This window comes from Canis lupus, chromosome 11 (genome assembly GCF_011100685.1).
Source record: "Canis lupus familiaris isolate Mischka breed German Shepherd chromosome 11, alternate assembly UU_Cfam_GSD_1.0, whole genome shotgun sequence".
NCBI classification, from domain to species: domain Eukaryota; kingdom Metazoa; phylum Chordata; class Mammalia; order Carnivora; family Canidae; genus Canis; species Canis lupus.
This window is the reverse complement of record NC_049232.1, coordinates 15,272,931-15,849,646: the sequence shown is the minus strand read 5'-3', so window position 1 is coordinate 15,849,646 and position 576,716 is coordinate 15,272,931. Positions and strand designations below refer to the sequence as shown.

General features: G+C 39.6%; 5 protein-coding genes, 3 long non-coding RNA genes and 1 other non-coding gene across 21 annotated transcripts; 5 read left to right on the top strand and 4 right to left on the bottom strand.

Annotated features, from left to right (window-relative positions):
* Positions 1-41,720: 41,720 nt before the first annotated feature.
* TEX43 (testis expressed 43) lies at positions 41,721-46,696 on the bottom strand. The gene is made up of 3 exons (XM_038551609.1): positions 46,541-46,696; positions 45,666-45,774; positions 41,721-41,962 (listed from the first exon to the last, which is right to left on the bottom strand). The coding sequence occupies exons 1-3, from the start codon at positions 46,675-46,677 to the stop codon at positions 41,753-41,755; spliced, it is 456 nt and encodes a 151-aa protein (XP_038407537.1). The 5' UTR covers positions 46,678-46,696; the 3' UTR covers positions 41,721-41,752.
* A 3,460-nt stretch (positions 46,697-50,156) lies between these two features.
* PHAX (phosphorylated adaptor for RNA export) lies at positions 50,157-64,784 on the bottom strand. Of its 2 annotated transcripts, XM_038552010.1 has the most exons (5): positions 64,654-64,784; positions 61,521-62,134; positions 58,511-58,631; positions 55,422-55,505; positions 50,157-51,425 (listed from the first exon to the last, which is right to left on the bottom strand). In XM_038552010.1, the coding sequence occupies exons 1-5, from the start codon at positions 64,747-64,749 to the stop codon at positions 51,156-51,158; spliced, it is 1,185 nt and encodes a 394-aa protein (XP_038407938.1). In that variant the 5' UTR covers positions 64,750-64,784; the 3' UTR covers positions 50,157-51,155. The 2 variants fall into 2 exon arrangements, with proteins under 2 accessions (XP_038407938.1, XP_038407939.1); XM_038552011.1 differs by lacking the exon at positions 55,422-55,505.
* Positions 64,785-71,529: 6,745 nt separating this feature from the next.
* Positions 71,530-119,773, top strand: ALDH7A1 (aldehyde dehydrogenase 7 family member A1). The gene is made up of 18 exons (XM_038552009.1): positions 71,530-71,764; positions 73,035-73,088; positions 73,620-73,685; positions 83,249-83,329; positions 83,696-83,819; positions 89,224-89,356; positions 92,793-92,837; positions 96,405-96,482; positions 97,825-97,922; positions 102,552-102,593; positions 103,850-103,944; positions 106,274-106,358; positions 108,209-108,315; positions 111,242-111,358; positions 112,799-112,896; positions 113,105-113,178; positions 118,087-118,162; positions 119,516-119,773. Exons 1-18 carry the CDS (start codon positions 71,573-71,575, stop codon positions 119,568-119,570), a joined length of 1,620 nt encoding a protein of 539 aa, XP_038407937.1. The 5' UTR covers positions 71,530-71,572; the 3' UTR covers positions 119,571-119,773.
* Positions 119,774-153,338: 33,565 nt separating this feature from the next.
* On the top strand, positions 153,339-181,046 carry LOC119873877. Its single transcript, XR_005366622.1, has 3 exons — positions 153,339-153,849; positions 177,683-177,858; positions 180,979-181,046. It is a non-coding gene; the product is annotated as an uncharacterized LOC119873877 (long non-coding RNA).
* GRAMD2B (GRAM domain containing 2B) lies at positions 166,342-277,268 on the bottom strand. 5 transcript variants are annotated; one of them, XM_038552005.1, is made up of 15 exons: positions 277,010-277,134; positions 194,162-194,281; positions 193,267-193,309; positions 190,963-191,074; positions 188,544-188,610; positions 187,346-187,449; positions 182,428-182,523; positions 179,882-179,953; positions 179,703-179,783; positions 176,786-176,897; positions 176,098-176,220; positions 175,243-175,330; positions 174,249-174,350; positions 170,490-170,583; positions 166,342-167,567 (listed from the first exon to the last, which is right to left on the bottom strand). In XM_038552005.1, exons 2-15 carry the CDS (start codon positions 194,265-194,267, stop codon positions 167,526-167,528), a joined length of 1,242 nt encoding a protein of 413 aa, XP_038407933.1. In that variant the 5' UTR covers positions 194,268-194,281; positions 277,010-277,134; the 3' UTR covers positions 166,342-167,525. The 5 variants fall into 5 exon arrangements, with proteins under 5 accessions (XP_038407933.1, XP_038407931.1, XP_038407934.1 ...); XM_038552003.1 differs by lacking the exon at positions 277,010-277,134 and adding an exon at positions 237,213-237,402; XM_038552006.1 differs by lacking the exon at positions 277,010-277,134 and adding an exon at positions 211,964-212,075.
* LOC119874129 lies at positions 183,625-183,730 on the top strand. The gene has a single exon (XR_005367340.1). It is a non-coding gene; the product is annotated as a U6 spliceosomal RNA (small nuclear RNA).
* Positions 237,525-521,694, top strand: LOC119873876. 5 transcript variants are annotated; one of them, XR_005366615.1, is made up of 8 exons: positions 237,525-237,892; positions 241,071-241,184; positions 266,663-266,782; positions 419,850-420,203; positions 420,514-420,626; positions 460,120-460,195; positions 505,423-505,569; positions 521,598-521,694. It is a non-coding gene; the product is annotated as an uncharacterized LOC119873876 (long non-coding RNA). The 5 variants fall into 5 exon arrangements; XR_005366616.1 differs by lacking the exon at positions 521,598-521,694 and adding an exon at positions 510,313-510,445; XR_005366617.1 differs by lacking the exon at positions 460,120-460,195.
* On the top strand, positions 294,051-294,767 carry LOC100683951 (NADH dehydrogenase [ubiquinone] 1 alpha subcomplex subunit 5-like). Of its 2 annotated transcripts, none has more exons than XM_038552008.1 (2): positions 294,051-294,105; positions 294,601-294,767. In XM_038552008.1, the coding sequence occupies exons 1-2, from the start codon at positions 294,051-294,053 to the stop codon at positions 294,765-294,767; spliced, it is 222 nt and encodes a 73-aa protein (XP_038407936.1). The 2 variants fall into 2 exon arrangements, with proteins under 2 accessions (XP_038407936.1, XP_038407935.1); XM_038552007.1 differs by having other exon boundaries at positions 294,051-294,111; positions 294,490-294,767.
* LOC111098007 lies at positions 423,904-462,513 on the bottom strand. Of its 3 annotated transcripts, none has more exons than XR_005366619.1 (4): positions 462,281-462,513; positions 459,369-459,609; positions 449,755-449,917; positions 423,904-424,429 (listed from the first exon to the last, which is right to left on the bottom strand). It is a non-coding gene; the product is annotated as an uncharacterized LOC111098007 (long non-coding RNA). The 3 variants fall into 3 exon arrangements; XR_005366620.1 differs by having other exon boundaries at positions 459,414-459,609; XR_005366621.1 differs by lacking the exon at positions 449,755-449,917 and having other exon boundaries at positions 423,906-424,429; positions 459,414-459,609.
* Positions 521,695-576,716: the final 55,022 nt, after the last annotated feature.

Below are 576,716 nucleotides of genomic sequence, written 5' to 3'. Positions count from 1 at the left end.
AGAATCGAGTCACACATCGGGCTCCCTGCAGGGAGTCTGCTTCTCCCTCTGCCTGTGTCTATGCCTCTCTCTCTCTGTATCTCTCATGAATAAATAAATAAAATCTTTTTTTAAAAATGAAAATATGCTTACACACCTTTTGCAAATCAACAGATTTTCAGATTACATCACAAAGCAAAACCCAAACTGCAGAATGTAAGAGAAACACAACTAAAACAAAGCAATTCACAAAGGTTGAAGATAAAGAATGGGCAAAAGTAATCTAGGCAAATGCGAAGTAAAAGAAAGCAAGAATTGCAATCTTAGTATCATAGATTAGGAATTTATGACAAAAACACATGAAATGAGATCAAGTGGGTCTACTGACAATATTAGTTGATGCAATTTACAATGACGATATAACATCTATTTGGTAGATATGCACCAAAAGCATGGTGGCAATAGTCAAAGAGCAGATACTACAGGAGATGTAGACAGAATTAGACACATCTACCTTAGGAGACTTTCATTGCATCTCTAGGTTCAAAGCAGATCAAACAGATTTTTTTTAAAAGGATGTGAGGGGCAGCCTGGGTGGTTCAGCGGTTTAGCACCGCCTTCAGTCCAGAGCCTGATCCTGGAGACCCGGAATCGAGTCCCACATCGGGCTCCCTGCATGGAGCCTGCTTCTCCCTCTGCCTGTGTCTCTGCCTCCCTCCCCACCCCCCTCTGTGTCTCTCATGAATAAATAAATAAAATCTTAAAAAAAAAAAAAAACGGATGTGAGGATGTAAATAACATAAGGTAGAACTGGTCAATGTATCACATTTCTTTGGATATAAGATGCCATCGGTAGTAAAGCATAACATGTTTTATATAGCGCTGAGAATAAATACTATCAAAGTATGACACAATGCCTCAATTGTAGCCCTGCAAAATACATGAGTAAGTCTCACTATCCTCTGCTCAGTGTAAAATTTATTTCCTCTCTTCTGAGGGATTTGGCAATTTCTCTGTTTGGTGTACAATAACTATACTCCTGTACATATCTCAGGAACAAAACACCACACAGATCCATCTACTCATAGTTACTGTTCTTTATTGTTTTAAGGTTATTCAAGGTCTTTGGTTGTTTTTATAAGAAAATGTAGAATTATAGTAATTCTTCCATCAATATTTGCTTTACTAATATCACATTTATACCTATCTGCTTTATTTCCAAGCTTTACTCTGTGCCCAGTAACTTTTAGTTTTAGTGCCAAAACATACTATAATCTTATCATCCGCATTCAAAATGGTAATTAAACCCAACATGTACAGAGCCAGCAATGCAAACATAACTGAGTTGAAGAGTCAATGACATAAACAGCTGGGACCCAGTGTGTCCATGTGCCAGCAATAACAACCACACTACAAGTGCCATCTGGCCAAAAGTAATTATAAGATGCCAAAATTGAAAGATGAATCTCAATCAGGGATTTTAAAATCTAAAGTAAGACACTATGACTTAGATTCAATAAAATATGGTGCATTTTACTCCGTCAGAGCTGGTAATACATCTGCATTTCAAGTGCCCATTGAAACCTCACCATATACGCGTCCACAAAAAAACCCAAACAGATTTCAAACAGTAGAAATAATACAGGTCACATTCTTTAATCACAATGTAAGTGGCAGCCCGGTGACTCAGCAGTTTAGCGCCTGCCTTCAACCCGGGGTGTGATCCTGGGGACCCAGGATCTAGTCCCACGTTGGGCTCCCTGTGTGGAGCCTGCTTCTCTCTCTGCCTGTGTCTCTAACTCTCTCTCTCTCTTTCTCTTTCTGTGTATGTCTCTCATGAAAATAAAATCTTTAAAAAGAAAATCACAATGTAAGAAAGCTAAACTTAACATTATCACATAATAAAGGCCTTCTACCCAAACATGTAAAGAAAACAAATTCTCTTATATTTTGGATCCAGAGGGATATGCTGAAATACTAGGCAACAACGCATGTTCTGGAATTGTGAATAAGTCAAAATCATCAGTTTTTGACTTTGTCAAATAAATATTTAAATTTAGGGATTACCAGTCAGAAAAATCAATGGCATATACACTCTCTAAAACAGTACAAGAGAAAGAAGCAATAAGGACCAATGTCAAAGAACTTACTATGTTTCCTTCTACTGGGTTTTATGGTTTCAGGTCTTAGGTTTGAGTCTTTAATCCAGTTTGAGTTTATTTTTGTGTATGGTGTACTTTAGGAGTCTAGTTTCATTCTTCTGTACGTGGCTGTCCAATTTTCCCACCCCATCTATTGAACAGACTGTCCTTTCCCCATTATATATTCTTGGCTCCTTTGTCATAGATTAATTGGCCATATAAGGGTAGGTTTATTTCTGGGCTCTCTATTCTGTTCCACTGATAGATGGGTCTGTTTGGTTTTTTGTGTTGTTGTTGTTGTTGTTTTTTGCCAATACCACTGTTTTGTTCCCAGATTGGATTAAGTCCCACCCTAAGGGCCTCATTTTAACTTAATTGCCCCTGTAAAGGTTCTGTCTCCAAATGCAGTCACATTCTGGGGTCCTGGGCATCAGAGCTTCAATACATGAATTTTGAGGGGGCACAATTCAGCCTGGAACAAAATTTAAAATAAAATATTATGTGGAGACAAAACATAAGAGACTCATAGGAAACAAACTGAGGGTTGCTGGAGGGGAAGTGGGTGAGGGGATGGGATAACTGGGTGATGGACATTAAGGAGGGCACCTGATATAAGGAGCACTGGGTGCTATGTGCAACCAACAAATCATTGAACTCTATGTCTGAAACTAATGATACTGTATTTGTTCATTGAATTTAGATAAAATAAGATTTTAAAATACTATGTAATTTTTCAGGATTTCTGTGTGCAAAGTATAGGGCATGGCTACATTATCACAGTGCTTCCCCAACTTTAGACACACTTCTGAATGCCCTAGGGATATTATAAAAAATGCAGATTGTGAATCAGTAGTTCTCAGAGGGTTTTGGATTCTGTAATACTAACCAGCTCCAAGCAAGGCTGATGCTCCACCAAATGGACCACATTTTGGGTAGTAATGAAGCACAACAAGATATGAAATAGTCAGATCCTTGCACCTCCTTGTAATCAAAAGGTTTGGATTTGAGAAATAACAGGATCCAAAGATATTCCACACAAGAAAAACAGAAAAATGAAACAGCAGGGGAACAAATGTGATTTATATCTGTAGATGCTAAGAGAAAGAAATTTAAATGAAGTAAGGATAACATGCCAAGACAACATACTGCCTTTGTGGAGAAAATGAGGAGGTATCGTATCCTCCCCGCCAAGTGAATAAGTGATTAGTTTTAATATACCCCACCAGTGCTGTCAGATTTCCCAAACTGCAAGTGTGCCAAACAGTTTTTCATGCCACTGCATAATTTCAACACCACTACAGGTAACACAATGGGATGCCCACCATGTATCATCAGTAATACCAAATACAATGTTTTGAAAAAGGGAAATGATTCAATCAGCCCTAATAGACCCCTTTCCAGTTTATTTACTGCCAATTTTTTAAGTATTATAATCATACATCACATAAGGAAGAAGCTCAGATTTAGTAAGTTATTCAAGGACTGTCTTTAATTCCTTTGGGTTTCCTTATCCATACCACCTACCTCTAAATTAACAGGGTTTTTTTTTTTTTGTAACTTCCTGTAAAACAACAACAATAAACTCATTATTAAAATCTAACAAATTATCAATGATGTATATTTGTAGTGGGTTAATCCTGGTGGAACACTGTACAAACTGAGGGTAGTTCTTTCTTGTGCAAGACATTTCCACACCCTATAGGTGGTTTAACATTCCTGGGTTCCGCTCGTTAAATATATGAGTGTCCAGCCTCCAATCCTTATTAGAGGTAAAAGGATCCCTAACAATAACTAAAACACACTTTAAGGGGCACCTGGGTGGCTCAGTCAGTTGGGCATCTGCCTTTGGCTCAAGTCATGATCCTCAGGTCCTGGGATTGAGCCCCGAGTTGGGCTCCCTGCTCAGCCGGGAAAGGAACCTGCTTCTGTCTCTGCCCCTCCCTCCTGCTCTGCTTTCTCTTGCTATCTTTCAAATAAATAAATAAAATATTTTAAAAATAAAAATAAATAATAAAATACACTTTAGGATGTTGACCATCACTGCATAGATCATCAACTAGACTAGACTAAACTTTACACCTTGAAGATTTAATGCAACTTGCAAATGCCTGACTTAAAACCAAGATAGTAAAGATACCGAAACAGAAAAAGCTTCACAACTGTTTTATAATCCAAAAGTTTCCTACAGAAAGGTCAAGCCCTAGAAAAATCTGACATGTTCACTCAGGATTTGTCACTGAAAATCTCAGGTAGTTAGATAGCCAGTGAGCTCTGAAAGTTCTTCCTCCCTTACTAACTGGAAATTCAAGAATAACCACTTCTATTCTTTTTATATCCTGTTTTACCCAAGAACGCGCCTCTTTCACTCTCTGTTCAAGACACAACATACTTGAAGACACTCTGTTTACATTCACTTACATTCACCCCACCTGCAAGACTTTGTAGCCTATCTTACGGAAGACCGGGTCCTATTCCATATCATAATGTTCATGCTTAATTACCCTTCCCTGAATGAGGTGACTTCAGGGGACCATCTGTTCAGAAAATAACTGGATAAACACTTGAGAGAAAATATGTGAAAGGGTCATTAATATGGTAAGCTAAACAACAATAAGAACTACACACCCATATTTGGTTCATTTGCAAGATCTCATCAGGCACCCCTTTTAACATAGCATCTGTATAAAATTAGGCAATGCGCATATCAGGCCCTGTAATTTGTAAAGCTAGAATCTCATCAACAAATTGGTAAACTCTGGCTAATTTATCCCTGAGATCAAAATCTAGATGGATTAGTAGCACCAATAAATTAACTCTTCACAGCCTTAGTAAATTATGAAAAAAATACTCTTATTAACAATAATTCCTAGATTCACAAGATGCTCTTTTAATATAAGTCAAAGCCATGTGTTTTTGCAATGTTTGCCACCAATAGGTTTCAGTTTACTCCAGACATTAAAGCAAATGGGTCATATTGTAATTGTTGCTTATATCTGATTGTAAGATATCTACCAGTGCACTGTATATGTAGAATAAAATCTGGGGGGCTAAACCACAATACACTGACAGAGCTTGTCTCTAGAAGCTGGGATTAAATGTAATCTTTACTTTGTTCTTTATATTTTGCTGGTTTTTTTTTTTTTAAGGTTTTATTGGGACGCCTGAATAGCTCAGGTTGTGATCCCAGAATCCAGGATCAGTCCCACATCGGGCTCCCTGCAGGGAGCCTGCTTCTCCCTCTGCCTATGCGTCTGCCTCTCTCTCTCTGTCTCTCATGAATAAATAAATCTTTAAAAAATTTAAAAAATAAAATAATAAAATAAAAAGGTTTTATTTATTAGAAAGAGAGCGTGTAAGCACACTGTGCATGAATTGGGGGAGGGGCAGAAGGAGAGGGAGAAGCAGACTCTGTTGAGCAGGGAGCCTGACTTGGGGCTCCAACCCAGGACCCTAAGATCATGACCTAAGCAGAAGGCAGATGCTTAACTGAGTCGCCCAGGTGCCCCTCTTTTTTTTTTTTTTTTTTTTTTTAGATTTTTAAAATCTATTTACTCATGAGAGACACAGAGAGGGGCAGAGATAACAAGCAGAGGGAGAAGCAGGCTCCATATAGGGGGCCCGATGTGGGCTCGATCTGGGGACCCAGGGATCACGCACTAAGCCAAAGGCAGCCGCTCAACCACTGAGCCACTCAGGCATCCCCTTCTTCTTTTTTTTTTTTTTTTTTTGGTGGGTGGGGGCAGTGGAGGGAGGGGGAAAGGAAGAGGGAGACAGAATCTTAAGCAGGCTCCACTCCCAGAAGGAGCCTGAAAGGGAGCGCAGTCTCACCACCCTGAGATCAAGACCTGAGCTGAAACCAAGAATCCCACACTTAACCCACTAAGCCACCCAGGTGCCCCTTGATGGGTTCTTTTCTAAAATTTGTTCAGTAACTGTGTTTTACTTTTATAACCAGATATAAATGAATGAGAGTTATTTTTTAAAACATAATGCATGACTTGCAGAATGTTGACCAAAACTTGTTTGAAAATGTCTTACTGCATGGAAATGAATGAAGCGCAGAGAAGACAATGCTTTGGAAAGATTAAAACCACAAACCATGGCAAGCATTACCAGGGAAAATGAAGGTTTTAGATGTCAGGCAAATAAAATATCTGGCAATGAACATGATAATGTAGTCTATAAACAAAAACTTTACTATGAAGAATTAAGTTTAAAGCAAATTTCCTTTTATTTCAAAACACTCTGTCATGTGAGTACTTAATTATTTTTTTAAAGATTTTATTTATTTGAGAGAGAGAAAGAAGGAGAGCATGATCGTGTGTGTGTGTGTGTGTGTGTGTGTGTGTGCCCGCTCACGCACGCACAGAGGAAGAATACTGCTGTGCGAGGAGCCCGATTCAGGGCTCCATGGGGGCGGAAAGAACTTCAGCATCATGATCTGAGTCGGAGGCAGATGCTTAACTAACTGAGCCACCCAGGTGCCCCCAAGAGAGTACTTTAAATCTCTGTTTAAAAACTTTTTTTAGAGGGCAGCCCGGGTGTCTCAGTGGTTTGGTGCCTGCCTTGGCCCAGGGTGTGATCCTGGAGACCCAGGATTGAGTCCCACATCAGGCTCCCTGCATGGAGCCTGCTTCTCCCTCTGCCTGTGTCTCTGCCTCTCTCTCTCTCTCTCTCTGTGTCTGTCATGAATAAATAAATAAAATATGAAAAAAAAAAAAAAAAAAACCTTTTCAGAGCTCCCTGCACTTTGCTCAGGGTCAGGACATCCGGGGAGGAAAAGACGTCTGACATGAACCAGGAGGGGAGCCCTCACCAGACACCCTACCTGCCAGCAACTCCATCCTGCACTTCCCTGCCTCCAGACTGTGCGAAACACATCCTTCACGTTTATCAGCCACCCACCCAGTCTAGGCTACTCTGTCCTAGTGGTCCCAACAGACTAAGACAGCAAGGGTGAAGTTTCTCTATTTAGCTCCTTTCCTAAGGAATTTTTTTTTTTTTTTGCAGAAATTGTCAAAGTTAGGGCTTGTGGTGGCCAAAGCTCAAGATCATGGGGTCTCAGTAGCCTCAGAGGTCTGCTCCCTTTATAACACGCACAGGAGGGCACAGCTAGACACTCCTCTAGCAGGGGTTCTCCAAGTGTGATCTGGAGATGCCTGGGGTTCCTGGACACCCTGTGAGGAGGGGCTGTGAGGTCAAAACTATTTGCAACACAATTATCTGGCCATTTTTGTTTCTGTTCTTACACTAGTGTACAATGGAATGTACTGAAAACTCCGTGACAGGTAATATCACAGCAGAGAGAAAGCAGGAGCAGCTGGGAGACTCCACCTGGCTTCAGTTAAACAAGATATGAATGATGCACAGAGTCTGTCGCTCGTTAAATAATTTTTTTGTTTTGGGAAATAGAGTTATTTTCCTTAACTCTAATGTTTTTAAACATCATGTGTGCATGTGAGCCTATTATTAATTAATCTTTCATTTTGAGGGGCGCCTGGGTACCTCAGTTGGTTGAGTGATCAACTCTTGGCTTCAGTGCCAGTTGTGATCTGCTGTGTCAGGGGATCAAGCCCTGTGTGGGGCTCCCCGCTCAGAGGGAGTCTGCTTGGGTTTCTCTCTCTCCTTCTTCCCTTCACCTTCCGCCCACTCATATGCTCCCTCTCTTTGAAATAAAAAAAAAATTATTCATTTTGTTTTTAATCTCTAGTATAATATCAATAGAACCCACATAAAAACTCTCTTAAGGTCTTCAGTAGTTTTTAAGAACGTAAAGGGTTCTATCTCTTATGTTGTTGGTGGGAATGCAAACTGGTGCAGCCACTCTGAAAAACAGTTTGGAGAGTCCTGAAAAAATTAAACATAGAACTACCCTATGATCCAGCAATTACACTACTAGGTATTTATCCAAAGGATACAAAAATACTAATCCAAAGAGATATGTGCACCCTTATGTTTATAGCAGTATTATTTACAACAGCCAAATTAGATGTCCACCAACTGATGAATGGATAAAGAGGTGCTATACATACACAATGAAATGTTAGCTGCAAAAAAGAATGAAATCTTGGCATTCACAATGATGTGAATAGAGCTAGAAAGTATTATGCTAAGAAATAAGTCAGAGAAAAAAAAAAGAAATAAGTCAGAGAAAGACAAATATCATATGATTTCACTCATATGGGGAATTTAAGAAACAAAATAAATATAGGGGGGAGGAAAACCAAGAAACAAACTCTTACCTCTAGAGAAGAAACTATTACCAGAGAGGAGGTAGGCAGGGGGATGGGTGAAATAAGTGATGGGCATTAAGGGGTGCACTTGTGAAGAGCACCAGTACTGTGTGTAAGCGCTGAATCACTAAACTGTACATCTGAAACGAATATTACATATATGTTAAATAACTGAAATTTGAATAAAAAACTTGAAATAAACAAACAAAAGAATGTAAAGAGTTCTAAAGACCAAAAAGCTTGAGAAGCACCATTTAATATAGTATAATCGATCTAAACTCAGAAAGCACAGAGGACTTGATATATAAACATAACTATTATTAGAAATGGGCTTCAGGAAATGTTTTGTTTTATTCATGGAAAAAACAGACCAGTAGAACATGAACACACATTTCTGCAGCCTCAACTCGCCCAAATTAATTAATAAAATAATTTAGTAGGATATCTATATGCCAATACATGGGACTCTGTCACCAAATAAAAAGCATATGATGTGATCCTGAAGTCCCGGGATCGAGTCCCACGTCAGGCTCCCTGCATGGAGCCTGCTTCTCCCTCTGCCTGTATTTCTGCCCCCCACCCCATCTCTCATGAATAAATAAATAAAATCTTAAAAAAAAAAAAGCATATGATGTGGCTTCACTCTGACAAATACTGGGAAACACTAACTTGTTTTGTCATTTTGTTGTGGTGTTACAGAGCTACAATCATTAGCCCAAACTATCATCTATGAAATGCTTGTGTACAGGTAATTACAATGAGAGAATGTCAAGTATGGACCAATACAGCCAGTGGTGTGTGAACACTCAGAGATCTGATGATCCACCAGCTATATCAAGCCAAAGGAAAATTCTCATTTGAACAGGTACTGGTTTTCTTTCCTTTTTTTTTTTTTTAAATGATACAATTTAGGGGGATGCCTGGGTGGCTCAGTGGTTTGGCACCTGCCTCCGGCCCAAGGTGTGATCCTGGAGTCCCGGGATCAAGTCCCACATCAGGCTCCCTACATGGAGCCTGCTTCTGTCTCTACCTATGTCTCTGCCTCTCTCTTTCTCTCGGTGTCTCTCATGAATAAATAAATAAAACCTTAAAAAATGATACAATTTAGGGAGAAGACACAGTTAATATATGTATTTAGATACATGAATTTTTGACATTTTCATTACGAAGATTTTTAAGTACAACAGACAAGAGTATAGTACATTACACCTTGTGTGTCCATCCTCTGCTTCAATAGCTACTAACATTTTATCAATGTTGTCTCATCTATCCATCACCCCACAAACCCACTTTTTAGCTGTAGTATTTATTTTTTTTTAATATTTTATTTATTTATTCATGAGAGACACAGAGAGAGAGACAGAAACACAGGCAGAGGGAGAAGCAGGCTCCATGCAGGGAGCCTGACGTGGGACTCGATCCCGGGTCTCCAGGATCATGCCCTGGGCTGAAGGCAGATGTCCAACCACTGAGCCACCCGGGCGTCCCTAGCTGCAGTATATAAAACAATTCTCAGTTGGGCATAGGAAATATAGTCAATGATACCATAATAATATTGTATGGTGACAGATGGTAACTACACTAATCATGGTGAGCATTTTCTAAGGTATAATAAACTTCTAATCCCTATGTTGTACACTTCAAACTAACATAATTTATGTCAACTATACTTCAATTTTAAAAATGTCAGACGTGGGATCCCTGGGTGGCGCAGCGGTTTGGCGCCTGCCTTTGGCCCGGGGCATGATCCTGGAGACCCGGGATCGAATCCCACATCGGGCTCCCGATGCATGGAGCCTGCTTCTCCCTCTGCCTGTGTCTCTGCCTCTCTGTCTCCCTCTGTGTGACTATCATGAATAAATAAATAAAATCTTTAAAAAAATAAATAAATAAAAATAAAAATGTCAGACGTTATATTATTTACTCATAAATAATTCAACGTGACTTGGTAATAAAGACTTTTAAACTTTTATCTAATAAAATGGTCAATACTTTTTTGGTACAGAGTAATCTAATACCTAGTCCATGTGCAAATTTCCCTGATTATCTCAAAGCTATTTGCAATGAAATTTATTTCCTCCCTTTTTCCTTGGGATTTAAACCAGTTCCTCAAATTATGTCTCTTAAATCTCTCTTAATGTCATTTGTTTGTTGAAGAATCTAGGTAATGAAAATGAATATTTTAATTTCATCATTAAGTAAAGAGGCAAAAAGGGGCACCTGGGTGGCTCCATTGGTTAAGCATCTGCCTTTGGCTCAGGTCATAATCCCAGGGTTGTGGGATTGAGTTCCACATTGGGCTCCCTGCTCAGCATAGAGTCTGCTTCTCCCTCTGCCCCTCCCCCTGCTTGTGATCTCTTGTTTGCTTGTTCCTTCTCTCTCTCAAATAAATAAAATCTTTTTTAAAAATGTAGTGAAATTTGATGTAGCTAACAAACTCTAGCTAAAATTAGATTAATGGATGAGATATGGATTTTTTTTTTCATTTAAAGTAGAGTGACAAATTACTTTGTCAAGTCACAGTTACTTTGTTGGTTCTCTTCCTTCCTCTGTTGCCTGAAGGGGAACAGGGATACTGAGAAAATGTAAGGACCCTTTGGGATGAGACAGGAGCTCCAGGAATTCAAACCAACATCAGAGTCGCCTATTTAGAATGCTACTGAGTAAGGGACAGGTGAAGCTAGGTAGGGAGACCTAGGGGGTGATGGGATCAGGCTCACAGAAATCCCCAAAATGCTGAGATGTATGGAAATCAGATATAAGGGAACAAACCAGACCACTCAGCCCTAGCTGTGGGTGGGGAGGGTGTCTTCTTTTTGACAGTCACATGTGACCAAGAAAGAATAACCAGACCCCAAAAGAAAGCCATTAGAGATGTTATTACCAGTCTTTACTCAAACCAAGACATCAGAGGAATGATAAGGCCACAGGCTCCCTGGTCAGTTCTAGATAAATGGCTGTCAGTGCAGGCCTACGTTGGCAATGCTGTCGGGACCCCTGAGAGCTTCTTCTGTATCCTTGCTTAAGAAACTTTTATTGCTTTGCTCACTCTCTTTTGTCCACAAGATTCATTCTTCGACTCCATGAGACAAGTACCTCGCTCTCCTGCCTCACTACCAGCCTCCAAGGACAGCTTCAGATGAAGAGCTGTTGGTCCTGCGTCCTGTACTTTCAGAATAGAGTGCTGGTGAGTGCTATACTGCTTACCCTACCCAAGTTATTCTAATTAGTTGTTTTGGAACAAATTCAAATGTATTCTGTGCCAATTCCCCCTTCTGGGTTGAGGACACCATAGCCCCGCGGTTGGGCACATTGAGGGCAATTGGCATCAGCTGCTGGGAGCCGCCTCTGCCAAGATCACAGAGGGCAGCCCCAGGCCAACACCTGGCTAAGCAGGGGATACAAAGTCCTGCTTTCCTTGCTTCGGTTGGGGCCAATGCTCAAGGACCAAACCAGCTCTGGAGTTCACCACAGGGCTGCAGGGTAGGCCAAAGCCACAGCTGTGACTTACACCGTGGGTCAACTTCTCCCTCTGCCCAGCACTGCCTTTTTCACTCCCTGGCAGGTGTATCTCCTGAGAGCACTCCCTAGTAAACCTTCTGCCCTCATTGTTGTCTTTGTGTCTATTTCCAGCAAACCCCATGTAAAATTGTTGGTTAAAAGGGACGACTGGGTGGCTCAGTGGTTAAGCATCTGCCTTCAGCCCAGGGCATGATCCTGGAGTCCCGGGATCGGGTGCCACATGGGGCTCCCTGCTTCTCCCTCTGCCTCTGTCTCTCTCTGTTTCTCATGAATAAATAAATTAAATATTAAGGAAAAAAAAACACATGCATATATTCTGTCCCTCTTATGTTTTGTTAAACATATGATAGCTTTATTTTTTTTAATTTTTTTATTTATTTATGATAGTCACAGAGAGAGAAAGAGAGAGGCAGAGACACAGGCAGAGGGAGAAGCAGGCTCCATGCACCGGAAGCCCGATGTGGGATTCGATCCTGGGTCTCCAGGATCGCGCCCTGGGCCAAAGGCAGGCGCCAAACTGCTGCGCCACCCAGGGATCCCCCATATGATAGCTTTAAACCATTCTTTGCTTTGCTTTTTTCTTTTAACAATAAATTTATCTCTTCATAGTATGTTTTGCAAGACTGCCTTATTATTTTTAATGGATGTTTACTATGGAGTTACCACAATTTATTTAACCATTGCTCTCTTATTATTGCAACATATAAATTGTGTCTGATTTTTTTTTTATTACATGCCAGGCTGTAATATATCACTGTGCATGTATCTCTTCAGAAATATGAGATTACATCTCTAACATACAGAAATAGAGTCAAATTGCTAGGTCAGAGGATATGACTTTAAAATACTGTTTGATGTTGAGGTGCTTGGGTGACTCAGTCGGTTAAGTGACCGACTCTTGATTTTGGCTTAGGTCATGATCTCAGGGTGGTGAGAATGAGCTCTGCTCTGGGTGTGGAGCCTGCTTAAGATTTTCCCTTTCCCTCTGCCTGTCCTCCCCTATTCGTGTCTCTCGCTCCTTCTGAAATGAATAAATAAATAAATAAATAAATAAACTATTGACTGATGTTGCCAAATTTACCCTTCATGGAAGTTTTTTTTTTTTTAAGATTTTATTTATTTACTCATGAGAGACACACAGAGGGAAAGAGGCAGGGACACAGGCAGAGGGAGAAGCAGGCTCCATGCAGGGAGCCCGACGTGGGACTCGATCCCGGGTCTCCAGGATCACACCCTGGGCTGGAGGCAGCACTAAACCGCTGAGCCACCCAGGCTGCCCCTTAATGAAAGTTGATGAGAATGTTTATATTGCTATATCCTAGCTAATGCCCTGAGTTTTTTTTTTTTATCTATATCAATATGATACGGAGGAAATCATCTAAGGATAGCTTTAACGTGCCACTGAGTCATAGTGAGTGTCTTGTTTTTAAAAAGTATTTATAGGAACACCTGGGTGGCTCAGAGATTGAGTGTCTGCCTTCTGGCCCAGGGTGTGATCCTGGAGTCCCAGGATCGAGTCCCACGTCTGGCTCCCTACATGGAGCCTGCTTCTCCCTCTGCCTCTCTCTCTCTCTTTGTGTCTCTCATAATAAATAAATAAAGTATTTAAAAAAATATTTATAGTGAACTTTTTTCATGAACTATCTGTTCATATCTATTGTTAATTTTTCTATTGGGTTTTTATTGCTGCTTCTTATCTTTTTCTAGTTCTTTAAAAAATTTTTTTAAGATTTATTTATTTATGATAGACATAGAAAGAGAGAGAGGCAGAGACACAGGAGGAGGGAGAAGCAGGCTCCATGCCAGGAGCCTGATGTGGGACTCGATCCCGGGACTCCAGGATTTGCGCCCTGGGCCAAAGGCAGGCGCTAAACCGCTGAGCCACCCAGGGATCCCCTCTAGTTCTTTATATATTAGGAAACACAGTATTATAGGATGAGCTACCAATACTGTTCCATGGTTTGTCATTTGTATGTAGACTTTGGTTTTAGTAGTTTCTGTCATGCTAATTTTTAAATTTGGTTAATTTATCATTTGTCTCTGGTTTCTGAGATTTTTGTTAAAGAGTATAAGGAGAAAAAGACTTCAAGATAAAACCCAGGGTGTGCTAGAAAGGAACATAATAATTAAAACTGGATAAGGCCAAAACTACTTGCAATCATCACTGATGTTTCTCCAAGGAAGACATACAGATGGCCAATAGACCCATGAAAGGATGCTCATCATTAGTTACCATTAGGGAAATGCAAATCAAAACTGCGATGAGGCATCACCTCACACCTGTCAAAATAGCTAAAATCAACAACACAAGAAACAACAGGTGTTGGCGAAGATGTGGAGAAAAAGGAACACTTGTGCACTGTTGTTGGAAATTCGAACTGATGCAGCCACTGCAGAAAACGGTATGGATATTCCTCAAAAAATTAAAAATAGAATTTCCCTATGATCTAGCCATTGTACTACTAGGTATTCACCCAAAGAATACAAAAACACTAATTCAAAGGGATACATGCACTCTGATATTCATAGTAGCATTGTTTACAATAGCCAAACTATGGAAACAGTACAAATGTCCACTGATAGATGAATGGATAAAGAAAATGTGATATATATACAATGGAATATTATTCAGCCATAAAAAATAATGAAATCTTGCCGTTTGCAATGGCATGGATGGAGCTAGAGAATATAACACTAAGAGAAATAAGTCAGAGAAAGACAAGTACAATATGAGTTCACTCATGTGGAATTTAAGAAAAATAAATAAGCAAAGGAAAAAAGAGAGAGGGAGAGAGAGACAAATCAAGAAACAGACTCTTAACTATTGAGAACAAAATGATGGTTATGGGGGGCAGGGTGGAGGATGGGTGACACAGGTGATGGAAGTTAAGTAGGGCACTTGTTGTGATGAACCCCAGGTGATGTATGGAGTTGTTGAATCACTATATTGTATACCTGAAACTAATATTACACTGTGTCAACTAACTGGAATTAAAATAAAAACATAAAACAAAAAAACTATTACCAATAACCTAATAAAAATCTTGATCCTCCCTCCACCTCACCCTCCAAAACTTGTTCCTCCCATAGTCTGCCCCATTTTAGCAAGTACCAACTTCATCCTTCTATTTACTCAAGGATGGCCTTGGAATTATCCTTGGCTCTTTCTGTCACATCTCCCATTCAAACCATTAGCAGCTCTTATCAGCTCCATTTTTAAAATATCTCAAGAATCCGACCTTTTTTCAAAACCTTTACTATTGGCACACCTGAGTGGCTCAGCAGTTGAGCACCTCTGCCTTAGGCTCAGGGCATGATCCTGGAGTACCAGGATCGAGTCCCGCACCAGGCTCTCTGCTGGCAGCCTGCTTCTCCCTCTGCCTATGTCTCTGCCTCTCTCTGTGTGTCTCTCATGAATAAATAAATAAAATCTTAAAAAAAAAACAAAAACAAACTTCGCTATTACCCTAATCCAAGTCATCATCATAGAGGCTCCTAAGTGGTTTCCCTGCCTCTACTCTGACCTATACAGTTTACTTTCAAGCAGTTAGAGAAATCGTTTAATACCATAATACAGATCACTCAGCTCCTCTACTCAGTCCCCTGTATAGTCTCCATCTATTTGGTTTAGGATAAAAGCCAAAGTCTTCCCAGTGGCTTATGGTCCACTAAGATCCTCCAAACTCATCTACCACACACTGCCTGGTTCACTCTGTTGTCTTTGCTATTTACCACTAGAACATAGAAAGTTTCTGCCTCAGGCCATTTGCATGTCTTGTGCCTATCTTTAGACTGCTCAGTAGCTGTAAGTTCATTTTTAGTGAAACGTTTAGTGAATGTTTAGTGAAAAGTTCCCTTTTAGTATTTTAGTCAAATGTCACTTTTCCGTGGGACCCTCTGTGATCACCATATTTAAAACTCCACTCTCCATTCTGACCACTTCTGTGCTCCTTATCCTCCTTCCTACTCTATAGCTCATATCTCATACGACATTTTGAATATGTTGCTGATTTATTTATTTAATATCTTCATATCCTAGCCCTGCCACCACCCTTTTAAACTCTGAGAGCAGAAATCTATTCCTTTTGTGTTCACTTTTATATCCTTAGCCCTAGGACAGTGCCTGTCAGATAACTAGGATGGAATGGATCAGATCTTGAATTGTACTTGAGGGATTTCATTTCCTAATTTGATTCCACAATAGTGTGCTGAAAATTAGCTATGTGGATGACTCTGTACTTGGAGCAGTTGGGAAAAAAAATTCTACTCATACAAAAAAAGTTTCAAAGAAGAATCAAGGCAGAGTACTAAGAAAAAAAGGCACACATGGGGAACCTGGGTGGCTCAGTCTGTTAAGCTTCCAACTCTTGATTTGGGCTCAGGTCATGATCTGAGGCAGAGCCAGACATTGGGGTCCACACTCATCATGGAGTCTGCTTGTCCCTCTCCCTCTGTTCCTATCCCTGCTCTCTTTCTCTCTCTCATAAGTAAATAAATAAATAAACTATTTTTTTAAAAAGGCACATAGGTAGGAAAGCTTAAGCTTTTCCAGGTAGTTATATAAGAGGTGGGTGTGTGAAATAGATACTAAGGAATTTAATCTGGGAAATGCAAATTTTCTTAGTTTTAAGAGATCCTGGGGTTAGGTTATACCGAATTGTATATGCACTAGGAAACCATTGACAAGACTTGAGCAGAACTTGACACAGTGGGAAATGAGTTTTAAATGCTTCATCTACCAACATGTCCAGGATGCAGTGGGGCTGGAAAGGCAGCTTAGAACCTAATGCCTACCTACCACATCAGTGATAGTGACCTTGAAAGGGAATGACTTGAAAGACCCTGTATATTGGCTACGGAAGGTAAAAGGGAACAGGGGTCAGATGGTGCTGAAACTTTAAGCATAGGTGATCTTTAAAGCATGTTCTAGACGCCTTATGTAACCAGGTCTAGTACTTTGATGTACGTGTGAACACTCCACAGACCCTCTGTGGAGAAAGCCTGCAATGCCTTAGCTCTAGCTGTGTAAAACCCCGGGTAAAAGGCTGAGAAGATCATCTGGCCTTTTCTCTCCCTTGAAGTGTTTCTTTTTTTTTAATATTTTTTTTTAATTTATAATAGTCACACAGAGAGAGAGAGAGAGAGAGGCAGAGACATAAGCAGGCTCCATGCACCGGAGCCCGATGTGGGATTCAATCCCCGGTCTCCAGGATCATGCCCTGGGCCAAAGGCAGGCGCCAAACCAGCGCGCCACCCAGGGATCCCTCCCTTGAAGCGTTTTATGGAATGTCATTGCTCAAGCTGCAGCTAACCCCTAGAATTTGACAAAAATTTGCATGGCTCTTCAAGAAGACAAACTCCATGCTGCCTGAATTGAATTCAGCAACTTTCCAGCCACTGAGGAATAGTCATCATTCTCATTCTGTGGGAAAATCAGCCCAAAGATAATTTGCATATTGTAAGGTGGGTAAGACAAAGGCAGCCCTATAAAAGATCAAAGTCCTAGATACTTTCTCATACCTTCTTTATCTACACTTCTCCTAGGTTTCTTATGCAAATATCAAGAGATTAAACACCACACTTTGCCCAGCTTGAAAGAAAGGAAGGAAGGATGGAAGGAAGGATGGAGGAAGGAAAGATGGAAACAAGGAATGGAGGGAAAGTGAGTAATGGAAGGACTGCAAGAACAAGAACAGACCACGCAAGAAGAACGCCCCTCCTCACAACTCCCTACCGCATCACGTCCCGCCATCTCCCACCCACTCCACTACCCGCCACCTCCCTCACTCCATCACTCCCGAAGAAGAAAGAAGAAAAAGAAAAGAATCTATGTGATTCAGAGAATTGTCAGGCTGACTTTATCTTTTTTTAAAGGTTTTATTTATTTATTTATTTAAGGGGGGGGGGATCCCTGGGTGGCTCAGAGGTTTAGCACCTGCCTTTAGCCCAGGGCTCGATCCTGGAGTCCCGGGATCGAGTTCCACGTTGGGCTCCCGGCATGGGGCCTGCTTCTCCCTCTGCCTGTGTCTCTGCCTCTCTCTCTATGTCTATCATGAATAAATAAATGAAATCTTTAAAAAAAAAATAATAAGAGAGAGAGAGAAAGAGAGAGAAAACAGGAAGAGTGGGGAGGCAGAAGGAGAAGCACACTCCCCACCAAGTGAGAAGCCTAACATGGGCTCCATCTCAGGACCCTGGGATCATGACCTAAGCTGAAGGCATATGCTTAACCAACTAAGCCATCCAGGCATCACATGTCAGCCAGCTTCATACTTACCAGGGTAAAAGATTGATCTGTAATAGCTTATGGAAATACTTCTTTAACAATTTTGTACCTTCTAAATGACTTTCTTTAGGTTTGTTAATTTTTTAGAAAAGATTACCAAAACCAGTAAACCAAACGTTATTGGAACATAGCCATGCCCATTTGTTTATAAAGTAAACAAAAGTTCATTCAGCCTATAGCTTAAGGTTCAAGTCATTCTCGACAAGGGCTATGTGTCGTTTCCATGGTCATGGCCGGGTGCCCTGGAGTATTTCTGGGCATTGCCAAATACAGCTAATTCCCATTGGACTCACTTGGCCCCTTTTCCTACTCTTCTGAAACAAATCAGCCTCAATTATACCTTAATTGAACGAAGTATTTGAGCTGTTTAAGACAACTTGATTGTATCTAGAGCCAAAAGCAAAGAACCAAGTGTCTTTGACTCATCTCCAAAGTTTCAAGTCTGGTAATAAAAGACATTATATGATTAAAGGGCTTATTATAGGTTAAGTTTAGAGTAATATTTAATGCCTTAGAGTCCTGTGCTCCCACTCTTCCCAGCTTATAAAGAGCTGACTCTGTATATTCCTTGAAGACATTTGATTTTAATACAATACAGAAAATCAGTAAATACAAAAGCTAGAAAGGAACTATGAAGTCATCTGGTCCATTTTATTTGCGTTTTTCAGACGGTGAAACTGAGACACAGAGAGATAAAATCATATTTTACAGGACTCCATCATAGACCTGAGAGGAATCTGAAACTGGAATCCAGTTCATCTGATCCAGTGGCTTTGAACTTTACCATGTTTACGATAGAATAATTAAGTGATGTTGTGTTTTTTTTTTTTTTTTTTTACTCATGAGAAACACAAAGAGAGAGAGGCAGAGACACAGGCAGAGAGAGAAGCAGGCTCTATGCAGAGAGCCTAATGCGGAACTTGATCCTGGGAATCCATCCTGGGACTCCAGGATCATGCCCTGGGCCAAAGGCAGACACTCAACCGCTGAGGCACCCAGGTGTCCCAAGTGATACTGTTTAATAAAATAAAATCCAAGCACGATAACTCATCATTCAGCCATTTTTCAGGGGAAAGGTACCAGAGACTCTGTATTAGAAAGGAACAGAGTATTTGGAAATATTCCATCAACTTGCTAGTTTTTCAGGAATCCCCTTAGAGCTCACAGGTAGAGAGTGTAGGAGAGTAATGCTAGCTGCTGCAACAAAACAAACTCTAAACTTTAATGCCAAACACACTCAAAGTTTACTTCTCACTCGTTTAATAATACAAGTGTTACTGATTGGCGGCCATCTTTCCCAAGGTAACTCTGAAACCCAGACTCTTTTTATCTGATGGCCTCCTCACTATAGGGTCATCTATGTGCAGAAAGAGGAAAAGAACAAGTAGAAAAGGCTTCTTAATCTTGGTCTTGAGAGAATGCGTCTTACCTTGTCTCCCATTCCATTGCTGAGAACTATTCCTGTGGCCCCTCTATTGCAAAACAGGCTGAGAAATGTTGGTGGCGGCTGGACAGAGGCCTCTGTACACTAGAGAAAAAGGAATGCAAATGTTTGGTGAACCCTCCCTGAGGTGAAAGGGTTAGATCTATATTCCTGTACCAGTCAGCGACCCTAGGCAATACCTTGGGTGGGAAGTGGTTTAATTTCCCAGCCATGTGTGACTTAGGCAGTTTCCTTCAGCCAAATGCAAGCCTCTAGGGAACAGCATAGGTGTGAGTCATTGGCAGCCAACATGGGAACTCCAGCACACAAAGCAGACTCCAGTCTACCCTTCGTACCACTCAGAGCTGATTCTTCCTATGTCCATGTCACTCCATCTGGTTGCAGGTCTTCCAGGATTCTGACTGGTACAGTTTCTGGGTACTTGTAAGAGGAGGGTTTCTAGAACAAACTATAACCCTGACTATATCAGGGGCTCCTCAGGTTATGATAAATATGCCCAGGACGAATTGTTGCTCTTTACAGCATGAAGGGGGTCTGATATAATCATTTAGCCACCAAGTAGGTGGTTGGTTTCCTCAAGGGGTTGTACCGTATGGAGAACTCCATTGCTGCCGTTATGGCTACTCTGCTCATAAGCCAAATGTGCAAGGGCTGGTGTGGCTGAGGACAAAAGCTAGTGGGCATCTGCTGAGTGACCCTTCCTGTCTCCTGGTTGGTTACTACCTTGTCTGTCATAGATACGATCTGGTGGATGTTAACCAATGCTTCTTGCCCACACCCAGTGATCCACTCACATGCTTCTTCTCTAGAAGAAGATTTTCTAATCTTGCTCCTTGTCAGCCCGCTTACTCGACCAGTCAGGCCATTCGCCAGTGCCCGTGAATCTCCACATAACCTTTTTTTTGGGGGGAGGGGCGTCTTCTCTCCACACAGAGTAGACACCCAAGAACACCAAAGTAGATACCCAGTGGCAGAACTTGTTTTCACCCCCGTCATGCACTAGCAGCCTGTTTTCAACTTGCATTAACCCACCAGGAAGAGGGTTTATCCTCCTCCATCAGCGGTCTTAGGGAACCCTCAAGAAGCTATGAGCTCAAAAGAAAAGCTCATGAAAGAGAAATGAGAGATAAGTCATCTGAAGTACTTGTTTATACAGCTTACTCACAACTCGAGGACCTGTGTGAACCCAGTCTCAGACATACTGTGTTCATCTTATGACGGAATGCTGCTGGTGTACCCAGTCTTACGACTAGCTGTGTCTGGACAAGCCCAGCTCATGGTAGGCAGCTCTAGTTGCCTCACTGCTTGATGTCTTATACCCAGGGAGTCCCTTCCAGGTCTGAAGAGTGTGTCAGAAGCTCTATTTGAATGGTATATAGTTCCCTGCTGCAGATGGCATGGCCTTGCCCGAGAACCCTAGACGTCACCCTGCAACTGTCACATTTGGGCGTCCCAAATATTTCACAGAGCATTTTAATCTAACATAATACAAACCAATCTAGTACCCTAGAATCCTTTGAGTCATATGGCCCAAACATATTTCTTATTTTGTAACTCAGATCCACAACAGAGCCCTCTTGTGCTCTGAGTCTCACTTAAGCTGGTGACCTTCCTCATGCCCAATAAATAGGTCAGAGCAGTTTCGCAAATGTGATAAATACTACCTCTGAAATGCCTGCATATCCTGTATCTTTTTTAGTGGTAGGAAGCACAACGCACAATTACTTGTCCTTTAGCAGAGATGAGATGTCCCAGCATGTCCAAGAACACTGTACCCCTAAATATATGTACATGGTGGCAGGCTCCTCCATCTTTTTAACATTATCTTCCACCTTCCAAAGTGCATGTGTCTTGCCCGCATCCCCGAGCACTTGCCAGTTCCTTCTTACCAGGTTCATTTAACATGACCATCGGTATGGTATGGTGGGCCAGTGTGAAGTTCTGTGGAATGTCTGCACGATCCAGGTCTTTTGGGAGTACACTGTGACAGAGCATAGGAGAAGTGAAGTAGCCCTGGGGCAGAGTGATGAATCAATACTATTATCTACTCCTTGTGAAAGCAAACTATTTCTGATTCACCTTTCTGATGGAAATAGGAAATAAGTGTTTGCCAGTTACAGCTGCACACCACATCCGAAAAGCTATATTAATCTGTTTTAGTGAAGATACCAAACTCAGTCTAGCAACTTTGATTGCAGCTACTGCTTGAGTTTCTGGGAGTCCATGTCATTTGCCACAATTTATTTAGTTTTTGCAAAGAACAAGCTATTGAATTAAATGGCAATTTGTGGGGTACCTGGGTAGCTCAGTGGTTGAGCATCTGCCTTTGGCTCAGGTCCTGGTCCCGGGGTCCTGGGATCAAGTCTTGCATCTGGCTCCCCGCAGGGAGCCTGCTTCTCCCTCTGCCTATGTTTCTGCTTCTCTCTGTGTGTCTCTCATGAATACATAAAATCTTTTTTAAAAAATAAAAATAAATGGCAATTATGTGGGAGCTATCATCTCTGCCTCCCCTAAGTCCTTGTGGATACTACTGATGTCTACCATTTTCCCTAGGATATAATATTGTTTTCACACTATAGGTGTTTATTTGCTTGTTTTTAATTTTTTTTTTTATTTTGAAATAACTACAGACACAAGAAATTATGAAAATAGTACAAGCAGGCCTGTTTACCAAGCTTCCCCTGTTTGCCTGAAACGTGTTAAATGCCAGAGCCATTGAACAATTTAACACAGTCTCTTCTACCTATATTTTGTCCCAGTCGCCACAGGTGACAATCTTAGTGAGCTCACACTCCAGCACGTCAACGTTTACCGTCTGACAAGGATGGGGTTCACATTGCCACCTAGTGGTTGATTTATGCAATCCCAAATTCCAGACTATTCTGCTACCTAAGGACCACGGCTGCACCAACTATCTTAAATTATGCTCCCTCCATGAACAGACTCTGAGGTGGGAATTCCTGCTTCAGTGATTTTTTTTCTTAAAGACTTTATATATTTATTTGAGAGAGCACATGAGTGGTGAGGTGTGGGATGGGAGGAGGGAAGGGCAGAGGCAGAGGCAGAGGCAAACTTCCTGCTGATCAAGGAGCTGGATCCCTTGGCTGGATCCCATGACCCCAGGATCATGACCTGAGCTGAAGGCAGATGCTTAGCCGACTGAGTCACCCAAGCACCCTGCTTCAGTGATCTTAAGGAGAATTTAAAAAGTAGCAGACAGGGGCACCTGGGTGGCTCAGTTGGTTGAGTGACTAACTTGGTTTCATCTCAGGGTCATGAGATTGAACCCCGCCTTGGCCTCTCCTCTCAGCAAGGAGTCAGCTTGAGATTCTCTCTTCCTCTCCCTCTGCCCTGCCCCTACTCACATGTGCATGCCCTCTCTCTCTCTCTCAACAAATTTTTTTTTTTTAAATGTAGCAGGGTGCTTGTTACCAGACAGCCTGCTTCTCCCTTGCCTCTTGCTCCTCCCCTCTGCTCATGCTCACTCTCTTTCTTTCTGTGTCAAATAAATAAATAAAATCTTCAAAAAAAAAAAAAAAAGGAGCAGACAACAGGGGATGATGTTTGGCAACTCTACTCCTTAGGAGAAGTCTGTTCTCAGCCTGATCCCATGGGAAGCCCTGGATCGTTAATTGCACCAAGAAGGTGTCCCACCCAGAGGAGAGGAGGCTGCTCTATCTCTTCATCACTTAGTCTTTGGCCCTGGCCCCCCTACGTGGAGGATATGACCTTCAGCTATGGTCTCCAGGACCACCACCACTGGGTGAGAAAGCTCCCATCAGCCCAGGACAATCCTCCATAAAAGGACAAAACCCTGAGCCTTGAGCTGCCAAACACCTGGGGGGTGAACCCATAGCCTGTGAGGGGGATAGGGCAGGGTGCCCAGCAGCATCCACTGTGCCTCTGAGAAGATGATGGTCACTTAAAAAACCCAATGATGAGAAGGAGTGAGCCATGTGTAGCTCTTGGGAAGAGCATCCCAGGTGGTTCTGAGATGGGCACTAACCTGGTGTGTTTGAGATACAGAGGAAGCCCCTAGTGGGATGGGGTGCAGAGGCGGGGAAGGAGGGACCGTGCTTGGCAATCGGCCAGAGCAGTGGGATAAAGTTTTATACTCTGATTACTGCTTCCTTGAGACACTTTATGTCTTGGAAATAATGTTGTTTTCTTTTCTTTTCTTTTCTTTTCTTTTCTTTTCTTTTCTTTAAAGATTTCATTTATTTATTTGAAATAGAAAGAGTGAACGAGAGAGAGAGCGAGCGAGGGAGAGCATGAGTGAGCATGAGCAGGGGGAGCAGCAGAGGGAGAGGGAGAAGCAGGTGCCCCGCTGAGCAGGGAGCCCGACGTGGGGCTCCATCCCAGGAGCCCAGGATCACGACCTGAGCTGAAGGCAAACGCTTAACCCATGGAGACACCCAGGCGCGTCTTTTTTAAATAAACAGTTCACTCCAGGAATTACTTCTTTTTAATAATTGGAGACACAAGAGCTGGAGTGACTCACTACAAGGAAATGTGAGTTAGTGACAAGCTTAGAAATGTTATTCCTGCTCTCATTAAAAACACACACCCACACATGAGCCATAGCTCCTCCGGAATGCATCAGGTCCCAGGTATTGTCACGTTCATGAATTTTCACGAGGTAATAAAGCAGGTCCGATCTTGATCTTGGATGCCTTATCTATTCCTTCCTAACTAGGCTGTACTTAAATGAAACATCTCTGAAAGGGAAAATAGTCACACTAAGCAGCTTTCTTAAAATACTTCACCATAAAAAAAAAAAAAAGCACTGTACCTCCTGCTACTTCCTACACCACACATTGATTTTTTCCCCCTCTCTGTGTTATCATGTTTTTTAGTTTTATAACTTTTCTTGGAGGTTAAAATGGTCTCTCCACTCATGCCTTACTGACCTCATCTATAAAGGTAACTACCAAGTGCAACTAAACTCTTTTTATGTGTAGGTAGGTCTTGTCTCCACATGCACAAGCCTCTCTTGTGCAGTTCATTTACACCAATATAAACTGTAGAAAGGCAGCTCCCTATTCTCCATTCTATTTGCTTTGATCCTACTTTAGCCTCCTCGCCTGGATGTATTTCCAAATAAGTGTCACGATTTCTTAATCTCCAAACCATCCTTTGAATTACTGGCAGATAAATTTTCCTGAAACCCTATTTTGCTCATTAGCACAACTCTCCATAGTAATCTGTGTGAATCACTCCTTTTAGGACTTAAAGCTCAAAAAGCTGAATCCCTTTTCCTAAGACTATCTTTTTTTTATTCTCCAACGGAAAACTGCTCTGCCCAGGATATTCTCACCATTCTGTCAATACCACAGCTTTTTCTTTCCTCATTGCCTTTGTTCATATTTTCCCCACAAGTAGAAAGATCTCTCTGGTTCTTCTCTGCTCACATCTCACCCATTATTCAAACCTCACATTTCCTGTAAGCAGAGAGAGTTAGAAGTCCCCAGAAGAAGCAGCTTTCTTGATGTAAAAAAAAAGTCATTTTGGGCTGCTGGCTATCTTGTGAAAGAATGTAAGAACTGACCTTGACTCGGACTCAGTCATCTTAAGATGACTCTTACCCCAACTCCATGCTGCATTCCCCAAATGGGCAAGTTCCTTCATAAATATGTATGTTCCCCTTAGCTTAAAATTTTCCCACATTTGTTGTTTGGAGAGACACTGCTTTGGGAAAGATCTCTGGTATACTCCTTTACATGTTGCAACTAAAATCCTTCCTTTTCCTATTCTTTGGTGTGGTTGTATCTTTTGGCTCTTGCATGCACCAAGAGGCAAACCCAGTTTTAAGTAACAGTCCTGGAATTTGTCCTGATTCCTTTCACTCTATAAAGCTTATCTCTCCTCTGATAGGTAGCACCAGTCAAGGAGTGGCCATCTAGCAGTCACTTAGGATAAAATGCACATGTAATTGTTTGAGAAACTTATAGCATGACGATGATCTTTGTCTTCCGATATCAGGATGGCAACGAACCTTGCTGTACTCGCAAAGAATTCTTTTAACTCCCCAGGAAGACCAAAGGATGAACACATTTGTTATCCTGAAAAAGGAAAGAACAGAGTTGTCACAACTCATTGCTGGGGGGAATTAAGTATGTCCTAAGTGACCTAAGTCCTGTGTGACTCCACAGCAAGAAGACTCTTGGAAACGTGTGCCTGCTGTCCCTGGACTTCACCCCATGTGCTGTTTCCCTTTGTGGATTTTGTTCTGTATCCTGTTGCAATAAATCACAACTATGAGGATAACTATACACTGTTTTGCTAGTCCTTCTAATGAATCACTGAATTTGGAGGTGGTTCTGGGGACCCTCCAATACGTAGGCCAAAGGACAGTTAGTGGAGGAATGGATAAAGAAATTGTGGCACATCCATAAGGCAGAGTACCACTCAGCAATAAAGAGCCATAAACTACTGAAACATGCAACAAATTAGATGGATCTCAATGGTATTACACTTAGAAAAGCCAAAGTCAAGGGTTGCATACTGTAGGATTCTATTACTACGACGTTCATGAAGTGACAAAATTATAGTGCTGGGACATGGATCAGTAGTAGTAGATCCAGGGGAAACACGTGACTATCAAGGGGTAATGTGAGAGAGTTTCTTTATGGTAATGGAACAGTTCTGCATGCTGATGGTCACGATGGTTAAGTTGAATCTATGCTTTTGATAAGATTTCACAGAACTATATACTCCTTCCTGGCCGCCATCCCCCCCCAAAGAGTGCCTGTAAAAAGTGGTGAAATTCCTTTTTTTTCTTTTTAAAGATTTTATTTATTTATTCATGAACGACACAGAGAGAGAGGCAGAGACACAGGCAGAGGGAGAAGCAGGTTCCCCCCATCACCCTGGGAGCCTGAGCCCCCAGGATCACAGCCAGAGCTGAAGGCGGATGCTTAACCACTGAGCCACCCAGGCATCCTAAAAGTGGTAAAATTCTAATAAATTCTGTATCTTGGGACACCTGGGTGGCTCAGCGGTTGGGTGCCTGCCTTCAACCCAGGTCGTGATCCCGGATCTGGGATCAAGTCCGCATAAGCCTCCCTGCAAGGAGCCTGCTTCTCTCTCTGCCTGTGTCTCTGCTTCTCTTTCTCTCTGTGTCTCTCATGAATAAATAAATACATCAAAAAAATTCTGTGTCTCCATACCTGAATTAATAGTGATTTAACAAAATCAATTTTCTGGTTTTGATCAACTACTCTGGTTATATACGATATGATCATTGTGGAAGCTGAGTAAAGAGTGCATGGGAACTCTCTGTACGGTTTTTACAAATTCTTGTGAGTCTGAGATAATTTCAAAGTATAAACACATTAACAGAAGAGTGAGCATGTGTGTATGTGCGTATGTGTGTGTGTGCAAACTGCCCAAGACTTGCCACAGGAGACATATCTTAAAGAATAAATGGCATACTTTCTCTTTGTGCTGCCAGAGAGCAGAAAGGACTCCCTTCTATTTAATACCTGCTTGTGTTTTGTCCATTTTAAAAATTAATCACCAATTAAGTGTAGCAGAATATGCCACCCCCAAATATGTCACTTTGGCATAAGGATTATTTTGAGCTAAAGGCAATTGAGAAGATGTGGATATAAGAAAAGCTATCTGCCTTCCTACTATTTGCCTAAAACAGGAAATCCGTTTGTAGAGGTGTCCCCATCTCCCATATCTACCAAGGGACAGAAGTTAGTCATCATAGACAACTCTATACCCTTATTAGCTCAGAGGAATCTAGATAACAAACCTTGCTTAAACTAGCCCTTATCTACCATTGATTTCTTCATATATTCCCTCCCCCAACCTGCAACTCCTATAAACTTTAAGTCCTTCTGTTTGTTTTGCCAATTATTAAATTAAATTAAAATTATTATTATTTTCCAGTATTATGCCAATTAGAATTATTATTATTATCCTTCCGTTAAGATGCTATAAGGCCCAAGTTCTACCTACTGTTTTGAGTTACTCATCACTGGCTACTCCCATTGTATACATGATGCATGTGTTAATAAACTTCTGTTTGTTTTTCTCTTGTTAATCATTCCTTTGTCAGTCTAACTTACAGGGGTCCAGAAGAAGAACCTATGAAGAAACATGAAAAAAATTAAAAATTCCCTTCCTTACCCTCATCTTTTTCTTATTGATTTGAAGAAGCTCTGTATACAATCTGAAACTCTTCAGATTTATGTATTTCATCTTCTATCAATGTGATTCAGTTGGTTAAGCATCTGCCTCCGGCTCGAGGGGTGATCTCAGGGTCCTGGGATCGAGCCCTGCATTGGGCTTTCTGCTCAGCAGGGAGTCTGCTTCTCACTTGCCCTCTGTATGCTCTCTATCTCAACTAAATAAATAAAAAATAAAATCTTAAAAGCAAAAACATAAACTTAACATTCATCACCTAAAATAAGTATCTCGTAACTAATATATGCTCAAGAAACATTTGATGAATAAAAGCAAGAGTGTATGGGGATGCCTGGGTGGGTTGGCGGTTGAGTGTCTGCCTTTGGCTCAGGGTGTGATTCCACAGTCCTGGGATTGAGTCCCACATTGGGCTTCATGCATGGAGCCCGCTTCTCCCTCTGCCTATGTCTGTGCCTCTCTCTCTGTGTCTGTCATGAATAAATAAATTAAAATATTTTTAAAAAAGCAAGAGTGTATGAATGAAAGCAAGGGCCAAATAAAAGACAACAACTACACTTGATCTTACTGCTTTTCATATATATTCAGTTGCCCACATGTATTCCCCATTCTCCAGTCATTAAAGCATAAAGTAAAGGTCTGTGAAAAAAGCAAGTCTAGTTCACTTGTAATTAACCCTTTTAAAAAAATGAATTACAAGGATGCCTGGATGGCTCAGTGGTTGAGAGCCTGCCTTCGGCTCAGGGCCTCATCCCCGGATCTGGGATGGAGTCCCATATCGGGCTCCCTGCACGGAGCCTGCTTCTCCCTCTGCCTGTGTCTCTGCCTCTCTCTCTCTTTGTGTATCTCATGAATAAATAAATCTTTGGGAAAAAAAAGAATTACAGATTTAATGTGTGATAATTGGTTGGAATATTTTAAGGTCTTTGTGAAAAGAATGTTGTTTTCCGAAGAGAAAAATTTTTGTCTAATTTATATTTGTCTATTTATATTTGACAGAGAGTCTAGTCCTCATTTGTGGTCAAAGCTCTTTGTCTTGTGATTTTATTTTCTTGCTATTTAAGAGTTAAATTTTGAGGCCATGTAAAAATGGCCTTTATTGGGGGCACTTGGGTGGTTCAGTCAGTTAAGCATTCAACTCTTCATTTTAGCTCAGATCAGTTATCTCAGGGTTGTAAGATTAAGTCCCACATGGAGCCCTGAGTCAGGCTTGTTGCTGGGCATGAAGCCTGCTTAAGATTCTCTTCTGGGCAGCCCAGGTGGCTCAGCGGTTTAGTACCACCCTCAGCCCAGGGCCTGATCCTAGAGACCCAGGATCGAGTCCCATGTCAGGCCCCGTATGGAGCCTGCTTCTCCCTCTCCCTTTGCCTCTACCTCTCTCTGTGTGTCTCTCATGAATAAGTAAATAAAATCTTTAAAAAAATATATTTTCTTCCTTGCAGGGCACCTGGGTGGCTCAGTGTTTGAGCATCTGCCTTTAGCTCAAGTTGTGATCCTGGGGTCCTGGAATCAAGTCCTGCATCAGGCTCCTTGCAGGGAGCCTGCTTCCCCCTCTGCCTATGTCTCTGCCTCTCTCTCTATGTCTCATGAATAAATAAATAAAATCTTTAAAAAAAAATTCTTGCTTGCTTTCTGCCCCTCCCCCAACTATCTCTCTTAAAAAACAAAACAAACAAAAAGCCTTCTTTTCCACTATGGTTAAGAAGTCCAGAGTCCATTATTAACCCAGACAAATCATTTACAATGAAGTTATATATTTATAATAAAGATGTTAACATAATATTACCTTCTGGTAGTGCTAGAGGCAAAGTTATATTAAGGATGACCATATATTCTTCCAAGATTACTTTCCTGGAAGGTAAACTATTGCTTAGCAATAGTTTATTCAAAAGATAATGGTGCAGGGATGCCTGAGTGGCTCAGTGGTTGAGCGTCTGCCTTCGGCTCAGGGTGTCATCCTGGAGTCCCGGATGGAGTCCCACATTGGGCTTCCCCGCAGGAAGCCTGCTTCTCCCTCTGCTTGTGTCTCTGCCTCTATGTGTCTCTCAGGAATGAATAAAAATCTGATAGATAGATTAGATGATAGATAGATAGATAGATAGATAGATAGATAGATAGATAGATAGATGATAGATAGATAATGCCGTGGAAGCCCAGAGCAAGGGAGGGATTACTTCCAACACGAGAGGTAAGAGTGAAGGCTTCGTGGACAAAATGCAGTTGAGCTGGACTTTGAATGGATGGATAGATCAGGACATGGTTATATTAGACAGGTTGGGAGGCGGCAGGGTGGGGGGTGGAGAAGCTGTATCCAGCACAAAGCATGAACCATTCCCAGCGACCATGGAGGGAGGTGACTTCAGAGAAAGGACAGTGGGTGCAAGCGTGTGGGTGGTAGCACAGGTGTCATGGGCAATAAGATAACCACCTTCCCTCCTTTCACTGTCCTGGATGCCAGACCTCCTGCTAATGAAGATGACCTGGTTTGGATCGTGACAGTCCTTATCTAACATTATGCTCTGGTCTTTGAATCATTAACATGTTGTTGATGTGTCTGTAGTAGAGTAGACATATCAGAAAGCTATTTCAACTCTTTAAAAAGTATACATTTCCAGGGGTACCTGGGTGACTCAGTTGGTTAAGCGTCTCCCTTTGGTTCGGGTCCTGATCTCAGGGTCTTGGGATTGAGCCCCACTTTGGGCTCTCTGCTCATCAGGGAGTCTGCTTCTCTGTGTGCTAGCTCTCTCTCTCTCTCTCTCTCTCTCTCTCTCTCAAATAAATTTTTTAAAAAGTGTACCGTTCTAGCATCATTGAGTACATTCACACTGCTGTGAAGCCATCACCACCATTCACCTCCAGACCTCTGTGAATGACTTTTGAGCGGGAGAATGAAGGACTCACAGAGCGCATTAGCAAAATTACTCTAGAAGCAGCTTGCGGGACCGCCTGAGTTGTCCTCGCCTATTTATGCAGAAGGTGAGAAAGGGGAGAGGGAACAGAGTAGGAGGTTGTCGGAAGGAACTTGGTGCAAGGACAGCGACCCCTGGAGGGCGGGCAAGATGGCAGAGGAGCGCGAGTCCTCAACTCTCAGGCTCCCACCAACTTGCCTAGATAACTGTCAAGGCCTCCGGAAGGCCTGGGAATCCGCCCTGGGGTTTAAAGAGAGAACAGCCGGGACTCTACGGAGAGAAGGGCTTTGGCTTCCAACAGGGTAGGAAGGTGGAAGGAAGGAAAGGAAGGGAAGGAGGAAAGAGGAAAGAGGGAGAGGGAGAGGGAGAGCCTCCAGGCTCCCGGGGTCCCCAGGAGGGGAGGGGCGCCCGGGCAGAGCTCCCCGCACCCCGCGGCCCGACCTCGGGGAGGGGCTGGAGCCCCGGGGCATCTGGGGGAGCCGGGGGAGGGGGGGGCAGGCGGCGGCTGCGGGGGAGGCGGGGAGGGCCCAGGGCAGCGCGGCCTCTCCTGCCGCCGGGCGCCCCGAGCTGCGCCGAGCAGCACCCCCGCCGCCCCGGGAGCACCTGGGCCAGGGCGGGGTGGGGGGGGGGAGCCTGCGGTGCTGCCCGCGGAGCTGACTCCAGGGCTGGAGAGCCGGCCGCCGCCATCCCGCTGGTTCCTCCTCCTTCCCCTGAGCCCGGGAGGGGGGGCCCGGGGGACAGAGGCCTCGCAAGGGAGCAGCGCAGGCGGAGCCGGCACCTGGCGGGGGGCGGGGCGTCTCCCCCAGGTGCACGCACCTGAGAGTCAGCGCGGCAGGCCCCGCCCCCGGAACCAGCTGGAAGGACAGGGAGGAGCAAGTTGGGGACCACGCGGCGCTGGGAAGCTCCAGGACCAAGGGAAAATCGAGGGAACATAGATGGTCCCCCCTCTTTTTTTTAGAATTTTTTCCTTTTTCCGTTCAACTTGTTTTTATATCAGACTAAAAACTTCCAATATTTTTTCTCTTTTTCCACCTTAACTACCATACGTTACCAGCTCATTTTTAAGTTTCTTCTCTTTTGACTTTCATTTTTCTACAATTACATGTCTTAGATATATTTTTTCACTTCTGGATTCCCTTCAACATACTTAATTTGGAGAGATATATGAGATTTAGGTTTTTGGTTTGTGTTTTTTGTTTTCTCTGCCTCTTTTTGTTCTACAATGACGGAAGTTAATAGCGTCTAAAACATGACCAGCATGCACCCAGAACCAAGTGGAATACCTTGCTGGATCATTCTGTGAGATTATATTCTCTCTTCGTTCCCATTCCTCCCCCCTCTTTTATCTTGTATATGTTTTGGTGGTCAGTGTTGGGGCTCTCTACAAGTATTGCTGGTTTATATAAATTTGGGAATGAGCATCTTCTAACAGAATAAAATACACTCAGAACCAAGAGGATCTGAATTGGCTTTCTGATCGAATTGAAATCTGTGTCTTGGGGCAGCCCCGGTGGCGCAGCCCACGGTGCCTGCAGCCCACGGCGTGATCCTGGAGACCCTGGATCGAGTCCCACGTCAGGCTCTCTGCATGGAGCCTGCTTCTCACTCTGCCTGTGTCTCTGCTTCTCTCTCTGTGTGTGTCTCTATGAATAAATAAATAAAATCTTTTTAAAAAATCTGTATTTTGTAACTCTGTAGCAGAGATACTGTTTTTGATTCTTTCTTTTGTGGTGAATTCTTCCTTCTAGTCATTTTGTTCAGTGTAGAGTGGCTATATGAATGAGCTGAGTCAAGAATATCGACCACAACCTAAGTAAATTTCACCCTAGATGATTCTGATGAGGTCAGAGACCAGAAAATGAAAAAGAAGATCAGAACAAAATAAAGCAAAAGGACCACTAAAGTGAAAAACAAATTTTAAAACAAAATAGTGAAAAATAAAAGGCCAAAAATTCCAAAGAGAAAAAAAGAAAAAGGAGGGAAGAAAGTAAAGAGGAACAAGAGAAAAAAGGAAAAGGAAAAAATGGGGGGACTGGGAGATGGTGGTGCTGAAGAAGTGGTAGTGGAGGGAGAATGTAGTCTACCTGAGGTGTCCTAGAGGGTGATCCTCTTGGTTCTGAGTGTATTTGCATATTTTCAGACCACGATGCTTTGAAACTAGAACTCAGTCACAAGAAGAAATCTGGAAGAAACCCAAACACATGGAGGTTAAAGAGCATCCTACTAAAAGATGAATGGCTCAACCAGGAAATTAAAGAAGAATTAAAAAGATTCATGGAAACTAATGAAAATGAAGATATAACCATTCAAAATCTTTGAGATACAGCAAAAGCAGTCCTAAGAGGGAAATACATCGCAATACAAGCATCCCTCAAAAAATTGGAAAAAACTCAGATACACAAGCTAACCTCACACCTAAAGGAACTGGAGAAAGAACAGCAAGTAAAACCTACACCAAGCAGCAGAAGAAGAGAGATAATTAAAGATTCGAGCAGAATTCTATGAAATAGAGACCAGAAGAACTGTAGAACAAATCAACAAAACCAGGAGTTGGTTCTTTGAAAGAATTAATAAGAAAGATAAACCATTAGCCAGCCTTATTACAAAGAAAAAAGACTCAGTAAAATCATGAATGAATGAGGAGAGATCACAACCAATACCAAGGAAATACAATGATTTTAAGCACCAATTATGAGCAGCTATATGTCAACAAATTAGGCAATCTAGAAGAAACGGATGCATTTCTGGAAAACCACAAACTACCAAAACTGGAACAGAAAGAAATAGAAAACCTGAACAGGCCAATAACCAGCTAGGAAATTGAAGCAGTCATCAAAAACCTCCCAAGACATAAAAGTTCAAGGCCAGATGGCTTCTCAGGGGAATTCCATCAAACATTTAAAGAAGAAATACTACTACTACTAAATAATACTAGTCTACTAAAGCTTTTCCAAAGGATAGGAAGAGATGGAATACTTCCAAACTCATTTTATGAGGCCAGCATTACCTTGATTCCAAAACCAGACAAAGACCCCGCCAAAAAGAATTATTGACCAATATCCCTGTTGAACACGGATGCAAAAATTCTCAACAAGATACTAGCCAAGAGGATCCAACAATACATTAAGAAAATTATTCACCATGACCAAGTGGGATTTATCCCCAGGATGCAAGGTTGGTTCAACACTTGTAAAACAATCAATGTAATAGATCACATCAGCAAGAGAAAAAACAAGAACCTTATGATCCTCTCAATAAATGCAGAGAAAGCATTTGACAAAATACAGAATCCATTCTTGATCAAAACTATTCAGAGTGTAGGGAGAGAGGGAACATTCTTCAGTATCTCAAAAGCTATCTATGAAAAGCCCACAGCAAATATCATTCTCAATGCAGAAACACTGAGAGCCTTTCCCCTAAGATCAGGAACAAGACAGGGATGTCCACTCTCACCACTGCTATTCAACATAGTGCTAGAGGTCCTAGCCTCAGCAATCAGACAACAAAAATAAATAAAAGGCATTCAAATTGGCAAAGAAGTCAAACTCTCCCTCTTCACTGATGATATGATACTGAACATAGAAAACCCCAAAGACTCCAGCCCAAGATTGGTAGAACTCATACAGCAATTCGGCAGTGTGGCAGGACACAAAATCAATGCCCAGAAATCAGTGGCATTTCTTTACACTAAAAATGAGACTGAAGAAAGAAATTAAGGAGTCAATCCCATTTACAATTGCACCCCAAACCATACAATACCTAGGAATAAACCTCACCAAAGACATAAAAGATCTATACCCTAAACACTACAGAATACTACTGAAAGAAATTGAGGAAGACACAAAGAGATGGAAAAATATTCCATGGATTGGAAGAATTAATATTGTGAAAATATCTATGCTACCCAGGGCAATTTACACGTGCAATGCAATCCCTATCAAAACACCATGGACTTTCTTCACAGAGTTGGAGCAAATAATCTTAAGATTTGTGTGGAATCAGAAAAGACCCCAAATAGCCAGGGGAATATTTAAAAAGAACCCCAAAGCCAGGGGCATCACAATGCCAGATTTCAAGCTGTACTACAAAGCTGTGATCATCAACAGTGTGGTACTGGCACAAAAACAGACACATAGATCAATGGAAAGGACCCAGAAATGGACCCTGAACTCTATGGTCAACTAATATTCAACAAAGCAGGAAAGACTATCCAGTGGAAAAAGGACAGTCTCTTCAATAAATGGTGCTGGGAAAACTGGACAGCCACGTGCAGAAGAATGAAACTGGACCATTCTCTTACACCATACACAAAGATAAACTCAAAATGGTTGAAAATTTTAAATGTGGGAACCCTGGGTGGCACAGTGGTTTAGCGCCTGCCTTTGGCCCAGGGCGCGATCCTGGAGACCCAGAATCGGATCCCACGTTGGGCTCCCAGTGCATGGAGCCTGCTTCTCCCTCTGCCTATGTCTCTGCCTCTCTCTCTCTCTCTCTCTCTCTGTGACTATCATAAATAAATAAAAAAATTTTTTTAAATTATAAAAAAAGAAAATTTTAAATGTGAGACAAAAATCCATCAAAATCCTAGAGGAGAACACAGGCATCACCCTTTTTGAACTTGGCCACAGCAATATCTTGCAAGGTAAATCTATGAAGGCAAGGGAAACAAACACAAAAATGAACTATTGAGACTTAATCAAGATAAAAAGCTTCTGCACAGCAAAAGAAATAGTCAATAAAACTAAAAGACAACCTACAGAATGAGAGAAGATATTTGCAAATGACATATCAGATAAAGGCTAGTATCCAAGATCTGTAAAGAACTGATTAAACTCAACACCCAAAAAGCAGACAATCCAATCATGAAATGGGCAAAAGACATGAACAGAAATTTCCCCAAAGAAGACATACACATGGCCAACAAGCACATGAGAAAATGCTCTGCATCATTTGCCATCAGGGAAATACAAATGAAACAACAATGAGATACCACCTCACACCAGTGAGAATGGGGAAAATTAACAAGACAGGAAACAACAAATGTTGGAGAGGATGTGGCGAAAGGGGAACCATCTTGCACTGTTGGTGGGAATGTGAACTGGTGCAGCCACTCTGGAAAACTGTGGAGATTCCTCAATGAGTTAAAAATAGACCTGCCCTATGACCCAGCAATTGCACTGCTGGGGATTTACCCCAAAGATACAGATGCAGTGAAACTCTGGGACACCTGCACCCCAATCTTTATAACAGCAATGTCCACAATAGCCAAACTGTAGAAGGAGCCTCAATGTCCATCGACAGATGAATGGATAAAGAAGATGTGGTCTCTATATACAATGGAATATTACTCAGCTATTAGAAATGACAAATAACTACCATTTGCTTCGAAATGGATGGAACTGGAGGGTATTATGCTGAGTGAAGTAAGTCAATCGGAAAAGGACAATCATTATATGGTTTCATTCATATGGGGAATATAAGAAATAGTGAAAGGGATTATAGGAGAAAGGAGGGGAAATGAGTGGAAAAAATTAGAGAGGTTGACAAAACATGAGAGACTCCTAACTCTGGGAAATGAACAAAGGGGTAGTGGAAGGGGAGGTGGGCAGGGGGATGGGGTAACTGGCTGATGGGCAATGAGGAGGGCACTTGACGGGATGAGCACTGGGTGTTATATGTTGGCAAATTGAACTTCAATTAAATATATATATATATATATGTATATATTATATATTATATATAAAGGAGAGTGACTCCTCACTGGGAAGGAAAGAAAAGCTAGCTGTGTCTATACCACTATCCACCTACAAGGACAGATGTAACTCAGCGGTTTGGTCAGGAAGGTAGCAGAGTCCAAAGTGACTTCTGAGACCCAGAAAACTGAGAGTATAGGTATGCTATTGATTGATGATATTTATCAATATTAGATAATTTCAGGAATAGGCAATTCAGGAGAAAAAAGTAGGTCCAAAAAGAAAAGAGCAGGGTGGATAAGGAGCTCCTCTGTTGAATCTCAGACTCTTGGTGAGATGATTATTTGAGACATGCAGCTTGGAGTGGAAATCACAGTTTAGCCTGTTAAAAAGATTAGAGGTGTGAATTTTTTGGTTTTCTCTGAGGTGAGAATATTTGAAGCCAAAATAACACAGAAAAAATGTTCCTTTTCTTGAAAAAAAAAAAAAAAGAAAAATAGAAAAATGTTCCTATTCTCATTTTCTGGGATTTTCTATTTCCTGAATTCACTATATTATTCTTCCCAGAAAAAGCTACTTTGTAACTAAGTCAGGCATAGCACAGCTAAAAATTAACTGGCAACCTAACCCCGTGCCCATCCACAGACCTAAGAATAATAGGTACAGGGTACTTAGTGTCATGCTATGGACTTTACAGGTAATCTAATAGACTATTTACAACAACCCTCTGAACCAGCTGTCGCTAGGCCCATTTTCCAGTTGGGAAAGCAAAAGAGAGGTGTTCGGGATGTGGAGCTTGCCTTAAGCCACACAGTAAGCAGTGGCATCAGATTTTGGCCCAGGTCAGTCTAACTATAAATCCCTATAAAGTGCTTCAAAGAAGCACTTCCCTGATTGATTTTATTTTATTTTATTTATAAAGATTTTGAGAGAGAGAGAGAGAGAATGAGAGCATAAGCAGGGCAGAGAGGGAGAAGCAGACTCCCCACTGAGCAGGGGGCCTGACTCAGGGCTCTATCCTAGGATCCCCATTACAGGACCCCAGGATCATGACCTGAGCTGAAGGTGGACACTCAACCGACTGGGCCACCCAGGCTCCCCTTTGATTGTTTTCAATTTGTGCCTAGAACACATATGTTTTCCTGTTTAAATGTATATCCACTCCCTTGTTTTCTCTTTTTCTACTTTCATTTTTTTGCGGGACTTCATTCCAGGGCCCTGGGATCACCCCCTGAGCCAAAGGCAGATGCTCAACCACTGAGCCACCCAGGCGTCCCTCTACTTTCAAGTTTTTACATATCAGATAAAATTCCTCTCTGACTCTATCAGAAAGTGCTAGATACTAATGGTGGTGGTTCTAAGGGTTCAAGCTTCCCTTTGTTGATAAAAAACTGTTTGGAAATTTGTTACAGAGACTCTGAAGAATTTTTCTCTCAAACTTCTGTAATATCATAGTATTACCAACAGGTAAGGACAAAATTTTCATTCATGAAATAAACTTTTTTTTTTTTTCTTGAGCAATGCAACAGAGACCTCTTCTGGTCAAGAAGCAGAAGTCTTAGGTGGAGAACCAACTGGGAAAAAGCGTGGAAAGATGAAGTATGAAACAGGTTTTGTGTAAGAGTTGACATTGACTTTGGGTGTGGAACTACAACAAGCAGAATACAGAGGAGTGATGTGTACAAATGTGGAAGTGTTCCTTCTTTTCTGATGATAAAATACACATTTTATCATCAGAAAGGTAGATAATTTATAAAGGTACAAGTATGTAAATAAGAATCATTTATAATCTTACCATACAGAAATCACATTCTGATGCACTGGCTTTTTGCATTGTTTTCTGGTGACATACATTCTTTTTTGTCCACAAAACGGTGTAAATTCTGATTTTTCATTCAGGGTTTTATCACATCTATTTTTCCATATATCTTTTTTCTTAAGTAGGCTCCACTGGGTTTGGAGTCCAACACAGGGCTTGAACTCAAGACCCTGATATTAAAACCTGAGCTGAGATCAAGAGTTAGAAGCTTAACCAGTTGAGCTACTCAGGTGCCTCTTTCCCTATTCTTAAAAGATGCGGGACGCCTGAGTGGCTCATTGGTTGAGTGTCTGCCTTTGTCTCAGGTCCTGATCCCAGGATGCTGGGATCAAGTCCCACATGGGGCTGCTTGCAGGGAGCCTGCTTCTTCCTCTACTATGTCTCTGCCTTCTCTGTGTCTCTCATGAATAAAGAAAATCTTTTAAAAAAAGAAAAAGATGTATTCTGATAGCCAAGCTTCTCTTGAGAAATCATGTAAAAGCCTGAGAAGTTTTAATGAACACTTTTCATATGGTCTCCATATTGCCAGGGCCCTCGTTAATGCACTGAGGTGCACACAGCATGGTGAGTCAATTTGCTGACTACGTTCCAGCTGCTGTTCATCTTGTCGGCCAGACTCCCCTTCTCCACCTTGGTGGCAGACTCCCCTTGATGGCACCTCAGCCTCTCAGGAAGCTAACTAGTAAAGGTCAAATATGATCACCAATGTTCACAGAATGTGAAAGACCTATCAAATGGCTTTTTTGACCTTGGGAATCCCAGAGATTTTCAGACCCAAATTGGAGATGCTCCGGCCCAGGGTGTCATGTCAGCAAACCAAAGCTCAGAGAACTACCATGTCCCTGAAAATGCCCTGCCTCATCAGAAATGCAGTATATCCAGCCAGCCAATACCCAATGCTAGCCAACTATGGTGTACTTCCTTCCTTGTTTCTTATTCTTTATCCTATAAAAGTTTCTTGCCTTCCATCGGATTCTGCATTTCTTCTAGTGGAGGCAGCCCACTTAAAGTGTTTGTAACACCTAAAGTTTGTATCACCTTAATTGTCTAATAATTTTTAACACCTTGTGTGTGTATGTATATACTTATATATATGTATATATATATTACTTTATTTATACTTTAGTGATCTCTAGGTTGTTGTCAGATAGACATCTCTGTCCATTTTTATAAGAGTTTCCTTACTGTGGTAATCTGAACACTTGGCTGGGTGGAGTGTGGCTTAGATCTACTATGATCTTTTTTTAAAAAAATTGTGGTAAAGGCCTCCTGACTGGCTCAGTCAGTAGAGCTGTGACTTTTGATCCTGGGTTGTGAGTTCGAGCCCCATATTCATTGTAGAGATTACTTAAGAATTTAAAAAAAATTTTTTTCAGATTTATTTTTTTTTTTTTTTTTTTTTTTTTTTTTTTTTTTTTTTTTTTTTAAAGATTTTATTTATTTATTCATTCATGAAAGACACACAGAGAGAGGCAGAGACACAGGCAGAGGGAGAAGCAGGCTCCATGCCGGGAGCCTGATATGGGACTCGATCCCAGGCCTCCAGGATCTCGCCCTGGGCCAAAGGCAGGCGCTAAACCGCTGAGCCACCCAGGGATCCCTTTTTTTCAGATTTAAATTGCAGTAAAATATATATGACATAAAGTTTACTTTACCCTCTTTGTTTTTTTTTAAGATTTATTTATTTATTTATGATAGACAGGGGGCGGGGAGGGAGAGAGGCAGAGACACAGGAGGAGGGAAAAGCAGGCTCCACGCTGGGAGCCTGATGTGGGACTCGATCCTGGGACTCCAGGATCACGCCCTGGGCCAAAGGCAGGCGCCAAACCGCTGAGCCACCCAGGAATCCCCTACTTTACTCTCTTTGAATGTACAATTCAGTGGCAGTAAGTACATTTACCTTGTCATATGACTGTCCATCTCCAGAACTTTTTCATCATTTCAAAATGAAACTGTACCCATGAAATAGCAACCCTATTCTCTCTTCCTCTGTAGCCTTCAGTTACTACTACTTTCTCTAGGAATTTGACTATTCTAGGTATCTTATATAAAAGAAATCATACAATCTTTGTCCTTTTATGTCTAGCTTATTCATTTAGCATAATATTTTCAAGATTCCTCCATGTTGTAGCATGTATCAGAATTTCAGTATATTTTATGGCTGAATAGTATTCCATTGCATGTGTATACCACATCGTGTTTATGTATTCATCTGTCAGTGGACACGAGTTTTTTCCACATTTTGACTATTGTGAATAATGCTGTGAAGAACATTGACACACACACACACACAAAAGAACATTGACACAAAAATATCAGTTTGAGGGACACCTAGATGGCTCAGTGGTTGAGCATCTGCCTTCGGCTCAGGTCGTGATCCCAGGGTCCAGGATCAGGTCCCAGCAGGAAGCCTGCTTCTCCCTCTGCCTATGTCTCTGCCTCTCTCTCTCTCTCTCTCTCTTATAAATAAAGTCTTTAAAAAAGTATCTGTTTGTGGGCAGCCTGGCTGGCTCAGCGGTTTAGCGCTGCCCTCAGCCCAGGGCCTGATCCTGGAGACCCGGGATTGAGTCCCATGTCAGGCTCCCTGCATGGAGCCTGCTTCTCCCTCTGCCTGTGTTTCTGCCTCTCTCTCTCTGTCTCTCATGAATAAATAAATAAAATCTTTTTTTAAAAAAAGTATCTGTTTGAGTCCCTGCTTTCAATTCTTTTTATTTTTTAAGTAATCTCTACAGTCAGTATGGAGCTTAAACCCACGATAACCTCGAGATCAAGAACTGGATGTTGTACCAACTGAGCCAGGCAGGCACCCCCTCGACCCAGCCTCCCACCTTCAATTCTTTTGGGCATATACCTGGAAGTGGAATTGCTGGATCCTAAGGTAATTGCTCAAGAAACCACTACACCCTCTTCTACAGTGCTGCCCTATTTTACATATGGTCATTTTTTTTTGGTTGTTAAATTATGCTCATCCATTCTTTGCTGCAGGAGATTGATACTTGGATACACTGAACCAATACAAAAAACAGACTTTAGCTGAAATCATGCAGTGAGTGTATCATAGAGGTATCTGCCAAACACTTAAAATTACCATGTTGAATAGTTGCCGGGACTCACCAGCTATGGTAGGGGAGGTGTGTTGGTGAGGTGGGGCAGAAAGATGATGTTGGGGCAGTCAGAGAAGGAGTAGAAATAATTCCACATCCTGCCACTCATTCTCAGTTTGGCTCATCTGACACTGAGCTTTGGAGGTGATGAGCAACAAAGGAGGGAGGAGAAGACAAAGAGCAGTACAGTGAAGATAGATGGTTGGTGTGGGTCCATCAGTTAAATGTCTTAACTAATTGGTGTGAAATTTATTTCAGTGAGAGTCTGTCTTGTCCCCTACTTCATCTCCAATGTTCTTGGAGCCCATTTCCTTTCAAAAACTTTAATAATGTACAAAGAGTACAACTGACTCATAGCCTTTAAAAAAGTTGAATGTGGAGGTGAAATACAATTGTACAACGGCCTTAAATTTGTGGGGAGAGAAAGAGACTGAGATCTAAATACTTTGGCACTTTATTCTTCCATCCTTAGACCAGTCGCCTCCTGAAGCCATGGGAAATCACAGTGCTTTGGTATCTGGAGAGCGGTGAATGCAGAGGCATATCTGCAATTTTTATTTCTGGTGGGCCTTTGTTCAAGACAACTTTTCGATCTTCCCCGTGGCAAAGCCTTTCACTGTGATTCAAAAACAGAGAGTCTTCTAAAGGGCCAGCATGGATCCCACGCACTTCTGCATGCTAAGGGGTTGGGAAAGAAAAATTCACTGTAAATCACACCAAACAGCACTTGACTAGATGAGGGTGGAGGTTCCCCAATAGCTTTTCCTAACTCCCCCTGTTGAGAAGGAAGGTCTAGGGGCATCTGGGTGGCTCAGTCAGTTAAAGCATCCAATCTGATTTTTGGTTTTGCCTCGGGTCACAGTCTCAGGGTCAAATCCCCGCAACAGGTTCTATACTCAGCACGCAGCTCAAAGTCTGCTTGTGCTCCCTCTACCTCATCCCTGAGCACACACCACATCCATTAACTCTCTCTTTCAAATAAATAAATAAATAAATAAATAAATAAATAAATAAATAAATAAATATTTTTTTAAAAAAAGGAAAGATAAGAGAGGTCTAGTGGACAGACCAATATAACATTCCTTTTTTGATTTTTATTTTTAGATGTTTGTTTCTTATCTGAGAGACGAGCTCAGGAGAGCAGAAGCAGAGGGAGAGGGAGAAGCAGGCTCCCCGCTGACAGGGAGCCCAACATGGGGCTCAATCCCAGGACCCCGGGATCATGACCTGAACCGCAGGCAGAAACTTAACCACCTGAGCCACTCAGGAGCCCCAACAGCACCCCCCCCCTTTTCTTTAAAAGCAATGGTTTATGGCTTGCTTCCAGACCACCAGGAAGAGCGACATGGACTGCTAATTAATCATGCACTTCACTGCTTATGTGACCTTGTACAAGTCACTTACCCAGCTGTGAGACTCAATTTTCCAGAATATAAAATGGGTGTTAGTCAAGGATTGAGTGTTAAATAAAACATTACATGTGAATGAAAAGATTTTGCCAACTATGAAATATAAGATCAATATTAGCTCTGCTGCCACGGCAACTGGGCCAGGAGAAAGAGCAGCCACCTGAGCTACTGTCTTACATAAGTATCTGTTTCTGGTTCTTGGTTTCTGCTGAATTGCACTAGGTAGGGGGGTGGGGGGTGTTGGGTAGGTTGGGGTGCAGCCCCATCTCCACTATGCTGTGTTCTCACTGTGATGTTGTTGCATAGTTACATCCTCTCTGGTAGAAAAATGAAGATAAGTAAAAGGAAGGAAAATACAGCTAGTATTCACCCAGTGTACATTCCTTTCATTCAGTTCTCACTTAATTTTCATTTTTACCCTGTCAGGGAGAACTTTCTCTACACCAGTCACTAATTTTATTTTTTAAATTGTTAGGAACACTGTCAACTAAATTGTGCGAATGAAACAGCTATTAGAAAATTATGCCAGATTATAGCTCTCAAGAGTGAGGTCAAGATACATTCAAGACAGTTTTTGTTGTTGACTTCAGCTCAGAGTTTATGCCATGTAGTTCTGGCAAATGAAAAAGAAAAAGTCAATGCTAATATTGTCACCATGCTAAAGCTATTTAGGACAGGCAAAACGACTTGACAAGCCACTGAATTACAAGAAATACAACCCAATATTAAGCCTGCAGAAGTCTTCATAACCAGATAAATGTGATGTTTTGAATCTTGACTTACTCCATTTTATATTCGTTTTCAAAGTATCAGATAAAAGTACATACAAAATAATCATCTCAGGGCAAATAGCAGCTTCATTTACTATATTGTGTTTCTGTAGTTTCTAAGAAAATAAAGCCATGGGATGTCTGGGTGGTTCAGCGGTTGAGCATCTGCCTTCTGCCCAGATCGTGATCCTGGGGTACTGAGAGGAGTCCTGCAGGGGGCCTGCTTCTCTCTCTGCCTATGTCTCTGCCTCTTTCTGTGTCTCTCATGAATAAATAAATAAAATCTTTTAAAAAAAGCAATATTTTTGTGATATATTCTGTATATCGTATATATTCATATTATATTAATATTCCTATTATATTAGTATTCATATATTAATATTCATAATAGACATGATATGATACTCTGTCTTTGTAAAGTATATTCAACCTTAATTGTTTAGCTGCTAGAAATTTGCATATTTATGCAAACCCATTTCTTTCTAGGAATCCTAATTTGAAATCTCCTGCTATAGTCTATTACAATGGATTCTCTTCTTTATTTTTTTTTTATTTATATATTCATGATAGACACACAGAATGAGAGAGAGAGAGTCAGAGACACAGGCAGAGGGAGAAGCAGGCTCCACGCCAGGGGACTCGATCCCAGGACTCCAGGACTCCAGGACCACACCCTGGCCCAAAGGCAGGGGCTACACCGCTGAGCCACCCAGGGATCCCCTCTCTTCTCCTTTAAAGAAACAACTTACCTTTTCACAAGTGATCCCATCTGTCTGAATTTGGAAAATGTTTTGAAAATACTGACTGAATAGCAATGCTTAATGGGAAGCAAGTCTTATCTGTAAATCTAGCCAAACTATTCCCATAGTTTTTAACCTGTATATGCAGTATAGCTTTAAAAATGCATGCTCTGTACTACAACTTGAATGTTAATGGCACATTTTGTTAATATTAATTAATTCTTTTGTTAAAGATTTATTTATTTTAGAGAGAGAGGGAGAAAGCATACACTAGGAGGGGGAGGGGCAGAGGGAGAAAGAGGGAGGGATAGAGAGAGTCTTAAGTAGGCTGCATGCTTAACTCGGAGCCCAATTTGGGGCTCTATAGTATTTTTTTTTTTAATTTTTATTTATTTGTGATAGTCACACACACAGAGAGAGAGAGAGGCAGAGACACAGGCAGAGGGAGAAGCAGGCTCCATGCACCGGGAGCCTGACGTGGGATTCGATCCCGGGTCTCCAGGATCGCGCCCTGGGCCAAAGGCAGGCGCCAAACCGCTGCGCCACCCAGGGATCCCCCAATTTGGGGCTCTACCCCGAGATCATGACCTGAGCCGAAATCCAGAGTCAGATGCTTAACCAACTGAGCCACCTACGTGCCCCATTAAGTTAATTCTGTGAGTTGGTATTATGCAGAGAGAAAGGTAGGCAGAGATTTCTGAAATAAATATTTTATCTATTTCAAGATTGTCTTTAGGTAATTTGAATAGCTACTGGTATTTAATTCTTCCTTGCAAGTTTACGTAAAAGTGCATCAAACAGTTTATAGTTTTTGTCAGACAAAAGAATGGTGGTTGCCAGGGCCTGGAGGGAAAGAGAAATGGGGAGACATAGGTCAAAGGGCACAAACTTTCAGTTCTAAGACCAAGGTTTTTGTTTGTTTGTTTTTTTAAGGATTTTTTTTATTCATTCATGAAAGACACAGAGAAGAGAGAGGCAGAGACACAGGCAGAGGGAGAAGCAGGCCTCATGCAGGGAGCCTGATGCGGTACTCGATACCAGGACTCCAGGATCAGGCCCTGGGCTGAAGGCAGACGCTCAACCACTGAGCCACCCAGGTGCCCCTAAGACCAAGTTCTGAAGATCTAATGTTCAGCTTGGTAACTATAGTTAATAATACAGTAGTGTATACTTGAAAGTTGAGGAGAGTAGATCTTAAGGTCACCAGAAGAAAAAACGAGTTAACTATGTGAGGTGATAGATGTGTTAATTATCTTGATCCTGTTAATTATTCTACAGGGTGTATGTTTATCAAGTCATCACTTCGTTCACTTTAAATGCCTATGTTTATTATTCCTAATAAAGCTGGAAAAATATAAACTTAAAAATAGCCTTTGTACAGTTATCTATGCTTATTCAGAGATATATTAAATTATACCATTTAACTATGAATTTTTTATGATGGACATTTATAGGAAAATACCTTCAGATTCATATTCCTGAATATCATGTTTTCTTTCCAAGGCATAATGTAATGTCGTGGGATCATCCCTTGCTTTAATGAAAACCGTGGCAAATGAACCTCAGTAGACCTGAAAATGAGGAAGGAAGGATATATATCTGTTGAGTTAAATACAGTCATTTTAGCGTTGTTCGTGTGTTGTGTCTGTGTTTGGACCCCCATGACTGTAGGACAGGGAGCTATGTCATTGTTTGATGCTCATCTAATAATGAACCCATTAAAACTCCAAGTATCACCAAGATCAAGAGTCAGGCTGGATATATCTGTCCCTGTAACTTCATGCCATCCTTTACAAATTGCTCATGATGTTCACTTAACCTGATCCTAAGGAAGAAGGCAGCACACCATGATTTGCCCCAGGCCTACCCGTGGCCTGAGGAAGTCTCTGGCCAGCCACAAACAACAGCTTCTGAATTTAATAGTTGCTTTACACTCAGGAAAGAATTGCTTTTTCTGCACACATATCGTTTCCCTCTAGAACATAAACCTTTCTATATAGATGCCAAGGGAAGCACAAAACGCTTGTCCTCATCTGTGTAGCTCCCAGACGGCTAACAAAACAAAACAAAACACTGGGATGCCTAGGTGGCTCAGTGGTTGAGCATCTGCCTTCAGTTCAGGGTGTGATCCCAGGGTCCTGGGATCGAGTCCCACATTGGGATCCCTGCATGGAGCCTGCTTCTCCCTCTGCCTATGTCTCTGCCTCTCTCTCTCTCTCTCTCTCTCTCTCTCTGCATCTCTCATGAATAAATAATAAAATAAAATCTTAAAAAACAAAAAAATGAAACAAAACACAACCCTCCCTCACCCCAAACCCAGAACCCTCAAGTCCTCACTTATTAGAAGGTTTATGTGAACTCTCATCAGAACAGCTGTTGGCAAGTTTAGGTAGGATAGGACAAGTGTCTTTCCCTGAAGCCATCACTGCCAGTAGGGACAGAATTCTCATCCAGAACTTCATGAACTCACTCATCTAATTGTTGCCTCAGACAGAACAGTCTGGCTAACTTCATAGCAACCCATAGCAGTTACATCAGCAGTTGATTAAGAATGTGGAGTTTAAAAAAAAGAAAAGGAAGGGATCCCTGGGTGGCGCAGCAGTTTGGCGCCTGCCTTTGGCCCAGGGCGCGATCCTGGAGACCCGGGATCGAATCCCACATCGGGCTCCTGGTGCATGGAGCCTGCTTCTCCCTCTGCCTCTCTCTCTGTCTGTGACTATCATAAATAAATAAAAATTAAAAAAAAAATAAAAAAGAAGAAAAAGAAAAGAATGTGGAGCTTAAAGGGTGCCTGGCAGGCTCATTTGAAAGAGCATGGGACTCTTGATCTCAGGGTCATGAGTCCAAGCCCCATGTGGGCTGTAGACATTAAATAAATAAAACTTACAAAAACAATTTTTTTTAAATGTGGAGATTAGAGCTGTTTTTAGTGTTTTTTATACCCCTAGGATTAAAATATTCTTCTCGTGGACCACTTAAAAAATGGGGGCACCTGGGTGGTGCAGTCAGTTAGATGTCTGGCTCTGGCTCAGGGCATGATCCCGAGATCTGGGATTGAGGTCTGCATCAGGCTCCTTGTGTGGAGCCTGCTTCTCCCTCTGCTTGTGTCTCTCTGCCTCTGTGTGTGTGTGTCTTTCATGAATAAATCTTAAAATAAAAAAAAAAGAAAGAAAGAAAGAAAGAAGAAAAAAAGAAAGAAGAAAGAAAGAAAGAAAGAAAGAAAGAAAGAAAGAAAGAAAGAAAGAAAGAAAGAAAGAAAGAAAGAGAAAGAAAGAAAGAAAGAAAGAAAGAAGAAAGAAAGAAAGAAAGAAGAAAGAAAGAAAGAAAGAAAGAAAGAAAGAAAGAAAGAAAGAAAGAAAGAAAGAAAGAAAGAAAGAAAGAAAAAGGCTAAGCAGCAAGAATTATTGCCAGATAGTTTGGTGAGACTATGGAGTATATACCTAACAATAGTTTGGATAGGCATTTCTTTTTGTCAAGTGATCTCCTCGCCCAATGTGGGGCTTGAACGCATGATCATGGATCATGGATCAAGAGTCGCATGTTGTACCAACTGAGCCAGCCAGGAATCCCTGAATAGACATTTCTAGATTTGGATAGGCAGAAAGGTTTACAGAAGAGTAATTTTAGTAGACAAAAACATAAGGAACCTTGTAAGTTGAAGTATTGGGGAGGACTCCAGGTTCTGGCCTGTGCCCCAATGGGACTCTCAATCCACTCAGACCAAGTTACCTTGCTTCTGGAGCATGTCTTCGAGCAGAAGACTGTGAACCCCCAAACTCTGCAATCTTAAGAGGACATGCCACCTCCCTCAGCAGAATGCAGAGGTTTGACATCAGTCATGTGAATCACTGTTCAGCAAAAATATAGAAAAGTGTACAAAGATGTGGAGAAATTCCTTCAGGGGATCTGGCCATACACCACTTACAGGGAGCTGACGGTGAGCGTGCAAGGCAGCTACCAGTGCTTGAACTAAGGAGCAGATAGGTAGATCCTTAGCTGAGGAAGGGGCCAAGGTGCCATTTCAAAGAGGAAAGATCACAGTAGATTCTTTTTCCTACATCTACTCTTAGTCCTGGTGTGACCTGGAGGTTGAAGGTAGCCCAATGGGCTGCTAAAGCCATCAGCCAACAGCAGTACCTATGTTTTGGTGCTTCTCTTTCCAGAGAATGCTCTGGGGTGACTTCACAGGGCTCTGTAAGGTGACTTTGTTCCCTACCTTAAAATTCTCACCTTGATACTTGCCCTGAATTGGATTTCTTCTGTGAGGTTAAGACAGTTCTTTCACACTCATGATTAAAGCTATCTGGAACACATCGAAAATCCTGCTGAACATTTTGCATCAATCCCCTCAGCATATGGTTTCTTTTTTTTTTTTTTTTTTTTTTTCAGCATATGGTTTCAATGAGTATTTGTAGAATTCCAGGAAGTTAGTTTCTTTTTTTTTTTTCTTAATTTTTTTTTAATTTTTATTTAGGATAGTCAGAGAGAGAGAGAGAGAGAGAGAGGCACAGAAACACAGGCAGAGGGAGAAGCAGGCTCCATGCACCGGGAGCCCGATATGGGATTCGATCCCGGGTCTCCAGGATGGCGCCCTGGGCCAAAGGCAGGCGCTAAACCGCTGCGCCACCCAGGGATCCCAGGAAGTTAGTTTCTATTCACTGGCACCAGTGAACACCATTTGATGCCCTTCTCTGGGTCATTCAGGAAGATTCTGCAAAATTATTATTTGTGAAGATATTCGAGAGAGCCAGTGTGAACTCGAGCCCTGGGGGTGGAGGGGCAGCGGGAGAGGGAGAAGCAGCCTCCCCACTGAGCAGGGAGCCTGAATGAGGTTCAATCCCAGGCCCCTGGATCAATGAGGCTCAATCCCAGGCCCCACTGAGCAAAAAGCAGACGCTTAACCAACTGAGTCACCCAGGTGCCCCTGCCACTTTAAATGCCACACATTCATGTAAATTCTAATTTTTCTAGTGAAAGTGATGGGCATTAACATCTGAGGCTACTTCATTTTCACCAGTAGCTGTTCCATAACCATTTGGAAACCATGGATTTCTGGATTGTGTTAGGATTACATCCTAATGTTAAACAGAAACCAACACAAGTTGTTTTTTCAGCAATCTATAACGTATCATTAACACATCTTGTATTCTTTTTTTAAAAAAAGATTTTACTTATTCATGAGAGACACAGAGAGAAAGAGGCAGAGACATAGGCAGAGGGAGAAGAAGCAGGCCCCCTGCAGGGAGCTTGATGTGAGACTCAATTCCCGGACTGAGATCACGTCCTGAGCCTAACGTTCAACCACTGTGCCACCCAGATGTCCCAACACATCTTGTATTCCTATCCTGTACTTTTACCAAACAGTAATAAAGTTTTGACAATATCTAAATAACAAACATTAAACAAAATAATTCTGCAGAGGGGCACCTGGGTAGCTCAGTGGGTTAAGTGTCTGTCTGCTTTCGGTTCAGGTTATGATCCCAGGGGTTCTGGGATTGAGTACCTCATTGCGGGGGGATGGAGGTGGGGATTTGTGTGTGTGTGTGGGGGGGGGTCCCTGCTCAGCAGGGAGTCTGCATCTCCCTCTCCCTCTGTCCCTCCCACCCCTGCTTGTGTTTCTCTCAAATAAATAAATAAAATCTTAAAAAATAAAGTGGCAATTAAAGGAATGTTCTCTTTCCCAATGTATTACACTTTTAAAATCACCCCTTGTGAATAATTTCAGTAACAATATTCAGTTACCTATTCAAAATATTTTTCTTCCCTTGGTTATAGCAATTTTATACAAGAATATCTGAGATTAAAAAACGGTCACTGGAGGGATGCCTGTCTGGCTCAGTCAGAGAAGCATGAGACTTGTATTCTCTGGGTCTGGAATTCGAGCCCAGGATGGGTGTAGAGAATACTTAAATAAATAAATGTTAAAAAAAAAAAAAAAGTCACTTGAAGCTCATTAAGGACTGCCCAAAATCCAATTTTATTTGTGCATTCTTTAAGAATAAAAAGCAACCAATAGCCATTTTCTTATTTTCCCACTTACACCCTTAGATCCAACTTCAATGACTATATATTCCAGGAACTACAGAAAGACTTTAAGTGTGGTCTATAAAGAATTTCTAATTGCTTCCTACATATTTTTGCTTAACCTATTTTATAAACTATAGTGAACTCTCAGAGCATCTTCACTACCTTTATGTCCTTCAATAAAAACGAATAATTTGACACTTCAGGCAGATGTAACATTTTTAATACCCAACTTCCTTAACATAAGGTAAAACAAACAGTCTTAGGCAGGCAACCACTGTCAAGTTTTTAAACATCCATGGTAATTGCACAGGTATGGATCACATTCAACATTTAGTATATGATCGAATAATCAAAAAGAAGTAACAAACAAAGTTAAGAGCCAAAACTTCTTTGAAAAGCTTCCAATGTTAATTTACTTCTGGATAAGTGGTAAGAGCCATCAGTATAAAACTATTTTAATTTTTAGTCTCTGTCCTTAAAACTGCCTAAAAGTTCTTATTAGAACACAGAAAAACTAAATTTGAGCACATCTGTAATCTTAACAACTTATGTGTCTTATTAGGATCTTTTAATGGAATGTTTTGAAACCAATCATAATTCACTTGCGAGGATTAATCAGAAAAAGAGAATAAATTTTTGAATGGCATGTCATAATGACCTAGACAGAAATAATTATCAACTAGTAATAACTAACACATGCACAGACTGAGAAATGAAATTCTCTGCTATATTATAAAGTATTTTGTAAGACATGAGAAATATTTCTATCAATAACATTCATTGCCCCACAAATTCAACTTTAAACAAGACAACAGTTCTTTCTCTCCAGATTTTTATGTTTATCAGTGCAAAGTAAAACAAAGCAATCTCAGTAGAAATGGCTTATTACAAGGTAATTCTAGAAAGGCTTATTCCTCCAAATATACTAAAAGATGTCCAAATCATTAGAATGATCAACTTCAATGGCTTCTTCTGGGTCCAATTTTGTCTCCCCATGGCCTTCCTGCGGCTCGTCCAGAGAGGCCAGGGCCTCATTCGTATCACTCGCGAAAGTTTCTCGTGATGTATCATCATCTTCTTGAAAATTTAGATTTTTAATAGCTTGTTTCATCTTTTTTCCCAACACTTGTGTTCTCCGCTTTCTAGCAGCCTTTTTATTTTCATACTCCTTTTGATTTTCAATGTAGAAAATGTCCTACAATAAAGAAAGGATTTGAAGTAAAAACTACCATTTACTGAACATTTATTAGAAGGCAGGCCCTAGATTTATGTTCATCATCTCCATTTCTCACAAAAAACAAATATTATTAGATTCCTAATAAGACACTGAATCCAAGACAGCAGATAAGTCTCCACTGCAAACAGACGATGAAGCTGTAATTCAAACTCAACCTCATGTCAGTTCCAGGGCCCATGCTTATTCAAACATAACCCATCTCTATATATCCAATATATCCAGGTTTCCTAAATGGGAAGATACAGTAGAGAAATCATGTCGCTCAGGATTTAAATAAAATATAATTTGTCACAACAAAATGAAGTCTTTGGTTTACTAACTTTGAAATGTTATCATAAGCATACAGGACTGCACATGCTAAGAAACCAAGCCATGCCTGAAGAGTGTGACTAAGTATGATCACATAACCTACACAATGAAAAAAAAAATCCATCCCTGAAAAAAAATTACTGTAATTAACATGAAGACTGTAAATCTGTCAAAAACTTATACGATGAGGCATAAAAATAATATAGTCAGCATTGGGATATATCCCAGGATGTAGAAAATGGATTTTATAGAAGAAAAATGAGATTGTTAGTATAGTATTTGCACCTTGGCAATCTGAAATCTCCAGCTCGATCACTGCTGTGGCAGTCTGCTATGTGCACTGCAGGATGCTTAGCAGCATACTTGGCCTCTATCTATTAGCATAGACCCCTACCCCCCACAACTGTGACAACCAAATACATCTCCAGGCATTGCCAAATGTCCTCCAAGAGGCAAATTACCAGTGGACGAGAGATGCTCAAGAAAATGCATTTCAGTAAACTACTACATGGAAAAACGTAAAATGACATCTGGGAACCTTGATATGACAGAGAAGTGTAATTTCAGAGGGCACAAAAAGAAAAGGAGGCCAGGAATCTAGAGAGAAGGCCAAAATGACTACGCTAGGGCAGAGAAGGTTCAAAGGCTTATAATAGAGGCCAGGAGAGACAGAACACACTTCTGACAGCCTCTGATCTTCTGGGAAGGGACCATTAAAAGCTATAACCAGGTCAGTCCCTCTGATATTCTTAAAGTGCACAAATCACAAATCCTTCTTGTTTATAAAAAGCGATGTGGAGGATGGTGAAATAAAGGGGCCCTCCCCTATAATTTATGCTAAATAGTTATAAGCAATGTACAGAATCAGCAGAGGAAGGAGTAAGAACACTGAAACTAAGAGGACAAGGGAAAGTTTCAGAAGATGAATGCTTTGATAGAAGGAGGAATAGAAGTATTTGCTAAAGAAATGACAAGGCTGGGGGTGGAGAAGGAGGGTACATGTGTAAGTGGAAGAAGGACAAAAAAAGGGACTTCAGGTAGGTATCATTTACTGAATGAGCACATTTATATGCCAAGCATTGCACTAAAGATTCTTCATTCTCACCAGAACCTTATGAAGTGGGTATTACCCTTCTTCACAGATGAGGAAAGCGAGAGTGCCTGCTTCAGCAGTGCGTACACTATAATGGGACAAGGAAAGTAAGGCACAGGATTGCAGAGCTAACGTGTGAAAAGTAAAAAGTGTAAGCTCATATATTAGTTCTCCAAATTCACATTCTTAAAGCCTACTGTGTTGCCTTCACAGAAGTATGACAATGCACAATTTTTTCAACACAGTCTACTTACCCTAACAGAGGAGAGATCCAAAAGAAGCTGCAAGGGGAAGTATTTCCATCTCACGGGGAAGCACATCCAAACATCTCGATAAGAACAATTCTAAGTAGTACAATCCTTGGCAATACTAAGCAGAATTATAATGTTTCCCTTTTCCCTCTAAAGACATCAAGCTCTATTAAAAAGGAATGGCTTTCCATAGGTTCTCAATCTGCTCCAGGGGATTAGAGTTTCCTCTAATAACAAAAGTACTCAATCCATGCACATGAAGAAAATTTGGAAAAACACAGAAAAATCTTATAAGCCAAAACATTTATAATCCCCTGGAACAGATTTACATATCAATTAATTTTCCCATGCTTCCTTTTTGTTCTAAATTTGTACTTTGCCTTTTTAAAAAATTCGACATTATTTCATTTTTCTCTTTTTCTTAAAAGTGCTTCACAAATGTAGAGGCTACAACATAGTCATTTTTAAAATGTCCCCCTTGGTCAACACTCCTATATTACTAGATTTCCAAAAGTTTGTTTGTTGTTATAATGCAAAGTTTCTGGTAGCTTAACATAAACTACTAACATTAAAACCTTGGGACACCTGAGTGGCTCAGCGTTGAGCATTAGCCTTCAGCTCAGGGTGTGATCCTGGGTCCAAAGATAAGTCCCACATCGGGCTCCCTACTGGGAGCCTGCTTCTCCCTCTGCCTATGTTTCTGCTTCTCTGTGTCTCTCATGAATAAATAAGTAAAATCTTAAAACAAAAAAATACCCAAATTTTGAAAGTTAGAGAATTCTTTTTATCACATCATGCTATTTCTCTGAAAAGCATGACATTTTACTATTAACAATATTTAATATTACTTAGAATAATGCTCCTTTTCAGTGTACACGTTTTGTTAGGGATTATACCGTGAAGAAGAAGTAAGCAGTAAACTCTGTTCTACTCAATAGGTGTGTCCCCACAGAAAATTACATTGTTACATATTTATCAAAGTCATTGTTCCACTGAGGAAAAAAGGGCAGTTGTGGACTAGAGATTTCAAATGTGCAATAACAGTAACATTTCCTGTAGGAATTTCAATAAAGATTTAAAAAAATAACTGGAAGTGGACAGCCTGAAAACTCGAGGGAAAAGAACCTAACATTCAGCAGCTGCAAAATAAACTCACACAGAATGTAAGCTCAAGAGAAGTGGCTTTTATTTATTTGTCTTCATTAGCCTTATAAATGGCTAAACTATATTCTCTGTCCTATACTACCTACTTTTACAACACAGAGAATAAAGCTGCTCACAGTATCTGTGTTGTCTTCGTACCACCTCTTTCCTATGCAAGAAGCAATTTCTCAATCTTGATCGTATCTGCTAAACGCAATCATGTTCCTTAATTCACAAATTAAAAGATAAATTCTGAGCTGTGAAAATCTCACACTGTAAAAGAACTCCCATACTGGACCTTCTAGTAATGCAAAAATGATTATTACTGACCAATTTAGCTTCTAACTTCTTTTTTTTAGCTTCTAGTTTCTAAGAACTACTGGAGACAGAGGAATGAATAAAACAAATCCATGAGGAGACAATGACCAGAATGTGGTACATTCTATTAGGTAACCATCTCAGACTCTTCAAAAGGTCTAAATCATTACAGAAAACGGGGAATTAAAAAGCTCAAATAAGATACAACAAATGAAATGTGGAAATCTAGATAGTATCTGGGTTTGGAGGAGGCAAAAAGGTAGACAACACTTTCTTGGGACAACTCAGGAAACTGGAATAAGGTCAAGGTATTAGATGATACTATGAAATTGTTTTTCTTTCTCTTAGGTGAAGCTGTGTAGGAAATTGTCCTTATTGTAAACAGATACTTATTGAAATAATTAGGGTCGAGTGACATGATGTTTGCTACTTATTACCAAAAGGTACAGAAAAACAACTCTAAGGTAAGAATCTCAAAATACTAACAACCCCTAAATCTAAGTGCGGGAAGTCATCCTATTATTCTTTCATCTATTCTGCATGTTTGAAATTTTTCATTAATAAGAGATTGTAGGAGGGTAGTAAAAATAATGGTGGGCTAAAAGACCAGGAAAATGGACATTAAGGAAATTGTGACCTTGGCTTGTAAAGGGAACAAAGAGGAGGCATACGTTTTACTTGAAATGAGACAATGACAGAATTGGTCAATTTAAGGCAGAACACGTGATGGGGATTTAATAGAATATGAAGCTAAAACCCAAGCAGAAATGAAATTGTGGGGGAAAAAAAAGAAATGAAATTATGATAGATCTTAAAAGTCAAGGATACTATAATTTTTACCTTAATTTGTTCCTCGCTAATACTAGGAGTATTTTTCAGGAGATTCAGGAAAACTCCACCTGGTGTTCTTCTTCGACTACCATTCTACGAAAAGAAACAGAAAAGGATACTGTATAGACTCTTCCTATGAATAGTCTAAAAGCATCTCTTAAACAGATAGGTACCTAAAGAAATAATAAGATCTACCCTGATACCACAGTTTAACTGCAAAATCCTCCTCTCTTCTCCATACCTCCACATGATCTTTTTTTTTGTGATCTATCTTTTAATAACATGGTATTTATCACTTCCTAAAACACCTGAAGATATATTTATTCTTTATATATGGTCTCCTTCCCACTGCCAACTACAATGTAAGATTGTTGTTGTCCAGAACAGTGCATAGCACACAGCAATAAATAATCATACAAGAAAAATGTCCATTAAAAGAAAGTGAATTTGGACTTGTACCATTCCAACACTAGCTCTACAAGAGAAACTTTTATCATTACAGTATTAAGATACTAATGAATCTATAACTTTCTGTTCAACTAAACAAAAAGCTAAGTACCTTAGCAGTGACAAAGGTGCCAGGACATTCATGATTATTGTAATTTGTTTTGTTGTCAACTTCTGTTTTGAATTTTTTAAAGATTTGTTTATTTGACAGAGAGAGAGAAAGAGAGCGAGCAAGCGAGCACAGCAGGGGGAGAGGCAGAGAGAGAGGGAGAAGCAGGTCCCTGCTTAGCAGACAGTCCAATGTAGTTCCCCCACGGGCAGGAAGTGGGGAAACAAGCAAAATAGGTGAAAGGGTTTAACAGGTACAAACTTCTAGTGACAAGAGTTCTGGGATGATGACCTGAGCCCAAGGCAGAGGCTTAACCAACTGAGCCACCCAGGCAACCCTGTTTTGACTTCTACAGAATCTGTGTTCACAAGCTATTTCCTCAGCCAGTGCTACCAATTATAACTGGTTTCTTTTCTCTTCATTTCCATAGCATAATATTGATTTATTACTCTCATGTGATGTTACTATTCAGATTCATGAGGAGCAAATAAGATGCCGTTCAAACTTCATCCTCACCTTGTGGTGAAAGCTGAATTAAATGAGATCTCCAAAACCACTGTATGGGATAAAATATCACTGCCTGTGATCTGGCCCTAACCAAAGTAGTGCTCTTTCTGCCATTCTCAAACAGTGAAGTGTTTCTTGCTTCACATCTTTCAGAGTGACTAGTATAAAGACAAGAAAAAACAAATGTTAAAAAAAAAAAAGAAAAGAAAAAGAAAAAAAGAAAAAACAAATGTTGGTGCGAATATGGAGAAAAGGGAATTTTGGTGCATTGCTGGTGGGACTGTAAACTGGAGAGCCATTATGGAAAACAGTATGAAGTTTCCTCAAAAAATTCAAAATAGAAATACCATATGATTCAGCAATCCACTGCTGGGTATTCACCCAAAGAAAGCATAAACACTAATTTGAAAAAACATATGCATCCCTATATTTACTGCAGTATTATTTAAAATAGCCAAAATATGGAAGCAACTTAAATGTCCAATGACGGACAAAGATTATAAAGATATACACACACACACACATCACATTACAAGGTCATATATATGTATGATGAACTACCACTCAGCTATAAAAAAGGATGAAGTCTTGCCATTTACGACAAAATGGATGGGCGTAGAGAATATTATACTAAGTGAAATAAGTCAGAAAAGAGTAAGCCAAATGCCAGATGAATTCACATATATGGAACCTAAAAACCCAAACAAACTTGCTTACCAAAAATCCAAAAACAGAGTCCTTAAATACAGAGAATAAACTGGTGGTTTCCAGACAGGCAGGAAGTGGGGGAACAAGCAAAATAAGTGAAAGGGTTTAACAGGTACAAACTTCTAGTGACAAAATAAAGTCACAGGGATGGAAAATACAGCATAGGGAATATAGTCAATAATATTGTAATAACTTTTGGGGCGCCTGGTGGCCCAGTAGGTTAACTGTCTGCCTGAGGCTCAGGTCATGATCTCAGGGTCCTAGGATTCATGCTCCCTCCTCAGCAGAGTCTGCTTCTCTCCCTCAGCTCCTCCCCACCGCTCATGCTCTCTCTCCCTCTCAAATAAAGAAATAAAAATTTTTAAAAAACCGTAGTAACTCTGTATGGAGATAGCTGATAACTATACTCATTGTGGTGAGCTTTTCTGTAAGGTGTATAATTATCAAATCAGTTATACAGCTAAAATTTTATGTCAACCATACTTCAGTTAAAACTTCGGAAAGGAAAATGGCAAAGTGTAAAGGAAAACAAACACTAAAGTGTTTCTCAAGCCTTTTGTTTACTGTAGCTTCCCCTACCCCAGGAGCCTTTGCAGATTTTTTCCTATCCACCCCATCTTTTCCTATCCACTCTATCACCCATTGAATTTTAATACTCACAGATACGCTGTATATATATCTGTGCTTTATACATATACATGTGGGTTTTTGTGTGTGTGTGTGTTTTCTTTTTTCTTTTTTTTTTTTTTGGTCCCAGAACCAATTTTTAAGAATCCATGAATTAAACGAACCAAAAGCAACATGTGGGTTCGTCATTGCTAACTACGGGCTGGGCACACTGTGCTAAGTATGTTATGCACATCATCCTGCTCAATCCTTGTAACATAGGATTAGTCTCCAGTTTGCACCTTTGAACAAGACGCTCTCTGAGAAGCCAAATAATTTAGCCAAATCTCACACCTAATAAGCTGCGAGCCCAGAATTCAAAAGAAGGTATCGCAAACTCCAAAACCTATATTATTAAAATTTTAGTTTTCAAGTCCCCTCCAGACTGTTTTCCTCAAATTTGAGCCTGTACTCTCAATTGATTCTATAAGAGATCTGCTGTTGACTGTATACTAACGGGACAAATTTATGTATGGCTTTTGTAAGGTAAGTAATAATTGGAAAAACAAACTATATAGAATTTTAAAATTCAGTTTTCTGAAATTTGAACCACACTGTAACACACTGATAAATAAGAGATCCTAGAGACAAGTTATTTTGTTTAAAAAAAAATCACATAAAACACAATATAAAACGGAAACAACAAAGCAGTAAATCTTACCATTATAAAAAGGCCACCATTTTGTTCAACTTCAGCAGTTTCCATCAGAAGTTCAATCGCCTTTTTGTTCCCAATTATCCTCACTACTCGTGCTATCAGATCTTTCTTTGGTTCCTGCAACCTGATAAAGAGCAAATCCAGTAAAGCAATGTTAATCTCTTTATTTGTTGTATAAAGTTGAAGAAATGTACCTTTGTCTTCAGTTTAGTCCCTATGTGGAATCAAAATCCTATTCTGGTAACATCTGCTTTGAAATCTTTAGTATTTAACCTTAGAGTCACTGACATGACAAGACCTCTACCCTCAGTCACCAAGGAGACAGTGAACTCAAGGTTCCATCTCAAGTCTCACAACTGGCCTTTTCATTTTGCCGTAATGGATCATGATGAATTTCAAAATGAATGTGCACATCCAGAAAGGGAAATGCAGGCCTAAAAGCAAAAGAAGTTAAGTCCACTCTTGTGGCAACAGACATACATTATGCTTTCAACTAGGCCTAGAAGTTGATTCTCCTAACTCCAGAGATGTGTGGGAGCTTTAAAGTGGATATGATCTTTCTCAGGCTCTCTGCTACAGAACAAACTATCATTTAATTTATTGATGACGTGACGTCTGGGTGGCTCAGCGGTTTAGCACCTGCCTTTGGCCCACAGCGTGATCCTGGAGTCCCGGGATTGAGTCCTGCGTCGGGCTCCCTGCATGGAGCCTGCTTCTCCCTCTGCCTATGTCTCTGTGTCTCTCTCTCTCTGTCTCTCATGAATAAATAAATAAAATCTTTAAAAAAATAATAATTTACTGATGACTTACTGTAGGATCAGCAGAATCCTAAAAACTTTGCATGCATTATCTCAGTTAATTGTCTCAACGGAAGTAGGTACTTATTTTCATCTTACCATTGAGAGGTAAACACACAGAAAGCATAAGTAACACTTCTAACGTACAGTCCACATTCCACAGAGATGAGGGACCAACTCACCAACTCTAGTTCTCCAACTAGACCTAGCTTCCTTGCTCCTTTTCAACAAAAGGTAGTGCATTATTTGGAAAACAGCACGAGACTAGGAACAAAATGAGGTTTAGTTCCAAATAGGACACTTAAAATTGTGACTTTGGACAAGCCGTATGTTTTTTTTTTTAAAGATTATACTCACTTATTCATGAGAGACACACAGAGAGAGGCAGAAACACAGGCAGAGGGAGAAGCAGGCTCCCCACAGGGAGCCCGATGCGGGACTTGATCCCAGTACTCCAGGATCAGGCCCTGAGCCGAAGGCAGACACTCAACCGCTGAACCACCCAGGCATCCCTGGACAAGCCATATTAACTATGGGGTCATAGTTTCCTTATCTGTAAAGTGAACATTTTGGTTTACAAAATCTCTAAATTCCTTTCCAACACTCAAATTCCAAACTCACTGTGTAGGTTACAAGTCCAGAAAAAAAAAAAAAAAAAAAAAAAAAAAAGTCCAGTCCTACCATTGACAGGCTGGCCTGAAAACTAAATACTTGTTTTCGTACCAGCAATATTACTCTTGAACCATATATGTTTTCAAATCTGTGATACTGTTCATTAATGACTTAGAGCTAAGAAAAAGTTAAAATTGAACTTGTTAAAAGAAAAAAAAAAAAAGGAAGTATCAATTTACCATGTACCAAGAAATTCAACTTCTAGGTACTTATCCAGGAGAAATTAAAATACACGTCCTAGTATCCGCGTGTCAAAGCTCATAGAGCATTATTCATAATAGTCAAAAGGTGGAATAGTAATATGGACATTTTTAAATGTATATAAATAAGAATAGTAAGTAAGGGATCCCTGGGTGGCGCAGCGGTTTGGCGCCTGCCTTTGGCCCAGGGCGCGATCCTGGAGACCCGGGATCGAATCCCACGTCGGGCTCCTGGTGCGTGGAGCCTGCTTCTCCTTCTGCCTGTCTCTGCCTCTCTCTCTCTCACTGTGTGCCTATCATAAATAAATAAAAATTTAAAAAAAAGTAAATAAATAAAACATTATTTCCAGTTTAAAAGCTACATTTGTTGAACTGAAACCTACTTTAAAAAAAAATGAATAAGTAATGATGTCTACTACAAAATGGACAAATCTCAAAAACATTTCACACAGAGACCACATACTGTATGATTCCATTATTACAAAATATCCAGAAAATGCAAATTCATCCCAAGAGAAAGTAGGTTGGCAGTTATCTGGGATAGAAACAAAGAATAACTTTAAATGGGAATATGAGGGGGATCCCTGGGTGGCGCAGCGGTTTGGCGCCCGCCTTTGGCCCAGGGCACGATCCTGGAGACCCAGGATCGAATCCCACGTCGGGCTCCCGGTGCATGGAGCCTGCTTCTCCCTCTGCCTGTGTCTCTGCCTCTCTCTCTCTCACTGTGTGCCTATCATAAATAAATTAAAAATAAATAAATAAATAAATAAATAAATAAATAAATAAATAAATAAATAAATGGGAATATGGTCAGGATGGATCTATTAAGGTGATGGAAATGTTTTTAAAAGTGGTCTATGGAAAAAAATAAAAAATAAAAATAAAAGTGGTCTATGGTGATGGTTTTAAAACTGATAAATTTACTACACAATCAACACCCAAAGTGGGTCACTTTATCATGTGTACAAGATGCCTCAATAAAGTTATAAATGTCCATGAATGTCTGAAATCACTAAAAACAAACAAAACCCAAAACCCATGATTGAAAAAGATATGCTTTGATCTAAAGAGCTCCAAAGCACTAAATGGCAAGTCACCAAAAGTTCATTAAAAGCAAAAAAAAAAAAAAAAAAAAATCATAAAAGCCTTCAAAATTCATTATTTTATTAGGTCTCCCAATTTAAGGAAATATAGATACACTCCTATAACCAAGTAGGCCCATTCCTAAAATTAAAAAAATCTCAAAAGAAACATCACCCTTCATGCATTTGGAATTATTTTATTTCCTATAAACGGAAGACAGTTCATCAAGTGCTCATTTGTAGGCCAAATTTTAATGCTCACCTGAAAGAAATTTCATCAGCCACTTTCTCTTGTGCATCATCCTCTGTGATCTCATACCGGCCTTTATAGTTCATTTCTAGTCTGTCCCCTAGTCTGTCTTTGACAGGTCGTTTCCGTTTGAGATGACCTTGCCCATTTTCCTCTTCCTTTGATCCCATTTTTTTGCCACCATGCATATATTCATCCAGCTCTTTGTCTAACTCTTTTGTATGTTCTTGAGATTCCCTCTTAAGTTTCTTAGCAAGCAAATAATTGTAAGTCTCAGATTGTCTGCTTTTGTCAATAGTACCCTCCATTCCCAAGATACCAAGTTCAGTAGCCACTGCATCTTGATTCTGTTCTTGTAGCACAGCACCCCATATATTGTTAACTTTCTTTCCTCCAGGAACAAGAGGTTTCTGGCTGCTCTGGCCAAACTGAAAAGGCTCTGGCTTTGGAGGAGGGTTAAAACATTTCTGTCGCTTGCGCTTCCAAAGGGAGCTATCATCATCTGAATCAGAAAAACTCTCTTCACTTGAATCCACGCTTTTAACAGTTCGATAATGTGATACCGGTACACATGGTGTTGCAGTACCCTGGAAGGGTCTCACGGTGCTGTCCCCACCTAGTGTTTTCTGTAAATGAAAGGAAATACAGTAAATTCCAAGAAACACATTAACTCCACTTACCACGTGCTATTTTATTTAAAAAAAAAAAAAAAAAAAAAATTGGGATCCCTGGGTGGCCCAGCGGTTTGGCGCCTGCCTTTGGCCCAGGGCACGATCCTGGAGACCCGGGATCGAATCCCACATCGGGCTCCCGGTGTATGGAGCCTGCTTCTCCCTCTGCCTATGTCTCTGCCTCTCTCTCTTTCTCTCTCTGTGACTATCATAAATAAATAAAAATTAAAAAAAAAAATAAAAAAAAAAATAAAAAAAAAAATTATTTAAGGATTCAGCTGGACCACCAAAGCAGAACAATCCTCAATGAATCTCTGAAACCAATCCAGTCCCTACTTTTCTAAAGTTCCACATGGAATTTGCCATTTCAAAACCACAAATTCTTATTTTTTTTCACAAATTCTTATTTCTAAAGCGAATACAGAACTTAGTTCTAAAGCCTCTTTCTAAAAACTTACCAAAGGTCTTAATTCCCATGTCAGAGTATTTTCAGTTACTGTCAGAATATTTGAAAACGACAAGCACAGTAACTGTTAGTAGCAGTTGTGAAAATTAAAAAAGGAACGTCACTAAATAGGAGTCAATGGGCTGGAAGGAGGAGTTCTCCTGCGCTATCAAAGGAAAAGACCTGGCTTTGCATCTCCCGCAGGAAGAAGCCCATACCTTCCTAACACAGCAAGAGGAAGATTTTCTTCCAGTCTGACAACAGCCCAACCAATGAGACTGTCCCAACACAGCGAATGAAAGGGCACCATACTTTAAACTCTCAGTTTACTCCAATGAACTTTTTTTTTTACAGCCCCTCTCAACTCCTCCCCTTCTTCTATAAAAGAGCATTCTTCAACGTTTCCCCTTTGTCTATGGTTTTGCCCTAGCTTGCTAGTTCAAAGCTGCGATTCTCTGCTGTTCCAGAATAAACCCTATTTTGCTAAGATAACTGACAAGTTTTATTTTAAAGGTTAACCCGGTATGTTTCCTTTCTTTCCAAACATGCCTTTCTTGCATCTGGACACATCCCACTTCCTTTACACAGTTTAGTGACCACACTCTTTTGAGAGTAGATACAAAACTATGGGTAAAAACCCCTAACATACTACTTTTAAACCTGCACAGTCCATAGCATTAAGTTTACCAAGTCATGGGTCAATTTATGGAAAAGACTGAAAACCCAAACTGAAACCTTCCTATCAATTTCCTAAGACCTCCATATGCAAAAACGAACACCTTGGGGGCGTCTGGGTGGCACAGTCAGGTAAGCAGACAACTCTCTAGGTTTGGGCTCAGGTTATGATCTCAGGGTCATGAAATCAAACCCTACCTTGGGCTCTCCACCTTAGCGCCGAGTGGGCTTGGGATTCTCTCTGCCTCCCCTCTCTCTCTTTCCCTTAAAGAAATAAAATCTTTAAAAAAAAAAAAAAGGCGGGGGGCGGGGGGGAGAAAAGGTACAACTTTTCTTCGTTGTACCAAACGAAATATTTGCTATGCTATTATGTGCTAGACACGGAGGCAGGAGGGGGTGATTTAAGCCCATAAAGAGGCAGTCATCCTCTTTAAGTCATCTTATTTTTTTTTAAAGATTTTATTTATTTATTCATGAGAGACACACAGAGAGAGGCAGAGACACAGGCAGAGGGAGAAGCAGGCTCCATGCAGGGAGCCCGACGTGGGACTCGATCCCGGGTCTCCAGGATCACGCCCTGGGCCGAAGGCGGCGCTAAACCGCTGAGCCACCCGGGCTGCCCTCTTTAAGTCATCCTAAAGAGGCATTTGAGAGTTGCCAGGCATTCCTGTTCACTGTACGGCTCACTGCATCCCGACAGACACCCTATCAGTGGCAGACTCCTCATTCCTAGTCGTACAAATTGGGGCACGAGGCTCCATCACCTGCCACTGGTCACACGGCGGCGGCGCCAGTTTTCGAACGCCGGCAGCCCGCACGAGGCCCGCCCAGGGCGTCCGCCCCTCCGCAGGGCCATCAACACAAACCCCCCTTCTGGAAAACCGGGAAGGGAATACGAAACCCGGCGCCACATCACGGCACGGCGAAGCCAGGTCTGATGGGATCATGGAAAACCAGGCCCCCAAGCAAACGAGGAACTCCATCCCCGGCTTTCCGGTCTCCCCAGCGGCTTAGGGCGGGAAGAGCGCCCGCGGCGGTTCTGCCCGCCGTCCCCCAGGTTCTGCGTTTGCAGCGACACCTGCGAGGCCGGAACCACCCACCGACCCAGCCCACGGCGGGGGCAGCCCGGAGGCTCAGAAAACCCGGAGCCGCACACAGTCACGGGCGGAGAGACGGCCGCACGCCTCGCGGCCCCGCCGGCAGCCAGAGGCCGGGTCCGGGTTCCCACGGCCCTGCGCCCCCCCCCCCGCCCCCGGGCCCGGCGCCGAGGCCCGCGCGCCCCGCCCGGCCGGGGACTCCCGCCGCCCGCCCCTCCCGGCCCCGAACTGCCCGCCGCCGGGCCGTCCGCACTCACCGGCACCTGCAGCGGCCGGTCGCTCGGTGCGACCGTCATGTCGGAGTCCGAGTCGGAAAGCTGCCCATCTTCCATGTCGCCGGCGTCCTGCGCCATCTTCCCGCGGCGTGGCGCGGCGGGGCGGGGCGGGGCGGGCGGGGCGGGGCGGGGCGCGGCGGGAGAGCACTTCCGGCGGGGAGGCGGGGAGGCGGGCGGGCGGGCGGGGCCGCGGCTGCTCGGGCGCCCCCGCGCGGGGCCGCGGCGCCAGCCTGCGCCTCGGGGGCCGCGCAGCATCCTTGTGAGCTGCGCGCCGCGTGCACGGCTCCGGGGAAACCAATCTCCTGTTTCCCCAGCGCTTCGGCGCGTTTTCTCCCGAACTTTGTTTTTTTCCGAGCAGACCGAAAGCGGTGCGTGGAGAGCGGGCGTCGGGGATTCCTCCCTTGGCTTCCCATATCCTCCGCAGGATGCTCCGCACGGGCTTTCTCGCCTGGCGTTCTTGCTTCTGCACAATCCACTCTTCTCGTAGCTTCTTGCAGAGCCTTTCCGACAGCAGCCGAGGTGGTTGCCCTGCTCGGACCTTCCAGGGACTTGGCGGCGCTCGGTAGATCCTGCCTCTGAGTTCTCCGCGAGGCGCCCGCAGCCGTCCCGTCCGCTCGTCTCGAGCTCGGCTGCAGGCCGCCCCGGTGCTCACGCCGTCCCCCGGGCATCCTTCGTCCTTCCTGCCTTCAGGGCTTCTGCGGTTGCTTTTCCTCTGCAACCTCCTCTGGACGACCCTTCACACCCCAGTCTTCGCGCAGGTTGTTCTCTTACATGATTCAGTTTCCATCGAATGCCACCTTCTTGGCGAGGCCTCTTTCGACCCCCCTCACTGAAACCGGATCCTCTACTGTCCGTCTTGAACGCTGATTTTTCTTCATGGCATCCATAGTCATATGCATATTTGTTTTGTCTTCTTTCTCCGCTGGAATGTCTGTCTTATTTATTGGTGTTTGTCTCCAGTGTTGAGCTCGCTGACTTATTAAATATAATAGGTGATGAAGAAATATTTATGGATTTTTTTTTTTTTACCTAAAGGGTATTATTTGTACCTTTTACTATTCTGTAATCTTTTTTTTTTTTTTTTTTTTAAGAAGCAATAGAGGTGCCTGGCTGGCTCAATCAATAGAGCATGAGACTGGATCTTGGAATTGTGAGTTCCCACCCCACTTTGGGGAGGTAGAGCGTATTTATTTTTTTAAAAAATTTTTTTGGAAAAACTTTAAAGAGAAACAATTTATCCTGGACACCTTTCTGTACCAAAATAGAAAGATCTAGCTTCTTTTTTATGACTACCTCGCATTCAGTTGCATAGTCGTACCGTCATTTATTTAGTCTCTGATGGTGTCCATTTAGGGTGTAGCCAATTTTGCAGTTAACACGTGTTTTGTTTGTTTTTTTTTTTTGTTTTACAAATTTGCTTTGTTATTTTCTTGTGATAAGTTTCTAGACTGCAGGGGTCCCTGGGTGGTGCAGCGGTTTGGCGCCTGCCTTTGGCCCAGGGCGCGATCCTGGAGACCCGGGATCGAATCCCACATCGGGCTCCCGGTGCATGGAGCCTGCTTCTCCCTCTGCCTGTGTCTCTGCCTCTCTCTCTCTCTCTCTCTGTGACTATCATAAATAAATAAAAATTAAAAAAAAAAGTTTCTAGACTGCATAAAAATGAATGAATATAGATTTTTGAAATGTGAGTGTAAGATCTAAGACCTAGTCCAGGGCAGCCCGGGTGGCTCAGCGGTTTAGCGCCGCCCTCAGACCAGGGTGTGATCCTGGAGGCCTGGGATCGAGTCCCATGTCTGGCTCCCTGCATGGAGCCTGCTTCTCCCTCTGCCTCTCTTCCTCTCTGTGTCTCTCATGAATAAATAAATAAAATCTTAAAAAAAAAAAAAAAAAAAGACCTAGTCCAGTCCTTTTTTGACAATGAAAAGAGATTACACAGCTCAAGTATTTAAAAGACTCCAGGTCTCCTAACTCTTAGACAACTTTATTGTTTTATCTTTCCTACATAGACTTACAATCCCCCTGGACTTTATCATGTGTGGTGTGAGGTAGGAGTAAAATTTCATGGTATAATTAACATTTGACTACGTTGGATGCAACCAAATATTACAAAATGCAGAGAACAGCTCCCCAACCTCAAGAATTTCTCTATTGTTTTCCTCTAGAACTTTTAGAGTTTTGTTCTTACTTTTAGGTCCTTGGTCCATTTCCAGTTCATTATTGTAGATAATATGAAGTGAAGATCAAGTTCATTTTTAGGGGCTTGATTATCCAATAGTCTAGTACCCTTTGTTGAAAATGATGGGGGAACAGAGGAGTAGCTGAGGACAAAGCACATTGACAAATCCTTGAAACCGGGAGAGTGACATTCCTCTACAGACTCAACTGCCTCGATGTTCATACTTTGCTAAGGGCAAAAGGCAATCTTAGCCTGACTCTCAGGAGCCTGTAAGCCTACTTTAACATATAAAAATTCCTTAAGAAAATTTCTTTTATCTCTAGACCCCCAAGATATGTGTTGGCAATCATCCCCCAAGCGCATGGCCCACTGATAGACATCTGAAGGGTTTCATGACTCAGGTTTTATTAGACCGTCATAAGTGACCTTTTCCCAACAATAGCTAGCCCCCTAAAGGTCCTGGAAACCTTGCTTCCAAAATTCCTTAGAGAGTGCGCTATCCCCAAACCCCTCCCAGCTCCCAGGTATAATCAGTGACCCCTCACAGGCCTGGGGCAGCCGCTCTTCCTGCTAATGGAATTATAGGTACAAAACTTCATCAAAAAGACCATACTTTACTCTGAATTTCTTTTACACCTTTATTGAAAATTGACTATGCATGTAAGAGTATTTCTGGGTTCTATATTCTAATGTTTATGTCTTTATACCAATGTGATACTATCCAATTACTTAGGTTTATAATTATTGTACAATTGTATAATAATTGTTAAAAAAATAACTAGTTACTTTAAAAAAATAATAATAATTGTTAAAATAAGGTAATGTAAATTTGTTTCTTTTCCCCAAAATTGTTTTCGCTATTCTAGATCCTTTGCATTTCCATTTAAACTTTAGAACTGCTAGCTAATTCTGGTGTTTGATTGGGATTGCATTGAATCTATCATTTATTTCAGACACTGGGAGACTATCTCTTAGCCTGATGGTATTAAAAGCTGGAATAGGAGGCTCTCTGGTAGCTCAGTTAGTTGAGAAACCAACTCTTGGTTTCAGCACAGGTCAGAATCTCAGGGTTGTGGGCTCAAGCCCGAAGGCGGGTTCTGTGCTCAGTGTGGAGTCAGTTTGGGATTCTTACTCTCCCTCTGTCCCTTCTCTCTCTCTCTCTCTCAAATAAATAAAATCTTCTAAGAAAATTAAAAAAAATAAAAGCTAGAACCATATATTGTTTATTAATAACTCTTCTGATTCTGGGCTCATTAAACAACCAGATAGGTAGTTTGTATCCTGGGAGAGAATACAGTGATTATAGGATGTGAATTGTTGGTCCTTTCTGAAGACAATTTTCCCTATTAAATGATATGCCAGCATTGTAGTTGTGGCATCATTTCTTTGTGAGCTTGATTAATGAGTTTGCCCAGAGCAATAGTGTCACTCACCCAAGCTCTGACAAATCAGGTTTTGCATTTGCAAAAATGAAAATGTATCCTGGGTGGTGGTGATTTCTCTAATTTATTGCTGCCTTGGGGCAAGCATGCATGTTCAGGTCACATCTTCTGCCTTCTGGCTGGCTATCTTTGAAGAATGAAGACTTCTAGCGTTCACTGAGGACATCACATCATAAGCACTATTCATTTGTTACAATGCTGTGACTCCAGAGTCCTTGCTTTAATCACCATGCTACTGTGCCTTTGATAAGCCATTTGGAAGCAAGATTGGCTATTTGCAGACTCTGCCACTTCTAATACAGAATACTTTCAAGGTGCCCCGAGTACATTTCTATAGGGCTTTGCAGTTTTTATATACGCTTTTATGTATGATTCATTCAATTCTCTTTCATATATGAAATGTGCTCTCATGAATCATTTAATTCTATCTCTTCTTGCTCTGCCCTGTCAAAATTCATTGCTTATAATTTTTCCTGACCTCCTATTGGGCAGGGCTAAGTCAGTTTTGAAAAACGGAGGTAGAAGAGTGAGATGTAATCTCCACTCAATGTAGGCAATTACTCATGTCTATTTTCCTAGAACTAGTTTAGAGAGACAGCCCTGAACTTCTCTGGTTGACATAGTGAAGAGAAAGAATCTAACATTCCTCAAGAGCACTATGCATTGCTTCTAAAATTCAGTGTATCTGTAAATGTCTTCTGAATTAAATGGAAAAGAGGAGAAAGAAGACTGTGGTGTTAAGATACATGTATAAGGAATCTTGCTAGCAGCCAGAAAGGGAGAAGAATTAAATTCTCGGTTAAATGTCTGAGGGGGACAAAAAAAAAAAAAAACAAAACTGTCGAGAATTAGAACAAAGGAAATTAGTGCTTCAGTCCTAGGAGTAGATGAGGATAGTAGCTGGGCTGTTGATAGATTACCAGTGCTGGACAAAGTATCCATGTGTACTGCTCCTAAGGTGTGTTCACAGGTTTTTTATTCATTCATTCATGTCACATGAGCCTGCTACAATGCTGGTAATTGTGGAGCTATGCAAAGATGAACAGGTGAAAATTTAATATTTATAAACAAAAGCATCGTTCCTGTATGTCCAGCACTTACTATAGTTTCTGGTAGGTGTTTGATACATGCCAGAGTATTTGTTAAATCATTTGAGCCATAAAGATGGAACAGATAAAGCTTTAACTTGAATGCAGAGGTGGAAGGAAGAGTTTCACAGGTGGATAGAATAACAAAGGGCAAAAACACAGTGGGAAGAAAACAGGCTTTGCATAGACAAAGTAACTTAGTATGTCTGGCTGCATTGTGGAAGGCCACTAGCAGGAGAAACATTTTCAGAAAGTATGCTGGAAATCACTGAGAGACCTATGAACTCAGTTGCTTCGAAAGTGGCGTATATATGTATTTTTTTGAAGATTTATTTATTTGAGGGGGCTGAGGAGAGGCAGAGGGAGAGGGAGAGTGAGTCTCAAGCAGACCTCACACTATGTGCAGAGCCAGACATGGGGATCCGCCCCACAGTTCTGGATCCCAAAACCAAGAGTCTGAGGCTCAACCAACTGTGCCACCCAGGAGTCCCAAGAGTGTGTATACATATATATTTTTAAAGATTTATTTAGTTGAGAGAAAGGGAGAGAGCGCACACTTGTGCACATGGTGGGGAGAGGCAGAGGGAGAGAGAAAATCAAAGCTGACTCCCTATCCACACCCCCAACACACACACAGTGGGCAGCCCCACATGGGGGTAGATCTCAGGGCTCAGAGAACTTAGGCAAAATGGAGAGTTGGATGCTCAACTGACTGAGCCACTCAGGCACTGCAAGAGTGTGTGTGTATATATACATAATTTACTTATTTATTTATTTATTTTGATGAAGAGAAAGAGTAGGGAGAGGGGCAGAGAGAGAGAATATCAGAAGACTTCATACTGAGCAGGGGAGCCCAAGGCAGAGCTGGATTTCAGGTCCCTGAGCTGAAGACCTGAGCTGAAATCAAGAGTAGGATACTTAACCACCCAGGTGCCCCCGAGAGTGCATATATATTTTTAACTTCCGTCCAAATCATTCTGCTAGCGATGTTAATATTTCCCTTATATAGTGTAGGGCCTAGTTACCGTGGAACAGGATGGAAGACGGGATGGTTACGCCTGGTGGCGGTGGTGAGGGGGGAGGGAGTGAAAATGCTATGGCAGGAAATGTCAAAGACATGGAAAATGAAGGGAATTGATCAAAACTGTATTTATTCTTCAAAAGCAAGAATATACTCTGGCAGGAAATTTAGAAGGAAGTATCATCATTTAACATTTTTCATTAATTAGAAAACTCAAAATTGTAATTCTTTAAAAAGATTTTATTTATTTATTCATGAGAGACACACACAGAGAGAGAGAGAGAGAGAGAGAGAGAGGCAGAGACACAGGCGGAGGGAGAAGCAGGCGCCCTGCAAGGAACCTGATGCGGGGCTGGATCCCGGGACCGCGCCCTGGGCCAAAGGCCGCCGCTCAACCGCTGAGCCACCCGGGCATCTCCTCGAAATCGTAACTTAACAAAGCCCTGAAAACAACCCTATCCCCCCTGCCCCCCCCCCCCGCCCCCCGCCACCAGGAAGCGGCCTTTGGCTACTCCTTGTTAAGCCGCGTCATCATCACTTGGGAGCTGGTTGTAAAGGGCCATTCTCAGACGCCAGGCCGGAGCCACCGAATCAGAACGTGTGTCTAACGCGATGGAGCGACGGAAAAGTGACTCCTGGGATCCCTGGGTGGCGCAGCGGTTTGGCACCTGCCTTTGGCCCAGGGCGCGATCCTGGAGACCCGGGATCGAATCCCACGTCGGGCTCCCGGTGCACGGAGCCTGCTTCTCCCTCTCCCTCTGCCTGTGTCTCTGCCTCTCTCTCTGTGTGTGTGACTATCATAAATAAAAAAAATTAAAAAAAAAAAAAGTGACTCCTTGCGCGAGGCCGCCCGGGACCCTGCTCTGAGCCTGGGTACTTCAGAGGCGATGTTGGGCCGCAAAGAGCTTCCAGCTGGAGCCGCGGTTGGCGGCGGCCTTCAGCACTCGGCGGCGGCCCTCCCCGCGCTCCCAGCCGCACGCGCCCTGCCCCCCGCGAGGGCGAGCTCGGCGCGTCCCCGGAAGACCCGGGCGCGGGCGGGCCGGACGGGGGAGTCCCGGGGGGCGTGCCCGGGGGCGGGGCCCGGCCTGCCCAATGGGCTCTCCCGGACGGGGGGCGGGGCGCTATTTCTGCAGCTCCCGGGGCGCGGGCGCGCCGCGCGTGCCCCGGGCCCGGTATGTGGCGCGTTCCCCGCCAGCTGTGTGTGCGCGTTGCAAGCGGAGGCAAGCTCTCGGGCCCTCGCCACAGACCCGCTGCCTTCATGTCCACTCTGCTCATCAATCAGGCCCAGTATGCTTGGCTGAAGGAGCTGGGGCTCCGCGAGGAAAACGAGGGCGTGTATAATGGCAGCTGGGGAGGCCGCGGAGAGGTATGCGGGCGCCCTGGAAATCCGTGCGGGCTCCGTGCGCCCCCGGAGGCCGCGCGGGCGCTGCCCGGCCCCCTCCCGCTGCTGGGACCGTGCTACCGGGTGGGCAGGTCTGAAGCCCCGGAGTAGACGTGCGCATGTGAAGGGGGCCTTGCAAAATAGGCTCAGATTGTTAGGTCTTTGTGTGTTCTGGACAATCAGCGCCGTTTTGGAGCTGGTGGGGCTTGAACTTCCCGCACGCGCTTACAGCCTTACGGCGGCGTGGTGCGGTGGGTAGGGAGACAGGCTGCAGGCTTAGCCTCGGGAAATTACCTCGGTTTTGTGCTTGACTCCGGCTCCTCTGATGTCAGGTAATGTTCTTAGTTTTATACTGTCTTTGCTGTTGTTGGAGTTCGCAAGCCGGGACTTGCTGACATCCGGTTAAATCTGTTGGGCTCTGAGCTTCCTTGAGGACAGGATTTTCAGCGTTTATTTCCAGAGCCAGACAGCGTGACTGGCACGCAGAGAAAGCTCAGTGCAACGTTTTATTAGGGAATAGGATGGAAAGGTAAGGTTTTGGGGGGAGCTGCATGAATCAGAAAGCTTTTATAAGAGGATGTTACATACAAAAAGAAAAAGAAAATGTTACATAACATGCCACAAAGTTTGTTGCATACACCGAACTTGCCTTGTTAGAGGAAACACTTGTTCCTCCAGGTTATTGCTGACTGTAGGAGATGTAGGTATTTGCAGTTATTCTCCAAATTACCCTCCCCTTCTCTTGGCAGTTTGATCCTGTTTTTCCTGTGGCATTTTATCATTAGGGTCCTGGATAAAATACTTCCTCCTGAAAATTTTTTAGCGACGCCTTGATTTTTTTCCTTTCTAATCTCTGCAGCTTGTGTCGAGATACAGAGTTGTCCTCTCTTCTTCACCTTCTGACTAGGACAGAGTAAGAGAAGACTAAGTGACACTCTTCAGTTTAGTCTCTTATGAATGGAGAAAGAGGCGACGTAATGGGTTATATTAATTAGACTTTTGCTCCCACACCCCATATTTAGATGGCAAGACTGGGTTTTGCAAAAAGTGGTTCTGAATGTTTAGGTCAGAAATGAAAGACCACTCTCTAAGTGACCTATTTGTAATAGAAGCTAATGTAAAAATTCCAAGTTTGGATATGGTATCTTAACTTTTTTTTTTCTTCCTCCTTTACCGTCCCCTGTTTTTTGGTCTGTTCCCCCTGTTTGGAAGGGATTACATTTTCTATAGACTGGCATTTTCTTTTTGTTTGAAGGTTATCACGACCTATTGTCCGGCTAACAATGAACCGATAGCAAGAGTCCGACAGGTAAGTTTTTTTGTTTTGTTAATACAAACTGCCCACTTGTGCCAGTGATGAAAAGCAGTATGGAGTCTCACAGTCCAAGAATAAAGTATTTCGTTTTCATGTGACATTTAAGAATGTCTCGGAGACTGCCCAGTCTTTGGGTTTGGGTGCTCTAAAAAAGGTGACAGAAAAGTCATTGGGAAGGGGGCTCCATTTAAGGCCATATCACCTGTTTTTGAAAGAAGATTCTAACCTCTGAAGTCCGGGTTGGAGCCCAGGGTTCTGATTTTCTAACATCTCAGGTATTGTCCCCAGATGAGGCTGATGGAGCTTGCTTCTAGAAGCAACGTTTAAGAAGCACAGCTGGATTCTAAGCTGTCTTACCTAGTTCACAGTCTATGAAGGCATAGGCTGTGAAAATCATTCTAGAAACTACGAATCCGAGGGTCACCTAGAGATACTCCGATTCTTTTCCACAAATCTCGTTTGTTCTCAGAGGGGATCATCCCTTCCCTTTATTTTTCATTGTCTCCGGTCTAATTCCTACTTTAGGCCAGTGTGGCTGACTATGAAGAAACAGTGAAGAAAGCCAGGGAAGCCTGGAAAGTCTGGGCAGAGGTGAGTGCGAAGGTCACGGCATGATGACCTATGGTAATTGCAAGGGAGATAGAGAAAAATTTTACTAGAGCAGTCAGTGCTCCCTGCAAGGGGAGTGCTTGGGAGCTATGATAATCTCTGAGCCGTAGCCCTAGGATAGTGCCTTTTCCATATTTGGCTTTCAATTAATGGGAGATTTTAAGTGGATTAAAAGTCTTTACTGAAGAAGCATAAACCTCAGCTCTGAACACTATTTTCTAGTTGAAGTAAGTTTCTAATTGGACTAAAAGAAAGGACTGTGTATGCTAGAAACCCCATTTTGCTGCTTCTCCCGTCTCCTTCTAGCCAACTGTATGCAGGGGTGAGGGGTGGGAGCATCTCAGCAGTAGGTGGATAGCCCTAGTTCAAAGGGCAGGGGCTTAAAAAAAAAAAAAACAAAAAAAAAAAAAAACAAAGGGCAGGGGCTTGAGTTCCTGCAGTCTGATCTGGCGTTAGAGTGGGTGGTGCCTCCTTCTTCTGTCTCCACCTGGGGTAATGTGATCCTCTATAGGAGCTGTGACTGGAGCTGAACTGGGCCACAGGGAGCTGTCACTAGGTGAGGGCCAGGCTCTGGAAGAGAAGAGAGGGAAGAAATGGAGTAGCCCGCATTTCCCTCCTTCCCTCCCCCACTCTGAATATTCTATTCTATCACTGAAGATTATAGGCCTGAGGCTAGAGGAACATCCTGGACTATTTAACCCAGCTCTACCCTTGGGTAAATTACTTCCCTTCTGTGTGCTCTGTCTTGTAAATAGAGGAGATGGCCTGCCTGCCTCCTGGGGTTATGGTGAGCATTAAATGAATTAATCCTGGAATTGCTAGCTGCAGAACCTGGCCTTTGCAGACATCTTACCAGGGCTACAGAACCACGTGTTACTGGTTTCCAGACTGCTGAGTCAGTGTTTTTTTCTGAATCAAAGAATGCTAGGGTGACTTGGACAGAGGCAGGCTCTCCCAGAGAGCCCTGAGTTGAATGTACCTTAGTTGTCAGCTGAGGGACCGCCTCTGTGCAAAGCAGGAGGAACATCTTTCCTGTACTTTAAGCCTGATTGTTGGTGTAGGGTTCCATTATGCACAATGGAAAATATCCTTGAGTGTTAAAACACCACTTCCAAAAGTATATGGTATAATAAGTAAAGTTAACTCTACGTAGAGAAAAGTGTCCAAAGCAGTGTCATTTATTGTTTGCAAAATAATTTTTGTTTTCTTTTTGATCCTAAAAGTAATACATATTTGGGGTACCTGGGTGGCTCCCTCAGTTAAGTGGCTACCTTCTGCTCGGGTTGTGATCTCAGGTCATGATCTCGGGGTTGGCTCCCTGCTTAGCAGGGATCTGCTGCTTCCTCTGTTTCTCCCACCACCCCATCATGCACTCTCTCAAATAAATATATAAAACCTTTAAAAAAATTAACACAGGGTGCCTGGGTAGCTCAGTTGGTTAGGTGTCTGCCTTTGGCTCATGTCATGATCTCAGGGTCCTAGGCATTGGGAATCCCTGCTCAGCGGTGAACCTACTTCTCCCTCTGCCCCTCCCGCCTGCTCATGCGCGCTCTCTCTCTCACTCTCTCTCAAATAAAATCTTTAAGAAAGATTAATATATACTCTTTTTTAAAAAATATTTATTTATTCATGAGAGACACAGAGAGAGACAGAGACAGAGAGAGAGAGACACACAGGCAGAGGGAGAAGCAGGCTCCATGCAGGGAGCCTGATGTGGGACTCGATCCCAGGACTCCATGATCATGCCCTGGGCCGAAGGCAGGCACTAAAACGCTGAGCCACCCAAGAGTAATGTATATTCTTTAATAAGAATTGGATGAGACACTAATATAATCACATTGGATCCCCTTACCTCATCTTCTTTTATAGAGAATGGTTATTAGAGTTGGAGTTTGTGCATTTCCTTCCAGTCTTTTGTGTTTTATAGTTGTGGTTATTATACGTGGCATGTGTAAAATTTTGACACCCATCGTGGCATTGCCTACCAGCCTAAAGTTGCGTGATTTTATTTTATTTATTATTTTTTTAAAATTTTTATTTATTTATGATAGAGAGAGAGAGAGGCAGAGACATAGGCAGAGGGAGAAGCAGGCTCCATGCATCGGGAAGAGAAGAGAGGGAAGAAATGGGGGAGCCCGCATTTCCCTCCTTCCCCCCCCCCCCCAACATCCTGGGTCTCCAGGATCGCGCCCTGGGCCAAAGGCAGGCGCCAAACCGCTGCGCCACCCAGGGATCCCAAGTTGCGTAATTTTAAAATTGTTCTCCTATATATAAGCTATTCACAAAAAAATTAGACTTAATTTTTTAGAGTAGTTTCAGGTTTATAGGAGAGGAAAAAATTTTTGCTTTTCACTTCCGAGTTCTGTGGCTGGTTTAATAATTGACATAAAACAGATGAACAGGAGAAAAACATTTGAATTTCTCATGTGGGGCACGGAAGAGTGGCAGTGAGGAAAGATCCAAGACCCAAGGGCAGCCAGACATCTAAGCTTGTATGCATACAGAGCTCTGGGGCTTCTTGGAGAGGAAGGCAGTTCACAGGAAGGTGAGAGGAGCAAATGTTTGGTACACAAATGTGTTCCCTGCCATGCCAGTAGGTCGTCCTTATAAAAGCGATCTCTGGTAAGAACTCGCTTCTTGGCACAGATCCCCTTCTTTCAGGCAGTAAGGGAGAGGTAAAAAGCTTTTCCTGAGTCTGTTGGGCCTCGGTTGCCTTCAGCTCAGAATGATCCTTATGCCCAAGTGGCACGTTCTGGCTTAGTCTGAGTCCTTTCAGCAGAGAGATGAGTGGAAACAGGGAATCCCGTCCTTCTTATCACACTTTGCACGTTTCCTTAACCACCGTCTTACTTTGGTGCCCTACATTGCTTACAATTGGAGAGCCAATGCTGATCAACTATTATTAACTAAAGCCCATAATTTGCATTAGGATTCACTGTTTGCATATAGGGTTTTGAATGCCAGTGAAACGTGATTAGAAACATGTATGTGGGGATGCCTGGGTGGCTCAGCGGTTTGGCGCCTGCCTTTGGCCCAGGGCATGATCTTGGAGTCCCAGGATCAAGTCCCATGTCGGGCTCCCCGCAGGGAGCCTGCTTCTCCCTCTGACTGTGTCTCTGCCTCTTTCTCTCTGTGTGTCTCATGAATAAAAAAAAAAAAAAAAAGAAAGGCATGTATGTGTGTGCATTTACCCAGGTGTGTGTGATTCGAGGTCTTTCCTAAACTCCTAAACTGGCTTTTTTTTTTTTTTTTTTAAGATTTTATTTATTTATTCATGAGAGACACACACACAGAGAGGCAGAGACACAGAGGAAGAAGCAGGCTTCATGCAGGGAGCCTGATGTGGGTCTGGATCTCGGGACTCCAGGATCAGTGCCCTGGGCTGAAGGCAGATGGTAAACCGCTGAGCCATCCAAGGATCCCCCTAAACTGGCTTTTTTTTTTTTTTTTTTTTTTTTTTAACTGGCTTTTAAATCAGTCTTGTCTTGCCCTGCAGGGATCCTGCTGCTCCCTCTGTCTGTGTCTCTGCCTCCCTGTGTCTCTCATGAATAAATAAGATAATCAATCAGTCTTGGCTGTGCCCTAGGGGCTGGCAGCTGACACTGATACCTTTCCTTAATAGTGTGCAGTACTCTTCTTGTTACTGCTATTTTCATGTTTAGGATTTCACATGGCCATCCTCTCTCAGTGAACAGTGCCCGCCCCTGCACCTAACATGCTTGCTTCTACTTCCCAGACTGCTCAGATCTCCCAGTAGAGTGATATTGCTAAGTGGGAGCAGGTTGTTGTCCTGGGTGATGGTTGGGGATCCCACTTGTTAGAATTTGAGTTAAGCAATTGAGTTCAAAGTTGAGGGTAGCGGCAGAGCCTTTCCTAACTGCATCTGGGGCTCCTGCCAACGGGGCAGTCACTTAGAGGCTGCTGGTGCCTCACACAAGGAGAGAGCAAAGCTCATCCCCTCCTGGTCTACACTCTTAACCCTCCTGGGTCCTTAACTCAAGTGGGGCTTCTTCTGCTTCCCCTTGATAGTTTTGGCTGGCCTCGCCTGTGTTAGGACAAACCATCGTTTCATTGACTTCTTTTGCGTGAGGCCTGAAATTTTTCAAAGGGAACATTTTTTTAGGGGGTGGGTGGGACATTTTTCTTTAAGGAAAAAGTATAAAAATATAGGAAGCTTCCTATGTGAAAAATATATAGCTGATTTCTTTCTTCTAACTAAACCTGAGCACAGAGAACCTGGTCGGGATTACTGTCTCTGCTGCTCTCTCTCAGGAACTGGTTTCAGCCCAGAATGCCACCTGTTTATGCTCCTTTGCATCCGCTGTGTGTCTTCATTTTCCCCCTGTCCATCCCTGGGGAGGAAGAGCTAGAGTGATGACAGGCACCATCTCTAACCGAATAAAGGAATAACATTTACATGGAAGCTCTATAATATATGGTAGCTCTTTGGTGATCAGGGAAGGAATCTCTGAGGAGGTAGCACATGAACCCAGAATAAATAAGAGCCATCCATCTAATGGCACCTGGGTGGCTCAGTGGTTGAGCGTCTGCCTTTGGCTCAGGTCATGATCCCGGGGTCCTGGGATCAAGTCCTACATTGGGCTTCCGTCAGGGAGCCTGCTTTTCCCTCTGCCTAGGTCTCTGCCTTTGTCTTTCATGAATAAATTTTTAAAAATATTTAACATGGTAGCAGTTTAACACAGGTTTCCTTGTATTATTACCCCAAAAGCTCAGCTAATAATTCCCTCAGTGCTGATAATTCCTTCTTGTGGCTGTTGGGGATGCTCGTTTTAAGTATGACTTCACAGATACAGTGTGCAGGGATGAGGTCTCCTGTTGTCCACCTCAGGAGGACATGAGGTTACAAATGGCCTGTCGTGTTGAGATCAGTCAAGCTCACCTGGGAGATGGGTTATCATGTTGCCCACTCTGCCCCCATTTCCCTCTCCCCAGACCCAATCCTGCTTTCTCAATTCTTGCTACTCTATCCCATCATTGGGAGGCTAGAACAAAAATGAAGAGGCCACATTTGAATGGTCTTGGATGGAATCCAGCTCAAAGGTTTCATGGGTGATGATTTTGCTATATACCCAGGGTTGAGGATCTGTCAATTACCAATTGTCAGTTACCAAGTCTTGAATATTTTATTTTATTTTATTTTTTTTATTTTTTATTTTTTTTTAAAGGTTTTATTTATTTATCCGTGAGGGACAGAATGAGAGAGAGAGGCAGAGACACAGGCAGAGGGAGAAGCAGGCTCCATGCAGGGAGCCAGACGTGGGACTTGATCCCAGGTCTCCAGGATCCCACCCTGGGCGGAAGGCGGCGCTAAACCGCTGAGCCACCCGGGCTGCCCAGTCTTGAATATTTTAAATTGCAGTTATCTCTGTTGTTATTTCTGTAATTGAGACAAGTCACCATCTTTTTCTTGCCTAATGGTCTTCCTATGTGAATCTTGTCTCACTCTGTTCTATTTCCCAGACCACACCTGGAGGTTTTTTTTGTTTTTTTGTTTTTTTAATACAATTGTTTTAAGTGAGCTCTAACCCCAAGATCAAGAGTTGCATGCTGTGTAGACTGAGCCAGCCAGGTGCCCCTGGAGTGGTATTTTACAATGCACTGTGATTTTCCCCCTACCATTTAATACCCTCTAGTGATTTTCCCACTATTTTTTTTAAGATATTTATTTATTTATTTATTTATTTATTTATTTATTTATTTATTTATTTGACAGAGAGAGCACAAGCAGGGGGAGCAGTAGAGAGAGAGGGAGAAGCAGGTTCTGCACTGGAGCAGGGAGCCCGATGCGGGACTTGATCCCAGGACACCTGAGCCACTCAGGCGCCCTCCACACTATTTTTTGGAGGATTCTTTATAGGGTCCTTTGCACTGTGACCCCAGATTTTCTCCCCTGCCTCTTTTAACCCCTTTAAATTTTTCAAAGTCCCCATATTCTCTTTTGTTTTTTGGCCTTTGCACATTCTCTGTCCTGTTGCCCATAATTTCTGTCTACCTTCTCTACCTCTTTACCTGGCAAACACCAATCATACTTGAGGTCTTCAGTCTCAATTTTAAACTTCTTCAGAAAGCCTCCTTCCTCCCTACTTGCTTAACCCCAAGTAATACTAAATTAACACGGCTAGCTGCTCCCCTTATACAGTCTGGCTTCTCCAGCCTGGCACTTAGCACATGAGACTGAAATCACCTATTTCTTGTCTTCACCACTCCTGGAGTGTTGGTTCTGGTGGGCTTGAATTGTAGTTGTCTTCTCTAGTATCCCTGGGGAAGAACAGAATATCTGGCACTGTAGGAAGTGTGCAATAATTACTGGTTAGAGACTGAATAATATATACAAGGATATGATGTAAAGGGCTATATGTATTGGACATTCTGAGTTGAAATTAACCAGTTTGCTAAACTTACAAACCTGTGGGCTAAATTCATTTGGAACAGTGGTAAACTCATTCCATGCTTAGGAAATGTATAGGATCTGTGCTGATTCATGTAACAATCAGTTTTTGATATTTTCAAAAGAATGCATGTATTGTAAAAATGGCAAATATTGTAGACTTATTAAATGTGAGGAACGAAAGTCTTTTTTTTTTTTTTTTTTTTTAATTTTTATTTATTTATGATAGTCACACAGAGAGAGAGAGAGGCAGAGACAAAGGCAGAGGGAGAAGCAGGCTCCATGCACCGGGAGCCCGACGTGGGATTCGATCCCGGGTCTCCAGGATCGTGCCCTGGGCCAAAGGCAGGCGCCAAACCGCTGCGCCACTCAGGGATCCCGGAACGAAAGTCTTATAATTCCATCCCACCACCCAAAAAAATCCCATTCCCCAGAAATGACCATTCTTAACATCTTGTGTATTTCTTCAAACATAAGCAAAAATTTAGTTATTGTATGCATATTTTGCTATTTTCTGTTACAACTCTGGAAAGTTTTTGCTTGTAAGTCTACCTTGTAGAGTGTAAATAACCCCGTCTTACAGCTTTCGTGTAATTAACCAGTCCTGTGTTGATAGACATAAAGATGGTTTGTTTTTCTCCACCAGAAACAGCACTGCAGTAAGTGTTGTACCTGTATGTCTGTGATGTAGGTATTTGCTTGATATTCAGAAATGGAATTACCTAGTCAAAGAGAAGGAATGGGTTAAATGTTACAGTATGCCGGGTTACTTTCCAGAAAAGCTCTATCACAACACCATCTATTTGGAAAGAAGAGAGTGAGGATGAGCCCTGAGTTCTGGGTCAGGCTCTGGGAAGCCACCCTGGAGCAGAGCTTTGATAGCACACTCTGAGGAGCCAGTGGAGTACTGGGGCCAGCCTGGGGGAAATGGTCCTTTTAGGTGCCTTTGAAGGAGAGCCAGAGTTAATTGGGAAGAGCTGGGGGAAGGGAAGGAGTGATGGTCACATTGAGGAAGTCATGTCTCCATATGTGAATCATGTCTCAAACTTCACGTGGCCCAGCCTGTACTGTTTACCTTCACAAACCCGACACTTATTTTTTTTTTAGAGATTTATTTATTTATTTGAGAGTGAGCCAACACGAGCTGGGGGGGAGGAGTAAAGGGAGAGGGAGAAGCCGACTCCTCTCTCAGCAGGGATTGATCCCAGGATTCTGGAACCATGACCTGAGTCAGAGGCACTCAACTGACTGAGCCACCCAAGTGTCCCAACCTTTGATACTTCTGAGTCTTCTTCATCTGGGGAATTGTACTTCCATCTACCTAGCTGTTCAAGCCAGAGATCTGGGCATCATCCATGGTTCTACGTCCCTCATTTCCCACACCTATTCCATTAGTGTGTCCTGTCCGTTCTATTTCCTAAATAATCCTGGATCTACTTTATGTCTCCCTTGCTTCAGTTTTATGTTTTTGTTTTTGTTTTTTTTTAAGATTTTATTTACTTATTGGAGATACAGAGAGAGAGAGAGAGAGGGAGGGAGGGGGGAGAGAGAGGCAGAGAGAGAAGCAGGCTCCATGCAGGGAGCCTGACCTGGGACTTGATCCCAGGTCTCCAGGATCAGGCCCTGGGCTGAAGGCGGCGTTAAACTGCTGAGCCACCCAGGCTGCCCCCGGTTTTACTATCAAGTTAGTATAATCTTTGGCCTAGGCTACTAGAGTGTGTTCTTAATTGATCTTCTACTTTTCCCCTCCTGTATCTGTTCCATCTATCCCACATTGATTTTTCTTTTTAAAATTTTTATTTTTTTAAAATTTTTATTTAAAGAGAGAAAGAGAGGGGTTGGGGAGCAGAGGGAGAGGGACAAGCAGATTCTGTGCTGAGTGTGGAGCCTGACTTAGGGCTCAGTCCCACTGAGATCATGACCTGAGTGGGAATTGAGAGACTCCGGGGCACCTGGGTGGCTCAATGGTTGAGCATCTTCCTCTGGCTCAGGTTGTGATCCCAGAGTCCTGGGATCAAGTCCTGCATCAGGCTCTCCGGGGGGAGCCTGCTTCTCCCTCTGCCTATGTCTCTGCCTCTCTCTGTGTGTCTCTAACGAATGAATAAATAAAATCTTAAAAAAAAAAAAAAAAAAGGAGTCAGACTCAGATAATCAACCCACTGAGCCACCCAGGTACCCCCTAACAGCGATCTTAAAAAGGCAAAGCGGGGCACCTGCATGGCTCGCTCAGGAGAGTATGTGACTCTTGATCTTGGGGTCTTGAGTTCAAGCCCCACTTTGTTGGCATAAAGCTTACTTAATTAAAAAAGGGGGATCCCTGGGTGGCGCAGCGGTTTGGCGCCTGCCTGTGGCCCAGGGTGTGATCCTGGAGACCCAGGATCGAATCCCACGTCGGGCTCCCGGTGCATGGAGCCTGCTTCTCCCTCTGCCTGTGTCTCTGCCTCTCTCTCTCTCTCTCACTGTGTGCCTATCATAAATAAAATAAAAAAAAAATAAACAAATATACGATAAAAAAAAAAAATTAAAAAAGGTTTTTTTGGGGAGGGAAGGTAAAGCAAATAATTTTCCCCTTGAAAACCATTAAAGACTTCCCATTGCGCTTAGAATAAGATTCAGTAAGATTATTAGCTCCATGAATGCTTCCCTTATTTTAGCCCAGGTGCCTGGCATTATTCCTGTTACATACTAGGTGCTCAGAAAATAGTGAGTAAATCATAATTTGAAAAAAAAAAATCCTAATTTGAATGGCTTATGGAATGCCATTTCATCAGCTGACTAGTATTTGGGCATGCAGTCATTTTGACACATAAGAAAACATCACTGGAAGTCTTAAAGGTTTACAGATATTTAAGGTATCTTAAGCTTTTTCTAGAGTCCTTGCAAAGATTGTGTTCATTCTCTGAATTTCTCTCTGTCTTTGGCACAGACCCTTGCTTTCCAAGAACCTGTCATCTGGATGATGTTTCCTGGGTCTCTGGTATTGGTTTTAGGGACATGCTATAATCACAGTCTTGATGTGATCAAAAAATCATCTGATGGGCTGGGACTTAATTCTCTTAGAGCACGATTGTCTACTGTTGTGTTACAGACATGTTTACGCTTTGAATTAGACATTGAGATTCCATTTTCTTCTTAGGTTCCTGCTCCGAAGCGAGGAGAAGTAGTGAGGCAGATTGGGGATGCTTTGCGGGAGAAGATCCAAATACTAGGAAATTTGGTAACGTATTTCGATAGTAAATACACGTTCCTTTGAGTGGGGAATAAGGCTTGTTGTGCATTTGTGTTTAAGATTGTAAGATTGTGATGCTTAAGGAGAACAGTCATAATATTTATAAAAAACATCTCTTTAGAGGAAAGATGAACAGGGAAAAGTAAAGACAAATCTTGTTTTTTTTTTTATTTTTTTATTTTTTATTTTTTTAAAATCTTGGGTTTTTAAATTAATATAACAGACTCTCTGAAATTTACCCCTTCACAAAATTAACATGAAATACTGTTTGGTCCCCACCCTGCCCCATAAACTTAGTATTTAAAATATGAATTGCGTTGCAAAAATGCTTCTTGTTTTTTTGTGCTTTTTTAGGTGTCTTTGGAGATGGGGAAAATCTTAGTGGAAGGTGTGGGAGAAGTTCAAGAGTACGTGGATGTTTGTGATTATGCTGTTGGCTTATCACGGATGATTGGGGGACCCATCTTGCCTTCTGAAAGTAAGCAATGAAGTCAGTTAAGCTAAGAATTTTGTGCTCTTAGGCAGAGCTCAAAAAAATGCTGTAGCTGTGAATTAGTTGGCAGAAGAGCAACTGCATGTAGCATGTAAATATACAAAAATGTCTTTCATGTCTGTACCAACGAATATAAATTCTTTTTTATTTTTATTTTATTTTTTTATTTTATTTTTTTATTTTTTCGAATATAAATTCAAATAGGTAAAAACGTCAGATCAAAGTACTTTTTTTAGATCAAAGTACTTCTTAAATTTTTCTATTTTTATTTAATTTTTAATTTTTATTTATTTATTTTAAAAGATTTTATTTATTTATTCATTAGAGAGAGAAGAGGCAGACATAGGCAGAGGGAAAAGCAGGCTCCATGCAGGGAGGCCGATGTGGGATTCGATCCTGGGACTCCAGGATCACGCCCTGAGCCGAAGGCAGACACTCAACCACTGAGCCACCCAGGTGTCCCAAATTTTTCTATTTTTAAAGATAATACTCCAGGGGATGCCTGGGTGGCTGAGTCGGTTAAGTGTCTGCCTTTGACTCAGGTCATGATCTCAGGGTCCTGGGATTGAGTCCTACATCAGGTTCTGCTCAGTGGGGAGTCTGCTTCTCACCCTACTCGTGCTCTCTCTCTGATTCTCTCAAATAAACAAAACCTTTTAAAAAATAAATAATTTATTTAAGAAATAACAATAAAACTCTGTTTTGTCAAGTCCATTGGTGAGATAGCCACTCTTTTATGTGAACTTTTTTGGTAATGTGTATCACCAATCCATCAGGATAACAATCAGAAAATAAATCCAAAGGGCCAGAAATGTTTAATACCAATTTCAAGAATCTAATTCAAGTAAATACTCTTGAAATGTGAAAAAGGTTTATATGTAAAGCTGTTCCTTGGCACCCCTGGGTGGCTCAGCAGAGGAGTGTCTCTGCCTTCCGCTCAGGGCGTGGTCCTGGTGTCCCGGGATCGAATCCCACATCAGGCTTCCCTCGAGGAGCCTGCTTCCCCCTCTGCCTATGTCTGTGCCCCTCTCTCTCTGTCTCTGATGAATAGATGGATGGAATCTTTAAAAAAAATAATAATTTAACCAAAAGGGGAAAAAAAAGCTATTCCTTATAGTATCAATAGGACACATTTGAAATGACCTAAATGCTTTATATGACAAATGTTAAGCTCATTTTGGTAGTCTATTAGCATATATTAAAACTCATACTTAGGAAAATTTGTTTCTCCTAAACCCACACTTACAGAAAAGTTGTATTTACTTTTAAATTATTTTAATGTTTTTGTTTTTAAGAGGTGATAAATTTGTATCACGAAATTGAAAAGGAATGAAGGGGTAAAGGATAAAAAAAGTTTCCTTCCTACCTCCCTGGATACTCCCTAAGTATTCCCATAGAAGTAGAGAATGTTTCTTGGTTTCTTCTTTATTTTTTTAGAACTTTTGTCTTGTGCAGGCAAATATGTCTTTTAGGAACACAAACATTAGCAAGCTAAATGTTCTGTTCTTTTTACTTAATGTGTAAAAAGACACTGTCACTTATTATTTCAGCAAGGGGCTTCCTTCATCTTTTTTTTATAGTTGCCTTTGGGTGTCAGGACACTAATTTTTTTTTTTTTTTTTTAGATTTTATTTATTCATGAGAGACACAGAGAGGCAGAGACCTAAGCAGAGGGAGAAGCGGGCTCCCTGCAGGGAGCCTGATGCAGAACTCCATCCCAGGACTCTGGGATCACGACCTGAGTCTAAGGCAGATAGACACTCAACCACTGAGCCACGCAAGTGCCCCAGGACACTAATTTTTTTAGCCAGTTCCCAAGTGATAAATATGTAGGGTATTTCCAATTTTTTTTGCTGTTACTTAATGTTGCAAGGGCTGACTTTGTACTTGGCAGAGGTTTCAAAAGTGAGGATACGGGTTTATATGATTTGTAATGTTTGTAGTGTTAATGGAGCAAAATAGGTGACTGAATGCCTGCATATAAAGTACCAAGTAGGGCAGCCCTGGTGGCGCAGCGGTTTGGCGCTGCCTGCAGCCTGGGGTATGATCCTGGAGACCCGGGATCGAGTCCCACATCGGGCTCCCTGCATGGAGCCTGCTTCTCCCTCTGTCTGTGTCTCTGCCTCTCTCTCTCTGTGTCTATGAATAAATAAATAAAATCTTAAAAAAAAAAAAAGAATACCAAGTAGTGGAAGTCAGCCAAAGCAGTAATAGTGGTTGTCTGTATGTGGCAGAATTATTGATGGTTATTAATCTGTTTTTCTCTATTTTCTAAAATTTCCATGATTGGGATTCTGTTACATTTATAACCAGGAAAGGAATAATTTTTTTTTTTTAAAGATCACATTTTTCCGGTTTTTTTTTTAAACAATTTTTATTTCATGAGAAATAAAATTTTAATAAAATAATTATTTTATTTTATTATTTTATTTTTATTTATGATAGTCACACACAGAGAGAGAGAGAGAGAGAGAGAGAGAGGCAGAGACACAGGCAGAGGGAGAAGCAGGCCCCATGCACCAGGAGCCCGACGTGGGATTCGATCCCAGGTCTCCAGGATCGCACCCTGGGCCAAAGGCAGGCGCCAAACCGCTGCGCCACCCAGGGATCCCAAATAATAAAATTTTATAATAAATAAAAATAAATAAATAAATAAATAAAATAAAAAAAATAAAGAATAAATTAAATAATATAAAAATAAAATAAATAAAATAAAAAATAATTAAAAATAAAAAATATTTAAATTAAAAAAATAAAAATAAAAAATAAAAAAATAAAATAATAAATAAAAATAAATAAAAATAAAATAATAAAATTTTATTCATGAGAGACAGAGAGAGAGAGAGAGAGAGGCAGAGACAGGGGGAGAAACGGGCTCCATGCAGGGAGCCTGATGCGGGACTCAATCCCGGATCCCAGGATCATGCCCTGGGCCAAAGGCAGACGCTCAGTCGCTGAGCCACCCAGGCGTTCTGTGTTTTTTGTTTTTGTTTTTGGGGTTGTTTTTTTGGGGGGGAGGGCATATTTGATGCATTTACTTTAGGAAAGAATTGGGATTTTTTGTTTTTTAAACTACAGTTAATGTCCTTAATTAGGTATGTAATAGTGATTCCTATTATTCAAGATTATTTTTATGTTACTGATCATTTTCAATAGGCTTTTCTAGTTAAAAAAGTAAATTGCCAGTTTGGCGAAGTGTACGTGTGCATACAAGGAACTTCTTTGATTACACCTATTGTGATGTCTGCCTCACCAATTAAAATCTGTCTCAGTTGCTTGCACATTCTTTAGAAGAGTAGGTTATTCGTTTATGCAGAGCCTTTGTGGATAACTTTGATTTCATTAATATAATAAATGCTTACTGTGTACCAGATGCCAGGAGAACTAGTAGGTGGTACTTGATCAGTAAGGAATTATCCCCATCCTGAAAGAATTAATTAATTGATAGATTGATTCATTCATTCATTGAGAGAGCACAAGCATGCATACGAGTGGGGTGGGGAGATGGGAGAGGGAGATAATTTTTTTTTTAAAGATTTTATTTATTTATTCATGAGAGGCACAGAGAGAGGCAGAGACATAGGCAGAGGGAGAAGCAGGCTCCTTGGAGGGAGCCCAATGTGGGACTCGATCCCAGGATGCCGGGATCACGACCTGAGCCAGAGGTAGATACTCAACCACTGAGTCATCCAGGTGGCTGTCCTGAAGGAATTTATAAGCTTAAAGATTCATTATGTTTTAGAGTGGGAGGGAAGTGAGAGACATGTAATAGGACAATAGTAACAGTATGGTAAGTACTTGGGGCACAGGGCAGGGTGGTGACCCTGAGCCAGCCTTGTGAGGCAGTCAGGAGACACCCCTAGGAGACAGTAATCCAAGGTCAGGCCTTAAGGAAGGAGAGGGTGAGGTGCTTGGTCACCGAGAAGAAGCTTGTGTGATTTAAGGTGGGAAAACACCGCTTATTTAGGCAACTGCCTTGCTTTAGCATAGCTTGAGGGCGGAGGGGAGACACAAGGTGAAAATGGAGCCCTGGCAAGGAACTCAGACTTTGTCCTGAGGGCATCACAGTAGTGATCCAGTAGCGATCCAGACACCAGAGTCCACAGAGTGGTAAGCCAGGGACAGAGGTCATTAAACTGCGCTGGCCACCCTGGGGAGGACAACAAGGGGAGGGCAGGAGAGGAGGAGGCAGGCCTGCCAGGAAGAGGCTGTGTCAGCACATCATCTCCAGGGGCCTGGGAATGGGGGTAGCTCCCGATGGGTTCCCTGTCCCCACAGCCTGAGTGTGGACAGACAGATGGACACCTGGGAGCTCCACCTTCCCAGGTGGTCTATGGTTTTTCTTTTTTTTTAATATTTTATTTATTTATTCTTTTTTTTTTAAGATTTTATTTATTTATTCATAGAGATGCAGAGAGAGAGAGAGAGAGAGGCAGAGACACAGGCAGAGGGAGAAGCAGGCTCCACGCAGAGAGCCAGACGTGGGACTCGATCCAGGGTCTCCAGGATCATGCCCTTGGCTGCAGGCGGCACTAAACTGCTGCGCCACCAGGGCTGCCCTTATTTATTTATTCATGAGAGACACACAGAGAGAGAAAGAGAGAGAGAGAGAGGCAGAGACACAGACAGAGGGAGAAACAGGCTCCATGCGGGGAGGCTGACGTGGGACTCGATCCTGGGTCTCTAGGATCACGCCCTGGACTGAAGGTGGTGCTAAACTGCTAAGCCACCCGGGCTGCCCTGGTCTGTGGTTTTAACTTGGTTTGAGTGGTCACCTTCCTTGCTCCAGCTGCCTTCAATTAAAATACACCCCTGTAGGATGGTGGGTGACGTTACATTTAAAATTTATATATAAGTTACATATTTTTCTTTGTATTTCTCATTTTCCAATATAAATATAAAGTCTTGTGCAGTTCATTTAACATACATGTAATTCTTATAGCTGTTCTTTTTTTCCTTCACATGAGCCATCTTGGCTTCACTTTGGAGAAGTTGGCCAAGGGCTTTACAGGCATTGTAAAAGAACAGGTGTCACAGGTCCTGTGTTGTGCCCTTTGCAGTCACATCATCCAGGGCACCTCTCCTCACCTCTTTGAAGTTTCCTTGTCTCCCAGATGGTGCTGATGCTGCCCAGATCACAAGCAGGATCAGAGGTGTGATGGTATCAGGACAGTGTATAACCTAGTATAGTAATAACAGCTTCATTGTATACTAATTAATACACCACTATCCAGCAGCTGTGTAAAATGATCCAATGCAAGACATCTGGATTCCCACTTAGCCTGATGCACCTTTGTTCTCAAAATGAATGATGTCAGACTGTAATGATTACCATCAAATGCATTAAGATACTTGTTTAAGCACGTTCCATACCTTCCCCTGTCCTCAGGACCTGGCCATGCGCTCATTGAGCAGTGGAATCCTGTGGGCCTGGTTGGCATCATCACTGCGTTCAACTTCCCTGTGGCTGTGTATGGCTGGAACAATGCCATCGCAATGATCTGTGGGAACGTATGCCTTTGGTAAGAACTCCCTTTCTTACTCAGTGTTAAGATGATAAAAGTAGCCATTTTCAGGTATTACTAAAAGTATTTTCTTTCTTTCTTTCTTTCTTTCTTTCTTTCTTTCTTTCTTTCTTTCTTTCTTTCTTTCTTTCTTCTTTCTTTCTTTCTTTCTTTCTTTCTTTCTTTCTTTCTTTCTTTCTTTTTTTACTAAAAGTATTTTCAATGTATTGAAATGTTTTCTAATATCCTACACTTTATTTTTTAATTTTAATTGAATTAATTAACAATGCATTATTAGTTTCGAGGTACAGATCAGTGACTCATCAGTCTTTTTTTTTTTTAATAAAGATTTTATTTATTCATGAGAGAGAGAGAGAGAGACAGGCAGAGACACAGGCAGAGGGAGAAGCAGGCTCCATGCAGGGAGCCTGACTCGGGACTTGATCCTGGGTCTCCAGGATCACACCCTGGGCTGAAGGTGGCGCTAAACTGCTAAGCCACCCGGGCTGCCCTCATCAGTCTTATATAACACCCAGCGCCCATTACATCACATGCCCTCCTTAATGTCCATCACCCAGTTAACCCCGTCCCTCCAACTCCGTCCCCTCCAGCTACCCTCAGTTTGTTTCCTATGATTAAGAGTCTCTCCCTTTCTTTTTTTTTTTTTTTTTAAATTTTTATTTATTTATGATAGTCACACACACATTGAGAGAGAGAGAGAGAGAGGCAGAGACACAGGCAGAGGGAAAAGCAGGCTCCATGCACCGGGAGCCCGACGTGGGATTCGATCCCGGGTCTCCAGGATCGCGCCCTGGGCCAAAGGCAGGCGCCAAACCGCTGCACCACCCAGGGATCCCTTTTTTTTTTTTTTTTTTTTTTAAATTTTTATTTAAGTCTCTCCCTTTCTGATTTCATCTTGTTTGAACATATAAGTCACACTGCTAGTTGTAGAGTGCTGATTTTTTATTACTACGTATTATGCTATTGGTATAATTAATTTTTTTGCCTTATTTTTTTTTTGACAAAGGCTTGGCCTTACTCTGGTTTCCAGCTCTTTCCACCCCAAGTGGGTATACTGCAAGAGTTGGTGTTGGCTCTGCAGATGTAAGGGCTTAACCCTTCACAAGGTTGTTTACTCTTCAGATGTCGGCCAAGAGCATCCCCAGGTCACCAGGACATCTGCAGTTCTGGCCCGCCATGTATCAATTAGGAGGTCCCCATGAGGCCTCAGTTTGAGTAATTCACTAGAATGACTCACAGAACTCAAGAAAGTGCTTTATTTAATGATTACAGTTTTATTTTAAAAGTCTTATACTCTACCAGCTGAGCCAGTCAGGCACTTGATTACAGTTCTATTTTAAAGGATACGCATAGGGTAAGGGGTAGAAGGTCCCAGATGCAGAGCTTCTATGCCTTTTCCCAGTTTAGTTGGGGCATATCACCCCACCTACCAGGAGGCTATACTCAGCTTTGCTGAGTACAATTTTTATTGGAGTTTCCTTAAAAAGTCACAGTTGATGAAATCATTGAACAGGTGATTGGACTCTCAGCCATACTCCATTCCCGGTAAGTAGATGGAGTGGGGGGACATAGGTGGAGTTCCAACCCTCTAATCACACTGTTGGTTTTTATGGAGATCAGTGACCAGCCCGTATCCTGCAGCAGTCAAGCAAACTCTCCCGGCACAGGTCACCTTGTTAGCATAACAGAGACACTTCTATCCCTCAGGAAATTCCAAGGGGTTTCTATTATTTCAGAAACTGGGAACAAGGGGATCCCTGGGTGGCTCAGTGGTTTGGCGCCTGCCTTTGGCCCAGGGCGCGATCCTGGAGTCCCAGAATTGAGGATCCTGGAGTCCCGGGATTGAGTCCCACGTCGGGCTCCCTGCATGGAGCCTGCTTCTGCTCTCTCTGTGTCTCTCATGAATAAATAAATAAAGTCTTAAAAAAAAAAAAAAAAAAAGAAACTGGGAACAAAAACCCAGGTGTATTCTTTTTTTTTTTTTTTATTTTTTATTTATGATAGTCACAGAGAGAGAGAGAGAGAGAGAGAGGCAGAGACATAGGCAGAGGGAGGAGCAGGCTCCATGCACCGGGAGCCTGACGTGGGATTTGATCCCGGGTCTCCAGGATCGCGCCCTGGGCCAAAGGCAGGCGCCAAACCGCTGCGCCACCCAGGGATCCCCCCAGGTGTATTCTTTATGCCACACTCTTCAAACAAAACTCAGTTTAAAAGTTAGAAAAAAAGAACTTGGGAAGAGTTACAACCTTCTTTGTGAAATTTGACTCCCCCCTACCTTCAATAAAAATTTCATCGTGAATTCCCAAGTTATTGATTCTGCAGCCCTTGGCTGTGGTTAAATATATTAATTTTAACGTCTTTTTTTTTTAAGATTTTATTTATTTATTAATGAGAGACTGAGAGAGAGAGAGAGAGAGAGAGAGAGGCAGAGACATAGGCAGAGGAAGAAGCAGGCTCCCCTTAGGGAGCCTGATGTGAGACTCGATCCCAGGACCCTGGGATCATGACCTGGGCTGAATGCAGATGCTCAACCACTGAGCCACCCAGACATCCCAACTTTAACACCTTCATAAAATGCATAATAGAAGTTGATTAGGAAAATGTCTATTTCATAGATGACAAAACACTTGCTTGTTTTTAGCTTCCATGGTGAGTGGAGGAAGTGAGATCAGGAAAGCCAGGAGAACTGTCTTTGCCCATTTGACATCTGTCCCACTGGCTCTTCACTTAACCGTAATGTTGTGTTCAATTGAGTATATTCAAAGACTGTCTATAAAAGCCTGGCATTGTTGGGAGATGAATGATTGGCACCATGTTGCCAGAGGGCCCCATGCTTTCCAGTGTTTTAATTCATAAAGATGGTTTTTCTCAGCCCTCTGAGCCTTCTGAGGAACTTCTGAAGTTCACATTGATAGATTTCCATTTCCGTAATTGACAAAGGTTAATGTAATGGTTCTTGTGTTTAGTCTGGGAAGCAGGTTCAAAATTGTTCAGTGTAATTTTCTTTTTTTTTTTTTTTTTTTTTTTAAGATTTTATTTATTTGAGAGAGAGAGAAAGCTAGAGCAGGGGCAGAGGCAGAGGGAGAAGCAGGCTCCCCACTGAGCCCAAAGATATGATGATATGGGGATGCAGGGGATGCTGGACTCCTCCCAGGACCTTGAGATTATAACCTGAGACAAAGGCAGACACTTAACTGACTGAGTCACCCAGGCTCCCCTGTTTGGTGTCATTTTTATGTTTTGCAAAGTTTTGTAGTCCCTTGGGTCCCAGACACAAAGCTTTAGAAGGACAGATTTTGATTTCAGTTACTAGGTTTTGTGGTCTAATTGGACAGAACTCATCACAAAGAGTTTTGCTTTTTCTTGACAGGAAAAGGTATTTATGATTTCTACCAAATTAAGTTGCCCTTTTTTTTTTTTTAACCCTCTTAAGGAAAGGAGCTCCAACAACTTCCCTCATTAGTGTAGCTGTCACAAAGTAAGTATGTGGCTTTCTTTTTCTTGAGTCTTGAATAATCTCAGAGAGTGATTGATAGGCACTGATTTGTAATACTGTGTGGAAGGGTCATATTTACTTAAGCATGGAACTTGGATAACCTCTTTCTCCTTTGATTGTAATAACATTTTGATAATCATTTTACAGTATATGGAGTTCTTTCAGAGCCGTATCATTGAACTCTTTGGAAACATTCTAGTATTGATTAACATGTTGAAATTGAGCTCTTATAAACCTTTATTTCACTTGGGAAAGAAAAATCCAGTGGAAAGGAAATTGTGCAGTTTAGGGGTTGTATTTAGTAATTGCTGAACATGTTCATGGTTTTGATTTCTACTTTCATTGCTTTCATTTAATAGGTGGTTGGAAAAACAGAAGGAAATTGTTTATTATACTGTTCTACTGATTCTAGCAATGTCTAAAATGTATTTCATTTTTTGGTTATGGAATTTTTTTTAATTCATTTTTGAGAACTTGACAACATTGTTTAGGTCATGAAATTTGTGTTCCTGATGTGTCATTGGAATTTGGAATCTGTATAGAAAGAGAATGTCTTTCCATGTACAGGGATGTGTGTTGACCTTCCTTGATGTTCCATTGGTCGCATGGTCTACATTCTCTGAAGAATTGCTAGTAGAAAGCATGTGGAGTCTCTGTGGAAGAGGGTCCTTAATGTTAAGAAACTTAGGGACAGTGGCTTAGCAATTGCAACATAGGCTAAAACAGTAGTGTGGGTTAGTATTTACTTGAAGGGATTATGTGCTATTGAGGAAGCTTTATCCTCCAAGGCAAGATAATTAAATTGGATAATTAAATAATTATTGACCTATAATAATTAAAATTTATGATTATACTTATAGTTATTACCGACACCTGTAATCTACAAAACACATGAGACAGAACACATCTATAAAAATGATGAGGTTCCCAGGCAGTTTAAAAAACAAAAACCCTAAAACAGTTACTGTCGATATAGTGAACAGACTTGGCAGTTGTTATTTTTTTTTTTTTTTTTTTTTACTTGGCAGTTGTTATTAAGCAGCTGGTTTAAAATATGTACTTTGATAATAGTTTCAGATGTTCTAAGTGATTGCTGCTTTGAGCTTATTTATGTATTTGTTCTAAACTGTTTGAAGGATTTGAAATGTTCATATGGGAACATGGCTGGTTCTTTAGATAATTGAGAATGTTATCTGATTTTATTACAGAAGACAATAAGCAAAATGATGCTAGATTTTGCTGGAATTAACCAAGGGTGCCCTCTTCTTGCCCAGCAGTTCTTAAATTCAGCTAAATGTTCAGATTTGTAGATGACGACAGGCCACACACTGCACCTATTTCTAGTCAGCAGGATGTAGAAAAGGTTGTATTTTGGGAGGAGGAGAGCATCCAGTATTTCTCTTCTTCTATGTCTTCGTAGCAATTCATGCAAGAGCAGGGAGATGAGATCTGCTTTGGACAATTGTAGCAGTTGCCCTGGTATAAAAGCCTGCTGACCCATAGGAACCGGAATGTCTTGGAACAATTCTATCAGCAGAGCTTTTAGCTACCCACAAGGGACATGAAGTTACCAGAGTCCCTGTGCTCAGGGAAGACCAGAAAGCCTGAGCTTCCCATTTATAATCCTCACGATGTTACCCTGGTCTAGGTGGAGTCAACCAGTTCAGGGGTCATTTCTAGCAGAAGTCCTGTTGTGTCTGTGTAGCACTGTTGACTTTCTAACACATACCAGGTAACTAGGGCAGCAAAACAACAGAGCTAACCCAAAGTCAGAAGCTCCATGCAGTATGGAAAAGGGTTTTGCAAACCTAAGGCACAAAGCAAAATTCCCACCCTTGAAGAACAATCCATCTCCTTGTGCAGACAGTATATATACCCTGAGTCCCTGGGAGAAATTGGACTGCCTGACGTCTGGTCTCAGACATGACAGTGGCACATGTGATCCTTCATGGCCTGAAAAAAAAGAACAGCACTATAAACGACGTGTTTGGGGGACAGTTGGAGAATTTACATATAGCAATGGTATCTTTTTTTATGGAATTGTGTTTAGGGTTTGGATTATTTTTTGAAATTTAAGTTGCATTAGAGTAGCTAGAGGGTTAGAAGATTGATGAAAAGAGCCTTGGCTCTATTTAGGTCCAAGTGCCTCAGGAAGGTCAGAATGAATGAAAGAACCCTGTGTCAGAGAAGCCAGAATTACTGAAGCCGTTTTGTACAACTATCAGATTTAAGTGGCCTTGAACTGTATTTATCATTATAACTCAAGTAGCATAAGTCATAGGATAACATTGAAGAAGCAGCTCTGCTTGCCCACAGTGATGTAGCCCGGAGGGCGCTGATACTTCTGGACTAAATAAAATTTTTTCTTTTTTAAAAAAACAACAGTATTTTTAAAAAATTTTTTGAGTATGGTAGACATGTAATGTTACATTAGTTTCAAATGTATAAAATAATTATTGGACAAATATGTACATTATGCTGTGCTCACCACAAGTGTAGCTCCCGACTGTCACCATACAATGCTATTACAATGTCATTGACTATATTCCTTACGCTGTGCCTTTTATTCTCATCACTTACTTGCTCCATAACTGGAAGCCTGTACTCCCACTCCCCTTCACCCATTTTACCCATCCTCCCATCCCCAACCTGGGCAACCATCAATTTGTGGACTAAAGAATTTGGTGCAAAGCCAGTGGACACTGGTCTCTTTTTTTTTTTTTTTTTTTGGACACTGGTCTTGAACACGCTTAGGTTCTGCTGGCAGGTCCAGCTCCCTTTGCTCTAGCTGCTCAGCAACTACTGTAACTTAGGGGCCAGTTTCCTGTTTCATCCTTGACCACGTCCCTGGCTGGTGTCTCTTTGCAGAGATGTGTTGAAACTACTCATTTGCTGATGGAGACTACCTTTCCTTTTCTTCATTTTTCTAGATTTTATTCCTTTTTATTTCTTACCCTCATTTTAATGGATTTGTGGCAAGAGACCCAAAAAAATGCTCTGTGATTAGTCTGTCATCTTGAACCCAGCCTGGTGTTCATAGTTTGGCAGAAAATCTTTGAAAACAATGAACACTTGAACTACCTGACCAGTGTGTTGTGTCTTTTATTTTTGCAAGTATTTTTCTTTTTTTTTTTTTTTTTTTCTTTTGAGAGAGAGAGGTGAATCTTAAGTAGGCTCTACACCCAGTGCAGAGCCTGATGTAGCGCTGTATCTCACGACTCTGAAGTCATGAGCTGAGCTAAAATCAAGAGTTAGACGCTCAACTGACTGAGCCATCCAGGAGCCCCATGTATTTTTCTCCTTAAGATTTTAAGGAAATAATTGTGCTTTTAAGTGTTGGGAAATCTTATCTCTTAATATGTGAGGTTGGAATCCCGGCCTGCCTGTTTGGGGTGGTGAGTGGAGGTTGGGGGAGAGAATTGAAAAAGGAAAGTCAAGTGGTTGGAAATTATTCCTAGTTTTAAAAAAACAAACAAACAAACAAACAAACAAAAAACCTCTTAGAAATTAAATTGTTCCCTTTTTAATAATTGCTTTTTTCCTTTGTAGAATAATAGCCAAGGTTCTGGAGGACAACAAGCTGCCTGGTGCTATTTGTTCCTTGACCTGTGGTGGAGCAGACATTGGGTAGGTCAGTGGGCCCAGAGTAGCTCTCTGTTGAAAGACTCCAGATTGATTGATTAGAATCTTTTTTTTTTTTAATTAATTTATCTGAGAGGAGAGAGATAGGGAGAGCATGAGGGAGAAGCAGGCTTCCTGCTGAGCAGGAGCTTGATGTGGGACTCAATCCCAGGACCCTGGGATCATGACCTGAGCTGAAGGCAGATGCTTTAATCACTTGAGCCACTCAGGCACCCCTAGAATCTTACTTATTAGAATAATGAAACCCTATATAGCTGAGGAGGTGAGAGTGGTTTTTGTTAATCATTATTATTTTTTATTTCATTGGGCTTTGCCTTTATGACTACATAGCCTTTGTTGGAAGATGAGTAAGAATTGTCTTTTTAATTGTCCAGAGCTACTTTTATGAGGTGTTGATAGCCTAAAATAAGAAACCACTGTATAAATATATAAAGCAAGTAGAATTACAGTTTGGTGTCTCCCTCTGCTCCCCATCCTATTATCTAGGCTCTTCAGCTGAACAAAAAGGGGACCTCTGGGAATACAGCCTCTTTTTAAAAATGTATTGTTTTTAGAAAATTGCTGCATAACTCACATACCATAAAATTCTCTTCTTAAAAAAGTATAGTTGAATGGTTCTTAGAATATTCATAGTGTTGTGCAACCATCACCATTATTGTTTCAAGAATATTTTCATTACACCAAAAGGGAACTTTCATACCCATCAGCACTTAGCATCCATTCCCTTCTCATCTACTCATCTCCAGCCATTCATCTACTCATCTCCAGAGATGTGCCTGTTTGAGACATTTCTTTTTTTTTTTTTTTTAAGATTTTATTTATTTATTCATGAGAGACACAGAGAGAGAGGGGCAGAGACACAGGCAGAGGGAGAAGCAGGCTCCATGCGGAGAGCCTGATGTGGGACTCGATCCCGGGTCTCCAGGATCAGGCCCCGGGCTGAAGGTGGCGCAAAACTGCTGAGCCCACATTTCTTTTTTCTTTGCTTTTAAATTTTTTTTTTTATTCTTAAGATGTTATTTATTTTTTCATGAGAGACACAGAGAGACAGAGACATGGGCAGAGGGAGAAGGCTCCCTGTAGGGAGCCTAATATGGGACTTGATCCTGGGATCCTGACCTGAGCCAAAGGCAGATAGTCGATCACTGAGCCACTCAGGTGTCCTGAAAATCTAGTTCATTTTCATGAAGACCTTCCCTTGCACTGTTGGGACAGACTTTTTTTGTTTCTGACTAAGTGCTTGTCTATGATGAGGAATCATGTTCCAGTAGCTGCTACCACTTGCTGGGTTTCTCTGCCTTGGGTGACGCTGATTGTTCCCCTGCAGCACAGCAATGGCCAAAGATGAGCGGGTGAACCTGCTGTCCTTCACTGGGAGCACGCAAGTGGGAAGACAGGTGGCCCTTATGGTGCAGGAGAGGTTTGGTAAGTGTTGACTTGCTCATGAGGATCACCCTTCCCTCAGGTGTGGCTATGAAATCTAAAAGTTGCCTTTTTTTCCCCCTTGATCCTTTCTGCGGATACACCAGCCATGTTGTTTATTTGACTATCCCAGTGAAAAAGGAGAGGTATAGTTATTAATAATAGGGAGATTGCAAATTTAGTAGCATAATTTGGAAAAGGATGCCATTTTCCCCATGAATGACCAAAGTGAAATCCTTTCAATTGCATTTCTTTATTTCTATCAGAAGTGTTTGACAAATGAAAAACAGAAAACTCACACTTTAAGCAGGACCAGGGATTGATAAGACCTAGAGTGAGTATGGAATGGAATGCTTAAATATGCTCATCTCCTTTTACATTTTATATATGTAAAACTGGCAAGGATTGTATGCACACAGCTTTGTGTGCTCCACTCTATGGCTTACTAAAGAGGTTTTCAGGAATAATATTCACCGTCAAATTTTGGTTCTTGTGCTGAAGTTTAACCCTAGCATAAGATGAAGCTTGACTTCTAAATCTTCCAGCTGTTTGGCTATAAAGGTGTTGCATGCATTTATTTGTTTGTTTTATTTAATTTTATTTATTTTATTTAATTAATTAATTTATTTTTTTTAAGATTTTATTTATTCATGAGAGACAGAGAGAGAAAGGCAGAGACACAGGCAGAGGGAGAAACAGGCTCCATGCATGGAGCCCGACATAGGACTCGATCCCAGGTCTCTAGGATCAGTCTCTGGGCTGAAGGCAGCATCCCATTTTTAGTTTTTGAAAAACTTAATATTGTTATAGCCTAAGAGCAATACCGCTTAGATAATCTACGGATTCATTGCAGTCCCTTTTAAAATGTCAGCTAGCTTCTTTGCAGAAATTCACAGAAATTAGATGAAATGTGAAGGACCTCAAGCAGCTGAAAACATTTTCAAAAAGAATAAATTTGGAGGACCCATACTTCCTGATGTCACAACTTAATACAAAAATTCAGTAATTGAGACAATGTCCTGGCATAAGGACAAAGATCATTGGAAGAACAGTGAGAGTCCAGAAATAAATCCATGGTTATGGTCATTTGATTTTTTAAAAAATATTTATTTATTCATGAGAGACACCAAGAGGCAGAGGGAGAAGCAGGCTCCATGCAGGGAGCCCAATGTGGGACTCAATCCTAGGACTCCAGGGTCACACCCTGAGCTGAAGGCCTACACTCAACTGCTGAGCCACCCAGCTGTCCCATGGTCATTTGATTTTTAGTAAGGGTGCTAGGACATTTCAATGGAGAAAGAGTCATCTTTTCAACAAAGGGTACTGGGACAACTAGATAAATCTATGGACATAGGTATGAAAAGATCCCTACTTCCTCCTATACCCCAAATATAATGTTCTGAAGACCTGAATATAAGAGCCAGAACTATCAAACTCATAGAAGAAAACAGGGATAGGTTTTTGTGACCTTGGATTAGGCAGTGGTGTCTTAGATATGACACAGGCAACAAAAGATACAGTAGGGTTCATCAAATAAAAATTTTTGTGCTTCCACAAATACTTACCAAAAAATAGATAGAACAACATACAGAATGGGAGAAAGTATTTGCAGATCCTTTATCTGAGGAGACATTCGTCTCTAGAATAAATAATTCTTAAAAATTCAACAACAGAAAAAAAGCCCCATTAAAAAATGGGCAAAGTTTGTGAATAGATAGTTCCTTTGAAGATCCACAGCTGGCCCAGGAAGCATGTGCCAGGGTGCTCTAGGTCATTAGTACTGCTGTCTCCACAAGCAGGTTCATCTCTTCCTTGTCTTTTCCCCTTCTTACTCAAAGCTGTAGTTTGTTATTCTCACTGAAGTAGTACTGTTTTGTAGCAGGATTACAGTCTTTAGAAACACGTATCCATCTTTCAGTTACAGGTTCTTGGAGAAGGTTGGTGGTTATGAGTATAGTTAGGGTGCACATAGAGAATTAGAAGGTTATGAAATATATAAGTCCCTTCTCTGCGGTGTGTCCCTGGAAGCCAGGCAGCAGGAGCCCATGTTCGGTGTAGAATCTGCTGCTCTATTCCTTTTCTTAGCATAGAGAAGAGAAGAGCAGCTTCTTCTGCTGAAGCCAGCAAGCTGGCTTAAATGCCTGTAGTAGCAAAGACTACAACTGATAGTAGCAGTGACTTCTGGTAATAACAGCCCCATCTCCTTATAATGTCCCCTGGATCTTTCACTGTTTCAGAGCATTGGAGAGAAAACATGTTCTCCCTGCTGTCACATGTTCTCCTGATATCACAAATAAAAAAATTTATTCATGTAGAAGCTGATTTTAAAGGGCATTTAAGGAAAAATATTCAAAAGGTCCAAAGTAAACACAAGCTCTAAAATTGAGACAAAAAAATAAAAATAAAATTGAGACAAATCTCTGCTCTTTCTGCTAAGGTGTGTAAAATAAGAGTGGTGTTCATAGCCTCTGTGTAACTTTCCTGGAATGCAGGTTGGTGGTGTATAGCAAGAGCTACCCTATGGCCCTACTGAAATAGATAATCGAGGTAGATAGATGATCAGTAACCAATAAATCCAACACTAGAGAGTAGGTAAGTAAAATTTGATAGATCATCATGTTGAAATAGTTATATACAGTGACTTTTTTTTAATTTAAATTCAATTTGCCAACATACAATGTAACATCCAGTGCTCATCACATCATATGCCCTCCCTAATGTTCATCACCCAGTTACCCTCTCCCTGCCCCTACCTCCCTCAACAACTCTCAATTTGTTTCCTAGAGGCAAGAGTCTCTCATGATTTGTCTTTGAGTGATTTTTTTTTAATAGCTCTTAACTTACGGAAAAGGTGTTAAGAGCAAATTAGTTCCTATGATGTCAAGTAAATATAAAGGAACAGCAAAGAGATTTGAAGGTGCTGTATCAAATTATAAGGAGAGATTTCATGGTGACTTATGAGCTGTAGCTTTTTGCCTGTTTGATAATTTCTGATTTAAAAAATGTTTTTTTTCAGGATCCCTGGGTGGCGCAGCGGTTTGGCGCCTGCCTTTGGCCCAGGGTGCGATCCTGGTGACCTGGGATCGAGTCCCACATCGGGCTCCGGTGCATGGAGCCTGCTTCTCCCTCTGCCTGTGTCTCTGCCTCTCTCTCTCTCTGTGACTATCATAAATGAATTAAAAAATAATAATAAATAAAAAATAAAAAATATATTTTTTCTACAATGAGCACATAATTTCTTAACTTTTTTTTGTTGTGGTAAAAGAAATGTGTGTGTATATATATATATATATATATAAAGAGTAACAAAATTTATTCTTTTAACCATTTTAAGTTTACACTTCTGTGGGATTAAGTACATTTTTTCTTTTTTAAGATTTTATTTATTTATTCATGGGAGACAGAGAGAGAAAGAGGCAGACACAGGCAGAGGGAGAAGCAGGCTCTCCACAGGAGCCTGATGTGGGACTTGATCCTGGACCTGGGATCAGGCCCTGAGTCAAAGGCAGATGCTCAACCGCTGAACCACCCAGGTATCCCTGCATTTTCATTGTTGTGCAACCATCACCATCATCCCTCTCTAGAACTTTTTTGTTTTCCCAATTTTATCCCCATTAAACACGAACTCCCCATTTCTGCCATCCTCCAGCCCTTGGCAACCATATTCTCCTTTCTTTCTTTCTTTTTTTTTTTTTTTTAAAGGTTTTATTTATTTATTCATGAGAAACACAGAGAGGAGAGAGAGAGGGGGCAGAGACACAGGAAGAGGGAGAAGCAGGCTCCATGCAGGGAGCCCGATGTGAGACTCGATCCCAGGTCTCCAGGATCACACCCTGGGCTGAAGGTGGCGCTAAACCGCTGAGCCACCTGGGCTGCCCTCTCCTTCCTTTCTTTGTGGATTTGACTAGTCTAAGAACCTCCAGTGAGTAGTGTCATCAGTGAGTAGTGATTTGTGCTTTTGTGACTGGCTTACTTTACATAGCATGTTATAAGGGTTGTGGCATATGTTGGAATCTTCGTCCATTTTAGAGATGGATAGTATTGTGTTTATTTGTTCATTTATTGATGGACCTTGGATTGCTTCCACCTTTTAGCTATTGGTTAAGTACCCAGAAGTGGATTGCTAGATTATATGGTGATTCTATGTTTAATGTCTTGGCAGGTGACACAATTTCCCACAGTTAAAGAGTTTCAGGAGGTATAACATCATGGTGAGAGAAAAGTTAGTGAGACTAACAGAAGGAATTTCTATATATCCTTTAATGAAATTCACCTAATTGCTTACATGTTGCCCCATTCATCATTTTCTCTCCCTAGCAACATGCACGCATGTACATAAACAGTGAGTGCATATTGGTTTTTTAACCTTCGAAGAAATGTTGAAGACGCTATGTTTCTTTAACATTAAATATCTTGGTCTGTTTCTTCAGAATTAGGACATTGGGCCATATAACTATGGTATAGTTATGAAAATCAAGAAGTTTGACATTGATGGAATGTTCATGCTACATTTTGAATCTGAAAATAAAATTAATTTAAAATAATTGAAGTGGGCTGTGATTTGAGGCTGTGTCTTGCAATGTGCATTAAATACTGACATGGGCATTAATGTGTGTTTATGTGTTTTTAAAGGGAGAAGCTTGTTAGAACTTGGAGGAAACAACGCCATTATTGGTAAGGCTGCACTTCATTTGTTTTCTGCTCAGAATAGTTTTGGTAGCCACAGGGAACCTACAGAATTCACATAGACACTCCTCCCTCCTCTGCTGTGTGTGTCTAAGACATAATCTTAGCTTTCAGGATTTACTTGTGAGACAGGACACAAAGGTTTGAAGGCAGAGATGACTAGAAAGGACAGGTGTTCCTGTTGGGAAATGCTACCTGGGGCTTAGAGCCCATGTCTGAGGCTTCCTAGTGTGGCATGATTTCTTATTTTTCCTTCTGCTTTCTGAAAACTGGCCACATATTTCTCTGGAGTAAATAACTCGCTTTTTTTTTTTTTTTTTTAAAGATTTTATTTATTTGAGAGTGATAGTGAGCAAGACAGCACAAGCAGGGGGAGGAGCAGAAGGAAAAGATAGAGCAAGAGAGGTAGACTCCCCGCTGAGCAGGGGTCCCATGCAGGACCCCATCCCAGGACTCCAGGATCACGACCTGAGCCAAAGGAGGACACTTACTGGTTGAGCCACTTAGGCACCCCTAAATAACTTACTCTTAGATGACCTGCTGATTCCTTTATATTTCAAAAAAGTTAGCCTATCCATTCTGAAATGCTGAGTGCTTTTATATTGGGAAGGAGCTTTTAAAGCATTTGATCATTTACCTGTAGGCTTGGAGTTGACTTGATTTTCTTTTTTGGTTGTTGGGTGCAAAAGGAAATAGGCTACCAGCCCTTTTTGGATAATGAACATCAGTAGGATGAGGCTTGATAGAAGCATGAATTTTGTGCTAAAAAAGCAAAATTTGGTAATTTGTATATTGCCATCATTCTCCTCCTGTGTAAATGCCTGTATATTTATGGCGTACATCAGAAATTTAAAAAGTGTGGTGATGGGTTTATTTTGGTTGAACTCCTCTAGTTAAAGAGCATTGATTTAAAGATACAATTAGCGTTTAGTGAGCACTGGGTATTCACAGATACTGTGCTCAGCTGTTTCATATGGGTTATTTCCTTTAATTCCTACAGTAATCCCATGAGGTACATACGATTATTAATCTCATTTGACTCTTTCTTGGGGTAAAGACCATAGAGCTCATCATTCTGCTCTTAGGCCATCCTTCCTGGAAAGAAAGTTGGCTTCTGATGTGAAGCATGCTTGTATGGGGTTAATGCTGCTATTCCTCTGACTGAGCTTTCTGACAGCATCACTTAGTACCAGTTAGCTTATCTGTTTGGCGACACTGATGGGTATCTGTTTTGTTTTTCTAAGCTTTTGAGGATGCAGACCTCAGCTTAGTTGTTCCATCAGTCCTCTTCGCAGCTGTGGGGACAGCTGGCCAGAGGTGTACCACGGCGAGGCGCCTGGTGAGTGTGTCTGCGTGGGCGCATGACATTCCATGAATTTGTCTTCAAACCCTGCTTAGTAACAAGTTGTACTGTTAGGAAGTGGTGTAGAAGTACAGCTAGAAAAATGTATTCTGTAGACGTGGTTGGCACATCTGTACTCCTGTTAGTCTCTTCCTTGCTCGAAGCAGATGGTGCTGATCAGCCAGGGACTCTGCATCACTCTCCACCCCAAACTGAAAGTGGACTCACGCTAATTGATTGGAGTTTGACTGAGAGATGAGACCCGTTGTCAGTGTTAAACCTGGAATAATAGAGACAAAGTCCAATGTTACTTAAAGAATAAAATCAGGTCAAAGTTTGAAGAATTCAAAAATTATTTGCTGAAAGATAGATAGCCTTGGCTTTTTCATAAAAACACTTTAAATAATAAAGTATTATAAAGATTTTGATTTTGGGCCTGTAAGTCTGGTATTAGATCTAGACTTGGTATGGCATGGTTTTTTTATTTTTTAATTTTTAAAAACTATTTTATTCTATTATTTATTCATGAGAGACACACACACAGAGAGAGGCAGAGACACAGGCAGAGGGAGAAGCAGGCTCCATGCAGGGAGCCCGACACGGGACTCGATCCCAGGTCTCCTCCAGGATCACGCCCTGGTCTGAAGGCGGCACTAAACTGCTAAGCCACTTTAGCTGCCCTGGCATGGTTTCTTGAAAAGCAAGTGACTTTATATTTGTTGTCTCTGTATGAATATATGGCCGGCACACTCATATATAGGACAGGTCAGTATTAAGTGCATATAGGGAGATGTGGTTTAGCATCCATGTGTGGAATTTGAAAATTTTAATCTCCAGACTTAGATTTGAGCTGGATTTCAGTTTTATGTAGGATACAACCCTGATTTTCATGACTCTCATGGTACTGAAAACCATACTACAACCAAACAAATTTTGATTAGGTACAAGATGTGGCTCCATTTTACCTTTTTTTCCTGAGAGAGAGAGAGAGAGAGCAAAGTGAGGAGGAGTGAGAGAGGGAGTAAGAATATCTACCTAAGCAAGTTCCACACCCGGCAGGAGCCCGACCAGGGGCTCAACCTCATAACCCTGAGATTATGACCTGAGCCAAAATCAAGAGTCCAGTCGCTTACCTGAATGTGCCACCTAGGCACCCCTACATTTGGCATTTAAAAAATTACTCTTGTTAAGTTTTCCTCCTTAAATAAAAAAAAGTTTTGCAATTAATTACAGAGGAGTTGGCTTTGTATTTTTATTCTCTCCCATAATGAGTAGGAACCAATTCTTTATAAGGTTGATATAATGTAAATTAATTAGAATAAAAGATATCTATCTGTAAAGTAAGTCTCTTTTTTCTATAACTTTTCATATTGATTTTACCCCTGTATTTGGCAGTAGTTGGTAATCTGTATTTCCTTTGTTTTTCCATAGTTGAAGTTTTCAAAAAACTCTGAGATACTATGTTCATAGAATATATTTAACTTATTAATTTGTTTGCTTTAAACTTTTACTGCGCCAGTGCTGAGAAGGAAATCAGTATTCCAAAAAATAATTTAATCACATGGTAAAGTTTGAAATGAAATGGAAGTCAAGCATTTGTATATTCAGCCAAGTTTTATTTTTCCTTTGTATGTTGGGGCAAGTGTACATAATCATGCTTTATATTTAGTCTTAAATGTTAGAGGATGCTGTTACCCACTGCCCACATTGGTTTCCATAGGGACAATTAGTGACATGTAGAAAAATCTTTTCCAGTACGGTGGACCTCTCCAAGACTGTCAGTCCATTTGCTACATGAAGACCAACCCAGAGAATGGATGGTTTGACAAGTTCATCTGCATCAGCAGGAATGTAGCATGGAGCTTACCATCCTACCTAGAGTGAGGTTGAGGCCTCCCTCTGGAACCCTGCTTGGCCTGAGGCTAAGGGCCTGCTGTTAAACAGCTGCGCTGGGCTGACCATACAGTGTGTGTTCACTATGACTGGGACAGAGAAACTTGAGGCTCTCTGGTACCTAACATGTCGAATGCTCTAGAATAAAAACAGGCCTGAATGATGTGTGAGGCTTGGCCAGATAGGTTCTTAGAAACTTGATGAAGACATGGCTTATAATTTTTTTCTAACCTTCACCGAGTGGAAATTATTATCTTAATGTAGTTAATATTAAAATTAGAAGTTACAGAATACTTATGTTTGCTTATGTTTTCAGAGATCACAATATTTAAAAACCATTTAGAGTTGTAAATCAGTACTATTAAGGAAAATTGCACATTGTTACAAATTTGTATGTTTGACTCTTCCCTTGAATATTTCTTTTTTCATGTAGTTTTTACACGAAAGCATCCATGATGAAGTTGTAAATAGGCTTAAAAAGGCCTATGCGCAGATCCGTGTGGGGAACCCATGGGACTGTGAGTATCTATCTGGCTCATTTCAAAATGTTCTGATCTTGTACTTTCTGTTTTTTATTTCCTGAGAGGCAGGAGGGCATAAGAAGCAGAGTTATTGGGCACTGGGGATATCAGGTCTGCTCCTAAGCTTAGGATCCTGAGTGCTTTTTTTTTTTTTTTTTTTAAAGAATTAATTTATGTATTCATGAGAGGCATGGAGAGAGAGGCAGAGACATAGGCAGAGGGAGAAGCAGGCTTCCTGAGGGACTCAGTCCTGGGACCCTGGGATCACACCCTGAGCCAAAGGCAGATGCTCAACCACTGAGCCACCCAAGTGTCTTAAGATCCTGAGTGCTTGATGTCAGCTGGTGGGTGAGCTTAGGAGGTGATGTTCAAATAGGATGAGTTGACAAGCTTTTCTCTCTTCACTCTTTACGATGCTCATGTAAGCCATCACCATCCTTGTGGAAGGGTGCACAAGTCACCTGACTTGCTAGCTTCCACTTCTGCTTTCCAAAGAAGCCAGGATGATTTTTTTTTTAATGTAATTAGATTAAAAATAATTCACTTTCTTGCTCCCTCCACTCCAGTGACTCTTAATTGCTCTTAAGTGGAGACCTGGATTCTTTCCCAGTCCCTCTGGATCTGGCTCACAGTCTTTCATGCTGTGACCTCTTCCTCCTCTGCTTAACCCACCCCTGACTTCCTGTGTTCCCCTTGCTACCCCCTGCTCCCTGAGCTCTCCATCTTTCTCACAGAGCTCCATGTGTCCCAGGCTCCATCCTGCTACCTTTTCCATTGGAAATGCCCTTCACCCCACTTTTCCCAGACAGGAAAAGCTATCTGAGAGCAGAATCCTTCTCCCTGGGAGAAGTGGGCTCCCCATTTACCTACCACTGGTGCTCTAAGATACCATGTCCTCAGTGAGGCATACCTGACTCTCCCTTCTTCCACTGTCCCCTAGCCACCTCTCAGGTTCTGGATTCCAGCAGCCATATAGGGCAGCATCTGTCTTTTCCTGTTAAATTCCACACCAGCTCCTGAGCCTGTGGAGATTGTAGAGAATGATCTCATGGTCATGAATAAATGGATCTTACTTTTTATTTTAAAGATATTATTTATTTATTCACAGAGAGAAGGGCAGAGACATAGGCAGTAGTAGAAGCAGGCTCCCCATGGGGAGCCCAAAGCAGGACTCCATCTCAGGACCCCGGGATTATGCCCTGAGCCGAAGGCAGATGCTCAACCACTGAGCCCCCCAGGCATTCCAGATTTTACATTTTTAATACAGTGCCACGATTGATTGACAGCTATTCCTTTAACCCAGGCGTTGACAGATTTGGCCCACCACCTATTAATGTAGAGCAACTTTACCAGGACACAGCCCCACCCCCTGGTTTCTTTTTGTTTGTTTGTTTTTTAAATTTTTATTTATTTATGATAGTCACAGAGAGAGAGAGAGAGAGAGAGAGAGAGAGAGAGGCAGAGACATAGGCAGAGGGACAAGCAGGCTCCATGTACCGGGAGCCCGACGTGGGATTCGATCCCGAGTCTCCAGGATTGTGCCCTGGGCCAAAGGCAGGCGCCAAACCACTGCACCACCCAGGGATCCCCACCCCCTGGTTTCCATGCTCCTTTTGCTCCCCTTGAAGAGATGAATCGCTCCCCTCAAGGTGATGAGTCCTTGCCACCAGCATTTTCACTGAATGCCGAGCATTCAGTATTTCCTGTCCTACTGGGAAGGATTGCTGACTCCTGCTCTACCCTGGGAACACTGTATGAAGAGTTGGGGGTGTTCATCAGGAGAGCTGTTCAGACAATAAAATGATGCCATTCAGGGTGAGATGAAGACCATGCCTTTTTCTCTGCAGCTGATGTTCTCTATGGGCCACTCCACACCAAACAGGCAGTGAGCATGTTTCTTGCAGCAGTGGAAGATGCAAAGAAAGAAGGTGGCACTGTGGTCTATGGTGGCAAGGTAATGACACCTGAGCTCCCTAGTGATGGATTTTTGCTTCCTTTTCTTAGGCACAAGTAGGGCTCCGGGCAGATTGGTGCAGGGTCTCCTACTACTGTCTTCTCTCTATCCCATTTATAAGGGGAAATAACTTTTGGTGAGGGACAGCATAAAATGCATGGAACACTCCTGGAAGGACACACAGGAAACTCCAAGCCATGGTTGCTTTTGAACAGAGTCCCTAGGAATTTGTATGGAAGGGAGACCTCCTTTTCTTGGGACAGTACAAGACTTTGTATTCAGTGGTCACAATCCGAACTTAGTGATTACTTTTTAAAGGCAGGGAATCAAAAACAGGGTACTCAGTAGTTTTGCAATAGGCATTTTTGCCACCAGCATTTTCACCGAAAACATTGTTGCATAACTAATTGGTTCTAAAGGCAATTTTGGCATAAAGGGTAATGAAAATAACTGGTTGGCCAGTGTGTTGGTGTAATCAGTGGGTTGACAGTTGGGTTTTGTTTCTCCATTGATGTACTCCCATTTTTATATTATATAAATCTTGGTGCTCATCATGGTCTCACCCATGGTGCAGAGTTTTGAACCCATTTCCCACAGAACTGTGAACTTTGCATTTCCCATAGAACTTTAAAATATCTGTCAATGGGCACATGGCAACATGCCAAGCACAAACCACAGGGGTAGAATACAAAGCTCAGTTAGAAGTACACATCCTAGTATTTGGAAACTGATATGATTCTTAACAAAGAAAGAAATTAAAAAAAAAAGAAAATTAAAAAAATAAATAAAACAAAAAAACAAAGGAACAAATTTTAGGAAAAAGGAAAAGTATGTCAAATGAACAGACAAATCAACAAGCAAGAAAATGTATAATTCTATAAAAGAGTGATTTTGAAGACAAGTAATTAGGTACAATCCACTAAATCAGTTATTTGCACAGTGTGACTTACCTACCACATGTGAGTTTTTTGTTTTTTATTTTATATTTTATTTATTTGAGAGAAATGGAGCATTAGTAGGGGGAGGGGTAGAGGGCAAGGGAGAAGCAGGCTCCCCACTGAGCAAGAAGCCCTATGTGGGGCTTGATCCCAGGACCCTGAGATCATTACCTGAGCTGAAGGCAGGTGCTTAACTGACTGAGCCACCCAGGCATCTCACCTACACATTTTTAAATGGATTCAAACATTTTGTATTTTGCAATAAAGTCTTTTTAATTTTGTTGTTCATCTTTCCTGTTGTTGTTTTCAGTGAGTGCCCCTCCTGTGTTTTTTATGGTTTTGTCTTTTATGGCAAAACTACCATTTAGCCAATTAGTTCTGTGGTAAAAATGGTTTTTAGTATGTATATTTTTTCATGTCCAGGATTTTTGCCATAATACCTTTCCTGTAAACAATTTCTTTTGATATAGAGTCAAGGCATTTTCATCTGTGGTAGGACTTGACAAGTGATTATTATCTACAATTTATTTTCACTTCCTTTAAAATTCTGAGAACTGAGTCTCTTGAAAAGCTGTCTGACAACAGAATCCTTCTCCCTGGTTTTCTTTTTTTTTTTCTCCCTGGTTTTACACTGACACATACACATCTAGTTGGATAGAGATGTGTATATATATTTGTGTATTTTTGTTACTTATATTGAATTTTTCCAAGTAGCCCAAGTTAATATTTAAAATAGTTCTTTTTTTTTCCCCTGTGTAATATTTACTTACATTGTGTAATGCAATGTGGTATTATGGTAATAGATAACAGCTGCCATACACAGGATTGGGATTGGGAGAGTTGATCCAGGTGACTCTTGGTAAGCACACAGCTCAAAGGCTGAGAGTCAAAATGATACAGGCATATTGGAGACTCTGCCACTAGCCAGAGCAGGTAGCCATGGGCATCAGGAGTTTTTTTACAGAAGAAGCAGGTGTTAGTTTAAGTGGACTTGAACCAGTGATTTGTTTACATGGAGGTTAATTAGGAGAGTATGTACAGTATATTCTTGGGCTTTTTAATTTTTGTACAATATGTATTGCTTTGCTAGGACTGCCCTAACAAAATAGCACAGACTGGGTCATTCTTTCCTGTATTAATTTGTTTATTTTTATTTTTGAGAGAGCAGGGGGAGGGGCAGTGGAGGAGGCAGAGGGACAGAGTCCATGTTGAGTGCGGAGCCCAAAGAAGGGCTTGATCCTATGACCCTGAGACCCTGACCTGAGCTGAAATGGTGTCTGATGCTTAACCTACTGAGCCACACAGACGACTCACTAGGTCATTTAAATAATAGAAGTGTACTTTTTTCACAGTTCTTGGGACTGAGTCTAAAGTCAGAGTGCTAGCAGGATTAGGTGATGAGGCCTCTGTTGTTGGCATACAGACAGCCAGCTTCTTGGTGTCTTCGTGTGGTTTTTGAGTGTGATGAGAACAGGTTTCCAGTATTCCTTTTTTGTATAGACCTGAGTTCTATCAGATTTGGGCCCCACCTGTGTGACCTCATTTAACTTGAATTTTTCCTTAAAGGTTCTGTCCCCAAGTTCAGTCACACTGTGAGGGTTAAGGCTTCATTCACCATACTACTCTGAGGGTAGAGTGGATACAATATAGTCTTTAAACACAGACAATAGAGATGACATTTTTTACATTGTATAAACATTTTTAATAAGCCACCTGTAACAGTGTTTTTTCCATGTAACTTGGTCGTGTCAGTATCCCAGCTTTTGTCCCTTCACTTGTTTTTTTATTTTTCTCTGACCAACTAAGTTTCAACAGGAGGCAGAGAAAGTTTTGTAAATGATGGGAAGTTATTTTGGGGAAATAATTCATCTGTCTAAATGGTGTTTATTATTATTTTTTTCTCATAAGTTTAGGGAAAGGTTGTGTTCTCTGACCCAAAGTACCAGAAAACAAAATGCTTTCATTCTTATTTTATTTTTCTACTGAAGGTCATGGATCGCCCTGGCAATTACGTAGAACCAACAGTTGTGACAGGTCTGGCCCACAATGCGTCCATTGCACACACAGAGACTTTTGCTCCGATTCTTTATGTATTTAAATTCAAGGTAAAAATGGATTGTTTCCCTTTTCTCTAGTTGACTGTTGAAACAAATGAAAAGACTAAAGAAAATGAAGGTATATGAAATTTCACTCAGCTCTTAGAGAGGTTTTAGAAAGTCACTTTGACAGTACGGATTTTTTTTTTTTTTTAAGATTTTTATTTATTCATCAGAGACACAGGCAGAGGGAGAAGCAGGCTCCATGCAGGGAGCCTGATGTGGAACTTGATCCCAGGATTCTGGGATCACGCCCTGAGCCAAAGGTAGACGCTCTGCCTCTGAGCCACCCAAGCATCCCTGACAGTAGGAATTTGAAGGTGAAAGATCAACTATGATGATGTGAATTGAACACTCTGTACCACAGAGCATGTCAGACTAGCTGCTGGGGAAACCAGGACAGGCTGAGGACCAGAGCTGGAATTGATGGAGGATGGCTCTCCTTCATATGTCACCTGTTCTGAGCTGTGCAACCCATATGGTCACGTTCCACACAAAAGGCACCAGAGTTTGATCGCCTGAGTGCTGAGTATCAGCAGATAAATGAGAAGAGGGATCCCTGGGTGGCGCAGCGGTTTGGTGCCTGCCTTTGGCCCAGGGCGCGATCCTGGAGACCCGGGATCAAATCCCACATCGGGCTCCCGGTGCGTGGAGCCTGCTTCTCTCTCTGCCTGTGTCTCTGCCCCTCTCTCTCTCACTGTGTGACTATCATAAATAAATAAATAAAATTAAAAAAAAAAAAAAAGATAAATGAGAAGATACAGGAGCAGTCTAAAGACACATTTCTAACCTGTATCAGGGGACAGCCTGTGGAGCTTTTAGCAGATAGAAATAGCTAGATGGTCTCTTTCCCCACTGTGAGACAGGCCCTAGCCATATCAGAAAATATTGAGTGATAGAATCAAGGTTTGGATGTGCCAGGATTAGCAGTTAAAAAATACTGAGAATTACATCCTTTTGCAACTATATGAATGCTTTTTAAAAATCTTGATTTAAATTGTCTTATCATTGTTACACATAATGTGACTAGAGAGGATAATTTCATGTTTTGTACTGTGTGTATGTGAGTGAATTCTTGAGCAAATTATTTAGTGTACCTTGACCAATCTGTAAGTTGGGGATACTATAAAACCTGTATCATTGGATGAGAATTAAATACTTAAATGCACGCAAAGTGCCTAGGTCATGGGGTTGCACATAATAGGAGTTCAGTAAATATTAGCTCTTAAATGTAGTACCTCGAATGGACGCATGTACCATCTGTTTTTCAGAGTGCAATAAAGGAAAACTCCACAAAGCTGTGTATATTAGAGAAACAGAATTAGATTCTGAGTTTTTAGTTTACTTTTGTGCACTGAAATTATACTGGTACATCTCGTGAAATGTACCATCATGAACTTTGACCCAAACACCGCATCATCTAACAGCTTCCACCATTTATCCTTTCAGAATGAAGAAGAAGTCTTTGCATGGAATAATGAAGTAAAACAAGGACTTTCAAGTAGCATCTTTACCAAGGATTTGGGCAGAATCTTCCGCTGGCTTGGGTATAACTTTATCTATTTTGAGAATTTACATAAGCCTGATTTGTGCCGTGAATGGGCTTACAAGAAAGAAAATGAAACCATCATAATTGCAAATCCTCTTTTGAGCATCGAGAGTTTTAGAGGTTTTGCTTGGATTTTCTTTTTTTTTTTTTTTTTTTCTTAATTTCTTAAACGTTGCTCTCAACTCTGTTTCCCATCTTACATGCAGACCGAAAGGATCCGACTGTGGCATTGTAAATGTCAATATCCCAACGAGTGGGGCTGAGATCGGAGGTGCATTTGGTATGTAGAGAATCCTTGTCCTCATTGGGGGCAATGTGTTAGATGGTCAGGCTGCCATAACAAAATACCATGGATTGGGTGGCTTAAAACAACAAGAATTTATATCCTCACAGTTCTGGAGGCTGCAAGTCCAGGGTCAAGGTGTTGGCAGTTGTTGGGTTTCTCCTGAGGCCTCTTTTTCATGGCTTATAATCCTTCCGTGGCTTTCTCTCTGTGCATGCGTACATCCCTGGTGCCTCTTCCTCTTTTAGGAGGACACCAGGCTGCACCTTTATGGCTTCTTTTCTTTCTTTCTTTTTTTTTTTTTTGGCTTATGACCTCGTTCAACTTTAATTACCTTCTTAAAGGTCCTCTTGCCAAATACAGCCATATCCTAAGTATTGGAAGTTAGATTTTCAACATAGGAATTTTGGGAGGGGACACAATTCAGACAATAAAAGCAGTAGTAGCTTTTGAAAAAGTTCGACCAAGAACCTGAAATAACCTGGTAAGAACCTGGTCTAAGATGCTTTTTTTTTTTTTTTTTTAAGATTTTATTTATTTATTTATGAGAGACACAGAGAGAGAGACAGAGACACAGGCAGGGGGAGGAGCAGGCTCCATGCAGGATGCCTGATGTGAGATTCGATCCCGAGACTCTAGGATCACGCCCTAGGCCGAAGGCAGGCACTAAACTGCTGAGCCACCCAGGGATCCCTGGTCTAACATGCTTGAGAGGAGCTTGATATGCCATATTCAGAGTTACTGTTCAAGATCCAACTTTTTATTCTCAGATGCATCATCATGTTGGAGCTGGGGCCCTTGACCTAAAATATGTGACCCCTTGAAATGGTGGCATCTCTTTTGTAGAGAGGGTCATGACTCAAAGAACGTTAAGAACCCCTGGTTTTCTGGTTTGTTTTTAAAGATTTTATTTATCTGAAAGAGAACACATGTGAGCACGAGTGGGGAGAGGGGCAGAGGCAGAAGCTGACTTGGTGCTGAGCGTGGATCCCAACTTGGAGCTCCATCTCATGACCCTGAGATCACAACCTGAGCCAAAATCAAGAGTTGGGTGCTTAATGGACTGTAGGACCCAGGTACCCCTAAAAACCCCTGGCTTTAGGCATAAGCCAGATTTTGTCACAAAAAATTCTAGTTTTTAAAACCAGAAGGAATATAAGTGTTAAACGTTAGCATTTTTATTTTTATTTATTTATTTTTTTAACATTAGCTTTTTTAGATAAAATGCTAAGTTGCTTTTTTCACTGGGTTCTGCTTATATTTTCTCTTAATAAGCCTTGAGTTCTCAATGCTTAAACTGAGGAATAGTTTTTGTTTTTAAAGCCATCCTGGGATCCCTGGGTGGCTCAGCGGTTTAGCGCCTGTCTCCCGCCCAGGGCATGATCCTGCAGTCCCATGATCGAGTCCCGCATTGGGCTCCCTGCATGGAGCCTGCTTCTCCCTCTGCCTGTGTCTCTGTCTCTCTCTCTCTCTGTCTCTCTCTCTCTCTGTCTCTCGTGAATAAATAAATAAAATCTTAAAAGAAAAAAAAAAACCATCCCAACCAACAATTGTGTATTAAGATTACTACTAAAAATTAGTGAAAATATAGTAGAAACAGATTACCTTGTTTATACTCATATACTTATGTAGGTATAGAGGAGAACACACATGCATTAATACCTCCAACAGTTTAAGTAATTAGAGGCATTTTTTATTTTTTTTATTTATTTTATTTTATTTTATTTATTTATGATAGGCACACAGTGAGAGAGAGAGAGGCAGAGACACAGGCAGAGGGAGAAGCAGGCTCCATGCACCTGGAGCCCGATGTGGGATTCGGTCCCAGGTCTCCAGGATCGTGCCCTGGGCCAAAGGCAGGCGCCAAACCACTGCGCCACCCAGGGATCCCTAGAGGCATTTTTTAATGTTTTAAACCAGTGTTGGGATCCCTGGGTGGCGCAGCGGTTTGGCGCCTGCCTTTGGCCCAGGGCGTGATCCTGGAGACCCAGGATCGAATCCCACGTCGGGCTCCCGGTGCATGGAGCCTGCTTCTCCCTCTGCCTGTGTCTCTGCCCCTCTCTCTCTCTCTCTCTCTCTCTCTCTCTCTCTGTGTGTGTGACTATCATAAATAAATAAAAAAAATCAAAAATAAACCAGTGTTTACTGCCCTTAGCATTCAATCTGCCGATTTTGACAAAAGGTTCCTCCTTTCCTTCAGGCTCACCCCTGCCCTCCGCTGTTGAGTGGCCTGCGTGCACCTGTGTGCTCTCTCCCCTCCGGGGGCCTTTAGTCCTTGTTTTTGGCCCATACTTTTTCGTCCGCCTGACTCGTCTTTATTTGAGCCTCCACAAGTTAATTTGTAAATGGGAAAGTGGCTTCTCCCACTTTTCTCTTGCGGCTTCATTTCTAGAGGCAACTACTTTGAGATAGCTAAGAAAAAAACAGTAAATTTAGCTTTGAATTTACTTTAGTTTATTTATTTATTTATTTATTTATTTATTTATTTATTTATTTATTTATGAGAGAGAGAGAGAGAGAGAGAGAGAGTGAGGGGCAGAGACACAGGAGGAGGGAGAAGCAGGCTCCATGCAGGGAGCCCGACGTGGGACTCGATCCCGGGACTCCAGGATCATGCTCTGGGCCAAAAGGCAGGCGCTAAACCGCTGAGCCACCCAGGGATCCCGTTTTTTTTTTTTTTTTTTTTTTTTTTATTAATTTATTTGTTTTACATAATCTCTCCATCCAACAAGGGGCTGGACCTCATAATCCCGAGGTCTAGAGCTACATGTTCCACTGACTGAGCCAGCCAGGTGTTCACTGCTTACTCTTTTCTCAATTTTAGACATTATTTGTTGACTCTCTGTTAGCTTAGCTGAACCTTTTTAAACCTCCCTCTTCTTTCTTCATGTGTAGCATGATGTTAACTGCTCTATGTGAAGTTAAAAGGAAACCAGAGAAACCAGCCAAGCTTCTAAGTGTCTCCCCCTTGAAGTCACAGGACATGCTAAATTCTTCCAGCGGTAGATTGGGACAATGTACATGGAATGTCATCTACCAGGGTTACTGGTCACCTGGCTTATTCCAAAACTCCAGACTCCCTGAAGAAAAGGTGTTTAACATAAACCACACTGTGCAAAAGCAGTTGAGGCCCAGTGAGAACAAGTATCATGTAGGGGAAATTTTATGTCCCTGTAGGGGGAGCTACTTAGTACCTGAGTGCCCATATGCAGCAGCATTGCAAGCAGACCTGCGCTGCCTTTGCTGCACAGTTTGCAATAATTTTTCCTCAGACTTTTGAAGTTGTTACTCACTTACATTATGGTTTCTGGTATTGTGGTTGAAGAGTTCAGTCCACTTTGATTTCCGATCTCTCTTTTCTTTCCTATTTCAAAAAATTTGGGGTCTGCTATTTATGTCAACAAAGATCTTTGTAAACATTTTTCTTGGACAGTGGGCCAGGGATTAGCTTTAGAGTATTGGGACTCATAATTTTCAATGCTGGGGTGTTTTTGCTAGTTCTGTGTTGGTAGTTTTTTTTGACAATTTTATTTCCTTCACTTTTTCTCTACTTGCTTGTTTTTTTGTTTTGTTTTGTTTTTTAAGATTTTATTATTTATTTAGAGAGGTGGGAGGGGAGATGGAGAGGGAGAGTGAGAATCTCAGATTCTATGCTGAGACCACTGTGGGGCTTGATCTCAAGATCCTGAGATTATGCCCTGAGCTGAAATCAAGAGTCAGAAGCTTAACTTACTGAGCCACCCAGGTGCCCCCCCCCCCTTTATTTTAAAGTAATCTCTGCACCCTACATGCAGCTTGAACTTAAAACCCTGAGATCAAGAGTTGTATGCTTTGCCAACTGAGCCAGCCAGGCACCCCAATATTTTTCTTTTTAATTACTATTCTAGTAAACTATTCTGTTGTTTGAGTGTTATCTCTTGAAGAATTGTCTAATTTTGTTCTCTTTCATTTGTTTTGTTTTGTTTTGAATATGGGAAATTTCCTTTTTTTAAGATTTTTATTTATTTTCATTATTGCAATTTTTTATTGCAATTTTTTTAAAGATCGGTTTATTTGAGAGAGCGAATGTGTGTGTACACTATGTGAGAGAGAATCTCAAGCAGACTCCCCACTGAGCACAGAGCCCAACACAGGGCCCAGTCTCTCTACCCTAAGTTCATGACCTGAGCCGAAATCAAGAGTCGAATGCTTAACTGACTGAGCCACCCAGGTGCCCCTAGGATTTTATTTTTAAGTTATCTCTACCCCCAATGTGGGGTTTAAACTCACGATCCCAAGATAACCGGAGTTGCACACCTCAATGACTGAGCCAACCAGGCACCTGCTCAGATTATTCTTCTAGCTCTTTTATTAAGTGTTTTCTTTTCTGCTGTTACCAAAAACACTACCAAGTCTCATTTCTTGTGCTCTGATGGCACACCTCTACATAGTATCCTTTTCTTATTTTATGGAATCATTACTTTCTTAATGATATAATGACATTAATATAAAAATTCAGAATATTATAAAAGCAGTATGTATGTATATATATATTTATTTATTTATTTGAAAATATATATAGCTAAGCTTAAATGAGAAAATAAAATTATATTTCCACCATCTGGAAGTTTCCCATCTTAATATCTGGTCTCATGGTAAGGTTGGTTTTCTTTTATTTCTGACAAATTTGTTCCCTCTTTATTCCTTATGTGTTTTTTTTTTTTTTTTCTTTTTTTCTCAGTTCTTTTTTCCTGTTTATCTGGTCTCTGTCTTTTGTATGTAGAGGAGATAACTCTGAGATAAATGTAAATCCATTGGTCAGGTAGCTCTAATGTCCTTTTGGTGTGTTTCTTTTCATGCTGCCAAGTAGGAGCTGCGCACAGAGAAACTCCTCACGAGATGTGAGCTTCTTGTGTATTTCTCTAGGAGGAGAAAAGCACACTGGTGGTGGTCGGGAGTCCGGGAGTGATGCCTGGAAACAGTACATGAGAAGATCCACTTGGTAAGAAAAGGCTTTGGGAGGTTGGGATTGAGCTTCCCAACCATTGGGAACAGGCTTTTACACTGTTCTACCTTATGCCCTGTCTTTATAGGGCTATACTTCATTTTGGTTCTTTAATGAGCACAGCTGTCCCCTCCTGGGACATCCCTTCTGTACTGTTAGTTCTCCCTCCTTCTTGTCCTACCTCAGCCAGTGCCCAGGGCTCAGCTGGGAAACTGTCCCATTGGTGGTTTCTGGAGACGCCAGAGGAGCAGGACATTGGAAGGTCAACCAGTAGGAGAAAGTAGAGGAAGCTGTCCTTGTAGTTTTCTCATTGGGTGCAACCAACACCCTTGCAGGCTGTAGGAGTAGAAGCAGACTGGACACGTGCGGGGCCCCTGCAGGCCAGAATAATGAGCATGATACTTGAGGGTGCTTTAGCATGTTCACCCAGCACACGGCTAGCTGCCACAGGAGCCTGCTTCAGGGAGGATTTTACTAGGAGTTGCTCCTTTTACTTGTATGCTTTTAAAAAGATTTTACTTATTTTTAGAGAAAGAGGAGGGGGCAGTGCATGATTGGGAGAGGGGCAGAGAGATGGAGAGAGAATCTCCAGTAGACTGTGCTGAGTCTGGAGCCTAATGCGGGGGTCGATCTCCCAACCCTAAGATCACAACCTGCACCGAAATCAACAGTTGGTTGCTTAACCAACTGAACCACCCACGTTCCCCCCTTCTCTGGCTTAGACAGAGAGAGATTTACCCAAGTGCATTAAAACGATATGTGAGTCAGGCCCATGGGATATGATGTTGTAGAAAGAACATAGGTCCAAGATCCCAGAACGCTCATCTTAGTCTCATTTATTGCTTCTCACTAACCCTATAGCCTCAGGTAGATTCTCAGCCTTAGTCCCTTAGAGCCTCAGTGAAGTGATATCTGTCAGGAATTTCTGAGGTGCTTTTGTCCGTACTTTAAGTCCCAGATGCATGCACGTTCTCCTGGTTCCCATTCTTTGTTGTGGGGGTTTGTTTGTTTTTTCCTGGTTCCCATTCTTTGAAGTCATGTACATTACTTTTCTTGCGTACTTGAGATCTAGAGTAGATCCCCCTATTCTTGTGCCTTGAAGACTATTAATAACATTTGATAGGCATATTATAGATTTCTATGTTTCTCCTTTGTTTTTTTCTTTTATGAAACTGAATCTGTACTAACCATGTTTTGTATCTTAATTTTTTCTTCTTCACCAACCTGTATCTTGGACATTTTACCTTGTTAATATATACAGATATGCTAGATTTTCTTAATGGCATAAATTTTTCTATATTATATATGTACTACCCTTCATTTAATTTGTTCATTTCTTTTCCCCTCTAGTACTATCAACTACAGTAAGGACCTTCCTCTGGCTCAAGGAATCAAGTTTCAATAAAGGTGACGGTAAATCAGCATTACTTCAAGTCTTCTAGGCATTCTTGCAGTTCTTTGTTCTGAAGAAGAAGAAGAAAATTAAGATTTGCCCTGAATAAATGCATCATTTTGATTATGACAATGACTAGTCTCTTAACCCTGAGGCCCCAGCTAAATCAAGAGACTTACTTTTTAGAAATAAAACTGAATTGTCACAAATAGCCATATTTAGTAAAAGATGTGATGAATTTTTATGTTACTAGTAGTTGGTGAGTTTAAGGATTTTTTATTTTAATTTAGAAAAAAATAGTAGATGCAATAGTTAGGAAATAGGAAAATAGAAGTCTTCTCAGTACATGCAGGAACATGCATGTAAGATTGCTATAGTGAATGTTGACTCACACTAGCCTCTAGTATTGGAAAGAATAGTGTTTGCAGGGAGTGTGCTTGTGTTCCTTGCAGGTGGAGGAGCACAGCACAGCTCCACGTAGGATGGCTTGCTCTGTATGGAATGACTAGGGGTCTTTATCACCATTACAGTTTCTCTTGCCCACATTGCCTTGAGTCACTACAAAAAAAGATAGACCTGGTGGACATGGGTTTTGGTCCTGCTATAGAACCTATACCCGCCAAGGACTCTGCCTATGTCTATGGGTTTCTTATGCAACCTTAGAATATTTTCTTTATAGCTATTATGTTTGTGCATTTGCACTTGGATTTGTTCTGGGAGAATGACCACCATGAGTGTGGCAGCATGTGGTTGAGGTAAAAGGAGGAAAGTTCATTTGTTTGTGGCGAAGAATCTGCCTCCTCCTCTTGGGAAACAGCTTTTGGAGTGGTTCAGCCCAAGCTTTCCTATTGAGCTCCCATTGGCTCTTGAAGGCCTCTTCCTGGCAGTCTATATGCCCTGCTGGGTTGGAACTGGGCAGAAGCCTTCCAAGAAGATGACATTTATAGGTAATCTGATACATTGGGATGTATGGGGAGATTTGGATGACTGGCAAAGAGTGGGTTGAGTTATGATGGAAGTAAGCAAATGAGAAAACTAAGCAATTAAGAATTTATCACAGTGGGAGAGATGTTCATACTATGGCCCATGGCATAGTTGGGACTAGTGTTTACCAAGGCATGTTGTTGTCAACCTTGAGTATTAATTAAGCAAAATGCTGATGATACATACCTGTTGAAAGCATGTTGGCAGGAAGAAGTCAGGGTTACATCAAAGAGGTGGATAGTTGCTGTTCTCTAGTGGAAAATTACTAATGCCTTAAGGTGCAGAAGTAAGAAATAGTTAACAAAATGTTTATGGAGATAGGTAAATGCTCAAAGAAGCATGGTCTTGGGGGGCAGGGCAAATGGAAGATCAGGTATGGAGAGGAGAGGAATTGCTGTTTCTCAGAACATGTCTTAGATAACTGTTTGATTCTTTTGGTCAATAGAATGTATAACTCCGATAAAAATTAAAACTCATAAAAAAGAAAATGATGTTGGAGAATGAAGTACTTGGAATCCTGCATTTCTAGATCCCCTCCCTCCACCCAGCACACACATGCACACTTGGATCTTCCTTATGGACCTAAGTAACCTTGAAACAGCTCATGAAATGATCCTCCTGAAAACCAAATTTTCTCTGTATTTTAAAATTCAAAACAGACTGGATTATGCTGTATTGAGGTACTTGTACTTTTTAAAGTGGTTGCTTAAGACAATCATGCAATTTGGGCATTAACTTTTAAAATCTTGCTATGGCTTTGTTTTGTTTTTTGTTTTTAGGTCACAATGTTTAAGTATTTTAGTCCTCTTAGGGACTGACTGTATTACGATCTGAAGAAGTAAAACACAATTTAAAACTCTTTCAGGAATCACGTACTGACAGGCCATTATTATTTTGTGAAAATGTGCAAGGTGATTTTTTTATTGAAATATTTTCCTATACCCTGGGTTTTCCTAGCGTATTATTTTTAAACAAGTGTTCTAAATCAGTATTCTGACTTAAATTTTTTTACATTCGTAATTTCTCTCATTTAGGTTTCTAAGGAGGCTCTCCGTCCTCCTGTGTATCTGCTAAAGCCATGATGCGGTGGCCAATTTTCTAGCATGCTAGGGCGGCTATTTTTTGGGGGGGAAACTAATTCATAATTTTTCTACATATGTTTCTAACAATTTTGAGCACATATTTTTGTCATAATGCTTATTAAAAAATTTTACACTTAAATTGTCCTTTGTTTTTTTTAGTGACACAATAAAAGTTGCTAATTATTAGTATTTTTTTTTTTTTAAGATTTTATTTATTTATTCATGAGAGAGGCAGAGACATAGGCAGAGGGAGAAGTAGGTTCCCTGCGCGGAGCCTGATCGGGACTCAATCCCAGGACCCTGGGGATCACCACCTGAGCCAAAGGCAGATGCTCAACCACTGAGACACCCAGGTGTCTCACTTATTAGTATTTTTAACTAAGGAATTTGAAATGTACATTTGTGTTTGTTGTTGTGGTCATGTATTCTAAGGTGATAAGAGCCCTGTACTGCTTCGTGATTACTGTTTCCATTTTGTCCCTCTTGACTGCTTGCATCTGGTACTGGAGCCGTACTGCCATTTCTCAGCCCCCATTGTGGATAAGAGCTGTGGTTTGCATGCCAATGTCCACCACTGTAGTGAACCCTATGAGTCTTAGCATGTTGCTGGGATTTTCCTGTCCTTGGAGAGAGCTTCCCAAATGGCTGATCCTAGGATCTTGACTCTTAAAGTTCCATAGTCAGGCATCAGAAGACTTGGTTGTCCTGGCCTTCATTTTGGGAGGCAGGCACTCCTCATGAAGACCTCACAAATGGAGATGAAGCAAGTTTTCTCAAAGGAAATAGGGATGCTGTTTTTTCTCTCCTGGGGGATGCCTGGGTGGATCAGTGGTTGAGTGTCTTCTGCCTTCGGTTCTGTATGTGTCTCATGAATAAATAAATCTTTAAAAAAATTTTTCCCCCACTCCTTTCTTCCCTGCTGTGCAACCACGGATGGTTCTGGTGGCATTCTTTGTCCCTGGGAACGCTGAAGGGACTCGGGAGTCTGTGCGACCCTGCTCTTCTGTACTTCAGATCTTTCTCCTGTTGCCTTTGCTGTAACTTTATCTGCCTAGTTGCTGTCAACATTTGCACTGGTAACTGCAATTTCTATCCTTTTCATACTTCTCCCCTCTTGTACCTAATTGCTCATGTTTGGTTTCATTCGAGATGTTTATAGGCCTTAAAGGTTTTTTGTTTTAAGATTTTATTTATTCATGAGAGACAGAGAGGCAGAGACCTAGGCAGAGGAAGAAGCAGGCTCCCTGCAGGGATCCTGATACAGGACTCCATCCCAGGACCCCGGGATCAGGACCTGAGCCAAAGGCAGATGCTCAATCACTGAGCTACCCAGGTGCCCTGACCTTAAAGGTTTTTAAGAGAATCTATCAAGACATTAGGTGCCAAGACATTATTTTTCATCCCAGAAATTGTTGATACATGTGATATACTGAACTTTTGGACTTTTCATGCAATCCAATATTGATTTTTTTTTTTAAGATGTCAGATATTCTGTACACTCAGTGTGGGGGGGTCAAACTTGACAACCACAAGATCAAGAGTCACATGCTCTACCGACTGAGCCAGCTAAGTGCCCCAAATCTATTCATATTTTATAGTTCTTCCAATTTAAGTTTAGGAAGTTAGGTTATAATTTTTTCCTCTGGGGTAGCCCTGGTGGCTCAGTGGTTTAGTGCCGCCTTTAGCCCAGGACGGGATCCTGGAGACCCGGAATCGAGTCCCACGTCAGGCACCCTGCTAGGAGCCTGCTTCTCCCTATGCCTGTGTCTCTGCCTCTCTCTCTGTGTCTCTCGTGAATAAATAAATAAAATCTTTTAAAAATAATAATAATTTTTTCCTCTGCTTTTTTTTTAAAGCGTAGTTTTTATTTATTTTTTAAGATTTTTTAATTTATTCACGAGAGACACACAGAGGCAGAGACACAGGCAAAGGGAGAAGCAGGCTCCATGCAGGAAGCCCGATGTGGGACTCGATCCTGGGACTCCAGGATCATGCCCTGAGCCAAAGACAGATGCTCAACCACTGAGCCACCCAGGGTCCCTAAAGCGTAGTTTTTTTTTGTTTTTTTTTTTTTTTTTTTTTAATTTTTTTTTTTTTTGTAAATTTTTATTTATTTATGATAGTCACAGAGAGAGAGAGAGAGAGAGAGGCAGAGACACAGGCAGAGGGAGAAGCAGGCTCCATGCACCAGGAGCCCGATGTGGGATTCGATCCCGGATCTCCAGGATCGCGCCCTGGGCCAAAGGCAGGCGCCAAACCGCTGCGCCACCCAGGGATCCCTAAAGCGTAGTTTTTAAAAAAGAACTACTTGTACACAGTTAAAAATACAATGGGCCTAGAATGCTTAAAATATACTTCCTGTTTCCTCCTCATCTGCCCGCCACTTACTGTAGCAACCACCTCACCTTTTCTGTTGTTGCTGATCACCTTGGTCCTAAGTCATAAGCTCCCATTGCTGTTTTCACTATATCAGTTTAAATATTGCCTGCAGAGTTCTCATTGCGGTGGGTGAGGATTAACTTTCTTATTAGCACTTCTCCAAACATAAAACCTCTTTCCCTCCATTCTTCTCATCTGTTCATACCACAGCATCTCGTTAAATCTGTAGTCATGACTTAATTAATACTATGCAAAAGGCAACAAATACTGCCTTAAAATCGTGACTGCTTTCTTTTCTTTTTTCCTGGAGTTTGTAATTACCCTTATTGCTTAATTTGCATCTATATTTTTTTCTGAATTGTGATAAAATATAACATAAATTTCATTTTAATTTAATTTTTAAATTTTTTTCTTAAGATTTTATTCATGAGAGAGATATAGAGGTAGAGACACAGGCAGAGGGAGAAGCAGGCTCTATGCAGGGAGCCCAATGTGGGACTCGACCCCGGGACTCCAGGATCATGCCCTGGGCCAAAGGCAGGCACTAACCTGCTGAGCCACCCAGGGATCCCTTTGCAGTGTCTTCTAAAGGAAAGGGCTTTGTCCCCACTTTGAATGGAAGATTCAGTGTCAGGTTCTGGATTTAAAATATAGATAGTATTTTTTTTTTCCATTGGAAAGGCCCATGGGTTGCCTGGGTGGCTCAGCAATTGGGCGTCTGCCTTTAGCTCAGGGTGAGATTCTGGAGTCCCAGGATCAAGTCTCACATTGTGCTCCCTGCATGGAGCCTGCTTCTCCCTCTGCCTGTGTCTTTGCCTCTCTCTGTGTCTCTCATGAATAAATAAATAAAATCTTAAAAAAAAAAAAAAAGGCCCATAAGTTTTTTTGTGACATTGGCCTTAATGGTCTTTAAACCATTTGTCCCTTGAGTATATGTTATGATTTGATCAAATTGATTTCCCCTTCAAATATTTAGTACTCCTCTCTTTTCTTCCCCCTAGCCCAGATTTGATGATCAAATTTCCCTTTCCTCACTGATGCCTTTTATAACACAATGCATTCTTGCTGATATTAAGATCTGTTTGTAGGTTGTATATTCTGGTTCAGATATGTAGTTAGGTATACACACATGTGTATTGGACTGATTTAATTCTTGTGGCCTTTATTTACTTTGAGAAGGGGAGAGAGTGGAAGGGGGGGGAGCAAAGGGAGAGGGAGAGAGAATCTCAAGCAGGCTCCTCACCCAGTGCAGAGACCAAGGTGAAGCATGATCTCAACCTTGAGATCTGAAATCAAGACAAACACTTAATCGACTGAGATACCCAGGTGCCCAATTCTTGCTATAGACTTTAAATTCCTGTTATTTAAATTTTTTTGTTTTATTTTTATAGTCTTCTATATATTACCCGTGTGACCTCCAGAAAGCAGCTAACCTATTTGAACTTTATTTTATTAACTAATAAATAATTTGGGATCTACCACTTTGGCTGCTTTGTTGGAAGCTGCAGGAAAACAATTTGGCCTTTAGCAAAAATTGGAAAGAATGGTGGCTACACTCCCTTTGCTCCTGCAGATTTGTTCTCCCACATTTTCCCCAGTGTCTTTCCGGGCTGACCTCTGTGGATTCCTTCACCCAGGCTCTCTTTGTGTTCTGGTTTTTGAGTGTGTTCAGCCAGTGGTAGAAATCAAAGCACAGAGGTCAGAGTATCCATGTCCTCACTCCCTCCCTGCCAGCCTTTGGTAGTATCAGTGGTTTTCATCTTTTTTCTATGACTACAGAGCTTGCCAGGTGTCCTCTCTGCTGTGGTTACCCAAGATTCTCCCAACACCATTCTGTTTCCTTGCCCTTCATTCTCCAAGTGCAAATGGTGTTGTGTTAATGCTTCCTGAGTTTTCTCACCTTCCCCAATTACTTATCCTCCAGACCTAGCTATAAAGTAGGTAATAATGAACTATCTGGTTGTTCTGCTAGAATAAATGAACTTCAACTATTTTTAAGCCTTTCATTTTCTTGACTGAAAATTAAAATCTTGAAGCAGCAGACAGTTGGCCTAGCATGGATCCTTTGCCTGTCAGGTATTTTTATTTTACCTGCCTGTTGCGTTGAGGAAGAGCAGGACAACTGTATTAATAGCTCTAATGCTGAAATCAAGGGAGCATAATTTCCTGGGTTTGGAAATAGTATCCTGGGAAAGAAATGTGGGTGCTGGTCTGCCAAAACAATACATTCCACTCGATAGGGTGGTAATAATACCTGCCACAATTGTAAAGAAGAAAAAGAAAAATTATAAAAGTAACTCTGGCACATGGTAAGGACTCAGTAGATACTGACTATTGTTATTAGAGTGCTACCCATATTTTCCTAAAAGAAATGTAGAAACATATTTCAGGTTTTGAAAAGGGAAGTTGTGGGAGATTTTCATTGGCATTGCATTACATTTATAGATAAATTAGGAAAGAACTAATTCATAGTACTCAGATTTTTTTTGATCTAGTTATATATATGTTGATTTGTTCAAGTATTTATGATTACAGCAAAATTTTGTAAATTCATGTAGTATCCTTTAAGTTTATTCCTATAGGAATGTCTGGGTGGCTCAGTGGTTGAGCGTCTGCCTTTGGCTCAGGTCACGATCCTGGAGACCTGGGATCGAGTCCCACATCAGGCTCCCTGCATGGAGCCTGCTTCTTCCTCTGCCTGTGTCTCTGCCTCTCTGTATCTCTCATGAATAAATAAATAAAATCTTTAAGAAAAATTTATTCCTATATATTTTAAGATTTTAGTTGTAAATGAGATCATACCCTTCCTTAAGTGTAAGTTATCACATAGATTGTATACCTTCTAAAGTGGATTAGGTTTGAAAATGGAAGCACTTGGGGCACCTGGGTGGCTCAATCGATTGCCTTCGATTGTCTGCCTGCCTTTGGCTTAGGTCGCGATCCCAGAGTCCTGGGATTGAGCCCCGCATCTGCCTTCCTGCCTGGCGGGGAATCTGCTTCTCCTCCTCCTGCTTGTGCTCTCTCTCAAATGAATAAATCTTAAAAAGAAAAAAAGAAAAAGGAAGCACAATCCTGTAACTACTCTCCATTTGCTCTTGGTTGATCCAAGGTCTTTTAGCCTTTCAATTCTAGAGCTGGTGAAGCTTGGCCAGGATTCAGATGTTACGGAGTTCTCCTTACGGTGATGAGCTGTAGGTGGCACTGTGGGTCAGAGCAAGCGCCTCAGTATGGCAGAGAAGGGAGTTGTGTTGACTGTGGTATCCAGGAGGTCACCATGGAAAAGGTTTTCTGCTCAGCAGACAGATGCCCTGCATTTATGAGCTGCTTTGCATTCCAGCACCATTGGTAACCTGCGTTTCCCCTCTCTGGGCTGCTAACTACACAGATTACCTGAGCTTCAGCTGATTACTTATTTAGCTTTGGGCTGTAATTGCGGATGAGTGTCTTTTGTTTTATTAAGTTAAGAAACATTATCAAGTTGTTTCTTTTCCATCCTACCCCCCCCCCCCCCCCCAGCCCTCATGGAGCTTATGTGTGAGGTTACTTCACTTGGGACAACCTCGGGGGATATTTTATTGTTTAACTTACACTTTTATGATACTATATTCCAGGCACTTCTCAAAGCACTTAACAAATAGAAACCCACATAATTCTCATAATAAGTTGTGAAGTAGGTAATATGATCATTCTCGTCTTATTAACAAGGAAGCTGAGATACAGAGAGCTTGAGTAACTTTTCCCAAGTCAGCCTGCTGATAAACAATGGGGCTAACATCTGAACTCAAGCAGTCTGGCTCCAGGGTTAGTGCTCTGGTGATGAGTCACCTAAAATTAGTGCTCTCCTCTGCCTACCTCTCTTTTCATTGCTGTCCTTTCATTTTTTTTCTATAATGTTCTTTATTTTTTATTTTAATATAAGAACAAACTTAAAAATTGGAGAGTAGTGCAAAGAACTTCTTTCCCCTTCACTATTTGAGTACCTTGTTGACCTTTCCCATCACCCTAAAAATCCTTGAGTGTGTATTTTCCACAAACAAGGACATTTTCCTACATAACTGTTGTATACCTTTGAAATCAGGGAATTGTTGATATGTTACTTTTTTTTCTTTTTAAGATTTCATCCATTTATTTGAAAGAGTGAGAGAGAGAACAGGAGTAGGGGCAGAAGGGGAGGGAGAAGCAGAGCCCCTCCTCCACTGAGCAGGGAGCATGACTCGGGACTCCATCCCAGGACTCTCCAGGATCATGTTCCAAGCTGAAGGTAGATGCTTAACTGACTAAGCCACCCAGGCATCCCAATACATCTTATTCTCAGATCCTATTCAATTTAAGCCTCTTGTATCAGTGATATCCTTTATACCAAAAGGAGCTGTGTTGGTTTATCTACTTCGTTTTTTTCCTAGCTTTTATGACCGTAACACTTTAGAAATCACAGGCCATTTACTTGGTAGAATGCACCTGAACTTGATGTTTCCTCATGAGTAGATTCAGGCTTAAATTTTTTATTTTAAGCAGTATAATCACAGAAGGGACGCTGTGTTTGCCTCACTGCATCTCACCAGGTAGGTGCATGGTTGCGATTTGTCCACTCCTGAGGACATTAATGTCGCTGTCATAGGGTCGTGTCTGCTGGCTTTCTACACTGTAAAGCATTTTTTCCCCTTTGTAAATCAAAATCTTTAGTGGGGACGTACTTTGAAACTAAATCTGTAGCCTGTTTTCCCTTAGCCTTTTTTTTTTTTTTTAATTTATGATAGTCACAGAGAGAGAGAGAGAGAGAGGCAGAGACATAGGCAGAGGGAGAAGCAGGCTCCATGTACCGGGAGCCCGATGTGGGATTCAATCCCGGGTCTCCAGGATCGCGCCCTGGGCCAAAGGCAGGCGCCAAACCGCTGCGCCACCCAGGGATCCCCTCCCTTAGACTTTTTAATATTTATATTTGTATGTTCTTATGTTTTCCTATTTTAGCTAATAAGTTACATGTTCAAAATAAATTTCGATGTCTGGGGGTGCCTGGGTGGTTCAGGCAGTTAAGTGTCTGCCTTCAGCTTAGGACATGATCCCAGGATCTTGAGATTGAGCCCCGAGTTAGGCTTGCTCTTCAGGGGGGGTCTGCTCCTCCCTCTCCCTCTGCCCATTCACTGGCTTGTGCATGTGTTCTATCTCTCTCTTTCTCTCTCTCTGTCTCTCACCTGCTTACTCTCTCTCTCTCAAGTAAAAATCTTTAAAAAAAATTTGATATCTGATTTGGTCAGCAGGATTTCCCATGAAATTGGCTTTTGTGTTCTTTTGATACATTCTCATTCTTCTTTGAGCCCTTCCTTCCTTTTTTGGAGCAAGATGTTCCAAGTTCTTATACTTATCTGCCCCAGTCCTCGAATCAGCCATTTTGTGTGAAGAGCCCTGACTCCTGTTAGTCAAGAATCCTATTTGGAGGCCAACACATGTCAACATGGAGATTTCAGTGCTGGTAGGTCCTCACAGTGGACAGAGTTGGGAAATGCACACAACACACAACCTTTTCTCCATAGGGACAACCTTGAGGCCACATCAGAACTTTACATCTGGTCCAACATCTCAGTGCTTGTTCAGTTTTTGCCCTTTGATGATTTGCTTCTCTTGTCTCTGATAGACAGAAACCTGCCTCCCAGTACCCTCAATCCTTGTTCTTGTTGGTTTAACCCATCTCCCATTCTCCCAAGGACGCCCTGCACACTCATCCTGGTTTGCAGGGTGCTGGTCTCACCTCCCACATGGACATCTTCCTCACCTAGCTCAGCCTCAGATACCCATCCACACAGCTCCTCCCATGTGGGGGCATCCTTACCCATCTAACGGCTTTAGGATCACACTGTTGAGGAATAGAGACAAAGAGGACCTGACCTTTCCTTACATAGGCAGTTTTGAGTCAGATTTCAAATGATCTCTTAAGTGTCCCCCCACCCCACCTGCCTGCCTGCCAGCCATGGAGCAGAGATGCCTGGAGCTTCAGCTGGATTTACAGGGAGGCATGGGTTTGGGAGGTGGAATGCCCATGTCCTAGGCACAGCTCCATTTCCAGTGGGGTGAAGGCTCTCAGAAAACCTCTGACCTCTCTGGCCCTAAGTCTTTTGTGTTTGAAGTGAATGCCTTGAACCAAATCTGTCAAAAGCTATTTGCCCCATGGGCCAAAATTGACCAAGGTGCCTGTTTTTTTTGTTTTGTTTTGTTTTTTATTTATGATAGTCACAGAGAGAGAGAGAGGCAGAGGGAGAAGCAGGCTCCATGCACCGGGAGCCTGACGTGGGATTCGATCCCGAGTCTCCAGGATCGCGCCCTGGGCCAAAGGCAGGCGCCAAACCGCTGCGCCACCCAGGGATCCCAAGGTGCCTGTTTTGTTAGGGATTTAGCTTTTATAATTTTTTTTAGAAAGATTTTATTTATTCATGAGAGAGAGAGAGAGAGGCAGAGACATGGGCAGAGGGAGAAGCAGGCTCCCCACAGGGAGCCCGATGTGGGACTCAATCCCAGGACTCTGGGATCACACCCTGAGCTGAAGGCAGACACTCAAGCACTGAGCCACCCAGACGCCCCTGGGATTTAGCTTTTATAAAAATCAAAATTTCTTACAGCATAGGTGGGACCTCTCTAATTAGCCATGGTTGGCCACAGCTCTGATCGAACCAAGCTTCACACGTTGCCTTCCAGCTCAAGGGCTCAGTGGCTTTACTCTTTCAGCTCCAATGAATGAGGCAAACTTCAAAAAGCCCTTCTTGGCAAAGCACAGGTTTTCTACCAAGAGTGGAACCGTTCTTAAGCTTAAGTTGGGACTCTGGCATTATGTAGGATATTTTAGCTGCTCGAACCGAGACTACAAAGAACAGCTAAACAAAATAGATTGGCTCTCAGTCTAAGAGTTAAAGGGTAAACACTCTGGAGTAGGTCACTGACCCACGATGTCCAGGCTTCAGGCTTTTTTTGTTTCATCTAGTGGAAGGTGGATCATTGCCACTGCACATTTCAGCTGGAATGTAGTCGGGAAGGCACTCTTCCATTAAGGCGTGGAACCCACAAATTGCACATGTCACCTCTGCTCCCATTACAGAAGTGGCACTTAATCAGACAGCATGCATGAGCAATGAGAGGTTGAGAAACAAAACTTCAATTCCTTTTTTTTTTTTAAGTGATCGCTACAATGTGGGGCTTTACAGCCCTGAGATCAAAAGTTGCATGCTCTACTGACAGACACCCAGGTATCCCCACACTTTTGTTCTTGGGAGCCATGTATCCAGTCCAAACTTGGGTGTTGCATTATGTTGAGAGGACAGAAGGGATATTGGAAAATTAATAGCTGTATTTTATTAAAAATACTCCCCTCTGCCCACTGTCTGGAATATCCTCTGTTGCGTGTCATTTTTCTTCTTTGTCTGGATAATCTGCCAATTAAGAATGTATTTAGATTCTGTCTTCATCCCTAAGTGCTTTCCATCATTTTTCCCTTAGTAAAAAATAGAGGTGATAAGCTTCCCAAAGCAGCTGATCAAGGAACTTTGGAAGTTGGTTAGGAAAGAGTAGGGGATAGAATAGAGAAGTTTGGGCAGATGGGACAGCAGAGGCACGGTTGGCAGAGGTGGATGGAAGACCGTGTGGAAAACAAATCCTGGGAGAAGGTAGTATTGGTAAAAGAGAAGTGGGAAATAGAAGAGAACCTAGGAACCAGGTTGTGAGTTTCCACCAATGTGGCCTCTTTGCTCCATTTTCTGCTCTGTGGCTCAGTGGATTCTTAATCTGGCGCATTGAGGGTTTCAGAAGGGCTGGATTCTATTCCCAGCTGTGGGCCATGGGATGCTGGAAAATCCACATCTCTTCTGAGACCCACAATCCTCTATAAGCTGGCCATGGTCTTCTGCCTCTGCTTCTCTTCCCAGCACTCCCTTAAAAAAAACACGCAATGTCAAGTAGGAAAATTTGGTGTGCAAAGTCTAATAGAAAGATGGTACTGGGGATCCCTGGGTGGTGCAGCGGTTTGGTGCCTGCCTTTGGCCCAGGGCGCGATCCTGGAGACCCTGGATTGAATCCCACATCGGGCTCCCGGTGCATGGAGCCTGCTTCTCCCTCTGCCTATGTCTGCCTCTCTCTCTCTCTGTGACTATCATAAATAAATTTATAAAAAAATTAATAAAAGAAAGATGGTATTGATAGAAGTAGTAGAACTTTGTGCGTTCTGTGTGGAACTCCTCTAGGCCTGGCTGATGGAGGAGCGTGGATTTAGTTAAGATGGGATCACAGGCAGGTCTGGACCCATCGAGGTCACCCTAATTGAAAGGTCATTCTTTCACCAGATAGGGCCTAGGGGAGAGCTCATGGTCTGGGTGGCTAGGGCCCTGTCTGTCAGGTTCAGGACCCGGGCTTCAGAGTACTTATCTGGAGAAGGGGAAAAGATGAGCACATCTCTGGTGTATAGTCAGGAACATTTGAGGCTGGGCCATGGAGTTGTGGTAGGATCTCCAGAGTCACCTCTGATGAGTGCACGGACCCAAGGAATGTGGCTGGAGCTCGTCCGGTGTTGGCTTGCTCTGGGCCAAGTAGCCATAGAACTGATTGTCTCTGCTTTTGACCTTGTTTTGAGCTGGTGAACTTGTATTCGCTTGGTTGGCTTTCAACTGAAAATTTCCTGAGGGGAATCAGGAGATATTTTGTATTTAATAGTGTGTCATTTGAGTGTGCTGTCAACCTGAGGACATTTGGCTGTGAGCTAGGAAGGTAAGTGAGCTTTGCTTGAAGCTCAAGCAGTGCATGTGAGGGAAGCTTTGCCTCATTCTTTTCAGAGCCTGAGTGTTGCACTGCCTTACCTTTCCTGGGGATAGTATAAGAGGGACCGTGTCTCGGATCTATCTCATATTTTGTACTGCAGCTTGCAGAATCAGGTGTTCATTTCATATTACATCCCTCAGTAGTAACGGCTTTAATTTTAAAAGATAATAAGCTATTTTAGAAATAATCAAGATGATGCATTATTTTTTTTTTCCTTGCCTTGAAGCAGTGACCTGTTCTACCTTAGAAAATTAGGCATAATCATTGTAGTGTTTCCCTGGTGTTTTGTTTGTTTGTTTTATTTATTTAAGATTTTATTTATTTATTCATGAGAGAAGCAGAGACATAGGCAGAAGGAGAAGCAAGCTCCCTTCAGGGTGCCTGATGACAGGACTCCATCCCAGGACCCTGGGATCACACCCTGTGCCGAAGGCAGATGCTCAACTGCTAAGCCACCCAGGTGCTCTGTTCCCTGGTGTTTTAAATCTTGACTCCAGATACCCAAGAGCAGAGTGATCAAATGATTTTAATGTCTTAAAATGGATAAGAACCTTTAAAGAAAGAGTATCAGGACATTTTCTACAGCTTCTGGGCTGTAGATTCTGCGTCAAATGACTTAGTGAATTTTCATTCTCATAGTTTGCTCTGTGCAAGGAGTCAGATAAAGATAAGACTTTTTTCAGCTCTGCCTCCCTCTGCCATTTCCCTCAGCTGCCAAGTGAATGACAGATCATTCTAGTTTTTTCTGTGAGCTCAGGTAAGCTGGGGGCCTTCCAGCCTCATTTCCCCATTTGTATTTCTTGACCTCTACATGTTTAACAATGACTTTCTCATGATCATACCACCTCCTTTCCTCCTTGAGGGATTTCGTTTTATTCTTGCTCATAGAGAGCACAGAGCCACGCTGACTGCAGGTGGTTTGGCCTTCCTGGGAGCTCTCTCCACTGGGGCCTTCCAGAACTTCCACACCACAAGAGGGCAGAGGCCCCATCATTGAGATTTCAGGGCTTATATGAGGCTGAGACAAAGTGACTGCGAGTCATCACCATCTTGCATCTTTATAAATAACCTCATCACTGTGTCATTTCCTGTCTCCCCCAACAAGATGCTTCTCTGTACCATGATTTTCTGAAGTGGGCAAAAGCCTAATTGTTCCCACAGAGTTGCCTAAATGACTTGGAGGACTTGAATTTTTAGTAGCTTCCAGAATGAAAAGGGGCTTTCTAACTGGAAAAGCTCTTCCTCCAGCGAAGACTCCCTGGCTGACCTCTGTTTACCATCAAGCAGCAAAGTGGCAGGCTCACTGGGACTCATACTCAAATAATCCCTACAGGAGATTTGCTTTAGGATTCTTCTTGGGCTTACAAAGTCTACTTCTGGCTCATTGTTATTTCTTTTTTCTTGTGAGTATCCCTTAACAATAAGGAAGGTAATGGAAAATTTTTATGAGCATCTTGACCCCAAAGTCAAATTTACTTCTCTCTCTTTTTGCCTCTGAGTTACACTGCATCCTTATTTTCAACTATCTGTTTCCCTCAGTAAACGAAAGCTCTCTGAGGTCAAGACCTTGTCTAACTTTTTCAAGACCTTGTCTGCATCTGGCTCTCCTGCATCTAACAAGATTCATGGCACAGAGTAAGGAATCAGTAAATGGTTTTTTGAATAAGCAAATAAATGGATATTTTGGCTTTTTTTGTATGCGTAGGGGAAGAAAAAATATTTATCTTCTTAGGTTCATTAATTGGGACCTGTGGATTACACTGACAGATCGACAAGAGAAAAGGAATACAAATTACATTTATTATTAATCTTTTAATTTTTATGTGTATAGATGCCTTCAAAAAGTGAAGTAAAGACCCAAAGAAGCAATTGAATTTGAGGACTACATAATATTTTAACAAGGGTAGTAAATTGTAGAAAAATGACAAGGCAAAGGAAAAGGGGTTTGGGCTTTTGGGGGTGGGTAGATTATGGAAAGGAATATATGGAGGAAACTAATGGAAGATAAAGTTATCTAGTAAGATTTACTTTGTGTAGTCCCACCTCAGGACTCTTTCCACATCTGGTGATAAAGTTTATTCTCTTCCATGTACAGGAGAGGGACATACCTTTACAAGGGAAGTTTAAACGTTTAGGCAGATTGGGGGAAGACAGAGAGCCTTCCCTCTGTCTATTTCTTCTCTGTTGCAATCAGCTCCAAATAATTTTTTATGCTCAAGGGGCATATTTGAGGGTAGCATATTCTCTTTTGTGTGTTTGGTAAAGTTTGGTTGGGTAGAGAAGGCTTATTGCTTACTCCACCATTCATTCTTTCCCTCTTAGAGTGGGTAGGTGGCTTCCTAGAATAAAGACAGCATCTTCCTGGCTCTTTGCTGTGAGGTGTGGCCTGTAAAAAATAGACTGGGTTTCTGAGGACTTTTAGGAGCAGATTACCACCTCTGGATTGCCAGCCCTTGGGTTTTTCTGAGACAGAGATAACCTTCTATCTTGTTTATATTTTTGTAATTTTGGTGATTTGTTTGTTCCATGTAGTCACACCTAATTATAACAGATACATCGGTTGATTGAACATTTGCATTTTTGAGGACCAGGGTGAGATTGGGATTAAAAATCTAAATCTAGCCTGTATGACTATTGTCCATGTCCAGAATCATATGAAAGCCTTAGCTGAGGTTCTTTTCTTAGCTAGAAAGAGTTGGGGATAGAACTCTTCTTGTCTTACACACTGACATAGAAATATTAACAAATCAGTACATTAAAACATTGATATACGGGTGCCTGGGTGGCTCAAAAGCATCTGCTTTTGGCTCAGGTCATGATCCTAGGATCCTGGGATCAAGCCCTGTGTTGGGGCTCCCTGCTCACTGGGGGGTCTGCTTCCCTCTCTCCCTTGTCTTCTCCCTGAACCCTGCTTGTGCACTCTCTCTCTCACAAAAAAAATAAATAAAATCTTAAACAAAAACAAGCAAAAAAGCCCCACGTTAATATATTCAATATGTCCTGGTAGGCTGAAAGTATCTGTGTGCCTACAACTGATAACAAAGCAGGAAGTTTGCTGTGCCCACCTTGGTTTGTTTTGTTTTTACTCTTAGACATAGAGAAAAGGCAACCAATTATAATTTTAAGATTTTCCCCTATTACTACTATGATCATTTTTTTAAAGTAGGCTTCATGCTCAACATGAGGCTTAAACTCAAAACCTCATGACTGAGAGTTGCATAAGCCAACCAACCACCCCTCCTCTATTATTTTTATGTCACTGGAGCCAGTTTCTTTTTCCTGTTTCCTTTAAAGGATTTAAATTTCTTTATTACCTTGTTTAACTTCCCTCATATGAATAAGCACTTCCTTGACAGTGGCACCTTTATTCCTTAAACCAGTTCTTTCCTATACGTGTTGGTTGTCTAAACCTTGTTTCACTTACCTTCTTAACCACAAAGGAGCAGGGAAATGCTGTCTTTTTCAAAGGAGTGGTGGCTGTGGGTGACGTGTAGATGGTGGGGTGGGGGCAGTTTATGAGCTGTAACTCAAGTGTGTGAGCCATGGCTTTATGAGAACATTTTTTGCCTTCATTTGTAAGTGAATAGTACTTTTGTTTTTCTATAGAAATTTTCATTAAGCTTAGGCAATTATGAAATTAGGCACTTGATACAGGTTGGTGTTTTTTTTTTTTTTTAAGATTTATTTATTTATTTATTTATTTATTTATTCATGAGAGACACAGAGAGAGGCAGAGACACAGGCAGAAGGAGAAGCAGGCTCCTGGTGGGGAGCCTGATGCAGGACTCAATCCCAGGACCCCGGGATTACACCCCGAGCCAAAGGCAGATGCTCAACCACTGAGCTACCCAGGTGTCCCAGAACTTGATAAAGTTCTCACTGGAGTCATAGGGCAGTAAAATAAGACATTTTGCTCTCAACTGTACCTGTCCTTTGAATTAGTAGGGGTCAAAAAGCAGAAGGTCCCATCAGGTTGGGCCATTTAGGGAACTTCATTGGTGTAGGCAGTGCCTCCGCTGACTGCACAGTCCAAAGTGTTAGGTGTCCTGTGGAACCCTCAGGTTGAAAAAACACCCATTATGTTGAATACTATGAAACTGTCATTTTGTTTTTAAGTTAAAAAAATGGTAAACTATTGGCAGTTTATTTGGGTCAACATCCAGATGAGGTTTTAGTTTTCATGCTCTTTTTTTTCAAAGAAAGTTCATTTTAGAATTGTGACCATGAATGTTAGGAGAAACAAAATATTATATATATAAAGTAATGACTGAAAATGGATATATTTATTCATTTTTTAAGATTTTATTTATTCATTAGAGACAGAGAGAGAGAGGGAGAGGGAGAGGCAGAGACACAAGCAGAGGAAGAAGCAGGCTCCTGGCAGGGAGCCCAATGCAAGACTCGATCCTGGGACCCTAGGATCACGCCCTGAGCCTACGGCAGATGCTCAACTACTGAGCCACCCAGACATCCGAAAATGGATTTTTTTTAATTGAATAATTTATAAATAAGGAAATAAGGCTCAAGGAGCAGTGATCATTTGTCTGCATGTAGAGCTGGGAACCAGAAGGAGTCATTATGTGAACCTGAATCTTGCTGAACCTGAAACCTAAGATCTTTTCTTGAACATTCACTGCTCCTTCACTTGTATTCAGTGTTAGTAACCTCCTCGGTCAAGTTTAGAAGCGGATAATCACTGCAGAAATGAACCTTCTTTTGTTGTGGAGCTATTGAAGAGCCTTGAGCTTCTATATAATTATGTGGCTACTTGAAATTAAAAAAGCATTTCAGTATGTTAACATTAAGAGCCATCTCTTAAAAATGTACAAATACATTATTTTCTTATGGAAGCAAGGCATTGGGAAAACAAACAAACAAACTGAAAAGTACACATAGGCAGAAGAGAAAAAAAACTGGCAGCCATGATTTAACCAACTGGAGACAAACACTGTTAACCCTTGTATGTTTGTCCTTAGTCTCTCTGTGCTCATTTATCTGTGGGGCACCCACTCTGTGCCAGGCACTGTACTAAGTGCTGGGGTATTTAGGACAACAGGCAGACATAGTCTTTGCCCTCAGTCTAGAGGAGGCCAAAGTCAATAAACAAGTAAACCAACAAATACAATGACCACACATTGAAATATTTGAAACAAAATGCCATTAAAAAAAAGAGGGTAAAATTCTGGAGTGAGAGAGGAATGAGGACTATCCTAATTTAGACAGGGAGGTCAGGAATGGCCTTGTTGAGAAGACATTCCAACAGAGATGAGAATGATTGAGTAGTCAGTGATATTAATCGCTGAGTGTCCAGACAAAGGTATAGTCAGGGCAGTGAGGGGGATCAGAACATGCCACCCCAAAAAAGCCTACTTTGGCATATTGAATATTTAGAGCTAAGTGCACTTGAGAAACAGCAGATGCAAGAGGGGCTCTCTGACCTCTCCCTTTGTGCCTAAAAGTAGAATGTAGATTTCCTGTAAGAAAGGTACCCTCCCCTACTGGGAAGAGGAGCTTTTTTTTTTTTTTTTTTAGATTTTATTTATTTATTTGAGAGAGAGAGAGCACAAGTAGGGTGAGCAGGAGGGAGAGGGAGAAGCAGACTCCTTACTGAGCAAGGAGCCCAATGTAGGGCTCTATCCTAGGACCCTGGGATCATGACCTGAGCCGAAGGCAGAGCTCAATGAACTGAGCCTCCCAGGCACCCTGAGGAACACATTTTTATCACCACACACAGGGAGTTAACCTGAGATGAGTCTGCACAAAAATACCTCATGAAAAAACCTTTATTTGGTGTTTCCCCCATGTGTATACTAGGCACCTTGCCACACTTCACTGCTTTCAACCCCAAGCCACCTTTCCGTTGTCTTGTCAGATCTCTACAATTTATTACTCTTTGCTCAAGTGGTATACAAACCCTCGAGTCTAACTGCTTCTTCAGGGTTTTCACTTCTGAGTAGGAAACTACCCACGCCTTGGAGAAATATTAACATCAAAAAAATGTATATGCTTCTCCCATCAGTTCAATTCCTAGGCCCTAGCCACAGAACCTGAGAGGGTGGAGGAAGAGTTTCTCCTCCCCTCCAGCAGGAAGGAGGCTGGCACATTTGACAGACTTGCCAGGAGGAGGAGCAGGAGGCCGAGGTGGCTGGCTTAGAGTTAAGACAGGGAACATGGACAAGACCTGTGGCCACATTTTCAGAGGGCATGGAAGAGAGCTAGGATTGTATTCCATGTATTTATTAATTATACATGTAATTTTAGAAACAAAAAATGGAATAATTCTGTGTACATGTTATCACTTGTTTTTCTTCATTATCAATACCTAGATTTTGGGTGCATAGTCTCAGATGCACGAGTGTCCTTACCTGGGTAACCCTGCCTGTTCCTTGCTCTCCCATTGCCTTTGTGAGAGAAAGCTAGGCTATCTCTCTCCTACTGACATAATATAAATTAGGAAAAGGAAAAACTGCCACTTCCTTGTATATACAACTATAAACAAGGTCCCGGGACTGATTAAAACCCACAAATGGGCCTTTTCCTTCCAGGAAAATTGGTTGTTGTTGCTCACCTGTCTCCTGCCCTCTCTGGAGCCCAGGCAGAGGAGAAAAGTCAAATTTGTACACAGTGCTAAAGTCATTAAATTGTAACACCTTAAAATTGCATTCTCTACTCAATTTCTTCCAAACCTCACAAAACTCGGTGTTTAACCAGAGCTGTGCTCTGATTTCTCCAAGAAATTCTTTTTTTTTTTTTCCTCTTTTTTTCTCCAAGAAATTCTTATGCTCCTCTGCCCTTCTGTGGGGCATTTGGAGAGACTGTGTTTTGTTTTGTTTAATTTTTTTTTATATTGGAGTTCAGTTTGCCAACGTAAAGCATAACACCCAGTGCTCATCCTGCCAAGTGCACCCCTCAGTGCCCATCACCCAGTCACCCCAACCCACCGCCCACCTCCCCTTCCACTACCCCTTGTTTATTTCCGAGAGTTAGGTGTCTCTCATGTTTTATCTCCCTCACTGATATTTTCACTCATTTTCTCTCCTTTCCCCTTTATTCCCTTTCACTAATTTTTATATTCCCCATATAATGTTTGTCCTTTTCCGATTGACTTATTTCACTCAGCATAATACCCTCCAGGTCCATCCACATTGAAGCAAATGGTGGGTATCTGTTGTTTCTAATGGCTGAGTAGAGATTGTTTTTAATTACTGTACTTTGGCCACCATTAGTATTTTCCCCTGATAGTCACTGAATGGCCACAGGTAGCATGACACATGCCAGTGGGGGGACATGAGTTGTTTTTGGTTGCAACACCGCAGATCACCCTATCTGGTCCAGACAGATCCACCTTCATAGGCTCAAGTGAAAAAGACAGTATCTTGAGAGACAAATACAACAAGCAAACATGGTTTGCATATGTTTGGCGGTACATGATGACACACTTACTCAAGACAGGGGCCATCTTATGCTTGGGTGCTTTCCCGGAGTTTGCACGGAGTCCAGAGAAGAGGAATTTCCTTTTCAGGTTTGTACACTGAAAAACTTAGCTTGGTAAGAATGGTAAAAAAAACAACCTCCACAACCTCACACACCCAATCTGAGGGAAAAACCACCTTCATTCCCCCACCCAGCTGGAATTCCCCACTCAATCCACTTTTTGGTAAAACTCAAATATAAGATGTGATGACTGGTTCCAGCTCTCATCCCATGTGCCTAGAACATTACATGATTATTGTTTGTGTATGTGTGGGAGAGGGGGCAAAGTACACTGAAAATTCAGACAGTCTGATATTTAGGAGATTTGGGACCATTATAGTTGGCAGTCATTTTCTAAATTATCACGAGGAAGAAAAAAATCTAACACAAATAGGCTATTGCTGTTAATGGATTCTCTTCAAATGCAACCTATTTTGGTCCTCTGTCACCTGGGAAGGGAGGAAGACCAGCAAAATGAGTTTTTAAAAATTTTTTTTTATTTTTAAAGATTTTTAAAATTTATTCATGAGAGTCACAGAGAAGCAGAGACATGGGCAAAGGAAGAAGCAGGCCCCCACAGGGACCCCCGTGCAGGACTCGATCCTGTCTCTCATAAATAAATTAATAAAATCTTTAAAAAAAAAGTCTATACAACTCATTCATTATTACATATAGCCTTAGGATCATAGTGCTAAGTGGGTTTTGAAAGGCACTTGAGCAAAACACTCTGCTCTTAAGCAAAGGCAGGTTGTTCCAACAAGATCAAAATCAAATATGTTTCAAAATTTCTGGGGAAGGTTTGCATAACCTGAGGCCAAATGTAAATTCCTCGGCTTTTTTTTAAAGGTTTTTATTATCTATTCATAAGAGACACAGAGAGAGGCAGAGACATAGGCAGAAAGAGAAGCAGGCTCCCTGCAGAGAGCCTGATGTGAGACTTGATCCCAGGACCCTGAGATCATGCCCTAGGCAAAGGAAGATGCTGAACCACTGAGCCAGCTAGGGGCCCCGGCTTTTGTTACATTTAACAAAAAATGCAAACTGAGTTAAAGAATCATATTCATCTTGTCCATACAAAAGTCTGTGCTATGTTTGATGGTTAATGAGCTGTGATATAACATATAGCCTATGATAATGTTAGTTTGAGGAGTCTTTGGAATTAGTGGGGGTTTTTTTTTTTCCTACTAGTTATAAGATTTTTCCAAGTATTATACTCTTGATTTAGGACAAGTTCATGCATGGAGTGGTAAAAAGAGACTGGGATTCTGAATTAGGATACCCAATGCAGGTGATTTTCCCTGCAATTTAATCCCATGGGCAAGTTACTTAGCTTGGACTTTGCCTTCCTCATCTGTAAAATGGTAATACTAATATGTGCATCAGTTTTTTTAACCAGTTTTTTTTTTTCTTAGCTTAAAGGCAGATTGTATATAAAAGGGCTTTGTGACCAGTTCCTATTACTATTCTATAAAGAGGAGTGTTCATATGATTTGTCTCTCATAGAGAGAAACTGCAGATTCGTTAATTCTGTTCAATTATGAGGTTGTCCTCTCCAACACAAGTGATCCTTAAATAAGCTAAAAAATAAAAAAGGAGGAATCCCTGGGTGGCTCAGTGGTTTGGTACCTGCCTTCAGCCCAGGGCGTGATCCTGGAATCCCCAGGGTCGAGTCCCCAGGGTTGGTCTTCCAGCTTGGAGCCTGCTTCTCCATCTGCCTGTGTCTCTGCCTCTCTCTCTCTCATGAATAAATGAATAAAATCTTTTTTTTTAAAAAAAGGGTGAAGTATGTGTGCCACATTCCTGGTAGGTGAGGCTCAGGCTCTCTTCCCATTATGCCATCAACACAGCAGCTCAAGACAGGGGCCATCTTATGCTTGGGTGCTTTCCCAGAGTTTGCACGGACTCCAGAGGAGGAATTAATTTCCTTTTCAGGTTTGTACACTGAAAAACTTAGCAGCACTGAGTACTTGGTGATACTGTTACTGCATCATTGTGTTCATATCTCATTAAATCCTCCCCACAAATCTGCAGAATTGTGAGTCATTATCCCCATTGCAGGTGATATGACTAATGCTTAGAAAGATAGGGAACTTTGCCAAACTTCACGATGAGTAAGCAGAAAAAAATTTTTAGTCTACAGATTTGGGATCCAGAATCCATGCTCTCAACACTTGACAACTTTGCTTTGAGCTCACAAATCAGTAGATTTAGTAATATTGTCTCCATTAGTGCATCTCTTCTCCCAGAACTCCTGGGAATATCAAGAATATCAAGGTACTTTGGCTGGGGTAGGTCTGATCTAAAAGTGGAAAATTCTTGTTATTCTAATTAGATGAACAACACAAATTTTTATGAACTTGATAATTTTACATGTATGAATGATTTTACAGAAAAGAAATGAAAACTCCAAAGAAGCAGTTAGACTGGAGGCTTGCATACCTAACTTAGGAGAAAAGGCAGTTGTGGGAAAACAAATGACTTTTTGGAAAGATAAAGAGACCCATAGGAAACTAGATAGGGATGTGCTGTTCTGTGACAATGTCTATTTGGATGTGATAATTTAGAAATCTTCTCAGGGAGGGTATTTATGACAAACTGAGTTCTATTGGGAAGTGCTGATTTTAGGTAGAGCAGGGATTTTAGGGACTCCAATTCCTTCACCTCAAAATGGTTCTTATGTCCAAATGACATTTTAGGATGGCATTTTTTTTTTAAGATTTTATTTATTCATGAAAGACACAGAGGCAGAGACCTAGGCAGAGGGATAAGCAGGCTCCCTGTAGGAAGCCCAATGTGGGACTTGATCCTGGGACTCCAGGATCACGCCCTGAGCTAAAGGCGGACATTCAACTGCTGAGCCACCCAGGCATCCCTAGGATGGCATATTGTAATTTCTTTTAGTCTGTCTGGGAACTAAGTTCTCCAGTTATCAAAAGGATGTGGTATTTTGAGTTACTGTCACTTAGTGCAATCTATGAAGACAATCTTACTCCCTTTGCAGCTACTCCTAAGCAAATCCTTTGTAGTGAAGCCTTCATCTTTGTGGAGGCAGTGCATGGAGAAGTCCCCCAGGGACAGAAGGAGGGTCTCCATGCTGGTCTCCATGCTGGCTGGCTGGAGAGGCTGCTCTCTGGTGCATGCTCTTGGAAGTTCACATGGTGTGAACAAGGCAAGGACCTTGGGGAAAGGCAGACTCTCAGTGGTTAAAGGCAGCAAGAGGGAGAGCAGTGTGATAGCCCAAGGCTGGACAGATGATAATGCTCTTCCTGGGCCTCTCACATCACAGGTAAATCTGGATATTGAGGAACTATATAGGCTCTTGAGGAAACTGAAGAAGACAATGGTGTCCAGGTCACCAGCACCCACAGACACAGAACTGGTGACACAAGTGCTACAAGTAAGAAATGGGGGCAGTAAACCTATCGAACAAAAAAATACATTCTTTTAGAGCAAAAACAAAAGAAAAACACAACAAATACATATAATGGTCAATTGTATGTGTCAGTTTGAATGGGCTAAGAGCTGCCCAGATACCTGGTGTGTCTGTGATGGTGTCTTGGGAAAAGGTGAGCATTTGAATCAGTAGATTCAAGTAAAGATCACCCTCACCGGGGATCCCTGGGTGGCTCAGCGTTTTAGCGCCTGCCTTTGGCCGAGGGTGTGATCCTGGAGTCCCAGGATCGAGTCCCACATCCAGCTCCCTGCATGGAGCCTGCTTCTCCCTCTGCCTGTGTCTCTGCCTTTCTCTGTGTGTCACTCATGAATAAGTAAATAAAAAATCTTAAAAAAAAAAAAAAGATCACCCTCACCAATGTGGGTGGACTCCAACTCTGGAGGGCCAAGTAGAACAAAAAAGTGGAGAAGGAACAAATTTAGTCTCTTTTGGAGCTGTGGCAGCCATCTTCTCCTACTCTCGGCCTTCAGGGCTCCAGATTTCCAGGCCTTTTAAATCAGACTGAAGCAGACCACAGGCTTTTCTGGTTTTCCAGCTTGCAGATGGCATATTGTGAGACTTCACAATCTCCATAATTGTGTGAGCCAAATCCTGTAATAAATGTCTACTTCTATATCTTTATATATCCTATTGTTTCTGTTTCTATGGAAAATTCTAATATACTATGCCATATAGGATGCCTTAATAAATTAAAAAATGAACAATATCACCCAGAGTATGTTATCTGACCACACTTGTTAATAAAATTAGAAATCAGTATCAGAAGAACAACTTAAACATTTCGTATGTTGGAAACCAAATAACAGTACTAAATAAATCTTAGATTTAAAAATAAGTCACATATAGAGGAAAGATAAATACTGTATGATTTCACTCCTATGTGCAATTTAGGAAACATAACAGATAAAGAGGGGGGGAGGCAAACCATAAGAGATTCTCAATGATAGAGTACAAACCAAGGGTTGATGGAAGGCTGTGGGTGGGGGATGGGCTGGATGGCTGACAAGTATAAAGGAGGGCACTTGTGATGAGTATTGGGTATTGTATGTAAGTGACGAATCACTGAATTGTACTCCAGAAACCAGTATTACACTCTGTGTTATTAACTAACTAGAATTTAAAAATCTGGAAGAAAAAAACCCTTAGAATACATTAAATAAAATTTTAAAAAAATTTAGAATAATTGGAACCAAATGACATGAGAGATGAGGTAGCTGCAGATAAGGACTTTCATAGACTGCAGTCAGTATGACACATCTCCGAGATGCAAGAAAACCAAAATTGTCATGAATGTCTGCCCATGGGAATCAGCCTACTGCTAGAGAATTCTGAGGCCTTGCTTTCTGTATTTTACCACCAGTAACGTTGCAAAGTCTTTACTGGGTAAGTACACACCTAGCTACTGGGAATAGCCACACTTCTCTGGAAGGATATATTGTTGGTCTATTATCACCTGGGTGACCAGAAGTCCTGGAACTCCTGGGCCAGTTCCAGTTCACACCTGCGGTCCTGGTGAAACCACCTTTCACTCTCAGAAGTTTCATGGTGTGAATGATGGCTGTGATCTGGAGATGTTGACATTTTTGTATTAATGCATTTGTAAAATCATTATTAGGGTTTTCTTTTGGTGATTGTCTTGTGTAATTGCTCCATTATTACCATTTTGACTGATTTGTTCCTCTCTTAATTCTTGGTTATCAAGCTTTTTTCTCCCCCCATGAAAAAGTTGGAAAGGCTGAGGTGGGCAGGCCTTGGAGGACTTTGTCCCCTCACATGGAGTGTGGTCAAAAAAGCTTGAGTCCTATTTCTCTGAGGCCCCTCTGTTATGAGGCCTCAGAGAGGCCTATTTCTATAGATTCTCATTTCTGTTCAGAAGAGCACACATCTCAGGATTCCTAACACTTAAATTCCATCAAGAAATTGCTTTGATGCAGATGGAGCACATTTAAATTTACATTTCACCACCACCTTATTTGTATTTCCCGAGGAAAAGAAAGTAGAACAAGTTGATGTGATTCACTATCTAGGCCCTGAGAGCCTCCCCGAATCAACAATGTGGTATTTCAAGGACCTCTGCCTTTGGGAACACAAACATTTCCTTACCTCTGGAGATGCTCTCAGCTCATGATTTATTTTCGACATGCACTAGTGAGTTTACATCAGTGGTAATTTGTGGTTTGAAATGTGCTCCAATCTCCCTCAATGAACATTTTTATTCATGATCTGTACCGATGGTGATTTAGGGTCTGTCTTGCCATTAATAAATCAAGAATAGGTATAACCAGTGTCTTGCATAACCCTAAAGGCAAGTCCTGAGGCACATCTGCAGTGCCAAAAAGGAATGTGGGATGGCCTAAAGGAATTCAAGGACTGACCTGTACTGAATGCAATGTTGGCTGCTGCTTCCTACTTCTTAGAACCCATGGACTTGGATTTTGCTTGCACTGAATGCTCCTTTACATTCCTAAAGGACCTTGTGGTGTACAACCAGGGTCAATTTGGATTTAATATATTACTCTGGAGTAACTGAGTAGCACTAGAGTTCCACACCCAGTCCTGGACATTTTAATTCAGGAAATTTGGTAAAGATCTCAGGATTGTTCAACAAACATCTACTTCCCAAGGGTTCTGTTACAGGCATTCCTGGTACCACACTGTTTCAGTTGCGGGGAGGGGGCAGTGCTGTTAAAATCACTGAGTTAATCCCTGGGGAGGTTCATTGTTACTTTTTTTTTAATATAATTTTTTTTTTAAGATTTCATTTATTTATTCATGAGAGAGACAGAGAGAGAGAGAGACGCAGAGAGAGAAGCAGGCTCCATGCAGGGAGCCCGATATGGGACTCCATCCCAGGACCCCAGCATCATGCCCTGGGACAAAGGCAGGAGCTAAACCTCTAGGCCACCCAGGTGTCCGTTCATTGTTACTTTGGAACAGCCAAATCAAGAAATTCCTCCTGGGAATGGGGCCTATGGTCTCAGCATCATCACATTCAGGAAGATGTATTGAAGCAGGCCCATGTTTTCTCCAGGACCGAAGTTAGGTGAGCAGGGTTCCTGTGTCAGCCTGAAAGGTAGGTGAAACTTCATACTTGGGAAAATAAGCAGCTAATGCTTCAAGGGTTTCAACCTGGGGTAGTATTTGTGTCCTAGCTGATTAAATTAGGGTCTCATCAGGGAATTACAGTGTCTAGCTATACTGTTTGAAGGTATGTTCATTACTGGTGTCAAGTACCAAATATAAGAAATAATATCATCAAACATGAAATAAGGAAGTGTTTATAAGATCCTAATTCAGTCATGAAAATCCTATATCTGAGAGAAAGAACTAACTTCCACACTCATTCCTTTCCTCAAACTAGTACAGGCGTGAATGAAAAACATTCACAGGATAAGCTCTTTGAAAGGAAGCCAAACCATCTACCACACATCCCTTTTGCTTTGTTCTGGTTGCTTGGCCTCCAGAAAATTATTTAACCTCACTGTCGGAGGTCCTATTGGGGAAGTTGGAGGCAGAGGATGGAAGTGACGTATTTTGTCCTTTATAAACGTCATGGGTTGATTTATTAATATTTACCCACATGTCAGGAAGTCTTTCGTATGTAAAAAGCCTGATGGTACCCAAACAAAAGACTGTAAAAATATTGATTTAGATATAGAGACGCCTGTTTTTCCAGGAAGATCTTGTTCCTGGTTCTCTGTGTACACCTCAGTAGCAGATGTGGTAACATGGGAATATTTACTTGGAACAGAACCAAACAGAAAGCTGGCAGCCTTTCACACAAACCTATTCAAGCCATTATGGGTACTTATCTCAGAGCTAATGCAGCTCCCTTAATGTCATCATCATATTGTAGTCCCAAGCCACTTTATAGTTTCAAGAGCTTTACAGGTGCCTTACTTTCTGTTCACCACCAGTTCCACAGATGGTATTTAGAATTTCTTTTTTAAAGATTTTATTTATTTATTCATGAGAGACACACAGAGAGAGGCAGAGACCTAGGCAGAGGGAGAAGCAGGCTCCCTGCTGGGACCTCAAGGCGGGACTTGATCCCAGGACCCCAGGACTTCGACCTGAGCCAAAGGCAGTTGCTCAACCACTGAACCACCCAGGTGCCTCTCCTTAGAACTTTTAACCTTCACTTAGGTTCTCTGTAAAAAAAAAAAAAAAAAAAAGACTAGTTCTTTTTTCTGGGGGGTGGGAGAGACTCTAGTTCTGATTGAACCAGTCAGTTCTTTCCTTCCCTGGCTAAGTCAGGGGGAGTTTATGTTTCAAAGAATCCTCTTCTGGAACCTGACATGGCATTTGGATTCCCACCTAATTTAACATTCTGCCCCTTAAAAGGAGAAATGATTCAATGGCTTGAGAAGGTTTACAGTTGTTCCAAATGATCATCAAGTCCATCTCATTTTTAGAGACATGCTTTCATATCCTTTGTTCTTTGAAATGAATTCTTCCTGACATTGAAAGTACAAGGAAAAAACTCAGGGGCCTTGAGAGGGCACAAGCCCCTCAGAGAGTCCATAGAGTCCATGTTATTTTCTTCTGAAACTTCATTCAAAAGTCCATTGGTGCAGTAGGGTCAATACACTTAGAAGCCTTCAGGACAGACCAGCCTTTTTTTTTTTTTTTTTTTTTAAGATATTATTTATTTATTCATGAGAAAGGCGGAGACATAGGCAGAGGGAGAAGCAGGATCCCTCCAGGGAGCCCAATGCGGGATTCCATCCCAGGACCCCAGGATCATACCCTGAGCTGAAGGCAGATGCTCAACCACTGGGCCACCCAGGGATCCCAGGACAGACTGGCCTTAAGCTGAATCTCCTGCTGTAGCATCACAGAGCATAAAGGAAAGCACGAAAATCATACACTACTCACTGGGCATACAAGAGGATGTAAAATGCAATTGAAAATCTGAGGGTTCTTCAAGAGTTAAACAGTTAAAAAGGCAGCAAGCAAAAGGATATGCATGCTGACCCAAAGCTTATCGACTTCTTTTTTAGCAGAATTGCCTGTAGGATTTTGTTGATGAGCCCCTGGATGGAGACGACTTTACCAGGTCAGTGTTACATAGGGAGATGCAGGTAGAAACCACTTCATGTTTCACCGAGAGTTAATCCCTCTTCCTCCTAGTTATTTAGTTTTCTTCACTCTGGGGTGACTTCTGGGTTTACACAGCATTTTATTCAGTGCGGCACACACTCGGCTTTGATTGTGCAGTCAGTACTCTGCCTTCAATTTTCTTCTGTCAGTAAACTGCCTCTCTGGAACAACTGCCTGGCAAACAAATTGGGTCACAATATGGTTGTCTGTAAAGCTGACAGCACATCACAGCCTCCACGCAACGTTACGCAGATCAACCGTGTCAGAGCCCCCGCGTTACCATGTGACTGTTGCTTTTCGTTCTTAGTTTAGCCAGAAATGGCTTAATTTCCCGTAGGCGAATTTAACCCTTGAACGGAAATCCGCCACAGCCTTAAAAATTGGGGGATGAAAAAAAAAATTGGGGGATGTTTGGTGGAAGAAACGCAATTGCTCATTCACTGCTCTTCTCTCCTGAATAGTCAGCACAACTATTGAATGCCAAGCCATCTAGGGAATTTCTTTTTTTTTTTTTAATTTTTTATTTATTTATGATAGTCACACAGGGTGGGGGGGAGAGGCAGAGACACAGGCAGAGGGAGAAGCAGGCTCCATGCACCAGGAGCCCGACGTGGGATTCGATCCTGGGTCTCCAGGATCGCGCCCTGGGCCAAAGGCAGGCACTAAACCGCGGCGCCACCCAGGGATCCCCATCTAGGGAATTTCTTTGCACCCCTTCCCCCTGTGGACAGCTGACTGGTTCTGACTTTCTAACTGAGCGTTCACTTAATAAATAGCATTTTAATGAGTCCAGTGCTGATGGGGAGGCAGACTGGATCCTGTAAGTACCTCACTTTTTTCTTGAAGGGTAGCTCTAAGGGCTAGAATCCTTGCTCTGTGTTCAATCTAAAATAACCCATTCAAATTTTGATCTTTAAAAATAGAGAATATTGGTTATCATTGAGTTTTGTTCTGGGCTCAACCACACAGACTTCCCTTCACCATGGGTGGCACAGCAGGGTGCCTAACCTGGCAGCAGCCTTAGATACAGCCTTACTCCCCTGCAGGCCAGTAAAACTCTTAGCTTGGATCTCTTCCTGCACAGAGGGCGAAAAGATTTGCCTTCTTTGGAATAGATAGGCGTTCTCAATATTGACCTATTGAGTATTCCTTGCCCCTAATGTTTCTCCCTTATTCACCATCATGGTAATTCCACACCCTAGTGCTTCTGAATGAGGAGCTCACTTCACAGCAAAAGACTTTCAGCAAAGTCCTAGTGTTCCTTGAATCCACTGGATTTAACCACATACTCCATGAGTCAGAAGCTGCTGGCTTGATAAGAAATGGCCTGGCCTTACTGAAGGCCCTTGTTAGGCTCCCAGTTAGGAGAGACATCCTGAAAGCATGGGGTTTTTGTCTTACAGGATGTAGCAGATGCTATGCAGCAGAAATCCATATATGAGTGTTTCTCTTCTAGCCTCCCAACCAAGGCTGGAGGTAAGAGTGGCTCCTTTCATTATTACAACTAAGAACTCACTTATGGAATTCTTTTTTTAAAGATTTAATTTATTTATTCATGAGAGATACACAGAGAGAGGCACAGATAAAGGCAGAGAGAGAAGCAGGCTCCTTGCAGGGAGCCTGATGTGGGACCCGATCCCGGGACCAGGATCATGCCCTTAGCCAAAGGCAGATGCCCAACTGTTGAGCCACCAAGGCATCCCCACTTATGAAATTCTTGCTTTTTTTATCTCTCCAATGTTGAGCTCTGCTGATTGGAGATTGTGGTTCCCAATGGACACCTGTTTCCATTAAATTGTTCATTGTTTCCGGGTGAACACTGCCAAATACCCACTTTGGTCTGCTGATACCATGGAACTAACGGGCAACCAACACACAACAACAAAAAAGGAAGAGAAAAAAGGGCTCTGGGAATTGCATTGAGATCCTTCTGGAATAGAGATTTGGATCACCTGATCACATAAAGAACAGTGAACAGCTGTGATTCTTTATGTGGGCAAAGATGAGATGGGTAGTGAAAGGTCATAAAAAATATCTTTGTGATTAGTCATACAAATGAAGACTAGTAGTTATATTTGCTTTCTTGCTTTGCGAACATATCTGGTCTTGGCACAAATGTGTGTATAGTTCAGTTTTCCTCTTTTCTCTCCTCCTTTAGTATTTCATTCCAGTTTTATTGGAGGCTAACTTGAGAATATGGTCATTAGGGAACAGGCTGTTCTGATGGGGCTGTGACCAAAGGTGAGGAATAATCAATAAAAACACTGTTAATCACTTTGCATTATTTAAAAGGAACTCCTGATTGTTTAAAGGGAGCTTTGGATTCAGGAGCCTCCCGTCCTGGTGCACTTGCACGCAGAAGTGTGTCCGTCCCCGCAGTGAAGGGACCGGGAGACGGAGCCGGGCGCCAGGGAGGGGGCGGAAGGCGGTGGCCGGCAGGGCGCGCCCCGCGGTGCTGTCGCGGCGGGAATCGGGAGGCGCAGGTGCGCGACATCCTCGCCGCTTCGGGGGCTCGGCCCCGGCTCCCGCGACCCCGGGCCGTGTAAGGCCGACGTGCCCCGCCCCGGCCCCTCGGCTCCGCCCGCGCCGCCGCCGGCCCAGGTTGGTGGGGGACGGTCGGGGCCTGCGCCGCCTTCCTTGGAGAAGCGACCCAAGAGGGCAGGCGGGGCCCAGGCAGGGGAGCCGGACGCCTCCGCGCGCCCACCAAGAGGAGGGCAGGGCCGCCTTTCCAGCCCGGTCCCCGAGGCCTGGAGGCGGGACGCCCGGTCTCGCCCTGGCGGCGGAACCGCGGCCGCGCCCCCCTCGGCGTCCCGCGGCTTGCGGGGGCGCTGCTGGTGCTGAGACCCTGGACACCCTGTTCCCCGCCGTCCGCGGGCGACTGCGTGCTCGGCCCGTGGGGCGTCCGCCTTTGGCTGGGGTCATGGCCTCGGGGTCCCGGCGTCGAGCCCCGCGGCGGACTCCGCGCCTGGCGGGGAGTCTGCTCTCCCTCCCCCTGCTCGTGCTCCCTTTCTCTGTCGCTCTCAAATAAATACAAAAAAAATCTTAGCGAAACAAAAACAAAAAAATCCTGTTTTTGTTCCTCCAGCCTCTCTGCAGGAGAGTGCGCCCATAGGGGGCGCTAGCGAGAGCGCCGAGGCTGGAAGGAGGAAGCCCCTGCTCCTGAGTGTTCAATTTGCCAACATACAGCCTAACACCCAGTGCTCATCCCGCCAAGTGCCCCCCTAGTGCCCGTCACCCAGTCACCCTCACCATCCTCCCCTTCCACCACCCCTTGTTCGTTTCCCAGAGTTAGGAGTCTCTCATGTCCTGTCTCCCTGATTTTCCCCACTCATTTTCTCTCCTTTCCCCTTTATTCCCTTTCACTATTTATTATATTCCCCAAATGCATGAGACCATATACTGTTTGTCCTTCTCCGATTGACTGACTTCACTCAGCATAATACCCTCCAGGTCCATCCACGTCGGAGCAAATGGTGGGTGTTTGTCGTTTCTAATGGCTGAGGAATATTTCACAGAGGAAGACCCAGACATGGCCAACAGGCACATGGGAAAATGCTCCGCATCACTGGCCATCAGGGAAATACAAATCAAAACCACAATGAGATACCACCTCACACCAGTGAGAAGGGGGCAAATTAACAAGGCAGGAAACCACAAATGCTGGAGAGGATGCGGAGAAAAGGGAACCCTCTTACACTGTAGGTGGGAATGTGAACTGGTGCAGCCACTCTGGAAAACTGTGTGGAGGTTCCTCAAAGAGTTAAAAATAGACCTGCCCTACGACCCAGCAATTGCACTGCTGGGGATTTACCCCAAAGATACAGATGCAGTGAAACCCCGGGACACCTGCACCCCGATGTTTATAGCAGCAATGGCCACAAGAGCCAAACTGTGGAAGGAGCCTCGGTGTCCATCCAAAGATGATGGATAAAGAAGATGTGATACAGGGCAGCCCTGGTGGCGCAGCCGTTTAGCGCTGCCTGCAGCCCGAGGTGTGATCCTGGAGACCCGGAATCGAGTCCCATGTGGGGCTCCCCGCATGGAGCCTGCTTCTCCCTCTGCCTGTGTCTCTGCCTCTCTCTCTCTCTGAATAAATAAATAGATCTTAAAAAAAAAAAAAAAGATGTGGTATATGAGACCTTGACTTCTCACCATGCCAGGAGCACCTGGTTCTCATGCCCACACCCTGACGGTGCCGGGTGATTTCTGCAGCAGCCATGGGATCCACTTTGCACTTGCACGACCAGCCTGACTGTGCCCCTCTGGGACAGGAGCGCCCCCCATGTGCCCCTTCCTCAGGAGGCTGGCTGCCCTGGCTCCCTGGAGCCCCTCCTGGGCGTCCCAGCTTTACACTCTCAGCCACTCTTCTCTCGTTCCCCAAAGCCATAGTTGGCCACCCGCGTGCTGTCTTCATGTTCCGTTACCAAGTTGACTGTTCTTCCAACCAGCCTCATAGCCCTCGGGGTAGGATGTTGTGCAGTGTGGGACGTTCATTTCTGTGCAAGATGGAGATTTGCAAAGAAGTGGAGGAGATGAGATTTGACTTCCCATCAGTGTCAAAAGTTGAGCAATAGCCGAAGTAAAACCAACGAATCACTAAAGTGTTTATAAGAAAAAGTTTATTGTGCATCCACCAAAAAGGCCGTTTGGAAACCTGGAGCGCTTTATTCTTCACAGTGGTTGGTTGTAATAGTAGTTTTCATAAGTGAGAGGGGAATTGGTCAGTGGTCACCTCTTCCCAACCTTGGGAAACAGTTCAAGTTTTGCTTATGATTTTTCAGAGGCATATCCAAGAAATGACCCAGGTGAAGTCAGTCTTGCAAAATAAGCTCAGTTAAACATTGCTTGCATGACTAAACTGGTTTTGTTGACTCGGAATTTTCAGGGCTGGTCTCAATTTGTTTTTTATTTTAACACTTGAAACAACCAAATAATGCTGACAAATCCTATGAACAATGGTTTTAAGACTCTGGAAATCAGGTAATGAAGAACAGTCATGCCTGAGAGAAGGGAGAGAATGCAGGTGAGTCCTACAATTGCTCCGGCTGACTGCCTGGAGAGAGTTTTCAGGCTGTGGTGGAGGGAGGGGAACCTAGGCAGAAATGAGCTGCCGAAATGGATCTGGGAGTCAGCCCAGGGGGCTAGAGTTCGCAGAGTGGAGCCCTGGTGGGAAGAGAATCTGACTCTCTTTTTAAAGATTTTATTTATTCATGAGAGATACAGAGAAAGAAGCAGAGACACAGGCAGAGGGAGAAGCAGGCTTCCTCTGGGAAGCCCAGTGTGAGACTCGATCCCAGGACCCTGAGATCACACCCTGAACCAGAGGCAGACACTCAACCACTGAGCCACCCAGGTGCTCCAAGAGAATCTTTCTTTAAAAGACATTAAGAGAAGAAAAAGAGAAACCACAGTCTGGAAGAAAGTATTTGTAAATCATGTATCCCATAAAGGACTTGAATCCAAAATATGTAATGATACTTCAAAACTCAATAAGAAAATGGTTCTATAAAAACAGACAAAGGTTTTGAACAGACTCTTCACCAAGAAAGATGCACAGATGGTGTCAAATAACACATGAAAAGATGAACATCTGTTGTCATTAGGAGAATGCATATCAGAGCTGCAATGAAGTGCCACAGTACACTGATATTAGAAAGTCTGCAGTTTTATTTATTTTTAAATGTATTTTATTTATTTATTCATGAGAGACAGAGAGAGAGAGAGAGAGGCTGAGACGGGGCAGAGGGAGAAACAGGCTCCATGCAGGGAGCCTGATGTGGGACTTGATCCGGGGTCTCCAGGATCAGGCCCTGGGCTAAAGGTGGCGTTAAACCGCTGAGCCACCTGGGCTGCCCTAAGTCTGCAGTTTTAAAGACGGATTATGTCAAGTGTTGGTGAGGATGTAGAGGAATTGGCCCTTTCATACGCTGCTGGTGGGAATGTCAAATAGAATGCTTTGGAAAAAGTTTGGCAGTTTCTTCACAAATGAAGCATATACCTTCTGTATGACCCAGCCATTCCACTGCCAGGTGCTTACTCAAGAGAAATAAAGTATTTGTCTATACAGAGGATGGTACAGGAATATTCATAGCAGTTTTGTTGGTAATAAACAAAAACTAGAAACAACCCAAATAGTCCATCCACAGGCTGATAAATAAACAATAGGTGGTGCATACATAATACCGATATTATTCAGCAATAAAAGAATGGATTATTGGGCAGCCCGGGTGACTCAGCGGTTTAGAGCCGCCTTCAGCCCAGGACCTGATCCTGAAGTACCGGGATCGAGTCCCACGTCCGGCTCCCTGCATGGAGCCTGCTTCTCCCTCTGCCTGTGTCTCTGCCTCCCTCTCTCTCTCTCTGTGTCTCATGAATAAATAACAAAAATCTTTTTTAAAAAATGGATTATTGAAACACGCAAAAAGTTGATAAATGTTAAAATATTCTGAATGAAAGAATACAGACAAAAGAGTACATACAGTATGGTTCACTTATAAAATTCTAGAAAATACAAACATACATTGAGACAGAAAACCAATCTGTGGGTACTTGGGGATGGGTGTTGTAGAGAGGGCACAACAGAGGGATTGCAGAGGAATTACTTTTAAGGGTGATGGATATGTCTATTATCTTTATTGTTGTGATGGTTTTACAAGTATATACTTATGTCAAAACTTAAATTCTTGGGATCCCTGGGTGGCACAGCGGTTTAGCGCCTGCCTTTGGCCCAGGGCGCGATCCTGGAGACCCGGGATCGAATCCCACGTCGGGCTCCCGGTGCATGGAGCCTGCTTCTCCCTCTGCCTGTGTCTCTGCCTCTCTCTCTCTCTCTCTCTCTCTGTGACTATCATAAATAAATAAAAATTAAAAAAAACTTAAATTCTACACTTCAAACATGCATAGTTTACTGTATGTAAATTATACCTCAATCAAGGTATTAAAAATTAGAAATAAATTGGAGTGTTGTGACCGTGATTCTAGTTAGATAAAACTGCACCCACATTCCTTGTGGCAGCAAACAAACCTGTTTATTTCCTGCTTCTACTACCTTGGACTACACTCTGACTAGGGTAGCTCACCCTGAGGGCAAGGGTCTCTCCAGCTCTAGGTCCTGGAAAAGAATTTTGTTACTTCCTCCTGTGGCCCATGTATGTGCAGACAACAAGGAATAGAGTCCACACTCATAATCTGTAAATGGAAAAATTGCAAAGGAGTATTGGGATCACTGCCTGGCCAGGGCACAAGAGTGAGGGAGGGCAAAAGCCTACATAGCTTACTTAGGTCCAGGGATTAATGGTCTTCTATCATCCCATTATCATATGGGGAGGGGAAATGAAAATAAATAGATGGTTGAATGTATGTACCTGTAGCTTAAGGACAATTAGAAACAGAATGGGGAAAATGCATAATTGTAGCTTTCTGGAGACAGAAGCAGGCATACTAACATGTCACCAGATCAGTGCAGGGGCAGAAGGACAGAGGGATGCTTCCCTGGATGACATACTGTCACTTTGTGTCTCAGAAGGCTTTTTATTTTTATTTTTATTTTTTAAAGGTTTTATTTATTCATTCATGAGAGACGCACAGAGAGAGGCAGAGACATAGGCAGAGGGAGAAGCAGGCTCCCTGCAAGGAGCCCAATGCGGGACTTGATCCCAGATCCTGGGATCATGCCCTGAGCCGAAGGCTGACTCACGACTGCTGAGCCACCCAGGTGTCCCTCAGAAGCCTTTTCTTTTTTTTTTTAAAGATTTTGTTTATTTATTCATGAGAGGCCCAGAAAGAGAGGTAGAGACCCAGGCAGAGGGAGGATAAGCAGGCCCCATGCAAGCAGCCCGATGCGGGACTCAATCCTGGGAATCTGGGATCAGGCCCTGAGCCAAAGGCAGATGCCAAGTGCTGAGCCACCAGCTTCCCTAGAAGGCTTTTTATAATCAATTCCAGAAAGAACAGTGAAAATGACTTTCTGGAGGAATTTTTATTTTTTATTTTATTTTTTTGGAGGAACTTTTTTTTAAAACAATTGACAGTTTTATTTTCACATTTCACAATACAAATGAAAATTTCCTCTCTTTTTTTTTTTTTTTTTTTGGTTCCCTACTCCCCTGCAAAAACTATTTTCTCTTTTTGATAGGAAGGGGGAGCAAGCATTCCTTGTCATGCTGTTAGAAAACACCCAGAGTCACAGCACCATGCCCTCCTGGTGAAGTAGAATAAGTAAATGTAAAATGAATATAAAGAGGTTCCTGTCTCTCCCTATCTGTCTGGTCGAGTCATTCCTGGCCAAGTGGGCACCATCATGGGATGGGCAGGAAGTCTCATCACTGGGGGCCCAGGTATCACTGGCATGTGGCCTCCCACAGGTGGCCTCATTCCAGGAGCAGGTCCCATTGGGATTATCCCAGGAGGAGGAGGAGAAGGAGGGCCCATCATATGGGGCTCTGGCATCATAACAGGGTGAGGAGGACTCGGGAGATTTGGGGGAGATGGGATCATCACCCCTGCAGGTGGAGGAGCAGAGAATGGAGTAGGAGGTATCTTGTTGAAATGCAGCAGTGGTTTTGTTGATGAGGCTCTGAGCCTGCTCTTCCATCCGTTTCCGATAGTAGTCTTTTCACATTCTCTTTGTGTGTCTTTCTCATAGATGGAGAGTCATGGGTGAGGTATGTGTCACAGTAGTCACGATAAAACTTAGGCATGTTGCTTTGCAGGCCATTGGCCACTCCCTTTTGGAGGAATTTTAAAAGATTGAAGAAGAATGGGCTCCGTGGTTCACCAAGACCCATTGAGATTGTGGTTTTGTTTATGGCAAGCAAGGGCCATCTTCCCCTCCCATTTTTCATTACCACATACTTGGATTACTGATATAGTAGACTGTGTGTGTGTGTGTGTGTGTGTGTGTGTAAAGATAGACTATAAAGTGGTTGGAAACAAATAAGAGAAACTACAAGAATTGGTGACAACAGTTAGGTCTCTGTTTTTATCAAGTTAAGAAAAGCCTTAATATTTAAAAAATTATCTTAATTATCAAATATTAGCAATATTTTAAAAAATTGTTTTTTAATTGACAATTTCAACACCTTAACAAAAACAAGCATTTTCATTACTTTGTATTACCTTCCAAGGATTTGTCCATATGGCTGAATATATTTAGCTAGATGTTGTCATGTAATTTTGCACTCAGATTTTTTTCACTAAATGTTTTGACATCAAACATCTCTTTGCTGCTTTTTAAAATGTTCTTGGAAAAAAGTGTTCTTGGAGGGGGAAAGAAAATACCCTTTGATGAAATGCATTTCCCTGGAAGGTAGAATTAGACCTACCAGGGAGATTAAAAGCAGACATAGCAAATTATGCTGCGCTTATCACGAGTGTAGCTGCCACCTGTCACCACACAAGGGCTTTATAATACCATTGACTTTATTCCCTGTGCTTGGACTTTTTGTCCCTAAACTGAAATCAGAAGTCAGACACTTAATTGACCCAGTCGCCCAGGAGCCCCTCTTTGACATTTAATTATTCTACATTGTGGTGTGGATGCCCTTGAGTTCAACTTGTTTGGAACTTCTTGTGCTTCCTGAACTTGGATGTTTGCATACTTCCCTTGGTTAGGGAAGTTTTTAGCGATTGTTTTTTCAAGAAGCTTTCTTCCCCACTTTTCTTTCTCTCTTCCTTGTGGGATCGCTATAATGCAGATATTTTTTTCCACGATATTCAAGATATGGATGTTATCCAAGATATCCCATCACCTTTCCTCATTAAAAAAAAAAAAAAAAATCTTTTTTCCTTTTGCTCTTCATCTTGGGTCCTTTCCATTACCCTGTCTTCCATTTGCTGATCTGTTCTGTATCTTCTAATCTACTGTTGGTTACACTCTAGTGTACTTTTCCTTTCACTTGTATTCTTCAATTCTGACTGGTTCTTTGCTGTACTTTGTTTCAGTTTCCACTTGAGTTCACCCACTCTTTCTCTAGTCTGGGGAGGATCTTTATAAACCATTACCTTGAACTCTTTATCAGGTAGATTGGTTATCTGTGTTTCATTTAGTTTTTTTTTTTTTTTTTTTTCATTTTGAGGTTTTGTTTTGTTTCATTTGGAGCACATTCCTCTTTGTCCTCATTTTGTTTGAATTTCCTTGTTTCTATGAATTAGGTTGAACAACTACTTCTCCTACACTTGAGGGAATGACCCTATGTATGGTCATCCCCTGTGGAGACTGGTCTGGACTGGGAGTCCTGGTGGGATGGCTAGAGCTGAAGTGCTCATGGGCTGGGGCAGTCCAAGGGCTCTCCGTGCAGAGGGCACCTATGCGGGACAGCTTAAGCTAAAGCGGGTACAAACTGGGAGGTCCTGGGGCTCTCTGCTTAGAGGGCACCCTGGAAGTCCCCTGAAGCTGAGTGGGTGTGGGCTGAGTTAGATCCAGGCTCTGTGCTTACGGCATCCTGGGAGGCCAGCTGAAGTTGAGCTGGGTAAAAGCCAGGGTATTCTAGGGTGCCCCAGGCCTCCTGGGAGTGGTCTGGAGCCAAAGTAGTGTGGGGCTGGAGTCTTCTGGGTGCTTTGCACCTGTGTCACCTTGGTGAAAATGTTGGAGATGTAGTGCACACTGACCAGAGGTGTCCTGTCTGATACCACGCTGGGGCTGGTGTGCATTAGGAGCCAAGGGCTCAGTGAGGCTGCAGGCTGATGAGGGTGCCCATCCTCCACTCCTGTTCATGTTATCAGGATAGAGAGAGAACATAAACTGTTGTGCTCACCAGTCCCTTTGGCCCACAGAGAGGTCTAGACCCTCCCCTGCCGTTTGGTAGGGCTCTAGAGCCGGATTTTTTTTTTTTTAAGATTTTATTTATTTATTCATGAGAGACACACAGAGAGAGGCAGAGATATAGGCAGAGGGAGAATCAGGCTCCTGTGGGTAGCCCAATGCAGGACTCCATCCCAGGACCCTGAGATCACAACTTGAGCTGAAGGCAGACGCTCAACCACTGAGTCACACAGGCACCCTAGTACCCTAGTGCTGGATCTTTTATAGTTGCTCTTATAATATGTGGCTTTTTTCTCCATCCTCCAAGGCAGGTGAATCTGCTCAGGTCCCTCAGCACTATCCCTCCCCACTGCAGTTTGGATCATCAGGGGTGGGTTGCCCTTGTAACTGTGTCCTCATCCCTCTTCCCATTCTTTTTTTTTTTTTTAATTTTTTTTTTTTAATTTATGATAGTCACAGAGAGAGAGAGAGAGAGAGACAGAGACAGAGACAGAGACAGAGGAAGAAGCAGAAGCAGGCTCCATGCACCGGGAGCCCGATGTGGGATTCGATCCCGGGTCTCCAGGATCGCGCCCTGGGCCAAAGGCAGGCGCCAAACCGCTGCGCCACCCAGGGATCCCTCTTCCCATTCTTTATATGGTTTTTCTGTCTTTTGATGTGTGGAAGCTGTTCAGTCAGCACTTAGCTCTTCAGGAGAAACTGATCTATAAATAGGTATAGATTTATACCTCCATGGTGGAGATGAGTTCAGGGTGTTCCTCCACTGCCTTCTTGGATTGGAACTCCCAAGAATTCATCTTTTATGGAATAATACACATATTTAATGGAATAATAGATATTTAATATCCTATAGTAATATTTCATTGTATATGTACACTGCATTTTCTTTATCTATTCATCCATCAGTGTACACTTCGGTTGTTTACATATCTTGGCTATTGTGAATAATGCTGCAATGTCCCATTAATATGGGAGTGCATATATATATTTTTTTGAGTTAGTGTTTTTGCATATTATTGGATAAATATACAGAAGTGGAGTTACTGGATCCTGTAGTAGCTCTTTTTAATTTTTTGAGGAACCTTCATATTTTTTTCTATAGTGATTGCACCAGTCTACACTGTCACCACCAGTGCAGAAGGGTTCCCTCTTCTCCATGTCCTAGCCAGTATTTGCAATTTCTTGTCCTTTTGATAGTAGCCATTCTAACAGGTGAAGGGGATATCTCATTGTAATATTGATTTGCATTTACCTAATGATTAGTGAAACTGAGAATCTTTTCACCTGTTGGTCATCTATATGTCTTTGGAAAAATATCTGTTCAATTCTTTATTTTGAATATTAATCCCTTCTCAGATACATGATCTGCAAATATTTTCCCTTATTCAGTATGTTGCCTTTCCATTTTGTTGATGGTTTCCTTTGCTGTATAGAAGCTTTTTAGTTTGATGGGGTATCAATTGTTTATCTTTTATGGTATTTGTTTTTGATGTCAGATCTTAAAAATCATCACTAAGACCAATGTCAAGGAGCATACTACTATGTTTTCTTCTAGAAATTTTATGACTTCAGGTCCTACATTCAAATCTTCAGTCAGTCATGTACAGTGCAAGCTGGAGGTCCATTTCCATTCTTTTGCATGTGGCTGTCCAGCCTTTCTAATACCATTTATTGAAAACACTGTGCTTTTTTGATGATAGATTTTTGGCTCCTTTGTCATAGATTAATTGACCATATATGCATGGGTTTATTTCTGGGCTCTTTTTTTTTCTTTTCCATTCATCTATATGTCTGTTTTTATTCCCATACCATACTGTATTGATTACTATAGTTTCATAATATAGTTTGAAATCAAGGAGCATGATGCTTCCATCTTTGTTCTTTCTCAGGATGCTTTGTTTGGCTATTTAGTTTGTTTTGTGATTCCGTGCAAATATTAGGGTTGTTCTATTTCTGTGAAAAATGGCATTGGAATTTTGATGAGGATTGCATTGCATCTATAGATTGCTTTGGTAAGGCTTAGCATTTGGAAAAAACAAAGAATGGTAAGAACTCAGTGGTCAATGATGCTTCATTTAATGTCTCTAATTTTTTTGTTTAGTCAAGAACTGGTAATATTATCATTATTAGTAGGGGTAGGTTTAAAACAAGCACATAGGGGATCCCTGGGTGGCGCAGTGGTTTGGTGCCTGCCTTTGGCCCAGGGCGCGATCCTGGAGACCCGGGATCAAATCCCACATCGGGCTCCCGGTGCATGGAGCCTGCTTCTCCCTCTGCCTGTGTCTCTGCCTCTCTCTCTCTCTGTGTGACATCATAAATAAATAAACATTTTTAAAAAATAAATAAATAAAACAAGCACATAGGGCAGCCCTGGTGGCGCTGCGGTTTGGCGCCGCCTGCAGCCTAGGGTGTGATCCTGGAGACCCGGATCGAGTCCCACATTGGGCTCCCTGCATGGATCCTGCTTCTCCCTCTCCCTCTCCCTCTGCCTGTGTCTCTGCCTCTCTCTCTGTGTCTATGAATAAATAAATAAAATCTTTTTAAAAATAAAAAAAATAAAACAAGCACATAAAAGGAATATACCACTGGGTTCCTTTGTGAGAAGATTAGGTATGGATCCCAAATGACAGCATAACTATTACCAGTGTGTGGAATTTTAACTTAAAAAAAATGCTTGAGGGGCTCCCTGGATGGCTCACGGTTTAGCACCTGCCTTCAGCCCAGGGCGTGATCCTGGGGTCCCGGGGTCGAGTTCCACTTTGGGCTCCCTGTGTGGAGCCTGCTTCTCCCTCTGCCTATGTCTTTGCCTCTCTCTCTTTCTGTGTCTCTCATGAATAAATGAATAAAAGCCTTAAAAAAATGCTTGAGGGGTGCATGTCTGGCTCAGTCAGTGGAGCATGTGACTGTTGATCTTAGAGTTGTGAGTTCAGGCCCCACATTGGGTGTATTTTCACTTAAAAATAAAATCGTAAAAAAACGTTTGAGAGTAAAACCACCTGGAGTTTCTACAACATGTTAGTGTCCATGACTTTAGATCACCAGAAAGAAACAGATAAACAAAGAGAGCATCACCTGAATTTCACTATGACGATACATAAAACAAAAGCACATAAGAGAAAATTCACATTTAAGTTGGAAATTTTTCAATTTGACCCCAAGAATTTATGAATTAGGATGAGTCATGGAAGACAAAAAATAAAATGTGTCTGGCTGGCTTAGAGGAGCATGAGACTCTTGATCTCAGGGTCATAAGTCTGAGCCCTACCTTGAGTGTAGAGATTACTTTAAAATCTTAAAGAGGAGTTTGTCTGGGATAGTTTCAAAGAATTCCATAAATGAATACCTGGGAAATGCCTTGGAGTATTGCAGAGTCTATAGGAAGGTATCTTAAATATTCACAAAGCTTGAGAGGTCAATAATAATAGCATTTCTAGTTTATGTGAGACTGATGATTTCCATTCATCCAAATAGTATATATTTCATTCTAGATGAAATATTAAGATGCACAGAAATAGACTTATAACCAGTTAATCTCTTTTTAAGTTTTTTCTGTCTGATTCTAGAAAGATAATGCTAAGGTTTTATTATTTTAAGATTTTATTCATTTATTCATGAAAGACAGAGAGGCAGAGACACAGGCAGAGGGAAAAGCAGGTTCCCTGTGGGGAGCCTGATGCGGGACTCGATCCCAGGATCCCAGGATCACGCCCTGAGCCAAAAGCAGATGCTCAACCACTGAGCCACCCAGATTCCTCAATACTAAATTTTTAAAGGGTATGTATGGTGGACATTTGCTGTTATTTTAACCACTCAACATCTGAAACCCCTTCTTACTTTAGAATTCTCTACTTTTTTATCTAGGTGGTAGAGGGTGAAAATCCCAGATGCTTGCTTCCTCATGCTTCTTTGGAGTTAATATGCAGGTGTATGGCCTGGGCAGCATCATTCAGATCCGTTTGTACCAGATTTAGACTTAGGAGCTACTAACAAAAAATAAAACAAGTGAATCTTACCCAGAGCAAAAATAGTCACTACATTTAGAAATGATAATGTGCTTTCTCTCTCTTTGGGAAAAACTGTAGTGGATGTTGGAAAAGCTATTTAAAAAGTCACTACTGGCACAGAACTAGTGGCAGTGTTACTGGGCAAGAGTGGACACAAATTGTAGGATGTGATTCCCTGAGAGCCACTTAATATTTTTAATTAACTTCTCTAATTAAAAATAGGTAGTAACTGCTCATTGTACCAAATTTAGAGAATATAGAAAAGGTCAATGAGTGTTTGTTTCCATATGTATATGTGTATATACACACATATGGAGGAATTTTTTCATATAATTGGGATATTATATATAGTTTTGTGCCTCCCTTTAAAAATTTTATTTATATTTTTAAAAGATTTTATTTATTCATTCAGGAGAGACAGAGAGAGGCAGAGACACGGGCAGAGGGAGAAGCAGGCTCCCCGGGAGGAGCCTGATGCGGCACTCGATCCCGAGACTCCAGGATCATGTCCTGGGCTGATGGGCCGAAGGCAGGCGCTAAACCACTGAGCTACCCAGGGATCCCTGTGCCTCCTTTTTTTTAATGGTGTTTTTATACCATCCTTTGACAACACAGGTTCTAGTTATATCATTTAATTGTTCTGTTACTGAATATTTAGAATCTCTACTATTTGTCATAATTCTTCAAAGGATATTCTTGCATATATGTATATTAGACTTGATCTCTGCTTACTTCTTCGGGATAAAGTCTTAGCAGATTACTACTAATTCATGAAATATCAAACTTTTTATTTATTTTAAAGTGTCCTCTTTAACCTTCATCACCTATGTCACCTATCCTCCCTACCCTCTGGTACCCCAAGTTTGTTCTCTATCGTTGAGTCTTTTGCTTGATTTGCTTTTTTTTCTCTTCGCTCCTTTATTTCTTAAATTCCACATATGAGTGATATCACATGGTATTTGTCCTTCTCTCACTTATTTCACATCACGAATTACTCTCTAGCTCCATCCATGTCATCGCAAATGGCAAGATTTCATTCTTTATGGCTGAATAATATTCCATTGTTACATCATTGTGTGATATCTATCACTTCATCATTCATCTGTCAATGAACACTTAGGTTGCTGCCATAATTTGGCTATTGTAAATAATGCGGTTACAATAGGGATGCATGTATCCCTTTGAATTAGTGTTTTTGTATTTTGGGGGTAAATACCCAGTAACGTGATTCCTGAATCATTAGTTGTGTTTTTAGCTTTTTGAGGAATCTCCATACTGTTTTCCATAGTAGCTGCATCATTTTTTAAAAAAAGATTTTATTTATTTTAATTTTTTTAAATTTATTTATGATAGTCACAGAGAGAGAGAGAGAGAGAGAGAGAGAGAGAGAGAGAGGCAGAGACACAGGCAGAGGGAGAAGCAGGCTCCATGCACCAGGGAGCCTGACGTGGGATTTTATCCCGGGTCTCCAGGATCGCGCCCTGGGCCAAAGGCAGGCGCCAAACCGCTGCGCCACCCAGGGATCCCTTTATTTATTTATTTATTCATGAGTGACAAAGAGAGAGGCAGAGACCTAGGCAGAGGGAGAAGCAGCCTCCTTGCAGGGACCTGGATATGGGACTCAATCCCAGGACCTGGGGATCACGACCTAAGGTGAAGGCAGATGCTCAACCTGCCATCCCGGTTTACTTTTCCACCAACAGTGCAGGAGGGGTTTTCTTCTCCACATCCTCACCAACACTTGTTTCCAGTGTTTTTGATTTTAGCCATTCTGACAGGTATGAGGCGATAACTCATTGTAGTTTTGATTTGCATTTCCCTGATGAGTGATGCTGAGCATCTTTTCATGTGTCTGTTGGCCATCTGGATGTGTTCTTTGGAGAAAGGTCTGTTCATGTCTTCTGACCATTTGTTTTTTGGGTACATAAGTACTTTTTATATTTTAGATACTTTATTGGATGTGTAACTTGCAAAAGCTTCTATTCTGAATGTTGTCTTTTAGTTTTGTTTCCTTCACTGAGAAATTTGCACCTTTTAAAGCTTTTCATATACTGGAAAATTTCACTGTATAGGTGGCTTACCCATTCTGGATTCCCTAATGGGTTTTGACTATACCCGCGTGGAACTTTTATGATACTGGTATGCCAGACATGAAGACATTTCTAAAAGTAACGAATATGGTCCTTGTTATGAGAACATACTACTTGCATGACACAGTATGTGCTCTAGAGACACATTTGATCCTCCCAACATTTCTATGGGTACTTCTTGTCACATAAATAAAATGGGAGAAAAATAGCCAAAAATCCTCAGGTCATACAGCTCATAAAATGTGGACCCAGGAATAAAGCCTTTGATTTCAGACTTCATTTTTTAAAAAATATTTTATTTTTATTTATTCGTGAGAGACAGAGAGAGAGAGAGAGAGAGAGAGAAGCAGAGACACAGGCAGAGGGAGAAGCAGGCTCCCGGGGGGTGGAGGGGAGCCCGATGCAGGACTCGATTCCAAGACCCTGGGATTACAGGCAGATGCTTAACCATTGAGCCACCCAGGTGCCCCCAGAATTCATTTTATTTTCCCTGTATCAATACAACCCCAGAATTTAAGTAATTTTTGAGTTTTGAAATGAATATTTGGGAGGAAAGATGCATAGGTGAGTGAGTTGGAAGTAGTGGGGAGGAGATGAGAAACAGTTAAAAAGGCATGTTGTCTTAGTTAAAAGGGCTTACAAATGGACAAAACACAGTGTTATTAGAAGGGCATTTTAACCAATGAGTATTTATTAAAAGCCAGGGGGTGCACCAGGCACAGTTCATGTCCAGCAGGCTAACAAATATAAATGATGTAACCAATTCATTTATTAGCTTATCTGATTAAACAAAGTACATTTCATAGAAATGATTATAAAATGCATTGCCAATAGAAACAGTATCATTTATATTACAGATTTAAGGTATCTAAATAATTAATAAAAACCAGCCAACCGATATGTTAAATACAAGTTAGCAGACCACCAGTTACTTCTTTAGTCAACAAGAGAGAGAAGCAGGCATTTGTCATGCTAAGAGGCGTTTCAGCATTCCATATGGGCATCCTGTTTCTCAAAACTAAGAGTCCTGTAAACTTAAAAAGTCAGTTTTTCATCCAGTATCAAATCATATTGTACTTTTTGGTTTAAAGAAAGATTAGTTTTGGTTTCAGAGTAAGTTTAATTTAATACTTAAGTTGCATGTGTCACAGATTCTGGATCTGGGGTGGGTGTGATGATCAGTCCAATTTAGTATTAGTTATAGGAACACAACAAAACATAAACAGGGTATTTTTAATCTGCTCTGTGATATTCTTGCCCGTACTCATTTGAGAAGATACATAGGGTGATTTAAAGCACAAGAGAACAGCAGAAGGGGCAGGAAAGAAAAAAAAATGCTGCTGGTGTTGCAGAGGCAAGTCTGTTTTGGAGAGTCATGGCTAATTCTCGAAAGGACAGTATCCAGTTTTTGGCATGAGATCTATCCCTTAGTTCGAAGATTGGTTCGGGGGTGGGTGTAAAGGAGAGAAAAGTAGCATGGAAAGGACTAAAAATGCATGGAGTGGAGTGTGTTTGCTGACACAGTCATGATGACTGTGGAAACCACAATCATCCGAGAGAGTGTCCACCAGACCCTTCCTGAGACTTCCAGAGATGGGTCTGTTTTCTTCAGGCAGCAGCACTGAAAACCTCCTCAGAGTCAGGGTCAATGTTTATTGCACAGGAACCAGAATTCCTCCCCCTTCCCCCCTTTCCTGAGCTGGAGACCTCCAAGTGCAGACGTGGCTGGGGATGCCCATTGCTCCTCTGGCCAGCAGGGAGCGCGCCACAACAATGTCCAGGGGAGCACCTTCTCTTCAAAGGGAAGCACGAGGTATCATGTTGGTCTGAACCATCCAGTCTGTCAGTCACCATTCTCAAGCAGCTTCTGTAGGTTGTTTTGTATCTTGAAAGAATGAGAGAGAAGTTCCTGTTATTAAATAGAATGGAGTATATCAAGGACCTGTTTGCCATGACCTAGATAATGTTTGACATTTTTTTTTTTTAAGATTTTATTTATTCATGAGAGACACACAGAGAGAGGCAGAGACATAGGCAGAGGGAGAAGCAGGCTCCCTGCAGGGAGTCCAATGTGGGACTCAATCCCAGGAGCCTGGGATCATGACCTGAGCCCAAGGCAAAGGCTCTACCACTGAGCCACTCAGGTTGCCCGAGATTCATCTCTTCTTTGAATAAAAGCTACCCCCCAGGTTTTAAATCAGGCAAATGCTTCTTAGTGGAATCAAACTCTGCTGATAATCCACTTTAAAATGAAAAAAAAAAAAAGGGGGGGGGGGCTAAAAAAGACAGAGTAGCACCAAGATGATAATGTCAGGAGAGACCAAGAGAAATCAGATGGAAGAAAAAGAACAAAAGCCCTGGCAACACCAAGTGTGACCTAAATGCAGAGATAATGGGAAACTGATCCTTACAGAGCCTGTGTGTCATGTGGTGTCTGATTCAAATCATCAATGTTTAACACTCCTACTAGATATTACACATTTCCCAGACGACTGAATTTCACATGCACAGGGTCCATGACGTATCTTTGGATCTGAAAACTATGATACCGTGTTGGACAATAAAAATGTGCTCAGTAAAAAAAAAAAAAAAAGAAAAAGAAAAAAAAATGTGCTCAGTAGATGTTTGTTGAGTAAACGAATGTAAAGAATTCTGAGCAAGGAATTTTCAATGAGCAATACTGTGATGAGTGAGGAACTCCATGGAACAAAAGAAAGATTATATATATATGTATTTTTTTTTTTGACGGTGTGAGCATGAGTTGGGGGAGGGGCAGAGGGAGAGGGAGAGAGAATCTCAAGTAGACTCCCTGCTGAGTATGGAGCCCAATGCAGGGTTTGAACTCACAACTCTGAGATCACTACCTGAGCTTGAAACCAAGGGTTTGATGCTCAACAGACTGAGCCACCCAGGGGCTCCAGACTTTGTAGAAAAAGCCTATGATTTCCCTCAGGCACAGAGGGTTGGCAAAGAGGAAAGGATCTAATATGTGTATGCCAATGAGTAAGGGCCAGGTGGGGCCAGGTAGGGAGAGAGAGATATGGGACTATGTGATCAGGCTCACAGATATTCCCAAAATACTGAGATGTAAGGAAACCAGAGGTAAGGGAATAGACTAGGCCACCTGGCCCCCAGATGTTAGGGAGTATTTTTCTTTGGTGGCTACAGTGTAATCACAGAAAATGACCAGACCACAAAGAAGTAAGTCATTAAGGATGTTATCAAACATGTATAGAAGCAGAGTGCAACATATAGCTTTTCAGAACTTCAACACAGGCATTTGGGCCCAACTCGACTTTTGACTGCTTCTGCTCAGGGGCTGAGGTTTCTGTTGGTACAGCAGAGCCTCCTCGTCGAGGAGCTGGCCTCCATCGGACACTCAGCCAGGATGTACCAGATGTGGCCAGCTGTCGGCCTGCTGTGGACAGGTTCTCCTGTTTTCTGGCCCTCCTTACAGCATGTGGTACCCTAGGCTAGGCCTGGCGCAAGAGTGGGAAGAAATGCACAAGGGAGTGGTAGGATGGATTCTGTGTGCTTCTGGTCCAAAGAATACCGTTTGCCAGCGTGAACAACCCATTAAATGAACACCACGCCCTTCTCTAGTCTAGCATGGAAGCCAAACGTGTAAGCATTTCATTAAAAGAAAAAAAAATTATCCTCAATTCTCAGCAACTAACATTTTAGAAAAGAAAACACTTCTGGTGGCTACATCAGACCTTCTCTGGGATGATTTTGGATTAAAAAGAGAAAAAAAAATGTTTCCAAGTTCGTCCACAGATTCAATAGGAATTAGATGTCATGCTTGGGTTTAGAACTGAACTCTGGAGATTCCTTTGCTCTCAATACTCGAGTAGTTGAATTCTAAATACCAGTTAGTCTAGCAAAACCAACATAATTGGACTCATTTGTAGTTCACGTGTCTTACCAAGTAAGCATAACTGCACTTAGGGAAAGCCACCAAATACTGGGCATTTGTGGTAGCGGTTTGAACTGAACCCTTCACTTTAAACCTTTCCTTAGGGTTTAGGGCTGAACCAAACTGCCAGATGCAGGAGATAGACTACTGAAAGGAGAAGTTAAGAAATGTTAATTTGATTTAACTCTGGGCTGTTTCTACTGAGCCCACCTTCTTGCTCACCCTCCTACTGACTTCAAAGAATGACGCAGGCTTAAGGACAGATCTGCTCTAAAATTGCCCTACTGGAAGATACTCTTAGAGGGCAAAGGTCCATCACTGGCTTCACTGGCAGGGCCTCAGGAGACAGATGGTGAGGAGCAGCAAACCTAACTTTGGAGTCAGAGCCAGATCTGCCAACTTTGCGTGTCTCCTCAAGAGTGAGTTACTTTGAAACTTTGACTCTTTCTCTGTTGGACAGAAGAGGGATGTCGACAGAAGAGGGACATCGATCTGGCAGGGCTTATAACTGAGACTGAATACAGTATTTCATGTATGGTAACAATCGGCCTGGATGGAGCCAGGCTCACTCTGTGGTCAGGACACTCCCTGCCGTGTCCCTCCACTGAGTCACTTGCCATGGGGCCCTTGTAGGAGAAAGAAATATTTCTAATTAAGGAGGAAAAGCTAAAGACCCATCCACAAGGAGAATGAGATTGAAGCCCATTTCTTGGTGTGGGGGGAAAAAAACCAAACAAACCTCTTTCACATGTACCATGAAATCCCCTGGCTGGGTTTGGTCACTGAGGCTGCTCCCTTACACCCCAAAAGTGTTTGTGTGTGTAACCCCTGCTCTATGGCAATCCACAGGCACTCTGGCTCCTGCCTCAACACAGGAAATAAATGAGTCACCTTTTCTAATTTGATTATGTTAGCCGTGAGCTCCTGGCAGAGGACTTCCACATTTAATTGTACTTGTGACCCCAGGCCGGATGGTGCTGTCTGTCTGTAGGAACAAAGAGAAAATTTATTGTGGGCAGGGGTGACAAAAGAAGTGGAATGAACATGCTTTACATTTATTTGAACAGAACACTCTGTTAGGGTAGTAGAGAGAGAGAGAGAGAGAGAGAGAGAGAGCACGCGCATTTAACTTGCTAGTACCAGAAAGGCTCTGCAGGAATCCCCCCCCACCCCTCCAGAATGCATGTATCGCGAAAGCTCGGCGGGAAGCCTCTGAAGCTATTTTTGTTGAAATGTTGGTGTTGTGCCTTGGCTTCCCCATAAAAATCAGGCAATTCTGCTCCAGCACATGGCTTCTTAGACCTCTTGGTAACCTCTGACACCCGCCCTATCTTCACCACAGCAGAAATCTACAACAATTGGTGCTCTTTTCAGCCACAGACTTTTTTATGGGAGGAGGGGCCATTTACACATAGGAACTTTTCAGAATGTGTAGGAAGGTCTTTTAAATTTTTTTAAAGATTTTATTTATTTACTCATGAGAGACACAGAGAGAGAGAGAGAGGCAGAGACACAGACAGAGGGAGAAGCAGGCTCCCCGCAGGGAGCCTGACGTAGGACTCGATCCCAGGACCCCAGGATTACGTCCTGGGATGAAGGCAGACCCTCAACCACTGAGCACCCCAGGCGTCCCAAGAATGTGTAGGAAGGTCTTTAATGAAATTGTTCCTGAAGTGTGAGACTTTTGTAGTTCTTTTTTTTGAGACTTGCTATGCCCATGTAACTGTTCTTATAAGCTAACAGATGTATTCAGTGTTTACCATTTGAACTATTTCTGGCATGGGCTCTTCCCCCAGGGCCCACTGGGGTCCTACGCCAGCTAAAACTAGGAAACTCAGAGCTGTCGGTACATTTTCCTGGAGGAGTGGTCTAAAGCTGTTTATCAGATTTTCATGTTAAGGTTAAGAACTGTGGTCTGTGTCCCCTTTCCGTATTTCTTGGTTGTAATTTATTTTTAGCTATTAGGTTTTTTTTTTTCCTTTTAAGGATTTTATTTATTTATTCATGAGAGACACAAAGAAAAGGCAGAGACACAGGCAGAGGGAGAAGCAGGCTCCTTGTATGTGTGACTCGATCCTGGAATTTTGGGATTATGACCTGAGCTGAAAGCAGATGCTCAACTGCTGAGCCACCCAGGCATCCCAGCACTAGGTTTTTATTTATTTTAAAATGTCATTTATTGGGACACCTGGGTGGTTCAGCAGTTGAGCATCTGCCTTCTGCTCAGAATGTGATCCCGGGATCAAGTTCCACATCAGGCTCCTTGCAGGAAGCCTGCTTCTCCCTCTGCCTGTGCCTCTCATGAATAAATAAATAAATGACATTTTATTTTTTTTTTAAAGATTTTATTTGAGAGAGAGAGAGAGCATACGAGCAGGGGGAAGGGCAGAGGGAATCTCATGCTGACTCCCTGCTGAGGGAGGAGTCCAACCTGGGGCTCAATCTCACCACCCTGAGATCATGACCTGAGCCGAAGACAAGAGTGGGATGCTTAACCGACTGAGCTACCCAGGCACCCCAGCCATTTGGTTTTTATATGGCAATAATGGGTCTGATTATTTTACACAGGTACTTGGTAAATGACTGATGATCGACTAAACATTAAAAAAGCAATCAGATGTTTTTCTGTTTACTACTACTAAACACAAATGGTTCTTTCTTTATCCCTGAGCCATACTATCAAAATCTTAGATTCCAAACAGGAAACTGAATTGGAATCTTTGAGTATTTAGAGGAGGGAACTGAGACCCACAGAACTGAAGGATCAACATGAAATTCTGACAGTGTATAGGCTACAGATGTACCAACAAAGCAGGTAAAAGGAATGAACTGTGACAACTAACCAATCCAGTTACAAGTGTGGGTCTACCTACTGGGCAGTTTTGGCTGGATCACTTTGGAGGAAGAAAGATAGGAAAAGAAGCTTAGGTCCTATGAAAGTTCCTTATGAACATCTTCCCATCAGTCATAAATAATCTTGATTTCTGGTACTTGTTCCTGGGTTGATTATTTAAATAGTAGAATGAATATTCCTTTTGTGCTTGTTAGCAGAGTTTCCGCTTTATCTCCAAGTTAACAAAATGATAATAGGAGGTTCATTTCCTAAAAAATTATGAGGTATATTTAAAAAAAAATCAACCTTGTACATGATAGTGAACTAGGAGGGAATGTTAGATTAGTGTAGACTAAGTATGTTAACATTTTGAACAAGATGGGAGAGAGGAAATAAGGGCAGAGTATAAATCTATTCCAGGCCATTCTTTATGCTTTTGTATAAATGGCTCAAAGGTATATATATATGGTTCAAAAAAACCCTAAATGCCAATAGACATGTAAGCCACAGAACAAGACTTTAAGGTAGTTATTTGAGCATAAAGAGGCCACAGAATGGCATAGTATAATCGTTCTCCAAGTTTAGACCCAGGCTGGCACCATCAACATCATCTGGTAATTTGACAGAAATGCAAATTCTCAGGCCCTCAGATCGAGTACATCAGAAACTCTGGGGATGAGCCCTGCAGTCTGTTTTCATAAGCCATCCAGATGATTCTGAAGCACACTCTAGCCTGATGCAGTTGCTAAGCTGTACATCACAACCAAGCCATTGATAGACTAGAAAGCCTATCCTTGTAGTCATACAGACTTGCATCTGTGTCCTGATTTTATTACAAACTGTAAGACCTTAAATTATTTCTCTAGGTCTCAGTTTCCTCATCTATAAAATGGGAATAAAAGTTATCTTAAAGGGTTATGGTGAACATAAAATGAGAGAAAATTGCATTTGTGCATGTATATATCTATTCTAATGGAGTCTCTAGCATGTGGTACAAACTCTGTAAATGAGTATCTCTACTTTTAAAACTTGGTTAGGCACATGGCTGGCTCAGTCAGAAGACCATTCAACTCTTGATCTCTGGGTCATGAGTTTGAGGCCCACAATGGGTGAAGAGATTATTTAAATAAATAAATGAAAAAAAAATCCACAACCCAAAAGTTTAAAGAAAAAGAACTTGGGTTAAAAGTATGCTTTCTAACATGGATTAATTTATTTTACTTTTTAGGTAATTCATCAAAATCCTCATGTATATGGATTTAAAGAAAAGAGCTTTGTGTGTGAATAGGTTTAATTATGTCAGGAATGTTAAACATGACTGTGATGGAAAAACCTTCACAGATGCATTCAGCTATTACTAGTTACAGAGATCTTCAAAGTGGTCAAGAGTTTCATAAATTAAAAAAAAAGAGTTTCATAAATATATGAATATAAAGAGTTAATACACGCTAAATAAGCTGAGTTACTTGAATTGCTTCTTTGCTATTCATGTCTTCACCCACTGCCATTTTACTAAGATAAACTGGTATATTTTAATAAATGGGCCAAGGTCACAACTGAGTCTTAGGATAATAGAAACGATAATGTATGCTTGTTTCTTGATAAACTAGCAACACTTTAGCAACTCAAGAACTGTTCAGTCAGGGCATTCATTTCTAGGACTCTCCCACCTGCCCCACTACTTCCAACAAAGACCCTTAACCAAACGTCTCATACAGAATGTAACCTCAATTTATGTTTGCTAAGAAGGATGGTAAGCACCAAACATTATACTAGTCTCAGTAGCAAGCAGATGGCACTGCAGGGAATCGTCTTACTCGTGATGAGTGTCCACAATGGAGGTTAGTGACCCCAGCCTCTCTTCCAGAGTATTAATTCTGTATCTCATGTAGAAGGTGGAGATGATTAGTGCGCAGACCCTGGAAAGGGATGAAAGGGAGATTTTCAATAGGTTGATGAACTCACATTCATAAAACAACCAACTGAGAGCCAGTGTTGTACACCGAAGGCAACATATTCCCCAAAATTAACTTGCCAAAGAGACTAGAGAAAGGTCTTTTCTCAATGGGCTGATGCTTGTCACAAAACTTGAGAGCTAGAACAGGATTTAAAATCTGGCCCAGGTTCCTCAACTTACAAACAATGGCCATCCTTCTAGGGTCTCTCAAGGCCATGCCCACAGGGGATTGCCAGCCTCTGCTCCTTTTCCCAGTGGTGCTATGTCCTGTACTAGGAGGGCCTAGCCAGTGAGTGCCCAGTCTTGTTTTCTGGTGACTCACAAATTCCCTTCTTTATCTGGAAACCAAACTGGGCACATCCTCCTGGGTTGTAAGGAACAGCCTAGAACTGGGTCAGCCTATTTTCAGAAAAACAACTGGTTCAGGAATGGAATCTGAGGGGGAATTTTTTTAAAGTCTTTGCCTGAGTTTTCAGTAGAGGGGATGAAGATATTTTAAAGTTGTTTTGGCCTCTGTCCAGAGGACACGGGATAGATGAGAAAATAAACAGTAAAAGGCCAAAGATGCTTCAGCATTCACAGAACAGTTTTCTTATTAATAGTATCCACTCAGAAGTTAGTCCTTTGCTGGAATTGGTACACTGTGGTCTTCCTCCCTTCTATTTATTTAAGTAAGGGGATGTGACCTAAGTATAAGGGAAAAAAATGTTGGACTAGGAGACAAAAACTGTCAAAGGGAAGATTTTGGTCACATTAGAGATAACTGAGATTTACAATGATTCTTGGAAGCGTGAGATTTTTCTTTTAGAGAACTGAACCATTTTAAGTCACTCATAGTAAATACATCTACTTACACAATTGCGTAAAATATAAGAATATGGTGCAGAGTTGTACGTGTCTGAGACTTGACTTTGTGTAAGACTCCAATGGTTTCTGACTGACCTGTTGGGGGAGGAAAAGAGGAACAGGTTTAAAACTACCACACACCTCCCTTATCCAGTAAAGTCCCTATGGGGAAGAGGTACTTGCAAGAGAAAACATTCACTAAAGCCTTCCACGTTAACCAGTACTTGTAATTCCTTCCAACATGTTACATATTTACGGAGAGCATCATCTGTGTCAAGCATTGCACTTGAGTGAATCGTGTACAAAACTCTCATACCAGTATAATTGGTAAACAGTTATTAGAATTAGTAAATAAACAATTCAGTAATTTGAGTTTTATCATCAATTTTTGAATAACAATCTCAAAGTTTTCAAAATAATGGACTTCCAGGAAGGCTATTCACCTTTATATCCCTGATAATAAAGCAGAGAATTGGATACTGTTTGTTGAATGAATACATGAATTAATATGCAAAGAAAAAAGACCTACAGTAGGAAAGGAGGGGAGGGATATGAAAGGCAGTCATAAAGTGAAATATGAGGAGCTTTTATTTATTTTTTTTGAGATTTAATTTCTTTAGAGAGTGAGAGAGAGCACTCATGAGCAGAGAAAGAGGGAGAGAGAGACTCCCAAGTAGACTCTACACCGAGCATGGACCTTGACATGGGGAATGATCCCAGGACCCTGAAATCGTGACATGAGCCAAAACCAAGAGTAGGATGCTCAACCAACTGAGCTGCCCAGGTTCCCCTGAAATAGGCCCTTTAAAAGTTACAAGCAGATGTCTGCCACTGTCCCCTATCCAAGACCTTCTGTTCCTTACCATGTACAGGGAGACTCTTGGCTTTTCCTTCAGGCACTCTATTCACATGGGCATCTGCCCGAGCTGGTTTTGTTTCTCCCTTGGAGACATTCAGAACTGTCTGGGATTCCGTCACATGGAAATCTATCAAGCCAAAAATGGGGCTGGCTAAGTTTCTTCCCAATGCATTTAGAAACACAGGATCAACCACAAAGCAAATCAATCTCACAACATGCATAAAGGCTGAGACTATAAATACATCTTCTCACAAGTTGGTTCCCTGGATAGGTATTGAAATTCAAAGCTTAGGCAAGTAACATAATGATATAAAGACAGTCTGTTCTTAGCCCTCTGACTCATGGGGGCCATTCAGCTATAACAGTGAATAATATGATTGAAGGAAGAGGTAAAAAGAAAAAACATTTTGTGTTTTTTTCTCTTTCAACCACCCTAATATTGTGTCTATTTAAGAGACACATATTGAATGTGTGTAAAGAGAAATGGATATTTACCATGTAAACAATTCCTTTTACCTAAACTTTCAAGCTATCCTTTCTCCAGAGTCCCTTCTCAATTATTAATTGATAATTAGTCCCTTCTTAATGAGTTGACAAGGTGGTTTTGTTGGGTTTTGTTTTTGTTTGACAGGGGTGAGATGAGGATGTTTTGTGGAACATTCTATTTTAGTTGACAAAGAAATGTCTCAGACCTCGGGAGTTCTCAGATTCAGGAGTCTGAGAGCCAGAACTGCTGTATCCTTCCATCTCTTGCCGCCTTTGTCGAACCACTCCATCCAGATCTGAGAATTCATCGTTGAAATCCTGAAAGGAAACAATGAAGTGTACAGAGTTAAATTCCCCTCATTGAACAGACAGGACTCTGTAACTGCCAGCCCTTTCACTTGGGCCTGACCTATAAAATACTGAAAAAGAAGGGAAGATTACTCCATACCACTGGGATTTCCTCAACAGATCAGGGTATCTGGTGACCGAAACGGATTTTTCTGGGCGGTTAGAATTCTGTCAACAGTGGCCAACTTGTTGGAAACAACAAATAACTAGAAAAAAAGTTGAACTGCTGATGATTGCAAACCTTCCACGGTAGAACTGGAGAAATCTCATTAGCACTTTGTAATGAGAAAAAGTGATTGACACAGAAACCTATATGAGAACAAACAGATGCACAGGTATTTTCTACATGCAAAGGTATTCTTTAAATCCGAGTTTTAAAAAAGGTGTTGGAAGTGAAAGGAAAAATGGGTTTAACAAATGAGACACTGAAAGGAAAGTTTTAGCTTCCCCAAACCCCAACCAAATTAAGAGTCTGTACTATCACTTTTGAATTAGAGACAGAGGGTAGAGGGGTGAGCAGTAGGGAAAAAGCAGGGCTCTTTCACTTTATATCCTACTTGTTTCCCCCAAATGCTTAAGAACTGATGGGACTACTGGTGTCATTAAAGTGTCTCTGGGGAAGTTCCAAGTAGGCTGAGATTTTCAGTTAAGTTAGCTGCCAAATGAAGAGACTCCTCGTGTAAGGAAATGACCACCCTTTGGCTTAAACTAGCTATCTTTTGATCATTTCAACAACTCATTTCAATTTCATGCAGGAATTTATAGGGGATAGAAAGTTGAAGAATTCAAGTCTCCTCAATATCATAATTATTGACTGAAGACCTATCATGTATCAGGCAGTTTGCAGAAGCTCCTTGACAACTGCACTTAATCTTCATGGCCACATCATGGGGTTGGTATTTTGCTGGATGAAGAAACTGAGTCACAGCAGGTAAAGAGCTTGTCTGATACCATAACTCAGCTGGGTGGAACCCAGATTTGAAACTCAGTTTGTTGGATTCTAAATCCTATGTGTTGTCTTTTATTTTGTATGACTTCCCATTACTTTTTTGTTCCCCAAGGTATTTTTTTAATTGAGATAAAAGTCATGTAATGTAAGTCATCATTTAAAGCATGCAATTTAGTGGTTTTTAAAATAATCACAATTTTCATGCAGCCATCACCACTGTCTTATTTCAGAACATTTCCACTACCTTCAAAGTGAAACCCTTTACCTGTTAGCAGTTACTCCTAATTTCTCCCTCCCCCATCCCTTGGCAACCACTAATTTTCTGTCTCTATTGATTTATCTCAGACTTTTCATATAAATGGAATTGTACCATATGTGGCCTTTTGTGTCTAGCTTCTTTTGCTTAGCATTATGTTTCCAAGGTTTGTCCATGTTGCATGTGTCAGTATTCCTTCCTTTATATGGTCAAATAATATTCTATTTTATGGACATATCACATTTTATTTACCCATTCTGCAAATGATGGACATTAGGATTGTTTCTACTTTTTTTTTTTTTTTTTTTTGGCTATTATGAACAGTGCAGTTGTGAACATTTTTTTTTTTTTTTGTAAGATTTTACCCATTCACCTAAGAGACAGAAAGTATACAGAAACAGAGGGTGGGGATCCCTGGGTGGCGCAGCGGTTTGGCGCCTGCCTTTGGCCCAGGGCGCGATCCTGGAGACCCAAGATCGAATCCCATGTCGGGCTCCCGGTGCATGGAGCCTGCTTCTCCCTCTGCCTGTGTCTCTGCCTCTCTCTCTCTCTCTCTCTCTCTTTCTGTGACTATCATAAATAAATAAAAATTAAAAAAAAAAAAAAAAAGAAACAGAGGGTGAAGCAGACTCCCCACTGAGCAGGGAGCCTGATATGGGGCTCGATCAGGACCCGGAGATCATAACCTGAGCTGAAGGCAGACACTTAAACCAACTAAGCCACCTAGGTGTGCCTGCTGTGAACATTCCTGTAAAACTTTTATATGTTTTCAATTCCTGTATTTTTTAACAGCTCTCAAAACAGATCTGCAGATGTTTAAAGCATGGGCTCTTACTACTGTACCCAGGGTATCCCAATATTTAACAGTAATCAATTTGGAATAATCACCTGAATAAATATGGCTAGGAGTTTCCGGATGACATTATACCATCATAGGTATAAATCTTGTACAAATAGGGGGAACTACTTTCCACTGGAGATTTACTATACAGTCAACAAAGTCTAAAGAAAAAAAAAATCTCTTTCACTTAGTCACTATAAAGTTCTTTTACAATTATTTCTGGATATTCCTCATGTTTTCTACTAAGCTATAAAGTCTTAGAAGCCAAGAACTAGTTTTGATTTTTCTTAGTGTCCTTGTAGCATACACTAGCACAGTGCCTGGAACACAGCAATTCGTGGGGATGAATCATGCCGCTACCTTAAGAGACTGGTGAATTCCTCTAAAATAACACTGACAAGGAAAGACAGCAAAGTTTTACGAACACCTCCACTGACCACTCACTTGACCAGACAGCACTATCACGTTCCTTTTGCAGGACAGCTTTTCAATTACTTTATTTATTTTATTTATTTATTTTTTCTTTTCAACTACTTGAAAACAGTTTATGGCCTCCTCTCTCCCCCCGTTTCCCACCCTATTCTTCAGCACAGAAATGCCCTGGGTCTTCATTTTACCTCAGATATTAAGGTCCTACTCTGTCTCTCCCCCAGTCATGGTATAAGATAAGTATGATTGTGGGACACATTTCATTTCTGTTGCATTTAGATAGTTACATAGGCAGCTCACCAGAGGCAGAGAGGAAGGGCGGTCGGCCCGGAAACTGTTTTCCAGAGAAGATGGGTTGGGACTGTTCCCGACGCTCATATTCTGAAATTATTGAAACAAAATGAAAACCCAAATCAACTACAAAACCACAGGAAATACAGAGAGGAGACAGCAAAGGAGCCGAGGGAGGTTGTACTCACTTCTAAGTGTCCACACACAGATTTTAGTAGCTTGTAAGTAGAATCTCTGGAGAGTAAGGAGACAAATATGTACTGAAAAACAAAACAGTAATTATTAACAGATACTACCTGAAAAGAAGTGAGAGTGCAAAATTTATAAATATATTTATACATTTAAATATATATCTTATATATAAATAGTATATGTAGAATATAAACAATAGTTATTATAGATTATATATAGATATATTAAGCATATATAATATAATCTTATATATGTGTATTTTTTTCTTTTCCTTTTCAAATGATGGAGACTATCTTCTGGTCTACAGTCTCATTCACTCACACATTTTTAAATTTCATTTCTGGAATAAACCAAACCTATTCCCCCACAACAGCAACAAAACCCTCAGACCCCATTTAAGTAATAAAGCAACAGAGAGCAACATGAAGGCTTCAATATGCTAACACTGATGCTCCAAACAAACAAGCACAGGCAGGAAAGGACCTAGACACTAAAAAAAAAAAAAAAAAAAAAAAAAAAAAAGGCTAGTGATATTTGCTAGAACCTCTTTAAAGCTTATTCCCTACCACCACCACCCTCTTTCTTTCAAGGTATTTAACAATTCCCAAGGGTCCTCTTTCTCTGTTCTGACCTAGATTTCCACTAAACATTTCCCAGAGGCTCTCACAGGCTTGTTCTGTTTCAAGCTACTTCCAGACCGTCCCTTGTACAAATATGGAGATTTTCTAGTGAATGCAAATACATAAGCGATGGGAAAGAAGTGAAATCAGACTCGGCAAGTACTTTGGAGACAAATGACAAGGAAAAATAATTTTTTTTTTTTTTAATTTTTTTAAATTTATTTATGATAGTCACACAGAGAGAGAGAGAGAGGCAGAGACACAGGCAGAGGGAGAAGCAGGCTCCATGCACCAGGAGCCCGATATGGGATTCGATCCCGGGTCTCCAGGATCGCGCCCCGGGCCAAAGGCAGGCGCTAAACCACTGCGCCACCCAGGGATCCCAAGGAAAAATAATTTTACCATGAACAGTATATGAAGAAAATATTAGAACTCACTCTTTCTGATCTATTTGATCTATTTGATCTTTTCAGATCCCTTTCCAGAAGTTTGTGATTATCCCTTTCACTCATCAACAAGAGCACTTGATCACTTGATATGCTTTCCTAGCAAGTACGTATTCCAAAGTAGTTAACATTGTGGGTGCTGCCATTAGACCTAGTTGCAAAGTCTGACTCTGATACTTAGAAGTGGGTGACAATGGGCAAACTATTCAACCACTCTTGGCTTCAGTTTACTTTTGATTTTCCTTTTTTTTTTTTTTTTTTAGGATTTTTTTTATTGACAGAGAGAGAGAGAGAGAGAGAGAGGTAGGAGGGGTAGGGAGAGAGAGAATCTCAAGCAGACTCCCTGCTGATGTGGGGCTCAATCCCATGATCCTGAGATCATGACCTGAGCCAAAACCAAGAGTTGGATGCTCAATTAACTGAAGTGTCCCAGGTGCCCCTTGGTTTTCTTAACACTTACCCCTCCTAGATGGCAGTGTTGAATCAACATGAAAATAGAAGGAAAGTATTTAGCATATATGCCTGGTGAAAAGTACTTGATGCTTGTTAGCCATTAGTATTAAAAAAAATTTTTTTTTCAAAATATTAACCTATTTCCTACCTCATCAGAATAGCCTCTTTTATCTTTCCTCCACCTTCCTTTCTACTTCAATTTATTCAGTATGGTTAGAAATGGACAGCAGCTTTTATGCTTTCATAGAAATAGTAGGCAAAATATTAAAAAATTTCAAGTGAAAAATGCGTTAAGAACCAACTACTCCATTCCTTCTTTCTGGCCAAATTGAAATAAACACCACTCTCAATGCAAATATTTCTGGTTGCACATGTTTGTGGCAGCCCAACAATCTGGAGCAGCTCTAGAATTTCTATATGGAAGAAAAGTACTTAAAGCAACCTGGAAGCCAAGAAACTAGTCCTAAAGCTGAACGTGCATGGCAAGCATGTGTGTATTATATATTTGGGGATGGCTCTGGAGAGGGACCAAGGAAGGTTCTGTGGAGGGTGGCTACCCCACCCCAGAGACTCTTCAGTATCCCCCAGCCTCACCAATGTGGTGGTGGTGGCTGTTTGAAATATTAAAACGGAATATATTCATCAATTTAGCCTGTTCTAAGAGATGTTAGGGAAAGGGAAGCTGGGAAAGAATTTTGTTTTTTAAAGATTTTATTTATTCATGAGAGACACACACAGATATAGAGAGAGAGAGAGAGAGAGAGAGCAGAGAGAGAAGCAGGCTCCACGCAGGGAGCCCGACATGGGACTCGATCCCGGGACTCAAGGATCATGCCCTGGGCCGAAGGCAGGCGCTAAACCACTGAGCCCCCCAGGGATCCCCAGAATTTTATTTTTTTGACCTCAGTCAAGCAAGTATAATTAAGTCAGCAGGAAATTCAAAACTGTCAACAATTATAATGAGGGGAAAACAAGATACAAACAGGACAAAGCTAAGGTGCCCTCGCTGTGAGGTGTACTTACCCGGTCTGTGACTGTTGCTATAATCAGGGCATTTGGCACCAGAAGGGCAGTTTTGGTTTTCTTTATTAGGGTGACTGAGAAGACTGGAATAGAGATCTGAAACAGAATCAGTTAATACTGGTTCAGGCTTTGCTGAACAGGACTTCAAATCTTCATGTTGAAGGAAAAAAAATTTTAAATGGTTTAACTGAGAAAAATCAACCCCCATCCCCCTTCCCCCCCAGTAAGCTTTCCAGCCTCCAAGAAGAAAAGTGAGCATCTTCTCAAAGTTCTGTTTACGAAGCCAGAGGGTAAATTTACATCATCAATCCTACTCAAGGGCTTGGTGAGAAACTCTTATCTTGAGACAAGGGAATGAATCCAAAATACAGAGCCATCTTAAAGACAGGCCCAAGGCTCTAAAGAAGTTATGTGCTTGTGGTCATCCATTTAGGGCTAATCTCTGCATACCCTGCTCTTCTTCTATAACCTTAGGCACATGCGGGCAAGGAAAACGTTGAATAGCACTGATGTAGTGAAACCACTACTGGACAAAAGTCTGGGACCTGAATTCTCAGTTCTGTTACTATTCTGAAACTCAATAAAGGACACCTCATTTAAAATGGGACTCTGGACACTGGGTAGTATAGGCAAACTGAATTTAAATAAAAACAAATAATTTAAAAAAATTAAAATGGAGTCTGGAGGCCAGAAGGGGGCGCTCTCATGCACTACTCTGGTCCTCGGTTGCAGGCTGCAAAAGAAGAGAAGCCCACTTTACTGCCCAACCCAGCTGGAGGAGGGCAGGATTTCTCAGCAGCAAGCTCAGCCAATGAGAACGCTTGAATGCTCCCTTCTCTTCAATGGACTTTTGTCCCAAGCAACCTCTCCCAACTTCCTCCCTTTCTCTGTAATTCAACATTTTTCTCCCTTGATCTCCAGACTTGCCTATGCTCTGCCATAGCTTGCATGGCTCAAATTGCAATTTCTCTGCTATCCCTGAATAAACCCATTTTGCTGATAAAACAATGGGCTGTTTTACTTTTTAAGGCCCACTCTATCTGCGTGACCCACTCAACCTTACAAGCTGCCTTTTATAAGCCTCAGTTTCTAGATGTGTAAAGTGTAGATACTCTTATCTGCTTCCCAGGATTTTCTGTGGATTAAGTGAGATAATATTTGGAAAATGCCTAGCACTCATTAAGAAAGTGATTTATTGTGTTCACTTTGGCAGCACATATACTAAAACTGGAATGATACAGAGAAGATTAGCATGTCCCCTACACAAGGATAAGTGCAAATTCATCAAGTGTTCCATATTAAAAAAAAATTGTTTCCTCATCCATCTCATAAAAAGAGGATAGGTGAAATAAAAGAACTCTAACTTTTCTGATCCAAACAATAGAGAATTACAGCAAATGAGAATGTCACTTAATTAGGACAGCCCTATGAAGTACATATTCTAAGAGATTAGGACATTTGTTTAGAGAGGTATGTGACTTGTCAAAGGTTACAATGAAGAAATTTGAACCAATCTAATCCAAAATATGGATTCTTTTTCATACAATGTACTAAAAGCATGTACCAGATACCACGAAGAATAGATGTTCCAATACTTTTATGTTATATCCCTCTAACCCTCCTTGGTTTCAAAGAGAAATGGATGGTATCACTTTGATCCTGGAAAACAGTCACACACATCCGTGGTAAAGCAACCTGACTCCCTCCACAGGTACACACACTCACTTGAACATCTATTTTGTAAAAATGCTTCACATATTCTAAAAGAGAGCAACAAGGTTAGTGGGGAAGAGGAGGGGCTTAGGTTAGTACTGCCAGCTTGGGGAAAGAAAGATGAGCTTTTAATTCTGAATACTTGCATTCCCATATATAGGTTTATGAGATGGGTATGTTCTACTGCCCCTCAAAGTTCCAGAATGGAAGACTATGTAAGAACGAGGGGCTAATCTTTTTTTTTTTTTTTAAGATTTTTAATTTAGTAATTAAATAAATAATAAATGTCATGAGAGACAGAGAGAGGCAGAGACACAGGCAGAGGGAGAAGCAGGCTCTCTGCAAGAAGCCTGATGCGGGATTCGATCCTGGACCCCAGGATCAGGCCCTGAGCCAAAGGCAGATGCTCAATTGCTGAGCCACCCACGCATCCTGAACAAGGAGCTAATCCTTTTTTTTTAAAAAAGATTTTATTTATCCTTGAGAGACACAGCGGGAGAGACAAGAGACATAGGCAGAGGGAGAAGCAGGCTCCCTGCAGGGAGCCCAATGCAGGACTGGATCCCAGGACCCCAGGATCACGCCCTGGGCCAAAGGCAGACGCTCACTGAGCCCCTGGGGCTAATCTTAATGAGACATTTCCTAAAACCTATTTTGCCAATGAACTCTACTGCACAAATCCTGAAGTGTAGGAGATAACTCAGAAGTTACAAGCTGGGATAACTTTGGGAAAGAAAATTAAGGTCTACAAAGATGGATGAAGATATAAAAATGAATCTAATTTTGTTTCAGAGCAGCAACACAAACACAGAGACTAGGTGCTATAAATTTGTTATTTTTTTTTTTCATAATCTAAGGCATAGAACACTCTTAAGGAATTTTCAATCAACTACTTCCTAAGTATAAAATGGCAAACAGATCACATGTGAAAATAGCATAAATCATTTTTCAGTTTGAGACTAAATGGAATCTCATGCACACATTTAATTTGACTAGCATCTGAAAATGCTGTTGACCAAAAGGTCTTGATTACATTAAGGCTGCGCTTCATATTTTTTGAGGGTACAGTGTTTAGAAAATTTCCCTTCCTAGAGTGAATTGTTTGATTGCCTTTAGTTCATACTGGATGTTGTTGGATCCAGTTCTGTTGGCAGTACAGCAATTCTGGCACAGATCTGAAGCTCCAATCTCCTTGGCACCATCCTCAGAAGGGAAGAAGTGTATAAGTCACTACCGTGGTTCTTATGTTCCCACCCCCTGATAGTTTTGAATCTCTTGTCTCTAAGATTAGCTATAGCACATGCAAAAGCAACTCCGCCATGTTGCGTCTTTGAAAAACCAGTGTGTTATACCACTCCTTTTTCCTTTTTTTGTGCGGTCAGGTCTCTCTTAGGTAGATGTTAGACTTTAAAACCATCGCTAGGATCATACTGGCTTCAAACTGCACTTACTGAGTTTAAGACTTCCTCCATCCATTAACAAAGGCTCATTCTTTGTTCACTAATATCTCCAACCCTGCTGCTTTGGTCAGAGGCATTGGCTCTGTCTAAATTCTTGAGAATTATCTTATCACACTGAATTGGAGATCCCTGCTACCCAATCCCTTCCCCACTCTGAACAAGTCCTTTTAATTGATAAATCTAGAAATATGGTGGAATACTGCTTAATGTTGCTTTTCGTTGTACTGATTCAGGTAATACTGTTTATCAAAATATGTTTGTCTAACCACAACTCTACCTAAATTACAGAACAACATTAAAATAACATGTCTGACCTACAGAACAGTGTGCTAGCCTGCTGACCTGACACCAACAACATCAAGAATTTCCTTTTTTTTTTTTTTTTTTTTTTTCTTTTTTTTTTTTTTTTTTTTTTAAAGATTTTATTTATTTATTCATAGAGATACAGAGAGAGAATGAGAGGCAGAGAAGCAGGCTCCATGCAGAGAGCCTGACGTGGGACTCGATCCAGGGTCTCCAGGATCACGCCCTGGGCTGCAGGCGGCACTAAACCGCTGCACCACCGGGGCTGCCCAACATCAAGAATTTCCATTGTCTTTGTTACACAGTCATTATCTAAGAGATTGCCAGGGGCTTTAGGGAGAATATTTAAATAAAACCTATCTACCACTCAAAACAAAAGCTTTTCAGCCAGTGACTTCATGAATATAGAAGCTGCTTATTCATAATCATGAGTCAGAAGGTCACGCAAACCTAAGAAGGAGTTTCTCGGACTCCTTATTCTAGTGGCCTGAGTGAACTGTGGTGTGACATTTGCAGGTCAAAAGGTAAGAATGTCAGTGGGATGGAATTATCTTTTTCCTTCTTATGACACAGTCCCAAGGTCCTTTCTTTAGAAGGCAGCGGCTTGGGAAAACTGCCAATTCCTTCAGGCAGTCCTCTTTAATAGCACAGGTGTCTTGGGCCTGTGGTCCCTCGAATCTGTTTCATGAGAATGAAAAGTTGTCAACTGTTGTCCACTGGGGAATGTGGATGTGTGACTCAGGCCTTAAATTTTACAATTCCTGCTCATTTGGTGCTGGCGATGGTACAAAGTGAGTTCTAATAACTGACTTATTTGTTTCTATGTGTCTCTGAGGTAACTGATAGGAACACAGTGTCAACATCGATATTTATTCAGAAAATGGTCTTGGGTTTAATATATTTCTTTTTTTTTTAAGGTCTTATTTATTTATTCATGATAGACATAGAGAGAGAGAGATAGATAGAGAGAGAGAGGCAGAGACACAGGCAGAGGGAGAAGCAGGCTCCATGCCAGGAGCCCGACGTGGGACTCGATCCCGGGACTCCAGGATCACGCCCTGGGCCAAAGGCAGGCGCCAAACCGCTGAACCACCCAGGAATCCCTAATATATTTCTTTGAAACAAACTATGGCACACTCCCTGAATGGGAGGCTTTGAAAGTTCTCTGGTGACATCTGGGTAGATAGAAAGGGTTTAGCATAGGGTTGTGGGAGAGATCTACGTATATAAGGAAATAAACTGAGAGTGGTCTTTAGGGAAAAAGGGAAGTTAATGTCATTGAGAGGCATTTAGGACCTGTAGTAATTAGAACTATGACAAAGGAAATAAAGATATAAAGGTATAATAACAGTGAATATTTATAAACATTGCTATGCTTAAAACTATTGATATTCACAATATAGAATAAAGTGAATAGGTTGCTTTTAAAAAATTATACTAACCTTAGTATCTTTTCCAAAGACCTTGGAATGAAAACAAATCCAGTTTTCTGATACAAAGAGCTTCCCCTGGTATAGTATCTCTTTCTGTAGAGCACAGGTAAAACCTGGGAAAATAAATACAGGTTTAAGAGCACTTAAAATTTCCATATAAGGGGCATCTGGGGGGTTTGGTCAGTTAAGTGTCCACCTTCAGCTCAGGTCATGATCCTGGGGTCCTGGGATTGAGTCCTAAGTGGGGCTCTCTGTGCAGTGGGGAGTTTGCTTCTCCTTCTCCCTCTGCCCGTCCCCCTGCTCATGCTCTCTCTCTCTCAAATAAATAAATTAAATATTTTTAAAAATTTCCATATGAAACAAAAATTATATGTTTGTTCCTCAGGACTGGCAGAGATAATATACTCAAAAGATCTTTTATGTCTTTATCAGTCATCTTTAGTGAGTAAAGCTATGGGGATGAGAGTTTGTTTTTTAATTCAAAGTCTTATATGCTTCAGTATAAAATGGCAAGTCTATCACTACAAATGGGAGTTCAAGAATGGAGTTTCAACATCTCTATTTAGGAAGGTGTGTCACTTTGTGCTAATGATGGCACTCTTGGGACTGTCACTAATGACTCCTTTCGAAATTGATAGTCTCAGTGTGGGAAGAGCATGTGATCCACATGTTTGGCCATCATGGCAGGAATCCAGCATTCTGCTTAATTAACATTTGTATACAGAGAGGCCAGAATGGAACGCTGGTCCTAATGAACCTAAGAGGAGCAGAGTAGGTCTTCGCTGGTATATTGGGCAGGGCATTTGGGTGTGATTGTCACACCCTGCATAGTGTAGGGATCGACACCTATCCATGCATGAGGATCTGTGCTTCTTTTCAGTCTTCTTCCAATGGCCTCTCTTATAGTCTCATTATCTTAAATCTCAGGACAACCCATACACAGTCAATACAGAAGGTGAGGAAATCATTCTGGAACCATCGTGGAGGGTTCCCTATCATTTGGAGGGATTCAGATTCCCATTCTACTCTCTTACCTTTCAAGGTGCTTGGTGAAAGCTGAATGAAGCTGGCATCCCTGCTACATCATGACTTTCAAAACCTGTTCCCACTGGTGATGCAGTCCCCAGATAGGAGCCCACTTTCTACCCCCAAACCAATTAGCCTTGAAAACCTTCTTTTCAAGTAAGTCAAACAGGTTAGAACTTACTTTGCCTCAGTGGTTCTTCAGTTGGGACGTCAAGAAACAACTTGTGGAAGTGCATATTTGCCTTATACTACAACAAGAACACAACACAGGTGTCACAACTTGCATTTCTTGGTGAAACATTGCAAATTTTAACTTCAATTTAGATTACATAACAAGGGGCACCTCGGTGGCTCAGTCGGTTAAGCACCCGACTCTTGATTTTAGCTCAGGTCGTGATCTCAGGGTCCTGAGCTCGAGCCTCACATCGGGCTCCCTGCTCAGTGTGAAGTCTGCTTGTAGATTCTCTCTTTCCCTTTGCTCCTCCCCCTGCTCATGCTCTCTCTCTAATAAATAAATCTTTAAAATAAATAAATTACATAACAAATATCCCCTCCCTTGTTAATAGTGTCTTTAGGAATTCCTTCTCTTTGATCTTATAATCTTCGACACAACCATTCAAAGTAGGCAGGACACCAAGCTTTCATTTTCCAACAAGATTAGTGACTTGCTGGTTGGACAGACGGACAGACATCTGACCATGCTGCAGCTGGTGGTCATCGTTCTGCCCAGGTGGCTCAACAAGGATGTTCCAAATGAAAAATGACATGAAACTCCAAGGGATCTCACCAGGGAGGGCAGAAAATCCCAGGCCACTAAAGATACAAGGACTGTTAGAGGAGGGCAGTGGCTAAAAGATCAGATAAACCTGAATTCAAGTCTTGGCTAAATCTCTCCTTTGGTGTGTGATTTTGGCCAAGTGAGTTAGCCTCGCTGAGCCTCAGATTGCTCTTCTGTGCCAGCAGGCAAACACACTATCTGTCCCAGAGGGCTGCTGTAAGGCCTAAATGGGACAATCCATCTGAAAGACCCACCATCACCTGTTATTGTCACTCTCACTACTTCTGTTGCAAGGGTATTTCCTTAGCCAGTGTCAGGGGGAGAGGACTCTCTAGGGTGGGAGAAAGCATGTGTTTCCACAGCTGTGAAAACAACAATGTACAGCCAGCAATTTACATTTGGTAATGAGCCTTCACAAATATCATCCCCCAAATTACCTGGGGAACTCATGTCCCCATTCCATGGGTCTGGACGGGGTGCCTCAGGGAAACTGAATCACTTAACTGGCGCCACAGAGCTAAGAGGTAGAACTGGTCCTCCCTTCACAGGACCTCTGCCTGACAGGATGCTTTTGATATTAAAAAAAAAAAAAAAAACTCTTATGAGCAGAACAGAGAGAGAGTACAAGCAGCCCCTTCATGTTTTATTATCCAAACTAGGAGTCATCTCAATGGCAGCACTGGTCTCAGTATTGCTTTAAGGAAGAGCTTTAGCAAGGTCATGCAGATGATAGATGGTCCCTGCAAGTCAGCTATTTTATAAACACCTCATGTAAAGTAGGTCATTTCACACTGCCTCCTAAAAGCACATTTTGCATCCAGAAAGTTACTTGGATTAAAGCTTGGTATTCCATGGGGGCTTTCCTGAGATTGATTGATTTTTTTAATGGCTACAGTGAACATCAGTTACATGACTTGATTTAAAAATAACATGGGCCAAAAAGAAAAAAAAAATCCAAAAGAACAAAAAACTTGAAACATGGAGTCATCAAAAATGTGAATGTAATAAAAGACAAAAAAAAAAAAAAGGTGGTGGGAATGATCTATATAAAAAGTGACAGATAAATGCAGTATGTGCTTCTGGATTGGATTCGAGAGAGAAAGGGAGCAAAACACATTTACAAAGGCTACTGAGACAATTAAAGAGATCTGAAATGGATTTTATATTAGTAATATTTTTATATGTTTACTGTTTAGTTACATTTCTTGTGTATACCAGTAGGGGATTTTTTGTTGTTGTTCTAGTTCTTAGGAAACATGTATTCAAATATTTAGGGGTGAAGTGTCCGTAACAACCTTAAACCATTGACCCCAGTAAGTATGCCACACTCTAAGACACAGAACTGGGCTTTGACACCCATCTGGGTGTGTTTTTGGGCAGAACTAAACTACTCCTGGATGAGAATCATGACCCTGTTCACAGTTTCCCTCCTCTGGGTGCAGTTGGGTAGCCTTCTATTCATTGCAGGGGCCATATCAGGCTCTTTAATGTTAATGCAAGGCTATCACAGCTCTCCTGGTCTTGGCTGATTATTAGACCAGCACACGACTGTGTGGGTCCTTGCTCTTAGGGCGCTTGTCAAGGTTAGGGGTCACAGCACGGAACTCATCACTGGCCAAGATACATAGAAAGGTCAGTGGTGAAGTGCGATATTGATTAAGAATCAACAGAAAGAACTACATCCTTTTCTCCCAGATTCTCTACAATCTCTGTCTACATGAGTCCCGACCAGCAGGAAGATGCACACTTGGGTTCTTTCCTTCCCTTGCCGTTAGTGCTCCCACCACCATCTGACATGACATGCACCGCCTTCCCAAGTTACCTGGCTGGAAGACGAATACTTTTTCCTGTCCATCTTAGATTCATTTTTGCTCTCTGTTTTACAGTCATTCTTATCGCTTCCTAAAGAGGCACCTTCAAAACTGGATTTTGACCTGAGGAAAGAGAATCCAGGGAGTCTTGTAAGATGAAATTGTTATGCTACTCATTAATTGTATTGTAATAAGTCTGGAGTATTACAAGAAATACTGAAAACAGGTATACAGGTATACAAGAAAACCTGACACTCGTTTTTCTTTTCTCGACATCAGTGATCACTCATAAGACTCTAGGAGCATTGACACAATATGGTGTGTAGACTGGGATGGTTTCACCAGGCTGCAATCTCAAACTGCAAAAATGTGAACTTGTTTGTAGAAGGGAAAAATATCAACTGAATTATGAAGGTCATTTCCATCTCTAAAGTATTTGAAGCAGTAAAAGAGGAATAGTATAGGCAAATTATGAAACAAAACTATAGCCACAGTTCAATCAAAGAATATTTTTGTTTCAGAATTCTATTAATACTGAACATGTGTTGATAGAGTAGGGCATTGTATTAAAGGTTGTGAGGCACACACGACAGTCTTTGTCCTCAAGAAGCCTGTGAATTCATCAGACATCTTTTTTCAAAAGGCAGTACAAGACTTAGCACCAAATAGTACATGTGATAGGCATTAGGAGGTACAGAGACACTACACCCAACAGGAGGGAAGAGAAGAAGAGAGCAATAGCACAATGTGGGTTTAACACACTGGGCTTCAGAGCATGAGCAGGAGTTGGGTATGAGGAAAAGAGACAGAAAAGAGAAGTGAAATTGGCATAAAAATGAGGAACATGTTTGAAAGTCAAGTCTTCCTTTATTTTAGTAAGAGCAGAGGTCAGAGCTCCAGCATTTGTGTCTCAGGGGATTCTAGTCCTGGCTCTCTGTTTGAGTAGATGTGTGAATGTGCACATGTCTTCATCCCTACAGGCAAACAGAATCATTTCAAAGGGGAATGCACGTATGAATTTTAGAGGTCTATATCTGAACAAGTTTTAGGATACAATTACGTAGCTTTTTTTTTTTTTTTTAAGATTTTATTTTTAAGTAATCTCTATACCCAACATGGGGTTCAAACTCACAACCTTAAGGTCAAGAGTCACACACTCTACTGACTGAGCCAGCCAGGTGCCCCTGGGTACAATTATGTAGCTTTTTTGATTATTGGGGAAAATTGCACATGAAATCCATGATTCCACAATAATGATTCCTTATGAGGAGGCATAGTTAAGACTACTATTTGGTCAAAGCAGATTCAAAGATCTTGAGTAATTCAGGTGGTATGAGGCTATGACAGAGAGACAGAAATGACTCAAGTTAGACTTTAGACTCTGGTTCTCAGCTGTGAAAAGATGGGCTATCTTATGTTCCGGGCCCCTGCCAGCCCCAGTAGTTTGAGTCAACGATGCTCTAGCCACAGGTGAAGATTTGCATTTAGCTGCTGCCCACTGAACCTATTCACAGATATAAATTCCCTTTGAATTCTAGGGATTACTTTTTTTCTTTGAAATTACGAGTAGTCATTTGTACTCGAAAATAAAATTATTTTTACAAATGTCAAATTACCTACTATTTATACTAGCCACTAATCTGAATTAATCACCTCAACTGATTATATTAGTAAATGTTAAAGCAACTGCCAATGCAATGAGCTTTTGAAGGACTATAAGCCAATGCGACAAGTAGGGCAGCAGTACCATTGATGAATTCAAGAGGTGCCAACAGAATGGACTTGTCTGCAGAGTGCTGGAAGGGTTGCTTATTTACCTAGTACTGCTGTCTTCGTGTCTTCTGAACTGTGTTACTCTCTTTTCTTACAGGTGATTATGAGCAGGGCGGAAAGCCCAGAGCAAAATGAAAATGGCCTCTTATTCAAAAATTAGGAATTTCCAGACAGCGAGAGCAGAGCATTAAAGCAAGCGCTGGGCTCCTTGCAACTACACAGATGGCACGCCCACACCGTTTAACAAGCATGCTCTCATGATGACTGTACGATTCTCATCTGAAGTCTGGGGGAGGCGGAGTCAAACCCATTTTTTAAAGCACCCGCGGGAGCCAGTCAATAATGGTGAAAGATTCAAGAAACAACATGCTTTGCGTCTCTGCCCAGAGACTCATTTGGTGAGTGAGACAAGATGCTTGGACAGGAAACAGCTATAAAAAGAAGGGTTAAAAGTGAGATGTGTCAAGAAAGCCATGCAGAACCGATGACAAGAGACCTGGAAGCAACAGAAAAGAAAAATCTGGGGGAGAGAGAAGACTTACGCTTGGTCTTGAATGAAGTAAGGATTTGGAGAGAAGGAATGGGCTGGGTAGCCAGGAAGGAAGGGGAAAGGCAGGAGTTACTTAATTACCCATTAGCAGGGGCCAGAAGACCCAGAAGGTACAGTTCTGACAGTTTCAGTAACAGGGAAGAGGGTAGTCACTGCCACCGATCGGTACAGACCCCTGGCCACACTTCCCTGTAACTGACTGCTGGTATAACCATTCTCTTTTCAGGGGTAAAAAAGCAACCTGAAGTTCCTACATCTTCCTTCCAATGAAAGAAAGTATGTAACTGGGGTCTCTGAGTGTGCCAGGGACCGTGGCTCATCATCTCGAAACTACCTGTCCCCTCCCAGGCTCGTGACCAAACTGATGCTGGCTCCCGGCACCAGTCCCCAGGAAGCAGGCAGCTCCCCTCCTCCACGAGACATGTGCATCCCACCCAGGGATCCCAGGCAGGGTTCCCTTCTGCTTTTTCTTGGCTGCCAGGAAAGTGAGACAGCAGGTGTGCACACACAGAGGCGGGGCAGGTACTCCAGCCTGGGCGGGCCTCACCAGCACCCCGGCCAGCCTCTCCAGGTGCTTCATAAATCTATGCCAGACAGTAGGCTGTCCTGGCTTTATCAGGGAGCAAGATCAGCCCCTGAAGAAGGGGGCAGATGTTCTGCAGTAGGGCTAGGGCAGGAAAGAAGGAAATGCTGCCAGGAAGAGATGAGAAAGGCAGGCAAGCATCGGTGCCTGGATATCAAACACCCTACTTCTTTCTCAGGGGCTTATTTGCCTCCAGTAGATTCATACTCTTGACAGCCACCCCAAAACTAGAAACATGAGCTCCTCCCAGCAACCTGTCCTTCCCAAAGGCCCAAAAGAATAAAGTGTCAAGGCCAGGACTCACCGCAAGGAAAGGAGTCTCTTCTGGTCTGAGGACTCGGCCTCATTGGATGGGCTAGGGGACTGGGCTGTTGGCGACTTGCAGATCTTCTTTTTGTCCTCCACACCATTCTCAGCCTCGGAGCTGGAGAGGAGAGGAGAACGCTTGGCCTTAGTCATCCGGGGAAGGAGGTGGAAGGAAAAATGAGGAAAACCCCTTGCTTTCTGGAGAACGGAATGATGTTCAATCCCCATAGCAGGCTGAAGTCAACTTGGACAACTGTGCCCTTTCCAGATCTCCATTCTGCAGCCTCTCGGCTGGCCCCTCAAGGGCATGAGCTCCAGGTCATGCCTGCTGCAGCAGGTAAACGGCAGGCTTTGCGGGGACTGCTCGGCTCTGCCCTGCTAGCTGCACGCTTGGCGACACATCACCTGGATGCTGGGAGGGCCCCTGCACACGTGCTCAGCACACACGCTCACGCGTGGCCTTCTGCCAGGTGTGAGCCTTCCTGCCGGGAGCCCCCACCCCTTTGTTTGCATTTCTCTTGTGTCATTTACCACCCACTGTTGGAGTTATATAGGTCCCACTTTGAGTTGTTGATATTTTAACCAAGCACTTCTCTAAGCAGTTTAAAGTTTCTAATCTGCTTCTCGCAGCCACCCAGGCTGGGTAGGAATTATTACCCTCCTCTTAACAAGTCTGGAATCTGAGGCTCTCAGATATCATTCATCTTGCCCAGGTTCACAGAACCAGCATCTGAGTTGGGATTCAAGCTCATGTCTGTCCCTCTAGGAGGCTTCTGGGTACCCACCCGTCCTCATGTGCTCTCTTTCCTCTGCCTTCCACCCACCCCTACCCCCAACCACTTGTCTCTCCATCTCTTACCAGCTCTCCAGTGTGAGAGCTCCAGGGTGGGGTGAGGATCTTATTGATTTTTATACTGACCACAGGGTCTAGGTATGTGCTGGGATATAATCATGATGAACAGGCTTTTAGAAAATGAGGGCTGACTTTGGGGAAAGAAGGACTAGAGGAGAAAGCAAGTCAGGAGCGTTTGCACACTGGACCAGTGAGGGATGGCGGTAACCAGTGTGGTGAACACAGGTGCCAAGTTCCCTCAATCTTAGGGACTGGGGACACTGATTCCAGTATGGGAAAGAGGAGAGAAAGGAACACAGAAGGAGAACCCATGGTGTTTACACGGGTTAGACCTTCTGTGTCAGGCTGCAAAGCACAGAATTCACAAGATATTTCTGAACATGTGAAAACTCCATGGTGGTGGAACATAAAGGAAAATATATGAAGATAGCATTGCTATGACAGTTTGGCTAATTTTAATCCTAATTTACCACCCACTGGATGTCTTTACCTGCAAATGACCACACAGGCAGGAAATATCATTGGTTAGGTGAAGCTTTGTGGTTTCTTGCTTACCACTTCTCACAGTATAGGAAAATTTTAGCCCATACCAGTAATACTGCAGTAGTGTCGAAATCAAGACCAAATAATCTGACAAAGTATCCAATTAACAGACCCTATAGACAGTGGATGTTCTTACACTGCAGTCAGCATTTCTTTTTTCCCTAAGTGCGTAAATATTCCCCAACCTCCCACTTCTTCAATTCTCAAAGTGCTCAGAAGCACTTACATACATGAAAAGAGCTCAGTCTGTAATTGAACTGCATTATGTGACAAAAGGCACATGGAAGGCTTTGAAATATTAATAGGAAAACACTGCTTTGGTTTGAAATAGAAAATTTTATTTAATTTTGGCATCGAGTGGAATTTATGGACGTGGATAATTTTAGAATAGTTAAGGGGCTTTAGAGCATCTCTCTGCCTATCTGTGCTCCCCAAGACACATACATTATTCCTGTTCTTCAAAAGCATGAGACTTGATCCACTTGAGAGGCCCTCTCTAAGTAAGGAGAGTGTGTGTGGACCCTCAAAAATCCACTCAGCATTTATTTATGTATTTACTGAATTTTATGCAGGAATTGGAGCCACTGCTATCCTGTACAACACCTCTGTGTCCTGAGAAAGAGCTCTCCCACCAAGATGCACTCATATAAAGGTGCCCCTCTGGAGGTAGCCCTACTGCTGCATGGCCTTGCCGAGCTACGGTACCCCCAGCTCTGGGCAAATGTCTGAAGTACCCAACTACCAGACAACATTCCTTAAAAGCAGGGAACTTCTGTATTCTTCCACAGCACTCAGCTCAGCATGTGGCTCATAGAGGCCATTTATATGTGTTGATGGATGGGGGATTCATCTGGCAGTGTCTCAACAGGAAGTGAAATTCATGTATGGGCTGATTCAATTTTAGTTTTGTTGACTTAACAATGCTATGGGGGCGCCTGGGTGGCTCAGTCGGTTAAGCATCTGCCTTCATCTCAGGTCATGATCTCAGGGTCCTGGGATCCAGCCCTATGTTGGGCTCCCTGCTCAGCGGGGAGTCTGCTTCTCCCTCTCCCTCTGCTTGTGCGTGTGCTTAAATAAATAAACAAACAAACAAACAAATAAATAAATACAATCTTTTTAAAAAAGATGTTTTGGAAAATTAAGCAAGTCAATTCCTAACAGAGGAGAGAGAACTCCCACAAGCACCCCTCATCCCTGAGGTCTTGTGGCAGCAGGATGAACTATGTAGAATCCAAACAGCAGACTGGCAGAGTGTGGGAGGATGATGGAAGGGTTCCTCAAGGCCCCTCAGAAACTATAATGTTACTGTCAATAAAGCTGAACTCACTGACAAGGGGAGATGAAATAACAGGTCTTGTTTAAATCATGAAAATAAAGAAGCACAGTATTTTCCTTTTTTTTCTTCTTTAAAAAAGAAGAAAATAGGGCAGCCCCAGTGGCCCAGCGGTTTAGCGCCGCCTTCAGCCCAGGGCCTGATCCTGGAGACCAGAGATCAAGCCCCCTTCAGGCTCCCTGCATGGAGCCTGCTTCTCCCTCTGCCTGTGTCTCTCATGAATAAATAAAATCTTAAAAAAAAAAAAAAAAAAAGAAGAGGAAGAAGAAAAAAAAGAAGAAAGAAGAAGAAGGAGGAGGAGGAGGAGGAGGAAAAAGGAGGAGGAAGAAGGAAGAAGAAGATGATGATGAAAGGGCCTTTCAGGGACATTGACTGCAAGAAAATTTTACAAAATAAAACAAAACCAAAAGAACAAACTTCCTTTTTCTTCCTCCTTCTCTTTCTCTCTCTCTTTTCTAATAGACAAGTCCTAAAGATTTATTTGTCCTTGGCATTCCCACGGTGTGGCCACAACAGCCTGTGGTCCTGGTGAGCTGATCTCAGACACAAAGTCCCCAGAAGTGGTGCAGCCCTATGTGGGACCAAATCTTCTTCAGTCTCTCTAGGTCTTCATGGAGTTTGTTGTCCAGACCATTGGCTAGGACCTGGCTGTATTTTTTTCCATCTCTGATATCCTTTCATCTGTTCAAGAACCAGTGTGGGATCTTATACAGGCATGGGTTCTGCATAAAGGTCCATGTCATCCTCAGTGAGCTCTCCTGCCCTAGTGGTGAGGTCAGTGTTTACTTTCCACAACACCACTTGAGCCTGTCTTTGTCTGACACTCTTTTTTTTTTTTTTAATTTTTTTTAAATTTTTATTTATTTATGATAGTCACAGAGAGAGAGAGAGAGAGGCAGAGACACAGGCAGAGGGAGAAGCAGGCTCCATGCACCGGGAGCCCAACGTGGGATTCGATCCCGGGTCTCCAGGATTGCACCCTGGGCCAAAGGCAGGCGCCAAACCGCTGCGCCACCCAGGGATCCCTTTGTCTGACACTCTTAACTGCAGTGATGGCAAAGGCTCTTTTCCGCCCAAAAATCAACATTGGTATTCAGTATTTGCAAAATGTGCTTAACTTCTCAAGGATCGCTAGATGTGGTTCTAGTGGCAGCTTGTTCTAACCCTCCTCTTTTAAATGTTTATTGGAAGGGACCTGCTGGCAGAGCAGGATGCTGAGCTGGGCAGGGGACACAGATGAATGAATGACAATTTTAGGAATACTTAGAAGAAACAGATGCTGGAAGTACAGGATTAACCTTCACTCGGCCTTGGCAGGTTATTTCTTCTCCCATCTCTAACCCAGTATAAGTATCACTCATCGGCCCTGAAAGCTTCTCAGTAGGAATTCCAGAACAATGAGGCAGTCATGCTTCTACCAACCAAGCCTGATGTTACTGTTTGGGGAATGCATTTTTATTACAGAATAGGAAGTACTGGTTTCAGTAAGACACTGCCCCACATTGTTACACAATCTATAAATAAAAAACGGGTTGGACAATCCTTATCGACAGTGCAGTGTGAGTCAATTCCCAGACCTTATTAAAGTGAGGATGAGAGGATTCAGATTTCACAATTTTCAGAATTAGAATTCTTATATTCTTCCTGGAAAGAGTCTCTGAGTTTAAGGTAAACTCAGCTATCTTTTCTCCTGTCACTTTCATCTCCCAGGTCCTTTGTCCCTTGTGCTGAGAATGAGCTGTACTCAGCCATCATCCCAAGCAAGTCAAGGTAAGTAGCTACTGGGCAGAATGACTACTAAGTTGCACCTCAGGTGAGTGATTAAGTGGCGTCTCAGGTAAATGAAAACAAGTGCCTCCTATGGTTCAGTCGAGGTAGTTGTGCTCCTTTTCTAATCACAGTGATGAATCCTTGTGTTCAACTCTACCTTCAAGTTAAATCGGTGTAAGCTAAAGCATAAAAAATGTCATCAACTCCCTTATGGTAGTATGGGTAAGGGTAGTTTTAAATCCACTGCCACTTAAAAAAGTCCCTGATCACCATATACTGAAACCACAGTCTTAACCAATGAGATTTGGAAGTGACTAGAAGACAGGTTATGTTTCACCAGAGTATCTCCAAGAGATAAAATCCTACAAATGAGACTGTTGTGATTACCACCAGGTCTGTCACAGTACAGTGTACTGTACTGGAAACTAGGGTACACCCGGGCAAGCCAAGACCTGGGGCACCAAACCCCTGTTATTTATTTTTTTTAAAGCCTGTACTGGAGGGGATCCCTGGGTGGTGCAGCGGTTTAGCGCCTGCCTTTGGCCCAGGGCGTGATCCTGGAGACCCGGGATCGAATCCCACGTCGGGCTCCCGGTGCATGGAGCCTGCTTCTCCCTCTGCCTGTGTCTCTGCCTCTCTCTCTCTCTCTCTCTCTCTCTGTGACTATCATAAATAAATAAATTAAAAAAAAAAAAAAAAAAGCCTGTACTGGAAACTAGGGTACACCCGGACAAGCCAAGACCTGGGGCACCAAACCCCTGTTATTTATTTTTTTTAAAAGATCATTTATTTGAGAGAGTGGGGGGGGGCAGAGGAAGAGAGAGAGAGAGAGAATCTTGAGCAGACTCCCCATTGAGCACAGGGCCCACACCTGAGCAGAAATCATGGGTCAGATGCTTAACTAACTGAGCCACCCAGGCGTCCCACCAAACCCTTGTTTTTGATATGCTGCTTGCTTAGTGGCTTCAAGGCTGGCTGGTAGGCACAGATGGCAATGTGTGGGAACAAAGCTATGGGCCACAAGGACAGAGGAGGGCTCTGGGGGGTGGCTGGGCAGCAACCACAAGACAAATTGAGACATTATGGTAACCAAAAGAAGGGCACAGAAAGGGGTGCAAAGGTGCAGGAGTTGGTGCAGGGGACCAGGCCTCTCTAAGACCTGTCAGCCTCTCCAACTGCAAAGTAAATGAAAAATCTCCCAAGCTAGATTTTTAGAAGTCAGGAAAAAGTCTTTCATCTACAATTCTGATATAGTAGATCTTTGTCTAGAAACTTTAAATTTTATTTATCTATCTATATATTCACTTCTGAGTAAATACTAGAAGCAGAAGTACACAATTCAAAAGTTACAAATGGAACTCTAAAATCTGTAAAGCTTTGTTGAAAGAAGTCAAAGATGACACAAATGGAAAGACAGCCTGTGCTCAAAGACTGAAAGAGTACTGTTACAATGTCCACACTACCCAAAGTAATCTACACAATCAGTGCAATCCCTATCAAAATGCCAACAGCATTTATCACAGAACTAGGACAAATAATCCTAAAATTTCTATGGAACCACAAAAGACCTCAAATACCCAAAGCAACCTTGACAAAGAAGAACAAAGCTGGAGGCATCAGGATCCCAGATTTCAAGAAATACTACAAAGCTGTAGTCATCAAGACAGTATGGAACTGGCACAAAAACAGATACATAGATCAATGGAACAGAATGGAGTGCCAAGAAATAAACGTACACTTATATCCTCAATTAATCTATGACAAAGGAAGCAAGGATGTTCAATGGGGGAAAGACAGTCTCTTCAATAAGTGGTACTGGAAAAACTGGACCACTTTCTTACATTATATACAAAAATAAACTCAAAATGGATTAAAGACTTAAATGTAAGACCCGAAACCATAAGACTCATAGAAGAAAACATAGTGAGTAATCTCTTTGACATTGATCTTAGCAACATTCTTCTAGATATGTCTCCTTAGGCAGAGGAAACAAAAGCAAAAATAAACTATTAGGACTACACCAGAATAAAAAGCCTTTCCACAAGGTAGGAAACCATCAACAGAACAGAAAGGCAATCTAGTGAATGCAAGAAACTATTTGCAAACTATATACCCAATAAGGGGTTAATAACCAAACTATATAAAGAACTCACATAACACCAAAAAACAATCTGACTGAAAAATGGGCAGAGGACCTGATGAGACATTTTTCCAAAGAAGATACACATATGGCCAAAAGATATGTGAAAAGATGTGCCTAATCATCAGCAGTCATCAGGCAAATGCAAATCAAAACCACAATGAGCTACCATGTCAAGCCTGTCGGAATGGCTAGACTCAAAAAGATAAGAAAAATGCAAGTGTTGGTGAGGATGTGGAGAAAAGGGAACCTTCATGCACTTTTGGTGGGAATGTAATTTGGGACACCCACTGTGGAACACAGTATGGAGGTTCCTCAAAAAATTAAAAAGAGAGATACCACACAGCCCAGTAATTCCACTTCTGGGTATTTACCCAAAGAAACCAAAAATACCTATCTGAAAAGATATATGCATCCCTATGTTTACTGCAGCATTATTTACAACAGCCAAGCTATGGAAGCAACCCAAGCATCTATTGATAAATGAATGAATAAAGAAGATGCAGTATATACACAGAATGAAAACAGGGTATTGTGTTAAGTGAAATAAGTCAGAGAAAGACAAATTATCTTATGATTTCACCTATATTTGGAATCTAAAAAACAAAACAAATGAATAAATACAAACAAAAAAGCAGAGAGACCCATAAATACAGAGAACTGAGAGCTGCCAGAGGGGTAGGGATAGGAGGATGGGCAAAGTAGGGGTTAAAGGGGTGGGAGATACAGGCTTCCACTTATGGAGTGAATTAGTCAGGGGGGATGAAAGGTACAGCATAGGGAATAGAGTCCCTGGTATTGTCATACTGTATGGTAACTACACCTGTGGTGATCACAGCATAATGTCTAGACCAGTAGACATTAGCCGATACACCTGCAATTCACATAACATTGTGCAACAACTATACTTCAATTAAAAAATTACAAATAAAAAAACCCCCCAAATCTCCCTTCTATCCTTGTTTGTCTCCAAAGAGTCAGTCACCTATTACGCTGTTCCTAGTTCCTGTCTTTCGAGCAAGATTCTGTGTACATGAGCATATGTACTTTCTAAGCACAAATGACAGCATGATGTCATACAGTTTTTTTTTTTTCTTTTTACTTACTATATATCTTGGTGTTCTTTCCCTATCAGTACACACAGAGCTTCCTCATTCTTTTTAGTGACTGCCTAGAGTTCCACTGAAATGGATGAATTATAATGTAACCAGTTCCTTATTGACCCGCACTTAGGTGGATTTCAGTCTTATTACCAATACAAATAAAGCTGCAGCAAATGTCCCTGAATGTTTATTATGTGTCAGTTTATCCACAGGTACCTTCCCCGGAAATGGAACACTTGTGTCAAAATACACACAATTTAAAACATTTATAGTCACGGCCAAATTGCCTTCACTAGACATTTTGTAACCCATACTCACAAGACAAAGCAGTGTTTACACATTCTTAATAATAAAGGGTTAAACTAAAAAAAAAAAAAAAAGTTTTTTCCTAAGTGCCTAGAGGAATACCTGGCACAAAGAGTAAAAGTAATAATTTTAATGAGGACTAGTGTTAAATTTTTGATCTTTGCAAATGCGAGAGGATTTGCCAGACCCTTGAAGAAAGCCTGAAGTCTTTTAAGATTTTTATTTATTTGAGAGAGAAAGGGAGCAGATCAAGAGAGCGCACAGGAACAAAGGAGAGGGACAGAGGAAAAGGCAGAGGTAGGCTCCCCACTGAGGAGGGAGCCTGACGTGGGGCTTGATCCCAGGACCCTGGGATCATGACCCGAACTGAAGGCAGAAGCTTAACCAACTGAGCCACCCAGGTGCTCTGAAGAAAGCCTGAATTCTGAATGAAAAGACCGAGATAAACCAAGAGGAAAGTAAACTCCTTAGGAAACTGAATTCAGAGAAGAAAACTTAAGATAAGCAAACAAGAGAAACAAAACGCCCAAGCCTCCTAATGAGCATCTTTGAGAAAGAGGATGGCACCCATGAAACGGCTCACAGCATTAAGGCGAGGGAAACTGCCTTGCCTCCTCAATTCTCCGAGTCCCAAGTCCTCGACGGCTTACAAGGCACTTGGTGATCTGCCCTTTTCACCCCTCCTCAGCTCTTGACCCCCTCGTTCACCTCCCTCCAACCACAGCCCCAAGCTCTCACGAGAAAACCTGTGCCCTGGCTCTTCACCAAATGTAGGTTGATGTATTCTTTAAAGAGATAAAAGAGAAAGTAGGACTTAGAAAGAGGAAAATGCCTACTTAACATCAGGAGTAGGCAGAGGGAGGCAGGGAGGCAGTTCGAGTGGACTCCTATGTTCCATCAAAACAGGAAGTGAAAAGATAAGGTTTAACATTAATAAGCAAGAAAGAGCAGGATACAAACATTTCTACAGATAATGAAGTAACCACTGCCACTAAAATCAGGTACAGTTAGAAGAAGCTATTGGGGAGGCAGACGGAGAATGGGACAGGGCTGAGTTCATTATAAATTTTAACGCACTGTATTATTCTTTGAACACTTGAAAATATAATAATATCCTTATATGGGCAGCCCGGGTGGCTCAGCGGTTTAGCGCCGCCTTCAGCCCAGGGCCTGATCCTGGAATCCCGGGATCGAGTCCCACGTCAGGCTCTGCATGGAACCTGCTTCTCCCTCTGCCTGTGTCTCTGCCTCTCTCTCTCTCTCTCTCTCTGTGTGTGTCTCTCATGAATAAATAGAATATTTTTAAAAATAATAATATCCTTATAAAGAAGATGTAAGGGCAGCCCGGGTGGCTCAGTGGTTTAGCGCTCCCTTCAGCCCAGGGAGTGACCCTGGAGACCCGGGATTGAGTCCTACGTCAGGCTCCCTGCATGGAGCCTGCTTCTCCCTCTGCCTGTGTCTCTGCCTCTCTCTCTCTCTGTCTGTCTGTCTCACATGAATAAATAAAACCTTTTTTTAAAAAAAGATGTATAATATAGCATATATCATAAAAATAGGTGGATATCCTGCTTTCAAATGTTCGAGTTCCTACGCTGTATAACAACCATCCTGCCAGATGCTGCCATATCCAAGGACAGCTCCTACTGGGATTTTTGGTTTAGCACCTAAAGCATGACACAGCTTATAACAGATGTCTATCATACACACAGCACCTTGGGAATTCAGAAATCTAATGGGAAGAGGAGAATCAGAGGAGATCTGTGGAGAAAATAAGTATGACCCTGTGTGCAGGTATGGGGGGAGCAGTATTTCTATTCTCTCTTCACTGTCAGAAATACATTTCAGGGCCAGAAACCAGGAGTGTACATTGTATTTCTATTTGTGTGGTAAATCAATACATAAATAAAAACAATTACATAAATCAGTTCCTTTGGATGGAGAAAATCAAACCCGCCCATTACCACACTGTAGTCATCTCTGCCACCTCTCTACCCAAGGAGACGTATTTGTGCAACCATTATCGGGGAAGGATTGATATTTGAGTGGGGTCAGCATAACTAAGACTTGTAGAAGTACTGGAAGGAAATATGAGGAAAGGCAGCAGCAAAAACATGCAGACAAGGAAAAGTCATACATGCACCAGGAAATCTAGCAGTTTGATCTTTGGAGTACAGGCAGCAGTAACAAGTGGCAGTTCTGTTGTTGGAATGTTTGATTCCTAATAAGAGTCAGCTGCTTTTAGACTTCATTTGGTTGGCAACAGGGATAAAGCAAATATTTTTAAGCAGAAGGAGTCAAAAGGTAGGGTATTAAGGGCCCACCTTTTCCCACACTTCCACTGTGAGGGCCTGAAGAGCTACAGACTTAGGATTAAACTTCATCAGTGGCAGAGCATGGAGTGGGGGTGGGGGCTGAGTGTGAAGGCAAGAAGCAGGAGAGACTGCCTGGGAGAACAATCCAGATATAACACCAGAAGGGAGCAGAGAACAAGCAACACAGAGCAACATCCAAGATAACCCAAGGTTATCTGGGGGATGGAGGAGCTAGGACTGCCACCAACAACTGCAGGGAACACAAAAGGAAATGGAGTTGGGTGGGAGGGATTTTGTGAATCTAGTTTTAGATCTAACAGATTCTATTGTTAGCAAGGGATATCTAACCTATCGTGAGGAAGCTCTAAAAAACCAAAAGAACCCAGAAGAACAACAGCAAAGAGAGTATCTCACTGCATAGGAGAGGTTTTGCCAGCTGGAAACTCTTTCTGCTGAGTCCCAAGCACATGGCCAAAGCAAAGAGTGACAGCTTGCGTTCCATTGCAATACCAGGCACCAAGGAATGGCTTACCACAGGCCTCCAACTGGCCCCAACACACCTCTTTAAACCATCCAAAGAGCTCCCCTCTGTTTGCATTAAAATAGACAACTATGGGACACCTGGGTGGCTCAGTGGTTGAGCTTCTGCCTTTGGCTCAGGTCGGGATCCCGGGGTCCTGGGATCGAGTCCCCCATCAGGCTTCCCGCAGGGAGCCTGCTTCTCCCTCTGCCTGTGTCTCTGCCTCTTTCTCTGTCTCTCATGAATAAATAAATAAAAATAAAATGGACATGTATCTGTCCCATGACCAGTCATGTGAGTCATTCTCACCTTTCCACCTTCTCCTAATTTGTTTGCCCAAATCACTCTTTTCTTTCAAGGCCTAAGACAACTCAATTCCAAAAAGGCATTTAATTGTCAGGATTCTCATTGTGACTTCCCAACACTTGAGGAAGTTTTTCTGCCAAAATGAGTGAAGCTCTTGATGCCTTCTAGACTTTCCATACCTCCCAACATGGGAGAATTGTGAAACTTTCCGCAAGACTGCCTCCCTGGTCTCCCCATTCTCCTGGTGTCGGTTTTTCGGGGTTTGACACAAGCCCATGAGATGTCCTCTAAAGCCTCTTACAGGCTATCCTATCTCCTCTCCAGCCCACGTTAGTTAGAGTACATCATTGTGAGGCCACCAGCCCTTTCGTCTGAATTCTGTGAATCTCCACCTGGCCTACCTTGGGTGGAACCTGGACGGTACTGTCGCCCTCGTCTAACCTTCTTCCCTACATCCCTGGCACTGGCTGTTTTCTGTGAAAACGGCAGTGAACAGGTTTGGTTTTGCACTGGCCCTGAGGAAATGGGTCAGGAGCTGTGTGGGCAAGAGGGAAGGATGAGAGCCGCTGGAGAACTGAGAATGAATTTCTTTTCAACATCTTTTTATACTAGTAATAAATGCAGTGGAAACAAGAAAAAAAATAATAGTCAGGATTCTGATTCTGAAGGGACAGAAACTCAACTCCAACTAGCTCATGCTTACAAAGGGAAAAAAAGAAAAAGAAAAAAGAAAGAAAAAGAAAACAACCCAAAAGGGCTTTTGTCACTGCTTCAGGATGAAGTCACCAGGGCAGAAGAGCCGCAGCTGCAGATTTTTCCCTCCAACCTCTGAACGCACAGCAGTGACTGCCGGGTTGTCCCTCTGCAAGCCTCTGAGGACACCAATGCCTGAGTCATCCTCCCGGGCCGGCCTCCGTGACGTCATGGCCCTGCTGCAGGGCCCACAATGGTGTCCACTGGGCATCGGACCGCGGCATCTGGATGAGGGCCAAGACCTGCCAGAGTTCTGTCATCTTCCTCTACTTTTCAGAAAGAGGTGTCCGTCCCAGCCACGCTGGTCTTCTGCCGCAGGCCTCGCTCACATCCCGTTCCATCCTCCCTGCGCGCTGGCTCTAGCCTGGCCCATCCTCTCTGCTCCTTCCCAGCTCCCCACAACTACACACTGTTCCATATCTAATTATATACCTTTCTAATACTGGCCTCCATCTCTTTAAGCTCTCGAGTCTGGATACAAGAAACGAATACTTACTGAAAATACAACTTTGAGTATATCTGCACTATGATCAAAAATGAGCACTCTTTTTTTTTTTTTTTTTTTTTTTTTTAAGTAATCTCTATACCCAATGTGAGGCTTCAACTCCCAACCCGGAAATCCAGAGGCACATGAGCTACGGACCAAGGCAGCCAGGTGCCCCAACAATCGACATTTTAAAAAGGGCTTGGGTTTACATTTTGTTTCAAGCTACATCATAAACTCATTCCCAGGTGTGATTTACAACTTGTGTTGGAAGACGCCCACGTTGAAGGTGGGAGAAGGGAGAAAAAGGCTGTCTTTCCACTTTCCCTTACACTGAATCAGCACCGTGTACAAACTTATTCCTCACACGATCACTAGTTAGGTGAGCGATCATTTGAAACCTTGTGGAGATTCAGACCATCTTCATTGATGGACGAGAAGATCGCAAGCAAAATTATAATCAAACTAAGTAACTTCTCAGTAGTGAGACCAAGCACAAATGGAAAAGAATAAAATAAAATGACAAGGAAATACATCAAGGAGACAGCAAGTGACTTTTCCAATTTCCAGGAAAGGCAAATGGATGCTGCGGACAATGAGTTACACTCTGGGCATATAGATAGTATTTTGTAGGTTGCACTGCTCAGTGCTAAAAAAAATTTCTAAAAATATGTTTACTATAGCTCCCTTATACAAGAGTACAATTTTCCTTCTTTTTTTTTTAAGATTTTATTTATTTATGCACGAGAGACACACAGAGAGAGAGAGAGAGAGAGAGAGAGAGAGAGAGGCAGAGACACAGGCAGAGGGAGAAGCAGGCTCCATGCAGGGAGCCCGATGTGGGACTCAATCCGGGTCTCCAGGATGACGCCCTGGGCCGAAAAGGCAGGCACTTAATTGCTGAACCACCCAGGGATCCCTGAGAGTACAATTTTCTCAGGGGCAAAGACTTTAAAATTTTTAAAATTTCTATCTCCACCCCTTTTTTTGAAGTTGTTTTTCTATCAGCAATTGCTAAATGTCAGAATAAGCCACTTTCATGGACCTAAGATATCTTCGAGGATATTTATTAACTCTTTGGCCTAAAGGATGTATATGGGAAATAACTAGATTTTAAGAGCAGAATTAAATATTTAGCAAAACAGAAAGTTAGGAATACAGAAGGGCATGAAATTCAGGGAAGAAAATTTAGAGAAAGTACAATATTAACAAATCTTTAGCTATTATGGAAAATATTCAAAATATCATGAATATTAAGTAAGATCAGAAAGTACCTCAGGTACTTGAGAAGTAACTATAAATTAAAGCCTAGATTATGGGGGAGCAACTGGATCACTGGGAATATATTTATGGGACATAATGCAGAAAAAGAATATGCCATGTGATAAAATAGCCATTTGCAATTACAAGCAATTCTGAATGATAAAAACAAAGCTGTTTTACCTAAATTGGACTTTTAACTGTTCAAATTCACAAATGTGCCTATCGCCCAGAACAGGAATGCGAGAATTTAAGGATAATTAAGAAGTTCTTTCAAGGAGCTTTAAACACCTCTATACCAAAAGAGAGGTGATATCCAAGGTAAACAGCCACATGCATAGTCTTTGAATCTACCACCACATCCTGAACCGGGCAAGGAAGAAGGGAAGAACAAATATTTAAGCACTGTCACCTTCCTCAACAGATTTACTTCTGAAATAAAGACAACTGGCACACGTTTAAAAAAAAAAAAAAACTAAACCCACTATTCTATCAAACCCATTAAAACCCAGAATAAAGATGATAATGCAGGTGTGTGGTTCCATCACAGAGTATCAATTTGGAACCACAATTTAAAGGAAAAGAGGACCAAGGACAGTACAAAATTGTGAGGATAAAGGCTTCAGGCAGAAGTCATAAAAAGTTACAGTGTGCGGGACACATAGGTGGCTCAGCGGTTGAGCGTCTGCCTTTGGCTCAAGGTGTGATTCTGGGTCCTGGGATCATGTCTGGCATCGGGCTCCTTGCAAGGAGCCTGCTTCTCTCTTTGCCTAGGTCTCTCATGAATAAATAAATAAAATCTTTAAAAAAAAGTTACCATGTGCAAAGAGAAAGGAACAATTAACATGGGTGTTAGGACTGCCACAGAGAAGGTGTCTGTAGAGCAAAAACCTAAGAAGAGGTGAGTGCAATGATAGAAAATCAAGTGGCTGAGGCCTACATGTGCTGCTGGGAGAGAAGCCTTCAGTTTTTGAGAAAATAACAGGGCCCTGCCCTAAAATGAGGTACAACTTTCTCAAAATGATACTCCTGAGAGGTGCTTGGGTGGGTTTGTTGGCTGAGCATCCCACTCTTGATTTTAGCTCAGCTCATGATCTCAGGGTCGTGAGATGGAGCCCTGTGAGACCAGCTCTGTGCTCAGTGGGGAGTCTGCTTGAGTTGTACCTCTCTCTGCCCCTCCAACTCATGCACTCTTTCTCTCACAAATAGATAAATGAAATCTTTTTTAAAAAATGATACTCCTGAGAAAATTGTCCTCTGATACATGGGTACTGAACAAGAGGAATGTGAGGAAGTCTGTATTTATAGGTGCTTTTCCAGCATTGAAAAGGAAAAGGACCAGGTGGTAAGAGGAAAAGGGGGAAACATAGGGACCTCCCTCCCACCCCCACCCAGCAGGACATCACTAGTCAAGGACATGGGCAGAACATGTCTTTATGTGAATATAAATGCCTCCTGAATTAAGTTTCATTTCTCTTGTTACCATGCATGATAGATAGCAACTTTTATTTGGGAGAGAGAGGGAATGTATTGTGCCAGAAATACATGTACTTAACCAGAAGGAAATATTTTACCTATTAATAGCACAGTAACATTAAAAAAAAAAAAAGCAATAAAAAAACCCACAAAACCCCAAGCCAGGGACACTGGAAGCTGCCTTGAAGAGCAATGTTTGTTCTTGTTTTGAGGAGCCCCCACTGTGTCCGTGGAAACAGGCTGTGCTGCTTTGAGCTTCAGCTGCTGGAGGAGGCAATTGGATTTGAAGACTGGAGACAGGAGACAGGAGCTTCCTCCTGCCACCCTGGCTGTCATCTGTGATGACTAAAGTGCTTTCTTTCCTCTTACACCCTTCATTTCCCGGAACTCTTTCTGTTCTACATAGGGGGCGGGAGGAGGGGCAGGGGGGAGATCAAAAGCCAGAGAGCTAAAAGACTCAGGTCCATGGGCATCCCAGCGGAGTTAAAAGTTGCCACAAGAGTCCAAAATAGCACCAGAGAGAGCTCTGGAAAACTGTTTCTCCTTTGTTTTCCCCACTCCAACTCAGCAGTACTACTTCCTCGGGCTTCTGTACTCTGATCTCACGGTTCAGAATTGCATGTATGTGAGGACAGCTCAGGGTGTTCACTGGGCTTTGCCATAAAGGAATTTCCAGAAGTCAGCTTCAGATTAGTCCACATCCCCCTCAGTGATCAAAATAGGCATGGGCCCTTTGGATGTCATCAGTGCCCACGAAAATTCTCTTTGCTTAAATGCTTTATATTACTAAGACTCAGGAGTTATGTGTAATGAAAATTAAGGAGGCTCAACCACTAGACAAAAAAAGGTACTGTTGCTTATTTTGATTTGTTTATAAATTAAATTTTACTTTTTAAAGGTTATTTATTTGAGAGACAGCATGTGAGTAAGGGGGGGGGGGCAGAGGAGAGGGAGAGAAGCAGACTCACCGCTAAGCATGGAGCCCAACGCAGGGCTCAATCTCAGGACCCTGAGATCATGACCTGAGCCGAAATCAAGAGTTAGATGCTTAACCGACTGACTGCACCAACCAGGCTCCCTTTTAAAAAAATGCAACATCCATAGATTAGAGAAAACCATATTTCTATAAGACGCTTTGGTTTAACTAAAACACTTCCAAACTAAATACCTCCTTAAGCAAAGAACAGTTCATATTACCTTATGGCAAAAAATTTAAAAAGAGTACATCTTTGGTTATTTTGAGTTTCAAGATTCAAAACTATTATTATTTTTTAAAGATATTACTTATTTATTCATGAAAGACACAGAGAGAGGCAGAGACACAGGCAGATGGAGAAGCAGGCTCCCTGCGAGGAGCCTGATGTGGGACTTGATCCCAAGACCCCAGGATCACGCCCTGAGCCAAAGGCAGACACTCAAACTGTTGAGCCACCCAGGTGTCCCTCAAGATTCAAAATTATTAATGTAACCTGCTCATGAAAGTAAACCCATTAACTGTCTCTTATCTGTGTTTTTCTCCCCCTGGAATCTATCCCTGTGTTTAACATGTATCACTGTCAGAAAATTATTTGATATTTATATCATAATATATCACATATGATATAATATAGCATATATCATATTAATATGATACAATTAAATACATAATATATAATAATTATTACATGTATCAAAATATGTAATAATTATCAAGTAACTTACTGCTATTGAGAAGGAATGTTTATCCCAGTATTTCTAAGATACGCAACTTTCATAGGATAGAAGAATTAGAACTAGTGTAATTTTTACATGAAAATTAGTACCTCTTCCAAGAAAATAGAAGCAGTAAGCCTAAATAGATAAAAACAAAACAAAACAAAAAAAAACAACAACAAAACTCACAACCCTGAGATCAAGACCTGAGCTGAGATCAAGAGTCGGACGCTCAAGTGACTCAGCCACCCAGGCGCCATGAAATACATTTTATTTTATTTTATTTTATTTTATTTTATTTTATTTTATTTTATTTTATTTTATTTTATTTATTTTATTTTTTATTTTTTATTTTTTTATGATAGTCACAGAGAGAGAGAGAGAGAGAGAGAGAGGCAGAGACACAGGCAGAGGGAGAAGCAGGCTCCATGCACCGGGAGCCCGACGTGGGATTCGATCCCGGGTCTCCAGGATCGCGCCCTGGGCCAAAGACAGGCGCCAAACGGCTGCGCCACCCAGGGATCCCGAAATACATTTTAACAAATCTTGTATCTGACATCCTTATTTCCTGTTCTTAATTTCTCCCACCACAGATATGCATCTTCTTTACCTGTGCTGAAAATATATTGCTTCACCAAATACCTGTTCTCTGCCTCCGCCCTCTCCTTTGCCACCCCATATAGGATTTTCCAAATGATTTAAATTTGCACTGTGATTCTCAAAGAGCATGCACACCCACGCCGTGCATGGGCCCATACCAGCCCTCGTGAAAACTGTCCGAGGCGAGGGTATAGGACACCCATTATCCATATGTCACAAGTAAGGAAACTATGGAAGGGCCCTGAGGGACTACACAATAATCTGAGTGCCTAGAACCCCCATTACTCCCACACCTTGATTATCGGTTTCCCACCAAACTCATTCAGACACCAAAACCTGTGAAATTTACCTTCTTAATATTTTCCAGTTACGCCCCTGCCTGTTCTTTCCTGGTTCTTCTGGCTTCACTGGGGTCCTCCATGTCCTCTGCCTGGACCCCACTCTACCTTGCTACCTCATCTGAGCTATGAGAGACACTTCCTCCATCTCACTTCCTCTGTATGGAAGATCACGTTACCCTGTGATCTTGAAAAAACCCCAATATGGTATGACAGTCACATCATCTCCCCACCCCCACCCCACTGAAACCCTTCCGGACCTCCAGCGCCTCCAGGATGCAGCTGGAGATGAATTAGGGAGGCCCTCTGCAATTTGGAACCTCCGTCTTTGGATTTTAACCTCCTGCCATGTTGCCCCAATCATGTGCTTGGGCTTCCTAAGCCGTCTTTCTTGGGCCTGGCAAGCACTGATTATTTTCCAAGATTAGCTTTGGTGGGACCTCATCCTATAGAGAACCTTGCCCAGTTCCTTGTGTGCCCTAAGGACTGACTCTTCTTTTTAAAATGCTCCTCCTGGGATGCATAGGTGGCTCAGTGGTTGAGCGTCTGTCTTTGGCTCAGGTCATGATCCCGGAGTCCTGGGATCGAGTCCCGCATTGGGCTCTCCGTGGGGAGCCTGCTTCTCCCTCTGCCTATGTCTCTGCCTCTCTCTCTGTGTCTCTCATGAATAAACAAAATTTTAAAAGATAAAATAAAATGCTCCTTCCCAGCACCCTATAAGGTATGACTGCCAAGACAACCGCATGCTTTAATGAGGGGTTTGTTTTAAAATTGTGACTAGCTACAGTTTACTTGTCTTTTCCCCCCTTGGGCCATAAGCTCCTGATGGGCAGGGTCCACGGTTTTCTGTATCCCTTAAGTGCTCTCCTCATTTCCCTGAAGTACTTCACATTCCATAAATCAGCCCTCAAGAGGCCAGGCATTCAGATTTCTAGCCCAGAGCCCTTTCTGGCTACACCAGACAGCATAAATAGCAACAGGAAGGGACGTACTTCACTTGGGATTCCTGGACCTGGGAAGACTGGCACGGGAAAGGTCAGAGAAATTTTCTGCTGGGGGAGAGGGGGTGGATCCTGTTCTGGCAAACCTGGACCAAACTAGTCAGGGGTGGTTTTAGTGAGGCAATGGTGTGCCCTTCCAGTTCTTCCAGGCAAAGATTGACAAAATGATACAGCAAATATTTGTGGGTCAAGAAGGTACATTTCCATCGAGGAAGCTTTACTGTTTCTTTCCAGGAAACTGGGTGAAAGGCAGTGGCGTCAGCCTCACCAAGCCCATATGGGCTCATCATTGCTGTTGGAAGAGGCCATCACACCTTAGTTGGCTTTATTTTCTTAAGAGTCTAAAGGGCAATGCTTAGATATTGCTGATTCCAAGAAACTGGAAGAACACAAGATTGCTTTTCTTCATTTTACACCTCTGAAATGGATAAGGCTCAAGGAAAAGAATCTGTTACATGATCTGTGGCTTCCTAAGAGCAGCCCAATGCATGGTTTCTGGGACTGGCATCTTCCTAAGGGATGTTTATCGTATTTCAGTGTCTGAATGAGAGCCTAAGCTTTCTTGCCTCCACTCCGGGTCCCCCCCTCCCACAGCATGTACTACAAACCTGCACTGCATAGAGCTGCTCTCTGTCCTATCATGCTTTAATTTAGAAAATATTTTTTCCATTTTTAAAAATTTGGAGGAAAGAAGTTTATGGTAGTATATGCATTTTCTGTTTGACTAATGAAGCTAGGTGGTGTTCATAAAGAGAATAGTGACAATGTTTGAAGATCAGTCCTAGATCTCATTAGAAAAACTCAGGCTGATCTATTTTGGGGGATTAATACTTAGTTTATATCACAGCTGGCTGGGTAATTAAAAGTTCCCACTTCTTTTCATAAATGATTAGAAAAAAATTCCAACTACTTACTATGAAAGTTTTATGATATATACAAAGTAGACAAAAGAATGATTATTTACTCATGGCTAATCTGGTTTCATCTATGTCTCTCCCTCTCCTCCCAACTCCCACTTATTTTGAAGTAAATCCCTATATTATCACTGCATCTGTAAGTTGAATACAAAAAAAATAAACACAGTATCAACGTCAAACCCCAAAAGGATTAACAACTGTCACTGATTAAAAAAATAAGTGAGGGACAACTGGGTGGCTCAGTCAGTTAAGTGTCTGACTTCGGCTCAACTCAGGATCTTGGGGTCCAGGGATGGAGTCCTCCATGGGGCTCCCCGCTCAGTGGGGAGTCTGCTTCTCCCTCTCCCTCTCCCTGTGCCCTTCCCCCTACTCATGCTCTCTCATAAACAAACAAACAAACAAATAAATAAAATCTTTTTTAAAAAGTGAAATCCATTGTTTAGGGAAAGTATTAGCATTGTGTATTATTATTATTGAAGAGTAGTAGGCCATATCACCCCAAAAGATGCTGCTTCGGTATGTGGTCTATTTTGAGCTGTAGGCATTTAAAGGAGAAAAAAAAATAAATAAATAAAGGAGAGAAAATGCACAGACAGGCTTGCTCTGAACGTCCCTTCCCTGCCTAAAGATAGATTCTCCAGAAGGAATTTCCTGGGAGTTTCATCAACCACAAAGGATTGACTCATCACCAAAGAATAGACTAGAAGTTCACACCCACACCGACAATCTGTCATAAATTGTCATATCTCCTGCCTATTCTTCTTCAGGCCCTTCTTTCCTAAAAATCATTTACTCTCCTCTGAGAGGCTCACATCCTCCCTCCCCCTTCTCTATAAAGATGGTATTTAATACTAACTTCTAAAGCCACCTCTTTTTGAGTTACTCATACTTCCCTGGCTATCTCCCACGTGTACATAAGGTAAACATGTTAATAGTGTTCTTGTGAATCTACCTTTTATTATGGGAGACTCAGCTAAAGACTCAGAGGAGTAGAGGGAAAATTATTTTTCCAGTACATAGGGTTAGAGTGAAATAAATCATCTCTAGGCACATGCTGGATATTGGGACTATCCAACAGGGGATTTGGAAGAGTTCACATTCCCTGCATCAGTATATAAGGCTGTTGCCGGCTTGGCCATAGCAAGTAACCCTATGATATCTCCATGTTCTGGACTCTCTTTTTTGGGGGGGCCTAGTTGCTCTGGCTACTCTGGGGAAAACAGAAATAGTTCCTAATCCCAACACCTGGGCCAAATTAGGTCTTCTTGGGGATGAAGGAAAAGAGACTTGCAATTACACAGGTCATCAAGAAGCTGGTTGTCACTGTGAGCAAAATGTATCTAATTGGATGAGCCCTCATGACAGGAGTTGGGATATTAGTGCCACATTCATATCCTGCCTGCAGCTCATGCTGCACCTGCTCCTCTCTACCATCCCCCAACCCCTGCCTTTCAACACCCAAGGGATGTTCTTGAGAGAAACGTGCTGCTCAGCAGACACATGTGGTGTGAGCCATTTCCTCTGGCTCATCAATCCCATTTGTCAGTGAGGCCTTGGGCTGTGCTGGTACTTGGGAGTTGTCTAGGCTTTTCCATAGATGCACTTATTGGTCTTTGAGAATTTGTAGGATTAGGTCAGCCCTCCTGGGCACAAAAAAATGATGGAAAGTTAAGCATCTAAAAAGCAAGCAGTATGTGGGTTTGAAACAAAATACGGCATTCTAGGTGCAATGATCAGCTCTCTCTCAAAAGTACTTGGTGCTCAGACTTTGTCAATCATAAATATATACCACAAATGACAATTGCCCTTTTATCTTTGCAAGAAGTTAGTTCTTGCCAATTCTTAGAACAAAAACCCTAGAGTCCTGTTCATGAAAAAGAGCTACCCTCTCCTTGAAAGGCTTCACATACCAAACTATCAGGTTATCCTAGAAAGAATGCTGAGGAAATGTATTTTCTAAGCTGAAGGCTAGCTAATTTTAAAAGCAGCTACTTGCACAGTAAAGTTGGCTAATCATGGGAGATAATGGGTAGCCTGTTTTGTAGTAGACCTGAATCTCCTCCCCACTATCCCTGCTTGCTCCTCCAGTCCCCACCCCATTATGCACCCCTACATCTCTTTGGAATAATCTCTAAAAAAGTAAGCCAGAAAAAGAAATAATAAAAATAAAATAAAAAGGTAAGCTAGAACCGGGGAGGGGGTACTAGAAGGCATCTGTCTCTAGTCTTACTGTTATGAATGTAATACCAACACATGAAGTCACTGGTGGCATCTTCCCACCACAGCTGAGAGAAGGCTGGTTTCATGGGGGGAGGGGAGGTTGGGAGGGAGTAGGTGTCCAGGTAAAGGGGGTCTTTGGAGACAAAAGAGGAGGAAGATGGGAAAGAGAGTGCGAGTGAGCAGGCTCTACAGCCTCAAGTTTTTGCCTGGAGGGCCTGGTTTTCTTACTAATTAATGGGAGCCTGGCTTAAGACTCGAACACACAGACTGAAACAGCACTTACCAAAACCAGGACAGAGAATACAAATAAAGCTGAAGCACTTTCTTCTCTCCCACAACAGGCCATTTTAGGTAGGCTTGAGCCATATGGTTTCTGGTAAAATCTGTCTGTGAACTCCATAAATTAGTGATTCTGAAAGTGGGGCCTAAGCACCTTATATGTCAGAACCACCTGGGAGATGGTGGGTGGGCTGTAAAAATGAACATTCTTAAATGAACATTCTACTTCATGCCATTTTTTTTCTTTTTTCTTTAGAGAGGGAGGGCAGAGGTAGAGGGAGAAAGAGGATCTTAGGCATGAGTGGGGAGCCTGCCGTTAAGGCTCAGTCTTACCTCCCTGAGATCATGAGCTGAGCCGAAATCAAGAGTGGGATGCCTAACCAACTGAGCCCCCCAGGTGCCCCTACTTCAAACCTTTTTAAGATTTCAGTTTTATACCCACTAAAATACTTAAACTACGGAGGTGAATGTAAACGAAGCCAAAGATTATTAGGCCAAGTGAGAAGCAAATCAGTTATGTCTGATTCTTTGACCCAGTGATCCTTTAATGTGGGCTGGGAAAGAGGAGTATATTTATCAGCACAAACCAGTACTTCTAGAAAAATAATCCCCATTAATGATGAATATGTAATGCCACCCTCAGGAATGAAGTTTCTATATTAGTTAAATGCATTATCGAAAATCAAAATACAAATCATGTTTGAATTTTCTTTGGGAGATAAAATTACTAGTGATTTTTCTTTTATTTTTTTGCTATGATCTGTGGTGGTCAAGGTTTTACTACCATCAGCTTGTTCTAATCACATATGTTAATTTGTTTAAAATGTATTTTAAAAAGAGAAGAAAAAGGACAACAATGGATTTTGGGACACCAGTTATGTTCAAGGTCTTAAACCAGAGCAGATTTCAAGTAAATGTTTAGAGAGGGGTTTTAAACACAAGGCTCACATGAAAATCTCTGTTTTACAATGCATAAATTTGAATATAACTTGGAAAGTACGCTTTAAATAGAGTTTTTGAATGAGTTTGTTTCAAAATTATGAGTAATGTAAATAATCACTTAAATAAGGTGGTTGGCGATGAGATCGGGTGTTAACAGGTAAGATGTGCTGAAGTTAAATCCTAGAGCTTGAGAATCTGTCATAAGCCACGAGTCTACCTTCTACCATTTAGATTTAGCCTGGATGTTCTACAAGCTTATTCTTTCAGAGGAATTTTAGATTCAGTCTGTAATGTTGGAGAGAGTCACTGAAATTCAGTCTGAACTTAAAATATAAGGAATACAACTATCTTTATGATGTTAAGTTTTCCTTTCAAACAAGGTAAACTTTTCTATTAATTATCTCCTGTAGTAGCTATATTGTTTTTAAGTCCTCTTAAACTTATTTCTGGTTATTTCATACTTCTTGTTGCTTGTCTGTACTTTTTCCTCCAATTTGTTTTTTATATTTGTTTCTGTTGGTAAGATAGGTAATTGATTAAAATATTTTCTGATGACCAGCCAACCTATTAACTATTCTTATTTTTAATTGTGTTAGTCCCCTGGAGTTTAAAAAATAAAGTCTATTTTCAGCTCTACTCAGCATACGAAGTCCAACCTCCTGTGGGTTAGTCTTGACAGAGCTGCATTTAATGTTCCTTATTGCCTACACTCTCCAACATACGGACCTCTTCCCTTTCTTGAGAACTTTGAAACTTAGATCTTTCAATGTTCACGTGAATGCCATCCAACCACTTGGCTCTCTCCAGCTGTCTGCCTGTAATCTTCTATCATTCTAGCTCCTGCCCCTGCCACTCCTGCCACAGGTATTTTTTGGCCTCAGACACAGATAACAATCTTTGATATTCCATATTCTCCTAGGCTGATCAATGCCGTTTGGACTTTTTTCCTCAAGCAGCTCAGATCACCTCTGTGACTGATTCACTTTCTGTTTCTGGATATACCAGTCCTCCTGCCAGCATCAACACCCCAAGCTCAGCTCAACATCAGTCTTTTTACTTTCTCAACCCTGGGCTGTAAGCACTGCTAAAGGGGGAATATGAGCCCTGACTGTGGATTAATGCTGCTGTCATGGGACTATCAGCAACCCTTGGCCATCCTCTCCTCCTATTCCCTCAGCCTGCTTTCTAAATACTCTCCATGCCATCAAGTGCCTAGCCATACACAACCTATACCTCTGGATGAAAAGACCCACATCATGACTTAGCTAAGAAAACAGAAAACTGAAGTATTCAGAGAAGCACACCCATATGTGTTCCCCTGACCTACAATGGTATCTGTACCTACTGCATCTGTGTGTTCTCCCAGTTTCAGAAGACAAGGGCACTCTTCTAGTGATGTTCAAGCCTATTTTCCCATATCTCTGGGTTTGTTCTAGCATTCCACCTTTGTGCTCCATCTTCATCTTTCCCCTCTCTGCTGGCTTTCTTGCAGTTTATGGACAACATCACATTTAAAAACCAAAACCTTGAGAAGAGTGCAAGATGGTGGAGGAGTAGGAGACCTTAGTTTGTCTGGTCCCAGGAATTCAGCTAGGTAGCTATCAAATCACTCTGAAGACATGAGAACTCAACCAGAGATCTAAGAAAAGAATTGCTGCAATTCTACAAATAGAAAAGTGACCACTTTCTGCAAGAATGACAAGATGGAAAAACTCACCTCAAAAAAGAGAACAAGAGGCAGTACTGACTGCCAGGGACCTAATCAGTATGGGTATAAGTAAGATGTCGGAACTAGAGTTCAGAATAACAATTATAAAGAATTAAAAAAATACATCAATAATAATACAACAATAGTAGGGGGCTTTAATCCTCCACTCACTGCAATGGGCAGATCATCTGAGCAGAAAATCAAGGAAACAAGGGCTTTGAACTCAAATATGTGTAGGCTAAAGAGCATCCTACTGAAGAAGGAATGGGTCGACCAGGAGGTCAAAGAAGAATTTTAAAAGTTCATGGAAACAAATAGAAATGAAAACACAACTGTTCAAAACCTTTGGGATGCAGCAAAGGCAGTCCTAAGAGCAAAGTTTTTTTTTTTTTTAATTTTTATTTATTTATGATAGTCACAGAGAGAGAGAGAGGCGCAGAGACACAGGCAGAGGGAGAAGCAGGCTCCATGCACCAGGAGCCCGATGTGGGATTCGATCCTGGGTCTCCAGGATCGCGCCCCGGGCCAAAGGCAGGCACCAAACCGCTGCGCCACCCAGGGATCCCCTAAGAGCGAAGTATATAGCAATACAAGCCTTTCTCAAGAAAAAAGAAAGGTCTCACATTCACAACATGACTTTACACCTAAAGGAGATGGAAAAAGAACAGCAAATAAAGCCTAAACCCAGCAGGAAAAGAGAATTAATAAAGATTAGAGCAGGAATCAATGAAAGAAACCAAAAGAACAGTAGAACAGGTCAACAAAACTAGGAGTTGGTTCTTTGAAAGAATTAATAAGTTCAATAAACCCCTGGTCAGACTTATCAAAAAGAAAAGAAAAAGGACCCAAATAAATAAAATCATGAATGAAAGAGGAGAGATCAAAACCAACACTGAAGAAATATAAAAATATAAACATTTTAAGAACATATTATGAGCAACTATATGCCAACTAATTAGGCAATCTGGAAGAAACAGATGCATTCCTAGAGACGCATAACTACCAAAACCGAAACAGAAAGAAATAGAAAATCTAAACAGACCCATAACCAGCAAAGAAGTTGAAGGAGTAATAAAAAAAACTCCCAAAAAACAAGAGTCCATGGCTGGATGGCTTCCCAGAGGAATTCTACCAAACACTTTTTTTTTTTTTTTTTTAAAGACTGTATTTGTTTGAGAGAGAGAGAGAGAACACGAGTGGGGTGAGGAGCAGAGGGAGAAGCAGGCTCTGTGTTGAGGAGGGAGCCCGATGGTAGGCTCGATCCCAGGACTCTGGGATCATGACCTGAGCCAAAGGCAGACACTTAACTAAGCCACCAAGGTGCCCCTTTACCAAACATTTAAAGAAGAATTAATACCTATACTTCTGAAGCTGTTTCAAAAAAATATAAATGGAAGGAAAACTTCCAAACTCCATGAGGCCAGCATTACCTTGATTCCCCAAGCCAAAGACCCCACCAAAAAGAATTACAGACCAATATCCCTGATGAATATGGATGCAAAAATTCTCACCAACATACTAGCCACTAGAATCCTACAGTACATTAAAAAGGATTATTCACCATGACCAAGTGAGACTCATTCCTGGGCTGCAAGGGTGGTTCACTACATTAATAAAAGAAAGGACAAGAACCATATGATCCTCTCAATAGATGCAGAAAAAGCATTTGACAAAGTACAGCATCCTTTCTTGATTAAAACTCTTCATGGTGTAGGGATAGAGAGAACATACCTCAGTATCATAAAAACCATATATGAAAAGCCCACAGTAAGTATCCTTCTCAATGGGAAAAATTGAGAGCTTTTCCCCTAACGTCAGGAATGTGACAGGGATGTCCACTCTTGCTACTGTTGTTCAACATAGTACTAGAAGTCCTAGCTTCAGCAATCAGACAACAAAAAGATATAAAAGTCATTCAAATAGGGAAAGAAGTCAAACTCTTACTCTTTGCAGATGACATAAACTCTGTGTGTAAAACCCAAAAGACTCCACCTCAAAATTGCTAGAACTCATACAGAAATTCAGCAAAGTGGCAGGATATAACAATAATGCACAGAAATCAGTTGTATTTCTATACACTAATGAGACAGAAGAAAGAGAAATTAAGGAGTTGATCCCATTTACAATTGCACCGAAAACTATAGGATACATAGGAATAAATCTAACCAAAGAGTCAAAGAGGCAAAGGAATAAACCTAACCAAAGACATCCTTTGAAAGAAGGATGAAAGAAATTGAGGAAGACACAAAGAAATGGAAAAATGTCTCACACTCATGGAATGGAAGAACAAATATTGTTAAAATGTCTATTCTACCTAGAAGAATCTATACATTCAATGCAATCCTTATCAAAATACCATCAACTTTTTTTCACAGAGCTGGAACAAAGAATCCTAAAATTTGTATGGAATAAGAAAAGACCCCAAATAGCCAGAGGAATATTGAAAAAGAAAAACCAAAGCTGGTGGCATCACACTGACAGACTTCAAGCTGTATCACAAAGCTGTAATCATCAAGACAGTCTGGTACTGGCACAAAAAAACAGACACATAGCTCAATGGAAGAGAATAGAGAATCCAGAAATGGACCCTCAACTCTATGGTCAACTCATCTTTGACAAAGTGGGAAAGAATATCCAATGGAAAAAAGATGGGTCTCTTTAACAAATGGGTGTTTGGAAAATTGGATGCATGCAGATGCATGAAACTGGGCCATTTCCTCACACCATACATTAAAAAAGACTCCAAACAGATGAAAGACCTAAAAATGACACAGGAATCTTTCAAGATCCTAGAGAACACAGGCAGCAACTTCTGTGACCCAGGCCACGGCAACCTTTTGCTAGACACGTGTCCAAAGGTAAGGGAAGCCAAGACAAAAATGAACTACTGGGAATTCATCAAGATAAAAAGCTCTTGCACAGCAAAGCAAATAGTCAACAAAACCAAAAGACAACCAACAAAATGAGAGAAGATATTTGCAAGTAACTTATTTGATAAAGGGCTAGTATCCAAAGTCTATAAAGAACTTAATGGGGGGAAAAAAAAAAAGAACTTAATGAACCTGGGATCTCTACGTGGCTCAGTGATTGAGTGTCTGCCTTCGGCCCAGGGCATGATCCCTGAGTCTTGGGATCGAGTCCCGCCTTGGGCTCCTTAATGGGAGCTTGCTTCTCCCTCTGTCTGTGTCTCTGCCTCTCTGTGTCTCTCATGAATAAATAAATAAAATCTTAAAAACAAAACAAAACAAAAAAAAGAACTCAACGAACTCAATATCCAAAGGACAAATAATCCAATCAAGACATGGGCAGAAAACATGAACAGACATTTCTCCAAAGAAGATATACAAATAGACCAATAGACACATGAGAAAATCCTCCACATCACATGCCATCAGGGAAATATAAATCAAAACCATAATGAGATACCACATCATTTGGATCAGAATGTCTAAAATGAATGAGTCAGGAAATAGCAGATGTTGGCAAGGATGCCGAGAAAGGGGAACTCTTGTACACTGTTGGTGGGAGTGCAAGCTAGTGCAGTCACTCTGGAAAAGAGTTATGGAGGCTCCTCAAAAACTTGAAAATAGAGCTACCCCGTGACCCAGCAATTGCATTATTGGGTATTTACCCCAAAGATACAAATGTCGTTATCTGAAGGGGCACCTGCACCCCAATATTTACAGCAGCGATGTCTACAATAGCCAAACTATAGAAAAGGCCCAGATGTGCATTGACAGATGAATGGATAAAGAAGATGTGGCATATATATATACACACAATGGAATACTACTCAGCCACCAGAAAGAACAAAATCTTGCCATTTGGAATGACATAGATAGAACTAGAAGGTATTATGCTAAGTGAAATAAGTCAGTCAGAGAAAGACAATTATCATATGATCTCACTCATGTGGAATTTAAGAAACAAAACAGAGGATCATAGGGGAAGGGAGGGAAAAATAAAACAAGACAAAATCAGAGAGGGAGACAAACTATGAGACTCTTTTTTTTTTTTTTTTTTGAGACTCTTAATCATAGGAAACTGAGGGTTGCTAGAAGGGAGGGGCGTGAAGATGGGGCAACTGGGTCATGGACATTAAGGAGGGCATGTGATGTCATAGCACTGGGTATTATATAAGACTAATGAATCACTGACCTCTATGTGTGAAACTAATAATAAACTATATGTTAATTAACTGAATTTAAATAAAAGAATAAATGGACATATCATCCATGATGAAGCTGAGACAAAGAAAGGCTCATCTCTGAGCCCATACACAGCCTTAAGCCCTCAGTTCCCAAACACAGGCTCTGCTTCTGAATCTAGTGATTCTTTGACAGTCTTGGTCCAGCTTCAGTCATGAACAGATGTGGGGATAAAAACCCAGTTCTGATCGTGTAACTGCTCCAGAATGGTCAATATCTTTCTACTTTTTTCAAAATAAATTTCTAATGTCTTTGCATGGGGGAAAAAAAACACAACCAAAACCTTGTACTGATATTACCTAGAATTTATTTATTTTTTATTTTTTTAAAAGATTTTACTTGTTTATTCATATGAGACAGAGAGAGAGGCAGAGACATAGGCAGAGGGAGAAGCAGGCTCCTCACAGGGAGCCCGATGAGGGACTCAATCCTGGAACCCTGGGCTCACACCAAGCCAAAGACAGATGCTCAACCGCTGAGCCACCCAGGCATCCCTATTAACTAGAATTTAAATTAAAAACAACAACAACACATCTCCCTTTGACCTCACTTCCTCTAGTTACCTCTCTCTCTTTCCTTCACTTCTTTTCTTCTTTTTAAGATTTTATTTGAGAGAGACAGAGATCGCAACTGAGATAGCACAAGTGGGGGGACTAGGGAGAAGGAGGAAGAGGGAGAATCAGGTTCACCACTGAGCAGGGAGCCCGATGTGAGGCTCCATCCTCAGAGCCTGAGATCATGACCTGAGCTTAAGGCAGATGCTTAACCAACTGAGCCACCCAGGCAACCCCTCTTCCCTTCATTTCTCTGTGGACTCTTGAAGCTAAAGCCTACCCGTGCAGTGTCTGCTTCTTCATTTCCCATTAACCCGAATCACTACAATCTGACCTCCATTTCCAATGCTCCACCAAAATTACTCTGGCAGAGTTCTCCAGGGGTCTCTGTGTTGCTAAATGCTCCTGCTATCTCGGAGAGTCTCCTTCTCTTGATATGTTTTTCATGATTCTATTCCATGCATTTAATTTTATTACTGTTTTGTGTTCTGCTATGCCACTTATTTTCCATCACCTTTAGGGCCTCTTCTTTTGTCCTTCATTCTAACATAAAATTATTCCTAAGGCTTTCTCTTTGGGATTCTACTCTTCTCTCCATTGGAAAATCCCAACCATTCTCATGATTACTTACTCAGAGTCCACACTGAGCTACTTTCTCCTCTGCTATTCTCTTAAAAATAACTTGTACATATTCTTATTTATCACAACAGATTGAAATTCATATTTAATGTTATATTAAGATAGTGTTCAAGTGGGGATCCCTGGGTGGTGCAGCGGTTTAGCGCCTGCCTTTGGCCCAGGGCGCGATTCTGGAGACCCGGGATCGAATCCCACGTCGGGCTCCTGGTGCATGGAGCCTGCTTCTCCCTCTGCCTGTGTCTCTGCCTCTCTCTCTCTCTCTCTCTGTGACTATCATAAATAAATAAAAAATTAAAAAAAAAGATAGTGTTCAAGTTATAGTGAAATCTGGTCTAGAGGGCAGGATCCAAGTCTAATACAACCTAAAATCCTTATAACATGGTACTCTGAAACCAAATAAAGGAAACTTCATGGAAAATCAAGTCAGGAGGCCAGAAGGCAGGGAACTCAAAGTTGAACCACTAGTTGCCCCACTCTGCAGACCCAACTGAGAGAGATAGACCTTGCGTTCCCAAAAGGAAAAAGCCTGCTTTACTATCACAGTGGAAGGAAGGAAGATTTTCTCCTTACCTGGCAACAGCTCAATCAATCAGAGCCTGCCACCAATCAGCCAATGAGAAGCCACTATATTTCAAATTCCCAGTTTACACCAATGGCCTTTTTGTTTATGACAGCACCACCCAACTCCCCCTTTTCCTTTGTAAAGGAATGTTCCTTTCCTTTGTTCTCTGTACTTGCCTGCGGCTTTTGCTATAGCTTGCCTGTCCCAGATTGCAGTTTCTCTGCTGTTCCTGAGTATATCCATTCTAATGGTTAAAAAACTGGCTATTTTACTTGCAGGGTAGACAGTATAGTACCTAGCAATAGTGAGCCCTCAGAATATGTGTGTTAAGTTCAACTACTGGTGTAATTAAGAGTCCTTAAAGAATATAAAGTGCTTTAGGGGCACCTGGGTGGCTCAGTGTTGAGTGTCTGTTATTGGCTCAGATCATGATCCCTGGGGGTCCTGGGATCAAGTCCCACATTGAGTTCCCCACAGGGAGCCTGCTTCTCCCTCTGCCTATGTCTCTGCTTCCCTGTGTCTCTCATAAATACATTTTAAAAATCTTAAAAAAAAAAAAAAAGAATATAAAGCACTTTAAAATTCTATAATGATTAAGTTGAAGTGATCAGCAAATATGCCCCAACTTCATTTCAGAGCAAAAAAGTCTTTGAACCTTAAATTGTCATCTGTCTTCGGGTGCGATATATCATTATTTTCAGACCTGAACTAGGGACAGAAGCTTGCAATTCTACTGACAAGAAGTTTGGTCTCCATTTGTGTTATAGGTTTGACATGAAGTTCCTTTGGTAGATATTTCTACTATGACTGGTCCAGTAAGCACTGTGACCCTCTCAGCTGCAGCCAAAGGGCAAAGCAGGGATGTCCAAATGCAACATGAATGACAGTTTAGGTATGTTCCCAGTGGCAATACTGCCTTAACCAGACATAAGTTTACCTAGGGAATGAAAGAAAAAAAAATAACAGGCCAAAACCAAGTCATAAAGCAAAGAATGTATTCGTATTCAAAAAGCTTTCCTAGGTTTGTTCAGTCTGTAATAACAGGCCAAAACCAAGTCAGAAAGCAAGGAATGTATTCGTATTCAAAAAGGCTTTCCTAGGTTTGTTCAGTCTGACAGAATTTATTACACAAAGGCTACAGAAGAGTGTAGAGAAGTAGGACAGTTTCTTCAAAGACTCTTACTCTTCAGGTTGGAAGGAGTCTAACAAATCAGGTCATTCAGCCCTCTTTCTTTACAAAGGAGGGAAGTGAAGACCAGAATGAATGACTTCCCTAAAGTTCCAAAGAATCAGTAGGAGAGCCAAAGCCGGAAGTGAAGAAAGCGAAGCAAGGAAGCGCATTCTAAATGGGGGCTCCAGGTCTGACCCCAATCCAGTCTCCCTAGTTCTCCCGGCTCCTGCCAGTTGAGCCACAGGAGCCCTTTATATATGTGTCAAAACTATGATTTTGAACTCTCAAGCAACCTATCTCTGTTCTTCCTTCTGCCTAGAATAGTTTTCTCCCTTCATCTGAGGCCAAATTCCTTCTTGCCCCTCAACCACACTTAAACATCACTTCTTACCTCAGCTCACCTCAAGGAAAACAAATTGTCTACATCTCTCTTCCCCTTAGCAGCAGATGACTACTGTGAAATTTTCGTCACATGGTATTCGTTATGAGTGTGCGCCCATACCCCACTCTCTCCTCCCCAGACTGTGAGCTTCTACAGGCATGGCACACATGTCATTTAGCCTTGTATGCCCAGCAGAGCATAAGTGGTAGGGACATGTTTGTTGAGTTCTAGTGGATTATAGAAGAGCAGAGACATAGCACATACAAGTTACCAAAGACTATAGCATAAATATCAGATCTCAGATAAAACTGCTATGGTAATAAATCCATTTGGACCAAAAATCAGAAATAAGAAAATACGCTTGTCTTTAAGAAGGCTCTAGGACTTAACAGGTAGTACACCCATCATCTCACAGATATTAACTAACAGGTGACACTTAGAGAAAAATGGAAAGCTTCATGCTGATTATTGATAGCCATCCTATGGAAAAGTCACAGGAGTGATGCCGCATGGGTGAAAAAAGTCCACCTAGAGTAAAGCTCTGATAGGGCTTGAAAAAAATGTAATTAGCATACAAATTTCCTTAATGCGTAATAAAGGATGAGATAATAATAACAGGAAGATTGTGACAGCTGAACTTCACTTATTTCACTGTCTAAACTCAGGCAAAGTTTTTCACAAATTGTTTTCCCTAATACACTGGGAATACACTTCAACAAACAGATATCACATGTTATTATCTGCATACTCAATGTATTTTCTCAATGCTTATGATATATCTAACACCTACCTGGATATATTATAAACACTGAAAAATGATTTTAGGATAGAATAATAACTATAACATTTTCCTGTTTTCATAATGAAGTTACAAAATAATAACTTGAATTTGGAAATGTAGAAACTAGTTTTAAGTATCACTAGAAACTTGGTCTTATTATTTTATAGTCACACCTTGTTTTGGGATCAAAAATGATCCTATCCAAAAGTAGTATAAACATATTTAAATTATTCTTATCCACTTTATTCAGCACATTTGGCTTCAGGTTTTTTCCAGAAATTGAACTCATTCTCAAAGGACAAGGATTTGCCAACCTTATGACTATTCAAAGAATGGGCTCCAGGCTTTGAAAGTAACTCTGCAAGAAGAGTTTCAAAAAGATTTTGTGCAATTGCAGCATTTTTGGAAAAGTTCTTGAGTTCCTTTGGTGACTACTTTTAAAGAGACAACATTCACATGTTTTTAAAACAAAGCAGTCACATTACTTTGTAGAAACACTCTGTGCTTATGCAAAAAGAACCCCACTGTGGTTTTTAAAAACTGGAATCTATGAATGTTACACACATCACAGTACAAAGCTGAAACTGCAACCACCAAGGTCCCTATGGTCAGGTCTGAGCAGAGGTGTCAGAGTGCTACCTGTCTGACCACCCACACAGAAAGTCCCAGTGCCCAAGAATTAGCTAAAGATGCTCCCTCTGTCCTCTGCATAACATTAGAAATCCTTTCAACGTTAGAAGTGTTGAATGGAAAGGAATCTTGGATTTATAGTTGAGAAAATGGACTTACCATAGTTACAAGATGCACAGACTCTTCATGGAAGGTACTCTGCCTTCTGTATCTTTATTCTCCCTAAATCTAGTGACACTGTGTAAATAAACGAACTTAGGCTGCTGGTTCAGATTAGACTGCTTGGGCATTCGAATTTTAGCTTCAATACTTCCACAGCTATTATGTTCTTGGGCAAGTCCCTGAGTCTCTATTCTGCATAAAATGTGATTAATAATGGTGCCTACTTCATTATATTATATATGTAAAAGCACTCTGAATGGTGTCTAGCAAAAAACAATATCACCTCATCTCATCTAAGCTTTAATGTATTTTCTGAAGCTACCTCATCTCTTCTTTGAAAAAAGATCAAACCTTACAATATTCCTTTCCTCCGTTCTTATTTTCCTTATAGGTAAAGGCCTTATGTTCTTCATTGTAGTGACTGCCATGACACCCAACATAGTGCCCAATACACAGAACTACTTACTCATTGTCAGTGGAGGACATGAGCGAATCTCTCTGGTCATTATCAGTTGTTAAATATTGCCTTTCTCCTAGCTCATATGCCATTAGTTATTCTTTCATTTCAGGTACCGATGAAAGGTCTGATGTTTTGTGATTTTTGTATTTGATTTCAACAAAGGTGTCATGATTCTTTGCAAAAGTTTTTGGAAAGATTCTTATCAAATCAAGAACAAGTGTAAGAAATCTATCAATTTCATGTCAAAACTAGTCCAACTTTATATACTTTATTATGAGAGGAAAGGATAATATTCTTGATGATTCCTATATGCTCTCAGAAGACCACACTATATGTTATGTAGTATATTTAAGTTGTTAGGATCAAATGAGGTGCTATTTTCCAATGAATTATAAAAACAATATAGTGATAATAAAAGTTCTCATGATGAATTAGTTTTTCACCACTGATGATATACAGCAACTCAATTCACAATACAGCCTTTATAGCAGTACACAGTAGGGGTTTCAAAATAATTTTTTTAAAGATTTTATTTATTTATTTATTCATGAGAAACAGAGAGAGAGAGAGAGAGAGAGAGAGAGAGAGAGGTAGAGACACAGGCAGAGGGAGAAGCAGGCTCCATGCCGGGAGCCTGATGTGGAACTCGTTCCCGGGACTCCAGGATCACATTCTAGGCCAAAGGCAGGCGCTCAACCACTGAGCCACCCAGGCGTCCCAAGGGGTTTCAAATAATCTGTAGGATCACAAGATCACTGTCTTCAGGTAATAATCCTTAATAATAAATGACACAAATTTTAGCATAATTGTAAGGTTCTTCCCAGTTTTCAACTCACTGCATAAGATGGAAGATATAATTTGAAAAACCCAGAAGATAACAAATATGGATATAATCATAAACCTGATATATATGGACTTAAGAGAATACCAATATTTATATACAGATCAGGATTTCCATGAGGGAAGAAAAGGAATATCAGTTACCCCTAGCAGCACCAGAGACTTCACCAACAGGATGCAGAAGACCATATGGAGAGAAGAGGAGAAACATCGGCCAGGACACAAGTGGAAGATCACACACATTAAGGCAAATAAGCATTTTTTCTTTCTTTTTTCAAAATAACTCAATATCCCTCCTGAGTTTTTCTAACTTTCTTCTCTCCCCATCTCCTTACTTCATTATCTCCACCATCTGCTCCACCTCTTCTTTCTTAAACACATCCCATCACTACTGTAACCTCCATCCAGTTGTTTACACAGTGGCACAGGTATTGCTACCTCATCTGATCAGAAGCCTGTCTAGAGTTCTTCATTTAAGAGAGGGAAATAGAAGAGATAAGAAAAGGAGTAGATAACTTGAGGATGGCTCAGTCAGAAATCAGACCCTCCACTTTACACCACTTTGCTAAGGTCCACATAAGAAAATTGTGTTCTCATGGGTTAATTCATCCTTCATTCCTAAAACCAAGGAGGCCACTTTATTGGTAGGAAACTATTTTGTAGGGAAGTTTGAGAAAACAGTGCTTTATGAGAACACCGTCTGCCATTCACTGAGCTCTCCTATGGTAGGCAGCCCAAGTACTGTATGATCACACTTAATCCTCACGTGGTCTTTCATTTCACCAAGTCCAACTTACTTAGACGCGTACTGGGAGGTGGATATGCTAAGACAAATCAAACCAAAAAACAACTTGATTCTGGCCTTACATGACAACAGCATAAGAACAAAACAAAAACCTTAGCAAGTGGTTACCTTTGAGAAAAGGAAATGTCACGTGGGAGACAGGAAGAAAGCTCTCCCTTTTCATTTTGTAAATAGCTTTCATTGTTTTATTTTTCTAACCTTATACACATACTGCTTTAAAACATGTCAACACAAATGGGGGAGATTATGGTCCAATTTTTAAATGTCTTCTTTGTATTATTCGTTCATAAAAAACAGAGATAAACGTTACATGCAAAATTTTAAGAGGCTGTAAAAAATGTACCTAAGTATGACATCCGGAGTTATCTTTGTTAACATTGTAACATCTGTTAACATCTTTGATAACGTCGCAATTTGGAGGCGTTTTCAATGTCCTAAGTATGAACGTCGCTTAGTCGGCAGTCAACAGATATTCATTATGTCACAGGTGTAAGCCACTGATCTACCTTTACAGTGCTTACAGTCTGTTTCCCTGCACTGTGAAGGCATTTTCTCTGAAATCTACATACACCACGGGCCCTCATGCATTGCTCGAAGAAACCTCAAATGGTATAGCGGCTTTGGAAAAAGTCTGCCAGTTCCTCCAAAAGGTAAACACAGAATTACAATATGACCCAGCAATTCCACCTGTAGGTATATACTCAAGAGAACACCATCTGTCTACACAAAGATTTGCATGCATATATGTATAGCATTATTCATCATAACCAACAAGTGGAGACAACCCAAATGCTCATGAACAAATTAAGAGAAAGACCAAAATGTGGTATATCCATATAGTGGAATACTATGCAGCAATAGAAAGGAACGAACTGCTGACCTATGTCACTTCACAGATGAACCTCAAAAATGTGATGTTGAGTGAAAGAAGCCAGATACAAGAAACCATATATTATATGATCCCATTTATATGAAATGCCCTGAAAAGGCAAATTTGTAGAAACAGAAAGTAGACAAGTGGTTACCTGGTGCTAGTTAGGAATGGGGATTAAATATAAATGGGCCTAAGGGAATCTTATTGTAAATTCAGTAAAATTACTGAATTGTAAATTACTGAATGGGTAAATTTTGATATGTAATACATATCTCAATAAACCTGTTAAAAATAATCTGCCTCTAGAGACATCATGTCCCATTCTAAATGGGACATGGAGTGACCAATGACAGCATATGAATTAGTTTCCCTTACCGAATGCAGTATAAGTTGGTTCTACTTCTCTTATGGGAGTAAATAATGAAATTTAGGTTGAGATAAAAACACCCATTTTCCTTTAAGGAGAAAGAACAGTCATTAGAGTGGTTGTGGAGGGGTCTCTCTCTAGAACCTCTGCTTTACACCACTGGAAAATGTGTGAGATGCCTAGAGCTGAGCATTTAAAGAATTAGAAAGATGGTGAGGGAGAGTTCTACTGGAGGAGAGCAAATGGAAAACCACGGGCAGTCCAAAGATGAGAAGCGGGCAGCCTGGGTGGCTCAGCGGTTTAGCCGCCTTCAGCCCCGGGAGTGATCCTGGAGACCCGGGATCGAGTCCCACATCGGGCTCCCTTCATGGAGCCTGCTTCTCCCTCTGCCTGTGTCTCTGCCTCTCTCTTCTTCTGTGTCTCTCATGAATAAATAAATAAAATCTTTAAAAAAAATAAATAAAGATGAGAAGCCACGAGATAAAAGTTCAGTGCCAGGAAGCAGGATATGAAAATAAATGGCTCATAGATAACAGTACTGGACAACAGATGGGATAACACCAAATCAGTAAGCAATACTTAAATAAGCTGGTAGGTCACTAGACAGTTATGAGAGGAGAGCCTCTTAGCATAAACTAAAAATCAAGGTTCCATGTTGGTTTCACGGAAATGCTCCAGTGCTATCCCGAGGGTCTTCAAGGTCCCGCTGATGTAACAGAGGCTCCCTGAATATAATACAGGGGCATGTGACTGTCAGAGTTAGGCCTGTTGAATCTGGACTAATTTAATGACCTTTTATGTCATCCTCCCACCTCTACCCCAAGCATGTCCCAGACTCAGCAGCGAAGACGAACAGTTATTGAGAGCTCACAATGTCAGACACCAGGTGAACTGAATTTCTTACCTTTCTCATTTAAACTTGAAAGCAAACATCTACAAAACAGCTGACTTAAGTATTCCCCTTTACAGATAATGAAAGGGAGATTTAGGGTGCTAAGTAACTGGCCAGGATCACACTTCAGGAGACATGGAAGTCAGATTTCAAATCATCATTTCCTAGGGCTTCTGGTGTTTGTTTTTTTTTAATCACTTAAAATTTCTTTTAAAAATTGTGATATATGTGTGCATTGCACTAGGATTCTTTTTAAGTTTATTTAAAAATTTTTTAAAGATTTTATTTATTTAATCATTAGAGACACTCAGAGAGAGGCAGAGACATAGGCAGAGGGAGAAATAAGCTCTCTGCAGGGAGCCCGAAGCGGGACTTGATCCCAGGACTCCGGGATCATTACCTGAGCCAAAGGCAATATCCAACCACTGAGCCACCTAGGTGCCCCTATTATATTTTTTTTAAAAGATTTTATTTATTTGGGAGACAGAGAGACAGAGAGCATGAACAGGGGGAAGGGCAGAAGGAGAGGGAGAGGTTGAAGCAGACTCTTTGTTGAGCAGGAACCCAGGACCCTGGCTGGGATCATGACCTGAGCTGAAGGCAGATGCTTAACCAGCTGAGCCACTCAGGCACCCCAGGATTCTTTTTTTTTTTTTTTTTTTTTAAAGATTTATTTATTTGAGAGAGTGAGAGAGAGAAAGCATGAGCAGGGGGAAGGAGAGGGAGAAGCAGACTCCCCTCTGAGCAGGGAGGTGACACGGGATCATGACCTGAGCTGAAGGCAAATGCTTAACTGACCCAGCTACCTACCTACCTACGCGCCCTAGAGCCTGCATTCTTAACATCTTCATGAACTACCGTGATAAATCAGTGATTTCCTATGATAGTACCCCCCTAGCCAGAGGACTAATTTTATTCATTAAACTCCTTTTCAAAAACATTTTAGAGAGGCACACTGTTTAATTTTTCTCTGTCCTGTCAAACTCTTCCATTGTTTCAGTTTAATAAAATTTTAATAGTTCCTAAGGTTATAATTTTTTCTTCCCATTTCAAAGTTTATATTAAAAAGTACACCAGGGGCAGCCCGGGTGGCTCAGCAGTTTAGTGCCGCCTTTGGCCCAGGGTGTGATCCTGGAGACCCGGGATTGAGTCCTACGTCGGGCTCCCTGCATGGAGCTTGCTTTCCCTCTGCCTGTGTCTCTCATGAATAAATAAATAAAATCTTAAAAAAAAAAAAAAAAAAAGTACACCAGGTAACCCGTCAGCTGGTGACTTGGAAGTTAGAATTTTAGAAAAGCGTGTACACACACACAAAGATAGATAACATGTAAGTAATATATAATATGGAGATTTTCTTTCTAAATGAGCATCTGAAGTTTGGAATTAAGCAAGCTGTAAGAAATCAAGCTATCCTCACATTTTATGTCTTCGCTCCTCTTGGTTCCAGTGCAAGATCAATTCCCAACTTAAACCTTATTCTGTTTGCATGATAAATGCTTTCACCGCAGGTCACTTATTTTTACTTGAATTCACCAATGTCAAATATGTCCCTAAAATCATTATTACTTCTTGCTAAAAATACAAGAGTTTCCATTTAAGGTGAATATTTATGTTGTCCATATCCATCCTCTCTTTCTCCATGTACATTGAGTTGAATAAATCTCTGTAATTCTTATGTCCCAAATTATTAAAGTATGTTAAAAATTAAAATTGCATTATAAATATGTTACATCTGCTGTATAATTCATTATTTAAAATATGAATCAAGATAACTTTTGCCCAGGAATATATCAGTCGTTTTAGATATTTTTTGTAATTCATTGAAAATAACTTAGCCATTAATAAATCAGATCCACAAAAGAGTTTCTGAAATAAGTGTATCTCATAAAATGTGTGTCAAAGAAGTTAGGTTAGAAATGTCTATATGTTAGGAAAATAACATTCAGAATGAAAAAAGTACTGAAAGGAAAAAACTAGGCTCTCAAGGAAATAATGCAGCTAAATGAACAATTCTTGATAAGAGAGGGGGCATTTTTTTTTTTTTGAGAGGGGGCATTTTTAAATCAAATATGCATTTTGGTGATGAATAAATATGCAGCCTCACTGCTAACACAAAGAAGGATAACTAAGCTACAGCTCTCGGGCAAGTTAACATACCTACAAATTCTAACTGCTACTGATAGAAAATTTGATTTAAAAATTTTAAAAGGGAAAAAAAATTTTTTTTAAAGGGCAGGATTTCCCCTGAGATAGTCAAGCTGAATGTCAGTTACAAGTATATTATTTACCTTAATTAGGGGGCTGAGGTCTCAGCCTCCCTAGCTCAGTAATAGATAATTATCAGAAGAGATTATTCGTTGGGCCCTCTGAGAAATTCAGTAAGAAAAAATGTGATCAGAGTTTGCAATCGACTTAAGGTTAACTAATATACCCTGGGCTGATCTGTAATTTAATATCTGTTAACAACTTAAAACAGTACTTTGTACATAATAAATGTTCAATAAACATTAGCTGTTAATTAACAGCAATAATAGGGACAGCTAAATTCTCTGGGCTTGATCCCATATATGCAACGTGAGCCCAGATAAGAAAGAGCTAAGTATGGTCAGTGACAAGGATAGGCTTTAGAAGAAGGACATTTTGAGTTCATCTGTAGAAGTATACTGAAACAAAGAAGAGGGGGAATTGCTTGAGCAAAGGAATAGAGGCAAGAAGGCATGAAGGGAGCTTTACTTGACAGTACATCTGGCACACCTGTTCCTTATTCTTCTGCATCATCACCTCCTAAGTACAGGATTGCTAGCATGATTGTTGAGCTATAAAAGATGTGCGTGCTAGTATTAGGAATGAGGTTGAAATGGTCTACATGTACTCAGATCATTAAAGGTCTGAAATTCTTGGCAGAGGAGAGAGAGTAGGTCATGGAGGGCCATCAAACATTCTGGAATACAGAAGTTCGGATAAAGTGTTCAAGTGTGGGCTCTAGGGTAAGCCGTTCAAGTCTTAAATTTGAGCTGTTCTCTAGTAACTGTGTTGTCTCTCTGCACAGATGCTTAACTTCTCAGACCTTCCATATTCTTATTTGTAAAATGGAGATGACAATATCTGCCTCATTCTGTATGAAACTGAACACAAAGTGTTGAGCACAATGCCTGTCACAGAGCATTCTCAGTAAATGCCAGCTATTATTAATTAGCCTCCTAATTAATGCCCCTTCTAGGTAATGAGGACTATGGGAAGAGCCAAGCCATTCTGACACTTGAGAAGAAAATGTCCATAGGGACACACGGACTCCAATGACTCTGAGCTTACTGATAATCAATCTACGTTATAAAGTCCAAAACAGAGAAGTTAGACTGGGTTTCTAAGAATAAAAACTTTGCTCCTCGAATGCTTTCGAACACGCCATTATGACAACACATATAACACTGATAACGAGTCTACCTCCCTCTTAAAATTACTCTTAATCTGTTACCAAAACAAGAGTTCGAAAGCTCAGAAGTAGAGATTGCCTCAAGTTTTCAATTGACTCAGAAGTGACTTTGACAGGCCTGGAAATTACCACTTTGTAAAAAACAAAACAAAAATCTCCATAAACCAAGAAATACCTCCCTCAATCCTCTGTTACTATCACTTCAGAGGAAAAGATATCAGTTTAAGTTGACAAAGCTTGAGGGGCAGAAGAAAGGCTGGCCAAGGAAAGCAGACACTGCAAAGCCTTTGAAACAACAAATCAAAGCAGCTAATAAAAGGGATTCTTTCCCAACTTTAACCCAAACTCCAATACACAGATGGAATATGCTTTTATAAACACAAGTCTTTATGTGGAACCAGGCTGTGTGATAAAAAAAAAAAAAAATGAGTAGATGCTGAAATAGTGAAGGAGACAGAATTTTAACTATTTTTTTTTTAGGTAACCTCAACGGGTTGGTAACAACCAAAAAAGTTGGCTCATTTATTTACCTTAACATCTTATTTATATATTTATTTTAGTATCATTTAGAGTTACAGTGACATAAAAAAAGAAGCGAATACTCAAAGACACTTTTCCTTTTTCAAAGGATGTTTGGGAATAACATCATGGAAATAATACTTTTGGATTTTAAAAAAAGCAGTCGGGGGGGGGCAATAAATAAGTTTTATAACCGTAAGCTAACCCTTGTGATCAAAATATTAGTTTTCATTTTCTGAAACCAGAAGAGTTTATAGGCCTAGGAATGTGCAAATCCTATTATGAACATGAATCTTTTAAGAGGACAGTCAGCACTCAATATCTGAAGTGTTTGCTAGTACCATATATTCACTGCGCTTCCTCCACCTTCTCTCTCCCAACAAACAGCTTAAGTTTGTGTCAAGGTCCCAAGCAGAATCAGACAGTCTTTGAGGGGAAAGGTAAAGCTTATTTCACGTTTCCCACTCCTTTTCCTCTCTCGGGGGGGGGGGGGGGGGGGCAGTCAGGGGATCCGAATCAAATGACAAGACACATCACTGCGGAGGTCATGAGCAGGTGACACCTCCGAGGCAACTTCAACTTCGCACACTTTGGGGACGAGGCTACAGAAACCAGTGTCGGCGCCGTTTCCTGACCTGGCCCGGAGCCCCGCGTGCCCGCCGCGCAGCGCCCTCCCCTCGGGGAGGATCAACCTCTACCCGCGCTCTAAGCCCGCCAGGCTGCAAGCGCATCCCGAAGGCGCCGCGGTGCCGCCTCCTCTGACACGGCATCCCCCGAGGGAAGGGGGGGGGGGCGGCGCCTCCGACGGAGTTCCAGCCGCAGGGCTGCGGGTCCACGGTCTGGCTGCCCTCGGAGCAGAGGCCCGGGCCGCGCGCTCGCGGCCGCCGGGGCTGGGTCCCCGCGGGGGCACTTACTGCGCGGAGCCAACTCTGCTCTCCCTCTTCGCGAGCACTTTGGCGGGCTTCGTGTCTTCCACATCTTGCTGTAGCTCGGTCATCGGGGCCGCGCGCCGAGGGCACCTTCAGGCGTCCCCTCCCGGCTCGCGGCGTCCGGGGCGCAGGCCCTGCGCAGCGCGCCCTCCCCGCGCCCCGCCGCTCGGCGCATCCAGGCCTCCGGGGCCGCCGCGGGGCCGCCAACCTGGACACGTCCGGGCGCCCGCGATTGGTCGGCGCCGGCGGGGCGGGGCGGGGCGGGGAGGGAAGGGGAGGGACGGGGAGGGACGGGGAGGGCCCGAGGCCCGCGGCCGCCTCCCGCCCCAACGCGCGAGGCCCGGGCTGCGCGCAGGGAAACCTGTTGAACTGGTCTGGCTCGGGGGGCGGGGGGCCGACCGGCCGCGCAGGTGAAGCGGCTGCCCGACTAGGCTCCGTCGGTTTAGTCAGCCCCTGGCAAGATGGGCTTCTTCCCTAGCCGGGTGTCACCAGGGGCTTGGAAGGAAAACGAGCCGCCGGGCCGCAGCTACAGGAAATGGTGGGGATGGAGCGAGGCGCTCGCGCACAGATGCGCCGCGTGGGCTGGCCTGGGCCCCGGCCTGAATTATTCAAACAGGATATTGCCTCACTGGGGACTGCTCCCGTCGGGGCTTCAACAACAATAGGTCGGTTCAGTGGCAGAGGTGGTGAGACGCGGTTGTCCGGTTAACCCTTCCCGGTTCGCGGAGGGGCGCGTGGGGGGGGGGGGCGGCCCTCCCCAAAATGCGCTTGGCAGCTGCGCCTCTGACGGCGCCCCGCCCGGGAGCTGCATACCTCTTCCTCACGCTTTTCGGACTCGGCGAGTCTGGCTAAACTTTTCCATTTGAAGCATCCTCCGTCTACCGCCCAGACTTCTGAGAGCTACCAGGTTGCCGGCGTCGTTCGAAACTTGCCATTATTATACCGAGTAAAGTATGTGTTGGGGGCTTCCTACCTCTCAGCAGAGTGGCTGAGAATAAGAGGAGTGTAAAACCTATTTGCTGGGAGCCCAAATTTACTTTAAAACAATGACAAGTGGCAACAGTAGCCTGTGACATGACTGGGGGAAAAAATCACTAACTCTGGGCTCTGTCTGGGGCTGCAAGTCCTTCATTTTTCTTTTAAAATGGACTTTATTTCTTTTGTTTTTAAAAGATTTTATTTATTTATTTATTTATTTATTTATTTATTTATTTATTACCGAGAGACACACAGAGAGAGAGGCAGAGACATAGGCAGAGAGAGAAGCAGGCTCCCAATCCCAGGACCTCCTGGGGTCACGACCTAAGCCAAAGGCAGACTGTCAACCACCGAGCCAACCAGGTGCCCTAAAATTATTTTTTAGATTTCAGAAGAATTACAAAGATTACAAATAATTACAAAGACTATGTATGCATAGGTGTGTATGCATGGTGTGTGTAAAAGAAAATACCTACCCTTTCAGACAACTGCAAACATTTGCAGATTAAGTCCCTTCCAGGGTTTTCTTTTTCCCTCTCCATTAATTAGCTATATTGGTTAGGCAGAAAGAACAAAAGCAACTTTTCGTAGCCTACTTGCTCCAGAATTGATTTTCCTGATGCTTGAAAAGTAAAAGAAAAATGTTTATGTAAATTCCATGAGAGCTGCCTGGTCATGCTCTCTCTCTCTCTCTTCTCTATTTTTTTAAAGATTACTTTATTGGGGCCCTGCATCCCAATGTTTATAGCAGCAATGTCCACAAGAGCCAAACTATGGAAAGAGCCCAGATGTCCACTGATAAATGAATGCGTAAAGAAGATGTGTGTGTGTGTATATATATATATATATATATATACCGGAATACTACTCAGCCATCAAAAAGAATGAAATCTTGCCATTTGTAATGACATGGATGGAACTAGAGGCTTTTAAGTGAAATAAGTCATAGAAAAATAGATAGCATATGATTTACCTCATATGTGGAATTTAAGAGACAAAACAGATGACCATAGGTAAACACAGGGGAAGGGAAGGAAAAATAAAATAAGACAAAATCAGAGAGGGAGACAAACCATAAGAGACTCTTAACTCTAGGAAACAAATTGACGGTTGATGGAGGGGGTGGTGGAGGTATGGGGTAACTGGGTGATGGGCATTAAGGAGGGCATGTGATGTAATGAGCTGGGTGTTATATGCAACTGATGAGTTACTAAACTCTACCTCTAAAACCAATAATATACTATATGTCGATTAACTTTAAATTAAAAAAGAAGATGCTAGTTGGAATAAAAAAGAATTATATATTTTAGAAAGAGAGAGAGAGAGAGCAGGCATGGGAGGGGCAGAAGAGGGAGAAAGAATCTTAAACAGAGTACAGGGAATGCATGGAGCCAGAGGCAGGGCTCGATCTCACCACCCTAACATCACTACCTGAGGGGAAACCTAAAGTCAGAAGGTCAACCAAGTATGCCCCCTACTTGAGGTGGGCGCTCCTTCCAATGACCTTTGTGGAAGCCTGGCTGAGTGTGGCGGGGAAGGCTCTGGGTGACCAGCTGGTTGCAAGCTGTCTCTTCAGTGTCCACAGCTGGCTTTTCCGGGGAATGTTACTCCTTCAGCCTCGAGATCCCTTCTCTAGCTACCCCTCGTACTGTGGATAGGTGTGGGCCTGAAATATAAATGACATTATCATCCTCCTAAACTCTACATAGTGACTCTCTCTAAATCTCTGGTGTCTTCTTAACAGCCCCTGCTGCAGCTCAAAGGAGAGCTCAGTTTTTGCCTCTAAGTATTTTTTTTATTGCAGTAAAATATACATAATATGTATAATGATAATATGTATCATTTTAGCCATTGTTAAATGTACAATTCAGTGGCATTAAATATACTCACAATATGTGTAACAATTACGACTGTCTATGCCCAAAACTTCTTGTTATACCCAATATCAACTGTATATCCATTTAATAATAACCCCTCTTCCCCTCTTCCCTGTCCCTGGTAACCTCCATTCTACTTTCTGTGTCTATGAATTTGTCTATTCTGGATACTTCATGTAATTGCAGTCATATGATATCTTTCCTGCTGTGTCTGGCTTGTATCACTACATATAATGTTTCCAAGGTCCATCCTAGCAAGCATACTCAGTGCTTCATTCTTTTTTTATGGGCTGCATAATATTCCACATTTATTAATCTGTTCACCTGTTGATGAACACTTGGGCTATTTCTGCCTTGTGGCTCTTTTGAATGATGCTGCTGTGAACATTGATGTACAAATACCTGTTCAAGTCCCTGCTTTGAATTCTTTTGAGGAAATACCTAGGAGTGGAATTGCTGGTCAGATGGTAGTTACGTGTTTGACATTTTTGAGAAACCTCAGTTAAGCTTCTTTTGATGCATGAATAAGGCCAAGTGTTGAAAGCTTCCTCAGCATGGGCTTACAGCTCAATTAACGAGCACATGAGTGCCGTGGAACTTGTTCTGTAGTGTGTGGGATGAGGACTTAAAATAATATGGTCTTAAGTCAGAAAGGAGGAGAGGAGTATGGGTGTAGGGGCAGGTGAAGAAAGTGGCACATAGTCCTTTCCTAGGGTGGGGAGGAATTAGGAAAGAGCAAGTAAACTAGAGTACTTTACATAGTGACATTTGCCCGCATTTAAAAGCTGTTGTCAAACAGCTGCCTAATTATTTATTCATGGGGCTGTTATACAGTAAAAGGGAACACAGTATTTAAAAGGCAGCAGTGGCAAACAGGAAATCACTGTAGTATGACAAAATAGAGACATGAGATTATATCTACAAAATATTTTAGGGGGGGCTCTTTGATTTTCTCTAATAAAAGACCCTTTACCTTTCTTCCTCCTAGCCTCTGGGAACATAATTTCTTCTTTCTAATATCAAGGAAGAGTTCTAGCTGTTACTTTTTCCAGTTACTGCACCAGGTCCAGTAGAAAATGCCTAATCCATCATCTTCCAGGAGGTAGGAGACTTCTGCTTAACAGTTTGGAATATTGATCAAAGTTGGCCTCTTTTTCACATTGATCAAATATACTGTGCATCTATCCATAGTCTCAGGGGCAGAGTTCAATTATGAGCTTGGAGATTTGAGTGAAGATAATGTTGCAATGTATGGTCAAGTAATTACCTAATTTATAATACGTGGCAGGCTATGTATTTATTAGCCAATATAGGTACACATAAAGTATCATCACATGCCTGTGATTTTGTGCCTGTTGTCTGATGATCTGTTTATGGAGGTGTTGAGCTCTTATCAAGGTATAACCTGTAATAATTTAACAATACATAATATTTAATGTATCAGTGTCATAAGTCAAAAATTTCATGAGTACTCATCAGACCATTCCTGTTTTCTTTCTTTTTCTTTCTTTCTTTCTTTCTTTCTTTCTTTCTTTCTTTCTTTCTTTCTTTCTTTCTTTCCTTCTTTCTTTCTCTTTCTTTCTTTCTTTCTCTCTTTCTTTCTCTCTTTCTCTTTCTTTCTCTTCTCTTTCTCTTTCTCTTTCTCTTTCTTTCTTTCTTTTTTTCTTTTTCTTTCTTTCTTTTTCAGACCATTCCTATTTTCAATTTAACTTCAACATCCAAAGGAGAAAATGGGAAACACAGAGAGTTCAGAAGTGAGCCATGTGGTGACACCGAAGAGTTTGATTTTAAGACTTCTAAAAAAAAGTTTTAAGAATGAAAGTTGAGAAGCGTTGTGTGATACTGATGTGAAGGGCAATTTTCTAATGGGTACAGCCATTAAACATTGCAATGGGAATCTATAGTAGGGCATGGAATCTCCTACTATAGGCCTTTGAAAGTAATATTTAAAAAAATAGAATGATTGTAAAACGGTATTTCCCAACTCAGGTTATACTGCAGATGGGGAAATTGGAAGTACCCTCTTCCTCTCTCTAGGGATGAAGCACAAATGAAGCTTAGCACCATGGTTAGAGAAATGGACAAATGATAATGGTATAGCAGTAGATGGTAGTTGGGACACATTAGTGTAAGTCTGGTTCTGTGAGAAAGCAGAAACAATAAAAAAAAACTGTCCCAGTCCAGTATTATTTAAAAATTAAAATACATGATGCCACATCAATAATACGTTAAAATCAATCCTGAAGTTTTAAAGTATATGTCTATTTTCTGCATGGTTAACAGATCACGTGCGAAGTAAGGAGGCCTCTGAGGCCATCCAGCATCATGGTTTTTACATTAGGTTCTGGGGAAGTAGGGCCACTGTGAACTAGACAGAGGAGGAGCTGGCGTTTGCACTTCGGTCTCCTGACCCTGGCCTACCTCTTATCACCACTCAGATACACAGCCTCTCCTGCTTTGGCTAGACCACTTCTACTCTATCTCTTTCTAAAATCTGTAGTCATTTTTCAGAGAGGAACCTGAGCTTCAGAGGGTTTAGGGACTTGGCCAAGATTATAGCGATCCCATGAGGATGCAGTCACCTTTCCTGACTCTCACTGTGGGGTGTAGGGGCGTAGAAGAGTGAACAGTGGAAAAGAAACTTTGTGAATGGCAGAGACGCATACCTTACTGGAGAATGTATGAGGGAAAGCCCAAGGGCCCTTACACATGCATAATGTTTGTGGGGAAAGAAATGTTTGAATCTAGAGCTATTTTTGGTGGCTGCACTTTGTAGTTATCTATTGCTACATAACTACTTCAAAGCTTCTGGCTTAAAACAATAATGTATTATTTCTGCTCATTGAACGGTGGATTGATGGGGCTTTTATTTTTTTATTTTTTTTTATTTTTTTTTATTTATGATAGTCACAGAGAGAGAGAGAGAGAGAGAGAGAGGGAGAAGCAGGCTCCATGCACCGGGAGCCCGACGTGGGATTTGATCCCGGGTCTCCAGGATCGCGCCCTGGGCCAAAGGCAGGCGCTAAACTGCTGCGCCACCCAGGGATCCCTGATGGGGCTTTTAGCTGGATGGTTCTTACTATGGGTCTCTCATGCAGCCACTGTCAGATGGCACCCAGGGTTGGAGCACCATTTGGAGACTCAGTTGAGCTACATGTGCACTCCCATGTCTGATGCTTCAGCGGGGATGGCCAGAACAGGTGGGGACTAGCTGAGCATTTTGTTTCCCTCCATGGCCCACCACATGGCTAGCTTGGGCTTCCCTACAGCATGGCCATCTCAGTGTACTTAGACTTTTTCCTTGGTGGCTGACTTCCTGCAGAGCATGTGTTCTATAATGGTAAGAGGGAATCTGCAAGGCTTCTTATATGATAACCGTGGAAATCAGGTGGCTTCACCTCTACTGCTTTCTGTTGGCCAAGGGTGAGCCACAAGGCCAGCCTACATTCAAAGTGTGAATACCAGGAGTACAGTTCACTGAGGACCATCTCTGGAGACCACCTTCCACAGTGCAGATAATAGATGGGTTTCTCTGACTTTAGATACTTTGTGGATGTGAATAAATGAGCACGTCTAACAGCACTGTTCTAAATGCATGAGATATACAAGTGAACAAAACAGACAAAACGCATGGTGTTCATGGTTCTCGTATCCTAGGGGAGGAACTGAAAATGAGAAGGATAAGCACATAAAGAACACAGATTCAGCAAATGGGAGATGCAAACAAAATAAAATAGAAAGCCATGGTGAGTGAGGGAGGCCTATTTTACATAGGAAGATGGGGGAAACTTCTTTGGGAGGTGACATGTCAGATTTGAAGGAGGGGAAAGAGGGAGCCCTGTGAAGTCTGGGTATAAAACTTGGCAGCTAGTGGGGAGAGCATGGGTAAAGGTGTCGAGGCAAGTCTGAGCTTGGAACGTTCAGCAAGAAGACCCCTGTTCTCTACTGTGCCTGGAATAAAAGGAGGGAAGAGAAGGTTTGCAGGACATGGTCTCAGAGAGATACTATCTTTTCTGTCCATTTGTTTATTATCTGTCCTCTCCCATAAGATGGGAATCTTCCACAAAACAAGGGACTTGTGTGTATTGTTTGCCACTCTGTCCATAGTACCTGGTTTATATTAGATGCTCAATAAATATATATCTAATGAAGGAATCATTGGGTGGTTGTTCCAACCATTGTTGCTCAACCATAATCTTCTAGAACTCTAGGTGGTCTGAGATGTTCTAAAGCTGACTAGCATTGGTCTTTTCTTTCTTTCTTTCTTTCTTTCTTTCTTTCTTTCTTTCTTTCTTTCTTTCTCTCTTTCTTTCTCTCTTTCTTTCTCTCTTTCTCTCTCTCTTTCTCTCTTTCTCTCTTTCTCTCTCTCTCTCTCTCTCTCTCTTTCTTTCTTTCTTTCTTTCTTTCTTTCTTTCTTTCTTTCTTTCTTTCATAATTTGCAAAGAAAAAAGAGAGTGAATGAAAAAGAAATTTAACTCAAATTCCCCCCTCCCCCCACCTTGCCTCAGACCTCCAACTAAAAAAAGAAAAGTAGCTCATTCTACTTATCACTTGTCTGCTAGTTGACTACAAGTGTTTCAAATAGGTCAGAGAGGTCCCGTGACTCCCAGATGGTCTGGCTCCAAAGCAAATCCAAGAATCACTGTTTATAATACACAGGCAGTGATTTAAATAGGGAATCTTTCATGTTTTCCTAGAGAAATATCCATCCAATAACTTCCTTTCCTTGTTTTGAGAGCTAGTGATCCTGCCATGCTTATGAGGACTGGCCCTTCTCTTTCCTTGTGCCCTGGTTTGCGTGCTCTCTTTTCCTCCCTGTGAAATTTTCTGACAATGTGGTCTCTGCAGTGCAATTCATACACTGTTTTGAAGCAGTTAATACTGAATTATTCAGTATTATTCATCTAATACTGAATTAGGAAGGAGTTTCTGCATGTTACATTTTTTTTCTTTATATCACTTATTGCACACTTTTTATTTTTTCTTTGGATTTTCATTCCTTTTTACATACTTTCATGTTTATTATTCCTTTTGATAATTCCTATTAGAATTTGTTATCTTTTCTACCAATTTGTTTTCTAATAGTATTTCTTTTTTAAGAATTATTTAACAGGGCTCAGCCCGTTAAGCATCTGCCTTTGGCTCAGGTCATGATCCAACGGTCCTAGGATCGAGCCCCATTGCGCTCCCTGCTCAGTGGGCAGCCTGCTGCCCCCTCTCCCTCTTCCACTCCCCCTGCTTGTGTTCTCTTTCTCTCTGTCGAATTGGTAAATTTAGAAAAAGTTTTTTTTTTTTTTTTGGTAAATAAAAATCTTTAAAGAAAAAAATTGGGACACCTGGGTGGCTCAGTGGTTGAGCGTCTGCATTTGGCTCAGGGCATGATCCCGGGTCCGGGGATCAAGTCCTGCATCAGGCTCCCTGCGAGGAGCCTACTTCTCCCTCTGTCTATGTCTCTGCCTCTTTCTTTGCGTCTCTCATAAATAAATAAATAAATAAATAAATAAATAAATAAATAAATAAATAAATAATAAAATATTTTTTAAAAGAATTATTTAACAAAAAAGATAACACAGGAGGAATGGGGAAGAGTGAATGCAGAAAACACTTAAGGCAAATAAAGTTTTTCTATTTCCCTCAAGTAACCACAGCTTTACTTTGCTTTTGTTTGAATTTTATAAATAGACCCTTCATTCGAAGTAAATTCTGTGGCCCTTCCTCCCTGCCTCCCTGCCTTCCTTTCTTCTTTCCTTCCAACCAATACTTTTTGGTGCCTTTCATGTGCCAAACTGTATTCTGCATGATGGAGACGTAAAAATGAATAAGCACCTACATGCTATAAGTGAATTCATAGTCCACTGGGGAAGAGTTGAGTAAATAGCTATTTACAAAATATACATACACAGAACTTGAGTCAAAACTATCACATTAATATACCACAACCAGACATTTGGACCAGACACTTGGATATCAAATGGTACAAAGGGGCAGGAGATGACCATGGGATGCTTCACGTTCTTCTGTTTTGGGTTACACACAAGACATACCCACTCCCCACCTTACCCTCTACCCTTGACATCCACACAACTTGTTGAAAAGGCTCTAGGCTAGAAGTCAGGAGAACTGGGCTCTAGTCGAGGCTCTGTGCTTTGTGCTGGAATGTGTGCATCTATGAAAGGAGTACACCACTGAAGTAACAGAATGCTGGCCTCAAGGAAATATCACTTTCTGTCTTATAGAGACTAAAAGAGTGAAGGGGGGAAAAACCTTTTTACACAGAAATATGGGAAGTACCTGTTGTGAAATGACAGTTTTAAATAAATTTCACGAGGCAAGAGTAATTATTAAAATCTATTCACTTGGGAAATGAAGTGCCTTTACCTCCTTCCTATAGGGCTTGTGCGTCTTTGTGGGGGCTTCTGCCTAGGAAAGCATACCAGATGAAAGCAGAATGTTTCCCTGTGTGTTATGATCACAAGCTGATTGAAATCAGAATTTAACTTCTATCTTTAGTAGTAAAGAAATAAAAGTTCATCCTTCCTTTTTCTAAAAAAGCAAATAATAAGGTCTAGTAAAACACAGTAGAGGAAGATTCAGACATTGGAAATGATTGATCCTATAGAATCCCAAGCCTCCAGATTTTGAGAAAATGTATAAATTAGTAGTAGATATGACAAAGAAATGGGAGATGAGAGCTGGTGGCAGGGGTCTTGATTCCTGGCCCCTCGGTTGTACTACTCATGAGGTCCTACAGTATGTGCTCCTCTGCCCCTTCTGCCTGAGGAGTTGTCCACAGTGTCCTTTCAGTAAACAACCCCCCTATTGGAGCTCCTTCAGGAAATTGTCCTCAGGCAAAAGAGTCCTGGCAGGGGAGGGGCGGGGATGAGGTGAGGCCAAGTGTGAGATTCAGACTGATCTGAGAGTCCTAATATGCTCTTGACTAACTTAGACACCTGGCTTAAGTCTTCTAAACCTCCATTTTTTCATCTGAGGAGGCAGGGGTGGGGGGGTGGGGTGGGGTGGGAGGAATGGGATAGCAGTAGAATCTATGTTATAGGATAACTGGGGAATTTAAAAAGCTAATGGATGTAAAAGAAATAGTATAGTATGCCAGGTATGTAGTGAGCACTCAATTCATTTAAACTATTGATTATCATCATCACATTTATTATTGGCCAGAATAATATTTTAACAAATGGGCTAATGCCCTCCCTTAGCTCATCACCCCTCATTATTTATTAACAACCCACACTGTGTAGAGTATTATGTCACTTGCTAGAACGCATTACTAAAGCTGTAGAAGATGTAACGTCTATTCCCCTGTGAGCCTTCAACCTCCTTCGAACTGATAGCTTTGTATCAGGAGCTAAGGCTCCATCCTTGGATCAGTGACATTGATATGTTTAGCTTACTAGATCTCATCTGTAATCTCTCATGTGTCCTGGGTTTTTTCCTCTCTCAAATGTCTTTGCCACCATAACAGCTTTAGTTTCATAGTAAAGAAGTCATTGGAATTAAGAGGTAATCTATATGAACTCTGATGGAGTGGAGACTAATGATCACTAGGGTGACCATACATTCTCATTTGCTTGAGGGAGTCCTAATTTGGTCCCACTATCATGGCTTATTTACAATACGGTACCCTTTTAAAGGTGTCCCTGTTTGGAAAACTTATTGACAGTCAATCTATAGTTTGACTATAGTGTATTAGCTCAGGTTTTTAGATTAAACATGAACCAAACTCTTGGACTCGTTGCCTTGCTGCCCAGCAGACTACCCTCCATCACTCATTGAATTCCCAGCTATTACTAAATGACCTGAAAGTTACCAGAATAAATGCAAAAAATATTTTCAGATCATAGCACTATGAAACTTGAAGTCAACCACAAGAAAAAACTTGGAAAGACCACAAATACATGGTGGTTAAAGAATATCCTATTAAACAATGAATGGGTGAACCAGGAAATGAAGAAATAAAAAATAAATGGAAGCAAGTAAAAATGAAAACATGACGGGCCAAAACCTTTGGGATACAGCAAAAGTGGTGCTAAGAGGAAAGTATGTTGCAATGCAGGTCTACCTCAAGAAGCAAGAAAAGTCTCAAACAGCCTAACATTACAAATTATCACAGTTAGAAAACAACTAGAAAAAGAACCTAAAGCCAGCATAAAGGAAACAATAAAGAGTAGAGCACAAATAAACAACATAGAAACAAACAAGAGTGAATTAGAACAGATCAATGAAACTAAGAGCTGGTTCTTTGAAAGAATTAATAAAATTGATAAACTCCTGGCCAGACTTATCAAAAAGAAAAGAGAAAGGACCCAAATATATAAAATTATGAATGAAAAAGAAGAGATCACAACCAACACCACAGAAATGGATATAATTATAAGAGAATATTATGAAAAATTATATGCCAGCAAACTGTACAATCTGGAAGAAATGAACAAATTCCTAGAAACGTACAAGCTGAGCCACCCAAGCATCCCACATTAAGAGAATTACTCATCATAGTTAAGTGGGATTTATTCCTGGGTGGTTCAGTATTCACAAACAATCAGCATGATATACCACATTAATAAAGAAAGGATAAGAACCGTAAAATCCTCTCAATGGATACAAAAAACTGTTTGACAAAATACAGCATCCATTCTTCATAAAAACCCTCAACAAAATAAGGATAGATGAAACATACCTCAACATCATAAAGGCCATATAGGAAAGACCTACAGCTAATATCCTCAATGGGGAAAACTGAGAGCCTTTCCATCAAGGTCAGGAAAGACAAGAATATCCACTATTGCCATTGCTATTTAACAGAGTACTGGAAGTCTTAGCCTCAGCAATCAGACAAAAAAAAAAAGAGATGAGGTATCCAAATTGCAAGGTAGAAGTTAAACTCTCACTATCTGCAGACAACATGATACTCTATGCAGAAAACCTGAAAGACTCCACCAAAACATTGTTAGAACTAATATGTGAATTCAGTAAAGTCACATTATATAAAATCAATGTACAGAAATCTGTAGCATTTTGTACAACAATAATGAAGCAGCAGAAAAAGAAATGAAGGAATCGACCCCATTTATAATTGCACCAAAAACTGTAAGATATCTAGGAATAAACCTGACCAAAGAGGTAAAAGATCTGTACAGTGAAAACCATAGAACATTTATAAAAGAAATTGAAGAGGACATGAAAAAAATGGAAAAGCATCTCATGCTCATGGGTTGGAATAACAAACATTATTAAAATATCCATACTACCCAAAGCAATCTACACTTAATGCAATCCCTATCAAAGTATTACCAGCATTTTTCACAGACCTAGAACAAACAATCCTAAAATTTGTATGATATTTCAAAAGACTCCAAATAGCCAAAGCAATCCTGAAAAAGAAAAACAAAGCTGGAGGCATCATGATTCTAGACTTCCAGCTATGTTACAAAGCTGTAGCAATCAAGACTGTATGGTACCGGCACAAAAACAGACACAGAGGAACAGACACAATGGAACAGAATATAAAGCCCAGAAATGGACCCACAACTATATGGCCAACTGATTTTCGACAAAGCAAGAAAGAAAAGCCAATGGAAAAAGCCAGTCTTTTCAACAAATGGTATTGGGAAAACTGGACAGCCACATGTAGAAGAATGAAACTGGACCTCGTTCTTATGCCATACACAAAAATAAACTCAAAATGGATGAAAGACCCAAATGTGAGACAGAAAACCATCAAAACCCTAGAGGAGAACACAGGTAACAACCTCTTTGACCTTGGCTGTAGCAGCTTCTCACTAGACACGTCACTGGAGGCACAAGAAACAAAAGCAAAAGTGAACTATTGGGATGTCATCAAGATAAAAAGCTTCTGCACAGTGAAGGAAACAACAAAACTAGAGGGCAGCCTAGGGAATGAGAGAAGATATTTGCAAATGACATATCTAATAAAGAGTTAGTATCCAAAATCTGTAAAGAACTTATCAAACTAAATACTCCAATACCAAATAATTGAGTTAAGAAACAGGCAGAAGATATGAATAGACATTTTTCCGAAGACATGAAACATGAAAACAAAAGACACGTGAAAAGATGCTCAGCATCATTCATCATAAAGGAAATACAAATCAAGACCACATTAAGATATCACCTCACACCTGTCAGAATAGCTAAAATTAACACAAGAAACAACAGATATTGGTGAGGATTTGGAGAAAGGGAAACCCTCTTGCACTATTGGTGGGAATGCAAACTAGTACAGCCACTCTGGAAGATAGTATGAAGATTCCTCAAAGAGTTAAAAGCAGAACTACTCTACATTCCAGCAATTGTACCACTAGGTTTTCACCTAAAGGATACAGAAATACAAATTTGAAGGGGCACATGCATTCAGATGTTTATAGCAGCTTCATCAACAGTAGCCAAACTATGAAAATCCATCAACTTATGGATAAAGAAGATGTGGTGTATATACAAGGGAATATAAGTCAACCATCAAAAAGAATGAAATCTTGCCATTTGCAATGACATGGATGGAGGTGGAGTGTATTATGTTAACTGAAACAAGTCCATCAGAGAAAGGCAAATACCATATGATTTCACTCATATGTGGAACTTAAGAAACAAAACAGATGAATATTTAGGAAGGGGGAAAAGAAAAAAAGGAGAGAGGAAAACAAACCATAAGAAACTGTTAACGATAGAGAACAAACTGAGGGTTTCTGGAGGGGAGGTGGGCAGGAGGATGGGTTAAATGAGTGAAGGGCATTAAGGAGGGCACTTATAATGAGCACTGGGTGTTATATGTAAGTGATGAACCACTGAATTCTATTCCTGAAACCAATATGCATTGTATGTTTAACTAACTAGGGTTTAAATAAAAATTTGGAAAAAAAAAGTATTGCAAAACAAATATTTGCAAGAATGTCAAATTATCACAGAAAACAGCTCAAAGTTCATGCTCCATTGATGTCAAATCAGAGGCATCTCTGTGCACAGCTGATGGCTTTGTGATCCAATCAAGAGTTTGGTTCTAAATGACTCATGGTTATTGCCTATCTTGGCTTGGCTAACCACAAAGCAGAATTTGAGTCACTTAGGAGTCATTCATATTAACACTGAATTTGCAAACAATCTGGCTTAATTCTCCCAATGCTTTCTTTAATCAGTTTGCTCTAGAATTAAGAAATGGGTCCTTTGACTCTTCCAGAATAAGAACGTCTCAAGCTGTGGCTTTCATTTTATTAGCCAGTGAGTGAATTCCTTAGAGCCTTGGATATCTCTTGGTTACTAAATTGCCCCGAAGTAGTCTTTGTAATGAAAAAGTGTTGCACACAGCGGAAGACACAAATTAGGTTTAGGACTCCTTTAGTTTTTCATTGGTCATTGCCTATTCTTGTTAACGTGCTGTATTTAAAAGTGTGGATAGAGGTTACCTTTTGGTAACAGAAATGGAAGTAAGAAACGTTCAGGGGTGCTAGAAATGTTCTCTATGTTGATCTGGGAGATGGTTACATAGGTGTTTGCATATATATTAGCAGAGTATACACTTAAGTTTGGTACACTTTAGTATATGTAAGTTAAACCTTAGTTAAAAATAAGTAAAAAGGGAAGAAAAGTCTCAAATCTCTTGAGCCAGCACAGGTTAAAACAAATGTGTTCTGAGTTAATGAAAGAAGAAGCATAACATCTACTTAAAAACTTTTTTTTAATCTTTGATATCAATATATTTTTTTCTACCAGTATGCCTCATGATCTCTCTCTCTCTCTTTTTTAAGATTTTATTTATTTATCCATGAGAGACAGAGAGAGAAAGGCAGAGACACAGGCAGAGGGAGAAGCAGGCTCCATGCAGGGAGCCTGACGTGGGACTCAATCCTGGATCCTGGGATCACGACCTGAGCCAAAGGCAGACGCTCAACCGCTGAGCCACCCAGGCGTCTCTCGTGATCTCTATCTTGTCTTAATCTTTGATATTAAAACTTCAAATTATGGCAGGTGTTTTGGGGTAGGGCTTTATTGCCCACTTCCATTTGCATTTATTTCAGTTTATAACATTACAAAGCTTTTCATTCTTTTAACTTTGCACTTTTGCCTAACTTAAGGAATGTCGGAAGCTTCCTAGGCCATATGAATCATGGCTTATAAATAGTATGTGTCTTCACCTCTTGGTTTCCAGTTTATCATGGGACTGTTCAGTAAGGTAGTTGAGTTGTATGATGAAAGAGATCAAGAGAAGGACAAGGTGTTGTAATATAAAATGGAAACATTGCAAATTAAAACCTTGCAGTTATTTTTAGGAAATATTAGATAGCCTCAAATATTTTTTTTTTCATCTCCCTCCAAAGGGTATTCTACTAATATGTAGCCAATCACACATCAAAGTCACTCATCTAAGGTTTAGGGGAGTTCATGAACTGAGATTTTATGCAATTAAAGAAGGAAGGGGGAAATAGAGACTAAATTTAATCGAGTGCCCCCTATGTGCCAGGCAGTGCACATAGATTATTGAATCTCTACAACAACCTTATGAAGATTGTCTCATTGTATCAATGAAGAAACTAAGATTCAGAAATGGTATGCAAGGCTCCTAATGCCACACAGCTGTTACTTGTTTTGTTCCAAAGCTTGCTCTTTTTATACTGTCTGTGGTGATGTCATAAGAGGTGACATACTGAATTCTTAAGTGATTAAGAGATTCAAAGGGACATGAGAGATAAACTCATCAGTTTTTCTCAGAGACAAGGACTAGGGGACCCAATTATTTTGTGGAAGATTATATTGCATTCATCTAGAAACCACACAGCTCAATTGCCATTTTCTTCTGGGAGCTGCTTCTTTTCTTCTCCCCAACTCCCTACCTCATCCTGCCCCCATAACTCACCATAGACAGAATTAGAATCCTTCGCATGCTACACTGTGTGGTGGGCACGGGAGCCTGGGTTTAAACCTCTGATATACCACCAGGGAGCTCTGTGACATTGGGTAAGTTATTCAACTTCTCTGAGCTTCAGTTTTCTCACTGTAAAATATAGCGGAATCATAGTACCTGTCTCATGGAGTGGTTGTGATAATGAAATGAAATAAAACATGGAAGCCCCTTTAGAATGGGATGTGGCATGTAATGGATGTCTTGTCAGTGTTAACAATTAGCTTTTGTTATTATACCACACAATACTCAATTCATGGTTATTTGTGTAGAGGCTTACCTCCTCCATGAGATGGAAGTGATGTGTTGCACACCTTTGTAATTCTGCCTTTAGTGCCAAGATTAGTGTTTCATAATTCAACACACTGAACAAAGGCCTACAGGATTGATTTCACTTTCCTAGTTAATGACCTTCCACATTATCCACATTGTCAAATTTTCCCAGTGAATGATCTCAGCAAGGAGAGAATCCACACCTCCCAGACCTTATTCTGCTACTCTTGAAGATCCTGGTTATTGCTTTCCAGGCTGGCATTTCTGTCTCCTGAGATTTCTCATTGCATTTAGAAATCTGAAAGTACAGGGGAGTGGCATATGCCCCCAATTCATTTCAGGACTTAGTTATTTCTTTATTGTTTCTTTAGGGGATTAACATCAAGCATGGATTGTCTTTCTGTCCTTGGTATCATGTGGTTGATATAATCTGGGCGAAGATGACAAGCATGTAATTCTTCTATCTGCTTTCTACCTACAGCTTCTCATTTCTGCTGACACTGGTAACTTCAACTCCCCTTATGAGCTGCCATGTGGAGAAGTAAGGCCTTTGGTCTTTTTGCTTGCCTTCACATGGACTCTCTACCAAATACTGCTCTCCTGAAAAGGATGCATGCAAGTCCAAGGCTGTGTTTCCTTGGGTTGTGTTGTGGAATACTTGGGATTTCCTGATTTCAGGGAAGGTTGCTCTTGTTCTTTGGTTTCTTTTCTTTTTTTTTTTTTTTTTTTTTGTTCTTTGGTTTCCACTTAGAAATTTTAATCTTGGCATTTTAATAGTGCTGGACTGTTGTTTTCAAAAGGTTGGTATGTAGAATGTTAAGACAAGTTTTCTAAAAATGTGGATTTCACCTATCAGATCAGACATTAACATTCCATCTTCTTTTGGCCAAGTTGGGAATTTTTTAAATGAACATCAGCACTATTGTTTTAAGAGTCTTTTTTTTTTTTTTTAAGATTTTATTTATTTATTCATGACAGACACACAGAGAGAGGCAGAGACATAGGCAGAGGGAGAAGCAGGCCCTCTGCAGAGAGCCCGATGGGGGACTCAATCCCAGGACCCTGGGATCATGCCCTGAGCCAAAGGCAGACGCTCAACCACTGAGCCACCCAAGCCTCCCTGTTTTAAGATTCAGAGTTCTGTGTCTAACTTTTGGGAAAATGATGCCTATTCTGCTGAGAACTTTAGTAATTTGTTCTTTTCCAGATAGCCTCTTCCTTACTAATAGAACTTACAGGTAAATAGATGCAATTGGAAAACTTCTTACACTTGTGAAGGTTTGGAGACTTTTATATTGCTCAGTGTGAAATTTTGGGTTTGTCCTACTCTGTATCAGAAAATTTGCAGCTGCTTCTAAATAAGAAGAAACTCATCATAGGAGACTTTGGATGTAGAGTTACAACTGCAACTTTATTGAGTCTTGATTTTACGTTGAGAGGAGTTTACTTTAATCTGTATTACATTTTTTCCCTGTTGTCTTTTTCTTCTAGCATCTGAACAGTGTGAGGACTGGTTCATTGTCTCTTGTTGAACTTTCCCTGCCTAGAACCTGTTATAAGTGCCCGATAACTATTTCTTGGACAATAAATGATGACCCTTAGAGGAACACCACATATTACAGCTAGGGTGCAACTTAGAAATGCATTGTGTTCCATGTGGCATTTTGTATGTGGAATACATTTATTCATATAAAGAGTAATGTGAAAAGAATTTAGATTCCAAGACTGGCTCATAAAAGTGAGCTTATCCCATATTATGGATTCTATTGCTTTTGCTACTCTGTCAGCAAACTTCTTCGGCTTCTTTAGGGAATCAGATCATCATTTTAAAAACTGTTTGTAGACTGAAGGCAGTTCTTACCGTATGGTGAACTCCTCACTGAATTCAGGAATGGATTTCCCTCTATGTACTCTCCTTCCTGGGTGAATATTAGCCAAAGGTATACAAAGAGATGAGACTGCTAAGGGGTAAATATTGTCTTCTGTAGGGCTTTGGGGGAGACTCTACCCTAACCCCTGGCTCTGTAAAAGTACTCCCCTCCCATTAAATTCCCCACTAAATTATGAGGACTTCTAATTTCTGTATGTGACTTTTTCAATTTTAGCCGCAATATCCTCCTGTATAATTAATTCAGCCTCCTGAGGGAAATGGTGAAGGAAAACTCTGGAATTAATTTTGAAGCTACTACAGATTCACAGGCCTTGATCCAAAACCCATAGGGCCAGATATGTTTTGGATACAGGGAGCTCTTTGGATAAATAGCTGTTGCTTTGAGTCTCACATCACTTCAGTTCAGATTCCACTAGCAAAGTTATAAAAGTTGTGTGGTTTTCAGAGCTGTTTCTGCCTCAGATTCGCTGGTGGGAGATTGTGGACCTGAAGTGCCTCATAGAGGATTATGCCTCATAGAAGAAAACAATGAAGGCGGTCCTAGTCTCAAAATGCGCTGGATGGGTTCTTGAGCAGCACGGATCCCACTTGGAGATAGAGGAGAATCGCCTCCTTTGAGCAGAAGGCTGAGGACATCTTTCCCGGTGACAATTCACCAGCGCTTCCTGGCTTTGCCAGCTTTTAGGTTCATTAGCTGCACATTTTATTAGTAAATTTCTTGTTCATGAAGCCAGGCTTTCTGAGTTGCCTGAAAGAACTGTCATACTTGGAGAGACTTCTTTCCACTTGGGGTGGGGCGATAGGAAGGCACTTGGATGCCTGGAGCCCCAGTGGAGGTATTGGCAGAAGCCCCACAGATAGAGGAAAAAGCAAGATGCAATCGACAACATCCAGGGAGGGATGCCTGGGTGGCTCAGTGGTTGAGAGTCTGCCTTTGGCTCAGGGCCTGATTCCAGGTCAGGGGATTGAGTCCCGTATCCAGCTCCCTACAAGGAGCCTGCTTCTCCCTCTGCCTATGTCTCTACCTCTCTCTGTGTGTCTCTCATGAATAAATAAATAAAATCTTTTAAAAAGAAAGAAAAGAAAAAGAAAACACCAGAGGAAACAGGGTTTCCTGGGACAGGGTTGGGCCTGAAACCCTCCCTATTCAAGGACCCCCACCTACACTTTTGATTTTCTCTCTAACTGGTTCCACTGTTAGGAAATAGTGACCCTTCCTAAGTAAGCCACCCAGTGTGTTTTGTTAGAATTTGAAAGCCTAACAATGAACTGGAAACTTGCCAATTTACTGTTAGCCCCATGATCCTTATTATCTTATTTCTGTGATTTATACATTTCTGATCTTGTGTGTGTGTATGACTAGGGGTCCTAGAATTATCTCAGTATTTAATTGTCTGAGCCTAACCGGCAGCAGAGATATGATCTGCTCAAGAATATGGTTAGAAAACTGTATAATAATATAAAGTCTCCTTGTTCTATTTGACGGTAAACCTTTCTCTTTAAGTACTAGGTAAAACAGATCTGTATTTTAGAAGTTTCTATAAAGCATTCCCTCTTGTTCTGGAAACTGAGTAGCAAGTTCTGTCCTTCTGCTTATGACTTTTCAGTCATTAACATTGTTCTTTTTCTTGTTTTTTAAACTTTTAGCATTCTAGTATTGATCAATATGTAGTTTGTTAATAGATTTTTTGGATTAGTCTTAGTGTTTAAAACAAGCTTACAAAAAAAAAAAAAAAGTAGAAGTGAAAGGAACTTTTGTTAGTGCCAGTTTATTTTCCATGAAGACGTGTTTGTGAATTCTGTGTTGCTTGGAGCTATTCTGGGAGGTTCACTAAAGCGAACTTCCTAGAATTTTCCCAGAGCTTTTCACATCTGCCCCTGGTCAAGTGAGCAAACTTGAAGGGGCCTTAGAACTACAATAGTTAATTTTTCCAAATCATTGTGTGATTCAGTCTAAGATCATAGTTGTGAAATTAAGATTAAGGTAAATGATCATATCTTGAAATGTGCTGATGATTAGAAGATGAACTTCACTAATTATAACTAATAGGCAAGAATAGATTGTACTTAATCAGCTTTGTGTGTTAAGGAATTAATTCTGAGAATAAATGTGAACCCTTAAAAAGAATCCTTTTTCGTATGTTTCTTCAGTGTATACCAGCCGAATGTTCTGTTCCTAATTGTAAAGCACTGTCATTCCATTTTTCCAAAGGCAAAGTATCTTCTAACTATAAAGCATCTAAGGTATAAGAATTGTCTCCAAGAGTAAAAGGATGATTCTAAGAGCTCACTTTAGGAAAATGGATTTGAGGCTTTTTCATTAAGGTACTTTGGAGACCTACAGTTAAAATTTTAAAGCCCTAATCCTAATAGTCTCCCAGATATTCTATAAGCTAGCTAGTTGTAAACTGTTTCATAACTAAGAGTTATTAATCTGGCTGGCTCATTCTTTGCAAGAAAAAATATTTGGGACTCTGCAAATGTAGAAAAATCCATGGGTTTGTTTCATGGAATGTTTCTTGAGATGCGGAAAAACTTGACACGTCCTATCTGGTTGTATGTTTGAGTCCCCTCTAGCCATTCCCCCAACAGGCTACCCCTGAGCCAACTACCTCACCAGACTCTAAATTGGATAAAAGCAGGAATCATAACTATTTCATTCACCTCTGTGTAGCCAGTGTTGAGCCTCTAGACTGAACACTTGATAAAGGAATGCAGAATGTTGATGGAATCTATCAAAGACTTGAATACCTCTGGCTACAGGGAACTCATTATCATCCACAGCAGCCCAGTTCATTCTTGGGAATTCTGATTGTTCCGAGTTCTCTTTTATAATGGTTGGAATGTCATCTCTTCTCTCCTAGTTATTCCTTCTTAGCCCTCCGGCCATGTATACTGACTCTACCACATGACAAATCTTTAAATATCTGAGTTGACTCTTATGCCCTACTCTCCTGACCTGGCTTCTGAGCTTTCTTCCACAGACTAATAGCTCTAGTTCTTGCATAGCTGACTGGATCTGCCTGTTCACTCATGCTGTCAGAACCCCTGATGGTTCAGGGAAGGCCTGACACTCAGAGGAGTGTTACTTAAGTCTACTTAAGCTACTTGATACCAAATTAACTTTTTAATTTTTTTTGAAGGAAGCCATTTTTTCAGCTTTTCAGAGAAAACTTCTCTTTTAGTCCTAGTAAAACTCTGCCTCCATATAAGGCAAATGATTTGGAAGGCTATTATTATCTCGGAGACAGGTTTACCTGCTAATGGTTCATCAGTTGTGGCTTGTATCTAAGTTGGCTTTCTTATATTCAAGACAGTTTGACTCTTTGTGAAGATAAAACCTGGAGAGTTAGATACAGGGTCCCTCCCTGGGTGACCGATCTCTGCCAGGAATGTCTCTTCCCTCTCCATTGAGCCAATCATTGGTGCTCCCAGTCTGATTCTGGGAAACTCTGATTTCCCTATGTGGCTGCCTCATCTTTAAGGCAGAGCTCTGAAGATTTTGTTTTTTTTTTTTAATTTTTTTTTAAATTTTTATTTATTTATGATAGTCACAGAGAGAGAGAGAGAGAGAGAGAGGCAGAGACATAGGCCGAGGGAGAAGCAGGCTCCATGCACCGGGAGCCTGATGTGGGATTCGATCCCGGGTCTCCAGGATCGTGCCCTGGGCCAAAGGCAGGCGCCAAACCGCTGCGCCACCCAGGGATCCCAGAGCTCTGAAGATTTTGAAAGGCGGCTGCTAACTAAGAACTTGCTTGCAATCTATTTTTTCACGGGGCTAAAAGTACAACTTGGCAAAAAAAGATTTACTGATTTTCATGAACTTTAATATTTACGGAAGTACCATTTAAAGAACTTTTAATGTGGAAGATGCAGGTACACACGTGTGCTAACACATGAGCATCTCTATTAGACATCATCCGTTAGAGAGATACCCTCTTACATCTGGGTCATCAGAGAAACGAAATTGTAAATAAAATAATTAGCTGCAGATATTTTAACCCTTTGAAATTATAGTCAGTTTCTAATTGTTTGGGGGAGATGGGAGTGGTGGGAAGGGGGAGAGGGAGAGGAGGCTAATGGGTGAAAAAAAAGTAAAAGGAAAATGGGGAACTGTGATAAAAGAGAGAGGTAAGAGAAAGTAGAAAGTAGAAGAGAAAACAGAAGCTTTAATCGTTTTCTTGGATGGCATGTGCTTTGAGTCCTGCCCTGTAGTGATAGATTTTGTTAAGTCACTGGTCAAAGTTAAACAATTCTTATGTAACAGAAGCATATTCTAGGAAAAAAACACATCCCTTCCACTTTATTTTTCAAATATCTTCTAGTTGATTTGTGGTAGTTACTGGCTCCCAAAAGAGTTGAGACAGCAAGTAGATTCTTCTAGTCTTCCATGAGATAAGTTCTTACTAAACATTGGCAGTAGAGAAAAGACTGAAATGAGGTTCCTCCCATTTAGAGTTTAAGTCTCAGGATGGCTTCTGTGATCTTTACATCTGGGCTACGGGGTACCTTGGCTACTAAGCACTTCACTGGTATGTCATGAGCTCTGTTTTGGTGATAACCATTTCAACATCTGTACATCTCTAAGGATTCTTTCTTAAATACCACCAGTGAAAGGTAAAAGTCAGGGACCTTTGCACTTTATCTCTGTCCTTTTATTGCTCCTGCGAAAGACATGCCAGCTGATTCCAGGAAAGCACTAAGGGAGGTGCCTTCACCTGGAGGACTGGGGAGTGGAAGACCATGGTGGTGGTAGTAGCTAGGAGTGAAGCTTGGAAATCCTGCAATCACTTCAAAGTGATCAGGCCTAACTGGCCCTGAGGCTATTCCTTGAATCAGATCAACTTTTCCTGGGTCATGGATGTCAGTAGACTTTCGATCTAGGAGCCAAACCTTACAGTTCCCTTGGTCTTGAAACCCTGCAAAGCCTATTCCACAGCCTCTTAGTCCTTCCTCCTTGTCTTTCCCTCAAGAATCTGTGTATCCTTGGATGGTAGTTCTGAAGTCTTGGTTTCCCAGCCCTGTGCAGAATAGAGTTACTGTAGCAAGCCCGACACGGGTCTTCTTAGAAAGGCGTGTTTGCAAGCTGATATTTGGGAACTTAGGTTTTGGGGAGGTTTCCACTTTTCCTAGTTTCATTATCACTCATTGGGCCTATGCTGTGAAAGCAATAGGATTTAGGTTCAAAGCAATAGGATTTAGGTTCAAAATCTGCTTTCCTTCTGGGAGATTAAATTTGGAGTATGTCTGGGCAGAGGGTGCCTATGTAACTAGCCTCCAGTAAAAACCATGGATCCTGCCTCTCGAATGGGCTTCTGTGGTCAGAAACATTATATACCTGTTACATTTTTCTTGCTGAGGGAAGTGGGTATCCTATGCGACCCTTCATAGGAGAGAAAAGGCATAAGGAAGCCTGTACATGGATTCACCCCAGGTTCTACCTGCATCATGACCCAATATAATATGTCACTGTAGTAAATCTTAGCTTTGTGTACTACCATATGCTGAGTTCTGTGAGTGCTTCTACTGAATCTCTGTGTGGGATGGTCTTACGGATCTCTGGCACAAACCCTTTCTTGGAGTACTTATTCTCCACATCTTTACCTTAACCTGGCACAGTTTCAGTGAAAAGATAAAAGGGCAATGTTTTCAAGAAGTTAAGTGGCAAATAAAGAAAATACTGATTTATCATATCTAGTTTAATAAAAATGTGTTATTCCTTTTGAAAATCAGGAGACCAATTTGTTGGTCATAGAAAATTTATTTTTATGCCATGTACTTACAGAACATGAGTTTTTTTTTTTTTTTTAAAGGGATGATTTTTGGAGGTCTTTCATTAGCTTTTTTTTTTTTTTTTTTTTTTTTTTGCTTTTTTTTAAATAAAAGTTTTGTTCAAACAATTCATATACCATGAAATTTACTCTTTCAAGGTCTCCAATTTAATAGTTCAGAGTTGTGCAACTATCACCATTAATTCCAGATCATTTTCATCACTACAAAAAGAGACCCTGTAACCATTAGTACTCAATCTCATTGTACTTTCTCCTAGCCCCTGGGAACCACAAATCTACTTTTATCTCTGTAGGTTTGCCTATTCTGGACATTTTATTTAAATGAAGTCATGTGGCCTTTTGTGACTAATTTCTTTCATTCGTGTTGTGGCATGGAATAGTACTTCATTTCTTTTTCTTTTATCCAATTAATATTCCATTCTGTGGTCATGCCACATTTTATTTGTCACTAGATGGACATTTGGGCTGTTTTCACTTGATAGCTATTATGGATATTCACGTACAGGTTTTTGCATGGACGTGGGTTTTTAATTCCTTGGGCATATATTTAGGAGTGGAATTGCTGGGTCATATTATAATTCTATGTTTAATCTGTTGAAGAACTGCTAAGCTGTTTTGCAAAGAAGTCCCCCCATTTTACATTTTCACCAACTTTGTAGGAAGGTTCCAATTCCTCTGCATGATTGCCAAACATGTTATTTTTTTGGTCTGTTTTAGTCATTCTAGTAAGTGTGAAGAGGTACCTCCTCATGGTTTTACTTTTCTTTTTCCTAATGACGAATGTTGAGTACCCTATTGCATCTTATTGGCCATTTAAAGACCTTTGGAGAAAAAAAATTATTCATGTCCTTTGCTTGTTTTTTAAAAAATTAATTAATTAATTAATTGATTGATTAATTTTAGGTCGGCTCCACCCCAAGCTTGCTGCCCACTGTGGGGCTTAAACTCATGACCATGAGATCAAGACCTGAACTGAGATCAAAAGTCAGATGCTTAACTGACTGACCCACCCAGGTGTCCCACCTTTGCTTATTTTTAAATGTATCATCTTTTCATTATTGAGTTATATGAAATTTTTACATATTCTGGATACTAGACCTTCAGCAGTTACATGATTTGCAAATATTCTCGTCCATTCTGTGGATTGTCTTTCATTGTCTTAGTGGTGTCTTTTCTGTTTAACTTTGATGAGAACCAATTTACTATTATTTCTTTTGTAGCTTATGCTTTTGGTGTCACATCTAACTCTCACATCAGATATCAAGCACTGCACTTACTTTAGAAGGTCTACATCCATTAGCCCAATTCTGTTACTCCACAATGGAAGGAGATTAAGGATTACAAGAGATGGAGCATAGTCAAGTAGGAAGAACATGGGATTTAGAGTCTTTTTTTTTTTAATTTTTAATTTATTTATGATAGTCATACAGAGAGAGAGAGAGAGAGAGAGCGAGAGGCAGAGGCAGAGGGAGAAGCAGGCTCCATGCACAGGGAGCCCAACGTGGGATTCGATCCCCGGTCTCCAGGATCGCGCCCTGGGCCAAAGGCAGGCGCCAAACCGCTGCGCCACCCAGGGATCCCCGGGATTTAGAGTCTTAAGATGCAACTCTTATATCTTGGGAATTAAGTACTTCATTTTTTTTAAACCTCAGTTTTTCTCACTGGGAAATGCAGTAATAATAGTTCCTATTTCATAAGGTTATTGTGAAGTTTGAATTAGCTAATTTGTGAAAAGGGCTTAGTACTGTACCTGGCACAGAGGAGGCATATAATAAGTGTTAAGTTGTTGTCATTTTTATGACAGGATTGTGGAAGCAAGGCTGGCCCATACCAAGAATTACCTAACAGAACTATTGTCATCACTCTGCTCTTCACCATGCATTTTGAAGAGCTGCAAAAGTTGTATAAAACTACAGGTTTGCTTATGGTTATATAGCCTTTGGAACCATGGGAAAATCTAATAGGCCCATAGTGTTCCCATAGTGTTTATTTCTTTTTAATTCGAGAATGAACAATGCTTTTGCTTTTTGGGATCCAAATAAGAGACCAAAAACCGGTATCAGCGTGAGTGAATGTTTCATCACAATGTGTTCTTTTTCTTACTTATCATTAATTAAGCGCTATTTATAGAATTACAAGGAAATTAACAAAACTTCCCTATCATTCAGGTATAAGAATTAAGAAAGGTGGTTTGATATTTCCATTAAATATTTACCATGCTTTATGGCATTACCTCAGAACTTACATATTAATGACCTGATCATTTAGTGTTTGCATGTACAGAGTAGTTTAGGGCCACCATAAAACACACTCTGTTTCATTATTGGAAACCCAGAAAGTTTGTTGAAAGTTCAAAGTCAAGTCAGCTTCTCAGTCAGCTACTCCTACAAGCTGACAAAGGAGGCACCTTCCAATAGAGTTGTGCCTTTTAATTCATAATTAGGTTTCCTACTGTGGACAATTCAGCAAATAATTAAAACCCTTTTGAAAAAAAAAACAACAACACATAGTAAACCTATGCCATGAAACATTTAAATACAGCTAAATGGTTCCCTGTTTTAGCTATTTCTAGATTAATTTTCAATCCAAAAAAACTCTTAGAGATTACTCCCACCCTTGCTAAAGGACAGAAGGCTATATAATACCTTTGGGGAATATCGAGATGTATCACACTGTCTTTTCCAGTGGAAACGAGGCAATTTAGTACATTATCTAAAGCACAACGTTGTCATGGAAGTGGAAGAATGACCAGGGAGTAAAATATAGAAATCAGCCTAAAGTGTTGTAAATAACACGTATGCAGGGCTCGCCTATGCTAGATCAGTTTCCAAACACTTCATGAGTAGGGTAACTCATTCAATCCCTATGGGAACTCATGAGATAGGAGCTCTTACCCCTCCTTTAAGAGAAGCAGAAATGAAGTACAGACTTGCCAAACCACTTCAATGAGATGGGACCCCATGTCAGCCTAGTTATTCTTTTTCTTTCTTTCTTTCTTTCTTTCTTTCTTTCTTTCTTTCTTTCTTTCTTTCTTTCTTTCTTTCTTTCTCTCTCTCTCTCTTTCTTTCTCTTTCTTTCTTTCTTTCTTTCTTTCTTCTCTCTTTCTTTCTTTCTTTCTTTCTTTCTTTCTTTCTTCTTTATCTCTCTATTTCATTCTTCTTTTTAAAATATTTTATTTATTTATATGTTTGAGAGAGAGAAAGAGAAAGTGCACATGTGTGCAAGTCGGGGAAGGAGAGGGACAAACTGGTTCCACACAGAGGAGCCCAAAGCGGGGCTCGATCTCAGGACCTGAAATCAGGACCTGAGCTGAAACCCAGAATCAGATGCTCACCAATGGAGTCTCCCAGGCGCCCCATGTTGCCGCTGTTCTTAACTACTGTTCTATGGTACTTCTCAGCTCAGAGAGGAATTATTATTGGTACAGCAACTTTTGAATTTCAGGAATCTGTATTTCTTCAAAACTCCCAAAATGTGGGATATAATATAGATAAATAAAAGATTCAATAATATTTTTCTTCTCCTTTAAGAAAGAAAATAAAAATACCACCTTTATCTATGTTTTACACTAAAATTAAATTCTACATTAAATGTTATATATGATTCATGAATTATACGGTTCATGTAATGTGATCATCCTGTATAAATGAAAATATGAATGTTCCAAAAAATAACATATGCATGTAGAGGTTATGTTTTCTTTCCATGTATTCTAGGAATCAGTCATTTTGGAAGTATGCATTCATACTGTACCTTCCAGTATAGATTTGTTAAGATTCTAGTAGGATATTATCTCATTTCCTGATATGATGAAGCACCAATGATAATATTTGAGAATTAGTCTTGGTTGAAAAATGTGTATTTCAAGGGATCCCTGGGTGGCGCAGCGGTTTAGCGCCTGCCTTTGGCCCAGGGCGTGATCCTGGAGACCCGGGATCGAATCCCACGTCGGGCTCCTGGTGCATGGAGCCTGCTTCTCCCTCTGCCTATGTCTCTGCCTCTCTCTCTCTCTCTCTGTGTGACTATCATAAATAAATAAATTTAAAAAAATGTGTATTTCTGTTAACAGCAGCTACTGGGGCAGATTCAGTTTTGGAGGGCTTATAGTTTATATGATATGAGACTTCTTTTAGAAAAAAAATTGATAATTAGGTGCAGATAGAAAATATGAATTAGAAGAGGTTAATTCAAGTGATCAGCCTGAAAGTTCAGCTTCATTAGCTTTGTGGTAAATCCACCACTTCAGATAGTAACTAAAGTAAATTTTAAATTTCATAAGAATAAAGTAATCCCTGAAAAGAATTCACTTTTTTCCCAGAAGAAGCTTATAATTAAAAAAAAAAATCATCTATCTATCTATCTATCTATCTATCTATCTATCTATCTACCTATCTATCTATCTCTCCTCATTGTATTTTTTCCCCTCCCTTTAATTTTTCCATTGTCTGGAAAAATCCTCTTAATGGTAGATTTCTCCATTTTGTGAGACGAGGAAAAGGAGTGGGTCAGTGATTTGTTGCATGTCACAGAAGCCTGTCAGAGCCAGGCTTGGGCTCTTTCTGCTTAACCTTTGGGTACATGAATTTAGAGAGTTAATATTCTGAGTACAGACATGAAGAAGCTTCTTTTCATAGTGTTTTCACTCTGATTTTACTTGGGAAGAAGCAAAATTTGCATCAAAGGCATAGCCCAAATTCTCAAATTCCTGAGTAAAGAACATACTTTAACCTGATAAACCAGTCGCCCTGTTGAAAAAATGTTTCATTTTGACATGAGGCACAATTTGACCACTTACACTTGTGTTTTTTTTAATCATATTTTTTTCCCCAGAAAAACTGTAATTTTGAGAAAACTCCTGAACTCAATACTTTTTTGACCTTTATTACCTTATTTTCATGTTCCTTTAAGGTCATCATAATATGAACTTCAGCCATATGGGAAAAATGCAATAGCCTGACAACTGTTTGGAGTACAGTGCTGTAAGGAGGAACCACTTAAAGTTTAGATCTTAAAGTTTTCATGGTTTCTACATCTGTTCAAATATATAAACAGAAATATGTGTTATTTTAGGTTTATGTACTGCCCCCACCCTGTGTTTAGCTTTAAGTCATTTATAAGTTATACAAGAATATATGAGGATAAAGAAAAAAAAAAAAAAAACCCTTAGAGTTGACACAGGGTTGTGTGGGTAAAGACTTCCAACTGTGTTGCTATGGTAACATTTCACCTACTTTGTAACTATAATAGTTAAACATTCTCCAATGCTTGTATTCACCAGGGACAATATGTTATCCATACCTAATCCTCAAAACAGTCTTCAAATGTAGGTACTACTTTTCCATCCTACAAAAGAGAGAGCTGAGGTTTAGAAAGTTCAGGTGACTGGACTCAGGTGACACAGAACGTGCCAGCACTGTGATCACATACAGGCCCGTGCAACTCTAAGCCTTCTGTCCTTTCAGCATACACTACTTTCAGATTAGAAATAGGTGTCAGCTTTGGTGTCACCCCACAGCTCTTGTGGTTACCAGCCTCTAAGATGGCTCCAAATAATCCCTCCCCCTCTCTTGGTATTCTCACCCTTGTAGGGTCCCCTTCTATACTGAACACACAGGGCTGACCTGTTAACCATAAGATCTTGCAAAAATGGTGGTGTATTTTCTGAAATAGGTCATAAAGGACATTGTGTCTTTCAGGATCCTGGCTCATGAATCACTCCCTCTGGAAGAAGCCAGCTGCCACATTGTAAACAGCCTCCATCCAAGTGGAGAAGAACTGAAGCCTCCGGCAGACACTAGCGCTAACCCACCATGTGTGTGAGTGAGTCACTTAGAAATAAATGCACCTCCCTCCCCACCCCCCAGCCCCAGTCAAGCCTTTGGGTGTTTGCAGACTTGGTTGAAAGCTGGCTGCAACCTCACAGGAGTCCCTGAGCTAGAACCACAAAGTTCTTTACTTCCAGATCAAAACCCACAGATAGCTGTGTGAGGTAGTGAATGCGCATGGTTTTAAGAGGTGAAATTTTGGTGCAACGTGCTGTGAAGCATTTAGTGACTTATACAGCCTTTGTCGGCCTTTCTTCCTCATTTTAGAGTGAGCCTCCTTGTTGAATTCATGTTCATGTAAATGACTGATTTGGAATTGGATTTGTCTCTGGATGGTGGGTAGTGTGGAATCACGCAAGGTTCAGTGGGCAGAGCTGGGGTGGTGAGGGTGATGCACAGCCACAAAGGAGAAATGAATACTTTTTGCTCTCCAAAGGTGGCATGTTGAGAGTAACTACTAACTCAGAGTTTGCATCAACTGGATCCTATTTCTGACAGGAAGAGAAATCAGGATGATGTTATTTCTGGATGGTGTTTTATTTCATTCACAACTTGGGACAAAATTAAGCTTCTGACTCTCCTTTTTACTCTTTGAGGAAAGTGTATCTGCCTCTGCCTCATTTCCTTGTTCTTCCTCCCCCTCTGTGTCCTCCAGGGTTCTTTTGCCAGTTTGGAATGTGTTCTTCCCTTCCACAGAGAAGAGCAAAATGCTATTTCTTCAACATTGGGTTCTAGCTCCTTCTCTCTTTGTTGCCCTTTTGCCTCACACTCAGCTCTTCTCTTTCATTCCTTTTTAAAAGTATTATTTTTATTGAGATGTAAGTGACATATGATGTTGTGTAAGTCGAAAGTGTGCAACCTGTTGGTCCAAGACATTTACATATTGCAATATGATTATGGCAATAGAGGCAGTAGAGTTAGCTAACACTTTTATCAGGTCACATAATTACGATTTCTTTTTTTGTGCTGTGAACTGCCTTTCCTCTGGCCTTGCTTTACCACTTGGAGGCTGGGCTGACTCCCTTTGCTCCACTTACCTGTGCCCAGTCCTCCCCTACGCAAGACGCTCAAAATCCTGTTGATGTGTGTCTTCCTCTGATTTGAGCAACATAAGAAATGGGCCACCCTTATTTTATTTACCACCAGATTTCTAGTGCTGTACTGCCTGAGAAATACTTGTTGATTTAGTGCTGTTGGCAGGAGATGTTATTCTAGGCAAAGAGAGAGAGCAGGGGAAGAGGCATGCAGGTATGAAAGTGTGTAGTGTGTGTGAGGGATTATTCATTAAATTAAAAACCAATGCTTTATTACATCCCTTTTTTTTCTTTTATATCTAGTTTAATTCAATTTCACAGTAACTTGAGTTTATTTTTAAACTGAATTCAATGTGAAAATAAATTAAAATTAAGTTTGCACTTCAATTTATGGAAACAGAAATCTCAGCCTCTACAGCTCCCTATAACTTCCCCCTCTCTTTTCCCAATTGCAAGGATAAAACATTTGGGACCACAGTGAGGCAAATACTAGTTCAGGTCTAATAATAAATCAATGTGGAACAGTGAGAGGGTCCAGGACCGTGAGTCAGAAGGCGTGATACATCATTTGGCTTTGCCTCTGGCTGTTCTCCTGCATCGAGCCCCTTCCTCCCTTGTGTGCCTGGATCCTCTGCTGAGCTTCAGCCTTCTTGAGACCACTTCAGCAGCACCCCAGCAAAGATCAGCTTTGCCTCTCAACTCAGAGGAGCTCTGTCACCTACCACCATCTGACATTTATTGTTGTCTATTTTGTGTCAAGACATGCTGACTGGTTGGTGAGAAATAAGGCAGCAGGGGCACCTTGGTGGCTCAGTCAGTTAAGCATCTGCCTTTGCTTTCAGCTTAGGTCATGAGCCCAGGATTCTGGGATCGAGTCCCCCATCAGGCTCCCTGCTCAGCCACAAGTCTTCTCCCTCTATGTCTCCCCCACTGCTTGTGATTTCTCTCTCTCTCTGATGCTGTCTCTCAAATAAATAAATGCAATCTTAAAAAAAAAAAAAGAAAAGAAAAGAAAAAAAGAAGAAGAAGAAGAAACAAGGCAGCAAAGTGAAGAAAGACAAACCCAACAAGAGTAATGCAGTATGTGATAAATGCTGTCATGGAAGTAAACAAGATACAATGTAGCACAGAAGAGGGTGTCAAGGGAGGCTTTCTGCAGGCAGGGATATCTGGTCCAGTTTTGAAGGACAACATAGAATTTCCTCCGCTGGACTGTTGGGGGCAGATCAGAAGGTGCAAAGGCAGGTCCAGCGTGTGTGAGCTTCCTGCAGTAAGACATAGGATCAGGGAAGCCAGCCAGGCCACAGCCAGCATTTCCCAGTGTCCAAAGGACAAGTCTGGAGGCTCATACCAGTCAGACACCGGTATGACTTCACTGCTCCTGCTTCTGGGTTGATTTTCCTTTCACAGGTGTGTGTTTGGAGTGAGACGTATTCATGGCACATTGTTCTGCTCTGTTGGGTTTATTGAAGTAATAAAATAGTTTTTTTGTTTGTTTCCAGGAGAGTCCTGACAGCTATTAGTTTTTCACATTAGGGAAGGTTGATTTTGTGGCACTAAACATTTGACACGTGCACTTATTTCTAGATGTAAGTTTTGAAACATGGGGATTAGCTGTAAACACGCTGAGGGAAATTCTAGATTGGACAGTTAGGCTGGTAATTTAATTTTCATAGTACATGCACATTGCTTGCCTTGTGCCTGGGGCTGTGTCTGTCACCAACAGAAATTGGACCCTCTGGAAACAAGAGTTGGGTTTTCAGCCATTTATTTACTTTGCAAGGCTCTCTTCTCATGATAGTTTATTCTCTACACCAGATGCTGGAGGTAGAGATGAAAGGATGTATTATTGCTGGCCTCTAAGAGTTCTAGGCAGTGAGTAAGTATACCTGATTTCTCTGTGGTTCATCCCTATTGCCTTATAATAACCTCGTTAGAACATTTGCTGTGGGCCTGGCACTTTATGTATTAGTCTTGTTGAATATTATCTGCAGTTCTGTCATTGTTCCCATTTTACCATTAAGGAAGGTGAAGCACAGGGAGTTTATACCACTAGTAAATGTTGAAATTCCCCACGCAGTCTTCCCTATAGAATACTCCTATACAAAGATTATAGAAAGCATTCCATAACTGCTTGTTAAATGAAGTGGGTAATTCCCTTTCACCACTCCTGGAAAGTACCTAGGACAAATACCCTTGTCTTTTTACAAACAATTTTAACTGAAACCCGAATCACATAATCGATCAGCATAGAATCAAGATCCCAGATAGGTCTCCTTAACTTTGTTCTTTCAAAGTTAGTTTCTTTCAAGTTTCTTTCAAAGTTAAGTTTTTTCAAAGCCTACTTCTGAAACCAGTGTCCCCTCTGGGGTTGGAAAAGTTACCCTGAGTGGGCTGAAGAAACTGAATGAAATCACCCTTGTGGACGGATTTGATATTTTGGAAATAGCCCAAATAATTTAAAGCCATGCCAGGGGAATAAATTGGTCAATGAATTTGGGTAATGCCATTGTGGCCACCTATCTGGCTGTATCTTCACTACCTGAACTAATTTTGTTGGCTTAATTTTGCTGTACAAGCACAATAGAAAACTTCATTTCCTTTTTCTGTTCCTTTCTTCATTATCTAAGCAATGTAGAGAGTAACTACCATTATCCATCTACCAGAGCAAAAAGCCACTAAGGTTTGTAAGGTCACATCTGTAAAAATTTCCCATGAGTAAGTCACTGTGCAAATAGTTTTTTTTAGTGCTGTTGGCTATAAAGAAGCACTCATTCATCACTCCTGTACTTCTTGGCAGCGCTAGCCAATTTGCCCTCTTGGAAACTCCATATAGTTACCCATGGAGGCAACTTCTAGAATCTGCAACTGAGGTACACTTGCCTGACTTTTTGTTAGACATGATACTTACAATTTTTAGCTGATATTCACTGATCTCTTCACATGGCAATAATTTTATAATATTTTCAATAAAGACATAACTTAGTCTTTTCTCTAGAAAAACCATAATTTTGATTCATGGCTAGACATTTTCTTTTGGATTCTAACCCACTCTTAATAATGTCATGTTAATATGTGATCTATTATGGGACACAAAGGCAATTGCTCTTTCTAGTATTACCTTGGGTTTGTGTCCCATAAACATAGAAATTCTGATAAATTGTACAATTACTACCAAAAAAGAAAAAAAGTTTGGTGTACTTATAATGATATCAGCTGCATTATTGAGTTTATAGTCCTAACAGGAGAGAGCTTCTGTTTGGCATTGGCATTAAATAAGAACAGAGTCCACCACTTAGAATTTATACATCTGATGACTGGAAGAGTTTACCAGACACTAGCTTCCAATCCTGTACATTTCCAGTCTTGTCTTTCTTTCACTGTCTACATACTGATAAACGGTTCCTGGAAGTCATATTCATGTCATGATATCACCTCTGCCCTTGGTAGCGGGGATATTCCAGGAAGCCAGGTTGGCTAGCTACAACTTATGCACACGTAGCAAATCACATAATAAATGCCACGAATCCCAAACAACCTCCCCTTAGCTCATAACATCAGAAAAGCCCTTGCCCATCAGACTGGAGGGCAAATGTGACAGAAAATTGGGAGTGAGGAGAGAGCAGTCATAATTGTAGTTAAAATATTATCTGAAAGGTTTGCAGAAATATATGACTCTGTGAAGAGCTTGCTACAGACACTCCCAGGGCCTTGGAAGGGGCCCATATAAGGGAGGGTAGAAGCTTAAGCTTCGTTGACTTTGTAATAAATACACCCCTTCTGACAATCCATTCTGATAAGTGGTTAGTATAGGATATGATACCAACAAATAAAAAGGGCAGCTACTTCTGAGGAGTGGAAGTAGAAAGTCTCCCCAAATATCTGAATAGACCTTTCTGGAGGTACATAATGAAAGATGAATAGAAATTTTTGAGGCAGTTGGCGGGGGCGGGGGGGGGGGGTGTTCCAGCATGTTCAAAAGTGTGGTGCAAGGATAGCACATGTGCACTGAGAGAATATTGAGTGCTTGGTATAAGTAGACTGTGGGGAAGTGTCTGGAGATGTTTGGGAAAGAGACTGCAGGTCTGTTCTCTCCTGGCCAGGTTAGCTACTGGGGAGTTCTGTTCTCTGGGAAAATTCTAACCATCCTATAAGAGATGCCTATTCCTGCATACTTTACCTGCTCATTCTCACTTCCACGGCTGCATTTCACTACATCCTGCCATACTTCACTATCTCTTTGCTTTCTGACAACTGGCCCTTCACTCTCCTCTGAGGCTCAGCAGAGTTCTCAGGTCCTGCTGGTAAACCTTACCCACTATAAATAGAGGTATGCCATTCACTGAAATACTCCACCCTTAGAACACTACAACTACTACTACTATATCCTCTTAACACAGTCTCACTTTCTTTTGACTATTACCTCTTCATCCCTTCTCCTGAAGAAGTAAACCTACTTCCCAGAAGGCTGCTCCCTCCAGGTTCTAAATATAACCCTTATCTCTACAGCTCCAGAGAACAGGAGCTGGAACCATGGGCTCATCTAGTGAAAATGGGTCATAATATGACATCTACAGTGTTCCTCTTCTTCAGGTACGAAAAAGTGCTCCTGTTGTTTCCCTACAAGCAGAAGTGGGTGTGGCTAAGAAAAATCATGGCTATTGGGAGGGGAGAGGAGGACCAACATTTCCTTTACCATTCACTGGTGGCAGCTGGAACAGTAGATGAACAAAAACAGAATTATTGGGGCCACCGGGCGGAGGCATAATGCATGTGACTGCAGCACTTCCTTGGGCCTACAGTGGTCATTGTTGACTGTAACCTGGGGCGACCTCCAAACAAGAGCACTGAGGGAGTCTGAGCAGGCCTGGTCTGGTCCCACCCTGGTCCCACATTCCAGCTTAGTCTGCCTCATCTTTCTGGATTTTTTTTTTTTTTTTTGGATCGTTTCCACAGGCAAGGTCAACAAAAGCAAAAATAAACAAATGGAACTGTATCAAACTAAAAAGCTTTTACACAGCAAAGGAAACCACCAACAAAATGCAAAGGCAACCTACTGAGTAGGAGAAGATATTCACAAGTGATATATCTGATAAGAGGTTAACATCCAACATATATAAAGAACTCCAGGGCAGCCTGGGTGGCTCAGCAGTTTAGCACTGCCTTCATCCCAGAGTGTGATCCTTGAGACCCTGGATTGAGTCCCATGTCAGGCTCCTTGCTTGGAGCCTGCTTCTCCCTCTGCCTGTGTCTCTGCCCCTCTCTCTGTCTGTGTCTCTCATAAATCAATCAAGCAATCAAAAAAAAAAAAAAAAAAAAGAACTCCAACTCAATAGCACAAAAAACACACAACCCCACTATCTAAAAATAAGAAAAAATTAGTAACTCATCTTCCCCCTGCCTCCTGCCCAAAAGGGTCAGAAATCTATAAGAAGGTATATTATAGAAAAGGAAATTAAAATTAGCAACAAACATGTTGAAAAGATGCTCCTTTTGTATTAATAAGGGAAACGAACATTAAAACCCCATTGAGATGCCATTTCACAGCTTTTGGATTAGAAAAAAATTAAAAAGTCAGACAATGCCAATGTTGTGTAGGCAGCAGAATAGTTGTGGGTAGGAGCATACATGACACAACACTTTGAAACAGAAGTTGACATCATGAGCAGTGTGAGTCATGCCTGTCATCTGTGACCAGTATTATCTCTGCTGGGTATTACAGACACATGGGGAGACATGGGCAGGATGCAATATTGCTTGAGCAAAAACCTGGAAATCACCCATAGAAGGGCCAGAATGCCCTCCTAAAGGGAGCAACATATTGTGATACTCCTCTATTCTAAACCACCAACTGGTTTCCTACTGCAGTTAAAATAGAATTCTGAGCTCCTTCTGCAGATGCCATCAGATGCCACTGTCCCCGGGTTCCTCAAGATGTAAGATCTTCCCTATGTCAGGGCAACATGTCCTTTCCATGGTCAGTCCACGGTTGGCTCTTTTCTCATTCTCTCAAACAGCTGAATTATCACTTCCTTAAAGAGTCCTTGACTTGTCATCCCATCTAAGTTAGCTTGCCCTATCTTGTTCTTTCTCAGCCCCGTAATTGTTTCCTCTGATAACATATGTTAATATGAGAATTATTATTTTTTTAAAGATTTTATTTATTTATTCCTGAGAGACAAAGAGAGGCAGAGACATAGGTAGAGGGAGAAGCGGGCTCCACACAGGGAGTGGATGTGGAACTTGATCCCAGGACCCCAGGATTATGACTGGGGCCAAAGGCAGACACTCAACCACGGAGCCACCCAGGTGCTACTAATATAAGAATCATGTGTATAGGTGTATGCATTCATGCATTCATAATTTTTTAGCCTGTCTTTGACATTAAACTCATAACCTCTGTGAAGGCAGAGATTAGGTCTATCTTGCTCATGATCATATCCATGTGTGTTCTGCGTAGCCTGGCATGATAGTCGCTCAATAAATCTTTGTTGAATGATTAAATAGGAGCACTGCATAAATTGTATCTGTGCCTGTATGAAGTAGTTTGTTGATATCAGAGTACATTTTATTACTTCTGTTCGGGAAATGATAACGGGATACCACATAAGTCATAAATTCTTAGTATTTATTAGAAGGTAAGGGGAAGTATTTACCTGGTCTTATTTTTTACTGCAGGTAATTAACCAACATGTGCTTAAATGCTTCCACAAATTATTTTGAATGATTTTATATATAATACACTGAGTAGATTTTTTCAACCAAACTTAAAAAGTTTTTCAATGCCCAAACTATTTGGAGATACATATAATGTTTTGAGATGGGTTCTAATACACATTAAAAAAAAAAACACTTAGTATATAGATACTAATATAAACATTTGAATTTGAATATTCAAATATGCAGGTGAGATAGGCCTGGGCTATATTTGAAAGAGGCATGAGTTTAGGTTGAGGCAGGTTTTAATTTTATTTTTATTCTATTCATTTAAATTTATTTGAATAATATGTTTATTTAAATTATACTTCCTGTATATTATATATTTTAAATATTTGTTTCTGCATTTTAATTTTATTTTTCCTGATTTGATCTTGAGCTCCTAGAAGAGTTGGCATTATCTACAGAAGAGGTGGATGGGGATCCCTGGATGGCGCAGCGGTTTGGCGCCTGCCTTTGGCCCAGGGCGCGATCCTGGAGACCCGGGATCGAATCCCACGTTGGACTCCTGGTGCATGGAGCCTGCTTCTCCCTCTGCCTGTGTCTCTGCCTCTCTCTCTCTGTCTCTCTCTGTGACTATCATGAATAAATAAATAAAACCTTTAAAAAAAAAAAAAGAAGAAGAGGTGGATGAAGCAGACAAAATAATTTGAAAAACATTAGAAATTCAGCAAAATATGGAAATTACATTTTCAGGTTTTATATCTTCAGTTATAGGAGTTGTGCTTTTGCTCAGACAATTCAAGTGAGATAGATTCATTTTAACGATGGATGGAAAAACTAAGCTAACCTAAAAGCAGAGGTATCATACAACATTTTGCATAAATTCAGGTTCTTTATCCCCAGAACTTCTTTTTTTTTTTTTTTTTTTTTAAAGATTTATTTATTTATCATAGACAGAGAGAGAGAGAGGCAGAGACACAGGAAGAGGGAGAAGCAGGCTCCATGCCGGGAGCCTGATGTGGGACTCGATCCCGGGACTCCAGGATCGCGCCCCGGGCCAAACGCAGGCGCTAAACCGCTGGGCCACCCAGGGATCCCCCCCCAGAACTTCTTTTAAAAAATTATTTCACTTGTTTTGGGGTACCTGGGTGGCTCAGTCAGTTAAGCTTCTGCTTTGGGCTCAGGCCATGATCCCAGGGTCCTGGGATTGAGCCCTGAGTTTGGCTCCCTGCTCAGTGGGGGGGTTTGCTTCTCCTTCTCCTGCTCTCCCTGCTGGTGCTCTCTCTCTCTCAAATAAATAAATAAAGTCTTAAAAAAAAGAAAATTATTACATTTGTTTTTGTAACCTGACATTTTGATATGCAAATGCTGTTGAATGAAGTAGGATTTCTTGGTTTCCATTTGATTTTTAAAAGCTGTAATTTTGGTCAGGACCTTTTTGTATAAATGATTTACAGTGATGAGAAAACAAAACAAATGATCAACTTTCTAGCTATGGTGTTGTGTAAAAGTAAACTTCCAGTGTGGAGGTCATTCCTCTGTACTCACTTGGGAGGTTTACATGGAAGTAACTTTAAAGTTTACATCAAAATTGGGTGAGAAACTTTTTCTGGATTTCCGATTTGATTTCTACATTTTGTAAGTTCCTAGAGAATTATTATGAGGCCAAAATGAATAAAGAAGCGATAACATTAATTCTCATTGAAAACATGTAATTCTCAGAATGATGTTTATATAGATATTAATATTTACAGCTAAAAAGAGTGTGTTCTCAATCAAGCCAAAGCTGCTCTAAATCACTGTATAGTAAATAGTTGAACCTACAGCACAGCTAATACTAGTTTGATAATTAATTTAGAAAGCCCCCACATTTACTTTTTTGATAATGACACAGGTAATTCTGACACTGAAGTAAGGTTTTTGGCTTAATTAATTGACTTCCTTTCCTATGAATCTGCAAGTGATCAAGAATCAAAGAACGGCATAGCCAACCAGTCATCGGCTACTAAAAAAAGTCCTAGGGAGCCTGGGTGGCTCAGTTAAGTCTGCCTTCAGCTCAGGTCATGGTCCTCAGGTCCTGAGATTGAGCCCCACATCTGGCGCTCTGCTCAATGGGGAGCCTGCTGCTCCCTCTCCCTCTGCCTGCTGCTCCCCGTGCTGGGCTCTCTCTCTCTCTCTCTCTGTCGAATAAAGAAATAAAATCTTCAAAAAGAGTACTAAAAAAGGCAACAATTATTTGCCCAATTATTTGCCTTAATAGGGCAACAATTATTTGCCCTATTATATATATTATTATATTATTAATCACATATATATATATTATGATTATAAGGTAATCATTCTATTTGCTCAGCAAGTCACATTCCTTGCTATGTCCCCTCTTCTAATCCACTGGCCCAAATGCCTGGGCTGCACCATCTCCTTCCCCTTGGCAGATTGCGACCCCCGTGCATGAGGACAGAGCTCCCCAGGGGACGCCTGTCAGGTCCTGAGGCCGCCAAGGTGACACACGGGAGGTACCCACCTGAGAAACACAGAGCCGGGGCTGTCTGTGGAGCTGTGCGGGGCCTCAGGGCCTGTCTTTCTCGGGCTGCCGGGAGTCTCAAACCGGAATACCGTGTCACTGGAAGACAGACTTTTCTTCACCATGGTGTACGCGTCAGTCCCCAAGTCAGGACATAAGTTCAGAGGCTCATTTCCGAATCCCCTCAATCCTGTGAAAAACTCTGCGTTTTAGCTTTGCCCAATTCTCACACTGCAGGAAGCTTTCTTCACATGACTCCTAATCTAGCTGAGGCTGTTTTTTTTTTTTTTTTTTGAAGTCAGTTAATGAGTAACATGTATGTATGACACAGAGTGGTTTTCAACCCACCCACATATCTTCTAAAGGAAAATTAAATGTGTTTGGGAAATTCACCTTTCAGTTTACTAATAGGAACGCCACCCAACTCTGTGGATTTAGGCAGAAAAGTCTAGGGGAAGGTAAAGACATGAAAGAGGGAGGTGCAGAAACTGGCAGCATCTAAACATTAAAAGGGGGGATGCTTCCCTGGATCCTCTGGGCCTGAGCAACAGGGTGGAAAATGTGAATGCGCATTATAAGGCCTTTCCGCACGCAGGAAACCATCAGCCCACAAGCATGCCCCAGCTGATGTTCCGCAAGACGCTGGAGAATTTTCGGGCTGCACTGCGTGGTTCTTGGGTCCCAAAGAGTTCTGGAATCCTTATGGAAGGAGAAATGTAGGGATCCCTGGGTGGCGCAGCGGTTTGGCGCCTGCCTTTGGCCCAGGGCGCGATCCTGGAGACCCGGGATCGAATCCCACATCAGGCTCCCGGTGCATGGAGCCTGCTTCTCCCTCTGCCTGTGTCTCTGCCTCTCTCTCTCTCTGTGACTATCATAAATAAATAAAAAAAATTTAAAAAAAATATTAAAAAAAAAAAAAAAAAAAAGGAAGGAGAAATGTACAAAGTCAAGCTCAACATTCAGACTGTGTGTGTTTTGTTGGAGCACAGGCAGCTGTGACCTCTGTCACTGCCTCCACCACTATCACCGCAAAGACAAATAATCCCTTGGAGGGGAAGTTTCCAGCTCCATCTCCTGCTTTCTGGCTCTGTGACCACAGATGATCCCAGACCTGCTGAGTTTGCTGTGTGCCAGGCCTGTCTCACAGTATTAGAATGAAATCTGGGAGAAAATGTGGTGGAAATTTGCCACTATGCTATGTACTATTGTTATTGAAAACCCATTTAAAGGGGCACCTAGGTGGCTTAGTCAGTTAAGCAACTGCCTTTGGCTCAGGTCATGGTCCTGGGGTCCTGGGATGAGCCTCTCATCAGGCTCCCTGCTCCGCAGGGAGTCTGCTTCTCCCCTTGCCCCTCCCCCCTGCTCTTGCTCTGTTGCTCTCTCTAAAATAAATAAATAAAACCTTAAAAAAAAAAAAAACATTTAAGCAGGAAATTCAGCAGGTGAGTCTCTTTACATGACATTATTCACTCACTCGGCATTCATGCCCAAGGAGAACATCAGGGTGCCCCCACCAGGTTACAAGCAGCCTTGGAGGATCTGGTCCAAGTAGCCGTGCTTTCTCTCTCCTTGTTCCCCTTGTGATTGATCAGTGACATTGGAGAATGGCTGGCTTAAGAGAAGCAAGCAGACTCTGATTGTGGAAGAGAGCAAAGTTTCCTGGGAAATCAAACCTTTAGCCTTGGCCTCATTAGCCCTTTGCTCTAACCAGCTGATAACCAGCCAGGGACAGGTTTGTGTTGCTTCGTGTGCAGTACTGAGTCTAAGCACACTTTTGAAGTTAGAGGAAGTGTGTCTTTTGGTGAGAGTTTAGTGGTTCCTGAGGATGACCAACTCATCCCAGTTTATCTGGGATTTTCTGCTTTCAGCAACAAATGTCTTGTATCTTTGGAACCTCTTAGTGTGAGGCTAATCATGACAGTCAGTCACCCTGCTTCCTGCTGCCATCTTGGTGCAATTCTGATGGTGCACTGCATCAAACTGCACTTCTTGTCCTCCTCCATAGGGCAATATCTGTATTTCTCTTGTCCCCCTTATTTCTATGTTGCAATTATATTGCAAAGACATTAAATAAAGTAAATTCTACCGAAGTGTTGGATTAAACAAACCAGTATCATACTTCATATAACAGCAACTATCTGCAAGCTTGTTTCTGCTCCTTGTAAGCAAAAAAAGTCTAACCAGGGGTGTATTAATACCTAATGCAACATAATTTGTTACTATCTCCCAGCAGGTTTGGATATTAGCTGGGGCAGTGCTTAATTTAGGAGAGAATATCTCTAAAGGAGGAAATTTCCAGTGTCACCAGACAGTCTTCAGAAATATTTTTAAAGAGAGAAGCTATTGACTCATCAACAATGTTTTATTAGCAAAACTCCATGCTAGCCACAGTGAATGATAGAAAAGAGTGTTAAGAAATGAGTCCTTGATCCAATAATGTCGCTAGGAAGAGACACTATACATAATCGAAAAGTTAACTAAATGCAAATAGGAAGGCAGTAAATCAGGCTAATACTTCTCTAGTCTTTGTACTACCTAATATCTTTTGAGTATCTGTAGCGTCTCTGCTAGATAATTTCAAGACAACATCTCAGTCACTTCTTGCCCAAACCACATTTTTGCAGGTGATGAAACTATCTGAAAAAGGTTAAGCAACCTGGTCATAATTAAGTGGCCATAAGAATGTGGTCATGCTGGAATCCACTCATTCATTCACTAAATGTTTATTGAGCAGTTAAAAGGAAGTGAGACTTTGTTTATTTACCTTTAAAAGGAGGCAAGATCCTTTGAATCTGGGGTGACTTAGTAAAGCCTACAGGAAAAAGTGGAGTTTGAGCTAAACTCTGAAGAGTGAGGAGAGGTTGGAAGGGCAGAAAGGGAAGGGAGGGGGGAGTCCATGAGCAAATCAGTAGGCATGGGCCAGATTTGTGTGAGTGGCAGAGACTTTGTGTTGGTGAGGAAGGTAGAGGCTTCAAACACTTAGGTTGAAGGCCGAATGCTGAAGGACCCTGAATGCCAGTGGCCAGGTCAAGCTTTTATCTTATAGGTAATAGGAATAAACAGATGAATGCTGAATTTTATGGCCATGTACATGATACTATGAAAGCTGAAAATGACCACAATCATCGGATAATATGATTATTCCCTTAGGCAGCAGCTACCAGTCTATGGGAAGCGACTCTGAAGTAATTGAAACAGTATTGACTGAACTCTTATGTAAGATGTTGAAGTTAATTCCTAATCATAAGAAATTGTGTCAAAGATGAGGTTGGCTGAAGGTCTAGAGCAGGGGTCACTAACTCAAATATCTTCTAGAGCCAGAGAGGTAAGGAAAACTGTGAGGTGGGGATGGAAGCTAGCAGAAAGTGTTAGTAAAGGGCAGTGTGCGTGTGTCCTCCCCAGACATTCGGGTGTTTGTTTGTTTCTTTTTCTTTAATTCCAGTGTAGCTAACATACAGTGTTGTATTAGTTTCAGGTGTACAATATAGAGATTCAACGATTTTATACCTTACCCAGTGCTCATCACAATAAGTATTTTTTAAATTATTATTTATTTTTCATGAAAAATAATAAATAATAAATTAAAAACTAAAATATTAATCTTAATTTATTTAATTAAATAATTAATTATTAAATTATTATTTATTTATTCATGAAAGACACAGAGAAAGAGAGGCAGAGACACAGGCAGAGGGAGAAGCAGGTTCCTCACAGGGGGCCCAAAGCGGGACTTGATCCCAGAACCCCAGAGGATCATGACCTGGGCCTAAGGCAGATGCTCAACCACTGAGCCATCCAGGTGTCCCACAATAAGTATATTTTTAATCCTCTTCACCTATTCACCTTAATCCCTCCACCCCTTACCCCACCTCTGGTAATCACCAGTATAAAGAACTTATATATAACTCTATACTCCAAATCCAAATAATCCAAATAAAAAATGGGCAGAAGACAAGAACAAACACTTTTCTAAAGAAGATATCCAGATGGCCAATAGACACAGGAAAAGATGCTCAACTTTACTAGTAAATCAGGGACCTTCGAGTTTTGAATGGCCAGATGCCCACGGGATGGGCAACCTAGACCTGTTCCAGAGTGGGATCCAGCTGTGGCTTGCCCTCTCAGTTTTCACTTCTTGATGGGAACTACCAATCCTAAATGTTTCAAAATTTGCTAGTAGCTATGTTTGGACCTTATGTTCAAACAGGAATGAGGTTTTGAAGGCACACACAGAGAGAAAATGTGATTTCTGATGCTTTATTTTTAAGATTAATGGCAGTTGATTGCTGGGCAGCAATCCACATGAGCAATCCACCGAACTGTCACTGTTTGACCCCTTTGACTGTTTAGACAGGGCCTCTCTTCAAGGCACCCCTAACCTTTGCTGCAGCTTTCATTTTTGCGTGTGAAAATTAAAACAAAGACCAGGCGATCAAATATAAACTGGAGTAGGACATTTATGTAAATATAGCTATAAAAAGAGCATAGACGCTGGCAAAAAGATGATGTTAAGTAGAATACAACTAAAATAAAGATAGCAGAGACCTTATTATCTCCTCTTCTGGAAACTCAGATTATAGAAACTAAACGAGAGAGAAACTGACAATTAGCAAGCAGTTTGAAGCAAGATCACCAGTGATTCAAATATCTCATTTTGCTGATGCTCTCCAATAAGTCACATGTAGTATCTTTAGAGATGGTAAAAGAGGTTTTGTTTGTTTGTTTGTTTTTTGAGACGCTATTTATTTATTCATGAGAGACACAGAAAGAGAGGCAGAGACATAGGCAAAGGGAGAAAGAAGCAGGCTTCCCATGGGGAGATTGATGTGGGACTCAATCCCTGGATCCCAGGATCCCAGGATCATGACCTGAGCCCAAGGCAGATGCTCAACCACTGAGCCACCCTGGTGCCCCTGCAAAAGAGGTTACCTGGAGATTCTGAATTCATCATGGAATTAGCCAGATAGGGAAAACCAGTGTTTGGGTATATCATGAACATATGCACATTTTTGGAGTGATTTAGAATGTGCATACATTGGATTTTAAATGGATTTTGGGGGTAGGTTGTCTACATTGGAAAGGTTCTTTACCTCTCCAAACCCCTGTGAAAGAGGTTCTGATGTAGAAAACAGAAAAATGAATTTGGGCTATTTGATTTAGTAAGTTGAGTTAACAGCTCTGAACTTTCTTTTCCTTCTACTGGATGGAAAGATATTAGGCTAGATTTGGCCTGCTGGCATCTTCTGTTTGGCCTTTGCCATGTTTCATAATTAGAAATTTCTCATCCGTTTCACAATACAACATTGTTATCTGACCTTGCCTAGAAAATCGAAGGTGTGTGGTAATAGTCGGCTCATACTAAGTAGTAGCGCCCTCTTGTGGTGGGGCTGACCTCTGCAATCTGCCTCTGCAACCCCTCCTCAGTCCACCTCTCTGCTTTCTGCCTGCTTTGACTTACTGGGTTCTCAAAACAGGTTTTTGGGTTTTAAAGCCTCACCCTACATGATGTTGCAAGTGTTCTCTAGTTACACTTTTTTTCTCCTTAAACCTGACTCATTGCAGTTTCAGTGTAAGAATTTTTTTCTATCTTCAATGAAACAAGGTTCATAATTCGAAGAAGTCAGTCTTATGCAATAATGATAATCTTTGGTTACCATGTCTAGCCATTCTGAAGTCCACAAATACAGACCTGATATGTCTGCTGGTGCTCAGTCCGGTAAGGGCTGGAGGACTCATGCCTATATATCTTCTTCCTCCTCCTAGAGGTGTGGGAATGGGATGTTGATGCACAAGATCAAACTGAAAACACTAGAAGAACAACAGAGCTTCAAAACTGCGCTTTCCAGAGGCATGGCACATAATTTTCCACTTAGAAATACACTAAATTTCCTCTCCAATTAAACAGTGTTGCAGTGTTTGTGCCTTAAGATTTATCTGATGGATTATACTGTGCTCAGGTTAGTATGAACACAGTTTTATACTCGAAGCACGTGCTGCTGCCATTTGGGCAAGCAAATGTGTGTTCTAGTGGAGTTACCTGGAGATTCTGAATTCATCATGGAATAGCTAGTTAGGGAAAACCAGTGTTTGGGTATATCATGAATGTATGCACATTTCTAGAGTGATTTAGAATGTGGATTTGAGGTGGGGGGGTAGATTATCTACATTGGAAGGGTTCTTTACGTCTCCAAACCTCTGGAAAAATGGTGATAATAATGCTATCCATCTCAAAGTCTACGGTGAGGACTGGATGATCATATACAGTTCCAGGATGAAGCCTGTACTGTAGTCAGCATGCAGAAACTATTATTGATGATGATGCGTAGGAAGGTTATGATTTAAGCCGGTCATATTTTCACTAAAGTGGAGTAGAGTCTTATTAAAATATAACCAAAAGATATAATTTCCTTTTCTGAATGTGACATTGGCCGTGCGCCTGCATGTGGCTTGTGGAAGACCTCATCCCAAACAGAGATCAAGTAAGTATTAACGGTTTGCGCCTGTGGGGTGTTGACATTGGTGAATGCTCAGTCTAACTAGTGAACTGGGTCCTATCTCAAGCCCGGTGCTACTTCCTCAAGCTGCTTTTGTCTGTGGTTTCCATGGTCACAAGTGGTTAATTCGTCCTTTGAAGTCATAAGCCTTTCTCAGAGAGGATGCAGAGATATGATGTATGTTGCTTTTGACAGAAAACCATTACTATCTGCAGCGGTTGGTGGCTTTGGAGGGAGTTTTGCCCCCAGAAAGATTAGAAAATTGATCTTGCAGTTCCGTGAACACAGCAATATCAAACTTAAGGCATCTTTGTCTTTGGGCATTTTGGTTTTTGTGACGTAAGGGAAAGAAATTTGGAAACTCGGGTTCCTTTTCCTGCCACTCACTTAGGCATGTTTTTCACTGTTCCTAACTATATTCTAAATTTATAAAATGAGTTGAGATCATTGATTTTAGACATTCTGTTAGTATACATTTCTTTCAGTTTACAGATTTATTGCTTAAACAGTGATGTGCTGGTAAGCTGATTTTCCAGGGAAAACAGAGCTTTGATTTGTAGTATTAGCCAATTTCCAGAGTGTAAATGCTCCAACCATGGCTGTTTTTTTTCAATTTATTTATTCATGAGAGACAGAGAGAGAAAGAGAGGGAGAGGCAGAGACACAGGCAGAGGGAGAAGCAGGCTCCACGCAGGGAGCCAGTCGTGGGACTCGATCCCAGGTCTCCAGGATCATACCCTTGGGCTGAAAGTGGCGCTAAACCGCTGAGCCACCCGGGCTGCCCCCATGGCTGGTTTTAAGCTACCAACATGGTGCCATTGACCATGGATTTGAGAAGAGATGCTGACTGTTAACTCTTGTGAGCTTGTAGAAGAGCAGATTCCCTACACCACTGTGGACATTCAGACATCCCAGCTGCAGTACTTGGCAAAATGTATGAATTTGGCTTCAGAGTTACAGATTTAAGAAACTATATTCTTTGATTTAAATATCTGTATCAGGGCACCTGGGTGGCTCAGTGGTTAAGCGTCTGTCTTTGGCTCAGGGCATGATCCTGGGGTCCTAGGATCGAGTCCCACATCAGACTCCCTGCAGGGAGCCTGCTTCTCCCTTTGCCTGTGTCTCTGCCTCTCTTTCTGTAGCTCTCATGAATAAATAAATAAAAATTTTAAAAAAGTGTCTTCAGACTACTGCATAGTTTTTGTCTATTCTGCCTTTGTTTGATTTTATACAAATTGGTCATTATTTCCAGAGAAATATTTATGAACTTTGTATTATTTTTAGTGTCTCCATAATGGATTTTTTGGGGGTATTTTTATTGTGGTAAACTATACATAATATCTTAATTGCTACAGAGCGCACAGTTTAGTGCCAGTAGCTACATTCATAATGTTGGGCTGTAGTTTTTAAAAATACACTTTTTTGTCTATAAAATATAATACAAGGGGATCCCTGGGTGGCGCAGCGGTTTGGCGCCTGCCTTTGGCCCAGGGCGTGATCCTGGAGACCCGGGATCGAATCCCACGTCGAGCTCCCGGTGCATGGAGCCTGCTTCTCCCTCTGCCTGTGTCTCTGCCTCTCTCTCTCTTTCTCTCTCTCTCTCTCTGTGTGACTATCATAAATAAATAAAAATTAAAAAAAATAAATAAAAATATCTTTAAAAAATATAATACAAGAAATATAAAAAAGAAAATTAAGAAAAACCCCTATAATCTTCATCCTTCAGAGATAATCACAATGAGCACTGTTAGCATTACCAAAATTATGTTTAACTCTAAAGGATTGCCAAAATTATTTTGTCATACTAGAAATACAGCCAACATTTATTAAATATTCCTTTATTATTTTCAAGGGGCCTTACCATTAAAAGTGAGGAACAAAGAGACACATCTCAGTTCCCTCCCCACAGCTGGATTTGAGGAAGATTTGTTTGACAGTAAGTATGACATTGGAGAAGATCTTTTTGAGACCGGTCTAGAAACTAGGTGCTAGATGATGAGATTTGAAAACAAACGGATGCTTCATGTTAGAGAGCTGTCATTTGTGCAGAGGGGTTAGGTGACCTACCCAAGGCCATGTGAATAATTAGCGCCAGAGGAAGGGCTGCGCTCCTGACTCGGTCTTCGCTTCTAGCCTGCTAGCCTGGCTTCTGTTTCTACCGTGCTGCTGTACGGAATCCCTCCTCTTGTAACTCATGGGAGAATGAAAACATACTGGGGATTCCCAGCAACAGCCCGCCTGGGTTTAATATTGCTTTCATACAGGACAAGAGAGGGACATGACTATGTCATCTCCAGCCTTTCATTTTCCACTGCTATTGTATGAAGTAACCAAAAAAAAAATCTATTTTACTCTTTGGCATTAACTTACTTTGGTTCTGTCATTTGTTATAACATTTTATTTTAAAGATTTTAATTTAAAAAATTATTCAGTTATCTCTATACCCAACATGGAGTTTGAACTCACAGCCCTGAGATCAAGAGTTGCATGCTTCACTGACTGAGCTGCCTAAGTGCCTCTGTTATAATATTTTAAAATTTCCCCAACTCTCTGAATTTCAGGGATTTCCTCTCCATATTTTGCTATTGGATTAAATGGCCAGGTGCATATTTTATTTAAAAAAAAAAACAGACTCTCTGTGTTTGAATTATTAAGATGCAACTTACTAGCTTTAGTTTTCTAATCTGTAAAATGGGTATAATAATGGTATTTGCCTGACAGCCTTGTCAGGAAAGGGAATTAGTACTTGTAAAGATTTTGAATATTGCCTGGCACATAACAAGTGCTCAGTAAGCTGTTATAATTATTGTTACCAACATTTATAATAAAATTAGAAGGTCTTGGGCAGCCCAGGTAGCTGAGCAGTTTAGCACTGCCTTCAGCCCAGTGTGTGATCCTGGAGACCTGGGATCTAGTCCCACATCAGGCTCCCTGCATGGAGCCTGCTTCTCCCTCTGCCTGTGTCTCTGCCTCTCTCTCTCTCTCTCTCTGTGTCTCTCATGAATAAATAAATAAAATCTTTAGAAAAAAATCAGAAGGTCTTAGTTAAAGTAACTGTTTTTGAAGATTTAAAAAACAGACTAAGGTATAATTTATATAACATAAAGTCCACATGTTTAATATGTATAACTTAGTGATTTTTAGTATATTTGCAGAGGTACACAACCACCACCATCATTTTATTTTAGAATATTTTCATTGCTCAGAAAGAAAACTTGAGGGTGCCTGGGTGGCTTGGTTGGTTAAGTGTCTGCCCTGGGCTCATGTCATGATCACAGGGTCCTGGGATTGAGCCCCACATTGGGCTCCCTGCTCAGTGGGGAGTCTGCTTCTCCCTCTCCCTCTGCTCCTCTCCTCCAACTGGTGCTCTCTCCTTCTCAAATAAATGAATAAAATCTTAAAAAAAGAAAAGAAAAAAGAAACCTTGTACCTGTTGGCAGTTACTCTCCCTCCTTCTACCTCCCTACTTCTCTGCCTTGGGCAATCACTGTTTCCTGTCTCTGGATGACACATTTCATATAGAGACAGCAGCAAGTATCTATTCTGGATTATTTCATATAAATGGGATCATTGTATATGTGATCTTTTGTAACTGGCTTCTCTTACCTAGCATACTTTGCTTTTTTTGTTTTTTGTTTTGTTTTTTAAGTCGGCTCCACACCCAATGTGGGGCTTAAACTCATGATACTGAGATCAAGAGTTGCATGCTTTACCACAGGAGCCAGCCAGGTGCCGCTCACCTAGCATGTTTTCAATTTTCACGCATGTTGTAGGATGTATCAGCACTTCCCTTTTATGACCAAATAATATTCCATTGTATGGATATGCCACATTTTAAGGATCCTTTTTTCAGCTCATGGATATTTAGATTGTTTCCAGTTTTTAGCTATGATGAATAATGCTGCTATGGAAATTTGTATGTAAGTTTTGTGTGCACATGTATTTTCAGTGGTCTTAGGTAAATGTCTAGGAGCCACTTGGGTGGCCAATGGGCAGAGTTTTTGTTTTGTTTTTTTGTTTTTTGTTTTTGGGGCAGAGTTTTTTAAAGGCCACCACATTTGTGGTGATGGGGGTTGCCTTCCTAACTTGCTTGTGTTCAGTGCTGGAAGTGAGTCTGTGAGGGAGTTAATAGCCTCATTTTACAAAGGAGAAGGTTGAGACTCAGACAGTTTAATGAAGTCATTCCATGCCCCCTAGCTTGGGGGCTCAATACAGATCCATCTGCTTACCATCTCCTCCACAAGCACAGTGAGCATTTAGCCCAGACAGGTCAGATGTCATTTTGAGATTTCTGGTAAACCAGAGTTTAAATTCTATTTCTGCCTGACACACCCATGAAACTGTTGTGGATTAAGGTGGAGTTTGGCGATTGGACTGAACCATCTCTTTATGGCTGGAGAGGCATATGCTATTTATCTGTGAAACTGTGTTCTAGTGTTTTGTTGAGTTTTCAGGGACAGAGGATCAAGACTGGAAGATAATTTAATTATTGTTAAATTTCTATATGCCTGGCACTTTACATATAGAAACTTATTTAATCCTCTTAATAACACTAAGGAATAGGTATATTTCTCATCATTTTGGAGGTAAGATAACCAAAGTCAAGAGACACTGTCTCTTTTCCTAGTCACACGTGCAGTTAAAGGGCTCAGAGCTGGGATTCAGGGCACGTTTGTAGAATCCAAAGCCCTGCATCTTTCCATTATTACACACAGTCTCCTGGAAGTAAAATAAAGCACATGGTTCCTTGTCTGTTCAATCAATTTACATTTTATAGTATGTTTTCTGTTCCCGTCACGTCTCATGGACAGTGTTTGTCTTCACAGTGTTTGCGTGTACCCATGGTGATGCCTTTAAATGAGTTTCTGGAGGCTTTCTCTTTATTACTCTAGGTCTGGGCTGAGCCTAACAACCTTCCTGTGAAATTCTCCTTTTTAAGGCAGGATTCTTTAAAGGATTTTAAAGCAATTATAGTTGGAATTCATGAGGAATTTTTTAAAAATTACATTCCTTTACATATAATTGGTACTCTGCTAGTGGTTTTACTAAATTTAAAGCAGAAAACAAAGCAACAAAGGACCAAAAGCCTAAGCCACTGTGCCTGCTTACAAGGAAGTCAAAGAAATTGAGCCTAAAACCAAACTTATCTTTCTCAATTAGAAGAAACTTAAAACCAAAACCTACAAAGTCAGCACAACCAGTGCGACTGTGCAAGTGTGTTATCCCATTTTCTTTTTCTTTATTTAGTGCTATTTTTTCCCCTTCCTTCCTTCCTTCCTTCCTTCCTTCCTTCCTGTGCTCCCTGGTGGTCTAGTGGTTAGGATTTGGTGCTTTCATCCATCCCCCTCCCTTTCTTTCTTTCAATTCCATTTTCCCTTTTGTTGGAAAATACTGAGTTCTCTTGAAACTGAGTCCTGGATTGCAACCATACTTTTCGGGACTCTTCTAGCATTGCTCACTGTCCCCCTCTGCTTGAGTTCTCTTTCTTCAGCTTGAATAACACAAAACCCCTCAAACCCTGCCACTTCTTCTATTCATTAACTTTATATGCAAAATACGCTTGTGTCATAGATTAGCATGTCTTAAGTTCCTAAAGCCTGTGGGATCAGTCTTGTTTTTTCTCAAGCTCTTGATGATAAAGAAGGAAGATGCTCCCATTTGGGCAACCACAGACCTCCTTCATGTGGAGGCTTGCTGTCCTTGAGATGCTAAAGAGACCTTTTATATAGAAAGAAGCAACACTCCCTTCTCACCTATTTTTTCCCCCAGGTCTGAGACCTGTCACTTACAATTCCTGGCCTGGGTCCATTGGCTTTACTTCCTTCTTCTGGAGTATCCTCTTGCAGAACATGATCAGTGCTTGAAAGGTCTGCTGGATGCTCCTCTGTGCTGGCAGGGCCTGCTGCCTTTTCCACATCCTTTAGAGGTCACCTGATCTTCAAGAAACTCTGGGGAGTACCAGGAAGGAACTTTGAGTTTACTCCTGATCTGGCCAATGACAGCCCTTTCAGCCAAGTGGCCTGCTCTCCCCTCACTATATTAAGTGCTTTACTAGGTTTCTCTTTCAGACTCTGCTCAGAGGGACGTGATCAGCCACACCTGAAACGCACATGTGTGGTTCAGCAAATGATCACAGCGACATTTTTTGTGACACCTAAGATAACATTACCTTCTCGCCTCAAGGACTTCATCTTATCTTGGTGCTGGTGTGGGGTCACTTACACTGACCCCTTACTCATGGTGACCTATGTCTTATTCCAATCTTGATGTCTTTCTTCCCTTAAGAAGATAGTGACTTTGTGCCACCTTACAGGTTCCACCCACATTCTCTCTAAATGGTCTTCAGCTTCCTCCTATTTGCATGACTATACATTAAATTAAACATGCCCAACACAACAGCATTGATATTCATTGTTAAATGATATTATCTATGTTTTAGCACTCCTGCTTCATCTACGCTTTCTATAATCAGAGTATACTTTTATTATTTTATTAATTTTTTTCTGATAAATCTGTCATACCAGAGAAGGCTATTTCACAGCGAAGTTGATCTTTTAATTCTTCTTTCTTTTTAAGTGTCCCACCATAGCACTTAATGCAAATGCTAAAGTTGCTCATTAACTAGAAGAATAAAAAAAGATATTAAAGTTTTTTAGTGTTTTGTTTTGTTTTTGTTTTTTTTAGCTCTTTGTCAAACAAAAATCTAAGTAAAATCATTTGGCTGAACTGAAGTGATAAAATATTTTTAAGTATTTAATGAGCTTTAATCTGTGACCATTGTAAAACAAACTGTATCTGTGGAGATGATTTACTTGCATAGGAAAAACAGACAGAAATTTGCAAATGAGAAGGAAGAGTCCAATTTGTTTGATTTCAAGGCTAGATAATAGAACGAGATTTCTGATTTCCGGGCTTGAGATTATTAAGATTGCAAATAACTTTTATTCACTATCTTCCCTTTTCTACTCCTTGAATCAAAATTGGCCCTTCCACCCTCTGTTAGATTTATAGCATCGATGATCTCTAATTGAATGGCCTCTATTTATCTGTACCCTTTGTCCAATAACCTTGTGGTTCCTGCCCACTCTAACTAGGGCTGGTTTTGTGATTTGCTTTGGCCGGAACAAAATGGCAGAAGTGATGATGTGAAGTTCTGAATCTAAAGCTCAAGAAGCCTTGCATGTTTCTTCATCATCTCTGGCTTCTCTATGGTCACCATGAAAACATGTCCGAGTTTGGGACATGCTCCATGTGAGACCACATGAAAAAGAGCTTAGTCATTCTTGCTATCATGAAGCATTCTGCTCCCAGTTGACCTGCCGTCTACCATCTACCATCGACTGAGCTCATGCAAAATCTGACTAGACTAATTCAATAAAACTACCTGCCATCCTGTAGCTTCCTGAGAAACAGTAGTTGTTTTTTTTTTTAAAGATGTATTCATTTATATGTGTGTGTGAGAGAGAGACTATGAGTAGAAGTTGGAGTGGGAAAGGGAGAGAGAATCTCAAACACACTCCATGCTGAGTGTAGAACCTGAAGCTAGGCTCGATTCCAGGGCTCTGAGATCACAACCTGAGCAGAAACTGAGTTAGGCAAATAACTGACTGCATCACCCTAGTGCCCCAAAACAATAGTTTTTTAAACCCCTGTGTTTTGAGATGGTTATGCTGTCATAGCTAACTGCTTCACCTCCTATATTTATAACACTAACAGGATAAGATGGTAGTATCTCCTCTCAGGGCTATTATATTTTAACTGTTGTCGGTTGTTTGAGCTAAATGAATGTACTTTGAGAGTGTCTTCAGTGAAGATGGGGAACTTAGGGAGTGCAGTGGAATCTTCCTGGGATAATAGTCCAGTACACTTAAGAAGCCTATTATCATTAGAAATTTAAAAAAAAAATAGTTTTAAGTTCAGGTAAATGACATCTATTAAATATCTCGAAGTCGTACTTGGTAGACCTACAAACTGTTGCCATGACATCCCCAAGCCATCCTCCACACTCCCGTGCAGTGCTCCCACTCCCTTGTTTAGCCCCCATGCTCAGCTGACAGCTGGACCCACCACTGAGGTCTATCAGCTACACTAGAGGGTTTTGCATTGCACAGATCAAAGCTGGCCTCCAGTCCTGCCTCATGCCTCGTGCATTATGACCTCTGACATATTAAGGGTTTAGTATTTGTGTACTCAAGTTTTCTTTCCTGCAGAATGGTGATGGGGAAGATGTGGCTTTTTTTTTTTTTTTTAAAGATTTTATTTATTTTATGAGAGAGAGAGAGAGAGATAGGCAGAGACACAGGCAGAGGGAGAAGCAGGCTCCATGCAGGGTGCCCGACGTGGGACTTGATCCTGGGTCTCCAGGTTCAGGCCCTGGACTGAAGGCAGTGCTACATCGCTGAGTCACCGGGGCTGCCCAGATATGGCTTTTCAGAAAATTAGTCCAAGCTTCTTTTGATCATTGTTAAAGACCATTTCTGGTGGTTTTGAAACTTTGTGTCATGGGCCAAAACTTTAGCAAATATTAACTCTCATTTTACTGCCCTAATTATTAACAAGCAGATAAATGGAAGTTCAGAGATTTGACAGGATGTGGATGGATCCAAAGTCACACACATGACTGGAGGCAAAAGCCATAAATATAGTCATAGTTTGATTGTCTAGTTTGTACTTGAGAAAAAAAAATTAAAAATCTGTCTCCCACTTCATATTGTGGATATATAATGTAGTGATTCTTAAGCAGCTCCTTATAAGCCACATGTGCGCACTTCAGACTCAGAAGGAACTTGGGGCATCTTATCAACCTGAAAGCCTATTGTTGACCTCTCATTAACTCAGCTTTTAGGAAAATAGCAGAAATAGGCACTCAGATGGTAAAGTTGGGGCAAGCAGTTTTGTAGTAATGGTATGTTTTAAAATAATGAGCTACAGGCCCAGTGACTTTATTCCTCCTTGTGTTCAGTTTTCTCATCTATAAAATGTGTGCGTGGATTCAGTCAGTGCTTTCCTAAACTGTAGTCTATGGACAATTCCTCTAGCCTGTGTGAAAGTTGGGAAATGCTGCATACAGCATTTGTGAACATCTGCATTCAAGAAATCTATTCAACTTTATTAACTCAGGCTTAATAGAGATCTTGGAAACCTCTTTGGTTTGTGGAGACAGATGATTCTCATAACTTCCTTTGGCTGTAAAGACATCTGAACTAATAGGAAGATTTTGGTTCTATTGCAGTTTACTGCCAAGTCCACTTGTTACCCAGGAAGGAAACAGGAAAAAAATATCATATTTTCTTTCTTTTTGAGAAAGAGAAATCTCACACAGAAGCGGAAAGGAGGAGGGGCAGAGGAAGAGGGAGAGAGAGAATCTGAAGCAGGCTCCAGACCCAGTGCAGAGCCTGATGTGGGGCTCTACCTCATGACCCCCAGATCATGATCATGACCTGAGCTAATATCAAGAGTCAGTTTCATAACCAACTGAACCATCCAGGCACCACCCCCTTATTTATTTATTTATTTTTGCAGTACCATGTGGAGTATTCTTATTCTCATCAATATTGATCTTGATGATATCATATTTCCCATAATTGCTACAGTCTCATTGAGAGAGTTAACAGTACAGCATCAGTGTAGAGTCAGTGGGCTCAGTCCCAGATACTCTTCTCTATCTGTACACATTCTCTAGGTGATATTATCCACCCCTTAAATAATAGTTACATGAGGGGCACCTTGGTGACTCAGTGGTTGAGCGTCTGCCTTTGGCTCAGGTTGTGATCCTGGGGTCCTGGGATCAAGTCCCACATTGGCTCCCAGTAGGAGCCTGCTTCTCCTTTGCCTATGTCTCTGCCTTTCTCTCTGTGTCTCTCATAAATAAATAAAATCTTAGAAAAAACAGTTATATGATATGGTGTTTATATGATATTATCCAGGCTATAAATATTATATGCTATTACCTATTAAATCTTATAGTTCCCCTCTGTTCCTATATTATTATTATTATTTTTTTAATTTTTATTTATTTATGATAGTCACACAGAGAGAGAGAGAGAGGCAGAGACATAGGCAGAGGGAGAAGCAGGCTCCATGCACCGGGAGCCCGATGTGGGATTCGATCCCGGGTCTCCAGGATCGCGCCCCAGGCCAAAGGCAGGCGCTAAACCGCTGCGCCACCCAGGGATCCCTCTGTTCCTATATTAAATAAACATCTCAAACTTAGTGTGACCAAATCAGCATTTTAAATTTAGAACTTTCCTCTAAACTTTTCCTCCTCATTTTACCCTTAGTAATTGGCCTCTCCATCTACCTGGTTGATCAAATAGCAATTGAGGCGTTGCTGATTTCTCTCATGCCCTCATTCCCCACATGCAGTCCATCAGCAAGTCTGTACTGCCAGAACACATCCAGAATGTGAATTCTCTCCATTTCTATAGCTTATTTCTTGTCAAGCTACCATCATCTCTCATGCAGACAATTACTGCGATGGTTCCACTTGTGTCCTCTCTGCAATCAGGAGCCAAGATGATCTAAAAAATAAATATGTAGGTGCTGTCATGGTAGGTTTGCTAAGGAAGACTACCTACCTTGTGGGATTGGTTATACATGAGAGTCTTTGTGAATGACTAACAATATTGTACCCAAAGATTCTTTTTTTTTTTTTGGCTTTTTTTTTTATTATTATTGGAGTTCAACGTATAGCATAACACCCAGTGCTCATCCCATCAAGTGCCCCCCCTCAGTGCCTGTCACCCAGTCATCTCCACCCCCTGCCCACCTCCCTTTCCACCACCCCTTGTTTGTTTTCCAGAGTTAGGAGTCTCTCATGTTCTGTCTCCCTTTCTGATATTTCCCACTCATTTTTTCTCCTTTCCCTTTTACTCCCTTTCACTATTTTTTATATTCCCCAAATGAATGAGACCATATAATATTTGTCCTTCTCTGATTGACTTATTTCACTCAGCAGAATACCCTCCAGTTCCATCCACATCGAAGCAAATGGTTACCCAAAGATTCTTGATATTCTTGAGCGAATTCCTAAAAATGCAGCATATAGAACATATGCAGAACAGATTACAAATGAGAAGCTGAGTATGGCTAAAGTAGAACCAGATGTTAAGAAATTAGAAGACCAACTTCAGGGTGGTCAACTAGAAGAGGTGGTATTTCAGGCTGGAAATGAACTAAGTCTGGCAGGAAAAATGATACACTGGGAACCATGGGAGCATTTACTGGAAGAGCTTCCTGCCAACCAGTGGAAACAGCCAATATAATCATCATTAAATGACTAGTGTGTTGATGGGAAACTGATGTAATTAAATGTTCTATTATATTAAATAAATAAACAAGCAAATAAATAAACACATAAGACCATGTTACTTTCTTCCTTAAAGCCTTCTAGTGATTTCCCATTTTACTTAAAAATATATATACGTAAATTGCAGTATCTGGCCTTGATAAGGTCTTTCTTTGCTCCTGTCTCCAAGCTCATTTGGCTCAGGCTTCCTTACATTGCCTTCCTGCCTAGTCTGTAGTGCACCAGCCTCATTCAACCCCAGATTGCTGCACTTGCCCTGCCCTCTGCCTAGATGGCTCTTTTTTTTTTTAAGTTTTAAAAAAATTATTTATTCATAAGAGACAAACAGAGAGGCAGAGACATAGGCAGAGGGACAAGCAGGCTTCCTGCGGGGAACCCGATGCAGGACTTGATCCCAGGACCCCAGGATCATGACCTGAGCCAAAGGCAGATGCTCAACCACTGAACCACCCAGGTGCCCCTAGATGGTTCTTCTTATCAACATTTATTCTTGGTTCTCAGGGATTCCTTCCCTGATCACCTTGTCAAAAATAATTCTACCTTGTGCAGAAACTATCGCATCATTCTGCTTTACTTTTTAAAAGAGTTGTCACTTTCATTACTCTGTTCATTTATTTGCTACCTCCCCTCCATGGTTCTCTCAACTAGAAATATAAGTCCATGAGAGGGACGCCTGGGTGGCTCAGTGGTTAAGCGTCTGCCTTCCAGCTCAGGGCGTGATGCTGGAGTCCTGGGGATCGAGTCCTGCGTCGGGCTCCCTGCATGGAGCCTGCTTCTCCCTCTGCCTATGTCTCTGCTTCTCTCTGTGTGTGTCTCTCATGAATAAATAAAATCTTAAAAAAAAAAGTCCATGAGAGCTTCCATCTTTTTGTTGTGTTCAAACTCATATCTCCCTGCTAGTGTGTATCACAGTGCCTGGTACATATAATTGCTCAGTAGATATTTGTAGGACTGATAAAATAAATGTTATTTGTTTTGTTTATGTTTCCAGGTATTTCTGTTCAGTTCACATTTAAAAATAATTAAATGCAGGGCGCCTGGGTGGCTCAGTTGGTTAGGTGGCTGCCTCCGGGTCAGGTCATGCTTTCTCGGTCCTGGGATCAAACCCCTACCGGCTCTCTGCTCAGCAGGGAGCCTGCTTCTCCCTCTCCCTCTGCCTCCCCACCCTGCTGCTCATGCTCTCTCTCCCTGTCAAATAAATAAATAAAATGTTTTTAAAAAGTAAAATAAGATGTAATCTGGAAAAAAAAAACACATGGAAGGCTATATACAGCATCTTCAAGCACATTTCAAACAAGTGAACTATTCAGAGAAATTTTTAAGTGAGATTATTATCTGCATGGGATTTTTTAATGTGCAGGAACTCTGACTAAGAAGAGAGGACAAAACCGTTAAAAAGTTGTCCAACACTTCTGCACTGAGGCAGTGGGAATTTGGAAAGAATAAACGTGATTCTGGTGTGTTTTTGAAGTCATGGTTTTTGGAAAAGGGCAGGGATCGAAATCTACAAATGGCTAACCATGGCTTTCGGGAACATGTCATATAATTGTTTTTTGTCCAGTCACTGCTTGCTGTTGAGGCCAATACTCACAGTGGATTTTCTTCTTCCAAACATTGCACTGGGAAGGGAAGATGCCCAGGGACAGTGGAGGCATTGCTGAAATAGAACCCTCCAAGGTCTCTCCAGAGCAAGACAGTGGGTTATAACCTAAATAAATTCGAGGAGAAAATGCCACACTGATACAGAGTGAAATATTTATTTTGGTGTGATGTGGAGGGGAGAGAAAGGGGAAATACACTGCACTCTCAAGGGGAAATGGATACTGTGGTAGAAATTTTCATCTTTGAAATTCTGGCGCCACCCAGTGGTGAATGAATCCTGTTTTAGAGACGGGTCATTTTCTTAACTGGTTGTTCTCCAACTGTTGGCTGTCTCAGAAACAAACTGTGAGCTTTTACAAATATCCTACTCCTATAGATTTCAGGATTCTCCGATTTTGATGTGGGACCTGAGCCCTTTGAAAACGAGTTTCCCAGGTGATTCTGTACAATTTTTGGTTTGTTCTTTAAAGAAAATAATCATACATTAAGTGACTCTGGAGGTGTTTTCTTTCTTTCTTTCTTTCTTTCTTTCTTTCTTTCTTTCTTTCTTTCTTTCTTTCTTTCTTTCTTTCTTTCTTTCTTTCTCTTTCTTTCTTTCCTTTCTTTCTTCTTCTTCTTTCAATATATATTATTATATTATTTGAGACATAGAGAGAGAGGCAGAGACACAGGCAGAGGGAGAAGCAGTCTCCCTGTAGGGAGCCCCATGCGGGACTCAATACCCAGACCCAGGATCACGCCCTGAGCTGAAGGCAGATGCTCAACCGCCGAGCCACTCAGCTATCCCCCCAGATCCACTTAATTGAGGTTACCATGTCTGGATGGAGAAGCTCCAGTAATTCATGGAGATGCAAGGTTTGCATGACCACCTCAGGCACTCCAGGTACTTCTCAGGAGACCTTTTATATAAGGCGTCTCAAGGAAATGGGTCTTCTGATTTGACCTCAGACTGGGAATAGAATAGCAGGTACAGCTGACACAGTGATTCACATGTGCTTGGCTGCCCTCAGATTCAGCTGTGGCCACACTGGACAGTTCCATGTAGACTTCTACTCATTTAGAGGTGATAAGATCTCCCTTCAAGTGTCTCACCTAATACCCCAATATTTCCTTTGGTGCTGTAGATGCTGTAAGGAACTTTCTAGGTTATGACATATGCCCAGCTTGGAAGCACAGGGGAGGTTAACACATCTGGGAGCAACCCTTAATCACTGGGGAAGGGGTGGATCAATACTCTCCGTTCTGCTTTGGGGAGGGCCTTATGGTGGGTTCAGGACTTCATCCCATAGGCAGAAGTGGGTTTGAAAGGAAGAATGGCAGGGAGAATTTTAATTAGCATCTTCGATTTTTTTTAAAGATTTTATTTATTTATTCATGAGAACGAGAGAGAGAGAGAGAGAGAGAGAGAAAGGCAGAGACATAGGCAGAGGGAGAAGCAGGTTTCATGCAGGGTGCCCGACGTGGGACTCGATCCCGGGTCTCCAGGATCAGGCCCTGGGTGGAAGGCGGCGCTAAACCGCTGAACCACCCAGGCTGCCGAGCATCTTCGATATTTTGGTGGTAGCAAGGAAGTGAGATTGGTTTGGAAAGTAAATGGGGGCAGAGACAGATACTAGAAGTTAATTATAGTTTCTCCAATTTGAAATAAATTGGGGCTAAATTAGGCAGAAAAGTGCAATAGAAATTTGAAGTAGGAGACCTGATAGTGAAACCCCAACCGTACTAGCCTGTTTTCCTTACTGAATTGGTATGTCACTTAATGAAATGGGCTCTGGGTGCCTGTCTCATTTACCTGTTGCTGAGTCACAATCCTCCCTCCAATTTAGTGGCTTAAATGAGCAATTAATTAGTTGTTGCTGTTCTCCATAAAGTTGGGCTGGGTTCAGCTAGGTGTTTCTTTTGCTGCTCTTACCTGGGGCATATGCAAGTAGTTGTCTTCTGCGGGCTTGTTGGTCAGTGTATCCATCAGGATTCACTGTGGGATAGATATATGTGGGATATATCTAGGTATACATGAGGAGATTTATTATAGGAATTGGCTCAAGGTAGTTATGGAGGCTGGGAAGTCCCACAGGCTGCCATCTGCAAGCTGGAGAACCAGGAAAGCTGGTAGTATAATCCAGTCTAAACCTGAAGGCTGAATCCAGGAGCTCTGATGTCTGAGGGCAGGAGAAGATGGATATCCCAGCTCAGAAAGAAAGAGAAGTTGCTTTCTCTTCCCCCTTTTGTTCCAACAGATTGGATACTGCCTGCCTACATGGGTGAGCTCAGATGTCTTCACTCAATCTACTGAATCAAATGCTAATCTCTTCCGCATCCTCAAAGACACACCAAGACATGTTTTATTAGCTCTCTGGGCATCCATGAGGCTGGTCAGGTTAACCCCAAAACTACCCATCACCATCAGGGACTGCAGTACAAGCAACTGTGTTTGTTCCACACACTGTCCTCCCTCAGCAGGCTCGCACAGGCTGTCTCCTATGGAGGCAGCAAGTCCGGAAAGGGGTGGGGGTGGCAGTGAAGTTGCAAGGCTCTTGAAGCCTGAGCTCAGAGTCATGTTAGTCACATCTGCCTCATTCTGTTGGTCAAAGCAAATACAAGGTGACTCCCTTGTGGGGAAGTAGACTCGCTCTCCTGATGGAAAGATAATAATGTAAAACCACTTTTAATTTACCACACTATACTTTAGTAGCCAATGAAATGAACTTTGGATGCCCTCTTATATCTGGATTTTTAAATTTTTTTATTTTTTAAGGACTTCATTTATTTGAGACAGAATGAGAGAGAGGACAAACCAAGAGCACAAGAGCAGGGGGAGGGAGAAGCAGACTTTTTGCCGAGTTAATTTTATAAATTTTTATGACATTGATAGATCATGGTAATGGAAATAACAAAAACTTACAGAGAAGGCTTTTGATAGCCTGTCTTTAAAAGAAGCAGAAAAAGGGGACGCCTGGCTGATTTTGTCGGTAGAGTGTGTGACTCTTAATCTCAGGGTTGTAGGTTCAAGCCCCACGTTGGGTGTAGAGATTACTTAAAAATACTTGAAAAAATTTAAATAGAAGAGGCAGAAATGGAATGAAAATGTCTTTTTATGTGAGAAATTGTTTGGTCATATACCACACAGTGTGAGAAAAGGTGTGGCAAAAACTGATCCCTAACAGAAGTGTGGCCTTCAGATCAACTACAGAACTGCATAGGCAGAAAAAAAAAAAAAAAAAAAAAAAAAAAAGGAAGATTTTGCTAAAGAGGTGAGAGCAAAGACAACTTGAATCACAATCTTTTCTGAAGGGCCAGTTTTATTTTCTTTTGAACCAAGATACACGATTCAGTTCTGGGCATTTCTTTCCAAGACCATTTTTTCTGACTTATCTCACAGGGCTCTTTCTGGGATTCCATTTCTTGCCTCAAACAGCTGCTTCTTAACAATTGAGTTCAGGTTATTTCAAAAGGTCATCTTATTCACTGTTTCCTCTTTTGACTAAAGCTTGTATATTCTAAACACTGAGCTCCACGTGTCTCAAAGTGTTTTCCTCAGGAAGCTGGCTTGTTTGTTTAGATGCTCCTGAAACAAAAGAAAGGTTTCTATACAGCAATGACAACGAGCAAACTGTTGTCACACGCAAAAACAAAGATGTGTCTCAACAATATCATTTGGAGCAAAAGAAACCAGACATAAGAGTATGCACTCTATGAGTCCATTTATGTAAAGTTCAAAAACAGGCAAAGCTAATATACCAGAATCTGGGTTACTTAAGTAGGTAGGCTGGAGGGTGCATGTGAGAGCAGCTTTGCGGGTGCTGCGTATGATTTAGGTATTGGTTATGTTGTTGGGCTTCCTTTGCGAACATTTATCGACCTGTGCTTAGGATTTGTGCATTTCTCGATTTCTTTGCTACAGTTTTTTAGAAAGTGGAACAGTAAGGGAAATGTGGTTCTTCTCGTTGACCTAAGAGAAATCAGAGTTTGGGTATCTCCAGTGGTTTGTTAAGGAAAGAATTTGTTATGTTGGCAACATTTATATGTTTTTCAGACCTACTTTATTGCAGTGTTGATTTTGATTTCATTGGATTTCAGTGTCCATATGAACCACACTTAGGAGGTCAAGCATCCAATAAATCAGTGGCAATTAGCACGAGAACAATACAAAGCAAAGCAAAACACCACATGATTAGTATTGCGGTGCTGTGGGAATGTATTTTATTGAAAAAAACAATCGTCATGCTTCACCAAGCCTAGAAAATGTAAGAAGAAACTGGAAAGTAAACATTGATATCACTGAAACCACTATTACCTAGACCACTTCCCTCTCTCTCTCTCTCTCTCTCTCTTTTTTGTTTTCTGAAAATACCATCTAAGACTATGTCATTTGATATTTTGTGGATGATTGTTCAGCAGAAAGTTGTGTATCATTTCTTGGAAGGGGAAAGGAAAAAGAAATCACAAAGATGGGAAAAGTTAATGAAATATTTCGCGTTTGTCAATATTCACATTTAAATGTTACTTTTATATTGTTGGCAGACTTTTATTGTTTTCTGTTAGCTATTGACGGCTCTCTCACAGTGGGTGCCTCTTCCAGGAGTTTTTTTTATTGTAATGGAATGTTGGACATAATGTCTGAATTTATCATTCCCTCCTTATAGTAGAAAGAGTTCAAATACTGTCAATGATACCATCCTTAAGACTCTATCCGTTGCATACAAGCTGGAAGTTAGTGAAGAAATAATAGATTAGCAATTTCAATTGCTGCTGATGTATCAGGGTTCCAGCTATAAGGGAGTGGAAATGCACTTCATCCTGGGACTCAGAACTTCAGCTGCCCTGATCCACAGGTTAAGCGGTTGAATTCACCTCAACAAACATTTATTGAGGGAAAGTTAGCATACAAAACATTAGGGATAAAGCCAGAACTGTGGGAGAGATAAATATTTACATAAAAAATTATAACACAGTATGGTAAGTGTCATTATGTAGAAATAGAGAAATGGCTTCACACACAGAGAAAAGCCAATACTAATTCTGTTGGTGGCAAGAAAGGCTATGAGGGAGGATCTCAAAAGAGGAATGGGAATTAGCCATATAGACAAGGTGGGGAAGGACATTCCAGGAAGGCACAGAGCCTTGACTTTCCACGGAGTGAGCAGGAAGTGGTGAGATGCCTGTTATGTTATGGGCTGGGAGAGATGGGGGTGCTGGGAATGGAGCAGGAAACCCAGGCTAGTTTCTGGGAGAGTATTGAATGTCCTGGGAAGGAGTTTGGGTTTTATTTGAAGAGCAGTTGAAGGGTTGTAAAAAGGGGAGTAGCACAATCCTCCCTGTGTTTTAGGAGGATCAGGTCAGCAGTCGTGTGGATAATGCATCATGGAGGGGAAAGCAGATAAGAAGGCCAGTTGGAAACTGTTGGAATAATCAACACTTTGAACCAGACTAAAGAAGCAACTTCTCGGGAGGTCCCTGGGTGGCTCAACGGTTTAGTGCATGCCTTCAGCCCAGGGTGTGATCCTGGAGACCTGGGATCGAGTCCTGCATCTGGCTCCCTGCATGGACCCTCTTCTCCCTCTGCCTGTGCCTCTACCTCTCTCTCTCTCTCTCTCTCTCTGTGTCTCTGATGAATAAATAAATAAAATCCTAAAAAAAATAAAAAAAGCAACTTCTCAGAAGGCAGAATTCATCCTGGATTTAAATAAGTTATGGGGGATCCCTGGGTGGCGCAGCGGTTTAGCGCCTGCCTTTGGCCCAGGGCGCGATCCTGGAGACCCGGGATCGAATCCCACGTCGGGCTCCCGGTGCATGGAGCCTGCTTCTCCCTCTGCCTGTGTCTCTGCCTCTCTCTCTGTGTGTGTGTGACTATCATAAATAAATAAAAAAATTTAAAAAAATAAGTTATGGCATGTAGATGATGCAATACTGTAGGAGCATGAGAACAGTAATGTTGATCAATTTTAATGATATACAAAGATGTTCAGAAGATATTGTTGAATAAAAAAATTTACAAAAATACAAGCAATGCTATTCTGAAAACCCTCCCTCCCCTGCCCCCTACTGATCCATCCATCCTCTACAGAGAAAAAAGACGCAGAATATACTACATGAAAATGTACATAATATTTACTTGCTAGTAGGCTTTTGGGTAATTTGAGAAAAAGCAACTTGGATGACAATTAAGAATATAGTATAGAGGGCACCTGGGTGGCTCAGTGGTTGAATGTCTACCTTTGGCTCAGGTCATGATCCCAGGGTCCTGGGATTGAGTCCTGCATCAGGCTCCCTGCAGGGAACCTGCTTCTCCCTCTGCCTGTGTCTCTGCCTCTCTCTCTGTGTCTCTCATGAATGAATAAATAAAATCTTTTTTAGAAAGGAATATAGTATAGAGGAGCTTAGAAAAATGTTTTCTTTTTCTTACTCAGACCCTACCGAAACTTAGTGGATAGTCTGGCATTTCAGGATGAGAGGGAGATTTACCAAACCAAGAGAAGTTATAGAAAGGTCAAAAGACACAAAAAGAATAGAAAAATAAAAATATGCGAACAGAATGTGGAAGTGGGGTTATTGAATTGACAAGAGAAGACATTCAAACAATTTTATTTCAAGTTCGTGTCAAAGTTTATCTCTGGATGCTTTTCAAATTGTTTCTTGTCTTCAGAGCCTCAGGATGTCGCTCTGTGAAGGTAGTGGTGCTGGTTTGAATGGCCTGTTTAAGGACTCTTCTAGCTGTAGGATTCCTCATGTCATCTGGTCCCACTGTTACTACTCTATGAAGGGGACTAATAGTCTTCTATTACCCCTCATCTTATTTGAAATATTCTTTTTCTGAGTTTTTCACAAAATAAAATTGCCCACAGCTGCAAGATTGATAGAAATGATGCTTTTGGATAAGGCAACTTACATGCATTTGTGTGGGGCCGAATTGGTTTTGCTGATTCAGAGGAAAACCTCATAGAAGGGTTGGGGTTTGAAGAGGTAGCTATGGAAAGGAGGAGAGATTTAGTATATGTGCTGCCGAAGCGAGCACTGGAGGAGAAATTTAGAAAAGGAATAGAATCACTGAGGTAATTTGCAGGGGGTTAAATGTATTTGTGATGAAAGAGGTTAGTGGTCATACTGCCATATTTTTATTTCACTGTTACAAGAAAATGAGGTTCAAAGGAAAAGGGACCAATATTAAGTCAGTCAACCAAGCCCACCTTGGGTTTGTAATATGTGCTCATGAGGAATCATCTCTTGAAGGTGCTCATCCTCCCAGGTTCTAGGATGGTCTAAGTTCACCTCCTTTTCTTCTTTAGATCTCAGACCTTGGTTGGTTGACTTACATATTCATCTCCACCACTCATTCTTTCAATAGTACTTCTTTCTGGTTATTTAACTTCTGTTTGCTTTGGTTTCTTCATTTTTAAAGATATAGGGTTAGCCTTAATTGTTTAAAAACATTAAAAATTATGGACCCCTTGAAGTAGGTAAGCTAAGAGCTTTGCTGGTTGAAGTCGGGGTAGAAAGGCTCTTCTTACTCTCCTAAGTGCTCCCCAAAGGGGTATCCATGGAGCCAGGTTTGAAAAACCGCTGGATCTGGACCTGAATCTGTGCTTCCCAGAGTCCGGAGATGTTATTGTAGCCTGGAGTATCTTAGGAACAGTAAAGATGTCTATGAAGATGATATTTTGCTTTTCCATGTTACATTTTCAGCTGATTTTCTTTTCTTTTTAAAGATTTGACTTATTTATTTGACAGAGAGAGAGAGAGTGACAGCACAAGCAGGGTGAGCTGTAGGCAGAGGGAGAGGGAGAAGCAGACTCCCCGCTGAGCAGGGAGCCCAATGAGGGTCTTGATCCCAGGACCCTGAGATCATGACCTGAGCCACAGGCAGATGCTTTACCAACTGAGCCACCCGGGTGCCCCTCAGCTGGTTTTCTTAACAAGAAACATTTGTATTCCTCTAGTAGTGAGGCACCCAGGATCATTTCTTATGTTGGAGAAAATGAAATGTAGCTATCAGAGTCAGGAAAGCACTTTTCCTGACCTGCCACTGTCTTGCTGAGCTCTCTTTTGAAAATCACTCAGGATTCTCATACCTCACTTCCCCCTCAGGTTCTGCTAAAGACCTCTGGCTGGAATGTGCATCATGTCGAGGTTCTGGAAAAAGAAGTAGCTGGGATCTGTCCTTGAAAGTCATGCGTTTGTTCTTAGTCGAGTAGAGGATGTTTGAAATCTGGGCCTTGATGTTTCTCTGAGTGTCCATAGTCTGGGAGAACCCTCTGAACTGCTTGCCTTCTATGGGCTCCAGGAAAGAAAATCGTTATTACATCTTCTGTGGAAAGCATCTTCTGCTTCTATTTTGGTCTTCCCCTCTGAGCGAATTGTATGAAAATAATGGATGATTATCCTCCTGTAAGGGAAAGAAAATCATTTCATCATTCGGTGGCTGTGTCAGGGTCCAAGTCATTGCCAGTAGTTGGCCGTCTTTGACACTCTGGGGCTGCTGGTTAGCATGGACTGCAGAGAACTTGGAGGAACACTTTAAGGAATTGATTCAAGGCAGCAGAAACCTCTTATGCCCACAACCTAACAACCTTTTTTGGAATTCACTCAAAAGGCGTATCTGGGACCTCTCCGTTGTGGCTTTTGAAGTAATACATCTTCATTAGGACTTAGAAGTAAACATAGATTTCTAGAGCTCGAAAAAGGAGCAATTTGTCTTGAGCACAGATGACTTGATCTTTAGAGAGAGGTGAACAGCCAACTTTTTTTCAGCAAAAGCTAAGGATGATGAATGAAACACCCAGGGCTAAGAAGGCCTCTTCACAGCAGAGAGGGTTATCTGCAGAAGGATTTTAAATCAACACACATCTAGCTACCTGGCTAAGGAGTCCTTGATCTGTGACTTTGTCATGGGATGTTTCAGAAGAATAAAACCCCAACATTGTATGTTGCATTTGTGAAAGAGTCAATATCCATAGTTTCAAAGGAATATATCTTGCAAATTCTAATTCCTTAGAGTCTTTGTTGAAAGGGTAAGCCCTCTTTACCAGCCCTTTCTGCAAAATACATGAAGCTTGTCCTATGGAAGTGTGCTGTTAAGTGAAGGCATGCACAGTTCTTTGACTTTTCCTTTATATGGATCTTTTTATTTTTAGACACTGTTTTTTTTTTAAATACTTTATTTATTTATTTATTTGAGAGAGAGCGAGTGTAAGCAGGCAGAGGAGCAGAGGAATAAGCAGACTTCTTGCTGAGCGCAGAGCCCAATGTGGGGCTCAGTCCCAAGATCCTGAGATCATGACTTGAGCTGAAATCAAGAGTCAGATGCTTAACTGACTATACCACCCAGGCGCCCCTATTTAGACACTCTTGGCATATGTAGGTATTGCCATCTAGTAAGAGTGGATGTTGGTAATGAGATTTCTTAAAATGAAGATTTATTTATCCACGGAATTAGAGGTTTGATCGAGGTACTAATCATAATTTGAGTCTAATTACAAGATTTTCTACATTTTCATAATTTATTTTCATGTCTATAGATTTTTCTGGTTTAGCTACTAGGCATTTGATGCTAAACGGATGAACATCACCCCCACTGAAAACTTAAGAAAATGACACAAGTACATTGTACTCTTGTAGACAATGGTGTTAGAAAACAGGATTCACTTTAGAATGGTGAGATTTATGACCTGATTTCATGGAAATCTTAAAAATGGCCTGTATTCATATCACCCACTTTTCTGTGTTCTTGATGTACAATAAGTCATTTAATCTGTTAAACAACTCCATGTGACAGGTACTATTATTACCTATTCTACAGAGGAGGAAACTAAGATGTAGAGAACATGAGTAATTTGGTCAAGATTACCTTGCTAATGAGTAGCAGAGCTGGTTTTCAAAACTAGCACTTATAGTTCAGAGTGCACTCTCTTGACAATATGCTTCATCATCACAAGGAAATACAAGATGGCCTGCATTTATTGAACCCCTACTACAAATTGAATTGACAGGAGAAAAGAGGCACAATATTGCCCTATGAAAAGCTAGTATTAACCTTCAGATGATACATCCATTGGGCAAGGTGGCATACATACCAGTATGACTTAAAGCCACCTAAGTACACACTAAGTCTAAATTAATTATACTCCAGAATATGTAACTTAGAATCATTAAAATGTGAAAAAATGGGAAGATTTAAGAGAGTTGAATAAAGATGACTTAAAATTAGCTTTTTAAATATTTGTACAAAAAGGTCTAGGAAAAATACTTGGATAAAGAAAATGAGTCTCTAGTTGTAGAATCTGTGGAGTGATTTTTTTTTCTATCTAAGCTAGACAGTCTCTCACTCACTGAACTCATCACATTTGGAAGGCAGCCATGTTCACCACTATACCGCCAATGCACACTGAATTCATCACATTTGGATAGACTACTTGGTGTTTGGTTTGAGAAAAAAACCATTGGCACAAAGTTGATGAACTTACACACACACACACACACACACACACAGAGGTGTGACTCCTCTCAGCCTTTGGGGGGCAGCTGGGTATAACCTGGGGGATGATGATCCAAGAACCATGGAGCATATTTCTCAAGGCCTTCGCTTTCCATAAACTCCCCCAAATTTAGATACAACCAATGAAAAGGAAGGGATTCCAAATAAATGAAAATTGATTTTTTATTCCTTTGCCAAACGGGAACTCCAAACATAAGTCAAATTACTCTACCCATAATTTTGACATCAAGGTTTTGGTCGTAGTTGGTGCGGTCACAAAGGGTAGTCTTTACATCATTCAACTAGGAAATTTGCATTAAAAAAACAAAAAACAGAAAATTAAGATGATCACTGATGGGTTTGTGGACTGTCCCTGAAAAATTCCATGCTTTGGAGATGGGATCTTAGAGCACTTCAGCCCATTGTGAAAAGGCAGACAAGACTGGAAGCAGAGATAATAGTAGAAAAAAAATCATGGTGGCCCACAAATCTAAGGAACCTATACTGAGATTTTAACATGTGTCTGAGTTAAAAGTGCTCCCACTTACAAAGGAACAGGTTCAAATGTTCTTATGTGAAACAAAGACCCTTTTTAAAAAGCACCGTTGACCGAAAAGCTGGAGCCTGCTATTAATCTTCTTTACGTAGGAAAGGGTACAGTTTTCTCCTCTAGGCATGTGAGTTTTCTCTGGGCCAGTGTAGGGATGTGCGTGAGAACATAAAAAATTTTCTTTTTGCCAGTCTAAGACTTTTGGAGCCACTTTTTTTTTTTTTGGAGCCACTTTTTATAAAGCTCTAGAAACTTGTGTTTATTTCCTTATCAGCTTTACAGAAAAAGAGTTTATCTATCATGAATTGCTTCAGCAGAAGGAGAAAATGAGGGGATTGGGTAGGTGTTAATGTGGCCTCACCTGGTAACCTGTAGCGGCTCTGGTCCCGGCCATGGACCCTGTGCATCATGGGGTTTCTCCTTTTGGGGATTGGTTGCTACCTTGAAGGTTTGCTAAGTGGGAACAAGTATCTTGGTTTCAGTTTTCTTGTTGATACTCTTTTTGACAGGTGCTTACCTCTCTTGCTTTGCAAATTTCCTTTCTTTTTTGGCCACCAACCTTAATGCTCGAGGATCCTCAGACAGTACTCATGTTTGGAACATACTTATTTTTCTTTATTGTATAAGCAATATGTATTTATCGTAGAAAAATACAGAGAGAAATAATAAGAAACAAAGGGAACAAGGGACAAAATATAAAACCAATCATAATTATATAATCCTTCAAGGCATTATTATTGTTAGCCACTTTGTGTATAGTACTTCAGGTTATGTTATCAAAATAGAATCATTTAGAAACTATTTTAGACTCTCCACTTCATATATTAAATATATTCCAATATTTTCGCTGACCTTTATCAAACCAATATAAAAGGCTGAATATTATTTTGTTTAATGGAAATATCAGAGCTGGTTTAACATTTCCAATGTTGTCAGACAGTTTATTTCTCATTTTTGAATTATAAACAACACTCTGGTGACTACCCTTTTGGCTGTACCACCCACACAGGCATGATTATTTCCTTAGGATAAATTTTTAGGAGTAGGAATGCCAGGTCAAGGCATGTGCAGAATTTTAAGTCACTTGAGAGCTTACCAGATTTCCCTGTAGAATGTGTGGCCCAATTTATTTGCTCACCAGAGAAACTTCAGAGCCTGCCATTTTGCCTTGGCTTTCTTGCTTGAAATCTGGATACGATTTTCTTTTCTTATTTTTCCCTTCAGCTTCTATTTATTTGTTTGTTTGTCTTTTGTTTATTTTCATTTCTCTGCAATTGAAACACAGTTGGCACACTAATGTAACCTTTTAAATTAGTTTCAGGTGTACAACACAGTGATCCCACAAAATGTTATGCCGTGCTCACCACAAGTATAGCTACCGCCTCTCACCCCATAACACTATTACAATACCAGTGATTCTATTCCCTGTGCTGTACCGTTCATCCTTGTGACTTACACTGATGTGGCTTTTTGCAGTGGCTCTCAGACAAGACACACTACAGATTCCCTCCAAGCCTTCTGCAGGAAAAGCAAAACCATACAAACTAAAATGTTTACAAGCAGCAAACAAACTAGTTAGGGAGTGGATATTTAGGTTGAGGAGAGAGATTTATCAGGCACATTCTGCTTGGGCTACGTGGGTTTTGGGGTTTTCCCTCCAGGCACAGCATGGCTTTCACAGACAATGAAGGTTGGAAGTGCCAAAGATTCTTCACACTGGGGCCAAGTGGGGGTCCCTGATCCCCAAGTCCTCTGCAAACGTGTCCTTTTAGCATTAGTGAGTACAAGCTTTTCTTTTGCAGAGTGTCCATAACTTCCTTCAGGTTTTCTGAAGGTCCTAAGGAAAGGAATGATTCACTATATTAACTTCTTGTCTCATGAAATGAAAAGAGAAAAAAAAAAAGAAGGAAAGAAAGAGAGATACGTCTTTTTCTTTACAATTAAGATATTGCTAAGCTTATATCAGGGTGCTTTGCGAATTGCTATATTATTTTTGAATTCATAATTACTGAACTAAGGGTTAAAAGGGGCTATTCTGAAATTGCCAGCATTTGCTTCTGTGCCTCCTCTACAAAAGGAGATGGCGTGGGTTTGTCCTCCGTTTTAGGAGGGGTTACTTTGAGAGGGAGCCCTCCGGGTCAACAGCTTATGGCAAAAACCTGCCTCCCAGCAGTAGATCCCCAGCTCCAAACACCAGATTTTAGCCAGATATAATTGTGTAAGAGGGAGGGCCTATGATCATAAAAGGTCTGCATTGTTTTTTTTTTTTAAGGAGTTGAGGACATTTATGACATAATTGAAAATTATTACAATCCTTTCTGGGAGTTCCTGGGTGGCTCAGTCCAATTCTTGGTTTCAGCTCAGGTCATGATCTCAGTCAGGGTCATGAGATCAACACCCCCCGCCCCTACCCAAGACCTTTGGGTTCCACACTCATTGGGGAGTCTGCTTGAGAGTCTCTCCCTCTGCCTTTGCCCCTCCCTCGGCTGTCTCTCTCTCTACATAAATAAAATCTTTTTTTTTAAAAAAAGAATCATTTCTGGATATTTATGATGTTACAGCATAATGGATATCCATCTATCTACATGCACACACACACACACACACACACACACACACCCTTTTTTATTGTGGTAAATTATATGTTCCACTTTGAATTGCAAGGAGATGGCAGTGTCCAGTAGTAAACTGAAAACAGAGATGAGGATAAGTGGGTGAAAGGGGGAATGGGAGAGGACAGTTTGATTCTCAAGTGGCTAGGGATTAAGTTTTTAAGCCCTGCAGTAGAGATCTGAAAATGGTTTATTTATTTATTTATTTATTTATTTATTTATTTATTTATTTATTTTTATTGGTGTTCAATTTACTAACATACAGAATAACACCCAGTGCCCGTCACCCATTCACTCCCACCCTGAAAATGGGTTTTATTTCCAGAGCACATAGAGGAGTGATTCCTGGACTTTAAAACAGATTCTTTGCTTATTTTCTATACTCTCTTTTGCACTACTGTTTGGTACTGCTTGGACTCTAAAACATGAATGCTAACCATCCAGGATTTCTTATAGAAAATGCAGCATTCATCACTCCCAAGGGCCTCTAACACAAATAGGTTAATAATAAGCAAGGACATTTGTTAAAAAAATTCCCCTTATGCAATTTTTTTATTTCTTATTTTTTCCTTTAAAAATTTTTCAAATTTAAATTTAATTTGCCAACATATAGTATAACACCCAGTGCTCATCCCATCAAGTGCCCTCCTTAGTACCCGTCACCCAGTTACCTCATCCCCTACCCACCTCCCCTCCCATATAAATTATGCAATTTTATACCATTTAACCCCAAAAGTATTGGTAACTGAACATTCTAAAAATTTAAGGCCTATTTTGAGCTAAATGACGTAAGCCACAATAGTAATCTACTTTGAATAATAATAATTGATTAAAAATAAATTCTAAAGAAATTAGTCAGCTAAGAAGAGATCTAAAAGTCACGTAGCTTGATTTGAATTATGCCAAGACAATTTTTACAAACATTAACCTTAATTTCAAGTACTAAGAATTTTTAATGATATAATGCTGCCACCTGGTGTTTCTGCTCTTTTACTGCAGCAATATTTGTGGAGTTGACAAGTACTGCGTCAGAGAAAGGTTAGAATTTTCTAGGCAAAAAAAAAAAAAAGATTTTTCTAGGCAGTAATTATTTGCAGTTTTTGTTGGAGAATAACTTGAATGTATTTCCTGTAAAACACAAATTTTAATGGATCAGAGAATCCTTGGATTCCCCTCGTAGCATCACAAATGAAAAGTGAGAGATGGGGCTTCTGTCAGTTATCACTGCCACATGATAGCTTTTCTGTCCTAGTTAAGAGACAAAGCCACTTTCACAACCATGTGGTCTTATGGCTTGATCTAACGTTTTAATTAAATTGTGTTTGGAGCTTAGAAGGGGATCTTGGAAATATAAATTTAAACTGAGAACAATATGGGGTGATGGAGGAGGTCAGAAAATTCTTCAGAATTCAGAAAATTCTGAAGGGAGGGGGTCACTTACAGGAATAGAATCTAGGTGCTCCAGATTTTTAGTTATAATGTATCCAAAGCAATCCACTTCACGTCTTGTCCATGAGGAGATTTATGCAGGCCACAGAGATTTTCTGAAAAATTGCGTTAGACTCAAACAATAAAAAGGGAAGGGAATTCTGAGGTCTATTGGAAAACAGAATCTCCAGATGACAAGCTAATGTTCCCAGCTGTAGGATTGGCTGGGGTGTGTATTGTTCAATTGGCTTCCAGTCCCACCAGGCAAATTTCACTCATTTACCAGCCTGGGCTTTGTAGCTTTTAATGTTTGTAGCCCTTGCCCTAGAGTTTCTAGATTTTGGTGGGAGAAAATAAAAATTAAAGCTGTTAGTGCCAAAAAAGGGACCTGAAAACATCTAGTCTGGTCTCTTTTTTTTTCAAGAAATGAAAAAAAAAAAAAAACCGCTTGCCCAAGGACACATAATTAGGGAGAGTCAGAGCTGGAGCGTGGGACTTGCTGCAACTCTATTTATTTACCTGGGGATGGTTTAGATTTCAGTTGAGTTATTGACCTACATGGCGCCTTACTTGCCACATTTGTACAAAGGTTATAGAGTTGCTTTTAACTTTCTTGGAAAAAATACTTAATTTACCTTTTAACATCCCACATCTATGGCACACATGAGTACACCAGGACATAAAAGCCATATAGTCTCCAAATATATAGAACAAGGAGTTCATACAATTTATTTCTATGTACCTCCAATTTAACTATCTACTAGTATTTGCTGGTAGTATTATATATCTATTCTGTACTGTTCAATATGGTAGATCCTATCCAAATTTGTCTATTTAGATTTATATTTAAATTAGTGGAAATTATATACAATTCAGTTTCTCACTGGTCACGTTCAAGGGCTCAGTAGCCCCATGAGGCAGCAGCAACTGTAATAGCCTAGATTTAGAATATTTTCAATATCATAGAAAGTTCTATTGAACAGTGTTGATGTGGTTAAAGATGACTTTTCTTTTTAAATATTTATTTAATTTAGAGAAAGAGAGAGAGAGAAAGAGAGAGAGAGAGAGAGAGAGAGAGAAATGCTAGCAAGTTAGAAGCAGAGGGAGAGGGAAGGAGAGAATTTCCAGCAGATTCCCTGTGAGTGTGGAGCTGGATGCTGCTTGATTCTGTGATCATGAGATCATCACCTGAGCTGAAATCAGGAGTCAGACACTTAACAGACTGAGCCACCTAAGTGCACCTTCTTTTCTTCTTCTTCCCCTTCTCCTTCTCCTTCTCCTTCCTCTTCCCCTTCTCCTCCTCCTTCTTTCTCTCTTCTTCTTCTTCTTCTTCTTCTTCTTCTTCTTCTTCTTCTTCTTCTTCTTCTTCTTCTTCTTCTTCTTCTTCTTTTTCTTCTTCTTCTTCTTCCTCTTCTACTTTCCTATAGCCTTATTTTGCTTTTTTTGTGATAAAGAGAATCAGATTTACTTAGTGGGCAAGAGTGAGGAATTGAAGATAGGGAATTTCTTATTTCAGACAGTGGAATAAGAAATTTAGAAAGGAATAAAATGTTAAAGAAAGGAATAAAGAAAGGAATAAAATGAGTCAAATGCAGACGGTGGAGCAAAATGTGCTTTGCCCTAAAACGAAGAGCAGTTGGATGGATTTGAACTTTCAAGAGCTGAGCCTGATAAGTCATTTCTCTAAGCTTCATGCCATTGCTGAGTATACAAGTATGCCCATGTGTAAGTACCTCTGCATATGGCTGTGGCAGACAGCCATTGGTAACAGCCATTGGTAATGCCTGCCTGGGTGGGGTCCAGTCTACCCTCTTTTGGTACCATCATTGGGAACCTTCTATGCAGTTTCTATGGGAATCTCAACATTGCATCCAGAGAAAAATGACATAGTACTGGGAATAGTTGGATTTGACTCATTCTTTTGGTGATTTTGGAGAGAACACTTATTATTTTCCCAGCATTACCCTGCTTTTCACCCTTTTCTGAGATCTGATTGCTCATCTTGCCCTTGCGTTTCATATACTGTCCTGTTTCCTTCCAAAAGGCTAATTTTTTTTTTTTTGCTAATGTTAGTCAGAACCCATTTTTGTTACATTAACCCAAATACTCCAAACCAATATATGATGTTGTTACTTGGATTTCATGAGGGATGGAATGGATTTATAGGGTGGGAGGGAGAAGAGGTGTTCTTCCAGGAGGAAAACAAAAGAAAAAAAAAGAATGAAGGAACTCATAAGAACACAGTTAGTTTGAGAGGTGCCTGGCTGGCTCAAGGGGAAGAGCATTTGACTCTTGGTCTTGGGGTTGTGGGTTTAAGCCCCATAATTGGGTGTAGAGATTACTTAAATAAATTTTAAAAAATCTTGAAAGAAATAAAAACACAGTGACTTTGAGTAGATTGTACAAAATTTGTATGTGATGAGCTGTTCTGAGAGAGGAAAAGGCTTCATTTGAACTTATAACATTCATATTTGGTCCTAGGAATAAGGAAGAAAATTACTGCCCCATACTTGGCTCCCTGTGGCTGATACCATCTCCTTACCCCTGGGACCATTCTCTTATTTTGTACTGATCTCATTTTAATTCAAGTCCTTAGCCCCTCATACCCAGAGAGCTCCTGTGATGGTCTAAGTGCTTTGCCTTCATTCTGAGCCTTCATACAATTTATTTCTATATACCTCCAATTTAACTATCTACTAGTATTTGCTGAGAATTTGAAACCATGTCCTCTTCTGTGTACTCTGGGAAGTGCAGTGTTCATAAGGCTACTTTGGAGCATTAAGTGAACCAGATTGTATAAAAGGAGATTACTGCCCTTGGGGCTGAGGTTTTTAAATGCAAAGGGTGGATTCTGGGCCTACAGTTTTAAGCAAGCCTGGATTCAGAAAATGGGAGGCTCTTAATGAAGGCTCTGCATGAGCTAATGGCTAATCCTCACACTCCTAATCCCACTACTTGGCTGGGAGTGTTTTATTTTTTGTCCCGAAGGCCTTCACTGTCTTTTCCTGATTCCTTAAGCTCTCTGAGTTTTATTGTATTTCTGTTGATTGCCAGCATATTTTCTAATGAGGGCAGAAGGGGTCTGTAGCAGCCTTGGCTGTACATTTCCAATAAGCTGTTAGTGGCTATAGCAGATGTTTCTGTATTTACACAAAGTGTGGTAGAGTTTCCTATTAGGAGCCAGAGCACAGAGAAAGGAAACCCTCAAATTCATAGCATACCAGGGCCAGAGGAGGACATTTATAGGGTTTATCTGAAATGCAGCACAAACTGCAGCGAATTTTGGGGGGTGTGGACAAGTATGAATGCATTCATAAGGAATTTTTGTGGGTTACAAATACTGGGTTTTGTACTGGAATTTCATGTTTAGTGACCCTCCAATTTTATAGTTAGTATTCCTTCCTGCCCCATCTTGATTCCTACTCATTACTATTAAAAAAAAAAATGGCACAACAAACCAAACAAAAATTCTACAGATAAGGGAAGAGCCTCATCAATCATACTGTTAAGTTTTTGTTGCTGTTTTCCTACTAAAGTGTAACTGCCTTTTGCTTGATTAATTTTGAGGACTGAACCATGCAAGTGTGTGAATTCACCAAGTGTTAAGTTGATAAGTTAACAGCCAAATTCAAATCAAGGTCTTGAACATCAGTAACTATATAAATCAATACAAAATGAGAGGATTACTTATGCTGATCCACTTTATGATGAAGAGAAGTTACTCATCATTCTTTGAGATTTCCAAAATGAGAGAGTGCCTCCAACTACTGGTGATATGATATTATTTTTAAGGCCCAATATCAATATGTGTGATTCAGCTCTAACTGCTGCTAGAATCAAAGAGGAAATGGAATTGATAAACATAATGCAGGGCAGAAACACTGGTTCCATGATAGAGAACCACCCTTGATGTCAGTATTGCTCAGGATATCAGATGAAGGCCATGGGGGCCCAAGGCCCAAATCTTTACCTCTGGTAAGCTGTATTTCTTAGGCGTCCAATCTGTGCCCAGAAGACAGCTGATCATAGACTGTGGTTATATTAATTCTTGGTGCTGAGAACATCTAATGGCATTGGACAAGGACAGCTGCAATATAATGTAATGTTCCTGTCCTCCATTTCATGCTGTACCTGATTTTTTCTCTCCCTGTAACATTGATTGATTCGGTAACGTGGAATGTTTGCTTTCCAGCTGGCAGATCTAATTGTAAATAAACAGCTGCTAGCTGCATTTAGACAGTGGATGATGTTGGCAGGTACAAGAGCAGGGTGTGCAGGATGATTTAAGGCCTGTGCAGTGGAGTGTGTGGGAGGCTGGGGAAAGAGACACAGGCAGGAGCATGGCAGGTACAAATCCTCTCTGCTTCAGTCTAATCTCAAGACAAAGCATTTTAATTTACAGTTAAGTAGGAACTAGTACACAGGTTGTGAGGGCCTTTGGTGGCCATGGATATGGACTGAATGTGCAAAAAATATAGGTCCTCTATTATCCAGGAGTCTCTCTTTTTCCAGAATGGAAATAGATATTGGACTAATTCTTCAGGATTGTTTTCCTGGACAAGGTAGGCTTGAAAATTCTGAATGAAAGCAGCAAGAAGATGTGTGGAGGGGACTTCTTTCTGATCTGGGAGAGGCTGTGAAAAGAGCACAGTAGCAATAACAAAACTACCAGGATTTCAGTCTGTGTCATTGTCTAGTTCAACCCCAACATCCTCACATGTGGGACACTGAGGACAGGGGAACAGAATGTTTCCAGAGACACTTAGTGTTTCAGAGCCTGAACAAAGACCCTGGAAAGTTTTGGGACGGATCACCACAAGCATCACCTGTTAGTGTTGGTATTAGCCAAAGTTGTCACATTGAGTGTCACCTGAGCTAAAGATCCGGTCCTTTTCTTTGCTTTCATGTGGAGGGTCTCACATGACCAGTGCCTGCCCATCACAACTGACATCAATCTGTGTCTCTTCTCTCTTCTATAGACATGCCCCTTTTCATGGCTCAGAATAATCTTAAGCATACTTCACTTTTCCTCCTTTTGTACCTAGACTATAGAGTTAAAAGATGGATGTTAGTATGGGAGGGAATGTCCCCAAGGCTAGTCAAGGAGGGACCAGTGAGCCACTGAATGCAGCCACATCAAGGCATCCTCCTGAGTCAGGACAATGGTGAGACACTCTTTCCCATTATAGAAGCAAGGATGTAAAATGAGCATAAAACAAGGAAAATCTCGGTTATACCACAGGACCAGCAGCAAGAATAAGTGAGTAAGTGGAGAGGAGGGTAGACGTGAAGAACCTGGTGGCATCAGAAAGGTTTAAAGTATCTCTCAATCCCACTCTTCAGTAGCTTCCTAGCTAAGGTGAAGAGAGGCTCTGGGCAGAGCAATACCAAAATCTAGGATGAATATGGAGGAATGAGTTGGATGCTAGAGTGACCTAGGTATGCTTCTGTGTCCTTGTTTTATGTTCTCTTTCCCTTCCTTTCTCCTTGTACTGCCTTTTCTGTTTGTTAATTTTGTTACAAATTACCTTTAGGTCTGTCCAGCTTTTCCTCTAGTTTTAAATTTTTTATTCCTACCTGCCCAACAGAGGCCCCTCCCCCTTCAAGTCTATTTTCCTGTTCATATCTCCTCTCAGCCATTCACAAAACATTTTGGCATGTTAAAAGTCAACCCACATGGGGCACCTGGTGGTTCAGTCGGTTAATCAACCAATTCTTGACTTTGGCTCAGGTCATGATCTTAAGGGAGGGAAAATGTTTTCTTCTCTAAAACATTTTACATGGGGGAGAAGGGTAGGGAAAGCTCACTAGTAATGTCTTTAATCATTGAAACCCACCAGTGGGACATTTACCATTATCTGTATTCAACAGTAGGCCAATCTAGGCTACTAGAGATGTGTAATTTGCCAATGGCTACAGAGCTAATGGTGAACAGTCTGCAGTGCTTTCAATCTGCTGAGCTCCAAAGGCCACTCTACTACTAATGGGGAAGGGTTCAGACACTTTCTAGAGGCAAACTGTCTTGCAATGTCTAGTCTCAGAGTCCAGAGAAGGAGCCTACAAAAGCTATAGAGAAGGAGAGGAGCTTCAATTGTAAACTGTGTGTCATATTCTAGTTTCTAAAAGGCCATTGGTCTGGCTTCAATTTATTCTACTTCTGAAATAGCCCGATGATCTGTAATGACGAGGATTTGAATCTATAATCAGAATTTACTTAACAAGATAATTAAATATTTAAAGTCAGTTCATTTAGAGGCTAGAAGGGATTATAGATAGCACACTCATAGATTTCCATCCCTATATTAGTATGCACAGCAGCGCATTCTTAATTTTGGTTATAGCTGTTTTTCAGTTTTCATATCTCTGCATTTGCCATGGCAATTAGGGCTGGAGGGAGCTTGTGGTGTCCTTGGAACTGAGAAGGAAGAGAAATTATGACACTAAATAATACGAAATGGGCCTAGTTCTCATTGCAGTAGAAACCACTCAGAAAAGTTAATTAAACTCAGGAAATAGGCTGCAAGATAATTAAGTTTAGGCCTAATTTTACACTGCAGGCGTTCTATATTGTTTTTGCAAGGGTCCAAAGGAACATGAGATAGAAAATCTCCAGGTTGTGGGCTAGATTCATAAAGGATCATTATCTGTAGTTAAATGGCCAGATAAGATGGTAATGTGTGGGCAGCAAATTGTATTTTGTAAGGTAAAAGTGATAATTATGCTGCACACATAAGACATTTTTAATTTCTTTTAATTATCAGTAGAGGGGAGAGTTGTCAGGGTATCTGGTGTAGGAAATGATAAATGTATAAACCCCACATTCAAGACATAAGACATTATGTTTTCTAAAATAATGGTTGATAATCATCAACTCCTTATTGTACTGTGTGAGCACAGGTGTATTTTAAACCCTAAGGCTGGAGGCAGCCTTGATCACTACCTTATTACCTTGTGTGTGAGAATAAAATAAACCTGTCTCATGTCCAGAGCAAATATGTGTGTCCCCATTAGAGGACAGGATGTTTGCATTCTGACTTGGCTTGCTTTTCACAAAGTCCTGCTGGCTGTTACTCAGTACCTTGTGGCCTTCAAGGGCATTGACAATTGATTAAATTTTCAATTGTCTAGTGTTTATCCTAGTTTTCTTATGCCTGATGTGAACTCAGTACTGCTTTTGGATGAAGCAGAGAATTTATTTAAAAATTGATCTGGGATTTGCCAATGTTCCTTTCATCTAGGTTTTTTTTTTTTTTTTTCTTTGCTTAAAAAAACCCCTCATTATTCTGTAGGACAGAAGGAAATAAACCGAATTCTATCTGTTGGCTGCCAAAATGAATTGAGTCAATTTTATTTCTTGTTTACTCTTTCTGGGAAGTTCTGAGTCAAGCCAATTTGCCTTTGGTTAAATTTGATCAGTGGCCATTCTTAATGCTCAATGCTATACTATTTCCCCTGCTGGTTGACCCCAAAAGGGACTCTTTGTGGCTCTTTGTGTCATTGTGTATAGCTTTATTGACATTTTGCAGGCACCTGGAGCTTTCAAATACATTTGGAGGTAAAGAAGTCACAAGGCAAAAACAGGTATAAATGTAACAGTATTCTCATTAGTTTGATCTAGAAGCCCAAAGCTGAAGTCATTTGGCTATGGGTGGCCTCATGTTCCACAGAGATTTACAAGGAACAGCCAGACTTTGCTGCTCAGCCTACTGTGCTACCCAGCCAGGTTTTGGAAGTTAAGAGCAGAATTGAGGGAAAGAAGGCATCCGTTTGCAACATGAGCTGCCTTAGTGGGGAGTATGTGGTATTGCTTTCCCTCCCCATCCATCCGAACTGCTGACTGGGATGATGGGAGCAAAGAAGGGGGGTCAGCTGCAATTAGGAGAATGGTCATATATCCCCATTCTTAGAAAACCATCTGGCATGGAATTAGGCAATTGCCCAAGGAAGAAATGCATGGCTGTTGTACTATACCTGGCTCATATGGATAGATCATTACATTCTCCATGCCCACGTACCTACTGCTTGTTTTAAATGAGATCTGCAAAATGAAGACCATACATACCATCTAATCCAAGAGAGTTCATGGGCCTCTAGAATGTCAGTGTGAGTCAGAACACTTGTTCTATAGCATGGCCTCCAGACTTATAAGAACCAAAAATAATGTATTGATAGCTAATTTGTATTTAATGGATATATTGTGTAACTTTGTGCCAAGTACTGTTCCAGGTACTTCATATAGACAAACTCATTTATTGCTCAAGAAGAACTCATAATTTAAGTATTATCTTCACTTTATTAAGATAGTACAGCTGGCAGGCAGTGTGGACCCCTTTCTACCTCTTGTGCTAAAAGCATTCTGATTGCCTTGCTGTACACTCTGCTACCACAAAGGTTGCTCAATCACAGTGTCATGGACCCCAACTAATGAAAGGTCCACTGGCTGCCTCCTACTGCCGACAAAACAATGAGTTCAAGGTGACTGCTGTCTTGCCAGGGCCCTGAGGTGAGGAATAAGGGAGAGCTTTAACCTGTTAACTCCAGGCTTGACTTCAAGGGATCTTGCCCTTGCCCATCCTTGCTAGGACACTGGACTTCATACCCATGTGTAAATCTGTTGGGAATGGAACAATATAGCATGTTCTCCTTTTGGAAATTACTAGATGCAGGTTTAGACCCACTTGGAACTTACCAGGAAAGCCCAGCAAATTCTGAAGGAAATATCCTAGAATATCTTCATTTGTGGGTTGGAGGGTGAGGAGCTGAGCCTAGGAAAAGAGATGCTTCTAATGCTTTGGAGTAAGAAAAACAGAGCCGTTAGTTTCCCTGACATAATGATCTTTTCATCTGTCAAAGTCATGGAGAATGCCAGCTTCCATATAAGAATGGATTTGAGTAATTTTTAAAACAGCTATGGATAGAAATTCTAAAAGGGCAGTACTACAGCTTTCACTGCTTACCATGATTTGGGTACCTAACCTGGAGAGTTCATGCAAAAAAATAGAATTCTGGAGGTAATCTGAGAGACCACTAGCATTATTAAAGATGTGGAAGATGCCACATAGGCACTTATTTTGCCTTTTGGCTTCTCCATGTAATCATTTTAAAGGATTGAGATATTAACTATAGGTTGCCACTGATATGATGAAATTGTTCCTATCATTGTTAGTATGAGATCTGAGTTCATTTTATTTCTGGAAAAGATATACAGTGTGCCCTGTAATATTTATTAATGGATTTAACCAGTGCGTTTACTCCTACATCTGTACTTAAAAAAATCACCAGTAGCAATTTGCACCTACCAGCCTAGGACAATAATATATATTTCACTGTCTTGCCCCAAGGGTGTGTAAATTTTCTTGTCCTCTGTCACATTGTTGATAGAAGGGATTTTAAATCACTTGGAAACTTGAAGGCTTTGCTTTCACCTATTACAGAAATGATGTTTTAATTAGTAGAAACAGGGAAGCTTTTTTCTCCTTCTTAGGAAGTTTATGACCTTCAAAGGATGGGTGATTAAACACAAGGAAGCTCATGAACCCCGCCAGGTGGGTTGTTCCTTGGGCATTCCACTGCTCGGAACCCAAAGAGAAATATAGAACCCAGACTAAAACCAAACTTCTCTGGCTTAAAACTCCCTCTTGTAACTACAAATTACTCTACCTTCCATAAGGGAGTTGTAGTGTAAGTGGTAGATTTAGAAAAGAAGGAACTAGTAGAGCTTCTCCTGTTTCCTCATTAGAAGTAGACCTTGCCCTCAGCCCCTCATGCAGCAGTGATTCAAATACTCTATAGACAATAGGGCAGTCCCTCATTATTGACTTATAGCTGTTTTCTGTCTTGTTTTATATTCTTTCAGTAATGCCTGAAACAGTTTGTAATTGTGTGAATGGCGCTGTGGTGGGATAAAGAGAGGTGTCAGTATCCACACTCTCAGCACTGACCATGAGAAAGGGGCGGAAGCAGACTGCAGTATGGACAGGGTTATGGCAGCAGCAGGGAAGCAGGCTTCCTTATGGTCTGGCTTACAGTTGGGGTACGAAACGACTCCTGTTGCCTTAAATACAATGGAAATGTGACAGCTGGAAGGGCAAAAGATGGGGAGGTTAGCCTCTCTTATGACTTGGGGTAGGCACATAAACCGTTTCATGTGCCTTTACAGAAAAGGGTGACTCCCAAAATGGTAGAGGACTTGTGATTGTTCAGGTGACCTGGGTCCCATAATGGTTTGGATCAAGAAAGGACACTTAGGTATTTCCTCAGTCCATCTTCTAGATGTAGAAATGAAGGCCAAGAGAAATTAAAGTTATGGCAGAGTTGTACTAAGATTTACATTTCCTGATTGCTGTTCTAGTGAATTTCTGGTAACTCCATTTGAATATCCTCCATAAAGTCTTAAGATAGCATCACCAAAAAAGTCACTTCTGTACTGTTAATTATTGACTGGCATGAAGAGTGAGTCATCAAACTGTGCCTTCTAACAAAGTGCTACTGTTAACACATTTTAGTTGTGAGAGATGGCATAGCATTTAGCCCAAATCTCCTGGGATAATATACTAGGCCCACCCCTGTCTACTTAATGGTAGGTGTTTGGCTCCTTCTTCATCTCCCTGGGCTTCAGTGTCTTCATCTTTAAAATGTGCAAACTAGATAAAATAATATGTAAGACAATAGATTGTCTAGCACAAGACATGACTATTAAGTGTTAGCCAATCTCATTGTCCTATACTATGTTATTGTATTTATTTTAATGGATCCAAGATCAGAAGGTATAAAAGTGTAGAGGGTGAAAAGTCTGCTTCCCCACTCTTGCCTGCCCACCCTTCAGGTTTTTCTCCCACTTTCATTTATTTTTCTTCTGTCTACTTCCATTGATTTTATGTGTAAATAAACAAATGCAAATATATATCTTCCCCACTTTGTTTTACAAATGGTAGCACACTATATGTCATGTTCTGCACTTGCTTTTTTTAATTTTAAGATTGATTTATTTATTTGAGAGAGAGCACAAGAGTAAGAGGGGCAGAGAGAGAGAGAGAGGAAGAGAGAATCTTAAGCAGACTCCATGCTGAGTGCAGAGCTGATGCAGGGCTCAATCTCACAGCCCTGAGATCATGACCTGAGCTAGAACCAGGAGTCTGATGCACTTCTACCCGTGCTTTGTAAAAATATTTTACTTAATAATATTTTTGAGCTTATATACATATATGTAGAGGATCTTACTCCAATTGCTGTGTCATACTACATGGAAAGGATTTACTGTAATTTATCTTACTTGATGCCTGTTTATGGACATTTAGGTTATTACTCAACTTTTGCTGTTATTAACCATCCTGCAACAAATAACCTTGGACATATGTTATTTGCATATGTCTGTAGGATTAATTCCTAGACGTGGCATTGCTGGGTTAAAGGGTATGTGCTTTTTATATTTTGGCAGATACTGCCAAATGGCCCTCCACAGGGGTTGTATCCATTTACAGTTTTCACAGCACTGAATGAAAGTGACTTTCCCCTCTGCCAAGGCAATGTGTTATCAAACTTCAGGGTATTTGCCAATCTGATAAAGGAAAAGTGTTATTTCTGTGTAGTTTGTATTTACATTTCTCTTAAGTCAAAATGAACATGAAAAGAATGTTTAAGAGGCATTTTTTTTCCTGAGAACTATTATATTATGTCCTTTACTCATTTTTTCTTGCATTGCTTTCATTTTATACGAATTTGCATATATTTTCTTTGAACATTGGAAGTAGTTATCAAAATGAACACATGTACATATTAAGTTCAAAAGTTGTAGGAGGAAGTAAAAAGATAAATAAAACATTTTTCTCATCTCTTGTCTGATTATATCTGCTTCCCAGAGATAACTACTCTTAAGTTTCTTTTATAGTTTTGCAAAAATTTTATATGTGCGTGTGTGTGTGTGAGCCTACATGTGTATGTTCTTCATTTACAAAGATGGGATCAACTGATACATAATGTTTACCATTTTGCTTTTCTTATTTGGATGCATTTTCATGTTTGTATTCATAGAATCATTTCGTTTTTCAATGACTACATATCTTTCAGTGGTCTCTTAAGTACATACATTCACCTCAATATGATTCATTGGGTTGTAGGAAGAAAATATTATTAGCCTTTCATGTATGTTTATCTTATTGAAAAGTCAATTTTTTGTGTTTATTTTGTAGCATACACACTAAATTATCTAGTATATATGTATATAATTGGAACATAAATATAATTCATGTTACATATATAATTGGAACATATAATTCATGTTTTCATATCATATTTGTGTGTTTAAATTCTCTCTCTTTTCTTTAACTGAAGGAGTATGCTGTAAAAAAATATTTGGAAATGATGGCCACATTTCACTTAACCAGCCTTTCATTAATAGATATTCAAGGGTTTTTACTATAGTGATTTTAAAGTATGTCCACAAATTCTTTGACATTTTTTTTTCCCAAGATGGAGCCTAATTTCTGTCCCCTTGAGTGTGGGCTATATTTGATGATTCATTTCTATTTTGTAAAAGATTTTATTTATTTATTCATGAAAGACACATAGAGAGAGGCAGAGACATAGGCAGAGGGAGAAGCAGGCTCCCTGCTGGGAACTCAAGACAGGACTTGATCCCTGGACCCCGGGATCACGACCTGAGCTGAAGGCAGACGCTCAACCTCTGAGTCACCCAAGCGTCCCTGATGATTCATTTCTCAAGAATAGAATATGGTAGAAATGGTAGTATATGACTTCTGAGAAAGTCATATAGACATTGTGGCTTTACCCTGGATCCTGGATCATGTTCTATTCAGGATATCAGCTGCCATGTTGTAAGGACACTCAAGCCATTCTCTGGAGAGGAAGCTAGTCTCTCACCAAAAGCCACAACCAATGTGCCTACTTGGAAGTGGGCCCCTCAGCCCTAATGAAGACTCCAGATGACTGTAGCCCCATGAAGAACCAGAGACAAACTATTCTGTTGAAGTTTTTTTAAAAATTTGGACCTGTAGAAACAATGGAAGATAGTAAATGTTTACTGTGATTTTAAGCAGCTACATTTTGAGAAATTTTGTTATGTATTTCTGTAATAGATAAGTAATATACTTCTTGATTTTTATTATTATAAATGTTTCAATAAAGAAATTTGTGTGTTTGTATTTGTGTGTTTTATATATAATTGCAGTTTTGTTTGAACATATTTGTGGGTTAAATTCCTGCATTTATAATTTTTGAGTTAAGGGATTTATATCCTAAACATTTTGATACATATGACATGTTATCTCCAAAAAGTAAATAAATTTATGCCTCCCTTTGCCCACAATATTACTAAATCTGAATATTAAGGATTTAAAATTTTTGTCATATTGGTAGATATTTGTTTTAATTTGCATCTCTTTAAGTGGCAAGTGGAATATTTATGTGACTATTTGGCAATTTGTAGGTCATATGCTTGCCTCTTTTTCATTCTGGTTCTTTGCCTGTATTTTTTTTTTTTTTTTTTTTTTTTTTTTATGATAGTCACAGAGAGAGAGAGAGAGGCAGAGACATAGGCAGAAGGAGAAGCAGGCTCCATGCACCGGGGGCCCGATGTGGGATTCGATCCCGGTTCTCCAGGATCGTGCCCTGGGCCAAAGGCAGGTGCCAAACCGCTGCGCCACCCAGGGATCCCCAGGTTCTTTGCCTTTTCATTGTTGATTTTTAAGTGCTCTTTGCAATTGAAAATTTGCTTTCCTTCTAGGACTGCAAATCATTCTTCCAAGTTTTCTCTGTGTTTTGACTTTAAGTGTCTATTAAACTTTTTTTCTGTATAAATTTATTTTAATCAAAAGGGGACCAAATTTATTTATCTTTTTATTTATGGGTTTTGGATTTGTGACATGTTTGAAAAGGGTTTCTTCATTCCAATATTATATTAAATCCATGGATTTCTCTTATTTTTTTTTCTTTCTTTTTTTTTTAAAGCATTTCAAATGTGTGATCCATTTGGGCTTATCTTGGAGTAAACAGTACATATCTAGCTTCCAATTCCCTTTTTGTTTTAAATAACTAATACATTATCCCCATACTTTTCTGGTCTAGCATTTTCTAATAGAAATAGCTCCTTTAATATAAATAATAGTGAAAGGGAAAATAAGGGAAGGGAGAAGAAATGTGTGGGAAATATCAGAAAGGGAGACAGAACGTAAAGACTGCCAACTCTGGGAAACGAACTAGGGGTGGTAGAAGGGGAGGAGGGCGGGGGGTGGGAGTGAATGGGTGACAGGCACTGGGTGTTATTCTGTATGTTAGTAAATTGAACACCAATAAAAAAAAAAAAAAAAAAAAAAAAAAAAGGACAGAGGAAAAAAAAAAAAAAAAAAAAAAGAAATAGCTCCTTTATCAGATGATCTATGAATAGTAATAGTTAGGTCTTTTTATAGATTTTAAAATTCTGTTCTATTGATCATTTTTTCCATATTGCTTTAATAAATGTGCCACTGCACATTTATTTGATGAAGCCACATTATGTTTTTAATATTAATTAGCTGGTAGAACAAAAATGCTAGTAATTGGTGTTAATCAAATCTTGTGTTCACTGAAGGCACCAGAATAAATAAGGACTTTGGGGATGGCGACAGTGAGGGAAAATGTGCTGGTAGGTTCTATTTCTGTCAACTGAAAATTAGATACCGTTAATAAAGTAAAATGTTTGCTGGCCTTCTGAAAAGATGCAACAGGGTCATTTTTTCTTTCTTACGATGAAACAAGATTTGAATCAGGTAGATGATGGAAAATAAGCTCCTTTAAAATGAAGAATTGCAGAATTTCATTTAAATTATAAATGGAATTATTTTCCTCTCTTTATGTATTTAAAAAAAAGATTTATGTATTTATTTGAGAGAGAGACAGAGAGAGAGAGAGAGAGAGAGCACGCAGGCAGGAGGAGCAGTCGAGGGAGAAGCAAGCTCCCTGGAACCTAGTACAGGGCTCTATCCCAGGACTCCAGGATCATGACCTGAGCCGAAGGCAGAGGCTCAACCAACTGAGTCATCCAGCTGCCCCTCTTAATGTATTTTTAAAGGGCCTTGTTATTTTATTACAGGTGTACATTATAACGCAAACTGCAAAGTCCCGTTGAAGTCATTATGTGAATATTTGAAGTTGTTGCCATTTTTTCCCTCCTAACGTAGATAAAAATCCTAAAATGAACAAGATGGTGCATGCACTATTTGGGAGAAATTTTCTTCATTTTTATACTCACTCATTGGGCATAACAGTCTCAAATGGGTCAGCATAATGATATATGGACAGATAACAATGAAAGAATGTGATTTTGACCTTTCTAAGTGGTTTCTATTATGTTTGGGGAGTCCCTCAAATGATATATATGTGCATATACTCACACACCAAGACTTTCCTTCCCTTGATTTGCTTAAAAATGTATCATTTCTTTGTAAAAATAAGCTAGTTTCTAAGCTGTTTCATATGGTCCTCATAATATCTATCCCGGGAAGTAGAAAAACCAGGATTCTATTAATTTATTATGAATGACAAGAGAACTAATAAAAATTAAAAACTCCATTCTTTGTTCTGATATTTTGTTCTTTGATTTTAGGTATCTATGTTAACCCAAGGGAATTTTCTTGATACTTTTGCAATCTGAGATGTATAATAAACTATTTATATCTCCCCCCGTTTCAGGACCCTAAAGCATATACTTTGAAATTTTGAGTAGGCAATTTTGCACCCGCAATATATCTTTCTTTTTCTGGGCTAACTATATTGAAAGCTGACTTTTCTCTGTCCTCAGAAGTATTGCTACTAAACTTTATGAATTAAATTTAATACTACAAGCCAAAATATCTGTTTTTCCACTTTCTGTAACCATAAAAATATTACTGGTGGAATTACTTGTGAGTCAAGCCTGAGGCTCTGAATGTCCCTGTGTTTCTCCAACTTGAAGGTTTTTCATTTTCAATTAGATTGAAGCATGTACCATACAGGTAGAAGAGCTTTAGTCAAAAGCAAAAATTACAACTACAACTTTTCTCTTCAAGGTGGAAAACTGTCTTTGCTGAGCTGTTCTGTTAACATTGCTTTATACAAGAAGTTGGAAAGCCTCTTTGTTTTTCTGTGTGGGTTTTTAAAATTTAGTTTTATTTAGAATATTCTATATGATATTGAAATCCCTGTGTACTATTATGGTGTCCAACATAAGAAGACAATGTGCAAAAGCCTTGAGCTTCCTTTTGTTATTTGTCTCACTGTGTGATGTGGGAAACAGAAATTCATTTTTCTTTTCAGAAATTCATTTTATTTCTCATACATTCACTTCTTTGTTTTATAGAATGAAAAATGCATCCCAATAGAGAATGGCAATATTTGTGACTTGAAAGAGCTTTGAATTCTTCTTACGTATTACAGTACATATGTGGGCACAGTAACTACAATTTTCGGTAGCCCATCATCAGGCGCTCTGCCCTTTAGATTTTTTTTAAAGATTTTTAAAAATTTATTTATTTATTCATGAGAGACACAGACTGAGAGAGGCAGAGACACAGGCAGAGGGAGAAGCAGGCTCTATGCAGGGAGCCTGATGCGAGACTCCATCCCGGGACTCCAGGATCACACCTCGGGCTGAAGGCAGGTGCTAAACTGCTGAGCCACCCAGGGATCCCCCTGGCCTTGAAATTAAACACTATTGTAAGCTTAGTAAATTTAGTAAGAAAGTAGGTTTAGTAAGAAGGTTAAGGGGACAGGGGTTCAGGTAGATTAACGGTGCGTTTACATTTTGAGCAGTACAACAATAATGCTAATTGAGCCTTGATATTGCTAATTGAGAAAATTTGTACTGTATCAAGTAAGATTTTCCCCCCTTTTCCATGGCTGTATTCTGATATACAAATTTATTATATGTATTTTCTAAAAAGGAAACTCATTACACATACTTTTAAAGGGGGATTTACTAAAAATGAATCTCATCTCATTATGCTGAACAAGAAAACCATTTTAACTGACAATTGAAAAAGGAGAATTGTGTTTTTCATTCATCTTAGTAGAGAGATTTCAGTGATACTGATGCTAAATATAACTGGTAGCAGGGAATCACCTGGGGCCTAGGGTACTTAGAAATACTTTAATAAGAATATTGGCAAATTATATTTCATTAAAAATTGTTTAAAATATTTCCAAATATTCAAAATAGAGATTTGAGAGGCACCTGGGTGGCTTAGTCAGTTAAATGTCTGCCTTAAGCTCAGGTCATGATGAGCCCACATCTGGCTCTCTGCTCAGTGCATAGTTTGCTTCTCTCACTGCTCCTCCCCACCCTCACTCGTTCTTTCTTTCTTTCTTTCTTTCTTTCTTTCTTTCTTTCTTTCTTTCTTTCTTTCTTTCTTTCTTTCTTTCTTTCTTTTCTTTCTTTCTTTCTTTCTTTCTTTCTTTCTTTCTTTTTCTTTCTTTTTCTTCTCTTTCTTTTTCTTTCTTTCTTTCTTTCTTTCTTTCTCTCTCTCTCTCTCTCTCTCTCTTTCTTCTCTCTAATAAATAAATAAAATCTTTAAAAAATAAGAGATTTGGTATGTAGACTAAATATAATATTGTACTTTATTCAAAACTACTTTACCATCATGACCATGAAATACTTATAACTGGACATGTAGAAAACACTCACATGCATGATCCAAGATATATTTGGAAGTTCTTTTTTTCTGTATCAGATAGTGGAGTATTCCTCTTTTTCAGTATGACTTTTTCCTCTTTCCCTTCTTTATTTTTGTTTTAAATTTGAATTAGGTGATAATTGTATTTTTTTTTTCTAACAAATTCTAAAATGAGTAAGTATCTCCAATTACTGCTGAACAAAATGAAAAGCTTTGGCTACCCTCCATACACCACTGGATGACAATGCTGTATGATTATTGTACAGAATTAAGTTGTAACACTTAAACCCTACATGATATTACATAATATTGTTGCTAACATTTGAAAAATTGACACATTTGAATTTGCCAATATGTTTCTTCCATGTCTTTCAGACTGTACTTATTTCCCATTTCTGCTTGTAGAAGTTTCTCCATTTTGCCAATAGTAACACAGTCCAGTGAAGTCTATGGATAGTTTTCTCAGTTCTGAACCTGCAGTGTTATTTTTGCTCTCACTTTAAGATGACAATTTGTTCATAGTTATTTTCCTGCATACCTTTGAAAATATTTGTCCATTGACTTCTGTTGATGAGTTTTTTTTTTTTTTTTCTAATGTTACTATTACAAGATGTGTACCACCAATCTGACACTTTTGGCAGATAGAGTCTTTCTCTTTGGAAGCTTTTAAGAATTTTACTTTTTAAAACACTTTGTTTTAGGGCAGCCTGGGTGGCTCAGCAGTTTAGCACTGCCTTCAGCCCAGGGTGTGATCCTGGAGACCCGGATCGAGTCCCATGTCAGGCTCACTGCATGGAGCCTGCCTCTCCTTCTGCCTGTGTCTCTGCCTCTCTCTTTCTGTGTCTCTCATGAATAACTAAATAAAATCTTTCAAAAAAAACTATTTTTTTTAGTAGCAATATGCTTAAACATGGATTTGAAAAATCAATTTATTTTGTGTGGCGTAAGTGAGCTTTTCAACTTCAGGTTCTATGTCTTTCTCCAATTTTATATAATTCTCTGCAATGGTCTCCTTGAATGTTGCTTTACCACCATAATCTCCCTTGGGCATTCCTTAGTGCTTTGGGACTTCTATATCTATCTTCTGTATGTCCATATCTTATTTCCTTATGGTATACTTTGGGAGATTTCCTCAATTCCATCTTCCACTTGTACAATTTTCTCTTCAGCTGTGCCTAATGCATGATATAGTCTATTTATTAAATGTTTACATTTCAGTGATTACAATGTCCATTTCTAGGTATCTCTTGCTTTTATTTTATGAATCATAATATCTTTTACATCTTTAAAGATTTTTTTTTTCCTCCCCAAGTTTTTATTTAAATTCTATTTAAATGCTAGTTTACATACAGTGCAGTCTTAGTTTCAGGTGTAGAATTCAGTGATTTATTGCTCACATACAAGACCTGGTGCTCATCACAAGTGTCCTCCTTACTACCCATCTTTAAAGATCTTACATGCTTATTTCAAAGTTTTTTTCAGCATATCACCCACTATTATTTTTATTTTGCCTATACATATATATATTCCCTAATTTTGTTCATTTGTTGAAGGAAATAAAAAATAACTTATCAAAAACTCATAAAAAAGTGGATTGTTTTAGAGCATCTTTGGTCAGGGGCACCTGGGTGGCTCAGTGGTTGATCCTGAGCCTTTGGCTCAGGTTGTGATCCTGGGGTCCTAGGATCCAGTCCTGCATCGGGCTTCCTGCAGGGAGCTTGCTTCTCCCTCTGCCTATTTCTCTGCCTATCTCTGTGTCTCTCTCATGAATAAATAAATAACATCTTAAAAAAAGGAAGATCTTTGGTCAAATTTTTGTTTAAAGGTTTGAAGCCTATTAACCCTTCCCATATGTTTTCCTTATAGGGAGAAATCTGATGGAACAATTGTTATAGTTGTTTGTTTTGTTGGTGCTAATCACACTAAGATTTATACACATCTTTACCAGAAATAAAATTTTAAAATATTGCAGCACAAGAAACATGTAATGAGTTCAGGATTTCCATTAAGAAATCTCTCTTTGGAAAAAATCTGCTTCCTGTTTAGTTTTCATACTATGAAACAGAGAGACCCATGCTCATTGACCATGCTCACATGAGGACATGAATATTATTACTAAACTGTCACTACCCTGGGGTAGATTACAAAACAAATCAGAACATGACCCCAATTTGGAACCATCTCTTGGTTGTGGGCAAAACTTTTTTGTCTGTTCTCTGTAAATGCAATGTGGATATGGGGGTTGATTCTGCTTTATTATCTAAACCAAAATACATCTCACAGAGGGTTAAACTAATGCAATGCTATGGTAATATCTGATTATTGTTTAAATATTGATTATAGAGAGTAAAGGGCACCTGAACTACATTTGGATTAGTCTTGTGGTTTCCATGTATTTGGAAACTCTGCCTCATTCATAATTATTTACTTTTATTTCAAAAGAATCATAATTAGCTCTTGCTCAATGAACAGAGACACCTTGGATTTTAGGAGGTTCTTAAAACTCCTCCATCCCAGCCCTGTAGGGTGGATCTTCTGTTGGTTGCTTAGTGTGGGCTCTTGCTTTTTGCTTTTGGGGTGAGCTTGGGCTGTGTGCTCTTACATGGGAGTAGGTCTGGGTTCTATTTCCTGTAGAAGATTCTGCTTTTCGCCCAGCCATATCTGTGCATAGGTAGGCAGAGGTATTTTCAAACAAGCAGCTCCCAGCTTTAACAGCAGGAGAGCCTGGTGTGAGCTGCTTGTCTTGTATGAGGTATATTTGAAAGAATTTGGTGAGACTATTGAGGTCCCGGTCTCAGTAACCCAAACTCACATCCAAATTCCTTTGAGGCATGAGTCTTTTATATCAATTAGTGAGTTCCTCTCTATTTCTAACCCTTGAATGATTTAGTTTCTTCAACACATTAATGTGTTTACATATCTGTATCTTTATCCATGCTATTTAGCTTTTTAATAAAGATTTTATTTATTTATTCATGAGAGACACACACACACAGAGGAAGAGACATAAGCAGAGGGAGAAGCAGTTTCCCTGTGGGTAGCCTGATGCGGGGCTTGATCCCAGGACCCCAGGATCTCAACCTGAGCTGAAAGCAGACGCTCAACCACTGAACTACTCAGGCGTCCCTATTTAATCTAATATTTTAAGAACTAGTTGCAGGAAGGGGGAGATTTTTAACAGGCTGTCAATAAGTCATCTTGATCTGGATCTTCTCTTTTAGTGTTGGCAAAATGAGTTCCGTTTTCCCTTAGTGCAGTTTACTTGTTAGATCTTTAAAAAGGCTTTTCCTGTTATAAGGGAATATCCTAAGAGGCATAGAATTCAAAATTTAGTTAATAAAATAAATCCTTTTTTCTCTAGAGATAGTCCCATACCACATGTTCTTTTAGTGTTGAAATTTAATTGCCTGTAACTGCTGACTTCTGGTAACTAACAGCAGGCTATTTCCAGGTTTGGTTCCAGACATAGTTGTGATCCCCATAGTAGTGAATGTGCATGTGTATATCACAAAATACTCAATGGAAAGAAGTGAACACGAAGACAGAGTATATATATATATATTTTTAGAGGGAACTGATTCACTGGGACCGGGGCCCATTTACATCTTACACATTATGTAAAGAGTTTCACATGGAAACATGAGTTAATTAGCACCATATTTCTGATGTCATCCAGCCATGTGTGGGGACTCTTTATAGACTGGATCCCAAGCAGCTGCCCTGTGACCCATCTTTTAAATCTGGCTCGACTTTCTTCTTCCGGTTTTAAGTCATTTTGCTATGAAGCCTATGAAGCAGTTTAATGAAAGGAAAAATACCATCAGTAACTTTTGCTAAAATGGATGTGAAGAGTCTTTGAACTGTGGACTGTCCTTGTAGCTTTTCTCTGTATAGCAGTTGGTGTAATGCAATCTTTTCATTCTATTAATAATATGTTATGCATGGTCACATCCCTGGTTAATTAGACTTGCAGTTTTCAATTAACAGCATTTTTTGATGATACATTATTATCCTTATTAGTGAGGTCGTAGACTATATTATAACAAAGACTGAAGACTCTATTGTCAGCATAATCTTAAAAGAACCATTTAACTTTATGAAATGTATCTGGTGAAGGAACTTCATACTTTATTTGATGTATAATTTGACCCCCATAAAGAATCAAATGATTCCCTTTTCCCTCCTCGTCTTAGAATAAAATGTCCAGCACTTCAGATGATCTGAATATTTCTCTCAGTTAAAATGAATAACATTGTCAGAAAATGAAATCTGAATTTTTAAAAATTGAGTAGATGAGTGGTCAGATATTCTTATTCAGCGATTTATCATGTCTTTAGATGAAACTTATAGTTCTATGTGAAACTGATTAACTCCATTAGATTTTAATTATTGTTCCAAAATCAATACTCGTACGAGCTTTGGGCAATTTCATTCACTCATCTGAATGAGGGGGTGGATTTAGGGTGGACATAGTCTTTTGGTAGATAGTGAAACACTAGTTTGTTCTTGTTTTTTGTCGTGTGTGTGTGTGTGTGTGTGTGTGCTTCCTACTGTTCAAATACAAAGAAGTTAAAACCTATAGGGATCAGAGGAGATTTGTGACAAGTTTTAATCTTAACTGCCCAGGAGCTGTTGAATGACTGATTTTGCTTCCTTTTGTCTTCCCAGCTTGGGAGGCCATCGTGGGATCTGACACTCTGGGAGATTTGCCAGTGGCCTCCATGGTGTGGCAGGGAAGATGCAGTCAGATATGGGTACTTCTCTCCTGTTCTTGCTTCATCCTCATTTTTTTTTAAGATTTTATTTATTTATTCATGAGAGACACACAGAGAGAGGCAGAGACACAGGCAGAGAGAGAAGCAGGCTCCATACAGGGAGCCTGACGCGGGACTCGATCCCAGGACCCCAGGATTATGCCCTGGGCCAAAGACAGATGTCCAACCGCTGGCGTTGGGCCAGAAGCCCAGGTGTCCCTTCATCTTCACTTTTAAATGACAGAGTCATGTTAAGATAGTGGCCAGCTGCACCATTGCTCTTTTACCAAGTCATTACGTTTCCTAAAATGTAACCAGCATTGTGGCTTCTGTCACTTTTTTCTGACTTCTATTAATTTATATTTCATATAAATTGAATCCTAACATGCATTCTTTCATGTCTGGCTTTTCCCCACCAGTGTGACATCTCTGGGGTTCGTCTTGTATATAGCTGTAGAAGTAGTAGCTCATTGCTTTTCATTGATGTATAACAGAGGTTGGCGAACTTCTTCCATAAAGATTCTTTTTTTTTAAAGATTCTATCTATTTATTCATGAGGGACACACAGAGAGAGGCAGAGACATAGGCAGAGGGCTCCCTGTGGGGAGAGAGAAGCAGGCTCCCTGCGGGGAGCTGGATGTGGGACTCGATCCCAGGACCCTGAGATCATGACCTGAGCCAAAGGCACTCAACTACTGAGCCACCTAGGTGTTCCTGTAAAGGTTCTGATTGGCAACATTTCCAAGTTTGTAGGTCATGTGGTATATCTTACAGCTAATGGACTCTGCAGCCTTAGATGATGCTGTAAATGGACATGGGTGGATCCACAGGCTGTAGTTTGCTTACCTTTACTGCACAGTATTTTATTCAAAGACTATTCCACCCTTTATCCATTTCTGATGCATGTTTGGGTTGGTTTTGGCTTTTATAACTTATGCATAGACTGCTGTGAACATTCTTATATGTGTCTTTTGTGCATATATATATATGCTTTTATGTTGTAAAATTGTCAGATAATAGGGATTCATACGCTGAGCTTTGGCAGATACTGACAACATTTTCTAAAGTGGTTTTACTAGCTAATACTCCTGTTGCTGGTGTTACAGATGATTGAAAATTTTACTAACACTTGGTATTGTCATAAAAATGTGATTAAGTAGTGGTATCTCATTTTCCTTATGATGAATTATGCTAAACATCTTTTCATATACTTATTAGGCAATTTGAACACATATAAACATGCACACACACACCCCTCTAAAATACCTATGCAAAAATTGGGTCTCCTGTGTTTTTCTGACAGGCTTGTAATATTTTCTTACATATTCTGGAGATTAGTTCTTGGAAATGAATATTGCAAATGTCTTTTCCTACTTGATGGCTTGCTTCTTTTACTTGTATAATGGTATTTTTTTTTTTTTTTGTATAATGGTATTTTTTGATGTGTAGACTTTCTTAACTGTCATGAAATTCCATTTGTCAATGTTTTTCTTTAAGTTCTTTCTATGTCCTATATAAGAAATCTTTCTTTACACTGAGATCCTAAATATATTCTTTGGTAACTTCTAGAAGCTTTATTATTTGTCTTTTATATTTTATAACCAGATCTAGGACCCAACTGGAACCGAGATACATATATATATATTTGGTATTGTGGTATAAGGTAGGGGTCAGCTTTGATTTTTTTTCCCATATGGATATCCAGTGATCCAACATCATTTATTCCAAACATTGTTTAAACTGCATTGCAGGGATCCCTGGGTGGCGCAGCGGTTTAGCGCCTGCCTTTGGCCCAGGGCGCGATCCTGGAGACCCGGGATCGAATCCCACGTCGGGCTCCCTGCATGGAGCCTGCTTCTCCCTCTGCCTATGTCTCTGCCTTTCTCTCTGTGTCTCTCATGAATAAATAAATAAAATCTTAAAAAAAAGAAATAGACATGCTAGGAAAGGATAAAGAATCAAGGAAAAGTTTAAAAAAAAACTGCATTGCAGTGTGATGATACTTATATAACTATATATGTATGCATTGCTTTCTGGACTCAGTTTTGTTGATCTGTTGTCTTTGTACCAATAATGCACTATTTTAATACTTATAATTTTACCACTTATTTAAATTTTTAAAAAATTATTTTCCTTTTTTTTTTAGAAAAATAAACTCTATGCCCATTGTGGGACTTGAACTCAGAACCTCAAGATCAAGAGTCACATACTCTGCTGATTGAGCCAGCCAGGCACCCCAGTTGTTAAAATTTTATAGTTAGTCTTTGTATATCCTGTATCTTCTACTATTCATCCTCCAATGTTGTTGTTCATTTCTAAAATTGTTTTCCTACTCTTGCTCCCTTGTTTTTCTATATATGTCTTAAACATCTTATTGAGTTTCTACAAAATGGGGGATCCCTGAGTGGATCAGCATTTAGAGCCTGCCTTCAGCCCCGGGCCTGATCCTAGAGTCTCAGGATCAAGTCCCACGTCGGGCTCCCTTCATGGGGCCTGTTTCTCCCTCTGCCTGTGTCTCTGCCTTTCTCTCTCTCTCTCTCTCTCTCTCTCTCTGTGTCTCTCATGAATAAATAAATAAAATATTTTTAAAAAGTTTCTACAAAATATCTTTCTGGATACTTTTTACAGATTTATTTATTTTTAGAGAGAGAGTGGGAGGAAGGGCAGAAGGAGAAAGGGAGAGAGAGAACCTCAAGCAGACCATGTTGAGCTCAATGCTCAGTGTGGGGCTTGAACCCATGACTCTGAGATTATGACCTGAGCCAAAACCAAGAGTTGGAGGCTTCACTGACTGAACCACTGAGGTTCCCCTTTATCTGGAATTTTTTAAAAAAGATTTTATTTATTCATGAGAGAGACAGAGGGAGAGAGGGGCAGAGACATAAGCAGAGGGAGAAGCAGGTTCCCAGGACCCCGGGATCACAACCTGAGCCAAAGGCAGAGGCTCAAGCACTGAGCCATCCAGTTGCCCCTTCTGGAATTTTGATTATGATTGCATTGACTGTTTGGATCAATTTGGGGACAAATGGTATCGGTGCAACATTGAGACTCTAATCCATGAACATTATGTCATTCATACTATCCTCTTATTCTTTTTTAAGGCTCTGTAATATCTGTAGGAACATCTCTCATTTCATTTGCCATATTGTGATCTGTGCCTTCCATGTTACTTGTGTCTTGTTCTTTCTCTTCTTCTGAGATTCTAATTATATGTATGTTAGAGCATTTAATCATGTGTTACTATCTGATGCTTTTTTCTGTGTTGTTCTCCCATTTTTCTGTTCATGATTCAAGCTGGACATTTTTGCAGACCTATCTTTCAGTTTGTCAGTGATCTTTTTCGTTCTTTTTAAATATCCTATTAAATATGTCTGTGAAATCCTAAAATTTGGTCATCAATCAATCAGTCAATCTTCAATGAGATTGCTGCAAGTTCCAGGCTTCTGCTTTCAGTTTGGCTCTTATGCAATGAGTCAGAAAATGGTATGGGGGAAAACATGGAGGGTAATGTCAAGATTACCCCTGATGCACACACACAGTTTAGTTTCTCTCTGGGATTTAGTCCTTCAAGTTTGGCTAACCTACTTGATCTTTACGGACTACAAATATCTGTTTTGTGTATTCTATCCATCTCTTATACTTGTTTTCATTTGGCAACTTGGTCTAATACAAATGACTTTGGCATATAAACCATATCACTTTGGGAGCCCCTGGGTGGCTCAGCAGTTGAGCATCTGCTTTTGTCTCGGGTCGTGATCCCTGGGTCCTGGTATCGAGTCCCACATCAGGCTTCCCACAGAAAGCCTGCTTCTCTCTCTGCCTATGTCTCTGCTTCTCTGTCTCTGTGTCTCTCATGAATAAATAAATACAATCTTTAAAAAAAAAAGCCACATCATTTTAAAACAAGTTTTTGTTTCTACTTATTGTTGGATTTGGCCAATTCAATTCAGGGAACAGAAACCAAATCCAATTTGCCACATTTAAAAGGCATTTTCTTCTTTTATTTCCACCTCTCTTGTAGAGATCTGCTACCGGAAGACTTTCAGATGGACAAGATGTTTTTCACATTTTGGCATTGTCATCCATGATTGACATATTTGTTTTGCAGTTGCTTAGCTTTGTCTTATTTTCTACTCATTTTATGGTTGATACTTGGGAGTGATAATAACTAATATCATGGAGTGCTTATCACTTACAAACCACATTATAATACATTATCACATTTAGTCTTCATAACAATATCCTGTGAAGCAGCTGGTATTACTACCTCTCTTTAGCAGGTGAACAAACTCAGACTGAGTTAGGTTAAGGGCTTTGCTCCAAATTAGTCTCAAGGAGTTCCAAATTTAGTGCCTTATACTAAATTGCGCTCCAGGAAGTAGTGTTGTTATTTTTCAAAAATGCCAAAGCTAAAATATCCTCAAGCTTTCACAGAATCTGGGCAGTAAAGATATGAGTAGAATAGAAAAGAGAGAATCAAATTTGGGAACTTTGAGGAAGGCAGAGCCAGGACTTGCTCTACTTATGTTTTTGTAGAATAATGATTCCTACTTTGGCTTCGGGGAAAACAGGACTAGAAATGTACTTTTCACATGAGAATCCTCTCCTACAGAACTGTTAGCAATTTAGGGAAACCTATGTCATCCTGACATTTTTCAAATTGTTTAACGCTTATGTGTCTTTTCCTGTTAATTTATGTATCTTGAGGAAAAAAAAAGTATTTAACGGAGGTGTCTCAGAGCTTACATTAGGTGAGATGCTGCCCAGGAAAGTGTATAAAAGGTTAGAAACAGACCTGGGGACATGCCTGGGTGGCTCATGGTTGGTCATCTGCCTTTGGCTCAGGTAGTGATCCTGGGGTCCTGGGATCAAGTCCCAAGTTAGGCTCCTGGTAGGGAGCCTGCTTCTCCTTCTGCCTATGTCTCTGCCTCTCTCTCTGTGTCTCTCATGAATAAATAAATAAAATCTTAAAAAAACAAAAAACAAAAAGGAAACAGACTCAGGGTTGCTTGTGTCCGTCTATATAGCAACATGAGGCTCTGTGTGTCCCTGGGGACACACTGTCTTCCTACGTGTGTTTGGGAGTATATGTGGGCATGTTTTCATTGTCACAATGACCTTGATGGGGACATGGCTGACATGTAGCTCCTTGGAGGGGCTTCAATGTCGTGTTAAAGAGTTTTTGTATTTTACTCTGCTAACAGCGATGAGTCACTGGAGACTAAAATCACTGTAGAGAGAAGATTAATCAGGTAGTGATTTAGGGTGACGTTCAGAGATGGAGGCGTGGGGGAGAGCAGGTGCCAGGTAAAAAGGTTTTACAATAACCCATACAAGCAGAAACCAGGAATCCTATTAGAATGTGGGAATGCAGAGGGAGGGTTGGTTTCATCTTCACATCGACCTGACAGCATTTGTGAGGAGAGAAAGGGATGTGTTCCATATTTGTGGGTGTGCAAGAGGGGAGGAGGCACCTAGGTGATCCGAGACCTAGCGCAGAGAGAAGTCTTCATGCCAACCTCCCCATCCACCTGATGCTCATTAGGTGCTTGTCTTGACTGTGCATGGCAACTTTCCGTTCTTTAAAAGGTGCCTAAAACTGATCCAAATATTGATCGAATGTCTCCCTTCCCCGGGCCAAAGTAAGTAAAATTCTGGTCCTAAGTAAAAGGGTTACTCGTATTGGTGATTTCTCTGAAAGGGAAGACGTGGACAATAGCTACTCAGAGACACTAAAAGGTGAGTCGCAATGTTCTGGGGGACTAATCTGGAGTCCAGGTATTTCGGCTGAAGTAGGAAAACACTGCTTTGGTGTTGTTGTTACACATTATTACTTCTGTGTGCATTCTGGAGGTTCAGTGAAGGGCATGTGAGATGGAATAATGTGGAAGCTTTGTTTCTTCTCTCAGGGATTTAGTAGGTTTGTGACTAATTTGGCTTAGTTTTAAAAGCAAATCCAGTAATATTTTCCTCTGGATAGTAATCACCTTCTATGTGCTTTCTTTCCCCATTCATACTTAGCATGTGCAACTTGTTTTTTTTTAAAGATTTATTTATTTATGAGAGAGAGAGAGAAAACGTGAGCAGGAGGAGGGGCAGAAGGAGAGGGAGGGAATCTCAAGTAGACTCTGCACTAAGTGGGGAGCCCTTCGATGGGCTCAATTTCATGACCTTGATATCATGATCTGAGCTGAAATCAAGAGTCCCATGCTCAACTAAGCCACTCAGGCGTCTGGCATATGCAACTTCATTCTTGAACCAATCAACCAAGAAAAAGTCTCAAATGTACAAGTGAAAAAAAAAAATTCAAACTGTCGATGCAGGCTTAACTAATAGGAGCTCCTTTTGTGTACAGCTGCTTAAGTTCCAAAAATGCTATGCAGAAGTTGCTTATACACAGGTCTGTGCCTAAGGCTTATACATTTATTTCCTTGGAACCCTAAGTGCCACCTCTTGGGGAAGACATCAGCTCTTGATTCACATGCCTTAGGAAGAAAAGAAAGACTGTTTGCAGGATTGACAGCACTGTGCATCCTGTATTCAGACCACGTAGTTTCCACTTGATTGATTAAAATCCTTCCATACATAGTACCAGCCACACTGGTGCCTAGGCCTTTCTTAACAGCTTCACGAACAGTGCTGCAAAGTAAAAGCCCATATAAACAAAACGAGAGGAGGAAAGCTGAGTCCTGACCGGGCTCCGGTGAGTCGGCCTGCTGTGCTCCCTGTCGGTGTCCTGCTTCATCAATGCTGATGATTTTGGTGGGTGCAGAGGGCAGGGGCTGCTCTAGCACATGCCTCAATCATTTTATATTCCCTCATGTCTGTCCTTGTGCCTTGCTCATAGTAGGTGCTCAGTAAATATTTACTGATTTAATTGTTAGGACTGGGCAACTATATCCAGAAGTGATAGTCTTCATTGTGGAATATAGTATATGTTATTTATGAGCTGATGTTTTCTAATTCAGCCAGACAAATACCTCTTAATTATGTGAAATCATCCCTTATTTTAATCTGGATTTTTTTGTTGTTTTAACAGGTGTGTTTCAGCAGGGCACAGCTTCTAGGAATTTAAATTACTGCCATATTCAGTATTTGTGGCAAGGGAAGGCTCAGCATTCTGACAAAGGCTAGGGCTCACAGTATTTGAGTTTTAAAGTCCTTTTTAGAGAAGTAGATTATACACAAATGCCTTGCTTGTATTCCAACAAAGCATGGGTGGAACTAGGCCCATAGCCATGTGCAACAGAAGCCCTCCATTTGCATTTTGGTGGATACCTAATTACACAGCTCTCCATCAGCTTCATGTTGACATTCATAGGTGTATCGGTGTGTATGGTAAGACATGTCTGTGTTTAGCACTATCTGTAAGTTTGCACAGGTGGCTTAATAATCATTTTGGGGGGGAATTCTTTAGTTCTGTTATTATTTAGTTCTATTATTGTTACTTGCTTACAATGTCATCACCAGTTCCTGACCATGTTTTCAGTGTCTACAGGAGAAATTCTAAACAGAAACCAAGCTTCAGTGCATTATAGAAAACATTGTTTTGACCTTCTATCAATTTTCCTTTCTTGTGGTTGGAAATTAAGGTCAGGTAGTGCCTGAGATGTAAAGAATCAACATACGGTTGTGTGTGTGTGTGTGTGTGTGTGTGTGTGTGTGTGAAGGGGTGGGGAATTCAGGTCTTATTCTGGGCTCGGTGTCATTGAGAGGTCAGTGAGCTTAGCTTTTCTGACACCTCTGAAGGATTTTTGTCTCAATGAAGTGAACTTGCTTCTGAAGTTTCAATTTGCAATAGAGCAGATCTTCCATTTAAGTTTGGTTGGATCTGCATCACTTGAGAACATTGATTATTCAGCTTCTGGAAAATGTATGTTTAAAAGCAAGGACTTCAGAATGCGAGTCTTGACTCCACCAATGAGGAGCCTATGATACTGGGCAAATTAACCTCTTTAAGGCTTGGTTTTCTCACCTATAAACATGAGATTATTAACAGTAGCTTCCAGCAGGTTCAATGATAAATTTAATGCTTGGGTAGCACTTAGCTTAGGACCTGGCAGTTAGTAATTGCTCAATAAATGCTAACTATCATTTTCTAGTAAATCTGCCTCTTATCATGCTTACTTTCAGTGCAGAGAGATCAGATAATTTCATAGGTGGCATTTTCAAGAAATAAATTCCACAGTTTTGCTTAGTGTTAGAAATCCCATATAAGACTTGACTGATCTCCCTTTTCAGGCAAGAAGTATCACAAACAACGCATGTGACAGAGGGACATGTGGAGTCAAACAACGCATGTGACAGAGGGACATGTGGAGTGTGCAGTGCTGCATTTCTCAATTAGAATTTGAGGCTATTCTAAAGTGAGCAGAAAAGATAACCTGTGTGTTGATGAGGTGACATTGATTCAGCACAGATACGTGAACAGCTAGTAAATGTAATCAGATCTTATGCAAATCAGACCTCTGTACAGCATTTTAATGACGACTCTTCTCCAAGTAAGACTTATTTCAGGATCCTACTTATTCTTGTTAAATGAGCCTCAGGTTGTTTGCATTCCTCAAAAAGGAAAACTGTCAGTAGGAACTCTGAGTCATGCTTCATACAACATCTACACCTGTTTCTTTGATTTGATTGAATATATGTATTTAAGGAAATGGAGAGTTTTTGACTTTCAAATAAATGAGTTAAATGCCCTTCCTTAAAAATGTTCCTGGAAGTTCAGTTCAAACTCATTTGGAAAGAGCTTTAGAAGAGGTCAAGTCGTGAGTGCTGGTTTCTTTATAGAAACTAGATTTTCATCTGGTAAAAGCTGGTTTTTGTTTTTGTTTTTGTTTACAATCTAAAGGAAAAACATGGTAATGGAATTGAAGTCAAATCTTTTGATTCAGCTCTGGACATGTGGTGATGTACTAATTTTCTTTTGATTCTTAGGGAACTTTAAATGTTTAAATTCAGATCTCTCAGTTTTATTTAGTGACCAGAAATTAGAATATAGGTGTAAATATCTACCACTGGAGGCAGAATGTTTGAGAAGTTGTGCACACAGTGTTTCTTCCTCTCTCAACTCAAGCAGATTACCACTTGCTAAAAATGGAAATTTGAATTGAACTTGACCTCAAGAGACATCATGCACTGACTGTCCAGAGAGCATCCTTGTGCGAACCCATACTTCTCCAGGTTGGAAAATCTGTATTATCTTTGGACACTTGAAATAAAACCAGTTATTTTGATCCAGAATTTTGAAATCTAAAGATTTATGCTTTGAGCACCCTTTTTTATATCCTCTTTAATGAACTTACAAACTACTTTGGAAAATGTGGATTTTTCAGTGGGAGTAGGTGTGTATTCTGACTCAAAAGCCATTATGTCCACCGCAAAGATAATGCATTTCAGAGTGGAAAATGAGTGACACTTTTAAATTTTTTTTTTAAACTTTTTTTTTTAATATTTTTTATTTATTTATGACAGTCACACAGAGAGAGAGAGAGAGGCAGAGACATAGGCAGAGGGAGAAGCAGGCTCCATGCACCAGGAGCCCGACGTGGGATTCGATCCCGGGTCTCCAGGATCGCGCCCTGGGCCAAAGGCAGGCGCTAAACCGCTGCGCCACCCAGGGATCCCCACTTTTCAATTTTTGAGTGAGATTAACCAAGCATTAGTGTGAAGAATTGTTTCTGAGAAGTATTTTCATGGGAAACAGAACAACTTAGTTTCTGAATATTCAAGGTGATATGCTGCAAAGGAAAACACATTCTACCCTTTCAGAGGAAATATGTGTGAGGTCATTCTCCTAACCTTGCTGAACTCCAGCATATCAGGGGCAATGTGATAATTAAAAACTCATTTCACAGCAGCTGATTAAGCTTTGATTCACAATTACACTGTCTTTCAAAAGTCTCCTCTATCTGAGCATTTTGAAAATATGATGGCTTCATTATTTGTTATATTTCCAAAGTTAGAGCTTCAAAGGAGCTGCAAAAACTTTCTCAATCATCTAGAAAGTCATGAATAAAACATGCATACCCAGAATTTTAAATTAAAGTAATTAGATCACATTAGAATCTTAAAAAAAAAAAAGATTTAACATCCATGTCAATGTGGAGAAAGATGCCCTTCATTAAATTACATCTTCTTCCTGTCCAACATTTTAACCTGCCACTTTTAATGTAGCATCAGAAAAATAATTACTGTGATTAAGATAATTTTAGGAAGTAAATGTTAGAAAATCTGGACCACAACACTTTCAGAGTATCATTCCAATATTTTTTCCCCTATAAATTATTTGAAATTAACAAAGCAATGTCCTGAATATTTTTTTACCAAATTTCAGAGTCCTAATGTGTGTAAACAGGAGGCTGATACTTACCTGAAGACTGAATAGCTCTATCATGACTTTGGTTGTGACATAAAAACATCTAAGATAGGATGATGGAGCATTATAGCTCTATGAGAGGCAACTCTCCAGATTATCATGGAAAGCTAAATATGAGACCTGGGAGTGCTCATTCAAGAGATTTTCAAAATTTGGGGAAAATGCTTGGAAACCAGGAAAGACAGAGCTGGATCCAGTGAAAATCCTGTGGCTTAAATATCACAGTCTTATTTCTGTGTTAAACATCTCTTGATAGCTATTAAATCCTTCTTGCCCAAGCTCTGCTTCTTGGGTCATTTTCCCAGGGATAGAGACATCTCTATTGTTGTAATGAGAGTCAAGGGAAACACAGAATTTGTTTTATAGCATAGTTTTCCCTGTTAGCATAAAAACAAACTGCCAGTGATGCCAGCCCAGGGACACACTCTAAGAGTCACTGCCCTAGAGCACATGGCTTTTAATCCCATTTGCACGTTATATTCACCTGTGCAGTGCTCTGGACTTGCTGATTTAATTGGTCTGGGGAAAGGTCAGGTCATCCAGAGGTTTAAAACTCACAAGTGAGAGGTGCCTGGGTGACCTAGTCAGTTAAGCATCTGCCTTTGGCTCAGGTCATGATCCTGGAGTCCTGGGATCAAACCCTACATGGGGCTTCCTCCTTAGTGGAGAGCCTGCTTTTCTCTCCCCATGCTCATGCTCTCTCTCTCTCTCTCAAATCAATAAAAAATCTTTAAAAAAAGTCTTCACAAGTGAGCAGACAGGATAGGAACCTTTAATAGTCTTGGATGACCAGTTTATGTCAAATGGTTGTTGTTTGCACTTGCCTGGATGTACAGAATTGTTAGCATTGGATGTGTCAGCAGATCTGGAGCAGTTGGGGTTTCCAGAGACCTGTTAGGACTTCCCTTGACGGGATTGAGTGACTTGGTCAGTCGCGTGTTTGGAGTACACTGAAGGGGTTCTGTAAGAGAGAACATGGGTTCTGTAAGTAAAACCACTAGCCCTCCCATTTTGCCTAGGACTGTCCCAGTTTTAGCACTAAAAAGTCCTGCATCTCAGGAAATCCTGCATGCCAAGCAAATCAGGAATGCTGGTTACCCAATATGGAAGCCCAAATCTGAGTCCCCACCCTGCACTTAACTTTTCTTCATCTGTAAAATGGGGATAATAATATGGGTCAGAGTGGTGATTCTGTGCTAACATGCAGAAAGCTAGCAGTTTCAGGCACAGTTCACACTGAATAAATGGTGTTTTCTAGTTCCATATAACAGGCTGATGAAAATATGCAAAGGACACCTCGTCATTTTATATGACAAAATCAAATGATAGCCCTAGGAAGCCTTACAAAAGACGGAGGAGGCTTAAGGGTGGAAGAGCTCATAATCTCTTTGGAAAGATTATGGAGGATGGAACATTTCGAAGATGTCTTCAGAGGTGAGTAGAATCAGGACAGGCAAGGGCTGTAGGAAACTGTTCTAGGTATAGAGATCATCGAGACAAGGTAAAACCAAGAAAATATTATTTAAATCTGGGAACTGTATAATTCAGTAATTTGGCTGCAACAAATAATTGTGGTAGCAAATAAAATTAGAAGGGCAAACTAGGAGGGTTTAAAGTCAAGGTAAAGTTTTGCTTAATTTAGTACATAATTCAGATTGCTGAAATTTTGTTTGTTTGATTTTGGAAATAAGAGAAACAATAAGGGAAAGGAAGAACACATAAGAAATAACTTGAAAAGAATTTATAAGCATTTCCTTCACATTAATACTGAATCTAAGAACAGGTGCTAAATATTTTCCAAGTGATTTTCAAAGTGGAAAGAAATGCCCTTGAGAAGCTGTCTTATTAAATATGTGCTTACAAATACTGGGAATCAAGGATACTCTATTTTTCTCTCTTTAGTAATCACTGGAAGGGCTTAGTTACCCAAAAAAGCTATCCATTTATGAGGTGTCACACAATCATTTGAACGGTATTCATTCCATTTCAACTGTGTGCCCAGGAGCACGTCATGCAGTGAAGATAGAAAATGATTCATAAAAGGCACATTTCCTGTCTGCCAGTAACTCAGTGTAGTTGGGGAAAAAGACTGATCCATACATAGAAATTATCATGGGGATACCCGCTGAATAGTTTGTGACCATCAAGTGAACCATGTTTAGATCTTACAAAACTTACAAAACTCAGTACTGAGACCCACTATTCTTCTGTTTTCCCCATTCTTCTTCCTTAGTTGTACACCTAGCATTTGACTAAGCACATAAGATGGAAGATGGAATGCAAATTTCTCCCACAGTAAAAGGCTGCCTTTATTTTGATCACAAATACATAAATCACAAGATGCTTCTTAATGTTCATCTTGGGGAACAATATAATGCAGTCTAAGAGCAATTCACTGGGATTTACAATCATCTTCTCATTTAAAGGCAGATCTACTCTAAGGGAAGTAAAAAATAGCTTTTTTGGGTGAGGGATTCAAATGAATTATTTGCTTTTTTTTTTTTTATAAGTAAGTCAGGTGACTAATTTGTGCAGTTTTGAAAGCTGGCCTCTTGCCAATCAACAAAACAATTTTAGGGAATATAAAATTCAGTTTACCTAAGACTAATCTAAGAAAGAAGGAAATCTACTTTTCAAGCTAATTTTTGGGATAACATGAATCAGAAAGTTTTTAGGGCTTTTGAAAACATTTAAAACATAAAGTTTTAAGAAAATATTTCTAAGAGTTCTTGATACTAGAAAAATTTAAAGGATGTGCAGGGTGCTTCCATTTAATTATTGATAAATTTCATAAGGTCAGCCAAAGTGTATGATCCTATATCTGCTCTCAAGCAGTTTTCTTTTTCAAGCAATTTTCAATAAAGCTGTGATGACTTAAGCTCATAAAAACTAAATATCAGGCAACCTCTAAAGAGTGCTCAATAATTAAAAAAGAAAGTATATTAAGATTGTTTGGTAGTGTTTTTTTTTTAATTATTGAATTCAAATGACACTTTAGATCTGACATATACCAGTCATAAGTCATCACCATTCTATTTTAGGGCAAGTTAGGTAAAGTTAACAAAGACTGGTAGAGAGAGAAGCACTTCAACAGGTATAATGAGCGTAAGGTATTTTTGTTGAAAGAACTTGGATGCATTTCGATTAAGAGTGTTTCACTGTGAATAGAGGTAAACCCTGTTGCAGCCACATGAACAGAGAAGGATTTTATATGTATATAATCAGAGTTCCAGAGATTGATGCAAGATCTTCCATGATGTCAACAATATAATCAAGCATTCAGGCATTCTTCTTGCCATCTTTCCTTATTCTTCACTGTGGAAGGTGGCTACTGGATCTTGAACCATCATTTTTGAATATAAGAAAATGGAAAGGAGAAGGCCACATGGCCAAGAGCTGAAGGGGCACGCCAGTCTGCCTCTTCCAAAAACTTTCTCTGAAGTCCCAACTGTAGCGTCTGCTTACAAATCCCTGGCTAGAGTGGGGTCATGAGGCCACCCATAGGTGCAGGGAGCATGAGAAGGTACTCTAATGTTCCAATGGTGAAGTTGAGAGAATGATGTGAGAAGGATTCTGTGAATGGTTTTTGTGTAGTCTGTACTTAGTGTCTGTCCTAGTGACTTTTCAATTTCATTAAGTTGGAGAGAGTATATCCCTATTTGCTGAGATAGACCTGGTTTATTTCTAATATCCAGGTGCCCTATCTAATTTAGCATTTGTACTGTTTCTTTTTTCACTTAAAAATGAAATATTATCACTGTTAGTTGCCTTAAAATAAACTGGGAAGTGTTAAGTAGACCTCTATTTTGTGTTTCTGGATTCTTCCGTGGTCTTGTCTAGAAGTATGTGAGACCTATGTGCAGTATGTTGGCAATGTAACCAATATCTCCCTTTCAAGACCAGCATGCAGGGTACTCAGTGATAAGAATGAAGTGTTCTTCGTCAGTAATGACATAAGATACCTAACTCCATCCACTTTTGATCAGTGGTAGACATATTTGGTTCTGCGGCCCCTTCAGGTCACCTGGTGTACTAGCCACTCATACAGAGGCCAGCGCTTCAGCTTAAAGTGCATGAAGCTGGGAGTTTGATATAAGGTGGAATCAGTGGGAAATTATGGGTTAGGTGTTTATGAAATGGGACCTGAAATAGAAGTGCACAAGAGAATTGTCTGACTGCTCTTACATAGAGATTTCATTATTCATTTTATGGTATAAATCTACAAATGTCTTAGTTTTGGCAAACTTGAGACAAGAATAAGAGTGCAAATACTTTATTTATGGAGTTCAGGTAATATCAGTTGTGTAGAGTGGAAGGGAATCAGAAATATTGGTGTCCAATTTACTAACATACAAAATAACCCCCAGTGCCCGTCACCCATTCACTCCCACCCCCCGCCCTTCCCCCCTTCTACCACCCCTAGTTCGTTTCCCGAATTAGCAGTCTTTACGTTCTGTCTCCCTTTTTGATATTTCCCACACATTTCTTCTCCCTTCCCTTATATTCCCTTTCACTATTATTTATAGGGAATCAGAAATAAAAGAGGCCAGTAAAGGCTGCACAGTTATGCCATTTTCCATAGTACATGGCTGGAGCTTAGTTCTGCAGAGAAACTCCAGGAGTGGTGCAAAACACACATTTGGAATTATTCCATTAAAGGGACACAGTATTGGAGGGTATATTTGGAGAATTGGGTGGGTATAGCTCTGGAGAATTGTTAGTTGGGGGTTGCAGCAAACCTTTTAGTCTGCAGTGATCTAAAAAATAGAAGTATAATAAAAATTAAATACTAAAAATGTGCTTAATAAATTAGATAACGAATGGGTAATATTTACCGTTCACTATGAGTACCATAGTGGTACCACTGACAACATGAAAACCAGAAGACACAGAAGTGCAAATTAAAAGAATGGTAGGTAATGCTATATACCTATTAGAATGGCCAAACTTAAGAACATTAAAAAAAAAAAAAGATTTATTTATCTATTCATGAGAGACACACAGAGAGAAGCAGAGACACAGGCAGAGGTAGAAGCAGACTCCCTGTAAGGAGCCCAATGTGGGACTCGATCCCAGGATGCAGGGATCATGTCCTGAGCCAAAGGCAGATGCTCAACCACTGAGCCACCCAGACATCTCCAGAACATTGATAATACCAAATGCTTGAGTAAATGTGGAGCAACAGGAACTCTAATTCATTGTTGGTGGGAATGCAGAATGGCACAGGCACTGTGGAAAGCCCTTTAGCAGTTTCTTACAAAATACTTTTACTATATAAACATACTCTTACTATATGATCCCACAATCCTGTTTCTTGGTATTTACCCAAAGGAGTTAAAAACTTATCTCCCCACAGAAACCTGCAAATGCATGTTTATAGCAGTTTTATTCATAACTGCTCCAATTTAGAAGCACCAGGATGTCCTTTCGTAGGTAAATGGGTAAATAAACTGTGATACATCTGGATAGTAGGCTATTACTCAGCACTAAAAAGAAATGAGCAATCAAGCCATGAGAAGACATGGAGGGAACTTACATGCATATTACTAGTTAAAGAAGCCAACATGAATAGGCTATATACTGGCTGATTCCAACTCTGACATTTTGGAAAAGGCAAAATTATGAAGACAGTGAAAAGATCAGTGGTTGCTGGGGATGGAGGAGGAAGAGGGATAAATAGAGCACAGAGGATTTTTAGGGCAGTGAAACTACTCTGTATTAAAGTGTAATAGTGAATATATGTCATGATACATTATCTAAACCCGTAGATTGTACAAAACCCAGAGTGAACCCTAATGTGACTATGGACTTTGGTAATGCTGTGGCAATGGAGGCTCATTGATTTTACCAGATGCAGCACTCTGTTCAGGGATGTTGGTCGTGGGGAGGTCATGCATTTGTGGGGCAGAAGGTATAGTATATGGGGAATCTCTGTCAACTTCTGTTCAACTTTGCCCGTGAACCTAGAACTACTCTAAAAAATAAAGTCTATTAAAAACCACAACAAAACCAGAGGACACTGAAGGATCACCAACAACTACTTCGAACATTAGTAGTTTCAAAGACTCTGCCTGAAGGCTGCAATTTAACATGTGCGGCTGTAGAAGGTACATTTACTCTGTGATGTAGGATGTTTCTTTAGATCAAATGAGTCTTCTTCTAAATTAATTGTGCTCATTTTCAACTTCAAGTTTTCCTGTGCACACACAAAAGTGAAGCAATGGCTCTTATAGCATTGGCTCCATTAGCAGAAGAACTATGCAAATAGTTAGATACACCTCTATTTTGCAAGTGTCATCAGATGCTGCCAACAGAAATTAGTAATTCTAATAGTAATTCAATTTTTGTTCTTTCAATTTATGGAGTTAAAGTAAAGTTACTGTGGCTTCATTGTGTTGAAAGTGACACAAATGATCCTGTTGGCATTGATACTGCAAGATTTAGTAACAGAGTTCAACATGAAAATAATGAAAATAATGAACTTTAAAAAAGCTTTTGTTATCACACAAAGATAGTTAGAAAATAACAAGTTTTGTAGCAAAGCTGCTGTACACAAAGCAAAATAAGACACCAGAATGTCAATAAGCTGCTTCACTTTCTATTGCCCATCATCAATCAGCTGTGGAAATGTTTGAGTCTTCAAACATTGACCTTAGGCCAACCTAAAGGTCCTACAATAACATTAAAATTTATATAATTTATTTATATAAATAAACAGTATCTTATTGCATATTATTCAAAGTCAATTAAAAATCTTCAAGCAAACAATTTAATGAACTTCACACCAAAACTTAAGTTTTTAGCAGATTAAATAGCAGATTTAAATAACTGAAAACAATACTTACAAATAAGAAGACGCTGAAAGTTATCCTTAAAAAGCAAGAGCGTAACCAAATGACTTAACTCAGATACAGTGGTTTCAAATTTTAGTTTTGCAGTTTTGTAAGAGAGGTTGATATCTCAATTCTTTGGATGAATCTTTTGCTGCAGCTGTGTTTTTGGTAAGATAAATTTATATACTGGACTGAAATAAAATGGAGAAGTCCTAAGGTTTTGCTGCATTTAAAAGAATCAGAAATAGAACAAAAATCAGAAACAAGAAAGAGATAAAGTGTACGCTGTATGGAGGTAAAAAGGTAACACCTGTGAAAATATTTATGGAAAGCATTTCAATGAGAAAAAATTTAGAGTTGAGACTATCTTCCACTTAACAGAGTTTGTTCTCAGCTTATCGGGTATCTCAGTCTCTTTAGAAAGAATATAGTCTTAGTTTAAAAATACTATGGTCTGTATAGAAGAGTCATTTGAACGTGTCAAAAAGTTTATTTTATTTTATTTTTTCAGTGAAAGTTTAAATTGATTAGCCAGCAATGCAAATTTAACAAAGATTTTCATTATAATGAAAAATTATAATTTTTCATAATATTATGAAAAATTAATACCAACAAGCTCACTTTAGCATATACACTCTTTAGAAAAAAAGTAACATGGCATTTCAAGCAGAAACAGCCAAGAAGTTGAACAAAGTGGGTATTACCTGACTTAATGTAACTTAATATACATAAGTGTAATTTTTTATTTTTATTTTTATTTTTATTTTTATTTTTTTTAAATTTATGATAGACATAGAGAGAGAGAGAGAGAGAGGCAGAGACAGGCAGAGGGAGAAGCAGGCTCCATGCACCGGGAGCCCAACGCGGGACTTGATCCCGGGTCTCCAGGATCGTGCCCTGGGCCAAAGGCAGACGCTAAACCGCTGAGCCACCCAGGGATCCCCAGGTGTAATTTTTTAATTTTAATTTTTATTTATTTTATTTATTTATTTATTTATTTATTTATTTATTTTATTTTATTTTTTATTTTATTTTTTTGTAATTTTTTTAGAAAGAAATTTTATGTTTGAGAATAATTTTTGATAGTAATATTTTGTAGGACCATTAATGTGATTACCTCTTTTGGCCAGTAGTTATTTAAAAAAATTATATAGTGATTTTTAGTACCCTTTTTGTTTCAAGATTGCCCTAGTCTTGATGTGTATTATCTACATAATTGAACCTCTCCCTAAAAAGCTTAATGTTTATAAGTATGAGCTCTTTAGTAGCATCTTATCTATTATTTGTAGCAATTATGGGTAATGTGTTAAGATTATATACCTGTCTATTATATTGCTCTTTTAAATAAGATTGGATTGTTTTTCAGATATGGCAGAAATAAGTAAGGTTACTTTCTAGTATTTCGACAATTGTGTTAAAGTCTATGACTCATAAACATCTGTGCCATCTCTGTATCTGGTTTTATTGATTATTTTATTTCTTGATAATGGGTCATATTATCATGTTGTTTTTGTTTGTTTGAGTGTATTAGAACAGGGAGACTGAGGTGCATAATGCTTCTTTTCTGGAAGAAACTCACCTTCTATCAGGCCATGAATGTGGTCGGTTAGGACAATCTAGTCCATAGAGAGTTGATTTGGGGCTTTGTTGTTGTGTGTGTTACGATCAGTGTGCCACAGGCTTGAAAGTGTCCCAGTGGTTCAATGCTGCTTCCTACTCAGCTTGAGACCTAGAGTCTCAGAAGGTTTCCTTCAAATATCCTGCCCTGTGACTTCAACATGTCCATTGAGCCTGTGTCTTGGTCCTGGGTATCTCTCAGCATTCCTGTCCCTCCTCGGTGGTAGACTGCTGGTATCTTGTATTCGTGCAGGATCTCCAGTGCTGGAAGGTTTCTCTTATTCACCTGCTCCACCGTCAGACACAAGACCTGTATGTCTATGCCACAGAGCAGATCTCTCTCCATTCTTCTGCTTTTTTCTTAGGACAGCTTGGTTTAGACCTCTGAAAAAGTTGATGAGTAAGTGTAGACCCTATGTGTCTGGCGCTCCCAGGGACTTGCTATATCAACCCTACTTGGCTTTTAGGATTTTGTTAAATTTGTAGCTTTTTTCTTATTCACATCCTGGCAGGTTCCTCCTCTTCTTGCTGCTCTGCCAGAGGTGGAATAATTAGTGGTTCTGGTCTCTTCTTGGAGGAGCTTGCCACTCTGGCTTTTAGTTCATTAGCTTACCCAGAGGCTTCGGCTCTCTGATGGGCTTGAAATGTATTCTTTGCATATTATTCGGCTTGCTCTCATTGTTGGGGTGAGAGTAACATTCACTTGTGACTTTCTATATTAGATGTTGACAAACTTTGATCTGTGGGCCAAATCCTGCCCATCACCTGTTTCCATAAATACAGTATTATTGAAACACAGCCATGCTCATTTTGTTTACATAGTTTCTGTGACGAAAAACTGAGTAGTCATGACAGAGACCATATGGCCTGTAAAGCAAAAATTATTTATCATCTAGCCTTTTACAGAAAAAGTTGGCCAACACTTGTTCCACATCTTCAGTAGAAGCGGAAGTCTCCTTGACACTACTAAAATTTTGTTGCATCCTGGAATGAAATTCCATGCTTTGAATGAGACTTACTGTGTTTATTTGGTTAAAAGTGAGAATGTTTATTCTATTACACACTGCTGAGTTTTTTTGTTTTTTTGTTTTTTGTTTTTTGTTTTTTACCAGTGCATATGTTTTGTTTCTGATTAACCAGAATCTCAGATCCGGATATTTGTTTGGCAAATGTTAGGTCTTGTTCTTAAAAAATAGTGTGTTTGCTAGTAAAAATGACTTGGACTGGATTTTGAGTTGTTTTTCAATGAGATTGGTTTGCATTAATCTATTTCTCCTTAGCTTCCTAGAGACCAAGGACTCCCTTATAAGGCCTTTGATAGATGTTATCAGGTTATTGGCATAGTTTTGATAAAGGAAAAAATTATTTATGTGTAGTTCATAATTTGCATGGATAATTTACATGACCATGTTATCTCTGTGAGTTCTTTGAATATTTAACCAAGTCTGTTGGTAAATGTGAGTTCATCACTATTTTAGGCATCATTGCCAGGGAGATGAGAAATTCAGCAATCAATGTTTTTTTTGGTTTTAACTTGTCAAATTATAAACAAGTCTATAGGGAAAAGCACAAAGTAGGCTAATCTTTTTAATACTCATTTAATTTTTTAATACTCAGTTTAATTTTTTTAATACTCAGTTTTTAATACTCAGTTTTTAATACTCAGTTTAATTTTCATCTAGACCTTTTTTAAAAAAATATAACTCATTTTAATATTATGTCAAATGTTTTTCTGTATCTGTTGATTGAGATGATTGTGATTTTTATCCTTCGTGTGGTTAATGTAATATATTGCATTGATTGATCTGTAGATGTTGAATCATCCCTGTATCCCTGGGATAAATGTCACTTGATCATGGTATGTGATCCTTTGATTATATTACTGAACTTGGGTTGCTAATATTTTGTTTAAGATTTTCACATCCATGTTCATCAGGGATATTGGCTTATATTTTCTTTTCTTTTGGTGTCCCTGTCAGTTTTTGGTATCAAGGTAATGCTGGTCTAATCAATTCAGTTTGAAAGTGTTCCCTTCTATTCTATTTCTTGGAAGAATTTGAGGATTGATATTAATTCTTCAAATGTTTGGTAGAATTCACCAGGGAAGCCATGTGGTCCTGAACATTGGTTTGTTGGGAAGTTTATTTATTTATTTATTTATTTATTTATTTATTTATTTATTTATTATAGTCACACAGAGAGAGAGAGAGGCAGAGACACAGGCAGAGGGAGAAGCAGGCGCCATGCACCGGGAGCCCGACGTGGGATTTGATCCCGGGTCTCCAGGATCGTGCCCTGGGCCAAAGGCAGGCGCCAAACCGCTGCACCACCCAGGGATCTGTTGGGAAGTTTTTGATTAATTCAGTCTCTTAACTGGTAATTGGTCTGTTCAGCTTCCCTATTTCTTCAGGATTCAGTCTTGGCAGGTTGCCTGTTTCTAGGAATTCATCCATTTTTTTCTAAGTTGTCCAATTTATTGGGGTATAACTACATATAGTAGTCTCTTAGGATCCTTTATATTTCTGTGGTATCAGTTGTAATGTCTCCTCTTTCATTTCTGATTTTATTTATTTGAGTCCTCTCCCCTTTTTTCTTGCTGAGTCTAGCTAAAGGTTTGTCAATATTATGTTATCTTAAAAAAAATCAGCTCTTGGTTTCATTGATCTTTTCTATTGTCTTTTTAGTCTCTATTTCATTTGGTTGAACTCTGATCTTTGTTGTTTCTTGTGTCTTCTAACTTTGGGTTTTGTTTATTCTTTTTTTTCTAGATCTTTGAGATGCAAAGTTAGGTTGCTTATTTGAGATTTTTCTCATTTCTTTTTTTTAAAGATTTTATTTATTTATTCATGATAGACACACAGAGAGAGAGAGAGAGAGAGAGGCAGAGACACAGGCAGAGGGAGAAGCAGGCTCCATGCCAGAGCCCGACACGGGACTCGATCCCGGGACTCCAGGCTCGCGCCCTGGCCAAAGGCAGGCGCCAAACCACTGAGCCACTCAGGGATCCCCAGATTTTTCTCATTTCTTGATTTAGGCATTTATCACCAAGAACTTTATGCACTCATCGGTATGAGTTTCCAACAATATTCTTAAATGCAGTGAATATTTAGACATAGAAGCTATGGGAAAAGGAGGATGTGCCCAGTGGTTTGTATGTGGGATGCCCAGAGCAGAGGAAATTCTCAGGAGCTAAGTAAGCTGTTGCCTGACTTTCTTGGGGTCACAAGCAACTTCCGTTTGTGTCTTGGCATTAGCTGGGGACTCTAACAATTATGGCCAGCACCCTGCACTCGCCTTCCCTCCCCAACCAGAGGGCTTGTGGTTAGGCCTATGAGTGATCAGATATTTGTTCTCTGTCCTTGATGACAAAGAAACTGTGATCTTGTTCTGTGGAATGTTTTTCCACTCTTTCAAGTGTGTGATCATATTTTCAGCATTTGATTTTACATTCAACCACGAAACTTACTGCCCCATTCTTAGTGAAGTTCCACTGCCAGCAGCTTGCATGAGGCAGAATGCTGATTTAGCTCCTAGGATGCACTGAGCCGCATTGCCATGGTAACCAGCAGACAAACCTGAGAAAGGCAAGGCTGCAGAGGAACTGTAGTCATCACCAAACAACAAATCAAAGGGAAATGTCTCAGGAGAGGTTTCTAATTATCACACATTTGTCCTTGCAACCAAACCGGAGTGTGAAGGAAATGGCACCGCTGGCATTGGCATCTTTAGGTCACAAAATCAGGGAAACTTGCCTCTGCTCCTGCAGGAAATCCCTAGAGCCTCCTGCTGCCTTAAGGTATATTGAAATAGATTCTTAGATTGACCTTTTCCTGTGTGTTATCACCAAGTCCTTAGTAGTGATAACTAGAATGCTCTATAGCTTAAGGTAGTTTGCAGGCAGCAAGGCAATTTTAAAAAGTCTCACATCTGTGAGCCTGATAGCTAATAAACATCTGAGATTGTTCTCTGACATCTTGAAGACATTGCCTCTATTGCTTCCTTTCTTTTTTTTTTCTTTTTTTGCAGCCTTTGAATATTAGCAAACTTACCTCAGTAATCCTTAATGCAAGTGGAGTACACATGGATATGTTTATATGCAAATGTATGCAAATCATGTTACAGTAAGACAGGCTTCCTAACAACTGATAACATCTATGTTTGCTCACGAAGAGAGTGCTCAAGGTTACAAAGCTATAACTAAAGATTTATAATTTTCTGGGGAAAGAGTTGTAGAAATCCTTTTCCTACTTTTAAATAAGCTGAGATCAAGGCTGTCCAAGCCTTGAGACAAGGGAGGGAGGTGATAAATGAAGACACAGCATCACATGAATAAAATTCATGTTGCCTTTGGTAAGAGAGCCACTTCGACCTTCTTGCGGTCAGCCTCATCTACAAAGGTGTCTGTGTTAGTAGGGCTCTTTTACACGTCTGTTCTGCATTAATTCATATTTCTGAATGGCATATGCTGGAGGCTGGCCCGAATCACCTTTGTTTTATTAAAGGTGCATTTAAGGTCAACTACCACTAACTGCATTGTTAAATATTGATTTAGCCATTCAAATTAATGTAATTTTCCATCTTTTCCCTACTTAATGTATACCAGCAACCCATGACCCAGCCAGACAGAAGATCAATATGTGGGTACTCAGCTTGCATTGAGGCTGGGTTGACTGCTTTCTAGAACTGCTTGCTTATTTTCCTGTGGAAGGCTGTGTTCAGGGTAATGGGCCCCTGGCTCATCTATTTACTTCCTGCAAAACTTCGGAATGCTTTCTTTCTTTTTAAAAATATTTTATTTATTTATTCATTTGAGACAGAGAGAGAGAGAGAGAGAGAGAGAGAGAGAGAGAGGCAGAGACACAGGCAGAGGGAGAAGCAGTCTCCATGCAGGGAGCCTGTTGTGGGACTCAATCCTGGGTCTCCAGGATCAGGCCCTGGGCTGAAGGCGGTGCTAAACCGCTGAGCCACCGAAATGCTTTCATCTCTTGCAGGACGTTACTGACCTACTTTAGTGGTCAGTGTTTCTTAGGGTTCTGAACCAAGGCTTTCCCTTGTTTAGGGAAAGACTTATCAAGAAAGCAAAAAATGAAACCTGCAACATTATAACAGCAGGGTCTGTGCTACATGGATTCATCACATTTCAGAACCTGAAACCAACCTTAAAATTACTTCATTCAGCACTCTTATTTTTTGGCTCATGAAACTGAGGGTTTAAAGGACTTTTCAAACTGTTGGGGTCAGGACTAGAATCCTTGTCTTCCAGATTTCTCTTTTCATTGTACATATCGACCTCTAATACATAGTGTTTGACTTTCTGTAAACTGGGGCAAATTAAAGGACTTTAGTGATCAGGCTCATTAAAGACACCATTGCATCCAACCAAAGAGAGCCTGGTGTAAAAGTTTATTTTAGCAGAGATGAAATAGAGATTCTATCCTGAAGGAGCTGCCATTGTGAGGCATTGTGCCATTGCCTTCTTTGGAAATTTTCAGTTTGGGTCTCTAATCACTACACAATACCAACTGGCTTGACTTATTCTAATTTAATATAAACATGGAAGAATAACTATAATTTTAAGATATGATCTGAAGCTGATGGATGTTCTTTTCCTGCCTAGCCTCCATTTAAGCTTTGAGGTGCTAGGGTGGAGGGGAATGTTTGCTACCATATACAAAAAGCCTGCCTAAGAAGGCAGGAAGCATTTGAAGAAACAGAGCCAAGGAATTAAAAGAGAGACCAAACCTTAGTGACATCAGTGTCTGTATCCAGCCATACCTAAAGCTAGTGATATCTCTGAAAATTTAGGTTATACAAATCAATAAATTCCCTTATTTCCCTTTTTTTTTTTTTTTTTACAGATTTTTATTTACTTATCTGAGAGAGAGAGAGAGAGAGAGAGAGAAAGAGAGAGAGAGTACACGCAGGGGGAGGGGCAAAGAAAGAAGGAGAGAATCTCAAGCACTTGCTGCCACAAGTGCAGAGCCCCACCCAGGACTCTATTTTACAATCCTGAGATTGTGACCTGAACCACCAAGGAGCCCCAAATTCCCTTATTTTCTTAAGTTGGGTTTTTTTGTTTCATTTTGTTTGTTTGTTTTTTTGAAAACCACAACTATGAGTCTCAACTTCCTAGCTAATACATAAGCAGAGTTGGGTATTTGAGAAGTACCTGGACCTTGATGGGGATAGGGTCCAGTTTCTAAACCATAAGATAGTTTCACAGAAATCTCTTAGAGCATTTCTACCTGTGTTATAAAAGGCTAAGTGATGGGTCTCTGGTAAATGTCTCCAACATTTCTCTCAATCTCTGGCTTGTGTCTAGATAAATCCAGACTTGCAGTATAAACATAAACTGACATTTTATTTTCAAAGCCCTTACACAACGCCAGCACTTTCTAGTGTTTAATAACATCTTAATAATTGTATGGTACAAAAGCCATTTCTATTCCAAAACCAAAATGGTTCTCCAGTAAGAAAAGACAGCACCACAATTCAAAGTAGAGACTTGTAGTACTGGAAGAGTCACTTCAGAGACTGGCCAAGGCTCTCAGTTTGCTGGTGACACCGGAACTCAGAGGGTTTAGGTGATGCTGTGTAGTGCCTTCGGTGCAGAGCTGACATGAATGCCCGCCTCTCTAACCACACTGTCCCTTGCTCTGCCTTCCTCAGCCTCATGCACTTGCTAGTACTCCATCTCTTATCTGGCAGTAGACTGGGAGATGCTTTCTATTACTGGCTGTCTAGGGTCAAAAACTTGTCATGTTGACATGATGTAGAATAGCAGCTCTAGTTACAGACAGCTGCAGATGCAAGTTAGTTTGTGCTCACATTCTCTGAGTGCAAGCAAGGTAGTAGCACTCCAGTCCAGGTACAGCTTAGCAACGTAATTAGAAAATAGAAGTTTAAACCAGGCAAGAAGAATTAAATTACCTGGAACAAACACAGTAAACAGAATCAAATCTTTTGTCTCAGCACCTGGTTACGCAGTAAAGCATGGGGATCAATGACAAAATCCACCCAGCTTTTTGATGGCATCTCTACCTGCTAAAAGCAGTAGAGATAGCAGATTGGAGCATTCCCGTCTCTTTGGGTGGTTTTTATTCACATCACATAGGCCTCTTTGCAAACACTCTACAGTTATGTGCAATTAAATGACCTCACTCGTTGACAGAAAGGAGGTTTGATATATAAAAAAATATTAGATATTGATGATTTTTGCCTCTTTTTATGTATTGACTGTAGTGTACACAGAGAAAAAGCCTATAAGAACTAAAACATCAAAATTATAAAATGTCTGGATGTGAAGTTCATAAAGCTGAAACTACTTTTTTCTTAAACAAAGGCAGATGCTTTGTGTAGATGGATATCTCTTTTCTGTGTTCTAGGCATTTACTTTCATTTTTGAAACCCTTTTAAGTGCTACATGAGCACCTGGCCCTGGAGTGAAAAGAGATTAAAAACACCTTGGGGAATCTTAATTCCTTCTAAATCACTTTTTCCCCCTTAAAAAAAAAAGGAGTTGGTCTCGAATGAAATATGGAACCTTATCTACCTTATGAATAATATCCTCTTTTTTCTCCTCTCTTACTGCCCCAGAGTTCCAGGGCTTGCTGATAGATAGGGGGTGATTAAAAATTCTCATCGTGCCTATGTGCCTTGTGCCCTCTCCTTTGTCATTCTGCAGTTGGGTATCAAAGCTGTAGCATCTATGTTCTTTGAAGACTAAGCAGGTTGGACATGCAATTTAGATGAAAAACAATTACTCTGTGTTAGCTTGCTTTTGGCAAGAGTGTATTAAGGCTCATCTCATTGATGGGAAACAAAAGCTGCACTTCATCTTCATGAATTTCAAATGAGAGAGAGAGAGAGAGAAAGAGAAGGAAACATGAGTCTTCTGGCAGGAGCTTTTCTGCATAACCTTTCTCTGACGAGTTGGTGCCTTTCTTGCTAGCATACCCTTAGCGTTGGCTTGGATAATAATGTGTTTCTCGCCCTTGCACAGATGGTGCAAATGATCATGCCGCTCAACTGGTGGGGAGCCTTTGAAACATAAAAAGAGGACTAAACAGTTGAAGTACATGCTGTGGCTTCTTTTTTTTTTTTTTGAATTTAGGAAAGGAAGAGAATTCATGGACACATTGCACTGACACCTTTTGTTACACATGTGTTTCGTTTTGAGAAAACAAGCAAACAAAAGGCGTACTTGTGATTTAAAGTTATGTTGGGGCCTTCAGAAGCACCATGTTGTCTTTTCAAGGGCTCTGTCTGAAAAATCTTAGCTTAGAGAGTTACATCAGATCATCAACTTCTAAATAACGTGTTACGCATTGCTTGTGGTGTCATAAGGAGCTCTTGGCCTTGACTGTTGAGGGACAGCCTGCCAAGCCATGTGGGCTGTTGCTAAGTGGGGCCCAGCCTTGCTCTTAGAAGGCCAATGCTCACCACCAGCATCATCCAGTTAAAGAACACAAAGGAAACATCAAATATAGTGTTGAAAAGGAGTAAAAGCCATCCAAGCCCAACAGCCTTTGTCTGTGTTTGTAGGAATGTGTGTTAGGGAGAAACAGAGCTGGCTTCATGGGAAGGGAACCTCTGTGGTTGCCCCAGTCCTGTGCTTTGCAGGCTCTGCGCATATTTCAGTGCTGTGCTGTCATTCTAGAAAACTTTCCCTTTGCTCTGGGCCCCCCATATTTTATAGCTGGTCCTAAGGAGGAGAGAGACTTTATCGAGGAGGATAGAGAAGGGAAGGGTGTTTTTGGGTGGAGCCTGTTGCTGCCCTCTGTCAGAATTTTCTGGGTGCAAGCCTGGTTTATGGTTTCCTTAGTACCAGTGGAGCACGTTGCTCCCAAAGGGCAGGCTCAGTGATTGGTCCTCCTCTGGAGATGCCACTCAGAGAAACGAGGTTTGTCCACGTGAGTTCTATGTTTCTTCACATACTCACTTCAGGCATCATTTTCTTCTCAAAATCTATTCCATATCTGAGGTTAATGTTCATAACAACATGTGGTTTGTTTACTCCTGCCTAACAGGTGGAGACCCCCCCCAGCCCCGCCACTTTTTCTAAGAAAGCAAGTTCCGGGTTTCAGTTTAGGCTATGAAAAGATTTGGATTCCTGTATGGCATTTATGGTTTAAAGTTAAATCACAGATTTGCCTTATAGCCTATGATCAAGTTCTAGTCCCTAAGCTGGCTGATGTTGGAGGTTGGGTAAAATTCTACTGAATCCCTTCAATTTAAGTGTATTATATGGGTGAAAAAAGTGGGGTCTTGATGAGATGTACCTGAGGATATTTTTGAGAAGCTATAGTGCCTAGAGCAAGGGCTTTGCAGTAAAAGAGAACTGAGCCTGAATTCTGGCTCTGCCATGTAAGAGTATATGCTTTTAGGAAAGTCATTTTGCTGCATTAAGACTCAGTTTCCTCACCAGTAAAATGGGGATAAGAATATGACCTTTCAGAGATTGTGTCAGTATTAAATAAAATAATAAATATAAAGGGATTAAAATAGTTCATGGCACGTGGTGCAAGTTTTTAAAAATGATTATTATAACTATATACATTTAATTATTTAGAGTAACTGGCCATGATTCTATCTTCCTAATCTTAGCCCCCTTATATGGACTAAACTCACCATTCAAAACCCATGTTCAGGGGTGCCTGGGTGGCTCAGTGGTTGAGTGTCTGCTTTTGGCTCAGCTCATGATCCCGGAGTGCGGGGATTGAATCTTGCATCCGGCTCCCCGTAGGGAACCTGCTTCTCCCTCTGTCTATGTCTCTGCCTCTATCTCTGTGTCTCTCATGAAGAAATAAATAAAATCTTAAAAAAATAAAGCCAAACCCATGTTCAAATGAGACTTCCTAAATGTACGTAGAACAGAAAAGAAAACAATTGGGAAGGTATCAGCTAGCTTTAATTAATTTTTAAGGATATTTCTTAATAAAATATCTATAACTTTTCTGTATAAAGTATGTGACTTCCTATCCAATGAGCTTAGAGTTAGATCTATGTAGGGCGTGGACACACAATTTTCTGCCTCTGAATCTGAATGTCTCCCTTTATATCAAATAGTTTCCCAAATGTCTATGTAGTCTAGCTAGTGTCAACAGCTAGCACACATTATACGAATATGTCATTATTTTAAATGATAAAAAGAAAGTGCTCAAACTCATCTGAAACCCACAACAACATAATAATATAAAGGCTTTCCGTTTATTGAGCATTTTGCTCACTCCTAAATAGTAGGCCTGTGACTTGTAGCTCTACTGCCACTCCCTTAGAGGAGGTCCTTCATGGCTAACATCACAGCTGTGACATGGAAACCTCTGCTTTCCATCCTGTGCATGAGATCCTTTTGGGAGGTGGATTTTTTTTAAATAAGTAGATCATGTTTATAAATTCTTCATGCAATATAAAATTTTGATAACTTGTACATCACAGAAGCAAACTAAGTATCTCCTGCAAACCAATTTTAGGGAGTTTTCAGCACTCCCTAATTTGAATATCAAGAGTTTAGCACAAACACTTGTCTTTAGCGATGCATTGTTCATTTGGATTTTCTAAGCCTTTGGAAACATTCTCCATTTGGTGCTCAGTAGTTTCATGAACCACTTCTCTGAGCACAATCCTAAATTTCATCAAAGTGTGTGGTTTTGATGAGGAGGCAGGTTTTATTCAGGTCCCATACAAAAAAAAAAAAAGTCTGAGAGAGGGAGGTGTCATAGAAAGTAGCCAGATAGTTCGTCTAGGTCAGCCAGTACATTTTGTGAAAAAGACATCGTGGATGAGCCGTTAACTATTTGAAATAAAATCATGCAGATAGAAAGTACAATCCAAAATAATGAAACTGTCAGAGTTTAGGGGAACATTTCATAACATCTCAAAGTAATGCCACATACATTGTGTATATATTTTATACAAGAGGAACAATAACTCACATTTTCCTGAGAGCAGATTTTTTTTTTCTGAGAGCAGATATTGAATAAAATGAACATTAATGGGTATTAACAATTTTCCATTATTAAAATCTCAGATTGTATACTTTATAAAATTACATTAGGTATAAGTATAGGTCTAAAGACACCCTTCTCTCTAAACATATACATACGTTTCACATTGCTGCGTAGATCTACTAAATGTATTTTTCTGCCTTCCAGGGCCTGTGCATTTTAAAAATAAATAAATCATTTAAATGAGTCAACTGATTGTTATGCTGACTGTATTAACAGAGGGGAAGTTGTATCACTTTTAGAAAACATATCACCTCTCTTTCATACAGTTCTCTTTCTGGAAATTCTCAGATAATTTAAGAGGAAAGAATCCAAAATAAATGAGATTTTTACTAAAACAGTATTAATTTAATATGGTAGGCAGTTGTAGTGGTAAAGGGGAGCCATTAGCATAAGGCTTTGCTTTCTGGGGATCCCTGGGTGGCGCAGCGGTTTGGTGCCTGCCTTTGGCCCAGGGCATGATCCTGGAGACCCGGGATCGAGTCCCACGTCGGGCTCCCGGTGCATGGAGCCTGCTTCTCCCTCTCCCTCTGCCTATGTCTCTGCCTCTCTCTCTCTCTCTCTCTGTGACTATCATAAATAAAAAAAAAAAAAAATAAAAAAAAAAAAGACTTTGCTTTCTGTTCTATAGTTCTTTGAAGTTATTTATTTTTAAATTAAATTTATTACTTTTGCCAGGAATTTGAGATTACCTATACTATAATTTTATCACTTTTTTAATTGAGCTATAATTGACATGTAACATTCTGTTTGTTTCCAGGTGTACAATGTAATGATTTGATCTTTATATATATTTTGAAATGATCACTACAATAGGTCTAGTTAACATCCTCATTACACCTGATTGCGGCTTTTAAAAATGAAGATGCAAGCTGTATTGAGTATTTGCAGTAGGATGGGTACTGTGGATTAACATTAGGGAGGAAAATGATTTAGAAGAAAGAGGTCAACTTCGTAGAAAGATCTAAGTTTGAGGCCAGCGAACATTCTTCATGTGGCATCATGTGACTCTGGGGCAAGTGTATAAAGTTCTTTGCCTTAGCTTGTTAATTTGAAAAGGTTATTATTAAGATTACATTCAATACACAAAGCATCCAGTATATTGGATAGAATGACTCAGTAGACAGAACCTGACAGTACTAATTATACATCGGTTTGTGCCAAGCCCTCTGGACTTCTGTACACAAAGTGTGCAAAGTCTGAGCACCCAAAAGCTCATGAATTATACTTTAACACTCTTCTACAAAGTGCATTGTGAAAAACCATGGTGTCATAAAACCATAACCCACAGAATGAAGTTGTGTGCCTTTGACCTTTTTTGGTATCACTTATAAGAGAAAATAATTGCTATTTTTCCTTTTTTTGCCTTTGAAATATAGCATGGTGGCAAAATTAGTAGTTATCTTTACCAGTCTATGTGTATATTGAATTGCTGTTTTTTAAAAAAAGATTTATTTCTTTTTTTTCTTTTAAATTTTTATTTATTTATGATAGTCACACAGAGAGAGAAGAGGCAGAGACATAGGCAGAGGGAGAAGCAGGCTCCATGCAGGGAGCCCGACGTGGGATTCGATCCCAGGTCTCCAGGATCATGCCCTGGGCCAAAGGCAGGCGCTAAACCGCTGCACCACCCAGGGATCCCAGATTTATTTCTTTATTTGAGAGAGAGAGCATGTGCAGGGAGGGGCAGAGAGGGAGAATTTTTAAGTAGACTCTCTGCTGAGTGCAGAGCCTGATGAGGGGTTTTGATCTTATGATGTGTGAGAATCACAACCTGAGCCAAAACCAAGATTCAGATGCTTAACTAACTTAGCCACCCAGGTGCCCAAATTTTGTCTTCTTAAAAGAAGACGTTTGCTCCCTTAGATTTCTTATTTTATATTATATATAAAATAAGAAATTTATATATATATATATATATATATAATTCCAGACTTTGTTTAGCTTAAATGATTGAGCGGAGCTTGCAATGCTGTTGTTTTTAAATGCTATGTGTTCTTGTTGGTAGAGAAATCAGAGAATTTCTGTGTACTTAGAAATTAGAACAAAATGTGGCTCCCCCACCCTTACAAACAGTTCAGAGATCTATATTTTAGATTATCCCAAGTTTCTACTTAAGAGCTATGAATTATAACAGAGATCAGACTTTTCTATGTGTATCAGGTTGTCAGCTATAATTAAACAAAATGCCCAGAGCTTTCCATTTGAACATATATGACAATGAACCAGTGATCAAAAAATTGTTGTCAAATAAAACAATACCAGTAAGTGACATCTGCATTTGTTCAGAACCTCGTATGGTCCTGGCACATATCTACTTTTCTATAAATCTTGAGCTTCAAAGAGGCTGAAAATTCTTTTTGTATTGATTTTTTCCTGGTTGATTTTGTTGAATAAAGCTAATGTGCAGTCATGAGAATGAACATAGAAGGGGCATTGGAAATGTGGCATTTGTCTAATTTCCAGGACAATAGACTAATACCTCTGAAAAGAAAATTGATTCAGAATATGATACAGAACACATGCTAGAGTGAATCGCCGAGTCTTGAATTCATCTTGAGCATGAAATGTTAGTACCTCTGAGACTATTCACTGGAAATCCAGAAATGTTGTCGGCTTCTGACAGATTTCTTTTTCTTTCAATAAAAATCAGATCTGGGTTGGTGCTAGCGTTAAGCCCTCGGGTAGCTGGAATGAAGCTGCCATCCGGTGAAATTCCACTATTTATCATACCAGCTTCACGGGTGACTTAAATAGTCCACCCCCAACATTTTGACACAAAGCAATTATTTTGCTTTAGACAGTCAGCATTTGTTTGTTTGAAAAGGTTGTTGCTAAAAGTACCATCCTCAGATAAATGTGCTCAGATTTGTATTTTAGATGTATTTCACAGCTACACTTTTATAAATCGGTTGGAAAATAGCTAGATACTGATTTATGGTTGACAGCTAGGTTTAGTGGTATTCAGAATTTCTGCAAGGATACTTTGACTTGTTCCCTTGGGTCTTTACAGCTCATGAAAACTCCAAACAGTTTTAAAGACAAGAGGAAGAAAAAAAAAAAAACCTTTAACACAATATGTTCAAACCTCAGTGGATTATCTTGTTCCAGATCTCCCAAACTAGTTTAAATTTCAAACATTTTTTTTCCAATTGTTTGTTTGGACATTTATTGCAATTGTTTCAATGTGTTCGGTGAATAACAAAAGGTGCACTCAGGGCTTAATTTAGACATGAGAATGCCCAGGTCCAAGTGCTATCTATACCTTGTGATTGTTTGTGTCATTTTTCTTGTGGGTTAAGAACATATATTCTGGAGTCTGTTTACCTTCCAAAAGGGCTCTGTAGGAAATGTTGCCCAAGTTACTAAACTTCTTTTGTTTCAGTTTCTTTGTCTATATAAATATGGATGCTGATGGTACCTACTTCATGCGGTAGCTGTGGGGATTAAGTAAATTAATGAATTTAAAGAATTCTGAGGGGTGCGTGGGTAGCTCAGTCGGTTGAGTGACTGAGTCTTGGTTTTGGCTCAGGTCATGATCTCAGGGTCATGGGATTGAGCCCCAAGGTAGGCTCTGAGCTCAGGGGGGAGTCTGCTAGAGATTCTCCTTTTCTATCTCCTTCTCCCTCTCTCCATGCTTGTGCTATCTAAAAATAAATAAATCTTTAAAAAAATAAAGAATTTTGAAATGTTTGCCTTATAGGGAATTTGTGATAAGTATTATCTTCTATTACATGTATATGTATATGTATAGATATGATATATGTGAGTATATAGGTATATGTATATCCTTAATGTGTGTATGTGTATACATGTGTGCATAACAATATGTAGTAGAAATAGACATTGATAAACCTAAAATATCTTCAGTATTCTTTCATATGTCTTATTCCTATTCCCATCATTGGTTATATGAAAATTGCTGTATTATCAAATATGTGTTGAATAACGTAAAATACTAAACTGGGCTCTTTATCAAAGCTTTGTATAAAGATGATATACGAAGCTGGATGCTCTCAAGGTTTTTCACTTACCCCTTTGCTCTCATTTATCCTCAAATATTTTTATGTATTTTGTTAGTCTAGATTCCATTTAAGTTGCTGGAATGATCCGTCCAGGATCTTCCAGATGTGTTTATATAATTCATGGTGTGTGAGCATTCTCTGTGGCAATTCCATATAGATATCAGGTTTGAGCAAAAGACACAATAAAGAACCTAACACAACATCTCTGTTCTTTCCCCTTATGAAGAAAGTGATTTTCCTCTTCTCTGTTCACTTTTGCCTCTTCTGCCAATGTTCCTTGGAGACTCCAATAACTGCTTCTTTTTCACCATTCCTTCACATGCCATGCTGTCTATCCCAATCTCTACAAGATTCTTGTGTTTCTCTTGGTCAACCATTGCCTTGGAGCATGAGCATAGACATGTGGTGCGGGTGAAGAGCGAGTTGAAAATCGGTGCAGGAAAATCAGGGAGCCCTTTCCTCCAAAGGATGGAAAATGCTCTGGGCTCCGTCCCTGCCTCTAAACCTAAAGATTGACTGTGTATATCACTTGACTTTCCTCTGTGAGTGCTCGGCACGGAGTGGTATCTACTCTTCCTCTTTTACATTTTTCATCTTAAAGATCCAATTACCTTCTCTTAAATATTCCAGTGGGCCCACTGACCTAATAATTCTTTCATCCCTAATTTCCATCATTATCTCTGCTTGAAGTTACCTCACATGCACACCTCAGCCAGAGAATGTGTGTGAAGGACACAATCCCCCTCTTTACAGGAAAGTTGTAGAGCTGAGACTCAAGTGCGTATCCTCATTTCCTGGGGGGCATTTGTCAGGTATGCTATTTTAGATTTAGATGTGGCATCAGTGATTGCAGTACCAGGGCTGGTTGTGCTCTTCAGAAATGCTGAGACAGGCACAGCCTGGGAGAGTCTAGCAAAGTTCATCACTCACTGAGTCTCCAGGTTCCATAGTCCCAAACATTTTCTCCCCGGGTCTGTTCCTTTGTCCGTCTCTGTGACTGCCAATGCCAGTCAGTAGTTTGCAATATGTTCTTTCTGATACAGAACCATCAAATCTCTGAGAAAGATACAATTCCGTATTCTCAGGGATTCAGCAAATGAAAACAAGTGTTGGTTTTCCTGATGATGTTTGAAAGGTTAACTCTCTGGGCTGCAGTCCTGGGAGGCATAGTGCTGGTAAATAAAAGAGAATATTAGACTCATAATAATCATGATTCTTATTATTACCTACCATTGTTGAGAGTCTGCTGGGTGCCAGACACCATCACAAGTGTTTTAGGTATCGTAGGTTTGTTGAGCTACAATATAGCACAATGGCTCTGCAAGGTAGATGTTATTTCTTCCACTCTACCTTAGTAGGCTAAAGCTCAGAGGGAGGAAATTCTTGCTCAACATGTACTACTCCAGAGAGAGGTAAAGCCTCCCAGTGACTAAATCCTTGCCTCCCCCTGCAGAGAAGCTTAGCAGCTGAGATGCTCCAGGGAGTTTGGATTCTCTGGTACATTTTGTTTTGGAGAGGAACTGCCACCTGATGGAGATGCCAAGGGCAGTGTCAACACGGTCTGAGATAATGCTCAGCTGGCTTGTGTCATCTGTGTGTACACAGTCCATGGGGAAGAGGTAAAGTGGTTGCCAGGCAAGGCCAGTGGGGCTCCCCACCTTCTCCAGAATCTGCTCATCTCCTGATGACCTGTTCATCTCACTTACATTTTTGTTTTTAGCAATAAAATATGCAGAGCACAATAGTCCTCATTTTCACCATTTGTAAGTGTACGATTCTGTGGCATGGAATCCATTTACAGTATTGTGTAACCATCCTGTACTCAAAACTTTTTCATCTTCCTTAACAAAAACTCTGTGCCCATTAAACAGCAAATCCCACTTCCCCTCCTCCAGCCTCCCTCACCCTCTGTTCTTCTTTCTGACCCCATGAATTTGCCCATCCTCAGCATTTCATACACGTGGAATGTTTGTCCTTTTGTGTCTGGCTTATTTTACTAAGCGTGCTTTCAAGGTCCATCCATATTTTAGGACATGTAAAAATTCAGTCCCTTTTTATGACTGAATAATATCCCATTGTATGTATATATCACAGTTTATTTATCCATTCATCTGTTGATGGACCTGGGTCATTTTTTTTTTTTCGGAAGGAAGTCATTGGATGATTTCCTTTCCCAAGACCTCAGGGAACCTCACCCCACATACTGCATACATATCCAGGGTTTTGTTTTGGAGAGTTTGTAGTGGTTCATGGTGTCTTAGTCAGCTTGGGCTGCTGTTGCAAAATAACAGACTCAGTGGCTTATAAACAATAGAAAGTTATTTTTCGTAGTTCTGGGGGCTGGAAGTCTGTGATTAGGGTCCCAGCACTGACGGGGTCTGGTGAGAGACTTCTTCTGAATTGGAGACTGCTGGCTTCTCATATCCTCCTGTGGTGGAGAGCAGAGAGAGAGGAAGCAGGCGCTCTTGTGTCTCTTTTTATAGGGATGTTAATCCTACTCATGATGACTTCACCTTCATGGCTTAATTATGTCCCAAAGACCCATCTCCTAATACCATAACATTGGGGGTTAGAATTTGAACATATAAATTTGAGGGGAGGACATAAACCATGAGGTCTTTCAGGATGGACCATATAAAGACTGGCAATTTAAAATCGATTTACCAAGTATATTTATTGAGCCCCAAGTAGAGGTCTGTTGCTGTATTTGATAGGAGGAGTTTCCATTTGCAAATAATGGATATACTGCTTCCTAGGAAAGCTTACCCCAGGGCCCACACATGCACACACACTCCTTCACACTTCCAGTCACCATCCCCGCTATAGACACATAACACCCTTCTCTCCCTCCCAGATCCCATCCCCCAAAAGTAAGTAACTATGAAAGCATGCATCCACGTGCAGAATAGAGGAAAACTGATGGAACGTATGAGGAAGGCAAGATAGCTGTTCCTTTGAGTGGTCAGGCAGCCCTTGGAGAAGAGATAGAATTTGAACCAGATCATTGAAGATGGACATGGCTTGTGTAGGCATAAAAGAGTTGAGGGTAAGGGTCTATCAGGACAAAGAAACTACTTGAGTAAAGTCTTGGGAGTCTGATGTGATTTCTGGGGAAAGGTTTATGTTGGAGAAGGGAAATGGGGAAGTATAAAGGGAGGAAAAGATAGATGGTAGAGAGCTTTCTTTTTCTTTTTAAAAAAGATTATTTATTTATTCATGAGAGACACAGAGAATGAGCTAAAAACCTAGGCAGAGGGAGCAGCAGGCTCCCTGTGAGGAGCCTGATGCGGGACTCCATCCCAGGACCCCGGGATCACAACCTGAGCCAAAGGCAGATGCTCAACCACTGAGCTACCCAGGTGCCCCAGTAGAGAGCTTTTAATTCTAGACTGAGGACATTGACCTTTCCCTGGCATACAATGGGCAGCTTTGGGATAGAAAAATGACACCATCAATCTGAAAAAAGCCTGTTAACCAGTAACCTGCATTAATCGAATGGTGGTTTGAGCGAGGGGCGCTATTGGATTGGGCACTTGGAATAGAAAGGTGGAAGTATCACTCAGGATGGAACCTGGTGAACATGGAAGTTTGGGAGTTGCGGGGGGCGGGGATTGGAAAAGAAGACAGAAAAGAAAGATCTAAGGAAGAATGTTTTAGAGTGTGATCTTAAAAGCTGGCAAAGGGAGTTCCCCTGAGAGCTTGGTTATTATTACACATTACACTAAGATCCTGAAGGAAAAGGATGGGATCTTGCTGTTGGTTTTCCCAAGTGGAAGCATGTGGTTGGATTTGGTGGGCAGAGCCTTCGTGGAATGGAGTAGAAGGACTAGAAAGCGGCATAAGATGGGCAGAAGAAGGGGACTGAGGACATGACATTGCTGAGTGAAGAGCATGCTTTCCCAATACACAATGATAAAGAAAAGAGGTGAGTTCAGTAGTGGTTGGAGAGGACCATATGCTTAAGAGATCTACTATTATTATTATCCTTGTTGTTGTTAGAAGAAAGAGCAACTAAAGCATGTTTTACATTGGTGGGAAAGAACTAGAGAAAATGGTGGTTTAAGAACATGGACCTGACAATGGAATGCAGACTGGACTGAAGTTTGGATGTGACCAGATGACAGGGAGCTGTTGCAGACAGCCAGGAAGTGTCAGAGAACTGTAGCCTGGATCGACATCGAATAAAGGAATAAAAAGAGTTATCAGTGAGGCTACAGGAAAAGAAGGACAGGACTTGGTACTGGATTAAAGACTGAAAAAATAAACATCCAATAAGTCCCCAAGCTTGGCTTGGGTGATGTGATGAATTTAACATGCTGAATTTATCCCTGCCATACTCCTGAAACAGTCCACACTGGCTGTGACCTCTGTGTCGGGGGCCTCTAACAGTGACCCTGAAGAAATGTCAGACTGTAAGTTTTTCTTTGAACTCTGTCCTCTTGTATTAGGCTCAGTGTTATGTGATCTCCCCAAACTAATTGCTCTGATTACTGTGCATGTCCTCTGCCATCGTTCTTCCTGGGAATGTGCAGCCGTTGAAAATAGGCTGAGTCATTAGGGGAAGAAAGAGACGCAGAGGCCACATCCACGGGAGTAAATGACCTCCTGACAGGATGAGAGCCTTGAGCCGCTGCACAGTCAGTGTACCTGTTCACATCATCATTTTGTTGTCAAAGCTGCTGTTTTTTCTTTCCTTTCTTTCTTTCTTTCTCTCTCTTTCTTTCTTTCTTTCTTTCTTTCTTTTTCTTTTTCTTCTTCTTCTTCTTCTTCTTCTTCTTCTTCTTCTTCTTCTTCTTCTTCTTCTTCTTCCTCTTCCTCTTCTTCCTCTTCTTCTTTTTTTTCTTTCTTCCTTTTGCTCCATGCTTAAACTTATTTTTGGAGCATTTTAGTGACCTTGACCATGAAATGAAATGATGATGCCACTTCTCAAGGGAAATGTGTTTAAGATGTGCTGGTTCATGAAAGAGAATCATTAGTCAGAATTCCCCAGGGGCTTAACCTTCATCTGCTTTTCAAAGTGAAAAGCTGCTTTCTTCCACTTACAAAGAGAGCCCTGGCTGCTCCTTCTCCCACTTCTCTGTCGCTTGCCCGCTCTCTGAGTAAGATTTTTTTTTTTCTCTTTGGAGTCTTGAGGTGTGGCTGCACCATCTGTTGCTCAATAACCTGGTACTTTTCACCTTTGTTTCACTTCCCTGTCTGTACTTCCCCATCCCCTTACTAATTTCCATCATCGTATTGCTGTAATCAAGAGCAAAAAGGTTGAAATTGTGGACAGAAAATGTGAATTCAACTGTTGCTCCTGAGTTTGGCACATGTTTGGGAAAGTCTGGTTTCTAGAACAGAAACCACTGGCGATAGTGGTTTTTAACCTTTCTCTGTGATTCTTTCTGTAAGTGGAAGAGGGGAAAAGAATCATGCTGTTATGTTTTCTGACAACAGAGCCATGCAAATTTCTCCTTGCACCCCATCCCCACTCTCCAACCATCCTTGGATTAGGAGACATTTTTTTAAAAGTAGGCTCCACACCCAACGTGGGGCTTGAACTCACAATCCTGAGATTAAGAGATGGATGTTCTACCTACTGAGCCAGCCAGTTACCCCAGGAGTCATTTTTGTATTGCTTATGATTGCAATCTTACATCATGGGTATTTGACACTCTTCCTAAATAGTTGCTCCAGGGTCTTGTGAAAGGCGATGAGAGTAGACTTCTGGTGCAACCAGATAAAGAGAATACATATGTGAAGCTGGCCATGTGGAGAAGAGCAGAGAGAAGGCTGAGTGCTGTGGCTCCAACCTGAGTGGGCTGAAGCAGAGTGTACTGTCATCGATGGGCTTGGCTGAGTGCCCAGGAGCTGACAAGGTCTAAGACCAATTTCCGTTGGCTGTCATTCTTTATGTGAGTAGGGATTTTGCTGCTCTTGCTTTATGTTGTCTCATTTGCAGCCTGCCCAGAAGTCATTTAGGGGCATGACTTGGGCTTGTAGATTTAGCTCTTCCATTCTTTGGACACCCAATGAAGATGCTTCCCAGGGATGGCTTAAGAACAATTGTTGGGCCCCAGCTGAGTCCTGGATCCCTTGTGTGTTGGTAGAAAGGGGATTTAGGGCTTACAGTATAGCAGGTTGATTATTTCAATACATGTCTATGGGGAATGCATGCCACATGCAAAATGCTAGTGTTAACCACTCTGGAAAATGTCTGTTTTTCTTTCATTCTGGATGAATCCTACCTAGTACAAGTGTGCTAACATTTCTGGCAAAATTTCTGTTCCTTCCTCTCTGTTTCTACCTTTGCCTATTTTCCCCTTATTGTATATAATATATATATATACACACACACATACTACTCCTAATAAATTTTAAAGAAAGAATGGACCATATTTTTATTCTCTAAAGGAAATAACTCAAAATACTTATCTCATTTGAAAAAACATGTTTTTGGTGAATTGACACACATAAATCTCACTCTTTTAAGTAGTTATTTAACTACTTTTTCACTGGGGAAGCAGTTGCTTGGGAAAATCTGAGGCACACTCCATAAGGGCACCTTACTTGTGATTCATCGTTCAGATATGCAAATGTTTTAAAATGTAATAACTTTTGAAGATATTTGATTGCATGAAATAAATTATTCTTGCTTCCATATACTCAGACACAGAAAGATGCTTTACAAATTGATGTAAAACTGATCTCTATTCATATGTCTAATCTCAGTCTCAAATCTATGAGATTTCAATATGTGAAGAAATATGCCAAGACAATAAAGCAGCTCTTTTTTGTAAGATTTTATTTATTTATTCATGAGAGACACAAAGAGAGGCAGAGACATAGGCAGAGGGAGAAGCAGGCTCCCTGCAGGGGGCCTGATGTGGGACTTGATCCCAGGACCCCAGGATCATGCCCTGAGCTGAAAGCAGGCACTCAACTGCTAAGCTACCCAGGTGTCCCATAAAAGCAGCTCTTAATGAGATTTTGGAATTCAGTAATTTTGAAAGATTTAAAAGAAGTTTGAAGAAATACAAAATGAGTTTTTCATGCTGACTTTAAGTGAAAATTGAATTTACTTTCTTACTACAATTTTTGAGTGGGTGACACTAGAAAAAGAATAATTTTTTTAAACAGAACTGATGCTTCAGAAAATTCTTTTTTCCTTTTGAAATTCTAAGAAGACAATTTCTTTCCAAAGCATTAAGTATCAGATCTTTTTAGAATAGATTCTTTTTCCAATAGCAAGCCCCAAATGATTCAGGAAAAATTATTTTTTCGAGAATATTATCTTGGAGGGCACCTGGGTGGCTCAGTTGGTTAAGTGTCAGACTCTTGATCTTAACTCAGGTCTTGATCTCAGGATCATGAGTTCAAGCTCCACACTTGGCTCCATGTGGTGTGGAGCCTACTTAATAAAGGAAAAGAATATTATCTTGGGTGAGGTAGGTAGATCTAATCATGGAAGAAGCTGATAAGTGTGAGCTTTCTCTGTTTCTCCCACTCTCAGAATAACCAAGTATCTCCAAAGAATAACTATGGTAAAAAGAGCACCAAGGTATCCAAAGAGCATATACTATAAGAACACTAGCAAGTGTTAATTTATTTTATGTTGTCAGCATGAGGCTAATGGAGCTGTGATGATTGATAATTCTTGATATCAGTAAAATTCGTTATCTGTGGGATGTTTCCTGTACTGCACATAGATTTACTATGAGCTGATCCTGTATGGGCAGACAAGTAGTGAAAATATAGCAGCAATTTAGAAAGGGAAGTGGCCTGGGATGATAGCCTGGCTGGAAGTAAGGAAGTTCTTGTGTTGAAGATCAGTGAAATTAAAAGAATTTAGCAGTCAGATTATCAGGGTAGTAGCTGGAGGGCTGAATCATTGCCCTCGACATTTCTTCTGTGCTGTGATTTGAATGGGAAGGATGATGTAGCAGTCATAGTCCCTTGAACAAGATACTTTAGGTTCCCCAACTCTAGGTAATTCAAGACCAATCATTTAGGATAGAAGTACAGCCAGGTGGCAGGAGGTTTACGGAGTCAGGGCCATGATTAGAGGACTAGTAGCAATTACGGGAACATTTGCTTCCATCAGCTGTGGGTCTTATAGTTCTAGGGTATTTATGCTGAGTATTGAAGTCTTATTGACGATTTCTAATCAATTTGAAACCTAGAGTCTTAGTATTAAAATTATTGAATTTGCCAGACAATTCTAAAAGTATGTGATTGGCTACACCTGTATCGCAATAACTAAAATTATGTTCTGTAAACTCAAGGTGGCATGGTGGAAAAGAATAAGCTTTGGGTTTGGAGTCAGATGATGTGATTTCCAGACCTGGGCCTCTTGCTTCAAACTCCGTATGGAGGACAAGTCATGTAGCCTCCGTATGCCTTAGTTGTTTTGTCTACAAAATGGCAATATTCCCATGGCTCCTACCTTCTCTAGGTGAGGGCATGGAAATCAACATATGCTATACTTGAGAGAGTTTTGTAATAGCTACAATAAACAAAACGGAGATTTCCTTTCTTCTGTTTTCCTTTTCTATATTGTTTTTGTCCTTCCTTCCTAGGTTTTGATGACTTGTGTCATTCACTGAAGAGGTGTCACTGATTTAAGCCATCTTAGCTTCTTCACTAGAAGTATACATAATACATTTTAAAATGAGCTACTTTATTATTGTCTACATCTAGGAAGTTCTAACATCTGTAATTTTAACTTCTAGAAATATTCAGAAGAAAATATTTCTCTAATTGGTAATTTAGTAACATGTTAAATTTGATTTACACATAATAGTTTATAGTTTACCTCTAAACTTTAAAACTACTTAGAGTCTAATTTATGTACACCACCTGTACTATCAGGGAGCAGAAATCACATAACACATGCAGCTTGCTTAGAAATGGAGAACACAGGCAGCCCGGGTGGCTCAGCGGTTTAGCACCACCTTAGGCCCAGGGTGTGATCCTGGGGTCCCGGGATCCAGTCCCATGTAGGGCTCTCTGCATGGAGCCTGCTTCTCCCTCTGCCTGGGTCTCTGCCTCTCTCTGTGTGTCTCTCATGAATAAATAGATAAAATCTTAAAAAAAGAAATGGAGAACGCATACATTTTACTCTTTCTTCCTTGTATACTTTTGCAATGGATGGAACACTGTCTGAGGATTTGATCTGGAGAGTGTTAAGGAAAATTGTCATTTTAAACTCATTCTTCCCCTGTCGAGGATGGAAATTTAGGCTGAGTTATTTAGGAAAACCTGACAGTGGCTTTTTTTAGCTTCTGAAACTCGAGTTCCCCGAACTACCACCACTGCAACCTTAGCCAGAAGGCCCTCAATAGAAAATTGCTAAAGTGAAATTCTGTGAAATTTTGATGTTCTTCTGCTGCAGTATATGCCCTGGAACTAAGGTATGTTGGAAGTTCAACAACTGGATGAGATCTATGAAGTAAAGCAGCCAGGGGAAATTCCTACAAGTGGAGATAGCCAGGTAAACTTTAAGAATGTTGAGATCTTGGTGCACCTGGATTGTTCGGTTGTTTGGGCTTCTGACTCTTGGTTTCTACTCAGGTCATAATCTCAGGTCCTGGGATGGTGCCCTGTGTCAGGCTCTATGCTCAGCAAGGAATCTGCTTGAGGATTCTTTCTCTCCATCTCCCCCTCACTCTGCTCATATTCTCTCTCTCTTTCAAATAAATAAATAAAACCTTAAAAAAATTAAGAATGTTAAAATCTTATTTTATGCTGCATTTTTATTTCCCCTCTGTTATTCCCAAGCCCTTGGGAGGAATCTGTTAAATCCTCCAGCCTTCTGTTAGTGCTGCTTTAGGGAGTGACAAAAGGAGAACTGTTAATTACATCAGGAAGGGTGCAGGATTTCCTAAGGTGTAGGGATCAGGGCTTGGATATTAAATTGGATATTAAGGAAGAATGTAAACCCAGAGGAGTGGACGTGGGGACATCGAGATTATACTAGTGTTAGGAAAAATTGTGAAGTACTTATAACTGGGCACAAAGATTACTGGGTGATATAGAGGTTTGATGTTCAGAATAAAGCATCTTGACATCCTACTGATTCTCTCATTAAATAATGAGTTAAATAAAATCTTGACATGTATTCATTTGATATTTGTATGAAAATCATGATTTTACCTGTTTAAAAACTATCTTTTAACACAATTTTCTACACTGATTTTTGAAATGATTGAGTTCCTGACCCCTTCTTTTCTTTAGTACCACATTCCTGCCTTGTGAGACATGTTGAATGATTTCTACCTTTAAACCCTCACTCATGGACACTGACAGTATTCTCACTTTCTCAGACCTCACACAGAAAGGAAAAGGATCATGGGTTAGCCACGCAAGGGCCCACTCTGAGACGTGGCATATTCAGAAAAAAATGAGTAGTGCACCCAGATCTGCAGTTACACCAAAAATATGATATCCCTGATTTTTAACTCCCTTACTCTATTTTAGGAAGTTATTGTATGTGGGGAATGACATAGGCTGGGAATTATTAAAATTACAAATGAATTACAGTATGCAATAGCTATAATGATCATAACTGATATAAATTTCAATCAGTCATAAAATCAAGCAGTTAAAAGAATAGAGGATTCAGGAAGATAGTTTGAAATTGATGCATTTGTGGAACTGGGGAGATTTACTGTTGGATTCATAAAAGTTTCTAATCAGAGATATCAAATCTTTCCCTATTTCCAACTGTTTGATTTAATGTTATGTTATCCAGAGATAGAGGAATTTGGAACATATAATTTCCTTCCAGAGGGAGGTAAGAGGTCAGATCCTATAATCATCTTTGCTCAAGAATGTTAATTTCTTGTTAGAATGAATGAAGTCTCCTCTTAGCATGGCTAGCATAATAATACTTCTTGTTTTTCATTTGTGACTTGTAAAGAAATTGACTCACAAAATGCTCCTCAGAAAATACAGGATTCCCCAGGTGGTATCAAATAACTATAAGAATTTTCTAATATAACTTTTTAAAATCCATACCAATTTCACAGTCTTTTAGTAAATTGAACACCAATAAAAAATAAATTAAAAAATAAATAAATAAAACTAAAAAAAAAAAACAAAAAAACTTTATTATTGAAGTATAGCTGACACATGATGTTATTAGTTTCAGGTGTACAACATAGTGATTCAACTGTTCTGTGTATTACTAAGTGTTCACTGTAATAAATGTGGTCGCCATCTCTTACCATACGTTATTACAATATTATTGATTATATTCCCCATGCTGAACTTTTCATCCCTGAGACTTAGTTATCTTTTAACTGGAAGTTTGTACCTCTTAATCTCCTTCACTTTTTTCACCCATCTCTCTATACCCCTACACTCTGGTCAACACTAGTTCTCTGTGTCTATGAGTCTGTTTCTTTTATATTTGCTTATTTGTTTCATTTTTTAGATTTGGCATTGAAGTAACATCATATGGTATTTGTCTTTCCATCTAATTTATTTCACTTAGCATAGTACCCTCCAGATCCATACATGTTGCAAATGGCAAGATTTCATTCTTTTTTTTTTTTTTTAAGATTTTATTTATTTATTTATTCATGAGAGAGAGAGAGAGAGAGAGGCAGAGACACAGGAGGAGGGAGAAGCAGGCTCCATGCAGGGATCCTAATTGGGACTCAATCCCGGGACTCCAGGATCACACCCCCGGCTGAAGGCAGCACTAAATCATGGTGTTTCTATTTTTAATTTTGTGAGGAACCTCCATACTGTTTTCCATAGTAGCTGCATCAGTTTGCATTCTCACCAACAGTGCACAAGGGTTCCTTTTCCTCTACATCCTCACCAACCCTTGTTATTTCCTATCTTTTTGATACTAGCCATTGTGACAGATGTGAGGTGATATCTCACTGTGGATTTGATTTACATTTCCCTGATGGTGAGTGATGTTGAGCATCTTTTCATGCTATTTTACGTCATTTAATTTTCATCCAGACCTTCAGTTTTTCTGTTTTCTGTTAAACTCATCATTAAAATATGTCAAATCTTTGATTTTATTCTCTGATAATGTAAACTCTAGCATGTTATTTTTATAACCAAAATAACTTTATTTTTAAAAAATTATCAAAGCAATATAAATCATTGTAGAAAAATTAGCAAATACAGGGGTACCTGGCTGGCTCAGTCAGTAGAACATATGAGTTTTCATCTTAGGGTCATGAGTTCAAACCCTATGTTGGGCATGGTGGCTACTTTAAAAAGAAATAGAAAATATAGATAAAAAAAGAATGAATTCTCCCTTATGACTCTGTTCTTCAAAAATGAGGACTATTAATGCCTCTGCTATGTCATTTCAGATATTTTTCTATGGGTAAATATAGATTATTTTATGCACACATACATATTTAAAAACATAATCTTGCTGTTAAAAATTTCTTTCTTCACCAAAAAAGAAATAAATGAGATCTTCTAATGTTGATAATAGATGTTCTGGAGTCTGACCAATTAAAATCTCTCTTCTGGTTCTGTGAACTTAGCCTTACTAAGCCTCAGTAATTTTATCTATAAAATGGAGTTAATATTCACTACCTCCTTTATGGATATGTTGTGATGATTAAATAAAATAGTACTTATAAAACAGCTAACACATAAGAGCATTACATAAATGCTATTATAATATCCATCAAATATGACTGGTATTTTGACTGGTTTTACAAGTTGAATTAAAAGAATGAATTGGGATTGAGGTAAGGGGACCAGGGGAGATAGACTGTTTTTCTTGCATTGTCTTTAGAGATAATCAGTGTGTTTGATAATCTGATACCATAACAGAAAAACTGTGAGTAGTTTTCTTGATTACATTATACTGGTTAATGGGTTCTGATCCATTTATCTGCAGGGTTAAGGGTTACAGAGTGATTGTTTATAGCTGAAGATGAGCTACAGTGTCCAGTATTGGATTAGACTCTAGCTCCAGCCTTCAGGAGACAACCAAACTTTTGTGGTGGCAGCTGTGGAAATTTAATTTTGGTGGAACAGGGCCATTAATGATTAACAAAAGAACTATATGCTTGAGTTCATCTTAACAGCTAAACTCCTAGTGGGTTTCTGGAGATGCAGAAGTCATGGCAAATTAAATCACATCTAATTCAAAGCAATATTTATTGCAAACTGGTCATACAGCTGATTCTAAATCCCATGCCATTTTTCTATTTCAGCAAAGAGATGTTTAAGCGTGGCAGGTAACACATTTCTGGAATTTGATCAGTTTTTGTTCATAAAACCAGTTTAGTTCTTTGATTATATGCCACAATGACTTAATAGCCCTTTTAAAATAAAGATTACTTTATGCTAATATTTTGCTTTCTCTGTAGGCCTCCATTTTTGATAAACTTACAGTGATTTGATAGTTGGAATTTGTTAAGAGAGAGTATTTTATTTTTTGGTCTTAATTGCATTTGCTGGGTCACCGTGTTTTGATGAAAGACTAGTAACTGCACTTTCGAATATATGATTTTAAGTAAGCTGCACAGCCAGTGTGGAGCCCATCAAATATATAATTTTTGACCGTGCCTTCTCACATCCCTACCTTTTTAAAAGTACTAGTAATTTAAGAAAAAAGGTAGGTTAAAATAGTGAAATTGTCATGAAGAGTACAAAGCAAAAGTGTTGGTAGAAAAGTACCTATTGGAAAGACAGCTCCAAGGGGAAATGAGTGTTCAAGTTCACATATCTGGTGGATGGGAGACCTCACCTTGGCTTTTTATGCTCAGGTTTATGCTCTTTCTTTTTAAAAAGATTTTATTTATTTATTCATGAGAGACACACAGAGAGAGGCAGAGACAGAGGGAGAAGCGGGGTCCTCACAGGGAGCCTGATGTAGGACTTGATCCCTGGACCAGGATCACGCCCTGGGTCGAAGGCAGATGCTCAACCGCTCAACAGGTGCCCGGTTTATGCTCTTTCTGTGGCACAACAGGGCTTCTTCTATACATGTCCTATGAAGTGAACATACAGTCACAAAAATATATATACGTTGGAGATGAAACTTACTATTCTTTTTGTCTTATTTGAAATCAACATGCTTACTATAATCCGCATCAATCCAAAATATTATTTCTTATCTTTTAAACCAATTGAGAATGAATTCTGGAGACAACTTGGGTTGGAGTCTAGTAGACTTGAACCAAGTCTTCATTGTGATCAAACAACTGAGTGCTGGTTGTTCCCCTGATGGTTTACCCAGGACTGAATCTGAATATGTGAAGGTTTGAGGGAGAGCTTTGGTTGTGTGGGCCAGGTGCGCTCATCTCCTAATCTGTGTTGTGGTTTCTTTTTTTCTTTACTCTGCTCCCCTTACTGCTCAAGCCCGACCTTCCACTCAGATTAATGCCCTTTCTGCTGTTGCCCACAGTTTCTTTTATGAATTATGAAGGACTGGCCTTTGTAGAATTTGAACTAAGAAAACATTATGCATAAAGTGTAATAAAGTAAAATTACATTTTATTAAAATCCTTTAATTTTAGCTTTTTCATGGACATCATTGATGATCACAATTCCACTGTCTCTGGGCATTGTCTGGAAAGTGAGAAACTCATGTGATTTTGATTTCTAATGTGTTGCAATACTCTTTTTCCCCCCCATCTTTATCAAGGAATAATTGAAAAATACAATTGTTTATATTTAGAGTGTACAACATGATGATTGATATACATACGCATTGTGGAATGATTACCAAGATCAAGATAATTAATACATCCAGATGCTCTCTTCCAGTAAAAAATCAAATGGCTTTTTTCAAGAGTAACTGTGTAAGAATTTCTTTCTCTTTTTAAATTAAAAAAAAATATTTGTTTATTTTAGAGAGAGTGTGTGAGAGAGTAGGGGGAGGGGCAGAGGGAGAGAGAATCCTGCTGAGTGTAGAGCCCAACATGGAGCTTGATCTCAGGATTCTGAGATTGTGACCTGAGCCAAAATCAAGAGTTGGACACTTAACCAACTGAGCCACCCAGGCACTCCTTCTTTTTCTTCTTTTTTTTTGTTAAGTTTTTAATTTTAATTCCACTATAGTTAACATACAGTGCTATATTAGTTTTAGATATACAATATAGTGATTTAACAATTCTATACATGACTCAGTGCCCATCATGATAAGTGTACTCTTTAATTCCTGTCACCTATTTCACCTATCGAACCACCCACCTCCCCTCTGGTAACCATCAATTTGTTCTCTGTAGTTAAGAGTCTGTTTCTTGGGGGGTTGCTGGGTGGCTCAGTTGGTTAAGTGTCTGCTTTCAGCTCAGGTCATGATCTCAGGGACCTGGGATTAAGCCCCACATTGGGCTCCCTGATCAGCAGGGAGCCTGCTTCTTCACCTCTTTCTCCATCTGCTTCTCCATTAGCCTTTGCCCCTCTTCCCTGATTGTGCTCTCTCTTACTCATATAAATAAGTAAACTCTTTTTTTTTTTTTTTTTTTAAAGGATCTGTTTCTTGGTGCAGGGTTGCCTGGGTGGCTCAGTTGGTTTGACCAACTCTTGATTTTTGGCTCACATCATGATCTCAGGATCATGAGATGTAGTAACATGTTGGGCTCTCTGCTGCACATGGAGCCTGCTTAAGATTCTTTTCCTCCCTCTACATCTGCCTCTCCTCCCACCTCCCCCTCATACACTCTCTCTTAAAAAAGAATAGTCTGTTTTTTGGTTTGTATCTCTCTTTTTTTGCCTTTGTTGATTTGTTTTGTTTCTTAAATTCCACATATAAATGTGTAAGAATTTTCTAATGCTTATGGAACTGTTCAAAAGCTTAGCTATTTAATACTTTGTTATATCATAAACTACTAATACTGATTTCATATAACAGAATCTTCTTTTACCATGTTTCATTTTATGGCCATTATATAATATATTATAAAAATATAAATATGTTATACACATATTTTTTTCCCAGTGACAAAAAGATAGCAGAGCATCCCCTTGTATATTTCTTTATAACAAATTTTCTGCTACAGAACACCATAATATCCCAAAAGTAGAATATAAAACTTGGAAAAAATGCTATATTATAGATTCTGAATAAACCAGAAATAAGTATACTAGTTGTAGGACTTTTAGTGGTAAGCTTTTTTACTTTATTGTTGCTCTACTTATGATTATCTTTCACCCAGATGATAAATGTTTAATTTAATTTATTGATGTCACTATATTATTCTATTTCTAAATGTTCTAATGTTATAACATTATAACATGCAACACAATTATATTTTCCCAGAGAGCATAGTTGCCTCTTGGATTTGTTATTGTATATTGCATTAATTTTATCTAAAACTACATCTGAATGGCACTAGATTGTCAGAGGAACTTGTATTCTTTTTCAAGTTTGGCCTTTTATGAGTTCTTATCACTAAATAAGTTAGCTGATTTACTTGAGTCTCATTGAGCTCATTGATAAAAATGGGTTGTGTGAAAATTAAAGTATTAAGCACAGATTGAAGGCAGAGAAGATCTCAATATCTGCTGGTTGTCCTTCCTTCTTTCTTGTCAGTCAGCAAAGTCAATGGATGAATAGAGCCTGCGATGGGTTGAATTCCGTACTTCCCATAAGGCATGTTGAAGTCCTAACTCTCTATATTTCAGAGTGTGACCTTATTTGGAAGTAGGGTTGTTGCAGATATAATTAGTTAAGATGAAGTCATATGGGAGTAGGGTGGACTTTTAATCCAGTATGACTGATGTCCTTATAAGAAGAAGGAAATGTGGATGCAGACACACAAAGGAGGTGGCCATGTGAAGACTGCAGAAGAGACTGGAGTTGCTCCTGTAGACAAGGAGTGCCTGATGCTCGCTACCAGAAGCTGGAGTTGACAAGAAGAATGCTCCCTGAGAGGTTTTGTGGGGAGTGTGTTCTTGCTGACACTTTAATTTCAGACTTTTGGCTTCCAGATCTGTGAGAGACAAAAGTCTGTTTTTTTAAGCCACCCAGTTTGTGGTACCTTGTCATGGCAGCCCTGAAAATACATACAGAGTCCAAGGGGACCTGCTAGTCCAAGGCATTCTAGATTAGATTCTGGCTTAGCTCGTGGCTTGTCCTTCGTCATCAAGCATGTCAATAATCTGGTATTGAGATGCTGCATTGTGCGTGCAACTTGAAATGAGTGTGAGCCGTACCAATAGTTTATATTGAAAAACTTAAATTTGGGCAGTCATAAATCCCTTTGAAAATCTTATGGGTGCCACTGATATCTTTCAAAGTAAGGAGAACGCACACATAGACATATAACATTTTACATTGAATTTTATGGCATTCACAATCTCTCTAGGGGATTTATGATACAAAGTTAAAAATTCCTGCTGTAGAATTTCACTCTCAAAAAGCAAGAATAAATATAGCTAAACAGACACTGAGCAAGTGATTTAATCAAATTCATATTTAACAAAACAATGGTTATTAGAATTTGGCGGATGGAGAGATCACCTTGGGACTTTTATATATGAACACAGGAGTTTGTCTCTTAATTTGCATATTTACCCCTATGGCATTGTGGAAAATGAGTAGGAACTAATTATAACAGCCAGCATTTATTGTTTTGGGTGCTGGAATAGGTGCCTTCTGTTCAATATCTCTAAGTTCAAGCCTGTGTTAGAAGTTGGCACCATTTAGCCCTCTTTCACTCTCATTCATAGGATCTCAGATTCTGAGTTTTGATGTTATGGGCAATTTAGGTTGTACTCACAGGCACAGTGACACACCAGGAGAATCTAAGAATGTACTCAGAATGTGATTTTATATATTTGGTCCACTAATAGGCCATACTGCCTGGAGTGCAATTTGGAGGAATTATTTTAAAGATTTTATTTATTTATTTATTTGACAAGACAGACAGAGAGAGAGAGAGAGAGAGAGAGAGAGAACACAGCAGGGGGAGCCACAGAGGGAGAGGGAGAAACAGACTCCTGCTGAGCAGGGAGCCCAATGTGAGGCTCCATCCCAGGAACCCAGGATCGTGACCTGATCCCAAGGCAGATGCTTAACCAACTGAGTCACCCAGGTGCCCCTGAAGGAATTTTTTTAATACATCCTGAAATTGAGATCCCTGGGTGGCACAGCGGTTTGGCACCTGCCTTTGGCCCGGGGCGCGATCCTGGAGACTCGGGATCGAATCCCACGTCGGGCTCCCGGTGCATGGAGCCTGCTTCTCCCTCTGCGTATGTCTCTGCTTCTCTCTCTCTGTGTGTGACTATCATAAATAAATAAAAATTAAAATAAATACATCCTGAAATTGTCATATGAGTTGCACAATTATATACATGTATTATGTGTACATGTATATAATTATGACAAATATATACAAATATATACATATATGACAAATATATACATATGATAATATATGTGAATATATACTCATATATATATTTTGCAGGTTTATAGTTTTAAAAATATCTTACCATTTTTGAAATCTCATTTTCAGATTTCTCCCTTTTTAATGCACTTGGAATCTCAGAAACTAGCAGCAATGTGGGTTTCTCTTGACCTTGGAGAGGCTCCCCAAACCACAGCTCTTCAAGGTGCCCCGTTCCAGGGACAAAGGGGAGGGGATTACTCACCAGGTCACCTCTGAGTTGACTTCAACAGGCCTGGTCAGGTCTAGGCAGATTGATGTGTAACAGCTTTTCTGGTGATTGTGGATCACAGGGCAGTTTGAGAACCCCTGGCCTGGAGAGAAGAAAGAGAGAGCTTGAGGGCTCCATAGGGAAGGGATTTGGATCTCCCCATCACCAAATCTCAGAGTCCTTGCCTCAGAGAGACCACTATGCATGCAGCTGTGCCTTACCTACAGAGGTTTCATGTTTGGAGAACATTGGAGCAATGACAGTCAACTAGCTTCAAAGAACACCTAAAATATTCGACTGATTTTTGTAATTTTGTAAGGCAGAAAGGTAGGAATGCTCAGATGGTGGACTCTAACATGGAAAATAGAACCTATTTCTTAATTCTGAACCCCTGTGCCTGAGCAAATGACTATTGGCTCATGAAAAATGAGATAATTGTGACGATTATTTCATTGTTCTAAAAAAAATGCATGCAAACTATCAAAGGAACTGCAGGTACTAGATTAGACAATACTTGAATTAAAGCAGCAACAGTGCCCACATAACTGGTCAACTGAAACCAGAAAGACAACCTTAAGATCTGTGTTCAGGTCTCTCCTTTTCGCCACCATCCTGGTTGCGTGTGGTTGACTGTGATCGCCATGTCTTCTCACAAGACTTTCAGAATCAAGCGATTTCTGGCCAGAATCGTCCCATTCCCCAGTGGATTTGGATGAAACCTAGTAATAAAATCAGGTACAACTCCAAGAGGAGGCACTGGAGAAGAACCAAGCTGGGTCTATGAGGAAGCATCGCACATCATGAAATAGCAAACATAATCGGCACACATATTTAAGCTGCATGGAGATCACATGTTCCTCTCCTATCAATATGGAAACATCCTTCCTACCTGGCCAATAGACATGTCTTATCAAGGAAATGATGTTCTCTGTTACTATGCCTCTATACCAGTAGGTTGGTTCAGTAATAAATGTGAGACCTTTCAGCTGAAAAAAAAAAAAAGATCTGTGTTCAGGCATTCTGGTCAATTGCAGTAAGACAAGTAGGTAACAGACAGTAAACACTGGGCTCCAGGCCATTTTCATTGTTCCAGTGTGGTTACCTTTAAACAATAACTGTGGAATCTCAGTTGTCCTGGAGAGTAAGCTGATTTAGGAAAATGCATGGAGCAATGTCCTGTCCCTCCCTTAAAGTTAATAATTTTAAGGTTATAGTATCACAAGAAAGTTGGGCACAGCAAAAGCTAATGTTTCTGATAGCTTCAAATCCACAAGAAATAGTCCAATAAAAAATTAAAACAAATTTTCTTTTCTTTAGAATAAATTTGTTTGTTTTCCTGAATATATTCTGGGTGTGTTGGATACGTCAATTGTAGCACTACAACCTTTCCTCACTTACCAAAAAATCACTTCACAAAATAATCATAATAAAGAGCAAGTGTTTTTGGGAATTGTAGTGATTTGTTAGCAGTGAACCATTATCTTTTCTAGAGGTAATCCCTCTTGCTTTCTACCTTTATTCTCTCATCACTGATTCTGTACTTTGCTAGCCTGTTGAAATGTCTTACTAAAAAATCTTGTGTGTGGGAGTTAAAAAATACTTACACAATTATAAGGATAACTTTTCCTTTGAAATATTATTCCTTTTTCTACCTCACAGAATGTCTTGTAGCTGTGATTTTAGTCTTTATGTTATGTATGTCTCTTTTACTCCTTCCTTCCCATCTTTTAAAGAGTACTGGTCCTACTATTTCCTTTTAATATAGAAAAGATAAAAAAATACATGTTCACTGTAGAATGATTGAATATATATAAAATTTATGTAAGCTAAGGAGAATAAAATGAAAAAAAGATAATAATTTTTATGACCCAGTGGACAGTATTACATTTTTGTTTTATTTTACAGAACTTATATATATATAAAGTCATATATAAGATATATATATCTTATATATATATAAGATATATATAAGATATATATATACAGAACTTATATATACTTATATATATATACATATATAATCACATAGAAAATACAAAATTGATTATATTGAACTTTTTAACTTTTTTTTTGAAGATTTAATTAATTTATTTATGAGAGAGACCGCGAGAGGCAGAGACACAGGCAGAGAGAGAAGCAGGCTTCCTGTGGGGAGCCTGATGTGGGACTCGATCCCAGGATCCTGGGATCACAACCTGAGCCAAAGGCAGACACTCAACCACTAAGCCACCCAGGCATCCCTTCACTTCTGTTTTTATCAGCTTTTTATGTTAAGAAATAAACTTCCAATATCAGTTTTAATGCCTCAAGTCCATTTCATTGTATGGGTAGGGTATAATTTACCCAATAAATTCCTTACTATTGTATACCTAGTTTGTTTCTAGTCTTCACTTTAAATAATGCTAGACCACCCCTATAGCTAAACTTTGCCATAAATCAAACTCAGTTTTTGGATCCACCATAAACTTCTATAACTAATAGAATATTATTCATTGTTAATTTGTGGATGTTTTCAAATGATTTGTAAATTTTAAAATTCAATGAACATATTTATTTTTACTCTATGCAAATGTTTTAGTTTTTTTTTGCAAACTGAAGGCTTTTTTTTAAATTTATTTTTATTTTTTTAATTTATGATAGTCACAGAGAGAGAGAGGCAGAGACATAGGCAGAGGGAGAAGCAGGCTTCATGCACCAGGAGCCTGATGTGGGATTCGATCCCAGGTCTCCAGGATCGCGCCCTGGGCCAAAGGCAGGCGCCAAACCGCTGCGCCACCCAGGGATCCCGCAAACTGAAGGCTTAAGGCATAATTCTTCTTGATTGAACTCTGCGTTCCTTCTTCTGGGTATCGTGTAACTGATTAGCAATACCATGTGCGTGCACACACACACACACACACACACACATACACACGTACTCTTTATTGCTTGCACCCACTGGTTATAAATAATGATCCTCGATGATTATGTGGGAGGTCTTAGCACAGCTCACAACATACTTTTTACCTATTCATCTGTATAGTAGGTGTAGAAAAATGATTGAGAGGGAGGTTCCTGTCATTTACTTACAGCTTGCGAGACCCTAGACCTGACTGGTAGTAGTTCTCCAGTAATAGACAATCAGGTCTCCAGTGATTCTCTTCAAGTGACTGTTCCTTTCTTTTGAATAAATAATGTTCTCCTATGAGAGCATTACGCTTTTGGCTTATACTTTATTAATTAAGAAAGATGGTCCTGATGGTTTATAAAATTTTTTTTAATGCACTTGTATTCAATTTATCAGTACCAAAACTTCAAAACTTTAAATCCTTTTATCCTGTGAGAGGAAGATTAAACATTTTTCTATCCTCCTAGGTTCTGTGCCTGGGCCTAGAAGTGGAACTAGCAGGAGGAAGGCACACAAATTTTATTTAATGTTTTATATGCACAGAAGAGTCCTTATAAGAGAAATGAAGACTTGAAAAAGTGGGTAGAACCAAAAGCTTATATACTCTTTTTAAGCAAAGAAATGATACATTTGTGGAAAAATGACCGAAGGAATTTTGATGGAGGACAGCACATTATGGGATGGTGAGATGAAGAAACCAATGGAGATAAGGGTTATTTTAGTAGATTTGTTTAGATCCATTTTGGCATCAACTGTGTCTGTGATGAAAATATTTTTCTCATCCTGATCCAGGGAAGACATTTTTTCTCATGGGAAATTTTATGACTTGCTTTTGGGTAGAAGGGAGTAGTCATAGAACTCTTTCTGCTCCAGCTATTTCACAAGTGTTTCCCACCAAAGTGGCATATTTTGGGGGTGACATGTTCTGAACCCCTTCATCTGTTTGCACTATTATTACTTCACTTTCAAAAACATCACATGCTCTTAGAAGCCATCAAAATAAATACCCTTGAAAAATTCAATTTATGCCAATTGACAATTTAAATAATTTCTCCAAAATAATTCACATGTACAATTAAGAGCCCTAACAAGATAAGTTCTTAAATCCTTCAGAGAATGATTTTACTAGGGAAAATACAGTCCTTGAAGGAGGATTTCCAGTATAATCTGGGATTTCAAGGCACTGTGCTCAAGTGTTCCAAGTAAATAAGACATACTTCTCATTCTTTTTTTTTTTCATACTTCTCATTCTTAAAGAACTTTATAAGAGGATGGTATCTCTGGGGGCACAAATAATTATGATACTAAGCCAAGGTTTATGAAAGGTGAAGGAGTGAGAGATCCCATTCATGTAAGACATCAGAAAAACTGGGGCACGTGGATGGCTCAGGTCATGATTTCAGGGTCCTGGGGTGGAGCCCTGCATTGAGCTCCCTGCTCAGTTGGCAGACTGCTTTTCCATCTCCCTTTGCTCATGCTTTCATGTGCATTCTCTCTCAAATAAATAAATCTTTACAAAAAGAAAAACATCAGAAAAACTTCCACAGAGGAAGAGGTATTTACAATGTTCTCAGAAAAATATGGGTAAAACTTAGCTAGCCTGGAGTAAATGGGGAAGATGTAGTTATAAGTTTGTGGGCGACCAAAAGTGAGAAAGTAGAGAACAGCTAGGCATGCTTAGGAATCATTCAGTTTTTCTAGGGGGCAATGTAATGTTGTCCATGACAGTCAAGCTGAGGCTTTGTTATTTGGTTTTTGATGTCATGTTAAGGAGGAATGATGTTGCTGGGCTCTGTTTGAGAAAGATTGTGGTGCATAGAACAGACAAGAGTGAGGAGGCAGGGTGAAGTGCTCTGGGAGTCTTAAGGAGAACCTGAATTGGAACTTGGGCAGTGGGGATCTTTCCTGGAGTGGGGGGTGGGGGTGGGGCAACCCATGGCATTGACTAAATGAATATCTGGAAATGCCAGCTCTAGAATGTGGGGACTGGGAGAATGATAAAATCATTAACAGAGATAGGGAAGTCAGTCAAAAGGAAAGGCTGGAATGGAAGGGAAGATGATCTTGAGGAAATGCCTAGACAAAGAAGGAAAGTGTCGAGAAAGAGATAGGGAGTAAGAAATCAAGGGAAAGAGGGCATGACATCAACATCTATTGAAGGAAAGTGAGTGGGGATGAGCTTGAGGTGGCCACTGAATTTGTTCATTAGGAGAAGGTTGTTGGCAAACCTTGGGAGACTGGTTTCAGTGGAGACCTAGGTGCAGAAGGACATTGAGAAGAGCGGAAAAGAATGAGCATAGACAGTAGGGTATAGCTCTTTGAAGAAGTGTGATTGATAATGTGTGTGTGTGTGTTTTTAGTAAAGTTTTACTGATAAAGTAAGGGATAAAAGTAATGAAGAAAATGTTGTCAACTATACTAAAAAAAAAAAAAAAAAAGAAAAAGAAAAAAATCATGAGGAAAATTGAGGAGAGAGTAGAACCCACTTATTTAGCCCACTGTGTGCTATGTCTGGCACCAGGCAGTGAGATGAAATGATCAGCAGAACAGATGGTCTCTGCCCCTGGAAACTGGGAATGGGGAAGACAGATATTTATCAGAGAAGCCCAGTTATTTAAATACAAACTCTGGACAAGGGCTGTGAAAAAAAAGTACATGTGGCCATGAGAGAATATGAGAGACATCTAGTCTAAGGTGGTGTCAAGGAATGCATTGTGAAGAAATGAGCTGAGAGCTGAAAAGAGTGGGGGTGTGAGAAGCTTAGAGGAACAGCATAGCTGCATGGAACAGTCCTGGGGTGGGGGGTGTTGGCAGGAGGTGGGGTGGGCCTGGACATGCATGGCCTGTTGTAGGTGCCAAAAAAAGTCTAGTGTTAAGGGGAGGTCTGCCTTTTCTGTGTTGTAGGGTAGACAAAAAAGGCAGATTATGGGTGTGAATGGCAGGGAGCAGTCGGTGCATGCAGAAGGAAAATTGAAGATTTCAGGAGTTGTTTTGTCGTATGCCAGGTTAATAATACAAGTCAGTGATTATTAACTCTAAATGCTGTTTTATTTTACTGAAGAGCTTGAAACAAGTGTTTCCTGAGAGCTAATATTCAGGCCTGCAGTTTTTAGTAAGGTCTCCTTGTTTGAGACAACAAATGTATTTCTGGAGAATTGTGGCTAATTCACATTTTTGTAAATTGACTAATTTTAAACACAGCAGGGAGTATGCTTTTTAAAGGAAACCTATGGTGCATCCTTTTATAAAGTACAGAATCTTTTTGGAAAACAAATATGTTTTGTAAATCTCTCCTTTAGTGGATGGGAAGTGTACGCCACTCTGCTGGGAGGCATGTATATTCATATATACTTAGGATTCGACAATGAGCAAATAAGTTCTTTGGAAAACAAGAGTTGCTTCCCTTCAAATTCTTTGGCCGGTAAATATTTTAGTAGGAGGGCCCAATCTCTCCGTCATCTTGCTTTTATTTAGAAAGCTCATTGATGAAAATAATCTCTGGTTTCATTTTTTTTTCTGGTTTCATTTTAATTGAAGATCACAACTTCTTGAGAATTCTAAAGAGATATTTTCAGAAGAACAGGGCAGGTGTCTGTATTTCTCAAGACGTGCACTATTCTTTGTTCATGTTCTTCTTAAGTAGCTGCCCAGAAAAAAAACAAAACAAAACAACACCCAGAGCTGTGTATTTGTGGAAAGAGATGGCCCTGATTTCCCAGATTACTCGTTCTTGGGCATTCGATGTAAGAGCCTGAAGGCAATGTGATTCTGAGGTGGGATTGTGTTGTTGGCACATCCAGGGTGATTCTTTGCAGACGTTACCTTGGAGATTGATTGCGATTGTTTTTCTTGTTTTAGTCTTGGCTTCTAGGTCTACTGGATATGGGATCCATCTAGAGAAGAGGAATTTTTTTCAATGGCTCATCTTCCTCTGAGATTCATAGATTTCTAAGAAAGTTCTTATGTCTACTCTAGGCTTTGGTATGACAGGTATTTATGTCTGATGCAGAATAAAACACAAAATATACTTCACCTTTATTCAGCCTGCATTATAAATGTATCCTGTCTGCTTTCAGCCACAGTGAATTATATTAATAACCTGTTATTGTAAAAATGTCAAGAGTATTTTCTGTCTCTTGGAATGATTATTTATCTGCTGAAAGTATAGTGTTTATTTTAACACTCTTGACAAGAGGAAGAAAAAAAGTGCCTTTTAGTGAAATGTTACTTTTCCAGCAGTTTTTCTTAGATTAGTCCAAAAAATCGCTCTAGAGATGACATAGGAAGAATGTCTAAATAGTACCTGGGTTCTGAAATCATCCTTAGCCCCATGTGATTATATAGAGAACCTACAGACTTTATTGACTTTATTGTAGCTGCACTAATACACTGATCTCATTCTCCCTAAGTGGGTTTGTCATTTAAAAAGAAAAATGAAATGGTCCACATATGGAGAAGGAAAAAAAACCAACCTTAATTTCCTTACCATCTATGTCCATCTGAGAGTACATTCTTTATGAGCACAACATAGAAAACACTAGGTTAGAGAATCTGAGATATCTTAATTGTGATTCTTGCCTGGGCACACATGCTACAAAGGATGAACCTGAAAAGCTGCTGAATATCTGAGTTTAGCTTGCTGGCAAATTTCTACCATCCCCTCCTTGGTGATGTTTGCTGGTAGAGGGCAAGATGTGTGTGGTACTGGTCATTCATGTAGTGTTTTAGGTTTAAGTCATCAGAATAATCTTTGATTTCTTCTAATAGATAGTTAAACACTGTACATTTATTTATTTTTAATATTTAAAAAAATCACACCACTTGTTTTATCCATCAAGAAGCCAGAAGATCTGGATGCCTGCAGCAGATCTGAGAGTGTCTTTTCTTCTTTAGGCCCATTCTTTCCAAACTTTTCCTGTTTATTGTTACCTGATTCCTATTTGTAGCTGCAATTTGTTGCCTCTTTTCTCAAGAATTCACAGTTGGTTCTTCTTGTCTATGATGGTGGAGTATGCATTTCGATCTGCTTGTAGAGCTTCTGTGATCTTGTTTTGTCTTAGTAATCCGACACAATCTCCACTTATTAAAAAATGAACCTCTGAACTGGTTGGGAAATCTCACTAGTACACTGGTCTCTCTCTTCCCATTGACCCTATGGACAGGTCTTAATTCTTATCTTTGCTCATTCTGTTCGTCTAATTTTACTTCACTACTGAATGGCTTCTCTGTCCAGCCAACTTTTTGTTACCAGTGAACATACACCTCCCACTGGGCAAGAATGATGTTCCCCGTGATGAGGTCAAGATGGTGGTTTCTTAGCTGTCTTATATTAAGTAGCTGTCAGATTGTATCAGAGTACATTTATCCAGAGCAACAGCCAGAGCAACTATCCTTAAATCCAAGTGGAAAAATGAAAGAAAGGCAAATCAAAGGTAAGGAGCTTAAATAAAACTGAAGCAAGACAAGTGGGAGTGTTTTGAGAATAGATGATGTAGGCAAAAGGAGATGAATGCCAGGTATACACTTCTTCCTGGACATCAGGGCTCACTGAAGTCTAACGTTCCTTGTGAAAAGGAATCTCCAAAGAAAGCTCACCTAAGCATCACAGCAGAGAGGTTTAAGACATTTGTGAGTACTTATATTGGTGTTCAGTCATTCACTTCCCTTGGTTCTTCTCTCCCTCTCCCAACAACAGGTCCCTAAAACTATGTCTTGTAGTTAAAGAGAGCTAAAATGTACAGATACCTCTAGGGCTGCTGGCTGGACTATATAATGGGGAAAGTAGCACAAGGTGGTGTGTTGGTGAGTTATTACATCTAAACCTTGATTCCAGCTTTGTTGATCTAAAAACTTCATCCAACAAGATGCCCGGAAGCTGATAGTTTTTGAGACACTAGCTCATACTGTCCAAACTCATGAGGGGCAGGTGTATAAATCATAAGGTCAGCTTATTAATTGACGGTGGTGGATATTCCTTTCCAGAGACCAGAATGTATCATTTCTGGGCACCCCAGAAACCAGGAAATCTGAAGGAGGGGCAAAGGGTTGCCAGGTGAGCATAGTAGCAGACCAAAGGGCCCTATGCCATTTGAGGAGTACTTCCCTTAGTCCAGAGAAACATCTGGTGAACTATTTCTATGCTGCAAAAGAGAAATTAATAATGTTAATGTGAAGAGATGACCTGTGCCTTGTCCCCTATAAGAGCAGAGAAAAGCAATTTGGCTTGGAGAATGCTTGATGATGAAAGTTAGGGAGAGGTCAAGAGAACAACAATAAGACTGTAAAGTATTACTTTTCAAAGAATGCAGTAGAACTTATAAGAGTAACAGGATTTTCTTTCTCTTTCTTTCTTTCAAAGATTTTATGTATTTATTCATGAGAGACACAGAGAAAGAGGTAGAGACACTCTCCTGCAGGAAGCCTGATCTGGGACTCAATCCCAGGATCATTACCTGAGCCAAAGGCAGATACTTAACCACTGAGCCACCCAGGTAACTGCCTTTCTTCCTTCCTTCCTTGGCTCTATATCCAATGTGGAGCCCAACCTGAGGCTTGAACTCATTACCCTGAGATCAAAACCTAAGCTGAGATCAGGAGTCTGATGCTTAACCAACTGAGCCACTCAGTGCCTCTTATAGTAGTAGGAATTTCTAATGGAAAAAGGTAGGCTTGTACTTTTAAGGTGATTTCAGTTTCAGAGTCCAAATGTTTTTAGATTTTAAATCCTCTGGGGAAAGCAGCTGTAGCTTCTCTCCTTAGTGGATATTGGGCTAGATAAACCTTACTTTCTGTAGAGTTTCACTAACTCAAGAAAGCAAGAAAAGCCACTGACATTTGAAGCCAGGAGTAGTAGACTTGCAGGAAAGAAGAAGGCAGAGAAGAACCCTGGCACAGAGAGTTGTGAAGCATCCTGAGAAAGGAAGAGTGAGGAGTGGGGTGGATACTTCCAGTGTTGGCATTGAGAGGTGGGTCGATGAATGGTTCTGGGAAGAACAGAAGCAAAAAGAGAAGGAAGAGAATGATGATGGTGCATACAGAATATTTGGAGGGCATCTGTCTTGATGCCCCAGCCCTGGAGGTCTGCCCTGGTTGGGACTGAGAGGGGAAAGTAGTGGACCCAAGGCCAGTGCCTCACATCCCCCCAATACCCGAGCCACCCGACCCTGGACTTTGTATGGCTTTGGAACAGTTACTAAAAGTCCCTGAAGAACCACTTAACCTTTCTTCCATCCAAGTCCAGGCCATGTTTTCTGTAGGAAAATTTGATAAGCTTGTAGCTCATTATGGAAGAAGCATGATTTCAGCCTCAAGTGCCAGAAGCTCCCATTGAAATTCAAACTAACTTAAATAAAAAAATAAAAAAAAACTTAATAAAAAGTTTAATGGTCTGTATATTCATTGGCTTCAAGTGTGACTTTAGGGACCCCAGATGTCTCACCAGATCCAGTCTCCTGCCCTCTTTTGGCTCTCCTTCCCACTGTGTTGTCTGAACAAAGGACCTCTCAGAGATCCAAGTTCACATTCACCCTATTTTAAGTTCAGTGGAAAAAATGTACCACTTCTTGATAGTTGCATAGCAGGTTCCAGGGTTTTATCTGGGGGGCCATGCCTGGTCATTGGACTTACCCCCAAACAATCACAGAGGATGAGAGATTTGGCTCCTACATCAGACTTACTTCAATGGTAACAAATAGGCTGAGTGTGAGGAAGGGTAGTTTCCCAAGGTAAAGTCAGAGCGAAGAGTGGATACAGGGCAGGAGGAAACATTAATACCCATCGTACTCTTCTCCAGAGTCATGGTGGTAGCAGCCTGTCTCTTGGTGTGGATTACTTGGTACAAGAACTCATCTGGCTGCAGAAGGACAGAACTGGAGAGCCGGTAAGGTGTAGCTTCCTAACTTCTTCCATCCCAAAGACTGCTGGGAACAAACCCTGTGTGGGTCAGGGAAAAAAGTAGATGGCCAAAGTCACGAAACAACCTTAGTTACTCGTTGAGCAACTGCTTTGTGTCAGGTGCTAGTTATGTTATCTAATTTAATTCTTCAAATAGGATTATGTTTTAAAGACTGTTATGCTCCTTTTAGAGATAAGCATAAAGATAAAAGACTAAAAAGATCGAAGATAATATGGCTGGAAGTTGCTTTCTTTTTCTAGAGGGCACCATGTGGTAATCTGTGTTTATTTACTTGTATGCTGTCCATATCCTTTGCTAGAATGTAAATTCCATGAGGGCAAGGACTTTAACGGTCTATCTTTTTTACCACTGAGTTCCCAGTGCCTGGAGAAGGTGATTAACAAACACTCCTTAAATATTTGTTTAAATAATGACTTTTATAGTATCTCCAAACCTTAGAAAATTAGTGACAACCAAATAGAGCAGACATTTGTAACTTATTGCACATGTCACCAGTTTCAAACCATTCATGAGCTTTGCATTCTCCTTGATATCCATCCCACTCCTGCCCCACTAACCTGCAGCTCTATTCATACAGTGCAGGCTCTCTTCTCAAGCCAAGCAAACCTGCTGGCTAGCTGTGTGGCATGGACCAGTGCATCTCTGCTGTTCATGATACCCCTGGGAACTCCTGCCCACTTCTGTTCTCCTCACTTATCTGACTGTGTCCCTATAAATAAGCACATATTACTAAAGCCCTTAATATTGAAGTAAGATCTTGATTCCTTTAAAAATGACCCTGCAGTGGGGGGCACCTGAGTGGCTCAGTCTGTTGAGTGGCCAACTCTTGGTTTCGGCTCAGGTCATGATCTCATAGTCCTGGGATCATGCTCCACGTTGTGCTCCACACTCAGCAGGGAGTCTGCTTTTGGATTCTCTGTTTCCTTTTTTCTTTCTTTTTTTTTTTTTAGATTTATTTATTCATGAGAGACATAGAGAGAGAGGCCCTTGCCCTGCTCACTCTTTCTCTCTCTAAAATCAATCTTTTAAAAAAAATGACCCCGTGGCTGTCAGAATAGGGCTGTCCTTTGCAAAGATCAAGTATTCTGTGTCTATGCTGATAAGGGTAAAGCTTTGAAGAATTCCAAGCCAGGCTTTGTAGAATTTTGACAGAACTAAACCAAGGATGAAAATGATTGGGAAACAGATTAAACAATGTACAAAACAACTGTCAAATAAGAATTTTGTCAGTGCAACAGGCTGTGAATAGAGTGAGTTCATCATCACTGGAGGCATGTTAAGCATGTCATGGAGAGGATTCAAGCATCTGATGAGAGACTGCACTAAATTACGACATGTTCCTCATCCATAAGTTTACAGGTCGTCATGGTGTTGGGCCATTCCGGGACTGTGGCTTTGGGAAGGGCTGACATGTTATGCTATGCATAAATGGGACATTAACTTTATTTCATAGTAAAGCTAAGAAGCTACCATTAAGAATAAGTGTATGTGTGAAAGAGCACGAAAACGCAGAAATGAGAAAAGGAGCATGGGAGAAGGAGGAGGGAGGAGAGAGAGAAATGCAGTCTGTGTGTAAGAAGCAGAAAACACTCCAGCTTTCAGCTTTTGTTCTTCATTCATAAAGGATGCACATTCTTTATATCTGCTTTAGTACCGTATCACAGCCACTGTGGGAAGACACAACTCTCCCTAATGTGGGAAGTAAAGCCTGCCTTCCAGGCTTCTTCTCTGGCACTCAGCGACACCAGGGAGAGTGACATGATTTGTGACGTGAGCAGTACGGAGCCATGTCAGCTGTGGGGGCCAGATTCTAGCTTGTGTTGTATTTTGTAATATTTAATACTGAGCTCCAGAGTACTTTGTAATCATTACCCGATCTGCACGGCATCCCTGACAGGTAAGCAGTGCCGTTCCCAATTTAGAGATGAAACAACGGGGGTGATTTAAGACTCCAGGAGTGAGTTTCAGGACTACACACAGAAGCTTAGATGCCTTGGTTGTCAATTTTATGCTTAAGTTCCTTAATGAACACTTTTCAACCAGCAAGTCTTAACTGGCACTGGTCTACAGATATGCTTTCTGCCAGCCTGGGCGTATGTGACCCTGCACAGGGACTGCTCATCCTGTCCCGGCAGCTGGCTGTGTGTCCCACACATCTTTGAAGGTCACAAGGGCTCCCGTCTCTCACTTTGTCCAAATGTCATTTGTTTGTCCAGAATGTTAATTCCGGGGTCTCTGGTCTGTGATTCTTAGAATGCCAACCTAAGCCTTGTATGTTTGTTGGTGTTATATGTATGTATATCTGTGTGTGTGTGTGTGTGTATGTGTGTATATATCTGTGCATGTCTGTGTGTGTATGTGTATATGCGTGTGTGTGTGTATTATGCTATCCCTGCTTTACCTCTCCTTGTGCATTATTGCTTACTACTTTCAAAGACAGATTGAACTTTTTTCATTGTATCACTCTGCTAGCAGCCTTCTGAATACTAATAAGAGAAAATTATTTTTCCTGGGAAAAATATTGCCGTGCATCCTGACATTTTTGGCAAGTTTTTTTCAACTCATAATGGAAAGTTTTGATAAAGTGAATTATCTTTTGTGCAGAGTTGTTTTCCTTTGTATTTCTCTGTGCCTACCATTCTTTCAGTTTTCCATTAAATTATTATTTTCTCCGTATTACTTTACAAGTTGTAATTGCTTTGTTATCAGAAAGACAGAGGTAGGTTCATTTTATCCTTTTATCACCTAGCGTCTTGGTGAATGAATTGTAGCGCTCCTCATTACCATAGCTTTGTTCTGTTCAGTTTTTAATGATAATTGCCCTTGTCATTTCTTGTAATGTAAGCTATAGAAATCTTCTGGTTAAAGAAGAGAGAGATTAACAAGTCAGAATATATTTTCAAAATGAATTGATAAAGAAATTTCATGTTTCATGTAAAAACATTAATTAAATGACAAGGAGCTCATGAAGTGAAATAAACAAAAGATGGACCAATGACACTGTCATAGTGAGTTCAAGAGGCACATGAACATGTGATTAATTGAGACAGGATACTGTGTGTGGGTTTTTTTTCTCTTTCTTCTTTCCTTTTTACATGAGTGCGCCCCATCTTTGTCTTCTTTATATGCCAACTTTTTTCTAATTTTGTGCTTCTGGATGAGAGAACACATAGTTGCACGTTTGTGTTCACAATTATTAACACTGAGCTTAACAGGGGCGGAACCCGTGCAAGCCAAAAGCTCCACATTGCCCTCTGCTGTCAGGTGGAGGAACTATGTATCAAACCAATCCTGTCAAATAAGGTGGAGCCAGCGAGAGTCCCTAGTGAAGGAGGCAAGACTTAAGCACCTGTGTGATGGAGTTGTTCTGTGCGGTGGAGACCAAGGAGCAGTTGAGCAAGGAGCTTCTTACTCAGGTTATTCATAGGGTGAATTTCTAAGGAAATTCCATAATTTGGAAGCAGCATCCAACTTTATCCATCTTTGATTTGAATTTCCTGCTTCGTAAAACGTGTCACCTCTTGCCTGTCTCTGAGCTACTCCAGTTCCAGGACCTTACTTTGGAGAAGAGGTAGGACCCCCATCCTATGTTCCCTTTGTGACTTTTGACCAAGGTGAGAACAGACCTAGATAAAATTGTAGTGCTCAAGGTAAAGTGTACTTTCTGAAAAAAGCCAAGGGAAAGTATCCTAGAGCTTACAAGAGCATAAAATTGAGCACACTTGAAATTTTCTGATTGATATTCTGCTCTGTCTAGTTGCAGATGAAATTTGGCAGTGTTCCTTCTAGCCTGAAGTAGTTGTGTGTTTTAACTACTTCCAAATTCTGAATCTTATGCAGAGAGGCTCTTGCTATGACCAGTGGAAGTTGTTATCTACTCAAAATGGGAAGTGTTGATAAAGTGTATTATCTTGTTGCAGTTGTTTCCCTTTGTATTTCTCTGTATGCATCCCCCACCTCCTCCACCCTGCTCTCTCTCTCAGTTTTCTGTGAAATTATTTTCTCTGTATTTCTTTATAGGTTGCAGTTGCTTTGTTCATCACCGCTTTCTTTTTAATTTTTTTAATTTTTTTTTTATTTATTTATGATAGTCACACAGAGAGAGAGAGAGAGAGAGAGAGAGAGAGAGGCAGAGACATAGGCAGAGGGAGAAGCAGGCTCCATGCACCGGGAGCCCGATGTGGGATTCGATCCCGGGTCTCCAGGATCGCGCCCTGGGCCAAAGGCAGGCGCCAAACCGCTGCGCCACCCAGGGATCCCTCATCACCGCTTTCTAATAGAACCTGCTTCCTTGGTCTCTCCCAAGGTGTGGGTAAACAGATCAGCTTCCTCTGGGTCAGGAAGATATTTTCATGTTGGCTCATACTGATTCTTCTCTGGTCCTCCTCACCTGTAAGGAAAGCTCCATTGCATTCAAAACTGTCCTGATACTGTCCTTAGTGTTAACACTATTGTGGTGAAGAACATTTACTTTTCCACCTCTAACACCCAGAGTGGAGTCTGAACCATACTGGGGCCTCAAGAAATGTTTGTTGAATAAATGCACTGATGATATACTTTGTGTTACAAGTTATTTATTTGGAGTCAGATGAAAGAGCCAGCAGGTTAGAGCTGTGGGCCCCAGGAATTCCTGCCCTCACACTTGACCTCTTCCCTCAAACTTGCCTGGAGCTTTTTCACGAGATGTTTCAGACTTACTCAACTTTCTGATGATGTGCAGCATTTCTAGCTCACATCTGGAGATAGTTCACAGTAGGGGACATGTGGACCAAGTCAGCGCCAACTTTCCCTGTAGCCCGATGGTAATAAATTACTTCCTTGCACTAACTAAAGGCAGATACACACTCAAGTCTGGGCCTGGTGACTTATTTCTGTTTCTGGTTTGAGGGATCCCTCCAACTCTCTGCTCATGTACAAAGCAGAGATGATGGTTGTGTCTTGAGCCCACTGGTTGAAAAAGGCATTGAATTTCACTCTCCTGGCTATTTTTTTTTTTTTTTATGGCCTGTACCCTCTCCACTTCTTAGGTACCTTGAGGGAACAATGAACCCAAACCACATTCCTATAGTTTTACATCTTTAAAATGACTACTTTTTTTTTTCCCACTGATGGATGTGCTCTTACACTTAATGTTTGTAATAAGAATCTAGATCTTCTGATTTCTAACCTAGTGCCATTTCCATACTTTTAAAGATTTAGTGACTTGCAGAAATATGTAGTTGACTCAGTGATACTGAGGTATTTAGTTATTAATCATTGTGATACTTCGTTGTATTCTATATCAAATTTCTCTCTTTTCGTTAATGGCTTGAAAGCCTTATAAAAATTATCTCATATATTTTTGCCATTTCAGGCCTTTGCACTCTGGTTTTTCTATCACCTTTTGGGAGACTGTGATTGTCCTAGGAAATTAGTAAGTCCCAGTGGTTTTACTGAGTGGTCTCTTCCTGGATCTCTCTGTAGTCCTGGAGGCTGATGTTCACTTTTTCCCTCCTGGTAGCATCAAAGACATGGAACTCTCCAGAGGATACTGTTATATTTCAGTAATTCCCTTTTAGAAAACTTTTCAACTGTGAAAAATTTCAAATATCTACAGGAGAAGCAAAAGTGGTATAACGAATCCCTGTTTACCTATAAGCCAGCTTCAATAATGGTCAACATTTTGCTGCTTTGATTTTCCCATCTCCCCATACTTTATTTTTAAGGAGATTAAAGTGAATCTCAGACTGCATATTATTTGAATGATAAATAATTCAGTGTGTCTCTCTAATGTATAAAAACTTAAAAAAATAACCCTGATGGCATTAGCACATCTAAGCATTAATGATAATTCCTTAGAATTATTCAGGAGTCAGTCTGAATTCAGTTCTCCTGTTCATGCCATCTATTTTGGAATAGGAATCATTTGTCTGTTAGAATTTTATCATGCTGAATCTAGCTAATTGTATCCTTGGGTGTTTTCAATGTGTCCTTCTCTCCTGCAAATTTTTTGTCAAGTGGTAATTAGATCTAGGGGAGCACTGTCCAGTGGAGTAGAATGCAAGCCACATATATAATCTACTATATTCTTGGGGTACCTGGGAGGCTCAGTCTGGCAAGTGTCTGACTCCTTTGATTTTGGCTCAGGTCATGGACTCAGGGTCCTGGGATCCAGCTCCACGTGAGGCTCTGCACTCAGGTGAGAGTCTGCTTGAGATTCTCTCTCTCTCTCTCTCCCTCTTTCTCTCTCTCTCTCCCTCTGCTCCTGCCCCTGCTCTTGCCCTCTTTCTCTCTCTAAGATTAAAAAAAAATCTTTAAAAAAAGTATCTTGGATATTGCTAAATTCCCCTCTAGAGGGGTATCATTTTTGTATCTCCTCCAGCAACATATGATAGCACTGATTTCCTTAAAGCCTTGCCAACAATACTCTGAACTGCCAAGCATAAGGTTTTTGTCAGTCTGACTGGTGAGAAATAGTATCTTGGTATAGCTTTAACTTACACGTCTCTTATCAACAGCCAGGGTAAGCATCTTTTCCTATGTGTAAGGGCTACTTCCACTTTCTCTTCTGTGAACTGTCCATATCTTTGACTCATGTTCTATTGGATTGCTGATCCTTTTATCCTCAATCTTTAGAAATTCTTTGGGAGGAGTATTTGACCTTTGAATGTGATGTAAATGAAGGTTCCAAGTTTTTTTTTTTTTTTTCCAAGTGTCTTTCCTGTTTAACCTTCTTACCTTGGCTATTCCTTCTTCTCCTTCCAATGTGCAGTCTTGCTTTGTGGCTCTGCTGTCACATTCTTATTATCCTCTGAGCTTCTCCACTGATAACTCAGCTTTTATCCATACTGTGAATTCCAGAGGGAGACTCGGCTTATGTTAATTTTTGTATTTCCAGCACCTGATATGGCAGTTAACTCATGTGAGATGTTTGATATATTGATGGTTTCAACTTCTGTGCTGTGATGTGCAAAATTTACTTCTAACTTCTGCTTGTCTATCTTTGTTCATGTTGCTCTCACTGCCTGGATTTTCCCCCTTTTTTATTTTCTAGATCTGAACCAATTGAAATTTTACCTATCTTTTAAGGCTCATTTGTGCCATTTTCCCTATGAAAGCTTTCCTGATTTCCTTAAGGTGATCTCTCCTTTCTTTGAAATGTTTATACTTTGTATCTCTTTCTGAGTCCTTTCCCTGACTCATTTTCTTTGCAGAGCTTAGTACTTGGGCTGAAAGAAAAGGATAGTTGTTGAATTGAATTATACTAAATATGAATGATATGTTATTTCTCCATTTTACATAGTTGGCTTATCTTGCATATCTAAATTCCCATAGTAAGTTTCCTGAAGGCTCATCAGATCAGACTCAAGAATGGGAAATATTTTAAGCACTCAGTTGATATCTTGTTAAATAAAAATTAACTTCTTTTAAAAATAGACTGTAATAATTTCAGTGTTGGTTGCAGGACTGGTGGATGTTATTTTAGAGAGGAATCCACAAGGCATAACTGGAAAAGGAATGGTTTCTAGCCTGAGCTCAGGCATCATTAGTAGGTAAGTAACTTCATCTAGAGAAGTCAGTCACTTGTATAAGTTGCTGCAACAGTTGGAAGATGTTTGTTTTCTTTTTCTTTCTTTTTTTTGGGGGGGGGGAATGCATGCAAAATTCATTTGCACAATATTGAGTTACTTGATTATTGAGTTACATTACTTGATTTATTGAACATTATTTTCACTGTAGAAGGCTCCTTCTTATTTTACTCACTTAATTACCCTTCAGCTCAGAACCCCCACCCCTGTTTCTGCCTATTCTGTCAACACTTACTTGATCATATTTGACACATTCTTAAGGTAGACGGCCTTATAAAACAGACAGTGCTATTTGTGTGACTTTGGGTTTGGACCTGTGACTCCTTTGACCAATAAAATGAGGGAGATGTGACTATATACCAGATTCCAGCCTAGGCAATAAAGAGGACTTGATGTTTTCATTTATTTCTTTTCATTCATTTATTTCTTGTGCTATCATTGTCACCAAGACAAGTATCCTGGTGGCCTAGGAGGAGATGACTACTGTTTTCAGATTGTTGATTTTGAAACTCTTATCTTATTTCTGAAGATATTTCGCATATTGCCATGAAGTTGGGCATCAATAGACCTGGAAGCAATATAATAGAGCATTCTGTGGAAATACCACCATTAAAGTCATTTGGCGAATCTACTAAAAGTGTAGATCTAATGGCTTGTCTAAACATTCTATACCAAAAATTTTGTGGTGGGGCCCAGGAATATGTGTTTTAAAAGAAATAGCCGATGATTCAGATACATGTGGTTCTTGGATCCATTTTGAGAAATACTAATTCTGTTCTCGTCTCTATCATATAATGGTATAAATATATAAGTGTATGAAATGTATCCATCATCTATCCACCATCAATCTATTTATCTCACTCATATATCTCAAACATAATTACTTAAAAAAAAAAGATTTATTTATTTGGAAGAAAGAGAATACACGTGTGCATGGGCACACACATGCACAGTGGGCAGGAAGGAGCAGGGAGAGAGAGAAAATCTCCACACAGAGTGCGGAGCCCAATGTGGGGCTCGATCTCCTGACCCTGAGATCACAACCTAAGCTGAAACCAAGAGTCAGGCACTTAACCGATTGTGACACCAGGTGCCCCAAGCATATTAACTTTTAAACATTCATTTAGTATGTTTTAGAAAGCACCAGCATATAGCCTCATGGAGATTTAAAAATGAACTTCAAACTGACAGTGTATAAGAGATGTCTTGCTTAAAGATGCCAGTTCACCAGTGATCTCAACCACTCTTTCCACAGATTGAGTTATCTGCTTTGGTTATTTGAAGCATTTTGTCATGGAGAACTCTTTTCCCTGGACTTTTATTGTGAATTTCCATGTCACCAGAGTCCACATTGATGAGTCTATTTAAGTAGACATTGCTGGTCTATGTGTAGGTTAGCTAGAGAATGGAATAGATGGTGTCACTCCACAGATGCTTAAGGCCCCTTGGCCCTGAGCTGTTTGTCCCGTTGACTCAGTCACAGAACACACAGGATGCCACTAGCCCACAGCATGGAGGGTTCCTGTCAAATGCATTTTTATTTGGGAAGGGCTGATACTCTTCTTTACCAGTCACTGATAGCTTTGGTTGTAATTCTTTTGCAGATCATTAGCTGGTCACCCCAGACTTGGATAATAGGCAGCTTTGATTACAAGATAGGGAATAAGAAATAACAAGAATTTGGGTCATTTTATAGGATATGTGTGTATCTAAACACAGTAAGCAAAGGCAGAACTGACAAGAAAGAGGACTGGGTGTTCCTTTAGACCTACTTTTACTTTGCATTTTTTTTCCTAGAAAAAGAAGCCTTCATTTATAACAATGATTTTTCCTATTTCTTACAATGAATGTGTATGTTCAGCTGAGTAGTGCTTATACAGTTTTCAAACGTTAAAAGCCTTTGGGCTAAGGAATAGTCTTTAGGTGCCAATTATTATTTTAATGCTAAAATTAAATAAGGAACCAGTAATTTTGCAGGGAAGCATGCCTCATTTGCATGTTGATTAAAAAGTATCTGTGAAGATTGAGGCGGCATTTGAACAAATAATCTTTGTGTGCGGATCTTATATTTTTCTTCTGGTTAGAATTGGGAAATATCCTTTGTCTATGAAGGATTTGGAGTGGCTGCAGAGAGAATTGATCATTTAAAAAATCTTACTGAATCTCAAATAGCCTCCCTTGCTTTGTGTGTATACATGCTGGTGTGTACTCAGGTGTGTATTTACTGGGTATGTTCATGAGCTCTTTTTTCTCTAAAGCTGCCAAAACAAAACAAAACACAACATGACACAAAACAAAATTCACGTTTCCCAAACCTGTCTTCTACTGTCGTACAACATTCATTTTAGTTAGAATTAAATTTTTTTGTACACGTGCCATTGTTGACAGTCTCCTTCATTCTTGGATACACCATGATTTGTAAGGTTTGGGTGTTTTTCCTCTTTGCACTTGGCATTATAATTATAATCATGTAGGATCTGATAGGAACTGCCCAAGTTAGTTTTGAGGATTTCTTTGTGTGGCTGGAAGATATCTCAATATCCCTTGTTTTGGTCACATATCAAATGAGCTTTTCCTTGTCACTTGTGATTTTTTATCCTTTTTGATCCTATCATTAAAGCTCTGTAGAATTCTATTTAGGACACTACTTTGCTCACAGCCATCAGAAATATAATCAGGATTTTCATGTGAAAGCTGATATGATATTTGAATTTTACTTTTTATCCACACTGCCAATTCATTGAACAAACAAACAAACAAACTTAGTAGAATATTTACTTGGCCCCAGGAACACCAAGTTGCTTAACAAATGTGATTTGATTGTGATTAAGGTTACAGGCTTCAGGGAGTCATCTATGTCCTTGACAGGTGCTCATCTTTATGTTTACCTGATGTCGGTTATTTGAAGGCATTAAACATCCCTTGTAGCAATCTAAAGCTAGATGTCATTGTCCACTGATGTTGAGAGAGGGCCACAGTTTTTCCTTTAACAATATTTTAAAATGTAACCGAAGTTGAAACCATTGGGCTTCTCATTTTGATGGAGAAAGAGGAGATCAAATATGTTAGCTAGCTAAAAGGGTCTTTTTATTTTATTGATGTGTGAATTATGGGAAGGAAAGAGAATATGCTTTAGCTTTGTTTTTTTTATTTTTTTTATTTTTTTTATTTTACCAGAACTTATTCAAAAGGCATTTGAACATCAGGAATTATATATAACAATAATTGAAAGGATATAGTTTTTTTTTAAGATTTTATTCATTTATTTATGAGACACACACACACACACACAGAGAGAGAGAGAGAGAGAGAGGCAGAGACACAGGAAGAGGGAGAAGCAGGTTCCATGCAGGGAGCTTGACGTGGGACTCGATCCTGGGTCTCCAGGATCAGGCCCTGAACTGAAGGCAAGCGCTAAACCGCTGAGCCACCTGGGTTGCCCCAGGATATTGTTTTTATTATAATTTAGCCACAAGTTATTTAAGTTAGAATATGTGCTTTCTTTTTAATAATTGGAAAATGTCTTAATGTCCTTGATCCTTTAGTTCAGGGATGGGCAAACTATATCCTGTGGCCAAATACTGTCCACAGTCTGTTTTGTAAATAAGTTTCATTGGAACACATCCATTCACATTCATATATTGTATATTGTCTATGGCAGCTTCCATGCTACAGTGGCAGAGTTGAGTACGATCCACAAAGCCTAAAATGTTTACTCTCTAATCCTTTATAGAAAGAGGTTACTAACCCACACTTTGGTTAAATCAAGTGTGTTAGGAGTGTAGTAGCCTGGTTGGGGTCTTTGCCTATTTTGACCATTTTACTTGGGGAAGCTGGTAAAAAGTTGTTTACCTTTTATTCCACACTTTGTGTCTTTGAACACAGAATTTATTTTTAGAATGAGTTAATTTTTATCCAAGGATTTATTATTTGACTCTGTGAAGAAGTAGTAATTACAGTGTGTTGTGTGTCTCAACAGAGAAAGGGTACAATCATATGTGCAAATTCTGTGGGGTGTGTGCATGTGTGGTTTGTGTGTGTGTGTGTGTGTGTGTGTGAGAGAGAGAGAGAGAGAGAGAGAGAGAGAGGGATACACAGAGAGAGAAAAGACACAGGATGGTTTCAGTTCCTATATATACTGAGTTACTTACATTGACTATTTTAAAATGTCATTCAGTTCCTTCCAAGATTAAAATCTGCGTTCCACACCTGGCCATGGCCCTGACTTCACTCAGCATGTGGAAAAAGGAGACAGTTGGCTTTGGCTTAATACTTTAGCTTTGGTGACTTTGTTCTTTTTTTTTTTTTTTTTAAGATTTTATTTATTTATTAATGAGAGAGACAGAGAGAGAGAGAGAGAGAGAGAGAGAGAGAGAGAGAGAGAGAGGCAGAGACAGAAGCAGGCTCCATGCAGGGAGCTCGATGTGGGACTCCATCCCAGGACTCCAAGATCATGCCCTGAATAGAAGGCAGGTGCCAAACTGCTGAGCCACCCAGGGATCCCCCCGGTGAATTTGTTCTTATTTGTTTTTGTCCAAGTAATACATACACAAGGTAAGACATCGGGGATATAGGTGAGCTTATAAAGAGGAGGGAAACCCTCTTGCCCTATTCCTCACATTCTCAGGTTCATTTCCACCAGCATCTCTTTTAAGCATTAAAAAGAAATTCTGGTAGTTATTGAAAAAAATTCATCAACCCCGATTTCTTAATTCAATGACCTTGTACAATTTCCTATTACTCCCTGCTGTGAGAGATGATGATTTGGCTCCTTCATCCTTTCCCTTAACTTTGGTGGTTACATTAGTATTTTCAGTTTTACTTTTGGTCCTTTTCATAACTTTACAAAATATATAAATAATCTTATCTCTTGTTCCCTTTACTTTAATCAGTTGACTTGATTTTGCTCTATGATGAAAACTTTAGTCCCTTCTTTTACCTTCTCCCTTGCCTTTTCTTTACATTTTTTTTTCTTCCCACGTTCCTTCAATTTAATTTTGGCTTTTATATTGTCAAGGTTGATAACATTTACAGTCTGTTCTGCAATTACAACCATACTTTCTGTGCTTTCTGACTATGTTTGTTGCCTTTGAGGCTAAAAATAATCAATCTTTTATATTACTATAAGTATGTAATTATTTTTTACTGCTGAGACATGTAGTGTGCGAGGATTCCATTTCTTTTCTTCTGGATTCTATTACATGCCCCCAGGCCACTCATCAGGGTACAATGGAATCTTTTCCTTTGTACCTGTGTTTCATTTTTATAGGATTTCTGTTAATCAGATGCTGGCCAATGGATTGATTTTGTATGTCTCTTATCTTTTTGCTCATATTTTGAATTTCTTCGTCCTTTCTGCTCTATTGTCTGAAGAATGTATCAACTTTATTTTCCAAACATTTTATTGCGTTTAAAAATTTTGGCAATTGGTCCTCCTGCTCTTTCTACTTGCTCTTTCTGGAAGGTTCCACGATTAACTTCCTGCCTTAGCCCTCCCTTCTGATCATGGTTTGAGTGATGGCTCCCTCTGCTTTCATGTATACATAGAACCATTCTATTCCCTGCTCTGTCATCCAGAAATCTGCAAAAATATCTGGTCCATTGGTGTCCCATATGTTCTCAGCACTTTTATGAATTTACTTCCTTGTGTCTTTTTTAACTGCCATTTTAATGAGTTTCAAAGGAGAAGAGGCAAAGGCATATGCAGAGTCTACCATCTTGAACTTTATTACTTTAAATTCACATCTTGCTGTAGTTTCTTTTCCCTACAGGAAGCATAGACGATTTTAGAGTTTATAATAAATAACCAACACATTTATGTAGTATATTTACATTTTCCTTTATTCTTTCAAGCAAGCCAACACATTTTCCTCAAATATTTGGTTATAAATCAGGTTCTTATAAATGCAGTAAATGCAGAGTTGAATTTTTCCTTTCTATAATTTCTCTTTCTTCAAGTCAGTTTTATTTTAAACTTTTCTACATACTTATGTATTCTACAAACTCAAAGTTTTAAAGTCTAAGATCCTACATCATTTTTAACATGGCATTTATATTTAAATTTATTTCCCACCATAAATCAACCAAAGACTCCATATGCATTCAATTAGTTATATAGTTTCTTGTGAACACAATAGGCTCATGCTCCCTGTTTCTTTTTCCTCTTTTCCTCATTGTGATTTGCTTTTCTAATGAATTTCCCTTCTGGCACGTTTTTGTACTTACAGATCATTTACCATTTCTTTTCCTCAGAGAAGATTTAAGCACAAAATCAGTCACTTTTTCTCCCAACTCTTAAGATATTTTGCTTGTGGGTAGAGATTGCCTATGATTTTGTTTTCATCAGATGCCTTCCCATAGCCTATTTATTTATTTATTTATTTATTTATTTATTTTTAAATGAAACTGCCGTAGCCAGAATTGTTTCCTGCCATGATTCAAATGTGGAAGCCGTAAGCCTCAATGTGACTGGATTTGGAGATAGGGACTTTGCAGAAGTGATTAAGGTTAAATGAAGTTATAAGGATAGAGCCCTGAAATGAGAGGATTAGTGCCTGTGTACAGAGATATCAGAGAACTCCCTCTCTCTTTCCACCATGTGAGGACCTTGTGATCAGATGGTCAGTTACAAACCAGGAAGAGAGCTTTAACCAGTAACCAAACTGGTTGGCACTTTGATGTTGGGCTTCCTAGCCTCCAGAATGGTGAAAAATAAATTTCCGTTGTTTCAGTCACCCAGTGTAGGGTGTTTTGTTATGGTGGCTCATGCTAACCAATATAGACCCTACAATGGTTTTGAGTTGTTTTCTACTTCTCTATACTCTTCTGTTGCATAGATGCTGACTTAACCAGTGCCTCTCGCTCCCTCCACCACCCTCTACTCTTCCTTCATGGGAGTTAGTGAACATTGTGACCCTTCCCCAGATAGCCCAGACCCTACAGGGTACTTCCTGCTGGGAGCACTTTGCTACAGTTAGCTTTCTTAAGTGAGGCCCCTTCAGGCATTTCATGCCTTGTTTCTCTCCAAGGTGTTGCCCAGCCACAGAAATTTCAAATTTATTTCTATTCAAGTCTGAACAAATGCTGTGCTCCCTTCTTGCCCTGTGATGATTTTTTCTGGCATAGCCATATGCTTTAGATGGCCCCTACATTTATGCTTCTACATAAATGCTTTTACAGGCGTGAGGCTGCTTATTGAATTTCCCCCAATATAAGAATGTGTGTTAATTTCTCCCAAGAAGGGATCCCTGAGTGGCGCAGCGGTTTGGCGCCTGCCTTTGGCCCAGGGCGCGATCCTGGAGACCCGGGATCGAATCCCACGTCGGGCTCCCGGTGCATGGAGCCTGCTTCTCCCTCTGCCTGTGTCTCTGCCTCTCTCTCTCTCTCCCTCTCTCTGTGTGACTATCATAAATAAATAAAAAAAAAAAATTTCTCCCAAGAATTTACTTGCACTCCACTTCAGTGGTAGTCTAGGGCTGGCCTCCGATATAGTTATCAGGAAACCATCTGCTTGTGAAAAGCTACTTCCCTTCCTACAGGTCAAGTACCTATGGTAGGCAGAGGGGAGCATAATGCCACCACCTTTTCCACTTCTATAAATTCCCTTCACATAAACTCCTTAATGACTCTCTAGCCTTCTCTTATGTGGGTGGTAAGTGGGAGATGGATACTGACAGGCAAGTCCTGCCAAAGTCTTGTAAGACTTTAATAGGTCTTACAAGAATACTCTAGCCTCTTTATGCCTGGGTGTCTCAGTTGGTTAAGTGTCTACCTTTGGCTCAAATCATGATCTCAGGGTCCTGGGATCAAGCCTCACATCAGGCTCCCTGCTCAGCAAGGAGGCTGCTTCTTTCTCTGCCCCTACCCCACTCATGCTTTCACTCTCTCACTTTTTCTCTCTCTCTCAAATAAATAAATAAAATCTAAATATTTTTAAAGTTTTATTTATTTATTCATGAGAGACAGAGAGAGAGAGAGACAGAGACAGAGGCACAGGCAGAGGGAGAAGTAGGCTCTTCGCAGGAGCCTGATGTGGGACTCGATCCCAGATCCTGGGATCATCACCTGAGCTGAAGGCAGCCACCCAATTGCTGAGCCACCCAGGTGTCCCAAATAAATAAAATCTAAAAAACAAAACAAAACCACTCTAATATCTCTCCTTAGAAAGAGGAATGTCTCTTCATCCGGTGTCCTCAGTCCTGATACTTCAACTGACATGCCACAATTACAAGGAAAGTTCCATTTAGCATCTTATCACACTGCTTTGATAATTAATATTTGTTTTCACCAATGCTAGTCCTTCTTTCTCAGTCAGAAATATTCAATGGAATGGAAGGGAGGGAAAGAGAAATTCTCTTCTACAGAAATTCTACTTCAAAGTGAGTCAGTTCATTTGTGTGGATAGAAAATGAGTACTTCCCTAGTGACCTTGGTACTGTCCTCTGAGCAAGGCTCTTGTGGCTCAAGAGTCTAATTACTGGGGGTGCCGTGTTACTTCTCTACCAGAAAATGGCCATGTGTCCTCCCACCAAGGTCCCCAGCATGTAGTAGAGTACATAGATTATAACTGGAACTCTGTTAATGTTGGTAGAACTATCAACTATGAGATGATTGGTTCGCTGTGAAAAGGAGCTTGACATGAAATGGCCATTTGATTTTGACATTTGACAATTCCTAAAGCTCTGAATTGAAGATGCATTTGTGGAAAGAATAAAGCTGTCCTGAATTTAAGTCCTGTGAAGGGGAATGCCCTCTCTAGATGGGCAGAGAGGTATTGAAAAGGCTCATCACTCTTTTCCCGTCTCCACTTAGCTTCCTCAAATATTCTAAATTTAGAAATATTCTAAAGTGCTTTGAACAATTGTGTTAATCCTGAAAGAAACAGTTTATAAACTGGCAAGGAGTGAGCACCAGAAAAGAACCTTTACTTTCCTACCAAGATATTTTGGAGAATCACTTAACATCCTATTGAAGGCACAAATCCATCTGTAGCCTCTGCTTTAAAGACCTGAAATCACGTTCTTTAGGTGGGAAAACTCTTCCATTTAGGGCTATGTACATTCTGCTGATGCACAATCGACAAGGTTGGCAGCCTCTTTTGATGAACGTGAGGCAGAATATTATTTTCCATGGTAACAGATTTTTGTAGCACCAGGATAGGATTGACTTTGCAGTAGGTTCAAGCAGAAGTACATGGTGACTTTCAGGAAATATGCTGTTATCTAAATTCAACGATTTGGAGCAGGCACAAACCCAACAGAGAAAATTGCATTCTATATAGGACGTTGGTGTATTCAGTTGGCTCTGACATGAAAAATCTCAGTGTGGAAAAACCAAGTTCAAACAGTGTGATGAGAGGAAGGATCAGGGGAAGAACAAGTGACAGAGGAATGGAGACCAAGAGGGTCTCTGCTAGCGGGGATTGTGGGGATGGAGCTAGCCAGAAGTGTCTCGGCTCGAGAATGTTGAAGAAAATTGACGTTGTTTGCTGATTGCACCACGTCCCCACCCCTCCAGTATCAAAAGGACAGCAGCATGGCAATCTGCTGTGTACGTAAATAAAAAAGTTGAGGAAAGACGTGTACTCAGCATGCTCTTAAAACATCTGTTCTAGTAAAACACTTGAAAATAATCATGCACTAACAGGAGAAAAACAGCTGTGTGTGAATCAGTAGGCTCCACCATATGCACGCCTGGGATAGATATACAATAAAATCCTCAGAAATGGGCCCCTGGGGCATTTGGATCAGTGGACAGACTATTGATTATGTGTAATTTTACTGTGAGCTGTTGTTATTTAGCTACATGGAATATACTGTGCCTGGAGTCCTAGGGAAAGCTTTTACTCAAGGATGTGTTACTTAAAGCCTTTTATGGCAACTCTTGCAAAGCAATATATAAGCAAAAATTACCCTCAAGGGAAGGTTTTGAGGCACCAAGAGGTGATGTTTCTGCAACTGAGTCAAGGAGGTGACTCTGTGCTTAGCCCAGGGCTTCTTTTGCACTAAATTGTATCCTAGGGTTTGATCCTGCTCTCTATCCCTTGTTTTTGGTCAACTAGCTCCAGTATGATCAGATTTTCTTATCTGTAGAGACAAAGGGGCTGCTTAGACTCCACAGGTATAGCTCCCGTGGATCTTAGTACTATGTCTCTTTCCTCAACCCATCTGGGGAAAGTTGTTGGAGTACAGCGAGGACACTTTTCTTTCCCCAGGCAGTAGAAAATGTATTATAAAAGTAGAATAAGCTTTCTCTGTACTTCTCCCTGCATCTTATAAAATTTTGTTTCTGGAAACACTTAGTATTGAAATTAATTTGCTTCTAAATTAATAACCCATTGCTTACATGCTGCAATTGCACTCAGTGCTTCAAAAAAAAAAATCACTTGAGGTTAAAAAAAGAAGTGGGTCAGCTCTTGTCCTCCAGATGTTGATGATGTGACTGGGAGAGGGGGGTGGGAAATGCCTTTTTGCTTCTCTTTCTTCATGCCCCATGGTGAAAAGCCCTGATTTCTTTGAGGTTTCTCTTGTAAGGTGCAAAGCACCGCAGCTCCATATTCCATCTAGATGCTATTTTTCTTGTGTTGAAAGAGCATTCCAAAATTTATCAGCCTTTACTGGATTCAATCAAGCAGCCACTCAGAGCTGCTCAAGGCGGAGTTGTACTTTTCACCACTGACATGTGGAAAAGCAATCAGACACTGAATTATATGGCTGGCTTTCTTTGTCTTCATCTGTTTAAAGTACTCACCGAACCCCAGTGAAATAACAGCGCTGTGCGGAAAAGCCCTTGGAAAACCTCATTCATCATGAAGTTGGTAGGGAGACCCGAACAAATAGCTCAAGGGTCGACTTCACAAAAGGCAAGAACAGACAGTGTTTTGATGTTTTCAGGGGTCCTGCTGTGATCGTCATTTTGCCTCCCTTCACCCCCACACCCACCTTCCAGACTTGAAACATTTGGAACCTTAGACATCAGGCAGCTAGAAAGTGAACTTCTCATAGAGGGTTAGTGTTGCAGCTGTTACAATAATAGCATTTCCAGACCTTGATTATCCACTTTGAGAGCCACAAATATATCATTAAAAGCAGTTTGTGTGCCCCTGTGTATCAAGGACTATGCCACCAGCAAGGCGAGCTAGGATCATCTAAGTCGAGGTGGAAGGGACAGACCTGCCGTATCGAAAGGACAGGACAGATGCTAGCTTAAAGCTGACCTGCCCTGTGGGGATGAACTGCTCTGTAGGTTATTGTTAGTGGTTTAAACTTTAAGTTTGGCTTTCTCTGGGGAACTGCATGATTCTAGCTTATACTCCAGTCTCTTCATTAGATGTTTGGGCTTAGGGCATGTAAAGAAATTTTAATATTTGCTGAAGCCAAATATAATTAATGCTGTAATTTGGTTTCAAAAAGGCAATGCATTATAAAACCTAGGATGTGTCATTTTTAGATTATTTATAGTTTAGATAACCCATACAACGGATCCTCTATAGTGTAGATAATTTGCAGTAATTTTAAAGGATGTTAGAAGTGAGCTGTCAGTTCAGCTTCATTTTGGAAGAGAAGGGGAAGTCATTAAAATTGGATTTCTCAAGGAGATAGGAGTAAATACCTTCTGCTTAGGGAAAAGATTGAGTTTCAAGAGTATCTTGGGATAAAAGTTGTGCCAATCTGGTAGGCTCCCTGTTTTGGTTTTGCAGCCACTTGATCCTGGGTGTGAACTGGTACGTGTGTGTGTGTGTGTGTCTGTATGTGAAGTCCACATTTATGCATAATGGTGAATCTGATTTTAACTTGAATCCTAACAAGAAAAAGGTAGGCTACTTGTCAAAGTATGATTAGTATGCAAGACTTTCCATTTTCCTGTCATGCCAGAAAATGACAAATAAGAAATGTAAGGTATAGATGAGTTAGTGTGCAAAATGCTCAGGTCAGTGAAGCTGTTCTGGAGAAAATAGGTGGTATATTAGTGCCAAGAATTTTGCAAAGTGTGTTGGAGAGAAGCAAATCTCTTGAGGAATCCTGTTGGAATATCAGCATTTTACAAAGAATTTCAGCAATTACTGGGTATAGGGAAGAAGAGTTTATTTTATAAAAAAAATCATGGTCCTGATATATGAAGGCAACATAAAGCCAAGGGAGCATGGGACAAAAGTGCATTCACATATACATATGAATATCTATCTACAGCCCTGGACAATTCCAGAAGGAAAGGGTTTCAAACCGATTCAATCCAGAGGCTAGACTATAAGCTGTTGCAAAGCATTGAGAAATCAGAAATTGAGACTTGAATGTGGTGGTAAAACTTTGCTAAGTGTCATTGTGTTTAAGCTAATTGTGCATGTAGAAAGTTCTCATTGTATATTGAGTTCATTTCCTTTCAACAAATCCTTTTGTTTTCCTCATATGGTCTAGAGTTGAGGAAATATTCTAACTATTATAGTTATATGTGTCAGTGTTCAAAATCTGGCCTCTACAGCAGCAAAACCAGCTACGCAGCACCACACAAAAGGATGTTGCTCTAACTAAGTATATGTTCCAAACCAGGGAGTGTTATAGCAGAAACCTGCTTGTCATATCCTCATGCCTCTGATTCTTACTCCATTGAGTCCTTTCTCTAGGTTAACTACCTTTTTCTGAGGTCCCCATCATCATCTACCTATATCAATACTAATAGGTGAACAGATAACCAGATACAGACAACTCAATCAAATACAAACCTAGAATGATCTTTCTTAAGACAAAATGTAACTCAATCCATATGAAGGCAATCTATAACTGAAATACCACACCCAATAATGAAGGTACTTTCATGGTGTGGCGAGAAGGGCATTTAATTAGAAATCATTCTAGGCCTCACTCTGCTTTTTGAATTGATTGGCTTTTGGTGATCTCCTTAACTCTTCTGGGTATGGGCTTCCTCATCTGTCAATAATGGGATTGGATGTATTGGTGTACATCCAATGTACACCAATGGTAATGGTGTTATTCCTTTCTACTGCGTTGTAAGATTGTGGGAATTTGACAGAAATCTGTTGCTCTAGAGAGGGGAATTTCATATGTGTGTATATATACATATATATGTATTTCATATATAATTTCACATGCATATTTTATATATTTTATATATATCATGTGTGAAGTTATATACTCCCTCACTTTCACTGTTTTGGGCAGAGAAGTAATTTCATAAAACAATATTGGATAAGTTACAGAATCAATAGGAGAGCTTGAAAACCAGTTTGGGTCTCTGTAGATAGGTTCAAAAATGCCCAATATGGTGTCACAGAGCAGGCCTAGCCAGAAGTTTGCAGAAGAACAGGGGTGTCACTTCCTCTGCATTAGACCTGCACTGTGTCCCACTGCCACTGTTACCCAAGGAGCTTGTCTGCTCACACTCCTTCTCCAACCCATGGGAATTCCCACAGTTTCTACATTTTTGCACACTGTCTTCCAATGTAAAGGCTGTGGCCCAGGGCACATGCCCATACCATACCTACTGGAGAAGCCCCAGCAGTGAGTTTCTAGAAATTTTGACATTTATCTGGAATTTGGTCCTGTCTCCTACTGGGACTTGTGGTGTTGGGAATTCCCAACTGTAAGTAAGGCTTCTGAAAATTTGCAAATATCCGCCATGTCATCTTTATGCAGCTTAGTAGACAAATACTCTGTTCTGAGATGGAGAGTTTCTCTATCGAAGTGCAGGACTTCACCCTGTCCCAGGTTAAAGCTCTCTCAGAGCTTTAACTGTGTATCTCTTCCTTGTTAGTACTGCCTTCCTCCTTCCCCGATGATTAAAGCCACTTCTCTTTGCTTACCTCTAATTTCTACCGAAATAATCTCTTTCCTCTCCTCCTTCCCTCCCTCCCTTGTGCTCTCCTTCCATTCCTTCTCTTTTCTTCTTCATTAGTCTTTAGAATAAATAAATCAGAAAGTTATTTCTCTTTGACCAACTACTACCAACTGACTTGTAACATTTGAGCCTTAAGTCAAAGTATGTTATCTGTGAATTACCTGGATAAGAATGTACTCGGATATCTACAATGATTAAAGAAAATGTTATTTATCACAAGCACCACATGCAGAAGTTCAGAACTGGGGATGGAAGGCTTGGGCAAGGGAATATTGGAAAGAATTGTCCAGGTGTACATTGGGTACACATGAGAGTGACATGGGAATGAAGAGGTATGTTGGTAGTTTTTTGTGAGGAAGCTCTTTGGAAAAGAGGGTGAAGGCTAAGTTCAATTCCATTAGACTCTGAGCATATTGCTGTTCTGTCCAGAAACTGGTTGGGAAGATAATACAGTTGATGTTGAGTCCTTTAATGCATAGATTCCACGAGAAGCTATTGTTATACTTTATGTGAAAAATTATAGTGTGTACACAAAAAAATATAGCTCTCGAGCTTCCATTGGAAAATGTTATGAAGATACAATAAAACAAAACATAAGCCAGCCCAGTATAAGCCTGAAAAACAGTAATAAGTGAAAATGACTGCTAATAGCATGTTGTCAGTGATATAATGTTGCTGCCTTTTGGGTGTCAGAACCGGACCTTTTCTGAATTTATTATAATACTCACAGGGGGAAATGCTGTTTGTTACTAGCTTCTAGAGCATCTGGTAGGGTAACCTTTAATTCTGCTTAAATGGAAATTGACAAAGCAGATACATGTTATGCTGGTTCTTGAGAATTAGTCCCTGGGGAAGGCTCTTCTGATTCAGCATTCCTGAATTATGTGCCATCTTCAGAATAAGGCTTGAACATCAAATGACCCTCAATGGTTCAATCTGTGTAAATAAATCTAAGCCATATGAATCTGACACAAATTGCTTCATTCAGTGAATTGAGTGGTTGCCAGGGACTGCCATGGTCGAGCACTGCTTAATATATTGACTTCATGGATCTGAATCCCCTGCTTATATAAGGAGGTAAAAGTTAGCGGTCATCAGAGGTCCAGATCACATTTTGAATGGATAATACTGTCTTGTTGGATTACAGACCTTGAGAGAATACGAAAGCTAAAGCGGGAAGAATTCCTTCCTTTCAGTCTAAAATTATTATTCTGGTGTGAAAATCTGTGTTTTAGCATCCTACAGAAGAGGAGTTATTTTGTAGGGGGCATTTCATATGTACGACAGCTAGACTTTATTATGAAAATTATTTTCTTTTTCCAGCAGCCAAGCTACCAGGGAGACTTCGTAAAAAAGAAGAAGAAGAAGAAGAAGAAGAAGAAGAAGAAGAAGAAGAAGAAGAAGAAGAAGAAACAAGTTTAACTAGAAAGGGAAACCGCTTTCTCTGTCTTCTCTTTCCTTCATCTACAGCAATCTCTGTGTGACTGAAGAAATAACATCGAGGTGGACCTGGTGTTGTTAAAACTTTCTCCTTTGTTCAGGAGCTGAGTTTTAAAATAATTGAGGTGAAGGCGAGTTCCAGAACACCCCACAGCCCTAGGTGATTGTCAGATGTTCAGTTTGTCACTGTGGAAGCCCTGGAGAAGTATCTTGGTTGCTGCTGGCAGAGGTTATCAGGTGGGTTGGGAGGAGATAAAGTAGAAAGAAGAAAGGGATGAGAATCGTTTTATGCAAATAACACAATAAGAAAGAGGAGGACAAATGCAAAGGCAGGTGGCAGGGGGAAGTCTGTCAGCATTTTGTGTGGAAATGGAAGTGGAAGGGTGTGGGAGAGAGGCTGACTGGTGCAGTGGAAGAATCAGATGATGGCTTCGTCGGCTTCTGTTTCTGCTGTCACTATTGTCATGATCACCAGCTCTTATTTGTGGGACGCTGGGTCTTGTCAGGGTCCTTCTCAGGTACAGGTGTCCATTCTCTCATTTTCCAGGCCCACGGGTTTCTTCAAAATATAGGGCATGTGAAGAGTCGCTTGGCCTGGGGGCCGGGAGATCCTCCACCGCCTTGGAAGTTGAGATCAGCCAGGCGCCAGGGGCGACCCAGGTAACTTTCTCTTTGTCAGTTGGAAAGAACAAGAGTTAGTTTCTGGGTGTGCCTTTGGGAATGACTGAAGTGACTCGGCACTGTGGCTAACACCGCGTTGGGCATAGAGCACACTGGTCTGTCAAGTTTCTTTTTTTCCTTCTCTAGTTAAACTTGTTTCTTTATCCATGATTAAATTTTAAAAATTACTCCCAGCTCGAATATTTAACGTAAATATTTCCCTTCTCCTGAATTACGTGATTTGGGGGTTCTTCAGTAGAAGTTGTGTTTTTTTGCTCTGTCCTTGTTATCATTTAGAAGTGTTGAATGTAATACCTTGCATCTAAGCAAGTGCTCATAACTTTTATTGAATTAATTATGGTAAGGTTAAGGCAGTAACAACGTTTTTGAAAATAAAGCTTTTCAGGTGGGACAGCTTTCAACGAAGCAAGATATTATAGGTGACAAAAATGTTATGGATGGAACCTTTCACAGCCATAGTTTCTCAGGGAGAAAAAAAGGTCAGGAACTACAGCTAAAGGCAGCCTTACCACATGTGGGCTCCAGACTGATAACAAGTTTCTTTTCTAGAGCGCAAAGTATTCATTGGGTTTTGCTCAGAACATCAAGATCTCAGTGAGAGTCTACGGGCAATACTTCACCTATGAGAGAATTCTGCTGACCTAGAGCAAATAAATGTTGAAATTGTTCACCACCTTTCCGAGTGGCCTGCCACACAGAAGGACTGACATGAGGATGCTCTTTTTTCTCTCCACTTAAGTAATACTTTCCTAGTAATAATGTTTTCATAGTCACATTTCATTTCCATTCACAGCAGAAATTTTCTCTTATTACCTTTTATACTTGGGTTCAATAGGTGTGCACGTTTCCAAAAGAATAAAATGAAATCCACCGAGTAGACAGAGACATGAAGGAGACAGATTTTTATGTCTTTTTGGTCTTTAATACTTTTATACTTTGGGTAGGAGGTCTTAATTCACTAATTCCACTCCAGTGGGTCCTGCTGATAATGGAAGGCTAAGTTGAATGTGGGTAATTTAGAATGCCACAGACCACTTCATCAAAAATGTTAGTTATTGTAAAAAATTGGCTGCCCTCACTAGTGTTAGATTCTATTTGTACTAGTGGGTGAGAAAGGAAGACAGTTATAGGAACAACAAAAAAAGCCTCATACTCAGAAACTAGTCCCTTTCAGTTTAGATCTGGTTTCTGTATTTCCTACATAGTCTTGTGCTAATTCCTGCGCTTCTGTTTCATCATCAATAAAACAGGGAAAGTAAAAGGAATTATCTTGTTGGATTTTTGTGAGGATTAAATGAAATAACAGAGGTTGGAGAACCCAGAAGAATGTTAGGCCTAGAGTTGACATAATATTAGTGGTATGATTCCTGAATGTTGGTTATAGTTTTTTGGATTTTAAATTTTCTAATCTTGTAACTTCTTTCTTCTTCATGATAATATCAGGACGTGGGATCCAAAGTTGGGGAATTTATGAGTGAGTGTGTATGTGCAGCATGTATGATTTTTTTTTCTCTAGGCGAGTAAGTAGGTTTTATTTCAGATAGTTAGAGTTATTAACTTTGAAACATCCTTCAGTAATCCAGTTTGAAGAAGAGCCAAACAATAAAGTATCATATTTTTCATCGAATGGGATAATGTCCAGTGGGCATGTGACATAAAAGAATGTATTATGCAATGAGGATATAAAATTAAATGTGTGTAGATGGATAAGGAAGTCCACCCAAAAGGATAATGACTTAGGAGTTCCAGAACTTTATAGAAGACGTGGGTTTTTTAAAAAAGATTTTATTTATTTATTCACGAGAGACACAGAGTGAGGAAAAGACACAGGCAGAGGGAGAAGCAGGTTCCCCACACAGAGCCCAATGTGGGACTCAATTCCAGGACTCCAGGATCATGATCTGAGCCAAAGGCAGATGCTCAACCGCTGAGCCACCCAGATGCCCCTACAGAAGAGATTTTGTATGTTGTTAAATATACTGCAGTAGCTTTTTTCTTGCTGACATCTTATTAGATCTTCATACTCCTATTCAAAATCTGAAGATTTCAAGTATTCTTTTCAGATCCACAGTGGAATAGAGGACAGCATTAAAGACTAAAATCAGGTTCTCAAATTGGATTTCCAGGGACATGATGGCAAGGAAAGTAACAAGTAGGCTCCTTGTTAACTGTTCGATAGTGCAGAAAAAGACGATCTGTCCCTAAGTAGATTGGCAGAATTTAGATGCAATTGAGGCATAGAAATATTCTTAAAGAGGCGTTTTCTTTTTTTCAGGTTGGCCTCACTGAGATAAATCAAGCTATTTTTTTATGTAAGAGTGGACAATGTGTTAGAATGCTTCAGTTCAATATTCTGTATTTTTTTTCTCACTTAGAAAATAACATGAGCTTCTTTAGGAAGACCTGGTTGTCCTTCATGACTGTGTCACTAATAATAGGCTGTGGGCAAGTAGCTTGCCATTGCTGAACCCCAATTTTGGTTAAATGGTAAGAACCAAATGCCAAGTGCAGGTAGGAGGGCAGTATTAAATGGGTGAACTCCCTGGGAAGTAGGAGCCAGGCACCAAATGTTAGCCATTGTTCCCTCCCTTCCCTTAGAATCCCTTTCACTATTTATTATATTCCACATATGAGTGAAACCATATGATGACTGTCCTTTTCCAATTGACTTATTTCACTCAGCATAATACCCTCCAGTTCCATCCACGTTGAAGCAAATCGTGGGTATTCGTCTTTTCTGATGGGTGAATGGGGAAAATTAGAGCAGGAGACCAACCGCTAGAGACTCCTAACTCTGGGAAACAAACAAAGGGTTGTGGAAGGGGCAGTGGGTAGAGGGATGGGGTAACTGGGTGATGGGCACTGAGGAGGGCACTTGATGGGATGAGCACTGGGTGTTATACTATATGTTGACAAATTGAATTTGAATTTAAAAAAAATGTTAGCCATTGTTATTGTACGTACTACGTCTAACCAGACTGGCCAGCATTCTTTCACTACTCTCCTTATTCCTACCTATTTTGCATTTCAAAGCCTGCAAAAATAAATGAACTCCTCCAAAGATAGGAAGTTAAGGATTTCAGCAAATCATCCTAATTTCTCATTATCCTTAGCACTGTAAGGGACTGTGAGCATGTGAAAAAGAGAAAGAAGAAATTTCGCTTGGAGGTTACCATACCCCCTCCCTCTGTATGTTCATTCTTGAATGCTTTCGACAATGGTAATCACCTGAAAGGTAAACACATAGCAAGGAGGAGTGAGCACATTTTGTTACTTAGAGGACGGATGGTTAGCAACAGATGTTTATTCAGTCTTACATATATTCATATTTTACATCAGTTTCTTGATAACTCTATGCATTTTTTAAAAAAGGAGCATTTAAATTTGCTACAGATGTTTCCTGAAAACCATTATTAGAGTGAAGAGAAACTGCATTTGGAAGCAATTGTGCAAAGGTTTAATTTTTATTTCTAAGGGAAAATGTGTGCATGCAGTAAAAGTAATAAAGGAAAGCTGAATTTCCCTTGAGGTATACTTGGCTGAATAAAATCTGCTACATTATCCTTCAATCAGCCACTTAAAAATTTTAATTGTGTAGACTCTTAATCACAAGGAAAGTAACCTTTGCGTGAGCTTTCCTTTGTGGAGGGGAAGGGGAGGGCTACCATCTTTTTTTCTTCAGCTCCTTTGGAGGAATCCTGTCTTATTTCAAAATTTCTGTGTGTCTCCTATGCTCCTCCAGGCTCTAAGCTTTGACTTTCAGGCTCATTATGCTGTATTGCCTAGGAAAAAAAGCAGAACAGTAATGAACAGGGTTTAAACAAGCAGGTACTTGGTTACTGCAAAATGCCTCCAAGCTAACCCCACTCTAAATCCCTGTAGTGTGTACAGATGGGTCCCAGAACACTTGCTGTTCAACAGTCCCTGACTCAGCAAACCTAATGCTGTTCAGGTCCCTCTCTGTGGCTCATTCTTCCCTCTTTCCCTTAAGTGTCAGAGTGACACAGCATATGCCATTTTGGAAATGCGTTGCAAGTTGGTACGAGATGCAGATCTCCTGATTTTCTTTTTACACATTCAGTGGCAATCAAGGGAGCTCTATAGTGTGATAAAGTTAGAAGATGATGATTTTATGACTCTTAAAATTTGACTTTCCACATATCTCATGAAAGAACTTGCACTTAATTGAGATTCATGTGGTTTTCTGGGTACAGAATGAATTGGTAACTGTGAATTCAGTGAGAATCGATGAAGACACACTTCCACCATCTGAGGGATGCAAGGGGCAAGGCTAATTACCCAGAGAATATCAGCAAAGCATCTCTTAGGACAATTCAGCCTAGTATTGGTACTCCATACCATTAGTCTCTTCTATGGCTTTCCTGGGTGAAGTCTGATGCTGAGATGCTGTGCCTTTTAGTGTCTCTGCCAATATTTCTTGTCACTAGGTGCCAGCCATATTAGAACAGGGTCATGTCTTTTGTCTTGAGTCATCCAAAGCCAAAGGGAAATGTGAACACAAAGCACGGGGACATCTCATGGCAATTTTTGCTTACTTTTAAGGAACAGTTTTATTGAGGTATAATAGACCTATAATAAACTACTCACCTTCTAGTGCACAATTTGATGTTTTGGTATATGAACATACCTGCGAAACCGCCACTACCATCCAGACAACAAACACACTCATCACTTTCAAAATTTTCTTTGTCTCCTTGGCAATCCTTCTCCCATTCACGAGCAGTACCTGATCGTTTTTTTCTTTTTTGTCAGTATACAATAGTCAGAATTTCCTAAAATTTTGTATAAATAGAATTGTGTTTTATGTACTCTTTTTGTGTCTTCTTTCGTCCTGCATGTTGATTTTGCTTCACGTATGTTGTTTATAACATCAGTCATCTCTAATCTTTTACCACTGAATAGTATTCCATTGTATGTTTATACTCCAGTGGGATACATGTTCTTGTGTTGATGGGCATTTGGGTGAGTTCCAGTTTTTCGCAATTTCACATAAGGATGCTGTGAATATGTGAATGCTTGGCTTTGCTGCCTCCTCCAAAACAAGAGGTACAGACTTCAGAGAGCTGTGTCTCCTCCTTGCCTTTCCTGTTTTTGTAAAATAAGTAAAATAATTGTACCTATCTTGCAAAACTGTTGTGAGGGCTGCCTGGGATAATGCATAATAAAGTGCTTACTAAAGTTCCTGGCTTAATAATTGTTAGTTTTTTAAACATTATTATCATTATTGTTATTGTTTACTTGTAACATTTGCTATGATTTTCCTCCATTTGCATTGGCTTCCACTCACCCTGTGCCAAGTAGTACCTCTTAAAGCATGTAACACGCTGAGGCTGAAATGTGTGACTCACAGTTATCATTAGAGTCTGTGAGCAGTCACATTGAAAATGGATATTATCTTAAATCTGGGCAAGAAATTATTGGCAAAATAATCCCCAAAGTCTGAATTCAGCAATTAATTTCATCAGCTGTGAAAAATATTAGAATTATTTCATCCTTAGAATCAACCAAAATGAAGCAATTGTTAATAAATTGAGAGAGAACATCAACCACTATGCCAAGAGAAGCCCAGCTGTGTGTTGACAGGAGCCTTGGCAAGACTGGGTGTGATGGTTTGGGATGGCATGCCATTCGTTCACAGCATTTCCACAGCTGGCAGCCAGTGCTGTCATGAGCTTTGCTGACAGGCAGTAATCTAATGTGCTATCCCATTTATTCTATTTTTTCTCTTCAGCTTCCTTTTGGTTTAGCATTTTGGCATTTGTATTCAGTCCGTCACATTCCATCTTGTTGACTTTTTTGGCCTTGGAATAATTAAGATTGTGAATCTTCACAGTGAGTTTGGCTATTGTCTATTTGCCTGTCTGATCACTATCTCAGTCAATAACCGATTAGCACTCCTCTCCCCCCCACCCCCCCAGGAAGTCCGTGGATGCCATGGCCTCTTGTATATATGTCAGGGTAACTGACACTAAAGTCAGTTTCCCAGGATGTATATGACAGCATCTGCACATTCTAAGGGCTTATTTGGAAAGGATAGTGTATGCCAAACTTCCTAGTGTTTTCTTGGCATCTGGTTCTTGTCTAAGTTCTAAGAAAGAGAAAATATTCTGAACAAATGCCCAACGGGCTTTTCATAAAAAAATAGTCTCCTTCTGATATACTACTTGTTTCGTCTCTGGCTCCCCGCAACCTCCAGAAGGAACGTGCCATGAAGGTGATAACTCTGGCCCTTTCATTTACTGCTATATTCCTAGTATGTCAAACAATTCCTTTTAAGACTTCAATAAATATTTGTTGAATGAATTAATGAAATCATTCAGTAAATATTCTGAGCATTGAATATTGTGCTTGAACCTGGAAGTATCAATTAACTCTAAAGACTAGTTTCTTGTCCTGATAGAGCATATATTTTAGATAGGGCATGAGATACAGTAAGTGAAAAATACTTACAGATTGGGATTATAGATTATGATTAACCATTATGAAGGGTTATTTGATTAAATGATGAATGATTACCTGGAGGGGATGGCAAAGCCAAATGGGGAGATCTAAGTGATGAGAATAAACTAGCCACATGGAAAGGGAAAGGTCAATCATTTAGACAGCACAAAATTGCAAAGGGGAAAAGGGCTTGGCGTATCTGAGGAACAGCGAGAAGACTGATGTGACTTCAAGTAAGCAAAGAGGTAAAAGCGATGAAGTTGGAGAGGTGTAGGTGAACTACTTTATGAGACCGTGTGGACCATCACATGATAAATTGTAATGGTAAGTTGTTGGAGCATTTTAAGCTGGAGATGACATCTGATTTATGGTTTCCAAGATCATTCTAAAAGCTACATACAAATTGTATTGGAAAGGATTGAGTAGAAACAGGAGAGTCAATTAGAAATTTCCAGAGTCCAGTGGCTTTGCTAAAGTGGTGGCATTGGAGATGGAGAGAAGTGGATTGATTTGAAATACACTAGAAAGAAGTACTGACTCAATCTGATGATAAATTCAGTACATGGAGGGGATGCATAAAAGTTGAATGAAGAATGATTTCTAGGTTTTTGTAGGTATACTTAGGTAGTTGGTCAGGCCATTCAATGACTAAGAGGTGGTACCATTCATTGAGATGGCAATGACTTGAAGAAGATTCTCCAGAGAACCATATAAATGGAGAGGGAGGGTGGCAGGAAGGAAAGGAGAGATTGATTTTAAGGAATGGATATAACTATGAAGCATGAGAAGTACCAAGTTCTAGAGTCAGCAAGCCAGAGACCAAGGAAAGCTGGTGATGTTAAAATTCTAGTATAAGGGCAGAAGACTGATGGCCTTCTCAAGCATCCAGCAAGAAGGGTTCTTTCCTTCCTTCCTTTTTTTTTTTTTAAGATTTTATTTATTTATTCGTGAGAGACACACAGAGAGAGGCAGAGACATAGGCAGAGGGAGAAGCAGGCTCCCTATGGGGAGCCTGATGCAGAACTCTATCGCAGGACCCCAGGATCACGGCCTAAGGCAAAGGCAGATGCTCAACTACTGAGCCACTCAGATGTCCTGAGGAATTCCTTTCTACTTGGACTTTTTGTTCTATTCTGATCTCCAAATGATTTGGACAAGTCTTACCTCCCTTAGTGGGGATACCCTGCTTTATTTAGTCTATCAGTTCACACGTTAATCTCATCCAGAAATACTCTCACAGAAGCACTCAGAACAATGTTTGACCAAATGTCTGGGCACCTGTGGCCCAATCAAGCTGACATATAAAATTAACCATCATAAGAGCTAATGCTGATAGGTGCTGACACCCCTCAAAGTGGGGAGGAGGGTGATGTGTGCATTTATCAGATCAAAACCAACCTGGTTAGCCTCCCCCATGAAAAAAAATCAAGAAAATAAGAGAAAGAAACAAACAAAAAACCATTATAGAGGAACAGATTGTGTTTGGACCCTCCTTGCTTTGTTTTTAGACATATTCAATTTGAGGTATCTGGAATCCACAAGTATGGGTTTTAAATTACATGTTTGATATTATGAGTCAAGAGATTGGAGGTGAGGTCTGAGCTGGAGGCAAAAATTTGAGAATGTGGTGGTGATGGTTAGTTTGCCTACCTAATGGCAATCTTCCCTTCTACCTTATGGATATAATTTTTATTTGTTTGGTAATAGAAATAGGTCCACCTGTGAAAACTGTACTGCCCATTTTTCCTTGCACCTAGCATGGTCACATGACACAGTTCTGGCCAATAAAATGTATGTTGCAATTGTTGTGAACTAGTTAGATGAAAACTATTTAAAAGAGCAGCAGATTCATTGGCCTTTGGTTATTTGCCTTTTCCATTCTTCCTGATTGAAATACTAACACAGCTAACTTCTGATAACAAGGTAGAGAGTGCCTGTTACAGAAGGCTGAATGAAATGATTGAGCAAGCCTGGAATATAGTTATTGTATTGACCCTGGACTATGTATCCCCAGATGTCCTACTTCCAGAGAAAAGCCAAACCCTTCATGTGTTTAATCTAGTGTTAGATATCTGTCCCTTGTAGCTGACTACATTCATTACTGATAGAGGGTGTCATTAGCATAGAGATAGCATATTAGGGTGTTTTGAGCTGTAAGCAAGAAAAATATGACTTAATAACATTTTTAATCTTGTATAATTGGAAATTACAAGATTTCCAGTTCTAAGAGATTCCAAGACTAGTTGTTCTAGGGCTCAGGAAGGATACAGGAAACTGATGAACTTTTCCTATTTTTACTCTATCATCTTCTGTTTTGGTTTCATCTCGTTGACTTCCTATTCATGTCCAGTGGGAGAGTAAACAACTTTCCCACAAATGTCAACATAAACATAAATCTTAGCTTCACTCCATGGAGACAATTTAGGTGACACCCTCATCCCAAATCATTGGCATAAGAGGAATTTGCTGATTGGCTTGACCCTGGGTTTTTAACTAATCACCAGCAAGCAAGAAGAGATTACCCTCATTGACTTGGACAATTCAGGAATTATTTCTGAAACAGGGTAAAAAATAAAATTCTATTGCTATTATATAGTGGGGAAAGATTGGGATGGATGTGGAAGATTTAAGCAAATGCGAAATATAGTTTTCCCTTTTAACTGATCAACATTCAAAATTAGCTCCTTTTCAAATAAATATGCACCCTGAAAATGCTTACACCAGCATGAAATACATTCAGTCTTCCCCAAAATGGGACAGATCGAAGTCTCCAATGTTTTGATTCCAGAGCTATGGTTGGGTCAGTGTTTTTCCCATCACATCTAAGTGTAGCTCCTCATTGTATTAATATTAAACACAGTTATTACCTGTCTTCACATTCAGTAGAAAGTAGTAGAGAAAGCACAGGAGAAGCATAATGAAAATTCTTTCTGGAAAAGGGCAGTAGTACACACAGCTCACTGGTACCCAGCATAAGCCATACATAGCCTGCTTATTGGGAGCGATGAGAGTTTTCTGACATGGTAGTATAGTGACTTCTTTTGTTACATACAGCAGCCTCCGAATAAACTCACTTATCAGTTCTCTTCTTGTTTTGTGCCTCATGTTGTGCCCCAGGAAGATCCCTCTTTTGTCTTTCATCTGAGGTAAACATTGGGTATGATACATTTTGTAGGGCTGTACAACTTTAGGTGATTCACTCCAGATAAGCGTGTGTTGAAGGGATTTAATATTTAAGTTGTAGCTCTTGATGGGCAAGCTTAGTAATTTTCACTGTGCAGTACCATACCGGGAGATGTTAGTGTGGTCCTGGTTTTTGAGTGTGAGATCTTGGACTCCTAGTAACAAGTCTCTGTTTCCTAGAATCTTAGTTTAATGCCTCCCGTCTGTGTTTGGCTTGTCCTTGGAAGAGATTTGAGGCCTTCGTTTTGGGTTAACGGACACAAGTATGTTTTATTCTTTATCAGGCAGAGAATACTCAATAGAAGTTGTCTGAATCTCATGTTTTTCTTGTGCTTCAATTTTATATCTTTCCAAATCACCTACCTCCCAATCTTTACAAGGATTTATATTTGAGGTAGGTAATTCAGTTCTTCCAAGCTACAAAATTCCATGATTTTGGAATACAGAAAGGGCCTTTCTTAATGAAACTATTTTTTTTCTTCCTTCTGTGTTTATAGTGGACCACATTCAGCCTGTTTGTCTCTTTCTTGTAAGACTTCATTGATTTCCTCAAGAAATGTTAAAAAATACTCTAAACACATTTCTTACCAAGTCCCTCATTGCTATAGACTTGTTAGGCACATTGTCGGGGTTTCAACATAATAGAGACTATAGTTAACTGACGCCTTCAAAATGGTATGATAAAATTGCCAGAAAGTAAGAGTAGAGTAAATAGTAGGGTCTTCTCTGTTCTTTTTTAAAATTTCTTTTTTAAAAAATATATATTTCTTTTTCTTCTCAGTCCTTTACCTATCATCTTCTATTAAATTAGTATGTTTTCTGCAGTGCCTCATTTCCTGGTATTAAAATCTATGTTAGTTAAAGCACTCTCAGCTGAAAATACAGAACATTTGCAATGGGGGCACAAGCCACAATTCAATCAGGGCTGAGCATCAGCCTCAGGCTGCAGTGATTCAGGGTTATATATGGCAGCCAAAATAGCCCAGTTGGAGATAATCCTGGGAGATTACAATCCTGGAGCTGTCAGGGGGCCATTATGTAAAGCCAGAGAAAGAAGCCAACTCACTGGAAGATAATGTCAAGGGCTGGAGAGAAACCAAGTTCTAATGACATCACTGGACCTCTGAATCCAATCATATATGGAGCCAACATTATTTCTGGCCTTCTCAATTAAGTGAATCAATAATTTTTTTCCCTTCTTAAGCTTGTTAGAACTAGAGTTTCTGTCCAATTCAATAGTTTAGACTGCTGGATTGGTCTTAATAATTGGACTATGGGAAGTCACTCAAATTCATCTGATTAAATAATTTTAGAGATGAAAGGGACACTTAAAATTAATTAATCTGACGGCTTCATTTTTATGATGCGAGCTCACATAGTCTGGCCATCTGTAGCCACAACTGGGGTTCAACCCACATTTCTTCCCAGCCATATTTTGAAAGCCCTCAATCTGACAGTTGCCAAACCAAATTCTCAGAACTCAAAATGAGATAAACAAGAAGACATTTACTGTTCCTGGGAGAAAAAAGTTGGAAAAAAAACCTATGGACTTGGGTTTGGAAAGGAAGGGACATTGTGACATTTTATCTTCCTCTCTCAAATGGGCATAATGGATAGTTATCTGCAAGAACTGACTCTCAAGAATCCTCACCCTTTGCTGGCTTCTGCCAATTTTTCCAGGATCCCATCTGCAGGGCCCTGAGCAAGTGAGGTTTCAAGTAGAGAGTATTTCCAGTATCTAGCAGACTTTGCTTAGGTTTTAACTTTAATTTCACCTTGGCTATTTAAGGGAATACCTGGTAGCAGCTTATTGGAGAATCCTTCTATCTCTTCCCAGGAGCCAGTCCTGGGAGAGGTTCATATAGGGGTGTCTGTAAGTCCACTAACCTGGTGGACTTTTGTTTATGATCTTGTGATCTCTTCAGAGTGGAAAGACACTTCAAACAGAAGATCAGTAGACTAAGTGCTCTTAGTAAGAGTAAAGGAGGATAGACATGAGTAATAGGAGTCACATTAGTCTTACCGTCTTTTATTTTAGGTACCTATAGCGGTTTAATTTTTCATCAGTCTTTTGTGGTGAATCTTTCAATGAAAATACTTTCACATTTTGCAGCTTTTTGGAGGTTCCTGCATGCCAATGAAAATAGATACCCTATTCTGTGTGTTCACAGCAAGTGTTCACTTGCTTTCAGGTACACTTAAATGACCAATCTTATCAAATTGGAACATTCCCCATAATGGTCCTTGTAATTCTAGGTTTCTTAGTAAGATTTTGCCATTTAAAAAAATATTTTATTTATTTATTCATGAGAGATACACAGAGAGAGGCAGAGACTAGGCAGAAGGAGAAGCAGGCTCCCTGCGGAGAGCCCGATGGTGGGATTCGATCCCAGGACACAAGGATCGGGACCTGAGCCACAGGCAGATGCTCAACCACTGAGACACCCAGATGTCTCAGATTTTGCCATTTTTGTAGAAATCTACAGCCTTCAGGATTACAGTTCTTAGACATAAAGTAAGATGCTGGGAAGGTGGTATACTTAATTCTTTGAAACTTGAGGATTCTATTTCTTTAGCTAAGCCATGGGTCTCTTGGAAGCAGATTAATAACTAAGAGAGATGTGCCCGTAGGTTGAGAATTTTGTGGTGTCTTACAGTGTACCTCATTGCACAGAAATTTTCTTGAGATGGATGGGTGACCTAGTATCAATCTAACCCATGCCATGACCAATTTAGCCTAGCATAGGTATCTTGGAGATAGGTGGCCAGCACTTTAGCTGCTTTTAAGTGCTCGATCCGTCCCACCAAATTTGTGACTTTAGTTTCTGAGAGTCTCATAAGCAATAGATCTATTATTCCTTTTATGAGAAGATGTCTTTATTATGGCAGATTCCCTAATGGCTTTTAATAGTCTGAGGAAAGCCTACTTAGATTTTTATGTGCCATTGGTCAAAATAGTTCAAGTTTCTTGTTTTATTTCCCCAAGTCCCCTAGCTGTTTATGCTATGGACTATCCTTAAGGCTTTGTAAGTCATATTGTTTTCTTAGATTGGGGGTTATATGTTATTTTCCCTTGTTGAAATAGCCCTCCCTAATTCAACCAGACATACTGTTTCTGGCTGCCTGTGTACAGCTCCTGACACCTGTCAGGACTGCCCAATGGTGTTTACTTCGTAGATGAGGTTGGCCACAGACGCACATGTTGTGGTCCACTGAATCTCACCCAGAATAATCTGGAGCCTCTTACACCCCAATTTTCCACCCGGAAGGATTAGGGCAGGTAAACTTGAACACAAAATAAGCTGATCTCCATCTGAGAGAAGCCCACCAGAGATCTGGGAAAGTATGAGAATAGGCAGCCAACCAAAAGGGCTCTGGGGCTACCTTTGCCTGTATTTAGGAGCCATCCCTGGAATCTTCAGCAGCTATCTTTCACTTCCTTCTGGGCTGCCAGAACTGCCAATGACAGAATTAAAACAACTAAGTAATGAGTTTGCCCCCCTTTATTTAAGGAAAAATAGTCTATGGATTGGGGGACTAAATGCCTCACAAGCAGAGCCAAGAGATCTGGGGCAAGAGTGAGCTTTATAGAATGTTAGCAGAGGCAATGTAGAAACAGGACCTGATTGGCTAGAAGATCAAGGATTTCCTGATAAGCCTAGCAGGTATTATCTTCCAGGGTAAGATAAGCTAGCAAGAGCTGAGTCAGAGAACTATGCTTGGTGGATGTTAGGTTTTCTTGATGGATTCTTCCCTTAAGTGCAGCCTGATTTGAGTATAGACTTTTATAATGTGAGGTGGGCCACTGGTCTTGATACATGAAAGAATTTTATCACTTCCTACCTTGTCTGTTTTCTCTTAGTTCTTTTTGCTGTCTTGGTTACTTTCATGTAGGTTCCTTCACATGTATAGAAATCTTTTACATGAATTCTTAATCTTGAGAGATCCCATTGGTGTGGTTGGGTGTGCTTCACTATTAGGATGATGGGGTAGCTAGCTGTCTTGTCGAGGAGGATAAAATGTATTTTTCTGGAGATCTTTTCTTTAATAGGGTTAACTTTATCCAGATAAGAATCCTACAATATCCAGTCTTCTCATTAGGCTCTTTATTTCCTTCTACAGAACAACATTTTTTAAAAAGTGCTGTTAAAGTTTTGGTCAGATGTTTCACAGCTCAGAGTCAGAGAGGCCTTAAGTAACTGAAGGTGATATATAAATTCTTTTACTATAAAATAATCTGAAAATATCTTACAAAGTAAAAAATCTTTTAATAAATTATGGCCTTTAGACATTTGAAAAGACAAATAACCCTTCTCATGGGATAAAACTCTTGCACAATGAGGATAAGAGTAAATTCAGTAAGTCATCAATAGTGAAATCAGGAAAATGCTTCTTATGTCATATATCAGTAGCAAACTTGAAAGAAACTTACTATTTTTTCCCTAGCTTTTATCTAAATATAAAAGAAGAAAAGTAGTATGAAATCAAGGTAAAAACATTGACTAAACCTCAAAGGGGTCATGTCAGTGTGTAATTGTCTTTGAATGATTCCTATGAGGTGGGAGGGTAATATTTCCTGGTGGGGGCACCTTTCCTTTGCATTACTCAGTATAGCCCGAAGCTGATTTATTGTATTAGATCAGTGGTTTATTTGTCTTTTGTATAGCTGCCTGGGTCTGGCTCAGTATAGCATTAAATAATACTATAATTTGTACCTTTCTTTTTTGTATACTGTCTTATTGGATGAAAAATCAAAATGTTGGAGTTATTACCTATGTAATTCATGTAAGTAAGGTCCAGTCAGTTAATAGAGAATTATACCTATTGTATATTTTTATTACTGTTTTAATGATCCTTAGTACTGAACTCAGCTTTTATTTTTTGGGTCGTATCATGTCAGGTAAGGAGGCAGTAAATGCTCCATCTGTTTTATCATTAGGTTAGCTGTTTCTTTGCAAACTGCTGTTTGGTTTGGGAAAACAAGAGCTTGTGCAAGATGACAGTTGCCTTTACTTAGCATACAAATGTTTATGGTACTATTAATTGTGGATTTCTTTGCCTTTCAAAGACTCAAGAAGTTTGGAATTCTAATCCAATTTTATGCAGATTCAACAACAGTAAATAAACATTTTCTAGATATGTAGAAGAGTTCTTCCTAATTGACTGATACATTGCATTATTACATATATTATCCAGAATTCCAAATTGACCATTATGTGTTCCAGAAATTAAAGCTTGAGTATTTTAGATTGGCAATGTTTGAAGAGGTTAGGGACTAGAATATATAAGTGGATTCAAACCCACTGTTAGGTGGCAGCAGGGTTGAAAAGCACTACGCAAAATTTTCATAAAGTAAAGCAGAAGTGAAGAAAATCCACAGGCTACTTATTTCAACTACCTCTGAGAACACACATAAAGTAACTGCTCAACTTGAAAATTCTTTCTGCCTTTTCAAGCGTCACCTTAAAAATCTCTGATGATCTTAATGTGCATCCTCAATCTGCGTCTGTCCAAAGGTAATATTTAAATTAAAAAAATCTAAATATTAATTTAAAATTTTACATCTGCTATTAACTTTAATTAGGCATGCAGTAAATGCCTGCTGAAAGGATGAGTGGTATGAAATCAAACAAGAGGCAAAACTGTTCAACCCTTGGGGTGACAAAATGGAGCAAGTGCCTCAGGAATGAAGCTGTGGGTCCTGCTTCTCCCTCTCTTCTGACCATACAATGGTAACAAAGAGGCAGCTGGCTGGATAGAAGCTCTGCCAGCTGGTAAAAAAATAAGGAAAAGGAGAAAAATCCCCTTGCACTCTTTCTCTGTGGTGGTCACTCTCTCTCTCTTTCATATAGAGATAGCAAGATTCTCCATCCCTCCCTTCCCATCTCCCAAATCACAGCACCTAACATGAAGGAGCTGAGTCCACCTTTGCCTCAGTGTCTTTCAGGCTGTTCTGATGTTTATTTTAATCTATTTTATGATATTCACTATATGAGAGAAAGTAGAGACTACCATGTACCCCAACTTTTCCACATTCCCTATTCAATAGCTGTCAATATGTTGTGGATGGAGCCCCTACCACTAAGCGTAGTGGGAGTTTGGGTAAAAATGCACATTTTGAATCACATCTGTAAATTACTGAATCAGAAGTTCTGGGAGTGGCCTTTTAAACAAGTTTCCAAGGTAACTGTCTTATACTGCTGAGTCTAAGAATCACTGCTTTATGTGTGAGACTGCTTTTAGATACTTATTAACTGCTGCCATGTGCACAACATAATTTATGGCTCTTATCTCCAATAAATGTATTTATTACCTGGCAGAGATGCACTAATGAGTAAGGAAAAAATAGTAATATATTAGAGGAAGAAGGAGAGGTACCATGTGATGGAGAAGTTGAGCCTGTGAAGCTGAGCCTTCATTCATTCATTCATTCATTCATTCTATAAATTACATGCCAAAAACTGTTGGATGCCTCATGAGTATTTAGTAGCTATTTGGTCCTTTTACTCCTTTTTGTGTCTAATATGTTTCACAAGGACCTTGCTTTTATATTTAGTTTCATTTATGTTCCTTGCTTGTTTGTCTTACTCTCTATAATAGAATTGAATATCCCTAAATAATGCAGCAAACACATATGACAATATAAGAGTCATTTCTAAATAGCACTAACCCAGAAATGATCTCATTATGTATGCAAGTAGAACAGTACTTGAGCTGTCTGAAATCGGGGTTCTGAAAGTGGAGTCTGGAGAATCTTAGGAACATATGGGTTGATGACCTTTGAAAGTAAATGCAAAATTATTTGTATGGTTTCCTTTCTGAGGATGAATAGCTTTTGATAGAGTCTCTAGAAGACTTTAGAGCTAATAGTCTGGATTTCATAACTTAATGCCTGCAATAGTCAGGCAAGTAGACTAGATGGCTGAAACAGTCCCCGGATAAGAGGCTATTGATGGATGTTCTGGTAAACAGAGAATATAGGGAATGCATGTGTCCTCTAAAGGGAGCCTCTCTGCCTCAAGACCATTGTTTTGCACTGTGAGAATTCAGGCCCTAATGACCAGTTATTGAGATTTTTCATGCAGTCAAATATATGATCCTTCTTTCCTTCTTTCCTTCTTCCCTCCCTCCCTCCCTCTTTCCCCCTACTCTCTCTTTCCCTTTCTTTCCCTCCTTCCCTCCTTCCCTCCCACCCTTCCTTCCTTCTTCCTTTCTTCCCATCCTTTGCCCCTCCTTTTCCCTTTTCTCCTCCTCCTCCTCTCCTTTTTTGTGAAACTCCCTATATATTTTCACTGGATGTAGGACTCCAGGTTGATAGTTCTTTTATTTAAACACTTAAAAAAATGTTGGACAACTCCTTTTTAGCTTCTGTTTTTTTCTGATTAGAAATATTTGAGGATTTGAATTGTTGCTTAGAGGTAACATATTGTTTTTCTCGCTGTTTTTACACTTTTTTCTACTTTTTTTTAGTTTTCAGAATTTTGATTATGATATATCAGAGGATGTATTTCTTTGCATTTATTCTGTTTATGGTTTTTTTAAAAAATAGATTCATGTCATTTTTCAAATTTGGGAATATTTCTGCTACTATTTCTTCAAATATTTTTTTTAGCCCCAACCTCTTCCTTGTTTCCTTCTGGGATCTCAGTGACCCAAGTGATAGATCTTTAATTATTGCTCCACCATTCCTGAGGCTATGTAATTTACATTTTTTATCCATTTTCTCTTGGTTCAAATTGGGTAATGTCTATTGATATATCTTTATGTTTACTGACGTTCCTCCCCTCTGTTATCTTCATTCTGCTCCTGAGCCAATTTAGGGAGTTTTTCAATTTCAGTTACTTACTTACTTACTTACTTATTTTATTTATTTATTCATGGGAGACATAGAGAGAGGCAGCGGGAGAAGCAGGCTCCCTGAGGGGAGCCTGACATAGGACTCCATCCCAGGGCCCGAGGATTATGCTCTGAGCCAAAGGCAGATGCTCAACTACTGAGCCACCCAGGCATCCCTCAATTACTTTATTTTTAGTTCTAAAATTTTTATTTGGCTCTTTATTATGTCTTCTGTTTCTTTGCTGGAGCTCGGTATTTTTCCATTTGTTTCAAGAGTGTTTGTAATTTTTTGTTGGAACATTTTTGTGATAACTGCTTTAAAATTCTTGTCAGATAATTCCAGCATTTGGATTATCTCAATGTTGGCATCTGTTGATAATCTTTTCTCACTTGAACTGAGAATTTATTGGCTTTTGGTATGACACATAATTTTGGATTGCATTCCGGACTTTTAAAGTATTAGGTTGTGATGCTCTGGATGCTGTTTAAATCTTGTATTTTACCAGGGAACAGACCTGTTGAGGTTCAGAAAGCATGACTTGGCCTACTTTTGTAGATGGATTGTAGTTCCAATGTCAATTTAGTCTTGAGACTTTTGCAGTGTTACTTAGATTATCCTGCTTGTGCTGCTGAGGCCAGGTGGACCCCTGAGTGCTATTGTACAGTTCACTTTTCAAAGCGTTGGCTGTATTGATGTTAGTCAGTTTCACACATGGGCTGCTTGGGGGTGTGACTGTGAGTTTATGCTGAGACAGAAGAATCTCTTTCCCCAGCCAGCTTCTCTCCTTAATCTGATCTCCTAATCTCCCCAGTCTGATCAGGAGGAGGTGGAGAGCCTCCTTTTGGCTGACCCTTCCTTGGTGCAGGGCAGGGACTTCATACTGCCTGATGCAGAAGAAGGAGTGATGCTGTCTGTTTATGTTCTTGTAGAGCAAGATGGGCTATTGGGTAAGGCAGGGGAGAGGGCTCAGCCTCTTCTGTAGTTATTGCGTAGTAGGGTTGGTTGGCAAGACTCTACTCCAGAGTATCCACAGCACCCAGGGAGGGGCAGGGAGGAGAACACAATGCAGCCTCTGCTGGATCAGTGCAATGTGGGGTGTTTGACTTGGGTCTGCCGCAGAGCCTCTGCAATGCCTGGTGGGAAGAGGTATTGGCAGTTTCTTTTGTGGTGTTTGCCTATAGTAAGGGAGATAGGGTTAATGGGTTAAAGGGTCTGTCCTGAGGGGTGCCTTCTTCCCCATGCTTTGGCTAGCAAGAGCAGTCTCTTATTTAACTTTTGCATTTGTGTTGGGTTGTTTTGGGGTGTAGGCTGCTCTAGTGTCAAGGCCAAGAAATAGAGGAGACTAAACCAAACCAAACCAAACGAGGGAACTCACCACCACATTGTTCCTTGAAGCTACAGGTTCTTAGGTAGTTTGCCTTATCTATCCCTCACTGTCTTCTGATAGTTGCTCTGTGTGTTTTGTTTCTACTGTTGTGTTGTAATTACTGAGATTAGCACTGTGGAATGTGCTTACTCCATCTTGTCTAGAAGGCTTGGTTCCTTTCTGGTGGCAGTGTATATCCTACTTTGTAAAAAAGTGAGTAGGCTATGAGGTTCTAACCTAAACATCTTCAGATTCTTGATGAATTTTTTGTCAATCACCATAAGTATAAGATACCTGTAATTTCAAACACTTAGTGAAATAAATTCATTATAAATATGACATTATATGTGCTGGTAATTTAGGAATATAACTTAAATAATTTCACTCTACTGATTTTGCTTCTCAGGTTTTTAATGCAACGTTTTGGATACACAGAAAGATACATGAAGGGCAATTTTCTCTTCTTCGTTTCTCTCCTTTTGTCTCTCTCCTACAAATTACCTCTTCTCTGAGGGGACTATCTGTTGTGCCTTAGACATCATATGTATGGGGTGAACTGTGGGACCCAAGCTTGGCCAAGTGTGTGCTCTCTCTCAAGATTTGAACCATGAGCAGAGGAACAAACATGACTGAATAGATTTGAAATTTATCTCCTGTGGCAGCCACAGGACCCTGCATATAACTTTTGTTTTAGCTTAGATTTCCCTGAAAGAGTAGAGCCTAGCACAGGGCTTGTGGGCAGAAAGTATGTTTTGGGAGGTGGCTCTCAGCAAAAGTTGCAGAGGACAGAAGGAGGGAGAGTTCAGTTAGAGCTGCATTTTCTCCAGATCACTGCCTTAGGCGACTGAGATTGAATCTTGCTAGGGACCATATGTGGAGCCATGTGGGAAGCAGCTCAAAATTACCCAGTTGGGGTATAGAAGAGGGTCATATTTTTCAGCGGTTCACATCTCATTATTTGCCACATGAATTGCTATTCCTTCACATCTCCATATTTTTGTGCGTGTGCCTGAGTGGGCTCTCACGAGCATACTATGGAGCCGAGAAGCCCCCGTACAGAGGGGGCTGTCACATTATACCTATGTAGTTGTATTCTATAGCAATGACTGGAATAAAAAGTTGACCCAAGAGGATGTGAAGTGGGGCTATGTCATCTCTAAGCCACATTTCCATCAGTGCCCCTTTTCAAAGCCTCATGGATACCTTGTTGTTCCTCCTCACCTAATGAGCCATTCTCAGATCTATTTATGATGAATTCTCTCTCTCTCTCTCTCTTTTTTTTTTTTTTTTTTTTGCATGTGTTAGCCAGAACAAGTTTCTGTAGATTGCAACCAAAGAACCTTGACACTTCCATTAATCCATTCTCTTTCACTGTGAGATAGTTTCATCTGTGGCAAAAGTCTGTCTCCTTTGCTGAATCTTGGCATGTCTATCAAATGCTTGAGCTCTGCTTCAAGGACCATATGCGTGTTGTTAAAATAGAATCTTCTGGCCCCAGATGCTGAAATTTCCCTGTTAGCTTCACAGTTAGGCCTGACTTATTTACATAGTATTTAATGACAGGCAGCACTTCAGTTTTGAATAGATGTAAACAGGCAGCAAATTGAAAATACACGTTAAAGAGATACAGGTGGATGTTATCGCGTAAATAGTATTTGGTTTTCTGAAATTACAATTATGACACTCCTGAATGATCTCCGATCCCACTGTATTATAATGTGACAGATGTATATTGCTGTGATTTCTCTAGTGATGCTCGCTGTTGCTTCCTTGTCATCTTTAATAACAAAGCAACTGGACAGATTAAATTGAAAAGATTTATTCTCTGTGAATGCCGTAGTCAAAGCATGCTGTCATAGTAACAGGTTAAAGCGTTTCCACTCAGAGGTTATTATGCACAATAGGGTGGTACAGCTAGCAACCTCTTTACATCCCATTGTACCAATGACACAGTATATGCATTTCTAACTAGGAATTGATGGAGAGGCCTTTTGTGATGACTAGCCTCAAAAATTTGAAATGCTAATTATATTGAACACGCTAAAAAATGCCAGTATCATCAATGCACTTGAAATTTTACAAAGTAAACAGATCGGCACGAACAGTACCCAGATTGAGACCCAGAACATTATCAGTCCTGTATAAGCTGCTTCGTTTCTCTCTCACATCACAATTCCATACGCTGTATAACCACTATCTGGACTTTTACCACAGTAAATTCATTTTGCCTGATTTATTAACTTTTTGTGCATTTATATTTTTTGTTGAGGTATAACTTATGTTTAGTGAAATAAATCTTAAATGGTACAGTTGAATGAGTTTGGGGAAATGCACACAACCACATACCCAATAGCTCTATCAAATATAAAACATTCCAATAACCCCAGATTTCGTTTTTGTTTCTCCAGCCAAAAAGAGAAAGCAACCCTTTTCCTGAGAGCAACCACTTCTCTGAAATCTTTTGCTATAGATTAAATTCTTTTTTTTAAAAAATTTTTAAAATTTTTATTTATTTATGATAGTCACAGAGAGAGAGAGAGAGAGAGGCAGAGACACAGGCAGAGGGAGAAGCAGGCTCCATGCACCGGGAGCCTGACGTGGGATTCGATCCCCGGTCTCCAGGATCGCACCCTGGGCCAAAGGCAGGCGCTAAACCACTGCGCCACCCAGGGATCCCTAGATTAAATTCTTGACATTCACATAAATGCAACTGTACAGTACATATTCTTGTATTTGGCCTCTCTTGGTTCATCACAAAGTTTTTGAGATTTCCTTATGTTGTATGTATACTCAGTTTGGTTTTTCTATTGATGGGTAGTATTCCCCAATATAATTGGCTACTCCAACATCCCACAACAAAAGATTGGATTCAAGTATAATTTTACTTCTTTTTTTTCAATCTCCATAAATTTCATTTAGGTTGTTGTCTAAGATCTTACATGTTGTCTAAGATCTCTAGTACAGTGCCACATAGACTTCTTAAAAGTCAATATCCTAGTGTTATTCACAAATTAAGGGGAAAGAATTCACTGGTTCACTATTAAGTATAATGGTAGCTGTAGATGTTTTTAAGAAATAGGAGCCCTCGGGGATCCCTGGGTGGCTCAGTGGTTTGGCACCTGCCTTTGGCCCAGGGCGCGATCCTGGAGTCCTGGGATCGAGTCTGGTGTCGGGCTCTTGGCGTGGAGCTTGCTTCTCCCTCTGCCTGCTTCTCCCTCTGCCTGTGTCTCTGCCTCTCTCTCTGTCTATCATGAATAAATAAATAAATCTTAAAAAAAAGAGAAAGAAATAGGTGCCCTCTATGAGATTATGGTGATTCCTTTATATTTCTGGTTTGATAATGGGGTTTTTGTTTTATTGGTGAATGAGTGCCAAATTTTGCTAAAAATTCTTCTGCAATGTTGACATATTCATGTATTTCCTTTTATTCAGTCAATATGATGAATGACATCAATTTATACAAATGGCAAATTAATTTTGCATCCCTGGGATAAATCTCACTTGGTAATGTTATGTTATTCTTTTTACAGATTTTCAGTTATGATCAGCTAATATTTTTTTGAGGGTTTTTATGTTCATGAGAGATACTGGTCTATAGTTATTTTTAAATAATATCTTCACTAGATTTCGTATCATGGTTATGTCATCCTCACAAAAATGTTAGGAAATATGTTCTCCTGTATTTTTTTCTAGTATGTATAAGAATTAATTTTTTTTTCAAATATTTGACAAAATTCTTTAGAGAAGCCACTTAAATTAATCTTTTTTCTTCTTAAATGTCTGATAGAATTCACAGATGAAATGATATGGACCTGGAAAGTATTTAAGTGAAAAGTCAATTTTTAACAGACATATGGCTATTTAAAATTTTTCTTTGTTCTTATGTCCCTTTGGTAATTTGTGTATTTTGAGGAGTTGCCCATTTTACCTTAGCTGTCAATTTTATTATAAAGGTACTTTTTAACATATGTAATATATGTGGTGATATTCCTGATACTGACAATTTGAATTTTGTCCTTTCTCCTTGATCAGTCTTACTAGGTATTTTTTAATCATTTAAAAAATTTCAAAGTATTAACGTTTGGCTTTATTAAAGTTTTCTATATGATCTTTGTCAATGATTTCCACTTGTTGTCTTTGCTGTTTACTTCATTCTATTTATTCAAGTTTAATTTATCCTTGTTTTTCTAACAAAATAAAAAGTGTTTTTTTAAAAAAGAGTAGTAAAATTTTAAATCCTTAGCAAGACTTGTCAAGGGGAAAAGAAAGGAAAGCACACAAATTATCAACATCAGGAATCATAAAGAGGGCATCATTAGGTTTATAAACTATAGATGTCAAAATGAAAATAATAAGATATTATGGATAACTCTATGCCAATAAATTCTACAATTTGGATTAATGGGCAAGTTTCTTGGAAGGCAGATATTACCAAAATGAACACAAAATGAAATAGAAAATATGAATAGTGCCATATTTACTTCAAAAGTTGAATTCTTTTAGGGCAGAGGAAGAGGGAGAAGCAGGCTCCTTGCTGAGTAGGGAGCCCAATGAGGGGCTCAATCCCAGGACCCTCGGATCATGACCTGAGCTGAAAGCAGACGCTCAACCAACTGAGCTACCCAGGCATCCCAAGAAGTTGAATTTTTGATGACTAAATCCCTCTTTCCTCCTTGCAGGTGACTCCATCCTTGATGTCTTTCCCCAGGCATTCTAACAAATATTTTTAAAAGATATAATTACAATATATACAAGCTTTTTTAGAAAAATAGCCAATAGAGGAATGTTTAATAATTTTCTTTGTTTTGTTTTTTTTTTTAGGGCCAGTATAACCTAAATACTATAACTTCTTAAAGACAAAAAAATAAAATTTCAGACAAATATCTGTTATGAAAGCAGGCACGAAATTCTCTTAAAAATTAGCAAATCAAATCTAGTAACACATAAAAAGGATAATACAACATGATGAATGAATTCATTCCAAGAATCAGTGAGGTTGATTTGCCATTTTAATATTATACATTATAATTCATCTCATTAACAGAATACAATAAAAAAAATCCATGTAATCTTCCATTATATGCAAAAAAGAATATAACAAAATTTGATATTGTTTAAAAACATCACCTCTCATCAAATAGAAGGGAAGTGACTTAATATGATAAAAGTCATCTATGAGAAATCTATGGCTAGTATCATACTTAATGTTAAAACATTAATCCTTTTCCCTTAAATTTTGGAAAAAAGCAAAAATATCTATTCTCACTATTTCTATTCAACTTTTGCTAGAAGTCCACACAAATTCAGTAGGGCAGTAAAACAAGATAAACAAAATACAGATTGAAAAACAAGTAAAACTGTCATTATTTGAGGATAACATGATTGTGGTTCCAGAAAACTCTGTGGTATTCATAAGAAAAATAATTACACTAAAAAGTGTATTTTGAAAGATCAAGAATATAATATTAATATATAAATCAATTATATTTCTATACAGTTTCAAAACCCATTTGAAAATTAAGTTAAAAGATCAATACCATAATAATAGTATTTAAAAAAAATAATAGTGTTTAAAAACATAAAATTCTAAGGAGTAGATCTAATGAAAGGTTTGTAAGACCCCTACATGGAAAACTATGATACACAGCTGAAAGAAATAAAGTCCCCCCCCCACTCAAATAAAGTCCTAAATAAATATATGATATCTTGTTCATGAATTGGAGAGGTCATATTGTTAAGTTCTCTGTTGTACCTAAATTGATCTATAGGTCTAATTTCTATCAAAATCCCTGCAGGCTATTTTGGAGAAATAATAAGGTGATTCCAAAATCACCTTAATTGCACTTGGGCTCAAGATTTATTATAAGTCTATGGGAGATAAGACAATGCATCATTAGTATGTGTTCAGATGGTAGATTAATGGAAGAGAATAGAGAGTCCAGAAGACATATGTATGTGATATATACACACAATTCCATATATATGTATGATAAATATATACAAATATACATTTCTATATAAATGAATATAGAATATATTAAGGCAATGAAACAGAAAAGTAAATCTAGAAATAGAACCATATGAGTGTGTGTGCAAATGCACACATAGCCTATTGATATGTGATCAAAGTTTTTAGTTAAATTAATGAAAAAACAAAGTATTTGTCAAAAACATAGCTGTAATACCTGGATATCAATGAGAAAAAGAAACCTTGACCTCTATCTCAAATTTTTATGCAAAAATAATTTATGTGAGATAGCTACATGCAAAAGAATAAAACTGGACCACTTTCTGACACCATACATAAAAATAAACTCAAAATAGATCAAAAACCTAAATGTGAGACCTGAAACCATAAAGCTCCTAGAAGAAAACACAGGCAGTAACATCTTTGACACCAGCTTTAGCAACATTTTTTTAGATATGTCTCCGCAGGCAAGGGAAATAAATGCAAAAGTAAACTATTAGGACTATGCAAAAAGAAGAAGGTTTTGCATAACAAGGGACACATCAACAGAATGACAAGACAACCTACTGAATTGGAGAAGATATTTGCGAATGATTTATCTGATAAGGGGTTAATGAAAAATATATAAAGAACTTAAACAACTTGGGCTCCTGGGTGGTTTAGTTGTTTGGGTAATAACTTATGGTTTTGGCTCAGGTAATGATCTCATGGGTTGTGAGATCAAGACCTACATTGGGCTCCTTGCTCAGTGGGGAGTCTGCTTGAGATTCTCTCTCTTCCTCTCCTGACCCTCTGTGAACCATGCATGTGTGCTCTCTCTCTCAAATAAATAAATAAATCTTAAAAAAAAATAATTTCTACAACTGAATACCAAAAAATGAAACAGTCTGTTTAAAAAATGGGCAGGGGGACCTGGGTGGTTCAGTCTTTGGCACAGGTCATGATCTTGGGGTCCTGGGATCAAGCCCTGTGTGTCAGGCTCCCTGCTCAGTGGGAAGTCTGCCTTTTCCTCTCCCTCTGCCCCTCCCCCAGACTTGTGCTCTCTCTCTCAAATAAATAAGTAACATTTAAAAAAATGTTTAAAAAATGGGCAGAGGATATGAATAGATGTTTTTTACAAAAAGACATACAGATGGCCAACACACACATGAAAATATACTCAACATTACTAATAGAGAAATGCAAATCAAAACCGTAATGAGATATCACTTTATCAGAATGGTGTGAATCAAAAGGACAAGAAATAACAAGTGTTGGCAAGGATGCAGAAAAAAAGAAACCCGTGTGTACTGTTGGGAATGTAAACTGGTGCAGCTAATGTGGAAAACAGTATGGAGGTTCCTCAAAAAATTAAAAGTAAAATTGCTACAGGATCCAGTAATTCCACTACTGGGTATTTACCCGAAGACAATGAAAACACCAATTCAAAAAAATATAAGCACCCCTATATTTATTGTTGCATATTTATAATAGCCAAGCTGTGGAAACATTCCAAGTGTCCATTCATAGGTGAATGGATAAAGAAGTTGTGGTATATATACACACACAGTGGAATATTACTGAACCATAGAGAAGAATGAAATCTTGCTGTTTGCAACAACATGAATGGAGCTAGAGAGTATAAGGCCAAATGAAATAAATCAGTCAGAGAAAGACAAATGCCATATGATTTCACTCATGTGAAATTTAAGAAACTTTCAAATGAAGAAAGAAAAAAAAGAGACAAGGAAACATTCTTTTTTTTTTTTTTTTGGAAACATTCTTAAATAAAGAGAACAAACTGGTGGTTGTCAGAATGGAGGTAGGTGAGAGAAGTGTGAAATAGATAAAGGAGATTAAGAGTATGCTTATCTCGATAACACTGGGCAATGTATAGAATTGTTGAATCATCATATTGTATACCCGAAATGAACATAATATGTTCATTATATTTCAATAAAAACATAAAATAATAAAATAATTTGTGATGACTAATTTCCTGAAAATTTAAAATATAAGCATAAAGCTTTTGCTAGAAAAAGAAAAAAAGAGAGAATATCTTTGTGACTTTAGTGGAGTCAAAGATTTCTTGGTTGATGCATAAAAAGCATAAAGTTTCAATGAAATTATTGATAAAGTAGGTTTCACTGAAAAATATCATGAAATAAATATAAAACTAATATTAAAAAACCTAATTTAAAAGCCAAAAACTGGGAAAAATAGTCATAACACATATGTTTGACTTGCATAAAAAAATACAAGAACACTTGAAATTTAATAATAGGAATATGAATGTCCCAGATTTTAAAAATGAGCAAATTGCTTGAATACACACTTCACAAAGGATGATACATGAACATTCATTAAACACATAATAAGATGTTTATCATCATTTCTCACCAAGGAAATAAAAAATTCAAACCATAGTTTCACATTTATTAGAATAGCAAAGAAGAGATATCTATATATCTAACAACATATCTATATATCTTTATCTATGGCTGTAACTATGTCTTTATCTAAAAATGCCTAATATTGGTGAACATGCAGAGCTCCTGAAATTTTCCCACATTTTTTTTATGGGAATTTAAAGCAATACAACAACTTTGGAACAATATTTGTCAGTTTCTTATAAAGTTAAATATAAATCTCCTATGACCCAGCAATTTCATTCCTAGGTATATTTCAAGAGAAATAAAAACATGTTCACAGAAAGACTTGTAAGAGAATGTTATAGTGGCCTTGTACATAATGGTCAAAAGCTGGATACAACCCAGATGTCCTTCAAAAAGAATATGGATAAACTGTGATATGTTCACCCATGGAAAAGCATATACGTCAATAAAGCTATAGATATATGCAACAAGGTGTTTGAATTTTTATTTTTTTATTTTTTTATTTTTATTTTATGATAGTCACAGAGAGAGAGAAAGAGGCAGAGACACAGGCAGAGGGAGAAGCAGGCTCCATGCACCGAGAGCCCGATGTGGGATTCAATTCCGGGTCTCCAGGATCGCGCCCTGGGCCAAAGGCAGGCGCCAAACAGCTGTGCCACCCAGGGATCCCAAGGTGTTTGAATTTAATGTTTAATTGTTACATTATGCAAACAGAACTGAACATGGAAAGAGTACATGCTACATGATTATATTTACAAGAATTCCAGAGACAAACTTATCTATGGTGACAACATCAGAGTGGTTGTTTGGGATCGAGGTAGCTATTTGACTGGAAAAGGGTATTAGGACATTTTGGGGGTAATGAACATGTGCTACACCCTGTTTTTTGTGTGTACCTGTGTGGCAGTAATGGGGGTAGGTATACATAATTATCAAAATTCAAATGAACACTTAAACTCTGTATTTCATAATACATTAATTAGTTAAAGCATGTCCACCAATGTTTTGGATTTGATTCCATTTTTTCTTTTTGAGTTTTTGAACTTTGTTGGTATGTTTATACACATTTAGAATTCCTTACTCCTCTGGCCACTGGATTATGTTGTGTTCCTTTGAATGTTGGTGTTTTTCTTTTGCTTTTTCTTCTTTCAGCAGGCAGTTATTAGTGAATCCTCTTATACTTTTGGGCTTGGTTTTAGGCTTATTTCTGTTTTGTCCTTAGTCCTTGGTCATGGCCTTCAATCTAGGGCCTGGTCCTGAGTTGTAAGGTGGGATCTTTTGGGATCTCCATAGAATGGCAAATGTGCATGGTGACATTCCTGCCTGTGGCTTGGCTGGCACTCCAGTCTCTCTATGCATCGCTCTATCTGGGCAATCTCACTGCTTACACACATGGCCTTGCTCTCAGCTGAGGACCTCAGGCAACCTGTCACATTGATATCTGGGCCCTTGGATTTGTACTTCCTTCTCTTTTTTTTGCTCTTCTATCTTAGAAAGTCTGCCATTTCTGCAGACCCAAACCTCACCTCTTCTCCTCAACTCAGATTGTCTAGCTCATCACTCTGTGCTTGGGGCTGCTTTTCTGTGCACTGTCCAGAAAGTACCTGGAGGCAATTTCATGTGTCTTCCTTTTCTTAGCTGCCTGTGTGTTGTCCACTTCCCCAAAATACTTGCCATATGTTGTCCAGTTTTAGAGTTGTTTTTGCAGGAGGGTTCATGGATACCAGTTCCTTCATCATGGTGAGAAGCCAAAGTCTCACTGTTATTGATACTTAATTTTTGAAGTTCATTTACTGTATACAAATGTTGGGAATCAGGAATGCCAAAAACAAAAGCAAAATCAAAACACAGCAGTATAATTCTGTGTGTGAGAAACAAGTTAATTTTTTTTTTAAAATTAAAGGTGGGGAAATTACCTTTCAAAATTCCAAGGTGTCATTTTAATCAATTTCTTCAATTAGAAAAATCATTTGGAATTGTGATCCTCAGATGTTAGATAAAAGTGGTAGAAGATATATCACCCGAAGAAACAACACTCATGACTCTTATTTCAGGGTAAACCCCACTTCAAAAAAATCACTGGAAAATAAACCATGAATCAAATTCTGTTTCTTATTCTTAACTCGTAGATTTAATTCTAGTAAACTCCGTGAATTCCTTAAAGAGAGGCAACGTGCAAATGAAAATGTCACTATACTCTGGTTTTTGTCCATTTTTTTCCCTTTGCTTTTCCAATATTTAAGCACTACCAAACAATGCCCGAGAAATTTAGTTTCACAGTAACTTAGTACCTTCCCTTGTGAAGTTTGGTTTATCTGGGATATCTCGTTAAGGTAGAAGTTTGCTTGGTTAAATTGACATATGAATGTATAACCAATTTTTACAATTTTAGTAAATACTAAAAAAAAGGGAGTAAATACTAAATTTAGTAAATACTAAAAATAGGTAAAATTTGAATGCTGGACTCTTAGGCTTCTTCCTTCATTGAGGAAGGAATAATGGTAAAGAAACTGGGCATTGTGTTCCAGTGGTTCTTTATGGGAATGGGGATGATGGGTTGAGATAGGTGTGGCATTGAAAGGCAGGGAGTGGGAGAGATTTTACCCCTGCCCTCCTTCCCCCCACCATGGGGTATTTGACAGTATCTGGAGTCATTTTTGGTTGTCACAACTGGGAGGGGTTTCTCTGGCATTCACTGAGTAGGAGCACTTGACAGCCCACTCAACACCAAAGAATTATTTGGCCTAAAATGTCAATAGTGTCAAAGTTGAGAATCTCTGTTGTATTCTTATGGACTTGGGTTCAAATACCAGCTGTGCCCCCTTGGTACCTATGTGATTTTGAGAAAAATATTAAAATAAGACTGATGTTTACTTTGAATATCATTTACTCTTAGTGCTTAGCTAGGGACATAATAGACCCTTAATAATTGGGGTTAATAATAATAATAATAATAATAATAATAATAGATCCTACTATTATTGCTACTGTTGCTTTGTATTGTATTAATTTTTGTTTTTATAAGAGATTGAATGTTCAGATTGAAATCACATTCAGGTTGAAATCATCTTGTCTTTGAGAAGACAGAGGGAAAAATGTGAAATGCCTATTAGTTCATGTATGGGGAGTTCTCCATAGCATTTTTCCTTGAAGCATAAAAAGAGACCCAAAGGTTACATTGACAATATGGAGAGCTATATACTGAATATATTTTAGCTTAATATGGACCACAAATCACAGACAACTTTGTGGGGCTCATAGAGACCTGACCATATACACATTTTGTTTTATAATATTCTTAGTCCCACCTTCAAAATTAAGATAAAACAGTTGGACAAATAACTGGAACTCATTTGGCTGGAGAGAAATAAAGCATTTAAAATACAATTTAAAATATGTTGTATATTTTGGAAAATATGTTATGTATTTTAAAAGTGGTTGTGGATGCAAATTCTGGTCTGCACATCATGGTTATTTGGAGAAAGTGAGATGAAATTCCATCTCTAAAGATTTCACATGTATAAGGCCAACTGAAAATCTTGGGGAATATGCCATCATATAATAAATATTATCAAATAGACTTGCTTTTTAATTGCAGAGTTTTTTCATGGAATGAAGTGAGGCATAGAATCTTAAAATAGAGCTTTGGTGCCTACTAATTAGCAGAGCTACCCAAACAGGAAGCATTTATTCCTTGATTAGAGTTTACCCAGGGTTTACTGAGTGCCTACTATGTACTTGGTCCTGTCCTAGAAGTTAGGAGTATTAGTGTAAGTACAATAATCTGGTGGGGGAGGCAGTCATTAATTACTTGAATAAATTAATTAAATACATATATACATGTATTTTCAAACTGTAAGAAGTACTGTAAAAAAACTAAAGGAGATCACATCTGAGGTCATAAAGCACTGTTCTGAACAATTCTAGTAATTTCTAAAGACATTTTGCACTCTTTCCTGTATTTGTTTGTTCATTCATTTTTTTTTCATTCATTTATTTGAGAAAACTTTATGAAATTTACCCTGGTTAATTCCAGGCACTGTGCAAGCAGCTGGGGAAAAAAATTCTAGATAAAATACTCATGGTGACTTCTTGAAATTTGTGATTTAGCTATTCAGGTGACCAAATATTTTAAGGAAGTGGAATTAAATATTGCCATTTCCCTTGCAAAATCACAAGGGAAAAAGAGAAAACCAGAGAAATTATCTGCAGATCAAATTAAATCACACAGGTATTATTAGTGATGCCAATTACACACTGACCTTTGTGACAACACATGAACAAGCCTGCCATTTATTGTCAGTGTTTGCAGGAAGAAAGGAGAGTCTCTGTTGACATCATTAAGTAATGACCTTGATTATTGAAAAAGGAGAAGATGCAGAGAAGAAAGTCACAAGAATCTCCTGATTGTATTATGGTTTTCTAACAGGCAACAGATTGTCTCTGACTGGAAGACTTACCCTTTGTCATCCATTCCTAAAATTAATTCTATTTGTTTAAATATTCACAAAACATATAATTTCCTACTTTGCCTCTAGTAAATAGATATTATAGATAGATTTTTAAAATAAGGGGTCTCAAATTCAATAATATCTTTTTATAAATGATTATTTCAAATTCCATTTATTAAGGCTTAATTACTGTCTCTCTATATAATGAGTCCACTGCATACCTTATAAATGCTTCCAATAATCACATGAATTTTAATGAATACACAATAATGGTCTTATTAATTTTAAATTAAATGTACTTGTTCATTTTTGAAAATAAATTTAAAATGCCACTATAAATAACTCAGGAAAGTGAATTCATTTTTACACAAGAGTCTATTAGTTTGGAAGTTTATAACTGTAAATAACCTTGTTCTTCTCAAAGAATAAGAGTAGCTGATGCAATTTGAGTGATTTTTTTTGGTCTGTGTGCTGTGCACATATAGTCATTACTGGATATTTGTTACATGGATTATTTAGTTTAATTTTTATGCAATAGCAAGGCAGGCTTGGTATTATATTCAATTTAGAGATGTGGAGAAAAAAGGTTTACAGAGGTTACTTGGCAAGCTCAAAATGATGTCTTCTAAGAGTTGACCAGATTTCAGTCTGTTTAAAATCTCAGGTTTTTACTAGGATTTAATCACTGTTTTAGTAGAGTAGCATCATTGACTTAGTTTCTAATTTGTAATTAAATTACACTTGATTTGGGGATGGATCAAAACTGGAAATTTCCTTGATGAATACATTGTTGAAAAGACTTTGGCTTTGTCGGTAATGATAGGCAAAATGATTGCAGTGAAAGCTGAACACCTTTGTCTTAAAGGGGAGAAAGTGTGCTGGAACAGTTCATGTTGCCCCATAGGAGAGGGTTATTAATTACTGACCTGCACACCACTGAGTATAACTGTAATCAACAAAATAGGGCTCTCTGCTTCTCCCCATTCAACAGAATGGTCACCAGGGCTGCTTTTAACTCTGGCAAGGTGGATATTGTTACCACTGGTGACCCCCTCATTTACCTCAGCTACATGGTCTACATGTCCCAGTATAATGCTACCCACATCAGATTCAACAACATAGTCAAAGCTGAGAATGAGAAACTTGTTATTAATTGGTAGCCATCTCTGTCTTGTAGAAGCAAGATCCCACCAACATCAAATGGAGTGATGCTGGTGTTAAGTATGTTGTAGTCATAGTCTAGTACTCTAGTAGTCTACTAGAGTCTTCACCACCATGGAGAAGGCTGGAGCTCACCTAAGGGTGAAGCCAAGAGGGTCACCTTTTCTGGACCCTCTGCTAATGCCCCTATGTTTGTGATGTGTGTGAATCCTGAGAAGTATGACAACTCCCTCAAGATTGCCAACAATGACTCCTGCATCACTAATTGCTTGGCCTCTCTGGCCAAGGTCATCCATGACAACTTTGGCATCATGGAAGGACTCATTACAACACTCCTCATCATCATTGCCACCTCTAGGTGACCATGGACAGCCCCTCTGGGAAGCTTTAGCATTATGGCCAAGAGGCTGCCCAGAACGTCATTCATGCTTTTTCTGGTGACATCAAGGCTGTAGGCAAGGTCATCCCTGAGCTGAATGGGAAACTCATTGGCTTGGCCCTCTGTGTCCCTACCCTCAGTGTGTCAGTCATGGACCTGAACCTGCTCCCTAGAGAAAGCTGCCAAATACAATGACATCAAGAAGGTAGTGAAATAGGCATCAGAAGCCCTCCTCAACTGCATCCTGGGATACACTGAGGACTAGGTTGTCACTTGCGACTTTAGCAGTGACACTCACTCTTCCACTTTCAATGCTGGGACTGGCTATCTCTCAACGACCACTTTGTCAAGCTCATTTCTTGGTATGAGAATGAATTTGGCCTTATGGTCCACATGGCCTGCAAGGAATAAAAGCTCCCTTGACCACCAGCCCCAGTGAGATCAAGAGGAAGAGAGAGGCCCTCAGCTGCTGGGGAGACGTTGCCCCAATTCATCCCCCAACACATTGAGAATCTCCCAACCTCTACAGTTTTCATTCCAGACTCTCTGAAGAAGGGGAAGGATTTGGGGACCCCTAGCTTGTCATGTACCATCAATAAAGTATACTGTACCCAGCCAAACAACAACAACAACAACAAGAACAACAACAACAAAATAAGATAAAAAATCCAAGATGAGTATTAGGGTAGCAGGTCCCTAATGTGTTTTTCTATTTCCAGTAATCATAATGCTTTCTGATTATTCACATATTATTGGAAATTTAACTCTTGAGAGACATTTAAAACTTCTTTCCACTTTTATATTCAGTCTAATGGAAAGCCATTCCTTCAGTTTTTGTTTGTCTAAGAAATTCTTTTTTCACTTTTGAAGGATTTTTTTCAGGGTATAGAATTCTAGGTTGGTGTTTTTTTTTCTCAACACTTTAAATATTTCACTCTACTCTCCTTGCTTGCAAGGTTTCTGAGGACAAATCAGATGTAATCTTATCTTTGTTCTTCTGTAAGAACGGTAATATTTTCCCTTTGACTTCTTTTTGATTTTCTGTAGTTTTACATAAGTTTTAACAAAGCTATGGGAAAAGGTGTATTTTGTGTTGCTTTAATCAATTCTAAAACAAATGATCAGTGATGCTCAGCAGGAAGACAGATAACTTCTTTTTTTATGGATAATTTCTTTGGAATATTATACTTTCTTCTCCTCTTTCTTTTTTTATATCTTTTTTTTTTTTTTACTTTTTATTTTGTTGTTTTTAAACTTTTTTAAAGCAAACTCTTCCTCCTATGTAAGGCTTGAACTCATGACCTTGAGATCAAGAGTCTCCTTCTCCCCAGATGTCCTCTTCTTTCTCCTCTTTACTTTTTCTCCTCTTCATAATTTTTCCTCTTCCTCTTCTTCCTTTCATATTCCTCATCTCTCTCTTTTTTTTATTCATACAGCAATATAACTTTTTAAGTGAGGCCAGAACAAAACTTGGCTATTTTGTATGGTTGACTATCTTGATTATCATACACTGTGAGTTGTATGTACTCACAGTGCCCGTAAGGGCAATAGCTAATTTTCAAATGAATGAATGTCACTGTTTATGCAAAAGTGCTTAGAAAGAGGGGTAATTGAATAGGAAAATCACATGCATAATTTCTATAGACAAATTATTCTTTTTTTTTCCTCATGTGCTCAAGTTGCTTTGATTCAAAAATGTAACTCTGAAGGGCAGGCTTTATTTTACAAAACTACATTTTCTTGGGTGGTCTGTTTGATTGCTTGACTAAAGACATATCAAGAAGCTGTCATTTGAAAAGATTCTTTTCTCAGATTTGCAGGTTAAAAAACTCAGAAATATTGGTTGTGTGAATGTTGCTACTGTGTGAAACATGAGCTCACACTGACTATTCAAAGAGCAACATCAGAATGAGGACCATTTCCTAAACAGGCTGCTTTTCAGTTAATAAGCACAACTCTGAACCTCAGTCTAGAAAAACTGATTGTCGTGACACTTATCTCTTAAATGAAATGTAAAGTCTTGGTGTGGAGAGATGTTTACAATCACAGTCTGTGAGAGCTTGGTGTTTAATTTTTATATCAAATTGCTTTTACTTTTGTAAACTTATAATTTTTATCTGTAGAGTATCTTAAACTTCATTCTTATTCTTCTCTTGCTATGCAAGTCAAAAAAGAATCTTTCATAATTAAATTCCTTTATTAGCAGTGTTGTTACTTAAATTTTGTAGTAATGATTGGTGGTCAATGCCATTGAAAATAATTTCCATTGAGGAGGTTCATCTACCCTCTTGAAAGGCTGTTTTACTGTTTGGATTCATTCTTGCAGTGAAATGTTCCTAAGTGCACCAAATAGCCCAAACACAAAACCAAAATGAAACCACCAAAAAAATCCCAAAAGAAACAAACGAGAAAAACTAGAGTTGAAAAATTCAGCCAGTGCAGTGTATATTTGTCAAGCCCTGAGTAAGCAGTAGATATTGACCAGATGCTGAGTTACAAATATAAATAAGCCTTCAAGATGCTTATGGTGGTAACAGAGCAGCCCCAGAACTACAGAGTATAATGCTGACTAATGGGTGCCTGGGGAAAGGTATTGATTGTGAGGGTGCTTTAGCTCTGACATTGACCATCTTATTGATTAGTAAGGTTGGCTTAGTTGACTTGGCTAGCTAGGTGCATATCTCTCTTCTTCTTTACATCTCTATCCATGTGTCTTTAGAATCTTGTCAAAGAGGAAAACTTTCTAGGTGAGAAAGGGCTATTTATTAGCAAAAGCATAGTGTTATTATAAATAAAATATTCAGGGGAAAGCCACAAGGGAAAGGTGTTATTTGAACAAGCCCTTGAAGGATTAATGCTATTCTTACTGTGAGGGCTGAAGACAGGTGTGTGAAAGACATTTCATAGATGAGGAACAGCATGGGCTTGATGGGAAGATACAAAGCGTGTTGAAGAAGGCAAAATTATTAGGAATGACAGGGTGTGACTATGGCAGTTGATTCAAAAGAGTGGGGTCATCCATCTCTTAAAAAGTGAACTCCGAGTGTATCAATTTTGAGTGGATTTCAGAATAATGTGTTGCCAAGTATTCAACCTGAGGAATTATTTAATCACGGAAAGCTTATGGGGAGCATGAGAAGGTGTAGAAACTTCAAGAAAAAAAAACAGAAAAGAAAACTTGAAAGAATGAGAGAAAGATGCTGAAGACAAGAATGTGCTCAGAAAAATAAGTTGGAAACATCTTCTATATAATTGACCTTTATATAGTTGCCTGTGAGTCTACCACTTGGGCAATTGGGTAAACCCTATGACAAAGCATTATTTTATTCACTCCTTTAAGACCTGAGATTATGGGGATCCCTGGGTGGCGCAGCAGTTTAGCGCCTGCCTTTGGCCCAGGGTGCGATCCTGGAGACCCGGGATCGAGTCCCACGTTGGGCTCCCGGTGCATGGAGCCTGCTTCTCCCTCTGCCTGTGTCTCTGCCTCTCTCTCTCTCTCTCTGTGACTATCATAAATAAATAAATTAATTAAAAAAAAAGACCTGAGATTATGCTACAGATCTTTAGATGTTCCCTAATATGCAGTGAATTTCAGGGCCTGAACAGCACTTTTATTTTTCAGAGAGTAGAGAGCATCAAGTCCACAATAGAATGAGACTCTATTTAGCACTTTCAGCTGACAGTCCTGGAGAAAAAACACTGCTTCATTCCTGATGGCAGTGTCTCACAGTACGGCTAATATTGATTAGGGGATGCCACATTAAAATTACCCAGAAAACTTTCCCCCTTTGAGATGAATACTTGTGGAAATGAGTGGGCATTAGGCTGTATTTGGTATCTGAGGAGCACATGTTCTTAAAATGATGTTATTTGAGAAACTATTTCAATTAGGAGGAAAAAAAACCTGCTTAAATCTGGATATACTACTAATCACAGTATTAAAAACAGAGCTACACAATCTTGTTTTTTTATTTCTCTGGGGTTCAGGCTTCACATGTGGTTAGTCATGTGCAAAACAAAATGAAAACTTCCACTGTCAATTTACGTTGATTCCCATCTGCCGTGAATGGTAACCCGTGATCTTTTCTAATCGGGTATTTTTGTTGTGTTCTTGTTGCTATTTTACAAAGAATCTGCAATCACTTATTCTGTGCATCTCACCCAGTTCTTGAAAAGAGACAACACTTGAAAACATAATGGCCAGATGATCTCAGGATGCAAGAATCCTTCAGATGTTTGCTGGGAACTATTGAAAGATGCTTCAGTGTGACAAAAGCAGGAAATGTTAATTTTCAGCTCTTTTATAAATAGAGGGATGATCTGTAAAGGGAAAACTGTTGTCACAGCAAATGTACACTTGAGTGATTCAAACCTAATTAGCGGTTATATGATTCACTTTGAATATATTTACTGTAACAACTGGTAAACTCCGTTTCAAATTCAGCTGTTGAATAGACTATTTTTTTAAACAAAACCTTCTGAAAATTTCTTTTTCTTGTTTTTCTTATCCAAACCAACGTTTTTTTCATCCCTTTGCCCTTGATATATGTGCTATCTATAACCAATGATTAGCTTCCTCTATCTTCTTTTGGTTCCCACCCTGCTCCTTCTTGCAAAACTCGCAATGTATTTACTTGAAGAAAGCATATTAGCATTACTCAGTTTTTCTCAGCGGCAGCAGAATGTCTTATCTGGTGCAAGTGTGTAGTAAGTATAGAGCTATTTAATTATGAAAAATAGTCATGATCCCCAGAGACTATTGAATAAGATGTCCAAAGCAATTGGTATATAGTAATCTTTGTTAAGCATAAGTTTTGTTAAACTTATTTATAAGTTTATACTTATACTTGATTAGGTATGACCAAGAAAAGAGGAATTCAAGTAGAGTGATGATTTAGTGACAGTAAATGCAAGCAATTTGCTATATGGTTAATTAAAAGAACTCTTTATATAAAGTATGTGTAATTGATCTCTTGGATCTACCACAGATTTATTTGGAGGGAATCATTCCCATAACAAAATATTCTAAAATTCAGATAATATGTGCTTCAGATCAGCAGTAATGGAAAGAAAAGACTTTTTTACTTATGCTTTAAAATAATGTGATTATAAAAATAGCAAGTTTGTGGCAGATATTTTGGAAAATATTGGAACATATAGAAAAAAAGTAAGAGAGTAATTTTACTAGTCATAACCCTTAGAAGTATTTTGTTTCCCATTTTCCAGTCTCAGCATGTGGAACTAAAAAAAAAAAACAATTATATTATATATATACTTCTGTAGCTTTTTGGAGCACAGTGCTTTTCTGAGTGCTTGCTTGGATTTCTTCATGCCTCACTGGGCTCTTTGAAAACCCTGATTCCTCACCCCAGAGATAGACATGATCCACAAAGAATGCTGCTGTTTCATAGCTATGCCAACATGCATTTTCCTAGACACGTGAGACGCTTGTTGAAAATAGTAACTTTTGCCTACTGGTTTGTGAAGGTGTAGGTATTAGACATGAACAAGTATTAAAAATAAACAAACTTTAACGTACATTTTGGCAGGGAAAATTGAAAGAAGGAAAGTTTCTAGAAGGTACCTTAGACAGTGAGGGCAGAATCCTTGAGAGATGTCTCAAATCCAGGGTCATCCAGCAGCTGGGTGGCTCAGTGGTTTAGCATCACCTTCAGCCCCAGCGTGATCCTGGAGACCTGGGATCGAGTCCCACGTCGAGGTCCCTGCACGGAGCCTGCTTCTCCCTCTGCCTGTGTCTCTGCCTCTCTCTCTCTGTATGTCTGTCATGAAAAAATAAATAAAATCTTAAAAAAAAACCCAAAATACCCATGGTCATCAAGGTGGTGAGGACAAAGTTACCTGAGTTGGAAGGATTTCACCTCTCTGTCAGGTGATCCCCTCAGTTGGGTTTAAGGAGATTGTGAATAAGCTCTTGATTTTGGCATCCATGTAGGCTAGTTAGCTTTATACAGAAAAACAAATGAAAGAAAAACCAAACAAAAACCCCCATTCCTTGGCTGCAGATATTTGTGCCCTGATGAGTTTAGTCATATCACTTTGTTTTCTTTTTAAATTGTAGCTAGAGAAATGAAAAAAGGATCACCCTGACAGCAAAGAGAAAATTACTTTACCATAGTGGGTGGATAATGTGCTGTGAGGTCAGATTCTTAAATATCTGTGGTTGGAATTTTTTTTTTAATTTTTATAAGGCTGAATGATTTTATTACCACTAATAACCTGTGTGACTCTGAAAGCTAAAATAATCTGGGTAATCAAAATTTATGCTTTAGGACAGAAGATGATTATCTGCAGATGAGAGGGAGGAAATTCTTCTTTCCCCAGTTTTCTCTGCTAACAACACTGTGGGTGAGTAATTCTGTGAAGCTTTGGCTAACGTTCTGTGGTGGATGGGTGGGCAGGACCTTCTTTGAAATATCACATGGTGGTGGCTGTAGGCAGTGAACTAGGCAAGTGATGGAGTAATCAGAAAGTTTATTTAGAGCAAAAGGACCACTTGGAAATACTGCAAAGGAGGCTGATCTTAAGATATTTGGCCTCTTGTGAAGAAGTCCATTCCTTAAACTGTTAAGCTTTAATTTCTTCATAAGTTTATTTTAAAATGAAAACAGCTCTTTATGATGGAGATTGTTCATTGCATGGGAGTTGCACCATTTTTAAGACACTTTCTTCCCCATGTTCTGCAAGATGGCAGATTCGGGTGTTTTAAACAAGGAGTTGGGGAGAATAGTATTAAAAGTATGCTGGGTTTAATCTGGGTTCATGGAAGACAGGACTTTCTGTTATTATTCAAGTATGAATGGATTTAATTTGTGGATTTCTGTTCCAATAGTTAAAGGAAAACTATTCAGAGTAGAGGTAACAGATTGAAGTATGTGAATTTCTTCCGTAACCCTCTAAATCCGATTATATCTGACCTAGAGCCCCCTCACACGAGGATGGCAAGAAATCTAAGCTCAGTCAATTACTACCCATTCTTCCAGAAATAGACTTCTATTCCAATGGTGCTAATAGTTTAGAAAAACAATCTCTAAAAAAATTCTGCATGTGGTGTTCTATTAATGTTTATTACAAAACATACAAAAATAGAATAGAGATTTCTGCAACTATTATTTTTTAAGTATTTAAATTATAATATTAATAGAATACATCTTTGTCATAGTGTTATTCATAATTATTAGCAAGCAAAACTTGATCGAGTGTGCTTTATAGTTTTGAAAATATTCATTTTATCGGTGATGCAAATGTTGGCTCATAAGTCCAGTTTAATTTCACACTTGGTTTTAATGAAAACAAAGCTGAAAAAGATACCTAATAAGAATAAGTAGATTCATATGGATGAAGTGAAAACTTGATTCTACTTGTGAAATTATAACTTTTTTTTATATCTAATAATAGAAAGGTTTCGTTGAAATTTATCTGGTACATTTTCATGTTCCATGATGTCACTGAGTTAATAGTTCTTATCCATTAACATGAAGGTATTTCTTTGTTACATTTTACTGAAAGGTTTAAATCCAGTGATACTCTTTGTGTAGATGATTATAAAACAGCCTAGAAAATTGTATATCTAAGTCTTTTAAAGTGTAAGAAATGAGGCTTTTTAAAATAAGAGATAACATGCTTATTTAATTTTGGCAGCTAAGTCACATGTTTCCATTTCCAAACATCTGTTTTCAAAATGCTCTATCTATACCTTAAAATTCTTTTAGGCTATAGTCATTGTAGGCTCACATTTAAATGTCACCTTTACCTTGAAGGAACATATAAGGGTGGTGTTTTTTGAAAGAGAGAGAGAGAGAGATGAGGGGCAGAGGAAGAGAGAATCTCAGGCTGATTGAGGTGCGGCTCCATCTCACAGCCCTGAGATCATGACCTGAGACAGAATCGGATGCTTAAGTAAACTATCCAGTAGCCCCGTTTTTTGTTTTGTTTTGTTTTGTTTTTTGTGGTGTGTGTGTGTGTGTGTGTGTGTGTATGTGTGTGTTTAATCTTCCAGGTGTCTTAGTATTGACATTCACTTATCACAGGAAGGTAAACAAATCTGAAATGCGTATCTTTTTGTAAAAATTATATATATGTAACTTATGTTTAAATTTGACAGTCCTTTTAAATACTTTGCCATTAGATAACATTAAATAAAGGATGGTCACACAACCATTTCATTCCACTACATGGAAAGATTCCCTATGTGAGATCCCATAAATCTATAAACTGCTGTACAGAAGCTGCAAAACATAGCAATGCATGGAAAGTCAGTGAGAGCCTAGGCAAGCCTTGCTATCCTCTGCTTTGTAGACCTACCACTTTCCCGTCAGGTTAACTGAATACTGTGGCTGGTGTAGAAGGGTCTGACAAATGGATTATGTATAAGTTCTTTTTTCCCTTAAACTAATCTAACCCTTAGATGCAACTATAGAAGTATATTTATACCTGGAAAATGAGTGATACGTTCTCTTCAGAATGTCTCCTCTGACCTTTGACTCACACTGACACTAGAGGGCAGTGTTCAAGCCCTGGAGGCTCTGTGCTACTGTGCCTGTATGGAACTTGGGAACAGTAGGTGAGGCTGGGGCTTGTCTGCCCAGCGTTCAGCCTCTCTACAGACAGTTGCTGATGTTTGAGGGTCAGCTATCTCAGTGCAATCCTACAAAGAAGTGGAATCACTGGCCTCTGGAATCCATGAAATGTTCCACTAAGGAGTTGTGTGTTTACCACACAATGGAAGTTCTTTATGCAGTTTCAAGTAACTCACCATGAGGTTCTAGATCCTCAGCTCCCTACTGACCAGGACTTTTCACTATTTTGAGTAAAAAAACAGCCTAGGTTCAGTGTGGGGAGGTGGATGAGGGATGGGCCAAACCTGTGTAGTGGATTTGAGGAGTTTGAGGAAGGCTCACCTAACTCACAGGCATCTCTACCAGAAAGCCCAGAAGTTAATCAGTCAGATTTGCATTTGAACGCCAGATCCCCATGCTTGGTGAGAGACCTTAACAAAAGGTTTAATGTCCCAGAAACTCAGTTTCCTCTTCCATAAAATAGGCTAAAAAGGCTTACCTTTCAGAGTTGGGAAGAGGATTAACGATAATGTATGTAAAGTGTTTAGTATACTACCTACATGTTCAATAAATAGTGGCTTTTAACCCATTTTTCTTACTCCTTTTCTGCGTGTATCAGATCCCTTCTTCGTATTTGGAATGAGCAAAGAGAATATAATAGATTGACTATCTATCCAAAATTCATTTGTTGAAGCCCCAGTAACCAGTGTGTTGGTATTTGCAGGTGGCGCCTTGGAAGGGTTTTTAGAATTAGAGTAGTTCATGAGGGTGGGGCCTTCATGATGGAATTAATTAATATCTTGTAAAAAGAGGAGGAAATACAAGCTCTCTCTTTGTTTCACTCTCTCTCTGACTCTTCCTCATTCCCTCTCTCCTCATCTCCCACAATGTGAGGATGAAGCAAGAAGATGGCAAACAGTCTGCAAACCAAGAAGACCTCTTTATTTGATAAACGAAATACATTTATTTCAGACAATGGGAGTTCATGACTCAGAATGTCTATTTGAATCCCAGCCCTGATACTTACTATGTGTTATCCTAAAGTAATTATTAACCTCTTGAAGTTTTTTTTCTTCATCTCTAAAGTGGGTTTAAGTAATACCTTATGGAGTTATTATGAAAATTGAATAAGAGAATTCACATAAAGTTATTGACAACAATCATAATATTATCAGAGGTTGGTGTTATTACTCGGGGATTTTATGTAATGTGAAAAAGACACTGTTCCCACTCTCGAGGATTTTATGACCGGAATGAGCTACTTCTTAGCTTAATGAGTGATTCTAGATGCAAGAAGACTGTCATATGGGGGGCTGCATTGTCTGTACTTAATGGTAAAGTGCATGTGTATTTCTAAGTACTTTATCACTATTTGCTGTGCCAGATGTCCTTCTACATCTCATTTATATTCAGCATGCTTTTTCTGATATGAAATCTTTCTTATATATTGCTCTTTTTTTTTCATTTGGCAATCTTAGGTTTGCTATGTAGTAACATGTCAAATAATTTGAAATTTTGTTCTTGGAGTTATCATATCCTACTCATTTCACTAAATACAAATGAAAAAAATGAAAAAAATAAATACAAATGAGAAATTCAAATAGAATTTGGGTTTAGATCAATTAAGTTCTTTTTAATCCTTATTATTTTCAAACACAACAGATGAATAGAAAAAAAGGAAAATACGTTTTATTTTTTTCCTTACTTAAAATTCTAGATTTGGTTACAAAATACATCAGTTAATTGTTGACATGATGATGTAGTATTTTCAGCTGATAAAGTCAAAATAAATTATGCTACTGAATTTATAATTCAAATATTTTGCTATAGTTCTTCATGTGTACATTTTCTTAAAGTGGGAATGTTTATTCAACTTGTTCTATCTGAGGATATTATTTAGTTGCATAGAAATATATATATACTCCCCAGGAATGGACTCAACAGCATCACCTCAAATTTTAGATTCAGAAAGAATTATCTTAACAGTTACAAGATGTGCTCCTTCTGGGTTCATCAGAACTTACTACTCAAGCACAAAAGGTATAGGTAGAAACAATCTCTTCCTCTCCCCCTTTCTTTTCTCTTTTTCTTTTTTTTCTATCTCTTTCTTTCTTTCTTTCTTTCTTTCTTTCTTTCTTTCTTTCTTTCTTTCTTTCTTTCTTTCCTTTCTTTCTTCTTTTTGGAAAGGAAAGAATAAAAAGTCTAGAATTCTATTGAGAATCACAGTCTGGATTATCCTACATAGTATTATACTTATTGTTTCTGCATTGGTTATCTGTCATTTTCTCCTAAAATCCCTGTAAAAGAAGCTTTAAAATTACATTTGTTTCTCAACGTTCAAGAGAAGGAATGCTTATAGTTGTAGTAAAAGAAAATATTTTTAAGATTCTGAGAAAGTCCCTAAACTGAAAGAAATGTATCCACTGAGAGAAAGACATTGTGCTATTACCCGAGGGATTTTACAGGAATGGAAAAGACATTATTCCTGTTCTCAAGGAATTTATGACCTAAAGGAAAATTAAGAAAAGATGTGACTTTCACTGAAAGTCTAGGCTGCACTTTCCTATAGCATTTTCCCTTTGCACCTTTCTGGACAGAGAAGCACTTAAATGTGAATAATAATTATTTTAAAAATTCCCCTCTGGGGGGAATTAGCATTAAGGAAAATATCAAAATACTATTTCAGAGATGAATGGTGAAGAAAAGGATAATGAAGAGTTCAGACTATACCTATTTTATATTCACTATATGAATGCACTAGATGAATCACAGAGGGTTAATATTTGTTTCAAGTCAAGTCCCCGTGTCCACTTTCCCTGAGTCAGAAACATAATCCTCATCCTTGGATACCCAGTATTAGTGTTCCTCCCAAACTGATCATATGCTGCATTTCCGTGTGTTGCTTAATTGTTCGTCAGCTCCTTTCAGGAAGAGAAAACAGTACATGTTTATGTGTTTATTTATTTGTGATTTTAACTTTAAGTAATCTCTATGTCCAATGTGGGGCTCAAACTTACAGCCCTGAGATCAAGAGTTGCATGATCCACTGACTGAACCAACCAGGTGCCCCAAAGTGTACACATTTAAAAGCTAATAAATTTTATGTGTATTTATTAGTAAGGTTATCTAGATACTGCCTCTTTTGCAGATAAGCTAAAATTACAACACATAGCTGATATAAAATGGAATCTGTCATGTTAATCTTTTTCTTGTTTTGAAATCGTACATGAATTGACTCTGAGAAATTCAATTGACTGGATGAAAGTAAAAGTTTTGAAAGCTTATTTAGACATAAAAAAATTGAAGACATAATAGAGGGAAAGAGTTGGAAAATTGGAAATAACATTTTCTGTCTTGCAGCCACCATTCTTCCAACACTTCAGCTTTGTATAAAATTATTTGGGGAGTATTTTAGGATCTCTCTTTTCCTATGTGACCATATTTTGTTATCAATATCAATATAACAATTAAAGGATTTAATTGTTTCTTACCCAATGTGTATAATTTCATGTTTCTTACCCAATGTGTATAATTTCATGTTTCATGTTTCTTACCCAATGTGTATAATGTTTCATGTTTTCATGTTTTAAAATGACTGTAACATTGATGAGAAAATGAATTTAGGTAAGGCTTGATTGGTATAAAGAGGTAGTGTGTTGGAAATCCTAGAATCACTAAGATTTATTGATCTTGTGTCTTCCATTTAACATTGATATCCATAAAGGAAAAATGGCAATGGAATGTTCCTCCCCCTCCCCATCTCCCAGCTTTGTTAAAATGTAATTGGCATACAACATTGTGTAAGTTTAAGGTTTACAAATGCTGATGTATCACAATATGCTCATCACTGTTGCATTAACTAACATCTCCATCACATCACAGGTCACCATTTCTTTTAAAAGAACATTTAAGATTTACTTTCTTAGAATTTTCAAATATACAATAGGTACTGTTAACTAAAATCACAATACTGTGCATTAGTTCCTGAGATCTTATTCATCTCTAACTGCAAGTTTATACCTTTTGAGCAACATTTTTACCTTATCCCCCACCCTTAGCCTGGTAATCACCATTCTACTTTGTATTTCTACCAGTTCAGCATTTTTAGATTCACATATAAGTGATACCATATAGTCTTTTTCTTTCTGTCTGACTTATTTCACTTAGAATTATGCCTATATATATCTCTCTCACATCTCTATGTATATACCACATCTTCTTTATCCGTTCTTCCATTGATGGGCACTTGGATTGTTTTCATATCTTGACTGTTGTGATTAATGCTGCAATAAACATGGGAATACACATATGTCTTTGAAATCTTGATTTCATTTTCTTTGCATATATATCCAGGAGTAGGATTGCTGGTTCATATGGGAGTTACATTTTCAATTTTTTTGAGAAGCTTACATACTTTTTCCATAGTAGCTATAGCAATTTATGTTCGTATCAATATTACATAAAATTTGGCAAAGGGATGTTCTTGTCAGAAGAACTCTTCTGCAGTCTTAGGTAGACTATTTTCTAGAAATTCATCTCACTTTCTGCCTCTGGCAGAGCAACTGCAATGAAAATCATAGGTGCCCTTTGTCTATACCTTATGGGAATTTCAAACCTAGAACATCTCCTAAGCTGTTGGTTCTCTCCTTTTGCGCCCTCTAGACTAATCTAGCTCTCCACTGTCAAAAATGTGCCCATATCTGTGAAATAGTGGTATTGGAGACAGAGTGGATGGCATGCTAGTGAAGAGACAGTAGGAGTGTCAGTAAAAGAATATAAAGCAAGAAGCATGGGTTTTCAGAGTCCATAGGCTAACTGGTTTGTGCTCCAATCATAGCTCCATTGTATTTCATCATGCAGTTTAGAAAAAATTTTTTAAAGATATTTATTTGAGAGAAAGAGCACAAGTAGGGGGTGGGGCAAAGGGAGAGAGAAAAGCAGACTCTTCACTGAGCAGGAAGCCTGATGCAGGGCTCCAGCCCAAGACTCAGATTATGACCTGAGCTGAAGGCCTGACCTGAGCCTAAGGTAGACGCTTAACCGACTGAGTCACTCAGGACCCCAATCATGCAGGGTTTTTTTATTTTTAAAGATTTTATTTATTTATTCATGGGACACACACACACACACACACACAGAGAGAGAGAGAGAGAGAGAGAGAGGCAGAGACATAGGCAGAGGGAGAAGCAGGCTCCATATAGGGAGCCCAACGTGGGACTCAATCCCAGGTCTCCAGGATCACGCCCTGGGCTGAAAGCAGCTCTAAACCGCTGAGCCACCTGGGCGGCCCTGCAGGTTTTGATAGTTTGAAAAACTTTCCAGGTTTTTAGCAGAATGTCCCAATCTTGATTACTGTTACAGAGCTGTTGTAATCTTGATCTTACAAGAGAAAAGATTGTCATCTTCTATTTACCTGTAATTTTTTTCATTCTATATAATGATTCCAGGGTAATAATAATTACTATGAGCCTCACAGGGGATATTTTAATAATTAAAGTGATAATATCCTGAGAAATAATATATATACAAAACAAAGTGAGTAAAGTAAGATGTATTTAATGAATAATTTAATGCAACTGATCCCACTGTCCTTGCAAAACAAATAAGATGAAGGGAACTTTATTATTTTTAAGTGTTTTCTCTTGAAAGTCACTAGAGTATTATCTTCAATAAAAAAAAAAAAAAGAGAAATGAGGTACCATTCTCTGTCCCCAGAGCTATAATACTCCCTTTTGCTTTGAAATCATGAAAGTTGTATTTCAATATAGAATTCAGATGATAGCTTAGTTTTTTCTTTTTAAGATTTATTCATGTATTTATGTATTTAGTATGTATGTATGTATGTATGTATTTATTTATTCCTAAGAGACAGAGAGAGAGGCAGAGACATAGGCAGAGGGAGAAGCAGGCTCCATGCAGGGAGCCCCATATAGGACCCAACCCCAGGACCCCGGGATCATCACCTGAGCCAAAGGCAGACCACCCAGGTGACCTGATAGCTGGGTTCTTAAAGATAATATCACTGAATAGGGAAGTTGTAATGTAATTTGTGGGCAGAATTTTTTTCCTAAGACTATTCCCTATTGAGAAGTTCCAATTGTGAAGTAGGTTTTTTTTTTCTATTATGAATGGATGTAATTTTATGTGTGCACAAACACTCCTGCACATGTGTACATGTGTGTGCATATATGTGTACCTAGCATATAAGTGTGCTCTGCCCTCATATTGCCCATGCATCCTGCATGCTGAACCTCTTAAGTAATTTAGATTCAGATTCATCTAAAGGGAGTAGAAGACCCAGGATCTCCAGGCATTGGAATAAAGAGGTTTCCATTTCTCTCATCTCTGTCAGTCAGTCTTGGTTTTATTGTTGCAAGAGCTAAACTATCTGATATGCTTCAGAGGGTCTCACTGGGCATGTATTCAATCGTATTCTTCCATAATGGTCACCAAGTCAAGCCTATGGTGCCACCAGACTTTACTGAAGGTTTTCAAAATGTATTAGTTAGGGTATAGGTTTTGTTGTGTATAAGAGAGACTCACATTAACAGTGTCCTAAATATTACAAAAGTTTATTTCACTCTCTTTGTAATAAACTGGAGGCTGATGACCTGAGTGTGTTATGTTGACTTTGCTTCAAAGTTATCCAGGGGCCAGGTTTCCTTCTATCTTCTGACTCCACCATCCATTAAATGTTAGTTTTATTGTCATGCTTGAAGATAACTCACTATAACATCCACATCCTGGGTATCAGGATTGAGGAAGAGAGGAGTAATGAGCTATCTTCCTTCTCTTTAAAGTACATCCTCAAAGTACACATATTACTTTTCTTAAATTTCATTGGCTAAAAATTAGGCCTATGCCCATACCTGGCTGCAAGTATAACTGGGAAATATTTCTTCTGGGTGGCCCCATACTAAGTTAAAAACTAGAGTTCTGTTTTATCCGACAACAGGAAAATACACATTCTTCTCAAGTGCGTACAGAACATTCTCCAAGTTAGATCATATGTTAGGCCACAAAACAAGTCATAACAAATTCAAGAAGGTTGAAATCATACCAATTATATTTTTTAACCACAATGGTATGAAACTAGAAATCAAAAACAGGAGGAAAAGTGGAAAATATGTGGGAATTTAAAAAACACACTCCTGAACAACAATGGGTCAGAGAAGAAATCAAAAGAGAAATAAAAACATATTTTGAAACAAATGAAAATGGAAACAAAACATACCAAAACTAATGGGATACAGCAAAAACAGTTCAAAGAGGGAAGTTTATAGTGATAAATGCCTATATTAAGAAAAAGAGAAAGATCTTAATTAGACAACCTAACTTTACACCTCAAGGAACTAGAAAAAGAATAATTAAACAAAGCCCAAAGTTAGCAGAGAGAAGGTGATAGTAAAGATTAGGGCCAAAACAGATGAAATACAGAATAAGAAAATAATAGAAAAGATCAACAAAACTATATTGGTTTTCGAAGAGATTAATAAAATTGATAAAATTTTAACTAGACTTTCTGAGAAAAAAAGAAAGAAGACTCAAAATTATAAATGAAAGAGGAGATGATACAGCTGAAATCAGAGAAATACTAAGAATCTTGAGACTACTATGAACAATTACACTCCAATAAATTGGACAACTTAGAAGAAATGCAAATCAAAACAAGAATGAGATACCATCTCACATCTGTTAGAATAGCTAACAGATATTAGACAAGCTAATAGCTTGTCTCTTGATCAAGAGACAAGAGATAAAAAAATGTTGGGAAGGATTTGGAAAAAAGGGAACCTTTGTGCACTATTGGTGGGCATGTAACTGGTGCAGCCACTGTGGAAAACAGTGTGGAGTTTCCTGAAAAAATTACAAATGGAGCTACTATTTAGCAACCCAATTTTGGGTATATCTCCAAAGGACATTGAAATCAGGATCTTTTTTTTTTTTTTTTTTGAAATCAGGATCTTAAAGAGATATCTGCACTCTTGTGTTCATTGTAGCATTGTTGACATGCTAGTGAAGATAAGAAACAATACAAGTGCCCATCAACAGAAGAATGGATAAAGCTGTGGTATATATACGTATGTGTACACACACACCACACACACATACACAACCACAGAGAGATATTATTCAGCCTTTAAAAAGAAGGAAATCTTGCCATTGTGACAACATGGATGGACCTTGAGGGTATTTGCTAAGAGAAATGAGACAGGAAAAAAATACTGTATATTTTCCCTTACATATGGAATCTAAAAAAATCCAAAGTCATAGAAACAGAGAGTAGAGTGGTGGGTACCAGGGACTGGGGAATGGTGGAAATGGGGAGATGTTGGTAAAGGGTACAAATGTCCAGTTATAAGAAGAATAAGTTCTCAGGATATAGCATACAGCCTGGTGACGATAGTTAAAAATATGGTATTGTATACTTGAAAGTTGCCAGAAGAGTAGATCTTAAATATTCTTACCATAACAACAATAACCAAAAGGTGATTATGTGAGGTAAAGGATGTGTTAACTCACCTTGTTGTAAACATTTCACAAGGTATACACATATAAAGTTATCACATTGTACACCTTAAAGATATATGTTATTTGCCAATTATATCTCAATAAAGCTAGAAAAGAGCACAGTTGAGAAAGTAATGTGAAAAATTAATATTAGTAGTGCTGAGTCTTGACTTTCCTTATAGTGTTCCATGTAGCAGGACATTCTCTTGGTCTTTTATTCCAGCTTTGGCATCCAACCATTTTGCAGGAACTCATGTTCTTCTCATCTGTCCTCAGCTTTGCATCTTTTTCTTTGAACCTTTGCAGAGTTTTCTTTTCATGTAATTGGGATGCATTTATCTATCTCTGTACCCAATGCTAGAACAATGGCTTCAAATTCAACTGTTAGAGAGACCAAACTGGTAAATGAAAGAAGTGCAGTGGGCCAGGTATGAGGTAGAAGGAAGTGGTGGGGACTGTGGCTGATAAGGGGGTACACACCCCATCTATGGGGAAAAAGAACCTGCTCACTTCAGGAATAGTGACATTCCAGAACACAGCCAAGGTGAGGCCACATCTCCTGGCTTTTACAGAGGAGCTGAAAGTTTGGATTTTTTAGGTTGATTTTCTTTATATTTTAAGTGTTAGCAAGTGATTCATATTTTTTCCAAAACAGTATGACAGCCAAGAGTGAACTTTTGCTGGCTGCCCTGGGCAGCTGTTTTACAGACTTGGCTTTAGAACATCTCAGCATTACCCGAGGGGGCTGAGCTTCAAAACTGTCCAATTTGGGCATTCTCCTAATGAAGGGTTTTCTCTCACTTAGTAACTGTTGCCATATGCTTCCCACGGGTATAATAGTGCCCCGATTTTGCAGTGTACTTGATAGTTTCCTAAGAGCTTTTGCACATAATTGCTTATTAACCTTTAACAATAACCCTGAGATTTGGCAGAGCTAACATTGTCTTTACTTGAAAGATGAGGAAACTGAAACTAGGCAGGTTGAAATGCCTTGCCTAAATATTAGAATAAAAACAGGCAGAGCTGTATCAAGGATTCATGGCTTCTGACACCCTGCTCAGGACACTTATTCACTTCAGTCTTTTGAGAACTGCGAATAGTTTAAATATATAATATGTTGTGAAATCTCAGCTCTCAAGCCCTCAAGAAGTACTTGAAAATCATTAAAAACTCACTTCAGTTTCCTGGGAAGTAAGCATTATTGTGCTCTTTTATAAAAGGAAGAAAGGGACTCAGGTTCACTCATTGTGGGAATGTTGTCAGTTTCAAATTGTATTTCTTGTCTTTGTATTTCCCAGTTTGATACTCCACTGACTAGAATTTTATATGATTATTGTTATTCTCTGCTGTGATGCTAAATGTAGCATTTTCCTTGACAGGAGAAATCATTTAAAGCGTATAGTGAATGTTTAGTGCATAGTAACAATTGTCAATGAACCAGAGAAGATAAATTAAGACTCGTCTTCGTGTGTGATAATTATGAGAGGGATGCACAATCTATCACAGATAAGGAGAATATTCATAAGAATTTTAAAATGAAATTAATGCACGTGTATGGTAAAAATAAACAAAAAACCCAAGGGATGCAGAAGAGATGTGGTCTGAGTTCTTCTTGTCAGTTGAGGCTAATGTAAGGGCCTCTGGGAAGGTAGTTTCTTATTTTATTAAATTTCAAGCGTTCAATAATTTATCAGTTGTGTATAACACCCAGTGCTCATCACATCACATGTGTTCCTTAATGCCCATCACCAAATTATCCCATACCCCACGCACCCCCTGTTCAGCAACCCTCAGTTTGTTTCCTACAGTTAAGAGTCTCTCATGGTTATTCTTCCTCTCTGATGACTTCCCATTCAGTTTTCTCTGCCTTACCCTGTTATCTTCTGTACTGTTTCTTGTATTCTGCATATAAGTGAAACCATATGATAATTGTCTTTCTCTGATTGAGTTATTTCACTTAGCATAATTCCTCCACTTCCATCCACATCAATGAAAATGGTAAGCACTCATCCTTTCTGATGGCTGAGTAGTACTCCATTGTATATACGACAGCTTCCTTATTTATTCATCTGTCGATGGACATCTCAGCTCTTTCCATAGTTTGGCTACTGTGGACATTGCTGCTTTGAAGCAGCAGGTGCAGGTGCCCTTTTGGGTCACTACATTTGTACCTTTGGGGTAAATACCTAGTCAATTGCTGGGTCAGAGGGTAGCTCTATTTTTAGCTTCTTAAGGAACCTCCATACTGTTTTCCAGAGTGGCTGCACCAGCTTGCATTCCCACCAACAGTGCAAGAGGGTTCCCCTTTCTCTGTATTCTTGCCAACATTTGTTGTTTCCTGTCTTGTTCATTTTAGACACTCTGACTGTATGAGGTAGGTCTCATTGTAGTTTTGATTTGTATTTCCCTGATGCCAAGTGATGGAGAGCATTTTTTCATGTGTCTGTTGGCCATGTGTATGTCTTCTTTGGAGAAATGTCTGTTCATGTCTTCTGCCCATTTCTTGACTAGATTATTTATTTTTTGGGTGTTGAGTTTGATAAGTTCTTTATAGATTTTGGATCCTAGCCCTTTATCTAATACATAATTTGCAAATATCTTCTCCCATTCCATTGGTTTCCTTTTAGTTTTGTTGATGTTTCCTTTGCGGTGCAGAAGTTTTTAACCTCGATGACATCCTAATAGTTCATTTTTGCTTTTGTTTCCCTTGCTTCTGGAGATGTGTCTAGCAAGAAGTTGCTGCGGCCAATGTCACAGAGGTGGCTGCCTGTGTTCTCCTCCAGGATTTTGATGGATTCTTGTCTCACATTTAGATCTTTCATTCATTTTGAGTCTATCTTTGTGTATGGTGTAAGAGTAGGCACGTGGCTGTCCAGTTTTCCCAGCACCATTTATTGAAGAGACTGTCTTTTTTCCATTGGATATTTTTTCCTGCTTTATCAAAGATGAGTTGAACTTAGAGTTGAGGGTCCATTTCTGGGTTCTCTATTCTGTTCCACTGATCTATGTGTCTGTTTTTGTTCTAGTACCAGTCTGTCTTGATGATTACAACTTTGTAATACAGCTTGAAGTCTGGCAGTGTGATGCCACCAGGTTTGGTTTTCTTTTTCAACATTCCTCTAGCTATTTGGGGTCTTTTCTGGTTCCGTATAAATTTTAGGATTATTTTTCCAGCTCCATGAGAAATGTCAATGGTATTTTGATAGGAATTTTATTGAATGTGGAGATGGCTCTGGGTAGCATAGACATTTTAACAATATTTATTCTTCTAATACATGAGCATGGAATGCTTTCCCATTTCTTTGTGTTTTCCTCAATGTATTTCATAAGTGTTCTCTGGTTTTTAGAGTATGGATCCTTTGCCTCTTTGGTTAGGTTTATTCCTAGGTATGTTAGGGTTTTTGGTGCAATTGTAAATGGAATCAACTCCTTAATTTCTCTTTCTTCTGTCTCATTGTTAGTGTATAGAAATGCCACTGATTTCTGTGCATTAATTTTATATCCTACCACATTGCTGAATTGCTGTATGAGTTCTAGCAATTTTGAAGTGGAGACTTTTGGGTTTTCAACAAAAAGTATCATGTCATCTACGAAGAGTAAGAGTTTGACTTTTTCTTTGGCAATTTGAATGCCTTTTATTTCTTTTTGTCATTTGATTGCTAGAGCTAGGACTTCTAGAACTATGTTGAACAACAGTGGTGAGCGTGGGCATCCCTGTCATGTTCCTGTCAGTACTGTTTCTTCCTGTAATTTTAACCAATTGTGTTTTGTATTTCCTCCACTTTGAAGGACTTGAGATTATATTTACTGCATTTCTATGTTACATCTAGGATTTCTTGGATTTCCTATTTTCCCTTTCTTGATTTTGACTGAGTTTGCTTGTTTTGGTATGTTCTCGAGTAACTCAGAAACAGTCTTGGCAAGAATTCTTATGAGTCTTATTTCACTCATATTTGATTGATTATATAGCTTGTCTGGAAATCTAGTTCAAAATAATTTTCCTCAGGTCTTCTAGCATAAAGTTTTCTAAGTGAGAAGTCTAACGTCACCCTACTTTTTTGTTTTTTTGTTTTTTGGGTTTTTTGTATGCAATCTTCTCCCAGCCTCTACCATGGAAACTTTTAGGATCTTCTATTTCTTTACCTCTGTATTTCTGAACGTTTAAAACAAAACATCTTCCAATTCATTGCCCAAGAGCTGCTTTTTATAATAGGATATTTGTTCATGAAACCATTTTTTAATCTTTGCTTGAAAACTTCCTTTTATACCAGCCAGAATCCACCATGGTTGGGATCCTCTGTGCTCCTCATTTAAATACCACATTACAAATGATAGAGTACTGAGGGGATTTCTGGGCGTGGCACGGCGAACTCTTAGCAGTCCTATTTTTGATGGTTACCATTGGGATGGTTTTGGTCAATTGAAGGCTAGATGACTTTTATCCTTGAACTAGTTCTTTCCTGAGTACTTTAACTCCACATGGATATTACAGTGCCATGCTGGCGAAGACCTGTCAAAGACAAGCACAGCTTTACAGTGTCAACCCACAGAATGAACCTCCACCTTTACCCAGGCTGCAAGAGCTGGAGCCAACCTGTTGTCCATCCTTCTGTGTATAGGCAGGCTTCAAATGTACCATAATTTCCCTAGTCAGCTTATTTGATCTTTTTAGAGAAGATCTCTTTAACATATTTGCCTGGACTGCAAATTACCACCATGGGTTGCTGTTGCTCTGCATATGGGGAGGGAAGGAAAATTGTGTAGGTTTTACTTCTTTACCTGTTTTAATTCCTTCTTCTAAGCCTACTTCTGAGCCTGGAGCCTCTAGAGGGAAGCAAGAAGGCCTAACGTACCTAGGTACATTCCACACTTCTTTCACTTTCAGCATGCTTTTCCCCCAATTGTGTCTTCCAGAAATTTGTGAACTCTCTAACAGACTCTGGTCCTCCTCCCAAACTAATCCTCTCCACTTGCAGGGTTTAATTCCCTCTTATATTCCCTTGAGATTGTTTTTTCTGGCATCTTCTTAGGAAGCTGAAGTAATGTCTATTTTTATTTTTGTTTTCATTTCCTAATACAAACTGAAACCCTTTCTTCCCCACATGCAATTTTACCTTGGAAGATACTGACTTCATGTGCATTTTCCTTGCTGTCTTGATAATAGAGATATTGGTACTCGCTCTTGAGAGGGAAATAGATGTGATGCTTATGAAGATAACCAGCACCTTTTTTAATTGTTTCTTTTTTCATGCAAATGGTAACAAAATACTTTTCACCCCTCCTTCAAAAGATTTGATATCCTTGTAGTGCATGGGAAAATTTTTGACTTATGAGCTCAGTGCAAAAGGAGAGAAAAATGTAAAATTAAATGGTAATGTTTTACAAAAGTTATTGTTATGTGGTGAGCCTGTTTTTCTGTCAGCTGGGAGTCTTGTGTAGATAATAAATCCCCATCAGTGATTTAGCATGTATAAAACACATCAATCCTTTTTATTATATTTTGTGAGCCTTGACATTTATGATAATTTCCCCATATCTACTTAAAACTCTTTCTCTTATGATTGCATTATTAAAGTGGATTTTTTGCCCTTGTTGGCTTATCTCATTAGCATGTGTTTATCATATATTTTCAGGGTAATTACCATTTTGGAATAATGCACGCAACATTAAATGGATTCCCTAGTTTTAAAAGGTGTCAAGATAAAGGCAGCAGCTTTCACCCCTCCCGTCTCTAATCCCCATTCCCTTGAAAGACTACAAAAGACATTTTGATTTCTTGTCACTTGGGTCAATTGGATAATGGCAAGGATAATATGCCCCCCTACTGTGTGTCCACAGTTGGTCCTGATAGGAAAAAGAAATGATGGGAATATATTTCTATGGTATTCTCATTTTCAATGCCTCTGTGGTCCATCAATCAGGGTCCTGATTTCTGGACTTAAGAATGGACAGTATCCTAATTGGTATTGGTATGCGAGGGGAAAATCTCATGTATTTTTTTTTTTTTTTTTATCCCCTCTGAGTCAGAATGACAGTTTGATGTGAAAGTACAATTTAGGGGGAGGATGATTTTTGAGTTTCTAATTATTAACTAAAGTGATAAGATATATTTCTATTTGGTCAGTGTCCAAATAATTAAAACGGCTCCACCTTTCTCTATCCATAAACTTATATATACGAAGCAGGAGCTTACCCTATCTGCCACTATCATGAGAGAGATCACTGGAAGTTGTTGACATACCTTCTGAATTGAACACTCTAGGTATTTTACCATCATATTTATACTGCATAGCACTAAATTATTTGAGGTCTGTTATCAATTTGTGGCATTCTTGTAATGAGTCAGAACTAAATTTTAATGCCTTCTCTTTGTTCCTTCTTTATAGTGTTTTTGGTTTTGTTTTGTTTTGTTTTTTTGTCATTACTTGTTTTTGTTCCATAAGAAATCTTGGATTAGTTTATTAAGTGACATAAATTATAAAGAATAATTTCAGCATGTAACATTGATTCAAATTATAATGCTGTGGGAGGCAGAGCATTTGAAGAACAAAATAATGATCTATCCAGACATAAGGATGAGAATATCTTCAATTTAAAATGTTAGACTTGTTGCTTTGATAATATTCAATAAATTTATTTATCATGATATTTTTAATTCTTGCAGAAGTCCAAGCATTTGTGAAATTTTATAATTTAGGGCGGTCTGCAAAGCAAGATACAAAGAGTGAGAGTGGCAGACTAATATTCATTTGACAAGTTTCTATTGAAGGCCTAACCTGGTCTCTACTCTGATAGGTACTGGAAACATAAAGGCAAACATTAGATCCTGCTTCCAAAAACTTACAGTTCAGTGGAGCCGACAGATGAAGTAGAAGTTGGAAAATGAGGAAGAATAACCACAACATGTAAATGAAATTAAGAAACCAAACAATGTTTAATACCTAGAAAGTAGTGATGGTGTAAGCTGATTTTTAAATAGAGTGATCCGCAAAAGACTGTAAAGAAATTGATTGAAGTTGAGATATGAAGATTGGGAAGTAGTTAGCTAGGTGAGAGGCAAATGCAAAGGTGAGGAGGAGGCAGTGTTGAGTTTGAAAATTTAGTGGACTTCTCAGAAGCTGTTTTGGCTAGTACACATAGGCAAAGAGGGATTAAAGAACAGGATAAGATCACAGTAGAGGGTAGGGAATACATGACACAGGATTTTGAGAGGCTGAATATACAAGTGGACAATGGCCAGATCATATATAAAAATAGAACCTCGACTCTACAACCAATCCCTTATCTACAATAAATACCCCAGGAAGCCAGCCTTCTACAAATCAGACTTGCAGAAAGCCAGATTGGTATCTCTAGAGACAATCCCAGAAGCTAAATGATAACTTCTGTAAGAATTTGCCCCACATGGCCAGGACTTGATTAATACCTGGCAGCTTACCTAATTTTTGTTCTTACTTCCAATTTAGGATGAACCAGAGAAAGCCAAACATGTACCCCAAACCAATTAAACAAGATGCCTCCCTTCTAGTTAGATTGCCTGTGGTGCCCCCATGCCCACAGTCTGCAATAAGGCTTTTTCCATTATAAAGCTTTCCCACTCCTCTGCCAGTTTGAGTCTCTACCAAAATACAAGTGATGGTGACTGACTCCCTTGCAAGCCCAGAATAAGTAGCCCTATTTTTCTCATAGGGGTGGTCGGTCTTTTTGATGTCCACACTTGAGTTGTGAGAGTAAGGAATTTGAAGTTTGTTCTAAGTGCAGTGGGAAACCCTGGAAAGATTTTAAGCAGGGGAGTGCCATGATCTGAATGACATCTTGCACTCGTTGGTGCAGGTGTGTGCAGGACAGATTGTACTGGGGTAATAGAAGAAGTAGAGAGACACAATACGAGGTTATTATGGTGGTTTGGGTAAGAGAAGATGTGGTGAAGGCTGATGGCAACAGTAGAAATGGATAAAATTGACTAAGGTATACATATTTGAGGAGCAAATGATGATATAAATGAAAAAATGAAAAAAAAAACCCAGATGATTATCTGTTTATAGAAACAGAAAGTAAACAATTGGGGTGCTTGGTGGCTCAGCGGTTAAGTGTCTGCCTTCAGCTCAGGTCATGATTCCAGGGTCCTGGGATGGAACCTTTATTGGGGCTCTCTGCTCAGTGGGGAGTCTGCTTCTCCATCTCCCTTTGCCCCTTCCCCCACTGGTGTTCTTGCTCTCTCTCTAAAATAAATAATTAAAATCTTTAAAAAATAAAAAGAAAGTGAACAATTTGATGAGTCACTTCTTGGGAGTTTGACTAGGTTTGTATCAATTTCAGGTGGCTACAGTTAGAAAGTGCTGGGTATCTAGTATTTGTGAGTCCTGTGGTATCTGAAATAATTGGAATTTCAGGAAATTCATACTTATAGGTCTGATCAGGTTTCTACTCACTGTTTGTGTTCATTGTTCTGGTTCCTTGCTTGACTCCACTGCTATTTCTGACCTTCTCTCTAGTCCTATTGTGCTGCTAAGCCCCAGATGGTCCAGATAACCTAGAGCAATTCACAGACAGCATCGTAATTTGGTATTTCAGCAAAGAAATATGCCCACTGGCTTTGCTTCTGGGGAGCCAGTCATACATGTTTGTGTGTTTTTCAAGTGTCCTTGATAAATACCAGTAAGAAAACACTAATGAAGAGACAAACTCTCAAACCTATTTCTCTGCCAAAGGTTAAAAAAAAAAAAAAATCTACTTTGAAGCCTGCTTGAAACCTGAAAGCCAGGAGGATTTTCATCAGCATTTCTGCTTTGTCTTTCATTTCCTAGGAACTAAATGCTGCAGTTTATTTGGCCCAATTGATGTGGGAAGGAAGATTCAGAATGGGAATAAGTGTGTAAAGAGGCAACAGGAAATGTCAGGGGAAATATCAGATAATATTTTATTGCTTAAAGAATTCATTCAACAAATCCTGTGCTGAGCTTATGTGTCAAGAACTGATCTTGGCACTGGGGATATATAGTGGTAAATAAGATAGGCTCAATTCCTAATCTTGTGGCATTTACATACTAACAAATCTATAAACAACATGAAAGCATGTAAGTAAATAGATAGATACGATATCATTTAAGATAACACAGAGTTACTGTTCTGGAGAAAGGATAAGCAGGAAGGACCTAACTGAGAAGTTGAAAACTGTGTACCTACAGCATAGAATAAACTCAGCTACGGGAAGGATGTTTATGGAACATTAAAAGAGGCATAACATTATTACTCTTCAGTGAAATACTAATCCAAACTATAACGAGATACCATTTCACATCTAAAAGAATGATAAAATAAAAAATGTTGAGAATACCTAATATCACTGAGGACCTGAAATAACTGGAATTCTTGCTTTTTGTTGGTGGGATTGTAGAGTGCTATTAGCACTTTGAAGAACTGGCAGATTGTTGTAAAGCTAAATGTACACTTACCCAATGATTCAGAAATAAAAAAATATGTTCACAATAAGATTTGTACAAAAATATTCATAGCATCTACAGAGCCTGGGGTGGCTCAGTCTGTTGAGCTTCCAACTCTTGGTTATAGGTCAGGTCATGATCTTGGGGTTGTTGGATCAAGCCCTGCACCAGGCTCCGGGTTTGCAGGGAGCCTGCTTGGGATTCTTCCTCTCCCTTACCCCTACCCATCCCCACAACACACAAGCATGCTCTCTCTTTGTCTCTAAAATAAATAAATAAATCTAAAAAAATGTTCATAGCATCTTTAAAATTGGAAACAGCCACCTATTCACCAATAGGAGAAAGTACAAGGGAATAGCCTTTATTAATAAAAGGAAAAAAACTATGATATTCAACAACATGAATGAATCTTTAAAACATTAGATAGAACTAAGGAAGCTAGACTCAAAAGAATGCATGTTGTAAGATTCTACTTATGTAAAATCCACGTTCAGGCAAAAGAGTTCTGTAGTCATAAAAATCGGAAAGTTGATACTTCTGAGGTGGTGATGGAGGTAGTTGAGTGGAAGCAGGCATAAGGGAACTTTCTGAGGGTGATGAAGGTTATATTTTATATTTTGATTTACACTTTCAGTATATGAGTATATAAAAATAGCAAAGGTCATTGAGCTGTGCATTTTTATTGTATAGGAAATAGTCCATTAGAATAATAGGGCACAATAAACTAAAATAAAGTGGATTTGGAAAAGAAAAATGATTTATGTATGGGGAAATGCTTGCTATATAATATCAATAAATAAGAGAGCTATAAATTTTTGTGGAGGGTATGATCTAACCCTAATCTATGTAAAATGGATAGAAGGAATGAGTCTAGAGGAAATTTGCTGCACTGTTAATAATCATGATTAACATTGTTGCTGGCAGGGTTATGGATGATTGTTACTAAGCATCATTGTGACAAGTAGTTGATCAGTTAATTTAAACTCTGTTGAAGCAGAGAATCAGAAGAAAAATACATACATACCATAAATATTTTATTTAGACTTTCAAGCAATGAGTATTTATTTCCTGGATTTTTCTTGAAGGATACTGGGTTTTGTTTTTTTGTTTTGTTTTGTTTTTTGTTTTTTTGTAACGTTTTGCTAATTGGATGTCACATTTTTTTTCCCCTTTATAAAACCAGCCTCACTTTGGCTTCTTTAGTAAGGACTTAAAGAGCTTTTGGGAACAATCTGAGTGCAGATTATTATGATTAAAAAAAGTTATTATACCCACACTTAATTCAACAGCAGATTTTAATTACTTATCTTTATCAAGTCTTTCCTAAGAATTCAAATTATTTTTATAGACTCAATAGCTCTCTTTTCATACTCAGATTTTCTTGGTTTATGTGACATTTAATTATGCTTCATAAACACATTAATAGGTACAACTGGTGTAAATGAATTTGTGAATAAATAATCTTATTCTGGCAAGCACACAAATCAGCCCATGAGGGGAGACGTTACAAGTGTATCAGAGACCCACTAGCCACAAGCAAATTAGGTATGGCCTGGGCAGTATTTTTTAAAGAGAAAATGGAGAATGTTGAATACTTTAGCAAGTCTGTCAAGTGGGCGTCAATTAAGAGAATTCTACTAGACTTTTCCTATTTCCCACATTGATCATATAATTTGCCGATCATAAAAAGTGAGCAGTTACATTATGTAAAGTCTATATTCTTAGCAACAAGAAAGTTAATAATACAAGTAAAAACCACTATAAAAATGATTAATTTTTTTTAAGATTTGATTTATTTATTTATTTATTTATTTATTTATTTATTTATTTATTTATGAGACACACAGAAAGAGAGGCAGAGACACAGGCAGAGGGAGAAACAGACTCCCTGGGAGGAACCCAACATAGGACTTGATCCTGGGACCCTGGGATCATGACCTGAGCCAAAGGCAGACACTCAACCACGGAGCCACCCAGGTGCCCATATTTGAGTGCATGCTGTAATTTTTGCAACTGTGAGGTTACTTCGTGTTCCTATGACTCATTTGATATATTTTTACCTCTGAATTTTGGGAAAGGGAAATGGGAAAATAATATTGGCCAATCCTCTAGAACCTGCATGCAGTCTTTTCAAGGAGGGGAATTTGAGGTTCTTCCCTAAAGACAGCTTTGGGAGGATGGCCTTTATAAAATATGAAAACATCAGCTCAGGGCCAGTGTGTGAATTTGTGGGCACACTGGGCAATAGCAGAAAGACTCAGTGGAAATTGAGAAGCAGTTCATGGTGGCTAGTGTATATAGGCTTTGGGACCAGCTCTTACACTTCGCCTCTTTTTTTTTTTTTTTTTTGAAGATTTTATTTATTGATTCATGAGAGACACAGAGAGAGGCAGAGACACAGGCAAAGGGAGAAGCAGGCTCCCTGCGGGGAGTCCAATGTGGGACTTGATCCCAGGACCCCAGGATCACGCCCTGAGCCGAAGGCAGATGCTCAACCACTGAGCCACCCAGGCATCCTTTGCCTCTTTGTGGACTTCCAGAACTTAATATTTAAGAGCCTTAACCCTGACTTGTGAATTTCAAGTACAGTTATCCAACCTAGAGGTGCTGTTGTGGATTAAGTGAGATAATTTATCAAAAGAGTTTAGGAACGTGTCCAATACACTGGAAATGTTTACAAAAGGAGTAGGATTTATCAGTAAATCCTACTCCATCCTAAATACCCTTTAAAAGGGTTGTCTGAGCCGAGTGGGCAGTGATCCCAGATGTTTTATTTGTGACTGTTTTCTAAGGATACCTTTCGCACATCCCTGAGAAATATGGGTGAATTTTCTCATTGCTAAAACCTATGGAAACAGAATTTTTGAGGAGGTGAGGGAAACCAGGACATATGTAGTTCTGTTTCCTTTTCTGCTTCTGTTTACTGATCCAGTCAGTGTGCCACTGAGGCTTCTGCCTCTACCACTCCCTGGCATTCTCCTTTCCCCCAGTCAAGTTTAATGGCTTCCTATTACCAAGTCCCTGGGCAATTTTAGTGCTTATCTTATTTCCTTCTTAATGACATCTGGGACTTCTGATTACCCTTATCTTTTTAACTCTTTCTGTTCTTTTGGCTTCTGTAACAACTCTTCTATCTGTTTAACTTCCTGTCCTCTTGTGGTTACATTTTAATCTTTTATTGACAACGTTTTCTTGGACCATGTCTGTAATACTGTTATTTGTCAAGCATTTTCACTATCCTGCACATGTCCTTATTTTTCAAACTGTTCCTGAATGTATTTACTTGTTCCCATAGCTTCAGCTGTCACATGATTTCTGTTAGCAACCAAAGCCTGCTGCTAACCAGAGATTGACTTTAGAATTTAAGGTCCCTGTATCTCCCTGCCTGCGGGGCTTTACAACATACACGTCTCATTGGTTGATTGAAACAGATTCTCATTTCTCAGCTCCATCTCCATTCATCTGCTTTATGAAACTGGTGCCTCTTCCTGTATTCCTTATTTTGTTGAATGACAAATCAACAAATGACTATCCAAGACAAAAATCAGAGAGTTCTTAATCTCCAACTAAACAATCAAAAGGCTAAATTTATTTACTTCTTTTGTACTTACTAGCTCTACCTACCAGAGTTCACAATTTCAGATGTCCACTTCACCTCAATGTATTGCAGCAATCTATTTTGATGAACCTAAACCAATTATTTTCTCAACCTCAACCCTACCTCTTTTTGCTTTGACTTCTTGTTTGCGTAAGAGCCCCAAGGCTTCCTGTTGATTATGTTTCTCAAGTTAAACTCATTGGCAATTTTTTTTTCTGCAGTAGAATTAGCAAGATTCAATTCCTTGGGCACTTATTGCTGTTTGTGCTATTTGCACTGTGATTTTCTCGGTGAGAGTTTACTGGGATATTTAATATTAAAGTTGGCCTCTAAACTCCATCCTGTCTACATTTCAAACTGATATCTATTTGTGGTATCGATAAGTCTTATAAATGTGTAGCTACACCCAGCAAGGCTCTTATGGATCCTCTATCAATAAAAAGTTTCTAATTGTGATACAATGTTTCAGAATTCCTGTAGAGTTACAGCTTAATGAGTTTTTCTGCAGACTATGATGAATTCCTGTATATGACCTTGTACACGTTACCTTGGTAGTTGAGAGCCTACTTGCCCCAAATCGTATTTGGTCAAAACAAAGACTGGGTTGCAAAACAAACACAGCTATGTCAAATACTACAAATATATTTGATGACTTCTGCTTTAGAATAAAGTGCTTGGTGATTAGCTCTGTAATATTTGAATACAATTCATGCTAAATAATGATTCTGTAGGCTTGAATGTGACCAAAGGCTGAATCAGAGTCAGGAAAGTAGTTAAACTATTGAAAAGGTGGTCCATATTACAGAAAGAAATGGAAAGAATACTTGTTTTTCCTTTTTAATTGCTTTTGACATGGGAAGCAAATCTTATCTATATCTCAGATTGTTAACCTTTGGGGATTTAAAGAAAACCTTAGAAAAATTACAAGAAAATTTTTAAATTTTTTTTTTGAAAATTAAATTGTAGTCTTCTTCCCAAGCTACTCATTTGCTTTTTATCTGAAAAAAATGGTAGTGTTTTGAAGATTATGTTTAACTAATATTAAAAATATCCCAACAAGGACTAAGAGAACATGTGATTTTCCATTTCAAAGAGAATGTCAGGCTTAGCTGTTAAAAAATTAAACAATAAAAAACAAAACTTAATTATATTTAAGTGTCAGGGTGGCACTTTAGTGCTTTTTTTTTTTTAAGATTTTATTTATTTATTCATGAAAGACACAGACTGAGAGAGGCAGAGACACAGGCAGAGGGAGAAGCAGTCTCCCTGCAGGGAGCCTGATGCGAGACTCGATCCCGGGACTCCCGGATCACGCCCTGGGCCGAAGGCAAGGACTAAACTGCTGAGCCACCCAGGGATCCCCTCTGTTGATGTTGTTGTTGTTGTTGTTGTAGTGTGTGTGTGTGTGTGTGTGTGTATGTTTGTTTGTCATGCAGATAATCTGCCCTGAATCCACATGTATCAGTACATTAATTATGTATTAATTAATTTTTGGCAAATTTCACTCATATTTCAATCTAATTACTTAAAAGGGATGATATTCATCATTAGTATGCATATCTATGTTGACTTTGTCACTGAAACTAGACTTGGCCCAGTTCAATTAAAGTCTAGTGTTTGAAATCACCAAAGTGAGAATGCTCAACCTTCATATGGAAGCCATTTTACTTATATAATCACAAAAATAAAATAAATTGAAATATCAATATAGCTTTTTAATACCAAATTATTAAGATGAAAAATATAAAATCCAACATATGTTAGGGTTTAAATAGACACTGCTATATATTCCAGGTGGAAGTACACATTAATACAGTAGTTTTGAAGACAGGCCAGAAATACCAAAAGCCTGAAGAAATATTCAGACTTCTAGGATTTAGCCTAAGAAAACAACCAGAAATATGAAAAATAATCATGCATGAGAACATAAGGTAATATTACTTATAATTAAAAAAAATAATAGAGAATTGATCAAGTTGTGTAACATTCACAAAAGTGATAATACTATATGTGGTATAATATGGCATAGTAAATAAAACCAGGAGTGTTTTTTTATTACTTTTTAATTTTTTCTAGTTCTCTGATTTTTTTTTAGAGGGGAGAGAGAGAGAAAGGAGGGGGAGGGGCGGAGGGAAAGGAAGAAAGAAAATCTTAAGCAAGTTCCATGCCCATTGCAAAGCCCCACTTGGGGCTAAATCTCACAACCCTGAGATCATGACCTGAGCCAAAATCAAGAGTCAGACACTTAGATCATGAGCCAGCCAGGTGTCCCTCTGATTAATTTTTAAGGTTGTATATACAGTCATTGAACCTATGATGTATTATTGTGTTCAATCATTGGTTAATTTTGAGTTAAAAATTTATGTATATTTGGTGTGGCCTGGCTGGCTCAGTCAGTAGAACATGTGACTCTTGATCTCAGGATTTTGAGTTTAAGCCCGCCATTAGGCATAGAGATTTCTTTAAAAAGAGGTCCATGTATCTTTTCAGAGGTTCTTCTACTTGCTTTGTTAGCAATGGACTCTTCCCAAGCAGAAGTCACCACTCCTAAGTGCGCTCCGATGAATAGTATTATAGTTGCAAATGACTCCGGCTACAAGTTATATACACAGAGATAATATAAACTTTTATTTTATGTATTAATGAATAATCTTTCTCATCAGCCTCTACCTGCTGGTGAGCAGGAAAATAAATGTAACAATTTGGAATCTATTATTAAGTTTGAATCTAATAGTTTAATCAATCTCAGCCAGTATCTCCGATTTCTCTGTCTTTTGTCCTTCTCAAACACTTCTGCAAGATGCCCCAATGGGAGAAGGTGGAATTTATGCCATATTATGGAAGGACAGGAGCCTGAGATTGCCTGAATCCTGGTTTTTAACACCCCTTGGGTACTCAAGTTAAAAAAACTAGCAAAGCTAATAGTCATGGAGACAGAACATTTTTGTAAGTCATTAAATGCAATAGAGATATGTGACGTATCATGTAAGTCATGATTTTTAGTCTACTAGGGCTTCCATAGCAAAGTACCATAGACTTGGGGGCTTAAACAAGAGAAATTTAGGGATGCCTAGGTGGCTCAGTGGTTGACTGTTTGCCTTTGGCTCAGAACATTACCCCAGGGTCCTGGTATCGAGTCCCCATCACGGTCCCCATAGGGAGCCTGCTTCTCCTTCTGCTCATGTCTCCACCTCTGTCTTTCGGTGTCTCTCATGAATGAATAAACAAAATCTTTAAAAAAATAAAAACAACAACAACAGAAATTTATTTCCTCACAGTTTTGGAGGTTGAAGTCCAAGATGAAGACGTCACTGGGATTGTTTTCTTCTGAGGCCTCTTTCCTTGGCTGGTAGATGACCATTGCCCTATGTCTTTGCATGGTCTTCCCTCTGTGTGTATCTCTGTACAAATCACCTTTTCTTATAAGGATGCTGGCAGTAGTGGATTACAGCCCATCCATATAATTACATTTTACCTTAATTACTTCATTAAGATCCTATCTCCAAAAATAGTCACATTCTGAGGTAGAGGGGGTTAGAGCTTCAATATAGGAACTTTGGTGGACAAAATTCAGCCAACAGCAGTCATGGTCATGTGTTTATGGATATATGTAGAATATGCATTTCACATAATTCAGAGCATATTTAGCACCCCAAATTTATAAGATACTATCTCCTTGCTTGTGGGTGATGTTGAACATGGAAAGATCAGTGGATTTCATGAGTGTCTACTGATCCCCTTATTTTTTCCAGTGTAAAATGAGTAAGTGGTTCTTTGCTCAAAAGAAAAATGGTTTTTGAAATACCATTTGGTAAGTTCATGAATGCTGTTACTGTTCACATTTCAGAACAGGAATCATTCCCAATAGGGAAAATTGCTACCTCTTCATAACAGAAATGGTTCAGTGTAATCGTCTGGCCATGTATGTCCTCTGGCAGCTGCCTATGGCTCAGTTGTTTTCTGTTACTGGCAGGGAGACATACATTAGCTAGGTCTAGTTTTATGAGGGTAAGTTCTGATGCTAATCCCAAACACCAACTCTGACTTGCCAACGTGGCTACTTTGTAACACATTTAGCAAGCTCTGGCCTATCCATACAAAGGTCAGCCCATATCTACCTGTTTCTTAGGGGAATCTTGTTTCGTGAGGGAAGTGAAGAGTGATTAACATGCAAACATCAGTAATCTAGTACTATAGGTTCTTCTATATACTTCTCCAGATCTTCTTTAATCCATTTTCTATTTTGTTTTTGCTAAGTCTTTGGCTCTTTATAGGCTGTCTATTGGTCATTACATGTTAGCCACTGTATCTCTAGGTGTTGCTATAGATTTCTGCTTCAGGCCACATCTCCTTTCAGGCAAAGTCAACCAAAAACTGCTCAAAGACCAGCCCCCTCATTTCTCACTATGTTAAACATATGCTTACAACATGGTCTAATAATTCCACTCCTAAGTATCTACCCAAGACATATGGGAGCACGTGACAGTACACTGATTTGTGCATGAGTATTTTGAGTAACTTTATTCATAACAGCCTGAAACTGGAAACAACCCACTGCGCATTGGTAGGGAATACATAAACAAATTATGATAAATGCATGCTATGAAATACTACCGAGTAACACACATGAAAGAACTGCTGATTCACACAGCAACATGAATGAACCACACAGGCATCATGTTGGGATAAAACCAGACAGAAAAGAATTTCTACTGTATGATTTTGTTTATATGAAGTGCTAGAACAAGTCAAACTAATATAAAGTGATAGAAGTCATGGTAGTGGTTCTCTGTGATGGGGAATGATTTTTGCAGAGATGGGCTACAAAGAAGTATGAAGAACTTCTTCGGAATATAGGCATGGTATGTATCTTGATTGAGATGTTGGTGACATGGACATTTATCAAAACTCATCAACCTGTATACTTAAAATCTGTGTAGTTCATTGCCTGTGAATTCTACCTTAATAAGGTTGACTTAAAAATGGATTCCATCCACTGGGGTTTTTCCCTTTTTCCCTATCATTTGAGACTATCCATGAGTGGGGCTGTAATTATTGTAAGAATGTATTTCCAGCTGATGCCAACACTTAATAAAGTGCCATCTGCAAACAAGGCTTGAATGATTTTCTTCCCTAGTCATAGAGTTTCCCCCAAGGCCCTGTGTGTGGATTTGGGGAAAGATGGCTGTGTGACAGGCACAATGGGAAATGGATCCATCTGTTATGCAAAATATTTATCGCTTCATGACCTTCTCAAGCCCCATCTCTTGTCTGTTACTTCTACTTGGTAATGAGAAACTGCTGGGCATTCCAAGTATTGTGGGTTGAAGCATCAGACTGTACCAAGTTCATTATGAGTAGTGCAGATCATAAGCTACCGCTTGCTCATGTCCTGTGGGCATGTGTTCATTCTGCAGTAGAACAATTAGCAGCCAGCAGTGGTGCTCCATGGTCATAAGGAACAACTGACAAACCTATGTGCACTAGATAGATTTCTCTTAGTATAGGATATTCTCCATGTTAACAGTTCTGAGTTACTCAGAAAACAGTGTCAAACAGCATACTTGAATCTGGCATATATTGTTTCTAAAACCCAAAGGGGGCCTTCAATTTTCTGCCACTTAGTAAACTATACCACTTCTGGATACATAGGAGCTTCAGGGATAGCAGGTCTTGACTTTTCTTTAAAATTACCCCTTGGATTCCAGAATATAAGTGTCAATCCAAGATATCTGGAGTGCTTATTGCTCCAAGTCCTATCAATGTGATGCTATCCATACAGTGGAGTGATATAATATTCACTGAAAAGTGAGGTGGTTGGAATTTTTCCCAACTGAATTATGACATAAAGCCAGAGAATTGATCAGCCCTGATGTAAGGCCATAATCACGTACTATTCTCCCCTTATCAACATCCCCTCTAAATCAGTAACTATCTGCCATGTTCCAGGGCATGTGCTCCTTTGATTTAGTAAACAGGTCGCATCTTGATTTTAGCAGATAAAGGTTACACAATAACCCACTGTAATTTCCAAACTTATTTTTTCATAGTGGATATGCAATGGTTTAACATTTGGGTGTTCTTACCTTTGTGCCCCTATGCCAGCAGGAAACACTAACATAGATACTCAAGAAGCTGGCAGGTCACTAGGGTGACCAGTCATCTACACTGCACCAATGTATGTTTTATAAAATCTCCATGTCGAAAATATATACTTAAGCATGACCCAAGTGCTGTGAGTGTAAGCAGCACATCTCACTATTAGCTTGGCTGTTTTAGAATTCTTAGTACCCAAGGAGTATGAAGGAACCCAGAGTTTAGCAATCTTAAAATACCCAACTCTTTCCCAACTCAAGGTTTCATCCCCAGAAAAAATTGTAAGACTGGCTTAATATCTATCACGCCAAAATCAGGGGTGAAGTATTAGGTTCATACCAGAAATGTGTTCTTTTTGCATAGGGCAGAGCATTTTAGTTCTCCCACAGATCTTTACATAATTCCAGGACACTTGAACATCTGATATTCTAGTTCATAGAATATTAGAAATAGCAACACACTAATGGCATGAAGGAAATGGAGAAAAGTGATTGATACTCTTTTGGTGATAAACAAGAAAAATATTGCTAATACAACATAAGAATTTAGACTGTTTAGAATTTTCTCAGTTTTCTAAATGTTCTGCAATAATAGGTATTACTTTTATATCCATAAAAAAGATATTATAAAAGTTTTCTCCAAAGTCTTCCCAGGTACTTTATCTTTATTTATTTATTTTTTTTTAAATTTTTATTTATTTATTCATGAGACACACACACACACACACACACACACAGAGAGAGAGAGAGAGAGAAAGAGAGAGAGATGCAGAGACAGGCAGAGGGAGAAGCAGGCTCCATGCAGGGAGCCTGATGTGGGACTCGATCCCGGGTCCCCAGGATCAGGCCCTGAGCCAAAGGCGGCACTAAACCGCTGAGCCATCCAGGCTGCCTGGTAGTTTATCTTTAGGAATATATCCTTTAGTTGTTATTGAGATATATAGAGAATAATACAAGATGAATGCTGATAATTATGATCTTGAGACATAAAGCATCAATAGAGTTACTCTTATTACCTTCTGTGTAATATGCCAGCAAAGAGTGAAATACATTTTTAGATGTTTTATGCAAGAGAAGGTCTTTTAAATAATTTTGAGGTTCAAAGTATATTTTTATTTTATTTTGTGAATATGCTCACACAAAAGTTCATTTTCCATTGATCATGGATAGAGTATGATTGTGTTCATTAAATTCTTAGTGTGCTGTGACCAGGATGTGAAGAGAAAGTGCTGTATTGGAGGTAGCTATATGCAGAAAAGCTCCTGGTCCCTCTTCGCAGTGGGCAAAGGAGATATATGTAAAGGCAAAAGTAACTAATAATTTTAGGATGGCCATAGGAATAAGCAGTTGAGCCATAAAAATAATAAGTGATGTAAGATTAGTTGGTAGACAGATTTGGTTACTGTCACTGAAGTCTAAAACAATAGTCATGTGGGCTAGATGAAATTTAAATCTTTTATATAAGCTCCTATGGCAGCTGTACTCTGTAAAGTCATCAGGTGTCCAGGCATCTCTTTTTGTGTTCTGCCATTTTAATGGTTTTACTGTCATCCATATGGTCCAAAAGGGTATGCCCCTTCTCTAAAGTATGTAACCCAGAAGTTAAATACATCATTTTTGTTCTCATTCCACCTGTCACATCTTAGTCCCACATCACACCTACCTGCAAGGGAGTTTGGGCAATGTAGTCTTTCACCTGGGCATTTGTGTGCTCAGTTAAATACTGGAAGTTCTGTTGTCATGTGAAAGAAAGAGAGAATGGATATTGGAGAATGATCAGTAGTCTGTTTCATAATTATTATGGCCCTAGATGGTAAAAGAACCCTTCATGGACATATAAAGCTTGAGCTTTGATGAGTGAGTGGAATCAGGGTTGTATCACGGGAACAGCATGAAAATGTGCTGGAGGGTTGGGGTGGGAAAGATGTTGACAGGTTTATGTGATATGTCAGGGCTAGTGTATCTGTTGAAAAGTTTTAGCAGAGGGTTGAAAGATGAAAGTGGAAAAGCAGATTGGGTTTATATGATAGAGGGCTCTGAAAGCAGATTAAAGAGGATCTATCTATCATCTATCTATCTGAATACATAAATACACACATATGTATATGAAATTCTGTAATATTTTAAATGCATCAAAGGTAAACGGACAATTACTTTAGTAAGATTCATTTGACTCTGATGTGTTATTTGGCCTGGTCAAGATAGAATGGAGTGCAATAGATCAGGCACAGATAGAGAAGGATACGAATTGGCAGGTAAAGCAAGGAGGTGTTGTCCAAATGCAGAACTGACTGGCCTTGCTCATTGCCGCCTGTTTTGGAGACAAAGTAGGAGTCATTAATGTCTCCAGGGTTTCAAGCCCGGTTGGCTGTGGGAGAGAGAAGCCCAAAGGGCAGTGTATTTTAGGGGGAATATTATTAGCTCAGCTGCAGTTTGAAATGAGGGTGCATTACCCAAGGAGAAACATCAAGAAGGAAATTAAGGATGTGTGGCTAGAGATGTGTGGGATGTGTGCAAACAGTAACTCCATCACTAGTCAAATGAAATGGGAATAGATATCTGAACAAAAGGCTGGAAGGGAAGGAATGTGGGCAGATCTCTTACTCTCTTCATAAGCTCCCGTGCCCAGGGACTTAAAAGATGATGATGTCTGTGCACAGCAGGGAAGAAGAAAATTATATCTGGACATAAAAAAGGCAGGATCCTGAAGGCAATTAGCGTGGAGACAGAAGGTGGCAAGCTGGTGCTGTCCATCATTCCTTCTCAAGCCTCCTCACTCGACCACACTTGAATGATGATGGTATCTTAACTTAGGGGCAGTGCTACTCTGGCAGAGATACTGATCAGAAAAGAGCAGTAGAAGAAAAGCTGTCTTCCCAGCCTCCTTTACTCTGGCTTTGTGAGCACTTGGCTACAAGACTTTGAATGAGGCTTACCGTAGTTCCTTGAACATCATCCATTCACACTACCTCCTCCCTTCATGGGTACTTTTGACATATGCATTATAAACTAGGGGCTGTGCTACCAAAAAATGCTATAGAAGCAATTCTTGATCATCTCAGTCCAAAACTGTTGAGAGAAACGTTTATCAATTATCCTTGATTGCTAAGCCAAAAAAGGCCTAAAAAACAACAATTTTTTTTTCATAGAATTATGACAAACTTCTTTGGTGGTGAAAATCAGACCTGAATTCTTGTAAGGATATTTATAATCTTTTGTTTGTTTGTTTGTAGACCAAATTTGTGTGAATATTTCTATGTTGCATGGTAGAAATTATACTGTTTGGTAATGAATAGCCACCCTGTTGTTGTTGGTGGGATGCATATCAGGTATCTATGCCATATCATGTTTTCAAAATCCCCAAATAATTCATAATGCTCAAACACTTCTGTATTTGAGGATTTGGGAGGAAGAACTGTGGATGTGTACCTTATAGATTTCATCTATTAGTGTTATTATGTCGAAATAGAAATATGCTCCTTCATTATATATAACATTATACTATATTTGTATGTTATTTTATAGATATATAATATATAATGTTATATGTTTTATTATAATACATAGTGTTACATATTTTATATAATATATATGTTTACATATACCTATGCCTATGGATGTATGTTTACATACATACATACAAAATTCCTCCTGTTGAGCTCTAGCTTTGGGTATTGTCTTGCTGGAAGGGCAAACTCGTTCCTCAAGTTAGTTCTTTTAGGCACTTGTGAAGCCTGCCAGAATTATCACATATGCCCTTAATACATAGCATTCCAACCAGGAAACAAATGATTGGATCTGCAGAAGGGAATTTGGGATCATAGACAAACCGTGTTCAGAATCGATGAGGTGCACATTCCTCTACCATTATTTCTTCCACCTACGTAAATACACTGTCCTTTAGGTGTCTCTGCTCCTCCTCAAAGCTAGTGCCCTCCAAGCAGTGTGTTACACGTAGCCTTTCTATGCCCTCCTTTTTATCTGTGCTTAAGAATACATTTTTATCACCCTGTTTATCTTAGGTTGAAAATGACTGGTAAGGCTTAACTGTTATTTATTTTGCAACTTACATACTACAGAGAAATAAACATTAAATGAAGCAGTTATTACTAATCGTGGCATTTCAAGGAAGAGTCATTTGGCTGGAGGAATTTTGGAAGGAGTGAGGCGAGCACTTCCTCTGTGTCCCTGACACCATATCATTTTTAGGACCCTTCTAGTCTTAAGATCAAATCAGAAGAAACTGAGGATTGTTGTGAATAATTTTAAAAAATGTAGATGGTAACTTGGTGGATGAATTAAGTTAGATATAGTTTAGGGTTCTGATTATAAAGCAATAGTGAGAGTAATTTTGTAGCTATATAGAAATCTAGATCTGCAGATATATCTCTATATCTATAATCTATCTCTCTATAGGGGTCTATCTATCTATCTATCTATCTATCTATCTATCTATCTATCTATCTATCATGTCTATGTGTATTTTGTTTGTCTCTGAAAAGTGTCTCTGAGGGACAAATAAGACATCTGAGTACTTGCCAATACCATAAGCAGCAAATGAGAATAGGAGAAGCTCGTGTTCCAAGTTTTCATCTTCTGTGGCTCTGAGAATGAAACAGCACAGATTCTAGGTCTGTCAGAGAAAGGTGATCCACACATCTTTCCTTTCAGCAGCATGGGAAGACAGCCCTGCAAATCCTGATTTTCTCCCTGCCTTTTGTAGCTGGAGAATTTGGAGTAATGAGTTGAAATATCTGAGAAAAATATGCTCAGAATTGAACAAAGGTTTGCACTTCACCTCACACATAAGCAAGTGAACATTTACCCTAGATCAGTAACAGTTCAGCAAACCGGTGAGTAGCTCTACACCATGTTTCCTAGACCCCTCCAGCAAGGACACTGCAGACCATAGTCTATTACACTAATTTACTGGATGTGTTAGGCACATGCCTTTTACCTAGCTGTAGCAGGGAGTGTGGTGTGCTAGGTGTCCCATTGCTGCCATGCTAGACACTGTGCAGTGCATCATCTGTCACTACCCTGCTGGATATTACAGCACATTTTGTAAGAACCATAACACTTACATTTCAGACCTGCATGATGACTTTTTATTGTCCCTATTACCTGAAGTCTTAATTTACGCCTTTGCAGTTTTATGAAATACATTGTTTGCTTCATCTCTGTCATGTGCCTCCCTTAACATTCAAGGCGATATATTATCACCGATCACTGTGAGTCATAAGTTATCTCACGTCCTGACAGAAAGGGCTTTTTTATCCAGTTGTTTTCTCGAGCCAGCACAGTATGTAGAATGGTTTGGGTGGTGGGGGAGGAGGGGAAGAGAAGGAGTCTGTCAAGGTTATGATTAACTGAAGCCTTAGTATAATGGTTTTTGTTGGTCAAAAATCTGTTCCTTTTTGTTCTCTAGTTTAATAATTAGTTGCATTGTACAACGACGAGTAAATAAAACTCTTATGGTTATTTGATTTGACCATGAAATGAATAAATGGAAACAAAAGCCTCAGACTTCAAATAGGTTATAGTTGAAATATTAATAGGGATCTTACTCAGAGAGACTTACTATTGTTTTCTCCCTTCTCTTTTTTTTTGCAAATATGGACTAATTATTTAGAATAGAAACACATTTTAAATAAAAGAAAGTTGTTAATGTTTAATTTCATTTCAGGTACTACAACTAGACTCTCCAGTTTAGGGAGCCATATTATTAAACACTGATGCAAAGAGAATTCTAAAGTTTTCTCTGAGAAAACATGAGAGCCTCCTAAGTCTGAGAATTATCTATTGCTACAAAATCCTTTAAAAATGTTGATGAATGACTGTGGCTTTGTGATTGATAAGTTTCTCAGTTCACTTTATAGGCAGCTTGTTTTGTGTTTTTATGTGGGGGAATTTATAAAAGGGAATATGCTATCATTCCTTTAGGAATTACTGTTTATACCTAAGTATTTTGTATAATCCAGATATCTAGAATGGGGAGAGGCACCAGATATTGAGGGAAAAGCACCAGTTGTCTCTGATTTAGTCCTTCTTCATAGCATTTTATTGTTTTATAAGAAGATACATACTGATGATTGATTACGTCAGCTACTTTCTACTTATGAGCCTATAATTTGGGGTTTATCCTATTTTATGTCAATCCTACATGATACCCAACAATCAATTTAATTAATTTTAAAAAACCCTGACAGATTGATATAATTTAATTGGCTTAGAAATGAACTGATGTAATTGGCAAGCCAAGGATCTTTTAGAGAGGAAGAGTAAGTGGACAGTGCAGCAAGGGATGGGCATTTTTCCAGGACTTGAAGAATCATACATTTTATAAGGTATTCAAAAGAAGATATGCATCAAAACATGAAAAGACACACTGGAGACTGTTTTTATTTGGCAAGCAGTGTGACTGATTTGACTTTGGGCCAACTAACTGTACCTTAAAGATTCTTGAGAGAAACCAATGTGCCCATAAATCAAAGTGAGGAAGTCAGGGTGTATTGCAAGGACGAAAACTGGATGGATTTTGGTGCGGAATTTATACTTCAAATTTGATTGGGCCTTTCTTTGGAAGAAAGAGAAGACGTGACTTTTTGTTGTTGTCGCTGAGTTTGTTTGGTTCTGAGAGGGGAATCTGAACAGAATTTAATAGGTTTTACCCAGAAGAATGAAGTACAGGAGTCGTATCTTTGGAGAAAGCTTTAGGCCAGCAGAATGACATTGGTTTATTAAGAAACACTCCATTCCTTCTGGTGATGTTATAGCTCATAATTACCATGATAAGAATGAGGACTGAACACTGAAGTCTAAGATTTCCATCATGGTACTATCTTTCCAACAACTTAGAATGCCATTCTTTTCCTCTTTTCCACATAACCATTGGCTTTTGTTTTACTTCACTGCACTATTTATTTATAGTTATATATATAAGTCAATTTTGTTAATTATCATTAATGCTAACTCATATGTCCCCATGAGTTGTTTTGTTTGCCTTTCCTGTCAACTTTTGCAAGAAGTATGTTAACTTCTCCAGGCTGTGAATGTGCCCATTTCTCTTTTTAATATTGTCAGTTTTTGCCTATATATATATATATATATACATATATATATATATAATATGAAAGATTTATTTTACTTTTTTATTTTTTAAAAAGATTTCATTTATTTAAGAGAGAGGGTGCGTGAGTGGGGAGGGGTAGAGGGAGAGAGAGAGAAAATCTTTTTTATTTCAAACATTTTTTATATATTTGTTTGAGGGAGAGGAGAAGCATGATCAGTGGGGGAAGAGCAGAGGAAGAGGGAGAAGCAGACTCCCCTTTGAACAGGAGGAGCCTGACGTAGCTCGATCTCAGGACCCCAATATCATGACCCTAGCTGAAGGCAGATGCTTAACTGACTGAGCCATACAGCCATATTTATTTATTTTAGAGAGACAGAGCAAGAGTGAGTAAGTGTGAGTAGTGGGAGGGGCAGAAGGACAGAGAGAATCTCAAGCAGACTCCCTGCTGAGCAGGGAGCCCAACACCATACTCAGTCTCATTACCCATGAGATCATGACCTGAACCAAAATCCCGAGCTACCCAGGCAGCCCTGTATATATTTGAAGCTATTTTATAATAGCTTTTCAACAAACTTTTCAACAGACTTTGAATTATTATCTTACTGTTGTGCTGGCCACATTATTGTGGTGAAATATTCTGTATCTCTAGTCATTCTTCTTTGCTGAAGTTAACTCTGTCTGCATCGATATGGTTGCTCCAGCTTTCTTCTGCTTAGCACATGCTTGATATATTTTTCCATTTTAGGTCTACCATTTTGTTGTCCTCATATTTGAGGCACTTTTCTTTTCTTTTTTTTTAATAAATAATTTTTATTGGTGTTCAATTTACCAACATACAGAATAACACCCAGTGCTCATCCTGTCAAGTGTCCCCCTCAGTGAGGCACTTTTCTTATAAGCAGCAGGTGGCTTGCTTTTTATTTTTATCCACCCTGATAAATTTAGTCTTTTACTTGGAGTTATCTGGTCTTCCTTTTTTTTTTTTTTTTTACTTTAGCTTTATTGAGACCACCACCATTTCTCTGTTTTCGAGCCTCAGATTCTGTCCTATGCACAGAATTGCTAAAGACCTCCAGGGAAAATGTAGCTACAGATAGTCTGTTCACTGTCTCCCCAAGGGTTTTCAACTGGTGTGTATCTGTGCTCTGTCACCTTGGTGAGCTTTTTACTTCTGCATACCTCTTGGTATACAGAGTGCTTAAAATTTTCCTGTTATTCAAACGTTTTCAGCATAGCTACAAAGGAACCAACTCTACTCTATCTGCTTCAACATTTGGCAAATGGCTTGAGGGGGAACATTGCTGTGTGTTGAGTTCCTTCAAAGCCTGTAGTTTTACTATTGCTTTCCCGTAGTACCACCAAAAGCTCTAATGGTTTCACTGTCCCCAAGCAGTGACACTCTATCTGGGCCAAACCTAGATTGCCAGCCTCTAGCATATGCTGAATGTCAACAATTTCCTCAGGACAAACAGTTGCAGCTCATTAGCTCAACACCGAGAGTTTCCCCCCTGAATGAAATTTCAGCTCTCTGAATCTCATTGCTTCCACAGTGACTCGAGGGGTCATTTAACATATATAGATAGATCCAGCCTTATTAGTTGTTTTTGTAGAGGGCTTTTCCATTGGAAACTACTCCATCTTCTCTCTGACTTTTCATTTAAACTAAAAGAATTTCTACAGTTTAAAATTTATTTGTAAGCCAAGGAATTTCGTGATTTCTTTAGAAAATTGGAAAATGCACACAGGAAGACAGGTAGAGTCCCCATTAGAGATGCTCTTTTGGTTATCTGTAGCTGTGTAACAAACCACCTCAAATCTAAGAGGTTTAAAAACCGTTTTAGTTTTACTCACAATTTTGTTGGTCTGATAATGTTTTAGTTGAATACTCTGTATCCATTTTATGAGCTATTATTTTCAAGATGGCATCCTCATTCACATACCTGGTGAGACTTGCTGTGTTTTTCTCACCACAGTGTCTTATCCTCTGGTGTTCCTCACAATATGGTGGCCTAAGGAGGCAATCTTCTTACTCAGTGACTCAGGGCTCATGAGATTGCAAAAAAGGCTGCAGATTCTCTTAAAGTTTGGTCTGAGAACCAGAATGGTACTGCTTTCGTCATTATTTATTTATTTATTTTCTTATTTATTTAAATATTTTATTTATTCATAATAGACACGTGGAGAGAGGCAGAGATATAGGCAGAGGAAGAAGCAGGCTCCCTGCAGGGAGTCCTATGTAGGACTCCATCCTAAGACTCCAGGATCATGCCCTGAGTCAAAGGCAAATGCTCAACCACTGAGCCCGTCCCTATTTTTTTTTTTTAAGATTTTATTTATTTATTTATGGGAGACACACAGAGAGAAAGGCAGAGATACAGGCAGAGGAAGAAGCAGGCTCCCTGCAGGGAGCCTGATGCGAGACTCAGTCCCAGGGCCCTGGGATCACGACCCAAGCCAAAGGCAGATGCTCAACCACTGAGCCATTCAGGTGTCCCTTCATCATATTTTATTGGTTAAAGTGGCCATGGGCCAGTTCAGCTTCAACAAGAGTGGAAACTGGCTCTACGTCTCAGTGAGAAGAGTGTCAGTTTGCAACCATCTTTTTTATTTGCTATAGTCCTTTCAGAAAATCATTTGTAGTATCTTGGCAAAACAATAACAATAGCTAACTTGCATTGAGTACTTACATTGTATAATACCTCACTTAGTTGTAATTATAATGCTGAGATGAGGACCTATGAATACATGAAATGTTTTTGTTAGAGTTTTATTTTATACATCTATTTATCATTGACCCTTGAACAATGCAGGAGGAGTTAGGAGTGGTGACCTTCACACAGTCAAAAATTCACATATAACTTTTGATGCCCCAAAAACTTAAGTACTAAGTAGCGTAACTGTTGACTAGAAGCCTTACTGATAGCATAAACAGTTGACTAACATATATTTTGTATGTCATATGTGTTTTATTTACTGTATTCTTACAACAAAGTAAGCTTGGGAAAAGAAAACATTATTAAGAAAATCATAAGGAAGAGAAAATACATTTATGGAATTATACTGTATTTGTCCAAAAAATCCACATATAAGTGACCTGTGTAATTTAAACCTGTATTGCTCAAGGGTCAACTGTATTTAATTATACAAGTAAACATGAACACATGCTTAGTAGAGAAAAAGCTAAACTGATATAGAAATTTATATCTTGGGGTGCCAGTGTGTTAAGCATCTGACTCTTGATCGACTCAGGCTATGATATCAGGGTGGTGAGATCCAGCCCCAGGTTGGACTGCACAATGGGCATGGAGCCCACTAAAGATTCTCTCTATCACTCTCCCCCTCTACCCCTCCTTATACCCCTCCCCATGCCCACTCCTGCACTCTTTCTTTCTCTCTAAAAAAAGAAAGATGTATATCTTTTCTCAGAGATAAACATGGTCAATAGTCTAGTGGGTCTCCTCTAGAACTTTCATGTCTGTGTATTTGTTACCATATCCCACTTGATCCTGGTATCTTTGGTACCAGATGCACTCGGAGAAAATGTGGTTCAAAGCTATGATCCAAACAAATAAAAATAAGAAAGCCTCCCCTCCCACAATTATTCATGTTTCTTGTCTTCCCTTTCTTTCATCAGTAAAATATTGTTAACTGCTTTAGAGTACTTTGATGGCTTTCAGATGCTTCAACTAACAACGCAGTTGCTGGTCCCTAGAGACTATTTTGTTTCATCATTGTCACTGGTCTCTAAGGCATGTCAGAAGCGTAGGTGACCAATGTAGGATTTCAAACAAGGTTAATGTCAACAAGCTTGCCATAGTACATAAGTGCAATTTATTGTCACTTAATTATTGAACAAGTCTTAGTGTGAAGTATCTCCCTTAGAAAAAATTGATTCTGAATTTTGTGAGACTCTAATACATAATCTATTTATTTTTAATGTGATTTACATATAAAATTAGTTTTACCATAACATTCTTATGTATAGAAGTATTCAAAAACTTCAGACTAATGAAGCACATAGAGAAAATCAAAATTTTTCATAGCATTCTTTCACTTTAGGGTTTTAAGTCAACACATGTTCAACAAGCCTGTGGCATCATGGCCTGGAGAGCTTTGCCTTCACCAGATTCCTAAATAAGAATTACATGCCTTCAGGTGAAACCTAATTCTTATGGCCAGTTTTAGTTTTGATTCATTAAATCTAGGTTTGTGTTGTTTTGTAAAGTATGTTATTAATCACAAAACCCACAAAACCCACTAGCAATGATTCATACTGTGATGCTTCTCAAAATTCAAATATTTGTGTCTCTGCCTTGGTTTCCTTTAGTCTTATGTCCCTGTGAACTAGAACTAGACTTTGTTTCCAGAAGGCTGACCCTTCAGTCTGAGCACTTGGTCCCAACTCCTGAGCCCTTTTTAGGTGTACTCTTAGGTGTCATTTGCTTTTCTTCGCTTCTTAAAGAGGTAAACTCTTTTCCTCATTTTGAAGTACTCTGTATTTCTTTGCCCTAAGTCAAGGTTAATCTTTTTTCATGTCCCCTTCATCTGTTGGTGGGACTTTTTCTTTCTCCTGCCTTTTAATTTCCTGGAAGAGTTCATGAGCTACTTCCAATGCCTTTTGGACCTGTACTAGTTCAGTGTTGATTTGCCATCCCAGGTTCCTATACCTCCACCTTCAGCGGTTGACACTGTCGATTGCCCCTGTGTGTGTGGGCATACACTTGTGCGTGTGTGTGAAAATCTACTTTCCTTTGGCTTTCATGCCACTCTCCTGTGATGGGACTTCTTCCTCTGTGATGTCTTTGCTGGCTCTGTGTAATGTCTGCCAGGAGTCTGCTCTTAGAACTCTTCTCATCATAAATGCTACCCCCTGGAATAAAGCAATCCACTCTTATGTTCTCACTAACATAATTTAAAAAAAAAATCTTTTTAAAAAAGATTTTAAAGAGAAAATCCTTGTATCCATCACCCGGCTTCTCCATTGGTTGCATCGTACATAATCAAAACCAGGAAAACGAATGGCACAACACAATTAATTAGACTATAGCTCTTACTGAGACTATTCCACTTTTCTCATGTGCTTATTTTTTGCATGTCTTTGTGTATAATTTTATCATACTTTATCCCACATACGGATTCATATGACTGCCATTATAATCAAGACATAGAACTATTTCTTCATTGCAAAGAACTCCCTTCCACTACCTCTTTAAACTCTTGCTCTCCCTCCTCTTCTCTAACCTTTGGTAATTACAAATCTGCTCTCTATTGGTGTAATTTTGGTATTTCACAAATTCCATATAAGTGGAATTATAAAGTATGCAACTTTTTCTTCTGCTGGATTTTGCACTCAGTGAATGTCCTCGAGATCCGCCCAAGTTGCCCTGTGTGTCAGTAGTTTTATTTTTTCTTTTATATTGATGAGTAGTAGTCCACTATAAGAATGTACCACAGGTTGCTTAATCATTTAACTGTTGAAGGACATTTGGTAGATTTTAGCTACTACAAATAAAGCTGCTGTGATCATTCATACATCGGCTTAGTGTGAATAGAAGTTTTCACTTCTCTAGGATAAATGCCCAGAAGTGCTATTGCTAGATCCTATCAGCAATGTCAGTGATTCAGTTCTATACATCTTCACTAGCATTTGCTGGGATCACTATTTTAATTATCATGTTATAGACGTGCTGTGGTATACTGTATTTTAAACTGACTTTTCCTTAATGACTAGTAATATTGAAGAGTTTTCCATGTGTTATTTGCCACTCATATATTTGTTTTGGTGAACTGTTCAACTTACTTGTCCATATTCTAACTGAATGCTTATTTTCTTACGTTGGATTCTTATTTTGTATATTCTGTACATGAGTCCTCTGATGGGTATGCAGCTTGCAAATATTTTCTCCCAGTTGGTGACTTACCTTTTCAATTTCTTGACACAGTCTTTTAGGAGTAAATGTTTTGTCTTTTCTTTTAATTTTGATGAAATGCAATTTGTCAATATTTCTTTTTATGGATAGTCCTTATGGTGTCATATCTAAGAGCTTGTTGCCTAACCCCATTGCAAAGATCTCCTCCTGTATTTTCTTCTAAAAGTTTTGTAGTTTTACTTCCTGCATTTATATCTATGACCAATTTCAAGTTAATTTTTGTATAAGGTATAAAGTTTTAGTCAAAGATATGTTGTTTATTTGGGAGGGGGCTATTGATGTTCAATAGTGCTAGCACCATTTGTTGAAAAGACAATCCTTCATCCACTGGGTTGCTTTTTTTATTCTTGTCAGACATCAATTGGACACATTTGTGTGGGTCTATTCTGAATTCTCTATTTTGCTCCATCGATCTACTTGTGTCTGTTTCTCTGCCAATACCACATGGTCTTGATTACTGTAGCTATAGAGTAAGTCTTAAAACTGAGTGGTGTGATTCTTTCCACTTTATCCTTTTTGTTCAGTAGTGTTTAGCTGTTCTAGTTCCTTTGCCTTTCCATATAAATTTTAAAATATACTTGAATAACACATCTTTAATCTTTGCCCCCTCTCTTGAGTGACATTGGCAGATTTAGCAGGCAAAAAATACAGAGTGCCCAGTTAAGTCTGAATTTCAGGAAAACAGCAAGGAATTTTTTAGTTTATGTATGCCCCAAACATTGCAGGGAGCCTATTTACACTAAACAGTTATTTATTGTTTATCTGAAATTCAATTTTAGCTGTGTATCTTGTATTTTATCTAGCAATCCTACCCTTCTGTCTCAGAAGAAAGTAAATCTTTTTATGTTCATGTCATGCAGATAACATGCTTTTTAAATTTTTTATCTCCATCACTTTAAAAAAAAAAGATTTGCTTATTTATTTCAGAGAAAGAGAGGGAGAATCTCAGGCAGATTCCACATTGAGCATGGAGCCTGTTGTGGGGCTGGATCTCATGACCCTGAGATCATGACCTGAGCCAAAAGCAAGGGTTTGATGCTCAAACAACCATGCCAAACAAATGCCCCTTTATTTCCATCCTTATACTTGCATTGAATTTCCTATCACATTTATGACCTTACCACCCATCTCAGAGCCTAAGCTTAAAGATGAGCCTTACCTTCAGCTGATCTTATCTTTCACACCACAGCTCACTAGTCAATCTCAGGAGATTCTTTTTTTGTGTCAGCTGCAAAGCCTCCTTTTAGAAAAGACAATGCACCATGTCTGATGCTGGAATGTAGAACTCTGGGCAAAACTGATGAGTTATTGGGTGACCTGACAAAAGTATGTTTGAAGGGGGAGGTGAAGAGATTCCCAGGTGAGGACATACCCTGATGTAAGAAAGATATAGCCACATGAACTTGACTTGGTGCCTCATCCTTTCTTTCCTGGAGGCAAGTACAGACCATGATACAGCATTGTTCTATTACATTAATCTATCTCCTGGCCAACTGTGTAGAAGTATGGTTAGGTTCTGAGGAGAGAAACAGGTTAAAGTGAAGAATAAAAACTGTAAGAGTAAAGTAAAAAAGAAGAGCATTTTAAGGAACTACGAAACATATGGAAGACCAAGTTGTCCTCTGCAGGCCCACAAATAGGGTAAAATGTCAAGACCAAGAGATATACTTTCTTCTTTTGTCTCAGACTTTCCTATGGCCCTTGCATTCTAAGGGCTCAGACCAGACACTAGAGAGGAGTGTGCCCAGAGGAGCTGTAGGAGAAGCAGCAGTTGCTGAGACAGGGGCAGGAGGCTGTAGAGCCCACTGGAATAAAAAGGAATACATCCAGGGGCCTAGAAAAGACAATGGAGATGGGAATCTGTCCTCTTTGCCCAATGGACCAACTGTGGCCATAGGCAAGGGACTGCTGTGCTGAGTAAGGTGGTGTGGCTGCGTGGGGATGGGGGATTGTTTTTGAGCACATGAGAAATCCCCCTGTGGAAGCCCTAGGAATACTTGAAGGAAGGGGTCCTGAACCACATTGCACTGGTGACCTGTTGAGTTAAATGCTTACATTTAATTAAATTTAGTCAATCTGGTCATCAGGGATATTTACAAACCTTATGAGTTAGATTAAAAAAATAATAGTAAGATAACAGAAGTTCCATTATTTTAAGCTTCGGGGCAGTATGTCGTAAATGTTTCAGACAACATAATACAAAGCACAAGGTTGAGTCTAATCGAATTTGGCCACTTAAGCAATTATTTTGGTATACATTCTTGTGTTGATTTTCAAATGCTTTCATTCCATTGACATAAAAGAGTATTGGTGGATAAGTTCACAAAGTGCAGATTTAAACTGATTTTATTCTTTGCACACGCAACAGCAAAGAAAGCAGTGATTGGGTCAAGTGTCTGCCTTCATAGATGGGAAAGACTTCACTCAATGCACGAGTCTGATGTGCATACGTCAAGAGCACATTTGATTGTCAACCATTTCTGCTTCCAACAACGTCCTCCATCCTGATAAGCAAGTAAGTCCTGTGAATGACTTTGAAAAGTCAACCCATTCATGTGACAGAGGAGGAAAATAGGTTTCCATTCTTTGCCAAGTATTTTCTTATCTAGCTTTTATCTTCACGTTCATTCTTGAAGTTGACTTTGAAGGACAAAAGTAGAAAGAGAGAGCATTCCTTTGGAGTGAAAATTTATAGGTTTGATATGCTGGTTGCCCAGTTTTCAGTGAGAAACTCCAGAGGGAATATAATCTCTTAACCTAAGGGAGAAAGGCTGTTTGCAGTCATACTCATCTCTCACACACATGTATTAGCTTAGCTTCCCTGTATTAATTATCTAAGGGCAAAAAATGTCCTGAAAGAATGTGTTTGCTTCCTGCTGAATATTAAAACATTTTATACTACAATAATTTAAACAATGTAATGTTGGCCTAAGACTAGACAAAGAGTTCTATGAAACAAAATAAAAATCCAGCAATAGGACCAAGTAATACAAAAATGAAATGTAATTTTAAATTATTGTGGATAAAAACATGGATATTGTTAGCATAACAGGGTAGATATCTTAAAGAAAAATAAAGCTAGTCTTTTTAAGCTAGGATAAATTCAAATGGATCAAAGGTTAAAAACAAACAGAAAATCACAAAATAGAAAACATGACATGTTTTAAAATTTTAATTCTAAATTAAATCCTGAAGCCATAAAATAAAAGATTGATATAAGTTAAAACAAATTCTGAAGAAATGCTCTACATCAAAAACAAACATGGTCAAAGAGAAAAGTGGAGAAAATTTGCAATTCATATTACAGAGAAAATGACAGTTTTGTTAATGTTTATAGATTTGTCAACATCTAACAGAAAAAAACCCCAATAACCTAATTGAAACATGGGCAAAGATTATCATCAGGTATAAAAGTATAAATATATTTAAACCATGTAAATATATAAAACTGCCCTCATAATAAAAGAAAACAAAAAGTACATTTTTTTGAGTATAGTTGACACACAATGTTGCATTAGTTTCATGCATACAAAGTAGTGATTCAACAACTCTATATGTTATGCGATGCTCCCCACAGGTGTAGCTACCATCTCTCATGATACAATGCAATTACAGTACTAGTGGCTGTATTTCCTATGCTATTAGGTCTTTTATTCCCATGACTTATTCATTTTATAACTGGAAGTCAGTACCTCCCACTTCCCATCATCCATTTTGCCCAATCTCTCCACCTCTTTCCCCTGTGGCAACCATCAGTTTTTTTCTCTGTATTTGTAGGTATGAATCTGCTTTTTTGTTTATTTGTTTATTCATTTTTTTAGATTCCACATCCAAATGAAATCATATAGTATCTATTTTTCTTAGTCTGACTTATTTTACTTAACATAATAGTCTCTAGGTCGATCCGTGTTGTTGCAAATGCACAATCTCATTCTTTTTTATGGCTGAGTAATATTTCTCTCTCTCTCTCTCTCTCTCTCTCTCTCTCTGTGTGTGTGTGTGTGTGTGTGTCTGTGTGTGTACACCACATCTTCTTTATTCATTTATCTATCAATGGATACTTGGGCTGCTTTTGTATCTTGGCTATTGTAAATATTGTTGTAATAAGCATAAGGGTGCATATATCTTTTTGAATTAGTGTTTTTCTTTTCTTTGAAAAAATATCTAGTCAAGGAATTATTAGATTGTATGGTAATTCTATTTTTAATTTTTTTAGGAAACTCCATACTGTTTTCCACAGTGGCTGCACCAATTTACATTCCCACCATCAGTGTTCAAAGGTTCCCTTTTCCCTACATCCTCAAATAAAACTACATTTTTTTTTTATTTAGTAGATTTGCAAAGGGCTTGTCAGCAAACGGTATTGACATGAATGTAAAGAAATAGGCTCATATATATGTGTGTGTGTGTGTGTGTATATATACACACACACCCACATCTATATATGTATATATATATATGATCAGCAATTTGATAGTATCTATTAAGATAGAAAATGCATATGTCCTTTTAACAAGCCAGGCTACTTCTGTATGGAAATGAACATGATTAGAGGCACCTGGGTGGCTCAGTCGGTTGGGTGTCCAACTCTTGATTTTGGCTCAGGTCATGATCTTGGGGTCCTGGGATTGAACTCTGCATCAAGCCCCACATTGGGCTTCATGCTCAGTGGGGAGTCTGCTTAAGGATTGTCTTCCTCTCCCTCTGCCCCTCCCCTGGTTCTCTCTCTCTAAAATAAATAAATAAATCTTAAAAAAAGAAATAATGGTTATAATCACAAAAGCAAAGATGACCTATGTACAGTGCCAATATTGTAGTAATATTGATAATAACAAAAGATTGAAAACAATTTAAATGCATTTAACAGGAAACTGGTTAAAATAGTTATTTTCATATGGTTATTTCCATTTATTTTATATTCCATTTCATTTTAATATCATTTTTATTCATGATTCATGTTATGTAGCAATTTAAAAAATAAGGCATGCATAATAGACCTGTAAGATATTTTATTGGAAGGCAAAATATGATTCAGAACAGTGTGCATGATCTACTGTCTTTGATATGTATCTATAGATCTATGTGTACTCACTGCTTACATGCAGAGTAATAACTCTGGAAGCACCTCAAATAAATTGTAGAACATGCTGGGAAAAGAACCTAAGAAGTTTTTTTCTAGAAAGGAAAAGATGACTGTGGGACAGAGTATTCGCTTTTACTGAATACTCTCTTGTATTTTTTGAAGTTTTTACTTCATGTATGTATTAACCACTCTAAACTTGATTATAACCTCAAATTTAAATACAGTAGTGATGGCTCAAGATCTTTGCCATTTACTCATCCAGCCTACCCAGTATCTCCCTCCATCAGTGATAGCATTTTCCTCAGTGCTAGTGAGCACTGGCCAGTGTCACTTCTATTAAAATTCCCTAAAGGAGTGTCTGCTCAAAAGGTGAGTGTAATATTTTCATGTTGCTATTTTTTTCTCAAATGGGACATATTAATTTTTAGGGATATACGCTTACATTTTATAAGAGTTAATTAAAAGTTAAGGTTAGAAGTTTAATTTTTGGTGTAGTACAAGCAATTATGGGAGAGTTTCTCAATCTTGACCCTATTGACATTTAGGGTCTGAATAGATCTGAATAGATCTTTCTGAATAGATCTTTCAGTCCCAGGCTGCCCTGGGACTATTGGATACTTATAATTCCTACCCCCTACCCCCTAGATTCTACTCTCTAGATGGTAGCAGAAACCACTCCCAGTTGTGACAACTGGTAGAAGTCCTCTCCCCAAGTTGTGACAACCAGAAGTGTCTCCAGATATTGGCACATGTCCATCGGGAGCAAAATTTCTGCCCTGCACCTCTCCTTTTTCCCCACATGAGAACTACTGGATTAGAGTCAATAATCATTTATTGGGTCCTGACATATGTGAAGCTCTAAGATTGTGTATATGAAGTCTTGCTTTTATAAAGATTTATTTTATTTATTTGAGAGAAAGAGAGGGTGTGAGGGGTGGGGCAGAGGGAAAGAATCTTCCCGCAGACTTCCTGTTGAGCATGGAGACCACATGGGGTTGGATCTCATGATCCATGAGATTGTGACCCATGTAATCACAACCTGAGCCGAAACCAAGGGTCAGAAGCTTAACCAACTGAGTCGCCCAGGCACCCCAACACCCAATACATCTTAATGCCTGGAGAAACAGTGTAGTGGCTTCTCTCCATGTGTAATTTCATCCTTTAATAGAAATAGCCACTCTCCTAAATATTTGGTCCTTGAATAGCTATTGGGTCTTTCAAATACAAAATAATAAAATTTTGAAAATAATTCTTTTCCTTGACAGCACATATCAAACTAGTGTGCCAAGCTTTGAGGAGAATAAACCCACTTGTCATCTTTTTGGAGAATTGAAAAATATGGCTCTTGTAATGTGAAGCATAAAACATTTTTCTAAACATCATGAAAATAATATTTTCAAGTCTTCATTCAAGAAGAGTGCTTGCCTTCTTATTTTACTTGGAAAACATGTACCTTCTGAGGCTCAGAGAGGGTTATTCCTTGGTCCCTATATTAGGCCTCAGGATGTATATATTTCAGCCCCCCCCCCCATAATAGTAATTTGGATTGGTGCATTTCTTTGTTAAATTTGGAAAAAATGTAATCAGTACTTCCTAGGTTACGGTGTATGGCTATACCTGTGTAAAAGGCTATAGTGTAATAGTGTCATATTTCCAAAGTAGTATGTGGTTTTTCTAAATTACTTCATGTATATCATTTGAGATGAGTGTAGGACGTGCATGGAACACAGGAGAGTTGCTCAGTAAATATTAATTAGCTAGCTACCTTATTTAAATCATCAAGGAAAATGCTCCAAATTTCTCTCCTCTAATGAAAATAAACCCTTAGTTACAATGTTATTTATCTTTACATTTCTGTCAGTAGTTGCTATTTTCTTTTTTTTAAAATTTTTATTTATTTATGATAGTCACATAGAGAGAGAGAGAGAGAGAGAGAGAGAGAGGCAGAGACATAGGCAGAGGGAGAAGCAGACTCCATGCACCGGGAGCCCGACGTGGGACTCGATCCCGGGTCTCCAGGATCGCGCCCTGGGCCAAAGGCAGGCGCTAAACCGCTGCGCCACCCAGGGATCCCCAGTAGTTGCTATTTTCAGTTCATGACATGTTCATCACAAATTTCAGCACACTTCGACAATTCTCTTTTAAGTTCATTACAAATCCTCTCCCCACCCACAGAACTTGAAAAAAGAATGCACTGTCCTGAGTATGGAGTATAACTTGATTAATGGCAAGCTCATCAGAGGAAACAGGAAACTACTCACTCGTCTGCACCATAGGATTTGTATCCTTCAAAGTAACTTAATTCTGATTTCATTTGGTTTATCCTAAGTCCAAGAATACAGGATCATACCATCTGCCTTAGTTTTGATAGTCTTTGTTGTGTTTGCGTGCTAGCCACTTCAAAAAAACATGCAACTGAAAGGATACTTTATAAAACATCATGAGTTAGATCCAAGCCTTGTTTTTCAGGAAGAGCATATTGTCACCGATTCTTAGGAGCCAAATGAAATGGGAGTGTCTTATTTCCCTTCAAATCATAGAGAACAGGGTTTGCATAATCTGAGTTCTGTGCTTTATCTGCACTGTTATAATTCCAGGCAACTGAATGAGGATCCTCAAATATGTATTAAGTGCAATAACAACAAGAAACAAACGATGAACAGAGATGGTGCTGGATGTTCTTGGATTTTGAGTCATGAGTGTACTAGGGATATTATTTTTCCACTGATTACTTTTATTTTTATTATGGGACTTCTTGGAAGATGTTATTTTTATTATAAATGATGAATGAATTAATAAAATTAATTCTAGACAGGTTAGAATGATTAATCTGAGAAACTAAATAAAAATAAGGTGTTGATTCCAATTTGGGCGTCAGGATCTTTTTTTTTAATGTAATAAACAAATAATAAAAATCCAACCTGGTACATAAAAGCCATTCATTATGTCATCTAGAGATTTCTAAAGATTGAATTTGAATTGATAGTAATCTAGAGGAAATATTTTATCCCCAAATGAAACTTGCCCCTTAAAGCAATAGCATATAGGGTTTTCAAAGTAAATGCCAACTGATTCCAGTCTTTAGAGATATATTTTATGTGAAAATTGCTGTTTGAAATAGAACACTGGTTTTACATTTCAGATTAAAAATATAATACACCACCAAGGGTGCTGATTTGTTTCATCTATTGTGAACCAGAAGTCTTATTAATAAAGAAGACTTCTTTGATAACATGCTCCTTTAAACTGCATTTTCAAATGTGTGGTTAATTCTTAAGACTTCTAGGTAAAGGGCATCATGTTTGTTTTGTGTTTTTGTTGTTGTTTTTGATGCTTGAACCATTGCAAAATGCCTTCTAAAATCATTGGCAGTGCAGCGTCTGTGTAAGCAAATAGACTTGCCTGTATGTTCTTAGCAATACCCAGAGGCAGCCTCATCCATTAGAGTTAGTTTTATTGAAGGGAGGCGTATTGGCTAAGACATCAGCCTGTTTCTAACTCTTTTGAAAAGACATTACAGAATCTTTACCATCCACCTTGACCATCTCTAGAGAGCAGACCCTTGGTTTTCCAAACACCATCCGCAAAACTGGACTGGTTAAATTTCCATGAGATTAGATGTCCTTTTTCATCAGAGTTACCAGCCTTTTTTCAGCTTTGTTAATGAAGGAGAGTCTCCTTGCATTGAATATGCTCATTACATACAAATTAGAGTTTAAACAGTGGCTTTCCAACCCCAGGAATGTAAGTGCTAATGAACAGAAAAAGGGTCTCCCATGAAAAATAACTCAGGCAAGCTCAGTCCCCGCACCACTGTTTGCAGTGCTTGGGAAAAGGTTCTAATATTAATGTCTCTTGTCAGAAAACCCTTACAACCTCTATTAAATCATCTTCCCTATCGAAGGTGCTGTAGTTATAAATAGGCTCACAATGAATTTGGAATTCTCTACATGTAAATCATGCCACATACCATTATCTGATATCCTTGAATTAGGGATGCGTGGCCTTGGGGGCAGTAAAGGATAGGTCGATGCAGCCAGCTGTCTCGTTTAGTAATAACGGCTGCGCGCTAAAGACTAACAGGCAGACAATAAATAACATTTTCAAATCTGCATCCAGACTTTGAGTGGGAGAGAAATGAATAATGATTTCCTTGTGCTAGATTGGACTTAAGCAAAAGGTCAAAGCTTTCAGCAAAAGGAACAACAGCTGTACAATCCAGTTAATCATAGACAAAAGTGTGTGTGTGTGTAAACCTGTAAGCAGGATAATTAACAGGTCGACTTGTGTTTAGTGTATTCCGTTGTGCCGTTTTATTCTTGCAAACTCCATCTTCTTTCATGTCGATCCTTCATTCTGACTCTCTTTAAAGGAAGGTGAGAGGTTAACAGATTAAATCCAATTTAGAATGAGGAGCTGGGAGTAATTGATATTATATTTGAGCATTGTATTTAAATAAATCAAGTGCATCTTTTCGGTGCAGACAAGGTCTTTGTGTATGGATTACATCGAGTTAGAATTATATATTTTATAAGTATAATAAAATGTCTGAGTCTATTTGCATATCTTCTATGAGAACATAAATATTTCTGATATTGACTGAGTTTTATAGAAAAATGATATGCAAGAAGAAGCAATGTTCTTAAATTAAACAACAACAACAACAACAACAACACAACCAGGGATAAATTAGTTCTGTGAAAAACCTGCTGTGAGATTTTAATTTTCTTTCCCCATATAGCTCTGGAAAGATCACCTACCTACATCAAAAGATTGAAGTCCTATTAATGTTTCTTTTATGAGAGGAAAGACCTTACCAACTACAGTTTATTTGGAAATTATTATTTTATTACTTTATTTGCGTGATTATGTATGTCTGTCTGTCTCTGTGTCTGTGTGTCCAAATTGTGCTTTAATTAATTGGATCTCAGCTACTAAAATGTATTCTGTTTAACTGCAGATAAATAATTTCAGACTCTTAACTGTTTACTTCCCCTGACTTCTCTATCTTTATGTTTCTGTGTGAACAATACAATAAAACCTCTGCCTATCCTGCCCCCCTTTTCAGAGGGAGTTTTTCAGTAGTGATACAAATATTGTTGTTTTTGCTAGCAAGTAATTCACCAGTGGCTCATTTCCATCAGCTTTTATTTCACAGCAATTGTAAAATAAACCACTCGTAGCACATGCTGTTAATGTCTGGTCCCTGGGGTGTAACTGATGTTCATGGTATGGGTCATGTGCTAGCTAAAGTGTGCATTAAAATGGGAGAAATTAATAGTACTACCACTGATTCGCACTAAATGGTATTCAATGGGCAATGTCATCCTTTGAATAGTATCTTAGCATATTATTTTGTGAGTGTCTTTTAGAGTCCGATTTTAATGCAAAAATAAGCAAAAAAAAATCAGAGCATACTAATATAATGAGTTCTTCAGAAGCAGAACTGGTCATATGCTGAAGTTTCATTTATACATTACATTCTTTTCATTTCACTTTTGACCTTCATTTTATATTTGATGACGCCATAAAACTCGTGGCACAATCACTAGAATCTGTGCTTCTGCAGAACTTGATATAAATAATGCTACTCTTTGTGTGCTTGGCTATTTGTGTTTCCAGTTATGCATTTTAAAAGTAAAAAAGATAAGCATTTTTTCTTAATTATGTATTGCTTGGGTATGGATGGATGTAAATCACATAACTGGTTTCAAAGATGGGATATATATATATACATATATATACATATATATATATATATAACATGGTATGTTCTAACTTTAATTGAATATTATTTTATTGCATTCTATTTGGTGATAATGAACAGGTCCATGAAAATACAATTCTTTAAAAAACAGTCTTAACACTTTCTAGATATTGTCACTCTTATGCTGATAACATTCCTTCAAGATTGATAGCTGGCACACCATTCATCTTCTAGATAAAGATGTTATTGTACTGAAGAGGTTATTTGAGCACACAAAAGCATGTTTTAAGTGCTTGTCAGTATCAAGTTCTGCTTTCCTATACATACAGAACTGATGTTGAAGCATCACGCCGCCAAAGAGTGCAATCCCTGGCTGCACCTGTTTGATCTAGATGCAGAACCCCATCTCTTCCTAATTTATACCTGTTTCTCTCTTCAGAGATGTCTAGAATTTCTCTGCTAAGACCCTTGCATGGAACAGATAATATGAAATCCAGCCAATTGTTCCTTCTTTTTTTTTTCAGTAGTTGTATACAGTCACTGTGAACCCTGGATTAACAAAAACTGAATTATGGCTTCTCGGAGAAATAATAGGGTTAGGTTCCTGTAAGCCTTTGATTGATTGTAATATTTTCACCAACAGACAATGCATAACCTTGTTTTATATGAGTTTCTGTTTAAGGAAACACACATGTGTTGTTTAATATATAGCAATGTTATAATATACATATTATATTCTCTATATAAAACACATAAAATATATTATTTAATATCTATTTTGATCCATTAACATGGCCAACAGAACTGTAACTCATGCCCGAATGAAGCTTATCGAACACAGCATTTCCCTCTGTAAGGCACTTCACAGCCTTTGCGTGCTTAGGGACACTAGACAGCACTTGAACACTATGCTTGGGAGGCATTTTAAACAGTAGACTCAGCAAAAGGCACAAAAATGAGAAAATGTGACACTAAATAGTGGGTGGAAAGGACACTTGTTTACAATGAGAGCTGACATAAAACTGCCATTGCCTCATTCAACCTCAGCCGGGAAATGTGTGCTTCATGCTAGTCAAGGTTTTCATTACTGCACGAATGTTGACCAATGACTGCAAAATCACCTCCATTGCTCACTTTGGGGTTACAAATCTGTTCTAGCAAGTAGGGGACTGGCACATATGGAATCTCTGAATTACAGAGATCAACTGAATTCAGCGATATGAAAAATAGCATAATCAAAGCAATGGGAACCACTTAAAGTTCAATTTATGCATTCCTATTTTTTAACATATTGTGTGAATTTTAAACATACAGCATCATTATTTGATATATGTACGTATTATGAAATAATTGCCAGAAGTTTAATTAATATCTATCCCCTCAGGTAGTTAAATTTTTTTCTTATGATGAAAACTTGTAAGATCTACTCTTAGTAACTTTCAAATATACAACAGTCTTGTTAACTGGAGTCAGCATGCTGTACATTATACCCCTAGGATTTACTTATCACTGGAGGTTTGTACCTTTTGGCCACCTTCACCTATATCCATTCCTGTTTTTGAAAAATCTGTTAACCATTTCATTCCTTTCATCTTTCCTCCCCTTGTTATCTGCTCCATTCTTCCTTCTTACACTTTGTCTTCCTCTCCTACCAACTCTGTGTATTCTTTTTTTTTTTTTAATCTTTTATGGAACAAATTGAAATTCTTCATTAATTCTTTCTAGGTCTTTCTGGCTATCACCTCTACTGGCTTCCTGGCCTCTAGATTGGATCCTGATACACAGAGCAATAGTTATTCTTCATTGCTGAGACATTATTGCTGTAGAATGCTCTTGGTAGTTTTGGTACTGTCTTCCATTGGCTTCAACTTGGCTACACTTGCACTTCCTTGAAATATGAGGCTCTAGCTCTCAGTCAGGTGGCTAGAATATTCTGCGCACACTGTCCTTGGTATTTCAGAAATGCTGAGAAAAATAAGTTAATTAAACTTCACCTTCGGATTTCAAATCACACTCTTGATACTAGTGGCAGAAACAAGAACTTTAAAAGAGAGGCTTTTGTTTGTTTTTTTGATATATAAGAGACTAGTTTTCGGGAGGCTTCCTTATTTTGAGGTCCATAGCAGCCTTATTAATATTAGTTCCCAAACTGAACACAAACCAAATTGTGTCATATTTGTTTACTAGCCTCCTTTACAGTAAGGAAAATGGACACACATTATATGCAAAAATATGGACAAGACTCGCAATCATACTGTTGGATGAAAGAATTCAGACACAGTAGCATACATACTGATGATTTCCTTATATAATTTTTTAAAAAGATTTTATTTTTTTAACCATGAGAGACACAAGAGAGACAGAGGCACAGGCAGAGGGAGAAGCAGGTTCCTTGTGGGGAGACCGATGTGGGACTTGATCTCAGAACCCCAGTATATGACCTGAGCTGAAGGCAGATACTCAACCCCTGAGCACACAGTCATCCCCATTTATATAAATTTTAAAAAAAGGAAAGCTGTGACATTAGAAGTCAGGTTGGTAAATATTGGATGGGAGGGTAGTGATTGTGAGGGGGCAAGGAACTTCTAAGGGTGCTATTTGTATTCTGTTTTTCATGTAGGTGAACATGAAATAGATATGTTCATTATGAGAAAAATACATTAGAGGAAAATACGTATAAAGGTAAACAACGCTTGTCTGAATACATATTCAATAAAATAGTTCTAAATTCTCCATAAATGGTGTGAAGCAATTTATAGAAAATGTACTTTCTGGAGCATGATTAGATTAAAGAAATAATTTGCGATTTATAACTGCTAATTTTTAAGGGTATACGAATTACATTGCTAGGTGAAGGAAGCAAGTTGCAAGGTACATATATGTTAATGGAGTGGAATTAGAAGTTTGGAGCCTGGGTAGCAGAAAGATGATTAGCATTACCGTTTTACAACTTTTTTTTAGAAGATTTTATTTATTCATGAGAGACACAGAAAAAGAGAGGCAGAGACACAGGCAGAGGGAGAAGCGGGCTCCATGCAGGGAGCCCGATGCGGGACTCGATCCCAGGACTCCAGGACCACACCCCAGGCTGAAGGCAGGTGCTAAACCGCTGAGCCACCCAGGGATCCCCAACTTTTTACATCTTTTAGTATATTATTTGACTCATTACAATAAGTGTATATCCATCGGATAATTTAAAAAAAATCAAGACAATGAAAATGTTTTAAAAAGAAAAAAATGAGTTGAGATCTGACTAAAATAAAATGTGTGTCAGAATGTATAGATCCACCGGAGTGAAATTCCCACCAGCCGAAGAATAGATGAAAATCCCAAGACCTTTGGGGGAGGAAATGAGAGTCAGAGAGGAAGGAAGGAAATCAGATTCTAGGGGAATGAAGAAGCATGACCGCAGATAAAGGTATTATTGGTGATATTACAATGTACCCAAATGTCACCAGTTCTTATCAGCCAGTCTCCTATAAAACTGAAGCCACGGTGGCATGAGGAACTCTGTTCTTGTTGTATATGGTTAATGCAAATTTCATGTCCCTGGAAAGTACCTAAACTATTTCTGGGCACCCACAGTTGCCTCATAGGAACTCACAGACCCATTGGCTATCCTGTCACCGCTCAGATCTCACACATTCTTAGGATGGAAACACCCTCAACTTTGCCCCTGACTTCTCTCCACCAACGAACTCTCTCTAGCCCTGCTAATTGCAACACCAGCAAAGCCTACAGTGCCCTCCTTGTCTATACATCCTCTTCATTGTCCCCATGTCAGGGGCTGTGCCTCAGGAATAGAACACATGTAAAAGAATTGTTTTAAAAGTCTCCATAGATGGCAATACATAGACCGAAATATACCTGAGGATCACAAACCAGAGCTTATATAATAGGGTGAATGAACTCTGCCTGTAGGTCTGGGCTCAGGCAGGATGCAGCTCTGCAGGATGTGAATGAGGGGCTGTCTGCAGGGACCCAAAAGCTGCTGCATGAAGTTGCTTGCTCATCTTCACCACTTAGCCTGTGACTGATTAGAGCTATTTGTATTTTTTTTTTTTGACTTTACATCTTCCTGGTAATCATTGCTTACAGACCACAGTGAGAATTTGTTTTAGTTTCCCCATCTATAATACCCCTACCTCATGAGGTCTGTATCTTCCTGGGCTTCTCTCATGGGTCCTTTAGAAACTGTGTTCTCAGCCTCATCTCTAGATTATGCTCCTCCCTATTTTTTTTCTCATTCCCAGGCCCCTGCACTTTTTATTTGTTGTTTATTAATTAATTTGATTCTGAAGTAAAGCTCTTCAAGGGTTCCATGAATTCTTGTAGCACTGCTGAGCCCTTTTGAGAGGGCTAGCTTTGTCAGAGCACAGAGCCAAATAAAGGCTTCTTTTTACCTCACCTCAGTCATGGGATCCACTTATCATCAGCTTATTGAGAGTTAGGAACAGAAGATGTCCCAAATGTCCCCTGTTGCCTGGACACCTGTTCCCTATGGGAACCTTTGAAATGGACTGACCTGGTGTTCTACAATTGCTTGTCGGCCCAGACATGCCCCCTCTGAACTTGAGCTCTCATAAGGTGGGGTTTGGGTCTCATCACTTCTGAATCTCCAATATCTAGGAGCTAAGTTTGAAATGGTAGGCACATGAAATGGAGGATTAACTCATCAAGTGCCACGATGTCTTAAACATTGTCCTGCATTGGGAGGAAGTAAATATGAATAAAACCAATCTGTAGAACTGATTGGCACAAACCTTACTGTTAAACCAATCAGTGTCTTTGTGTGTGCCTATGTGTTGCTTCTAGTTTGGCATGTATGCCTTGAGTTTTTCTCTTAGTTCATGCTACAACTTGATTAATTTCTTTCTGTCTGTTTTCCAGAGAAAGACGAATGGAATTGGAATCAGTGTGCAATTAAGAATGGTCCTGCTTCCACATCTGATATTATTCAAGCCCATGCTCTCCATTATTTGTTTTTACTAAAATTATCTGTAAGAGCATCTCTCTAAAATGTTGCCATCTCGACTATTTAGGTGAAGAGGAAGGGCAGAAAACAGAGCTTGAACTTCCCAGAATGTTCCATCAATAGATTACAAGGCTTTGTTACCTCTTAGAAGAATTCATTTTATCTCTTAACATGCAAAAGTAGTCATCACTGAGTACACATATATAAGAAAGTGATATCACTTGGAGGGATGGTAAATTTTCATAATCCTTTTATTTCCCAAGATAGGAAGAGACATTTCTTCTATTCCCAACTATGTCAGGTCCTAAAATGGAAGGGAATAAAACACAATAAATTGCAAGCCAAAGAATCAATTATTAAGGCAGAGTAACGCTGCATCCCACAATGTTGTCAAAAAACCCAGATGTGTCATGTTTGAGTTGCATTTTCATTACGTGTACATACTTGGCTTTTAGCAAAATTATATGAGTTGGATTAATTTTTTATATGGCCCTCCAGCAGCTCTATGCAGAACCATATGGGAGACATTTGGTTCTCATCAACTCCTTTTTACCCTTCCTTCCACTCCATTGCTTTAAACTGAACTTTCATTCTCTTTAACTATCTGCACATTTTATTCTATTCAGAGAGAAGAGCCACTAAAATATTATGACCTCTAAGTGACAGGCGGTGAGACAGGGTCTCTCTCCAAAGCCAGCCCACAGCTGTGCATTGATCGCATGGGTTGGTGGCCTGGTGTATGCTGTGTAACGGGTCTGTTCTCTTTCATCTCACTGGGAGGATACTTACAGAATGGTTTGCCTCTCTCTTGTGGTCTATAAGGAAGTGGAAGGATTCAGTTTTCAGCCCTGTTCTTATGGTGGTTTTTGCTTAAGCTTGAAATTAACTTTTCAAAGAGGGTAGATGTTTTATAAGGGGAATGGTTGTTAGGAGATTTGCTGAGATTCAGCTTCAGTGATAACTCTTTATAGTAATATCAAGGCTTCCCTGTAAAGATTTCAGACACATCAGCATGATTATTTGCTAACCACTCTGCAGGGGAGGGAAATGGCAAATATCAATGACTTTCTAGAATGAAGGAGCCCACATCTGGGAAGGTGGTAGACTGCCAGCCAGTATCTGAATTTAGGTTTTCTTATTACTCAAAATCTTTCTCTCTTTATTGTCTGGCCCTGTGATTTCCTTTCTTTGTGGGCAGAGGAAATACTGACAGAAAGAGTACAAAAGTTTTCCCTCTCTGTGCATTGTGAATATGTGCATTGAGATAGAAATGGGAGGCTTAGGGCATCACTTATAATCATGAGGTCAATTATCATCTGACACAAGAATTTGAAATAATCTGCTACTGGACACATGGATGCGGAGTCCACATCAAGTGAATGGAATTTTAATTCCAATCAACATTCATTTGTTTGAAAAATGATATTATGAGCAAATGCAAACTTAAAAGACAGCAGCCATTTAAAGTGACTTGTACAACGTAGACAAATTCCATCAAAAGACAGCTTCCCTCTTAATGAACTAAAAGTACTCTATGAGGTTAACTGTCAGTATTTTTACTTCACATCCCTGATCAGCATACTAAATGGCAGGTACTTTTATACAATACATTTAATCCCTTGATGGAATTGGAGGGCAGGCTAGAAAGTTCTTTTCAATTTTTTTTTGATAAGTCCGTATCTTGCTCAGGTTTAACATTTATTCATGATGGCACTTCATCCCTTGCCTTCCTGCTTAAATGCCAGAGGTTAAAATTTCTTATGGAAATTCTACTTAACAGAAAGCTTTATTTTGCATAATTACAATCTGGCTCAACCTCAAATCATCCAACATTTATTATAACATTTAAAGGTCTCAGAAATACCTCTGAGATGTTTTTTCCTCTTTTTTCTTTTTTTAACAAAAGGAACAATTTTCACAAGTCATATACCCAAGTTCTCTCTTTCTCTCTCTCTCTCTTTTTCCCTCTCTCTGTCACAGCAGCACTGGGTAACTCTCCTCTGACTAGCTAGGTTCTCATTCATCATTTCTCCTCAGCCCCGACCTGACCTGAGCCTCTTTCAAATATAACTGCCATCACTGTATCACTTTGCTCAGAATTCTTGGGCTGAAGCCTGCATATATTTCATGATCTGCAATGTAGTAATTTATTATTAGTAATTCTACTTCTTGTCTCAATCCATTAAACAGCATGATGTCTGGTCACGCAATTCGGCTAAATGAAAGTTTGAACATTTATATAGTTAGAGTTTATAGCAAAGCTAATGTAACTGACATGTTTTGAGTTATGGTTCTGGACAATTATGTATTTTTTTAAAATATAATTGCTAACTGGCCAGAGAAATCTTAGAGTCTGGTAATATGAGAATATCAATTTAAACTGAAAATATTAAAAGGCCAGACTATTATTTTTCTCTTCTCTGGGTTCTCAGGATAAGTGATTTGATTGAATATAAATAATGTTAAGTTGTTTGAATTTAAGGATTATCTTGAAGTTTGCTGCATCATTAAGCTATGTCTGACGCAAATAATTAAGGGTGGTTAGGGAACGTGATTTCCTTTATTAAAATATTTTTTTCCATTCCAACTTCTCTAAGGAAAAAACATGCTGTTCGCACCAATTTTTTTTTAAAACATAATCATTGCTATCCCATCAGTAACACAATTGGTGCCTAAGAACATCAAATGGTAAATCCAAGCATATTAATTACATCATTAAAGTAGCATTTGGTACACTGCTGAGATACATTACAATAACAATAACCTTTCTGTTAATAGGATTCGCTGCCAGCGTGTAATGCAGAAGTTGCATACAATGAGGATATCCCATTCCACCACCTCATGGCATAAATCAGTATAGTCAGAGCAACAAAGAGTGAGTATTTCCATAAAAATGACATTAAACTATTTGCGTGTGTGTATGTATGTGTGTGTGTGTGTCTGTGTCTGTGTGGAATGCCACAATTTAAAAGCCAGATAACTGCTCCAGAGAAAGCAGAGTTGCTTGGTTACATCTGCTGAAAACAATCTGTGCTGTGTATGAGAGCTCATGTCAGCTCAGTAATTACCACAACTGAGATAAAGCCTGTGCTAAATGTCACCTGCCGCTGACAAGCACAGGAAGCCAAGCACCGCTAAATGAGTCAGTTACCCTGAGAGTGTTTAGCTCTCTTTGCGAGCTAAATGCATTTGTCTTGCATAGAAAAAGAAAAAAAACTATATATATATATAAATTAGAAACACATTTATCATGAAAACCTAACCAAAAATTATCACTGCCCACTCATTAGGTTAGAAGTATATTAGATGAGAAGGCTTACAGATGCAATCAGGTTGCAGGAGAAAGATTAAGGCATTAATGAGAATTTCTGTGAGGCAGACACAGCCTTCCATGTACTACCACAAATTGGTCATTAGTCAGTGCAGCACAATTTCCCACAGTCTAGAATGATCCCCCAAAAGACAGCTGAGGTTCATGTTGACAACCACCAACCAATAACACACCAGAACAGTTTGCTGTTATCTACAGGGATACAATGTGTATTTTTAAAAATCTCAAATAGCAGGAGTTTAATGGTGTTTTAGTAAATATTAGTAAATATTTCTGACCAAAGCAGAATTCATAATGTAGGTGTAAAGATAATACCTCTCTCTTCTACTTATTTTCTTTTATCGTCCCTTTAAAAATTCATTCTTTCCAGTTAAAATATTGTTTTAGCTACCAAATACCTAAAATATGTGATTACCAAAAGACACTCCATATCTCATCACCTAACCTTTTGCAGACACTAACATGGGAACTTCTAGTACCCAGGCAAAGGACCTGGAGTGCAGAAGGAGCCCAGATCCAGAGGGAGATGATACAGCCAGAAGAGCTTATTCAGCATCTACTTGGGGAAGGTGATGCTAGGATAATGATAAGAGGTCTTCATGACTGTCTCTCATTACCTTGGTGAATTTACCAAGTTTCAGGGGCTGCCCCTCAGCTTTCAACCACAGAAACCTCATTTTTAGAATACCATGGTTGAATTCAACCTTTGGGATCCTCTTTCATGAACTAGGCTAATAACTTGTTGCAAAAGTGAGTATTTGCAATACTATCATAGTACTGCAGAGCCTGAGATTATCTGAAAATTGACTACATGAACATCTAACATCATTGTTACAGGAGGTTTTCTCATGAGTAGCGAATGAGAATCGGGGGGGGGGGGGAGAGTTGGATGAATTGAATGTTTAATTGCATCCTTCTCACCATTGGGATGATCTTGCCAATGGAATGGGAATAGTAGGAATCTGCTGGTTATCACTACCTGCGTCTGTTTTCACATTAAGGATGTGCCTGCTCATGGAGTCAGAGACTTGCATGCAGCCTATTAATAACCTATCATTTATTGAACTCTTACTATGTACCAGCTCCCTGTCCTAGGTGATTTCAATGCTCTGGCTTATTTCTTCATCATAAAGGTCTGTGAAGAGAAATACTGTGATTATCCTATTTTTACAGCTAAACTCACCCAAGGTCAGACAATTCAAGCAGCATTTGTTTTTGTGTTTTACTGGCAATATATTAATTGACCCACACGGGAACCACTAATTTTAGACAAATTTAAAAATTATTGTCATAATGTAATATACAGAAGTAAATCATGGTTTAAACTTTAGTGATCATTTTCTGCAGTTTAGGGGAAGGGTGCTCAAACTATGGCCCAAGGCCAAATACCACCTGCCACCTGCTTTTTTACATGACCTGCAAGCTAAGAGAGCTGAGAATGCCTTTTACATTTTTAAATGGCTGCAAAAAAGTACAAGTACTACTCCATGACCCATGAAAATTATTGGAAATTCAAATTTTGGTGCCCATTAATAAAGTATTATTGAAACACAGCTACACACATTTATTTAGGTGTTGCTGCTGAATGCTGTTTCTGTGCTACAATGACACAAAAACCTTAACTGGCCCATCGTCACTTTAGCCAATACAATATGATGGAGAGATACCTGGGTGGCTCAGAGGTTGAGCATCTCCCTTTGGCTCAGGGTGTGATCCTCTGTCTGGGGATTGAATCCCACATCGTGCTCCCCGCAGGGGGCCTTCGTCTCCCTCTGCCTTTGTCTCTGCCTCTCTCTCTCTGTGCCTCTCATGAATAAATAAATAAATAATAATAGTAAATAAAAATTTAAAAAGAAAAGAGAAAATACTTTCCAACCCCAGATTTAGAGAGATAATGTATTCCAAACTTTTTATCACAGTTTGTCTATTGGACTTGATGATAGTGAGCTTAAATTCCAGGTCACATTCCACATGAGGATGGTGTTTATTAACTTTTTCTTTCTGCTAAATTGAGAAAGCTTAATGGAAAGAAGGGCGTTGAAATGGTAACAAATGTTTGATAGTTATAGCAGATGCTTACGAATATTTGGATCAAATGTGGACACAGGAATGATAAAGCAACTTCTTACTGGAAAATACCTTCACAGTTCTTCTGAGTGCTCCCCCAGCAAATCTTTCTCTGTGGAAACCTAGTAGGTGGACTCCTATTCTCACCTTTGGTTGCATTCAACTCTGCATTGTATTTCAGCACATCCCATGTTATAATTTGGATATGATTTAAAAAATTTGGTCCAAAATTTATCATAAATTTATTTCTGAATGAATAAAGAAAAATAATTAAATGGGAAAAGGCAGGTTTTGGGGAGATGAAGCCATTTGCAGCCTTGTTTGGTCTTGGTAAAAAAAAAATCTGACATCTTATCATGAATATTAAGTATTATGAATTTTTGTCCTGAAAGATGGTTGATATCTGCTGCTTGAGTTAACTGCTTAGCATGATAGAAATGGTCTCCAATTGACATTATCAATTAAATGAAGAAATATTATCACATCCCATATTTCAAGTGAGAATCTTTCCCTCAACTATTAGGGAAAAGTTTACTTAGCTTCATTGGGAAAATTAGTCTTGTATACATGGCTCATTTCTTTATGTGTATAAAAGCAGATGTACTTGGTGACTGTAGTATAATTATATTAATAAATTTTGTTATTTTTCTGCAATTAAACCAGCAGGGGAACTCTTAAAATTAAGTATTATTTTTAATTCTATAGGTAATAAATAAATAAACATTTTAAGAATGTTCAAACATCAGAAATAAATTGGAAGTACCCCTTAACTATCATATATAGTTCCATTGTCCTCTTTAGAAGCATTTATTCTATCAATTCAATAAATAGTTTCTCAAAATCTTACACGAAGGAATACACAGAAATATGGTTTTTGTGTTATATATGGTTTTAGTATCAATATTTTATACTATATGTATTCTTTTGCAGTTTGCTTTATTCACTCAATAGCTTATCTAGTACTGTTCAATGTCATCAAACATGTCCTATGGTATATTTAGTAATTTTGCTGAAAAAAGAATTGAGCACAAAGTCCAAGCAACTATGGTGATGTGTGTCAAGTCGTGGTTTTGCCAGAAGCATAGCTGTGATTCTTCTGTATGTCACCTTGGCTGTCCCACCGTCTAGCCTTCCTTAGACACTGCACTGCCCAACATCTAAGCCTGTACTATCCAAGCATCTCACTGATCCCATGACCTACCTGTTCCTCTTATAACAAATTCCTTTTCTATTTAAATTCACTAGAGTTTGTTGTTCTCCTTGCACTCAAGAACATGGAATGGATACATTTTGCCATAAAAGATTGGGTTTCTGCTGAAATTCCCTCAGGAAAATGAAGCTAGAGGGAATCTAGGATGGGCCATGTATTCTGGATTTGGTAAAGATCATGAAAATCCTGTTAACATCCAGTGGTGATACTCTGGAAGCTCACTCTCAACAGCGGCCAAAAAGTTAATTAAATTATCATCAGCAGTCACCTTGAGCAGAGTGCTTACTGAGGTCAAGGTTTGGAGGGGTCGTGGTAATTTTGCCATATTACATTATAAACAGCAATAGCTACTTTCAATAATGCTGCAGTTAGAATAACCAAACTCGCATCCACAAGTTCTTGTCACAGGGATACACTGAAAAAAGGAGATTAACCATGACTCTGTCAACAGGAACTTCTTATCTGTTACAGAGCTAAGGTAACTAAATTCAAGCTAAAAATGTGATGCAGCATATTGCTGAAAATACATTGTTATTTGAAGCACAGCTTCACCAGGTCACTTATGTGAGTGTTAGAGTATTCATTAGGTAAGAATAGTCCTCAGTAATTAAGATGGGGACCAATTAGAGTAATTGAAGGACTCTCATCCCCCACTGAGCCTTTGCTGATCACTTCAGCACGTCTCTCCCCTTGTTTGATGAAGGATATCCTCTCTTGCTTGAAGATATTATACTTCCATCATCTATGGGAGTTGCCTTGCAAAAGGAATACAGTTCAGTTCTCCTTATGCCTCCTTCCCTCCAAACAACCAGATATATAGGTACAGTCAGATCCCAACGGGACCTACCGGGCCAACTCTAAAACCAAATCTGGGGAGAAGTGAGAAACTAATAATTGTACAGCTCTGGTAATGAATAGGAACAAAAATCTAAGGAATATGTGGGAAATTGAATTCTGAAGTTTCACAGCAAAGAAAGAAACATTTTAGCTCAGGTTGAATTTAGCAATGTATACACATACCACAGTTGTGACTCAACACGTAGCTCAAGGAGCCATTTGCTCTGCTGGCTGATGGAACACTGGCGCCCTGCACTAGAGGAAATTGTTGGGAATTAATTTTTGTAAAATAAAATATTAAAAACCATAGATCATTTTATTTAGCTGTGGTTAAAATTCTCATTGAAAACTTCACACTTTTCAAGGATACTTACTGAAAAACATTTAGTGAAGTAATTGACACAAGTGCTTTTGAGAATGGAAAAGTCATTACTTTTGGTGAGGGAGAAATTTAGAGATTATTTACCAACCATTCATTATAAAGCTTGAGTTAAATTCACACTTATTCTGTTTCTAGTCGACATGAAGTTGAATTTCTATACGTGTTTACTAAAAAGAGCAAAATAATTTTTCTATAATATTTGGAAACTGATTTAGTGGTTACTTTCCAAGGACTGCTAACTTATTAATTTATGAATAACTTCAATTTTTATAAAAACTACATTTGTTAAAATATGTATTGTAAAGAATTATGTTTTTTTCACTCCTCTGCTAATGTAGATTAAATTTGCTCATTAACTTTGTGAAAATTAACCAGCAAAATATGACCTCCCCGACCTATGATAATTAATTGAACTAGTATATACTGATAATGCATACTTTTATTTTTGAAAATAAAACTGGTACATGACTAATAGTTTAGCTTTATAACACCACATAAAACTTTGTTCTTCTACTTTGATATATTGTGGAAGAAAGAATTACTGGTGTGGATTTATCATTGCTCATTGCTGAGTAGGTCTTGCAACATTTCAAGCATAAGAGCCTTGATATGTATGTAGATAATGAGAGCACCAATATCTTTACAAAGAGCTGTGTTGGCTCTTCTGTCTACTAGGGGATGCTGGTGAGAACATTACAATTAAAATGGGCTCTCTGATTTTGATGGAAAGGAAATGCCCAGGGGAAGGCAGAGGCCAAGAAGCAATTTAGTTAATAGCTAAATTAATAGCTCAACTATTAAAAGCAAAGAGAGCTAGTTACCATAATAGAGAGCAAAACCAATCTGGTAAACTAAATAATCTAAACCACATGAATCTTTAGTAGTACTTAATTGATCATGGGAAAGCTAGACAAATACAAACTAAAAAACAATAGCGTAGCCACCATAGTCTACTATTTTGGATTGATTCTACCTACAGGAGATCCAGTTGGATTCCAAACTCATCTTGTGTGTAATCCTCTAGCTTTTGAGGACAAAGCTGGAATCACTACTGTCGCAGATGCTTTTTGTGACTTCTGTCACATTCTCTCAGTGTACCCTGTATTTCTTAAAATGTTATTTTTTTCCCCTCTGTCTTATCTCTAGTTAGGAGAAAAGGTGAGGTCTGGTATTACTGGTCATTGAGTGAGATCTAACAGATAATTGAAAGTGTTGGCTTTTTCTAGAGTTTGTAAAATTTAAAAAAGACAGAGACAGAGAGAATGTATCACATTTGGACACAAATGCAGGGAGTCTATACAACTTGTGGAAGTTCATTTCTGATTGCTTCTTTTCTCTCATTGAAATAGGAAGCAAGTTCATCAGCTGAGAGAGAGAATAAGGGAGAATTTCAAAATTTGAGTGCAGAGGAGACCGCATGAAATCATATAGGTGAGCCAGAGAGTGAATAGTCTGGAGAAATGGAGTATAATTGCCAGACAGCACTAGGGGCCCATTTTAAGTGATGACAAATTAAAGGAAGTACAGTCATCATGGTTATAGTAGTGAAGTGTGAAGGTGTATGGGCATGTGTATGTATGTGCGTGTCTGTTCTCAACTTCTTATCTCACTTACCTACTCCAGTACAAGGGTAAAGTAGGTAGAAAATGGAACTTAACTAAGGTTAAGTTTAATTTAACTAAGATTAAACTGAGGTTTTGGTTTAGCCAAGGGAATGAGATAAAGGATGAGTGAAACAGAGAACTGAGGGCACGTGTAGTGGAGGGATTTTTAAGGACCTACTAGGGTGAGCAGCATAGGTTGAGAAATGAGAGCATGCAGGAGTGAGGGGAAAAGGAAAAGTTCATAGAAGCAAAGAATTGTGAGCAATGATGGGGAGAAAGAATTGTAGCTGGTGTAATAATGTGTGTGACTTGAAAAGATAGGAAAGGTTGGGAAAGAGATTGGGAAGACTGAAATTAAGATTTGGGAGGAGAGGATTTAGTGTTTGGTAATGACAAGATTTAGGGTAGGATCATGGGGATGAATAATCAAGGTGGGCTGTAGGACAAAATTATCAAATGAGAAGAAACAAGAAATAAAGAGTTTGGAGATTGAAAGAATCATCTAGGGGATGCCTGGGTGGCTCAGTGGTTTAGCACCTGCCTTCGGCCCAGGGTGTGATCCTGGAGTCCCAGGATCCAGTCCCACATCGGGCTTCCTGCATGGGGCCTGCTTCTCCCTCTGCCTGTGTCTCTGCCTCTTTCTCTCTTTCTCTCGGTGTCTCTCAGGAATAAATAAATAAAATATTTTAAAAAAAGAATCATCTATTTGCCTGTCACAAACACCAATAATTATGACCAAGGTGACTATATAATTTATTGATCAAATGGAAACACTTTTAAGAACGAAATGTGGGTCTATTAAATATTACTAGAGGACAATGAATGAAATTGGGACCATAGTGGCTTATGAGGTAATAACAGAGAGTGCCAGTGAGCAGTACATAAAATCTTTAGATAATGGGAAGAGTGACCTTGGGGTTATCAGAAGAATGAAGGGCAGTGGAGAGTCTAATGGGATAGGTTTTAAGCTGCTGTTGCTTATTTTTGATGTGAACAATATTAAAGTGTCTAATGAGTATAAAGGTGGAAAGGATTTGGTATAGAGGTGTGGAAGGAGTTTGGTAGGACTGTCCCAAAGCTTTCTGATCACAAAGATGTGGAATCTGAGAAGATGCAGTGCACACTCTCTATCTACCCTCTTGCCCTGCTAAGAGTAGCCTGCATCTAGTAACCATTACCATCTTTTCCTAGACTAGATGCTTCAAAGAGTCACTGGAAAAATATACCAAACATAAGGAGAAAGATGCAGGAAGAGGAATGATCTACTGTGTGGATCACACAAAAAAGAAATGAAAATAATATTTCCTGGGTCAAGGACTTGCCCTGAGGTTTTAACCTGCTATGGTTTAAAGTTTTGGGGTTTTGTTTTTGTTTTTTTGGTTTTATGTTTTGTTTTGTTTTTACATTTCTGCATAATTCAGATGTACTTCAAAAAAGGCTAACAGGTATTCATTTAATTGCCTGTGTAGATGCTTAGGTAGGAATTAGAAAAAATATTGCAAAATTGACTAGAAAATGTGGTTTGTTAATAGTTCATCTTCAAGACTCAAATGAAGACATGAAAATAAAATGAAAATGGACAAAAATAATAGACAAAAGACATATCTCACCAAGTTGGTTTTATATAACTTATATTAATCAGCTTTCAGGAACAGATGATAGCACATGGCTGGCTTTCTTTGTGTCTTCTGTCATTAACCATACAGAAGTACCAGAGCAGGTAATATCCCAGTTGCATTCTGGGAAGTGCCTTGTTGTCTTGAACAACAGCCTGGCTGATGTTATTGTCTGACTCAGAAGGAGACCTCAGTCTTCTGAGAGAGAGGAAAAAAAAGAACTTAGTGCTGATAATATACTGGGAATCCTGAAGCAAGCTCTTTTCAATATGTAAATAAGTGAAAATCATTCACTCTTTGTCACTGTTTCTCTCTGTCTTTCACACCACCTCATGAGGTTCCAGATGCACATTTAGCTACAGAAATTACTTGGGCTACAAATAAGTGTACTTGAAAAAAAAAATACCCTCTATATCTGAGAAAAGCAGCTCCCACTAGAATATAAATACATTTATTTAAATTTAAAATCCATTCCAGGTTTTGAAAAGCTTCAAGTTTGGTTACTTTTTGCTCTTGCGATAGTGTCTTTATGCTCAAGTCAAAGGAAGGAATTTTTCTCTTTGGTCTCTTTGTTTTGAGGAGTAGAGCAGGTAAAGAAATGAGGTGTGAGAGATGATGTGTAAGACTTTTTCTTAGAGCGTATTTAACTCCTTAGTAAGTGATATGATAACCACACATCAAAGGTTTTATTTTTTTTTAAGATTTTATTTATTTATTCATGAGAGGCACAGAGAGAGAGAGAGAGAGAGAGAGAGAGAGAGACAGGCAGAGACACAGGCAGAGAGAGAAGCAGGCTCTATGCAGGGAGCCTGACGTGGACTCAATCCCGGGTCTCCAGGATGATGCCCGGGGCTAAAGGCAGTGCTAAACCCCTGGGCCACTTGGGCTGCCCTACACATCAAAGGTCATTGTGAAACACTCCTCTCCCTTCCTTTGCCCGAGTAACCCCTAATTACCCTTCAAATCTCAGGTAGTTGTCATTTCTTCTGGAAGTCCTCTCGATGTCCTAGGAATAGATGCTTTTCATGTCATAACCCTTCATGTTCTCCTCTTTCACAGCCCTCATCATCACATTGTATTGAAATTACAGTCCTAATTCCTTTTTTATATACACAGAGCTATCTGTTATATGTGCCTATAAGGAATGCTCAATAAATGTTGGTTTAATTAAAATGTAGAGAAAAGTGCTTTTGCTATTTTTCCTGTTGTCTGTATATAGGTCCTCTTTGTCTCATATAGCGGTTATATATTGCAATGGCATTTTTAGATCTGAATACCATAATGAATCTTCCAGAAGTGTTTTGTTTATAATCAGAAGGTAGGTTAAGTGTTAAGAAAACAATAAAAGTCCATAATATGCTGGTGCTAACATGCAGATCTACCTTGGGCCAAACAATGAGGAAGCAGAAAGTTTTTTTAAAAATAACCTTTCAGGGGATCCCTGGGTGGTGCAGCGGTTTGGCGCCTGCCTTTGGCCCAGGGCGCGATCCTGGAGACCCAGGATCGAATCCCACATCGGCTCCCGGTGCATGGAGCCTGCTTCTCCCTCTGCCTGTGTCTCTGCCTCTCTCTCTCTCTCTGTGTGACTATCATAAATAAATAAAGAAAAAAATAAAAAAAATTTAAAAAAATAAAAATAACCTTTCATTTCAGCATCAGAACCCTGTCAAATAGTGCTTCCTTCTCTTTACTAAGGGTCCATTATGTCCGTGTTGCTCCCTAGATTCTGATGAAAATCTAGACTATCCTTCTCTTCTTCCTCCATCAAAACTTGTTTTTACTGACAGAACATTTGGAGAGGAGGTAAGAAAAAAAATTCTTTCTAAAATATCATTCACCGATAACAAGTATGAGATGTGGCATATTTGTCTGTTCATCAAGGCGTTGGACAAAACCCAGCTCTGGATGAACCATTTTTTTTTTCTTTTCTGTGTTTATACTTGCACAAAAAGGTGGAACTTAGGAATTACCAAAGTAAAGTAGAGGGTTTTTTACTCATTACCCAGAGCCTCAAATGGGTCTTCAAATTTCCTGTTTGTTTTTTTGGGTTTTGTTTGTTTGTTTGTTTTTGAGATTCTCTAGAGCACAGAGCTAGGACTCAAAGATTAATATACTGTTCTTAAGGGGGATGGTGAGGATTTAAAAGCTGGGAAGTTGAGACACAAATAAATGTAAAACAACACAACGTGATGAGTTATCATGCTGCTGGCCTGCTTCATATAGGCTGTGTAGTGACACAGTTTTGTCACTCAGCAGGCAGAGAACTTCCATGGTTGGGTTCGAAAGATCTGTATCTCAGAGTAGTCTGTGAGATGCATTTGCTTGCCCTTCAGTGGATGTTCAGGAAGCCCTAAGGTGTGGCATTTGACTCAAGGCAAGAAGCAGAAAGGTGGCTTAGAATGGATAGCTCAGGGCAGCCTGGGTGGCTCAACGGTTTAGTGCTGCCTTCAGCCCAGAGTGTGATCCTGGAGACCCAGGATCGAGTCCCACGTCAGGCTCTCTGCATGGAGCTTGCTTTGCCCTCTGCCTGTGTCTCTGCCTCTCTCTCTCTGTGTCTCTCATGAATAAATAAATAAAATCTTTAAAAAATAAAATGTTAAAAAAAAATAAAGAATGGATAGCTCAGTGTGTGGGTTGGGGAATCACACAGGCCTAGTACTCAGAATTTACCCTGGGAAAACCGCCAAAGGCAACAGTGGTGGGTATGGCATGGTACAGGAGGGAAGTAGTTCTTTCTTGAAAAAAGTAATAATTAAAGGAATTTAAGGAGGGTATGGTGGCATTGTAAAGTGTCAGCTTTGCTCGTCTGAATACATTTCCCAGAATTCCTTTTCCTTTAGATTTCCTTTTAGGTGGGCCACAAAGGATATTTTCACATGAGATATAAAAGACAGAAGTAAAGTGCCAGCCATTTTATATTTTACACTCAGAAGGTCAGAGCAGGAGCTTTTATAGCTCACATATGTTGTTGCTTATCTGCTGGCTCAACTCACTGCCTGCAAGAGTTCCAGTGTCCTATGGATTTTCCTTCACTTTCACTTCTGGCCACGTGTGTGTTCGGTTCCATGATGAAAGGCTCTGGCTACATCTTAAGGACACTTACTTCATCAAGGTTAGGGCTTAGATTGTCCTCATGGGTTTCAGACACTTCCTGCTCTCTCCATCTTTGCATCCATCTTCCTTCTCTACTGCCTGCCCTCAAGTTCCAACATCAGACACGAAGATGACAGTTTTACAGAGTGTTTTACCATTGTCCGTAATTGCATGATGTCAAATACTACCTCACAGTTATTTTCTGATGAACTCCTGACTGATGCAGAAGGGAACAAGGTTTTTTGACACTATCGTCTACCCCTTGTACCACCATGAACTTCTTAGATCCTCTATTAAATCCAGGTTTCTTATATTTTATGTGTAAGACTGGAGATGCCCTGGCTTCTCTATGAAAAAGTCCAATCAGCTGTAGAGACATTTCCAAGGCGGTGTTTCATCTTCATGTCCTGGTTGATGAAGCAAAGAGGGTCAGTGAAAAAAGCACTAGTCCTTGGAGTTGGCAAAAAGGGATGCTGGGTCTGTGCTCAGAGATATACTTCCTCATTATGTAACACACCTTCTTCAGGCGAGGTCATTATTCAGTTTCTAGGGAAGGGGCTCCTTTTTCTAGCAAAGATGATTCAGTATTATTTGGACTTTTGAGATTATTGGATCCACTCACCAAAATCTTCCCATTGCAGGTCTCAATGTCCCACTCTTTCTTCTGTGCTACCTTGACTATAACATAAGGCATCGGAAGGCTGTGCATTTAGTATCCATTGCAGTTCTGTCGCCCCTTAACCAGATCCTGGGACCAATTCTCAGTACCATCTGCTGCAGATACAGAGATAAGGGTCTCCTTTACAGCTACCATTCAGGTAATTTGGCTTTTAAACCATGCTCCTTTTTGGAGAGGAGTAGGTGGGATAGCACTACACCTACCATTTCTTCCTGCACAGTCTCTAGGGTTGTTATTGTAATGCACATTTTTGTATTAGCATATTTTCCATACTGAATCAGTGCAATGGGCCTCTGGTTTCCCAATACCTTGCTTTTTTACACACTTCATTCCTATTAATCACAGACGAAAGCTTCAGTTCCACCCAAGTTCCCACCAATAGGGTCTATGTTGGTTTTACCAAATGAACAGTTCAACACCAAGTTCCCATCCTGAGCATCCCTTTTATGGAGCCACGTCTACCAATTGTTTTAGTCTGGGGCTTAATAAAAAGCTGAGCCTAAGTAAAGGTAAAGAGGCAGATTTTTTGTGTGCTAGTCAAGCTGAGGTAATAAAAGGGTCAATAAAAAGAAAAGCCAATAAAGGAAATACCTACAGAGCAGTAAAATGTGATGGTACCATCACACTGGGTTCCACTTGATATGTTTTGAAAGAGACACTCAGCAGGGGCGTTTTCTTAATATGTGCTTCACATAGGAACCACACATGATAAATGGAAGAAAAAAAGAAGTGGGATTCATCTGCCTGACCCCATCCCATCTCTTGTTTCACATTGGTCAGGTTTTACATTTTAAGAGATCATTAACTTGAACTTTGGCTTATCCACCTGATTCCTTGGCGGATGCTCTGGAAGCCAGATCCTACCCTTGCAGTATATTATTTTAACCCAAATCTAGAAAATGAAGGGTAAGCACATGGACTACATAATATATGAGGTGTACCAACTATGGAGTTGACCTTGGGTTTCAATGTGAGCTACAGCCAGCTCAGATGCTCTGTCTTGGAGGCAAGTGGTAAGTTCTGAAAGAAGAAAGCTGTTGAAATTTGGGGAGGTACATTTGTTACATTAATATCACTAATATGCTTCTCTAACCAACTCAATTTCCATCCTCTACAATCATTATTTCAGACTCTGTATAATTCACCCACAAGCCATTTTTATTCCTTAACACTCAACAGAAAACCTTGGCTTCTCTTTTACAGAGACTACAGGAACAATGAGAAAGATACTTCTCATGTTATAGACATCAAAGATGCAAGCTCACTTCTAACTGTAGCCCTTGTATATTTATTTCCTCTTATTACCATTAAAGAGTTTTCTTTTCTTTTATTAAGATCAGTTCTTCAGTTTGTATATTATGTCCTATCCCCTCTTACCCTCCCAGGAACCTGAAACACAGTGGCTGACTTTTCCTTTTCTTGCTCTTACATTCAAACTCTCCCTCTTCAAAGGTCCTATAGCAGGCTTTACCTGTAGATTTATATGTGTGTGATGTCAAGGTCATTGAGTATACAAACATCCCTGATTTCAATGCAGGTTAAAGTGGTACAAGCTTATTGTTACAAGTTAAATATTATATAAGGAAATGTTCATAATCTTTATCTTCCTACCTCTCTTTTATCGCTCTTCAATAGCAACTATTTTAACAATTTGATGTGTTCATACTAAGCTATGCAAATACATCCGGTGGAAGAGACAATCAGTATTCATTGAATATCCTCTACACTTGCCAACCTCTCCCTTTCCATCAGCCAGGTTCATGTGATAAGCTGGCCAATGAAGTTCAACGGGAAGAGATGTATCACTTTGGGACTGAGGTCCTGCTGTGGCAGTCTTAGAGGCTTCAGGTTCTGAGTGCCATAATGTTGAGATGGAGGAGGCCTCTTGTCAGCATGGGTTTTGTGTGAGAAAGATAACAAGCCTTTGCTGTGTTCCTCTAGACATATTATTCTGTGAATTTCTTCTCTTTCTTTCTTCTTTCTTTCTTTCTTTCTTTCTTTCTTTCTTTCTTTCTTTCTTTCTTCTTTCTTTCTTTCTTTCTTTCTTCTTCTTCTTCTTCTTCTTTTCTTCTTTCTTTCTTTCTTTCTTTCTTTCTTTCTTTCTTTCTTTCTTTCTTTCTTTCTTCTTCTTTTTTACTTAATTGTATTGCTAGGACTTATCCATCTTCTCTGAAAGTGAATCATATTCTATAGTATGACTGTATCATGACTTACTTCACCATTTCCTTACTGCTAGGATTTCAGATTGCTATGATTTTTGCCCTAGTATGGTTTTGCCTCTGCAAACCATGTTGCCATAAATACGTTTACACAGACAGCTTTACATACGGACACTTATTTTTGTAGTGTGATTTTACCAAAATGAGATGCCTGGGTCAAAGGATTTACGTGTTACAGCAGGCTTTACCTGTAGATTTAGATTTATACGTGTATGATGTCAAGGTCACTGAGTATACAAACATCCCTGATTTCACTACAGTTTAAAGTGGGATTTCCAAACTACTTTACAAAATTGTTTTAAGCTTTTCACACATACTTCAGAAATACATGAGTGCCTGTTTTTTTAAATCTGAACAACATGGGATGACATTGCTCTTCACTGTTTTTGCTACTATAATGTATAACAACTAATAATCAAAACTTCTTTAAAAAAACTTCTTACAATAGAGATAAAATAGTTAGGTTACAAAATTATTTTTGCCTGTTTTGTTCAATATATTTAAAAAAAATTTTACTCCTGATTTTAATTTAAATTCTAGTGAGTTACTTTGTTCAATATTTCAAGATACTATGATTTAATTTGTGGTCTTCACTTGTGGTTTTCAAGCCAACATTTATCCAAGGCTCTTGGAAGGCTTGTTAAATTACAGATTTCTGGACCTCACAAGACTGTGTTTCTAACAAGTCCCAATGTACTGCTGATGGGTATTCCCAGGACTTTCTTAGAGAACTGGCCTAGACAATAAAAAGAATAATATGAGTAAAGCAAATTAGTAATAATGAGATTAGGATGCTTATCTCTAAATTTATCTCACTGTGTAGGGCATTCATGAATTCTTTTCTATTTCCCTAGGCACAATTTTCTGGTAGGTAATAATTTTACATGTTCTTTAAGGACACTTAGGAAACTCTTGTGAATTATTTGCAGGAAAAATAGTTGAAGAGTAATAGGGTTAGAATCTTATTACAAATAAACCATGGCTTTTAAAGAAGAATCTTGAAATATAAAATTGATAAAACATATTAATAGAATGTTTTAGTGGACGTGGAATGCAGAGACATTGGAGGAATTTAGAACATGTCTCCATTTTGTCTCTATGACTTCAGTTTGGCAGACAAACATTTTCAGTTAACTTTCAGTCATATTGAATGGACTCTATCAATATTTTATTAGGTCTACTCATTGATTCATTTGCCCTTTAAAATTATTAAAATAATGTCATACGTTTCCTCTTGGGAACTACCTGTTTCCTTGACACAAAACATTTAATACATACATTAACATGAGCGAAGTATTCATGGTTTTTCCAAGATTCTCATGAGAAAGTTATAAGAATACAAATTAAATAAAGTGACATTATTATAGGAGTAAACTTGATTCTGCTCCAATGTATCTATTTTAAAGCAAGTCAGGGACACCTGGGTGGCTCGGTGGTTGAGTGTCTGTCTTCAGCTCAAGGCATGATACTGGTGTCCTGGTATCGAGTCCTGTGTCTGAAAGAAGCCTGTTTCTCCCTCTGCCTATGTCTCTGCCTTTCTTTCTGTGTCTTTCATGAATAAATAAATAAAATCTTAAAAAAAAACTAAAACAAGTTAATTTCAAGTTCTAAATCTATAGTATGTAATCATCACTAAACTAGTTTATAATATTGTGTAACAATATAGTTACATTATGATAAATACAATTATGATTAACAATTATTTAACTGCAATTATTAATTTCATTTAACTGCTAGTGTGCAAAAATGTGTTATTCTCTTCATATCTTGACAATAGACCACAGCTTGTATGCCAGAGTTGGGAATTACTACTTTTGGAGATGTACTATGGTTGAACAGTGAATAGTCCTACCTACAGGCCTTCCCAGGGATGGATCTGTCATCCCCACACAGACAAGGTATTAGCCCTCAGTGGAAATAGGGGATTGGAATGGCATTTGGTCCTCAAAAACTTCAAGGTCTGATCCAGCTTAGGGCATAGGATTTTATACAGTTAGAGTTGGTTAAGATTGGGAAAAGTCATAGTGCAGTCCCAACATTACAGAAGAAACACGCCAGAGAGGCAAAGGGACATGCCCAAGATCACAGTTGTGAGGACCCAGGCAACTGTAAAGTGAAAATTGAGAAAATATGTCAAGTACTTTCTTCATGTCAGCAGATGTATTTAGATGTATTATTTTATTTAATACTTATATTTTGATAGTTTAATACACTCCTCCACTCTGAAGATGTGGAGACTTAGAAAAAGAACAGGTGAGAATCTTCCTGGGTATCACACAGGTGGTTAGTACTGTGTAGTGAGTCTCTGCCCAAGGCTCAGCACCCCCATCTCATGTCCTCTCCTTATTCTCAGTGTAGTATCCTGTTGTTTCCAAACTCTCTCCCATGGGGTGCTCAGAAACTACAATTTCAGAAATTATACTTTGTGGTGTACAAATGCTAAATAGTTTGTTGGAATTTGAAAAATCTGACTTATGAATCCTTATGCTATCCAAAAGATGTCCTCATGAAAATAGCTGACTCTAAGTAAACAAAGAGTTTGCTGATCGTAATCCTACACTCCTCCCTGCCACAATACACGGACATCATTTCAAATGTTGAGCAGGTTGTTGACATTCTTTTTCTTATATTGTTTCTCCTACTTCCTTTGTATAAGGCTGAAGTTTATTTTTAGCTTATTAATACATCTGAAATCTATTGTGTTTGTTCAATGGGAAAGAAATCAATAGCTTTTCCTACTCAGTCTTTATACAGTGATCAGATTGTAGTTTATACATTGCACATTTTACCTTCCCTCACTGTTTTTACAGGCAGATTATTTTTATGGCCTAATGGTTCTTTAATAGGCCATAAACACCTTATACATTTTCAAGTTCCCTGATAACTAGCAAAAGGAGCATGCCAGTTCTAAAAGTCTCAAAACTAGGCCTTTGATAAAGTGTTAATAAAAAAAATCTGTAAGTCATTAAAAAAAAGGGTTAAATTTTGTTGTTGTCATATTGAAATATTATTCTTGGCTAATGTTACATGCAAATATAATGGGTTTCTTTAATAATTACTATACGAAAACAGGACTTACTGGAAATTTTGCTCAAATGCACCAGTGGGACTTTGCACACATTTTGGGGAAAAACTCTTATATAGAGTTCTCTTTTCTTTCCTCTGGCTGACTACCGACTTTGTCTCAAGAAAGAGCATCCTTATGGGACATTCTATCATAAGATTGATTTTACCTGTAGTTACCATATTACCTCCAATTCTGTTTCTTTATTTTAAATAGTAAAATATGAACTAGATGCAAAGAATGTGGAGATGGAGTTTCTCATGCTCCATCAAAAACCTCCGTTATTCCCTGTTGTGACAGTAGTAGCACTAGGTGCTTTAGATAGAAATAGCCTAAATCATGGGAGACACTGTTTGCAGCATCTTGCAGCATCTTAGTATTTGCTCATGAGTTTTGGCATTGTTCCATTAGGAATTTGCTGGTTGTATGATGTGTGTGTGTGTGTGTGTGTGTGTGTGTGTGTGTGTGTGTTGCATGCTCATGTGTATATGTGTGTACTCAATAAAGGTAAATCTGCAAACTTCTGGTGCGGGGTGGTCAATGAGAAGTTGGTGGTTTGAGTATCTTTGTGAAATAAATGCCATGGTTTTCTTTCTCTCAAGGTGAAAATTGTAGAAATCCCTTTTGTTGCATTGCAGCTGAATTTTTGGATGAACTGGTCCCCGTTAATCTTACTTTACTGGAACACATAAAGCAGTTGCAGAGGACTAGTAGTAACTACACCTGTTCTGAAGTCCCAAAAACCTGATTTTTTCCTGGAAAAATTAGAGCACAAGCTCAGCCTGCAGGCAGATTCCATGTTTCAGTGAGTTTAGCTTTCCTGGGCATCCAGCAACCTGCTCCACGGTTGTCTGCTCGGGTTTCTGCCAGCTGGAAGATGGAAACATGGATCTGCTTGCTCTTCTGGCCAATAGACCCAAATCATCCCCTCATCTCCTTTTAAAACATCATTATATAAAGCAGAGTAATACTTGCCCAATGTTTCCTCTCCTTCTCTTTCTGTAAATGGCAAGAATATTTCAAATTGATGTTGCTTCATTGAATGCTCGGAAAACATCCTTTCATGAATTAGAACTAAATTGACATTTTCATTTTGTCTCTTTCTGTTGTTTAGAATTCAGTCAGCTGCAAGGACATTGTAGAACACCCATATACAACGTTCAGAGGTGCTGCTGGATTCCGCACGCCACCCTCATATTTTGAGATTTGCCCATACAAGTCTGCTTGAATTTGATAATATCCTGTCAATTAAACTAAACCTTGTTTTCAAAGCCAAATAGCACAAGTGCCCCGGGCACCTGCAAAAAACCCAGGCACACAGGCTCAAGTGGATAGTTAGGTGTGCAATTACTTGATTTATACACACGTGTGTTTCTGAAATTACAGCTGCAGGGTTTGTGGTCTCTGTGGGGGTGTGAACAGTTTTGCTGGCAAGCCCTGTATGCCTTACTTTGGAAATCTGGCTCCCAACACGAATTCCCCTTCCATCACTGATGGAGAACAAAGTCTATTTGTCACTTTTCCATTTGCCTTCCACAATGATTCAGAAAGAAAACAGTGTGATTTTGCTGCTCTAATGGGGAATTGCTGATTCATCTCACAAGCGCAATTATCTTTGCTATTCATTATTTGAACACGAGCTAATGATCCACGCACGTGGTAAAATTTGGCATGGGGAGTGTGGGCTCTCCGCTCCCTCTACTGACCCAAATACTTGTAACTTTGCTTGAGGGGACACAGTCCTTTCCACAGAACTCCTCGATTTCAGTTTAAGCTTTTGAAACAGCAATTCATGCAAAAGAAGGTTCTGTTATTCTTTTAGTTTTGCAGCTATTTAAAAACAATCCTTGCCTTGAAGTTCTATGTATAATTTTAACCTTTGGCTTTAGCTGTAGCAAAGCTTATTACTGTGAGCTGACTCAATCACTCCTGAGAGCCAACACTCAGGAGACCTTATCCGTGCACCGTCTAGTTGAGTAATTAAATGCAGGGTAGATTTACAGTTCAGTGGACTTGCTCATGGTAGGGTGGCAGCCATATCTTCTGTCCCCTTTGAATCTGCCCACTTCCCACCGCAGTGCTGTATCAGGATGACTGGAATCAAATGTGAAATAAAATATTAAAGAGCAAACATAGACTATAAAGGGGGTGGCACATTGGGAAAAGAGAGACAAGGACATTGAAGGATTTTGCCATCCAAGCAGAGGAAAATTATTCTGACTTGTGTAACTTTGCAGCTTTGTTAATCTTAGAAGATATAGCTATTATTAGATCACCTTTTCATAAGGAAATTAAACAAAGACATTTTAGTAATACTTAGAAAACTCACACTTTCTGCAAAACCCCTATTTCCTCAAGAGGCTAATAGGAGCTCAACATGGATAGAAAAAAAACCCCACTCCTTTCATCTAGCCTCAGAATAGTTACCTAGAATCATAAAGGCTGGAGATTGAAAAGGCCTATTCAGCTCTCGGCAGCAGCCTCCAGGGATCTGGACAGCATTTTCCCTCCTAGTATAGTACATTCCCCACTGTTTTGTATGGTTTTATTTTAATGGCCTCGAAGCCTTCTCCACTTCTATGGAAAACTCGTTCCAAACTCTATCCAATTTCATCATGAAAATTACTTTCTTAACAGAAATGAAAATACGCCTTTTTTAGGGGGGGTAAAAACTTATATTACACATTTAGAGGTAGGTAGAGAGGTTTAAGATGTCTTAACCAATTTGAACATTGTACAATTGGGGAAAACCTGTTTTTAGGCCAAATGGTAATAGTAAATATTTGAAAATGACTTTTTTTTTAATAGGATGCAAATCTCGATAGTATATTTGGCATATGAGGAATTGTCTTTTGAGTTAGTAATAAAACTGGAAAGAAGCATAGGTATATCAAAGAAGAGAGTAGAGGCTTGGTTGACATCTTTACTCTTGAAATAAATAAGAGGCTTGGTTGACATCTTTACTCTTGAAATAAATAAAAAGTCCTCTCCATTTCTATTAACTCAAATACCCCATAACTTTGACATTGCCCACTTTTATTTTTTTAAATTATATAAGAAATCAAACAAATTACTATTAGTTACTATTGGGAGAAAGCCTTATTACTCTGTTCCCTTTCCCCTTTTAATGAAGGTTTACTCATATTTTATAAAAGTGATTAAACCATATTTTTTTCCTTCAGAAGAGATACAGTATTCTGTACTCAGTTTATAAATAGCAATACTATATACATATCAGTCACCTCAGATCATCTTTGGGAACAAGCAAGTCATAAATGCTACTGAATAATTAATAAATACATATATGGAATATTTATATCATAGCTTGTTAACATGTTTGATTTATCATTGCTAATTAAAAAACTATTTTTATCTTCTAGGAAATTTCCTAAATTTAAATATTGAATATAATTTAAATATTAAATATTCATTCTTTTATTTATTCATTCATCCAAATAAAACTTGTTGAATATCTACTAAATGTTGGACGCTGTTGTAAGCTCTGGGGATTTCATGATGAATAAAACAAAGTCCCTGTCCTTGTGAAACTTATATTTGAATGGTACTAGATGTATATCAACAAACGATTAAATATATATTATGACAAATGATGGTATACGCTATGGAGAAAAACAATCAAGTAGGATAGGGGAGATCAGATCTCCCATATGAGTCCATGTGTGCACAATTGTGTGGATCCATGTGCCTCCGTGTGTATGTGTTTCTGTTGGAAGGAGGTCATTGCTTCTCATGGGTGAACAGTATGACAAGGTGACTGTAAGAGAAGAAATCCCAAAGGGCTGAGCCTAAACTTTCTAGGTGAGTAGATTGCTAAATATAAAAATGGAAAATGCTGCTTATATAGTTAAGTAATATGCAAAGTGGTTACTGGATTTAGCAAAATGGAGAGCATTGGTCAGTAGTCTAGAAGAATGAGAGAAGTGTAGTAGGACTATAGTTAGTGGTCATGACTATAAAATGAGTCTGGTCGGTATGGTTTTGTTTTCCTTGATGTATTCACCTCCCAGGGGCAGAAGTAGCCCACGTGTATAATTGAATTTAACTGCGGTTGGGATTTTTCCAGGGAGTAATGAAGGAGGGGTGCATTGCGTGTATGGTGGGTATGGTGTGCAGGAATGATATATTGATTGAACATGGAATTTAAGCTGGGTTAATAAGGGAAGTGAGTATATGAAGATAGTGAGGGAAAGCCAAAAAATGTTCTGATCGCTGTGCCAGTGGGAGGAAACATTATGGAAATCAAAACCCTGAGGCAGGAAGTTACATTTAGGAATAGTTGGTTAGAGATGAGGCCCCTTGAAACATCTTTCTAGAGGAGGGACATTGTTATATGGAAATCCTGATTTGTAACCACAGATATTAATCACCACTTTTTCTTGCCTTGTGATACTGCATTTCCATCTTTATGCCTCTCCTTTGGTAAAATAAACATCCTAGAAGAGACCTTGAGATTTAGTTCCTCTCTCCATATCCCCAAAGTAATTACAACTGCAACATCTATATTGTGCCTTATGGTTAAGAATTCCTTTCACACACCGTTTCTTATTCAGTTCTCTCCAAAATGCTGTGTGCATCCATGTTTTACGAAAGAGGAAATTAAGTCTTAGAGAGGTTTAGAAACTTTGTAAGTGACAGAGTATTACTAACTGCCATTCCAAAGACAGAGTGGCTTTCACCGATGATTAGTCACACCGCACATACACACCACTGCCTCACCTCCCCCAGAAGACATACACATGCACGCAAGAATGCAAGCACACCCCATTTTCAGAAAAGAAAACTAGAAAATTTCAGCCTTCCTTTGCACTTCCTTTTGGCATTTAATAACATTTCATTCGTTTCCATGTGTCCATTCTTTGGAAACCTTCCCTTCTTCCTTGGTCAATCCATTCATCTCAGTGAAGCCAAAATAATCTTTAAAACAAGCAAAACTGACCTTAGCCTGCCCATTTCAAATCCTTCAACAACTTCCCTGTATTTTTAGGATTAAGTAAAATTCTGTAATTTGACCTATCATATCTTGTATTATATACAAGGTATATAAAGTACCTTTCATTTTCTCACTGTTGTATCCCCAGCATGCAGTCCAGAACCAGGAACATAGTAGCGATAGTAACACTTAGATGGCACAAAGGCCAGTCTTTGCTCGAGGTGCTATATACCTGTGTGTTGCCATCTATAATTATCGATCTCTATTATCTTCTTATGTATCCATCCATCTATCTTTATCCATCCATCTTTATCCATCCATCCATCCATCCATCCATTCATCCATCCCTCTGTCTCTCTAGCTTCCATCCATACATCCATACATTGAATCAACCATCCATCTTAACTACTTATCCATCCATCTATCCATCTTTCATCTATCTATCATCCTTATCATCATTTGATTCTCACAACCACCTAGGAAAGAGGCATTGTTATCATCCTTTACAAATGCAGCAATTGAAGTACAAGAAAATCAGGCTACTTGCTGAGAGTTTCATACTTGTCATTTGGTGAACATAAGGAATTGAATCCATGTAGCCTGGCTCCAGTGCCCAGGCTCTTCACTGAGACACAGAGAGTAACTCACATAGTACATGAATAAATGAACTGGTTAACAGATTAATGAAAATATTGTCCTCTGTTTGGCCATCCTACAAGACTAACACTGGAAATTTCTCTTCCATTTTTCAGTTGGGGATACATTGTCCTTTGCTGCTCAAACTCGTATTTCTGACAATATAATAAAAGACACCTGACCTCATCTTTGCAAACTTAAAAAACTCTTCTTCTTAATATTTGGTAATAAGTAGTCCATGCTTATAATAGAAACAAAAATTCAAAGTCTTTAATTCTTGTGAAGGAAATACTTGCCAATGTGATTATTAATCAAATGAAAAGTTGTGGTAAACCCTATAGAACTTTCAATACACATGGGTTCTCAGCACTCTTTTTGTAATACAGACGGGTAAATCAGGACTAAAAAAATGAAGTAAATTCTAGACAAAATTACTTTACATCATTAATGCTGTGTACTAATGGAAATTTGATGAGGAACATGACAAGGAAATTTGACGAGGAAAGTGCTTCATTAGAAATCACTTTCTGCACGTACACACTCAAATATCATTTAGAGAATTTATTCCTTTTCAAAGAGTTGATATTTTTATTGTGAAAATAAAGAGCTTCAGACATTTTTGAGTCCCAAGAGACATAGATGTACTGCTCTCCAATAACCTGTTCTTTGTAGGACTTCCTTTTACTGCATCGGAAGGTCACCTCCACTTGAATATTCTTTTGTCATAAGTTGTTGTTTTGAACAATTGTTTTTAATTAACTCTTACTATTAGAAATTTCTTTTTTTTACCTTCTTTCAATTTCTGCCTACTGGAATTCCCGATGTTGGTGTCACTTTTATCCTTTTGAATAACATGGACCATCTATCTACCCACTCCACCACCATACAGATGGCAACTCCTGATGTATTGAGGATTAATGTGTTTGTGCTACTTAATTATTCTAAAGTCCCAACCATCTGAATAAAGTGTTGAGCCCAGGTATCTTTCCACCCTGGTGCTGCGCCTTCTCCCCACACCTGTTTTTCCTGTTTTTCCTCATAATTCTCCTTATATTGTGGCATTTCATACAGAATACAACATTCAGGATGAATTCTGACTTTTTGTGTTTTGTATTCTGTACTTGCAATAAAACAAGTGTTAGATCTCATTTGCTGTTTATTCAATTTTTTTTTCAGCTGTTGGTCCATATTGAGTTTATGGTCAATTAAAATCCCAACATAGCTTTAAATCTGTTTTATATGGATGGTCAAATTTTGAAAAATGGTACTACCACTATCTTTCTACTCTAAGACTTCCATAATTTCCCTTCTTGAATCCAAGAGTTATTGAGAAATATTTTCTTCTAGACATTAATTTAACTACTGATTTGTAATTTTATTGCTTTATAGATAAAGTCTATATAACAATTGGGAGGAATTTTTTAAGACTTTGTGTCTTTGTACAAGGTTAGGTTTTCTAAATTTTTAAATTTTGCTTGATGTAAATGTGTAGTCTCTGTTAATGTAAAGTTTATTAATCAGTGCTTTTTTTTAATCAGTGAGGAACATATTTGCTTTTTCTTGGCCTGTTTTATTTATTGGCAATAATTAGTTAATGATGTCCAATTGTAATTGTTTATTTATTTCCTCCTCTCGGTCTATCAAAGTTGTTATAAAGTATTTTCGACTGTACTTTTTTTTCTTTTTCTTTTTTAAAGGATTTTATTTATTTATTTGAGAGAGAAAGCAAGAAGTGAGAGTGAGAACAAGAGAGCACAAGCAGGGTGGGGAGCAGAGGGAGCCTGATGTGGTTCTTGATCCCAGGACCCTGAGATCATGACCTGAGCCAAAGGCAGATGCTTAATTGATGGAACCACCCAGACACCCCGTAACTGTACTGTTATATGAAAATAGATTCATGATGATTATACATAGCCAGTATATATCTCTATTTTTCCCCTCATGATCGTTTTTAAAAAGATTTTATTTATTTTATTTAGAGAGAGAGAAGAGAGAGGGAGAGCAGGGGGAGCGGTAGAGGGAGAGAGAGAATCCCAAGTAGACCCCCTGCCAAGTGTAGAACCTGATGCAGGAATTGATCTCAAGACCCTGAGATCATGATCTGAGCCAAAACTAAGAGAATGCTTAACCAACTGAGCCAGGAACCCCTTTTCATGATCATTTTTAAATTATTTTGTCTGATTCTGACTTTCTTTTGGTCCATGTATGTTTGCAGTCAGTTTTTCTCTCCCTTGTTTTGCAAACCTAAGTGCAAACTTATTTTGCACTTTAATATTTATGAATCTTTAAAAAAATCCACCAGAGATTTTTGATTTGTGGTCATAGTCATTTCCATTTAATTACTATTGTATTGGCACTTCTGACATGTATTTTGTTTTTTCAGTTTATAAAAAGTTTTTTATCCTCCCCTCCACCTTACTTCGCCTATTTTTCTAATTTCCACTGAATATGGTGAATTTTCTTCTGCTGGTCTCAAAAGAGATTATCTTGTATCAAGACTTGTGCTAGGGGTACCTGGGTAGCTCAGTCAGTGAGTGTCCCACTATTGGTTTCGTTTAGGTCATGATTATGGTAGTACTGTTTGTGATCTACCCATCAGCCATTTCCACTACTTTCTTGCCAACCTTGTTTGTATTACAGTGTACTCAGACCCAGGGATTGTATCATTATTGATTTGAGGCAATCCAGAAAGCCCAGTTGACAATGGGCATCTAGGAGTGATTAGATGACTCGGGGAATGAGTATCATGCATTAGGCTTAGGCTTAATTATTAAAGCCGCCATTTTCCTGGGACCAAAGGAAACAAGAAAGAAGGAGCCAACATGACTCCATTGATAAATAGAATCTTGGAGTTCAGATTAGATGTTTTTAGAAAAATTAAGAAATATAATACTTTTACATTTTGTGAGTCATGGAGCATTTCATTTCCAATGTCAACGTATTTGAGTACATTATTTCATTAGCTAATTCTGGCTAATAGGATATAAGGGAAGTATGTTGGGGACTTTGAAAGATATAGATATTTTTTTACTACTGCTGGTATTAGCAATAATACTTATAATTGTTAATTACCATTACCACCATGACTGATGATTATTGTTATAAAGGGATGCAAAGGAAAAACTCTTTTGGCCCTAGAGCTGAGCTCTTTTTTTAGCTTTTCTCTTACTCTGTCCTCTGGTTTACTTGGCTGGAGCTCTAATTGCCCTCACTACACATCAATCCCTGAACTATAAGCCAGCAGCTGGTGTCTAGATTCAATGCATGAGAACCCTTTAGATCCAAATACTGCCATTAGCCTAATGTCAAGTTTCACTACCGCCAAGTGATTCCTGTTGAGAACACGCACTCTACTAAAATAGATTACTCAAATAATTATTCAATATTTAGGGATATTGGCCCCAGCTATTGTCCTGATCTTGGCTATTTTTTGCCTTTACATCCTCTCTTTGCCATCCTGTTATTGTCATCCTAGGTGTTCCAAAATTGAGCTCTTGTGCTTCTGACTCTAGTTATTATTTGTTAACTAGAAATAGTGAATATCCTCTAGGAGATAATAATCTGGGGGTAGGGACAGTCAAGTAAGCAGATAATTATAATATAATCTCAAGTATTTTATAGTAGTAATATTAAAAGGCTATGGGAGTGAAGAGATTGTCTCTTTGCCTAAAGAAGATAGTAATTAACTAATAGAAATGTTGACTTATGAACTGAGCTTTGAAAATTCAGCATTTTATTCCAGGGGAGAAAATATCATGTACAAATATGGAATTGGGATTGTAAAAGAACATGGTGTAGTTGAAGAACTTAGATAAAAATTCATCTATATGCTTTTTGAGTGCTTGTGGTCAAGATGTAACAGGGTAATATGCTGAGAGCTTAAAATTGCAGGATGCACCAAATCAACCATGTTATTTATTTTCTGCTGCCTATAAAGGAATGGGCTTCATCCTTGGGGGAAGAGGACAGTAGTACTACATTTTTTTTTTAAGTTGACTTTTATGTTTTCTTTTTGCCTCAGAATAGGTAAGCAGGTATTTTCTGATTTCAGGGTATGGAGACTGACACAATGAGTCATTTAGCCCTTCTCTGTACTGTTTTACTCAACTGTTATAGGAAGCAATCAAGGGAGAACTATCAGATCTTTTACACAGTAAGGTCAAGCAGGTAGTGCCAGTGAGAAGATAATTCTCAATAAAGAAAAGGAGAGAGGCAAATAAATCATGTCTCAGGTTTGGGGGAGGAAGAAAATGGAAAGTCATTTGGGTATTATGCCTTAACACAAGACATTGTGGAGAGTGCTCAAAACTGGCCACTAAGTGGTAGTTAGTTGTTCCCTGGAAACTTTGACAGAGATCTGAAGAGGGAGAGCTGAGAAGACTCAGCTCTAAGGAGCAGTGCTTGATCAGCCTATTGCCCAGAATGAACTATGACATGGAGAATGGCCACCATATGCTAAGGCTCAAGGTGATCTGCCATTTTCCTGAGACCAAATAAAGCAAAGAAGAAAGAAGCCAATGTGGCTGCTATTGCCCTTCTTGCCACCAGTGGCAAATAAAGTCTTGGAGTCCAGATTAGATTTGATCTCAGAAAATTAAGAAATAGAATTTTTTTTGCATCTTGTGTGTCACTGAGCACTTTTTTGGTCCCTATTATTAACATATCTGAGTGCATAATTTAATTTTTCTTAACAAAGAAACACCTTGAGGACAGCCATTGAATCTTAATCACCTCTGTGACTTCAGCAGCTCACATTAAGCTACACACAGAATAGGTTATCACCAGTTATGGGCTGACTGAACAAATGACATAAGGGTGAGGAATTCAGAGAGGTGATCTCACTGTCTGCCAGTGACCTTATCAACATTTATTCAGTAAATGTGTAACTCTCAGACCCACTTTTCACAGCCCTATACTTATGCTTCAGATTGATTGTGATTTAGATTTTCCTAAGTGAGGGAATAACACACACTTTATTCTAATGATAATTTCCTTTACTTTCTCTGACACAAAGGTTACTGTCAACTTAGAGGAAATGGCATGGCCTTATTGAGAATGTTAACACCATAAACAATATGCTGGGGAGGACTGTGTTCCTTTCCTGAAGCACCAACATCCTACAAGCAAGGGATGCTTGTGAAGTGCCCACATTAGTCTCCATGTAAGTTTGAAGCATGTGATCCCTGCACCATATAATAAATGGTATATTTCCTTTTGATTTAAACATATTTTCATCTCCTAATATTACTTGTCAGTATGGCAGGGGTTTTTAAGTTCGTTTTTTCCACACATGTAGGTCATCAGCATTTTACTACTGAATGTCCTAGGAAAGATGTACATCATCCATTAATCATGAAACCTCTGATTATCATCTCTTGGTAGAGATTACATATTCGTATGCTAAATGATTTTCAAAATTTGAAGCACTGTCTTTGTCAAGATGAAGTTGTAAGTGGAAAATAAAATGACAGCAACAACAAAAACTGGGCTGCCTTTAGAGGTGTGGCATTCAAAGTCAGTTGAGTAGCATTTAAGAACTAATGGTGTCTCTTGTGAACCAGTTGACTAGTGGCCAATGATCCATTTCTTTATTTTTGACACGGATATGATGATGGATCGTGCTTACCTTACTGGGTATTATGAAGTTAAAATGAAATAATATGTGTGCAAGCACTTATTATTACTTGTCATTCCTATTTAAAAAATCTATGGGATTATCTTTTATTTCTTACTGGAAATATGTTGACCTGACTAATTTGTGGTATGTGTGTGTATGGGAGAGAGGGAAGTAAAGGTATGGTCAATTCTGAAAGGTATCTTTCTTACAGTTTTCAGAGATTGGTTAGGTGTAGCACAAAATAGCAATGTACCTGCAATTTTATAACTATTTTTAAAGCATATAGCAACAATATTGCATTTATGTTTACATACTGCCCCAACGGCCTCCTACCAGGACAAAACAAGTGAGCTGCTTTCAATTAGAGAGTAGTTCAGTGCTCCATGTTTACACATGATTATTTATGTATGAGTGTGTGTGTGGGGGGTGGTTCCTGCTCTTTGCAAATGGGTATTAGAAATAAGCAGCTTGATTTTACATTAGATTTAGCTGCCTAAAAATTCAAGCCTAATAAAAATACCATGCCTATTAAATGACAGCATTGGAGATGATTTTCTTAGTTAATTTTCTATTACTCATAATGTATGGATATTCCTAATGATTCCATTAGAGTTTAAATAACAGAATTCAGCACAAATGTATTTTTACTAAGCAGAAGAAACATAATTTCTCTGGAACTGCAGCTGCTGTAGTTGAAGATGAGGCTCTTACTATCCCTTAGGGGGATTACTGTCTCTGCCAGCTGACTTCGTTTTTATACAGCCAGCGATTTATTAGATTGCTTTGCTCTTAAGTGTGATAATAGGCCTTATGCTTAGCAAGGTTTAGAGACTTCCAGTGCATTAATATTTTATGACAATGACAGGCAAGACACATTTTGTTTACCTAACAAGACAAGCCGAGCCAGAGTTGATGTGTATTGGATATCAGCACTTTCAACCTGGGGGAACCCTGCCAATTATATATTTAGGGCTTTGCAATAGCTCTTCTAATTGTAATCTAATCAGTTCCTTATTTGGTATGCCGCTATCATATGTAAAGAGATCGAGTCTGGACTCCATGGGAAGTAACCTTGCTAGTAGGTGACTAATATTAACCATGTAATGACCATGGATTTGCTAGTGACTCCTTCCAGTAACAGATTGTGTTCCACTTGGAAAGCGTTCAGCCATGGGCCAAGCTTTGGTAGATGCACATGTATTATAGTTTTGTTCGGAAGGTCCCCTCAGTTGATTTGAGTCAGGTGTCAGGGAAAGTTGTGTCGTGTTGCTCTTGATTTCTGGATTGTATTTTCATTTTACTGTTAATACACTTGTTATTGTATTGTCTTGTTGTTTTCCAAGCTATTTAAAATAATGCGTTTCCTGGGCCTCCTACGGAATGGAAGTACAATTAAAACAGCACTAGATGAGAGACCAAGTGAATTACCACAGTGCCATTTTAATTTTGTTTCTTTTCCTCATAAAGTTACCAGTCACATCAGTTTCATTATTGGATAAAAATCATAAATTTCAGTGAATAGTAAATGTTGGACTCTTGATTCTCTCTAGTTTCAAATTTTCTTAGTAAACCTATCCCATTCATATATTTTTGAGCATAAAACTACATATGCAATATTTATTTGATGTCCTTAACAGCTGCAAATATTCCAACCAAAATATTAGGTACTTATTATTTGCAACATTAAGCTGCATTTTATACAATAAACCTTTAGATCCTACATATAACTATAATTTAAATATGCAACAGAATTTGAAATTTCTCAAGTTGTCCATATCACCTCTGAATGTAACTCCAGCCGTCACCTACTCCAAGGAAACAGGGACCATGTTTAGAAAGGGGCCAGAAAGCTTCCAGCAAATTGGTTACAGTATAGTTTGTGGGAGATGTGAGGGGGGGAGAACAGATGCAGTCTTGGAGTGTGAGGAGTGGGCATTTGAAAGGGAAAGAAGCCTAAATATGTTGAGAAGTGAGTCAGTACATGTGCAAAACCAGAGGACAACATACACATGTAGATTTGGAAGAATTGCTAGTACCCACAGTGTTCCAATGAGGCATAAACACAAACCACGTCATGCCCTACAGGGTCTCTCTGTGTGTTCATTACTTTTAATACCATTCTGTGCAAGCCTCAGAGGAACACAGCCAACTCCCACATCTCAGGGTTAGCGTAATCTTGCTGCAGCTGGCACTTTGCCTGTGCTTGACTAAGTCTGCTGATGTTTCTGAGAGAGGCAAAGAAATGGAAAACATTTGGTTTGAGTTTACAGATTGCCTTCTTTTCTAAAGTGGGGGTGGGATAGTTGAGGTGGGTGGGAATGAATGCTGTCACCTGGGTTAAAGTCTTGAAAATTGCAAATACGCAATAAAATAAAATTAATCCTTTGTGCTCATCCTTAGGATCTTTGTTATTGTTGTTGTTTGTTGTTGTTGTTGTTGTTGTTGTTGTTGTTGTTGTTTGGGGGTGGTGGTGGGGATTTCATGTGAAATCGCTGACCATTCCCAAGAATGCCTGGCCACCAGGGTGTTAAATTTGTGACTCTTCTTTTGGTGCTCTGCCCCTTTCTCTGCAATTGCCTAGGGAGTGTTTATTTAAATGCTAGTTAATTACATTTTAGTGAGGACCAATGCAATCAGATTTATCTTAGTCTCTTCATCTTCTATTCCTAATTTAGCTTTTAAGGAGTACTTTCTGATTGCAAGCCCCACGGAAGAAAAATCAGAGGCTATGAGAGGAAGGGATAGAGATTGTGTTAAGCTTCATCAACCAGGAAATAAAGCGAGAATAAATTTTCAAAGTGCTAGGAAAGAGTAGAGACACATGGGCACACACTCTGTGCTCAGGCATGGTGGTTTAAGTACGTTCTCCATTTTATTAATGTGTTCAAGTAATATTTTTTTCTTTGCCTCCCTCCCCCTTCCCAGAGCAGTATGGTACTCAAACTTGAGGGAAGCTCAAAATACCACGCTGCTGGAAAAGTGCTGATTCTAGCTTTCTTCAGGGAATTTAGAGACCCAAAGACTTGGAGCAAATCACATGGCTGGTGATTGGCTTTGTCTCTGTTTTTATAAGTGATTAAAAAGAAAACCACTTCAATAATCCTCAGACCTCTGCTCTCTGCTGGGACCTCTTCCAACTAGGCCTGCCTGGTGGAACCCCTGGGAGGAGGAAAGCGCACAGACTCTGGGCCAGAAAAATTAGAAAAAGCAACAAAGACATTGGAACTGAAAAAGTTCATTGTAGGCTAGAATTCAAGGGCATGATTTTTTTTTTTTTTTCTGCTTTGAGCCTCATACTCTACTGCAATTTGTTTTTGACATCACCTGAGTGACATCTCAGGAGCTTCACTAAAACCTCGATTATTTTGTATATGTTTGCTTTGAACCCATAGATAGTTTGGTTCTGAGTTGCCACTAGAAAATGCAATAATAAGAGTCACAGTGAGATAATTTAAGTAGCATGAGTTTCAAGAGCAATAATATTGTTGGGTGAACACTCTGAAATGAAGGGATCTCAGAACAGATTTCCCAAACGGTTCAGTCTCTTAGTCCTTAAACAAAAACCATAATCTATATCCATTTAGTATTCTTCATATTGACTTGTGTTGTTTTTATTTAAAATACCCAAACGTGCCTTTTTAAAAAAAATCTTAATCCATTGCCTGGCCAGTGAGGAAGACATTTGTTCCGGGGTCTGAATTCTGAATATTTGGCTTAAAATCCTAATTCTACCATATATGTGCTCTAAAATCTTGGGACTATTGACCTTTCTGAATGCTCTTTCCTTATCTGTAAAATGAAGATAATAAGGAACCTGTCCTCTGGGGTAGCTTGGAGCAGTAGAGGAAATAATCTATGTCAAATATTTTATACCTTATCTGCCACAGAGAGAACACTTCCTAAAAAACAACTATATTACCTTTAGGATGGGAAATGTGCCTTATGTTCTTCTGTTTTCCCATATTGTCTAGTTTTTTTTTTTTTTTTTTTAAAAACAGAGGACTATAAAAAGGATGGTAGTTGTGGAAAATAGTGATTTATAGTCATTTTATGTAACTTCACCTTACAGGCAGGTCATAACATTACTCTTTATTTTTTTTAATGAAGTAGTATTGGGAGAATATTTCTTTTAGAATATTGTAGTGTGTTTTCTTTTCTGCAAATCACTGAAATACCAGACAACTGTCCATTGTGAAATCATAGTAGGTTTAGCGTGCTTAAGAGCTTGAATATTTTTTGTGTGTTTATGGTTGTGTAAATGCAAAGAAAGAGGAAATAAGGCTGCATAAAGTCACATCTGTATTTAGGCTTGCATTCATTTAATACTCATGTTTCATATCACTTTAAAAATACATTGTATTGCCATTTTTGTTTCACCCAGAAGTATCTTGATGAAAAGAAAATCCAGGAGGAATTATATGAATTCTGCACGTAAGACTTGCTATTTTGTTTTATACTATTAGCTATTTAATACTCTTAAGTATTTGTACAATGGTCAAAACATTAGAAATAATTAGCTTAAATGTGTTTAAACTTCAACAGAAAACACTTGTGCTCTAAAGGATCTAAATATTTAATGAGATTTTTGAAAACCACAATTACGGCTTTTTATAGAAAAGGAACTTTACCTCTGAGACCTGGAAAAGACTGTTTATTATATAAAGAAAGAGACTTTTATATTTTTAACATATAATTTAATAAGAATTGTACCATTCCAATCTTAAAATCTACAGCTTGAGAAGAAAAACAAAAAAGGCATGTCAGAAAAATATTTTAGGAGGGTAGCACCTATTTATTTTTTAGGAAAATGTCCAAAGTATACAGAGTCAGAAATCTTACTCAGACTGTTTTAGTTTATTGAATTTTCTGTGCCTTGAAAATCATAGCACAATTCTCTGGAGACACCTATAAGGATGTATTACATCATAAAGTACACCAAGGATAGTAACCCGTGTTATTAAACTGTCAACATACATTATACTACAATTTGTCCTCAATCCAATGCAACTAAAAGCCACATTGTTGGCAGGAAGTTTAAAACATAAGACTATTCTCTAATCATCTAAAGCCTAAGGTACTTTGGGAAAAAAAATACTGTAATAATCGCTCCACTACTCCATAGCAGCATGTGTGAATTTCATTGGTTTTGTACAGCAAATGTTCGGCTATTACAAGAAAGGATTCAGAAGGATTACCACTTAAAGGCTTTTACTAGCGATGCTGTAGATGTCTCATTTCACAGTATATTAATAGTGGTTTTGTATAATAGTAGCAGGGAGAAATAAATTGTAGAAGCTAGAATTTAAATCATGTTTAATTTTCACACAAATGTTTAACAGAGGATCGGGCATTGTAACATTGCTGATACCGTCGGAACTTATAATGATAGAATTCTTTTAATTTCTGAAATTAATCTACAAAAGTGGACAGACTAAGTGCTGGTCAATATTTCCTAAAATATTTATAAAATGCATAAAGTGTTCATATAAGAGGTAATTTGCCTATGGAGAGAAAGTTTCTGGCTCAAAAATTGTTGAGGGTTCCCCCTCATGGGTGTGATACCATGTACTTTGTCATGACAAATTTCAAATGCTTACTTGCTAGAAGGATTTCAAAGTTAAGGGAAGAGAAGATGAAAATTAGTGGTACAGAATTTTTTATGACAATTTGATCTTGGGAATAAGCAGAAATGACAGGGAAGCTGTGGAACAGAGGACTTATTTTCTTTAACCTGAAGCACATCCAGCCAAGAGACTGTGGATATATTCTGGGTACATGAGATATTTAACATAGAGAGGAATATCAACATTTTTTTTTAAAAAAAGTACAAGCCGTGTTTGTAATGTAATGCTGCCTAATAACATCAGCAAAATTTGTGGCATGTGAAATTCAACTTTTTAAAAAATGTTATTTATTCATGAGAGACAGAGAGAGACGTAGAGACGTAGGCAGAGGGAGAAGCAGGCTTCCTGAGGGGACCTTGATGCAGGACTTGATCCCAGGACCAGGACCAACCACTGAGCTACCCAGCTGCCTCAATTCAACTCTTTTTTAAAAAAAATAATTTTTTTTCACTGCATAATTAAGTTGAGCTGGCTTGAAAATTAGGGGAACCTGCTAGATGGAAGGAGATAGCTTCCCATATGGTTTTTCTACATCCCCTGGAGTCAAGGGTGATCTTGGTAAAATACAAGTCCGAAGAAGTCTCTGTCCTCACATTGCTGGCTTAGTGCAAAGATGGGAATACCTGAAGTGGTTTATAAGCCCTTGTGTGATCAGCCTTCTGTCAGATAATATAATTTTATTCAATTTGACATCTTTTTATGTCTTGCTTTCTACACCAGCTTTCCACTTCCAGATGCCACTGCGTAAGTCACTCTGACGTATCCTTCCATCTCATATTGAAACCAATTATCTCTGCAGCAATGTCCACAATAGCCAAACTATGGAAACAGCCCAGATGTACATTGACAGATGAATAGATAAAGAAGATGTGGGATATGTATACAATGGAATACTACTCAGCCATCAAAAAACCTGACACCTTGTCAGTTGCAGCAATGTGGACTCAATTAGAGGATATTATGCTAAGAGAGATAAGTCACTCAGAGAAAGACAATTATCATAGGATCTCACTCATATATGGAATTTAAGAAACAAAACAGGATCATGAGGGAAGGGAGGGAAAAATAAAACAAGACAAAATCTGAGAGGGAGACAAACCATAAGACTCTTAATCATAGGAAACAAATCATAGGGTGGCTGGAGGGGAGGAGCCTGGGGGGTTAGAGTCACTGGATGATGGACAATAAGGAGGACATGTGATATGATGAGCACTGGGTGTTATATAAGACTGATGAATCACTGACTTCTGCCTCTGAAACCAATAATACATTACATGTTAATTCATTGAATTTAAATAAAAAAAAGAAAAAGAAACCAACCACCTCCAGGGATTCTTCCCTGGCCCTAGAGTATGATGTGTTTTCATAGCTGCATGCATTTTCTTCCTAGGCCTTTTATTGGCTTGCTTTCTATATTTATGGGAATATTTGTTTATCTGTCCTTTCTGCCAGATGATCCATAAAGTTCCATAAAGGAGGAAACATTATTTTAGAGTTTTTGTGTGTTTTTAAATATCATCTCTGTAGAAACGAGCAGTATGTAGCTCATGGTTGACACTGAATTAAATAGTTTTTGATTAAATGGAATGGTGAATAATTGCAGTAAGTTTAAATGGAAGAATCAGGATGAGAGTCAGCCCTTTTTGTTTTCGCAGCACTGACTAGAAAGGTATTGTTTCACACATATATGCCAACATTTCTTTTTAAAATTCGTGATAACCTGGCATCCTGGAAAGATATAATGAAGACAGAGATCGATCTCATGGTATAATTTGAAGATTTTTGATATTCGCCTCTCATGGGAATTCTTTTACAGATGAATGAAACCCCTTCCTCAGAGGAGAACCTTTTGAATGCTTTGCCACCATTATTTCTCAAAGCCAGCATCCAGTAGCCATGATACCACTGGGGAGTCAGCCTACCACTGTGATTTCTGTTCCTAATATAGAGATGTTCATCCTCAGAGGTCTGTAGTCTTCTGTGCAAAGTCCTCTGCCCTATCAGCATTAGAATCTTATGGTTTAATACCACATTGTGGCAATGACAGTACCAAATGTGCTAGAGTCAATATATCATCCATCTACCTGAATTATGTAGATTTGACCTAACAGTTAGAGTCATAGTGAAATGTTTTATGGCAAAAGGATATGCGATGACCAATAGCCCAGTATGTATCTAAAGGATAGAGGATAACAAATATAAACTAGACAGCACATTGTCTAATCTGTGAGAGCAAGTAGAGAGATATAGTCAGGGCAGAAGCTTCAGCATCAGACCTTTGCTGCCACTTTCATAAAGAACCCAGAAAAACGTCCTTGGTTCTGTTGAAGCCGTCCTTCACTATACACAGTTGAACTTTTCATTCTCATGTGTTAAAATGAAAACATAAGCAAAATGTATGTAGATGATCCTTTAGGGTCATTATAGAATAAGTTTCATGTATTAACACATTTGTAGAATAATTTACCTAACCTCTATTACTAAAACCATCAGAATTGCTTTTGGTGTGTGTCTAACATTTATCATTCTGTGTATGCCATAGGTACTTCTCTTCTGGGGTGCTCCATTGACTATAGAATGACAATCTTTTCAAACTCTTCTATGATTTATTATAATTCTACTTTGTGGCTATCTCACAACCGAGAAGAAAGAGACTTCTCAAGTCAGGGGACAGGGACTCATGACTTTCCTGATAATTGAGGTTTCCTAAAAACACAATTTCTGTGGAAGAGATAGCTAGCTGTCTGCCAAAATTCATGCTCTTCTTCCATGGTGAGAATTGTTGAATTACCTCTGGTGGAGAGACAACCCTGAACAAGAAGAGTGTTTGGAATCTGCATCAGTGAAAAATAAACTTAAGTTAAGCCATTGAGATTTGTGTTAAGCTACTGAGATTTTAGGGTTTATCCGTTATAGTAGCTATTGTCACTTCACAAATATAATACCTTACAATAAAAGTAATTGAGCCTGGCTGGAATATGGAAATTTATCACACCAGACTGATATTTTTAGTTGACAGGGCCTAACTGGACAGTCCCTGACTTCCCCAGGCTGATGAGCTCTTTCACAAAGAAAAACACTGACCTACTCTTATATTTCTCTTAACTATATTTCTAATTTTCTAAAATATGTTTTCAGAGTCAAAATTCTTTTTATTTGACATGGAATTTTCATACTTTTTTCTTCCAAGAAATTTTACTGAAAACAGGAACTTCATAATAAGCAAACGTGTATTTTGCTGACTCATCTAGAGCCTTGTAACATCTCAAAATCTGTGATTCTGTAATTAAAGATATAAGACAGAGGAATGAAAAAGACGATGAGAATCCATGGGGCAATCATGTCCTAAAATATTCAAAGTGAGTAACATTGCATGATCCACGAACAGCCAGGGTCTGTAGCTCTTCCGCACAATGTTGTTTTTTTCCATCTGGTGGCTATGACTGCCAGATAATCCAATTAACATAGGATGGTGGACTCATGGTCCAAAAGGAAATAAGTTACTCATTAAATTTCAGCTGCTGCCACAGTTTTTTAATTCAAATAATTTTTTTTGTGTGTTAACACTCTTGTTTCCTTCACACATCTTTCAGTGTAGGTTAGAAAAGAATATTTATAGACTGTGATTTTTAAAACCTGTATTACCAACTCTTATATATAACCCACTGTGCTTCATTATTGGACACAATATTAGATGCCATATCTTCATTCCTACATTTGCAACTATATATCAATGAATTTTGGACATTCATTGGTTTCACAGAACTTTATAATATGCACACTATTTTTTTTCTTTTTAAGAGGTTTATTTATTTTCAGAAAGAGAGAGCACACACAAGTGGGAGGGGCAGAGATAGAGGAAGCATCCCAAGCAGACTTTTCACTGAGTACAGAGCCTGACATGGGGATGGATCTCACAGCTCTGGGATAACGACCTGAGACAAAACTAAAAATCAAATGCTTAACTGATTGAACCATTCAGGTGCCCCCTCCTCCCCTTTTTTGTGCTCTTTAATGCAATAAATACTCTCTCTTGTCCCTATACAGGTGAATATATTTATTTCCCTTTTCATATATATATATATATATATATATATATATATATATATACACACACATATATATTTTAAAAATTTTATTATTTATTCATGAGAGACACACAAAGAGAGGCAGAGACACAGGAAGAGGGGGAAGCTGGCTCCATGCAGGAAGCACAATGTGGGACTCCATCCCAGGACCCCGGGATCATGCCCTGAGCCAAAGGCTCAACCGCTGAGCCACCCAGGTGTCCCCCCTTTGCATATTTATACACACATTGGAGGACACTGAAATTTCATGCTCCACGACCTAAGAATGTAGATCAGGACCAGATTTATCTACCAGGAGTATGTCCGAAGTAGCATCTTGAGATGTGCATTTGAAGGAAAGAGAAGTGAGTTGCTATGTAGATGGCATAACACAATAGTTGGCTTTCCCTTAGTGTATGGTGATTTAAGTAAGTCACAGTAACCACTAGTAAGTTAGATTTTATTCATTAAACTGTTTCAAATGAAAGAGTTATACTGGATATGCATCCTGGTGTTTGCTATAAGCTGGTATTAGTCATTTTTTAAGAATTCTTTTGTTTTTGTCAAGACTTTTTTTTTTTCCTTTTTTATGAAATCGATACATTTCAGCATGAGTTCATTGTCATAACTGCCCTCCAGGCCATTGGCTAAGAATTAGTGAAATATATAAATTCACTATTTGATCTGCATGATTATCTTATCTGCATGATACCAAAAGGCTTGCTTGACAAATGCTTCTAGCACCTTGATGGACTGGCTGCAGTGTATTTTCAGATAGGGCAGACATAGCCAAAGATTAACAATAACTAGAGATTTGTTGATTTTTCAGCTTGTAACAATTTTTTAAAAATAATTTTTTGTTTATTTTTATTTTAGAGAGCAAGCATGAGTAGGGAGGGGCAGAGGGAATCTCAAGCAGATTCTGTGCTGAGCAGGAAGCTCAATCTCATGACCATGAGATCATGACCTGAGCCAAAGCCAAGAGTTGATCTGTTAATCAACTGAGTCACCAAGGCATCCCTTAGCTTGTAACATCTTATTTTATTTTTTGAAAGAAATAAAATATGGTTTATGGCCTTTATATTGTAATACATTATATATTTTTTTCATAGATTCCCAAATAGTTTTAGCCATCCCGTGTTATGGTCTAACACTCATGTGTGCCTTTTTGAGAATACATTCTAAAGGTTTTAAGAGTTGTAAAGCAGTATCATGTCCTCCTTTCTGAAGTAAAATTGAAAAGTTGTCATTTCATTTTTGTTTTCAAAGACATACAAAGTCAATATAAGTTTGTTGATTTTCTTTTTTTTTTTTTAAGATTTTATTTCTTCATGAGAGACACACAGAGAGAGGCAGAGACACAGGCAGAGGGAGAAGCAGCTCCCTGCGGGGACCCTGATGCGGGACTCTATCCCAGGACCCTGGGATTGCGGACCTGAGCTGAAGGCAGATACTCAACTGCTGAGCCACCCAGATGCCCAAGTTTGTTGATTTTCTTATCCCTTTCATTTTTGTTCTCATAGAAACATCTCATCTAAATAATTCTAAAGTTAGAGAATATGTAAGTCAGAAAAAATAATATGAAATTTGACTCCGTTGTGGCTCAGGACTTGGACTCTTGTCAGAGTTGGATTCTGTTCTCTTTCTTGACAGTCTTCACAGCTGGCATCAGAGACTGCTGCCAATCTAATTGTTTTTGCCACTTGTCATGAACATGTTGCTTCTTTTCTCAGGGAGCTATACGTGTTACCTGTTGGTGTGAGGATTAGATTTTAAGCAGCTCATTTTTATACGGAAAAGGAGCTAATCAGTCATGCCATTGTGTACTGTTAACTTAATCTCCTGCTGTCCTTAGAAGGGAATAAAAGTGTTCTCATCTGTTAATTATTCACATCACACTATTAAAACATTTTGTGACCAATATCTCTTTGCAGTACTATTTGGACTTTGCAAATATGCTGTGTAACTATTTCTCAGTGGGCTTCTCAGTGGGGGGGTGAAGCTGATTTGAGTTGAGTCATTAGAAAGTAGATTTCATTTTATTTTCTTTGTCTCAGATTATGAGGGTTGTATTCAGTGTACAATTTGTGAGGAACTGGTGTTAGTATATTCCCTTACAATTATATCTTCCTTGTCAAGGCTTGACGTTTAGGAGATAGGGAAAGTTTTGGTATGAGTTCATCTCTATGCCTGCATCCATTTACTAAGAATTAGTGAAACATATCAATTTATTATTTTATTTCACTTTTGCTGTTATATATGCTTCCAGAGTATTTGCACAAACTATTTAAGAAGTATACAGAAAAAGTAAGCGAAAAGTTTCTAACCAATGCATTTAAATGCAAAATGGAAGTCTTTGATTTGGGATGTTCAGTTTGAGATGCATAGCACACAGGGAAAAACAATGTTTATTTGTAACTCTGGGTAAAAGTCGGGACTAGAAACCCATGTTGGAGACTGGCCAATAGCCTAAAACTCAAACCATGATTCTGACTAATGTTTATATCATGTTCATAGGTACAGGGCCTACCTTTGCCTCCATTCCCCAACAGATTATTCTAGGCATTAAAAATAAGAAACTAAGTTCAACGGAATATTAGATTTTAAGTGATAAACCTATTGTGGTAGGTTCTTGCTTTATTTATGGGTAATGGAATGAAATTGAATTTGGGGCTTAACCATAGTTAGTTAGACCATGCAGCTTATCCTTGTTTTGAATGTAGTCGTCATATAGATATGACTTAGTTTAGTTCGTAACGTTCCATTCCGGTTACACTATTTTGGCTATTTAGAAATACATGCTTCCAGAAAGAGAAAATAAATCATGGTCTTTGAAATGTATTTGTTCCTTCTATTCATCATCTTATCATTGTGATATGAAAATCATATGAGTTTTCTTATTTGATGCTCATAAATGCCCTGTGAGTGAACTAGAATATGTATCATTAATCACTTCTGAGGTGTGCAGAAATAGATCTTCAGGAATCTGAAATGACATGACTAACACGATCTAATTTATAAGCAACAAAGTCAGGTCTTGAATTCAGGGATTCTGCACTCAGGATTCATCTCATGACAACAAGGCTTTTTTTTTTTTAATAGAATAGTGACAATAGTAGTCAGGTGGATTGGTTGACAATTAAGTCTTACACTTGTTTGTATGTAAAACATGTATTTTGAAATACTGTCAATCTGTTTCTAAGCTGAGAAAATAAAGCAGAAAAGAATGTCTGACTGGCTCGAGGTCAGTGTAGTGAGAGAGAGGTTGTGGTTGTTGGCACCTTAAACTGTTGATTTTTAGGTCATAGAGAATGATGGAGATAATGTCTTTAAACCTGGAAATATGCTATACATTGTAGTTCACTATAAAATGGCTGTTAGCACAAATTGAAAGGGAAATTTATGTGGAGAAGTTTTCTTTTTGGAAATGCTTATTAATTTTTTACTAAAAGTTAACTCAAATTATAACTATTTCAATTCAATGTACTTTTATATTTTAAATGTTGCAAAGAGGAAAAATATCAGGTGGGTTAGGTCACCAAACATAAACTTTTTAAAACATGTCATGTAATCCAAATTCCCAAAGGACTTTAAATTGGGGTTCATTGGAAAGTATATCAGTTGGTAGTAGAGAAATTAAACAAAGAAATCAATTGTCATTATTAGTGTAGGGCTTATTCTAAATTGATGGTGTATGCTGTTAATGAACCATTGCTACAAAACTAATAGAGTCAAAGAAGTAAATGCTATTCCCAGCACTGTACATATTTTCCTAACATAATCAAGTAGGCTAGTATCCAACCATGAAAGTTGTATTGATTTGGGCAGTTTTTAAAACAGTAAGTACAAAAGGCAGTGTCTTCCAGAGAGGAAAAATGATGTGATTAAGAAGTCATTTCATTTTCAATTTTCAAAAAATGTATCTCAGACTGTAGAAAGCGTGGAAAATATATCTTAACATAATTGTGTGGTTCAGAAAAGCAGTCAAGGAAAAACTTTGTGTACAGGTAGCAAAATAAATATCACAATTATTTGTTGTGTAGAATGTATTGATCAAAACTTCATTGGGATTTTGAAACTTGCAATGACTATCCTCTAATTTTGGTAAATTGTATTCATTTGTCACTAAAATGATTTTCAATATTTAATTATAAATGAAGATCATTCATGTCTGAAAAGAAGACTCACTTTGAACCTATGATATATATTGCAAGGAATTTTTTTCAGGATAATGTTTGAGTATAAGTAGTACCTGTAGCTTCCTAATTTAATCAATAATGTTCTGAACTACATCTTTTCTCTGTGTTACTAGGTAAAGCAGAGAGAACATTGTCTTCTCTCAAGTATGTATGTCTTTGGTGTTGGTGTTGGTGGTGGTGGTTGTGGAGGCAGTTGTGGGTTTTGGATGTAGAGAAGCTTGCATAAATTAGGTAACCAAATATACCTTTAAGTGCTTCTTGTGAAGTCAATCCAAAACATCATCTTTTTCTCCCCCAAAATCCTTTAGCCAGATATACTGCAAGCTATTTTCACACCATTTTATTAAGACAAAGGGAGTAACCATAAATGTTTTTTCAAAAAGGATTAAAATTTGAGAAGTTAATACTGAACCCAAAACTAAATTTTTGACCAGAAAAAAATGGGATTAATTTAAAAAAATGCATCCAGTGATTCTTGATCTTATCAGGGACAACATTTTATTTAAAAAAAGAAAGTGGGGCAGCCCAGGTGGCTCAGCGGTTCAGCGCCGCTTTGGCCCAGGGCCTGATCCTGGAGACCCGGGATCGAGTCCCACGTTGGGCTCCCTGCATGGAGCCTGCTTCTCCCTCTGCCTGTGTCTCTGCCTCTCTATCTATCTCTGTCTCTCATGAATAAATAAATAAAATCTTAAAAAAAGGAAGTGCTTCTTTATTATCCAACAATGAAAAGCACAAATAATATAACCTACCTATATATACCTAATTAAAATATTGATGAAACATCTTAATTCTAATATAAAGGAGGAATATTGGAAAGTGACTTACAGTCAAATATTTCTGTTTGTATTTGCTTATGTCACTCTATAGTAGATCTGTTTTTGTAGTCAGATGCTCAGACCAGTGTGTAGGATCACTGTGAGTATCACAACGCTGAATTTGAGCACCTGTGATGACATCAGTGCCACAACATGCTTTTCTGAATCAATGGACCATTTCTGCTAAATTTTCAGACGAAACAAAATACAATCTTCTTTCACTGTAGATGGTAGCTTTAGTTTTGGAAAAATCAATGCATATTAAAATTCCTCAGAAATAGGGGCACCTGAGTGTCAGTTGGTTAAGGGTCTGCCTTCGGCTTAGGTCATGGAATCGAGCCCTGTGTCATGCTCCCTGCTCAGCGAGGAGTCTGCTTCTCTCTCTCCCTCTCCTCTGTGTGCTCTCTCTCTCTCAAGTAAATTTAAAAAACTTAAAAAAAAAACAACCCTACAGAAATACTTTGTATTGACAAGCTAATACCCAGGGTCAGAAAATTACAAACAACATTATCACCTATGTGGCTGTCTACAGGACCTTTCAAATTCATGTGGGAATGTGAGACAAGAAGTATTGTGCAGTATTCGCTGCAGCGTTACAGGATGTCAAGCATCCCTGATGCCTGGCTTCCAAAAAATTCTGATACCATCCACTCTCCTAGAGCAAACCAAAAGTGTCTTTGCATATTTTCCCAATTTGAGGGGCCTGCTTTGTTTTGTTTTGTTTAAATTAATTGTAGATTCTGATCTGCCTTGTATTATTAGTTATTAAGATGTCATTGTTGCTGGAGGCTTTGCAGTATTTTGGTCCAAATTTTACATGTAAGGAAAATTAAGGCCAGAGGAAATAATTATACATTTTCAAAATATTAAAATGGAACATTTAGCAAAATAATACCAAAGCACCAACTACATATCTACTGGAACAGTTATTTGGCCAAGTAAGTGAAGAATTATAAAGAAACAAATCAGGCAACACAACACCCCAGCAATAATTTTCACTTCCAAACATGTGTTTTGGCATTGTGTGTTGGCCTAGCAATAAGCCCAAAACAGCCCTGGGCTGGATCCATTCCCAGCTCTGTCACGGATTAGTTATGGTGCTTGGATAAGTCACTTACCCCCTCTCTGTGCACTTTTGTCATCTATAAAATAGAATAATGCTCATTCCATCTACCTCATTATTAGGACACAATAATACCACATGTGAAAATAGGATATTTGGCACTGATAGGAATGCATCTTGTTAGGCTTCTGTTTGGTGTGAGATCCTTTTTTTTATCTTTATTGCCATTTTATCTTTATTGCAATGTGTATTGCAGGCTTTAGACCATTGGAAGAAATGAACATTAAGGATGTTTGAATTTACATTATGAATTCACCTACCTACAGGTTAGTGAGTGGTTAACCTGAGAATTTTATTCTATATGCGGTAGATCCTTATGTGTCAATATCTGTAAGTATGCTGGACGCACAATGCTTTTAGCTCATTGGTTTGCAAAATACAATTTGGGTGCTCTTCTGGGTTCCTGTCCATCTTTCACGTGTCTATAAGATTGAGCTTCTCTTATAGTGGTATGAAGACCTGATTTACTTTGTCATTCATTTTCTGTGAGTACAGAAGCATTTTCTAGAGACCACATGACATCAAAGAGGATTGGATGGTGACGCAGATAAGAGGATCTAGCTATCTTTTACTAAGCATCAGGAGTTGAAAAATGTAAAACAATATCATTCTTGTCACTAAATATATACACATATAAAAAATATTTTACTTTTAATTTCTAATACGGTAAATGTCAGGAAATACAAGCCACATGAAGATTTTTTTTTAGATCTTCAATCATTTTTAAGAGGGGATGTATTCCCGAGATTAAAAAGTTTGAGAAGTAGGGTGCCTCCTGGCTCAGTTGGTAGAGCATGTGACTCTTGACATTGGGGTTTGTGAGTTCAAGCTCCACACTGAGCATAGAGATTACTTAAAAATAAAATCTTTTAAAAAATGAAATACAAAAAGAAATTAAAAAGTTTGAGAACCTCTGATTTAAATGATACTCAGATTCTCTCTTCATTAAAGAACTGTCAGACTTGGTTTTTCTGTATTTTTTTTTTGCTGGCTCTAAGGCATCATTGTCAGTCTTTCTTCCACCTTCTCTCTAGGTTCCTTATGAATCATTTTGATCTGTGTTGGAAGAGTTGCTCCTTCATAACAGAAATGTTACAGTGAATACAAAAATAGTTCAGCTCCTCTATCTATCTAAACCCTATTTTCTCAGGTGATGAAGTGCATTCCTTTCATTTGTGTAATCTGCAAAATGCCCAAACTTGCCTCCTTTCCATGTGCTCTGTGATGCAACTCACTCAACTCCTGCTGCCTCCTAAAGAGATGCATGGAAGCAATGGATGGATTTTATAATATTGACTTTTTGGCAGAAAGGAAATCACTTCCAGGGATATATGAACTGCAGTAATGGCACTGCTCTGCAGAAATAATTGACTCTATAGCCTTCTTATATATAAGTTGCTAACACATACCTGGTTGCTGCAATCCAGAGCCTTGGCATTGTACCCTGTGACCACGCTGCATGGTCTACTCTATAAAGTTAGTACAAAATGTGTAAAGCACCTTATAAACACAGAGATATATTCTAAACCAGGTTTTTCTTATTTTCCCTTCCCATTCAACTATTTTTCTTTTTTTTTCAACAGTGTTAGTCTTCAAAGGCATATTGCTTTGGTATGTGTTCGTCAAGTCTCTAGTCATATATATTTGGAATAATATTAATGCACTAGATATCAGTACAGCTGGCAATATTCTCTGTAATGGATTTAACCCTATTTTTAAGCCAACAGAACTGTATTGGCCAGATTGTGTAATAGTAATTTCCTTTTCAGTTTTGTTTTGTTTTGTTTTGGCATTACCTTATAGGTTTCCATATTAGGAGGTGCTGACATATTTTTATAAATTATTTTGCCTAATAAAAGAGGATCTTGTCAGTCTACAGTTTATGAATTATTTAGGTATATAAAAAGATAGGAGAGCTTCCAGTTGGGAGTCACTGTACTAGGTCTCTATGGAGGAGTTCCTCTCTATGGAGGGAGTTCCTCTTGGCAACTGCCCCCTCCCTCCAGTGGAGGATACTTAAAGAATAACCAAAGCTTCAGGGAGACCTAGATCCTTGTTCAGAAGTTCCAAAATCTCATAAATCAAAGCCATCCTGCACAGTTGAGCCCCAACTTGGCAATTTCTAGAGGATGTCTCCCATTAAAAATCCTGAAAATCCCAGAGGATAGAAACCTGTTTAATTATATTTAGTCCAACATTTCTTCAAGTTCATTATCCATAGAAAACTTTTATGAAATAACATATTTGAATGAGTCCTAGGATGCTTCTGTTATGGCAAGACAATATCTGGAAAATACAAACCAAGAGAAATATTCATCTCTTAAGTAGTTATAGAGGATTACCATGCTTCTAATGTCCACGAGTGCCCACCTTGCTTTCTTCTTCCCATGCCACTTATTCTAGGTGCCACTAAGCAGAGGTTGATCTTGTGCCCTTATCTGGAAGACAGAATAGATTTTCTGACAGAAGCTATGTTATCCACATGGCTATGCCCAACTGAATTAGTATCATTACTAATTCACCACAAATGTATGATGCATTTTGTGTACTGTTGGAGGAGAACTTGTTCTAAACTGCAAATTTATCTCCTTAATATTAAATGCTTAAAAGATAACTAACCAGCAAATTGGGAATTGGTGGTACTAATTTTTTAACTCAAGATTTGGAGAATCAGTATGTTTGAAATATGTTTGAGAACAAAGAAATATTTTAGCCAAAGGAAGGGATGGAGTAAGATGAAAAGAAAAATGAAAGCATAGGAACCTTTCTAATTCAATGCATTAATGAATTTGGATTACGACTGGCAAGCCTCCCTATATATGTCCTGCAGAGGGGCAATCATCATCAAAAAATATTTTTTTGGAAAAAATATCTGGCTGTGAAACACTGAATTTATTTTTCTGAGGCAAAGCTGTATGATGGACTATATACACTTGAGCACATATAGCCCCTAGGGCCCAGAAAAGCAAACGTCCATTGTTAGTCTCTCTTGAAATCTCCCACAACCAAAAGTGGAACTTTAGAGCAATTAAATGCCAAGCAAATGGATGTGTGGAAATGTTGCCTGGTTATGGAACTGATATTACATCTTAAATATATCTGAGCTGCCATGTCTCCCCTGAAACATAGTATGCCAACATGTTAACCAAAGAAATGGCACTCCAAAATAAGCTTTAAATTTAGACCTAAATAAAACCTCTTTTGGAGGCTTTTCTATTCAAGGGTCTCCAGAGAACTTATACAAAATAGTTTACCTATCTTAGTGGTGACTTTTTTTGAGCAGCTCTATCAATTATTTGAAATTTTGATAGCCTCATTTTTAGAAGATGTCTATCTATCTATCTTTTATTTATCTATCTATCTATCTATCTATCTATCTATCTATCTATCTATCTATTTACTTAGAGAGTGGGGGCATGCCAGAGGGGGAAGGAGAGAGAGAGAGAGAGGGAGAGGGAGAGAGAGAGAGAGAATCTCAAGCAGAGTCCCAATGAGAACATGACTCTGAGATCATGACCTGAGCAGAAATCAGGAGGTGGATGCTCAACCAACTAAGCCACCCAGGAGCCCCGTAATACCATAACTTTCATATACAATCTAACTTCAGAATTCTTCAAAAGTTTGTTATAATTGGGGAAATTTCTAAGTTTCTAAGGATCCTGGGGGAAAATAATTTAAGAAGCACTTATAGTAAATTGAAAATATGAACTAATTAATCCTATTGTAGGGCAAGATTTAAGGGGTTTGGAGAAATTGAGGTTTGTTACTTCTTCCTGGATGGCCTTGGTGTTTTTTATGTGTTCAACTTTAAAAGGGATATCCTAATTTTATTTTAGCTAATTGGGAACAGTATTAAGAGAAAATAAGTCACTTACCGAAACATGTAAGGTAGTGTTTTATATACTTTATGTCTCTCTTTTCTCCCCTTTCTTTTCCATTATTATTATTATTTTTTTCTTAGTGGTGGATTTGAAGATATGTATTCTGGGCATTCTCATGGCATTAAGTTTCAGCACCATAACTGATGTACAATACATATTTGCTAATGATAACATTTTAAAGTACTTTTTCTAGCGATGGTACTAGGGAACTACTGTCTGCAAACATTTCCATGATTGTTCATTTGCTTTAATATCTTTGACAAGTTGTAGTCTCCCTGTTAATTGGATGCAGGTACTAGCTGGACATATAGTCAGACTTCCTGGACCAAATTCTCATAATCTGATAGCAGAGGAACTTCTTGGAAATGCTATTCCTGGGTCTGCAGTCTGAGCACCTCAGAGATTCCACGAATAAAGGGTCTCCCACTACAACTCTTAGTGCAGAATAGATTTGCAGTGAGCCTGTCTTCAGGCTTATTTCACTTAGGTTTCCCCTTTCAGAAGCACTGCAAGGCTGGAATTCATTTATAATGACTTAATAAGCTTCTTAGCAAGGAAAAATAAAAAATCCTCTTTTAGATATATTTGATGAACACAAAATGGAGTACCTGCATGCGTCTGAATGTTTTTAAATAAGAGCTCATTAGATATTTGTTTGTAAAGATCACTGTGAGAAAACAAGGATCTTTGTTTCATGGACACATCTTGAACTACTTTATTATGCTTTTTGGGTCATGAAAACTCCAAACATTCTTCGTCAAACACTCTTTCTTCAACTTTGAAACCCATGTGTATAGCCAGGGAAAAGCAATCTGTATGTTTCTAATTAATTTACACTTAACTCATCAGAATGTTGTTTTCTAAAAGCTATTTGATGTGTAAGACCCCTTATGAGCCTTTCAAATATGGCTTCTAAGCATTTTTCCTTTGAACCAAAAAGTCACTTTTTTCCCCCTGAAGCAAATGGAATTCAATTCTCAAAAGGCTTTAGTTTGGTTCAAAAAATTGTCAGACTCACACAATCTGACGAAACATGTTTTCTCACTTAAATGGATTAACTCATGCAGTCAGCGCTAGGAATTAAAGGGCGTATCATTAGGCAAAGATTTACTTAAAATTGCCACAGTTTTAAAGAAATTTGTGTGTATTTAGCAATGCTTTCTGAGAAAATAACACTAAATACACTCATATCAGTGGACATAGGGTACTGCTGTAGGAAAATGCAAAGGAATTAAAAAGTTATATCATAAAAGTAGACATCCATCTTTACGATGTATATACAAAGGGTTTTGAGTATTATCTCCCTGGTTTTGGTCCTAAAGTCAATATTGCACACAGCAGAGACTCATAGATTGGCATCATCCAATATTTCTTCTCTCACCTTTTATAAAAGGATTCTAGGCGGCAGTGATTACAGTGAGATGTAATGACAGATCCCAAGCACAACCATTGATAAATGTTCCAGGTATGTCATGTTTCATTATGTTTGCATAGTCCAAGTGTGTATTAGTATTATATTTTCATCTAAATCCCTGTTTTATGTTAGATGTACAGGTACATTTTTGCTTTCTAATAGCTACTGCTTTTGAAATATCCACATAGATTTTCAAATTCTTTGTATCATAATTGCCTGACTTACTTTTTACTTACTCATTGTAGTAAAAATTTTATTTAGAGGCTTCCTGTTAACCCATATATAAGAGAAAAAAAATTCTTAGGGCTTCCTTTAGCTATCTTCTCTGTTTCCAACATACAAGAATCCATAGATGTGCTCTTATGATTTTTTTTCTAGCATGTATGCTCAAATTTATCCCTCAATTCAGGGATACCTGAATTCACCATCTCTTTCTACCTTCTGGTTAATTATAATTTATTTAGATTAATTCATCATCTCTTTCTAACTTCTGGTTAATTATAGTTTATTTAGATTCTTTAGCTTCTTGAAAGACAATTTTAGTTTGAGGCAAGAATAGATAAAGGATTTTGTGTTATTACTACTAAATTCTTGGGTGGTTATTTGCTCTTAGGACATTATAGACAAAGAACTGAGTATCTTAAACCCATTGAGTATCTACAAACCATCTAAATACTAGAAATTTCTATTTCAAGGACAACTTTCTTTTGGTCTTCTTCCAGAATAGTTTTTCTTGGATGTAACATGAAAACCAAGGCAATTTGAGTATCATATAAAGGCAAATGAAAATCCCTTAGAATTCAAAATGCTTTTGTGTGGAAGCAAGTATTGTATAACTTCTGGAAGTTTTCAATACACTAGTTAGAAAGATTTCATAGGTTAATCTCAGAAATATTTTCATAGAGATAATATTTCTGATTTCAGTATACACACGAATGCTTTAAAATGAAAAATCCAGAGTTCATTATTGTCATCACCACTGAAATATTGGATGCTTGTTGCATCCATGTATTTCTTTGTGGGGAGATTTAGAGAGTTTGGGTAATATGTGTACCCTGCCTTCAATGAGTTCTATAATTGGGTTATAAGCCAAAATCCAGAATCTCATTTTCTTCCTATAAAGGGCTATAGAGCCATATTTCCCAATTAGTGTTCAGTGCCTGGCCTTTGAAATGAAGTTTAAAAACTTATTGCAACAACCCTCAAAATAAGTCTACTTCTTTGACTTAAGGATGTCCTTGGCATATCTCTCAATGAAAGAGCCTGCTCCAAGAGAAAGCACTTTTAAAGACATTACTTACCCCCCAATACTCCTCCTTTCCAGGAGACTTTAATTTTCAGGCAGCATCAGAAGAGTGAGATGAAGTGGCTCTGGAAGTTTGTGTGACAAGCCAGAAGGACATTTAAATAGAGCAGTACTTGTATATATTGTAGCCTTATTCCCCGATGAGCCATAACAAACAGTTAAAGCATACTCTCCACTTGTGGCAAATTGTTATTGGGAACCACTCTAGTTCACTTGTGGGTTTTAAACACATTAGTTAGGATCAATTTTCCTATAGGTTACAATTCAAAGAATTATCAAAGAACAAGGGTTACCTTCTAGTAGATGCAATGTGACTACACTTAAAATTCATATGAATAGGACCTTTGAGAAGGTAGGAGAGAGAATAAGAAAAAGGAGGGGGAGAGATGAAAGGAGAGGTTGGGGGGGGGAGAGGCAAGGGAAGGGAAAGGGGGGGGGCAAGGTAACCTGCCAGTGCTTACTTGATAGTTAATAGGAAAAAAAAATTTTTAGCTTTCAAAAATGGTTTTATAAATGTCTGCCTACTTATTTGAATTGTCATTATCTTTAAATGGAGTGAGTAAACTGCCATAATAAGTTTTCAACCCTTTCATTCCTGATGCCAATATCAATGGTCTCTCAGCAACTGCATTTAAAGCCCCAGAAAGTACAGAGAATCTGAATTGGCAATTTTGCAAAGACATCCAGATAGACACATGAAAAGATGCTCAACATCATTCATCATTGGGGAGAAGCAAAGCAGAACTACAATGAGGTGTCACCTCACCACTGTCAGAATGGCTAAAATAAAAAACACCAGTAAGAATAAGTATTGGTGAGGATGTGGAGAAAAAAACAACCCTTGTGCCCTGCTGTAGGGGGTATGCAAACTGGTGCAGCCACTGTGGAACACAAGTATGGAGGTTGCTCAAAAAATAAAAAATGGAGTTAGCATATGATTCAATCATTCCACTACAGGGTATTTATTACTCAAAGAAAATAAAAACGTTAACTCAAAAAGAAATATGCAATTATTTACAATAGCCGAGATGTAGAAACAACCCAAGTGTCCATCCACTGAGAATGAATAATGAATATGGGATATTACTCAGCCATAAAAAGGAATGAAATCTTGCTATTTGCAACAACAAAAATAGATCTAGAGGGCGTAATGCTAAGTGAAATAAATTAGTTAGAGAAAGTCAAATACCATAGGCATTTACTCATATGTGGAATTTAAGAAACAAGCAAACAAAGGAAAGAAAAACAGAAACAAACAAAAAAAGACTCTTAAATACAGAGAATGAACTGGTGGTTGCCAGAGGAGGAGGTGGGTGGGGGGGATGGGTGAAATAGATCAATTAGATTATGAGTACATTTATCTTGATGAACACTGAGCAATGTATAGAATTGTTGAATCATTATATTGTACACCTGAAACTAATATAACTCTGTAGGTTAATTACACCTCAATAAAATAATGGAAATTAAATCATTAGGCTATGAGATTAGAATTCCTTTCAACAGGCTAATAATCTTGTTTATTAATAGAAATAATCCAGACCAAAATTCTGCCATCTAACTTGGCTATAAAAAATATAAGAATTCACAAGAACAAAACAATCACATAAACAGATTTGAATGACCTGAAAAGCATGTTTGCCAAATGTACATTTAGTGTGGTACATATCAAACTTCTGTTATGTTGTCCTTTCTTTGAACTCAAGAGTAGATTGGGGGAATGTCATGGAACCATGTGCTTTTGTCAGCAATTTTTTCAGAAGACATGGTAGGGCCCATATACATCTTCTCAGGTTGCAAGACAGCTGCCGTATTGTGAAAAAACACCCATATGTCTCAGTGGGATAGATGTCATACCTCCATAAGACAATGAGCTATTTGTTTAACTTTAAAAACCCTATGGAGATACTAGTTTGTCATTTTTTTGGCTGGGAAAGTGTTATATCCCAAAACACAGTACACTAAAGTTTACTTTGAAATGGAAATATTTTCAAATACAATTAGGTTGTTGAATTTTCATAGCATGATGCTTTCCGTTTTTTCCCCCCAAATGAAAAGGAACAAATATTTTTTGATATTTTGGTGTTTGTTTTTCCCAAGGGAAGACTATTGTAGAAGTGAGAGGGCAGTTTGATGTCTAAAATTGAAAGGGTAAATTGCTGCTTTGTCGTGTAAGTGTCTTTCGTAGGTTGGAAGTGAAAAATATTTTTAATTTAAAAGTGAATTTAGAGATCTGAGCATGCTCACTGTACATTACTTTAAAATTATTAAAGTAGTTTGATTTAATAGAGTGAATCTTCTCAGGCTGAGGAGTACTTCACTTTGCGCTGCATAGGCTGAGATGTTAGAACCCGATCACTTCCCAGCTGAAGAGCTTATAAAAAAATGTGAAGTACTCTAATAATTTTAAATTACTCTATATTGCACATTTTCAGGTCTCTGATCACCTCCAAATTCAAGTGCTTATAAAACTGCTCCCATAATTTTAAATTGCTATGTGCACAGTGATTTAAAATTGTGAGAGTGCTTCAAAGTTTTTTAATAAGTGCTTTAATTTAGAACCGAGTTGAGCGATACTCCAGTATAACTTCAAGAAATTATTAAACTGATATAAAAATTTATCCTCTGGAAAGAAAATTACATTATGTATAAAAGGGTGAGGCTTCAAATGAATATATATGAGGATGAAGGTACCAAATGCTCAGGAACAATAAGTAAATGAAATGAGATAATAGGGTCCTGAGGTGGGGAGGGGGTTGTTTTGTTAATTTTGCTCACTGCTGGCCTGGGGCTATAGTTCTTGAAACTCTAACAGGTATTTCAATTCCTTTAAGGTGAAAAATCGCATTTAGAGGACTTCACTTTCCATTTTCGGCATTTTCAAGGATGTCAAGGAAATTTCTCCTGAAATTGTGGGAAAATGGCATTGCGAGATGAAAGAAGTATATCTTAGAAAATGAGGGAGGAGGAGGAGAGAGGGAAGAGAAGAGAAGGCGAGGCCAGGGGAGGGGAGGGGCAGGTGCGAGACTGGAAGAGTCTCCCCTCACTTGTGGGTAGGATAGCTTTGGGACATTACTGACTAGTAAATTTCTCATTTTTCAAAGGAAAACATAGCATATTTTAAATTGTACTCATGCATAAATGGAATTGTTTTTATTAAGGACAGAATTCTTTCTGTAAACCAATGGTTCTGTTCACTTTAGAGAAGCACTTGGATCTTGTTTTCTGACTATCCTCCATTATTATTATAATGCACCACTTAATTTGACTTTAAACATGCTCCCTTCCTACACAGATCTAGCATTATCCCATGTGTTTGGGGGATAAAAGATCTTGTGATGTGCCAGCTGCCCACACTCTGCCTTCTGTGTCTTCCCCAGCTTACGTTCAATGCTGTTCCGGTCAACATGGTGGTACGTGTTGACTGTGTCACTTGGTTTGTCCGACTGCATTACACAATCTGAAATACCAAACTATTTGACAGGGACATGAGGCTTTTCATATGTTTAGCTATGTTTGTATACGATGTCTTTGATTAATAACATTAAAGTGAGATATGTAAAAGATGAGGATGTTGCTTTTGTCAAATTGTTAAAGGCTTAAGATTTATTGTGATTCTTAGTGTGCTCCCAAACTTTGCAAAACCCCACAGCCTCACTTTTAAGGAAAAGACATTTGCATTTTACTAAGTTGCAGATGAAATAAAAGGAAATTGACTGCGTGCTTTAGTACTTCATGTTTCAATAAGGGAAATTATATACATCATTGGCTTCTAGGGTATAATAAATGGGTGAGTGTTAGTTATTATTACACACATTGCTATAAATATTACCATGCACCAAAACATTTGAAATAGTTCTCTTCTCCAGTTTTGGCCTATATAAATATTCCTTGAAAATAGCTATCTTCCTCTATTTTCTAAATATAGGAGATTAAGTTCTCTAACTGCTACGAAACAAGACTTTCTGAAATGTAATGTGATACACATATACAGGGTAATGGGCAGAAAGAATGTATCTGAAAGCTTGAAAACAGAAAGTGACTTTCCTTGAGATAATTTATCATTCATCCCATATCACCATTTTCTAAGACTCTTGCAGCATTACTAAAACAAATTGCACTCTATGTCCCCACTAGGACAACCATTAGTGGCCTGGAAGTG

What these genes read in the sequence shown, in the direction of transcription:
- TEX43 (XM_038551609.1), bottom strand. Translation starts at nt 46,677, where the DNA reads ATGAGTGAGTTCATGAAGTTCTGGATGAGAATTCTGTCCCTACTGGCA. An exon ending in TCACATAAACCTTCTAATAA is followed by an intron (nt 45,775 to 46,540) that starts GTGAGGACTTGA and finishes CCTCATTTTCAG; the next exon opens with GTCTACTGAGGTTCATTTGC. An exon ending in TCAGGAATATGAATCTGAAG is followed by an intron (nt 41,963 to 45,665) that starts GTATTTTCCTAT and finishes CCAACCCCTTAG; the next exon opens with CATGCAGAAGTGCGTGGGAT.
- LOC100683951 (XM_038552007.1), top strand. Translation starts at nt 294,051, where the DNA reads ATGGTAGGTTTGCTAAGGAAGACTACCTACCTTGTGGGATTGGTTATA. An exon ending in GGTTATACATGAGAGTCTTT is followed by an intron (nt 294,112 to 294,489) that starts GTGAATGACTAA and finishes TCCACATCGAAG; the next exon opens with CAAATGGTTACCCAAAGATT.
- PHAX (XM_038552010.1), bottom strand. Translation starts at nt 64,749, where the DNA reads ATGGCGCAGGACGCCGGCGACATGGAAGATGGGCAGCTTTCCGACTCG. An exon ending in ATGGTGGCCTTTTTATAATG is followed by an intron (nt 55,506 to 58,510) that starts GTAAGATTTACT and finishes TTCTTTTCGTAG; the next exon opens with AATGGTAGTCGAAGAAGAAC. An exon ending in TTAGCGAGGAACAAATTAAG is followed by an intron (nt 51,426 to 55,421) that starts GTAAAAATTATA and finishes TCTTTATTGTAG; the next exon opens with GACATTTTCTACATTGAAAA.
- GRAMD2B (XM_038552002.1), bottom strand. Translation starts at nt 277,134, where the DNA reads ATGGTGAAGAAAAGTCTGTCTTCCAGTGACACGGTATTCCGGTTTGAG. An exon ending in CCCGGCTCTGTGTTTCTCAG is followed by an intron (nt 194,282 to 277,009) that starts GTGGGTACCTCC and finishes TCTCCTCTCCAG; the next exon opens with CTCCGAGGCTGAGAATGGTG. An exon ending in ACATAATCAAATTAGAAAAG is followed by an intron (nt 167,568 to 170,489) that starts GTGACTCATTTA and finishes CATTCTTTCAAG; the next exon opens with ATACAAAACAACCTACAGAA.
- ALDH7A1 (XM_038552009.1), top strand. Translation starts at nt 71,573, where the DNA reads ATGTGGCGCGTTCCCCGCCAGCTGTGTGTGCGCGTTGCAAGCGGAGGC. An exon ending in CCTGGAAAGTCTGGGCAGAG is followed by an intron (nt 73,686 to 83,248) that starts GTGAGTGCGAAG and finishes TTTTCTTCTTAG; the next exon opens with GTTCCTGCTCCGAAGCGAGG. An exon ending in TATGGTGCAGGAGAGGTTTG is followed by an intron (nt 97,923 to 102,551) that starts GTAAGTGTTGAC and finishes GTGTTTTTAAAG; the next exon opens with GGAGAAGCTTGTTAGAACTT.